The 561,819-nt window shown below is 46.9% G+C and overlaps 19 protein-coding genes and 2 long non-coding RNA genes across 35 annotated transcripts; 8 read left to right on the top strand and 13 right to left on the bottom strand.

Annotated features, from left to right (window-relative positions):
• The first annotated feature begins 1,154 nt into the window (after nt 1–1,154).
• On the top strand, nt 1,155–3,803 carry LOC138728021 (D-dopachrome decarboxylase-like). Its single transcript, XM_069870985.1, has 3 exons — nt 1,155–1,288; nt 1,749–1,924; nt 2,395–3,803. The coding sequence occupies exons 1-3, from the start codon at nt 1,181–1,183 to the stop codon at nt 2,465–2,467; spliced, it is 357 nt and encodes a 118-aa protein (XP_069727086.1). The 5' UTR covers nt 1,155–1,180; the 3' UTR covers nt 2,468–3,803.
• Nucleotides 3,804–7,112: 3,309 nt separating this feature from the next.
• CABIN1 (calcineurin binding protein 1) lies at nt 7,113–90,149 on the top strand. 6 transcript variants are annotated; one of them, XM_069871385.1, is made up of 37 exons: nt 7,113–7,229; nt 7,712–7,776; nt 8,194–8,286; nt 8,720–8,833; nt 9,008–9,142; nt 9,407–9,587; nt 10,489–10,618; nt 10,779–10,928; nt 11,983–12,266; nt 12,543–12,711; nt 13,151–13,287; nt 13,668–13,885; nt 14,430–14,508; nt 14,694–14,881; nt 16,040–16,189; nt 16,947–17,141; nt 18,232–18,468; nt 18,826–18,979; nt 19,200–19,315; nt 20,795–20,956; nt 23,096–23,302; nt 23,691–23,836; nt 24,502–24,763; nt 25,883–26,143; nt 26,441–26,592; nt 27,148–27,239; nt 33,517–33,699; nt 35,345–35,682; nt 41,272–41,385; nt 63,362–63,525; nt 65,299–65,395; nt 66,495–67,136; nt 67,588–67,662; nt 76,582–76,873; nt 86,183–86,347; nt 88,084–88,310; nt 88,803–90,147. In XM_069871385.1, exons 2-37 carry the CDS (start codon nt 7,774–7,776, stop codon nt 88,944–88,946), a joined length of 6,456 nt encoding a protein of 2,151 aa, XP_069727486.1. In that variant the 5' UTR covers nt 7,113–7,229; nt 7,712–7,773; the 3' UTR covers nt 88,947–90,147. The 6 variants fall into 6 exon arrangements, with proteins under 6 accessions (XP_069727486.1, XP_069727488.1, XP_069727489.1 ...); XM_069871387.1 differs by having other exon boundaries at nt 27,148–27,326; XM_069871388.1 differs by having other exon boundaries at nt 11,983–12,275.
• A 12,188-nt stretch (nt 90,150–102,337) lies between these two features.
• Nucleotides 102,338–113,457, top strand: LOC138727981 (T-box-containing protein TBX6L). Its single transcript, XM_069870885.1, has 9 exons — nt 102,338–102,789; nt 106,085–106,229; nt 107,275–107,377; nt 107,793–107,957; nt 108,280–108,426; nt 108,924–108,994; nt 109,369–109,460; nt 110,150–110,342; nt 110,815–113,457. The coding sequence occupies exons 1-9, from the start codon at nt 102,774–102,776 to the stop codon at nt 111,239–111,241; spliced, it is 1,359 nt and encodes a 452-aa protein (XP_069726986.1). The 5' UTR covers nt 102,338–102,773; the 3' UTR covers nt 111,242–113,457.
• An 8,189-nt stretch (nt 113,458–121,646) lies between these two features.
• Nucleotides 121,647–137,077, bottom strand: CRKL (CRK like proto-oncogene, adaptor protein). Its single transcript, XM_069870636.1, has 3 exons — nt 136,625–137,077; nt 131,836–132,298; nt 121,647–125,393 (listed from the first exon to the last, which is right to left on the bottom strand). The coding sequence occupies exons 1-3, from the start codon at nt 136,936–136,938 to the stop codon at nt 125,259–125,261; spliced, it is 912 nt and encodes a 303-aa protein (XP_069726737.1). The 5' UTR covers nt 136,939–137,077; the 3' UTR covers nt 121,647–125,258.
• A 1,300-nt stretch (nt 137,078–138,377) lies between these two features.
• Nucleotides 138,378–149,581, bottom strand: KLHL22 (kelch like family member 22). The gene is made up of 7 exons (XM_069870704.1): nt 149,469–149,581; nt 145,518–145,770; nt 144,468–144,633; nt 142,563–143,281; nt 141,288–141,480; nt 139,691–139,924; nt 138,378–139,509 (listed from the first exon to the last, which is right to left on the bottom strand). Exons 2-7 carry the CDS (start codon nt 145,742–145,744, stop codon nt 139,132–139,134), a joined length of 1,917 nt encoding a protein of 638 aa, XP_069726805.1. The 5' UTR covers nt 145,745–145,770; nt 149,469–149,581; the 3' UTR covers nt 138,378–139,131.
• A 241-nt stretch (nt 149,582–149,822) lies between these two features.
• Nucleotides 149,823–172,358, top strand: MED15 (mediator complex subunit 15). 3 transcript variants are annotated; one of them, XM_069871430.1, is made up of 18 exons: nt 149,823–149,964; nt 151,910–151,997; nt 153,157–153,208; nt 153,675–153,704; nt 154,836–155,051; nt 155,623–155,885; nt 156,675–157,058; nt 157,768–157,860; nt 162,750–162,869; nt 166,546–166,682; nt 166,988–167,115; nt 167,488–167,622; nt 168,007–168,070; nt 168,218–168,284; nt 168,676–168,836; nt 169,571–169,737; nt 170,601–170,699; nt 170,827–172,358. In XM_069871430.1, exons 1-18 carry the CDS (start codon nt 149,897–149,899, stop codon nt 170,958–170,960), a joined length of 2,406 nt encoding a protein of 801 aa, XP_069727531.1. In that variant the 5' UTR covers nt 149,823–149,896; the 3' UTR covers nt 170,961–172,358. The 3 variants fall into 3 exon arrangements, with proteins under 3 accessions (XP_069727531.1, XP_069727530.1, XP_069727532.1); XM_069871429.1 differs by having other exon boundaries at nt 170,824–172,358; XM_069871431.1 differs by lacking the exon at nt 162,750–162,869 and having other exon boundaries at nt 170,824–172,358.
• A 195-nt stretch (nt 172,359–172,553) lies between these two features.
• On the bottom strand, nt 172,554–189,219 carry SMPD4 (sphingomyelin phosphodiesterase 4). Of its 2 annotated transcripts, XM_069871424.1 has the most exons (19): nt 189,141–189,219; nt 188,720–188,806; nt 187,745–187,887; nt 187,520–187,595; nt 186,725–186,833; nt 186,063–186,115; nt 185,621–185,772; nt 184,174–184,306; nt 183,615–183,686; nt 180,123–180,212; nt 177,562–177,707; nt 177,047–177,137; nt 176,117–176,217; nt 175,671–175,834; nt 175,374–175,579; nt 174,600–174,830; nt 173,763–173,894; nt 173,471–173,599; nt 172,554–173,016 (listed from the first exon to the last, which is right to left on the bottom strand). In XM_069871424.1, the coding sequence occupies exons 1-19, from the start codon at nt 189,195–189,197 to the stop codon at nt 172,690–172,692; spliced, it is 2,499 nt and encodes an 832-aa protein (XP_069727525.1). In that variant the 5' UTR covers nt 189,198–189,219; the 3' UTR covers nt 172,554–172,689. The 2 variants fall into 2 exon arrangements, with proteins under 2 accessions (XP_069727525.1, XP_069727526.1); XM_069871425.1 differs by lacking the exon at nt 180,123–180,212.
• Nucleotides 189,220–204,927: 15,708 nt separating this feature from the next.
• Nucleotides 204,928–219,806, top strand: GGT5 (gamma-glutamyltransferase 5). Its single transcript, XM_069871443.1, has 12 exons — nt 204,928–205,338; nt 209,339–209,469; nt 210,810–210,899; nt 211,988–212,177; nt 212,731–212,888; nt 213,279–213,428; nt 213,841–213,974; nt 214,586–214,788; nt 215,202–215,293; nt 216,054–216,163; nt 217,244–217,351; nt 217,565–219,806. The coding sequence occupies exons 1-12, from the start codon at nt 205,178–205,180 to the stop codon at nt 217,709–217,711; spliced, it is 1,674 nt and encodes a 557-aa protein (XP_069727544.1). The 5' UTR covers nt 204,928–205,177; the 3' UTR covers nt 217,712–219,806.
• A 1,963-nt stretch (nt 219,807–221,769) lies between these two features.
• Nucleotides 221,770–246,555, bottom strand: GGT1 (gamma-glutamyltransferase 1). 3 transcript variants are annotated; one of them, XM_069871442.1, is made up of 14 exons: nt 239,557–239,701; nt 231,435–231,602; nt 230,712–230,839; nt 230,390–230,479; nt 229,205–229,397; nt 227,901–228,058; nt 226,885–227,034; nt 226,245–226,381; nt 225,264–225,451; nt 224,328–224,455; nt 224,081–224,193; nt 222,958–223,071; nt 222,442–222,626; nt 221,770–222,353 (listed from the first exon to the last, which is right to left on the bottom strand). In XM_069871442.1, the coding sequence occupies exons 2-13, from the start codon at nt 231,596–231,598 to the stop codon at nt 222,483–222,485; spliced, it is 1,707 nt and encodes a 568-aa protein (XP_069727543.1). In that variant the 5' UTR covers nt 231,599–231,602; nt 239,557–239,701; the 3' UTR covers nt 221,770–222,353; nt 222,442–222,482. The 3 variants fall into 3 exon arrangements, with proteins under 3 accessions (XP_069727543.1, XP_069727542.1, XP_069727541.1); XM_069871441.1 differs by lacking the exon at nt 239,557–239,701 and adding an exon at nt 246,410–246,555 and having other exon boundaries at nt 221,770–222,626; XM_069871440.1 differs by having other exon boundaries at nt 221,770–222,626.
• Nucleotides 246,556–252,676: 6,121 nt separating this feature from the next.
• On the top strand, nt 252,677–267,047 carry LRRC75B (leucine rich repeat containing 75B). Its single transcript, XM_069871241.1, has 4 exons — nt 252,677–252,877; nt 256,713–256,841; nt 259,463–259,575; nt 265,795–267,047. The coding sequence occupies exons 1-4, from the start codon at nt 252,677–252,679 to the stop codon at nt 266,315–266,317; spliced, it is 966 nt and encodes a 321-aa protein (XP_069727342.1). The 3' UTR covers nt 266,318–267,047.
• A 7,967-nt stretch (nt 267,048–275,014) lies between these two features.
• Nucleotides 275,015–277,549, bottom strand: SNRPD3 (small nuclear ribonucleoprotein D3 polypeptide). The gene is made up of 4 exons (XM_069871008.1): nt 277,506–277,549; nt 276,899–277,048; nt 276,047–276,239; nt 275,015–275,179 (listed from the first exon to the last, which is right to left on the bottom strand). The coding sequence occupies exons 2-4, from the start codon at nt 277,022–277,024 to the stop codon at nt 275,118–275,120; spliced, it is 381 nt and encodes a 126-aa protein (XP_069727109.1). The 5' UTR covers nt 277,025–277,048; nt 277,506–277,549; the 3' UTR covers nt 275,015–275,117.
• An 87-nt stretch (nt 277,550–277,636) lies between these two features.
• Nucleotides 277,637–420,442, top strand: GUCD1 (guanylyl cyclase domain containing 1). Of its 2 annotated transcripts, none has more exons than XM_069870643.1 (6): nt 277,637–277,708; nt 278,184–278,268; nt 279,662–279,827; nt 280,511–280,602; nt 281,893–282,171; nt 420,432–420,442. In XM_069870643.1, exons 1-5 carry the CDS (start codon nt 277,678–277,680, stop codon nt 282,140–282,142), a joined length of 624 nt encoding a protein of 207 aa, XP_069726744.1. In that variant the 5' UTR covers nt 277,637–277,677; the 3' UTR covers nt 282,143–282,171; nt 420,432–420,442. The 2 variants fall into 2 exon arrangements, with proteins under 2 accessions (XP_069726744.1, XP_069726742.1); XM_069870641.1 differs by lacking the exon at nt 420,432–420,442 and adding an exon at nt 282,580–285,284 and having other exon boundaries at nt 281,893–282,134.
• UPB1 (beta-ureidopropionase 1) lies at nt 286,108–300,495 on the bottom strand. The gene is made up of 10 exons (XM_069871459.1): nt 300,393–300,495; nt 299,912–300,083; nt 298,305–298,392; nt 297,563–297,657; nt 296,176–296,337; nt 292,113–292,282; nt 289,770–289,851; nt 288,902–288,944; nt 287,667–287,821; nt 286,108–286,327 (listed from the first exon to the last, which is right to left on the bottom strand). Exons 1-10 carry the CDS (start codon nt 300,491–300,493, stop codon nt 286,244–286,246), a joined length of 1,152 nt encoding a protein of 383 aa, XP_069727560.1. The 5' UTR covers nt 300,494–300,495; the 3' UTR covers nt 286,108–286,243.
• On the bottom strand, nt 300,507–317,361 carry LOC138727844 (uncharacterized). Of its 3 annotated transcripts, XR_011338625.1 has the most exons (4): nt 317,209–317,361; nt 312,986–313,346; nt 310,204–310,483; nt 306,245–306,388 (listed from the first exon to the last, which is right to left on the bottom strand). It is a non-coding gene; the product is annotated as an uncharacterized lncRNA (long non-coding RNA). The 3 variants fall into 3 exon arrangements; XR_011338626.1 differs by lacking the exons at nt 306,245–306,388; nt 317,209–317,361 and adding an exon at nt 300,507–300,658 and having other exon boundaries at nt 312,986–314,092; XR_011338624.1 differs by lacking the exon at nt 317,209–317,361 and having other exon boundaries at nt 312,986–314,092.
• On the bottom strand, nt 317,786–338,221 carry ADORA2A (adenosine A2a receptor). The gene is made up of 3 exons (XM_069870680.1): nt 338,095–338,221; nt 328,093–328,982; nt 317,786–323,417 (listed from the first exon to the last, which is right to left on the bottom strand). The coding sequence occupies exons 2-3, from the start codon at nt 328,440–328,442 to the stop codon at nt 322,457–322,459; spliced, it is 1,311 nt and encodes a 436-aa protein (XP_069726781.1). The 5' UTR covers nt 328,443–328,982; nt 338,095–338,221; the 3' UTR covers nt 317,786–322,456.
• Nucleotides 346,086–347,626, bottom strand: LOC138727845 (uncharacterized). Its single transcript, XR_011338627.1, has 3 exons — nt 347,597–347,626; nt 347,422–347,500; nt 346,086–346,391 (listed from the first exon to the last, which is right to left on the bottom strand). It is a non-coding gene; the product is annotated as an uncharacterized lncRNA (long non-coding RNA).
• Nucleotides 348,469–387,919, bottom strand: SPECC1L (sperm antigen with calponin homology and coiled-coil domains 1 like). Its single transcript, XM_069871204.1, has 15 exons — nt 387,730–387,919; nt 383,851–384,010; nt 381,244–382,877; nt 380,208–380,415; nt 375,902–375,975; nt 375,233–375,408; nt 373,702–373,865; nt 372,071–372,162; nt 370,154–370,244; nt 368,249–368,332; nt 367,425–367,581; nt 364,754–364,856; nt 357,586–357,702; nt 356,707–356,766; nt 348,469–354,781 (listed from the first exon to the last, which is right to left on the bottom strand). The coding sequence occupies exons 1-15, from the start codon at nt 387,880–387,882 to the stop codon at nt 354,692–354,694; spliced, it is 3,363 nt and encodes a 1,120-aa protein (XP_069727305.1). The 5' UTR covers nt 387,883–387,919; the 3' UTR covers nt 348,469–354,691.
• Nucleotides 405,907–485,186, bottom strand: BCR (BCR activator of RhoGEF and GTPase). The gene is made up of 23 exons (XM_069871405.1): nt 483,530–485,186; nt 448,219–448,403; nt 440,830–440,934; nt 440,146–440,331; nt 436,449–436,556; nt 435,986–436,046; nt 435,589–435,641; nt 435,130–435,270; nt 426,612–426,733; nt 425,702–425,870; nt 425,216–425,335; nt 424,486–424,561; nt 423,800–423,904; nt 422,944–423,018; nt 422,049–422,146; nt 421,243–421,374; nt 415,315–415,374; nt 415,076–415,185; nt 414,112–414,251; nt 412,891–413,025; nt 412,263–412,368; nt 411,140–411,302; nt 405,907–410,398 (listed from the first exon to the last, which is right to left on the bottom strand). The coding sequence occupies exons 1-23, from the start codon at nt 485,037–485,039 to the stop codon at nt 410,309–410,311; spliced, it is 4,050 nt and encodes a 1,349-aa protein (XP_069727506.1). The 5' UTR covers nt 485,040–485,186; the 3' UTR covers nt 405,907–410,308.
• A 3,402-nt stretch (nt 485,187–488,588) lies between these two features.
• On the bottom strand, nt 488,589–502,093 carry RAB36 (RAB36, member RAS oncogene family). Of its 2 annotated transcripts, XM_069870721.1 has the most exons (12): nt 502,072–502,093; nt 500,528–500,678; nt 499,721–499,809; nt 498,471–498,559; nt 496,099–496,164; nt 495,005–495,106; nt 493,768–493,832; nt 493,126–493,177; nt 491,653–491,734; nt 491,009–491,099; nt 490,361–490,480; nt 488,589–490,129 (listed from the first exon to the last, which is right to left on the bottom strand). In XM_069870721.1, the coding sequence occupies exons 3-12, from the start codon at nt 499,787–499,789 to the stop codon at nt 490,065–490,067; spliced, it is 801 nt and encodes a 266-aa protein (XP_069726822.1). In that variant the 5' UTR covers nt 499,790–499,809; nt 500,528–500,678; nt 502,072–502,093; the 3' UTR covers nt 488,589–490,064. The 2 variants fall into 2 exon arrangements, with proteins under 2 accessions (XP_069726822.1, XP_069726824.1); XM_069870723.1 differs by lacking the exons at nt 500,528–500,678; nt 502,072–502,093 and adding an exon at nt 500,348–500,457.
• A 2,973-nt stretch (nt 502,094–505,066) lies between these two features.
• On the top strand, nt 505,067–561,416 carry RSPH14 (radial spoke head 14 homolog). Its single transcript, XM_069870858.1, has 6 exons — nt 505,067–505,305; nt 505,717–505,819; nt 505,996–506,114; nt 558,514–558,739; nt 560,008–560,141; nt 561,013–561,416. The coding sequence occupies exons 1-6, from the start codon at nt 505,107–505,109 to the stop codon at nt 561,252–561,254; spliced, it is 1,023 nt and encodes a 340-aa protein (XP_069726959.1). The 5' UTR covers nt 505,067–505,106; the 3' UTR covers nt 561,255–561,416.
• On the bottom strand, nt 509,913–552,112 carry GNAZ (G protein subunit alpha z). Its single transcript, XM_069870856.1, has 3 exons — nt 551,801–552,112; nt 536,380–537,654; nt 509,913–512,005 (listed from the first exon to the last, which is right to left on the bottom strand). The coding sequence occupies exons 2-3, from the start codon at nt 537,100–537,102 to the stop codon at nt 511,661–511,663; spliced, it is 1,068 nt and encodes a 355-aa protein (XP_069726957.1). The 5' UTR covers nt 537,103–537,654; nt 551,801–552,112; the 3' UTR covers nt 509,913–511,660.
• Nucleotides 561,417–561,819: the final 403 nt, after the last annotated feature.

Here is a 561,819-nt window from a genome sequence, read left to right as displayed (position 1 = left end):
TACTGCAGCACCATTTATGAGGGAAAACAGAATCCACCCGTTACCAGTTTCTTCAGCTGAGAGAAGCAAATTGTAAAGGATGCAGAAACTGGTGGGATATGAATTTCTGCATATTTCCATTCCCGGGGAGCTGATGCCCTTGAACCTTACCCTGCCAGCCTTGCCCAAGAACTTTTCCTGTAAGGAAGTAGACAAAATGGATGAACAGTTCCAGCGTGGCTTCTTTCACTAATCCCAGAGCTGCTCTGTTTTCACGAACCGAAAATATTAGAAACAGGCACACGTTTATTCCCACCCTTCCTTTGATTCCCAAATATTATCTGAATAATATGCTTTATTGATGTTTTATTCACAAGATGTCTGCAGCCGAGTTAGGTTTTAGATGGGAAGTAGCTGATTGTTGGTAATTTTGCGAGTGGCTCAGGGGCCGAGCACACGTGCAGGTGGCTGCAGGATGTAAAAACCACCACGGTTTTCCCAAAGGCTCATCCCTCCTGCGTGCCTGCTAATTGCCTGCTCCAAGCCTTATGAGGAGCCGCTGAGAGAGCTGGGGGGGTTCAGCCTGGAGAAGAGGAGGCTGAGGGGAGACCTTGTTGATGTCTACAACTACCTGAAAGGAGGTTGCGGAGAGGAGGGAGCCGGGCTCTTCTCCCAAGGGACAGGGGACAGGACGAGAGGGAATGGCCTCAAGCTCCGCCAGGGGAGATTTAGGCTGGACATTAGGAAAAAATTCTTCACAGAAAGGGTCATTGGGCCCTGGCAGAGGCTGCCCAGGGAGGGGGTTGAGTCCCCTTCCCTGGAGGGGTTTAAGGGACGGGTGGACGAGGTGCTGAGGGACATGGGTTAGTGTTTGATGGGAATGGTTGGACTCGATGATCCGGTGGGTCTCTTCCAACCTGGTGATTCTGTGATTCTGTGAAAGAGAAAAATGGGTACCGACCGGCACAGGGGCAAGAGATGGCGGGGGGGCCGGGGGAGGGGCGGGGCCAGAGCGAGGGGCGGGGCTAAAGGCAGGGCGGGTCGGCACGGGGGCGGGGTCAGAAGGGAGGGGGCGGGGCCAACACGATGCGTATTTGCATAAGAGGCGGGGCCAGCGCGAGGGGGAAGGAGGGCAGGGAGCGAGGGGGCGGGGCCGTGGGAGGGGCGGGGCCTGTGGCCGGGCGGGAGGCGCGCGGCCGCCATGCCGTTCCTGGAGCTGGAGACCAGCCTGCCGGGCGCGCGGCTGCCGCCGGGGCTGGGGCTGGAGCTCTGCGCCGCCGCCGCCGACATCCTGGGAAAACCCGCCGAGGTGCGAGGGCCCGGGGGCCGCGGGGCCCGGGAGCCGCGGGGCCGGGGATGTCGAGGTCAAGGCGTGTCGCGGGGGGGGGTCAAGGGCCAAGAGGCGTCGGGCCAGGGGGTATCGGGGCTCTCAGGGCTGTCGGGGCCATGGGGTGTCAGGGCGCAGGGTGTCGGGGGTCTCGGGGTGTCGGAGCCAGGGGGTGTTGGGGTTAAGGCGTACCGGCGTTGGGGGTGTTGGGGGTCTCAGGGGTCTCAGGGGTGTTGGGGCCAGGGGGTGTTGGGTCAAGGCGTGTCAGGGTGGGGGGTGCTGAGGGTCTCAGGGCCTTGAGTCGAGCCATGTTGAGGTGCAGAGTGTCAGGGCAGCGGGTGCGGGGGCCTCAGGGGTGTCAGGGCAGGGGATGTTGGGGCAGGGGACGTTGGGGGTGTCGGGGACGGCAGGATGAGGGTCCCTGACGTGTCTGTGCCCACAGCGGGTGAACGTGACGGTGCGCAGCGGGGTGCCCATGGTGCTGTCGGGCTCTGCGGAGCCCTGCGCGCAGCTGATTGTCTCCTCCATCGGCGTGGTGGGCTCGGCCGAGCAGAACCAGCGGCACAGTGCCCGCTTCTTCGAGTTCCTGACAGCACGGCTGGGGCTCGGGCCTGAGAGGTGAGAGCGGGCAGAGGGGCTCCTTCAGGCTGGGGAGGATGCAGGGAGTTGCAAATGAGAGGGCAGGAGGGTGCTTGAGGCCAGGCTGGATGGGACTTGGAGCAACCTGATCCAGTGGGAGGTGTCGCTGCCCATGGCCCCTCTTCCCTGTCTCCCCAAGGAGAGTAATAGCATTTTCCTGCCTCCTGAGTGCTGTCAGGTAAGTAACAAGATGCTTGAGTTCTTCTGAAATGGACAAGTATCTCGCATGAACAGTGCTTTTTAGTTTGTGTGGATGGAATCTCGCATTTGCTTGTACCCTGCCCATACGCAGATTATCTTTGCTTCTGTGAGATTAATACCATTGTGTGTGAGCTGGCGAGAGCTTAGTGCAGATTTTCTACCATGTTGTAAACTGGGCAGGGATAATATTTAATTGAAAAATAATAACATTTTCTGTCCACTGCATTTTTGCTCTTGCACACAAAAAGGATTATCATCCGCTTTTACCCCCTGGAGCCCTGGCAGATTGGCAAGAATGGAACAGTCATGACGTTCATGTGATCCCTTGAGCGGCCAGTTGGAACAAAGTGATGATGAAGACAACCCAGAGATGACCAGCTTCATCTGCTTGATTCCTCTTATGATCAAATCTGTGTAGTTCTGCACCTTCACCTGAATAATTTACTTCTTCCTTTGCACCCACAAAGCTGAAGAGCGGGGCAGTCAGCTGCACTAACCTTACTAAAACAGTTCAAGGTCTTTGTCTCAAGCCTGTCTCGTAGCCCAAAGGCTCTCCCAGTGCCTGTGATTAAGCCTTTGCAGTCTAGTGGTGGCCACATATGGACCTAGACAGAGCTGTCTTGTAGCAGCAAATGGTTTAATTCCAGAACACCTTTGGCATTATTGAGGACCAGAGAGATTATAGGTTTATCCAGGTTTTATCATACCTTGCAAGGCAGAAAGGTCCTTCTTTCTCTGCTGCAGCAGCAGGGATCCAAGCTGGCTAAGAAGACCTGGGAGTCAAATTCTTCTCTTTTCAGGCTCCCCAAAAGCCCTTTCTGGAAAGGCACGTGGTAAATGGAAGGGAAGATTATGCGTTTCTATTGTCATTTGTTTAACGTTCATGTCAGACCTTGTGCTCTGTGCTTTACCCTTGCCATCCCGTGTGGCTGCTCCTACAAAGTCTTGCTTGTGCCCAAGATTTTCACAACCAAATGTTTGTGTGCTGATGGCCCCGTGTAGAGGAAGGAGTCACTTGTGAAGAATTGCACTGTGCCACAGGAATGTATTAGAAGGTTCTGCTACTGCCAGCTTGAATTCCTGTTATTCAGTCAGTTGTTCAAAATACTTTTCCTCATGCTGCTGTTACAGAGAGTCTGGAGACAGTACAGCTTCTCGCTCTGCACTGTGCCTGACGTTTCAGCTGTCCCTGCGGGGAAGTGATTTGGGCTTTTGGGACCCATACGCTCCCTCGCCTTGTGACTGGAACACACGTGGGCATTTTATTAAAACAAACACACGGTACTTTTTATGTATGATGTTACCTCTGCCTTCCACTGATAATGAGAACATTTATCACTTTCCACTTGGTGACTTGGTTGGGTCACAGGGAGGGAGCTCAGAACAAAACGCCAGGACTCAGAGGTCCATGGGAACAAGAGGCTGAAGGGTGGTTGTGTGCTCCTCTGTCATTCCGATTGCAGGTTTAGTTGGGTTTGGCTTGGGATCTCAAGATAGTTGAAAATATTCCTTGTAATTACCATTTGAAGTTGGTTGTTCCCTATGCAATATCTCCTATGTTTGACACATCTGTCAGGAATGTAACACCAAGCACACATTTGTGATCCAGGCGAGGGGAGGGCTGCACCTTATCTAGTTAATAAAATGCATCAAAGCCTCTTTCGATCAGTGTCAGTTTATTGGCTGATAGCGTTGGGGTTTTGTTGGTGTTGGTGTTGGTGCCTGAAGATCGGTGTCGTGCCTGCACAGAACAAGATTCTGAGAGTCCTAAGGCTGTGGCTGCCTGTTTGTTTTCATTAACAGCTGGTGCTGGGTATACTTTCTATGTTCATACTGATCTGAAGAGATGGCCAAATTTTCCTCCACTGAGCTAATGTTAGAGTGGGATCGTGCAATGTTGTAGGGCTTGAGGATACCCTGCAAAGGGTTCTACAACCCCTGAAACCCACCCTGGAGCACACAAAAACCAACAGAAGTGTGAAACGTTCCTGTTCTTTCCTAGTTTGAGAAAATCAGATACACTGCCCTTATCTAGGGCTCAGCAATAGTGTTATAAAATCCCTTTATCCTTGAATGCCACATGCAGATTCTCTCTTTTCCATGGGACAGAGCCTGCCTGATACCTAGATTTCATATTTCACAGCTTCAGTAGATCTTTTTACTATTGTACTGACTCTTAACAGGCTCAACCTCCTGAGGTTAATTAATGTTTCTGCTTCCAGAATTGGACTCTGGATTTGTTTGAGAACCCTGTGTAGTCATGTTTGCAAATTCAAAGGTAAGGACCTCATTTTAAATGCTCTGTAACTGTTTCCTAGCATCAGACCTTTGAGGTGAGGCCAGTCTCTGTGCATTTACGCAAGAGCGGAGCAGCGAGGCCCTGAGCAGGCTGGCAGCCAAGCGTTACGGGAGCACAGCAGCTTTGGAAGTTGCCCTGCAAGCACAGCGATGCTGCATAGTTTGTCAGGATGGAAAGATGGGTATTATTTTCTCCCACAAACCAGACCCCAGAATTGATACATTTGGGCCTGGCAGGACTGTCCCTTGCTGCGCTAAATGCTGATGCAGTGCAAGGCTTGAGCGCAGCTCCACTTCTTCAGCGCGATAGGACTCGTTGTAATGAGGAGTGGCAATCACGTTAAACACATGGCGATCTCCCACAGTCAGTGTCTGCTCTGAGCCTTCCTGACACAGCGTGGCTGGCACGGGGCTGCAGGCGGCACACGCGTCTCTGTGACTTGCTGCAATACGGTCACCTTACAGTCCACTGGGAGCTGCTGCAGTTACTGTTTGGCTGGGGTCACTGCCTCGCATTGTCCTGCTGCCATGACTCAGGACAACCCCGCAATCTCCCAGGGCCATAAAAGCCGATTCCCATCTCCAGGCAGCATGACAGCAAGTTTGAGGAAAAAACAGTAACTTTGGAATGATTTCTATGCCACTGGAAAGGGTATCTGGAATGGAGTTACTCTTTGGCACATGAAGAGAGCCGAGAGCCACAGACCCTGTGGGCCCCTTGGTCCCTCTTGCCTTTTTGTCTCTCCGCCCATCCCCTCTCCATCCCCTTCTTCTCACCATCGTTTCTCTCTTACTCCCCTTCCCGTTTCCCCACACGCCGCTTCCCCTCTCCTCCCTTTCCCCTCTCCCTTCTCTCCCCCATTCCCTTAGAATCACAGAATACTTTGGGTTGTAAGGGGCCTTAAAGCCCACCCAGTCCCACCCCTGCCATGGGCAGGGACACCTCCCATGGATCAGGGGCTCCCAGCCCCATCCAGCCTGGCCTTGAACCCCTCCAGGGACGGGGCAGCCACCCCTGCTCTGGGCAACCTGGGCCAGGGCCTCCCCACCCTCCTGGTGAAGAAATTCCTCCTTCTGTCCAGTCTAACTCTGCCCCTCTCCACTTTACCCCCATTGTCCCTCGTCCTGTCACCACAACCCTTTGTGAACAGCCCCTCGCAGCTTTCTTGTAGCCCCTCCCGGTGCTGGAAGCTGCTCTTCGACCCCCTGGGCTCCTTCCCTCCTCCAGGCTGACCAGCCCCACCCCTCAGCCCTCACTGCTCCTTCCCGCCTTCCCCAGTTCCCGCCCCTCAGGCCCCGCCCCCTCTCCCATTGGCTGCCGGCGGCGCGCGCTCCGGCCAATGGGCGCCGCGGTTCTTGGCTGGGGGCGTCGCCGTGGAGACGGCCGGGGCCGCCGCTGCCCCGGGCCCGCCGGTGAGCCCCGCACCCCCCTCCTCTGCACCCCCCGCCTCCCTCTGCACCGCGTACCCCCCCCCCAGCTCACCCCGGCCTCCTCCTGCGCCCCCCTCGCGTCCCCCCGACCCCTCTTCCATCTCCCACCTCTCCCTGCACCCCCCTTTGCGTCCCCCCCGCCTCCCCCTCCTTCTCCCACCTCTCCTTGTCTCCCCCTGCGCCTCTGTAACCATCTCCTGCCTCTCCCTGTCTCCCCCTGCATCTCTCCCGCCTCCCTCTGCCACCTGTGCGCCCCTCTTGCACCCCTCAGCCCTCTCTTACATCCCCCCGGCCCCTCTTCCATCTCCTGCCCCTCCCTGTACCCCCCCCGGCCTTCCCTCTGCCTCTCCCCTCTCCCCTGTGCAGCTCTCCCCCCACAACCTGCCTCCCCGTGCACCCCCCGTCTCCCCTGCCCTCCTCCTTCACCCCCCTTGCCTCCCCCCATCCACCTCCCTGCACCCCCAGCCTCCCCCTGCACCGCCCCCCCTCCCCCCTTGTACCCCCTCGGGCCCCTCTCCCCGTTGCCAGGAGGGGTTTTGGCTCTGGCAACGTGAAAGCAAAAAACCCCAAACAAACCAGGAATCAAGTGGGTTTGTAATCAAACGTGTGTTTGCAGTGTGTGCGTCCCAAATATAGCAGCAGCAAAAGCTGGGAAAGCCCCAGTCGCTCCCTGTGTTTCTTATTTTTAAGTGTAAACTGTGGGTAACTGGGAAGGAGAGCAGCATTTGGGATTTCTGCTTAAGCTTTTGAACTCCTAAAGGATCAGGAGATGAGGTTTAGAGGGAAAAAGAGTCTTTAAAGAGGTGCTGTTGCCTTTTGCAGAGTGCTTACATGTCCCAGCCACAGATCTATAGCTGGGATGGCTCCGACTGGAATGTTTTGGTCTGGTTTGTACCTTATATTAATGTTCTTTTTTTCTCCCCTCTAACTGGTGTGGCAGTGTTCCTCTGGAAGTGCTCGGAGTGGCACACCCAGTTGCTGGGTGTTAGGGTGCTGTTGTAACTCAGCCCCCAGCTGGGTTAGCAGCCCTGTACAGCGCCTGCGCCTGCCTGGCAGGGCAGCGTAAAAGCTGTGTGGAAGCAACAGCCTTGTCCTGTTTTACAAAAGCATGTCGCTGCTCTGTTCTGTTAGGCTCTCTCAGCTTCTGATCGCCAGAGAGCAGAGGTGCTAAACACTGGTTACAAGCTTTCTGCATAAATAAGTAGAATTAAAAATCATTTCCCTGCCTTTTCTGTATTTGCAGCTTCACCACAGAAGCAAACTCTTGGCTGCAGTCTCCTTCCTCTGCTGCCTTGAACAAGATTATGTGGATTCAGCAAAAGACTTGGGCTTGTTTCTGAATACTGGCATGTTTGTAAGTGAACTTAACCACTCACTTTAAGTGTGTAATTGATTGGGGTTCTCACAGCCATAGCATCTGCGCTTTCTGTCAGAACCTGGAGTGTTCAGTGTTTCTGAAACAGAATGTTATCTCCATGTGTGTATTTTCTCCATATGCAAAGTAGACAAATAATCCTTGTTTTGAAAAATATTTGAGGTTTTATTACTGTCTAGTTAGTGACTTAAAAGAGAGAAATGCTTTAGTGCTGTGTGGGTGTCAGCTGATTTAGCTGCAAGCAAGGACGATGAGTGGTATGTGGACAAGCAAAGCATCATTGCTGAGTGAATGAAATTCATGCCAAAACACTGATTTCTCTACGTGCCAAACTAATCCTGGTGATGTATGAGTTAGTTCTGCTTGTAGCTCAAAACTCCCACAGCTTCCTGCTGTGGTTAATTCTGGAGTTACTTGTGTTAGTTATAGAGTTATTCTAAATGATTCTATTTGCTTTCCAGACCTGTTTGTGTTAGGCCTTTCCTCCTCATCCTGAAGGAATAAGGTGTGAATAGCTGTGAACATGGTAAGGGCTTATTGAGATGGATTTTGAAATGCTTTGTTAGTAGTGAAATGGGAAATTTTCTCTTTCCTCAGGACTAAGAATAAATTAGCACAATGAGAACGTTGATTTTGGAGTAGTTGCAGTTAATGGTAAAAGAAGAATTGAGAAGAGTCACTGTGATGCACACATCCATTCTGCTTGCGAGACACTTGAAATTTTATTTTATCAGCTGATTTGGTGGGAGAAATGGTTTTGACATATTATTATTTGTAAATAAGGATGACTAGATTAATTGCAATTCTTACAACTTGTAGAGAGCACTCTATTGAGAGTCTGTTTGCCAAGTAAAGTAAAATAATGAGAGAAAGCCAGTTTGCAAGGGAAACTGGGGCACGTGTAGGTGTAATGTTTCTTGTCATGTCTCTACTATTATTTTAGATTCGAATCGCAGCACTGAACGCGAGCTCCACAATTGAGGATGACTACGAAGGTACCTTCAGAAGCCATAAGACACAGACAAAGGAAGCTCAAGTAAGTAAATGCACAATTATCCTAACACTGAGGGTACCGAGTGCCATCGTCCAGCAGCAAGTTTATGGCAAGTAAAAGGAAAGATTTTCATACAATGTTTCTAGAATTGCGGCACTCGCTGCCTCAGGAATCTATGGAGACCATAGGAAAGGTCTATGTCAGAGATGGGACAAGCTCCCACAGACAGCAGTGTCTGCTGGGCACACAGCAACGAGCACAGACAGCCTCTGGCTGTAGCAGCTTTGCCCAGAAGCCGGGTGTGGGAAAGGAAACCTCCCTCCATCCACCCTGCTGCGCGCTCTGGATGTGGACTGCTGCGCGGAAAGTATTAGCAGTGTGAAACCACTGATAGTTGTAATAAATCCAAGTATGTTGTATTAAGTATATTGATTAAGTTACTCTACAAAATCTGTTTTAACTTTTTAAACCACAGGAAGCAGAAGCTTTTGCTTTGTACCACAAAGCTTTGGACCTTCAGAAACATGACCGATTTGAAGAGTCTGCTAAAGCTTATCATGAGCTGCTTGAGATCCGTCTTCTGAGAGAGGTGAGTGACCTTTAGAGAACAGAACTCTAGAAGCTATTTTTATCCTGTTTTATATCACTTAATTTCTTATTGGCTAGTTAGAAATGCTGGTGTTATCAATTGACAAGTTGTTGGCTGCTCTGTTTACTTGTCTAATTCCTAATGCCTGTGTTGCATTTGTTTTGTCGTTTCTAGGCAGTTCTTTCTGGTGATGAGAAAGAAGGGCTGAAACATCCAGGCTTGATGTTAAAATATTCCACCTATAAAAACCTGGCACAGCTGGCAGCACAACGGGATGACTTAGAGACAGCTATGGAGTTTTATTTGGAGGTACAGTACAACTGAAATAAAATACAGGAGCCTCGATGTTTGCCGGAACTGGCTAAAACATGGATGTACACCTTTCAGCATACATCATCCGTGTCTGTGTCTGAATTCTGTGTGCTTTTTGGTGTTATATATGATATAACTGGTCCGCCATTCAGTCCCCAAGCCAAGTGTCCCTCTTGAAAATGGAAGCAGCACTGATCCTGTAGGCAAGTAGATCAGTGCGTTTGAAATCTGAATCATTGTGTTGTTTGTTGTGCTCTCCAGGCTGTAATGCTGGACTCCACTGATGTCAACCTGTGGTATAAAATTGGTCGTGTGGCAATAAAACTAATCCGCCTGCCTTTGGCTCGTCATGCCTTTGAAGAAGGTCTCAGGTGCAATCCTGATCACTGGCCATGTTTAGATAATCTCATCACAATCTTGTACACGCTCAGTGACTACACGAGTAAGTACAGTACAACAAAAAGTTCTAAAAATATATACCACCTATCAATAAAAATTTGTAAGAATGCGATTATATCAGAGAAAGTCTATCTTGTGTAAGTGGTACAGGAGGATGGGTGGAGATTTGTACTGCATGATAGACTTTTCTTTGGTTTGTTATAAAGTGTGATGATTCATATCAGTTCTGTTACTGGATCAGTTCTGGAATAAATGCCTGTGGTCTCCTAGGTCAGAGACCCTGTAGGAAGTTTCCCTGTGGACTGTTCTCTTGCAGTGCATGTTGACTTTGTCCTTCTGGTAATTTGCAGCTATGTAGTTCCAGGTTTGGGTATAAAACTACAATATTGCAGCCTGGTACGATTAATTGTAGTTACAGCAGCTGGTAGGACTGACCCTAAGATTTTACAGCTGAGCAGTAACCCAAGGATGAACTGGTTCAGATGAAGTTTAGGAGAGAAGTTGTAAGGTGGTAGAAATGTTCAATCTAATCCCTAGGTCACGTAATTGCCCGTGTGAGCAAAAACCTGGTGCAATTCATTGCTTGTTATACTAATGGAATCTGCTGTTCCGACATTTGGTAACATGGAAATGGCAAGTGTTTGTGTTTCTGCTTTATCTTTCTAATTACTTTTGTGCAGGAGTGGAGTCTTGAACATAAATAAAAGATGGACTGTAAATGTTGTTTAAACAAAATTAATGATATTGTTTTTCTGGATATAGTGCTTGGGAAGAAATAATAGGTTATTTTATCTGTACGTAATTATTTGTCATATTTCAAAGCTAATGTTCTATGTTAATGTCGTGTTTAGTTGGAATTCAATGGTGAATATGAAGCCCAGAAATGGGAGCTTTTGAATTACCCAAAGCAGCAACTGACCATTCAATTTCTATTTCTATGTCAGCGTGTTTGTACTTTATCTGCAAAGCTCTGGAAAAAGACTGTCTGTATAGCAAAGGACTGGTTCTGAAGGAGAAGATCTTTGAGGAGCAGCCTTGTCTCCGGAAAGATTCCTTAAGGATGTTCCTCAAATGGTGAGTGTCATCTTATAGCATCTATTGTGTATGTGGGGTGGATTGTTTGTTTTTAAACCATTATATCTCACCGGCTTTTCTGAGCTCCCCCAAACCCACAAACAAAAGCCCAACCAAGCACACTAACTTTAACTTGTCTTCATTTCTTATTGTTTCTTAGTGACATGTCTATCCATAATGTAAATGTGAGCACAGCTGAAACACAAAAAATCCTGGATGAAGCACTGGAGCTACGTAAGAAAAGACAAGCTTTGCTAGTGCGGGACAGAGAGCCAGACCTCAGGCTGGTCCAGCCGATTCCCTTTTTCACGTATGTCTTCATATTTTCTGTTTTTAAAAGGTTTCTCTAAAGCAACTTATGCTGACAACTGCGTGCTTCGTATTTCTTCAGAACCATAGAATCATAGAACGATCTTTTTCTTGTGAAAACAAACGGACAAGACCCCCGATGTTTTTCATATTTTATGAGTTTATAGGTTGCTTTGGTGTGCTTGTGATTTTAGCGTAAACCCCATATTGCTCAGTTTTCAGTGAGGTAAAACCTCCAAATCCTGAGCCTCTCCAGACCATCCTAAGAATGATTTGGCAGCCATTTCAGCTGTTATTGGGTTTTTCATATATGACTAGTTTGAACATGGACTTCAAAGTACGTTTAGCTTTGTGAAAACTGTTTTTACTATTGGGATAATGGAAACTCAAATTATGGTTCTTATTTGCAGCGAGATATAAGGATACTACTGAGATATAAGGATACTACTTTTTCAAAGATTGAGTTTAGTTTGAGTTTATTGCACATCTTTTTTTCAGGAATATTATTAATAGGATTTGCATGTAGGTCCTATCGCAGAGAAGTTTGTGGATAAGGGCGAGGTTGTTTTTTTGTGGTGATTGAATGCAGAATCTGAAAATCGTTCCTTGTTGCTACTTCTTTAGGATTCAGCGCAGAGCGAGTTCCTCGGCAACCACTGCGTATACCTTTTTTTGTCAGACATATTTTTTGGGATTAGACACGTTGACTTCTGTTTTCCCCCCTACTGCAACCAAGTCATCGGTTTCCTTCTGCCTGCTGCCATGCTTTATCTTTGTGTTTTTAAGTGGTGTATCCTAGAAGGAAAGCTTCTAAGGACCTCTGGTCCAGGCCTGAAATAGAACAGGGAATTCAGAAGGGTGTTCTCCAGCTTTTCTAGTTGTGGGGCAGATTTTGACACTCAGCTGGGTGTTCCTCTTCTGCTGAAAAGCTACTTGTGCTACCTCTGAACTATTGGAGAAAAGCAATGCTGAATGCTGTTAGGTTTGTGAGTATAGTTTGGAACATAATGCGACAAGAGTTAACGAAGCTGTGATGACATTGTTTTCATGTGCAGGTGGAAGTGCTTAGGAGAAGCTTTACTTGCCATGTATCACCACCTCACAACATGCGATCCTCCTCGCCCCAGCTTGGGAAGGAGAATTGATCTCTCAGAATACCGAGACCCAGTTCAGCACTTGATTCTTTCTCCTACCTCTGCTCCTGTCAGTGTTATTCAGCCAACTCCTGTCAACACTAATCCGGTGGTGACAATGCCAGATCCCGTGTTACCTTACGCTTCAGCTGCCCCCAGCTTCCCAAGTCACAGTCAGAGTTCATTGGAACCAGGAGCTGCTGTAGGTGAGCAAGGTACTTCCATCTAAGATTCACAATAACTTTTCTACTTATCTGGACATTAAAAGCGCTATGGAATTTGGTGGGAAATGCTGTCTTTAAACTGCATGTTGGTGGATTCATAACCTTTCCAGCGTATTTGTAGAAGAAGTAGAGTTGAGCTCTATAAAATGAAGTTCTGTTAACCATTCACATTAGAAAAGGAAGGTCCTAAACTGGTGAAACTTGTTTGGCAATTTAACTTGTCAGCATCTTTTTGTTTTGTTTTAATTCTGTTTCTAGGTGACATATCTGCAGGTGACAAATCTAAGAAAGGGGTGAAGCGAAGGAGAATTCCAGAAGATAGTGGTGAAACAGCAAAAAGGAGATCCGCTAGAGTGCGGAACACCAAGTGTAAAAAAGAAGAGAAGGTTGACTTCCAGGAGCTGCTGGTGAAATTTCTTCCATCCAGGTACCGAACAGCAGTAACTTTGGCTCTGAGCACATCAAGAGCTGAGTAGAGGAATCTGTGTGGATTTCTGTGGGATGGATGTGCCCCAACCCTAAAACCACTAGACCTGTGTTATTTTTTGAGTGAAGTGTGGTGCATTGTCTTCTCATGCATTTAATAAAAGTGGTTTTAGAGAAAATCGCTAAAAATTAATTGAAAAATAAGAAGGCTTTAATTAACGTGAAACTGAATGAGAGGACGATGCGGATGTCAAACTGGATAAGATCAACAAACCAGGTAATTTTGGTTTGGACAAACTTTGGGAGCTGGATATGAATCTCTGAATGTGCTTCAGTTAATGTTCTTCCACTCTTAAAATGTGCCCTGTGCGCCGTGGTTAGGCTCGACTGACTAGCGAGGGTTTTGTTGATATTGTGGGTCTTGCCCTGCTTTCACACAGGTTAAGGAAATTAGATCCGGAGGAGGAGGAGGACCCGTTCAGTAACTATGAGGTACAGTCAGAGGTCAAAGAGGAGAATTTCCAGCATGTTGGACCACATCGAATGTCATTTGATTCTACAACATTTATGGAATCTGGTAAGGATTCCGTTATAACCTGCATGCTCTGTGTTGTTTCTTCCATGGTGTATGCTTTATTTTCTGTATTTTCTCATCTCTTAACTAGAAGATATAAAAGTATATGTTATTTTTTAAAGTGTAATTTTATGGCATAGAAATATGTTGGTGACAGGTGTGATTTTTAAAGGCTCAAGGACTGCTTAATGTGTGCAAGAGTTCTGTTGTGTGGATTTTCCCGTCTAAACTGATTGGAATACAGTGATGTAATGCTGCACGTATGCAGCACAGCAGGGCTGCTGCGAGATCAGTGCATAAAACGCTCTTGAAACTTACTTGCTTCAAGTTATCATCTGCCTTGACCTTAAACACCTATGTCTTTGTTTTTATCTGCTTTCTAGAAAAACAGGACGTTCATGAATTCCTGCTGGATAACCTGAACAATGGTGGGATCTTGGAGCTGATGATGCGATATCTAAAAGTCATCAGCCAGAAGTTCTTGGTGAAGTGGCCTCCTGGCCTGTGCGAAGTGGTCCTCAGTATCTACAACAGCTGGAGGAAGCATAGCAGCAGTCTTCCCAATCCGTTGCTGAGGGACTCAAGTAATCAGCACATCAGGGTAATGAAACACTTGTCCTGGTGCTTCTTTTTCTTTGCTGCTGTTGCTCTCTGCATACCACAGTACCTGACTGGAATCCCACAATGAGATGCAGGCGTTGCTTGGCTCTGCCTGGGGAGCTGCTTGTCCTGGCTGTCACATCTTTCAGAAACTGCTGTGTCCTGCAGCTCCCAGAGACGTGCTTTTAGCATGATTTATCAGTTCTAATAGAGTTTCATTTCAGCCAGATACAAGAATAAGGATGTACTTCTTTCTAATGTCAGGCAGTGCTGTCCTGACTACCTTATTGTATGAGCCGAGATTTTCATGTTTTTAAATACTGCTTCTGAGTTCAGTTTTGTTTTGTACATGCTGATTTGTAAATGCTGTTGTACCCCTTCAGAGAGAGGGAGAAGCTATAGCTTGGGAATAGAAACCCCAAGAGGATGAGTTGATGGTTTTCTTTGAAGTAAACTACAAATCTAGTGGTGAGGGTTTTTTATTATCCTTTTAATGTATTTCTTTCTGTATACTTTTTTTTTGTATCTTCATGCTTTTTTGGAAGGATATGATGTTGATGAGCCTTTCTTGCATGGAACTGCAATTAGATCAGTGGCTGCTGACGAAAGGGAAGAGCTCAACAGGTGAGAACTGGGTGTTACTTTCTTCAGACTCTAAAAGTACTCTAGAAAGTGAGGAAACGTTTGCAGGAATTCTGTGGATTTTGGAGCTATTCTTACTTAATGACTGTCTTTCTGATCTGTATTTTATTGGTCTGTCAGTTGTTTGCTGGTAACTTCATTATCAAATGTAATTGATTGTTTTGCAGTTTCACCACGAAATTGCCCGTCTGCCTCTGTGAATGGAAAGTTTGGTCCTGACTTCCCAGGAACTCATTTCTTGGGAGACCTGTTGCAGCTGTCATTTGCATCCTCTCAGCGAGATTTATTTGAGGAAGGCTGGATGGAGTTTGTTGCTCGGGTGTACTGGCTGAAAGCTCGCTTTCTGGCACTGCAGGTTTGGTTTAATTCTGGACAAATACCTTCCTTTCGCAAAGAAAACTTTTCCCAAATTAAAATCAGTGTTATTCAAAGATGCCACAGTGGATTTGGGAAGCTCAGCTTCTTTAAGCCTGTGGATAAAATCGGTTCAAAACAGGGATTTCATTTTCATTTTTAATGTAATCACCTGTCCCTAAGAAGAGAGGTACAAATGAAGTAGGAGGTCTCACATGCGAAGCCAATAGCCTGATATGTTTAGTCTGTATGTCTTTGTTTCAATTAACTCGTGTTCAGTGTAAAAAAACATGTTTGGCTCAAAGTTATTTTGAATAATGTTGTGAGGCTGCAGAACGTGGATTTTCTGGGGCTTTGGCTAGTGGATACTATCAAAGCCTCAGCCCAAAAATGCAGCTTTTGGCTGAAACAGACTTTTTCATTGCTCTTCCCTCTGCTTTTTCGAGGAAGTACAGTTCCTCTTTTGGAGACATTCAGTTTGATATGCAGATTCTGAAGGAGAGGCTTTTAAACCTATCACTAAGGGAATAATTTGAAAGAAATGTTATTTGATCCCAGACTTTTTTCCCTATAAGCGTTTCTTCTTCAGGACATCAAAGAGTTTGTTTATGCATCAATTAAGCTTGAGTCTGTTGGCAGCCAGTAATGCGATTCAGTTTCAGAAGTGTGACCTAACCACTTCCTTCTATCTTTAGTTTGTGCTTCTGAGGATTCCTTCCTAATAAACTTGAGGAAAAACGAGAGTTGTGATACAACTGCTGCCATCTTTTCTTTAGTTAGAGTCCTGGTTTGCTTGTGTGGCTTGTGTTCTTGTGGCCACACTTTCTTGACTTTGTGTTTTTATTTGCATAAATGGAAGAGTTATTTCTGCTGTTTTGCTTTTCCATGCTTTTTGAAGGAAAGGTATTTTAGCAACCAAAATTAATCTTTCAAATTAATGCAAGCTGAACTCTATCTCTCAGATTTGTTGCAACTGTTACTAAAGTCACTGGTAAGATAGACTGCTTTGGTTTTTTAAATTAGAGATTGTCAGTTGGGTTTGTTTGTTATTTGGGAGGATGTGCTGTCGTCACACGGCAGTGCCTGCACTGACTTTAAACTTATTCCACATGCAGATGGGACTCCAGGGGTTTTGTTTGTTTTCCTCCTGTTTCTGTAGGGAGACATGGAACAAGCACTGGAAAACTATGATATCTGTACTGAAATGCTGCAGAGCTCCACTACAGCGCAAGCTAACGCTGGTAATGAGGGCAGCGTTGTAATACGGTTACCTAATCTACACATGGATTCTGTCGTTTCTTTAGAAGAGGTAAGAATTAATTTGGAGGTGTATTCTTGCCACTCTGTCCCTCCCAGTTTCAGAGGTCATCTATGAATCGGCTCTTGTGATGGAAGTTTGCCTTCCCTGTGCTAGAGCTTTTCTAAGAGTGAAAGGACAGATTCGTAGTTAAGTGACGATGTCAGGACCATCATCTCCTTTTCAGAAAGACCTTTTGGGTCTGTTGTGTTGGACCTGTACAAATTAAGATTGCTTTTATGCAGAGCCAGAGCAGCTACATGTAGAACTGATTATCTGATTATCTACTGATTATCAGACTGTTTTATTCCCTGTTCTTAAACATAAACCTCATTTGCTTAAATGAGCTCTTGGCTTTAGTGGTCTGTTTTCCACACAAAAACTTGTGTACACTTTTAAACAATGATTTGTCCATCTTTTATTCTTTCTGTTGTTGTTCTGGAGGAGGAACTCCAACACAGGAGATGTGATCTTTGCTTTGAAGTCCACCTGGATGTATTTTTGCAGTGTAGAAATGTGTGATTTTGGGGATGTTAGGCAAAAAAGTTTAAAATCGTACAGTATCTGACTTTAGTACCAAAATAATAATTAAAAATCTATGGAATGGGTGAAGTGTTACACTGGAGGGATTTTCTTCCTGGTTTATATTCCTGGCTGTAGCTGCAGAGTTCCTGTCGTGTTGCAGCTAAACTGCCAGGAGAAATGTCAGTACTCAAGTGTATGTGGAGACAAAATCAAAGTTGGTTTATGCCATCTGTGATGTCTGCAGATTGAAAAGAACCTCAAATCTCTGGAGAGATGCCAGTCTTTGGAAGAGATCCAGCGGCTGTACGAGGCAGGGGATTACAATGCAGTGGTGCATCTGCTCCGTCCAACGTTATGCTTTAATGGTTACGGCAGAGTGAAGCATCTGGAGTTTGTGACATCCATACCAGAGAGACCAGCACAGCTGCTTCTCCTGCAGGTTCTGTTGTTTCCAAATAAGCCTTGTTTAGTAGGGGATTAAGGTTTATTCCTGAAAACAGGATGAAAGGGTTTCTGGAGTGGGTGTTAGTGGTTCGTGAGTCTAACTTACAAAGGAAAAACGCGGAACCAAAGCTGTAAACAGTCTGAATGCGTAGCTTTATTCACGTTACTAGCAATATGCCAACTTTTGCTAACTGAGAATGTGGCTGAAGATATGAAGTGTCTGAGGCCTGTATGAAATAGCTAGAAAAATTATAAATGAAGATAAACGTGAATCACTTGCAGAGGCATCTTCTGGATGAGTTCGTGCTGTCTGCATCTGCTGTGAATACTTCCTGCTTTTGCTGGTGTTGGTGACGATTTATTACCATTCTGAAACTTAGAAGTTGCCCAGCATATGAATGATTCCTATAATGTAGAGTTTGTCCTGCATGAATGACAAACTGCTGGTAGATACAGCCACTATACTTGGTATGGGTTTAATTTGTTTGACGCTGTGGGATTGATGTCCAAGTGAACTCGGCTGTAGGAACAACTGGAGCCTATCTGGTTCTCTGGTGGGGAAAAAAAGGTTGCCTGAAAATAGACTGTTGCTTTGGACTTAACCAGTTCCTACAGCCTCCGTGACATATTGTGACCCAGACCTGGCAGAGGCAAAAGAAGCAGGAGGTTGTTGTTATAATTGCTCCCTTACAGATACTGTTTTGTTATTTATGAAGTAACAAAATGGTAGCACAGGATCATAGAGCTCCAAAGCCTGTTTCTGTAGAGCCTCTGTTCAACTGCATAGCATTTGAATGAATAGTGTAGGACTATGGCCATCCCTTTCCTGAATGTTACTGCGTCTCTTATTAAAGCAGAAAGACTCAGTGATGATTTTTTTTTTTTGCTTTAAATCCTGTCATCGAGGGTCCCTGCACTTCCTTTTGTCCTTTTTTAACGTCACGTTTAAAGGTGTTCTGTTATTGTTCCGTTAAAGTTGCCACATTAACTTTATACAGTCTATTGCTTTGCCCTGCTGTGCATTCGTGGTTTAAATTAAGCCGTTGATCCCTATAATAGATTATTTTAATGTTTACATTCCTCAGGACTCCCTGCTCAAACTGAAAGATTACAAGCAGTGCTTTGAAAGCTCAGAAGTTGCCTTGAACGAAGCGATTCAGCAGATGATTAATATGACAGCAGCCTCTGCTAAGGAAGAGTGGGTTGCTACGGTAACACAACTGCTCGCAGGAATAGATACTTCGCTATCATCAGTCAGCAGCATCCTGAAAGACTCCTCCGTAACACCAAGCCTCGTTCGATTAACAAGCAACCTGATTCAGGTAACCTGTTGTTCCCCTCGAGAAGTGCTATTGTGTGCCACAAACTTTCAGACATGACACAGCAGCTGAATTGCCAACCACCCACAGTTCGGGGTTACGTTTTGGTTGAGGGAAGATGAGTTTTACCATCTCAGTGTGTTAGACATGCACTGAGCACACCTGGGGCACCATCAGTGACAGCAGGTGCCTTCAAACACCAAGCTGCCCAAAATAATCACAGGATTATTGTTTGTGTACAGTGCAGCTGGAAAATGACATGTACACCAGTTGATCCTATTTGTAGGACTTCTACTGCCATTTGTTGTGAGAAGCTGAGACTCAACTTTTGGATTTCTTTGATGTCTGTTTCGTTATTAGATCATAGACTGCAGCATGGCAGTCCAGGAAGAACAGAAAGAACCATATGTCTCCTCAGTGCTTCCATGGATCATCTTGCACAGGATCATCCAGCACGAGGAAGATGCTTTTCGATCTCTTTGCTGCCAGCAGCAGCAGAACCAGGGAGAAGAAGGTGGGTTGATGATTCACTTTTACATATTGGAGCTGAGTTTCTTACCATCTAGTCCTGGAATATAAATACTACTTGTTTGTGATCTTATCTGCTGGCTGAAGGGAGCAGAGGGAGAGGCAGACATCACTGTCTTATCGCAGAGGAAACTTGTATTGCATTGGCCAGTTGGATTTAACTCAGTTCTGTGCTACTAAAATATTCACCAACTTTTTTCCTCCAGTGAGCCCCGATACCCCTATGTTGCCTTCGTCCCTCATGCTGCTGAACACTGCTCATGAGTATTTGGGAAGAAGATCCTGGTGCTGCAATTCCGATGGTGCTCTTCTCAAGTTCTATGTAAGTGTTACCATCGTAGAATAGTAGAGGGAGGGAGGGGCCTCTGAAAGTCCCCAGGCCAGCCCTTGCCTCCCTCAAGGATGCTTTCTTCTCAGAAAGTCAAGAAGTCAAGAATCATGCTCACTTATCTTTGGTACTCAAAATGATATTCAAATGTCTTAATAGTAAGAATTCTTCTGTTAAAGAAAAATCGGGAATAGTGAATATGAGAAGAATGACAGCATACCTGAGTATTGGAATAAAATGCTTTATTCTCTGTTTGGAAGTCAGTTTTCTAAAATCTGGCAAGTAATAGAGATGAACTTTTAAGTGTTGATATGAAATTGAAAACAAACCTGAGAACAGTTTATTTCCTGTCATAATTTTAATTTTCATTGTTCTGTGGCCTTACCTCATTGGGAAAAATAATTGCTTTTCTTCTCATTTTTTTCCTCCCCCTCAGTTTTGCATCTTTCAGTAGTATTTTACTTTGTTCCTCAGACTTGAAAAAGAAGCAGGAATAGTAAGTAGTCTGGTAGTACTGAACATGCTCACAAGTTGTTACTCCTTTAAAATTGCTGCTAAAACAACCCAGTGGGATTCCATGTTCATCTTTTCTTGCTGATTCTAAATCAGTTGCTCACTTCACAGTATGGAATTTGTCAAGTGTTAGATAAAGTTTGCACATTTTCAATATAGGCAAAGCCTGTTTAACACGTAAGAAAGGAATTTTCCTGGCTGACAGTGAAATAAATTCAGTTTTGAATTTTTCGGTTAAATTTGCTTCTTCCAAATCCCGATAGTAAAGATTTACAAGCCCATCACTGCCCTCAGTCACGCATCTGGGATGCAGTGATTTCTCCCGGGCCATATGCTGTTACCCTGGTTTGGTTCTGAAGCTGTGGTGTGTCTGGCTGTTCTGCCGTTTGATTCAATTTGACTCAGTTTGTTATACCTGCCTTGATTTTATAGCGCAGACCAAAAAAAGTAATTTGATTGTTTTCACATTATTAAGTATGTATAACCTCAAACATGCATAGAGAGTTCATCTCCTGAAGAGGGGTGATGAGAATGAGAAGTTACTGCAGCCCTTTGTTCCCTGTGGCTGGAGGCCGTTCTGTGCTTTGTTGTTCAGTGGTGGTTTTAGAAGATCTAACACTCTCCAGGAATGGGTGTCTGGGCAGTGCTGCTGTTGCGTTACTGGGTGAAAAGTTTCTGAAGTCTGAAACACTTAAGCTGATACCTGTTCTCATTGATTAAAGCCAAGAGTTCATGAATTAACCTAGGGAAAAATCCTATAAAAGCACTTCATTGCAGTTACAGGGGCATGGAAGTCTCCCCAGTTACTTGGGAGAGATGAGGTTACAGGAACAGGAGTAAGATTTGGTTGTAATTGAAGGGAAATATGTGTAGTTCTTTAGTGTTCATCGTCTGCCTTCAGACAGCGAGGTGACTTCATGCAATCTTCAGCTTTCTTTTTGATTGATGTTTCTGATGTAGGTTCAGGTACTACAAAAAGAACTTGCAGCATCCACTTCTGAAGATACTCATCCATACAAAGAAGAGCTGGAAACAGCTTTGGAACAGTGTTTTTATTGTTTATATGGTTTCCCTAGCAAAAAAAGCAAAGCGAGATACCTAGAAGAGCATTCAGTACAGCAGGTAAGAAATATATTATTTAATGTCCGTGGAATATCCTAAAATGATGAAAGATAAAAACCTCTTTGGTTTTAATACACCTTAATAGTCTTTGGAGAAGGGTTACTTTTATTTCAAAAAACATGGAAGCTTCTACGAATACAGAGGGGCAGGTGTTTCAAATGAAATACTAGCGTTCACAGAATCACTGTGTTGGAAGAGACCTCCAGGGTCATTGAGTCCATCGAGTGTTGTCCTCCTGCACTTGGCGCTGGTGAGGCTGCACCTCCAACCCTCAGTTCAGTTTTGGGCCCCTCCCTCACAGAAAGACATTGAGGGGCTGGAGAAGAGGCTGAGGGGAGACCTCATCGCTCTCTGCAGCTCCCAGAAAGGAGGTTGTGGTGAGGTGGGTGCTCATCTCTTCTCCCACGTAACAAGGGATGGGATGAGATGAAGTGACCTCAAGCTGCTTCAGGGGAGGTTTAGACTGAATATTAGGGAAAACTTCTTCACTGAAAGGGTTGTCAAGCCCTGGCAGAGGCTGCCCAGGGCAGTGGTGGAGTCCCCATCCCTGGAAGGGTTTAAAAGCCATGGTGATTGTGGTGCTTAGGGACATGGGTTACTGGTGGAGCTGGCAGTGCTGGGTTTACAGTTGGACTTGATGATCTTAAGGGTTGTTTCCAACCTAAATGATCCTGTGATTCTGCGTGATCTTACTGACAGTGATCTGCCATTTTGAAACTACTAACAAATTAATTTTATTGATCTTTTACTTTCCTGTTTTCAACAGAGGAGAAGTTTGAATTTAAAGGAAAACTAGGAAGGTGAACAGTCAGCTTGAGAGAAGAAAACTTAAGCAGTCAGCCTTGCAGTTTATGAACATGATAAATGTCACTGTTAAAAAGTTATGCAAGTAAATGATATTATAATCTATTCTGAAATCTCTGACAGTGGATATCTGGTAGCCGATTGAGAAACGTGTGAAGTGCAGTTCAGTTTGGGAAAACAACTACAGCAGAGTGCTTTGGGAAGAGAGCCATAGCATTAAGGAAGGGACAGAAAAAGCAGGTTAGAAATACTCTGCCCTGAACATCGAGTTTGTTCAAAAACCTCCAATGAATTTTGCATTTACCAAATGCAAGTGGTCATGGAATTATAAGTGAAAAAACATTTCATACAAGCAAAATGGTTATCTGGCTCCTTCGGACGGCCTTTTTAAAATACACAAAATACCTCTAAGTTATTACTCAGTGCCCAATGACCCTTTCCGTGAAAATTTTTTTTCTGATGTCAAGCCTGAATCTCCCCTGGCGGAGCTTGAGGCCATTACCCCTTGTCCTGTCCCCTGTCACTTGGGAGCAGAGCCCAGCTCCCTCCTCTCAACAACCTCCTTTCAGGTAGTTGCAGAGAGCAATGAGGTCTCCCCTCAGCCTCCTCTTCTCCAGGCTAAACACTCCCAGCTCTCTCAGCCGTTCCTCATAAGGCCTGTCCTCCAGCCCTTTCACCAGCTTTGTTGCTCTTCTCTGGACTCTCTCCAGAGCCTCAACATCCTTCTTGTGGGGAGGGGCCCAGAACTGAACACAGGATTCGAGGAGCGGTCTCACCAGTGCCCAGTACAGAGGGAGAAGAACCTCCCTGGACCTGCTGGCCACGCCGTTTCTGATACAAGCCAAGAGGCCATTGGCCTTCTTGGCCACTTGGGCCACTGCTGGCTCATGTTCGGTCTCTGTCAACCAACACTCCCAGGTCCCTCTCCTCCAGGCAGCTTTCCAGGCTGACTTCTCCTAGTCTGGAGCTGCTCAGGGTTGTTGTGCCCCAAGTGCAGGACCCGGCCCTTGGCCTTGTTAAACCTCATGCCATTGGTCTCAGCCCAGTGGTCCAGCCTGTTCAGATCCCTTTGCAGAGCCTCCCTACCCTCCAGCAGATCGACACTTCCACCCAGCTTAGTGTCATCTGCAAACTTGCTAAGGGTGCGCTCAATGCCTTCGTCCAGGTCATTCATAAAGACATTAATCAGGGCTGGACCCATTTTCATTTGTTTCCCACTAGAGCAGTGTGCATTTGCTGATGAACTAGAAAAGCCATAAAACCTCATCAGTTGTTGACTTTTGAATTTTGGAACTTGAGGTATTTTTTTCCCCTCTCTTCTCCCTCCCTCTTCAGGTTGATCTGACCTGGGAAGATGCTTTGTTCATGTTTGAATATTTCAAGCCTAAAACACTTCCGGAATTTGATAGTTACAAAACCAGTACTGTGTCTGCCGATTTGGCCAACCTTTTGAAGAAGACTGCTACGATCGTTCCTCGAACAGACAAGCCTGTGCTGAGCCTGGATGTTGTATCTGCCTATATCGAAGGAACATGCAGCAAGGTATTGTTAATTGCTTTAAAAAACCTGAAAGGCGTAAAAATGGCTGTTATTTTTATATTGACTTTGAGATTGTTAGGGGAATGATTTATTTCACGATGCTGAATTTCCTTGGGTAATTGCATTTAAATGAAATAAGAGGGATGCCACCAAAGCTCTTTGCCTTGCAACGGCAAGATATAATGTTGATGAATGTGGAGTCAATCTGAGATCTTCATCAGCATTTTTAAGTGCTCTGCGCGTGTGTGCAAAACTTCCAGTGTCTTCATATTCAATACCTTCATTTGCTATGAGGGAAAGGTTACTATCACTACAAGGAATAGGCAAGCTTGCAGCTCATTTCGTAGGAACATTTTATTTAATACAAGCCTTTACTTTTTCTTATTTTCAGGCACCGTCTCTCCCGGATGGTGCGGACTGTTCTCCACCAGTGGTGTCTGAGTTGTACTACCTGCTGGCAGACTATCATTTCAAGAATAAGGAACAGTCTAAGGCCATTAAGTTTTACATGCACGACATTTGTATTTGTCCAAACAGGTCAGTATTGTTGGATTCTGCTGTGCATCATTCGTTTTTCTTGATCCTTTCAGCACTGAAAAGCAGACAACCAAAGATTCTGTTTTGGTTTCAGGAGTTAAAAACCAAAAACAAACTAAAACCCCCACCTGCGACCCATTATCATAGGTAGGTTGTATAATGAAGGGCATCTCTAAAACAACCCAGCAAACAAAACAGCCCCCTAAGTCTGGTGTTAAATATTTTATTGTTTTGAAATTAAAACAAAAAACAGTGAAGGGTCCAGCAAGCTGAAATCCAGAGTAAATGGGAGGAGCAAGGACCAAATCATTATTTCTTTTTTGCACATTTGTTCTTTGTTTTGGAACATTCGTACATGACGAGGGATGAAAAATGTCACTGTTCAGTAGCATAAGCAGTAGCACCGGTAGCGTTCTTTAGTGGATTGACCATTCAGGCTGATATTTTATAAATTATCGATCTTGCTGCTAGTGAACTACTCGGAGAATACGAGCTTTAAGTAAATTATTTAAGTGATATTTATTCTAAACCACCTCCTTTCTTGATCATTTACAACATATGATGAAAGGAAGAGAAAGTTGCAGATATAACAAACAAATCCTGTCTGCTGCCCAGTGTAACATTTATGGGGGAATTGTTGAGCTGTGCTGTTCTTTCTTGCCCAGGTTTGATTCGTGGGCTGGCATGGCTCTGGCTCGAGCAAGTCGTATCCAGGACAAGTTGAACTCTAATGAATTGAAAAGCGATGGCCCAATCTGGAAGCACTCGACTCCCGTCCTGAATTGCTTCAAGCGAGCCCTGGAGATCGACAGCTCAAATCTCTCGCTGTGGATCGAATACGGCACCATCTCCTATGCCCTGCATTCTTTTGCATCCCGACAGCTGAAGCAGTGGAAATCTGAGCTCCCTCCTGAGGTTGTGCATCAGGTGGGAGCAGTATCAAATCTTAAGTATTTTAAGTGGTCACTTCTGATTTAACAAGCTTTAAATTAAACACTTGGATGCTACGTACCATATATTGGTCTATGGTTATTGAGTAATACTGGAGATTCTGCTATTCATTGATATAAACTGCTGGTGTCGAGCAGCATTTAAATAAAGGGATTTTTTCTTTCTTTTTCCTGTGTCAAATTAGCTCGACCTTGATCTTTGAATTATCTTCCGAAGGCGACACAACCTCCTGGAATCTTCCTTTTCTCCAAGTTGAATATGTTTAAAAGGCATGATTTGCTAAGAAAAGCTCTGTTATACTAGAAGATAAATTGGAACAACATGATCTCCCTTCCAGGGATAGGTCTTTTCAGGAATGTGTTTCTAGTATGCAAAAACCTTCTCCTTACAAAATATTAGGAAAGGAAAGGCTGTGTTACAGTTCTTGAAGTGCAATGAGTGCTTAGGAGGATGTTATAGCACAACAATTTAAATTGATAAATGTCTTTTTCAAAGAGAGAAAATTACATTAATGTATCTTTTGGCCTAGTTTTTTACATGATTGTACTTGCAGCTAACCTTAATTTATGCTGCTGGCTTTAATTTCTTTGCGGGGAGAGAGGGAGTGTTCTTGCCATACTCAGCTCAAAATTAGGTGCATTGCAAGCAAGGTGAAATACATTCCTTCAGAAGTGATCCTGGCCCACAGCAGCTCTCGCAGGCTGCGCTTGTAGAAGAAGCTACATACTTTATTTCTTTGAAGATTTAAGATAATTACAATGCCGGAAAGTGGTACAATTGCTTCTTGTAGACATGTATATTGTCTTGTCATTTTTCAGATTGCATTTATATGCATATTCTTACACTTCTGACTTATTGTTTTGTGGTGGTTATCTGGTCAGGCGTTGCTGCAATGGACACAAACCTATCCAGAAACACCTTCTGTGGGTCAGGATTTGTCTGATCGCTTGGATATGTTCTGTTTCTTTAGATTGAAAAACATTTTAAATGCTGTACCTTGTTTATGCACTTTTCTGTATAAAAAAGTGTATTTTTAGACTTTTCCATCCCAGCTGACGTGAATTCATGTGTTCTCAACACTTTGTTCTCTCCCAGATGGAAGAGCGTCGGGACAGTATGTTGGAGACAGCCAAACTCTGTTTTACGTCAGCATCTCGCTGTGAGGGTGACGGTGACGAAGAGGAGTGGCTCATTCACTACATGCTGGGCAAGATCGCCGAGAAGCAGAAACAGCCTCCTGTTGTCTACCTGCTTCATTACAAACAGGCCGGTCATTACTTGCATGAGGAGGCTGCCCGATATCCAAAGAAGATTCACTACCATAATCCTCCAGAACTTGCCATGGAAGCACTGGAGGTAAAGAAAGTTAAATACGTAGGCTTGAAAGCCATGTTCCCTACAGAGAAGGGAAGAGCAGTTACTCTTCGTTCCTATTATTAGGCGTGCGTCCATGGTCTCTGAACTTCTTTACAGTGTTCAGATCTTGTGATTTACCAGCAGCTTCCAAAGGCAGGAAAAGTCCTGTTTGGGTAAGTTTAGGTAACAGATGCCTGTACCAACTCCTGCAGCTTCCACAGAGATGAGACTGTTTTTAGTAATAGGTTGCAGAGTTATGGATTCTCCACTGACCAAGTGGACTTTGGTGTTTTCTAGGTGTACTTTCGACTTCATGCTTCTATTTTGAAACTTGTGGGGAAGCCAGACTCTGGGGTAGATGCAGAGATCCTGGTTAGCTTCATGAAAGAAGCTTCTGAGGGACCGTTTGCCAGGGGTGAGGAGAAGAACACTCCAAAAGTTGCAGAAAAGTGAGTGCTCATTTCCAAGAGTATCCTCTGAAAGGTTAATTATAAACTACTGGATAATGAACTGCTAAAATTAAGCTGTGATATAAACTAAACAAAATGATTAGAATGAATTCTAATGTTTGCAGTTTTCAGGTGTTGTCAGGTGATGCTGCCGCGAGATCTTCCCAGCAGCCAGCACAGTGTAAATGGGGAGGGAGCAAACCAGAACAATTTTGATATTGTGATCCATTTTGAAGCCACTCTTTTATTTATTTGTAAAAGTAATTTTTTTTTGTCTACTATTAACAAATGTAAAAGCAAATGACCTTTATGTTAAAGGATAAGAGTCTTCAGTCATTGTACTTGGTCTCATTAATGACTACAAAATAATGGATGTTTTACTATTGATTGGAGACAAGGGAAGAATACTCTGTACTATAATCTGCTGTTTAGAAATTTAGTGTGTTTTGATTACTGCATTAGAAAGGGTGTAAGAACACACAGTCTTCTTTTGGTCTTTGCTAGGACGTTAACACCTCTTTTTATTTGTTGTTTTTGTTTTCTTGCCCCTCCCAGGGAAAAAGCTTGCATGATTGATGAAGACTCGCACTCTTCAGCCGGAACAGTGCCAGGGCCTGGGACTTCCCTCCCCTCATCCTCCGGTCCAGGTCTGACATCCCCACCTTACACAGCCACTCCAGTTGACCACGATTACGTCAAATGTAAAAAACCCCGTCAGCAGGCAACGCCGGACGGTACAGTCCCTGTTCTCAATACTGACAGCACAGGGAGGTGCTCTAATCATGGGGGGTTTGACCAGGAATGATCAAACTGCTCATTGCAAGGAGGGTGATGGGTCTGTGGTAACACGGGCAATATTGAAGCTCATTCCCTTTATAAATTCAGTGCTTTAAATAGAATCAACATGCAGAGCTTTAAATACAAAATTCAGAGTTGTCACCTGCCACCACTGGTATCTGTCCCTTACTTGAAATGGGAACATCCATGGGGGGAGAATGGAGCTGACTGAATTGTCAGCGAGTTGTTTTCTGAATTCTTTTTCCTCCAAAGCTGAACATCTGTGGGGTGCATTAGAAAAGGCAGAGGTTCAGTCTGTGTAAGACTGAACGCTGCTTCAATGACCATGTGAAATGACCAGCTGAACGCTTGAGCTGTGGCTGAAACAAGACAAATTGTGAAAAAGGCAAAACAAAACAGTGTTATCCGTTTTTGAAGGAGGCAGGTGGCAACTATTTTGAATATATTGTGTATCAGCACGAAGTGATTTGCATGACAGTCCAGTAGACTTCATCCTTTAGTTTTTCTTTATCATTTACACTGACTGGTTAGCAGCTCATCTCTATAGAATAAAAAGTGATATAAATAATTGGCTTATAAATACGAAAGGAAGGGTGGTATCACCATGTTATTGAAGATTTTGCAATATACATATTCAGTAGAAATTAAGTTACTATTTAAGTAACCTGACATTATTATTTAGCTCGGAATTTTATTCTGATGCCACTCTGCTGGCGATTTGTTTATCCATGTGGAGCGATGAGCATCAGCACTCAGGAAGGAGTAAAATATCTGCACTGTGTAGGCTGGCATTGGTGGAACGTGGCAGGCCATGCGGACATGCTCTGCTTGATCTGAATTTATTTCTAGAGGGTGGGCTGCTTCCTGCTGTCATTCTCTGAAGGATGGTCATTTGTGAATAACTTGGTTGATAGTTTTGAAACAAGTGTTCCTGGAAATTGTGCAAGGTGAATTTATTCCTTTTCCCCAACAACTAATTCCTGATGAAGCAGACAAGAGACCCTTCATCTCTCACAACTGACTAGAGAAACATTCATTTGATTCATGCTTACATTTCAGTCAGAAGTAATTAGTTGGCCTGTTGGGATATCCCAGGTAGTGTTTGCGTGCGTGGGTTCTGTAGTGATCAGGCTCCTATCTGAGCCTTTTGACACAGCCAACACAGAAGGGAGGAGATGTTTCACTGTTTCCTAAATAACATCCCTGTGAGAAGCAGTTCTGCCAGAGACTGCTCCGCCAGGGTCCCGAGGACTGTGGAAACGTTCCAGTATTTGTTGTTAGTACAGTCACTCAAAGTAGGATATTATGGGCTGTGGCATGGTAATTGCCTGATGGGAGCAGAGCTGGCTGCTCCGCAAAGGCTGAAGGGCGAGGTGTTGCCGTAGCGGTTCTGGGGTCTGCTTGCTTAGCCTGGCTAGGGCTGAGCTCTGCTGCTCTCAAAGTCATCTGAAACGTCAGCTGCTGAAAGCGGAGTTGAGGTGATCTTTAGGATGGCTCTCTGTAACTGTGACAAGTAGAATTGCAAAGTATGGCATCATTCATAATGTTTTGTAAGCTGCTGGCACAACTAAGCCCCAGGAAATGGAAATATTTGCCTTGGGGCTGTCACAGATGGAGGGAGAGTGAACAGGCTGATCGGTGCTGAGAAGTCTCCCACTTCTGTATTATTACATATACTGTGCTCCTCTGCATGCATTTGCATTTTACTTGTGTTATAACATATACTTTTGAAGTAAAATGCTTTTGGCATCTTACATGTAATCATGTTGCTGAAGGAAACTGGTGCCTGCATTTCCACTGTACCACTCCTATCTCCGTATCTTGAAAGTACTGGGGCTGATCTTCAAGCCCTCATCTATAGGCAAGGAAAGTTGTGAGGGCAGCCTTAGTTCAGATCTGTTGTATTTAAATATATCACTATAGTGGAAAAAGATGATGAGGATATTCAGAAATCTCTGTTGAAGTTGAGACCGTTGAAAGGCTTTACTCCCAGTGAATGCTGGTGATGCTAGTTTTAAGTCCTATATTTAATGGAAATGGAAGAAAGGAACTAGTAAATACAGCTTGTAAAGTAAGTAAACTTCTTTTTCCTTGTGGCAGCTGCTAGAATCGATCTTCAAGGAGACAGAAGCGTTGCTGAGCGGCAGCTGTTCTTTGCTGGCTGGCTGCTGTCATCTGTGTAAAACAGGCAGCTTCCTTTCTCTATTCTTGTCCTTCCATTGAGCAACATCTTTTCTTTCCTTCTGTTAATCTTGTCTTTCCTGTCATCACCCCTGCTTGTTCCTGTGTTATAACCATCCAAGATGAAAACTTGGAGTTGAGAGCAAAAGCCTGGGGTTTAAGACTCTTTATTTTCCAAAAGCAAAGTAGGAAACAAGAAAAAAATGGAAATTCAGCAGGGACTATCCTCACCTGGGATGTCGCCGTATTTATAGCTGAGTGGCCGGGGTTATACACCAAAACACTTGCTCATTGTCCTCCTTTATAAAGGCTGGGTGTATGGAGTCATTCAAGACCAGGTGCAGTATGGGCTTCAAGCACTTTAAATGCACCTAAATTTCATGCTAAGCATTAGAGTGAGTTTAGAAATGAGTATTAAAATGAAAAAAAAAAAAAAAAGATATCTATTTCCCAAAGAGTGGACTGGGAAATTGTTGTGAGGTCCTTTCTGCTGTTCCATGCCTTTGTTGTGTTGATATTTGGTTGTGATACTGTGGTGCTAAGTGGACAATGTATTCGGTATCCATTGGTTTTGCAACGTTGAAATGTCCCATTGTTCAAGTCTTCATCCATGTCACGTCGCACGCTGTGTGTAGTTAGATGTAGTCGTCCTTTTTTGTGTTTGTCTGCCTGATTGCTTCTGCAACCAATATTGCCCGTGCTGCCTCTAACCTTTATCCCCCAGGCATTCTCTTCCTGCTTTTACCTGTCACGGCTTGCTTTTAGTAATTGGCAAAACCTGCATGATCAGCTCACTGGGAGAGGCTACGCGCTTCACGCTGAGGGAGAAGTCTCACGTCATGGTTTTCGGTCTGTGATTCTGCCAATGGTATGAAGATGTGCAGTTGTTTTGTGAATGGGGGTTCTCACCATCCCGATGAGACAAAGGTGATGTCGCAGAAACCTTTTGCCTCAGGCTGTCACTCCTGCCAAACTAAATAAGCTTCAAAGATGGAGTAGATATTTCTGTGCTTAAAAAGAGCATCCACGTTGTGTTTTGGTTCATTAAAATCTTACCCTTCAAAATTGTCTTTCTCCAGCAGTGCACAGTGAAAATCTCTCAGCCTGCAGTCCATGTCCTTTACTGGCCTGTGGCACTGGATGCTCATGGGGGCTGCGTGCTGGACTCCATGAGTGACCGTTCACTGTAGCGTGCTGCAGTTCTGCTTTTCCCCAATTTACCCTCTCTCCGATTAGTAAATTGCACTGACATTTAGTGTGAGATTATGTGAAAAGGATTTGAGTAAACGAATGGGCCATTGATGAGAACTCTGCAGCTCTGCACGCAAGGACTGAGCAGCCACAGGGGACTGTGAGGTACCAAAGCACATGCGGTGTTCTGTGCAGCCAGACAAAACAGACCCTCATCTTTGACTCATGTTACAAGAGAACTCCCCTGAAGTGTTCCGAGGACTTGCTGTCCTCAAGAAATGAATCTGCTCCCATGCCAGTCACTGCAATGCTTTTGCTTTTAATGATGCACAAATGCCTTCTGACACAGCTGAGTGTTGTCTTTTGTTACGGATGGGATCTGTTCAAGAATAAGAGTCGTGTGATACGTCATTTTTCTGGCTACAGACCAGTTAAGGTGATGCTCGTACACAGGTAAAGAGAAGAGAGGAGATAAGGTTCCAGGCAGGCAGACAGAGCGAGGGAGCCTGTAGGTTTATTTAAAACAGCAGAGTTCAGATGTGACGTGATGTGACTGCCGTCAGCTCTGCATTGCAGAGTCCAGCGTTCAGGTACGGACAGAGGGGTTTCAGTATATTAGGATGCATCTTGGGTACTCTACAAATCATCACTATTTGTCTGCCTGTGCTCGAGAGCCTCCAGCGATTCCAGAGGTTCTCTGTGCAAGTTTTAACTGGATGCAACAATTCAGCTGTAGAATAGGGGGCAAAAAGCAGTGTTCTTGCTGCAATTCAGAACTCTTGCCTCTTGCTCTGTACTTAGTGAATATGAAAAGCAATTACTTTATTTTTATTTTGATTAATTTTATTTATTTGGAAATCTTCCGATACCAGTTTTGCGTAGCAGCTCTGGCTTTATGTTGCAGTGCTGGATTTGTTGTAGCCCCCACATCAGAGCTGACCTCCAGGCTGATGGCAGCAGTTGGAAATTTGCTTTTTTCTCCTTCCCTAGATGAATAACGCAGCCTCTTTGCCCCAGATGCAGAAAGTTCCTTTAAGAAACTATCAAGGGAGCTCCTGTCAATGTTTTTCCTGGTGCCAGCTGGGAGTCCAATAGCATCCGCTTGTACCCCAGAAGGTTATTAAAGCTTTCTAAATTAGTCATTTAAAGCTTGGCTGACCTCTTGTCGGAGTCCTTCTCTTCCCATTCTTTGTAATTATGTTCTTTCTATATAAAACTTGCCATCATTATCCAACTATGTAACTTCCAGTTAGAAAGAAAATGCTGCTCTCCCATTCTTTCTCAAGATATGTTTTTATGACAGTCTGTCCAGTGAAAGGGAAGATTTTCTTTATGTGGTAATGAAGAGCCTACAGAGCGCATCAAATTTGGTTTGAATTTGTTGGAATCCTGCTCAGCAGAATTTGATCTGCGAGCTGAAGGTCTGCAGAGGGATTTCTCTTAATACCATAAATTCACAGGAGGCTCTGAGCTCTCTTCTGAACAAGTGCAATTTGGATGGAACAGAAGAAATCTAATGAAATTATCCACTTCTCTCAAAGCAAGGACTTCTGATTTTTAATTTTCTTTCTTGATCTTATCGTGAGAATTAATGGATAAGAGCACAGTGGAAGTACCTGACAACAGCTGTAACATCCCTCTTGGTTAAGCTGTTCCTGTATCTTCGGCAGAAACTGGAAATGAGTGTTTAGGGCTGCAGATTGAGAGGGAATTGCCTGTATCAGAATTTCGTGTTGGACACTGAATTATGCTGGCACAATATCACATAAAGATGCCAACTTCCCACCTCAGTGGGGACACACCCATGTCTGTCGGAGATCCTGAGCTGCAAGTTTGAGTCCTGCAGGGTCACTTCTGCTCCCCCCTGCCTGGGTTCCCTCAGGCAGATCTTGGACATGGGTGGAGGATTTTCACTCAAGGTTCTGAGGTGTGAATTCTATCCCCCGATAGTCACGATCCCATCCAGTTTTTTCTGTGCTGTAGCAGCTCTCGACAGATTCACAACCCAGTTGTGATATTGTCAGCAGCCAGCGCACCCGACTCCAGTCCATCAGGGCAAAGTCACTGCTGTTCTTCTGTCTCCTGCCTTGAAGTGCAAGAGCTTTCCTGTCTGTCTTAGACCCAGTTCTTGGAAGTGTCCCTTTGCTGTGTCACATCCCTTTTCAGAGCATTTTATGAACAGCATCTAATGCTTGCAAGACCAGTGATCACTCCTCTAAGTCTTCGTCCTGTAATAGTTTGAATTTTTCTGTCTTTCACAAGCGATTTTTACCAGTCTTATTCGTGGTTTTGTCTTGTCAATTGAGCTTTGCTTGTGTCAGACTCAGAACTGCACTGGGTACTTCTGGAGGTAAATGACACAGTAAACCTGGGAGGTTTTGTAGGACTGTACTAGCTGCAATATTTCAGCCCAACTCCTTTTCAAAGCTGAGCATTGTTGCTTTTAAATCAAATTCCAAGACTATGTATTGGGAAATGTGGTGGGACCAGGAACATTAGTGTGAAATAATAGCTGGTAAAAGGTGACTGAGGCTTTAATGTAATAGCATAACGGGTTCAGATGGAAATGATAAGCTGAAGTAGACAAAAGGAAATAAATGCCTTTTAGACAATGGAATTGGTGGTAGCTGAGGATCCTCTATCGCTTGTAAGCAGTTTGCAGAGCGCCTGCAGCCTTTGGTTGCTCTTGCCGAGATGCAAGTCACAGCTTGGTGAGTATGAAACGGTGCATTCCTTGTTTTATCTTTTTTGCAGAGAGGAGTCAAGATAGCACTGCAGCCGTGCTGTCTGACTCCAGCTCCACGCAGGATATGTTTAATGAGCCTGCCAGCTCTCAAGATGGCCTGCGGAAGACTTACACGGAGAAGAGGATTTCTGCTACCTGTGCTGAGCCACTCATGCCCAGCAAAGAGACCCTGGGACCTACCGAGGAAAAGAGTATGCCTGATTTAATAGATCATGTCGGCTGCTGTATGCTCATTAAAATGTTTCTTCTGGCATGCAGAAGCACTGAAACACGCTGTGCTGTGACTGGGGATTTTAACTAGGAGCTAGTGCTGCATGCGTGAGGCTCACACTGGGCTGTGGTTTGTTTGTGGCCAACATCCCAATCTGTGCTGCCCTTAAGCCTGGCAGAGGAAAGAGTAATGCTAACCTCTGCCTGTGGTGGCCCTCTGGCTGGCCTGCCTTCCTTGGGTTATTACTTACTCTTCCTTCAGTATTTCAAATCTCTAAATCATTTAAGGAATAGTTATTTAAAGGTCATCTGAAACAAAAAAAATTGTTTGTTTTCCCCAGATATAGATGCTCTCTTTGTTCTGGCCCAGTAGCAGCTTGATAGTCAGTACATGGAAGAGCACAAGCAGTGGAATTAGATGTTTTATTCCATTGGATACTTTCAGTGGAGAAGTGGAATTGCTCTCTACTAGACTTTTCCATATATAACAGTGCTGTGTTCTGTATTTCTCTGGAAAAATTGTTTCAAAATCCATGAGCTGGAATTTCCCTCTAGCTGATGTTTGTGCAGTTGCATGTGGCAGTAGAAGGAGAGGCTGGGCTGCGCCAGGGAAAGACAAACAAGGCCAATGTGTAAATTTTACCCACCTTTCCAGCCTGTGGAACAAGAATGTTGTGCATTACTGACATATATTGTTGTATCCATAAAGCTCTCTGTAGAGGAGAATTGGAATGGGTACGTGGATTGTCTGAACAAAGATGTTTGACTCCAAGTTCAAACTTACAGGAGAAGGTTCATAAAAGCAGGTTCATACTTGCAGATAAAGTCTGTTTCAGTATATCTGTAGCCTGCTCAGAGATAAGATCTAGTGTCAGAGCTCTTTATCCTAACAAAGGCGCAGTAAACTTCCATGGCTAAAAATCAAAGTTAAAATTATTAATCTGCACGCAGCATCCATGGTTTCAGCCATAATGACTGCCTGACAGGGAATGCGGAAGCTCTCACTGTCAGGGATATTTTCTGAAGGAAGATTTGGTATCCTTCAAGAACAGATAGGTCAGTTAAACTATCGTTACCGATTAATCACAACTGTTTGAGTGGAACTGTAGGTCCTACACTAGCCAGCGGCAGGGTAGCTGCTGCTAATGATTCTGTCTGAGCCTAAATTATGTTCTGGAGTTGTGTTCTTCTAGGTAGATTGTTCAGCATAATACATATCTCCCTTGGCAGCACAGCTCTAATGTTCTATTCCTTTTTCCTTTCTTTGCAGTAGCATTTTACTGAATTTACACCTTCATTTTGTCGTGTCCTCCCTCTCCCCCATCTTCCAGCAGGACATAAAACCCTGCACTGTGTAATGCATGTGGCATTCCCAGCATTGCTCAGGTGAAAACTCACTCAGATGGAGGGGGCTGCGTGTGGCTCTGCCTGTTAATGAGCTGAAGATTACTAATTCATTAAGCATCAGCAATAGTCATAACTTTTTCAGGAACTGGTCAATAATTCTGTCTGTGCTTAATGAAGCAAAGAATCTCTATTTGTGGTATTTAATTCTTGTTGTTCTGGATATTTCACTTACCGTTTTGTAATTTTCCGTGTCGCTTTTGTCTTCTCTTAACGTTCCAGTTGCAGGAAAGCCAGAAGAGCTGCAGGAGAGCTCAGAATCTAACCATCCCGCCGAGCCTACGGCCCAGAAAATCCTGCTGGATCCTCAGGCTGCTTCTGGCAACCCCATCAAAGCTGCGGTCCCCACAGCCTCCCAGTGGGAGTGCAGAAAGAAAGCTGAACCTTGTGGTGATGCATCTGAATTTCCTCACGGTCTTCCAGCAGACCTGGAGGAACAGCGGAAGTTCCTGACGGAGCAGTGTATCGCCTCCTTCTGTCTGTGCCTCAGCCGCTTCCCCCAGCACTACAAGAGCCTCTACAGGCTGGCGTATCTGTACACATACAGCAAAACACACAAGGTGAGCAGAGCACCGATACCTGAGTAGTGTGTTTATTGCCCGAGGAAACAAACTGCATTGTCAGTAGTACTGACCGGCAAGTCTCAGGGTTAAAGTACAGCAGACAAGTTTGTTTAATGCAGATTGGATTGGAACTACAGGAGCCTTTGGCTCCTGGATTGCCCGCTTCCTATGTGTGATGCCAATTGAGTTGAAAATTTCCTTTTCTATTACTGAACTAGGTAATTTTTTGTTACTCAACAGAGAATTACGTTTATGTGTGTCACGTAGAGGGGAGATTGAGAGGAGATCTTAAGAAGAAATGCTTTCCTGTGTGGGTGGGGAGGCCCTGGCTCAGGTTGCCCAGAGCAGTGGTGGCTGCCCCATCCCTGGAGGGGTTCAAGGCCAGGTTGATGGGGCTTGGAGCCCCTGATCCAGTGGGGGGTGCCCCTGCCCATGGCAGGAGGGTTGGAACTGGATGGGCTTTGAGGTCCCTTCCAACCCAAACCATTCTGATTTCATGATTCTCTAGAGTAAGATGTTCTTGAGAAATGACAGCAATTATTTATTTTATGGAAAATGGCCTTGAAAGCTGAAATACATCAGTGTTGGTGTTAACATGTTGTGACACAGACTTTCTGGGCATCTTGGGTCTGTGTAGTCTGAAAGTTTTCCTGCTGTTGGAGAATAGGGGTCATCTGGAGTAAGACAAAGTTATTTGCTCTTTAGACATCAATGAATGAAAGTCAGTCAGATCCTACTGCTCCCAAGATGGGAATTTTGCATTAAACAAGAATAGCGATGGCTTGCTGGCTGTAACAGTGTCGGTTCGTCTTTGAGGTGAGGGCAGAATAACTTGCTTCCTCCAACACATTCTTCATAATGGAATGAATTTCCAAAGCTTTCTGTTATGAATTATCGTTGTTTAGCTTTAAAGTCAAAACATTATGTATTTTCCTTCTGCACACTTCTGTTCTTATGATCCCTTGTCTGTCTTAAGTGCCCCTTTGTACAGTGTGGGGAGTAGTAGGCTGAAATTATCCGAGTTATTTTGTTAATTGTCATAATCGAGTTTGGAACTCGGATTTGGTGTTTGGAAGCTTTGTGTTGTGTCATCTGTCGCACTGCATGGCTTCCAGAATTCTCCTCCCTGCCAGCACCGAGGCTTGTGTGAATAATAGAGAAGGGAAGGGAATGGAAACAAATCAGACTCCTCTCAAACCCATTTGCGGTGCTGCTGCGAACGGAGCAGTGGCGTCTCAGCCGTCTCCTGCCGGATGATGAATCTTCCTTTTGGCTGCACAGCACTTATCCAGAAAAATAGTGCCGATTTTTTAAAGATGGCTTGTTTTGAAAACATTCTTGTGCTGTTTGTATGTGACAGTTGTTAATTTTTCCATGGAGCTGATCACTAATAGGAGCCATAGGTTCCTGCAATCTGCCAGTACTGCTGCTGACAAATGATCAACATCCAACAAAAAAGGCTGCCTGGTTTGGATTTGCGGGTGCAAATATCACGGCCCTGCCAGGACTTGTGTGCAAAATACATTCTTCTATTTTTTTTTTTCCTGATGAAGCCTTCTTGTTTGCTTTTTGTATCTCTCTCCCTATATAAACGTCAACTTAATGATTTGTAATGCTGCTCTGCATGAAATACACGTTGTTGTCTAGTTCTCTCTCCTCTTGGAACTCAGAAAAATCAGCTCCTGCCTGTTCAAGCCTAGTGGTTACCAGGCTGGCTTCAGTGTTGGGTTTTACTGTCCTTTTTTTATTACTTCTCTGCATAACAAACAGCCTCTCAACACTGCAAAATGGAATTCTTCCTGCTGATATATGTGTGCTACATACTTTTATGAGGCTGTGATTTTTTGTCTTTGACTCCTTCAGGCTTTTCTACAGAGCAGTGTCAGGTGTCTGTGGTTTGATGGTCACTAATGCCTTCGGTGCAAGCTGTACCACTGAACGTTCTTAAACCACACGGTGCATCTCAGCAATAACGGGAATAAGAAGCAGGCTTAGCTGTCCTGGTGCTAAGCCTGATCTGAAGAATGAGATCAATTACAGCGGGCTGAGCTGCTGTGGGAGCAGAGTGGTTCACTGGTGAATTTTAGAAAGCTGAAATTAATTTTTAAATGCATAGAACCATCTTGGAGAATTCAGCATTGAGGAACGAGTGCCAGGAATTTGTATGAAGAATTTAGACTGATGGCCAGAACTCATGGTTGGCTGGGAAAGGAGTGGGTTGGCAGGCCTCCCTAGCGCAGAGAAAAACAAGTTTTTCATATGCAATCTGTTTTCTCCCATTTTACAGTATTACCGGTCTTGCTGTTGCAAGATCAGTAAAAATAGTTGTGGAGTGCTTTTTTTACCATCCTTTTCAAAACCTTTCAACGTTTGGTTTGGCTGCATGTTCTGGTTTTTTTTCCCCTATGCAAAATCCTGCTTGGTCTTGGGAGGCTGTTTCTCTTTGTTTTATTCTGTTATCACAGCAAATTTGTACATAGCTTTGTGTTATTGGAATGAATGAGCAGGAAGGTAAGGGTGAGTTTTTCAGAAGCGATGGCATTGCCAGGTTAGGCAGTAGGTTTAGTTTCCTGTTCCCCTTGTCTCTGTCTTGAAGTCAGGTCTTCATCCTTTGTGATCTTTGCCTCCCAAATGAGTGTTGGCACAGCAGGAGGGGATGGGACTTGGCAAGGTGCTGTTGTCGGTGTAACTGAAGAATTTGGTGAGAAGTATTTGCCATACGGTCCCTATGGATCAGCACATTGAGCTGCTGTGATGCTCTGCAGCCAGCAGCCTGTCAGGAAATAACAATATTTACTTACGTGCTTTTTTAGCTCGAAAGAAAAAAATGCTCTCTAACTCCCAAAGATGCTGCTCACAGATAATGTTTGTGTGACGCGGGCTTTTTAAGTTCATACCTTCTGTTATGTCCATTATTAAGAGAACCCTCAATGGGGAAATGAACATCGGATATCCCATAATGTCAGTAGCATGACAGTTCAGTCAAAGTAGGCATAGCACATGCGTGTCAAACTGGCAAGAGTCTGTATGTGTGGGTTTGATACACGCTTGGAGACACACATCGTCTGTAAGCATAATAGGTGGAAGCAGCTCACGCAGCAGCAGTTGGGTGATACCAGTTCATCCAGAAGCCGACCCTTCACGGTCAGTAAGCTTTCCATTTTGCTTTTATTTGATGCGGTAGCACTAGGAGGGGCTGAGACAAAGCCTCCTAACAGGCTGCAAAAGAAAACAAAAGGATTAAGGTGCAGTAGGATGTTTTGTACACCTCGCAGCAATGCTTCATGGAGTTTCCAAGTTAGGAAAAGGTGGCTTCTGACACCATGGAGATGGTATCCATTTCGGGTGAGTCTGATTTCCGCTTTGCTGGCCGTAAGAGATTTTCCTTTTCCACTTTAACAATGCTGGTAAAGTTTTTTGCAAGCTGCTGTACCCTGTCAGTCATCTTGTCTCTGCATCTTGGGGTGATGAGGTTGTGGGAGGCAACAGCTGAACTGGAAGGAGTATTTTATAATTGCCCTGAGTCAGACAGCTAAATCCAGAGCTTCAGACTGGCAAGCTGTGTGCCAAGAAGAATAAATCCTTTTTGCTATGTCCTGGATCTCTTCACCTACTCCTAATAACTTCATCAGCTAAAAACCGGTCAGAGCAGCCTCCATGAAACCTAATGAGTTGGGACCCGCTCAGGCGTATTCGCTGGGGAGGGCTGGTCAGGCCGATGGAAGAAGGGCAGGGCGAGATCTGTAACTATGGCTTTTATTCCCATTAGTTTTGATTGTGTGGAGTTACCGTGTAATTGCCCCATTTGTCTGGATGATCTTCTTTCCTCCTAGCTGGATTCCAGTCACGCTTGTGTTCAGTGAGTGCCAGCTCCAGCCCGGGGTGGTCAGCGAGGGCTCCGCCGATCGCCAGCGCAGGACGCTGCATCCAAGCACTTAGTAGTGTTTTCACCCCAACAGCTCGATTCAGGAGTACATCCATAGCTAAAACTTGTTTAGACTTGAATTTTCTGTTTCAGCTTTGTGATGGTGGTTTTCCTAAGGGTTTTGTCCTCTTTTAATTTTTATGGGGTAGTTTTAACCGATTGCCACCCATCAGGCATATTTTTACTATGTTTCCATGCTTGGAATTTACTGATATTTGTGGTGAGTATGGCTGGCGTAAAATAAAGCGTTCCTATGCCTGGATCTCGGGCATTAGGATAGGCTTGTTTTTTCTGGATTCTGAGTTGATTCAAACCAGGATGACTGTCATGTAAGAGCAGATTTGTGTGGGGTTTTTATTTTCTTTGGTATGCGTTTCACAGTATTTTGCAGGCTTAGGTTAATAGGATTACAGGAATATGTATTACAAAAGCAGTACTGTAGGAGAGAGTATACATTTAAGGTTACACACTTTGTTTTCTTCAGCCTTAATTAAATTGGATGCTCAGTGATAATAATTAAATCTCCTGGTTGCCCCAACCAGCCAGAAAGCACCTTGTGATGTAAGCGAACACATATTATTTGTCCCATACAAAAGAACGCTCTCCGCATCCCCTCGCCTGTCCTCCGCTGGAATCGTGGAGGTCCTGTATAAGTACTGACATCTGCGCTCTGAATTAAGTATTTTTGACATCCATAAATATCTGGTTAGCATTCCCAGTGTTAGCATTCTCGCACATAAATCCGTAATCAGCATCTGGCTGGAGGGGATGCTCCAGTCCTGGTGAGACATCAGGGATTTCTGCACGAGTTTTGTCATTAGGACAAAGGCGCTTGGACTGAGCAGGGCTTTTGCTGTCTCAAGGTCTTGTGAAGGAAGTAATCTGGAAAACAGGCAAAGAGTTCTACTAATAATGACTTCTGTGCCTCACCCCCCCCAAAAAAGACAATATTATACCTGGACTGCATTTCTCAGATGGAGATGATTTAATGAAATGTATGATTCACAGAAGTGATTCTCTAGCCCAGAAAACAAACCAGAACTCAAGGTTGTAATTTGTCTCTATGACCCAAATCCCTTCCTCTTCTCTGCCTCTCAGCAAAGCTGTCTGTCCAGCAGCCATGCTGTCCGTACGGCAGCTGCCAGAGCAGGGACGGGAGGGACTGAGGGCCAGGCAGGGGCAGCGAGGGGCTGGTCACGAGGCTGCGTGACACCCAGGACAGCGAGCTCCGCTCTTTGCCGAGAAACTGTATCTTTTTATTTATCCATTAATTTATATTGAGCATTGAAATTCAACTTTAACAGTTTCTGTAGGTGGCAGGAGACGGGAGGTGGATCTCGGTGAAATAGAGGGTTTTTTTTTTAAATACTGTTTCTTCCAAAAGGCGATAAAGCACAACTTGGTGCTGTGAGTCTGGGTTCCGCAGCGGTGCGGGAGTGACTGACCTCTCTGCTGGGGCCTGCTCTGAGAGAGAAGCTGGCTTCTCCCTCTCTCCTGAGGGGTGTCTTCTCCAAATCACGTGCCTCTGCAAGCACCATCGGAAGGGTAGCTACCTGGACAACGAGAAATGACAATGCAGGCTAATAAACCGAAGCAAGCGCTTGTACATCCGCCCTGGGGGCGTTTCCCTGCCTGCGACTCACTTGCTGTTTTGTCCACAGAACCTGCAGTGGGCGCGCGACGTGCTGCTGGGCAGCGGCGTGCCCTGGCAGCAGCTGAAGCACATGCCTGCCCAGGGCCTCTTCTGCGAGAGGAACAAGACCAATTTCTTCAATGTAAGTCTATATGCACCTGTACTTTCTCAGTCAGCATTTTAACCTGTTTCTCATTTGAAAGGTTTGCAGAGAAATGGTACTGTGAAATTCAGCAGGGGTGCGTTAAACAAGCCACAGGAGCAGCTAAAGGAAAGACAGAATTGTATTATAGCAACATTTACGGGAATTTTCCTCTCTTGAAGGGAACCGTATTAGAGGGATTATTTCTGATGAGCTTGAAACATGATGAGAAGCACCAGCATTTCTCAGTTACACATCATTTACCAGCTACTCAATGCTTGAGCTTTCTGTAAAAATTCTAATTCTATTCATCTTCATTATCTTCTTGTTCACTGTTTCTCAAGCAGACTCGCACTCCACATGACAAAAAAATAATCCTAGTTTCTCAAAGAAATCTCCAAAGTTGGCAGAAGCTTTCTTGCGTTCAGCCTGAAAGCGTGGGCTCAGCACAGAGTGTTTCCAGGTGCCACCAGCAGCATCAGCACTGCTGTATGGACCATCCCTGTGCCTGTGACACCTTCTAGTGCACAGGGCACCTGTGCTTCTCAGTAACTCAGCACACAGAGTATGTCTGAGGCTGACATGGGTATTTGACTCTCAGATTCCCTGCTGTGACTGCAATTTAGCACATTGCTGTTGTCTTCAGCAGCTCGGGCTTTTCTGTAGAACGCTCTAGGTTTTTGTGCCTTCTGCTCTTTCGTGATAGGATTCCATAGCTGTTTTGTGGCTTGGAATGTGTGGCAAGAACTTGGAGACGTTCTGTTGGTGTTTCTGGACTACGTATCTGTTACGTGGTTGCCCATGATTGCAGTGGCAGAATTTTATGTCTCTGCTTTCCCACCCAGTGCTTTGGGTTTGATATTTTAATTGTTGTGAAATGGTTTTCCATTTTGTATCTGTTAACGTCTGTCTTGATCTTCACTGTTGTGTTGTGCTAATTAGCACCTCTATGCAAGCTCCTGTTAAGTATAAGGTAAGTGGTCTTCTCTGATTATACTCCCTTGGCTGGGTTGAACAACTCAGGAATGCTGCCTGCTTCAAAATTGGATCATGGATGAGTTTGCAAAAAGAGCTTCTATGTCATTGCATCCATGTAATTTCTGGATACCAGTTTTGATGAACCAGTGCTGTCAGCCCTGTAGGGTACCGGCTGAAGTGTTTTGACCTGATTCATAACTACATGGCTTTGTTCTGATTGTTTCCCTGCAATATCTGCCTGCTTTCCCTCCAAAAGTCCTCTTCAAGCTGGTGAATACTTTGGCTCAGATCCAGCTAACAGAAGTATTCTCAAAGTTAATGAAATTATTCAGTGTGGTTCAGGTTGTGTGAACTTTGTGTGATCAAGGCTGGCTTGTTCATCGTTGCAGGGTTCAGCATCAAGTGTCCTGTGTTTTCATGTATGGGGAAGATGAGCAGTAGGGAATTGAGCAGCGTGTGTAAGGGAGTGTTTCTATTTGAAAATGTGAATTATCACATTAAGAGAGATCAGTGCTGACCTAAATCACGTCTGATTTTTTAATGCTAATGCTAGATAATTCAATTTAAATATGTATTCTATTGTATCCCTAGGTGAATGTTTCTAACATATTGATCTTTCTGTACTCTGAAGGATGAAAAGAGCTAGGAAAGGTACTAGACAGCTATAATAATTCTGGTTTGTAAATAAAAAAAAAGGTTAGTTTTCCTGTTCCAGGTGCAGTGTACATTGTGAGTTTAACATAATAAAGTATTATGGTGGGCTCATTTTCCACCCAGCAATAGTTTCAAAATCCTTTTCAAGTAACTCTGTAGGACATGTGGCAGCAATCCAGTACAGACAGCACAGAGCACGGAGAGAAAGTCCAGATCCGAGAGAGAAGGGGCTACAAGTGCGGTGGAAAAAAAAAAGGCTGCTAGTGTCATTGGACGTTCCAGAATTAATAAACCTAAACCTGTGAACAACTTGGAAAAACAAATCTCTCTACGGTGCATTGACCTTGTCTGGGTTGAACCTCACCTGGTTAGTTCTCCTGCAAAGCTCCGAGCCGGAGCGGGGAAGCACGTGCTGGGTCAGCGCTTGGAGCACAGGCTTGGGTGTCACCCGTGGGGGGCAGATGGTGCTGCAGCCCCTGTCCCAGCTCCTGTCTGCGCGGTCGGGGGAGAAGACAAGCGTTAGAGCTCTACAGAAGTAGTCGCATGTCATCTCGGTAATTAAATGGCCAACCTTAAGATTTTCTGCACTTATGGATGTTCTCCAGGGTTTTTTTCAACAGAAGCACTTTTGCTTCAAGTGTTTATTTGCTTCCGCGTAATGCATCTGGTTTTATTGCTGAGAACTCTTTGGCCTTTGTGGGACAAAAGAGTTAAGTAAATATCGAAGAGGCTTTCTGTAGGTCCTTTGCTGTTGAAATACCTTTTTCTTCTGGAGCAAGTAGCGTTGGCGGTTTTAGTCTCTTGTATGGAAGATTCAGGGTTGTTGAAATTATAGCTGACTCAATGTTACAAACAACAACGTGTGAGAGAGAGAGGCAGCAGGTCAGCGACCAGTGGGGGCTGTGCCGGCCTGCTTCTTCTCAGTGTTTTATAAATCATGCATACTCTGAGCCGAATTATTTATGAAGTGTTTATGACAGCATTCCATGAAAATAAACAAACCTGGGTGAAGCTGTCTGCTGTTGAACTGGGCTGTGGAGCGCTGCTGTGGCTCCGCGTGTCGCGGGCCGCTGTCTCATTTGCTGCCTGTCACTCAGCTGCCCTGGGATCTCTGTGCATTCATTTTTTGTTGCCTTCAGAAGGAGCCCGAAAGGCTCATTCACTTGGCCCCGATTTCTTCTCATTTGACACATTAGAATAATGTCAGGATGCACAGAACTTCCTTTTTTTCAGTTCTTAGGGGAAAAAAGCATTCTGCATTATGGTACTGATTTGTTTTGCAGACAGAAAAAGAGTGGCCTGGATTTTGTGGGACAGAGGTGGCTGCACGCTCGTGGCCCTGCTGGTGGCGGCACTCGCAGTAGGATCAGGCGCTGCTCTTGGACTCGAGGAGCTCTGGCTGTGTTCAGCCAGTGACACATCTCCAGAACATTCATGTGCAGGTGCACTCCTGCTTTGTTCCTCTCCTTTATCTCTGTCAGGGGGGTAAATGTAGAGAGAGAGAGAGACTTTTTTTTTTCAAGAGAGCTTCAGGACAGTTTCTATAGTAACAAAATCAGAAATTAATTCACCAAGAGGAAAAATAAAAAATCCCCAAACATTGCTTTATATAACACAGCACTTAATAGATTCCGATTTCATGCCACTAATAATGAAGCCAAGTTAAACTTTGTGCACAGATGATGGGTGTTCATCAGCCTGTGGGTGGGTTGTGACTGAGGAAGAAGTGTTTTGATGGCTGAGCTCGGAGCTCCAGTATCTCCTCCATATGGTTTAATGTACAGTATTTATATTTCCTTGGCACATCCTCTATGCTGATATGATCTGCTGTAATAAAGACCCTGATGTCCATCTGTGGTAACCGTTCCCCACGTGGGAAAGCCGTGCGTGCACCCAGGACACCCTTATATAACACAGAAGTTCATGTGCGTGAAGTCTTGCAAACCATTAAAGATAATTGTTCTATTTTTAATGCCAGGAGAAAGGCGGTTTGTTTATTCTCTGCTGCCTGAAGCTCTTCATTCCGTGGTCTGAGTAAGCAGGGTCACGTTAAGGTAGCAGCATCCCCTGGGAGCCAGAGGCTGGGAGATAGCAGTGGTTTCACTTCACCTGCTGTCGTTCCTCGCGGGGTGGCTGGGCACTGGCAGGGGCCTCTGCTGTGCTGGCTGCAAGTTCTCGATGCGGGGCAGCTGAACAATGAAGTGCCAGGCTGGCTCTGTGTTGGGATTCTGTGCAACTGGAGCTGTTTGAGACGCTGGAAAGAAGGCTGCTCTGAGGTCTCTAGTACGGGGACTGTCGGGGGGAAAAGGCCACATGCCTCAGCTTTCCCAGCAGCTTGGCAGTTAGATCAAGGAAGTTTCATTATATGCTCTACTTATTGTGACACCTTCCTTTAAACATACAAACATGTTACTGGTCCCTGTTGGAATTGGGGCACTGAGGGAGCATAGGGGATTTTCTTTTGATTTGACACAGCTTTTTGTTTCTCTCCTAGCTCCTGAAGTGTAACCTCGGCATTAAAGATTCCAATGGTTTAAATGAAAATGAAACACTTTTTAAAGAATTTAATGTCTCTGCTAGAGATAACTGTCTAGGTATCCTCTAAGGGAAGAGGGAAATCCATTAGGATGGTCTGCACCTTTTCTCAATATTTGTTCTGCCCTGTCAGAGGTCGTGACTATTGTCAACCTGAGGAACCCCGTAAATACCGTGCAGGGCCAAGGGTAGCTCTTCAAGGCTGAGTGGCAACCTGACTGAAGCCCCAGGTTCACCATTTCCTGCCATGTACTGGAAAAGCCTGAAACTGGAGGCAACAGCTGCCAAAAATCCCTTTCCTAGCACTTTTGCTGCTCTGCTTTCCTTCCTGTCCTTGGCTAGTGATAGATCTGGGTTACTCTCCTCCTGCTCATCGCTGGTGTGTGTTTCTTCAGTTGGCAAGTGTGCTTCCAGCTCCCAGACATCTGCTGTGTGGAACATGAGTCCTCTGAGAAAAACAGTGCCTCTTGCATCAGGGTCGGGGAAAGAGTTTGGGAGAAGTTCCTGTGCCCCCCTGTGCACTGAGGTGGTGTCTCAGTGTGGGGAGAGTTTGAGTACCGTCACGTGGGGGGGTCTGAGAACATTAATGGTTGTATTTTAGCTTGATTGTGCGTGGTTGCAACTCCTTGAACAAATGTTGATCTTTTTAGTACTTCTAACACTTGAAGTGAAAAATGAGTGTGAGAGGCTGCCAGCTGGGGCTGAAGAAATAAAAACCCACAAGTGACATCCCAGAAATCACAAGGATTTGGTTACTCAGTTCTGCCCTTCTTCCTTCTGATGCCATAAAGGAATAATTTTTGGAAAACCTCTTCTTGATGCCAGCTACTAGATAATGGTTGAAAGAAATTATGAGACTTAGTCCCGTTTAACAGGCGGTATAAAGAAGCATCTGGACCAGCGACTCCATCGTTACCACTGACCTCCTGTGGTTGCATAAAACAGAACGGTATCGATACCATGATGACCGCACATGGTATTAGGTTAATATTGTTATGCTGCTTTTTGTTCTTTTTATGCTTCTGGTAGGCAGATAGGGGCATCCGGTGAAAGGGCAGTTAAATCCTTGCAGAATTGTCTTCACTCTTCTCAGTAGATGGTCGTGTTGTAGCCATCAAGTCTCTGTGTTCTCTCTGTGCGAGGCACAGGCCCTGGAAGAGCGAGCGTTCTGCTTTGTGAAAGGGGCGTCCGGCAAAGGCAGGATCTTGCTGCCAGCTTTCGACTGGCTGTGGAGTATTTGGCTGTTAGGTAAAAGATATCTCCCCGCTCCATATTTTCCTTGTGTGTTAGGAAGAGCAGGCTGCTTCCCACAAAGGTTTGGTGGTTCTGGAGCTCTTGTCAAACGACGGCTGGAAGTCAGTGTTAGCAAAGTGAATATGTGGAAGAGAAGGAGAGTTTTCTCTGGCTCCGTTAAATTTGCTGGTATTGATGTCTGAGTTTGAAGCAGGCACGCATTTTCTGTGTGGAAAACAGTAGCTTTTGGGGAATGTTCGTGTTTTAGTCAAGTAAGTGTGTTCATTTCCATTGTTTCCCTTGTCTGGCATGGCAAATGGCTTTTCCTCGGGAAAGGGGCTCTGGGAACTGTGATACCAGCGGCCTCTACAATCAGAGTTAAAATGTCACGATTTCTTTTATGACATTACCCTGATAGTAGCTCTTTTGCCAGTCACCAGCCATTTTCCTTCATTGTCTCTTTGCTTGTAAAGGTGATGTAATTCTACTCATACATCTCCTGTCCAGATTTTCAAATGCTTTTAGTAGGTACCAGGGCGTTTAGTGCCTCATTCTCTCTCGCTTGCTCTCATGCATGCTCACTTTCTTATGCAATCGTAATACCAACTCTGAAAACAAAGGCGAGCAAAGAGTTAACTCTGCAAGGAGTGATTGGATTAAGACCAGGAACTTAGTAAGCGGTGAGGTCTTAAAGTTGCCTATAAAAAGCTAGATAACTTTTTCAACCTCTGCCCAACATGTTATTTACAGTTCTTCACTCCGTCCTCTTGGAAAAACAGAACTCATCAGTGAAAAATGTCCGTTGTTCGCAGGGTTCTCCGTCTCAGTATATACACGCTGTTCTTTCTGGCTCACTTTGCAGGCTTCCAAGACCCAGCTAGTAAAGATGCCAATAAATCTAAATCCCAGGAGATAGGAGCACGGGGGTTTGAGCTGTCATTTGTGCCAGGGGATATTAAACAGCTATTTTATTTTTTCCATTGTTTCCCTAGGAAAAGTTTCTTCTTTTGTTGAGTAGATGAATTTCTAGACTAAGGTAAGGTAGGGAAGGAACAACCCTGAAATAAGTGAAGATGTAGCTTTGTAGAGGAGAGATTGCCATGGAGGGTGTAGAGTGTTACAGGACAAAGCAATTTAAAAGCTGGTTCTTAAAAGCTTGATGACAACCGCCTCACCACTGTAAGCAGTATTTGAATATGCAGGCTTGCTGGAATGCTGGGTGCTAAATTTCCTTCTACAAACGTGTAGTGAATAAACCCCTAAAATGATTTTTCTCACTGCCAGCTGTGTATCAGGTGTGGGTAGGAGAGCTGCCTTTAGACAATTAATGGGGTTTGCTTTGAACTCAGGATAGTTTCTTCCCTTTTAAGAAAAACTAAATAGGAAAAACTAAATAGATATTTAAATGCAGTAGTGGAGCAGAGTTTAAAGATGTTGGTCCATCAAGGGTCTTCAAAAATGCATGTGCTTAAATGTCTGCTATCCAGTCCAGTTTTTGCAGCTTCTTCCTGTGAGTTATTTATCCTAGTTTTATCATAAAAATAAATGGCAAGAATGGTTACGTCAGTGTAGGCTGCTGCATAAACAATGCAAAGCAAACAAACCCAGGAACGAGTACGTTTGGAATCGTAGGAGAAAATTTAAGACACAAAATTGAACCGTTTAAATTTGCTGGCATTCTCTGTCCCCCTACCAACTCCTACAGCCTCTGACGGGAAGCTTTGCCCTAACTCCTTTTAACATCAGTGTGCAGAGTTCACACAGGAGTTGAACAGGCAAGCAGCATGTGTGTGACTGAAGTAATACCACGTTGTCTTTAAACACCCTCTCCTTCTGCTCTACAACCGGTGGTTGCAGGAACATTGATCTAATGGCTGTTGAGCCACAAACAAGATGCATTCAGGACTGCTTTTGGGGGAGATACCAGCCTGATTCTGATCTTGCTCTGCACAGCACTTGTCTGTTCCCTCTTCCAGGTATGACAGATTGTTTCATTTATCTGTCTTTGTGTAAAAATACCACTCTCACTCTGAAGGTTAAAGGAGGTGAACAGCAGTAAGCGAACACACAGCCAGCTCCCAGCAGCTTATCAGCTCCTGCTGCCGTCCTGAAACCCAGAGACAATTGAATTCCACACCTGTGCTGGCTTTAGTTTACCTGGCATTATGGTGATGTGTTCTAACTTTCATCCTTCTAGAACGAAGAGGATTAATAGTGGAATTAACTTTATCTTATTAAAGCAGCATATGTCATGAGAAATATTCCTGGAATTACTGTTCTGGGCAGAAGGCGCTAAGTATTTCTCATGGATACACATTGCCTTAGTGTAAAAATGAAAACAGGAGAACGTGGGATGAGAGCAGCGTGCTACAATTCTGTGTGTATGTCTGTGCAAGCAGATAGCATTTAGAGAGAAATGTTTTTAATGTAATGGCTACAGCAGGATATAATTGGCGAAATTAAAAAGGTTTAGACGGGGAAGATAAGATGGCAGATGATGATAGGTTAAGAACATATTTTGTTGTTATGCAGTAGCTCGTGTGTGATGAACGGTTGCTGGCTGACTGTGGCATCGCCATGCGGGGCTGAGAGGAAGATATTGAAGCAGGAGTTCTCTGAGTAGTAGTACTCTATCTTTGGCATAGGTCCTGAAGTTAGAGGAGTAAAAATGTTGAATATTGTATAGTGTATTATTGTTCCAGACTGTTTGGCTCCTGTGGAGGAGGTAGGATTTCCTGGCATAACATGGAGTTTGCGTGATAACTGCTATGTGCACAAGCAGGCAGGGCTGACCACTTCAGCAAGGTGACTTTCCCAGTCTCCTGAAATGAATTAAACCAAAATATGATTGAGTGGGTGAGTGCGAGTAACGAAGTCAGTATTTTAGCTTGCATTCATGTACCTCACTGATGAGGAACTGCACAGTGAGTGTGTTCACACTGGAGAAGTCTAACGGCTCTTGCTCAGGAAAGAAGCTCAAGTTCTCAGCATTGACAGGTTGCGTTGCAGAATTGCAAGGGAAGAGACGTCAGAAAACCAGTCTTGACTGCTTCGGAGATCATCAGGATCTGGGTGAGAAATTTGGAAAGCCCATTTGCATGCTGGAATTCAGAAATATCAACTACCACATCATGGAAGTTATGATTTCTGCTTGTGCTGCCTGGCACTTGGGCACACAGGAAGCAAAAATATTTGGATTAGGGAAGAAGGGAGGAGAGAGACGGGCAGAGAGGACAACTGCCTTACACATTCCATGCCCAGAGAGATCTCAGCCCAGGGAGGCAGACAATCAGTCACTGTGATGCTGCTGACAAAGTGTGGGAGAAGAGGGGAGAAGAATTTTGAGCAGAAGAGTAGGTTCCTGCTCCATAAATCAGGAATCAGTGAGTATTGCTCTCCTTCTAAAGTCTTTGCTAGAAATCACAGTGTATTCTGGGCCCAGCATTGCGGTGACAATGTAGGCAGGTAAACCGCTCGCACGTAGGCCGATGTTCTGGGTTATTTTGTCATTGTCTTTTCAATGTGTCACTTCTCTCCCTTCAACATCTGACAAGTCTCTGCTTGCTTTTTGTGAATAATTGAGCCAGAATAAAATTTCCTGCCTCTGTAGGTTCTCAAATCGATAAAGGAAAGCAAAGCAAAGTGTCTTTCTTCCTGAAAACTTCCGTCTCGGAGCTGTCTGCAGAGGCAGGCTGAGGCTGACAGAATGAAAAGCCCACCAGGAGATGAGTCTGAATTTGAAGCCTTTTAAAGTGTATGGTCAGCCAGGTGAAGAGAGCAAGAGGATTTACCACAGATTGCTGTTCCAAATCTCCGTTCAGTTTCTCTTCTTCCTGTTGCTGCCTCATGGCATATTCCTTTCCTATTTGCCCGTTTGCGTTTATGCTTTCTTCTTCCATTTGCTGTTTCAAGGACAGTCGTTTTGATGTAGAGTGTGGACAAATAACTAGATATTATTTTATGTTTGCTTGTCTCCAGACAAAGCCAAGATACAGTCCATATGAATTTCCCCAGGTTATAGCCTTATTCTTAGAAATTCCTGGTTTTAAGAGGAGTAAGTTTGTCACATATAAAATTATATTGAATTGGTTAAAATATTCTTTTACAATCAAAGTTGTGGGTTTGAAGCAAAATAGTAATTGTCAGAAAGGGTTGAATTCCTCTCAGTCACTGAATATTGAAATGAGACAAGTTTTAAAAAGATACAAGTGCTTTGAAGGCCCGGGTTTGACACTTGCTGGTTTATGGTTCCCTTTGAAATTCAAAGGAAATAAAACTACCTCTTGATAAACAAGAAATATAAACCTAGATATAAGCAGGATATACAGGGTTTTGTTCTGGACAACAAAACTGGGCCATAAATGAAATGTGAAATGCATTTTTCTCCCCTTCCACCTCTATGCTCTCCTCGGCCTCTGCCACCTGCTGCCTGCCCGGTGGGGTTACCCGCAGTGCAGAGACACTGTTGGGCTCAGGGACAGCAGCCAGTGCTGCTGCGCAGCCTCAGGGGAATCCTTACAGTGGGGCCGACGGAAAAGAGGAACTCACCTGGAAAATATTTATATAGGACCACAAACTTTGCTATTCGAGCTCAGCTTAGGCTTTCTAGGCAACCGTTCTGCTCTGGTGGCTATTGTTGCCTGACTGTTCACAAGTGGTTTAAAAATATCTGAGCTAAAGGAAGCAAATAGGGCTGCCAAAGGAAGGATGCTTTCAAGTTCCTGCAGGACTTCCATTGCACTGGGAACTCGAGATTACTTTTATCTCTACAAGAAAAAAAAAAGCCATCTCTAAGTGAAAACAATATCCTGCTTCCTTAAAAACAGAAGATGCAATCTGCTCTTCCGAAGTGGAAATAAGAGTTTGTGCTAGGCTTTGCAGTGCACATCCTCTGAACTGAGGAGAACGATTTGAAAGTGGAACACAATTTCCCTAACGTTGACTGTAACAGCCTCGTATGCTGTGTGACAGGCAGCACGCTTAGCTCTGCAAGGAGCCTGGGAATCTTTCTGAACATTCGTTATTCGCCCCAGAATGTTTCACTAAGAAATCCCAGTGGGCAACAGTTGAAAATGCTTGACGGTGTAAAACCCCTTCTGCCCGGCTCCTTGGTACCGTGGCACTGGGGAGCCCCTGCTGGAGCTCACCTCCTCCAGGCGGTGCTGGGTGAGACGTTCCTCAGACTTTTGTTGGTTGTTATTGGTTTACAGATAGAGAAGATATACGGAACAAAAAAGTTAACAATGAACCAACTGAAAAAAAACCCGAAGCAAAACACCTGGTGAAATGAGACTCTTAAAGGAGGAAACAGCGAAATAGAAACTTGCCACTTCTTAATGGTCTGGAATAGTGCTTCACCCTCCTCCTCTTCCATCCTAAATAACTGAAAGACCCGCTCTAGAGAATTAGCGGTTGCACCTAGGGTAATGGTTCTTTTTTCTCAGAGCTGATTTGCTGGACTGAAAGTATTCCTTATAAGTATTTCTTTTTAAAAGGACAAATGTTAGGTCATCCTGTTGACTCTGGGCATGTTTCAAGTTCCCTGTAATTGCCCCGTCAGTCTTTCCCATCCATCCTTAGTTGCCAAAATGCATAAAGTCGCATTATTTTTTTCTGTATTGCCCAAATTCATCTTAAAAAGCAGTCAATGGCAGCTGTTTGCTGTCTCTGAGTAGTAAAACATTAAGAAAATATCATCTTTTACCTCTAATCAGCCAGAAGACTTGAATAGAGTCCCAAATATGGCACAGTGTAAAAATGATTAGTGCGAAGGCCTTTGATATTGTCTGAAGCAGGAACGCGGGTGTTGTTGTGCCAGCTGGCGGCATGGCCGAGGTGGAGCCGGGAGCTGTGCTGATGGGTGCAGGGGAGCAACGCCAGGTTAGTTCTGACGTGAGCGTTTACACCCTGTTTGTGAGCACCGAGGAAATAGTTCTATCCACCTTTTGCCACAACAGCGCTGGATTTGGGGCGTCTCTAACTTCTCTGCTGTATCCAGAACGTGGAAGTGCCGTGCTGTTGCTGGTTCCCACAGGCTCAGGGGATGCCACTCCCGCTCCACTGAGCCTCTGTTTTTTACTTTAGGCAACTCAGTTGGGATTTTGTTGCTTGGAGGCACCATAGGTTTATCAGCCTACATATGCCAGTCGTGCAAGATTCCCTCTGCTCGTGATGGATGAGGCAGCCGAGTTGCTGTGGTGGGGGAGTCTGCTGGGAGATTTGGTGGTGATTAAGGAATTGCTGATTGAGAGGGAACATAAGGAACTTTGGGAACTGGGCAGAATCAAAGGTAATCTGTGCTGAAAACCATATCCTTTTAAACTCTGAAGAGACAGATTTGTTTTCTTCTTTTCAGTTGGTAATGGGCCTTTACCGAATGTTTCTGTACTACAGCAATAACGAATCAGTCGCTGTTCCCGTTACTGATCGCTTAAAACAAGCTTGTTTGGAAAGCACTTTGAGATCTAGTAACGAATATTATAACTCTTATTTACCTGTTATTATAATTTAAAGGTATCTGTGATCTTGTTGCTTTTTATGGTACCGTGACTGCTCGTTATAACAGCAGAGAGGTATTAATAAGCAAACAAACCCCTTTCCCTGCTTGTGGCTTGGAGGCACCGATTGTGCAGAGCTTGTGTGTGACGTAAGCTCCAGTCTAGTGAGCATCCAGTCTCTGGGCTATTAACTTTAAACATTTTACTGTATATTTAAGTCCAGGTACAACAACTTCTTAATCTGCATCAATCAATGACATTATGAATGAAAGAGCAGCCCAGTGCAGTAGAGGGGGCAGGAGCTCGGCTGTTAGCAGTGACTAAGTGAGCAGGTCAGAAAGAAACCGATTTGCGTGGAAACAGAGAAAGTGAATATTCATTTCAGCTCCGTGTTTAAAGCATAAATCCGCGTTACGCAGTCAGAAGATTAAAGGTTAATGGATTTTTGAAGTGGTAGTGCCAAAACTGCATTGTTAATAAGTGAAGTGTGGGTTGTAAGAGGCGATGAAGGCATTGGTTATTTTAATGTGGTAATTATTAATCATAGAATCACTAGGTTGGAAAAGACCTTTGAGATAGGAGTCCAGCCATCCCCGCCCACGCCTCAGCCGTCCCTGAGCCCCGAATCCCCCCGTCCTCTAAGCCCTCCAGGGCCGGGGACTCCACCGCCTCCCTGGCAGCCTTGGAAAAGACCCTTCAGATCCTCAAATCCAGCGTTAAACCCAGCCCTGCCCAGCCCGCTAGCCCAGCTCCCTCAGCACCGCAGCCTCACGGCTTTAAACCCCTCCGGGATGGCGGCTCCAGCCGAGACCCCTCTCGGTTAGACGCTTTTTGTAACCCGCGCCCTCAAGGCCCCGCGGTGCCGGTTGGGGCCGCTTCCTCTCGTTCTACTGCGTGTCCCGGGGGAGAAGCGCCCGGTGCCCCCTCTCAGGGAGCCCCCTCTCCCTGCAGCCCCCTCTCAGGGAGCCCCCTCGGCCCCTCTCAGGGAGCCCCTCGGCCCCAGCCCCCCGCGCGTTAGGGGCGGGCGGGGCCGCTCCGTGATCCACGCGGGCTCGTCCCGCCCGGTGATCCCGGCGCTGGCGGCGGGGCCGGGGCCGCGGGGGTTAACGCGGGGCGGCGGGAGGAGGAAGGGAGGGAGGCGGGGGGACCCGGGGCGGCGCCGCTCGGAGCGCAGGGAGAGCCGAGCGCCCGGGGATGGTGAGCGGGGAGAGAGCGGGGATGGGGTGGGATGAGGGGGGGGGGGGGGGGGGAGAGGTGTGCGGGGTCGGGGAAGATGCTCGGGGCTGAGATGAGCAGGGCTGGGGGGGGAGGAGGTGCGTGGGGTCACAGAAGATGCTCAGGGATGCGATGAGCGGGGCAGGCGGGGGATGCAGGGATGAGATGAGCAGGGAAGGAGATGAGCAGGGTCACGGAAGGTGCTCGGGGGTGAGATGAGCAGCGCTAGGGGGCAGGGAGATGTGCGGGGATGAAATGAGATGAGCAGGGATGGAGGAAGAGATGTGTGGGGTCGGGGAAGATGCGCAGGGGGCGGGCAGGGGATGTGGGGGATGAGAGAGAATCATAGAATCACCAGGGTGGAAAAGACCCACCGGATCATCAAGTCCAACCATTCCTATCAACGCTGAGATGAACAGGACTAGGAGGAGGGAGATGTATGGGGTCAGGGAAGATGCTCGGGGATGAAATGAGCAGGGCTAGGGGGAAAGGAGATGCATGGGGTCATAGAAGATGCGCTGGGGATGAGATACACGGGGCTGGAGGGATGCGCAGGGGATGAGGTGCATGAAGGATGAGATGCCTGCTCTGGCGTTCCTGACCAGGGAGCCCCCTGGGCTCGCTCGCAGGGGAGCTGGGAGAAGTTTGGCAGGGGGAGCGAAAGGTTGAGGGGGTTTGCTGCCTTCTGTCTGCCCCACTCAGGGTTTCTCGGTCTCCTCCACTGTCGTAGTGGGGTGAATTGTGCAGCACCCTCATTACACTCTGTGTCGAGAAGAGGAGGGATGGTGGGTCTATCAGAGCTGCGTCTGGCCTGGAGCAGCGCGGCTGTGACCCTGGCGTGCGACAGCTGGGCTGCCGCTGGAGATTCCCCTCGTGCCGTGACCCCACAGAAGAGCCTCTCGTTCAGCAGCTCTTTTCCCTGAGCTGCTCTGCTGTAGCAGTTGCTGCTTCATTCAGTTAGAGAGGGAGGGTAAGCGGATTCCCACGTAATTAGCGATTTGTCGAAGCCCCGCAGCTCTGTCTGGACACACGCTGATCGTTTCGGAGCGGTGGCTCCGTTCAGCGGGTCGCGGTGCTGGGTGTGAGGCCGGCACCATGCGCTGTTGGCGGCGCTCCTGGGGCACCTCCGTGTTTCTGGCTTTTCAGTTCACTGCAGCTTGTGTTTATTTGTGCACAGGCAGGTTCCTGTATGTGCTGTGGGTACCTTGCAGGAGGCAGGTCTAGGAATTAAAGCATGTGCTATGGAAGTTAGCGTTACCCAGGGGGCTGCAGGATGTGTCTTTTTTACTGGAGCATATTCAGGTTGACATCTTGGATACCCAGATCCCATTTTGGTTGTTTTCAATAGGAGGTCTTTTGTGTGGTTTTGGTATCTTTATCAGAGTCTGGAGTACTCTAAATATTGAGGCCTTCCTCCCTCACTAATTACTCTGGCTGTTCTCAGACAAATAATCCCTCTCTCCCAGTATCCGTGGAATCGAGCACCAGCAGGCTGCACCGTGTCTTCAGCCGAGCCGCCTGAGTCACTGCTGGCCGTGTGCGATGCCGAGCTGCTGTAGTCTTGCTGCTGGCTGGATGCTGACGATCCCCTGTGTACGCTGTGATTTACGTTACTGTAAACAGGGTAATGCAATTACAGCTTTTCTGCAGCGTCTCCTTCCTCTGGTGCTACCAAAGCTCAGCCAACTTCAGCTGGCATGCAGGCAGGCTGCTGCCGAAATGTTTGCTTGAATTAGACGTGGCCACTAACTCTTAGAATTAGATTTAGTGCTACTTCTGGTTGGTTGCTTTTGAACCCTGTATTGCTGAGGAAGCCTGGGAGTCTCTGAAAGCAGGATGGTATTAGGTGTTAAAACAACCCCCATGCCTTCCCAAAGAGAAAAAGGGAAAATACTCAAATAACAGAGCTAACTAAATCTCTTTTGTTGCGCGAATTCAGAGGAGAAAAGATGAGGTTAGCTGTGGGGTGTATAACAGTGAGAGATGTTTTTGCCTTTTATAGCAGTCAGGGCTCAGTCAGGGCCCCCACGTGCCAGGCAGAGAAGGGGAATGTTCTACAGATGCTGCTGTAGGGGCAGGAGAAGGGTTAATGAAATGAATTGGCTGTCAGCTCCTAATAATTTGAAGATCTTAATTGGTGAGGATGAGATCTGCAAACTCACGTAGAGCTTTAGTTGTCTGAGAGGAGTCTCTCTCCTCCAGGGCTTGACTCCTTTCTCCCTCTGCAGATGTCTTTTGCTGCTCCGCAGCTGCTAATAAGGGGGTGTTTGTTTCTTATTACCTGTTTCAAATAAGCTGCTTCCTGCCCTCAGCTTCAGCTGCCAAACAGTGTGAAATCCAGGGTGCGTTCTCCTGTCATCCCTAAGCCAGTGTGGAACCTCCGACAGAACTGTGACCTTCAAATACCAATGAAATCCTGGGTTAGCAAACACAGATCTTTAGGAAACTGGTGTTAAAGAAAAGGAACCCTAGGCAGATCTTACAGGATTCAGATTTGAGATTAGAAGGCTTTTCCAGTAGCTCCTGCTGTCATCTCCCTCTCTCAGAACACTAGAGGAGTTTCAGTTCTGCTCTCTGCTGCTTTTATTCTTCTCAACGTTGACAGGAGATCCAGGTATTTCTCGGTGCTTCCAGGCTGTGTGAACACACTGCAGTGCCAGGTAGAGACGGAACGTGTAATTCTTGTTGTGTTCAAAAAGGCTTTTGGAGTTTGATGGCTAACAGTGAACAGCTGAGTATGATTTTCTCCAGTACCGTGTTCCTGGTGAAGGAGGGTGTTAACGTTTTCTCCTGGTTGGCAGCACTTGTTTATGTTCCTGCTATTAAAATTACTGGCAGTTGTTCATTATATTCTGATACGCGGCTCTCTTAATTTGTGTAAAGAACTTCACAGCCTGGTCAGTGGGGTTCATTAGCTTTTTCCTTAATCCGATCTGTTCCTAAATAAGCTGCAAGGCCTGTGTCTGTTTTGCAGGCTCTCTCCTGCTGTGTTCCCTGGGTTTTCCCTCGGTGATGCCTGCCTGAGGCGCTCAGCTGCGTTCCCTCTGGAGCCCAGCAGCTGTGTCACGGCCTGGATGGGGTTGCACCTTCCAAACAGGCTTTAGGAGAACGGCCTGTCACTCCTTCTCGCCTTCTTCCCTTCCTTTCCCTCGCAGCCACGGTGTAGGATGGACTCTGTATTTCTTTTTTTTTTTTTAAAATAATCTAGATGGCCATTTCCCTTTAAAGAGAAACGCTGTGACTCTTGTGTTGACATCCTTGTGAGATCACATGGTGCATGGGAACCATCGGAGTGAAAACTCCTCCGGCCTCCTGACCCAGTGAGAAAAACCCTCACGATGCTGCCTGGCGAGCGGCCAAACCCCATGTTTTGCGAAGGCGATCTGGAGCCCTTGGTTTCTGTTTCACTCATTCCACCTGAGCTGGTAACTCATCGTCTTAACGAGGCATTTCTGGTTTTATGATCGCTTACGCCGTGAGGAAATGACTCCCGTTCTCTGCCTGGTGCGTGTGCTCCCCCAGAACGGCCTCTCCAGGTGGGTCTGCCTGGCGGGTTCTGCTCGTGGTGTTAAAGCCAATTGTGTATCGAGTCAGCTGTAAAAGGGGGCTTTAGAAACTGAAAACCTGAAACTTAAGACTCTGCAAATACGTTGTATTTTGAAGACAGAAATAAGAAATGAAAGTTATCTGTTGTGGGTGTTTATCAGCGTAGGATAATTGCAGCATGTGGCGCTTTTTCCATGCTGCTCTCGCTGAAATCCTGCTGCAGGATTCCCCAGCTCCTCCACTAAACATTCCTGCTGTGTTTTCGCTTCCAAGTGTGTGGGTATTTGAAAAAGCGGACAGACACAGACAGTATTTACCTCGCAGACCAGGAATTGTAACCCTGCTTGGCTCTGACTTACCCAGAGGTAGTTGCTGCAGTTTTTCCTTATTTCTGTTCCCCTTTCCAGGCTGATAAAAAGTAATTTATTTATTATTATACTGTTTTTCTGTTGCTGCTGTAAGACATGAACAAGGCTAACAGCAGGCAAGGGCAGCGCTCTTAAATTCTCTGGAAGAGTTTGTAGGAGTTCTCTGGAGCTGCCAAGTTCCTCGCAGAAGGCAAGGGCTGCTCTTTTTCCCTTGAGACGCATGTCCCTGCAGCTAATAATTTTAATATTCTGAATACAGCTGCTTTCATTTCTTAATACTTTGGCACTGCTCGCATTCCTGTTGACAGAGGTGGAATTGTTTCACTCCATCCTGAACAGCAGCGTGGACAAGGTGAGGAGTTGAGGGAGAAAAGTAGTAGAATCGTCTGTAGAAAAGAAGAAAAGCTGCGGTCAGGTGACGGCAAAATAATGAGAGATAAGGAGCGTGTTCTGATTGGGTGAGAAAAGGTGGGTTAGTAATGTGCTATGGGGGGAGGAGGCAGCGGCTTTGATGGTTGCACCAGGACCTGGCAGGAAGTCACTAGTGGAACAAGCACACGCCAAGCTGAAACCAAACCAGAGCGATGCTCACAGGAAGGAGCACAGAGAGCCAGGGATCTGGGCTGGACTTTGTTAGCTGAAAAGAGTGAGGTTTGAATCCTGTGTGCTGAAACCCTTCAGCTTGAACCACGTTCCTTTTCTTTTCAGGCCCCTGGTGCAAGATCTTAGGTTGACCTAGATAACTGGGAAGAGAGGGCAGGAGCAAAGGCAGTCGTGCTGCAGCATGTGGTGCTTAACCCTCTGCTGAAACAGACTGAAAAATAAATATGTTTAGGAAAATGTGAGCTTTCCAGGAATTATGAGATTGTGTTTGGTTCAACTTCTGCTTTTAAAGTATTATATACTTTCTTGCATTGTTATCCAATGCCTTCCCCTTGGGTTGTTAGTGTTGTCTTGTTTTATAACAATCTTTAAATAATATTTAAATGCGATGTTATTTTTTAGTAAAGGCTCTTAATAGGATGTTACTGAGACTGGCAAATGTTGGTTGAAGAAGTGTTTGGCTTTACTTTGGTCACTTGAAGGCAGCAGTGGATTTTAGTTTGTTGTGTTTGTGTGCAGCTTGTGCTTCTGTGACCCTTGGGAAACAAGAAAAGGGAAAAAAAGAGGGAATCGAGTCATAAGTGACTGGAGGTCTTTGTTTGTAGCAGTAGCTGTTTTATGCGTTTGCTTGTAGATGCAAATCAGATCATCTGAACTGTGGCTGTCATTTCTCCATTTCGTTAGGAAGAGAAATCATGGAGCGCTGAGAGTGAAGTTTGATCTTTGCTTAGGAAATGGCTTTCTCTGCAGGGTCAGCAGCAGCCCCGGAGCAGCTCGGGTTTTGCTGAGAACCATCAGCCCTTCCTCCTCGGAGAGGCATTCCTAAACCCCAGGGAATCCCCTTCCGTAAAGGTCTGGAGTAAACAGCGTGGAGGAATAATAAGCACTTCCTTCCTTTCTATTTTCAGTGATGGAATTAGAGAGCATCCACTGCTGCTGTGGCTGCGCTGACGCAGCCTGCCTGCTCCTCTGCTCCTCACGGCCCTCCCTGAGTCGCGGTTCTGCCAGGGGAGCTTGTGCAGAAAGATTCAAGCTGGAAGGGATTTACAAAGTGTCACCAGGAATATGGAATACTGACTTCGTTATCCGGTTTCATGTTTAATGTAAATTCAATATTCAGTTATCTGCAGGATTTTCATGTGTCCCCAGCTGCATTTTCCTAGCAGCACGGCTCGGGTTTGCTTTCCCTGCCCCCATCTCTTCCAGGGTTTGTTTAGTCAGGAAGGCATGGAGAGCAGCTTGGTGGTTTGGACCTTGAGAGGCATTTTGGAGCTGTTAGAAGCATCTCACTCCTTCCTCTAGTTTTGTGTAAACAGCTTCTCTGCCTGTTGCCACGGGGAGGAGAACCTTCTGGCTGCAGGAGCAGTGGGCAGCAGGCAGAGCGGAGCATTGGATGTCAAATCCTTTGGTGGCCGGAGCCAGAGACGTTGTGTCAGGTGGCGCGAGTGACAGTGAGCAGTAACGAAACCTTGCACGGAACTGCAAATGTTTGTCGCGAGGATCCGTGCTCCTCTGTGTGTGTGTGTGCTGCAAAGGGAGGTGCTGTGCCAACCAAACTGAATTTTTAGATGATGATACGATAACTTCAATGTTGGTGGAACTGATTAACTCCTCCCCAGTTATTTCATTATGAGCTTTGCATTTGTATCTTTCTAAAGGTTTGTTTAAAAAGCTGAGTGCTAGGCTATTTCTTTAAAAACAGCTGCAGTATGTGTTCTGTATTCAGAAACCTCCCTGAAGGTTATTGGTGCTTAGGAGGGAAAAAATTCCTGCCTGACGGGCTTGGTTAAACTCTTTGGGAGAGGCTGGAATGAGACTGTCGAGCCTGTGACTCTTGTTGCAGTCAGAATTCAACATCACTCGTGGAATAAATTCTGATAAACTCACTTTAACATCACTGGCTTGCATATTGCCTTACAAAATGTGAGTGGGAGGAATGAGGATTGCTGTGACTCCCCATAGCAGGTTTTGTTTTGCTCTTGGCTGGAGGCTGCATGTGAGCCAGGCACGTTTGTAACACAGGACAGTGATCGTATTTATTACTATTCTGCATTTGTAAAACTGCAGGTTAACATGTGAACAGAGAGTGACTTTCCTCTTAAAACTAGACCTTCTTTTGTAATTACGATGATAAAGTAAACTTAAACACCTCTAATGAGAGTTTTAATGATGCTCTTCCTTTGTCCCCTGTTGCAGAACACCAGGAGAGCAGCATTCCCCAAACGTGCCGCTTTGGTTCTAGATGGACTCTGTCCCTCTCGCGCTTTCTGGCTGCAAGGAGCATGTTCTATCACTGCAAAAGGTTTTGTGCATTGCTGTAGTTTCCGGGGTAGCATTGCAATGTACCCATGGGACATGGGAGAAGGAGCTGCAAAGTCGTTTTCCACTGATTCCAGTTGCGGTGTCTGAAAGCTCCCTCCAAGTGATCTGCTGAATTCAAGTGAAGGGGGAGATAATGCTGCAAAGGACCAGAGGCGTCTGCACTGACTGTCTTCCCTATCTGCAGCACGCATCTCAGTTGACCATCAGCTGTTTAGTGTCGTTGCACTAGCCGAGTAGGTTGGTGCAGCATTGGCGCCGTGGTGAGGCCTTCGGTTGGTTTAGGATTTGGCAGCAGCCCAGTTTACACATGTGCAGAGAAGCGAAGAATACCAGCTCCAGCACGTGCGGGTTTCTTCTGCAGCCTGAAAGGGAAGTCGTTGTGTAGTTTGGGGGAAGAAAGCTGCAGTGTTGAAATGAGGTTCGTGCTGCATTACAGAACTGTTACCTGCATGATCTATAGGTGCTCGAGTGCTGTGGAGCTGCAGGAGCTGATAAGATCGGTGCCACCGAGGTGCTTCTGCTGTGGACGTGGGTGGCTGCGGACAGAGGAAGCAGCGGTTGTGCTGTGGGGGTCGGTCAGGGTGTGGGTTTAGGTGCTTTCTGGAAAAGGGAAGCTACAAAAAAAGTTTCAAAGAAAGCTTCAGGGAGCAAAGAGGACAAGTGGCTTTATCTGTGATCCCTAGGGAGTAAGAGAGAGCATGGGGAAAAGCAGGAGGAAGAAAGTTTGGCAGAACAGCCTGTGCATTAAATCCAGTTTGAAGTCACTGGTTCCTATTTAAAACCACTGATGTTTGTGTTGTTTTTTTCCCAAGTTCCGTCATACTGTACGGAGCAGAACTGCTGATTCTCCGCAGATGAGCATGGGGAGGCTCTGGTGGACGGGCTGGTTACGTATCTGCCTCTGCTGTGCCCAGATGCCATGTGTGATTCTGGTCATCGTTTTCTGTGCTTCCACCTTGCATTAACTTCTGAAGAATTTTGCTCATGCTGAATGTAAAGCTAAAACTATCAAAGCAAGACCTTTAAACAAGGATAAGAGAGTAAATATTTGCGTATCCTGCTCTCTGAACAGGTTTGGAAAGCAAAATTGATTTTCAGCCAGGGACTGCTGTCAGTGAGACCGTTCATCCCTGCACTGTCACAGAAGGGTGGGCATGGCCAGAGGATTCCTGTCGTGGAGAGCTGCTACTGGAAAAGTGTCAGGACTGGATAAAGCACAAGGGAAGGGTTTTGCTCTGATGGAACAGCAGGTTTTGTGAATGGTCCTGGCATGAGTTACGTACTAGCATCAAGCACAGTGATATTCACGTTGCATTTTTTCAGACTGGGTGGATTTGAGTGGTGACAGCATCCACGTTAAACTCTTGAAACCCATCTCCTTAGACATTGCAAAATCTGAGCTGAATAACAATAGTTGCATTATATATTCTGTCTCCAGCCTTGCTTCAAAGATTCCCTTGTCCCAGGAATTTAATTAGAAGGCTCAGGTTATGTGCATGACTACATGAATTTGCCGCTGGAACGTGGATACAGCTGAGGAACCGTCTTCTTCCTGTCAGGCTGGTTAGTGCCATGGTGAGCACTGATGGAACCCAGGCAGTAACCAAGTTCCTAAGACATCCTAAGCAGATTAATTGAAGATAGAAGCTTGCTGTGGCTGTACAAAGGTAGCAGCTTTCAGGGCAGGAAAACTTACTTGAAGTTACTCCTTGGTTTTGGTGGTAGCTGAGCTTTGGAGGAGGTTTAAGAGAAGTGCACAGTATGATTTTGGCTTTGCTTGCTTTTCTCGGGGGTGATTCAGAAGTGTGTTTAGAAGGTGGCTTCTGCAAGCTGCCTGCTTTTGCTGCTGATGGGAATTGGTTGACTTTCAATCCAGCTCTCCCTGTCTGCAGGACTGCAGCGTTTGTCTATCCCATATTCCACCTCCAGCCCTCAATGAAATTCACTTTGCAGTGGAATCCGAGGCAAGTTTTAACATTTCTGCCCCTTTCAGTTCAGAGGTTTCCTCTTTTCCTTTCTCTGCAGGGAATCTGGCGCATCCCCGTGGATGAGATCGACCGCCCAGGCAGTTTTGCATCTCATATGAACCGCTCTATCGTCCTGCTGCTCAATGTGCTGTCCCAGCTGAAGGATTACAACACCTTGCTCAAAGTCTCCTCTATGCTGCAGAGGACCCCTGATCAGGGAAAGTACGAGATCCTTGTTTTAACTCATTACTTTGTAAAGCTTTGCATGAGTTTTGTTCACTATGTAACTCTTGTTTTAAGACATGCTTAGGAAAAAAGTCTTTGGACAGATTTCCTTGGGAATGCAGTGGGACGATGGTTACGATTCCATAACAGAGTCTAGAATTTCTCTGTGTTTCTCTGGACACCCAGAGCAACCACACAGGTTTTCTGTCACGCGGGAGGATTCCTGGTGGAACGGAGCATTCGTTCTGTGCCCGTCCGCTGGCCTCTTGCGTAAGAGGGAGGTCACGGCCCAGGCATCCTGCCTTCCTGTAATCCCTGATGGACTGAACAATGGTTAATGTGCCTGCTGGCAGCTGATGCTATTTAAAAAGCTTATCCTATTCAGGGGTGATCTAATTTTAATTGTATTAACCTTATTTAAGAAAGAAGAAGCCATGTAATGAGAGCTATATAGAGAGTCCCTTCAATGGGAACACCAAAATAAACAGCTAAGGGGAACGTGGAAGCAGCTGAGGTAAAATGCTCACCGAGCAGGGAATGTTGGAATTGGGCTTTGCAAATGCTTAAGGAATCGAAGGGGATGACTGGTGGCGATAAATCAGAGGCGCTGCAGGTTTCTCCCTGTGTTTGTGAGTGGGAGCGTGTGTGAATTTGCATGGATCGTGGCATGTCTGGGAATATGTCACCACATGTTCAGCAAACTTAAAGCCAAAAATACTTGGACTTTTAGCGTATCAGAAGCACTGGACCATAGAAGGTTTAAATTCTGTCCTGAGCAAGTCCACAGTTGTACTAAAAATATTCTGTTATTTATAAGTCTAGACTGAATTTGATGTGGTGGGTCAGGCAGTGCCAACCGTGGGGAACTTAGAAATGCAGATATTCCGGGTGTGTCTGTTCTGTGCCTGGATCAACCCTGGTCTGGAAAACAGGGCAGATTTAGGTGAACGTTAGTTACTACTGAACTAATGAGGGATCAGGGTTTTGTATCTTTTGTCTGAAAAGCAGATAGTAACATTACCAGTTTAACCTGAAAATGCTGTAGAGAGAGAAAATCTGTGCATTAAAAACATCAGCTTTTTGACTGAAATGGTGCCCTCCAAAATTATTTACTTGATTTTTTTAGCCCTCTCGTTAAAACCAGCCAGTTCTGAAATAGAAATTCAGTTCTCCGTCAAACTCAGTTAGGTAGGATTGATGCCTGAAAATGTTTTCCTTGAAAGTGGGCTAAAGCGATGTGTCTGAATACAGTGAGGTTAGTGTTCTACTGAATTAAATGAATCTGTAGAGGGAATAAGTTTTACACGAACAATTATTTTTTTATAATACAAAATAGGAAAAAAGATATTATCACACCAGTGGTTCAGCTGTGAACCCCCAGAGTCAAAGGCAGCTGATGTGACCAACAAGAAAGGATTTGCCGTTGTCCTTAATCTCACGTGCACGTGAGCATCACCCGTCAGTTCAGGACAGCTTTGTGTGCCTGACACTGGTGTTTGAGGGCCACGGAAGGCTTACTGTAAGAGAGCTGTAGTTCTGGTGGTCTGCTTTGCTCTGGGTTTAGTGTGGGGTTGGTTTTCCCTTTCTTCCCTCTGTAGATAGTGCTGTCTTCTGTGAGGGTTTGCTTGCTTTCTTCTGACTTGTTTGAAAATTGTGTTGGGTTCTTTGGGGGGATGATGTTTTGGGGTTTTGTTGATGTCCTGGTTCTTGCTTTCGAGGCCCCATAACCTTTGGGCAGTTGGCTGATTTCTGGTCTCTCCTGGGGCGCAGGAAGTACTTGCGTGATGCAGATCGCCAGGTTCTGGCCCAACAAGCCTTCGTGCTGACAGTGAAGGTGTTGGAGGACACTCTGAACGATCTGACCCAGGTAAGGGGGCAGCACCTTCAGTTTGTGTTGATTTAGTAATTAGGTTTTTCTAGGTTCAGTTCGCTCGTTCCTTAGATCTCCAGAGGCTGAAGGGCCACATTATTATCACTTATTTCTCATACCTTTTGTTTCTGTGCAACTACACAGAAAACTATTGCAGCGTTTTGAAATCCAGTAACAAACTCTGTTGTGAAGGGTGGGTTGCAGTGAGGTTTGTTCCCCTGAGATTCAAACGATGGCTGTTACGTGTAGTGTAGGAACTCAGTGTGGGCTTGGGAAATTTCCTTTTAAAATGAACTAAGATTCTTGCAAAATAAACCCAGCCAACTAGATATGACCTGCCTGGCCACTTGTAACTGCCAGTCTGTGACAGCACCACACCTGCTATTGCATTTAATTGTGATTTAGATTGACTTTTTACAAGCCATTTAGAGCCTGTTCAGTTCCCTGTTAGGGTAACTGGAAATTGGGAGTTTGTTTGGTAAACACATTCCAGGAAGAGTTTGTCCCTGAGGATTTTCCAAGTTAACAAAGTACAGGGTTACCAAATGAAATGAAAACATCCTTAAGTACACTGGAACTCTGTGTATGAAATAGTTTGTCCGTAAATCCAGGTGAAAGAATTGTATCATTAGCTATTTTCAACAGAGGTGATGCACTGAGGTTTCCTACCTTTGGGCCTGCATCAAAGTAAAGGTACAAAACCTAAAACCTAGAGCAGAGTTTAGCGTCCTTCTTGATCTAATAGCAAGAAGAAAGTTACGTAAGAGGAACCAAAAGGTAGGTTCTTAAATTTGAGGTTGATCTGCAGTTGCAAAATGAAACGGGTTAGTGGGGGGAAGATCCCACTGCAGCTTCAGTTCAGTGTGTGCTGTTGATTTCTCTGTAGTGTTTTTACTGATTAAAATACTTTAGGCTTGTGGCTGGCTTAATTAATAATACTCAAGATCAAACAAGAATGGCCATGGAAGAAATGCATTTTCCTCAGCAGAGGCAGTAATGTGAAGGTACTCACTGTCAGCAGTTGTGGTAGTCAGAGCTGTGCTCAAACACTGTCAGAGTTCGGTGGTAACTGAAAAGAATGACTTCTTTCGTTAAGGTTTCGGAAGATCAGAGTTCCAAGTCTTCTAACCTTGCGTCAGGAAAGATGACAACAGATGTCTCCAACAAAACTAGCGCTGAAGAGGGGAAGGATGTCCTTCCCAAAAAGCCGGTTTTATCAGATGGAGTAGCACATAGTACTGAAAATGGAGTAAAGGAGGTGGCCCAGGGACAGAGTCCCAATGCCATGGATGTGCTGGAACAAGAGGACAAGAATGACAAGGAAATTAAAGAGCTCTCTAGGCCTGGCTCAGTTGAGCTTATGGATCTTGACGGATATTCCAATGATCCTGAAAAAGTTGATCCTTCATGTAAACGCAGTGAGCCAGACCGTCTTCAGGCTGGCAGGAACTCAAAGGAGAGAGCTGCCGAGAGCCGGACTCCTGAACTTTCTTTGGAAGAGCTAAGTATCAGCTCAAAACATCATCAGCCGGCAACTAAAGGAATAGTTGCAGCTGTACCTACAGAAGAACCTGTCCAGAGATCGAGCAGAAAGAGGAAATTACTTGAGGATGTGGAGTCTGGGAAAACACTTTTGCTGGATGCTTATCGAGTGTGGCAGCAAGGTCAGAAAGTTATGGCCTATGACCTGGGTAAAATTGAGAAGATCATGTCCGAAACGTACATGCTTATTAAACAGGTGAAGTATTTTATCATTAATTGTAATTTCTCTCTGTGACCTCAGACATGATCACAGAATAACAAAACTCAGCAAAACAAGCAGATAAATTGGCCCTGTATCTGTTCAGAAGTTGGGGAGATGAATGCCTCCCAAAGAACCACTCTTGACAAGAGCACTACTCGGGGGGAAGGAAAGTAAAACCCTTTGTGTTTTGGAACTAAATTTCTGAAATCAATTCAGAGCTCTGAGACTGATTATGTGGGGTTTGTGCATGTTAATTGTTAGTTTTAATTGAGAGACTTTTATGTCTTTGAATGTATACTGAATAACTTAAGATCGCTGTTCTGCAGTAGAAGTGCTGCTTCTCCCTCTTAGTCCCATGCTCTGCTTCCCCATTTCATCTAAATTCAATTAGACTTATAGATGAGCTAAGTAATTATGACTTCATTAGTTGTGATTCTGTATTCAGGTGGATGAAGAAGCAGCACTTGAACAGGCAGTCAAGTTTTGCCAGGTTCATATGGGAGCATCAGCACAGAAACAGGTAAGCTCTGTAAGTCCCTGGCCACTTGTTACTACTTTATTACCTGTTTTTACTTTTAGCTTTTATTACTTAGTCTGTACAGTCAAGTCTGTCGCAGTTTGCAACCATTAGCAGTGTGTCTGCTTTCCTTGTGCACTGTCACCCAAGAGAAAGGGAGCTGCATTTGTGTCAGGAACTCATTGTTTGGTCAGGGTCACTGCTGCTCTTAGTGCCAGGCTCAAAAGTTAGTTTGTGTGCCCAGAAACTTTTGGGAAACCCCAGACAATCTTCAAATTAAAATATTTACGACACACAACACCTTTACTTGTGATTGTTGCCATTACACAGTGTCTCTTCAAGCCAAGATCACCTTCACGCTACGTCCTTCCTGAAGCAGTGTTAGTTTTGGTTGTTGTGGTGCACGCCAGCCTCTGTTTCGCCCTGTGCTGTGTGGGAACTTGGAGTCTTGAGTATGCATAAAGGTTCCCAGTTGTTAATCCTGAGAAAAAAAATTGGTCTAACAGTGTGTCTGGTTAAATCGTGCACTTGTACCGTGCATCTCCTGCAGAGCAACAGGAGGGGATGGGAGAGGACGGGGAGTTTTGCTTTATTAGATTTTCCTGGAAGTAACTTTGTCCGATTTGTGCCCTTCCAAAGTCAGTAATGTTTTTGCTTTGAACTATAGAGATGGACAGAGATGTCAGGGGAGCTGTTCTAGCAGCAGAGTTCCTTTGCTCATAGTCAGGTATTTAAGGTTTTCATTTTTTTTAATAAAACACTCTTGGCTCAGCACATTATTCCTCTTTTTTTTGTTTATCTTGGGGAAAAGAACTAGGTGTCATCACAGTGTGATTTAGAGCTTCAAAATAAAAAGAATTTGCCAAAAAGCTTCTTGAAAAAGTAATGTTACTGGTTGCTTTTTGGATGTATTCACCTTCCTAAGAGCTACTCAGCAAACCCAGATATATCAGCCAAGTCCCTCGCTGGACTTTTGTGAAGGTTCTGTGTACGCGGTTGCTGTGACAGCTCCTCCAGCTAAGCCAGCAGTTACTCAGGTGTGTGGCAAAACAAGAGAATGGGGAGAAGCCTGTGCACACACTGCTCCTGGAAGCAGATACTATAGGTGAGCCTGTATTTAACTGCACTGGAAGTGATGAGATTTCCTGTTAAATCACTTGAAATTAAGCCTGCTTCCTAAGGCACTGCACTTTGAACCTGTGAGCATTCCCTTTGAGGAAGCAGTCCTGCCGAAGGGAGCCAGCACAGCCTGCAGTCTCCATTTTCCCTGTTTCTAGCAGGATCCTGTATGCCATGTGAAGCCACCCTGCTGCTGGTGTAACACTGGGTTAGTGTGGAGTCACGGGAACAGCCACTCTTGGAGGCATCTCTCTGTTTTCAACAGACTGAACCCTGTTTTATTTAAAATTGGCAAGTATTTGCCTTCTGTAAACAAATGATGTCACCTAAAGAGCTGCTGTGGCCTCGAGAAGTGCTTTGGCATTGGGTGGTTTCAGAAGGTTTACGGGGCCTGTGGTTCTTCAGTCCCTTATCCCGAGAAACTGGCCATCCAAAGAAAAGAGAATACAAACCCCACCTCGAGATATGTGGTTCTCCGCCGGCTGCTGTATTTTACAGTTCTAGGCTGTATATGGTTTGGTTTTGAAAGGTTTCACTTGCTACTAAAATTAGGAATTATTTGAATTATGGCTTTTCAACTTCCTTCCAGACCAGTCGGAGTTTTTAACCTAAATATTTAACAGCTCTGTTGAAATCTTTTTATATGCCTCTTCAGGCACAGGCAGGAAACAGTCCCACAATCAGTAACTGGACTTGGACAAAGTGGGTTATTACACCTCTGGGACGAGATCTGTGATAGTGTTAGAGATGAATTTTGTTGTAGTCTGTAATGTCCTCTGGAAGATGTGGTGAGTCAGAGCATGAGAGCAGAGCGTGGTCACATCAGCACTTTAAAGGGAGAACCGCGGCTAGGAGCGGGGAGCCTGCGTCCTTGGTGGCTGCGTGTCCTCTGCCATGGGATTGGGGTGGCCGTGAGCACACCGGGCTGGAGAGCACCTGTGGCTGAAAGTCGTTCCTCCTCCCTTTGCCCTTTTCCATTTAAGTTCGTAATTGTAAGCAAAATTGTTGGTATATGTGTATCAAATGGGCTGAAATTGCTCTCCTGTGGTGGTCACCGCGCCATCGGTAGATGAGTTACTACAGTCACACTAACCATTACTTCCCTTTGTGGTCAAGCAGCATTTTGAAGGATGCTCAGTCTTTGATTTGATTTTCTCAGTCTGAGAATGTTATCAAAAAGGTTTGCAGAGATCCCAAAAGCAGCTGACTCTTGCTCTGAGTTGTAAGATACATTTTTAGTCTTGCCAACTCTGATTTTCATGGGAAATTAATGTTCCCTGGAAATGGGATACCAAAGAGGCCTTGTTGAGAGAGGATGGAAGATGAAGAGGCAGGCTCGTTTGACCTTAACACAGCATCACAGTTAGATGTGTGGTCCTGAGGACCAAGGAGGGGACATGCTGGCAGCAAGCACTTGTGAGGCTTGCAGATGATTAGAGAACTTCTAATAAGCCTTGCCTCTGGCTGCCTAGAATTGGTCGTGTTAAGTTTTTCATTTTATATATGATGATGTCTGCAAGATTGTTAAGGACTTCTCTACATGGGAAAGCTACTGCAGCACAAGCTAGGGTGAAGCTTCATACTGCATAGAATATTCTGTTAATGCATGTGGAGATACTTCAGTCTGAGAACATGTGTCTTCTGCTGTTCTAAAAGGTATTTTTATTACTGTGGGCTTAATATTGAATGCCTTTGTACTGGAATTACAGCTCTCAGCAGTGTTGAAGCTGTGATGATAAGTAGCCTGAAGGCACAGGTGAAACTCTGTGGTGGTGTGCTGAGGTACACTGTGTGGTCAGTCCTGAGAATGGAATTTACATAAAACAAAGAACCTCAGAAATTGCAAACATCCACATTGCAGCAGGGCTGGATTTAACGTCTCTAAAAATACCAGAGGGTTCAAAGGCAAAGTCCCAAATTGCCAGGGTGTCTCAAGTCCTGGGCTGTGACCCTGGAGAACGCGGGGCTGCGTGCGGGAGCCGTAGGAGCGGGCAGTCTTGCAGCAGCTGAGGTGTCTGCTGGCTCCTCGCAGCGCAGTGCATCATCCAAATGCCACGAGAAACGACTAGTTCGATGTTGCAGAGTTATTTAAGACTCAGTGCTGCCTTCGCCAAAAAATCCTTGCTCTGGGACCAGCTCCATCCCTGAGGAGCAAGGAAGAGAAAAGAAAATTCCAGGCACCCTTTTCTGCTCTAGCTGCCGACCCTTGAGCTCTCCCTGTGCCGCTCTGACTGATCAAATCCTCCCTTGCCCTTCCCCAGGACCACCCCCCCGACCCGGTCTCCAGGGCTGATGCCAACCACCCCACGCTTTCCTCTTTTCCCTTTCTAAATCTGCAGTCAAAACTCAGCACCAGCTTTCGGTGTCAGGTCTAATTAAACATGATGCTTCATGAAGAAGCTGCCACCAGAATCAAAACAAGTAAATGTTATTATCAACACAAAGGCACAATCGGGTTATGCAAATCGGCCGTGCTTTCAGGCTCCTGGAGGGCTGCCAGCCTGGCTTGTGTCAAGTTTTGCTGCTTCTGGAATAGGAAAGCAGAATTTGCTGAGGAAGGAAGCTGTAGTGCTGCTGTTACTGCCCTTCTCTAGCTCCAAGCCAGGTAACTGAGGTCCTGTTGTCTCCTTTCTCCAGTGGTTAACTCTTCCCAGACCTGGTGATGAGCGATCTTAAACCGCAGCCTGGGACTGAAGAGCTTTAGGGCATCCTGAGTGATGGCTTGCAGAGCAGGGTCTGGAACCACGCACAGTGTCAGAAGGGCTCAGGCTGGCTCTGAAGCATCACTCTGGATCCAAGCCCCATCCAACCTGGCCTTGAACCCCTCCAGGGATGGGGCAGCCACCCCTGCTCTGGGCAACCTGGGCCAGGGCCTCCCCACCCTCATCATGAAGAATTTCTTCCTAATGTCTAGTCTAAATCTTCCCTTCTCCAATTTAAAGCCATTCCCCCTCATCCTATGGAGGAAAAATTGTCTTCCATGAGCGAAGCTAGAGTGTAGTTGAGTGGGGCTTTGCCCTTCTGCGGAATGCAGGCAGCGCTGCAGTGGCCCTGGCTCTGAGACTTTCCTCTTCACAGAGGAGACTCAAGAGGGACTTGTCTGAACTGCTCAGAATGTCTACAGCATTTTCTTCACCAATTCTCACTTAAAAAAAAAAACCAACCCACAAAACAACAAACCACCAAGCTGTTCTCTCCAAGAAGCACCTAAAAGCCCTCTGTAAAGGCACTTTGCTGGGGGTGGGAGGAGATAAGTAAAATATTAAATAATTAGAAAATAATCAGCTCTGGTTCTCCCTCCTGTGTTTCCCCTCCTTTTTGTTCCACCCACATGCTGCTAATTTTCATCCTTTCTTCCTGCACATCAAGACGTCAGAGGCTGCTCATGGAGAAAGTTGTTTTTCCCGAGTTGTCTGTGTGCTTTATTAATGCAGCAAAGATGACGAGAAGAGGGGGAAGGAGGAGGTGGGGACTGGGGTGACAAAGGGACGAGCTCTTTCATGGTCACACTCCTACCAAGGGGTGACCATTTTGTTCCCGGTTGCATTTGCCAGTTGCCATGGCATCCCCCTCTCACTCCATCCTGGAGGTGTATTCTTGATATAATTAACAGCTCTCCTCCTTCTGTCTCCTGCAGAAAGCAATCATTAAGTGAACATGAAGGAAAGAAAAGTCCCTTTTTATCTTTTACTTTGTCTGTCAATGTTTTTCATTCTAGTTCCTTATCTCTTGGCCCAGTAATGATGTTTTTGGATATGGAAGCAGTGCTGGGGTCCGGCTGCCTGTGCGGAGCAGGTCACGAAGCCCCTGCCTGCATCTGTGTGAGTGGAGGATTGCGTTAGGCTGGAGCACGGCTCAGTCCTGTATCTAAACCTTAATCATTTTCGATGCGTCAGACTAATCCCAGGGAATACAAGGTTCTCCAGAGTCTGGATCCTGGATATTGCTGCTAGTTCCATGTGCCTTGAAGGAGATATCCAAGGGCAGTTTCTTTCAAATATTGCTGCAGAGAGATGGAGAGAAAAAATAAGAATAGGCGTAGTTTAATTAAAGCACAGTATTGAGCAGAGGTTGAAGCGGTACCGTGGTGGGACGTGTCCACGTGCTGTCCGGTTGGTGGTGCCGTGCTGGGACCCTTTGGAGAGACGCATCCCACCCGACTCCTGGAGGGTTTCTGTGTTTTCCAGAATGTGTTTTGAAAACAACGAATAAGGTGAAACCAGAGCCTTGGCCAGTAGTTCTCTGGATTTGCAGGTAGTCTGTGAAGGAACGGTTTCTCCTATTTCATCTTAACGCTCAATTCCTTTGTGCTGCTGCTCCTCCTCAGCCCTGAGGCCTCACTGGGAAACTCCAGGGAGCTAATTTTTTTCCACTTACAGCTGTGAAAAGCTTCTGCCCTTTCCCCCTCCTTTCCTTGGGGAGGGCTGTCCCAGGCTGCCTTTCCTGCATTTGCTTTACTTTCTTTTTCCTGCCAGCTTTCAGCATGCACAGCCTCCGTGTGGCTAGATCGTCTTTTTGAGGAGGATGCTGAAACAGCCAAGGTTTCAGCAGCTCAGGAGGCCAATTTGGGCCCCTTTGCTGGTCAGAAAGAAATAGTCATGATTCACCAAACAGGCGTGCTAATTAATCATTTCAATTTTGGCTTTATATAGACTTCATAACAAAGAACACTTTTACTAAGTATTTTAAAGAAGAGCAAATAAGATTGTGGGTATTTATAGAAGTAATGGACTGTTTTTCTCACCATCTGTGACATTTTGTTGGGCTGTTAATAAGCCTTTGGATATTAATAATTTGGATATTATTAATATTTCTTCTGTCCACTTTGTTGGTGTGGTAGCCAAGACAAAAGCTGGACTGCACGCTTCTCTCTTCGGTGCCTCACTTTGGTTTTAAAAGTCCAGGAGGAAGCCTGATCCAGACTAGACAAACCGACAATGGCAGTGGAAGATAGGAAGAAGGCAGGCAGATGAGTTTCCATCTTATTTCAGGCACGTGCACTTCTCTGTGAGTAACATCCTCATCGGTGTAAGCAAAGATTCATTTCCTCCTGGTGACAGAAACCACTTTGTCATGAGGTCCCGTATTTCAGATGCGTTGGTGGTAGTGGAGCCGCTCAGCACTGTGAGGTGGATTGGGGGGAAGGAGAATTTCTGTAGCTTTGACTTTGTGCCACAACAAAGTAAAAACTAAAAAGTCTCCTAATGAGAAACCACATGAAACCCTGCTGAAGGATCGTCAGTGCTGCTCGGTTTCCTGCTATGTGATTGTGGAAAAGAGTCTGCTGGTACCACAGTAGAAATTGGTGAACACAAAGTGCTGCTGGCAAAGCCTGTCAGGAGATATTCTGGGTTTCTCTCTCCAGTGCAGTGACCCAGTCGTGGTTTCCTGGAGGCTGGCACCTGCAGCAGCATGAAATGTGCCCGCCGTGGGTCTGGAGCAGTGTAGTTGCGATGGCCTGAACTGGGTTTTGTGAGCAGCATCCCTTACTGGTCAGGGGGGATGGAACTCTTGCCCTTCCACTAAAACATTTTATGAAAAACAGCACATGTCTCACTGTGGATCTCCTCTTAACTTTCTGCTTATGGCTTTTGGGTTTTTTTTAGATCCTGGGTCCATTAGAAAACACATGGAGCAGGTTTAAATCCCTTTTCTTTGGGCTGTGGGAGTGGCAGTATTCCCAGTAGCCAACTGTGGAGTTTTGTAGTGCTTTGACTCTCACTTTTAAGTTAGATTTCTCCTCCTTTTTCTGCTGCTCCCACCCCCTTTGGTGAGAAAAGAAAATCGTTGAGAGGTTTTTATCTCCTTTAAGGTCTCTCTGTTCCATGGGACTGAAAAGAACCTGTCTGTCTGTCGAAGCTTAGACATCTCTTCCCCAGTTCACATCTGGAAGGATCCCTTTATAGACATAAGTACAAAAACCTTCTTTGGTCTAAGGCTGCACTTCTGGGGTTCCACCTGGCATCCATTTCCCAGTGAGATTCCTCGGAAACTTATCCCTCTCTAGTGCCTCGGATGGTGCGAGGAAGTCAACCCCTGGTGAGCCTGGATGGCAGCACAACGTGGAGGGCACAGTTGCTGCTCCGTGGAGCTTCAGGTGGCGGGAGCACCGCAGTGACAGGACTACCTGAAGGTTCAGCAAAAAGAAAACTTTTTTTCCAACTGTAGCTGGAAATAGCTGTGCGTTTGATAGGAACTCAGTGCCAGGGGCAGGGACATTTTTAATGCCTCTGTCCCTAACAAGCAGTGCCGCCTTTTGTTCCTGCTGAAAGAATTGTGGAGATAATACAGGCACAGGAGTTTCAGGTTCTGCATAATGTGAGCTACCGGAGTGCCTGGGTGGGAAGGGTTTTCCCTCCAGTCATCTCACTTCTGCCTTGGGGCTTGCTTCGGCAGTTTCATTTCCCTCGGGTTTGTGTGATCCAATTTGTGCATCTCGAGACCTTTAGTTTTGGAACAGACGCTTTAATCATCAGAAAGCGGCTGCGTGCAGAAGCAGAACAGACCTTGTTTCATCCACTCTGGTGACAGTTGTGAATATAGCTGCTGTGTTTTATTTTTTGTGTGTACACGCAATCTGACAGGTTTAATTGAGTGCTTTTTAGAGACTGATTAATCAGAATCAGGAACTTTAAAAATACATTACACTAATTATTTAAAAAAATGGTACTTGTGTGCTTTCCACCTTTGAATGTTAAAGCTGTCATTTCTCTTACTATGCTCTCCAAGTGCGATTCCGCTGTCTGTTCTGGCATTGCAATAGATCCTTGGGTGTCCTAGAACGTTAGGGCTTGACTTGATTTTACAGTTGACAGCAGAACTCTTGATTTCTTTTTCAAATGCTCCTACTCTATCACCGTGGTTAAAATGAGTTTCTCTTCATGGCAGAGGTCTGAGAGCTAGAGGTATGAGATGGACAACTAAACAGCGAAGGATTCCATTCAGCCGTATCTCTTACGGTCCAGTGAGTGTCCATTAAGTGAAGACTGTAAAGAGCATGAAATAAATGCATTCTGTGGCCTCCCACATACTTTGTGTGATTGCTGATAGCAGTCATAGAGAAGATACTCATTTTATGGATACTTTTGTTCCCTTCTTTGGTGAATTTATGTCCCCCCTTAGCTTCTGTCTGTATAATTAACGACCCTGCATTCAGTTCTTGGCTCTGGCTTTGGAGGAAGGCATCACTCTTGGTGCCACTGTTCTTTCAGCAAAGGCAACGGATCTTCTCAGCCATTGTTCCAAGTTGGACACCGGTGTTACTCAGTTCTGCATTACTGGAATTTATGGTTTGGGGTTAGGCTGATCCCTTAATTTGCAAGCAGATATATTTTTATGCTTTCTCCATTTCTTCTCACCCCATTCACTAAGAATTCTTTCTTTTAATAATTTACAACTTCTGTTGAAGCTGGTTCCGGTCAAGAGTTTGCCAGTGGATTTTAAATAGAAGGAAAATGTCTGTTCATAAGCGCTTGTAATTCATACTTAATAATGATTCTGTGATTCTGTGGAGTTCAGGAAAGTACGCTACGTTGTGAGAGCTTTGTTAAATAAAGCACAGGAAATCTGAGTATGAATAAACATTCAGGTGCTAGTTTGATAAATACACCATAAAGAACAGAGAAAGAGCCTGTAAAGGAGAAGGATTTCTTTGTAGTAGCAATTGATTCATAGGTTTGCTTAGGGAGTGCTTCTGTCTGCCAGCTGTTGTGCTGCCTGCTGTTGTTGCTGAAGCAGGCAGTGTTTGCAGGGTTTCTGGCTTATCTTTTCTCACTGTCTCTGCCTGCCCTTTGTTCTGTGTAGTCCACTGGAGAAGCACCCACAACCCCAAAGCACACGAAGGACAACAGAGAGAGCTTCTTCCCAGTAGCGCCATCCGCTCTGCATCCTGCCCCGGTGAATCCAGACACTGTGACTCCTGAAAATCTCCTGAGACTGAACGATCTGCATTCCAAATCCAAACCAGCCTCCTCCTCTTCATCCTCCTCCTCCTCAGCATCTTCAGTACCTCCATCCCAGGACTCACACAGGGATACTGAGCATCTCCGGAGTCAAAATGCAGAGACTGCTCCCAGCGTGAGTGATCTCGCACGTGGTAAGTCTCAGGGAGACAAAGTTTGGACCTTCTCTAATTGGTTTGCCAAGGCCACGTGGCAAGTCAGTGCCAGAATTCTGGCTTGTTTTCTCATCACTAGACCACATCGGAAAGGCTGTACAGAGAGAGATTTTGTCTTGATTCTGAATTGGGCACATCAACATAATTAATGCATGTTTTAATTACTAGGATAGATTAAAAGTGTGACCACTGTCTGTGTAACTTGCATGTGAAATCAGAATAGCAGCCTAGTTATAGGTTTTAAATACAGAATTGGAGTCTCTTGTAGCATAAGAATATTTAATTTCTTCAAAGAGGTAAGGATCGAGTTGTTTAAAATACCTTAAATCTTTAAACAAGGTTAGAAGTGATTGATATTGAAATAAACTAGGGGACAGCCTAAACTGGAGGATCTGACTTCTGAGTGCCTAATTAACTTAATTAGATGCGTGGCTGTCACTGCCTGTGTACGTGTGTGGGAACAGCCAACAATGACAATTCCGAGCTTCTGCACGGTCCATGAAGTTAGTGCATCATCTCACTATTACTTCTCACATCTGAAAAAAGAAGCTTCTGGCGGGGCTAGAACGTTGGGAATATATTATTTATAGCCATGCTATGGTTATGGGCCCAGTTAGAGTGCAGAAGAGGATTGAAGAAACACAACAAATGTTACTTATTCTGTAGCATGATCACGTGTTTTGTTGGGTACTCAGTCGTATACAGCCTGTCTAGATGAGGAAAGAACCCTGTGAGAACGCTGTCCTTGTCCTCCCTGCTGTCCTGCCAGACTGGCTTGTGAGCAGTCACCAAACTCACTGTGTGGGGCAGCCCTAATCAGCTTTGAGCAATGAAGTAAGATTAGACCCAGTTTCAGACTTGCCTTGGGTGCCCAAAAGAGGTGATTGTGCTGCTTTGTGGGACACGTGGTGGCAGAGCACCTGCCAGAGCCTGTCCTTTCTGCAGCCTTAGCAGGAACACTGACAAAGCATCTGCTGATGCCACCTTGAATCGCTCCATCTGTTCAGGAGCTTGAGCCCCAACGCTGCTCACAAAACACCACAGACAAGTTCATAGGAGCCCAGATAAAGTTACAAAGGAACCATATACGTACAGGTGTTGTGAAAGTGAGATTACAGGGGAAATCGTGCCCAGATCTATGACACTTAGTGGTGTATAACATTAATTAATAACTAATGGACTCTGATGTAGTCTGGATGTTGTGCTAATCTGGTGCTGTGCCTTTCTGAAGTTTTGGTCTGTATAGTTCTGGTATTTAGTTTCTCTCCCTGTGTAACTAGCTGTGGTATCTGAATGCGCTTAATCTCCAGAATTCATTAGCAATGAAGAGAAAGTTAGGGAGAAATCAGTTTTCCCAGTTTGCTAGTCTCTGAGTACAGGACAACATTGAAACTTAACATCCAATATTAGAAGCCTTGTTATGATCATCTAGTTTTCCTTTTATCCCAAATCCAGAGAGAGGTTTTCTTGGGAGGGGAGGAAAGGAAAGGGGAACGATAAGGAGGGAATGACTTAGTGTGCAAACCACGTTTGTTATTGTCCCTGTGAAGCCAGAGCAGGGAGTTGCATGGTGTTCTAGGATGTCTTGGCAGGCTTGTTCAGCAGGGAGTAATTCAGGTTTGTGCCCAGACAATGGGGGAAATGAGTCCTCTGAGGAGTCACTGCACACTGAGACTGGCAGGGGTGACAATGCTGGGAACTCCTCCTATGTTCTTTTGAGTTTCAAACCAAAGTCACGGGTCTTTCTGACAGGCTTTCCTCTCTGCAATTTCCCAGGCCACATGGCAGTGCCTGGAACATTTATTAGTCTTTTGACTCCCTAGGCTTTGTCAGGGCTGTGAAGTTAGATACTGTTCCTTCCTTCTTTTGTGCATTCTAACACCATCTTGGTTGAGGGAGATGGAAGTGTTCACTGCCAGAAATGCACCGCAGAAGCTGCGTCTATAGATCAAGAGACGCTGCAGAGCTTCCATTCTGGTGCTGAATGCAGATGCTGTATCTGGCTTTCTGGCTCACAGACCTACCTGACAGGTCATTTCTCCAACTGAGAGAGACATCAATTGTTGCTCCGTCCTTTCTTTTTCTTTTCTTTTTCATTCTCCTACTGCTACATCTGCTTTGTCTAAAAAGAATTATTTATAATTCTCTTACAACTCATTCCTACCTTCCATCAGCTCTGTTTCTGTTAAAACTCCTCCTGTTTTTAGAGTAATCTGTTTTCATCTTTCTTGTCTCTCGTCACCTCCTCCTGTATCCATTTGTTCGTGTGAAAGTGTTCCAGCAGAGTGTATGAGCTGTTATAGTTTTCTGTGACTTCACCAAGGAAAAGGAATGGCTTTCCAAGCAGTGTTGGTGTTCTGCTGCTCCTCTGTAAATATTTGAGTGGGGTTCCTCTGTATACGATAGCTGGTACAGATACAGCACCATGGAGTCCAGCAGCAGAGCAATGACAGCCTTCCAGTGCTGCAGGGGGCTCCAGGAAAGCTGGGGAGGGGCTCTTGATGAGTGAGTGCAGGGAGAGGACGAGGGGAACAGTTTTCAGCTGAAAGAGGGGAGATTGACATGAGATCTTAGGGAGAAATGTTTTGCTGTGCAGGTTGGGAGGCCCTGGCCCATTTTTCCCAGAGCAGTGGTTCCTGACCTTGTTTGTTCTGCTGGATTCAGGATGGTGCTTTAGAGCACTGACTTGTTCTCAACAGGTGTCTCAGACCCAGCTGGACCCCCAAAGAGGTTTGGCTGGCCCAGGACCTGTGGCCTCATGTGAGCCTGAAATCCTGACAGCAAAGAAGAGGTCTTAGAGGTTTCATCAGATAACGAGTACATAAAACTCGTACTGCAGTTCCCTGGAGTGAGGGTTCTCTCTGAAATGCACGTGTTCTGCTCCACTTTCTTGTGTCTCTTGTATGCTCCTTGCTTTCATTACTTTCTCCTTTGTTTCCCACATCAATTTATCCTGGTTTACAGCCGCTGTCTCCCTCAAATCCCAAGGCTGAATTCCTCCAAGGCTTTAAAAACCCTTCTTAATCCTTGTAACCCATTTTTGTACCGTGCTGGAGTGGCAGCTCCTGTACCCGTGTTGGTGCCCGCGCAGTCGCTGACAGAGGTCAGCCTGGTGGCCGCTGGGTTTGAGCTCTCCCGTCTCTTCAGCCCTATCACTGGGATTCTCACTACCACTTCTCTGATCTTGCTTTTCATGAAGCTTTTTATTTTGCACCACGGGTGTCCTCTGAAAACAACTTCCCTGCTGCGTGCCAGCAGGGGCTCCTGTTTGCGAATGGTTCTCGGCTCCAGAGTGCGCAGGCAGTGCCAGTCCCTCAGGTCTTTTCCTCTTCCCTTTGGAAGGACGCTGGTTTGCTATCCCAGCAAGTCATTCCAGAAGAGTTTTTAGTACAGGTAATGTCTATTGCTGATCTTCAGTGCTTCACAAGTCTCAAGATTTATTTATTCAGTCCAACGCTGTGCAGAAAATCCTTTGATGTTAGGACTGTCGCTGTTTTCATGTGAGGTCAGTAAGAACAGGACAGGAACGGCAGCTTCCCAGCCGTGGCCTATGAGGGGGTGGTTGGAGCCAGGGGTTCAGCGCAGGCTGTGCAGGTTTGTGGCCCAAGAGGTTCTCTAGCTCTGTGTGCCCTTAGATCCCCCTGAAGATCCCAGAGAGTTGTCGGCCTGTGGGTATCTTACCCTGATGGAACTCATCTTCTGGAGCCCTTTTATGAAGAGGTTTGTAAAAGGCCGTGGTGATGCTGCTGCACTGTTAGAGGGCGGCTCGGTTCCACCAGGTTTAGCTTACTGCCAGCAGCACAAAATGTCCATCCCTTCCTGCACAGATGAGGACTGAGCAAAGGTCAATGTGAGCCAGCTGCGCGGGTGCTGCCACACTTGCAAAGTCCCAAGGAAATTGTGGGTTGTCCTTATACTCTTTTAACAGACAAGCTGGAATTTCAGGGGGCGGTGGAACCTGGGTTCTGCAGCTTTTTGCCTCCAGAATCACTCTGACCTTTGATTTTCAACACCCGGCTTTGTGTGTCAGCTTTGACTGTAATTTCCTGAACCTGGTGTTTGGAGTCTCATGCTGATGTCCACAGCTCTGACTTGGGTAGTGGATTTTTAGAAATAAATTTCCTGGCAGGATATTTGGAATGAGAGAAAGAGAATGCGTAAGGGGATGGTACCAAGTGTAGCTCTGGCATCCCGTGATGCACTGTGGTCGCACTGCGTGCTGGCAGCACCTCGTGGCAGATACGGTTTGAAGGCCGATGCCCCGTTATTTCTGCCTGCTGCCATCCTTAACTGAACTGCCTTCAGCTGAACCAAACTGTGTTCCAGTGCAGTCTTTCCGTTGACTTAGAAGCGCAGTGTATGAGGAAACTCTGAGCTCCTCCAAATTCCAGCTTTCCGTGGCCTTTGCAGCTGCTGGAGAGGGAAAAAAGCTGTCTGAATTCCCAGCCCTCGGGAGGGCGAGGCAGATGGAATACAGAACACAAATTGTTTTCTCATTATCACTCTTGGTTGGAAATGTGGTGAGATGTTTACTCCAGTGTGTCAGGGGGTAAAGGATCAGACCCATTTCCATCACCATGGAAAAAAAAATGACATAACTATATCTGTGTTGTGTGGTGAATTAGTGACAGTGCGGGGAGCGGCTGCGTGCGCTGGGGGCGGCCCCAGCGCGGAGTAAACCAGTTGTTACTGGGATGAGTGGAAGAAGTTTTTCCTAGCGTCTGCAGGCATGCAGAATTCAGCCCCTGCTCTTTGGAAGTGGTTGGGAGGCGAGGCAGAACGGATTTGCTAAATCAGAGAAATGTATTTTCAGGCGTTTTGTCTCGATTCTCAGAACTGCTGGGGAAGGTGTTTGCAGAGGGGTGCAGGCAAGTGGTGCAGGTGCTTTATTTAAGTATTTGAAGCTGTTTTCTCTTCATTTCTCTGAGTGTTTGCTTTGGAAATCATGTTAGTATTCTGTCCTGGAGTTCACAGCTCAGCTCCTTCCTTTTCCTGTAAAGAAATGATTTGTTGTGCATGCACTGTGACTTGCTTGTATCCTTTCATGTGTCTGTGCTATAATGCTTCAAACTGCTTCCCTCAGAAACCAGAGAACGTTTTTCTGGGTGCCAGGCACATTTTCTGGCCTGTCTCTCACTTGCCGTGGATGAGGCTTAGTGCACGCCCAGCGGATCTTTTGGAATTCCACATGAAATGTTTTCAGACGCTGCAGTGTTGGTGTCTCTCGGTCGGTGCGGCGCACGCTGCGGGGCGAGACCAGCGCGGCTGTTTACTGCCGACAACACCTGCTTTAAACTTTCCCCACATCTGCAAATTGCCAAGGGGATGATTTTGGCAGTGTTATTTTTCATTTTATGCTCATCAAGATAGCAAAGTAAATTGTCACAGTGTAAAATCGGTTGCGGGAGTTGTGTAATGTCTATGTTCATCTTGTGTGGATGTATGTGTATCGTGTACTCTGTATAAAGAGAGCCTGAGAATATTAACTGTGATGAAGTCATGAACCCAGGCGCCCGCTATAGGCATCTGCAAACACTGGTTACCCTGGCAACGAGTGGAAAAAGGTTGGAGAGGAAAGCTGGAGTAGGTTGTTGCATTGAATTGTTTTCAGCTTGTTTCCTCCTCGCTAAAGCAGGGAGATGTGGAAAGGTATGATGTCCCTTCTCTGTGTCTGTGCTGGTTTACGTGTCTTTAGGCAGTTGTTGGGAAAAGGGAAGGCTAAAAAAATACTTGTGATTCAGCTCGATCGGAGATGAACTTTTCCATGTAAAAGATAAGGTGCGTTGCCAATCCGTGCTTTTTCTGTGTGCTTGATTCATGTGCTGTTGTGAGAGCGCAGAACGGAGCTCCAGAGCGCAGCCCCCGTCCCGTCTGCAGCCTGGGGGCAGGGGCTGCTGCACCTTCCCTCTGCAGAGAAAGCTTTGATTTGAACCTGGCTTCGTGGAGCTCGTGTTTGAAAGCTGCCAGGACAGAGCAAGTATCGGATGTTGCTAAAAGATGTGTTAACTGCTATTAAACCTGAGCTTCTGAACCCCTTCAGGATGGGCTGCACTCGTGTGCTCGTGCAGGGCAGCGTGGCTCCTGAGTTAGTGGAGTCTGTGCCTCCCTGGGGAAAGTTTTTATTAGAAAAACTAGGACGTTATGTTTGGGGCTGTAACAGGATCTTCCTCAAGACAAATATCAGGATATTCTCTTCAGAAATCTGTTTTAGACAAATAATAGGAGATGCACCTGCATGTTTCTTCTCGGTTATCGTTCTCTCTTTTTCCCTTTGTGCCTGAAATGAAAAAGGATATCATGAATATCTGAGCACTATATTAAGGGGCAAGTAGTATAAATTGTGACACGTACAACTAGAACAACCAATCACTGTAATTCTTAGGAATTTATAAAAATACAGTGTTTATTTTTGCCTTACAAATTGTGCCACTCGAGTGACTGTTACCAAAAAAATACGTTGCAGAGTCCTAGAAGAGTGAAGTGTGTGACCCAGCCAGGTGATGGAATCCAGTCACTGTGTGTTTCACCCTCTGACAGCCAGGGCCTGATTAACAGGCGGTGGCTCTTGATTTGTCATGGACTGAAAGACACAGCCTAAGAGAACACTAACAAGCAGTGTTTGCAGAAGTGTGGTGATAGGAATACGCACGTAGCTCCTGCCTTCCCATTTCCATCCGCTTCTTTAGAAAGAAGGGCTGACACATACTTTTATTGAAACTAAATCTAATTTTGCTACACTATAAACTGGATCTTCAAACCTAACAAAGCCAAATGGACGGTGGAGATGCTTATGCGTGTGCTGGCTGCTCATAAAGAACAGACTGGTGCCAGCCCTGTAGCATCTTCCCAGAAAGGGACAGCTCAAAAGAGCATTTGTCAGTGGGGCATCATTTAGCTAAAATAACGAGCCACAAATCAGCTTAGGCAGTGATGTGTATTCTAATGAAACAAAGATTGTAATCAGCGTAAGCGATGGAGTTTTATCATTAACCAATAATGTGAATCAGAGCTCTTTCTGTGAGTTGTGCGCTGATAATCCCTACAGCAATGTAGTGGTTGTGTGCATACGGGAGGGCTCGCAGTCAGCTCTGCGTTCAAGGCTGTAGGATGCGCAGTTTATTTGTATTTAGCATTGTGTCTGCTAAATTAATGACTGGGTTTGTGTTCTTGGTTAATAAGTGGATAAAAAGGATTCTTAGTACTTACCTGAGATATTTTGAGGCTGCAAGTTTGGAGAGCTGGAGTGAGTGAAAAAGGAGTGGGCTTCTTAGCTCTCTTTTTAGGATAATCTTCCAAATTCATCATTTCTATCTTGCTTTGCTTCCATTGTTGATGTAATGTTTCTTTCTGCCTTTTGATGAAATGTCCTGGAGCCATTCCAGCGTGGGAGCCTCTTGGGTTCAGACTCCAGCTCACCATCAGGCACAAGGAGCATACTGGAATGGGTGTATGTTGGCTTTGGGCCACGCTGGGGCCGATTCCTCTTCGTGCAGACTCTTGTGCTTTGCCAGCACGCGGTTAAAGCATACGGGTGGCTGATGGGAAGGGCAGGCACACACACAGACGATCCTTATCTCTTCTCTGCCTAAACAGGGAAGCAGGGGTTCTGATTCTCCTAGCCAAGATTCCTGGAGTTCATGTACTTCCTCCTGTGTTGTTTTTAGGCTGATTTGGGCTGTTAATAACCTATATGTGTAGATGCAACTGTTATTTTCCTGCTTCCGATGCTGTATTTTGAAGTGTCCATGGGGAAAGGTGCCAGAGAGCACTGAGAATGAGATCTGCATTAGCCCTTTCTGTTTGGTGCTTGGTCATGAGCAGAATGTCACATTGCAGAGGCTGCCTGTGGTCTGTGCTGTGGTGTGACCTTTCCTTTATGGGAGAATCCTCTACAAGCACACTCATTTATCCCAAGGCTGATATTGGCTTCCAGCTACAGGTTTAGATGATGGGTTCTTTTCTTTACCAATGAAAATTAGTGATGATGAAAGGACTGCTTTGGTAAGCCTCTCTGTACAAATTATTCAAGAACCCTAGAAAATGTATTTCATTTAAAAAGTCTCATCTTTCAAATGGCTTTGATCTGACTTTTCCCGAGCTGTTCGGCTGTAACGTTGTCTTAGGCATTTTCTGCAAGAGGAACTCCGGTACAGGAGACCATTACCGTGATAAACTCCAGGTTCCCATCTACGTTGATGGAGATGGAAAGTATATTTTTTCAACAGTTGAGGGGGTGGGAGTATTTTTCCAGCGAGGAAAAGCTGAAATACGTCCTCCTTTTTAAGACACCATACTGTCAAGATGCTGGATTAATTTAGAGCACGGACACACAAAGAACTTCAGAGCAAGTTAGACTGTGAATATACATTGCGTCTGCTGGTCTGCGGTCGCTGCCTGTGCACACCTTGGCTGTGTGAACATAAGGTGACTCGAATTAGACCACATGGCCCTTTGGTTTTGAAGGTTATCTGCATTTTTATCAGAGGCCAAGAACGTGTTTGTGTGTCTGTAGCCGTGCAAGTCGGCTGTTGCCGCCTGCCCTTCTCCGTAAGGGCAGCAGTCGCTCTCAGGAGCGCGCTGACAGCCGCTCCTGTTACGTGCGATGCGCAGCTCAGCGTGTGAGAAAACGAGTTAACACTGCATTAATTTAAAAGCAGATACAGCTGGTACGTAATGAAGAGATTGTACACACACACACAGATTCTGAGTTAGAGACAACCCCAGTTCTGCAGTAGCAGAAGGTGAGAATTTCAGGCTGATGTATTTATAGAGGTGCAGTGGGGCATGGCAGGGAGAAGTCAGCATTTAGTTTTAACTTGATTCTGTGATTCATGCAAACCAGATTTGGCCCCCTTACTGGACATTCCCAGTAAGCTGCGCTTCGGTGTAGCCCGGACCTGCGGCTGGGATCGGGGAGGGACCCTCGGCCTCTGCTGCCTCCCAGTAAGGGTGACGGGTTTGGCTGGTTCATCAGCCCTCCCAGCTCCAAAGGAGAATGGTCCCTTGCTGGGCTTTTCTTGCAGAGGTGTCATACACAAGAACTTTTTCTTTCACTTTTTAATAACATCTACTTTTTTTTCCAAGAGGTGGAATTGCTGGCCCCAAGTATGAAAGCGCTGGCATTGCTGTCTCGTCTTGCCAGCGTTTAGTTTCCCTCGGTCATGTTACAGGTTAGAAACAGAGCGAGGGTTAAACACTTTTACCAGCTGGTTAGACAGCAAAAGGATTGAGGCTTGGGAGAGAGATCCGGATGTCTCTTAATCTGTGAATTGTATTTTCTTAATATAGAGGAAGAAGAGCTCGAAGTGCCTTTGGAGGGGCTTGGATTTCAGCAGCAGGAGTCGCGGCTTTGTCAGCAGATGAAAATGGCCTCTGTTGCACCATCGCCAGAGCCAGCGTGCTGGCAAGTGGAGTCGGTGACCAGCACAAACTCGGGACACGTTTGTACCCAAGGTAGGAGCTTACTGTGCTTCATAGAATTCTGGAAATGGGTTGTTTGCTGTGGAGGAGTTGGTGGGAATTGATTGGATAGCTGTGGTGCATGTTCCTCAGTTTCCCTGCCTGCCTTTCAGCCAAGTATTCCAGAGCCTGGAGGCATTTGTGGCAACATCCCAGCCTCCTAGGGAAGTGCCTGTCGTCCCTTAAGGGTTATTCTTTTTGACGCATAACTCACATGGTGAATGCCACAGCAGCAAAGCCAAACAAAAAGCCTCCCAGCACCAGGCTGTTATCACGCTGGAGCGTTTGCGCATCCTTTGAAGTAGGATTTGTCTTTAAATTGAAATCTTTGATAGGGCAATGTGACAACACTTGGGATTGCACCAGTGGAATATTTAGCAGAAGGAAACTCATTTTCACAAAGCCTGACTCACTCTGAGTAAACATAAAAACCAGCATTAGAGTGGTTAATGCTTCCTATCCCTCCTCTGACCCCTTCCCAAGGGAAGCAGGAGTTTGTGTTTTAATTGAAAAAGATGTGAAGCTTCTTATTTCAGACGTCCGTGATCCAGATATTCACATTTGGGTGTCTCCGTAGTCCTTATTGGCAGGAAGCAGATTATCCTGTGTCTGATCACCGCGCTGCTCCTGGTGCTGCAGGCTGGGGTGCTGAGCTGCTGGTGGAGGGGGGTCCCTGCTCCGGGGGGAGCGGTGTCTCAGCTGCTGGGGCACTTCTTGCCTTCTCCCATACAGCTGAGAACATACCAGCCCATTTTCCATCCCTTAGCAGCGAGTTCCACCACTGGTGGTTTGCAGGACAGCATCGGGAAGCTGCCAGTTCATTTTGCTGTTTCAGTGGTGGCAGTTCCAGGACTCTGCAAGAGAAGGGTTTGACACCACCAAATCTGCAAATACTTGTATGAGCTCCTGTCATTATTGTCAGCCTGAGAAAGACCCTGATGTTCTCATTTGTATGGCTTTTAAAGCAATAGGTTTGATTCCATTATTAGTAAGAAATCAAGAAATTCTGTTTAACAGAATCTCAGTTTTTAATGTGAACTCTTCTGCTGGTTCTTGTGTGGATACTGGTTTGTGACATGCTAGTGCCTACAGAAGGGCCAGAGCCCTCTGTGCCTCATGAGATGGGCCCTGTCTGAGCACGATCACACTGTAAAGACCACAAGCTGAGGCACTTGGGAAATGCGTGGCAATTATGCTAACGAGCATGGGTGGCAGCAGCAGGGTTTGAAGAGGGTAATGAGGAAATTCTGACGAGGGGTTATGGTATATTTTTCTAAAATTGTTGAGGAATTGCTCTCTCAATAATTAAAGGCCGTGCTGTGGTGGAGGACACGGAGGCTCGCAAGTAAAGCTGAGGAGCTTTATTTGTTGTGTGACAGAAGGGAGAGTCAGTTAGGGAGGGCTGAGATGAGGTGGCGGCATCTGAAACAAGAGGGACAGTGGTGTTAGTAGTGGCTCTAGCTGGGTCGGTGCTGTGCTGCCACTTGCCGTGCTCGGCCAAACTGAGGTTCTGCTGCCCGCTGAAGTGGGGGTTTTAATTATTACTTGTTTCCAGTTGCCATTATAGAACGTTGAGGCACTTATTCTGTTTCTGAGCCTTAATTAAAGCAAGGCTTGAAGAAAGGCCTTTTGAGCCAGCCACGTGTCTAGCAATGCACTCTTCCCTCCTCTTTGACATCTGAAATCCTAGATCGCTTCCCAACATGTTTTTCTTATTATTTTCTGTTCAGCCTCCAGTTCCAAGCCTGAACTCGGCTCCGGTTCACAGACTTTGGGAAGTCAGCAGAACAAGACAGATGGCACCCGAATAAAAACTCGTGTTCTGCCCAACATGCCAAAGCTTTTCATACCTTCATCTGTCACCAAATTTCCACCTGAGATCACTGTCACTCCACCCACTCCCACCCTCCTTTCTCCAAAGGGCAGCATTTCAGAAGAGACCAAGCAAAAATTAAAGGTAACGAAAGGGAAACAGTAATTTTTTAGATTATTGTTTTTATCTTAATTCTCCCCTCAATGAAATACTTGTACAGAAGGAGCAACTGCTCCCATCACCAGTTCATAACTAGAGGTGGAATAAGTGATGGAAGAAGATGTTAGCTATTATCAGCAGGAGCCAGTTTTAACGGACTGGTGAATACTGGCCCTGGGTGAAATCGTGGCTGTTCTATTCCTTACCTCTTTTCTGAGGGAACTAGGGAAAAAAGGGGGTGAGGAAGTTGGTGCAGCCTTTGTGATTGTTAGGGTAGCGGGAGCTCCCGGAGTAGCAGTAGTGGGCAAGCCTACTGGTAAGTGTTTGGTAGTTTCACGTTAGGATGTCCTGTCTTTTATAGGAGTAAGAGAGCTATTGAATGTGAAGGTGTAGCACCCAGTTGGCTTTTATCCCTGTGATCATGGGTTTATCCTGACTATTCAGCAATATATTCTCTCTCTCTCTTTTTGGGATCAGTCTGCTATTTTGTCTGCTCAGTCTGCAGCGAATGTAAAGAAGGAGAGCCTTTGTCAGCCAGCTTTGGAAATATTAGAGACCTCGAGCCAGGAGTCCTCACTGGAAAGTGATACTGATGAAGATGATGACTACATGGACATATGAATGAATTCTGGCCATCATCAGCACCAACCATACAACCATCCTTCTTGTTGCCAGCATCCCTGGCAGTTGAAACATCTTCGCTGGCATTACTCTCCATTTTAATCTGCATCATTGTGTTCTTCACTCTCATTACCTTTGTTATCACCACTACCACTTGTATGGCCTTCAGAACCTTCGCCATTCTCCCCATCATGGTGCTTGACGGAAAGAATGATTGTTTACCGGGAAGTTCATTTAGACCTGCTGTCACCTTTAACTTCAGTAAACACAAGGATGCTTTGAGCTGCGATTCATATCTCTCTGCTTATCCTGCTTCTTCAAACCAGAGCCTTTAGAGTCACTCCAATAGCTCTCTTCTATAGCATTTTCCTCCTTTTAGTTGTCTTTTTGCATTTTCCCCGCTAGTTAAGTTTTTCTCCCTGTAGTTCAACAACCTGTCTCGCCATGCCGTGATCAGTCCAATGGCTTCTTTTAAGGCAAACAGAGTAGGAAAACTTTGCTCAGCTGGTGGAGTTTTTATTGCATCAAGGAAGTCCATGGCTTTTTTGTGGAGCAAGAAGGGTGAGCTGAGAGTCTGCACGGGGCTTTGTTGGAATTTGACTTAGCGGCAGTAGGCAAAGAACCAGCTTTTCCAGGCAGCCTGACGTTGGCCTCCTGTTTGTGCTCATTTCACACCGGTGTATGAGGTCCAGGAAAACGGATCTACCTGAGTGCTGGCTCACAGAACTGATCTTTCCAGCATTGTCTTACAGTCCTTTCTCTTCTAATGCCTTGGCCAAGTGTTTTGAATTGGGGGCTAGATATTTTTATGGTGGTATTGAAAAGACTTGGAACACTTCAATGCCATTTAAGTAATGTCTGTTTTTTACAGAACGACACGAAAAGGTGTTTTTTATCTCTCTGCAGTTGGACTGCTCGCAGTTATTTATATGAGAAAATAATGGTAACAAAGATCCTTTTTTTTTTCTACTAAATGTTAACTTTGTAAAATATTGAATGCAAACCATGCAAAAAAATCAGTCACACATTCTGCGTAGAGCTGTGCGCCCCCCATATATATATGTGTGTGTACATGTATATATGGCTGTCTGTGAGAAAGGGAAACGCAGACAGCTCGTGGTGGGGGATTGCTTGGGGTTTGGGGGAGGTGGATTTCTGTAAAAGGTGGAGCTTTGTATAAACTTTTGTTTTTTTCTAATAAAGTCAAAAGGCACTGTTGTCTGTGCTTGTCTGAGAGGGCAGGGCACCGTGGGGCTGGGAAGAGTGCCTCTCCTCCCCTCCTTTCGAGCCTTGGATCAGAGGGTGGTGGGGGAAACGCGGAGGGGGAAGCTACTTCCTTTCCTGACAACTGCCTGAACTCTTCGGATGGGTTTGGTCTCTGGGGACCCAACCCTGGGTTCACTTCCCTGTCAAGACATGACCTGAATTCTTTTTCACCTATCTGAGTATCTTTGAACGCCAATGAACAACACAAGGAGGGAGACGGCACGTGGGGCACCAGATCTCATGGAATCTCTGTACAATCGGTGCTTAGTCACTGCTACAGGGACTCATCCACCGTAAGAGCGGTGAGTGGGGGATAAAAAGCAGCATCAAACGGTGTATTGCAGGTCTGTTCTCATGTTCTTGGTTACTTGTTTTGAACAAAATGTACTTTATGAGCAAGTGAGCATGTCTGCGTTGGGCCTGTTAGCAACTGTTCGTGTCGCTGTGGCCAGTGATGGGCGAGCGGCCGGTGTGGAGGAGCTCAGGTACCCAGTGGCAAAAGCACTGAGGATTTCTGGCTCATGTAAATTCTTATGTGTATGGCTAACTTTAAGGTCACATTTAAATTTCTAAACCCCTGCTTCTTGCTTGGGTTTGTATGAAGAGGAAGAATTTAATTTTCCAAGTTGAATTTGCTCACTGGAAATGGTTGGTTTCCTGTATTATTTTAAATATTCCTTGGCATTGGACAGTTTGCCTTTTTTTTTTCCCCTCCAGAGTTTGCTAGAATACCTGATCTTGAGCTTGCTTCTGACTCTTAGTCCTGCGTTTTGAGGAGGATTTTGGGGTTTACTGGCTAAGGAAAGCTCGAACAGTAAGTACAGCTGTTCCTGTCAGACAGCCGAGCTTTGCTACTCTGCTGTAAGCTTATTTTAATCTGCAAATATGCAACTGCACAGCTTGTTTTATCCTGTATTCAAAACTCTTCCCTGTTTTTCTCCTTTTTCTTGTTAATCTCCGATCTTTTATTCCCATTGTGCTCTTGGGTCTCTCAAGGACTTGTTCTCGAGCTCAAGAAGTTACCGAGATTGAACTTCACAGGCCTTCAAGTCCCACCTTTTGCTACCATCGCTCAGACATAGCCCGTCTTCCACAACAGCTGCTGCTGCTGGAAGCTAAAGGAGCTGCTCTTCTGCATGCATGAAATCGTCGCTCTGTAAGTGCTGTTCATGTAGCGCTTCAGCTCGCAGAGCCTTGTTCTGGAGTGAAGATGCATTTCCACACAATGTCTGTGTGAAGCGTCGTTCCTAAAGGTGCTTAGAGCAAGAACTTCAAATCCTTACAAACAGTATTTACTTAATATGGCTAATTCCAAAGTCTGGCAATATGATTTTGTGGAAAAAAAGTGTTACAGTAAAACTACAATTAGCTGTGAGTTTACCTGAAGTAACTTTGATTGCATCTAACCCTGGTTATAGTTGCTCAGAATCCAAGTGCTGGCGAGGTTGCCTGTTGGTTGTAAGCACAACATTTGTCTCCAGGATGTGCTGGGTAACGTATCTTCAGAAATCTCCGTGCTCCCGGGGTCCTGATGTGCCAGGCACACCGAGGGCCGTTGCTGCTGCCTTTGGGGCGTTGGGTTGGGTTGGATTTTTCCCTGCGAAGCTGTAGGGACAGGAATGCCTGGTGCCCAAGGGAAACGTACAGGTACAGTCTGTGACCACAGGGAGGAGGAGGAGGCTTTGACTTCTTTTTTCTTTTCCTTTTCTTTTCCCTGCCAGTATTTGATTTAAAATCAAATCCGTTTTGGCTCCTGAAAAGCCAAACTGTTGAGACTTCCAGGCGAAACAGTTTCTGTTCCAAACTGAATGGAAAAATAAATGATTTTGAATGGGATGTTGCGAGTAATTTGTGGGCAGCTGATCTGCTGCCCCTGCTGTCCCTGGCACTGGTTTTCCTCCCAGTAAGACACGTTCCCCTGATCGCTGCCGGTGCGGGTCTGTAGTGCTGGGGTTTCATGGGGTTAATGCCATTTCTTTGCCTGGCACAAGGATCAGAGAAACCGTGTGTGGGTAAGACCATCAAGTATTTCCCTCCCTGGACTAGTGTTGTGCTAACAATTAATGTTGAGCACAGCTGTTATTAGTGGCTTCTGCCCACGGCTCAGAAATGCTGTTCTTCAGAAGCTAATGATGCTTCATTTCACACCAAATACGCCATCAAGGGACGTGCTGAGTATGTTCCTGAAGTTTGTCAGGTACGGGGATTGTCAAGTTTTAGCTCTCTCTCTCTTTTTTCTTTAATTAGAGTGAGATTTCCTCATGAATAATGAAATTAATGTATTTTGCAGCCAAAATAAACACCATATGGTCAGAGGAAAGGGACCAGGAGAAGATGAGGAAGGCGTGACAGCCAAAGCTGATTAGGAGACCAAATGGACTGAACGGAAACAGAGGAGCCAGGTGAGAACAGACAAAGCCTTCCCTTCCAGTGTGGGACTGCACCATTGTTTGGTTCAACAGGCTGGGTTTGTGCACCATCATGTACCTGCCTTGTGCACAGTGTTACACACAGAGCACAGCTCATGGCTGTTCCTGCAGGTGCTTGTCCTATTCTTTAAGGCAAAAGGTGGCAGGGTAGGTGAATTGGGATGTTCAGGAGAAAAAACATCCATAAATCTCCTGATCTCTTACTTGGCCATGTAGAGTTGGGATGAAAAAGCTTTGTTCTTGCAGTTGAAAGTGACGGTAAGAACTTCAGTGCAGGTGCTGAGTGCCAATTGCCATCTTTCCCTGTCTCCTGGCTGATGACAAGGAATCCACGGGGCTGAGCTTTGATGTGTGTCAGGATTTGGGGAGCAGCCTTGGGGTGCCGCGCCCCGGGCCGTACGAGCGCAGGTGCTGCCTCTGAGCTGCCCTGGGGGGACTCGGCTCTCGGTGTTGCAGGCACTGCACGTCTTGAAGGTGCCAGAGCAGCATCAGCGGTTTGTTGGCTTCAGGAGGACGGGCATTAACTCACCTGAATGGCTCTTTCACATGAACAGTTAGAGACTCCAGGTAAATCTCAGCAGAGCTTTAAAGACATCTCGCTGTTCCTTTATCTTCTGTATGTGTGAGGCTGACCCCCCATCAGCAAGGGCTTGTTAGCCAGCCCCAAAGCGCCCGCTCCAAAGCGGACGGAGAGCTCTCCAGCCCCCGTGCAGCGTTGTTTGAGTGCAGTGGGTGCCTGCCTGCCTGCAGGCGTCTTGGCCACAGCTGACCCTGAAGGAGTTGGGGCGACTCTAGATGGAACCTGCACGTTTGTTTGATCTCTTCCCACCTGTAAGCCTCTGTTCTGCACGCGTGAGCTGTTTGCCATGTCCTTAGGGGTTCGGTGCTCGCGGGGGCTGAGGGGCAGCTGGGATCGCAGCCTGGCAGCGCCGGAGCTGGGGGTGTCAAGGGCCTTTGTTGTGTATTATCTCAAAACTCTTTTCTATCCTGTGAATGGATTTGTCCCTGATAAAATGTCGTGTGTGAATAAGAAGAGGGCGGTGAGTGCATCTCCAGCTGTGTGCCCCGAGCTCCTCTGGCAGCACTAGAGGGGGCCCGAGGACAGGGGAGGGAGGGATGCAGGGGGGTGAGAGCAGCCAGCCCCAGCCCAGACCCTACAGTGGATGCCCAGGGTGGCTTTAAACTTCTGAAAGACTAAAATGCGGTGCCAGTTTTGACCTGCTGACTTCTAAGGGTTTCTGCTAGTGTAGCACACGTCCTTTCCGTGATGCAGCCAGCAGCAGAGCTTGATTTGCAAATACGCATTGCATGAGCTGCTGTCAAATACAGCGATGAACACCTCTGTTCAGTAAGTAAAGGATGTTGGATGAGCAGAAAAGCTTCATGCTTCAGAAGTGTTCTTTGATTCCTTGTACAGTAAATCACACCCAAGATTTAATTTCTGGAAGTTACATACTAAAAAGTCCAAAGAGTCACATTTTCTCTTCTAAATGCAAAGGTACATATAAAGAGTAACTTGTCAGTTCTCCAAGAACGGCCTCGCTTGTTAGTTGAGCCAACGTAAACCCACCAGGAATGTCAGAAAGCTGTAGTTTGTATATGGCAACCGGTCACTTAGCAATGTCTGGACTTTATATCATGTTTCCATTAAGTTTGAGTGAGTTAGGGAGAAAAAAAATAAGGATTATAAATTCCTAGTGGCAGTTACTGAGCTGACAACATGCATTTACAACGCTGCGCCCTCCAGTAATCGATGGAGCTCAAACAAATAACAGCGCTGCTTTGACTTCCCAACAGACAGCACTGCGGGAAGTGCTTCCTATGCTTGATGAGGAAATGGGCTTTCCTGGGAGCGGCACAAAGAGCCCGGCGGGTTGTCTCGCAGCCGGGAGCAGCGGCACAGGCTGCCTTTTCAGTGTGGCTTTCTTGACTCGTAGCAGCTCAGGATCACACGTCATAAAGTATCACTGCACAAAGAAGTGCAGGGGTTTCTGGTTGATGGTCTGGCTCCGTCGATCCCTTTGCTTTGCCGGCATAAAGGAGCCTTTCAGCTCTGCCGGTGCCGCTAGAACCAGCCACTGGCATCCCGGCAGCGCTTTCCGCTCCGTTCTTGTGAGCAGAGGGGTAGCAGAGGGGTAGCAGAGCCGTGGGTCTTGCTGGGGACACCAGCCAAGCCGAGGGCAGTTACTGATGCGCTCTGGGATGCGCCGTGATGCTTTTTGCTGTCTCTAAAATCAATCTTCCAGTGACCTGAACAAAGATTTCTCCTACAACAGCGAGTTTTGCCAGGCCCGTGCTTTTCTTTGGAAGTTAATGGAGCAGTTTTTCTCAAGAAAACCTGCTGGGCTGAGCTCCGATGGACGCGGGCATCGGCAGCTGCCGAGGGCGCACACGAGGGCACGGAACAGCGGCACGGGTTGAGGTGGCGGCTCTGGAGACGGTGCTGTCTAATTAATGAGCTCACTGCTAGACAAGGGATTATTCAATTAAAACGCAAGGAGAGTAAATAGCCTGTTCTTACATGCACTCCTGCTGCGTTTGCTTGTTTAATAAGGTGAACTTCTTGCGACTGCAGTGAAACTCAGTGATATTTACCCTGCTGATGTAACGCCCAGCGTGTGTGCACAGACACATCTCAGCGAGGGCAGCTCGGGGGCAAGGACGGCTCGGTGCCCAGCTGCCCTGTGACCTCAAACTGTGCAGGCAAATGAAAAAGCAGCGGTAAAGAGTATGAAAATATGGAAATGTGATTGTTAAGTGCAGAGTCTGCTAGGGAAGAGGGAGAGAGGAGGAGGAGAACTGACCTTCCTTCGTGCTTGCAAACTCAGAAGTTCAGAAGTGCTAAGGAAGTCGTCGTTTCCCAGTCAGTTCTCCCTCAAACTGTGAGGACTGTGGCACATTGCGGAGCTTTAGAGAGCAGCCCATGCTGTCTGCTTAAGCTCCAGGAAGGGAGATGATAACACGAAGTTCTGGTTAGTGGTATCTGTCTGGGTGTGATGCTGGGGGCAGGGGGTGCAGTAGCTGTTACTGATATTGCTGATGTTGTTCCAGCAGGGAAGTCCTGGTGGCTTTCAGAACAGCAGAATTAGTGGCATTTACTGCAGGTGATGAACTAGAGCTGACTCCTTCTCAGCGGTGGGTTCTGTACTTGGGTTTTGTCAGTGCTTGCTTTCTGTACCTATTCCGTAACACCACAATTAGTTTATTGGTTAAATGACAAGGGTCAAAGAACTGAGCTGTGCATCAGAGCTTTCCCACCAACTGCAGAGTTTTTCAATTCACCATTTCACTTCCATTTTCTGCCTCTGTAAAATGGAAACTTTGTGCAAAAAAAAACCCCAGCAACCAGCCTAAGGCTACCAAATGGCTCCTGAATTTGAAGCTGGGACATTTTTATGTATCTTGCATTATTTAAAATTTTATCTTCCAACCAATTTTAGTTAAAACTATGTGTTTTTCCATTTTGATTGAATGAACATTGATATCCACTGGGAACTGCTCCCCTAGTTGAGTTAAAGGAGAGCACACAATCACTGGGTTTTCTGTCGTGGTGAAGAACCCAGAGCTTCACAGGAGCAGAATTCTGGAGCAGACTAATACGTGTCTGCTCTCCTCAGTGTATGCTCAGTTTTTCGGAGTCCATAGCTCCAATTGCTGAGAAATTGGGATAATTCAGTGCAAGTCTTTTTTTACTTAGATTTTCAGTTTTTCCCATTCTCCAGCCGAAATTTCCTGTGTCTGGCAACTGTTTAACAATACGTTCCTAACTCTCCATTATGTCCTGCCTTACTCTCTTTTAGATGAAAGAGCCATGTGAAAAATGAATTCACCAACCTCTGTCACTGAATTTGAGTGATAATGTCAATGGAATTAGCACGTTGCCATTGGCGAGTGGGCTCCTGCGGCTGCGTAAACACCAAGGTAACACATGGCCAGGGTAGAAGACATGATGGCTCTGATACTGGTGGCTTGAGAATATTCTCCTTCTCCAGAATCCTGATGTCACCTTTGCCATCACTCTGGCCTAGGCAGGGGAAGAGGAGAGCTCCACCAAGCTCAGCGACATCTACCCTGCAGTGACGGCTCCCCCAGGAGCCAGAAGCTGGTCTGGTGTGAATTTTGTGTGGAAATATGGGATTTTATCTTTGTAAATCCTCAGCTGGGTCCAAAAGGCGATGGAGGAGCCTGAGCCCAGCAAGAGGATGCCAAAGGCAGAACCATGCAAGGGCTGCTACAGGGGTTTCTTTCTTCGCTGTGTCTCACCTTGCAGGTGGAACATGTCTGTGCAGCTCAGAGGGCTCCAAGCCGTCGGTCACTTGGTTTCTCAGGGAATTGCAACCAATGTCTTTAAGTCATTCAAGAACCTGATGTTCTTAACAACTTAAAAGCATTTGTCTGCTCTAGTAGGGCTAATTTTTAATGTATTTTTCTAAGGACATCTATCCAAAATGATGCTGGGCTTTTATATTCACAGCAGGGAGCATTGCAGGGTTTAAATATCCCTTTAATCACTAAGGATGTAATAAAAACAAGAAGAGTTCTTTGAGTCGCAGAGTGTTACCCAGGGAAAAAATCTACTCTGGAGCTTACAAATGTGAGCTGGAGAGACAAACTGGGCAATAAAATCCACCCGGACAGACCAAACCGCCTGAAAGTTGGTCTGTAGGTGCCCCTCAGGAGCTGGGAGCCGAGGGGGGAAAAGGCCATTCAGCACCTTGAGAGCCATAAGAGCCAGGCCATAAACATCTCAGTGTGCTGGGGAGGGGGAGGGAGCCGGCGCTGGGATCCTGGGGTTTGTACCCCTGGCTGAACAAAGAGGGAATTTGCTGGTAGGAGAGAACAGAGGAGAGAAAGGAGGCAGGGAAAGTGGCCACTGTGGTTGATTCTGTTGCTCCTGAGCATGTGACGGACTCGGCCCAGCCGTGCAGTCCAGCTTTGGTTCTCTTGGGGATCTGGAGGGATTCTGACCTGGGTGTTGTTACTGGGGCACCAGTATCGGTTTACTACCAGGTGATGAGTGAGGCAGGTGAGAAGAACAGCTCAGAGTTCATCCGAGGGCTTTCTGCCTGGCACGAACACGTGTTTCCAGCTCTGTGTCCCTGACCTCAGGCTTCCCTACAGCTGCCGTGTCTCCCATCATAGCACTCCGTACCAACTTCCCGAAACTCTCCTGCAGGATGCACTGCGTCCACTTGTCTCGGCATCTTTTTTTTTATAGCGATGCCATAAACAGCTCAGCTCCAGCTCTGCGGGTCGGTCAGACATCTGGGGTCTGGTGCCCTCCTCCCACGAGGGTCTGGTGCGCGCAGTCGTGTGTGCGGGATAGAAATTATAATTCCCTCTAGGAGGGAAAAAAGGACAGTAATAAAATCTTAATAAAATGAAATGTGATAAATTGTAAAATGCTCTGAATCAAACTCCACTGCATGGTGTTTAATTGTTCTCTTCTCCTGCTTTGGTGATGTTGATGGTCTTCCTCAAACCTTCAGTGGGTGATGCTGGTGGAGCTGAGCTCTGAGGTCTGTACAGGCTTTAGTTCTACATTCCAAAACCTTTAAAAATCTGAGCTCATTCCCGTGATGGGGGATTGCCCCAGTAACCCATGGCTGTTCTGAGAGCAGAGGCTGCTGGGTGCCCTTGGCCCTTGGCTGGGCTGCCAAGCTGCTACTGCTGCCCAGCCCTTTCTGCATGGATCCGTTTGTGGATTTGAGGGGATGGGGTGCTGAGCTGTGTCTGAGCCGCACAAAGGGCCGGCAGGAAAGCCCTGCACCTAACATCAGGAGTCTGAAAACTTGAAAGGGCTCTAGACAGAAATATTTTGCATTTGACTCTGGACTGCAGCCTTTGAGGCCAAACTCAGCCCCCAGTGTGAAGTGGCTGCTAAGTATTGCCCTCCTTGTCTCGATGCTAACGAAGGGTGAAGGGTGCATATTCCAGGGGCTGGGGAGGCGGATATGGTGCAGGGGAGACCAGCATCCTCTGAGCATCCTCCTCCCTTTGGCTCAGGAGCCTTTAGCCAGGTACCTCCATCCACAAACCTGCAAGAGGAAAAGCCTTGTGTTAAACTTACAGTAGACAACTTTTCATTTATGTGAGCCGCTTTCACAGGCTCCCTCCCAACAGATCCCGTCCTGCTGCGAGCCAGGCTCCTCCAGGGTGGGTGCCTGGGCCCCGGGATCCTGGTGGGAATTCACGGTGAGCTGTTACCAACAGGCCCTCCCCAGCACACCCATTTGTTTCACCAAATGTGATTTTTGCTTTCTGAGAGCACAGGGAAGGTTTGGGCTGTGATACGTTTTGGGGCTCGGCATGGGGTTTCCAGCCCCCAGTCTGCCCGTGTCCGCGTGGCGATGGGCATGGACCGTGCCAGAAAACACCAGACAAGCTTTCCCAGGAAAAAGCAATCAAGCCCAACTGTAAAATGTGGGGGAAAAAAGGTGCTGTTCCCCATCGTGAGAAGAAAACATTGTTCTGTGAGCTGCCCTAAGGAGCTCGGCAGGGACTGTTCCTGCCGCAGGACAGGAGATGGTGTGCACCTCTTCTCCAGACAATCTCAAAGCACTGGGCAAGCTTTTCCCATTCGTGCAGCCTGAGCACTTTAATGAAGTATGAAAGTAAGTGGCTGTTGGCACAGGGCTATCTATGTATTTTATTTTGGGTCCTGTTAGTAACACGCTGTCCTTCTGTGTTTTCAGTATCCATCCTGTGCAGATGGCAGAGTGTCCAGCGTAAGGAGCTGCCCGGATGCCCTGGGACCCTGGTCCACGTGTGTCAGCCACCATCTGCTCGGTGAGTGCCGGTTAAAGGCAGTGAGGCCGTCTTCGTGTGTCAGTGGGGAGACTCTCAAATCTAGTTCACACTTCATGTTACTGCTCCTCGCTCGTGCGAGACAGCACTGCTTCCCTAGAGCTCGGGTTTATCAGAGCTGATACGGTCATGCAGAAGCCTTCAGGGGTTGGGTTGCTGGCTACTGCGCTCCGAGACCAGCTCTTTGCAGAGGTCACTGTCACTAATCTGGGTTGCTGCTGCATTTCAGCAGGTTTCTGGACAGTAGCTCTGAGCCTCGCTCTTGAGCCTGATCTCGGGGCAGAAGGCTGGGTGGAGGTGGTGCAGCCTGCGCAGCCGCTCAGACCCTGACAGCGATAGCCTCCTGCTAGCTGACGCCGTTATCTCTTCTCCTGAAGTCTGTGGGCCTCGGTCACCAGAGATGGTGAGGTGGTCACATCCTCTCCAAGAGCTCCCAGTTTGGAAGCAGGAATGGGGATGGTGTGTGTGGAGTGGATCCCTGCAGGGCCCTGCTGAGGGTTAAGGGTTAAAGATTCACACGCCAAAAAACATTTGCCTCTGCAACCTAGAGGGGAATGTTTCTTTCTAATCACCTCCTCAAAGAGATGCAAAGCAAAAGCTCTTCAGCCTCTGCTTTTGTCATCACATCCCCTCCCTGGGCTGCGGTTAGAGCTGGGCACAGTGCATTTGTAGCTGTGAACGAGCAGAGCTGTGCGTGTCCCCTCCCCGTGGCGGATCCACTGTCTCCCCCAGCCCTTGCCACCCCTCGGCCTCCAACTTGCCAGTGAATTGTCAGACACCAGCACACTCACCCCTGGCTGCCCAGCGCGAGGGGGCGGCAGGGACAGGCGATGTGCTCAGCTCCCCTCGCCAGGGGTGAATTTCCTGGGGATTTCTCCTTTGCCACATTTTCCAGCAGTAGTAACAAATTCACTTTTTTTTTTTCACTTTTAAAACCTTTCCAGTGCAACTGCAATGGACGGGAGAAAGCTCGCTGTTAACTAGTCATGGGTAATTAATGACTCCACCTTCCCCATCAATCAGCTGGGAAAAGCCAAAAGGATCTGAGTCCTGGGAGCAGATGTGTGTCCTCCAGACTGGCTGATCTGCAGATGGGGTGGCAGCGGGAGGCCAGCTCCTGCCCTTTCAGCAGCAGCAGTAAAGTCATGATCCACGTCCCACGCTCTCAGGTGAAGGCTGAAATTCCCAGTGCTGCTGTTGTGCAGTTCTGTTCTGTGTGGGATGTTGATCCATCTCGCTGCTAGCTCGAATCTGACCCAATTTTTGTTTTTATTTTTCCTTTTAGGGTTCTGATTGCGGTTGTCTTTTCCACTTTCTACAATTAAAATCCTAGCATTAGAGAAGTGGGATGTGGAGGGGGCAGATCTGATGCTGGCTTTCCTTTTTTAGCAGAGCAGAAAAGCATTTCTGCATCCTGTTTTGTTCACGTCTGGTAGTATCTGTGCAAGCACAAGCAGAGGAGATTTGTCCCTGGTACCGCTTTCTGCTGATCCTTTTCCCTTCTGATTTATTTTTCCATTCATGTAATAAATAATCGCCAGTTGAGCCACGAGTTGGTGTTGCTCCTGCACCCGATAGTCTCCTCCGCAGCGGTGCTGCACCTCCACAGCTCTGATGACCCCAGGTTAGCTGAGGGAGAGCAGCCTGTGGTTTTCCAAACCATCCACCAGTTTTAAAAGGATGTTGGGAAGGCTGGATGTAGCCTTCAAAGGTGCCGGCAGCCAGCAAACCATCTCTTGCTATAAAATCCTCCTCAACACTTCTCAGGCTCTCCAACGTGTTTCATTTAAATGCTCTTCCTTGCCCTACTAAGCATTGGCTTTTCTCTCCCTGCCTAGTCCTGGGAGGCCTAAAATTCCATGTACTATTGAAAAGCAGCTGGTCCTCCCTCTGACCAAACTCCTGTGTCCTCTGCGTGTCCTTGCGTTGCCAACTCCAAAAGGCAGTAAAAGCAGAACTAAAGGGATGTTTGGTTAGAGAAACGCTAAATAAATGCAGAATGTTTTGCATGTCAGGCTGAAAATTAGATGTGCTAGTAACATCGCTGAGAAAACAAGCATTTGTGTTCTTGGGAGCAAATCTAGACTCTGGATCCCTGCAGCCCTTGGAGCGAGCAGCACAGGATCCCACCGCGGCCCATGGAGCCCCCGCCCTGGCTCTCCTGGGCTGGCTCATCTTTGAGCTCAGGTGTTTGAGGCCATTTCTGCACAGGGGTGTCCAGGGACAGTGGCTCTTTGTGCCCTGAAGCACCAGACTTGATTGCTGTCTCTTAGCACTTGTAAGCACTGGTAAGTACAAAAGCTAATGGTCACACTTGCAGAATAAACTAATTAAGGGAAAATGCTCGAGTCCTTCGGGTTCTGCTCAGCCTTCAGCAAGAGCAGAGCCTTGGACAAAGCCCAAACCCGGGGTCTGATCCCGGGGAGACTCCTGGACCACTTGCACGGCCCTGGGAGGTGCGGGGCAGGAGTGGGAGTGCGCCAACGGTGCACGGGGTCACTGGGCAGGGGCTGCTTTCCCTCGAGAAGCTACACTGAAAGGCCCTGAGTGAGGAGCAGCCTTGGTTCTGAGCTCCAGAGCTGGCGTGATGGAGCGAGGACCCAGCTGGAGAGGAACAGCGCGGGAGGAAAATTAACTGAGCGGTTAAATGAGTGCGGGGATCGGGTAGGTGAGTCGTGTTCCACCATCACCTCTGGCAGGGAATGAGTGCGGCAGCTTCCCAGTTGTGAGGGCAAACCTCACCACAGGCTGTGGGCAACCAGCTCGATGCCGTCCTGACATCAGGAGTGTGAGGGTTCTGTGCTCTGGTGAGAAAACTGGATCAAATCCTTGGAACGGCCAGAGGGAATCCTTTCCTGCTTGCTGTTGGAGGGATTTTTTATTTGGTAGGTAAGCCCTCAGCTGACGGTTTTGCTCTTGTCTCTATTTGTTTAGCAGTACGTTAGCAGTAAATCAAGGTGCATTTCCCCTGTAGGGTTTCCTGTATGTCAAAGCCATGTTAATTCTCTTTGATTTTCTTCCCTCAGCCCCAGCCATCGCTGCAGATCCTTCCTCTCTTTGTCCCTGTGGACATCAAAGGCTCAGGGGGGGACAGCCCTGGCAGAAGCTCCTCCCTGCTCATTAGGCTCCATAAAGCAGGGACTCACCTTGGCTGGCCTGGGCTGCATCCTCATCGCACTCTTGACACTGGAGCTGGGAGGGCAGGGCTGTTCCTGGCCTCGGGAGTCAGACCTGCTTTGGAACTGGACTATTTCAGCTCCCCTCGCAAGAACTCTGGTGGCTCTCTCGGCCGTGCGAGTTCCTGGACTCCACAGTACATGGAAAAATGCAAGCGCTACCAGGTCAGTAAGGGACTCCGTCCTTCTCCGTATTGCGCAGAGAGATCTAAGGCTCACGCCAAGAGCGTGTGGTCATTTTAGAAAGGGAACAAGTGCTCCTGAAGGGTTACCAGCATTTATAGCGTGTGCGTGGCTGGATTTCTAAAATGTGTGGATTTTTTTAAGGAATAGTCAAGGAATTGTGATTTTGAGTCTTCTTTGAGCCTTGGAGGACCTTTCATGAGGCAGCAAAGGTTTACTCACAGTTGTGCCCCTAACTCCCTTATCTGTAGCCCCTTGTGCACTGTGATGGGTCACCAAGGGACAGCGATGGTGTTTGTGTCTGCAAAGTTCCCTCAGGCTGAGGCCAGGGAAGGGCTACGAGTGCTTTTATGTTGCTGAGGACAGTTCTGGTCCAAACTCTCTGCTTTCATCCGTCCTTGTCTTTTTTCTGCCCTGTAAGAGGATAAAGCCCAGGCAGATATTGCCCACCAATACCAGTGTCCATGCCCACACACGATGCTTTTCTGATTTCTTTAGGGTTTATTTATATTTTTCTCTGATAGTCCTTCCCAGAGCACAGGGTTCGCCTCTCCTGTGCGGGGTGTGATCAACTGGGGCACGGTGACGGACACGCTTCAGGAAACCCAGGGCCAGACCAGCGGTTCTGTTTGTCAGAGCAGCCGACCCCGGAACGCAGCCCTGGGCTTCACTCCGCAGAGAAGGAAGAGGCTGTGGACCCGCTTTGGGTACAGCTCACGGAGCCGTTCGAGGCGCTGGCTGTTCTCAGCCCCTTTCTCTGCCTCTGCACTCTGTTGTTTCATTAAGAAGCAAAATCCATGTGCAATGACTCTGGTAACTCCCCCTTCTCTGCTGTTTGGGTTTCCATGAAGCCGTCCACGCTGTGTTGGACTGATTCACGCTGGTTGCTGCCACTGCAAGAGAATTTGGACTTGAAAAGCAGAAGAGCAACAGTAAAAAAGCGCAGTGTGTGTTATGGAATCGTATCGTGTTGGTGGTTCCAGCTATTGCTGAAGGCACCTCTATTCCTGGGCTGCTCCTGGTGGGTGACCTCGCGGCGGGAATGTTCCCGGTGGCGGCTGGGGGCACCTGGGAGGAGAAACTGTTGGACCTACAGACACGTGGTGCTTTTGTAATTAGCAAAAGGCTTTTGGGTTCTGCGAAATGAGGTTCCCCGAGAGGGTCGGGGGGTTCTACTGACATTTATATGGCCAGAGAACAAGGGGGCTTGGTTACTGGCAAGCTGAATCTCTTGGGTTGCTGCATGTGTTGATGTGGACACTGGGTAGCTCTTGGTGTTAGACTTCTTCACTCAGAAGATAACAGCAACAAACATAACAAGAACTGATTTTAGTGAAGGCACCAAGCATACCTTTCGCTTTCTTGGAGTTGTCCCGGTATTGCATCCGTCTATCCTTTCTATCTATCTATCCATTCTATCTATCTATAATATATCCATCTATCGTGTATATTTTGAGAAGGCTGCAACAAATTTTCTGACATCCTAGTGGTGTCTCAGTAACTGAGAATTAATTGAGGGGCTGCTTTCTGTGAGTGGGTGGTACTGCAGCATCTTCTGCCCAAAGATCTTACAGCCCTGCACGCGTTACTGGATTGACTCGCATTTCTTTTCCTCTCCTTTCCATCTCCAAGACAGTAAAAAGAACATCCAGCCTGTTCCAGGTGCAGAAACCTAGGGATGAGCTGCTTGCAATTGTATGAGGACTTTAAAACCAGGCATGGAATAGATAGAAGATCTTAGTTTTCAGTACCTTTATAGCAGATATCCTCTGTTCCAACCCCATCTTGGCATAAAGAACATGGTTTAAAATGTGCCATGTGCGGTGTTACCACCACAATGATCATAATAATACTTTTTTAAAAAAAATAGAACTAAAATCATTGGGAAATACTTCAAATTGTTTCAAATAATACTTAAAATATAAAGGGAGTTACGCAGAAGGGGAAGCAATAGAAGCACAGCTCTGGAAAGTCCATTCAGCGGTTGGACACCTCGCCACAAACCTCTCTGTGCTGTGGTTCCACCGCAGGGCCTTGGGGGGAGATGCGTGTGGGCCTTGGCGTTGGTGACACACGGACCCGCGAGAGCCGGCGGTGCCTGGCAAGGCGGCCTTTGCCCCGAGCCCCGCCTGGGACAAACGGCTCCCCTGGCGCAGACTCCGGCTGGAGCCGACGACCAGTGGCTGCAGGTGGCTGCGTGGTGGCAGCGAGCTCCCGCAGGCTGTGAACGTCCCGTTTCGCACAAACCCTGCAGGGCGACGGGCATCGGTGCCAGTTCAAGTCACTGCTGCAGCGTTCGCTGTCGCCTGCAGCGCGCAGTGCGTTGTGGATTCGTTTTGGTGAAAAACAGGCTATAGCATCAGCCTTTGCTTTTTAATTCCCTAGTGAACTCCTTTCACCTCAAGCCCCCCTCAGGGAGCCTCCCGGTCTCGTTTAATGCTGTTGGAATTCCCTTACCAAAATGTTAATTGTAAAATTCACACAGGGAAGGAGCTTGCATCTGTCTGGCTCCTCACAATCTGTTTGCATGTGTTTGTGACTGGATGGCTCCGGTGGGAAACCGGCCCGATTTTATTGTAACCCCTTTGGATCCGTGCGCTGCGCGGAGCTCCCGATCGCATCGTCTCGTGGCAGCTTTCATGTCTTTGCAAGAGGATATGGGGGAAGCTTTAGTAAGAAGATGTTAACAGGCTAATCTTGGCGAGCAAACCAGGTGTCACTTCTTAGCCAGTTCATTAATGTTGGATCAAAGCAGGAAAAAGGGTAGAGGGTATTTTTTTTTTTAAATGCCTAAAGACCTTTACAAATGGACTGAATTCCATTTAACTGTTTTTCGCTCCCTCACACTGTGGGAAGAGCCCTCAGACTCACGCTGGGCTGGTTTGTGCAGAGATGTCGCTTTCTGAAGAAAAGCTAACTTTTCTGGAAACAGGCATCTGCTCTTCATGCTGCTTTTTTCAAAAACATCGCTCAGGGAAGCTGCAGCAGGGTGAAAATTGCCCTGTTTCGATGCGCTCTGGGTAGGAAGCGCTCAGGCTGAGTGGCAGAGCAGGCTCCCTCTTTCCCGGGCAGCGTGCGTGGCCGATCACGCGTCACCCTGCGGAGTGGCCGGAGGGCACGGAGCGAGGGCGGCGTGGGGGCAGCTCCCTGCACCCGGGGGAGCCGGGAAGGCTGGTCTGGGTGCTGCAGCTCAGCGCTCCGGCCCTGCGCACCAGAGCCTGCTTCCCGACGGCTCCTGCCCTGCCTGGCTGACGTTGCCGTTTGTCTCTTCCCGCAGACGTGAAAGCGCCGTGTGAGGCAGTGCCTTCCCCCAGCCTGGAGCCCTACCCGCAGAGCTCCATTGTGGTCACCCTCGAGGACATGGCCCTCTGGATGAAGTTCCATCAGATAGGAACGGAGATGATCATCACCAAATCCGGCAGGTGAGGCGGCAGCGCAGCTGCCCATATCGCACCCTTCCAGGCTGCTAATGACATCGCCCGAGTGCTCCTTTTTGGAATGGTGGCCCTTAGACTACTTTTTTAGCCAATTATGTGCGTGTCCCTGCCTCTGGAAGAAGAGTCGCACTTTCAGGATGTCAGAAAAATCCAAACTGAAGTGCAAAAGGTCACCGTGGGGCTGATGTGCCGAGAAAACTTCTGTGCTCTTATCTCAGCACTCATCACTGATGTCCTTCCTGGCTGTGGGGCTGCTCTGGAAAGAGCCCTGGGCTTCCTTTGCCTCGGTCACCGGCAGCAGCTGATCAGTAAATAGCTGGGTTTGAGTTCACGTTTGCAGCCGGGAACGGGGTGTAGAGGCTGCAAACATGAACGGGGTGTAGAGCATTAACGGTCTGTGTGCGGCTGCTCGAGCGTTTAGATGAGTCACACGCTGTGGGGCTCACGGGGAAAGAACATGGAATTGTGAAATTGCAAGGTATTGTGTCAAAGCTGCTGGGAGCTAAGATGATGCCTTTGGGCAGGACAGGAAGTGTTAAAGATTTTTTGCAGAGTCGAAAGATGAAAGTGGTGGCAGGGAGTGCTGGAACAGAAAGCTAGATGTGCTCGTAGGTGACAGCACGTGTTCTACCCCTGCTCTGATCTCTCCAGGTCCACAGTAGCTGCATAAGGCTGGGAACTACGTGCAGATTCCAAACGATTTATTTTTAAGTTCCCCACAGTTGTGTTACCAGAATTGGAAGAACAAAGGCAGTACGGGTGCCAGGCCATCAGCAGCCGCTGCCCTGTTAGTGCCCGTCCCCCCCAGGCGCAGGGTTAGACGGTTTTTCACTGAGCCAGTAAACACGTCCGGTGCCTGGGCTCTAGGATCGCTGCTGCCTGGGCTCTAGGATCGCTGCTGCCTGGGCTCTAGGATCGCTGCTGCCTGAGCTCTGTGTGCCAGTGGGTAACCGTGACCCGCAGCCTGAGCGCTGGGCAATTTCCACGTCACAGAGAAATCCTTCTACCATGTATTTCACTTCTCCTTCAGGCGAATGTTTCCTCAGTGCAAAATCAAAGTCTCCGGCTTAATCCCATATGCCAAGTACCTCATGCTCGTAGATTTTGTTCCAATGGACAACTTCAGGTACAAGGTAAGTACTTTAAATAATAGAAGTTACGCTGTTCTTCCATCTTCATTTGAGACAGATTAATCGTTAGACCCAGCTGATCAATTCGCTTTTCCCGAGTTCAGAAGTAATTGGTAGATTTTATGCCTCTCTGGAGTTATTTGTCAGGTTTGCCTGGGGAGCAGCTGGAAAGGTAACGGATTTTCATTGCGAGCAGTGCAGTGTCAAGCATGATCAGAGTCAGACTTCTCTGAGAGCCATTGGGAGAAAGAGAAGAAAAATGAGGCCTAAATTTGGAGCTGTTTTGATAACATGAGCATAGCTTATAAGAGAGAATCTGCTTCAGAGGAGCCACTAAATCAACAGTGGAGCAAAGTTGCTGGGGTTTACCTGTAATGATTCTTCTTTAAACTCTAGATTTCCATCTTTCCCTTCACAGTGGAATAAAGATCAATGGGAAGTTGCTGGAAAAGCAGAGCCGCAGCTCCCTTGTCGCACCTACGTCCACCCCGATTCCCCAGCTCCTGGCAGCCACTGGATGAAAGAACCCGTCTCCTTCCAGAAACTGAAGCTCACCAACAACACTCTGGATCAACACGGGCACGTAGGTTGTGACCGGCCTTTGCGCTGGGCTCCCCTGGAGTTCAGTGCAGGTGGATAAGGAGGGAAATAAGTTAGAATTGTGAGAAATTAGATTGTGTGGAAAACAAAACCTGTCCAAGTGCCCCCTGTCCCTTGTCCAGCACAGCCGCTGTGCTCTCCAGCGTCCTGCGAGGCACATTTTTAGGCTGTGTGTGCAGAGGCTCGGTGGAGGCACCAGCATCCTGGTCTGACAAGGGTGTCCCAGGAGCCTCCACACGAGACTGCCCCGTGTGTTGGCTGCGGTTGCACGTGGAAACTTACTTCTTTATCTGCCTCTGTGCCAGATCATCCTCCACTCCATGCACCGTTACAAGCCTCGCTTCCACATCGTGCAGGCCGATGACCTCTTCAGCGTCCGCTGGAGCATCTTCCAGGTCTTCAGCTTCCCTGAAACTGTCTTCATTTCTGTGACTGCCTACCAGAACGAGCAGGTACCGTGTGCAAGTGCTGCCCTCGGGCATGATGCAAAATACTTTGTCTTTAGTGATGTTGTAGAGGAAGGAGTCTTCTTCCAAGCTGGTCACCCTGGATGCCTGTGATGGGGAGCGGAAAGAAATGGGCACGTTGTGGTTTCTTTGGAAAACATCTGCCCTGGGGTGAGATGGATCACGCACCCTAATTGCACTCAGTGCGCTGGCAGTGAATAACAGGACCTGAAATGCAGTAAAACGTATGGGCAAAAGTCCAGTGATGGACGCTGACCCTGTTTGTGTGTTGCTCCAGTCAGGTGAATCCCACACAAGGTCTCCTTTGTGTGCCAGTTCCTAATCAATAGCAGGAGCTGTGGAGAAAGCTCTGATGCTGGGGCAGGGAATGTGCCCAGAACCCTCGGGCAAGCTGTGGGGACAAGTACTGAGGAGAAGGTCTTGAAACAGTAAAGAACCCAACCGGTCATCAGGATATTGAGTCTTGTTCCTTTCATTTTAAGATTACAAAGCTCAAGATTGACAACAACCCGTTTGCTAAAGGTTTCCGCGAGCATGGGAAGAACACTCGAAGGTAAACTGTTTTTTCGCCTTTATTTGTTCATAACTGAAGTTCATTTGTGAATTCTACCCGAGGCCATTGAGCAGAACCATACCCGCAGGCCGTGCAGAGCCTGCAGCACCTCTGCCTTCTTGGGTGCCCGACACTGAGTGAGCCCCGGGCCCACGGGGCGAGGGCTCTGGCAGCAGCCGGGGGTGCCTGGCGGAAGCGCTGACCCTGCATGCCAAGCGTGTTCCCCCAGGGCCGCTTCGCTAGGAGAGCGTCAGTCAGTGAATGTCGGGTTCTCCCCGTCTCCTTGGCTTCCCAAGCTCGTGCAGCATCCCTTGCACGTTTATCTCGGCACAAAGGTTACACGCAAGCTACCCCCATGTTTTGTTCCGTTGCAGGGAAGGACGAGCCAAGTGCCAGAAGCCCAGTCCAGCCAAGGGCCAGAAGAGGAAGCTGCTGGAGGAGAAGGAGTCCGGAGCTGAGGAACGTGGTAATATTGATCACGGCAACCCCAGGGGATTGGTTCCAAACAGCGCCCCGGCCATGGGAAGGGAAGGAGGCAGCAACGTAGCCTTTTCTGTGGGGGGAACAGCCTGGGAGTGCCTACAGAGCGCTGGGCATGGCTTTGAGTCTCTGACTGAGGGCATGAGCCCCAGCAGCCCTCGTGCGAGGCGCTTATTGTTACAGACCAGTGCGGCTCTCTCGCCAGGCCCCAGCCCAGCTGCGCTTTGTGTCTGGGTGTGATCGCAGGCTGTGCTTTCAGAACATTTCTCTTAACAGCGATGAGCCTGCTGTATCCCCCGTTCCTGCTGCGTTGGTTCTTGGGGGCGCAGTTGTGTCAGCGGCGCTGTTTGTGCAGCGGGGCTTGGGGCAGATGAGGGAACTGGTACCATTAAAAGAGCTCTTTACTCTCTCTGTTAGGTTGTTTTTAAGCTCAGTCATTCCTTGCTGCAGTTCACGGTGCTGCTCGCGATAGCACAGCTGAGGAGAGAGGGCAGGGCAGGACCTCACACCAGAACAAAGCCGCAGCCCTTTGGGCAGCGTGATTGCAGAGGAGGTGTCGGTGTGTCCTTCCACCGTCCTTGGTTAACGCAGCTGCCAGCAGACCCCTGTGAGCTCTGTCTTGCTCTTGTCCCTTATCATTTTTTCGCATTCTTTGTTTTCCCTGCTGTGAGTCAGATTTTGAGAAAGAGGAGACTGTGGATGTGAAGGAGGAGAGTAACCCCGTGGTGGTCAGCAGTGGATTCCCCTTCTGGGTCGTGGAGCAGAACGGCAGCCAGGCCTTTGCCGCAGCGTCGCCGGTGCCGGCTGAGCAGCGGGAGGGGGCGGCCAGGGAGCAGCAAGTGCCCACACCGTCCTACCAGACGTATCGGTGAGTGTCCAAAGCCACCTTTCACTGATTCTCCTCCTCTCACTGATTTTCCTCCTCTCCTACTGGGTATGTCCTAAGGAAAAGAGCTGGTGGGAGCGAGGAAGGTTGCCTTTCTGTGGGACAGAAACCTGAGCGGGAGGTGCTGGGTTAGTGTGGAGAACACTCCTCAACAAAACCTTTTTGTGGCCGGTGATTTCCTCCCCCCACCCCTCCTTTTTGTTGCAAGTTCAGGCATGAGTTCTAGTGAGCCCAGACCAGAATTAGAAGTGTTAACCTTCCCTGGCGTTTTGTTTTCCTGTGTGAGAGGCTTGGGCCAAACCCTGCACTGGCAGTGAGATGAAGCGGCAGGCCAGGGGAAGAGGGCGTGATGCTAAGAGATCGTCTGCCTTTCCCTGGGGGGTCAGTGTGGGGGTTCGCTGGTTTTCCGCTGCAGTAGGTCTGACCAGCTCTCCTCTCTGCCCTCGGGGCTCAGGTTCCATGAAGCCGGGGACAGCCAGCAGCTTCCCACCCGCGACACCACAACCTTGAATGATTTCCGGGCAAGGTGCCACCCCTTGGATCTCGCCACGGTGCCCGAGCACGACTCCAAACAGCTCCCAGAGGGCTTCGCCAACCTGCCTCCACTGCCCCCACCTCTGCCTCCTCCCCAGGACTACACGGGAGTGGTGAACATGGCTCTAGACTCTGTCGGGAAACCCGCGGCCCGGGCGCCCGTGTACAGTCCCTACGGCACCGAGCAAGGGCTGGGCCAGTGGATGGTGCCTCCCCACAGCCAGTACAGAGCCGTGAGCTACTCGGCCTTCTCCACGGAGTACAACGCCCAGGGGGCTCCGGGACACGCGCACGGGACCATGGCAGAGTGGAGCCAGTACCCGCTGTTCCCCTACGCCTGCTGGTGAGCGGGGAGACCCTTCCCAGTGAAAAAACTGAAAGAACATTGTAGATTTGAACAGATTTGCTCTGGGCGGTGACCTCTTGAAGCCTTGCCTGCACAAGGCAAAGAGCTATTGCTGCAAGTGGTAGCGTGGGACACCTTCACTTCCTTGTCTCCTTGCACAACCCACCGTATTTCACAAGCAATTATGAAACCGGCAGCTGCCCCAGCTCTGCCAGTGCGGGTCTGGCTGAATCCATGTGTTCTGCAGTGCTTTTTTCCCAGCAGGAGTAGGAAAATGGAGGAACTGAGAGAGCAGGATTTAAAGAGCTGCTCAGCTTTCAGTCCCAGGCTTTTGCACCCCACCTTCGGCAGTTGCCAGAATCCCTTCCTCCCAGGACTTGTGTGCAAGGGGGCTGGGGAGTTTCCGTAAGCGGTGTGGGTGGCCAATAAGCTGTAGAGACTTGAGCAAAACGAGCAATCTCATTGCCCATGTGAGCAGTTCTCTCACTAGGTGTAGTCGGACTAAAGCTAGAGCCTTGCTTTTCCTCCCGCAGCATAAGAGAGTGAAACATGTAGCGATGCGTGTGTGTCTGGAGCACAGCGGTGAGTCGTGCAGGCAGGGAAGTGTTTGTCGCATGCAGAAGAAGGCTGTGCTGTGGCTGCGTGTCCCCTGTGCCCGTCCCTCTTTGGTCACCCACGATTCGCAGTCAGTGACATGCGCTGCTTTCTGTGGGTGGTGGAAGGAGGTTGTTCACAATGTGGGGGCTGTTCTGGGTGTTTCTAAAGCCCCGGGGCCGTCGGAAATGGTTCCACGAACAGCAGTGCTGGCTTTGTCACTCCGACCTCTTCCTTTTGAGGGAAAGGAAATCTCTCACTGTGAACTTCTTCCTTGTTCCACCCCCTGCCACCCTGGGGAGTACAACTCACCGTTGTGGTTGCTGTGCCGCACTCTAGCGAGCTCTGCCAAGTTCTCCCCAGCCCTGCCAGCGCGCCCCCGCTGTGGTTAACACCCCGCAGGCACTGAGCTGCCTCGTGGTGTGCTCAGCACCCAAAGTCATCTCACCACTGCCTGGGAGTCTGAAGGGTTCTGCTTCCATGTTTTGTTATCAGAGCAGTTTCACCTCCCTTACGGCTGCGATCCCATCGTGCAGGAGCTGCGCTGCCCACCACCTCGTGCAGAGGAGTGTTTGATCTTCATCTTGGGAGGGGGCGGCATCCCTGTCTGCCCAAGCGGCAGAATGGCCCTGGCAGTGGGGTCTTGAGGGGCTCTGTGCTTCTCAGGGAGGACAAACAAGTTCCTAGGTGTTATTTAGGGAATGTTTTCTCGTTAATGCTTTAAATAAATGGCTGCGTGGTCAGAGCAGACCTGGGTGAGTTTGTGACAACTGGTGCGTCAGGACCATGTGTGGGGACTGTTTTCCCCTCTTTGAAATCAGATGGGAAGGCGGGTTAAGGAGTTTGGTGCCTGGAGCCCAATGGGTGGGGACCCTGGGGGCACCAGGCAGTCCTGGGACCCCAGCGTGATCACCGCCCGTGCAGTGCTGACAAGACAACAGCACAGTGCCTCGCCCACAGGCTGCTTGGTAGAGCCATTTCTTTCTCTTTGAGATGGGGTTGTGTTTCCCTCCGTCACCGGGTGCTGAGGATGAAAGCCTTGCTGCGGTGTGAGTGCGGTGAGCTGGGCAGCACAGGGGAGCTCCTGTGCAAACACTGGTGTCCTGAGCTTCGTTCCAAGCGCGGCAGAGCTGGTTTGGCAGGCGGCTCTGCAACGGGGCAAAAGGCTCAGCCTTATGCCTAGGGAGTGCCAGTAATCGCTCACCAGCCTTCTGTTGGAACAAGACTCCTTGCCAGGTTCGGTGACTCATCTAGTTTGTTAGAGGGGTGCCTGTGCTCGTTAGAGGGGTGCCTGTGCTCGTTAGAGGGGTGCCTGTGCTCATTAGAGGGGTGCCTGCGCTTTCCTCACTGAGATCTCTGGGTTGAGGCTGCAGCTGCCTGGCTCGAGGAGCCGCTGGAAATGCTGCCGTAGGTGCGTGATCTGGGCTGCGCTGCCGCCTCTGCCCTTTGAGCTCCCACTGCCTTGTTTTCTCCAGCCATGGCGTTTGAAAGTCTGTTTGAGCTCGACTGAAAAGCTGTTTTTGCACGTATGTGAGATAATGTGATGCCTCTCTGACAGCTTCAATAAAGGGCAATGAGACATATGGAAGGCTGGCCATGAAGAGCAATAAAATAAAGGCTGAAGTGTGGGGTTTGTGCATCTCTTCCAAGCACACCAGTGGCTCCACTTTAGTCCTGGTACCTGGGGCCAGTCTGTACATGTGTGGCACACACTGTTGATCTTTGTTTGTTGTTCTCCAAAGCGTGTTCCAGGAGCCCCAGGTTATCTGCTTGCCTTGCTAGGTGTGACTCAGACTCTTGCACGAATTCTTTGCAGCAAACTGTTTATTTTCTCTGGGTTTTCTGTTCCTCTCCTGCAGAGGAGTTACATAAGGATGAGGGCAAATGGACTATAAATGGGATCCAAGGAAATTTCCTTTGGGAAATAAAGATCCTAGTTTATTTTGGTTTCTCCTACTGGTTTTTGCAGCCTTAAGCCTCCCCTGACACTGCTTCAGTGCAGATGGGAATGGCAGAAAAATGCTTTCCTGCCGGCACTGCAGTTCTTGCAGAAACAGCCGCATCCTGGCAAGCGGCCGCAGGCTCAGGAGAGGCGCTTGGCGCTGCTCCCCTGCAGCGTGGCAAAGCGCTCCCCTCTTCCCACGCCTCGCAGAAGGCACGGCAAGCGCAGTGCGGCCCCGTGCTTGTACCCGCCCAGTCACCCTCGGGCTCTGCAGAAGGAACTACCAGCTGGTTTCAGCAAGAGCGGGTCTGATTTCTGGGAGCTGGAGGAGAGAGATTTGCTCTTTTGCTCAAACCCAAGCTCGCTGTCTGATGCCATTGGATCAGCATCCTCGGCCCGGCAGTGCCCAGAGCATGTGGGTCTCACTGGCACCTCCTGCGGCGCCCGGCGCTGGCAGCGAGTCCTCGCGCACACGGTGCGGGGCAGGAGGGCCCAGGTGGCTCCGTGCCTGTGGCGAGGGGTGGGGACGGACAGGGAGCAGCGGTTCCGTGCCTGGGTGGGCCGGGGCCCTCGCATCACCCAGCAGCTGCGCTGAGCAGGACTTGCGTCTTCCTTCTGAGCTGACCTGACTGCCCAGCACGGTGTGTCCAGCGTGTCCAGCGTTTGGTCTCTGGCAGCACGTTCCCTTGGCCAGGCTCTGCACTGAGTCACCTTGAGCAAATCGAAGCCAGCAGGACAAACCCCCTTCCAGGAACAACAACATTCTTCAAGTCAAATGGTGGTTTATTGCAGGGCTTAAAAGCCACTTAATTCCGAGTCCCAGCTTGGGATCCCATAGGGAGCCTCCTAGGGGAATGCAGCATTTGGCTGACAACAACAAACAGCAGCTTGGACCGGCACAAAGCCAAACGCCTCCTGCCCGGAGCTGAGAGCTGCGGCCCCTCTCCCCGCGCCAAATGTGTGGGTGCAGGTGTCTGCGGTCCCTGCTCCCCCCTCAGCCTGTGCTGATTGTGTAAACCTCCGAGAGAGGGGTGTGAACTGCCCAGGGCCACCTGGAGAGGGGACAACAAATGTCCCCAAAGCACGGGAGGGTTGGGATGTCATGTTTTCCCCCAGGTGATGCTGGCCCCAAAGCCGCCCCGAGGCCGGCTGCTCCGGTAGGAGCTGTGGGGTGCCCACCTGCACCCGTTTCTCCAGGCTTGGGTCCGGTTGCTCCGGCTGCAGGAAGCAGGCGAGCTCCTGGCCTGGCTCCTCCATGTCAGCTGGTTTTACTGTCGTGCTTTGAGGAGACGGAGTGAGGTTTGAGTCTGGTTTTGCGACGTTACAGCACATCTCGGCAGGAGAAACTCAGGCCACATGCCGCCTGTGTACCCGCTAACGGCCCTGTCCCCATCCCCGGGGACGCTTGCCTCACGTGGAGCAAATGCGCTTGGTGTTTGAAAGGACTCCATCCATCTGTGCTGTTCGGAAAGCCTCACAGGGCCCTGCTTCCTTTGAGGTGTAAAAGCATCTGCGAGGTTCCTGCTCCGCGTGTGTTGGCTGGCAGGGACAGCCCGGGAAGCCCCCGCCACTCGCGTTTCGGGGTGCACAGGGCTCCCTGCCACGGGGAGACGGAGAGTGAGGACAAAGGACGAAGCTTCAGTCTAGGTGGGTTGAGCTCAGGGTGCTCAGGATGGAGCCTGAGGCCAGGTTCCAGTACTCCAGACTCTGGGAATGCTCTCGCTGCACGTTTATCTGTGGTGGGTGCATTGATTAGGAATGAGGGGAAAAATCTCCTGGATCCTTCCCACTGTGGTCCTTGGCTCCTTGTGCCAGGAAGCACTGGGCGGTCAGGAAAATAGGTGAGACCCGGGCTGCTTTGGATAATCCACCATCCCGGAGCTGAACTGCATGGGGGGGACCAGCACCTGTGAGGGTCTCTGATGTGCACTTGAATGTTGTTGGAATGCAACCGAGTCCCTGCTCAGTGCGTGGGCAGCTTGGCCTGTGATTCTCTCCATCCCACCTCCCTGGACAGCGGGACTGGCTCTGGGCAGGTTGCTTGTCCCCACTGGGATGTTTTCACGCAGGAGCTGGAGTGACTGTGTTTCTGGAGCCAGGACTAAAAGCTGGGTTGCTCCCTGGTTACCCCTGGAGCAGAGGTGGGAGGGCAGAAGAGACAAATCCAGGCCTGGATTGCAGGGGCTGCCCTCAGCACCTCCCCGATGGAGCACTGGGTTTCTGATTTCAATGGGGCCTCTGCGGAGCGGCGGTGGCACCTCGCTGTTGGAGGCAGTAAATGGGCTCCCATCTGGTTTTAATGATCAGTAGCACTTCGGTGCTTGTTTATTCCCAGGCTTTATGCCCCAGCAATAAAACACTGCGTCAGTTTGTTCAATCCATCCTGGTGCTGGATGGAGGTGGGTTCACAGCCTCTACAAAGAGGTCCCAGCGGTACGCAGGATGTTGGGTTTTTTAGACAGCTGGGCAGGATCAGATGATGTAGCAGCAATTAGTTTGAAATATGAACATCAGCAGGCAGTGTAGAAGGTAGGGAGAGCAGCTCATCATGTGGCTGGCAGAGAAACCTTGTCCTTGGCTGAAAGAACACACTTGGTTCTGGAGCTGGAGCTGTCCTCCCTGCTGTCCCCCGAGACTAATATTAAATTGATCTAAGGAGGAACCTGTTTGTGAGGGGCTATGGGCATCTCTGGTGTCGCTCCCTCTGCCTCCATGTCTGGTAGCAGAGAGCCTGTCTGCTGGCAGGCAGCGAGGAGCAGCTCGTCCTCCAAGAGGACACGCGGGAACCCCTTGCACGTCTCTGGCAGTTGGTATCTGGGGATCTTGCATCATTTTTGCAAATGCTAGTGAAACTTTTCAGCAGGTCTAAACGTGACTCTGTCCCGCAGGGGAGGTGGGGACGCTCGGGCAAAGACAGATTGGAGATAGTAAACCCAGAAGGGAGAAAGGGGCTCTTTGTCTCCCTTCTGACTTTTACAGAGACCTGGAAACCTTTTGCTTTCACTTCTCCCATTTGTCTTCTACCCTAGTGGTAAAGGAACAGTCTCCGCCACTTGATTTCCCAGCAGGTTACTCCTTGGAGGAGCTGTAGCTCTTGCCTCCAAAGTGTGTTGATTTTCAGCACAGATCCTTTTTCCCAACTCATCCTTTTCCCCATACTCATCCTCCCAGCCCAGAGAAGGGGACTGGGGGAGGAATACTGCAATTCCCGGGATCTGGGGTCCGGACAGCCTGTGAGCTGCGGCACAAACTCCTCAAGTCCAGACTATAAAGCACTTCACAGGGCTCTCCCAATTGCCTGGCCTATTAGTTTTATGGCAGGGGATACGGTAAAGATGCAGTTGATCTCCTTTTGCCACGGTAATGAAAACGTGACCTTAGCAGGGAAGGAAAGCCTGCAAGGAGGCAGCGGGAGCACAGGTTTGGGAGCCGGGGCTCCCCAGCATCCATCCCCTGCCACTGCGTCGGAGCCGGGAGGCTCCACAGGTGGGTGTGCTTGGCAGAGGGGAGCCTTGGGGTGCCTGGGGCCCCCCAAACCTGCCCGAGGCTGGAGCTGGGTGGCTGCGCAGGGGCACAGTGCCACCCAGTGACTGCAGGGGCCTGGTGAGGGTGCAGCCGGCCGGGCAGCTGCTGCCAATGTTCAGAGGTCTGGAAGCCCCAGCGACAGTGTCCCAAGGTGCTGGAGAAGATGGAGAAATCCAAGTAACCAGCGCCGTTGCTGCTTCGTGATTGAAGCGCACAAAGGATGAAGCTCCCATGCTGTCCCAGCGAGCCTGGAGCGGGGCTTGGCGTGACTGGGCTTGTTCAGGTGCCGACAGGCTGAGTGTGCAGCAAGCTGGGGCTGGAGCAGCTCACATTTCGGAGGGACCCTGGCAGCAAAGCAAGCGGAGGAGGAGGTTACCCAGGACGAGGTGCTTTCTGTGGGGAGGATGGGTCTTTGCACTGGAAGTGCAAGAGGGTTGCCCAGGCAGTGTGGCCGTCCCAGATCGACCAGGGCTGCCACCAGCACTGCCTCTGCCAGGTGGGGCTGGACTGGGAAGGGGCCCTTCATGTCGAGGCAGCTTGGGTGTTAGAGGACAGCCCTGCCTGGTGACTTCCCGACTGGCAACCCAAGGTTAATGTAGGACGTTTCCTTCTTTCTGCCCAGATCCTGCCTACAGTCCTCGCTGGGTCGAGCCGTGTGTCAGGTTCCCAGGTTGTAGCAAGCATCGACAGGCAGCTTGGATGGTGGGGGAAAGGGAAAGGAGCCAGGTACAGTGGGGTGCGGTGTCAGCAGCTCCTGAGGTGGCTCCCTGCACTGTGAATCGCTGCCCAGCAATGCCCTGACACGTTTCCAGCAGGGTCTGTCTCCTGGAGGAGGCACAGACTGTGGCTCTATTTTGCATGATGACTACAGAGCCCACATAGAGTTTGGCAGCAGGGAGGGTGTTAAATCAGCCTGTCCTTCCCCAGGTACATCATCTCCTCCCTCTGCTCCCCTCCGTTTTCCATAGCTGGTTCGATGCTGTGCTGCCACTGGGCTGTGGGGCTGCCATGTGCAGCTGAAACCAGGGCACTGCAGCAAGGGAGGTGTGAGCCCTGCATGCCCGATGGATGCAAGTTCTACATCCTCCTGCTCTCCAACTCATCTTTATTTTTGTCTACTTCAATTTAGGCCAGTGTTGGTACCACAAACGCTGCTGTGGAGTCTGCTGCAGTATAGCACAAACACTTACTAGATACCCAGCACCCTGTCCCACTGGCTGGAGAGCTGCTACCATCCCATCACGTCCCTCTGCCTCATCAGGCGGTCACTGGTGCTGGGGAAGGAGGGTCACACCCCACACAGGCAGGGGCCTGGAGGTAACCTGTGTGTTGCTGCTGGGGTTTGTCCTGCAGTTTGGGATGATCTCGGCCAGGGCTTCCAGCAGTGCCCATTCAGCAGAATCCCAGGCCAGAGCCAGCTTTAGCCTTTCCATTTCACGCTCCCCACAATGCATCCTGTGTCCAGGCCAAGGTGCTATTTCTTGTAGGGAAATTATGTCGGTTAATTTTAGCTCTAATTCTCCAAAACGCTGAGTAGCCGCAGCTATTCCAGGTAGTCAGGGCAGCAGGAGGCACTGTCGGTGAGGGATAGGGCTCTTTCTTGCAATAAGACTACTAAGGCTGATAAATTGCACTCCCTTTGCACCATGCAGTGTGCGAGGCTGGATACTCAGTGGGAAGCCGGCCTAGGGCTGTGTGGGCATCAGTCTTCGCAGCAGCCTCACAGCCTGATCACCACTGCGACAACTGCAAAGAGAAAAGCTGTTTTCTCCTCAAGGTCAGTGGATTACTGGTACCACTGGTCACAAGGTGACGGCACAAAGGAGGCAGTCCAAGATTACAGAAATGGGCTCAGCATGCAAAAGTCCCAGTGAGAAGAACCTGACTGACCTCATAGCCCATAGCAAATTAATAAAGTAACATAAAATACATTTAAAAACCCTGTGATTAGAGACTGGACACACAAATCACTGTGGGTACTTCACAGTAATGAAAAAGGGGCAAGTTGAGCATTTACGTTGCTAATGACAAGCTAACGATGCTGACTGCACTCTGAGGCCTGGCTGGGTTTGTCCTTTCTGTCAGGAGCATCCCAGGAGGGCTCACAAACTGACTTGGCTGCAGAGCAGTGGTGGGCTGAGCAGAGGTTGAGTGCCAAGGGTTTCAAACCGGCTTCTGTTGTTCGCTTATGTCAATCCCTTCTGTCTTTCTGAAATAGGTCTCCTCTGCCTTGCCACTTCCCCGAGTGCTGGAGCAGCCCCTGGGGCAGCTGGGGAAGGCAAAGCAGCACGACCAGCACTGCCTTTTGGCCCTGTCACCCTCTGCCATGCAAGCGAGAGCTCTTACCACCCCAGGGGCTGGAGAGGATGCAGTAGATAGAGTGGGAAATACCATGGAGGGAAACAGAGTGGAGGGGTGCTAACAGTCCATGGGATCCATGGTTTCTTTTGTGCTTTAGTGCTTAATTTCTCAACCAAATGCAAGAATACAAGTGAAGGCTTTTTCAGTGCTGACTTTCAGCTGCCCTTGTTGGACCAGCCAGGACATACAAAGCAGGAGCCGGTTCCCTGTGGATTCCCCAGATTTAGCTCTGATCCCTATTGTCTGGTGCGCCAGCAGCATTAGATGAGTGCAGGGGAGGGTTCTAGTTACAAAATGCCTGGAATGAAGCAAGCAGGTGCTGGGAAGGTTATCTGAGGTGAGTGCTGTGCTAACTCCACCAGCTCTTGCTCCTCTGCCTGCCTCTAGAGCAGCACAGGGGGCACCTCCTGCAGGGTGACATGCTGTGTACCCCATGAGAGGCTGCTGGGGTCGCCGGGGAACAGCCATCACCACATCAAGCAAGGGTTTTCTGGTGCAAAACAGGATCCCTTGCAAAGCAGAGATGGGTCCAAGTCAGAGGGGTCGGCTCTGGCTTCCCAGGCTGCTCCTGTGGCAGCTGGTCCAGCGCTGATAACCTGTGTCAAGGTGCGCACACACCAGCCCACACTAACGCGTTACAGTAATTGGTGCAACTTTGGCTGAGGGCAAGCTCTCAGGGCTCAGATTTCAGAGCATGAGGCTCGCTTTGGGACAGCTGTGATGGCTTTTCTCTGCTGCCTGCCTGTCCCCCTTGGACTCACCGTCCTGCACAACAGGGTTCAGCTGTTTGCACAGCGCCTGCCAGCGCTTGCAGCTTGGGACATTAAGGTAACCTGAAATCAGAGCTGCTTTACCTTACCCCACAGAGCTGTGACTGGGGCTTCAGCAGCTGCTGCCACAGCACCTAATCCATCCTCCAAAACAAGGTGGAGGACAGAGTGAGGGCCAGAAACCGCTACCACTGCTCCAAGGTAGGCCATCCCTGCTGGGGAACACAAACCTGGAAACGTTTTACATGTGCGCAAGCCACAAGGATTGCAGATCACACCAAAAATTACAAGGAAACATGTTCTTTGGCTGTGGCAACATTTTATCAGCGTCCACAGGCAGATTTCTGACTGGTGGAAGCTCCCCCAGGCAAACCACTAGTTGATCTAAAGAAGCATTTGTTATTGCACTGGTTTAGAAACAAAACCTTTTAATTAAACAAGGATGAGAAAAGGGGAAATATCCATATAGGGAGCAGATGCTGGTAAAGCAGGCAGTGCTTGCTTTGGCTACACAAACTGCTGAATAGCACAAGGCGAACAACATTGTTAGAAACAGGATTATCCAGCCTGCTGCCAGCAACTTACCTGTTCATGCCTGCAGATGTGCAATACTACTGCTTTTCTCTGAAAATAATCTGCCCAGGGTGACCACCTGATGATAAGATGCCATGCAGAGCTGGCAAGGAACGTTTATTAACACCACAGGGAATGCTGCGCACCAGAAGACAAGCATGAGGCTGTGAATAACCCAAAGCTCAGGGAACCAACACAAGCTCTTTAGACTTCTCCTTCGCAGCAGCCAAGTGACTGGTGCATCTCCTATCTCTCTCTCTCTCTCCTACCTAAGACCATCTCAAGTTTCAACACATTGTTAATGATTTAACTAAGCAATGCCAAACATTAAAGACCTCTAAGTTCTCACGAGCGCTGCTTTCCATCTGGACTGACTGCAGAGAGGTAGAAGATGACCTCCTGTTTTTGCTGTGCCCTAGCAGGTACATCAGAGTGACAGAGCAAGGACTGAAATACTCTAACAGTGTCAGGGTTTTAAGACTAAAGACAACAAATAATACTGTAAGTTGAGGCAAGTTTTATTTAGACTGTACAAACAGGGCACTGGGAAAAAAAAAGTGGCTTGATGTTGGGACCAGTTCTATGAAATAAGTGGAGTAAGAAATTAAAAAGGCACTAATCTTAAGAAAAGACACTCCATATATTCTAAGAATATAGTTCATTTAATACTGTTAATCTTGTAGCACAAAAAATAAAACAAGCTATGATCCCCAAAATAAACTTTAAAAGCTTACACTTTAATATTATTGCCTGAAGATCATGGTCTTTAATTTACATTTTGTGTTTGGAAGTTTACACAGTGAAGACTGTCTCAAATGCAAGGCCACCTTTCCCACTACAATAACTGTATCCTTGTCCCAAACCACTTTAATTTCCCATAACCACCAGGAGCTGACACCTCTTGTAGCTCGCTGGTCCCCAAGGCAGTCTGTTAGGCAGGTCTCACTTTCCAATGCAGGGATTGAGGAAAATGCTTGAAAACTTGACTAGAAAACAAAGGCAGGCCACTCGTTCCCAGGATGCGAATACAATATAAAAAGTACTTTACAGGCACATAAAATGGCACAAAGAATGCTGTTTTTCCCTTTACAAAAATAATGCTCAGGCTCTTCAGAGCCCCAACCCAAACAGGATATTCCCTTTTGTTTATTCCTTCCCCATTTGTAAACAATCATGAATTAAATTAGCGCTTATCCAGTGATGGCCACTGATTAAAACAGTTTTCATGTCAACTTTCAGACTGGTCAGAGGCTTCCATGTCTATATACACATGTACACAACAGAAGTCCAACAGAAGCCTCTCATGATAGTTAACTACTGCAGCACCGGGGCACTGAACCAGCTCCCAGTTCAGAAGCAAGAACAGCTGTAATGGTGCATAGATTGAAGCCATCGCTTGTGGCTCTCGTGCTTCACGCAAAGGATACCTGACACACCTGGGGAACAGCTACACTGACAGGTTATCACTCAAGTTTAGGAGGCTTCATAAAGCAACAGACAGCACACGTGTAAGCAAGCAAGGAGCAATTGAGAATCCAGAGTCCTTCAGACAGAAACACAAAACTGATCAAATGCAGCCTTTATAGGAAAGAACTTGTCTCCTAGTAAAACAGCAAAGACATTTTGAAGCAAGGTTACAGTCAGCACAGGCTGGTCAGTATGCTACATTTAAACCACATTTCACATACCTGAACCGCATCGCTGCTACTCAAGAGACAAACATCCACGGCCCACAACCAGGTTCACAGGCATCTAAGAATTCTTGTCTTCGCATCAGAAGCCACTACACACATTTTGCATAGTTTTGAAGGCAAAATACTTTTTTTTCTGCAGTATCAGAACATAATTAAACCTTAATCAATGCTTGTGTTCAAAGTGTATAGTTTCTGCGATGAGGGTATGAGTTCAGACATTTATTGCAGTAAAAGAAATCCGGGTCAAAAGCTGTGCTCAAGATCTCAAATCTCACAGTATTTATTTGCCATGCAAAGGAAGAATTCTACAATCAGTCTTCTGAAGAGCTGCCTGTAACTAGGTCAGGTCTGAAATAAGATTTCTCTGCAGCAGACTGAGTTTAGTGCAGTTTCTGTATTCCAAAGATGACTTTCAGTAGTATAAGCTATGTAGTAAACTCACGGGTACAGTTGGGGCATAGAAAAAGCACGACCTTTGAGAGAGCTGCATAGCTTTTCTTTGCAAGACAAAACGTCAATGCCTATTGTCAAGAATTACTCTTACAGCACCAAACACTTCAGTCAATGCTACCCTACTTCACAGTTAATTTGGTAGTAAAATGCTCTACAAGAACTTCTAGGCTGTCAGCCACTTGCCCACTACTACAGAGAACAACTACAGATGAAGAGAGATTTCGTCAAACAACCCCAGCATTGTGACTGTCTTGTTGCCAACACCAGTCTTGCATTTCTTCAGCGTCTTCCAACTAAGGATCCCGTGGCACTTGCACATGAGCTAAAACCAACCTGCTTTTGTAAGGATCAAGCGACACAAATCAACAAGAAAACATGCTGGAACTTAAAACAACTTTTATATAACGTGACATTTATAAGAACCAATAAGATTCTACAGGTGTCTGAAGTCTCTCATTTTGCTACAACTGACAGCCTTCAAAAGCTGAAAAAAAAGGGGCTGCTGTTTGACTGTCAGCTTCTGCAACAGTCATTTTTTCTTTAACCAGGCTGTATGAAATAGGAGGGTTTGTAGCTGTAGTCTTTGCAGACGTGTATCCTGTTAATTCAGTGTTCAATTCTTTTTAAAAGAGCATTCCAGTTCACCTACAAAACACATGTAAAGGCGACAGCACAGGATAATGCTGTAGCTAAGCTTTCCTATCCTGTCCACAGGCTGACGACATAACCTGCATGGCATGAACTCAACGCACTTAGCCGCAGCCATGTAGTTCCTTGCTGCAAGGGGAAGAAGTTACACCAGTAACAGACATCTCTGTAGTCTCCTCCAGCCTGAGCACTCATTTCCCTCACATGGGGGAACCCAAGCAGCTCACTGCAATTAACCATTTCCTAGAGGATGCTGGGAGGGGAGGGATCTGGGGCCAGAGCCAACTCAGTTGGGAGGGTGAAAAAAGAGGGAAGCAGAGGGCCTGGGATGCAAGCAAGTGAAAACAGGGAGGAAAAGACGACAAAAGCAGCTCTGGAAAAGAAGCTCAGCAGTGTGGAGACATCCTAGAAAAAAGGTAATGTGTTTGAAAGGGAACTTTCAACAAGCTTGGGCTGGCAGAGCTGGAAGCTTTGGAGAGAAGAGGGAACCAACAGACAAACGGGTGTCAAAGCTGTATGTTTAAATAAGAGGTTTTTATCGGTATTCACCAAGTTCTTCTGTCTCACTCCTGTCCTGCCTCTCCACACCATGGCAATCTGATCAAGCTGTCTACCAATAACAGCCTGATAACGAGCACTTCTGTACTAATACGAGGACACTTTTAACACTGCAGAAGAGTTGTACATGGCCAAAAGTGTTTCCCTTTAAAGCTCACATGCTACAGTTAGTGCTTGCAAAAAAAAAATCAACAGAAATGCGCTCAATATGTCAAAACCAGGTTACAAGTATCACCCTCCCCCCCCCCACCCCCCCCAAGTTTCCTTATAAATAAATGCCTCAGCTTCAACACAGCTCAATCAACGGTTATTTGCATTTAACACAGCTTCAGGAAGGCCAACAACAAGCTTCAGAGTTAACAGAAAAGAGCAGCTTCTAATACAACTGCTTAGAATACATAAGCTTCAATTATTGTCCTTGAAAGAGACCACCATTTAAAATGTACTACCTTAGGACAGGTTCTCTTAAAACTAAGTCTTCTTCAGTCCTAAAATTGCATTTTTGTTGTTGCTTTTTGTTGGACAGTAATGCATGGGTTGCATGTTTTTTCTAACACTAGGGCTCTTCCTACTAAATAAGCCAGAAACAGTCCATGGAAGGCTCGACAGGAAAGGATTTCTTCCCACACTTCTCTGCTATACACTGGTTCAGTCTCCTCCAGCTTAAGGCCCAACAGTGTCTTAAAAGTGAAACTAAATTCTGGATGATGCATCTACAGTATGAAGTTCAGGCAGTGACTTCAGTTGTGTATTCCACATGTATATAAAAAGAACCGTCAGACTGCAGCAAGCTGGAAAATGGGCAATGCTAGCAATGTGCCATTAAGTCATCATCCCACCTCAAACAACGCTCATGATAGCCAGGAAAATGAAGCAGCAGTGTGAATCGGGCAGAGGGAATCATTCATTCTCATCTGGGTTTTGAGGATCAAATATTTTGACATGTGTGAATGGGAAGAGCCCTTTTCGACCATTGACTTCTCCTTCCCACTGACCGTTTATATTCATCCTTGTAACCTTCACGATATCTCCAACCTGCGTAATTAAAAAGAAAAAAGTTATCCCACATGGGAATCATCTCTGAAACAAACAGAAACCAAGCGAAGAGGAACAACAAATACAAGCCCATTACAAGGGAAGAAACATCCTCATCTTGGTATAAGGGTTACTTGTAAAGAAAATTTACTTTTACATAACTAAAATACCAACATTTTGCTGCTAAACATGATGATCCTGTCTGCACTCCTTTTAACAAAATGTATGTTTCCATATTCAGACAAACTGCTGAAGCACACCTTTTCCTATTGGAAAGCTTGCTTGTTAAAGCAACAACATACATAGCCTAGATATAAATCAGCATCGCCAAAGCTACCATCAGAACATCAGCTGCCTTATTGCAAAGGAAATTCAGTTCTTTGAAGAGGGATTCCCATGGGAAAAAAAAACCATTGTTGAACTTCTAGTTCTGATCATCACAGCCTGAGAAGCCCCTGTAGTTTCTACAACAATGCTTCAGAACTGGGCAATAGCAATCTCTAACTCTTTCCCAAGTATTAGATGTACAAACTCTAGCTTTATCAGCTGTTTTCTCCTCTACTTCCTGCCCAAGAATTTGAAACGGCAATGACGACACATGAGGCCCTTCCTACCATAACTGTGTCTCTTCCTATTTGGCATTGAAAGACAAGAAGAGCTAAACTATGATCAAGCGAGAAGCATCAGCCCAATGATGCTAAGTTATACTCCTCTCATTGCTCAGTGCCTGTATTTAATTTGGATTAGCACAATTTACAAAGCAAAATATCCCATGTGATGAGTAGCCTTTCAGATCAGCTGAACAGTCATCTCTCCCTCAAATGCTTCGGAATAGCTGCACGTGTGGTCTGCTGCAGCAGCTCTAGTGTTACACCTCCCTTCCTGTTTACTCCATTCACTCTGTGGTAACTACAGTAAATATTAGAAAAGGGACAGTTGCAGCTAATAACCAATTTCACAAAATTACTGCGGAAATGAGTAATACTTCTGAAATGCAGCCATTTGGTTCTATCAAAATGATAAAAAAATCAAACTATTTTAGGTGGTATCCTTTCATTATCTCCCTGTTATAGCACAAACTCAAAGCCTTGGGGAAGCACGAGCCGTGGGACATGCCAGTCAGAAAGGTTACTTCATTCCCTCTCAACTCTCCCATACCTATCACCCATGAGAAGATGATTCTTACACTGCAAAGCTCACCTGCATGCCATTTTAGCCACACAGTCAACCAATTCAACATGTTTTACATCTATTCCAATAACTATATGCTCATAGTACTATGGCTGTAGCATAAGTTTAAGGACATAAAACTGGATCAAAACTTTAAATTATTGTAGCCTGCTGGGTCAATAGCTATAGAAAACTCTCTGGAATTCACAGAGTGTCCAACCTCAGTCATTATCCTAATGAGTACCTCAACTCACCTCCTTCTGTAACACATTAGTACCAACAACTAAACAACTGTTCAGACCAGCTGCTTGTTCTAGAAAAGAATAAATAAGGCTCAACCATAAGAAATTGCTTGATGTGCCACTGTCCCCAAAAGGTACAAAGCTGAGCTACAAAAGAGGTAGAGTTCGGTCATACTGCAAAAAGGACGACAGATGCTGAAGTAGCCAGTGCTTTATGTATTAGAAGATTCAAGAAACCAACAGGCTGAAAGCACAGCTTGATTATCCTTCACTTATGATACTGCATGCCACAAGAACAACAGTCGATGCCCACAACTGGGAATCAAGTGGTTCAGAGGACAGACCTTCAACCGTTCTTGAGACAGGACGGCGGGTCAAAAGGCAGCAGAGAAATGCTGAAGTCCTAGATGTAATCAATCTGGCCTCATCTAGGAACAGAGTAAACCAATGGAAGTTTGCATTTCAAGTACAGGGAGGACAGTTGGCAGAGTCAGGGCTGCAGCACCACATGCTGCTTTTCATTAAATGATGGCAGCCTGTCTCCACCTGATTAAGCCGGCTGTCACGGCTGTAGACAATGTGGAGAGCTCAAAGCTCCCACAGACTGGCATTCCTGAGCTGCACAGAACCTCACTGCAGCACAGGATCCTGTCTGCGTTATCCAGGTCACTTTCAGTTCTGTCTGAAAACCCAACACTGCAAACAGCCACGAGGGTGAGTATGTATGAAACTGTGAGGCATTCAGCACTATGACAAGGGGAACCATCAACAACTGACTGGAAAAGGAAGTTACAAAGATTCAGATTGCAGACAAAAATCTCTATTTCAGCTCTGTTTTCAAAGGTAGCAGACTGAAAAGCTGGTGCGCAGTGGAATAGCCACAAGAATCCTGCTGCCAACGTCACTTTCAGTCCAATAGTTACCAGCATTAAAGCTCCCAGATCAACACCTGACACCACACAAATACAGCCTCAATATTTTGCTTACAATCCTTGTGGGTTAGATGCGTTCTGATGTTTAACGCTGCAACACTAAGTTTCCTTGGCTTAAGACAAGCACAATGCTTGTTGTCTAGTGAAAGCAGAGGCCTAATTTCCTAATTAAGAAAGTTCTCCTACTAGCACATTTTGGCCTACTTGTTCCAACTTTCCTCTGAAGAGGAAAAAAGTTAACGACAACCTAATTGTAACAGGCTCAAGAGAAATGCAGTCAGTCAGTTATGTAATTACGGAAATGGGTATTCATTTCACCAAACCATTACAGTGCCAGGTTAATGCTGTACTAGCATAAACACACATGTCTGTGATATATCATGAACACAAACTATTTTGTATCGTAATGCTGGCAGAGGTCTAGAGAAAGCCATCATTATAATAAAAACTTTACTATAAAAATACAGTGAAGCTTTTGTTTAATTAAAAAACCCCAAACACTCATGCTAAATCTGGAATGAACTCTAGGACAACTACTGCCTTCAGAACAGTCCAGGACACTTATTACAGTGTTTGCAACACAGGTAAGAACACATCTGCCTGCTGCCAGTCCCCCACTGTCTGGTTCCTTTTGCCATTTCATTCTGCTTTATAAATTAATATGAAATTTGTTATTTGGATCCTGAATTAACCTTCCAACAGCTCATGAATTTTTTAAGGGGATTATCCAGCAGATAAATTATCCAGTTTACCTACTCTGACTATGCTGGACAAAAAAAACCCTGTGTCTTCTAGAAGTTAGTGATCACCCAGCCATTGAAGATGTGAAAAAGAAGTACCCAGCTACCAAGAGATAATAAGGTAAAACATCCCAGGTTCTGGTGTAGCAGGCACTGCTCACGCTTCCCGTGCTGGTTAGAGCCTGCTAGTTTAAAACGGCTTCAGTACTGTATTACTGTTAGCAGCCTCGCTGTCATACTATAGGTAATTAAAGGCTGAGGAACTTTAAGGTAGACCTTGCTGCTCTCAATCATACCAACACTGCTGAAGTACCTCTGCTCTTATAGAATTCATCCCCTTCTTAAAGCGCTACCCTATACAAGCTCTGAACACAGGACTGCCTTCCTAGTTTTCCCAAAGAAAAGCAGGATGGAAGAATAGCAGTAAATGACTAATGTATAGCTCCAGTCCCCATAAGTACGGGACACTGTATCCCTGTCCTTCATATTCCTCCCTCTGTAGTACTAGAAAGGAAGGAAATAGCTTCTTGGCTGAAAGCACACAAGTCAAGTGTGGTTGGTTGTGTTGGTTTTTTTTCTGTGGTTTGTTTGTTCGGTTTTGGGCTTTTTTTTTGTTTGTTTTGTTTTGGGTTTTTTTAATGCCAGTATCCATGAAAACGCTACATCAGAAGTAGTGCAAGTTGTAAGGAAAAACTGCAGGCTTCAATCACCTCAAAAACATTAACTCTGAACTGCCAAGGTAGCTCACCTGACTGAGACAGCATATGTAAAGGTTAGAAATACATACAATTTATATCACAAGCTTTACTAATTCTTCAGCAGTGCAGGGAGATGCCCGAAGTTATACATATCCCAGATGTATGCCTTGAGATAGTAGCAGTACTTAAAGCTTGCTTTAAACAGATTACTATTTTCTTTTATATTTTAGAAAACAAAAGTAGAGCACATAATGCAGTAGGACCAAGTCACCATTTTGATGTTAGGCACTTCAATATCACCAATGTGAATGTGAAATAAATGCTGTATTAACCAGTATCCTTACCGAAACAACACTGTAGATGCCCTTAAAACTGCCACACTTTAAGCACTATCCAACCAAACAGATCTCGTTTCAGATTTTCAGCTGAATATTCATGTGTTTTACTTTTTCCATGTGAGAAATTTAAAGCAATAACAACACCTTCCTTATAAAACACACTTCTAACAGGCTATGAATCTTTCATCTTTTCTGAAAGAACACTTCTGGCAGCTTTTGTAAGCAACAGCGTGTAAGAGAAAAACTAGACTGGCAAGCAGAGAGCTTGTCACACTCTCAAACTGAATGCAGGAGAATGACGCCCCTCCACTTAAAAGGAAGTCAAGCAGATTACTACGCAATGGTTTTAGTTACTCCAGATGGTATTCTCTTCCTTTTAAGTACTGTTTGTGTGCTGACCACACAACACTAGGGGTAGCAAAGCAGATATTTTCCTCTTGTACTGTCAGTTTAAATGCAATTACACAATTGGACACTGCATAATTACACTGACAAGGTATACTGCCTGTATGAGCTGAACTGCAATTGGAGTATACCTATAAGGTAGAGCACTGCCAACTAGCACTGTTCTGAAAGAACACCACCATCAACTTGCTTCCCCAAAACATTCCCATAATCTGTTCTTTCTCTACCACTAGCTACTTTCATGCTCTTATAAAACAGAAGCTTCAAATAATCCAGATCATTTAGTGATCATGCAGAACAGACTATGACAAGAAGTTGGTTTTTCTTCTTTAAGAACAGTACAGGTGACAAAAAAATACTACTATAATGAGGTTGCTAAAGTTCCCTGTGCACGGATAGATAAGGAGAAGCTGTAATCGCTGATTTTAATGAAAATGTAAATCAGTTCCCAGAATCCTCTTCCAAAGCCTGCTGAGAAGCCAGTATGGCTAAAGTGCACTGGCAAAGAAAACAGACTACACAGGAAGACAAAACACGCCAGTGGTGGGAGACAAAGACATGAGGCAGCGAGTGATCAGAATTCAGCGGAAGAGTCTCTCAAACAAAACTTCAGCAATTTGAAGGTTTGAACCAATTCAAACCTACACATTGGTCAGTTAATCCTACTGGTTAATCCTACAGCAGATAAAGTGATGGGATTAACTAGGCCACTAAAGAGCAAGTAAAAAAATCTATTTGTGAGGGCCATCCTTCCAAGTAGTCCCGCTACCCTACACCAAAGCAAGCTCCCTGAACTAATTCCACTGATAACACAAAATCAATCACTTGCCTTGCTTTGTTTGCAGAAGCATGAATAGTTTGGGTTGAATCTCCTGAACAGTGCAGCTGGCACCAATTTACATGTTGCTCTACAACAACTTTCACACATTGCTCACCAATAACAAGCTGCTAGATTTCATAAGACTCAAGGAAAATCCAGTGATACATAACTAACTTGTGACCCTGTAAGAGTAATCAGCTGTAGAGGTTCTACAAATACAGGAGGAAAAACACTTAGGGCATATTATGAATAACGGGAAGTTACAAATATAACCTTTCAAATGTCAGTTCAAAGTATCAGCTACAGGTAATAGCTTTAACTTGCAAAGTAATTGACCAAAAGCAACAGGAAAAGTTCAAAAGTATTTTAAATTACACTATTATTTTCCTTGCTAAAATGCTGCTGCTCCCTTTGCTTATTTCCTTGCATTTGCTTTTTGAAGTATTGCAGCACACTCAAATTTCAACTGAGACCAGCACTTTTTCCAGGTGACACACTCCAGACTCTCATCTAACACACTTGCCCCCATTTCAGGTCTTAAGGTTTCTCAAATTCCATTTCTGAAAAGCATAGTGGAAGGGACTAGAGCACTTCTGATGTATTTCTGCCCAGATTTCAGCTCTCAACACCAGATACTCAAGTGTTTCTCCTACTATCGTTGAGGATCAGAAGACTGTTTATCAGCAATCCTTACCTTTCTCTGCAGGATGCTACGGCCAGTTCTCAACTTGGAATTCTGCCACGATTAATGAAACATCCCTTTCTTTCCCCAAGATCAGGCGGAGAAGCAGTCACCCTCTCCCTAGCACTGACTTCCACAGCAAGCTGTATGCACTCCACAACCCTTGTAGCATACCGGACTGCTGAACAGGCAAGAATAGAGGGTAAACGCACGTCCTGAAGTGACTTGGTCACTTTTCTCAAAGGAAGTGGTGTATAGATTAAGCAATTTTTTGAAGATCTTTCTTCAGAACATAACCTCATTTCTCAGTCCCTTGACATACGGAGTCGGCCCCACCTACTTCGCCACTAACAATTTTTAGTTTCTTCTTATACAAAACAATTGAAAACCAGAACACTTGAGAAGAAACACTTACCTCTAATGCCAGCGCAGTCTTGTCATACGCACAGGGTACTCTCTTTTGTATAGCTTTGGCAAAGACTGGTCCATTCTGTGTTGACGGCAGAGGATTGATCACTGCTCCAGGTGTACTGGATACTGCAGGAAGGGGACTTGCGGTTTGAGGCTGCGCATAAGCATGGGCAGGTTCTGGAATACCATAACTGTTGGAATTCCTGTTTCCATGCTTTGCATGAGAAGACCGGACTAGCTTTTCTACATAAGGAACAGGAATCATCCCAATCCGACCATCCTTGTTTCTGGCGCTCCACCACTGTTCTTCTGGCTTCTCTACAATGACCAGAATCTCGCCTTTTTTAAATGGAAGATCCTCAGCATCGTTGCCAGGGAAGTCATAGAGAGTCCGGACATATTCCACATTTTCTTCTGCAGCAGACAGAGCAGGGGCAGATCCAGATCCCATTGGCGGACTTGGATACCTAAGTTTATAAAAGGTTTGGTGTAAGCAATAGCTATTTTTTTGTATTTCCAGTAACAAACTCAAGTACTCAGTTTACAGTAGGAATACCAATTAGACGAGAATTACTTATTCAGCTTTGTAACACAAGTATTGGCTTGGTAGCACTGTGAGGCATTTCATGAGCAGCTTGCGCTGTCAAGCAATTACTTAAATACCCAAATACGCTTCCCCAGAAAACAAAAATCTATTGTGGATACAGAAAACTGGGAGAAATAATGCCAAATCTTCCTCCACCTGTTTTGGATAGCTGTGAGTGTCTTAGGGAGAATAAAATTAATTCAATAGCCTAATTTATGAGAGTCATGATACATAAAACCAAATGAAAATTATTTGGGTGTAGGGGTGACACGTAGAAACAAAAAAATATCTGGGTGACCTGGGGTAGAGGGGCCCTTGGAGAGCTAAACAATCCTCTGAACTCCTAACTTCAGCATTCACTGCTAAAGAATTCCATAACTCAGAATGCTTGCCTGAAGAGAGCATTGGAAAAAGGGCACAAAGGTAAGAGAAGGGTGTGATAAAACTTAGTTTTCTAACTAAAATCTCAAAGTCCAATGATTGTCTTTCAGCATTTTTCTAAGCTTTGAGGACAACCAGTCACATCTATACTGAAAACTCCTTTCTCTGTAGAGATATAGGTCTTTTGTTTTTAGAAAATAACTTTTTTCCCAGTTTTCTGGAAAGCAATAGGGAAGCAAGCTCCATAATCTTATTTTCACAACTTAAATTCTCAAGGAATTGTTTAGATTATAACAGAAAAAGTATTAGTTTCAAAGTACTTTATTGCATATTTAAACACCTAATAACCTAGAAGCGACATCTTTGTAACAGACAATACACGAAGCACATCCACTGGTAAGAGCGGAGCAAGAACTGAAAAAGCTAACCATCCAGAAATACTCCTTTGCTTTATTAACCATAATATTACCTTTAATTTATTCACATCATTGTTTTTTACTTTGCCCATCAACTGTCCAACACACTTCATTGCCTGTGATATGCAAGATTGTTCATCAAATGAGACTATTTTCACTGCCATTTATTTTCACCCTAAGCTTTGCACATTTCATTCCAAGCAGCAGTCAGAACCCTTAACATATATAGGCCACAGCAGATGCTTATTACCTAAGCTACCACAGCAAGATCACATCATTAGCCTACTTCAATTCTCTTTAGCTACTTGCAAAGTAAATGGAAGTCAAATCCCTACGATTTTTTTGTGGGAGGTACCAGAAGCCCTGACAAAGATCTGTGCTGCTTTAAGTCACCATGCTGCAGCCAAAGCTGGGGGGTGAGGGAAGAACCCTTTGGAGAGCAGTTGTTCTGCACCAGCAAGAGCTCACCAACATCTGCAATGATGGTCAGAGCTCACTATTGACACAACAAATAGAAACCTTAAACTACTCAGTTTCCAACTGGCTTAGGAGTTTAAAATATCATTTACAAGAGCTAGAAGTGTTGTATGGCTATATACAAATAACTACTTAATCCTACCACCAAAACCACCTCTTCACGCTGTACTTCACAAAACTGAAAGAATCAGCAGCCTTCAACAGCTCAAGCACATGTATGTCACGTTCCCCCAATAATGCTGGGGAAATAAGAATGAACAGTAACAGTTCTGAAGCACACCCATCCACCCCTATCCTAAATCGAGTCCATTAAGGAAAAAGAAATAAAAAAATAAATCCAGAAGTGCTATCTCACACTATAGGAAGTCTCCTTCAAACACAATTTCAACCCACCAACCATGTCATCGAATTTTCTAGGAAAGTTTAGAATAACAATCATGCTAAAAAAACCCACCCAGTCGATACCAGTTGCTGCTTTATAACAAAGCCGGTCAACTCACAGCAGGTCAGACCCTCTGTCTCTGTGTGCTGACAGAACATGATGTGATCCAAACCTTGAAAACAAGGTGGTACTGTAAAACGTTCATAAAACATTTCATGCAATTCGCAGCAAACACCATGTGAGCACCTGGAATCAGCTAAGTTTGAACTGCTTTGAGAAAGCCTAGTCAGACATTGCCATCAGGGATTAGAACACCTTTCACTCCCAGGAAGGTACAACAGTATCCAGGCTAAGGAGGAATGACATAAGCACAAAGACTGCTTCAGTGCAGACATTGTTCTTCCCAACTGTCCACAAGTTGAAGCACGCATGTAATGCTGGGCAGCTCCATTTAAACATTCCTGCAACAATGAGTGATGCTTTTTTATTCACCTACCCACCTCTCCAGCCACAGCACAATCACCGCCCAGCAGGCTTCTCACCCACTTAAAGAGTTCCTGAAGGTAGAACTTTCTCACAACCCTCCATTATCTGACAGCTTTACAGAAAGATGATTTTTGACCATCTGTGCTTTTCAACTCATCAACCTTTGCCACATTTACGATTGGCATTAGGAACCAGTCTTTACCAAGGTTAAACTGTGACTACAAACTTCCAAGTTATTCTTCCCCACTAGGAACCTGCTAATCTGCAAAACACAGTAAGATTTTAAATGGCAGAATTTAGAAGCGAAGCAATTTTAATTTTGTTTTTTTTATGTGTCACTACTTTTCTCCATTTATTTCACTTAATTCTATTCAAGGATCCCAAAAGTTTGGAAATAACATAGTGGGGAAGGCTTTATTAATTAAAAAAATATATGTGCCAGAGTTCTTGATAAGCAGTTTACTGATGCAAGCTGCAGGTATGTCCCACATTGGGAACAAGACAAAGAACAAGCTCACAGCCAAGTCACTCCTCAAAGAGCACTTCTCATCACAGTGGCACACACCGTGCGGGCACAGATGAACTGCGCCATAACCAAACTGTGGGAGATCAGTTTTACTTTTTTTTTTGGGGGGTGGAAATGCCACTTTAGAAGGTTGGAAAATGCTGTCTAGGTTGTACTAAAGCTAATTTGACAGGGTGAAGCAGTCTAATCACATAAAGGTGTGTTCTACTGTAATCAGCATGGATGCAGGGGCAGACCACAACTTCACAGCGGAGACTGAGATGAAATCTTAGGCTGTGAGAGTGTGGAAGCCCTGGCGCACGTTGCCCAGAGCAGTGGTGGCTGCCCCATCCCTGGACATGTTCAAGGCCAGGCTGGATGGGGCTTTGAGCAACCTGATCCAGTGGGAGGTGTCCCTCCTCATGGAAGAGGATGGACGTGGATGGGCTTTGAGGTCTCTTCCAGCCCAAACCATTCCATTATTCTATAATTCTCAACCACCCTGGGAACAGAAGGATAATGCCAGAACAAAAGGTTGGCACAGGGCGAGACCACACCCTCTTGCAGCACAGTAACAGTCAGTGGCAGAGACACAGGGTGCACCTACCTGCACCATAAGGACAGGCCACATGCGTTACATGGATGACCCGACTCAGAGCAACCCATAATGATCACCAAGCTATAGCATACCGAAAATCACTGCTGTTAGAAACAGCTTCAAAGAAGGGCTGTAAATGTTTCTTTAGTGCATAGAGCACAGCCCTGCATTTGCGTTAGGATCCTGGTGCTGCTGGGCAGGACCAGGACACCCCAACTCAGTGCTACTACCAAAAATCAAAAAGAAGAAACGCCTGAAGCAAAGTCTTTTGTTTAGAGTGGAAACACTACTTCTATTCTGCAGGGTATGAGGTGGAAGAGCTTGCACAAAACCATCACACCTACTGAAGACCCCAAGGCCTACTGACAAAACCTATGCTCAAAATCCTACCCAACTAATACAGTTGTTACACTGACCTAATATAGATACACATTACATTACACAATTGTACTTTAACACAAAACTGCTTACTTCCTTTCCACAACCTTAGTTAGGATAAGGTTATCCTTCAGGTAACCCTTAAACAATCATGAATTCTCCCATTCTGACATCCCTTTCCTTACTCCATCACACATCTTCAACCTTGAGTTGATTAACCACTCACTTCACCGTTTTCTTAAGGTGTCCAGAGTTTACATCCCCGAGGAGAAGCTGGGATGTTTATAGTAGAAACTACGCACCTGCATCTTTGGGCAGATATTAGGATGTCTGTAGGTGATATTAAGCATCTGCATCTCTGAGTAGATACTAGGACATTTCCTGGAGATATTAAGATGTTTGTAGATGACATTAAGCATCTGCATCTCTCAGCAGATATGAAGATGTTTGTAGAAGATACCGAGCGTCTGTGTCCCCGAGATCAGGATGTTTGCAGTAAATAAACGAGGTGCAAGACACATTCTGCTTACCCCCGCGGGTACCAGCTCCAGCCCGAGCAGGGCAGCAGCGGGCGCGGCACTCACCTGGGCGCGGGCTCGATGAGCGTGGTGGTGTCCAGGTAGTGGATCTTGTAGAACTCCAGCAGGGCGGGCAGATGATCAAACTCCTGGTCGCCGATCTTGAAGCGGCGGTTGGGCAGGGAGTTGATGATGTAGTGAGAGACGCGGGAGTTCTCGGACACGGAGAGCACGTAGTCGCCAGGGCAGGTGGAGGAGTCCCGCACCAGGAACATCCCGTGCCGCTGCCCCTGCAGCCGCGTCTGCGCCTCCGCCCGCGACACGGGGCCCACGTACCAGCTCGAGCGGTCCGAGGAGTCGAAGCGGGCGGCGGAGGACATGGCTGCGGCGGGGAGGGGGAGGCCGAGGCCCCGGAAAGCCGCGGGGAGGGGACCCGAAGGGCGAGGCGGCCGGAGAGGAGCGGTGAGCGCCCAGCGCAGCCCCGGCAAAGGCGAGCAGGCAGCCCCGCGCCTCCCTCAGCACCGGGGTGGGGCTGGTCACGGCCCCGCGTCTCCCTCAGCGCCGGGGCGTGCGGGGCATCCTTCCCGCCGCGCTCCCTCAGGCCTGCGGCGGCCCGGCGGCGGCTGCGGGCGGCGCGGGAACGCGGCGAGGGTGTCCCGGGAGGGTGTGTGCCGGGGCCAGCCGGGAGGGAGGGAGGGCAGGGCGAGGAGAAGCACCGAGCTCCCGCTTTCTCCTACCGAGTCCTCCCCTCGCAGCGCCGAGCACCAAAATGGCGGCGGCGGCGCCGGGCGGGAGGGGGAGGGGGGGGAGGAGCGCGAGGCACCGCCCCGCGCACGCGCAGAAGGGCGGGAAGCGCGCGCGCGGGGCGGGGTCTCCCGCGCGCGCTCTCCCCGGCCCGCGCTGCGCATGCGCGAGGACTCGCGCATGCGCAGCGCGGGCCGGGGAGAGCGCGCGCGGGAGGCCCCGCCCTGCGCGTGCGCAATAGGGAGGGGGGAGGGCGCAGGAGGCGGGTCCCGCGCATGCGCAGTGGGAAGGAGCGCGAGGGCTGTAGGGGGGGTTTGCATTGAACCCCTTCAGGGGTGAGGCAGGCGCTGCTCTGGGCAGCCTGGGCCAGGGCCTCCCCGCCCTCATCGTGAGGAATTTCTTCCTAATCTCCAAGCTCAATCTTCCCTCTTACAATATAAAGCCATCCTCTCTTCTCCTGTCGCTCCAGGCCCTTGCAAAACGCCCCCTCCCCAGCTCTCCTGCAGCCCCTTTCAGCCCTGAGAGCTGCTCTAAGGTGTCCCCACAGCTTTCTCTTCTCCAGGCTGAGCGAGCCCAGCTCTCTCAGCCCGGCCTCGCAGCAGAGGGGCTCCAGCCCCCAGATCATCTGCGTGGCCTCCTCTGGACCTGTTCTGTGTCCTTACATTGGGGATTCCAGAGCTGGACACAGCACTCCAGAAGAACAGAGCAGAGTGGGACAATCCCCTCCCTCACCCTGCTGGCCACGCCACCTGGGCTGTGAGCACACGCTCCTGAAGGATTTACTCTGCCTCATGTTTCTGAACTCTAGGAATTCTTAACTACGTTCGGCTACCGGAGGATCTCGAGCCAGTCTACTCTTCAATACCTCCAGTTATCTCCTCATTCCTTTGTTTCTTAGCCTGTGGCAAACCAACCTCTGCTCTCTATCCTCATCCAAAGCCTCTAATGAGCGGATGACAAAACGCCACCCATCTCCCAAGTTGGTGTAACTTCCCCGACACTGATGTGGTACCAGAGGATCTAATTAAACTCACCGACACTCAGACTCCACATCAAGGTTAATAAAACTGAGATGGTAGTTAAAAAAGTTCTGACAGGATTTATTAACCTCTGCTTGTGAACAAATGTGCCTGACAGGTGAACGAGGAGATCACCAAGAATCTTTCCTAGAAATCTCCTTTCTGCTGTGCTGACAGAACTGGCAGTACAGAAGCTTGGGAGTGGGTGTCAGTTCACAGGCTGTAAGCCAGTTACAGACGGCTGCATGCCCAGATGAGATGAAGGTTCAGACTTTCTTGCTCCTGTTCCTGTATGTTCAATCTTGCTGAAAAGCCAGTCAGGCTGTCTGACGTGCGGCACAGGTGGCAGATGTGGGGTTTTACCTTCCTATAGGAGCTGGCTAGGAAGTTTTACTACCAAAAAGAAAAGAAAAAAGAAATCTCAAAAAGCTGTTTCAAGCTAAAAGCTGGAAGGAAAGAAGTTAGTCAAGCTGAGCCTTCTGTGCCTTTTTTTTTTCCTGTCCATGCTGAAGGTTGAGAAAAGTCTCCTTTGAAGGAAAAACACCTCTGTCCTTTAACAGGGGGAAGGTGGCAGTTCTGTGGTTGCTGCTTTCTGGCAGGTGGGCATACGCTGACTGTCAGTGGCATTTTGTGCAGAACACTTGCAGATGGGCAGATATTGACTGTGAATGGCATTTTGTGCAGAACACTTATTCTTCAAACCTTTAAATACTGATTTATATATATAAGAAAGATATATAAAATCTCTAAATATTTCCTCCAAGCCTTTATTTCCTCATCCACTGGCAAAAAAATAAATACTAAAGTTTTCTAATCTTCACTTGAATTGTCAAATTCCTCCCAGTCTGATACGCTCATAACTTCTGATGGAAAGTCAAGGTGATACTTCACGCGGTCTGCATGCCATTCTGAGACCCATTTCTCTGTTTCCATTAAAATAGCCCTGGGCAAAGTGAGCACGCAGGCAGCCATCCCCGAAATATCATCTTCCAGCTGGGGTCCTTCCTCCCAACAGTCTCTCTCTGCATCATAAATGTGGACATAATCCATGCGGATTCCTCTGTTGTGGGATCTGCCTCCCAAGACATAGATCCTGTTGTCTAAGACTGCGATACCTGGCTCTCCGTGCCCTGCAGGAAGCGGACATACGTTTGTCCACTGATCAGTGCTTGGCGTATAGCAGGCAACCTGTGAAAAAAAGAAAGAGATCAGCTCAAATCAAACTTGCATCTCAGTGACAGAGCCTGCAAGTTCTGCAGCTGCGTGGAGGTGAGCTGTTGCTGGGCACTTTCATTTGCATACTTAGTAGGAGAACGACATTACAACAGAGTGCAAGTGTCCATAAGATACGGGTATGACATGTTCTTACCTGGTGAACATCTCTTCTGTAGCCAGAATCATTGTTGCTTCCTCCGATTACGTAGAGCTTTCCCAGCAGCGCAGCCATCCCGTGCCACGCACGTCTCACCGGGCCGTCTGCCAATGCTTCCCAGCGGTCAGTCTTTGGGTCATAACATTGCAGCTCCTTCAAGTAGTCTTCTCCTCTCCTCCCACAGGTAATATACATCTTCCCATCCAGCGCTGCTCCAGCATGTGCGTACACCTGTGTCACCACAGGGCAAACAAGAACTTAAAATCTGTTTTTATGTATGGAATAGACATTAAGGGAGTGACATTCTTCATGAGTAATGCAGACATCAACATTTGGAAGGACTTTCTTACAGACAGTTCCTTTCCAGGTGATTATGCTCTAAGTGTGAATTTCTGAATGAAATATATTAGAATTTCTAAAGCTTCCAGAACTGCACTGGAATCTCTTTATTGTTTCTTGGTTACGAGAATCATTCAAACAATTCCTTTTTCCCCTAGTCTACTTGGAAGCCTCTCCATTGGAGACTTTTCCTGTATAAGCAGTGTTTTCAGGAGTGCAAGGTATCCTACTCAACAGCACTCAATTGAATCTTAAGGCTTTTTATCTTCCCAGCGCTGGTAGCCATTTATAATTTGTGACCTCACGCAAGCTGTTTGTCCTTTTCTGCATCTCTTTTGTAAAATGGCAGCAATATTTATACTGTTAAGGTGTCCGGAGATTCTGAACTGAGAAGCGCTGTGAAATCACAACTATTACTTTGTGCTCATCACTTGACCCAAGGCTTTTAAAAGGTGTGGCAGAAATGAGGATAGTTTCTAGACAGATTACTTATTTTCTTCCCTAACTGAGATTCAGTTGTTTGTATTTACCTTCCTCTTTTGCAACAGTTTTAACCTGACAATGGAAATTCTTGCCTGTTTTAGCAGTATTAGAATTCAGAGCAAACACTTCCAGCTCCCACGTCCCTACACCATTTCCTGGTTCCTAGGGTCACGACTGCTGGTTTGGCAGTTGCTGTTGCAGGATACATGGTACTGGTGACAAAAGATTGCTCTTGGCTCACATATTTCAAATGAGCACTGGTCTTATGTTAACTGACTGAGATGGGACGGCATCACATCAGCTGCTGTCACCAGAACTCATCACCCAGTCTCTGTTCTGTGTCCAGGAACTAATTAGTCTATAGAAACTGCTGCACCTCCTTACTGAGGCATCATTGCTTCTGACCAAGAGTAAAGCACGCTCGCAGAACTGCACGTGAGAAGCTGGTACTCCTGTGGCTCAGAGTTCACCCACTTAGGAGAAACAGGAACTTGCTGTTCCCAGAGGCTATGGGTTCAATTTTAAATGGTTTTAAGGATTAACACAGTAAAGGTGCAGGGGAAAACAACAAAGAAACAGGAAAAATAAACATTTAACCTCAAAATGGAACTTGCATGTATTATTCTCCTTTCTTGATATCCGTTTATCCCACTTACAAAGGCTCCTTATTCCCATCCGAATATCAGCAAATGTAATGCTACACATGAGAAAAGCATCTAAGAAGATGAAATCGGGGCACTGTAGCAGTATGTGTGGTGAACGCACTCCTTACCTCCTTCTTCAGAGGTGCAACATATTCCCAAGTGTTGCTTTTAGGGTCGTACCTCTCCACCTCCCTCAGGTCTTCGTGGTAATCGCGGCCAGCAACAGCGTAGATATAGTTGTCCACAACACAAACACTGAGGTCTGCGTGCTCTTGCTGTAGGGACTGGATCTGGAACCATTTGTTGTGTCGCGGGTCATACCTTGTAACAGAATGGGATCAGAGGAAGTTATTTCTACAGCCATGGGATCATTGCTGGAATACCAGACAGCACCAGAGGCGTGGGTTGCTGTGCTGTCTTTGGCTGAAACTGAGCTCAGCTGTGAGCCAAGTGAAAGTTGGCCTTGTCAGCATTTTATTATTATCAAAGTTGTTTTGATCTATTATTAGAAGTTGCATTTAGCTGATATAATCATGCTATAAAAGCCTAGGTTTTCCATTCTCTTAGGCACTGCTGTTAGATATCAAAATCTTGCCTTGTACAAAGCCACTCTGGGAGGTAAAACAATCTAAAAATAGCACAAAGACTGCATATGGATCTTCAAGAGGCCAAGAAAAGCATAAATATGTGGTGGGTTCTTTGATTCTCTTCCCCAGTTATTTGCTACTCAAAGTGACCCTCGCGATTAATTTTCAGATCAAAATATCTCTCTGGTCTAGAAATGCAGTTACAGAAAAAATGGTTATGAAGTGAGACTACGCGTGCCTCAGGATATGGGCAACTCAGCTAAAAGTGACCACATTATAAAGACAAGAAGGTTTATATCTGGCTTTGCAGTGTAATGGGCATCGAGATGTAATCCTGATCCTTCCTCTGGCTCCCTTCCTTGGCACAGAAGCCCTTCAGAGGACCCTAGGATGCTGCTATCTTATTTAAAAATCCTTTTTGGTAGCTAAAGCCCTCTGTACTGGGACCAAAGCTACACAAGAAGACTTCTAGAAAATCCTAGTTCAAGAGCATCTAGACAGTCTAGGGTCTAGGGAATGCTAGTTCATCGTTGCCTTCTGCACTTTTAATACTTCCCCTCTCCAACACGGCAGGAAGTAGCACAGGTAACACTCCTGAATGAGGAGCTGTTTCTACCCTGTCAGGCTTGGCTTTATCCCATAAGCACTGCTGGAAGCTTCCAGTTACTGAGGCTCCTTTCTTTATTCCTTGTGTTTCTTTCCGTGAGGCCCCTGCTCAGTTCCTGCTCTTTGGGCTAGCAAGTGTACAGACTGCTTACAGGCTCAGATGGGCAATAGGATGGGAGTAAAATAATAGCAGGAGTATCCTTCTCTTACCTCCAACACCTCGATTCTGCTCGAAAACCACTTACATTGTTGTCTCCGCCAATTAAATATACAAAGTTATTGAGAACAGCAATCCCCTGGTTGGACATTCTGGGGGCTAGTGCCGCTGTAAAGTGCCTCCACTCTCCCAACAAGGGGTTCAGATACTTGGCTTGATCACTGAGGACAATGGACGGAGTAGAATGCATCCCTCCAAATCCCACTACACACTGGAACTCTGATCTCAGCTGTGTCTGGGAGCTCTGAAGCATTGGCTGAAGACATTCATTCTTGTGGTACATTAACGCATCTGCAACCGTATCTTTTAAAGGACACGGACTTAATTTGTCATGAAGCCTTTGCAGGATCTGGGGTTCCATGAGAGGAAAACGAACTGTCTCAAGTAGCTTAAGGGGCTCCATCAGGGAGACCTGGTCTGACTCCAGCTGCTCTGGAGAATAATGATAAAACAGTGCCCCGTCATAAACTTCAAACTCATAGTTAACCTCCAAGCGGTTGCTGCTGAGAAGGGAGTAGACCTTCTGCAAGGGCAGCTGTCGGTACACTTGTGTCCTTGAGAAAGCAGCAAAGTTTTTCAAAATGTAGGAGTCCAGCTGCTCGCTCAAATGTCTCAAGTCGTAGTGGTCAGCCAGTTGGTACACGTCGAGGATGTTCTCTTCATCTACCCACGACATGAGGAAATCACAACAGAACTTAATGACTTCTGGAATCTGCAAGAGAGATATTTTCCATCTCAGACATCACTTGCCTCGCACTCAAAGAGACAGATGACAGAAGCCTGGGATGACTACAAGAACGTTGTCCAGAAGACAACCACTCTCTTCCTAGTCTCATCACCGTGCCCAATTCGCCTTTCTCCAGAGAAAAAGAACTCAACATGGGTATTTAGATAAATACAGATCTTCCAGCCACACTGTACTGACAGCCTATGAGGTTGGTGCAGTAGCACTGTGTTTCCCAAGTCACAGGGGACACTGGACGGCCAGGCTGTCAGGTTTGTTACTGTGGCACCGAGCTGCAGCAGCCTCGAGGAAGTCATGGACATGGAAGGCACAGAGGACACGGCAATGCCAGGCTTACAGCCACTCCACAAATGTTCTTTCGGATCACTGCAGACACACTATATCAAAGGCTGTATCTGTAACAAATAGATCTGCATCGCTCAAGAGCACAGGAAGCCGTCTGAAAGGAATATTAATATTTAGTGTTGTCTTCTGAATACAGTTTGAAGCTGTATCTGGCAGGGGCCACTACTGGATCGCGAAGAACCAACTGCTGTCCAAGAGCCCCTTGGCTAAAGCAGTGGTGCCAAGTGTGTGGAAACCACCAAAGCAAGCACTCGGGAAGTTTAAGAATGAATGCCAAAGCCTTGTGCTGTGGTTTCCTGCACGGGAAATTAGAGAAACAACCTTTCTGAAAGGCACACAAACTCTGCACTTAGTGCAGAAACCACAGTGATAGGATTTCCTGAAGTGATGGGGTCAGGGGAGGTTGTGCAGAGCTTATGTGCCCGTGGGCTCAATCTGGGGAAGATCTGGAGCAGCACAACAATTTCTGAGCAGCAAGCCCTGTCCTTAACCATCGCCCACAGGTATTCTGTTCCAGGGAAGCTTTCACAAGCTGGTCAGTGCAAGTGAGTGCTACATAAAACAGTCCTTGAAATGAAATGGTAAATGTTTATAAGTAATAAAACCACTGGCACAAATGAGATGTGCAAGTACTCATCCACTGTTCCTGCCCTTGCATAGGTAGTTCCAATGGACACAGCATCCCAAAGTAATTCTTCTCGTCAGTACTATGCTCTTATTCACCCCCAACCTGCCATCTAACCAGATAGCCCCATTTTCTGTTTCTCTCATTGTTGCTTCACTTTTGTCACCTCTCCCAGTACTTCACCTGAAGCTGACAGGCGGCAGCTAAGGTTTCCTGTACACTGTTCACACTGAGTTCCAGCTCAGAAGTGTAAATGAAGTTCAAGATTTTACACATTGCATTGTAGGAGATGCCATGAATATGAACTTCTTCTTGTTCCATCTCTCGCAGTCCTCCTGCAAACATCCCTCTGTAAAAAAGACAACAGCATGCGCTATGGCAGGTTTGCACTCAAGCTGTTTCCAGTTTGCTTAGCTGACCTTGTCCCGTGAACAGAGAAGACATTCAGAAAGATAAAAACCCAGTCAAATACTTTCTGGGATTCCCTCTTTTCCAAGCCACGATACAAAGAGGACAAGCCTTTAGGAGCTAAGAAACGGACTCTCTTCATTCTGCAGGAAAACAGTAGGGACCATTGGAAAGGTGAAGGGCTTAAACTCAGACCCAGTATGTATGGAGAGTCAGTGGGCAGAGGCAGATACTCTGGGTGTGGGGGAAGAGGGAAAACAGAGGAATTTGGGACCGTCTTTTTTCAAGCTAAAGCAGTTCTTTCTCCAGGTAGAAATTTGCCTGGGTTGTCTTGGAATTTGTTTGAAAACAGAGTCAGTTCAGAAACTGCCAGTCAAACTGACCAGGGCAGTGCTTGAAGTGACAGCGAGTCACTCATAGGCACCTCACAGCAGTGTGACCCGTGTCTACATAAGACACAAACACAATGTTTTGTGTCTTATGAAATGATCACCACAACAGGAACAGTCTCACAATGCTCAGGACATGTTAAAAGCCACCCAGAGAATGTTTACGCAGAAGACGTCTGTTAAAACAGCCTCTCCTCTTTATATCCCTCCAAGTACCGCAGGCAGGGAGTCAGTGGAGGTAAGCTCAGTGTGCTTATTTCTGTAGAGACACAGCAGAGATACGAATAAATTCATACTTGGTATTTTGAAACACATTGAGCTCTGTCTTACGGCTCTAATTTTACCCGAAGGAGCAGTGCGCTAAGACAGAAGTTCTGGATGTTTGCAGGCTGGAGTAACACAGACACACGCTTGTTTCTGCCATACTGGAGGGTACCTGAAATAGTCGCAGGACGCAGCCAGAAGTATGCGATGAGCCTCAATTGGTTTCTCTTCCACTACCAGAACTACATCGAAGAGGATGCTGCTGTCTCGGAGAGATACGAGGCCGCTGAGCAAGGCCTGGGAGTGCTCTGCGCTGCGATACGTGTTGCTGCTGCGCTGCTGAAGGGAGGGCTCCAGCAGGGCTTTGTGTGGCTGAGTCGGCTCCTGATCCTCCGCCATCCCAGGCAGAAATGCTCGGCCACCAGCTGCAGCAGAATGAAATCTGTGAGGCAACAGAATCAGCAACGGTTTGTGCCTTTTGCGTTACGAGCAGTCCTCTGACCCCTGTCACAGAAAAGAACTCAAACCAACCCTTCTTGGAGAGACAGTTCTGCCCTGGAGAAACGGCTCCGACTGACGGCGCTGGACACGGGCAGGGGCCCACCCGTGCACCGCAGCAGCAGAACGGGTTGTTTCAAACAAGTGTTCTGGCCTGAGGTTTCAGTCCAAGAATCAGAGGATGTAGCAGGTGGGGATATTTTTTTTCTTAGCAAGAGTTTCACTTCCCAACCCTTACCAGAACCTTGTTCCCTCTGCATTTCTGCATCATTTACAACAAAGAATGGACATAATTTTTGACAAATTACCCAATACTCTCAGGTAACTTTGCTGCGATACAAACTGCACCCTCTACCTCTCTCCTGATATTTCACCCTGGAATCCAAAAGCTCTCCTCTTTCCCCATCCTTGCTTTTTAATATTCCCTAGCTGAGCACACATCTATCTATCACTCTATAAAATACTACAGGAAACTATAGGCTTCAAAGTGAGTTTCTTTATTGTGCCAGCTTCAAGCCAGCACACACAACTGCTTTTCACTTCACTGTGATTCCCTGCACTGGGAGAGCAGCTCCTCCAGGCAGGCACAGCTGAGGACTATCCTGCCTCTTTCCTTCGCACTGCGGGAAGGTCCCTATGGCATGTGGGAAATGCCTGTAAAAAGCTTTTCTTGTGCTCACTGAAAATCCTCGTCCTTCTAAGAATGCAGGTTATAGGAGTGAAGTAGCTCAGCTAGAACCAGGAAAGGAAAAGTTAAAGGCATGGTAAAGTAGATGTGGCAACAGAGCATGTGGTGTCAGTCCTACCTGAACCTGTAAGTGCAGAGGGATTGTTACACCAAGGTGTTTGTTGCCTCAGTAAAGAACATTCTGGGGAGTGGGAATTGATACAACATACGCTTCCCGAGATTACGAACTGAATCCTGCTTCCCCAAGAACAGATCTGTGTTGCACCTGGGAGCGCTGCCCCGCAGCTGGGTCAGGGCACGTCTCCTGGATGCCATTGGGGTACACTCGGCCTTTAGTCCCCGTGGGGACAAGCTGTGCACTCATCCTGTGCTTTAAACCCAGCGCTTCCACCTGTTCGGGTACCGCATGGTACAAGATACCCCCAGACCAGTGTCCACCCTGTCTACAACCGGCATCTGTGTCGTACAGTGATGCTCGCTGGGATGTGCCAGGGGAGTTTGGGGTTTTTGTGTACAGTTGTGCTGACAGCCTGGATTCTCTGCTGTAGAGAAATGCCTGGATACAGGAAGGATTATCCGAGTCAGTTTCTATGGAAACTCAGACATGTCTGTATGGAAGAGCTCGTGGCTGTCAGCTCCATCTCCCCAAAGAGGTGTTCCATGCTGACAGTGATATTTGCTGGTGCATCAGCTGTGCCCAAAATAAACCAGAGCTTGCTGGTGCCGGGTATCCAAACCAGTTCAGCTCACTGCCCTGTGGACAGGTGCCTTGAGCTTGGGGGGTTCCATGCTTGTTTAGAGTTGTAAAATAATTTAGGCTGGAAAAAAGTCTGGGAGACCTCTAATCCAATCTCCTGCTCCAAGCAGGGAAAACTCCAGCATCGGGTCAGGACGCAGAGAGCCCCGTCTAGTCAAGCGCAGAAACTCCATCCTCGTCAACAGTCAGAAAACTGAGTCATTCACCACCAAATCTGTTTTCTTCTTTACCCTCTCTGAGGACAATTGCACCACAAGAGCCCAGCTCTACATTGTCCAGCACCCATCAGGCAGCTAAAACAGCGGCAACTGGCTTTCCCCTCAGCAGATTATTCTCAGTACTGAGCAACCCCAACTTCTTCCCTGCAGGCGCGTCCTCCTCCCCACGTGCTCCTGCCCCGTGTGGTGGCTCCTCACTGCACTCACAGGGCTTTTCCTTCAGCACGGAGCCCAAAGATGGGCTGATAAGTGCTGAGTAGAGCAGGAAATAATAATTTCTCATGACCTGCTGGCTATGCTGTTGCTAACACAGCCCAGCGCGACGCTGGATCCCATTGGAGGAGTTCTATTCACTCAGAGCCCCCAGGCTCTCTTCTCGTAAAGCCGACTCCTGGCCAGGCTTGACTCCGTCCTGCTCCAATACATGGAAATATTCTGACCCGGGTGTGTGGCTTCATGTTTGCTGTTGAAATTCCTGTGGTTTCTTTTGGTCTATTCTCAAAGCCTCTGTTCCCTTCCTCGCAGGCCACCTTCTTCATAGCTTTTCCCTAATACAAAGCAACCAGTATGGCATGCCGATGGCGATCCAAACAGATCAGACCTTTAAAAGCCGTGGTTCCTTGAAGGAAGCTTCAAATCTGTGCCCTAGGGCTTCCCACAACTTCACCTCTCCTTAGGGAGCAACGGGAATTAGGATCTAAGCCAGACTTCAGCTGGAAGCCTGAGAAGACAAGACACGAGACTAGAGTAAAACGCTGACTCTCGGGGGCTGCAAATACAAAGAGGCAGAACCTGGCTGAGCACCAGAACTGCTGGGGCAGAGGGCACGCAAACAAACGGATCAACTAGCCCGGAGCTGCAGAACGGGGAGGCGCTGGGGGCCAGCCAAACCCAACACAAATGGAACCCACGGCACCAACAACGTAAACGGAAAAGCAAAACTATTGTTCATTCCAGCCGGAGTGCAAATTCCGTAATAATTCACCAGTCAAATCATAATGTGTAATGAGCGCTTGTAAGATGCTGCTGGAGAGAACTGAGCACACGTCGTGTGTGGACGAGGCTGAGGCAGTTTCATGCTTTTTGAAGAACGAGGGGAAAGAGGAGGTGAAGGAAAACCAACAGCTTTGATCAGCAGCGCCGCTTTCAGAATTATCCCTCTGTACATTCATAACCGCCAAAGCAAATCTTCCTGAAATCCTACTTCAGTGTAGGAACCTTTCAGAAAACAACCCAAATGACCCCTTTGGACTGAGGTCCCGCGAGAAAGAAGGAACGGAGGCAGCTGGCGGTACAGAATTTCTCAACATCCGTCCGGAACGCTCCGCAGACGCCGAGAGGCTCCGGCCGGGTCCGAGCACACGGCCCTTCCCCAGGCCGCCGGCAGCCAAGCAGGTCGCTCAGGCCGAACCGCGGGGCCGTTCACAGCTCCCGGTATTCCCGGGAGCTCCCGGTGTGGGACGAACCCCCGAGGCGCAGCCGGGAAACGGTTTGTGTGAACCACGCTCTCAGAAATCCTGCTGTTCGACCCCCTCAGCAAACGCCCGTGGGGTTATTTTCTGTGCCTATTTCAAGTTATTGCTAAGATACACGAGAATAAACCGGCTCATTTAATACATACGGATAAAAATCCCGTGAAATGCATCTATATCTAAATACAGAGATATTTTAAAAATCTTTTCCCCCACGAGCAGTCGCACAACTTGAAGATGAACGCTCTGTCTCGGGAGTCTAACCCCGAGCGGGAGGAGGGGGACAGCGCCTGGTGCCGGGGGAGAGAGCCCAGAGCGGGGGACGGGGGACAGCGCCGGGTCCCGGGGGACAGCGGGAGAGAGGGGTTCGGGGGGCAGGCGGCAGGGCCCGGGGCCGGGGGCAGCGGGGACAGCGGGGACAGCGGGGACAGCGGGCGCGGCCCCCGTGGCGATCGAGGCCCCGCTCCCCCCGCTCCCCCCGGGCACCTACCGAGCGCGGGGCCTCCCCAGCGGCTTCCGCCTTCCTGCGCGCACCGGAAGCGGCGGCGCCCCGCGTGACGCGCCCGCCCGGCGCTGGGGTGGGGGGCGGGGGGGAGGGCGCCCCGCTGCCGCGGCCCCGGGGGCGGGGGGCGGGCAGCCCAGGGACCGGGCCGCGCGGCGGGCGGGACTACATTTCCCGGCAGGCCCCGCGGTGGGGTAGGACTACATTTCCCAGCAGGCCTCGCGGTGGGGCGGAGCTACATTCCCAGCAGGTCTCGCGGCGGAGCGAGACTACATTTCCCAGCACGCCACCAGGAGGCTCCGCAGTTCTCGCGAGACTTAAGGGCTCGCGAGAGCCGGGAGTTCGTTTCCCTCAGCGCGCCGGAAGCGGTCGCGCGGCACTTCCGGCGTGGCGGCGGCGCTCCCGGGGCGGCGGGGATGGACGTGACCGGGCCCGAGACCGACTGGCGCAGCACCACCTTCCGGCAGAAGCTCGTCAGCCAGATGTGAGTGCGCTGCTGCGGGGGCTGCCGGGCCGCGCCCCGCCCGCCCCGCCTCCCCTCGCGGCCTCCGCTCCTCCCCTGCCGTTTCCTCTCCACCGGGCCCGGCGCCGCCTCGGCAGGGTCTGCTCGGCGCCTGTGCTGGGCGGAGCCCGGCCGCGCCGTCCCTTCCCTCTTCCGCAGGGATCCCGCGTTCCCATCCCGCTCGACAGCGTCTGCTCCGGGGCTTCGGTTCTGGCGGTGTCCGAGGCTTTCCCGGGCTTGACGTGCCCTGTGAAAAGCAGCCTGGGCCTTACACCTGACGTTTTTAGGGCAATAAGTGAAATAAAGATGTTGGTGACGTAATGTTTGGCTTAATTTGGGCTGGGATTTGCTTTCTTGCTTCTAGAGCCTGTGGAACAGCACTGTGTGCACAAAGATAATTGATTAAAGTTTAATGTACTTGTTGGTGTTTGCTTGGAGGGTTTGAAGCCTTGTAACGTGGATAGATACAGCTAACAGCTTACCAGCACGACTTCCTCCCTGCCCCATCTCTTTGTGAGCAAGTAAGGTTTGGTGAACTCCTGTACGAGGACGGGCTGAGAGAGTTGGTTGTTCAGCCTGGAGAAGAGAAGGCTCTAAGGAGACCTTATAGTGACCTTCCAGTACCTGGAGGGGCTGCTCACAAAGGGTTGTGGGGATAGGACGAGGGGCAATGGGTATAAACTGGAGAGGGGCAGATTTAGACTAGACATAAGGATGAATTTCTTCACTGTGAGAGTGGTGAGGCCCTGGCCCAGGTTGCCCAGGGAAGCTGTGGCTGCCCCATCCCTGGAGGTGTTCAAGGCCAGGCTGGATGGGCCCTGGGCAGCCTGATCCAGTGGGAGGTGTCCCTCCGTGGCAGGGGGGTTGGAACTGGATGGGCTTTAAGGTTCCTTCCAACACAGACTGTTCTGTGAACTGTTAGAGCGATCAAACAGTTTGTTTCACAAAGCGGTGTTTGGAGATGCTGTGTGGCTGGTGCACATGTCCGAGGTGGAGTTGGCCCTGCAATGCCTTGCGCTTGTGTTTCATTGGAACAACTGATTTGTGCAGGCTTGGCGTGAACTGGACAGGGGAGCTGGGAGAGTTTGAAGAATGTGTTTTGCAAGATTTTTCAGGCAGACCAACTAGCTTGAGAGAGGGGCTGCAGGTTATTGGGGTGGAAAAGAGATTCCTGGGAATGGAGGGGGAATTCCTGAAGCTGGTGTTAATGTAGAATGTGTCATCTTGGGAAATGGCACCTTTGAGTGTTCTGCATGACTTGAAAAAGGGAGAGCTTTAGTGCACATTTTACAGGGTGTGTAAGTCGATGCTTCTGAGGCAGGTAAGGGATGAGGCTGGATTCCCTGGTACCATGGAGTTTTTGCAATTGTGTGGAGTTTGGTGTTCTGCAAGAGTGTGATACGCTGTTATCCTTTTCACTGTGCTGTGGAAAGCTGTAGCTTTTTTTTTTTTCAGTGACTTTCCTAGCCTTTTACTGTAAATATTTTTATGTTGATCGCAGCTGAATATGTCAACAAAGAACAGCTGCCTGTTTTTCTCTTGCTCTTAGTCTAAACTTTGATTGGAATACTAACAGATAGGACATGGAGCACTTGGAGTGGCATTGTTGGTAATGCCGATGTACTGGGAATGCCCCTTCTTCTCCACCTTTGTCCTTAGCCATGTGTACCTATGGGGGAGGTTTAGGTTTTTTCCTTTCTGTCGTGCATGTTCATAGCCCATCCAGAGAGCAGCTCTCGATCCCATTTACTGGAGGTGTGGGAGGGAAAGGACAGCGAGTCCCTGTGACTCTGGCTGGTAAAGGGGAAGAAACAGTAAAGGACTTGAAAGCTTTTTATTACCACACCCATTATTTTTCTTCCTAGCTGCAGAAAATATTTTTGGATGTCCTCGATTAATACCCAGCCTTGTCTTCTCTTTCTTTCAGTGACGATGCTATGAGGAAGGCTGGTGTTGCCCATAATAAATCCAGCAAAGATATGGAGAGTCATGTGTTTATGAAGGCCAAAACAAGGGTAAACATCTCTCTTTGTTTCCAGAAGTTACTGGGTTATCAAAGTTTGGAACAACCACAGAAATAGCAAACCCAGTGTGTTTAGTTAACTGTTGTTTAGAGTACCTAGTTGTTCACTATTTTTGATTTGGATGTGCTGCTTTCACCCTGAGGGGAAGTGAGATGTTTTGCATCCAATATGTGCATCAGCCTAGACTAGTCCCAGACAGCTTATGCTACAGCATTTAATGCATATGTGGGACCACACTTCATGCTTATCCAAAGACATACGGGTAGTGGACTTGCATGGCATTTCCTTTATCCACACTGTAGCACCATTCCGTACAACCAGTTTGGTTGTTGTGAGACACTGAGTTATCGATGAAAAGGCTGTGTCGGGGGTGAGACCAAGGGAAGTGCTGTGGTCTCTGTGGAAGTCTCAGTGTTGTGTACAATTCCAGACTCTAAATGTAAACTTCTTCCCTGGAGCTGTGTTATGAGAAGTCGGGTGCTGTTTCTCTCTCTGAACAAGCCACGTGTGAGAAAGAACTTGTCTTATTAAAGAGTTTATGATGCCACTGTCACAAATCCACGCCCGCTGGTGGCCACCTCACTGGTGAGCTGGTAGGTTCAGGGGCAGGAACTTGTGCGGTTTCTCTTACACGGAATGAACCACACCAATAAAATCCTGCGAAGAATGTTTGGGGTTTTTTCACTTCTGATACACGTATTAGTTTTAAAGTTGTTAACTTTTTTTTATTTGCAGTACTAACTTAACATAAGTTCTTGTGGTATGAATGTGGCATTGTTCAAGGACTGAAGTAAGTCCAAGCACCAAGTAAGCAAGTTCAACCCTTAAGAAAAAGGAATTAGGGTGGATAAGTAGTGGCAAATGGATGTATTGATTTATAATCGTGTTCATATATCAATGCTGTTCATTCCACTGTCACAGAGGTTCTTTACAGTGAGTTCCTCCTTGTATCATTCGCCGCAGCGACCTATTAGTAAAAACGCTCTCACTTGGTTAATGAACAGACTGTTCCTTGCAACTGAACTGTTCTGAAAAACCCACAGACACCGTAAAGTAAAATCCATTATGTTGAGGAGGATACTGGGGAACAAGAAAGCGTGGTTGGAATGTTTGTATTTCCTGTGCTAAAATACTCATTTTTCACCTTTAGGAGGAGTATCTTTCTCTTGTAGCCAGACTGATTATCCATTTTCGAGATATTCGTAAGTAATTGTTTCAATTTGTTTGGTTTAGTTCTTCTCTCAACGGTGGGTTTGCTCATCCCACCCTCTCCCAAAATGTAAATTTTAGGGTTTGTGTGATTCTGCACGTGACTCTTCACAAGTTGCTTTAAACAATTCTCCTGTACTGTATATGCTTCATTTCTAAATACTATTTATTTTACACATCTGTCTACGATTGAAAACTTATTGAGAAATCATTTAAGCTTACTACTTTTTCCCCCTCCCTAATTTTTTCCTGAATTTTTGCCTTGTCTGCTTTGTTTCCGTAGTGTTCTGGTTACAAATGTGCTCAGGTTAACGTGTGTTGTTAGTGCTGCTGCAGACAGTGAATTTTTTTTTTTTTTAAATTACTATGTGAGTCTATTTCTTGTGGAGAGCATATCTGAAGGGCCAAATTCATGTGTGACAAGATTAACAAAGGCAATTAATTGTTCTTCCTTTGCAGACAATAAGAAATCTCAAGCCTCGGTCAGTGGTAAGTGCTCCCACCCCTCTCTTTCTAGACAGAACAGCTTAGAAGTCAGGGCTGTGGGATGCTAAGAATAAGTTGGCTGTGGATTCTCTGGCTGGAATATTAAATACTGATGGAGGAAGGAAAAGGCAGCGTCATAGTCTTGGAGCTGGTCAGTGCTGAGGGTGATGGGCTTGGAAGCTGTTTCGGATGTAACCTGGGAATTTGTTTCCCTGTTGGTACTTTTGATGGCTCACAACTCTAAGATCCTTGAAGGAACAAGAGTGCTTGAAAGTAGTTCCTGCTGGGCAGTGCAGGTGGTTCCCCGTTCCCTGCTTTGGGCTCCCCAGTGTGTTGCACCAGAGGCAGGCGCTGAGTTTGTGGGGTTACAAACTCTGCTGTTTGACAGGTTAGACTTAAAGCTATGCATGTTAGGCACATAGGATGATCTCCTGGATTTCCCCCAGTATCTGTGATTGATTAACATCCAGCCTAAACAGCTGGAAGTTACAAGTATTCTTAAAAGTGTTGTGTTCTGTATCCGATTATTATTGCTTCTGCACCCCATGTTGTTGTTTGCTCTTTTCAACTGCCATTTCCTCTGACTTCTTTTCTGTGTGCCCGGGATTCAGATTATGACGATTGTCTTGAAAGGCACTGAGTTTATCCACTGTGTAATAACTGTGGTGTTATGGGGGAGCTGCATAGCAGAGCAATTCCTGTGCTCTGAGCACTGCTTCTCCGTGTCGACCTTGGGAGGAAGACGATAGATAACTGGGTGCACAGTAGGACTCTCCTCTTGTTGTCTGAGATTACAAGCTGGATAGCCTCATGGAGTTTTGTGAGCAGCTTGTTTTGACTTGTGTGTTAGTCCCAAGGTGGCTAATAGGCTCCATTTCTCAAATGTATTTAAAATCTATTTTGAACTTCACGAGTCTGAAGCTCTTTAAATAATCCCTGCTCTGTTTACGAAGAGACAAAGATGTGCCAGAGCCTCTTGTGGTCTCGCAGGCAGAGCGGTGAATGTTGGATCTCAGGGTACTGGATCTAGTCCTGGTGTGCAGCTGATGGGTTAGGGAGTGGCTGATGGAGAGCAGAGGATTTTGTTTTGGAATTGCATGGATGGCTGCGCATTGGTAACTGTTTTCTTTATAGATCCGATGAATGCCCTGCAGAATCTAACTGGGGGTCCCCCAGCAGGGGCGCCCGGAATGGCCATGGCTTCCCGAGCTCAAGGAGCACCGATGAGTGGGATGAGCGGTCTTGGCCCAGTGGGACAACAGATGAGTCTCCCGGGGCAGCAGCAGCCTCCTGGCACCTCGGGAATGGCCCCTCATGGTATGCCTGGTGTCTCTACAGCTACTCAGCCGAGTAAGTGTTTGCTTCTACCACTGAAATTGTTTGATCAGCCTTTCAGGACATAAACCTTTTCCATAAGGAAAGGGTGCTGCAGAGATTCCATCCTTGTGGCTGTATCAGCCAAGTGAACACTGGAAGAATTTATTTCAAATATTGCTGCCTAATGAGATACATGTCTTCGTTAATACATGGAGGAGCAGTCTAGCTGTTGTGTGAGCAATGCTGCTTTTGTCCTGCAAGATGCCAACTTCAGAACTGATTCTGCAGAGCTCACGCATGTTTTCTGTGGGTATGGTGCTTCCTGATGGGCACCTCTGTGCACGTTTCCTCCTGCACATTTTTACATCCTTTACCTAGGTTGCTGACTCAATGTGAGTGTCAGAATTAGAGGTTGGTGGTAGGAAGTGCCATTAGTTCTGCTGTTAATGTGCCTTATCCATTTGAGGAGGCAGAAGTATGTACTGCTAATGAGGAACATTGATGTACTTCAGGGATTATTTTAAATTATTATTAATTATAGTGCGTCACTGTATCTCGTGGTGTTTGGGTCTCGTGTTTTAAGTACAGTCTACCTTCTTTATAGCCCAACTGCAGCTTCAGCAGATAGCACAGCAGCAGCAGCAACAGCAGCAGCAGTTCCAGCAGCAGCAGGTGGCTTTGCAGCAGCAGCAGTTCCAGGCCCAGCAGTCAGCCATGCAGCAGCAGTTCCATGTCCAGCAGCAGCAGGCGGCAGCGGCTGCTGCCCAGCAGCAGCAGCAGCAACAGCAACAGCAGTTGCAAGTGGTCCAGCAGCAGCAACAGCACATGCTGAAACTACAGATGCAGCAGCAGCAAAGCCAGCAGCAGGTGATGACAAACACTTACAACAGCAATTGAGGGGATCTATGTTCGGTTGCTTGTCAAGTGAGGCTTGACGTGCATTGCAGCTCTGCCTGTTATTAATGCCTTTCCACTTTGGGGTAGGACTGTTACTTAGACTTACGAGTTAATTGGTAGCAATATATTACATCCCAGAGGAAAGGCTTAACAGTACTTGGTTGCTTCTGACATAGCAGTAGAGAGTTAAAACCTTTGTCTCTTTCTCTTTATAAACATCAAGGTAGTCTTTCATTTGAACAGGAACCAGGATGTGAGAAAGAACTAGAAGCGCTTGGATTACTGTAGGAATAGTGGCTGTTTTGTCATTGTATGAATTACACATTCCTGCTTCTAAAAATGTGTGCTGAGCATGTGATGTAGATCTGTCATCATTAGGCACAAAAGCTGAAGAGGAGACTTCAACTGTCGTGCTCTTATGCAGTTTCTGGTAACTGATGGTGCTGATGCAGGCTGGTTACATTTGAAGAAGTGGTTCTGGGCCCATTGGCACAGGAGAAGCTGATGGACTTCATCTTTGCTTTTGAAGCCTGTTTTAGTAGCAAGGCAAGCATTTAACATTGAAAGCGCAGGATGTGTGCTGTGCAGAGTTAAGATACATGAAGAGTGAGTGGGTGAAAAGGTCGAGCTTTCCCTTTGGGCTTACAGCCTCAGCCTCTGCTGTGTTAGGATTCTGTTTGCTCTTGGTTTATGCTGTAAAAATACAGCTGCTATTGCATTGCTGTAAGCATAAGCATTCTGGCTTTTCCTGCTTTTCAGATTCAACAGCAGCAGCAGCAACTCCAGCGAATTGCCCAAATGCAGCAGCTGCAGGCAGCGCAGGTGATTCAGGCGCAGCAACAGCAGCAGCAGCAACAGCAGCAACAGCAGCAGCAACAGATGCCACAACAACAGATACAGCAGCAGCCATCTCAACAAGTAATGCAACAGCAGATACAACAGATGCAGCAGCAACAACAGCAGCAGCAGCAGCAACAGCAACAACAGCAGCAGCAGGTTGCGCAGGCACAACAAGCTCAGCTTCCACCGCAATCCCAGCCTCAACCCCAGCCCATGGTATCTCAGCCACAGGCTATCTCAGGACAAATTCCTAATCAGGTTATGCCTGTTACTCTTACGCCGCAGCAATTAAAAGCAATGCAGGTAAGGGCGGGTGACCAGCTCTTTGCTGGTTTGTTACAAGCCTCTAGAGAAATAAAATAATTCTTTGACTTTTGCTAATAATGAAGTAGGAAAAAACATAGCTCACTAAGAGATCTGTGGTCAGCATGTTGGGAGGACAGGGCATTAATAGGTTTATGTCTGGGCCTGCCAGCAGAGAACACTTATGTGTCTAAGAATAGGACCTCTGGATCTGTGAAAACCATTCATATGTCTGACATTTAAAGATACTTTTTTGTCTTACTCTTGAATGAGCGGGGGGAGGGGGGGGCGAAGAAAAAGAAACACTCTGGATAAAGGGAAAGAAACACACTCTGGTTAAAGAAAAATGACCTCCATGACTTTTGTGAGTGCTTTGAAGTGCCTGGTGCATGTGACTTGAACCAGTCACTCTCTAGCGTGCTGGCTTTGCTTCTGCTGCCACACTTAGAATGGTCAAAGTTTAAGATACCAATAGTTCTTGCCTTGAAGAGAATGTGGACAAGACAGTAGTTTTAATCTGTTGAACCTCTGTTGGACACATGGGAAGTTGTTTTCATAAAGAAAGTTCAAACTGTAGGAAGAGCGTGTATGTGAGGCTGATCCTGCCTCCACACCCTTGTTTATGAGTGTGGTCAGTATAGCTGAAGCAGAAGTGTTATACCTGTATCATATATGTATGTTTACCTCCTTCTTTCCTTCCACACTCAAGGTGAGAGCTCAGCTGGTCCAGCAGCAGCAGCAGGCGGCAGCAGCAGTGCAAGCGGCTCAGGCCCAAGCTGCTCAGATGGGAGCTTCAGGGCAGGTAAGGGACCAGGAGCCAGGACCACTGGTTATAAGCCTGTGGCAAGTGCATGCTAGAGGTGAGCATGGAGGTGGGTTTCTGGTGGCTTTCTGATGAGGGGTCTGACATTGGTCATCCCTTTCTAAAGGGGATATGGGCTTTTATGCTGTTTCTCTATTGCCTGGAGTCAGAGGCAGGATTTCGTTGACAATTTCTCTGTGCATGCTCTGTGTCCCAAGTAGGTAAGGTTGTTGCCTGTACTGACACAGGAATGCACATCGATAAGACAGCCTACAGTGGTGATGCTGCAAGTCTGACTGTTGGTACCTGGAGTGTATCACCTTTTATTACATTTCCTTAGGTGACTGCTTGGATGTGTAAAAATGATTTCTGTACTGTGAATCTTTGCCTGCTGTCTTTACTCACATGTGATTTACCTTCCATCTCCATGTGTCAATTATACAAAATAGTATAGATGATGAAATCTCTCTGTGCTCCCCTTTCATTCCTTTCATCTTTCATTCTTTTCCTGAGTGAAATGGACAGTAGATACAGATTGCTCTTGTTCTGGGTGTGAATTGTGAAGGAAAAATGGCTTGTATCGCAACTGCAGAGTTACGTTAGAAAACAAAAGCATTGGGTGAAAGCTGATTGTCTAACACAGTTTTCTTATCCTCCAACACACCTGTAAGACCCAGTGACTGTTCCTTGATATGTGTCTGGTATGATGGAGACATGGGGAACAAAATTGGGAATGGCTCAAGATGAACCTCTCATCTCATTTTCCACAAGAATGCAAAATAGTCTTTGTGGCTTCCCTCTGTAGTATTGCATGTTGGGGCATTTTACAGACACAGGTAAGTGCGATTATCACCACTTTGTAGACAAAGGGCCTAAGGCAGCCAGATGAAATAAGGTTGACTAGGATTAACAGCAGAGTTATTTCCCTATACTCAGCCATTCCCTGTCTGCGTGCACCACTCTCCCTTCATCTCACAAGGAGTGTGCACTGGGACTGGGATTTACAGTTGGTTCTCAACATACATCTCCCAGACTTGTATCAGGAGTGGTGTCTTGTCCCATCGTAACTCGTGGCCCACGTCTGTGTGGGGGCTGAGTTCTGTGTCTGTATTGCTCCTTTTGCTTGTGTCAATGCAATGCAGAATGTAAAAGCTGAGCAGGGGTAAGTACAGCTGATGCAGTACCAGCAGAGTTCTCTTCCTACAGTTGAAATGTGAATTAAAACTTCTGTTTGTTTCCTAAGTTATTTCCAGGTGGGAGCTGCAGGGACTTAGGCTGGAAGGAGACTCTGGCTTTTCTTTTGTACTAACTCAGAGGTGCTCTCTTAGCTCCTAAGCAGGTGGATTGAGCTTGTGTAGAGCCAACTGAATTCTCGTCCCCCTTAGTGAATTTGTATGCCAGTGGCTTAACAGCACGGTGCATTTGAAACGTTATGGGTGGTGAGATGGTTGACAGTGGGTTTTGTATTGCAGCATTATTCAGATGTGTAGTAAACTCAGGGATGGCTTATTGTCTATCACCAACAGAGCTTAGAAAATTCCATGTCTAGGCTTTACTCCATTTATGTTCATGACGTTGCAAGATAAGTCTACTAAAATTCACTTAATGCTGCAAAGTCCAATAATAAAATGGGTTTCTTGTATTTGTGCAAATGCTTTCTTTATATAGTCCTTAGTTTTAAGATTGTGGCTGTGTACAATATTGCAATGCAGCTTTGGTGTTGAGAGCGTATATGGATTTGCCTTAACTTGTAAGAAGTTTCTTTTAAGAGCAGAGTTTGCATTGTATTTAGGACATTTTTCACTAGCACCAGCATTTTTAATAAATCTGCCTTGATTTCTTCATTGGGTTCAGGGAAGCTTTTGTTATAAACAGACCCCATCCTAAGCTTTGCTTATTACACTTCAACTTAATCTCTAGGGACTTTCAAACTGCAAATTCTGGTTTATATGGTTGTGTTTTTCCTTTTCCATAAATAAAGTTTCTGTTCGTCCTTCCTATATAAAAGTAAAAGCAGTCCCAGGTTGAAACATAGATCAATGAGAGTTTTTTTTGAGTTCTTCTCTGGAGCTGTAAATAGGTCATGCAAGTTGATGTTACCCTGCTTGGGTTCTAGTGATCGGGAGCACCTAACTCACAGGTGAGGCTGATAAACAAGCATCATTGTCTCTAGGTGACCACAGAGGCTACAGAGGCACATGCAGCACCAACAAAAAAACCAAATCTGTGATCAACTGGAGTTGAGTATTAACATTTAAATCACTGTTCTGGTGCAACCCATTCAGATGCTCAAAGTGCAATTTGGCCACTGCTCTTTGAAAAATCAGAGCTGCCTTTAGTGGAGGGACAGTGGCACAGGACTTGTGCTACTTCTGGTGGGCAAACGTGTCTATGGAATTCTGAATCTGTGGATTTTAGATGAAAGAAAATTACAGGTTCAGGATTCTAATTGTTATACTCCATTTTCATCAAACAATGGGTTTAGTACCTTACCATGGAGGGAGACTCTGCTCCTCTGCTTGTTCTGGTTTTGTGAGGTAAATTCCTGGTTCTGTAAATTGAAATAAATTGGTTTCACTTGTGGAGGAGGATTTGCCTGCAGTTTGAATCTTTTCTGAAAGTACTGGAACACTCTGGTTTTCTTCTGGTTCTAGACTGACAAGAATGACTCCTTTATGGATGTGTTGCTTTGCACAAGACAGATGTAATCCTTGGAACCTCCTTGCCTGACTCCTTTGTCAAGGGGTCATAGGTTTCATAGATGCAAATTAGCTGGAGAGTGGGAAAAACTTATTATGTTTAAGAGAGTGGAATTGGTGTCAGGTCAGATGTACACTTCCTTTATGAAGCACACATTTCAAAAATCAAGAAACACAAAAGATCAAAACAAAAGTTGTGCACATGTGCATGAATGTTTGCCCAATCACAACACAACGAAGAGCTGAAAGCCTTTGGATCGGAGTTTGTCACCATGGTGGTCAGTGTTACGCCAGACGCTTAACCTGTCACACGCTGCCAGTCTCCTTGACCTGGAGGAAGTAATCTAAATCTGCACACTTTGGTGGTGTGGCGTGAGAAACGGGACCAAGAAGGGACCGGACCCGTGGGTCACCATAACATCCCTGGGATATCCAGAGATCCATGTGCATTCACAAGGGTCTCAGATGGGGTGATTGTGCTGGAAGGATTTGGTTTTGGTTTGGTTTTTGTTTTTCCCCTACCAGTTTCCCTCCCCCTTTTTTTTTTAATTTGTCATTGTGAGGGTTGTGTTGCTTCCCCAGCGCTCGTGTTGATGCTGTAGCTCCTCACCGCACTTCGTAGCATCCGCCTGTGCTTTGTGCCAGTGCTGGGTTGTTGTGTTTGCCTGTGGTGGCCGCTGCATGCTGTGTGTGTACCTGTGCATGTGTGTGTGATGTCTGAGCGCGCTCATCCATTCCCCTTCTGAAATCCTGTCTCTGACTGTCACTCCCTGCCTGGATGAGAAGGGACCACATTGCTCTGATGTTGTGAACTAACAGCTGTGCTGAATTTGACACTTTTCTTTATCAGTTATTGCTTTCCTTTTTCAGTCTTGCTGTGTTGTATTTAATTTTATTTATTTTTTAACAATTGTAAGCACATGCATTCTCTGACTCTCTAGAGCTATGTTGCTGGCTGCTTCAGTCCATTCACATAGAGCACTAAGTAAGAACGTCCCAAACCATTTACTGAAAGGAGACTTCATTAACTCGTAGGTTTGTTAGGGCCTGTGTAGATTCCTTGGTAATACATATGCTGGAAAAAAAAATGTAGCCCAGAGACCTTTACTGGAGATCTTTGAAGTACCAAACAGGGAGCCCTTTTACTGATAGGGGAGTCTGCCAAAGTTGCCTGAATACTACCTCAAAAATATGCTGTTTACTCTAAATTCTCAGCATATATGGTATATTATCCCATTTTAAATAAGGGGGCTATACGAGTCTATCTGATTATATCTGTGAGGCTCGTGCAGGGTGATGGCTCTGAAAGGCACTCCCAGACACTGCAGAGTAGCGTAGTCCTAAGGCTATTTTAAACTATTAATTCTAATGCTAATCTTCATCATTTGTCCAAAATCATTGTACTCCTGGGTGTGCTCAGTCTGTACAGCAGGAGAATCAAGCAGTGTGTGAACAAGCTTGAGGTAGATTGTGGATTCAGAAGATTTTAGCACAGCTTAGTAATAGAGGAAGGGGTATTTGTCAAAATGATGGCAAATACAAGGGTGTATTTGACTTATTCTGTGGGTTACAAAAGGAAGAAATAGGTTTTTTCAAGCCCAGAAGTGCTTTTTCTTCTCTTTAATATCGTCCTACTGTCACAGGTCAGGCTGTTCTGAGGTTTTCTGTGGAGCATTCCTACTGACAGTTCCTGTTGAACTGTCTGCCCAACTCTTATATAATGAAGGGTGGCAAATGCTGCTAAACCCTTGGAGCCCGCAGTGGGGGAGAGCACATCAGGAACATGCAGCATTCTGTAGCTGCTTACATGGAGCACTCTTGACAGCAGTCTCAGAGTAGTTTTTCCCTAGAATTCTAGAAATGCAAGATGTCAGGCAAGATTTAGGCAGAGCCCTTCCTGCATGATGGCACAGTCAGCCCTTAACCTATGGATCAGAATCTCCATATCAGTGCTCCCAAGAGACCTAGAATTCATTCTTTGGTTTCTAGAAATGGGTAGGAAGGGTATTAAAAGGAGTTTGATCTATAAGCTAGCGTGTTAGGTTAACCTTTAGAGAAAAGCTAACTAACCTACCCATCATGCTCCCTTCTCCCCTAATTCCTGGAAGTCGCATGTGCTTCTCATCCTGCCAGTGCACTGCATTTCTTGTTTTGCGATTACTTTTGTCTGTTGTCCCTCTGTCCTCAAAGATGATCACCGCACCTATGGCCCGAGGTGGGATGCAAATAAGACCACGGTTCCCGCCTACCACCGCTGTGTCTGCTACACCGCCAAGCTCCATTCCTTTGGGCGGACAGCAAATGCCACAGGTATTTACTGACTCAAAGCACATTGTGTCAGAAATTGTGCAAAGCGTTCAATACGTGGTTGTATCGTGCTTGCTTTCAAGCAAGGGGAAGTTAACTTTTTCATCACACAACTGACTTGGTGGTGTTACTCGGGTACTGGGCTGTTTAGGATTTTTATGGATCCTTTTTCATTTTAAATAATGGGTTTACTGAGAGCTTGGGTTATCAAATAAAGTATTTTTAAAGCAGCATTGATCTTTATTTTAACATTTAAAACAGTTCCATGTTCATAATTGGTTCAAGTCTCAAATTAGAACTTTGTGGTTTCTGTTTAGGCTCCCAGTGTTGGGGTCAGTACTGGCTGGATGTGCCTGGGGCCTTACTTACCATGTGCTCACACTCTGTACAGGTGCTTCTTTCATTAATAATAAACTCTGCTCATTTCAGTTTGAGCAGCTTCTGGGCATGGTCTTGGGGACCAAGAGAAATTAAGCTGTTCTGTTCTTTCACGGTCATGTAGGAGGAGCCGCCAGAGGGATTGTACTTGTACCTGCATCAGAGTGCGGCAGGCTGGCAGCACTGGTCCAGCTGCTGCTGGAAGATGCCTGAGGTCAGAGTATTGCATCTGCCCAGGGCAGCTCTGGATCTGCTAGAGACCTCGAAGACATGCTTTGAATTTAAAAAGGGGCATTTTGGGGGAGCAGGAATGGGGAGAAACAAGGTGAAATACAACTGAGTTCTTACCAGTAAGTCACAAAAGGAGCCTCGGCTCTGCAGCAGTTTGAGCCCAATGGGACTGGTGTGAGTTTAAATGGGTATTTTGTTATGATGGTGGAATAGCCTTCAACTACGTTTTTCTCTGTTATTCACAAATCTCATGTCTTATTCTTCTAGCTACGAGTCTTCAAATTTAATAGAAGGTGCAGTTTTAGTTCTTAAGGCTGTTGCACTTTGTTCATAGCTTGAATGGAAGTTTCTTAAGTCTGCATTTTTGTTTCCTTGCAAGCTTGAGGAGCTGCAGGTTGTCTGAAACTGCTTCCCAGTGCTGCTACATCGAGTTTAGTAGGCATAGCCTTTTCTTCTCTGGGATTTGCTTAGGTAGATACAGTGACCAGCAGAATTCCACAAACCTAGGCAAACCCATCTGTTGTTGCTTCTGGTTTAAGATGGATGAGCCTTCCAATCCAGGTCATAGATTATATGTTAACTGAAAGCTAAGCTGCAGCTGTTGAGCCATAGGAGAATTCGCTTTGAGCTTTATTTGCTGTATAATCTATACAGACTGAGACAATCATACTGTGAATGCTCCATATGGGAGATTTGGTTTGGCGGTGAGACCTTCTGATACTTATTAGATTGGCTTGTCTTTAATACTTGAGTCGTAACAAAAGAGCTCTGGTTTAAGCATTTGGTGCCATAAGTTGATCTTCCCATGATGCTGTCATGTCTGTGGCTAGCGAGGAGTTTGATTTCTGGCACATAGTGAACTGGTCATCAAGGAGCGCTCGCAGCAGCCTGTTGAGGATTGTGGAAAGCTTGTAGAAGACTGAACAATTAGAGGAGGCACAAGAAGAAAGGAAATTTCTTTATGAAATGATTGCAGTGAAAATGGCTCCTGAGCAGGGGTAGGATGAGTGAGCAAGTCAGGGTTTAGGTGGTGGTGGGAAGTGTTTCAAAGCTAGTCTCCTGCTGGTCCAGAGCTCACGTCAGTCTCCAGTGCTTTCTGCCAAAGCACTATGTTTGGGTTCCAAGTGGATTAGAGATTAGAAATGTTGTCACTTATGCCTCTTAATTTTGTAAAATGCTTCAATAGGGTTGTCCATTGGCTATGTTAACTTCCTTATCATCAGCACCCTGGCAGGTGTTCACAATAGGAGTCAAGGGCTGTAGCACATATCTGGTTATCCATTACTCATCGAAGAGTCTGCCAGCTCCTGGACTACAGTATCCAGAGACTTTTAAACTCAGCGGTAGGTGGTTGAGTATCTTCTCTCTTTAGAAAAGAATCCTGGTATTGAACTGCAGAATCTCTTTCAACAAAAGGAGCAGATGTGTTATCAATACTGTGTGGCTATTTACTTGTATCTCACATAACCATGGCTTAACTGTAGTTAAATTAGAAGCTACAGAAGTTTGCCTTCCAATCTCAGAAGTGCTTTTCCAGCTGTTGAGGGGAAACATGCTGTTAGAGAGCCCCCCTCCTAGGAAAAGCAGTAAGCACAGTCTCAGTGCGTGGTGATTGTGAAGAAAAGGAAGATATAACAGCTGATATAAAACAATTTCATCCTCCCATGTTCTAGATATTGTCTTTGTACTAAAGATTGTGAAGGTAGTGGAGTTATTGAAGGTCAAAAAAGTAAATAAAACTCATGGTATGTCAGGCTGCATTTGATTTTAAACTGTGTTTTAATGGGTCATAAATTAGTATCTTCAAGTTCAGTAGTTTCATATTTGCACTGAGCTGGGGATTGCTTGGGCCCATTGAATTTGTTTTAGTGGTGTGTGACCTCTTGTGTAGTGGTTCTGTGATATTCCAAGGAGACGGTTACCTGTTGTAATCAGTGCATGCAGGCACATCCTTTGGAAACATTCAGATGTTTGATGTGGATATTAAGCAGGTGAAGGGTGACAACTTGCAGTGCCCATGAAGTGTATGGGACTTGTGAATTTTGTGGGATCTTCGCTTAAAAATGGTTTAGATTGGGGGAAGCACGGTTTTTAGTTCATAAAGGTGCTAACTGGTGACTTAGAGAGCGATGTGTGGGCTAGAGTCACAGTATATGGTCACTGCAGGCTAATTCCATTTACCTTTATGGGTACTAATGGCCTCACATCAGAAGAACTCTGTGTGTGCCTTGAACAAACATGATCACTTAATGCCTGCATCGCTGTACCGTGCTTCTGGCCACAATACAGGGATTTTGGTTTGTTTTCAAGTGATTAGGTGGAAGAATGTCCATAGAACAAAAGTGAGAAGCATCATCTGGCTCTGACACTTTATTGTGTACAGAATAAACTTGGTTGTTACCCAGAGGTCGGTGCTGTCCTAGAAATGCTTTTATTCATCTTTTTGTCCTTTGGGCACACCTCATCATTCTCCAAAGGTCAGAAAGTTGCTTCATTGTTTTCCACCCAGCCATTCAGTTTGGAGGGTTTCTATCTCCACCCAGATTTTCAAAGCTGAATGTTTAAATGAGATATTGGTGGTTTGGCTTACTTAATTTTTTTTTCCTTCCTTCCTCCTATAGAAAACCAGCTGGGAATCTACCGTCAAGTGTGACAGACCTTTGAGATCTGTAATTAAAATGTCAAAGCGAGGGGAGGGTTTTATAGCTGTTAATTCTCAAGTTAGAACTGTCTTTTCTTCTTTACTCCAGTTCTAATAAAGAACAAGTTTCTCAGATGGCATTTCTGACGCTTTATTTGCAGCATGATGGTTTGGGAAATGAAAATGATTTATTTTGTAGTTACTGAAATTTTGTGTAGTCTAATGGCTATTTCTAGTAAAGCTGCGGTGCAGTACGGCCTCAAGAGTGGTGCAGGTAGGGCTGTCGTTGTGGGGGAGAACAGGACACTAACCTTAATGTTTCTTGTAGGCCTGAGGATACGCTTCTCTCCGTAGGTAAAGCCTTTTAGTTAGGTCCCCATCCTGTACTCCCTTTTGTTGTTATTGATTTTATCTTTTTCCACATTTCAGGTCAGCCAGAACAACATTACCATGATGTCATCCCCCTCTCCTGTCCAGCAGGCTCAAACCCCCCAGTCCATGCCTCCGCCACCACAGCCGTCTCCTCAGCCAGGCCAGCCAACTTCTCAGCCAAATTCCAATGTCAGGTGAGCTGGGCTGCAGCTTCTGAGGTGCTTTGTTGGTGCTGTGAGGGTGAGTTTTTTTCAGAAGCATTCAATACATCTTACTCTGTTTCCATGAAGTGAATGAATTTTTCATGAACTTCAGTGAGAGCATGGGTGGGATTGTGCTGAATACACTCTAAGCCCCCACATTTTAAATAGAGAAGCTGTGTACAAAGTCCTCACCGAGTCTACTGGCAGAGCTGCAGAGTGCCCTCGTGATCTGCTCAGAGACTGATGATGCTTCGTTGTCCAATTCTGGCATTTTTGATTTTATGCTTGTTTTTCAGCTCTGGCCCAGCTCCATCACCCAGCAGCTTTCTCCCCAGTCCATCTCCACAGCCATCCCAGAGCCCAGCAGCTGCACGAACACCTCAGAACTTCAGTGTCCCATCCCCAGGTCCTTTGAACACTCCAGGTAAATGATCAGAGAACTGTACTGCAGACCAGGAGTTGGGGAGTGTTTTGATCACCGCAGCAAATTCAGTGTCTTGATGTAGCGTTTAGAGCACCAGAGTGAAGGCAAAACAGGGACCTAGGAAATGAAACCTTGGGCTTTCTTGAGGAAAAAAACCTGTATGAAAGGGGAATTGCTGTTCTGTCCACAGAACACGATTGCTATGTGAAGTTCAGAGGGTTGGGCAAGCACTCGAACTGCCGAGGGTGTCCAGGTGTGGATTTGGATAGTTGATGTGAGCTGCACTTCGAGATCTCGCTTCTGAAATGGGAGAGCACTCTTGTGCAGTGTCTTCAATCATCCCTGTGATGTGCGGTCTTTGCTTCTTGTCAGGAAATCCCAATTCCGTTATGAGCCCAGCCAGTTCTTCCCAGTCAGAGGAGCAGCAGTATCTGGAGAAACTAAAACAGCTATCAAAATACATTGAGCCACTCCGGAGGATGATCAATAAAATAGATAAAAATGAAGGTGAGGTTCCCTAGATTTAGTCACACATTTCTGTCAGCTGTCTCGTCTGTTGAATGAAGTGATGCCTTGCCTTTTGGGATGGTTTCCGTTCCTGGGATTAAAAATAACAGTGAAAGTTGGTTGCTCCTTCTTGCCTCTGCCAGTAAAGATTTTGCTGTGAAGAGTGGCTAAAATCCTCATCTTAAGTTGCCATCAGTTCTCCTTCTGATGGTTGAGACACACAGAGCTTGCGTGATGGATATATGTAGGATTGATGAAAGATCTTTGATGCTTAGTGCTTTCTTCAGCGTTGTCTCATGCTTTCCCTTTTAACAGTGTGCTGTATTTCTGTCTGCAAGTATGGAAGCTGTTCTTGTAGTCAGTGTTTGTCTGATGTTATTTCAGATAGGAAGAAGGACCTGAGTAAAATGAAGAGTCTCTTGGATATCCTGACTGACCCTTCAAAACGGTAACGATTTTTCCTTTTGGCTGGACATCAGGTTCCCCAAGCCCTCTAGAGATGCCCGGCACCCCGCCACGCTGGCGTGGGAGCTGTCTGGGAAACACTTCAGCTGAGTGATTGTTCTGGGGTGATGACATTTCTACTGTTCTGCAGGTGCCCACTGAAGACTCTGCAGAAATGCGAAATTGCCCTAGAGAAGCTGAAAAATGACATGGCTGTGGTACGTAGTGCTCTGCACTGGGGAGGGATAAGCAATTCATTCCAAAAGGTCTTAGGATTTGGCGAGGTAATGTTTTGCATTGCTTGTTGCTCTGTGGTTAAGACTTCAAGGCTGGACAAAATAAGAGAACAGGAGAAAATGAGCAAGCGTTTCCTTCATGTAAGTCACCCGTGTGTATTTTTGAACCGAACTTTCAAATCCTTGCGCTTGGTGCAAAGTTTTGAGTAGTTCTTTCTGTGAACTTTTGCAGGTGATTTCAGGACAGACTTTTTTTGCTTTTTTAGTGTTACTGTATACAGCTTTGGAAATTCACTGCTGTAAAATTTTACAGAATCAATAGTATAGATTTCTTTTTTGCTGATGATTAAAAAGGGCTTCTTTTGTGTTTCAGCCTACGCCACCGCCTCCCCCAGTGCCCCCCACCAAACAGCAGTACTTGTGTCAGCCACTCTTGGATGCTGTTCTGGCCAACATCCGCTCACCGGTCTTCAACCATTCCCTTTACCGCACGTTTATGCCAGCCATGACTGCAATTCACGGGCCACCCATCACGTATGTGTCACTGCCCTGCTGTCAGCATTAAGTGTTCTTTATTTAAGGAAAAAATACTTATTTGTAGAAATGTTGTGGTTTAACCCTGGCACCCAGCCACTTCCTCCCTCCCCCTGGTAGTATGGGGGAGAGAATCAGAAGGGTGAAAGTGAGCGAACTTGTGGCTGAGACAAAGACATTAATAAATAAAGCAAAAGCTGTGCACAGAAGCAAAGCAAACCAAGGAATTAATTTCCTGTTCAGCCAGCTGCAGGAAAGCAGGGCTCCATCACACGTAATGGTTGTTTGGGAAGACAAACACCATCACTCTGACTGTGCCCCTCTTCCTCCTTCTCCCCCCAGCTTTATACGCTGAGCGCGCTGCCATAGGGTGTGGAAGATCCCTTAGGGCAGTCGGGATCAGCTGCCCCAGCCGTGTCCCCTCCAGCTTCTCGTACACCCTCAGCACATGCTGGTGTGGTGCTGTGAGCAGCAGAAGAGGCCTTGGCTCTGTGAGTGCTGCTCAGCAAGAACAAAAACGTCCCTGTGTTATCAACACTGTTCCCAGCACAAATCCAAACCATAGCCCAGCTACCAGAAAATTAATGCTGCCAAAACCAGCACAAGAAACTGCTAAAAGAACAGAAGGGTTTAGATGGGTGTGAGGTATCTTTTCTTTTTATACCTGTAAAATACTTGACGCGTGCAATGTAAAGTTTTCGCCTGGTCCTTTTGTGGCCTGTTGTTTTACACAGGGCTCCAGTCGCTTCCCCTCGAAAACGGAAATACGAAGAGGATGACAGACAGACCATACCGAATGTCCTACAAGGGGAGGTTGCAAGATTAAATCCTAAATTCCTGGTGAACTTGGACCCTTCCCACTGCAGTAATAACGGAACGGTTCATCTCATATGCAAGCTGGGTAAGCAAGATGAAACCAAAGGCAGGATTGAGAGAGAAGTGCTGAGCTTGATTGTAGAAATTGAAGAGTTTCTTGCCAACAATCTTGACTCTTGTCAGCCTGCAAGTTCTGCACCAAGTCTGCCCTTAACAGATTCATGGCACTGTGATACTCCCCACGTCCTGCTTCAGGGTGCGCCTTGAGAGCTTGTTAACGCTGATTAGTCCTTTCTTTGCAGTTGCAATTGGTAATCTCGGTATCTAGAAAATAACTTGTTGCTAGCACCACTGATTTGATCTGTACTGACAGGTGAGAATTGTTTTGCCTCTAACAGCCAGGGCGGAGGCAGAGAAACATTGAGTTAGTTTTTGGGTCTGTTTCGATTTGTGTTCATGATCACTGACAACAGTGTATGCTCAGGAAAGAAATTCAGATTGCATCTTGTTTCTCATCTCAGCTGGATAATCATGATGTGTTATAGCCTATCAACTTGATTGGCATTTAGATTCCAATGAGGAAAATGGGTTCTTTCCTCCTCCCATTTGTTTGAGAAATCTGAGCTGGTTTTGTCCTGAATGTTAGTTACTTAAGGCTCTTAATTTTCAAAAGCGAGATGTCAGGCTTGGTGACACTCGGCTGCTGGGATGGTGAGATTGGCGAAGAACAGGAACATGTAAGAAATGGAGCTGTTAGCCAGGCTTTGCTTCCAACAGTTTGAGTGTTGTAAAAATGAGCGATGAGGTTGCCTTCCAGTGAAAAGTGGAGATGTACAGCTTGGTTCCCCCTTGGGGTGCAGAGGTCGGAAAACAAACTGAATTGCAGGCGAAGCCCCGCTCTGTCCAGCAAGGAAAGCTGTGTTCTGATGGGAAGTGTTTGCATTCTAGATGACAAGAACCTTCCTAATGTCCCACCGCTACAGCTCAGCGTTCCAGCAGATTATCCGGATCAGAGTCCTCTGTGGATAAAAAACCCCAGGCAGTACGGTAAGAGGATGCCAGCATGTACTGGTGGTCATATTGGGGAAGTGTTACTAGTAGTACTATTTTATTTGACTGTTTTCACTTTTACTTTTATTGTAACTCCGCTTTTTTGTTACCTTTTTTCCAGCAGCCAACCCCTTTTTGCAGTCGGTGTACCGGTACATGACCTCCAAACTATTGCAGCTTCCAGACAAGCACTCGGTCACGGCACTCTTAAACACCTGGGCACAGAGCATTCGTCAGGCCTGCCTCTCTGCTGCGTAACGTCTCACTTTCTAAATTCTGAAGCAAGAAAGAAGGTCGTGGCAGTTGCCTTTTCCACACACCCTTGAAAACTGCAGGTGTTTCACAGAGGCTACTCCAGAAGAAAGCAGCCTTATGTTGTTTGGTTCCTAGGTGTCGGGTTCAGTAGAGAACCTGATGTTAGACTTAGCTTTCGTGCTCTTTATCTTCTGCCTCTGTGGACTTCTGCCAGCATTTTCAGAAACAGAATGTGTATATATGGTTCCTGAGACTGTATTAGGATGAGTTTTTATTGTCTTCTTAGAGAAGAAATTATTTGTGGACTTCCATCAGGGAGTCTGGTATAAGAGGGAGGAGGGAGAGAGTGTCCCAATCTGCTTCCATTTGCTCAGTGCCAGCGTTCCTCTTGCGCTGTGTCCTGTGACCCGATACTACCCAGAAATAAAAGAGCTCAACTGGAATGTGCTTGCCACCTCCTCGGTATTTGCAAGAACCTTTTTGCCTGTCGGCTTTGCCTGGCGTGGGACAAACGACGGCTTCACGGCCTCCCTCAGATACGTGAGATAAACCTGGAGAAGTTATATTGGGGGGGACACCAAATAGAGCAAGAAAAAGGTATTTTATAGCTTATTTTAAACACTGCTTTGTATCAGTGATTTTTGGTTAGCACGGACCATGTTTCTTGCTCCAGAAGTGTGAGGCGAGGAGAAAGATTCACGTGCATGGTGACTTGTGTATAAACTCAGTACCTGGGTCCAGGAAGGTGGGGGGAGCCCAACAGCATCAAGCCCTAGTGACACAAATCAATCCAGCAACTGTGTAGCTATGGTTCTTCTTTACTGAGGGTCTGAGCCATTCAGCTTCCTCTGGGAGATGACGCAGCTCAGTGAAAACGCTTCTGTGCTCCAGTGGTTTGTTTAAAGAGAAGGGAAAACTGCAGAGCTCAGGAGCAGAACTTACAGCTGCTGGTGTGTGCGTTGAGCAGTGATGGGTGCTCGTCAGCCATCAGCTGCCTCAGTGTTGGGGACCTCTAATGAAAACATTTGCCATGACTAACTCCCGCATCACCTAGAGTGCGATTGTTTTGTTTCCCCATGCTTGTAAGTTGCTCACTCTTAGTTTCCTGGTACAGAAGAATTCCAGATTCCTGCTGTTCCTGTTAAATCTTGCTCCAACTCCCCATGTTGTGCAGCAAACCCTACAGGGTAGCTGGGCTCTGAGTGGTGACAAGAAAGGGCCGTGACCTTTGTAAATCTGTGTGGTGTCACCAGGAGAGGATGTTTTTACGTGCGGGTACTTGGTAAGCACTGACTGAGGCAGCAGAACGCGATCAGTGTTTTGTACAGGAACAACTGCATTTTCTGTTTGTTTCTATTGTAATAAATTTATTCTAATTCCTCTGTTGGATGCTAACCGTTACGCTGCCCATTCAGTGTTGATCCACAGAAATCAGATCTGTTGGGGCCAGCAGGCGATGGTTGCTTTGTTGTGGTAAGCAAACTCTCATACGCTTGGGAGAGGCAGGGGAGGGAATGGTAAAGGCTCTTCACCCGTAGAAACTTCATTCACTAGTTTCCATAGGAACGTTTTTATAAAAATAGAATTTACAGTGACGATTTTCACTCCACAAGACAGATTATAAAACTCAATTAACTTTAATATTAAAAAATATTTTAGGAAGATCTGATAATTCAGATAAATGTTACGGATGAATCTGGAACTGTTACAAGTGTAAGCCGAGAGAAGGAAATCAGTGTTCATGTGGTTTCCAGCCTTCAGAGAAGAAAGTCATGATTACGGCATACAGGAAATACCCGATCAGGATAATGAACGTGCAGCCCACAGGCCCGATGTGGAACCAGGACGCAGTGAAGTAGATCAGCAGCAAAGAGAGGAGAGTCCTGTAGCTGGCCAGAAACCTCAGGCTGAGCCTCGGCCCCCAGTTCTGGCCGGTCCTGTCCCTCCCGGCTGAGCCGCGCCTCGTTTTCTGTGCCAGCTGGGGGTTAGTAAGGTGATAGCGACAAATTCTGCCGACAAAATCTTCCCTGGAGCAAAGTGCATCCATCTGATCAGCAAACTGAGGAAGGAAAGTTAAACGTCAGTATTCTGCAACTGCTGCCACAAAGGGAGTGGAACTTGTCTTACAACTTTCTTGATTCTAGGACAAGGATTAGAGGAAATAAATACCAACATATGCACTTCTCAATAGCAGAGCTGCTTCAGTGCAGACCTGCCTTTTAGCTGTCATACCTGGCGGGGAAAATAAGGACTCCCTTTTTCTGTTTTAGAAATACTCATTCTGAGTGATTTTTCCCTTTTTTTTCAGCAAGTATAAAGCATACATTTAAAATGTTATTAACATTTTCTGTAGGAAAAGAATTGCTCCAGCAAGAGAGGCAGGCCTGATGCTGTTAGGAAATGCCCATCTCTACCACAATAAAGGCGATGGAGCAAGAACAAACCAGGTGCTGGGGCACGGAAGAGCAGGGATTTGCAGTGGAAAACAGAAAAAGCAGCAGCGCTGGACTCACCCTTTCGTTCAGTGCTGAGGATAAACGAAACAGGAGGCGGACAAGGGTGGCGTTTTCATAGCTTCGGATGGGTTGAAGCTCAGTATCTCCTTGATACTGCACCTCAAATCTACGTAAGCCATTTATGATCTAAAAACAGGAAAATAAACCCCTTTTTGCATATCTCTCTCCTGAAACATCTTTACCTCAGCATCTCTCAGCCCCGGTTACTGCATTTCTCTTGCAGAAGCACAATTTGGTTTTTTCATCTACAGCAATCTCTGGTAGCTGTGTGGAATCTTTCTTCTCTCACCTGGTACCTGCCAAGGGGTGTAAGAATAAGGCCATCCTCGCTTTCAATGCAGTCTGGAAGCTGTCTTTTTCCATTCTCATCTTGAGCTGTCCCACACTTCATCATCATCTGTGTCAGCTGGGCTTCGTTCAGCTACACAAGAATAAAACGGCTCTCAAGTAAAGCATGTGTTTGATCTCCCCCTTCTATTCCATTTCTCTCTCCCTTCACAAACTCCTTAGCAGTGGCAGCCTTTGGCAGCCAGCACAGATACAAAAATACCACTTCAGTGAGACATCGAAGAGAGAAAAGCCTCCAGACCTCTAGTCTGTGCTCATCAAATCCCAGAGGTTGTGTGTTTTCTGTCCTCCTTACTCCTCAAGAGCTGTCAAATAACTCTCCCCCTGTGTCAGTTCTGTATTAGAGTGTGGCTGACAGAAGTTAACCTGTTCTTTTAAGTTTAACCAAAGGAACAGCCTACTTCTAGTTCACCTGCTCACGTATTGCTGCAGTTAGATCTGTTTTTATAGCTCTTCACATTTAGAACATTCTAGACTGTTTTTAACATCTAAGCCATGTCTTGCCTGTTTGTAAACATAACAACAGGCACAGGAGTAGAGGGACAGGTTCGATATGAACTCTGCAGTCCAAGAGTGGTCATGAAACAAAGCGGGCTTGATGCTGGGAAATGAAAAGCATCTGGTTCTGTCTCTGTTGAAGGTGGTTGGGTAGAGTCAAGCTTATAAGATGTTTACAACAGAATTTGCTCGCAGGGTCTCTTGAGTGGCCCACAAAAAGGAACCCCAACTCCAGTTCACGCTACCCCACAGGGAAAGCTCGTAGAGAGACATTTCGTACCTTAAAGATCTGGCACAAGTATTCCAGAGCCTTCTCTAAATATTCATCTGTTTTTTTGATGCTGTCTTGCCCGATTTCATCCAGGTCGTTGCCTGTGTAGGAACCATTCATCTCGGACGATGTGAATCTAAACCACGAGAAGAAGGACGGGCCAGTTGTCTCTGCAGAATGGTCCGATATGGACTTTGCTGTCTGTTGCGCCTGACAAATGACTTGAGCCAGTTTTAACACCTACACCAAACCAAGCCAAAAATCGGTGAGGGAACGCTAACAGACCAATAAGCATCAATGCACGGACAAACTGCCTCGTGAAAACCCCACAAACTCAGCTTGCAGGACTCTGCTAAGACTGCTGGTTGTGTTTCCAACAGGACAAAGGTAGCTCTTTGCTGCTGAAGCATTTAAGAAACTTCAGTGCTGTTTAGGTTTTTCACCCTTTTTTCCCTCCTGCTGTTTTTATCTGCCTGGCTGACAGGTACGAATCAGTACAAGGAATCAGAAGTTGACGGTAAGCACATTTGAGAGGAAATGCTTGCAATAAACTGTTCTGAGGCAGCGAGCTGCAACATTACCTACTTAGCAAAGCACAAGCAGTTTTTTCCAGCTGTGCAGGATTGAGACCCCTCATGTTCCAGCAGTCACCATAGATAAGCAACTGCACAGCAGGGCAGGGTGTGAAGTCTTCTGCTCTGAACTACTCGTGATACGGATGCTCAGCATGGAGAAAACACCCATTACAGCAGAAATATGGGCAACAAGAACCTCATTGCTTACCGAATTTCTGACTTCTGGGCCAAACATCTGCTTGTACTGGAAGTCCTGTCCTTCCAGGCTGTAAACGTGACTCTTCACCTTAAATGAGGCATCTGTAATAGTTTGAGGCCATGAGGAGAAGAAGGTCCCACCAAGCGTTGGAGTCATAAAAAGCCGGTGTTGCCGATGGGGAATACCAAGTTCTGGCTCCAAGAATAACTGTTCCCCTAGAGTTTGAGAAAAGCAGTGAAGATGCTTACACTATGCTCCTGCTTAAACCAACATGACAAAGAGTAGTGAAGAGACAAACCCATTTACCTTTCAAGATCATTTCAGCGAGATTGGGCTGAGCAAAGACCTTGGCCACACGGAACACCATGAGAGCGTTTTTGGGACTGCCCAGGTCTGTTCGAAGAGCTCTGTTCAGGAAGCCTACAAACAGCTTCGTATACATGAGCAGGTTTTCCTGAACGAAGGCAGCCCTGTCAGAGGGAGCACAGGATTTCTGAGCACAGCTGTTTATGTAATCGTTACTGTCTTTGCCAGAGGAGTCACTAATGTTTTATATTGTCTCTGGAAGGATGGTCTGCTTGCACTGAGACAGAAGAACTCTCCTCTCAAAACAAAAGCTTGCGTTGTAACCAATTATCTTGTACGGAAGCTGATTCAGGTTGGTGGATGGTTCCTGAAATCCTACTACCCCACTCCGGCTCCACACAAACCCTCGCTTGGCTGAGGTTACTCACAGCCACGTCCCTGCTTACCATTTCTCCGACACGCTGCGAGGCAAGAGCTCTGTGCTTTGGGGCGGCTTCTCAGGAGCGTACCTCCACGGCTGCAAGTAACTTAACCACATCTCGAGAACCTACGCAAGATCACACACAAAAACACCTGGGTGTCAATGCTTTTGGGAGAGGAAGACAGAGAAGGTTTTTTTTGTTTCCTTCTTTTAAACCTAGTGACTATTATCCTACTAACACAGACAAGTTTTTAGGAGTAAAGCTCTCCCTAGTGATCTGAGCATCTCTGAAAACTAAAAAAACCAAGTGCATGTTCCTTAGGGCCAACCTGGGTTTGCTCGAACAGCTCCTGCAAGACAATAGAAGAGTGTGTGGCTCCACTTAATGGCCCTGACAGTGCATGGAGCCCCTGCTGAAGTAAGCAAGCAAGATGCTACCTCAGCCATCCCTTAGGCACCCGCACCCTGCGGAACCACAGCACAGTCCTGACTACACAGAGCTCAGCGTAAGTCTGGTCAGCAAGACCTAGCCCTACTATATTCTGCATTTTCAAACCCCCACATTAATTACCCAGTCTGACACATTTCTTTTCCTGCTTGCAGTACCGTGCTATCATAAATCAGTATCATATTACTTTTGTTTATGGCCTGTCATGTCATCTAAGATATTAAGAAATTAGGATCATTAGAACATATCTGTTTCAAGAGTAACATCTGCTTCTTTTCAAATCAACAGCCATGTTTGGGGTCAGGAAAATCAGCCAACAACCTTCAGTAACTCTCACCAAGATCCGTTCAACTTCCTTCTTATGTCCAGCTGGCATTTGCTCTCTAACACTAGATGTATGTGCTGTATAAAGGATTTCACTGCTCTAAACAGGATTTAAAGACCAAGAATGAGCTGCTGAACTGCAACAACTCACGACTAGTTCTGCTGAGAAAAGCGGGTACGTACTGCCCGGAAAGAGGCATCGAGGGGCCAGTGGCCAAAGCAGTGCTGAAGGAAGATATAGAGTTTCTCCTGGACAAACCGAGGAATCACAACCCTGCAAACAAAGACAGTCACATGTAAACCAGTGGCAAGTTTTAAAAACCAACCCACAACCCGACATGTTTCCACAAATGCAGTCAGGACTGTTCTTTCTTAACTACAGCTACTTCTGGCCGTTGAATTTCAACTCAAACACATAAATTCTCCACTAACCCTGGCCAGAATCCTCTGGCAGCATTTTCTTTGCTCTGACTTGTGCCAAGATACAGACTTGTGCAATAGTGAGATGCCCCCAGTTCTGGAGGTACCCTCAGCCCCCAACTTGTAGATGTGAAGAACATAACTCATTAGCTCTCATGTATTTGTAATAAGGTACTTGTGTATTCATCTATCGTATCAACAGAATTCAGCCTCTTGGTGGAAGCAGAGCCTTTCTGGGAGCAGCCTCATGTGTTTCAGACGGGCTGCTCCGTGCGTACCTCTTGAACTCCTCGAGTGGGCTGGCTGTGTGGGAGTGGGCTGAAGGGGACAGAGGCTCTGGCTTCAGGCTGTTGCTGAAAGCGTGCAGGTGTTTCACAAGCAGTCTTACCACCAGCACATGCTCTTCGGTGGGCTTAAACGATTCCTGGATTCAAAGCAAAAGACAGGAAGACAATGAGCATCGAATGCTAATAACCACAATCCAGGAAAATTATATTCTTAGATCAAATAAATCTCCCTTCCTTCTGGGCTCTTGGCCATACTTTGGTGCCACCTGATTTTAGACAGACGTGTTCCCCAGGACAAGCTGCATCAATTCTGCCATTGATTCACTAAGAAACACCAGCGTAGTTTTGACCATGTGATTATAAGAAAAGATACCCACGGTACTCTAGTGCTCTGAATTTTGGGCTAGCATTTAAGAACAGAACAGCCTCTAGATTTTGATTTGGCTCTTTCTGAGAAAAGAATGTTCCACCTTTCATTATGGTTATAAGCTCATCACTGCAGACAGCACAACAGATCCCTTGTTTATGCTCTTGGCTGGCTTCACCGAGTTCCCCCTCCTACGCTGGCGCTCATCTGCCTCACTAGAAAGAAGAGTCCTAGAAGGAGTTGCGGTAGGAATAGGAACAGCTTTAAGTCCAGCGTGGGCCTGTGGCTTCTGGCCTTGTTATGGGTAAGAGTAGTCTGGGTGGGAGCAGGAGTGGTGATGTTCCCGACATGGAACAGTATCAGGGTGCGATGCAGCAGGAGATGAAGTTCTCCTGGGTGCCCCAGCCCAGCGCTGCCCTATGCAGAACCTGAGGACCGGGCACTCACCGCTTTACTCCTGCTCCATGAGTACTGGACTCATCTCAGTCCACTACTGAGAGCAGATTGCAAGATATCATTTGTATTTAGGTTTCACAGCTCCCGTGTTTCTCAGGAGCTGAGAAGAATGTACCTGAAACCACAGCTACACCTGCAAGTACAACGGAAGGTGCTGGAAGAGCACGTTAGGCAGAAGCTGCAGGATGTGTCCGGATGCCCAACGCAGCCATGCTGGGTAAGATGTTCTAGGGGACTGGCAGGCTCTTCTATACAAAAAGCTGCCACTTAACTCCATTCAACAGCATTTCTGGTGCGGGCAAGGCAGGGCGTCTGTGTGTCCTCAATGCCCAAGGCAAAGCAGATGTGGTGTTACCATCTCCCAAGATTTTTAATACACTGTAAAGTTCACTCCAGGAAAATATTCAAGGCTTGATATCACACAGCACAACCCAATCTGAGACTCCTCTTGGAGAAAGGATAATCTGTTCTCAGCTCCAAGGGAGGCTGCTTTCATGTCCTTGACAGCTCGTCTACATCTGTGTTTCCAGAGTCCTGAGGAGAGTTTGTGTAAGAGGAGAGCAAGCTGAGAAATGACTTAGTCCTGGGGTTTGGGTCAAGGTCCCCAAATGCAACTGGAGAGAGGTTGAGCACCCTGTAGCTGAGGTTGGAGAGGCTGGGTACCCTGGCTCCAAGAAGGTCAAAAATATCTAGGCTCCCCTGAAGGAGTCTTTGGAACTTCCAGACCCACTGGTACCACTGTTTAAATGCATCGTTCCAGCTGATGCTTTCCTTTTTTCCACTTAGCAATTCTTGTAATTACCTCTTGGCCTGCCTCAGCCCCACCACAAACACCACGGTTCCTCACAGGTGTTTGTTGTTAAACCTCAGCCTAGAGGATGTCTGCATACCGTTCTCTTCTTAACACAGTAATTAGATAAACTTAATAGCAGATTTGAAGACAAGCAGTAGTTCCCATTTCCCTTTCTAAGCAGAACCTTGAGATTTCATAGCACTTTATTTTTAATTAAGGATTAAACAGCAGGAGAATTCCCTGTAGCGCTAATGAGCTTTGTAGTCTACCAGCAGCTTTAGAGCACATCTGCTCAGCCCTCCCCGTTCCCACAGCAAAGACCCAATGAATAAAGGGCTGAAGTAGGGAAAGAGGGATCAGCAATCTGTTCCAACAGGAATGTTTTTGCATGCACACTTCCTGCACAATCTGCAAACGTACCGCTCGTGCTTCTGCAAAACTGGGCAGCCGAGTTTCCACTGCCATGACAAATTTAGTATAGCCAATAGCATTTCACGGGCTAAAAAAAGGTAGAAGTTACCTACCTTAATTTTAGGTGAGAGCCATGCAAATTCTGATCTTCTCTTCCATGCAAGGTTTGATTAAATGACTCGTGTGTGAGAGGCAGGAATCTGCCATCAGTGAAGCCAGTTTTGGTGTCAAAACATGTCAGCACAGCTGAAAAGCCTCCATCTACAACGCATTACAGGAATGCATCTCTAAAAACAAGAGTTCCCAGGTAGTCCTCACAACACCCTAGATTTTAATGTTTGCTGACACCTCTCAGCACCTGTTTTTGCTGAGAATTCAGTGAATCCCCACGCAGTGCTCTCAATCGAGCAGTAAACCCACCCCTCGGCAGGAAAAGCCGCCGTGCAGCCAGCACCGAGACGCTTTGCAGATTATATGATGGAACAAGATTTTTCAAAAGGAAACAAAATGAAAAGATGGTAATACTTGGTATGCGTGGAGGGCCTGGTAGCTGGGTTGGGCAGGACTACCGTGGTGTTTACTGGAGATACTGAGTCGGTAGTGGAGAACCTCCAGCTGAGACAACAGAAACAAAAAGGAAGGGGGGGAGGGGGGAGAAAGGAGAGAAGAGAGCAAGAGAAAAAAAAAGTGAGAATGAGCCCAAGGAAGGAGGGTGTGGGGGGAAAATGAGCATCACAAATACACTCGGGGACAACATCTCACAACACAACTGCAGCCACAGTATCCTCCTCTTTCTGGTGCTCAGGAGATAGTTCCACAGTGTTTCATATCCTTTATCAGCTGGAACAAGTGTCAAAAAGCAGAGCTGTAAAGGGCTGTGGCTGTTCTCTTTGCTGGCTCAGAGCACACATTGTTAAGAGGTCTGGGGCTTTTGCCAAATTAACTCCCCTTTTCAGGAGTTACTTGACCTGCAGCAACAAGGACTTGCACACCATAACAGAGTTTTATTAAATAATGGAGTAAAAGTATTCGATATTCTGCAAGCTTTTTGAATACTCATGTGAAACCTTTGCCACCTCTCCCTGCACTGCTGGAGGAGCAGGGTCTGTATTAGGAAGAAACTCCCATTTCTTCTCCCCAAGGAATAGGAAGGAAAAAAAGTTTGGCTTTTTATAATCACTGCAAGCCTGGCCAGTAAGCTTCCAATTCAGCGAAATCCTGTCTTCTCTCTCTATTTCAAGGACATTTGGGGAGGCTGCAGGTCTTGTGAATTCCTCAAAAGAGGGAATTACTTTTACCATTAGGGAAATACCATGTGTCTTAAAAAACCAAAGGACCTATGCTGATGGAAAAGGCTTCTCGCCTTAACATGGAGATCTCTGCAAGCCTCAGCCAGAGCTCTTGGACAAGTAAGGTAAAGAGGATGTTTTGACAATGTGATGGTGAAGAGGATACTGCAGCAACAGTGACACGTGTGTATGAATTAATGAGAAAACATAAAAAATGTACACCCCAGAGATCCCAGTGATCGCAGGCCAGCCTCTAAACGAACTCTCCAGATCACACCTCTGCTGCCTCAAAAAGCCCTACCCCATTCTTGCTGCTGCCAGGTCAGTACTGTTTGGTTTTATGCTCCAAGAGGGGTAGGATTGTTCCTGCCAGCTCCCCAACAGCTCAGACACATCGTCTGCTTCACCAGTGACTCCCCTGCTGCATCAGCAAGAGCCTGTAGTCTCAGGGGTGCTCCACACACAGCACCGGGGTCTGTGGCACCCGGCGTCAGAAGGTCAGGAAGCATTAAAGTTTAATCAAACAATTGCTTTATAAACATTCGTTGCGATTACAGCAAAAGGGAATAAGAAAAGAGATGCTGCACGCTTGAGCTCGGGATCGCTGAGAAAGACAAAGCAAATAAGCAACATAAAAGAATGTGAAAATAGTTGAATTACTAGGGAAAACAGTAAAACTCAGCATTGCAAATAGTGTCAACCTCAGGTTCACACCAGACCTAGAAAGAATTAAAAGCAGCACAGCAGAAAGAAGTATGTGTACATCTTCCCAAGAGAAATTATTCACTATTGGTTCTCATTCCACCACCTGCTACTGGTACAGAGAAGTCTGTGATGGCATTAGTGAGGTTTAAGGAAAACCCAGCATCCCTCCAGGCACTTCACGGGACGGTTACCTCCCTGGGGTCCAGCTTGGCCCATCAGAGCAAACAAGATGAGAAGCTTCATCCCACCTTCCAGTACAGGGATGCAGCCATTTCGGGTCCCTGACGGTCAAACAGGTCTAGACCCAGGGATGGATGGATCGTCTCTTAATTCCCGCTCCTCCCAAACGCACAGCAGGCTAAAGAATCAAGGGACCTGCATAGTTATGGATGATTTTAACAATAACATTTAGGGTGAGCTTGGGTTTCCAGTCTAGCCCTTTAATCCCTCTTATGTTAAACCAAACCTTGCATTTCTGCCTATTCACCTGATGCAGATCGTTCTTCAGCCCACCCCAAGACCATCTACAAAGCTAAGCATCACAGGCTCCTCACCAGCCCTGTCCCAGCTGATCTGGAACCTCTCCTCAGTCCTGCAGGAGGGATCTTTTGTTCATTTATGGATATCGCGGGGAATTCCAGTCCCCTGCTTGGGTGTTCTAACACCAGAGTGAAGGCTTCCTTTTTACATGCCCGTGATACTTCCCATCAGAGATGAAAAATACCATCAGAGAGTTACAGCCTCACGTTGTGGCTCAACACAGCTTGTGGGGGATCCTGAAGTGATGATTTCAGAGAACTTCAAGCTCTCCACAGCCCCTATTCCACCACAACACTGACAGCCGCTCCCTGCTGCTAGAAGAGAGCATCTGAAACACAGAGTGTGAATGGAGGAGAGAAGTTTGAAGCAATCGTTGCTTCTGGCCTAAGCACAGCACTTGATGCACAGAGACTGGACAGACAGAGCACAGGTACTTCAAGCAAAGCCTTCCCACCACACGTGCACAGCCATGCTGCTTGGAGCCCCGAGCGGAGACTCTGCAACATCACGAGTTTGCATTTTGGCCTCAACTTTAACAGACAAAACCCGTTGCTCTTCCCCAGTAAAATATGAATACGTTTGCTATTTTATAGCCTGGGGAGTGAAAGATCAGAATTTCAGTCAATGAACTTGTATCGCTCTTTCTCACAGAAATAAATCCTGAGCAGCCTTCATAGAAGGGGAGAGAAATATAGAAGTCCCACTGTGAGCCAGAGGGAATTCAGAGGGTAAGTGTTTTCTCCTTCAAATTCCCTTTACATTGATAATGCCTTCGATCTTGGCCTCCCCAGCACCTACCTAGTTTTTACGTGCAGGAATTTGTTACTGAACAGGCACAAACTGCTTAGAGCTGTGCATTATCTGAGCAGCAGCTTGTGATACTCTGAACTCTGCAGCTGCAGAATGGCTTCTGACACCACGATGGTGGAAAGCACATGTTGGAATAGGAAATGGCAAAAATGCCTTCTTCCCTTAGCACTGAGGGGCAGTTTAGGAAGATTTCCCTTTTAAATTTGGATTTTTGCTAAAAAATGGTTACAGACCTTAGAAATTAGTAATTAGTATTTCAGTAACAGTTGCTCTCACTGCCAGAAATCAACTGTAGCTGTTTTCAGCAGCTGTGTTGCTCCGGTGGGATCCAACACTATGGTTCTAGAGTGGCATGCTCCCTGTCATTAGTAGCTTGATTATCGTTGTTCAGATTGTTGTGACCATTCCACAAACTTGTCTTTTAGAGAAGCAAAACCAAACCAACACAATTTCTGCAATGAGGGCAGATCTGGACGGCACACTTATTTCACAACAGAGAATAACAGCTCTTGATAGCTGGATCAGCAGTTCTGACACACAGAGCTACTCGGGTGAGTTATTTCTTTCCTTTGGACCAATACACCAAAAAAAATTCTCCATAGAACAAGAGATTTACCCCAAGAAAAGAGCTCAACCATCAGGTGATGCTCACAAAGGAAGCACAAACTATTACCTTGACATGAGGGGACTGCATTTTCTGGTACATTTCCAGTGAGTAATGATGGAGCCACATTTCAACAAAGATCTGCAAAACAAATATTTTCTCAGCTAGGGAAAGAGAAATAACCTATTTTGTGACAAGTCTTGGGTATCAGGGAAAACCATAGGGTAGAATGGGAAAACTAAGCTGTGCTGGTGAATAGACAGGCACCCATGGAGGGATGTTTTGGGTTAACATCAATGCAAATAACACAGCTTGGCAGACTGAGCACAGAAAAGATTGAAAAACAAAAGAAAATCAGGTTTAGAAACTCTTCTGGGTAGAAATCACTCACGTGCTTGAGATCAGCTGTTAGACATGTGGTCTAAAAGCAGACTTTAAGTGCCTTTCTGAATTACAACTTAATAGTTTCACCATGGTTCTTAGTTTTACTAACAGAAAACATCAGCTGCCCTGCTCAATTCCAACACCAAGCTAAAGCAAAGTGGTGTGAATGTCTCTGGCTTCAAGAGATGCCTCAGTTATCAGCAAGAAATGTTGTGGAGTGTTTTCCTCCTTAAACCCCACTGACCTGCAGCAGTGTTTCGGATCTCCAGATCTCCTGGGAAGCAGGGTCGGCGTTGACAGAGGGCTGGTGAGCGATGTGCCGCTTCAGCAGGCTGGTGTGGTGCATGCCGTAGGATGTGAATGGCACCGCCGGAGACCTGCGGACACGGACAAACGGAAACACTGGCATCAGTCAGCTTCAGTGCGGGGAAACAGATCATTGCTTTTAATCACCAGTTGATAAACTGCAAAACACTCATTATGAAGTAAAACTGCATGGTTGATCACTCATTTCAAAGCTCTGCAATGTGTTACAGTTACTCATCACAAACCAAACACTACATCACTGTTCCATGTTGCGTGGAACCAGCTTTATACAGACCCGACATGTTAAAAACTAAGCGTTTTTTACTTTTTCCTGTGCAGTTTGTTTTCTTTCACTCTGCCTTCCACGTTCATAATTCACCTAATCTGTACTTCCCTGGCTACGCACTCAACAGACCGTGGAAACGAATATTTGAAGTGTATTGAAGATACAGGTATATAAAATACAACAGCTATTGATTTTTACATTTGTATAAAATTGCTAACATTGATAATATTTTATAAATCTGAAGAGCAAGACCAGTTTTGAAAAGGCAGGCTTCACACAGCCCTTACAGAGAACGACAGCTGGGTGCTCGTGCTGAAGAATTTTCACCTCAACCTCATGAGTTTGTTTTTATGCCATTACCAGACAGACATATGAGACTTCAAGTGGTGTAAAATCCTCCTCCTTCATCCTCTTCCTTCCAGCTGTGACTAAATACCTTGATCTATTAGCATGCAAAAGGTCACCTGAAATGCAGTCACTCATTATATGATTTGATCGCTGATCTGTTTCTTGGTCTTTTCTCTCAGGAAGTTAAAGAAACCCATGAGCAGCACCAGCCTGCACCAACGCCACAGACATGGTCCTGGCACAGCATCTCCAGCTGCAGAACGGGTAAGGAGAGCATTAAACAACTAAGGACGGCAACCTCAGAACTGCAACAAAATGACCACCTGCCGGGTTGTTTGGCTTTACAGCAGCATTAATGAAAGCAGCAAGTTTCATTAACAGCTGTTATCACCAGTACCAGCTTTCCCACACACCAGATGCATCTGAAGACAGTAAAAACTGCTGCCAAGTAGAGTCAGACCTGTCCCACTCCAGCCACAGGGCACAAAAGACAACTGAAGCTGCTGGAGCGATGAATTTTTGTTACCTGTACACGCCTTTTCTGCTCCACTAATGGCTGCCTTTCAGACTTCAAACAAAACCTTTATGGTAGATTTAAATGAATGCAAATTCAAAATATTTTGTAATTATATAGTAAGTACATGCAGATCATAAAGAGCAGAGGCGTTTCCCGCTTTTTAGAGACTTTGTTCCAACAGGACATATTTGGTACACTCTGTTCCCACAGTGCCTCTGGCGCTGTGATCGTTACCTGGGAGTCGGGGAGGGGATGGCTCCTCCCGGGTTTGAAGAAGGCAGAGGAAGGACACTTCCCTCTGTGGGCAGGAAACACTTCAGGTACGTGTCCACCAAGACGAAATAAGCACTGTTGGAAGGGCTGAAGTGATGGGTGACGGGTGAGTTCTGCAACAGACACACAGGACACACCTGGAGCTACACACTGTTCCTTCAAGGCACTGCTGGGGAGCATCTGCCGCACAGCCAGACCGGCAGAAGCCCAGTGGCTAGAAAGGGGGAACTGACAACAAAGGGGCTTTGGAGTGAACGTGAAGAGCGAACTGCAAGAGAACTGTTGCTGTAGCAGTGATTGTAACCACTTTTGAGAAGAGCGCAGTGTTAGACAGCACAGGTAACAATAGGAAAAGGAACCAAACAACCAGACACTGCAGTACAGAGCTGTGAAAGCTGCTTACCTTCTGTGTAATCAAGCTAATCGCAAAGTAAAACATGTAATATTCAAATGGATCTGGAATAACGAAGTCAAGGATCAGGTAATAAACCCCAGGTACAGCTGTAGGGCATCTGGGGATTCTGACTAGACATTGAATATTTATTTTGCCCATGCTAAATTAACTCACTTGAGCTTAACAGCACACTTTGTTTTGCCTTCTTGCTTTCCAGCTGACTTAAACATGGCTAACTGAGGCTCTTCTCTGTGTAGCAAGGTGTGTTTGCATTACTCTTAGCACATTTGACTCTTTTAAACTGAAGCCAATGCAGCTGAAGCAAGACTGTTCTCAACAAGCAATGGCTGCAAAATGACCCGTGCCCTTTTTCTGTCACATCACATAAACCATGAGTAGTTGTGAAAACAGAAATTGTGAAATACAGGCTCTACTGAAATCACTGGGAATTTTGTTGCACACTTGAATAAGACCAGAAATTCCCCCTGCCAAGATTTACAAGAGGAGGGCAAATCTATTTTTCATTGTAATCTAAACATTTCTAATCAGACCAAATTCTTCAGCACGACCATGATTTACCAGAGACTCATAATAAACACACAACAGAAACACCTGTGATCTCTGTAGCAGATATTTAAAAGGAATTAAATACCCAACTGTTGAAAGGATACTAAGAGCCAAATTCAAACCCAAACCACCAGATGAAGGAAAATGGACTTTGTTGTAGTATAAAGAGCACTCTGGCAGGACTTGCTCTTGTATCGAAGCCTTCACAGGGCCCTGAAAGACAGAGACATTAAATATGAACCCAGCTGCCCAGTGTACTTGCAGAGGATGTTTTCAGACAGTGAAGCTCTGCTGCATTCCAGTGTTCTGGGACGATATCCACATCCAGCTCAGTGGGATTTTACTGCATTGCAGTAGTTTCTGTGCAAATGCATACGCTTTAGGTAACTGCCAACTTCCCTCCTGAAAATGAGTCTTCAGTATAAGAACAAAAAATGAGCCCTCATAGACTTTTCCAGCTGGAGTGGGAGTAGCAGAAGGCTGGTGTTTGCCTGATGGTTTTGTGAGGGTCACTGAGCTGCAGGCCAGCATTTACTGTACACCTAAATAACGCTTCCTTTTGTTAAAGGCTATAGAACTACCTGAATGCATTTCTAGACGGCAGGGAGCTGGCAGCAACGGAAGAAAGATAGTGAAACAACACTGCAGAAGAACAGTTTCTCCGGGGACAGGATAAGAATCACAGCACAAATATCTGGCTGCTGACCACCACCACCTGCAAAGTTTATGGCTGGAAACTCTCCTGCTCCAGCAGCCAGTGAAAGAAACAGGTATGCTCCAAACCGGCAGCACTGAGGCCACACCTTGGCCTATATTGAACCGTACATATAACGTGCAAGTAAAGTTTTCACAGCTTTAACAACTATGTTCTTGTCTTAACAGATTTTTCAGTTACTCACTGGAAGATATGAGACTGGGAAATCGTATCTGTACTCTTCTGCCTGGAGTTTGTAAACCAGCTTCATCATTGGGCCACTGCAAACAAGCACCAGAAAGAAGATCCAGGGTAAGTACCCTCTCTGTCTCAATTTTGTAAGCTTGTGTTTGCATAATGGAAAAAGCTCCAACACTGGTTATTTGTTCACCATACATTTTTCAATCTGTGCTGAAATGAATGAGTTTACCTGGGGTCCAAGAAATCCAAAGCCATAGAATATTTGGTAGGATCTGTTCTTCCTTGCAGACAGCGAAGATTCCAGCCTACGATGATGCCATCCAGGCTACCAAAAATGCTCTCCACCAGCCATGGGAAGATTCCATGTAATTCCTTTAAGGAAACCAGACACCAATAGTTAATGTGTGCAGTTTCTCACTTGAACTGTCTCTGTTGCACATACTAGAATGCACAAAGATGTCATCTGCCAGCTATTTCTGACTGTTCCCAGGCTATCACTGGACAGAGAGTTCAGTCAAAAAAAATTATGGTAACTACAGGAAATGTATCCTGATTCCTGATCCTGCTAAAATTCCAAGGATACACCATCAGCATCCCACGGAATTATTTCTCACCTTTCAGAAAAGGTTTCCTTGTAACTTGATGCTGAAAGGATTAACAAAGTGCTGCCAACCAAAATGATGTTTTAATGACTAGAAAAGATCTTTAACTCTTAGGAAACACTGCCAGGGTCCTTAAAGCTCTTGGTAAGGCCTGTTCAACCGGGGGAAGGCTCTGAGGAGACAGTAGATCAGCCTCCTGGTACTGAAAGGGGCTCCAGGAAAGCTGGGGAGGGGCTCTTGATCAGGGACTGCAGAGACAGGACAAGGGGAATAGTTTTGAGCTGAAAGAGGGGAGATGAAGATGAGGTCTTAGGGAGAAATGTTTTGCTGTGAGGGTGGGGAGGCCCTGGCCCAGGTTGCCCAGAGCAGGGGTGGCTGCCCCATCCCTGGAGGGGTTCAAGGCCAGGCTGGATGGGGCTTGGAGCCCCTGATCCAGTGGGAGGTGTCCCTGCCCACGGCAGGGATGGGACTGGATGGGCTTTGATATCCCTTCCAATCCAAATGGTTCTATGACTCTCAGAGCAATAGGAACACAGAAACAGCAACACAAACCCAGTAGATTTGCCTGGGCCACGGCGGGCTGAGCTGCTGAACCGACTCACCTTGGCAGGAAACTCCTCGATCACCGTCTCCAGATCGTGGCACCTCTGAACAAAGGGTTTGTTTACGCAGTCCGCCTTCAGCGTGGCCTGGGACAAACAGAGGGGAGATCGGGTCACTGCTCCGGAGAGGACAGCGCTTACCACGACAGGGCAATCCCCGTGCGCTGCTGCTCCTCCTGCTGCTGCGGCTGGAGCTGACGGACAACCGGACACCCGAGCAGGAGAGGGACAAGAGGGGCCGAGACGGGATGGGGGGACAGGGGACGGGACAGGAGGACAGGGGACGGGAGGGGAAGGAAGGAAGGGGGACGGGGGCCCACGGGACGGGAGGGTGAGAACAGAGGGGCCTAAAGGAGGGGTAACAGGTGGTCTAAAGGAAAGGGAGGGGGCAGTAACGGGGTCCGCCGGCCGCGGGGCCCACCAGCAGGAAGCTCGGCGGCTGCTGCTGCGGGAGCGGGACCGGGACCGGCGCCGCCATGCCGCCTCCGCCGGGCCGCCTCCCGCCCTCGGCGCGCGGCGATGACGTCACCGCCCGCGCGACGCCGCGGCCCCGCCCCCCGCCCAAGCCCCGCCCCCCGCGCGTGGCGGGAGGAGGCGGGAAAGCTGAGGGGTGTGGGTGAGGGACCCGCTGAACGAGGGCAGACGGCGATGAGAGCTGAGGGAAAACGCGTTTGCTGTGAGGGTGGGGAGGCCCTGGCCCAGGTTGCCCAGAGCAGGGGTGGCCGCCCCATCCCTGGAGGGGTTCAAGGCCAGGTTGGATGGGGCTTGGAGCCCCTGATCCGTGGGAGGTGTCCCCGCCCAGGGCAGGGGTGGGGCTGGGTGGGCTGTGAGGTCCCTTCCAACCCAAATCGTTCCGTGAACCTATGAAAAGTTTGTCAGAAATGAGGCAGCTGAAGGCTGTTAGAAATGAGGGCTGCACGTGGCTGAGTTACGGGAACTGTAATTATGCATTTTCAGGGAAAAACTTTTCACTGAAAGGGTCAACAGGCCCTGGCAGAGGCTGCACAGGGAGGGGATGGAGATGCCACCCTTGGAGGGGTTTAAAACCCTGGTGGACGAGGTGGTCAGGGACATAGTTTAGTGGCAGACAGGGGAGGTTGGACTCAATGATCTAAGAGGTCTTTTCCAACCTGGTGATTTTATGATTTGCAATTAAGAGACTTGATGAGAGAAGCTGGGGGCACCTGGTTGTAGAGGTGCAGAGAATCACCTCTGGGTGCATAAGGAGAGCTGAAGAAATCCTTTTGATGGCAACATCCTGCTGGCAGACAAAATAAAACCATAGCTGCTAGTCATGCAGATAAGTATTTGATATGTGCTTGTGCTTCAAGGAAGACAGATAAAGTCACAGAATCATGGAATGGTTTGGGTTGGAAGGGCTGTGCCCGGTTGGAGAAAGTGGTCTATTGCCTGAGTCACCTACTGTGCTCATGACTTTATCAACTCAGGCTGTTGGAAAGCAGTCGTATGTGTACTGTGAGACCTAAATAGAGATTCATAGGATCAGTGGTTTGTGTCAGAAGGGTCCTCAAAGCCCATCCAGTCCCATCCCCTGCCATGGCCAGGGACACCTCCCACTGGATCAGGGGCTCAAAACCCCATCCCACCTGGCCTTGAACCCCTCCAGGTGTGTGTAATCCACTAGTTCTCTGGACAACCTGGGTCACTGCCTCGCCACCCCCGCATCCTAAGATCTTTCAGCTGAAAACAATTATCTCTCACTCTCTCTCTGCCCTCCCTGATCCAGTGCCCCTCCCCAGTTTTCCTGGAGCCCCTGTCAGCACTGGAAGCTTCTCTAAGGTCTCATCAGAGCTTTCCCTTCTCTAGGCTGAACAACCTGAACTTTCTCAGTCTGTTCTCATATGGGTTGTGCTCCAGCCCTCGTGTCATCTCTGTGGCTTTCTCTGGACCTGCTCCAACAGCTCCGTGTTCTTCCTGTGCTGAGGACTCCACAACTGGATGCAGGACTCAGGTAAGGTCTCATAAGCGCGGAGCAGAGGGGCGGGATCCCCTCACTCATCCTGCTGGTCCTGCTTTTGGATACAGTTGGCTTTCTGGGCAGCAAGATGATGCGTTTAATTGCCAAGTGCCAATTTGTTTGCAAGAAAAATGGATGGGCAGAAAATCTGCTGCTTGTTTTTTTAAAAATTGGGATTTTGGGGAAAATTCCATAAAACCAGGGGAAGGTTGATGTTTTGCCAGTATTGAAAGAGAGAATTCCAGTCGGAGGTCTAGGAAAGAAAAATTGATTTATAAAGTGCCCAAGACATTTGCATAATTAACATGCGATTAATATCAGCAAATGTGATTACAGAAAGTAATCTGCCTAGACAAATTTGAGTTTGATTGTGACAAGGTTTACAGATTTTGTTAGAAAATATCACTGTGGATAAAATGCAGGTTTTCTTGTTGATTGTTTTCTTTGAGGAGGTGCAGGGATTGTTGAAGGAAACGGTCTGTGTTAGTTTGTGTGGGAGGTCAGACAAAATGATGCATCCTCACTGCTGTCATTAACAGTGAAACAAAGGGGGAAAAGTGTTGGAGTGAACATCAGAAAGATTCCTTTTGTAAAGTCAGCTCTGACCCTGCAAAGTGGCTTAATTCATCCAGTTTGATAGGATTATTTGCCAGTGTAAATAAGTTAATATTTGCATAAACGTTTACAGGATCAGAATTACAAACATTATTTCCTGGTTTTGACACATGTATCCACGCGATGTGCTTTTCCCAAGCTGGATCTCTAAACTGATTCCTGGTGTCGGCTGTGAGAGGAGGGCAGGCAGCGGCTCCAGCGGCAGCGGAGCAATCGAGTTCCTAGCTACTGAGAAGGCAAATTAACAGTTTTCCAAACAGCCTGTTTGGGATTCTGCCAGGCAATTAATCTGCTTACTCCTTTCTTTTAATGTATTTAGTATAAATTTTTAGCAAAAAAAAAAGTGTTTTGAATGCAGCAAGCGGGTACCCGATGACAGAAGAGCTCTTTGACACGTTCCAATGTGTGATTGAGTGGGTTTGAGCTGTGATGCGCATCTGTATTTGGAATGTGTGCCCTGGTGGGCTGCTGGCAGTGTTGTAAAAGTGCATTTGCAGATGGAGAGCGGACATTTCTCTTTCAAGGGTCGGCCCTTCCTCCAGGTGGGGATAAAGAGCTGCTTTAGCTCCAGACAAAGCTGTTGGGACTCGATGGCAAAGCTTCCTGGATGTGTTTATTTAGCTGTAAGAGCATTTGGCATGCCTAAGAAACTAAATGTGTGTGGTTCTGGTGCTCGCAATACTGGCTCTGGAGCTCATGCAGCCCCCTGTTCTGAAAGCACTACCAGAAAACCCCAAATTAAATCATATAGGGCCTCCAATGCATTTTACAGTCTACAGCGGGAGGTTTGTGTCCAGCAGGAGAGTTGTGTCAAGGCTTTAGTAAACGGCTCGCCCACTTTACAATGAAATTGTGTTTATAGCAAAAGACGCCACATTTTGTAAAGCCCATGGGTATTGGAGGCAGAAATGAACAATATCTGGGCATTGCAGCCTCTCTTGAAACCGACTCGGGTGCAGCCAAGGACAAGTCCAAGCTGGGAATGAGTTACTGTAATTTTAATCTGATTATGTTAATGAATCTGAGAGAAGATATATTAGAAATAACCTAATTTAAAGAAACAGCGTGGGTTTCTGATAAATTTGACAGACCTTATTGCTTGTGCAGGATTAATTTCATCCCTTCCTGTAAGGACAGGTTAGAGTCTCATAGCAGTGAAGAACCCTGTCAGTGTGTTCTTTTGGCTGGAGAATTGTTTGGGTGTGGGTATGTCAGGGATGGCTGAAATGATTAGGAAACACAGTGTTCAGCTGTGATGGAAGCAAAACCACACTGCCAGTTAATGAGAATTGAGCTGGAACAGGGCCTGGATCACACAGGTGAGAAGGGGGGAATTTTCAGTGCTGCGGTAATGTTTCTGGTTCAGCTGAAGCAAATTGTCTTTGCAAAGCTCTTTGGCTCCTGCAGACAACATTGCACTGTCCCTGACATGCATGGACCTGCGAAGGCTGTAACTTGGTTTCACACGGATAAAGATGAGACTTCCTTTGTCTGAAAACCATTAACCCACTCATCATAAGTAAGGACTTTCCTTCAGAAGGAACTTTCAGTGGGCTCTCAGGGTGTTTAACCATTGCAGGGCAATGGATCCGTGTGTCTGCTTGCTTTTAGTGTGTAACTTTTTTGGGCAGGCAATATGTTTCATTTATTTAGTCAGGACAAACATTTTTAATATTAAACTTCTCTTTCAAAGTAAATAAATACAGTGACTTTTGTTTTCCAGAGGCAGGGGACAGTGCTGCACTGGAATGGGTACCTGCTGTGGTGCAGCTGATGGAAAGCACAGGGACAGCTCTGCAGGGAAAAGTGGTCTTTGGAGTCTGGCGCTATGTACAAGAGGGAGACAAATGAACAGGTTTTTTACATATCAGTTTATTTCTAAAGGAGTTAATTAAATGCATTAATTTCTTCTAATGATTTCTGCACGTTTGTTACATCTTTGCCCAGCTTCTGCAAACAGAGATCACTTAATATGTTGCACACAGGGTGGTATCGGCAGTCCCAACCCCAGCTTGCCTCACACAGTCTTAAGAGCGCCTTAAGAACAGTCTGATTTAATATGGGATGTTTTGTGTCTTTTTATCTGTACTTTGAGCTTTGCAACTTTAGCAGTCACATTTTGAATCAGTATTCTGATTTTGAGTTTAGCAGGTTAGCCTGCAGGGAAAACCACTGTGTTCCATTTGTGAGAAGCTTTCTTGTTGCTTTAGAAGGAAATGGGACTTCAAGTGATGAATGATGGCTTCATTTGGTTTCTAGATATTCCCCTGTATTTCTAAAGTGAGATCTTGATGCAGTAAGATAAACATGGGTTGTTCAGCATTGACTAATACTCGGAGCATGCAGCTGGAGCTCTGCTTGCTATTCATACTTCCGCCATTTGACATTCCAGGTTTCTGCGAAACGCTGTTGACTGCAGTGTCACCCTCTCTGATGAGAGCTGCCGTTCTCTGCTTAGGGCTAGGAGTGGGCATGGTGGAGAAGGGGGGTTGTCTTTAGCTGCACTTCTGTCACACAACTGGATGTGCATCCCGCACTGATAGCGCTAAGGGGAGAAGTATGGAATGCTCTTCTGACCGTGGGCCTTGTTACAGAACCCCAAATCCGGCTCTAAATCCTGTGTGTTTCCAGGCAGAGTCTGGCCCTTCCAGAGAGAGTCTGATATATGTCAGGTAATTATTATTCTCACTTGGAACATGTCTTTCTCTGTTCCTACACATTTCCCTGTGGCTCCTGTAACTGCATGATGTTCAACACTGGGGTGAAGAAGTATCTCTCTCTCAAAAGAGATAGTGATATTCCTTGCTAGACTGGGCTAAGTACCAACAAATGTGATTGCTCTTTCTGTGTGCCTGAAAGGCAGCTCCTCTATCTACTGGATTTGTTGTTTTCCCAAGGATCCTGTGGAGCCATCACCATGGCAAGATGTCCTTTGTAACCCCTATGCTCCAAAAATCCCTAAACAAGTAAATGCAGCTCTAAGCTGCTTAAGAAAATGAAATTTATTGAAGAATAAATAATAGTGTCAGGAAGGGAGGCAGTTCAGGGCCATGACATGGAAGGAGTCAGCTGTAGCTGGCTGGTTTTGTGACAGATACAGTACTTCATGTTATTTTTATCCTTTCAGCTAAAACCAGATACTGCCATTCTTAACAAACAGTGAATCTATTTAATGGTACCTTTAATAATCGCCCTTTTCCTTCTGCAAGTGGTACATGGGAAGCAGAAATTCCCTCCCACTGATGGCTGTCTGCCAACTGGCTTTCATCTTTATCCTTTCTGATTCTGCAGTTGTTTATTTATGTGAAGCTTGTGCTCTCAGAATACATGTTCTTTTTAGCTCCTGGCAGTCAAGATGAGAGAATTCAATGTGAATTGCTGGGGTGAGTGACCAGGAGGTCACAGTCCAAAGCCTGGATGGAGCTCTGGGTCTGCAGGAACCAGTGGAAGAACCTGGATTGACCTTAGTACTGAGATCGTAGTCTTCAAAACTATCGGTTTATGGACCTGTTAAGATAAGGACTGAGGAAGCTGAGTATTCTCTGACAGAAGTTTCCTTAAGCTCGAGTTGTTTAGAAGAATATTAGGATGGAGATTGAGGAAATGTTTAGCTCCTGTTTGATGGATGCACTGTCCAGGATAGCTTGCTTTGTGCAATCCTTTTTATGCAAAAAGGCATGACCAGAGCAACCCACAGTTTTCTGATTGTTGGTCAGCCACAGGGGTTACAAAAATCTACCCTGTCAGTGCCAGAAGTGCTATGGTTGGAGCTAGAGCAGTAGAAGTCAGCGTCTCCAGGCCTCCCAGCTCTTCCCTGCAGCACTGGTACAGTGTGACGTCAGGTCAACAATGTCATGAAGCAATGTTTCAGTAACGGGCTGGGGATGATCCCTTAGCCCTCTTCCTGTAGGTGTCCCCATCTCCCAGTCTATTAACTGAATTGAATATCCATTTCTAAATGTACTGGGGCACTGACAGATCATGCACGGATGACACTCATAACACAGCCCGCTTGATACTGGCTCTGCTGTTGGGGGCTGTTTGCTCTATCCCACCCAAACTTTACCAAATTTTATGGTGTTGCCCATTGTGTAGGACTTGGTGCAGGCAAGGTTAGGTTTAGGAATCTAAGAGGAATCCCAGACGTACAGTGAGAGAGAGATGCCTGAAAGGGGTTGCCAAAATAGGCAGAAGGCTGTTGATAGGGTGCCCTCAACACTATGTGACCTGGAGATGTGGCCTAGATCCTGGCTTAGTGCCCAGGCTGGGTTCAGAGTGAAGATTAGGGCTCTGAGAAAGAGAAACGTGAGCCATATAGTGAGAGTGGAATTGAAAGGAGATGCCAAAGTAAAGGGAGGGCTTCTCCTAGGGCTCTCCCCCAAGTGGTCCTTTGCCTGGGGCACTAGAATGCCCCTTGGATAAGTGCCAGCCTAGGGGCGGGTAGGGGATAGGTCTGAATGCCTCTTAGGCTGGATCAATGGTTCCTTCACAACCAGAGCTTTGTACCCTTTTGGCTCTGCCTGAGTTTTATTTCCTGTGCTGTGTGGATGGATGGTGCATGTGCTGGCAGGAAGGCCAGCCCCGCCGTATGCTGGAGGTGTAACCAGAATGGGAGAGTGCACAGGAGACCTCAGTGCCCTGGGGATTCAAGATTAAGGCTGCCTCTGCTAGAGAGGAAGAGAACACATCGTGAGTATTTTTGCCTCACACAAACAGAATTAACACAATAACCTCAGCACCCACTCATTTTTCTTGTGACAGAACTGCTCTCCAGTGTATGCAGAGATGAAATTCTTTGAGTCCTTTTCAAGGACCCTGCTATCAAATTGTATTTAGAAGTGCACAGAGGTCTGGGGAGAGGGTAGGGTTTAGTTTCACTCATGAACTCTGTTTTCAACCCTCTGTCTTTTTTTAGAAAAACCTCTTCTCTCTTTCCCAGAAATGGGTTCTGCTTTTCACCCTTTAGCGTTCATGTCTCATATCTGATGTGCTGAGAGACTGCAGCGCGGGCTTCTTTGCTTCCTGTCCTTGATAGTTCACTCTCCAGGCATTCCTGTCAGTGGAGCCGTAGCTGTGTGATTCCTTGCCTCTTGCCAGCCATTTCGTGTGGTTCTCTGCATTTGGACTTGACATTCTGTTACTTCTAGTAAAAGGAAGTGACTAAATGCCAAGGAACACAGAAGAACGGACTCTGATGTCAGAGTGCGTGATTGCTGCTGTGTCCTGATAGTGCAGAGCTTCTGGAATGCAAGTTCTTCAGCCTATGTAAAACTGATTGTTTGCATCTCTTCTTGTGAGGGAGCTCCTGGCAGCATCTTGAAAAGCCAGTGCCTTGACAAGAATCTCTTTGCTGTGTCTACATTCTGACTTAGAGCACAGTTAAGTCAGCCCTGAGGAATACTTCAAGTTCACTAGCTATCTTTTAAATACTTCCATTTCTTTCAAATCATTTTACTGTTACTCACGCTTTATGACTGATCAGAGGCTGCAGATTACAGCCTGAGAGAAACACAACTTCTGTTCTTTTACAAGTACAATATTTGCAGGCTGAGGATTCACACTGCACTGTCATATGAACAGTCTGTTTTTCAGAAAAGCCCCTAAAAGTTGCTGCAGTCACACGGTGTTAGGACTGACCGAGTCCAGCCTGGACACGGCTGCTCTGGGCCTCTTTGTGCCCAGTGCGTGTTCTGGTGCAGATGTCACAGAGCCCAGAATGGACCAGGTCTCAGCTCATGTCCAGGCAGAGCTGGATGCTTATGGAGTGGTTGTCACTGGGTCTTCTAAGAGGGTCACTCCCACTCTTTCCTCATCTCCAGGCAGGGCCCTGTGGCTGCGGCCTCTGGAATTGGGTTTTGAGTTTTTGGTTTCCAGAGAGGAGGATGTGTGAGGCTGAATGGCCAAGTCCTTTTCCAAACAAAAAGTTTCAGTACTGTCCTGGCTGCTAGCATGAAGCTTTGGAGATGCGTACTGAGATCCTCTTCCTGTACTCCAGAAGCTTTCAAATTAATGTAATTTTCATTAAAAAGAGACACCCTGACCAGTCACTACCGCAAGTCCTTTAATCTGTAGCAGACAAAACCCAGATGTTTGTGGAGGCTTTATTTACTTTGTCCTTTCTGTGCTGACCCTGGTGCGCCATGTAGGAATTGCTCTGTCACTCATTGTTAAGCACTGTTCCTCCCAGCTGCCCTCCGACACTGAGGCCAGTCTCTCCACTTTTTATGCAAAAAAACAACCCAACAAACATCTTGAGGTTTCTTGACTCAACTTTTCTCCTCACCCCACTGCCTTTCTTTTGACAACTTCTGGGGAAGCCTGTGGACTGCACACACAGGGTTTAGATCCTGGGAAGGCCTGTGGTGGTAAGGGAGAAGTGAATGAAGCAACAAGATGACCTGTACTGTGCTGGTACAGCTGCTGCTGTGGATTTGGGAAGGGACTATGTCGCTGTTGGCAGCTTTACCCAGCAGAACCTTGCTGGGGACGGTGGATGTTTGCTGTTGCACTATCCCACTTTCCAAGAGCTCCCTCACAGGCTTTGCAGGAGGTGGCAGGCACTGAGCTGTATGATTTTACTGCACTAAATAGTTGTTTTCTGTATCTCTGCTTTTCCATTTGTACTGCTTGTAGTTAATAGCTGTGGAGGCTCTTGCTGTCTCTGAAAGAATACTCAACGCAGTTACAGGTCAGTTATCCTGGGGCCTGTTCCAACATCTTGGCAATGCTGCAGAACTGTGCCCCACAATCCCACACAGCGTCCACCAGCCTAAGTGCTGTAAGTCCAGATCCTGGGTATTAAAAAAGGGAGGGGAAAAAAGGAGATTGTTTATGAAAGTTGTAAGTGTCTAGAGTTTATTACTCATAATAACTTGTACTTTCCAATTTGGTAAGCTGAAAATGTCTTTGTCCAATGTGGCAGGAAACCTAACCAGCTGTCGTGCAAAGGAAGGTCTGAAAATTAAATGCCCAACGTAGAAAAGAAGGGCAGGATGTGCATGAAACTCTCAAAACAGCTTATTCTCTATTGAAATAAAAATGTGCACTGCTTATCCAGCTCATCTATCTTTATGCTACATATTTAACATCAACAAAGATTAATATTCCAATCCTGAGTGTGGGGAAGCACATTATTTTCATTCTCATTGCTTATTCTCATGAATGAGCAAGAGTTGAATTTTTGCAGTTTCCAGCCCTTGTTCCAGCTGAGTAAATTCTGGGGCTGCGATATCATTCCCTAGAGGAGAGGGTGTAAAATTTTGAAGGAAGGAAGGTACCATTTACAGTGATCACTGTGTGGGAAAGTGGTTAAGCATAAATAATACAACTCCAAAGGGAATTGTGCAAGAGCCTGGAAACACCATTTCTTGAGGGGGTTTGAACACTGGGGAATTTCCAAAGCAAAACACTGGTGAAGGATGAGCAGGGGAAAGGAAAAGGACAGAGAACAAACCCCAGAAGGATGAATTTCTCCAGTCCTGCATGCTGCTCCTACACTTTCTGGTGAAGAAAGCAAATAATCTCTTATGTAGTAAAAGGGTTGCTCACGTGAGCTCCAGGGCCCTTCAGAAGGAAGGAAAATAATTATGAAGCAATGCTATTATCCCTGGAAGCAAGACAGAGCTAGGGGCCTGCATCTGTAGTTGCACAATCGGCAATAGCCCTCCAGGACAAGGCAAGGGCTGTTTGTGGAGCTGCTTTTTCTCCTTTCTGTCGGCCTTTCCGTTGCTTTTCTCGGGAAGTGCATGAGGATCACAAGAGCAGTTAGGAACCTGCTGTTGCCCCTTCCCATGCAGAGAAACTTGGCTCATGCTATGGTTGCTTATGTGCTGGTTTTTGTGAGGTCCTTATTGACTTTCAGCGCTCACACATCTGGCTTGTATTTTCAGTAACAATTTTTTTTTTTTTTTAAGAGCTTGAAGTGCAGCAGGGAGAGGGGGCAGCAGGGCTGAGTGCTTAGGCTGTGTTTAAGCTGGGACTTGGGAGAGGGGAGTCCATGGCTAGTGTAAGCGAGTCTCTCCAGCAGCTCGTGGCTTCTCAGGGAAATGCTGTGCTCCCTTCCTGCCAGTTCTGCACTAGCTGCATGTGTTCTGCTGCCCTCCCATCTGTCAGCACCAGCTCTGATGCTGGTGGATGTCACTGGGTTCCCACAAGATGGTAGGAAACTGCCAGACTCTGGGGGGATGCTGTGTGGGTTCCTGGCTCTCAGAAAGAGCAGAGGGCCTGCTGTCTCCAGAGGAAAGTGGGAGCTGTTCATCTCTGTTCTCTGATTGAACATTCCTGCTCACTTGGAGAGGAGATGAAATCCAGATGCCAGTCCAGGTCTTGATTCCTGACTCAGATTTCAATGTGATTAAGCCCTTTGGAAAGGGGCGCTGTGTGCAGCAGTGCAGCTCTGTCATTTACCTGGGAATCCCAGAAAAGCCTGGTTGCATTTGCTTTCCAGTTCTCATTCAGGGGATTTTTAAAAAGTATTTCCCCTCCTCGCTTCTCTTTGAGAGGATGAGGTTGTTTTCGGATGATCTCTTAGGATAAAAGTCCCTATTGTTTCTCTAAGCCCTTCATTAACATCAATAACTTTATTTTTCTTTAAAACATCTGTACTGGTTGCACCTAATGCAAACAAGGCAACTCAGTTGCTTGGGCCTCAGTACGTGCAGGCTGTGGGATGTTTGCCCTTGATCTCTTGCTTGGGGTATGGGCTGACTGGGGGGCAGGAGCACAGCCCAGGGGCCTGCAGTGTGTAGGGGTGAGAGATGGGCAGTTTTGATGGGGGAGAGCCCCTGCTTTGTGGAGGTGGAGTTAGGAACCAGGGTGATGCGGGCTGGAGGAAGCAGGTAGAGGGCTCAGGAGAGGATGCAGAGGCCAGCTTGTGCGCTTTGCCAATTTGTGGGCTTTGTGTGAGTTTAGAGAGGACAGCCCAAGTTGACCTGTAGATTCACGGCTGCCCAGGCAGGGAGGTCTCTCTGTATTCCCCTCTGTTGCAGCTCCTCTCCCTGGGAATTTGTCTCTTGACAGACTCCTTTTGTTCAGCTCCCCTTGAGCTCCCAGGGTTCAGCTCCCATGGCAGATCTCAGCATTTCAGGTGCTGCCTCAGAAAGAGGAGAAAACAACTTAGCTCTGTCTGCTGACCCCACTCCTGAAGGAGTCCAGGACTGGCCAGCTGAGTTTGCAGCAGGAGCGTGTCGTGGCACAGCTCCCACTGCAAGGCCAGGCCCGTCAGGAGAGCCTGTGCTGAGTGTGGTGGTGTTCTGTCCGGATGCAGACCGTTGCTCTGCTCCTTACCAGCTTCACTGGAGTTCCGTTTCAGATCATCTTGGTCCCTGTGGGTGATGCTCTACTTCATCTCCTGTCAGCCACTCCCCTCAATTTAGTCTTAGCCAGGGATTTGCTGAGAGCACATTTTTACCCTTGTGGTTTTGTTTTTTAACTTGCATAGTGCATTCCAACCAGCACACCTTTTTCGGAATGCCCTTCAGAGCTTTTGGCATTAAAGAGTCCAGGCTTTGGGCGTGTTGCTTTCTTCAATCTGTAAAGATCCCTGGCAAAATCATGCGTCTGCTTCCGCAGCTGATCTGCCTCCCTTGTATGTGGAGAGGTGCTCGTGCTGCCTCGTGCTGTGCTCTGTGCAGACCGTGGGATCTCCAGGCTGCAGAGGACCCAGTGAGCAAACTCCATGCAGGGCAGCTCTTGGACTGAGCATGGCAGTGAACCGTTACCCCGCTGACTGTGGCTCACCGAGGCCTATAAGCCATGTGTGATGGCAGCCAAAGCGGTTGTTGCATATGTGTTTGTGCGCATTTCAGTATAAATATGCTCTATTTAGTACTTTCAGTGACTGTAGTACTTTCATGTGAGTTAAACCCCTCCACAGATGGCCTTTGGGCTTACGCCCGTCAGACTTAGCCCTCAGTTAGTCGATATGGAGTTCAGGCAGAGTTTGCTGTTGTTATGTTTGGATGCAGATAAGGCTCCCCTTTGTTTCCTAATGTCAGTATTTTCGGCTGCTGCAGTAATTGTACTAATGAGGAAACTGCTTGGCTGGCTCCAGAAGAGTTAAAGACTGAATCAGAAGGTTTCACTATTAATCTAACCTGGAGTACAGCTGCACTGTTACACAAAGAATAAAGTGTAAACTTTGCATGGATGTAATCATCCAATAAAGTTAACGGAGGCAAGTTTCTCTTGGGCAGTATCTGTGCCAGGTGTCTAAGCAGAGCTGTGCAAATACCTTTCTTTAAATATGTCCATGGGATAGTAGAATAGAGGACTCTTAGGTTTTAGGGTTGGCAGGGCATTTCCTTGGGGCATTGCTTTGTAAGCAGCAGGAAAAAAGGAAAGAGGAAGCAGCAGCTCTGCCTTTAACCTAGGAGAATTTAACAAAGATCTGGGAGTCCTTGAGGTTTTCCTGGAGCCTGTTTTGGTTTCAGTGATGAGAACTGCTTTGTGTCCTGTGACTGTGCTGTCTGAAGGGCTTTCCTTTTGTTCATGCCTCCAGCCCACAAAGAGAGGTCACTTGCAGTGGCACACTAAAAGGGCAGCTGAGGAAAGCAGTGCCAGAGCAGTGTTGGGCTGCTGATCCATGTCCACTTGCCGCTGTAGGCTTGCCCCTTCCCAGATATCCATCACTGCCCTGCCACACTTCCTGGAGTCCTTCACCCTGAAACCCTCTGGGGCCTCATAGGGGGAATCTGTGTAACAGTTACAGCTACAGCCAGAAGTCTGTTTTCAAGGCTTGAGATGAAGTACTGCCAAGTTCCTCAGAACCAGGTGAGGTGTTCCTGGGAATACTTGGAAATGAACAGGAAAAGGGAAAAGCCCTGACTCAGAAGGTACTTACATGTTCATCTCCATGGAGCATTAACTCCATGAGTAATTCTACAGCACGTTTCTCTTTGATTCTATAACAAAAGCAGCAGAGTTTAGTTTTTCTGAACCAGAGGAGCTTATGGGCTCAACTTCCCTTACAAATTCTGAGAATAGATGTGAGAGGTTGTTCAGGGCTGTAATTTCCAGCTTCTGAGTATCTGTTTTTCCAGATGTCTGAAAACTATACAAACTTGATTTTTGTGGGAGCAATCCCATGGCCCTCGGTAAAGAAGATGTGTTTGTGTGCAAAGGAGAACAATGTGCAAAAGTTAGTGCTTCTCGGTCACACAGAAATGGCCCTGAGACTAAGGGATCATGAGCCCCAGCATCTGCAGAACTCACAGCCACGTCTCTTATGAGACTTGAACATTAAATTCCCAGCATCTTGCCTATTTTTGTGTAATTTGATTATGATAGACAACTGATATTCCTGGATTATAAACAAACAGGACTGGAGGAGGGGAAGATGAACAGTGTATGAAATGCATCCAGTTTGGCTTTTGGTTGTGTGTTCTTGGAAACTTTCCTAGACTCTTGTCCAATGGTTTAAACTTAGAGTTGGGAAATGCCAAATGCACTTATTTATTACAATAAGAGCTTGGTTCTTGTAGACAGTGCTCTGCAAGCGAACACCAGCAGAGAGAGACAGCCTCTCGAGTATGTTGCAATGCAGTTTGGGCAGTGGAAAGGCAGAGGCAGAGGAGGATGTTTGGGCCACTAGCATGAGAATGCCTCATGAGTTTGGTGTGTGGTTAGGGTTCTTTTAGTTTATATTTTTAAAAGATTAGATGAGTGATAAATTGAGGGTCAGTATCTTAGTCAGCTTTTCTTTGTTGAGTAGAAATGTCTGGCGTTCCATCCAATTATGTTCTTTTCTTCCCCTCGATCAATGGAAAACTGCTCTGAAGAAAAGGAAGGATGGAGGAAACAATGCTTGAAATGCTGCTCATGCCACAAAACTGCTTTTTTTGCTGCAGACTTGGCAGCAACCTTGTTTTCTTTCATCTGGCACTGGACTGTCATGAATCCTGCTTCAACACAGAGATCTCCATCTTCTTAGAAGATGACTCCTTGATCTGCATCTCCAGCTTTGATTCGAATGCATTGCATACAGCATGTGTAGATGCTGGTACTCTTTGGGATTCTCTCTTCACCTTCAGGGTCCTGAGGCTGGTCTGGCTTGCAACCAGCTTCCTCTTCCTCTAACATGACTGATGCCAGTTATTGTCTGAAACCTGTTTCACTGTTGGAGAAGCAGGCTTTACAGCTCAGTGTCAAGAACATGTTGGAGCTTGAGGCAAAACTACATTGGCTTCATGCAAGTCACTGCTGCCAAAACAAGCAAAAGAGCATGCTGTCCCCAGCCAGGATGAGGAGAAGCTCCTGGTGTCTCCAGAGCCTTCCCTGGTCCCTTTGCACACTCGATGATGGATTAGACTCTTCCCCACTAACTCAGCCCAATGGCCAAGGCCTTTCAACACCTCTGCAATAATCTTACCAGGACAAAACCCACCTGAGCTTGTTAGTACTGAGTGGTCAGGATTTCCAGCCCTGCTGTGAGTTTATAGGGAAGAGCTTTCCCCAAAGCCACCACAGTGATGACTCTGTAAGGGTCATAGAATAACTTGGCAAAAAATGAAGCATGAGAGTCATGTAGGGATTGAAAAATTGTACAAGATCAGCAGTGTTTTGCAATGGGGTGAAATGCAGAGTCACATCAGAGCTTTGAAGGCTTGTTACATGTGCCAAATATGTTCACCAGGTCAGACAGATATGTGGAGGACAAGAGTTTGTTCCTCAGGGACCATGGTTTTATCTTGGACAAAGTTCTGTTTTTCTTGGACTAATCTCACTTCCCTGAAATAACCTTACGGGAAGATGCAACTACAAAAAAGATGATCTAGTCTATCAAACCCATTTTATGAAACGTGATATATGAAATAGTGTTGCATAGCTATGAGAGAAAGCTTAATGGGTACGGGTTCAAAGTCTGTACTGAAATACAGGTGTAAATGTGCGCAGGTGAATTCCCCGGCTCCCAAATCCAGCTGGAAAGGGATCACAGACAACACCTCTTAGAAAGACAGCAGGCGGATCTGGAGCCGTACCTTTAACCTCTTCAGTGCAGGGAGGGCTGTATAATGAACCTTCCAGAGCCCGCTGGCCCAGTTACACTGTGCGGCACTTCCCACTGCTGATTGTGGCTCTGGCAGGAATCGGGTCTGCTCTCGTTTCCCAGCCACTCACTCTCTGGTGCTGTGGTTGCTGGCTGAGACAGGCTGGACCCAGAGCTTTTAGGTCTAAAGGTTTGCAGAGCGTAGAGGCAGTTTCATTCAAGGTGTTCCATTTTGCTCCTTTACAGAGGATGTGTGGGGGGAGCACAGTCAAGATTTAACAATGAGAAAAGCAAATAAGCAAGATTATAATAAGCTAAAAGGTGAAGTAAGACTATATATGAAGGTTCCAGCTTTGTATTTTGCATTTAGCTTTTATGTCTTTGATGAGTCTTATGGAAAGAAAATATTCCAGGTTTGCAGTGTAGGATTGATGTAGTTTTCCCAGTGATTCACTGGTGATTGTAGGCTGCCTGTGTTTTATTTGCTGTATGTCAAGAGTGTGAAGCCAGGGAGGTGCATGGAGCCGATATGGAGTGTAGCGATTTCCCTTTGAAGTGCTCCAGCAGTGAATGTGTTAAATGTTTTCATCGGAGACTTTAAAAAAAAAACATATGGTGGATATGCCAGGAAAAGTTAACTTTATAAAAGAGTGTACAGCCTCTCGTGAGTAAAAGAGGAGGAAAGAAAGCATACACCCTTTCCTTTTAGCAGCTTTTACTTTTAGAAAGAATGTAATTCTCCACTGCTGAGGGCAGAGCCCGTTTCAGTGAGACCTCCCTCCCAAAACCGCCGGGATCCTCGACTTCCACCCTGAGCTAAGCGGGCGCCTTTGCCAACAGAGGACAAGCTTCTGAGGGCTGCGGCGGCGTGGGAACAGCCATGTCCAGGGGGAAGGTGTGCTGCCTGGTGCTGCTGGCCCTCGCGGTGCTGGCCGTGGTGGTTGCGCTTGTGGTCATCCTGACCCAACCCAAGTGTGGTCCTCGGCACTACCTGCACGGTGCTGTGGCTGCCGACACCGAGACCTGCTCGCTCATCGGCCGGTACGTGCACGGACCTCTTGGCTTTTCGGGTTGCGTGTCGGTGTGCCGTGGGCTGACGGGCACGTACGTGTCCTGCAGGACTGTGCTGGGTTTCTGCCCCGGCTCTGCTGCCGAGGCTGAGTGCTGCTCCCTGGGGTGGCTCGGAGCGGATGGAGCCCTGTCTCTGCAGGCAACGCTTACTTTGATTACCCAATGTCACAGAAACTTGCAGCTCTGCAAGCCCGTGGCCCCTGAGAAGGTACAAATATTTATAGTATACAAATGCATGGTTGTTTTTAAGTGGGAGAGCAGTAAATTAAGCGCTTGCTTTGTGGAGACAAGTCTGCAAGATAACTGGATTAGAAATAAACTAAGGCAGAAGGGAGAGGAGCCAGCAGGGAGCCTTGGCTGGCGAGGGACTGGGCCTCGGGGTGCACAGCTCTGGAGCCCACAGCAGGGTCCCTGCTGTCAAGAGAGATGCTCTGTCCTGTAATGTACAGAGCAGATTTCAATTATGTTCAGCCCGGACAGTAGACGTGCCAAAGACATACTTACAGCACTTGGATGGAAAGATGTAGGTTTGAAAAAAAAAAAAATCTCTATCTACCCAGGCTGTAACACTTCAGTTTGTGTCACAGGTTCTCTCTCCCGCACTTTGACTCTCATGTTATTATTTTACTGTTACTTCAGTTCTTAAACATGTGAAACTGAAGGATGGACCTTCGCAAGGTACATGGGAGATGCTGGATGCTCCGGCAATGGAGGCTGGAGCAGTGTGCTCTGCTAGTGCCCCGCTTGCCATGTTGCTCCTGTGGTCCTTGCGATGTTGTGCTGACACCATGTGTGGGAGTCAGTGGAGAAGAGGTACCGGGGCTACGTGTAGGTCAAGGAATGAGATGGGGTTTCTACACTAAGCCACAAGTCAGTCCTTCAGAGGGCAGAAATACCTTTTAAATCAGTATTAATGAAAATAGTGGAAAATAATTAATTTGGAGTACCTTACTGCAGTACAGAGCCCAAGGGTGATTAAAAGAAGCTTCAGGGAATAACTAGTGAGGGAATCTGGGGCCCAGGTGACTTTTTTTCCTCCCTGCTACTCTTGAGTCTTTGTTGTGCTGCTGCTCTCTCTTCTCTTCATCGCTGTCTCATCCCCAGCTCTGTGGCTGCTCCTCCCCACACCACGGACCCATCGCCTGTGCAGTCACTGCTGCTACTCTTCTCATCCTCCCAACACAGCAGCACAGCCCCTGCTCCCCAGTGCTCAGCCTCCTGGGCTTTCCTCTGCCTCGATCCTGTCCCCACGGCTTCGCCACCTCACTCCTCTCCCATCTCCTCTGTGTCTGAGTTTGAGGTCTGGAGTGTCAAGTACTAAGGATAAGGATTTCCTTGTTTCTCTGGTGCCCTAAAGCCATGACTGTTACCAGATGCAGTTTTTTTGAGGAAGCTCTGTTCAGCCTCTGCTGCTCAGGGTTGAAACAAGCTCATTTCTACTATCATGGCTTAGAAATCAGGGGAGAACTAATCTATCCAGACTGGTTACTTCATTAATGAATAATTCCTAATTCTTTTTTTGTATAAAAATAAAAAATCATATGATCAATATGATAAAAATTTGTAATGACCAGTTTTGGTTTGTTTGTTTTTCCCCCACAAAGCAAGCAGTTTGGCCAAATTAGTGTGAATTGTTTGAAAAAGGTTGGGCTTGGTGGCCTGAGTACAGCAAAGCTGCACTCAATGGAAACCACATGTTGTGTCTGAACCTCTCAACCCGCCCGCTGCGCTGGTGAGCGCGGAGGTTGCTGCAGCCACAGAAGGATTCAGCATTGCCTCCCCCTGGCCCCACGGGCCCTCTCTCTGCTGTGCCTCAGGGCTGCTGCCCACAGCCACCCCTTCATCCTGCAAATTCCCCTAGGACCCCATGGAGGGATGCTTGGAGAACCTCCAGCGCAGGACAGGCATGAAACCAGCGGCGCTGGTCTGGTGCCTCAAGTCCTGGAAGCTAAATCTCTGACCTACTTCTAAATTTCATTCTTTAATTAAAAAACAAAACAATTTGTTTCCTTTTTTTTTTAATTTAAAAGGAAAAAATGCAAACCACATGTTCTGTGAGTTGTCATTAACAGTAATGAAATCCCTGAGGCATTACGTGATACTGGGCTGGTTTGAGATGCTGCTGTTCCAGACAGAGTCTTTGTGTGCTCCTAATAGAACTTTTAGTTGAATGTATTGAGAAGAACTGAGCTGAACCTCTTGCCCAAAGAGCAACCTTGTCTTTGAGCAGGTGGGTCGGGGGTGCAGCGATGTGGATTTGGTACCAAAGTCCACCTCAATTTGTCCTCACGCCAGGACACTGTGAGGAGACTGGAGGTGATTGCCCTGGCAGCAAGCAGTCTCCAAACCCACCGTCACCTCCAGCTCCGAGCCACTTGTTCCCTCCTAGCAACGGAAGAGGCTTTTCCCATCGACCATGCTGAAAGCTTTATATTTCCTACCAGTGTGCAGCTTGAGCTCTGCCACCCACTGCTCTGCATCCATTTGTTTCCCAAAGGGCTAAAGCGAGAGCCGCACGAGGCCAGGGAAGAGATTTGGAAGTGCTTGTTCCCAGCGATGGGATTTGCAGTGAGGCAAGCTGACCTGACCTGGCCCAGCAGCTGTCTCTGATCCCACTTCTGCTGTGTAGGCTCACATCAACCCTGGGAACTAGCTGTTTCTGAAAGGAACACGCGCCTGGGGACATGGTGGTGGGGAGGGTGAGAATTTAATGGTCAGAAGATGCCTGCAGTCCTGGGAAGCTCAGTTCTAGGCAAAGAATCTGCTGCAAACATCCTTTTCAGTGAGGGCCCAGCAGTGTTTCTGGAGAATGTTGAGATCCCAGAGGATTTTCTTCCCCTTCTTTTGTATTTCGACAGTTTTCGATTTGGCAACTGACCCTTTTTTACAGAAGTAGCTGCTGCTTCTGCTCTTCATAAGAATTCAGCAGGCAGCTCCTCTGTAACAGAGGTTCTCCTCCTGGCCCCCAGCTTGCTTTAACAGAAAAAACCTCAATATAATGGAACACTTTAGCATTTCTAGTGATTTAAAGTGGCTTCAGGGCTCCCTGTAGCCCAGGGCAGGGGAGCAGGCTTGGTCTGCCCCCTGCACAGCCCATCTTTGCTGTGAGCGAAGTGCATTCACTCGCTCATCCTGGGAGGCTGAATCCCTGTGCTACTGGAGCTGGACTTGGTTGTTAACATCCTCTTCTGCTCCTGACTTTACGGAAGCTCCATTAATGGCCTAAAGCTCAAACTGAGCAGCAGGAAGGATGTAGGACAAAATATGTTGTTATCGCACCTTGTCAGCTGCAGCACTAAGATGTCTCCAGAGAGACCTGTGAAGGTCTGATTGAGGGGTCACGTGTCTCCCCAGGGGGCTGTACTGTAATTAATCGAGTTATAACAGAGATGCATACGACGGGAGCAGCCTGGTAGGACAGGGTGTGCTCTGCCTGTCTCACTAGGTCGGAAAGCCATAATGGCCCTAAATTCCTCAGGCATTGCTGCCAAGGAAGGGCCAGGGCACTGGCTGAAGTTGAGTGAGCCAGGCACGGAAGCTGGCTGTGATAGGCCAAGAGGCAGCTCTGAGAGGGTTTGTGTCGTGTTTCGGGCTCCAGAGAGGCTGTTGGGGACACTGTTGAGACTTGGGCCAGGTTGCAGCCAGTGTAGGATGGCTGTGGGCCCTGAACCCTGCACTGATGGCAGAGGATGTGTATTGGGCCTCCTGGGTAAAAGAGCGAAGTGGCTCAAAAGAAATCCCATTAATAGCCCTGACCAGGATTTGGAACCCTTGCTGGCTTCAGTTGTTTCTGAGCTGAGCCAAAAGCTTGCACCCCACGCTGCTGCCCAGGGCTTTCTCCAACCTCTAGCTGGCCTTGTCAAGCTGGAGCTGCCTTGCAGGTGCCCCAGGGAGACATTTTCACGTAGCTCTGCCATTTCATCATCCCTGGATTTTAGCATTGCCTTTATTTCCCCTATTTCTACCACAGGGACATCCTGAAAAGCGGAGGCACGGCTGTGGATGCTGCTATTGCTGGTTTGATCTGCACCTCAGTGATGAACCCTCAGAGCTCGGGCCTGGGTGGCGGGGTCGTATTCACCATCTACAACGCCAGCACAGGTATGGACCAGCTCTGGCCTCTCTGGGGAGCACGGTCTTCCTGCATCTGCCGTGGAAAAGGCAGAATCCTTCATGTCTCTCTGAACAATTTTTTGGATATAATGCTGCATCCTCTGATAACAGATCATGCTTTTGTTCTCAACCCAAAGCAACTGTGACAGGGGGTGGATCTTCACCCAGCAAGGACATGTTGGGGTGGAAGGAGCTTTGGATTTAAAATGAACTGTGTTTGCCTCTCCTTCCCCTCCAAAGCAATTCCAAACTGTATTTCAGTCGCACAGCTGACAGTGTCGCAAGGTGGGAGTGGTGCTGTCTGAGCTGCCATGGAGGCAGATGGGAGCGCAGAGAGGTGTGTGTGCTGGCCATGAGCGCAGCAACGTGGGGCTGTGGCTGCTCGGCTGGGACTTCAGGGCCTCAGGCCAGTGTCGCACACTGCCCTCGAGGGCAGAACTCCCCAGAGTGGCGGTGAGGCTTCCCTTCTCAGGAGATGCATCTACATCTAGTGATATCTAGCAATGTCAGGGTCTGCTGGGAAACTGTTTGGTGTTTGACTCAGCCCCAAGAGTCATGTTCCTGCTTTTATGCTTTTAGTATTTTTTTTCCTAACTGCTTTGACTTTCCGAAGCTCCCAGAGCTTAAAGATCTAAATAGTAAAATCAACAATGAACACAAAAACAGCATGGTAGTTTTTAACCCCCTGCCAAGTAGTCTCATGGAGTCATGAGCCTGGGAATGCTTGGATATAACTTATGCAAGAGCATAATTTGGCAAAACACCTATATTTTTTGGTTTTTTCCATTTTGGCAGAACCACATAACTTTGTCTCCTGTTAGCAGTCCTTTGCTGCTACCCGGTTATCCTGCTGCACAGAGCCACACGTGGCCCGGCACGGCTCCAGTGCCCGGTACAGCACGTATCGTGGACTGTGGGCTCCTGCAACACAGCTGCCTCTGTGACAGGAAAAGATAAATACAAAGCAAAGAAGGAGGTGAAATAATAGACTAGACCTGAAATATGAATGTATACAAGTGGGATTTGGGTGTCAGTGAGTTTTTCTCCCCTTTCAAGGTTCCCAATATGTAGAGAGCCTTTCAGTATCCCCGCCCTCCTACAAATGTGACAGACGTGCTTCACCATCACTCGGAAAATGGCCCGCCAAGGCTGACGTTATGTCTGTGTCCCACCTGCAGAGGTGGAGCAGGCAAAAGGCTTCAGGGCTGCCCAGCCTGACGCCACAAGCTCTGGGCTCGCGGCCTGTGTGGTGCTCAGGGACGGCTGGAGTGGGACGTTCAGCTGCTTCAGGAGAACAATGTTGTGCATTTCCCCCTGCTTCTTTCTAGGAACAGTCGAGGTGATCAATGCCCGTGAGACGGTCCCCCGAGTGTCTCCACAGGATTTGTTGTCTGGCTGCACTGCTGGTTTCCCCATTGGTAAGGATGCAGACTGGGCCGTGAGGGCTCGGTGCTGTGTGCAGCACACAGAGCTCAGGGTGGGGATGCTGAGGACCATGCTGCTGTTATCTGAAGTTCTGTTTAACTGCTTGTGCTCTTCCTGGATTGATTTTTGCAAAAGACAAAAATACTAGGTCCATAAAATTCCCGTTTTGTAGCAGTGCTGACAATCTGACCAGCGAGGGGGTGAGGAGCAGGGCACAAGGAAAAAACAATGTGTGACTTATCTCGGTAGGAAGCCTGCATTTCATGAGCAGATTTCCCCAAGCTCTCATTTCCCAGAAGTTCTTACAGAACCAAAAATAAGGCTGATAGCTGCTGAGTCATTCTGGAAATGAAAGAGATCAATCCAGGGCACTTGCCCATGCCCTCTACATTGGGGAAGCAACCTGGCAGTGTCAGGAGTTGAGCAGCTGGACTCCAGCATCCACCCGAGGAGGCTCCGTGTGCTGTTACTGGGTTTGACCAGGCACTCTTGCTTTAGCAGCACATCTCGGATCTCTCCACATTGCTGTGTTCATTCTCCTTTCCTAGCACGTTTTCTTTCAGGGCGTGTCCTAGTTCCTGGAGATGTTCTTATCCTTGGAAGATGAGCCAGAAAAGGAATTGGGAACAACTTTGGTTGCCAGGGAGAGCTGGAGGTCTCTTCTCCAGCTCCTGCTCAAAGCAGAGTGATGTCAGAGTTCACTCAGGCTGCTTACAGCCTTATCTGTTGCATTTTATAACCTCTCCAGGGAGTTTCACAGCTTCACCCGCCCTAGAGTTCGACCAGGCTCCGCATGGCTGCTTTTTCTGTGTCCAGCTGCCACCTCCCTCGCTGCAGCCTGGTGCCTCTTGTGCTTTCACTGCACACCTCCAACTCTGGCTTCAGCTTCTCCAGAGCCTGTCTGTTGGGTAGTGGAAGAAATACATGAACAGAAAAAGGAAAGGAAAAAAACCCAAACCTGCTTTTAGAAACCCTAGTCCTGCCTGTACTACAAACCCATACTTCCCTTGGAGAGCTTTCAGAGAGGTGAAATGCCCAGGCCAGGGCTTTCTGGGTGTGACACTGCCGCTGTGCTCCTCAGGCCCCCGCTGGATTGCTGTGCCGGGAGAGCTTCGCGGGTATGAGGAAGCCCATAAGCGATACGGCCGCTTACCATGGAAAGCCCTGTTCGAACCAACCATCAAGCTCCTTTCAGAGCCACTTGTCATTTCCCCAGTTATGGCGAAAATTATCCATCACTCAGCCTTCTCCGAGCCAGGAAAGAACCTGTGGTAAGATTCATGGATTAAATTGCCGTGTGAGGACCACTGTTCCCTCAGTGCCAGACCCCTCCTCTGACACACTGACGTGGAGCACAGGCTGCTGATCAGGGAACGTTCACTGTGCAGAAGGAGGGCATAACACAAGAGGTTTTATAAAGCTTTTTCCCATTGGCAACTTCTTTTTTTAATGTAATTTAAAGCAGCTTGGCACAGCAAAACTGTCCTGAGCATGTTTGCTCCTGAGGAGGAGCTGGCTGTACGTGGCCTACCTCCACCTCTGTGGCAACCGTCCCCTGAGAGCAGATACTCTTCCGGAGAAGCCCTGCTGACCTGAGCCAGGGTCAAAGCGCCAGGGCCTGTGGAAGAAGCTTTGTCTGGGAAAAGAGTGCCTGTGGGTAGCAATCAGCTGCAAAGAGCTTCTTGCTGCGTAGGCTGCAGCGTAGCAGTGGCTTGGAAAGTACATAACGTGCATAAACTAAACCAGCTTGGGAAGGGAAAAGAGCTTGGCCCTTGGGGCAGAATCAGCATATGCAGTAAACTGATGGATGTTCTTCTTCAACAGCCCGCTGATATGTGACGGTCAAAGGTTTTTGAACCACGGGGAGACCTTCAGGTGGCCAGCACTGCAGCAAACACTGAAAGCTGTAGCAGAACATGGAGCTACAGCATTTTATGAAGGACTGATAGGAAAGGCCCTGGTGGAGGACCTTAGGAAGGCTGGTAGGTAACAGCTGTAGTTGATACTAAGACAGGTCTTTCCCCAGCAGTTGGCTGGCAGTGTTTCCCAGGGGAAAGCCAACACGGGTCCTTTGCTTGCCACTTGGGGAGGGGCATGGGAAGGGGCCACCTTTCCCCAGTTCTTTTAACTTGGGCCAAGAAGCAGGGCTGAGCACCACCCTCTGCTCTGCAGTCACCCTCGGTGCTCATGTGCTGGCTCGGGGTTTGGCAGTAGATGAGGACAGAGGGAGACGTTTCTGTGCTTGGTGGAAGAAACTTCAGTGCGTAGGGCTGGCTCTGTACAAGCTTTAGCAAGGCTCGGGTGGAGCCAGCCCATAGCAGCTGGTGGAAGCAAATGTGCTAACGCCAGCCACCTCTGTTTTCCCGTTGAAGGATCCAGCATCTCACTGGAGGACCTGCAGGCATACAGAGCAGAGGTGTCCTCAGCTCTGAACGTTACCCTGGACAATCGCACCACAGTCTTTTCTCCCGGACCACCCATGGGAGGTGCTGTGCTCATGTTCATCCTCAAGATATTAGAAGGTAAATTCCTAAAGGAAGAGGGGCAGCAAGAGGTTTGCAAGGAGTGTTGTTCTGAAGCAGTAAAATACAACGGGCAGAGATGGAGTTGGTGAGCTCGACAGGGCCCCAAAGCAGCAGTGTGACCGTGCTCTGCACTGGGATGGTGAACCACCTCATTCTTACTGTGGGTCAGCATCGCCATAGTTGCTGCATGGTTAACGGACACACGATTTTCCCAAAGGTTCAAGAACAATTGAAGTCACAATGGAAATCAGTACTTCGTTGTTTCTGTGCCCACATCCTGCTAAAGCTCAGGGGAAACTTGATTAGAACCGGGATGAGAATAAGAGGTTCCTGTCAACTTTTTTTTAACAGTTCTTGGAAAAATCTTGCCTTGGTTCTGTTAACAAACTTGTTTTATCCTGCTCCATAGAGTATAAACTCCAAGAAGCGTCACTGGCAACACCCAAGGAGAAGGTGGAGACCTACCATCGCATTGCAGAGGCCCTGAAGTTTGGCAATATGCTAAAACCCCAGATGAGTGACCCGACCTTCTCCGAAGTTCAGGTAAGCTGGCGTGGTGCACTGGGGCAGCCACAGACACGCTCAGCACTGGCAGCTGCTTCCACACCGCTGCATGACAGAGTGGAAGCAGGGAAATCCATTTCCTGCGCTCTTCTTTAAACCTGCATTGTCCCCAACTCATTTGAGCCAAAGTGCTGAGCCCTCAAGCAGGCTGCCTATCGCCCAGACTGTCCTGCCTGCCAGCACAACGCTGCAGTACCCAGCGATGCTCTTGTGCCCTCCTGCTTTGCAGCCACGGAAGGAAAGTAAGTCCTTAGACCTGCTGATCACGAACAGTGCTGCACAACTGGCCCAGGCAGAGGCAGGATTAGGCCTTTTACTTTGTCTGACGTTTCTGTTCAGCTGTAGGCTGGTGCTCACATGCCTCATAAGGGATGTGCACGTGCTCACAGCAACACTGAGGTGCCTCAGCACTGAGCTTGTTTCATTTTCTGTGTGAGTGGCCTGGGCACTCGAGCTGCGGCAGGACCCTGCTGGTGCAAGTCCTGGGGCTCTGACTGCTGAGGCTGAATCCCCCCAGGCTCCATCTCACCCAGAGTCAGACATGCCTGCGCTTTGGTGGCACGTGCTCTGTGACCTTTCTGTGGCTGCAGGTGACTGTGGAGGCCATGCTGTCTGATGAGATTGTCAAGCTTGCCAGAGGCCGAATAGATGACCGTGGTGACCATCCACTCAACCATTACAACCTGCTGGGCTCCATCCACAACCGCAGATACAAAAGTAAAGGCACGAGCCACATCTCCGTGCTCGCTGCAGACGGCAGTGCTGTGTCTGCCACCAGCACCATCAACTTCCCGTGAGTAGCCAAGGGGCTGTTAGTTGTGTCACACAGGCCAGGTATTGGGTTCACAGGCTGCCTCCGAGGGCTGTTTACCAGAAATGTAAAACCCTTAGGTGTCACAGATTTAGGTGATCTCCCACTCGTGAATGCCGCCTTCTTTGTGTGGCAGCAAAGGTGTTTGAGCCTCAGCCCAAAGGACCTGCACGTGCAGGAAGAAGTAACACCTTGTTGAGTTCTGAGTGTCTGCAGGGTGGGCAGATCCCCGCAGTAACCGGGAGCTGCTCTCTGGCTCCGGCACAGCAGCACAAACACGTCTGGACGCCCTGGCTCAGGGCAGGCAGAGGGAACCCACGCGGTGCTGTGTTCAGTGAAAGCCATCCACAACAGGAGAGCGTGGCACTGAAAGGCTGTTTCTTCCCCTGCTGCAGGTTCGGCTCCTTTGTGTATTCTAACCAAACTGGGATCATTTTGAATAATGAACTTGCTGATTTCTGCGTAGCAAACAGAAGCATTAAACCAGGTGAGTGGTCTCACCCTCACAATAAAATGCAAGGCCAGGAGCTGGGTGTGTGGGCCACGTGCAGCTGGACAGAGACTGTGAACTGCGGGTATTCCTTGCTTTCCTAGGACTGGGTTTGTTTCAGACTAACAGAGGATAAACCTTGTAGCTTGCCCTGTCTGCTCACACTGGCTCTTGCATGGAAACACAGGAGTTTGGGTTTCTGGCCAGGGAAGTCTGAGTTTTTTGGGTTTTTTTAAAAAAAAAAAAGGCAAAAAAAGGCTGAAGTTGATTACTGATTGATGGGGAGGGGAAAGAAGGAAGAAGTGAAGGAGCTGCTGCTGAGAAGAGCTTGCTGACTTTTTGGGCTCATCTCTGAGGAGTACACAGTTGCAGGCCCTGGCAGTGGCGCTCCGGGCTCACGCTGATTCGGTACCACGGCAGTGGTGATGCAGATGTTGCGTCCACACTGCGACAGCAGGGTTGCTGCTGACAGTTCCTTGGCTGGGCTGAATGAGCTACAGCAAGGCCTGGGTGCTTGTAGGATGCCCTGCATCAAGAGATGCTTTCCATTTAGCCTGTGCCTGCCCCATTTTCCTGTGAGATGGGGTCTCGGCCCAAGGAGGCCAAGTTTCCTGGAAAGCTTGAGCTTCCTGAGGAATGAACAGCAGCTTAGTTTGCCATGGGGAATGCAGGAAGGGTGATGGAGATGTACTTGTGTGTCCCTCCAAGCCCCTTAAGAGCCACAGGGGAGGAATAACATTCCCTGCTTCTGCTCTAGGAGAGAAGCCTCCCTCAGCAATGGTGCCTTCCATCCTCATCTCCAAGACAGGAGACATGCTGGTGATTGGAGGAGCCGGCGGGGCCTGGATTATCAGTGCTACTGCTATGGTGAGTGAACAGGTGCCATGCTGCCCTGAACAAAAGGAATTGCTTTGATGTTGATAGCACAGCTGTATGGAAGGCAGCAGTGAAGAGGGGCTGCTGCAGGTGAGTTTGTCCTCACCTCCTCGCCTCTGGTGTTCCTGTGGCAAGGGCAGGGGGAGCTTCAGCTCCACTGTTAAATTGTGCTTCCAGCCCGAGGGACCAGGAATGGAAGAGGTGGGAGAACCTGCACCAATTGCTGGTTCTTTCAGCCCTCCCAGGTTTCCAACCATGGTCAGTCCCACATGCCCTTCCTGCTTGGCTCTCCTCAGGTCTTGTCTCCTTGGTGCTCTGGTTTATTTGGGATTTACAAGTCTCTAAAGGCTGCAGGTTGGAGGCCTGAGCAAGTGCCAACTGCCTCGCTCAGTTCCTTTTTGAAATGGGAGAAGTCCAAATAGTTAAATAGCAAGCTAAGGGAGTTGTTAGGAAGGAGAGGTGTTGCCTCAAACCTTGGGGCCCTGAAAACAAACTGATCAGCTACATGGTGGAAAGAACAAGGAAAAGAGAAACACAGCACCGTGCCCACACACACAGAAAAAAAAATCTTAATGAAAAAGAAGTCTTAACACCCCTACAGTTCATCAAACAAGAAACTAAAGCAGATGAAGCTACAAGAGGAAATAGAGGAGGTTTTTTTTTCCTTTGTCTTTCTGCAACTGAAGAGAAGGATGGGAAGGAGTCCCTGCCAGGACCCGATCTGAAACAGAAAGAACAGCCATTGACAGAAAGGCATAAGCTCTGTCAGTAGCTACTGAATTCAAGGACACTGCTCTGGCTCAGGGAAAGTATTCTGGGAAGTATCCTTGAGTGCTGCCCCTGTTCTTATGCTTGTCCTGAGCTGTTGGTCACCGTGAAGACAGGAGAGGAGGCTGGCAGGACTTCTGGTCTGACAGCACAGCCGCTCTCACAGCCCAGGTTTGCCCTAGCCTGCAGGCAGGGTTTTCAGTGGAGTTGGTGGCTTCCCACCAGCACAGAGGATGGCAGCACGCGACCCAGGTTCTTGTTCAGAATCTCCAGTCAGTCAGTGTGGGATTTGTTTTATTGCAGGCAATTGTAAACAAGCTGTGGTTTGGCTACGACTTGGAACATGCCATTTCAGCTCCCATCATGCACACTGAAGGGAACCGCATCCTGTTTGAGGAACGTTTCAGTGAGGTGAGTGGCCTCACTTGGATCTTCCTGTCTTCTTTTGGGGAGGAGAACAGTGCTCCTATAGCTCTCACGAATAACCTGTTTTGCTCCTTCTTGCTTATATCTCACTTTCTCAACCTGGCCACATATACACATGCTTCATTTTCACACCTGGGCAACGCTGAGACCTCAGGCGCTGCCCCATTCACTGCATTTCCTCTTCTCTCCCCACTGCAGGAGGTTAGGAGCGGCCTGCTGGGAAGGGGACATAAAGAAAGGAAAGTTGAATTTGCAATGAGTGTTGTGCAGGGAATTTTCAAGGAAGGAAAATGCATCTCTGCTTACTCTGATAAAAGGAAGATGGGTAAGTCAGCTGGATATTAGCCTGAAATGCCATCACAGCTCACAAAACCACAGGAGATAATGAGATTCAGAACATGCTTTGGCTTGGACACGCCAATAGTGCCTGTTCCCATCAGGATGCGTCCTGGGCAAAACATCCGATTCCAGGAGTCTGCCCATCACCCTCGGGCAATACTAGGACAGGTCTGCCAGCCTCGTTTAGCACTGCACCCTCCATTACTTATGAGGTATATGGAAAAACATATTCCTTAAGCACATCAGCTATTCAGAAAAAGAGACTACAACGTGGGTAAGGAAAATCGGTCCAAACCCCACCGGGAACACTGTGTCTTCCATTCCTGCTGGAGTCTCAGTTGAGAGCAGAATTGGTTTCTTTTAGGCTGTTGCCAGAATAAGTTGTTTATTACTGGGGCCCAGCAACATGAAATAAGTAACTGTTTTGGATATGAGGATTATAAGAAGCATCTGTAAGGTAAGGACTGAACAATCTTAAGCATCCTGGTCTAGAAAGCAGGTTTGGAAGGAGAAGAGAGCAAAGCTCCTCTATTCCTTTCTTGGTTTTCCCATCCAAAGCACCCCTGCTTTTCCCCAGGCTGGCAGAGCTCAGCCCCCACAGCACAGCAAATCTGCCGGGGCGGGGTGCAAAGGACCCTATGAAGCTTCAGGCCTGCACTCTGCTGGCTTTGAGCTGCCCAGGGGCGCTGAGAATTCCCTGCTCTGGGGAGGCACAGGCTCCAGCTTGGTTCCCCGGGGTTCACCTCTCCCTGGGGCAAGAGGAGCCTCAGTCTCTCCCCGTTCTCCCACTCCAATGCCAACAGAGGATAAGTCATTTGGAATGCAGGTGAGGACTGCAGTGGAAAAGCTCTTGGTTTTGGAAGCTTTATAACTTTCTTCAGGTTACCGAAGACTTACTCAGAAGTCATTGTGGCCTTGTGCTCAGCCAGGACGGCTGAGAAGTGATGCAGCTCTATTGGACACTAGAAAGTCCTTCTCTCCCATAGCCTAAGGGCACTCCGAGTCTCCGCTGTTCCCTTTGCGATCACAGGGATGAAACTGTAGGATTGCTGAAGAACTGTCAGAGAGGGAGAAGGCTTCTGGAGGAGAGACCTAAACTTGTGCACCTGGATGCAAAAGGTCTTACAGCTACTCTGTAACCTTGTCCTGCTCAAAATGGCCAAGAAAAAGACCAACCCAACCCCCCCAAAGCTTTTCTCAAATTCCCATGATCCCAAACTAAATTTCCTGAAAGCTTATGGGCTGTGCTTCCTTCTGCCACAGCCCTGGCAATCCTAGCACACAAACACACACACTCCCTCTGCAAACGCTGTAACAAGTATTTGAACACACATTGTTTAAAAACCCAAACAAGGTCAGGTGGGTATTAAGTGTCAGTTCTTGCTGATGAAGCCTGTCCCATAAAGCTATTGATTTGTTGAAATCTCAGTCTTGGCTTGTGTTTCAGTGTTGAGCTGAGTGCAGCCAGGTGTGGTTTCCCTTGTACACGGAGGACCATAGTTTAAGCTCTGCTCCAGCTGTGGTCAATGAAGGAGTATTCCTGTGTTACCAGATCACAGCTGCAAGCACTTAATCATCATCCAGAGGACAAGTTGATTGTGTCCAGAGCCAGCTCCATGTGCTTGCTCCCTCATCCTAGTGGAATTCATCTTCAATCCCCTGGGTCCGGAAAGGCTACTGTTTTTCATCAGAGCCACTTCCCTGAGCCCTGGACGTGGCCCAGCACCCTGTTAGACAGTGTCACAGTGCTGGAGGGAAACAGGGCTCAAGTCTGGGGGGAGGAGTGTTTATGTGCTGAAAGGGGTTACAGTGGGGTTTTACCTCCCTTGCCTCAGCTACAGTTCCAGGGTGCATGGCTCCTAGAGCCTGACGTGCCACACCAGCCACAGGGCAGCATTTACAGGCACATGATGCCCTCTGCAGCTCACAGTTTGGGAACAAGACTTGCAAGACAACTTGGGTTGGTCTCTCCCCGTTCATGCTTACCTTATTTTTGTACTTAGTCCATTTACTCAGACTTTCAAAGCATTGCTGTACAGAGGCTGCTCTGTTTTCTAATGAAGTCTTTATATTTTTTAATAAAAGGGTTTTTTAACCTGTCTGGGCATGTCTCCTCTAAAGCTGCTGCCTGGCCTAATGCACGCACAGGTATTTGAGAGGACTTTGGGCAGGGGTTTCCTGCAGTAGTGCTTTTCCACTCAGGAGATGCTGTCTAGTGCTGGAGAATATGAGGGAAGCTGCGTGTGGCACTCATCCCTCATGGTGTGGTTGTAACACCTCCCTGTAGCCCTTCCAGAAGCTGGGTGGGTGGCAGGTTGAGGAATGGGGGAAAGACGTGGCTCCCCAGCTTGCCTGGATTGCTTTCTGACAGCACAGCTCCCTCCCAGATCAGCCGGAATAGGTCACGGCAGCGTGTCCTGGTCTCTGTGCCCTGCAGCTCGCTCTGAGACATCTGTTCTGCTCAGCAGAGCGGGGGTGGCCGCCTGTGGAGAGGTGGGACACGAGCAGGAAGAAGCTTTTCTTGTAGCTGAAGCATTCGTGTGAGCAGAATGGCCTGAGTGCAGGAAGGGGAAAGGCTCTGACCCCTCCGGCGCCCGGCAGTGCCTGTGGTGATGCGGGCAGCCGCAGCGCAGCACCAACAGTGGAACACGGTACCAAGGAGAGTGGCAGATGTGCCTGCCCTCTGTCCAGGTGTGTCCAAAGGAGATGCAGGTGTCACCGCCCACACAGCCAGCCAGAGGGGTTTGTAACAAATGGAGCACAGAAGTGCGAGTCTTTCCTGGTTAGAGTTTTAGCAAATCAGCCCTTTGTGGTGAGAGTGGTAAAACAAACCAACCCGCCTATGGCTGCAGGGAGGCAAGAATTCAAACATATTTATAAGAATAGTTTTTAACCATGGCCTAATGTGAGCTGCCCCTAAGGGAAGCTTTGTAACATATTTTATAATTAATAGCAGAGTTTTCTGATGTAGAAGAGATTCAGGAACACAAGGGTGCTGAATCACAGACAGCTTAAAGCAGCCCAGCCCAGTTATTCAGACTTTTTAGAAAGCACGCTTGCCTAACAGCCACTTCCCAGAAATCCATCACCTTCCACGCCCCCGCTTCCTCTGCCCCAGCTCAGGCTGCCTGTGCAGCGACTGCGGGGGCACCGCTAAGTTCTCAAATCACCCTTGGCCCCAGGGACAGCTCTTTGCACCAACCCGCAGCTGACGCTAGTTCATGCACAAACTTGTCCCCAAGCTCTGCAGTGCCCCGCAGGCTGGGGCTCAACAGCAGCAAGTGGCATCTGCCGTGGAATGACAAGTAGAAAAGGCAAAGTCTCAGTTCAGTGATAAAAGGAAACAGCTTTGGCCTCAAACTGCTCTCATTCTCAGCAGAACTGCCTTCACTGGACCCAACGCAGCAGCAGTGACGGCGTGGGAAGTAGCACAGAGCCCATTCAGGGAACCTCTGGCAAAAGCCTCACGTTGAGTGGGTGCGATGTAAGCAAACACACGTGGCTCTATGATTTAAGCAAGACCTTGCTCTCACTTTACTCCTTGAACCTCGACTCTTCACCCCAGAAACCACAGGGAGAAAGAGGGTGTCCAGTGCCTAAAATCTCAGCCTTTCAGCTGCTCTTCAGTGTGGTTCTGTATTTTGAGATACTGCCACATGGACAGGACGGATCAGTCCCATTACCGCTACTGGTGCTTCATAAACAGCCCAAGAGCTTCACAACATCCTCGGTTTGATCTTAGCCTGATTTTATCTGATGTGATCTATGAGTCCACAACCCCCTCAAGCCCAAGCGCAGACACTCGTAGCTGCTCCCCATCAGATGTGGGTTTCTGAGAGGTCATTAACTGCCTGGTTAATGGTAACTTACCTTCAACTGAGAGTAGCTGAACAAACCTTTTTTTAGGGGTTTCACTTCCTCAGACTTTGGTGTTTCAGGCCTGCAGTGTGACACAGTAACAAGCAAACTGGAGAAAACTATTTTTTTACTCATATCTTCATGAAAAGAGCGAAGAAAAGAGAAGAATCTCAGGAGAGCTTCTTTCAAGCAGACTGTCACTGTCCCTTTTGGCAATAGCAACTCTGCAGGCAAGAACAATGTGTATTTATTTACTGTAGTTGTGCTCAGAGTTTTACAGGTAGCATCTTCCCTTTAGACCTTCTCAACAGAAATATAAAACAGGTTGAAGCCACTTCCCCATTTCCCCACGCGTCTCCAATAATCAACGGCAGTGGAAAGCAGAAACAGCTTGTGTTAAAGTGGTGATTTTGTGAAGGCTCATCCCAGTCGCGAGCTGGGCTCTGTGCTATGGCACGGACAGATTAATTTGCAGCTTAGAAAATCCAGTCCCCAGAGTCCTGTGGCTCCCGTCTACTCAACAAGAAACAAATCTCTGCTCTAGCAGTGACAGGGACATTCCCAGTAGCTGAGGTTGTGCAAGGGAAACACTTCTGTGGCTTGGGTGAGCTGGACCTTCTCCAGAAACCCTGGGTACCCGATCTGCCTTCACAGGATGGGGAGGAGGGAACAAATCTTCAAGGCAGAACAGACTCTTCAAGTAAGTGGTGCACGTCCTGGCAGAGGCGCCTGTCTTAGCAGGCTGCTGTGGCTTGAGGCACTTGGTCATGGCTGTAGAGAACTGTCCCAGCTGTCAACAGAACCACAGGTAAATTTGTTCTCTTTCCTGTGAGAAGTCCCTGAGTTGCAGACCTAAAGGATCTTCCCCCCAAACACACCTCAGTGTCACTAGACCACTGAAAAGAGGAGCTGAGCTGCATCAGTATCCTGCAGGGAAGCCACCTTTCCGGGAATCGGAGGCAGCGGCCCATCCGTCTTCTGTTCTGAGAATGGCCTGCACGACCGCGCCGCCACTCACCCGCGTGGTGTTGTGTTTTCTCTTCTGTAGTTGTTCTTCTATGCCCTGGAACGCAGAAGTGAATGAAGACAACAGGAGAGAAAACTGCACGCATGCCACACTTGGCAGCCCGCATCCTCCGTGACTCCCTGGGCATTCAGTGCCCATGTTGGACAGATATAAGACTATGTCCTGTTCCTCCTCTTCCCTTTGCTTTCCAGGATGCTGTTGAAGAGGTGGAATTGAGACGATGTGGCCTTTGTGCCACAGCGAGGGCTACCAATACATTCCTGGTCACAGTGTGATTTTCCATGGGTGCCTTCCCAGCATGAGCAACCCAGGAGCAGAGAAGCAGTTGATCCTTCCCACCCCCCTGCCAGGCTCCAGCAAGACAAACCTCCTCTACTTGCTGCTCAAGCTCCGTGATGTTGGGAAACAGCTGATCGTGGATTCTGGGCTCTTCCACCGCTTTCTTCACATCGTAACCAAACCAGATGGAATTGATGATTGTCTGTGAGAAGCAAAAAGCCCTAACATTAGTTACTTATCTTCAAAGGGCCTGACCCTTGTAGAAACACAGGCAGAGGTGTCTGAAGGATGTTCACCAGAGCACATTAAAGGTGCGGTTTCTAGTTCTTGCACCTCAGCGGTTCCTCTCTTGGCTGAGCAGAGCACAGGTATTTGCAGCAGGTCAGCTCGTGTGTTTAGTGGATTCCCATGCAAACAGACTATAAGTTACCAAAATGAACACAGTAAAAGGATCAGATCCTTATGCTATTATGGCTGGATTTATGTGGCTATGAGTAAGCCAGGGTTGGCTCAGACACACAGCAGTCACCTCGGCAAACACAGCTACAGCTTCCTGCTACTGTGCAATCGGTTCCCTTAAACCTGGCTCATCTGTAAATGCTCAAATTGCAGGCTGGAGCCACCGGCAAGTGAAAATAGCCCCAGGATCTAGAGCTGAGAAGGCTGCTTGTAGTGGTTGTTAGTGACTTCTCCTTGCCTAAGTCAGAAACAAGATCCAGCGTGGTGCTCTGAGCTCCTGTGTGTGCTGGCACCGCAGACAGCTTCCTCCTGTGGTCACTTTTGGGCTAGCGGGGCATTCGAGTGCCTGCCGGGCATTTGAGCAGCTGCCACAGCAGCTCACAGAGAGCCTGAAACCACACTGGCCTAGGCTTTTACTTAACTTTCATAGCTCTGAACAATATAAAGAGAGTAGTTCATGGAGATCCAGAAAGCAGAAGCCAAAGCTAAACTGAAGTCACAACTCTTCCATAAGTGGAAGGAGACTTGGAGTCACGGAAGTAAGTAATTTAATAGCAGGCCCTCCATGGCTCTGGCAGGAGCTGGCACTGCAGATGTGGCCCTCAGGCCAGGCACAGGCTCCCTTTCAGGCCACCAGCCCCAGCCCCAGTCACATCACAGCTGGAGGCTTGAGCCCCTTTCCCCGAACGCTGCCTCTCACCCACCTCGTTTTGCCTCAGCCTTGTCCCCGGTTTGCCCCTATCACCACATACCAGAGCTGTTGCTGTAGTTATTTTTGTTCCTCCAGAAGCACCAACCACCATCCTGACCTTTTTCGTCTTATCCACCAAGATGGAGGGGCACATCGAGGACATCGGCTGTTTACCTGTTGGGGACAGAGATGCAACCAAGGCTCAGCTTACGAACCGCCAGCTGCTGCTCCATGCAGCCCTGCAGACACCACAGCGTTCGTAAGCAAGAGACAGCCAAAAACTGAGTCAGGAGGGGATTTATGGGTACCTGGTGCTATGAAGTTTGCTGGAGAAGGAGGGATCCCGAATCCATTGATTATGTAGGGTGAGCTGAAGTCATCCATCTCATCATTAAATATGATTCCGCTCACATTGGACCGTACATCGGAGCCAAAGCTAGACAAAACAAGTTGGCACAGAGATGTCAAAACCAGAGCAAACCCAGGAAGAGCTTCAGGTGAGTTACTGCGGTGTGAAACCTGGGATCTGATTGGAGCAGATCTCTGCTCCCTCCTGTTGTAGAGGTCATTCTGTCCCACAGGGGGAAGGAAGCAGTTTCTACCATGAGCACAGAGCTACACAAAGAAGAAAGGCAGCCCAAAGCCCTGCTCCCCTGTGAGGACCCTAAGGTGAAACCCTGCACAGCAGCTAAACAAACCGATTTCCTTCCAGCCAGCAGCACCACACTCCACTCAGAGGCCGCATAGCCCAAAGGCTGGCACGTCTGGGAATTACTGGGGTTTTGCTTACATGGGTCAAGCTGGAGACACTTTCTACGGACAAAAAGAACCTTCACCCCCAGCTCCAGAGCACGTGCAGGGAACAGAGCTCTTCCTGACTTTGAGTAAGCCAAATGCGGCACTTCCAGGCCAGCTGCATTAGCTCAAATTCCTCCCAGATGCCTAAGAAATCAGAGCTTGCAGCGATACCACTGCTCACGAGAGGATCCACATGCAGTGAATACTTGCTTGGCAGGTGAATCTAACACGAGAGAGGACGCAACTTATCCCTGACCCAACCACACAGGCCTCGGTGCTGAGGCGCTCGGTGCTGCTGACCTGCGAGCTTGGGAGAAGGGCCCGTCTGCAGTGCTACCCACCGCTACCTGCTAGAGAGGTGACAGCCAGTGATGTTTTATACCAACCACAGAACCACCACTAGGAAGACGGCAAAGGCCTACAGGAAGTAATGTCTGAGCTCATACTATTGGTTGATGGTGCTGGTGGCGGACACAGCACTGCCATCGTCAGCCACAATGGAGAGGTGGGATGTACCGGCATTATCTCCAGTGTAATATACTGGCTCATAGTAGTCAACGGGGTGGGAGGTGTTGTCTGAGATTTTCCTCCGGAGGCTGTCCGCAAAGAACTCGGACGTCATGTTTCTGATCGCCTGTCAGAGAAATCCAATGCAGTTACTCAGCAGAGTAAGACACGGGCAGTTACGAGGCTGATATCCAATACCGCAGAGAGTGGCAAATCCCAGCAGGGGCTTTCCTCCTTCTTGAGAGATGGACTTTTAAGAGTCAGAAGCAGCTGTTACAGTGCCCCCTTGTGCGGGGGTTGATCAGCATCCGTTACAGACATCTATGGAAAGCTGTCCTCAGCGCTGCCGCGAGGTGCAGGCAAGCAGTGTACACTTGCTTCAGGTGGGAGGTGAGGACCAGACCAAGGGAAGCTCTGACCATTGCTCTGTGAGCTGCAAATTTGTGTCCATCGGGCTGGGCTGGGCTCAGATCCTGCTGCTTTTGGAGAGTCACAGAAGTAAAAGCACACAGTGTGAAACTGGGAAAAGCAGGGTTCCTGCCTCACCCCTTCCCATCTGGTGGTCCATTTACTACAGGCAGGACTGTGGTTAGAGAGCCACAGGGATGCTGGGAATGTCATCTAAGGAATAAGGCTTCAATCACTATAAGACCAGGGAGGGTTAGCCCTAAATATACTCAAACGCTCCCGGCGAATTGAGGATTTTGCTTTTCTTACAGCAGGAAGGTTTCCTCCATTCATATCCCTCACGGCTCAGCCATGAGACACCTGGGACTTCACGTTCTGATTCAGAGATGTTTCGGTGCCAGGCAATAGCAGGGGGCACAGAGCATCTCTGACAGATTTCAGTCACCCAACAACTTAAAGTCATGCTCCAGTCAACCTCAGTGTTGCAGAAAGAAAAGGCTTTTGCCAGGTACCTCTGTGATGTTGACAAATTTTGGATCTCCCAGTAAAGTCCTCTTGGCGTAGGCAAAGCGAAAGGCCTCCAGGATGCGGTGGTAAGTCAGACCTTTCTCCTCTGTGGTTTTGATGCTGTCGGCAGAGAAATTATATCCTGGCAATAGACGAAGACAAACAATTGTGAACACAAAGGAAAGCACCCAGTTAATGGACTGCTAATAAACCTGTCTTGAGTGGTACAGCTTGAAGCTCAGTCTCTACAGATGTGGAGTCACTGCGCTGTCCTAATCTCTGCATGGAGAACACAGCAGTGCTGGGAGTTCTGAGCACTGTGGGACTCGCCAGCAGGACTTGTACTTGCAGAGATGTTTTCCAAAGTCTTAAGTACAAGTTAGTTCCCACCCATGCAGGAACCAGGAACCACCCCAGTCAGGAGCATATTTTTCCTCTCGCACCTGTATTTTGAGTGGGAAGGCAGCGCACCTGGGTTTATAGAACAAGAGGAATGCTCCCACATCTCTGACCCCTCCTGGGTTCTCAGACTTCTCCCCCACTGGAGGGCTATGAAAAGAGACCCAGCTCCCAAACCAGGAAAGGTCTTGTCTTTGGAGCTGTCCCTGCTCCGGCCCACCAGGCACTGCTCGGTGGTGCTCTCACCTTTCAGTATGTTGAAAATGAGGGCCAGTACGGGGCCGCTTAGGGGGGCACTGGGCGTGTAGAGGGTGAATTCCCCAAGTGTGACCTGGATGGGGTCTTCGATCACCGTTGCATTGTAGTCCCGCAGGTCATCCAATGTGACAATGCCCCCTGGAAAAGAGACGGCAACTATAGATGTGAGTTTATGGGATCTCTGGTGGGAAGAGGAGACAAAACTCCATCATCACGCGTCACAGCAAGGACGGGGGGGAACACAGACAGATCCAAGAAGTTGCAAAGTACAGAAAGCAAAGACGGGTGCACAGAAGATAAATCTACTCCTTGATGGAACCAGCTGAGGCTGAGACGGCCTAAGCCTGAAGTTGGGCTGATCTATGGCAGCCAAAAATCTGGTGATCCATCTTTTTTACAAAGGACACCAGCAACGTCATTAAGAGTCCTGTCTACAGGAGGAGGATGCAGCTTTTGGGTGCAGATGCTTTGTGCTACCCCACAAGCACAATCACTTGTATGTTCCAGTGCCTTTCTTACCAGGAGGGGAAGACGATAATTAACCCTCGCAAATAAACCCGTACACGACTTATACCGAGGTTGACTGAAACGAACCAGCGCTAGCTAGTAAGGACAGGGTACTGCCACCATCTAGTGGTATCGAGAGACGAAACAAGCTCAGAGTTTACAGGAGTGCATACAAATGGTTTAGGTTGTAGCTTGTTTCAGGCTCTCTGAACAGCCTGCATCCACAGAGCTCTATCCAGGAGCGCACAGGCTCACTGGGCTCTGTGGAATGGAAACGCTATTACACACCATCCATTTCTGACTGAGTTTCCAATGCATCCACCAAAGTGCTAGTGGCCTTTCTTGGGTGTCCTGTTGCCACAGATCTCAGGGCTGTGTTCCAGGCAGCAGGCTTGCCCCGCTTCCAAGGCTTCTGCACGTAACTGGCTCCTCTCTGGATGCTGAGCCGCAGCAGCCAGGTCACTCATGCTGGTTTGGACAGATGTCCCGTTTCTCACCTACTTTGTGGATGTCATCGATGATCTGTTTTGCCAGGCTACCAGTGTAAAAGGCATCTGCTCCTTCACTGGCTATAGTCTCGTATGTCTTGGCTAGTTTTGGCATCTTGATGATATCGCCCTCGTGCAGGATTTTCCCTCCTCTGCAGAACACTTCACTAACAGAGAAAGATTGAGAAGATCAGATCTGAGAGACAAGTTCAGAACTCTGGCTACCTGCACCAACTGGCACAGTGCTAGTGCTTATGTTAGAGGCTTCCCAGAGAGAAGAGAAAGTGCCTGAGCCCCAGGGCCCCAGTAGCTTGCACTGTGACATAAAAGTGAACAGTGATTTCTGACCTGGGATCCCCCATTGCTCAGGATTCTCTCAGTGCAGCCCGCGGGAGCGATGGTCGACGTGTGTCACCAAGGCAGGTCACGCTCCCTGCCTGCCCAAGGGCCAACAACTGCCTCAAGATGCTCAGGAGCGGCCGCAGTCCTTGAACTCCGAGCACGGACTACGAAGCTATGAGGCTCAAAGCTTCCAATGAGCCCAGGAAAACCTGTTTCAGTCCCAGTTTGTCAGAGCACTTTGAGGTAGGCAGTTTCCTCTCTAGCTTCCTCATCATGGATCAGGAATGTGCTGGTGTGCACCTGCCAGATGGAAGTACTGGAGATAAGCCTGTACATCCCAATTGGATTGGAAACTGACCTGCAGCTGCAGAGATTTTAAAGAAAGAGAGGACTAAGCATGATCTCCAGTAGGCCCGGATACAGGCACCAAGAGTTTGACTGTAAGAGGAAGTGGAAAAGCACTTAAACCCCTTCATGTTCGTGGTCACTGCGAGAAACAGATGGCCAGGGGCACTGCTTGAGGAAGGCTCACGGCAGAGTAAGAGGAGGCCCAAACTCCCACTGCCCAACAGCAGATGAGATGTTCGTAGAGGCTCTGCAATTGCCCCAGATGTACGTGACCTCAGCTCAGCGCACTTGCAGCACAAGGGAGAACTGGGGACTCAGATAACACGTTGCCATCTGACAGATTTATCCCAGCATGCACTCCAGTTCCATCTTTGCTCAGACAAATGGACTTTACAAGCAGAATTTATCTCCCTGTAAAAGTCAGGACTGAACGTTCCAAAAATTTGCCCTGTGATTTAGCAACCTCAGGTAGCTGGAATAACACCAGCAGGTACAGTGGGGAGTCACTGAGGGGAGGCACAGCCCTCAGAGCTCTATGACACAGAGACTTTCCGGCTAGGCTGCAGTCACCCTTCTCTGCACAGAACAGCTGCTGGCTACAACAGTGACACTGCTGCACCTACCACAGTGAGGGGTTACTTTCAATGGACTCCTCTCTTGATTTGATAGCTGCTGCAAGGCCTTTCCCAACAGGGAATCCATCTCTTGCCAACTTGATGCTGGGCAGAAACAGGTCTTTCCATGCCAGTTTGCCATGACGTTTGTGAGCCAGTTCGTAGCCCCGGATTTCTCCTGGAACAGCGATGGACAGTCCTCCTGGAGCAGACAGGAACGTATTAGCCTTCCACAGCAAGAAAAGGAAGCCACGAGTGGAGTAGGAGTTAGAGCAGGCTTCTCTGCCAGCCCTGTTGTTAGGCAGGGGTTATGTGACCAGCTCAGCTTACACGTGCGATGCTAACAATTACTGTGTCTATGTGTTCTGGACTGCTGAAAAACCTCTGTCCTCTTGCTGATAGCTCAAGTTTTTGGACCAGTTCCCCTCTATAGGCTCGGTACCAGATGAAAGCTGCTCAGAATACAGAAGCTATCACAGCTACTGGCAGATTCCAGCCCTTCAGAGGAGAACACACTGCAGTAAGAGGACACAGACTGTCTACTTTTAAAGCCAAAATCTTCATTGCAGCATTGTAACTGCCACTGCAATAGATTGATCACACAGCGATGCTGCAATTCACTTCTGCCCTGTTTTTACTGGCATCTCCTAGAAGTTCAACACCGTTCTCAATCCCCCTCCAAGCTGCTGCTCCTCCTCGGTTACCAGAGTGACCAGGAAGAGAAGTAGGCAGTATTCCTGTCTATTTTTATTAGAAAATACAATCCTGAAAGGAAATAACCTCCCTGAAGCCCCTGAGCCATGAACTGAAGCCACCATGAAAGGTATTTAAGGAGGATGCTTGAACTGACAGGGACTATTAAGGAGTTGATCACAAAGATTTATTCAGAGGTGGAAAGGAAAGATGTCAGATATGGAGCAGGTCATACTTAGGACTTGGGATTCACCTGCATTTTCATGAAGTGAAAAGCAGAAAGTGCTGAGGTGACTGACTAGTTCGAAGGACATTATTTTCAGCTTCCTTGTCAGGACAGAGTTTACAGATTGAGTAAAGTGGAGGACATTTCTAGGTGAGAAATCCTGCAGATATGCAAGAACCTAACCATAAGAAATGCTCTTAATTCAGAGGTGTCAGTAGCAGTTAATGTTGGAGCCCTGTGGTCCCCCCAAAGTAGCGGAACAGCTTTTGCCATACCTTTCAGAGAGAGCTGTGTGTTGTTCTCAAACATGTCCTTTGCTGCTCTCTTTGGAGCCACCTCTCTTGCATTAATGATTTCCACTTTTCCTTTAATGACAGAGCAAGGAAGATGATGTTTAGCTCTGGACTCAACACTTGGCATGGTCTCTGCTGAAGAAGTCTGACCAGCATGAGCCAGTTTCTTGGCCATTATTTTGAGAACAGCAATTATTTCGGGGCTGTGAGAGTCAGTCTTTAACCTCTGCTGGGTAGGATAAATTATCTGTTTTAGGTGCACAGTTCCCAGCCTGTTCCAGATGCACACAGCCCTGAGCCTTACCTGTGCTGCTGTAGATGGTAAAGAAGAGGCCCCCTCCGATGCCCATGCTGTGAGCATTCATGAGTCCTACACAAAGCAGAGCTGCAATTGCAGCATCCACTGCTGATCCACCTTGCTGAAGGATGTCCCTGAAGCAGAACAGAAGACACGGTACGGTGACACGTTAGCGTCTGAGCTCCCTGTGAGCAGTGGAGGCATCTCATCAGAGCAACTGACAGATACTCCAGGGCCCATTTGTCCCCACCCAACCTGTACGTTCCTCTGCTGGAGGAAGTTCTGAGTTTCTGCCACCTTAGAGAACACATCCCAACGGTCCCAGTGTGGACCAGAGCAGCCGTTCTTAATAGAGATGTGTCCAAACTAGCTTGACAACACCAAGATGTGTCAAAGCAGGTGAGGGATGGGTGACTGTCCCAGACAGTCATTACACATGAGAAATCACAACTCTCTGAGCAGCCCAAAATCTGCAGCATCTGCAACTAGAGCTGGAGGTTTGTAAAAGGAGCTTGAAAGGCATCTCTTGTTCCCATTGTTGATGTGGGGAATCTTTGCCTGCTCCCTTTGGGTAGCCGCAGTTACCTTGGTCAGGCCTGGTAAAAGCCCAGGGAGATTAGAGATTATCTCTGCTGGGGGCTGCTGGGTTTGGGCCGTTGGGGAAACAGCAGCTCTGCCTTATGCAAGAACTGCCAGCGTAGCGAGAGCCACGGCACAATTAGCGGGTACCTTCCAATTATTGAGCACTGCCCCGCGTCCGTCGCCACAGCTGCCCTCTTGTAAGTGTGTGCTTCCCCCGCCTTGTAGCGCAGCCCGAAGAAGAGTCCCAGGAACAGGACGAGCCCCAGCAGGACCGCGGTCAGGAGTCCAGCCAACGCATAGCGCTTCTTCATCTTCCTGGGGGAAGAAACAGGATTGTCAGCCTTGCTGCTTCTGGGGCACGTGGAAACGAGGCAGCAGCTGAGCAGGCGCAAGAGCAGATTTTTCATCTACCTTCTTTCACATCGACCGCTTTCCCTCCCAGCCCTGGCAGACGAAAGGCAGTTTGGGAAGGAGTGGCCAGGGCAGGCAGGGGCCCAATTCTGGCCTCAACAGTTACATCGGGGTGACACTCTGTTCTAAAGTGAAGTAAACTCTAAGCATTTCAGATGGTCAGCAAGCATTTTAGTTATTGCTCTGCTCGAGATGGGCCCAGTGTCAGACTGCACGCGATCGAATTCCCAATCAAGCCGGCAGTACTGGTCAGAGGTTTTTTACCAGATTCCCCCTCCAACACACGCTGGCAGGCCCTTTGCCTCCTTTGGAGCGTGATGGAGTCCAGGACTACCTGGTGCCCACACCCTGGAGGCAGGCTGGCAGCAGCCAAGGTACCTTCAGCTTTCCTCAGCATCTGCCCCCAGGGACGAGCCAGTCCGTGGCATCGTGGGTGACGACCGGACCCACCAACCCGTGCCCTGTGGGAGTTCAACAGCCCAAAGCAGCGCAAGCTGCCGCAGCCAGAGCAGCCCTCGGTGCCTGCAGCAGCAGCGCTCGGGGCTGGGGAGCGGAGCGTGCCAGACCGGGCTCACTAGAGGAAACAGGCCAGGGGCCAAAGCAAAGCTTTTCTCAGAGGGAGGAGATTAGCAGCACAACCTCACCCCCACTCCCGTTATTTGAATTGGATACACATTTGCTGCGCGAGCCCCATATCTGTGCGTCTCAGCCCGAGCACTAAAGGTGTCCATCTGCAAGCAAAGCAGCTCAAACCACGGTGTGAATCTACTGTCTGTGCTGTTCTGTAAACAAACATCAACCAAGGGCAGCAAAAGGTAAATGGATGAAACCTCTTTCCAGGTTCTAGAACTCAATTTACACTCAACTACTTTTAAAAGAGACCAGTGGCGTTTGCAGAGCGATGCCTGAGCAGGGAAACAGAGAAGCCATTGTGTCCCCAACAATAGCTCACACACAGCCTCAGAGTTTAAAGACAGTTTTGTTTGTTGGCAGCGAGAGTTTGGTTTCAGCACTGGCAGTCTCCTCCGGGCTTCGCAAGGAATGCCATGGGATCTTTTATCTGCGCCCTGGCTGGGCAGAAGGTACTTTGTTTGTCTGAAGGCTGCTCTGTGCTGGGCTGTCCTGCAGCCTGGGCTGACTCCAGCCCCAGAGCTGGGGTGTTAACCCGTGGGCTCCTGGCTGGGGCTGCCGCTCTCCTCCACGACAGCTTTGCTGCCAGGCTCCTGGGAAGATTGCTGCCTTCTCAGGCAAGTTATTCTGAGAGCAGGAGAGAAAACAGGGAAACCTCAGATTGTGCCTGCGCTCCCATCTTTCACCTCCCCTCTGGACTCGGGTGACAGTCGTGAGCATCTCCTAGATCCGTAAGAGTTCCCCACCGATAGCCCTGCTGTCACCTGCCCTGCACCCTGGGTCACCTGCCCTGCACCTTTGAGCCCCAGCTCTGAAGTAGAGTCCCTGCTGTGATTTATCGTTGGGAGCGGAGCAGCGGCTGGAGCCTCCACCTGAGCTGGTTCCCCAACCACCATCTGCTGCCGCTGGCTTCAACCTCCAGACTCGGCCAAACCCAGCTGCTGGTTGCTCGGCCAGCACCACCGTCCCACCGTGCTGTCAGAGCAGCAACAGCTCTCCAGGGGCTACAAAGCAACATGATTATTTCTACTGTTATAAAGGTCCAAGCCATGTAATTTAAAATGTAGCTTGACAGCCTGTCTTAATTTATATCAGGAAAGGGGCAGGAGCAGCAAGTAGCAGGGTTACGCTCCTATGAGCAACCCTGTTGAACTGCATTCAGATGTGTCACAACATTTAATTCAAAACCAAATCTTTCACAGAAGAGCCTTGGTGCAACAGGCGAGCTCGTGTCAGGCAGAGGGTATGGGACCCGAGCTCTCTGCCAACAGGGCTGGGGTGTGGGGGGCATGAGAACTGCCATGCTCAGGGAACGCACCAGGAGAACTGAAAGAGGAGAATGAGGAGATGAGCCAGCTAGAAAGAAGGGGAGAGAGAAATGAGAGATTTCAGAGGATGACAAAGGAGTCCAGGTATGGTCTGGCACTACCTTGTTCTTCAGTGAAGCAGGGAAGAAAGCATCCACTGACCACACCTCATACGTTAACCACAGACTTTAACCAAACAGGCTTCTCTGCCTCAAACCCATCCTGCAAGCATGACATGCCCCAGCACACACTCCTCGGAGTCCTTGCACACTAGCCCAGCGGCCACTCGGCCCTCGGCTCTGAGCCCCCAGCCCTGCTCTCCCAGGCAGCACGTGGCATGCACCAACAGCCCAGACATCTCCAGTATTGTCACAGGGTGAGGCTGCGCTCTTCCGAAGAGCCTCAAAGTCTAATCCGTGTCAATAACACTGACATAATTAAATAATTAATATAATCTCTCTCGGCGATGAGTTATTGGCTTGTTGTACATGGGTAACAGATCCACATTTTGGACAATGTTCTTGCACACCAAATCGAAAACTCGGGTTGCCCGGTCCCCATCAGCCGCTCCTTCCTTACACAATTTACAGTTCTTGGGTTCTGGCAGGTGAATGTGTGCCATAATCACCCAAAGGCCAGGGGATAAACACCTTACACAACAAGGATTGTGTAGTATTACAGAGTTGTAACATCAAACCTGCTTCCTGCCTACCAGATTAGAGCTCTCCAGCTGCAATGGGGTCTTTGTGCCTCCCCACGAACAGTCCCAAAGCAGCGGTGGGTGAGCTGGCACGGGCTGTACACACCTTCGCTCTCAGACTGAACTGGAAGGGCTCGGATCCAGTGCTTCTACCCACTAAAGGGTTTGTGAGCCCAGACGGCAGAAAACCGTGTGCCCCTGTTAGTGCCACGTGCACACCTGCTCCTCTCTGGCCTTGTTAGGAGGGATGTAAACTCCCCGAGGAACCTTGAGCGCAGCCCCTAAAGAAAAGGTTCCATTTCCCTGTGCTCGCACGCAAAGGTCTGGCCCCCTGCAAGCCTCCCTGTGCAGCCTTGCCCTACAGTTACTGCAATACACCAGGAACATCAGCCACTGGACATTCCAATCTACACGTTTATGTGTTAAATATCTCACCCCCTCAGGCCTTTTACTATGATTTAAGAGTAGCTGTCAGTAGGGCGCCCCGATCAGGACTCTGCTCCGGCTACCAGACACAGGCAGACAGAACCCCCTGCCGGGAACTGATCTTCACAGTGACCAGAGGGTATCTTTTCTATAACTGTTTCTACCTTGTCCACTTGATACCCTCTAGACACTTTAACCAAGCTACTAACAACCATCTCTTGTACCTAAGGAAATAATTCCCCATCCGAGCCTCACTCAGGTTTCTGTAGGAAGCAGTGATTCGAATATTGAGGTACCTGGAATTCCAAACCACCAGATATTTGAAGTGTGGTCAATTCCAGGCCCCGCAATGAGACAGGAGATGTGTTCTGTATTAAACTGGAACTTCAAACTATGAAGCTCTTGTGCTTATTTCTCAAGAGTATTTGTGAGTCTGAGTGTTCCTCTGGTACTGTGATCATCGACCAGGTGAAGAGTCCAGACCCTGTGCCTTTTACAATGCGTATTTTAGCATCGACAGAGGTTGGGTATCACCAGCAGAATGAACCCTTTTCTCAATTTACTAATTCCACGGGTGTAACAGTACCAGGGTTTATGCTTAATAGCAACTTTAGATCTATAAAACTATGTCCCTGGAGTAGGTCTGGGTCAGAAGGGAGTGTCCCCATCACCACGTAATTATCCAACTGCTACTCTTCACCCCCACTGCTGAAAGATGAGTTCTATAACAGCAAGCCACCAAAACTAACCAAATTCCTACGTCCTTCTTCAAGGGCAAAGCACTCTTATCTGTGGCACACTCTTACCAGCACAAAGCTGGAACAGGCTGGATGCTCCTCAGCAAGTTACTCTTTCACTTACGCACATGTAGAGTTGAGGATGGGGTCAGAGAAAGTAATGAAAACCAAAGTAGTGTTCCTGGTTTGGATCAGCCAACAGCTGGCTCTGCACAACAGCCTCGCTTCAGCTGTACATAGTCTTTGGGAACGCTCAAGTATCTCAGTCTAAGCACTAATCTAAGAGATGGTCCTGGGATCGCTCAGCCTGGCACGTTTCAAGCAGCAAAGCCACCCCTCAAGCAGAAACACCATGGTTAATGCAGGCGCGTTGCTGCCTCCTTAATCTCAACATTTCAACTAATTACCCAAAAAGAGAAAAGTACCTCCCACAGAGCTGGCCACCTCTTTCCATTCGAGATGTTCCTGACACGGTCACCTTCAAATCCTCCAAAAGCTGGCATGCACTATCACATTGAAACGTGAGCAAAGAGCTAAACCTCTGTGTGTTCCTTCTTCTACAGGAGTGTGAAGCAATGCCCTCCCAGCTCTGTAATAGAACCTGAGACACTGAAAGGCATCGCGTGACCCAAAAGCACTTGTGAGTAGTTTTTCTCTTCCTTCTTCCCTCACCCCTATTGATTTTTTCCGTAAGAATTTCATGAAGCAACAGCTCATGCTACGCAGGTCACACAACCGCGTCTGTGGTCCAGACTCCTCCTTTGTATGGCAGAACTTGCAATCCAAGGTCTCCATTTCCTGATGTTTCCACTAAGGCCTTGTCAGAACAAAGGCTGTTACAAGATGTCCTTGTGTTGTGGGTTAGCTATTTTTGACATGAGGAAATCTTTCCCTTCTAACAGAGCAATGTTGCAACCCAATACACCTGCACGTAAGCACTGAACATCATCTTCAGTGCCCAGAAAATGCAAAGATACTAAGAAACACATGAGGCTTCTTCCCACGAGATAACAGTTTCCTTGCCGCCCCCTTGCTCCACTCTTAGGGCAGCCAGGGGAAGATCCGTACCTGCTGCACAGGCAGCGGGCAGTGCTCATTTAACCTAAACAACACATAAGAAACACTGATGGACAAGAGAGATCACAGCTGAAAAATCCCTGGGGAACTCTCAAGAGAAAGCTACTTCACATGCTCTCAGTTTATCAAGTCTGGTTTCCCGCAATCATCCACGGGTGCACGCTCCTCCTTGGGGCAAAGGCCAGAGAAATTAAAGATAGCTGGTAAACAAGGAGGTTCATTAATCCTTTCTTGCCAGCCACACAGCATCACATCTAGTGCTGCTCTCCCCACAGACAGCTATGCTATGAAGCAGCGGTGCTAGCCCAGAGCCGCGGGGGCAGCTGCCCATGCTCCGGCACGGCTGCAGGCGCTCCCCGTCGCTGTGCCAGACGGCGCGGGATTTGCCTTTGAGAAAGACCACGGGGACGCCTTTAGAGGGGAAGGTTTTGATAAAGCCTTGTGAGGCCGTACTTTTCAGACATCAAGGCCTCGTGCCGCTGGCATGCTAACAGAATTGTTATAATCCCAATGGAATTGGATTCTTGTAAAGTGATTATAACCCTAACGACATTCCAGGTGTAGGAGAGAGAAATCTCAAGGAGATGACGAAGAGACAGCGGTGTCAGGGACACAGATCAGGGAGCTGTACTGACACGTACACTGTACAGCTTAGGTTACGAGAAGGGTCAGCACAAAGTGATCTTTCCCGAGCTCTCCTTGAAAGGACATTTCTACATTGCGTGTCATCTTGTTCTGCCCAACAGAGAGGATCCACGCATGGAAGAAGAAACAGCTCACTTGTGGTATTCTGATTGGTAAAAGCACTTTCTTGATCTTGATAATAAGGGACGATAACATTTTTTTCCTATTTTTGGTTCCAGTAGCTTTCTATGATAACTCAGAATGAGCATAATGACAGTAACAAGGACCAATTCATTAAACCTTATCTCATTACAAGTCCTACCTGACAATAAATGCAAACCTTCCACTCCTCCCTTCCACAAAAGGGTGACTGCTGTTCAAGGTCTGTTTTCTTTTATTGCTGTTCCTCAATTTATCATCTTTCTGCTATCTACACTCAGGTTTTACTCATAATTTTTGTGGCAAGCTCCACAGTCTCCAAAACCTGCACCAATTTACCATCTATCTATTTATCAGCTTTGGGAAGCCCTTCTATGGCAGCAGAGCTTTGCTGCCAGGCCACCAAAGGGACTGTGCTCTTGCAGCTAAGAGACCTGCCTCCCCACAGCAGCACTGAGGCTTTCCTTGGTTTAGCCTGCCTGCCACCTCTTCAGCACAACTTGGAAAAGAGCTCAGTTTCCAACTGAAAAGAATTGTAGCTACTTGCTTAAATCCACCTGATTTTGCTAAGTCAAGACTCTACAAATAGACAAGTGTCTTTACTGCCACAGAGCTGGTCTGGATAACTTTGCCTCTCCTGGAGTAGCCATGGTCTAGCTCCCTGTGGACAGCTGGATCAGAAAATGCAGCCCAGGACCAGGACCGTGTGCTGGAACAGAGAGAAAGGCCCCGGTCTTGGGAAGTGCATGTGTTAGAAGGGCTTCAGCCCACACAGAGCAGCTCGACAGGCACAAAGTGGATTTTCAGTGGGGAACACTGCACCTCTTCCACCAGAGAGGCAACCAGAGCTATTGGATTCTCCTTTAGCAACCGGCATGAGATGGAGACACCACAGCACAAGAAATGACCAAGAGCAGAGCAGGTCTTTGTTTTCCAAGCACACGTAGGAGGGGGCCATTCTTTTTGTTCTGGTAAGGAGCACACAGTCTCCTGGGGGCTGTTCTGGTTCTTCATATGTCTGAATATTCATTTTTCTGGGCAGAATCTGTCCCTTCTCACACAAATGCAGTTGCTCTTGATAGTTCCTTGCAACTGAAATTTCTTTACAAAGAATTAAGTGCGGCTGCTTGGTTTATTCTGAGACTTTTCTCTCTGCTTCACAGGCAGCTTCCCCATACCCAACTAATCCCCTGACCTGTGCTCTGCCGAGTGCTCTTCCTGCTGCGTGAGGAGCTCTGTCCTCTCCCACAGCGCTGCCCGTCCACACCCAGCCTCATCCCATTGTCCCTGCAGCTTTTCTGGCTCTGCACTGGCCTCCTCACCTTCCACCTTGCTGCCAGGCAAGAAACCTGCCAGGGCCTGACCTCCCATCCCAACAGGGTCTGCATTTTCCAGCTTACCATTTAGAAGCACAGAATGGTGAGGAAAGAAGAGGTACGCAAGATCTACGGGTTTCAGCCCACTCCTTAGACCCAGCTTTCTCCAAAGACTACTTGCCAGAAAGACGTTGGCTTTAGTAAGAATTACCCTCAGGGCCCCGTGCAATCTGCCTTCCAGTGTTTGTACAGCTCTGACCTCTCTGGTAATTTAGAGAATATTTCTTCTTATCAGCATGCCATGTCACTCATACTACAGACAAAACCACGGGCAAATTGTGACTCAGTCTTATGACCCTGCACAGCAACCTTCCTCAGACCTTTTCAACATCAGTTGGGTGGTAGAGAGGGTACCTTCAAGGGCTGGATGGGCCGTGCAGAGGTGAAATATCTTGCCTGGCGACCTTGTTGAGATAACAGGTCACTAGACTCCCAGGCCCCTTCTCTTATCTCAGCCTCTCAGAACACACAATTCCTCTCAAAACCACCAGCTGATGTGCTACTGACCCTGCCAAGCCACCGTGTTCAGTTACTTGGGGTGAATCAGCAGCCCTTCAGATCGCCTGGACAGAGACCCTGCTGCATCTCGACCTGGCCTTCTTTAGCTGAGAGAATCCAAAGTCAACGCAGGAGATCAAGACCTGGCAATCCCTATAAACACTTGCTCTTCAAACCCGAGCCTGAAGGCTTGTGAAACAAAGGCACACTTTAATAAAGTACTATTAAAGAGCTGGAAAGGTACGTAATAAAGGAAAACAAACAACTCCTCTACTTCACACCCCAACCCAAACAAAATAAGATAAAATCATGCTGTTTACTCACTACTTTAAAAGCTCTCTTCTTCCTGGGTGCTTCTCACCTTCTGCTAATGGCACCAAAGGAAAGTGCCTCTGCCTCGATCTCTCGCCCCTTCAAGGGTTTCAGGCACAGGGATTTCAAAAGCACGATGATCCTCACACTGAGCCGAGTGGCAGTAAGACTTTATATCTGGGAGTGGTCAGAACGCCAGGGTGATGTAATGAAGACGTATCTTTGAGCGGTGAAGACATGCCACCCTCCCCCTCCCCGTCCCCAGAGAACTGCTGGCTCACGGGGCACACAGTGGTCAAGCACTTTCCGTGTTGTACTTTCTCGCGGTGAAGGGAACAGCACAGAGGGTGGAGAGCAAGGAGTGTGATCAGATGTGAATGGAGACAATACTTTGATGTTGGATGGTCCCAGGAGTGAATTTGTACTGGCAGAGTTGTTTCTTTCCTTTTCTTCACACATCAAATAATACTCTGCCAGCTTCTGGGTTTGCCCATGGCACAAGCCCTGACAGCAAGGACACCCTTTGCATTACAGAGTTGTTGTCCCCATCTCAACCCTGTGGGGGAAAACCCCATTCCTGCACTCTTCAAAGCAAGCTGCTGCTGGAGCACTGCCCAGCTCCATGGCCAGAGGGGCTGGGAGATCTGCGGAGAAGGAGCATGCATCCCATAAAAGGTGGTGTCCTGGACACCGACCTGGGAAGCTCTTGAGAGGCACATCCTGCCCTTCTCCATCAGAGGAATTTTTTTAGCCTGTGAATGGAGAGGAAATCTCTCAAGGATGTACTGCTGCTCTCCAAAGGGAAAATAATTCATTTTCAACTTCCTTCAGTACAGTTTTGTTGATCTTTCACTTAAGAGCTTGTTTGACCGTGAAAAGCCATTAGGACATGGTTTGACTAATTCAGAGCTTGTAAATTATTGGCCAGGTATCTCTGGAACAGCCATAGAGGAGATGCCAAGTCTAACAGAAAATATGAGTATCTTCTCAGCTGAGGCAACTGGGAAAGGCAGGTGCCACCTCAGGCTTTCACAAAGTGCCATTCACAGAGCTCTATCGCCTACCACCAATGGCACCAAGGCCTGCAGGATCACACAACAGCAGCCAAACAAATGCCACCAGCTCACAGAATCAAAATCCTGCACCACCAGGAAACTTCACGGCCACTTCTTAGGTTTGGGTGGGGAAGGGCGATGGGGGAATGACTCTTACTGACAGGGCTGCTTGTGCAACACACAGTGAACTGGACTGCAGAACCTTCTGACGTTTTTCCCTTCCCAGGTTATTTTCCAGCCAGAGTTCCTGCCCTCTTCACAGAGTGCTGTGCCAGCCTAAGAGCTATTTAACGCGCTGCAAGGAGTGATCCTGCTCCGAATTCATTTACCCTGAGGAAGGGGCGTGCTTCAATAGTGTCAAGGGACTCAAAAGCAGGTACACATGAGTTAGATCCCCTTCTGACTGCTAGGAAGGCTGCACAAGAGGTTCTTTTAGATCTAGGACAAACAAGCTTTCTCTTACATATGCAAGATTTGCTCACTGTATTTGCACTCCCCTTTATAAACCATCAGTAACCACTCCCTCTTGTTCAGCTGCTTCAGAGGGGCCTGGTTTTGGAGCTGCTGGACTCAAACCAGAGACAATTAATATGTAGTTGTTCCGATATCCTTATCGGAAATCTGCGCCCCTGGCAGACGCTCCTCAGCGCAGCCACAAAGGCAGCAGAGCCTCCATCCCAAGGGAAGCTCCCCTTTTACCCAAGGTGTAGCTGGGCTCCCACAGGATAGTTTGGAGTCAGCCTGGGCACTCCGGGTGGGTGGCAGAGCGAGCTCTAACCGAGGTGTGAGCACGAAGAGGAAGAGTAGAGTCACAATAGGTACCTTCCCTGATTCTCCACTGATACTCATGGCAAGAGAGGGAGAGATGGGAGACTGTGCAAAGCTGCCTACCCAACAGCCTCCAGCACTCCCCGCACCTACAGGAACATCCCCGAACTCCATCATCTGTCCAGATTGCAGCCAAATTCCTATAATTGTCACAACAAAAATCTTTACCACTAAACAGCTACTCTCAGAGCCAGGGAACCTTACAGGCACACATGACAAAATCCCCACAGGGCAACAGACAATCTTGCTAAGGGTTACAGAGCAGGTCAGCACTGGGGCTGGGGTAAGGAATCTTCCCCCAGACCCCTCTAAGCACGTTGCTAGACAGCCCCGCTCTGCTCTGTCATACACCTGATATATGCAGTAAACCCAGGCGCAGTCGGAAGTGACAAGTGCAGAGGCTGGCGATGATCACAGTGCCTGGAGCTCCGTGGGCCGGTGTTTTTGCTGCTGCTCTTGCTTCTCCCCCACTGTAAACAGGGCATGAATAAAACATGAAGGCAGCTCTGCCTCCTTGTGAAAACTGACAGCAGATCAGACTGCGGCAGAGGAGCTGGGGAGAAGTTCAAAGTGTTTGCCACTTAACAGCAAACTCACAGGGGACCGGAGAAAGTTGTTGGGTCACTGATTGCTGTTAAAGTCTAACCAGAGCAGAGGGCCCTACACCCAGTGAATCAGGAGCTTGCCCAGGAGAAGCCAAGGTTCACCACACAGACCCACAAATCTTTTGTCCGTTCTGTTTAAGAACCACCGGGACTCAGAGACGTGAGGCTCCGATGTATTCCTAGGCACAAACAAATGCTGACCTGAGGCTCAGCCCCAAAGTGATCTGCGTGTGCAGCCCGCTCAGCCCTCACCTCAGGGGAGCCGTGCTTCTCGGGAAGCCTCGAACTTCTGTTTCTTTTGCAGCAGTTTTTGCTGCGGGATCAGCTCTGCTGCTCTTGGAGCAACAAAAGAAACTCTCAGCATAAAATCCAGCACATCCTGGTGAACCAGAACGAGTCCTGGGTTACCTCAGCATGGCGAGTTTTCAACCAGACCCTTAGCAGCTCCTGCCCCAGGGCAGGGTCACGGCCACAGCATCCGAGAGGGACGGGGCAAAGGAGCAGAGCAGCCATCTCCACACATGCTGGCCTCACATCAGGCTGGTCCTGCTTTCACCACTGCACACCGCCTGGCTGATGTGGCAGTGGGAACCCATCCGTCTCTGAAGGCACTGAAGGAGCAAAGAGCACCCGGTGGCTGTTCAGGTGCTGCTTGGGAACAACTTTCACTGGGTTGCTGAGGCAGCTTTAAATAAAGTGCTCATTTCCACTGCTGTTAGGAATCACAGATCCCATTACCACATTTGAGCCCCATTTCTAGGGAAGGCTGTGCTCGTGGTGCCAGGGCTGCGATCAGGTGGCAGGGCGGGCAGCAGGCCAGCCACACCTGCACAGCTCAGCACAAAGGGGCCGGGGGAGCACGCTGCTTCTAACCCTCCCGCATCAACCCAGGACCCCGACCGCTGCTCCCAGGCAGGGAGAAACGGCGACAGATGGGAAATCCCAGGCATTTCACTGGCTCTGCACTCTCAAAGGTCACGGTGTCCCCACAGGTCCGTTACCTGAGCCTCCATTACGAGGCACAAATGGATGAAAGTCCCTCACCTTCTCCTACAGACAGAGGCCAAGGGGTTCCCTCAGGCGGGGGCGATATTCCCTCTCTCCTCCCTCACCCAGGTGTCGAGCACACCTCCCCGACTTCAGCCCTCTGATGCCCGGGGTGAGGGGATACCGTTCTCTGGTAGCCGCTGTGCCCGTTTCCCACCGTGCAGCTGGAAGGGGGCGATTTGCGGCTGAGGTCAGCGAGCTGCGTAACGGGGTCTGGGGACAACAGAGCTGATCCTGGGGACGCAGTGGGGCTGCTGCCCCACGACAACTCTTGTGGCCAGAAATCAGCTTTGAACCACAGCGGGGCAGGGCAGGCAGGGCAGACTGTGCAGAGACCAGAGACAAGATAAAAGAAATGACTTCTTTTTTAAGAGAGCAGGAAGGAGCCCGGGAGAGAGACAGCATCCAGGGCTTGGTCCAGCCGTTCAGATCTGAGGCTACCAGTGATGCTGGCTGCTCTTGAAAGGGCTTCCTGCCTCCCAGCTGCCTCGCCAGCCTCCGCCACAGCGATCCCACCAGCCTGAGCTAATTCGGGCTGGTGGGGAGAGCACAGAGACACAATGGTGACAGGAATGAGAAGCAATGGGGAAGACGACACCCAGGAGACTCATCCTTATCAAGAAATGTTATATCAAAGGGAATCAGGAAGAGTCTTTTGTAAAACCCACAACTGAGCCAAATCCTGCAGTTTTTACATGTTGGTCCCCCAGGAGCCCCATCGTGAAGACCAAAAGGGACCCCTGTGCCGGGTCAGGCCACGTACCAGCCACGCTGCACGTACAGCGATAACACCGCACAGCGCTGCCGCTGTTTGCCCTCTGTGCGTGCTTTTTAATTATGCTTTTTGTTTGCAAAGCATCTCTTATAGAAAAGACAAATTGCATTACTCTCAGCTTATTAACACCACACTCAGAGTTTCTCAACTGCTAATTAAAGCCAGGCAGCAGTGTCACTGTAATTAAAGCCAGGATGCACGTTTGAGGAGCTGGGAGCCCAGCTGCCGCACAACCCCTTCCCTGCACCGCTCCAACCAGCTGGGCTGGCCAGGGCCAGGCTCAGCCACCGCCACGAGCTCAGCCCTGTCTGAGCCGCAGCCCCCGGGATACCCCGGCACAGCCCCAGTGCCACGAGGCAGCATCCTGCGCGGAAAGCCACGCACCTCATCAGCACAGGGAACGAGTGCCCTGCACCAAACCTCCCCAGGCTACAGGCAGGTAGGTTACTGCAGTGACTCTGCTGCATGAAAGGAGACATGGAGCCTTGGGGTCACGGGGCTGGGGAGGGACAGGGGAGTCACTCCTGTTTCTGATGCTAAATGATTGCACTAAATCTCATCGCCTGTCTAAGCCTCCATTTCCTTGCACGGAAAACAGAGATTTTGGGCTTCCTTATTAGCTAAGGGGCTCTGGGGACAGCCTGCAGAAAGGAGTCCTGCCACCACCCCTCTCACACAGACACTTTAAAGCCTGTGCAGCCTACGGCACACCAACAGAGACAGGAGTGAATTACACAAGGAAGAACATAAAACCTAGAGATTATGAATTAAAAAAAAAGTGAGAAATAGCAATAAAGGAGCCTACAGACCTGTGAGAAGCCAAGAGCTCGCTGGAGAACCAACCCTGCCTCTGCCCTGCTCGGTCTCACTCAGGCCTCCTGAGAGCGGCTGCAGGTGTGCAAACGCAAAACACCTGCCCTGGGCTTGGGCCCCTTAGAAACAGCTCCCCGAGCACAGCTGGGACCAGTCAGGGAACGGGGCCTTGACACCAGCACTGGCCTCGCCCATGCCAGGGAGATGCCTTGGAGAACACCACCTCCAGGAAGATGGAGCGCTCGTTAGGGAAAGCAGATAAACACTGCATCTGTTTCAAGATGAGTTTCCTTCCCACTGAAATCCTCACAGTTTCAGCACTTGGCAGGATGCAAACACATCCTTAAATGACTTCCTAGAGCCCCAGTTTCAAAGATCGGTCCCTTCAAAAGCAACAACGTGCCAAGATCAATCGCAGCCCCAGGAGAGCCCTGAGCATGCCAGCTCCAAAGCCACCGAGCCATCACCACAGCAGTTACCTATCAGATGCTGAGGGGCAATTCTACCCTTTCAGATTTCAAAAGGCTGCTCAGACTTCTTAAGCAATCAGGCTGACTTAAGCACCAAGAGAAAAAATAAACGAGGAGGAAAATTTGCATTTCAGAAGCAGCACGAGGTGCCTGTGCAATCCATCCTGAGACGCAAACCTGCCAGGCTTCAAAGGGAGCAAACCAGCAATACCATTCACAAGCACAGAGAAGCAGAGCTCACTGGATGTGATCTGAGAACAAGAATATGTTCATCTGCTTCTTGAACCATTTTATTGCTAACTCCCTGAAGTGGTAACAACAAGTTCTGGGAAGCAGATATCAGCTAATCACTTCTAGTCCAACACAAGTTACAAAGAGCAAAGGATCAGAACTTCAGGTGGAAAAAGCCAAGTTGGGTGCGCTATGGGTGCTGTGGGCAGCGTGTTCGATATATTTACTCACGGCCCAGTAATGCGATGGCAGGAGATAACGTACAGAGCTGGCAAAGGACCCAGGAAAATTTCAAAGAGCTTGTGGAAAACTTGAAAACATCCGTGAATCAAGGCAAGTAAGAACAGATGAAATTCAGTACAGAGCAATATGTAATGTCTGGCTGTGACAGACCAGCACGAAGGATAGGTACATCCTGATGGGTCTGAGCTAGCAGCTCTTTACACCAGCGTTAAATTAGACAGGTTTGGGGGGAAAAATGCAGCAAGAAAGACACAAGATTTCTTTAGCTCCTGATTCATCCCTTTCACTTTAGAGCTTACAAATGAAATGGGTCTGTACAAAGGCAAAGTATTCCTTTGAAAAGAGTAAAGGGGAGAGAGGCAGAGCTAAGAATCAAAGCTGACGAATAAAGCTACAGATACAGAAAAACCCCAATAACTTAGCACAAGGCACTTACCTAAGAAAGAGTGGAACAAAGCTTATGCCCAACAACCTGTGCTTATATTAAACCCCTGTGTTTTGCAGTCTAGGGTGCTCACTCCGGTAACGCTAACTGTATTTGCCTTGGAGCAGCACTGAAGTCTGTCCAGCTGGGAGGATTCCGGTCGGAGGTCAGCATTTTCATCCCTTAACACATGCGTGCAGTGGAACGCAACGCCTGAAAAGCCAAGGCAGGATTCCCCAGCACTATAAGCCCTCCTCTCCCTACCTGGAGCCCCGGCAGTGTGGGATGCCCAGGCTCACCTCACCTCCAGCCTCCGGCCAGCGTCCCTCTCCCGCTCCATCACCCCCGGACACACCTGCGCGCTGCGAGCCTACCTGGAGCTAAGTGGGGTTTTCCATGCGGGCGGTGCGGCATCTCAGGGGTCCTCCCAGCACATCCCCGCCTGGCCCAGGGCCCAGGGAGAGGAGAGCCTCTTCTCCAGAGCTGCCTGCTGTTCCCCTGTGGGCGAGAGGCTGGGTCAGTCCCAGTTCTAGGACTGGGCACTAGATGGCACAGATGGCAGGGGATGCAGAGGCAGTGAGCCTCGGCGTTTGGGACAAGAGGGGACACGCTGCCAGCAGCAGCATCCCCTCAGCATCCCATCCCGTCGTGCCCTGGGCTGCACTGAAGCTGGAAAGGTCTGAAACTGTGGCTCTGCCTCCTGGATGTGACCTGCTCTCCCTCACTCCGAACGGGCTCCCCGACACCTTGGTCACAGAGCAGCCCTGGGTTTGGCTCAGGCTGCATCAAAAAGATGGGGGAACCCTCCCTGGTGCTGATGCACCGTGAGGCAGCACCTCGCAGGGTGCTGACACGCGGAAGCGTGGGGACAGATGTCAAGGGCCAGGGACCCCAGCAGCGGCTCAGGGCTGGGGAGCGGCACCTGGCACCTCGCCTTCGCCCGCAGATGATGGTGCGAAGGACGTGCCTGTCGCTGCTCTTAAAAGCGTTTGTCAGAGGCAGCTCCTCGGAAACTGCTCACTTTTCTCTCAGGTTTTCATCCTTTTCAGCACTGCAGCCTGCAATCCCAGAGGCAGGACCCGTGCCCCAGATCCTTCCCAACCTCATCCTCTTCAATTTCTTTAAGGTGTGGATGAAATTCCTAATGACTGAACCACGTGGCCTGACGCGATGAGGCAGACATGGGCTCAACCATGTAAAACTGCTGTGGTAAGCTCTGAAAAGGCCAAAGCATTATTACAGTGAGGAAAAAAGTCAGGGAAGGTGGAAGGCTGTCCAGCAGCCTCTGCTGCTCTGGCACTAGAAATCCTCTTTACTCCAAAGGTTAACCCGGTTAAGGCAGCTGGGGAGGCCCACGGGGTCGACAGCCTGGCTGGAAGGCTCCAGCCGCAGCGCAGCACGAGGGACGTGGGTGCGGGACAGCTCCGGGGTGAGCAGCGAGCTGTGTGCACCGGGCACAAGTGGCACACAGGGGCATTAGCCAAACCAAACCTGAACCTGGCGAAACCCAGAAGAGCCTTTGTGCTGAGCAGCTCGGCAGTGCCAGGTATTAATAACATAGGCACGGCTCAGGGGCAAAGCTTGTTTGCTGAAGGGAGCGGCACTGGATAGGCTGCGCCACAGCCTCCTGGAAAAGATCGAGGTGGGCAGCACTTTCCTGCTGTGCCTGCTGCTCATGGCACTGCCCTGTGGCTGAAGTGGGTCTGGGGATCACCAGAATGAAAATCCACAGTCGAAATTCCTCAGGGCATCTGAGGTGAGAGAGAAAACAGAAATCAGATGCCAGAGTGGAATACCCAAATCCATCAATGGTTTAAAGAGAGCAATGGGTCCATGCGGCTCAGCGGCTGGAGGGGTGACACTGGTGACCAGGGCACAAGCTGAAGGACATCGATGACAGCTCCAGGGTCAGCTCCAGCCCAGTGTCCAGTGGCTGCACAGGCAGCACAGAACAGCCGGAGAGGTCCTGCAATACTGAGCTTTCACCAACACACTTGGAGACCTGCTTGCCATCACCCATTGAAGGCTGACTGCTGGGTCACTGGCTCTGAAAGCTTCCCAGGCAGAGGAGGAAATGCTTCAGAGACGGCTTTTATGCTCCAATTGCCACTTCAAGCCATGCTTCTTGTACTTATCTACTACTCTTTAAGCACTTGGGGTATTTTTAGCTGAGAAATGTCTTTCTACCTTTGGATACAGATGGAGAAGAACTAGTCAAGCTGGAAAGAAATGTTTAAAAAGCGCTGAGGTCTTTGGAGACATGAAAGTCTTAGTCAGTGGTGTCATCCTCCTCAGCAGGAGGATATTTCATGTGTCATCCTGATGGCTGGACTCACTTCAAACTGCCAAAGCTTCCCATGAAGATGCCACTCAAACAGCTGCCAGCGTTTTCACACACTGTGCTTGCTCCGATTGGACACCTCGGTCCGGCTGTCTGGCTGCCCATGCCTGGTCCACGTCCTGCCCCGGAGACCTGTGGTTGCTCTCAGCGGTTTAGCACTGCTGCTAAGATGCTTAGAGCTAATATAATCTTTGCACTTAGCGGTTTCAAGCTCCAAAAGAAGCTTAGCAGCACCAGGTGCTGCCTTCAGCCTCCCTGATATGGGCTTGAGATGGTTTAACCCTTTTATGAAGCTGTAGCTCCAGCCCATAGCTTTAAACTGTGGAGGACACTTCTAAGTCAGGTTTTATAAAAGCTTTAGACATATTTTTTTTGAGGCACACACAAAGAAAGGGATCCCAGAAGGACATATTATAAGATCAGACGTTTCTGCCTCTTAAAGTTTGGAAATGTGAGAGCCCCATGGCTGCATTTGCTTTGTTTTTTTCCTTCACTGCCCCCTTCTACAGGCTGACCGAAAGCAGAAGGTGTTACAAAGGCTGCTGCAGCAGTTCAGCACGAGACTGGGTGTCCAAACCTCAAGGTACTCAGGCTCACAGTCTGGCTTAATTCAATCAAGATCAAATTTATCTAAATGAAATGAGTGCAGCACGCTCCCAGAATGGAGGTAACACGAATCCCCCATATTCCTCAGATACCTCATCAACGAATCACTAAGGCAGTGGAAGCTCAGAACTCTCCTGCGCTAAGAAGTCAAGTTAATCCATGCGTCACTGGAGCGGAGCGGGGACCTTCCCTGTGCTTGCAGCAACATTGTCCAATTTAACTGTGACCACAAGATCACGAGTTGTTAAGATTCTCTCTGCAGGCAATGTACAACCCCACAAATCTGCTTTTATGGGCCCTGCTGGAACCTCATTAATCTGCCTAATAATGAGCAGACCAGAGCCCATCATTGCTTAGCAGAACCCTGTCATTTTTAAAACAGATGCATGCCTCGGACTCAAACACCGAGCGGCCTCAGGGGCTGCAAGGAGAGCCTCAGCTGCAAGAGGTAAAAGGTTTAAGGCCTGATTAATATTACATGGGCTGCTGCTACCATTTCTGCACCGAGTGCAGTCTCAGCAATGCCTGTCTGCGTGCAGTAGCAGCTGCCAGCACCGATGCTGCAGGAACTCCCGGAGACCACAGCCCATCTGATGCCGCATTCGTTTTCTATCACCCCACCTCCACGTACTCTGCGCAACCCTTAAAGGGATTTCTTTTCTGAAGCTTCCCTGTCATGACTTCTCGTGGTCAGTGCTGCTTTGTTCAGGCCAGGGTTTACAGGTGCCTGGGCTGTGAAGCTCCCCACATACATTTCCCCTAGAACAGCCTATGGCAAAACAGCAAGTGCATTTTACCCCAAGGACAATGTTATTAACCCTGGAGCCTGGACCAGCAGTTTGCACGCACATCTCCAGGGTACAGCTCCCTTCCTTGCAGGAGGCTTGGCTTGGAGGGCTCTGCCAACAAGCTCAGAGCCATCAGAAATAACAACTCGGGAGCTGGTGTGCAGGCAAACAAAAGCTGAAGCTGTGAAAATGTGAGGCAGGCAGTGCAGCATCTGGCATCACAGCCTCACCACCGCCTTAATCCTCTCCCTCTTCTTAAATGCTAAATTAATCAATTACATTTCCAGCCCAGCAACAACAGTCAGAAATGTAACCTTCATCATATAGGAGGCAAACATAATTAGGATTGTCATTTGAATCCAGCTTGACCAGCATACAAATCAGAAGAGCCTTTGCGAGCGTGCAGGAGCACGTGTGTGCGCCTGGTTCCTCCCAGGCAGGGGCAATTGGAATTTCAGTCACACCACGGGGCATTCTGAGGAAAAGGGCAGCAGCACAAACTCCGGCTGCAGCAATCCAGCTCTGCAGGGAGTGGCACTGAGCACCACTCAGACATAGCAGAGGCTCCTTATACCCTGCAGACTCAAGGCCACCTTCCCGTTGTGTCAGGGAGGAAGCCAGAGCCTCCCCAGCCACAGCGTGTGAGCCTGATCTCCCGGCCCAGCGCTACGCACGCCGCAGCCTGGACAGGGAAGAGATGACACCAAAAAGAGGGACCACAGTGCCAGAGTGAACTTATAAGGATGAACAGTTCCTCTTCAGGAAAACCAAGCAGAGCACTGGTGTTTCTCATTAGCTCATATCATTCACACAGTTGTGGTGTTCCCAGTTCCAAACCACTCAGGCAGGAAACAGCTGAACTGCTCCCACAGCTGTGTGTTTGTTAGGAGGGTTTGATCTGTGGTGTGGTATTTTCCAGTCACACACAGAGGAGAAGGTAACCTGGCAATGGTGCCGTCCTCCAAGCCACTTGCTCGCTTTGGTTCTCCCACTGCCTTGGAACAATGCGCACAGTCTCATCCCCACCTAAGTGCGTCCTTCTCCTGCCTCTCAGAGCTAAACTGGGAGGCAACTGAGCCACACAAAACCATTCTGCTATTAAAGTGACCCTTTGGTTACAAACCCTGATGTTGGTGTTTCTCCTTTTGACAGCACTCACAGAGCAGAGCAGACAGAAGCACGGCTCTCAGCCTAGCCAGCTGCCAGACCACGGGGAGCGGCCACTGCGCAACCCTCCATCAACACCCTCAGCCACCACTCCAGCCAGGCAGCGTTTGTCCTTCCCTTTGCTCCCAGTGACACTCCTCAGCCATTACGCTCACCCCACACAAGCGATTTTATCTTGACCCAGCATCTCTCAAAGCTCTCTGACCAGATCCTGAAGTCCTTACTCAGCACCTGCTCCCTCCAAACGGGATTCACCTGAGTCAGGCTCAGCGCTATCTCAGGATCTGTCGGTGCTTCACTGGAGCAGGGTGGGGAAGAGCAGGGAGGTGGACAGACGGGGCTTTTGTCTATCAAACATAGAGTAAAACCATGAGAAGGGCTATTGGAATTTGACTTACCATGATTAGGGACCCACATACACACCGTAACAAAACTGATGCAGCAGCCAGGCTGCTTTAGAGTCCAGCCCTGTTTCATCCCTGTCTCTTCAAGCCAGACTCGGGTCACCCATAGAGTATTTGAAAGAGACTGCAATGGTGCAGAACATCTCATGCCCCATTCACAGCTCTGAGGGATGCTGAGAAGAAAAAGGAACCTTGCTGGCTCTGTAGAGCAAAGAGCTGTCGCCAGCCCCAACCTCCCAAAGCGAGGACCCAGCGGTGCAGATTCTTCTGTGGCTACGACGTTTGTGTGATGGATGCACACGGCAGCTGGAACCCCAGGCTGCTCTACAGCTGCATCCCCGCACATCACAGCTACCAAACCCCCCTGCTCCTTGTGCGGGACTTGTACCTGGGGTCTCGGGCAGCAGCAAGCCCGCAGCTCCAGCCCACAGGTCAGGCTAAACCACTGGTTAGACTGGGAGCACGATTCGGCCGCCTGCAGACACCCAGGGCCTGGAGATGGAATCCAGGCTTTGTTTTTTCCCACCCTGTTAGATAGCAGTGATTTTATCTGGGGACAAGCATGTGCAAAACTCGCTGCGCACTGCTGGGGAGGGAGGACTCACACGAGGAAAGAGCCTCCCCCCGCGGCAGGTGAGGAACGGAGCCAGCTCCCTGCCCGCTGCAGGTGTCGGGCGGCGAGCAAAATCCTTTGTGGCCTTTGAGGGTTTGCTCGGGGAATCAAACACCGGCCCGAGCTGCGGGGAGCGGTGCGGGCAGCACCGGCTGCTGCGTGTGCCCCGCATCCCGGGCTGAGCCGGCCGGGGAGAGGGGAGACAGGGGGGAGAGGGAATAGGGGGAAAGGGGGAGACGGGGGAAAGGGGGAGATGGGGAGAAAGGGAATAGGGGGAGAGGGAGACAGGGAGAAAGGGAACGGAGGGGGGTAGAGGGGGAGACGGGGAGACGGGGGAGAGGGAATAGCAGGGAGAGGGGGAAACGGGGAGAGGGGGAGACAGGGAATAGGAGGGAGAGGGTGAGTCAGGGAGAAGGGGAACGAGGGGGACGAGAGGGGCACAAGGGGGAGACGGGGAGAAGAGGGGGGAGAGGGGCACAAGGGGGGAAGGGTGGGAGACAGGGAGAAGAGGGACATGGGGGGACAGTGGGGAGAGAAAAAAAGAGGGGAAAAGGGGGAGAGGGAGGAAACGGGGATGACAGGAGAGAGGGAGGAGAGGAGAAAGAGGGGAAGGGGGGGACAGGGGGAGTGGAAGGAGAGCGGAGAAGGTGGGAAAGGGAAGGGAAAGGGAGGAGACGGGGAGGAGCAGAGAGGCAGCAGGCTCCGGGCTGGGCGCAGCGGCGATGGGGTCTCGTCTGAGCCGTCCGAGCAGCCTGGAGGAGGAGGAGGAAGGCTCGGGGGAGCCCGGCCGGCCGCCCGGGGCTCTGCGCAAAGCCTCCCCGGCCCCCTACGAGCGGAGGGTGCGCTGGCTGAGGGAGATCCAGGCCACCCTGCGGGACCGGCAGCGCGACCGAGCCGTCAGCATCCTCCGCCTGCTGCGCAAGGTACCCGGGGATGCGGGGATGCGCGGGGATGCAGGGATGCGCAGGGCTGAGGGGTGCGGGGCTGGGCTTGGGTGTCGCCTTCCACCGCTCCAAGACCACGGGTGCGGTGCAGGCTCTTTGTGCGAGCTGCCCCATCCCTGTCCAGCCTCCCTCCGGCTCGGGGCGGCCGCCCCGAGCCGGAGGGAGGCTGGACAGGGATGGGGTAGCGAGCCCGCTGCCCCCTGTCCCCCTTCCCTGCATCCCAAGGGATGGGGCAGCCATCCCTGGGATGCTCGTGCAGCCGTACTCACAACTTTCAGGGCATTAACAGCCCCATCTCCACTCGTCCCGGGGTTTTACACCCTGTCCAGCAGTGGTGGTCAATGCCCTGTGCGACCATCAAGTTGCATTGAATGCGCAGGACCAAAAATTACGTCTCTACTTGTTGTGTTGGCCGCCCCAGCATTCGCATGAGGATTGGTACCTGCACCACAAACACTCTTCTGGCCATGTGCAGGTAGATAAACCCCCAGTAGCAAGCCTGAATGCGTGCACTGGTATGGCAGACAAGGGTTGTGTAAGATTTTAAAGGCAGTTTTGGAAAGGCAGGATTGCAAGAAGCTTGTGAAGGACAAGAGGCAACCACTCACTTCATGAACACAGCAACGTAACAGGAACAGACTTTTGTAGGGGATGCCAGAGGCCAGAACTACAGAGTGTCATTTTCTATTGTGCTCAGCACCTCTCCTTGACGCTGAAGCCCTGCAATGATCCACAGAGCTCGGAGCTCTCCAGAAGGTCCATCTGTGAGTAGCGAGGGTTTGGATCTAAGTCACAGGGCCATCTGGAATGGAGGGTCGTTTCTAAGCCCTCCTTTCAATGCAGCCTGACAGCTCCTTTCAGGAGCAGTGAAACACTCTGCTTCCCCACATCTACGCTGAGAATTACTGTGTCCTGAGCACTCGCATTATGTCCACTGCCTTTTCACTTCCCCTTGTTATTCCTGGTCTCCATCTCTGCCTGTCCATGTCGGAACAGTGACCCTCTGTTCATCTCCTCGCAGCAGTGTCCTGCAGTCACAACACAGCCTTCCACCGCCAAGACAGATGGAAACTCATCCAACACCACCCCGAAGCCCCTGGTTCACCACGTGCGCAGAGATTCTAGAGACAGAGGGCTACACCACCAACATGTACCATGCTCTCCAACTAAACACAACCGTCAGCCAGGCTGGGTTCACATAATGAGAACCAGTCCTCCTCACATGCCCAGTGGCAGCTTCAAATGGTGCTGCGATCAGCCTTTGTTCTCATTTACAAATTTCCCTCCCTCCTCAACTAAATTCAGCCCTTGGCTTGGTCCCCACCACATCCCTCCTTACACAGACTGGCTTACCTTGGCAGTCACGCACTCTCAGGAGTCAGATTAACGTGTCCCAGGTGAGGGTCTGGTTGTTACCTGTAAAAAGAGAGATATCTTGTTCACTCTGGTGGACGGTGAGGATATTTAACACTGTAGCTCATCACTGCGCCTTGGGCCAGGATGCAAACACCCCAGCAAAGGCAGAGCAGCGGTGGGACCAGAATCGCAGCCGCCTCAAGCGAGCAGACGTGCTCATCCAGACCAGGGGATGCAAGCTAGCAATGCTGCGAGGGAGTCTATCTGCCAGTGGGCTCTGACCTCTGAACTGCTCCTAGGATGTTGCGGATGTGTAATAAAGTAAAGCAAATAAACCAGGCAGAGGCTGATCCACCATCAGCGATACAAGATCCCAGCATTTTGGAAGCCTGCACAGAGAACACCTGCAAACCACCGGATACCCTCGCGTGCGCTTGCTGTGTGCGGGAACACCCAGGCAGCTCCATCGTACCCACCTCGGAAATACCTGCCTGCAGCAGACAGACCAGCTTCCCTGCTGGCCCAAGAGAGCAACGTTCAGCTGAAGCCAGGGGAGACCTTAGACTGAGACCAGCAGAACGTCTGGCACAACTGGATTTCCCTGTGCTGAGACAACGGCCAAGTACAATTTTTAAGATAAGAGCACTGAGCCAACTGCGCTGGCGAGGCTTCCAACGTTCTGCTGTCGGCAGCCACCCTTTAGAGGGTACAGAGTTTTCCAAGAAATGAGAAAGAGAGGGAGGGCAATAAGTAAGGTGAACCAGAAAATGCCACTGGGCTAATAATTTATGGACTCTCAGTGTGGAGCACATATTTACAGCTATATTATTTATGAAACCCTCACAGGCAGGATTTTTAATAGGAATGCAGATTCATCTTAACGGTATAGCTGCAACTGGGGGAGTTTAATTCCTGCTTCGACATCCACTGCTGCGTGCCCAGCCACGCCGTCCTCCCGGCAGCTTCCTTCGTCTGTGCACATTACACTTGGCGTGGGAGGCTCTGTTTCCCTGAAGCCTTATGGTGAAGGGCGATGCTGGCAGGATGCTGTGATGCGCTCCTGGCCCACAGCCAGCTCTGGCTGTCTGTCCTTCAGGACTGATCACTGCTTGGGTTCCTTGGTTGCTTACGGGATCATCTGGGCCTATAAAGCATTTCATTTACTCTCCCTTTCTCCCTGTCACCTAAAGCCAGGGTCTCTTTGGCTTTGTGTTCTTTGCTCAGTCCAAGCATATCTGGAGGAGTCGAGGGTAGATGCAGCCCTGGCTTTGATTGCTACTTAGGGTTAGGATCCCACACTCTGCTGGCTATGGCTCCAGCCCTGCTGGCGACACACACCCAGCTCCTTTCCTCTCCGTTTCTCCTTTGCGCTCTCAGTGTGTCTCTCGGCGGATGCTGCCCAAGGCGCACATTCAGTAGAGCAGCATGAACATACAGGGCACCCATTGGCTCACTCATTTCTCCTGGAAGCAGCACACAGAACAGGTATAGGATGTGTTTCCTCCCTCAGCCGAGCCCTCCTTGTCAACTGAACCAAGCCCAGTACTATTCAGATTAGGAAGCTCTTATTTTCTACATTTCTGCCCTCAGGATAGCCTTGCGTATGTGATCTTTGCCAGATACTTGTCTTTTTTCACAGCTCTGCAGTACCTCCTGATTTTAATAACTGTATCACGTATTAGATCTTAGCTTTCCTTATAGCAAGAAACAGCTTAGTTCTTTGCAGTGTCACCCGCCTGGCCCCCAGGGAGGCTCCTTGTTCCCAAGGATGCTTCCAGCATGTCCAAAGGGGCCCCATACCCTGGTCCATGCAGGGAAGTTGCATGGACCGCAGGCGTTCCTCAGGCTCACACTGTCCCCATGTCTGTCATGGGGAGCTACCTTTAAATTCAGCATTACATCCAAAAAACAATATCGCCAGTGCTGAGCGCTTACTGAGGCATTCAAAGTGCAGCTAAACTCATACTGAAGGGCAGGACTTCTGCACAGCCAGACACCTCCAGGGCACGTGGCGGTGTCTAAATACCCGAGAAAGGCTTGATTCCTCCAGAAAAGCTGAGATGGGAGAAGCAGGTTTAGAGCCAGCCTTCTTGCTCGGCTGCCTCAGCAGATTCACACGTAGAAGCTGACAAAATTGAGTTTCCCTGGAGCTAATTCTTTCTGGGCTCCAGCCAGCCTGGAAATGATACCACTCTTGCCTTCCTGCGGTAGGTGAGAAACAAGATGGCCAGTCCCCAGGCGGAGGAGCTCAGCTCAGTGCTGCATCTCATTCAGTGCTCAGGCTGTCCACATCCCCATCACTGCAATGCTGGGTCAGACGCAGCTCCTTCAGCTTTGCTGGACAGTTTCCTTTATTGAGCCACCACCCGGCACCATCGCATTTACTCTCTGGTTTCAAAACCTATTGTGGTTATAGCTCCAAGGCAGCCTGTGCATCTGACTGACTGATTTCTTGCAGGACCTCGGACTGGAAGGAACATTCCTCAATGAAGTGCTCTACAAAAATGCAACGTTCCTCAACTTGGTGGATCCCATCTCCCATGACTTGCTGATGAGCCTCGCTAGAGATCTGCAGTGTCCCAAAAAGGTGAACTCTTCCCTCCGCTCCGGGAATTCTCTGCGACAGAGCACTGATGCAGAGAGCGCTCTACTGGGGTGGCTGGTGCTCGGCAGAGCTCTGCAGTCCTTCACAACCAGCCAGCATGTGCCCTTGCAGTGGCAGCATAGAGATTGTTGTGCATATTTCTATAGAAATCAGTTAAAACTACCTAGAATGGGAGTGCAGCTGAAGGAGGGGGTGGTTACGCGCACAGAAATCAGATTTACTTTTGTGCCAACAGTAAACTTGATGACAGAGTGCAGGGCAGATAAAGATACATGTGGCGGCTGGTGGTGCCCTAATCCCTGGAGTGCACAGAGGTGCAAAGCAGCTTGTGGGGCTGCAGACGGGAGCAGAGATCTCTGTGCCTCTGCCCAGCCTGATGCCTCTGCGGGTGGAGGAAAAGCTTTCTCTTCCCTAGCCTTTTGCCACATGCAACTACCTTAACCCAGCATTACACACACACCCCATAACCCCCCTGAGCTCAGAGTAAAGGACGGTGCCGAATCTGTATTGCAACTCAGGGTTCAAGAAGCAAGTGTGTTACGTGCACAGTGTCCCTGCCGTGCTCCAGCACTTCAGAGAATGAGCAGAGCAGAGACAAAGAACAGCAAGGCTGAGTGCAGCCAAACATCACGGATACCCTCACCCCGCTGCAGCGCCAGCATCTACCTCTGTTACCCTTTGCCACCACAAGCACTCGGATTTGCAATACATCCATTTGCTCATCAGCCTTGGCAAGCATCATGTTGGCTTTAGATGGAGAGCGAGAGAGCAAATTTCTGTATTCAAGGGGAGGTATTAAGTACCCACAGCTCCGAGCAAACAGCAGCACCCCAGGGAATACACTGAATGCCTGGCAGAGATCCGTGGTGTTTATAACCTTATTGTGCCATCTCTTGAGGCTCCCTGATAACAATTAACCAGTCAGGTCTCCACAGACAAACCACACTGAGCCAAAGTTTAATCATCACTGGGCTGCAATACAGCCTGAGAGGAAAAGAAATCAAGCCTGAGAGGAAAAGAAATAAAATATCTTTTCTAGTGTAATTTTCATGCAAATTTTAGAAGCACCTGCAGAGGAAGGGGGTGGGTGGTAGCAGTAACCGCTGAACCATCCTTCCCTTTACCTCGTCTCCATCCTGGTGCTGGGCAGTGCCCTTCAGGGGAGGCAGGAGGGGACATTCCCCTGCTCCAGTACCCAGCAGATAACTCGCTGTGATGTTTATATACCTGCATACACCACCCCCGTCTGCACATGCTTGTCTGCTATATAGATCAGGTTTTCGCTGTTCCTAAGGAAGACATTGAGTACCTGAGCTGCCCCGCAAAGCCAACAGGAGTTTAATGAAGGGGTTGGAGAGACGCAGTCCCCTGCAGCACCAGCACCCTTCCCAGCCCAAGAATGAGCAGACCACGTCCCCTCGCCGCCCTGGCCAAGCATCTGGTGGGTGATAACTGCATTACAGGCAGGCAGGCCGAGCACAATCCCCAGCCTGTCAGTGGAAATTAAATCAGTGAGGATATGGGAAGAAACAGGAGGGTAATTCTCAGCTGTGAGCCAACAAACACTTGCAGAGCATTGTGCCAGCTTCTGTGCTGAAGCCCAGTATGCATATGCACCCCCTTGGAAGGGTTTGTGGTTGTGGGTGACAGTGGGGTGCAGCAGCAGCCCTGCAGCACAGTAGTAGTGCCCTGACCCAAGGACACGGGCCAGTGCCCATGGGGCTCCTAGGGAGCTGGGACACAGATCAGAGTGTGCTCAGCTGAGCCCCGAGGCTGGGATCCCCCTGGAGTTGGCACAGCAGAGCAGGCACACGCTGGCAGCGCATCCCCAGGGAGCGCGGCCGATTCAGTGCCTGCTGAGCACCGTGCAGCTGTTGGCCCCCAGCACAGCACTTCACCTGCCGGCAATAATGAATAAATTAACATCTTCCGACAGCTTTACTGTGTGTTTACCTATTGAATCCGTAAATGCATACATTACAGCACGGCTGGAGCTCTGAGGAGTGGGAATGCAGGTGTTTGTCAGCATTTGGAAAATAAGCTAGAGGAGGCAGAAATCCCTGCCTTCAGCAGCTGCCGTTGCCATTCTGCCTCGCTAGGGGAGAGAGGTGCTGTTTGAAGCCGTGGCGATAGAGAACGTGGGCAAGAAATAGACCCAGGAAGGGGCAACCATCCTGGTGCCATCTTTTCCTAATGACTTACTGCAGAGACTGGCGCCCTTCTCGCATCGTCAGCCACCTCTGCCTTCCTGGCTGTTGCCTGGCCTAAAGCCAGATCCCCTGCCACAACTCTAGAAAAGAATCCCCCCCCGCTCTTCTGGGCTCCACTTGCTTCTGGGTAGGGTGGGAGGTCGCAGCTCTACTCTGGGCAGGAACATGCAGGCTGGGATCCTTCATGGAGTGTGAAGCTCCTCCTCCACCCCAGGAGGAGATGGTGTGTGGCAGAGGCACCCTGGGCCTTCTCGCTATTCCCCTTTCATCCTCTCTTCATCTCCTCCCTTACAAACATGTCCCTGCTCCACTACCACCTCCATTCCTTTCCCATCTTCCCTTGCCTGCTGTTCTGTGGTGCAGGCAGAGTCCAAGCTGTCCGTTTGCTTGCAGGAGTACGATCCCTGGAAATCCTCAGACAGGATCTGCAGGCAGCTGATCTACCACCTGACCCCTCACTCGAAATGGCACCGGCACGGCATGCCCCGGAGGAAGACCCAAGCGTGGTGAGCAGCCCGGCGGGGGCAGCGGGGATGGGCAGGGAGGGGGGCCTGCCAGGAGAAGCCCTGCTGCAGCCCAGCACCTCCCAGCCTGCCACTGCTTCTCGGAGAAAGGCAGGACTGAAAACCCGCACAGCAGCCACTGCTCAGTCTTAGAAAACCTCAGCCGAATGGCGCAGGGTCAGTACCAACAACCTCACCCAATGAACCTCGCAAGCAGGGTGTTCCTGGCATAGAATAAAACCCAGTTTCTCCCACCGTGACTGGCTGTGGAAGAGCAAAGGCAGTTGTATGCGTGGAGTTAATAACTCTCAACTGCACACATCTGGGCTTTCCTTTTCATAAGTCTCACCACGGTTTTATTTTGCTCATCCAAGTGAATTTCATCTTGGCTAATCCAAAGCTGGGTGGAGAATAGAGATCCCTTCTGTGCTCATTGCTCTGTTTCTCGCTTATTAATGTGTATTGCTCAGACATTGCAGCATTAGATTAGCTTTTAAAATGCAGTGAAGGCACTTGTGTCTAGAAGACCACAAGAAAACAGCTCTAAAGGGCTTTTTTTTTTTCCCTTGAAAACCTCACTCAGGGCTGCAGATGACAGCTCTGGCAGATTAGATCCCAACCTTCATATGCCATGAGGTGAATGTTAACTACAGCTTCACGTCGCCCTTATGCAACAGGGTAGACAGGCACCATCATTCCTGCTTTAGAGATAAGAGCCAAGTTAGAGAGTACGAGCCCGTTAACTAAAGCCACATGGTAACAGTCGTACGGAGTACAGGAACTGCCCCACACAACGTTCTCAAGAAGCTGCTGCTCATAGAGATGTCAGCTGGACAGACGTGAACTCCCCTCCCCTCGTCTCACAGCACAGAAACCCAAACACTGCCCATGAGCGGGGTTCCGAGCAGCATCGAGGCAGCTGCCCCTGCAAAGGGTCACCCAGCAGCTTGGCACTGCCCTGTCACGCAGCAGAAGAGAAAATCCAAGACTGCTAGGCAGGAGAATCGGGACACCGATAGAGACCGTGAGTGCACTAAGGGAGGCTGGGTGGCAGATGGTAGATAAAGAATCAGCAGAGACCTCGTGCTTTGATGATTCTTACACAGTTGAAGGTCTCGCGTAGGCCGGTAGGTGATGTTTACAGTGAGGAGATAGCATTAGTCCCTGCTTTGCTAGGAGAGACCTAAATAACGAGAGGAAACAACCAGAGGTCTTGGATAGATGTGGTGGTAGCAGGAGGAAGGCCAAGGGCTCACAGCTCTCTTGAGCACCTTCCAGGAGAGAGTGAAGATGACAGCAGAGCCAGAGGTGCTCAGCTGCACCCTTGGGCAGAGGGAGAGCAGTGGGAGCAAAGCTGCCTCTGCGCTCCCTTCTCTCCACAGCGAGGCACGGGTGATCAGAAGGGCTTGGGTGCAAGGCTGGAGACATGACTAAGGGACCGCTCTCAGAAGTGGCCTGTTTGCGCACTGCCTCCCATCCTTACAGAGGTGCTTGGCTGAGCCTCAGAGCGGCTCGCGCTGAGTTAGTCCAGGTCGGTGCTTTTGAGGCTTCCCTTTCCTTTATCATCACCATAGGCAGCTAAAGCATGCCCATGCCACGGGGTAGCAAAGCAAGCAGATTATGCTAAGCAGGCAATTAAAAAGCCTGGAGTCCATCCCCTAAATCACGGCTCAAAGCAGAAAAGCCATCCAAGTATGCCTGTCACAAGGAAGAGCAGCCAAGAGATACCCAACTCATGGCTGATTAACCACTACTGGCAGTGCCTGTTAATGAAGGAGGGAACGCACAGTGTTGGGAGGGTCTGGCATTTGTCTCCAAATGTGACTTTTTCCCAATGATAAAGAAAAATAAGAGGGAGAGGTGGGAGAAAGCTGGTAAATCCCTAGAGAAACCCCAACATTCTTAAGCTGAACAAGCTCCTCCAAACCCCACAAAGCTACCAAGAGGTCAGGCAGTGCTGTGGCTGCTGCAAATCCCACCAGAGCAACAACTGGGCCATTACACCCCTTCCCTGCAAGCACCAACAAATTTAGCTGATGAAGAAGGAATTGAAGGGATTCAGTGCTAAGCAAGCGTGCTGAGCTCTCAGCTTCATGGACATAAGGACTGGGGACTGCTGGCTAGTGCCCGCTGGAGGCTGGAGCTGGCACCTAGGGAAGAGGCAAGCAGGAGAAAGGGCAGACTCCAAGACGGGAGTCGGGAATGATGAAAGGAACAACTTGTTTCACAAGGGAGAAAAGGAGGCGTACCTAGAAGAGCTCTCATCCCCAGGGAGGGCTGGGCTAGGTTTGCAAGCACAGTGCTGATCTCTCATATGCAGGAGGGTAGGGAGGTAATATTCATCCCTGGATACCGCATCTAGTGCCGAGCAGGCAGTGGGGGACAGGCTGCTGGCAGCCCTTCTTGCTCAAAGTTTCTCATTTGGAGCCATTTCTCCAACATCTGAGGGAATAGGGGGTTATTTCCACTCTAAGCTTGCTGCACACAATACAAACAGTCTGCTTCCCTGCATCCAGGTCCAGATCCTTGTTAGATGCAAATCCCCACAATTATAAATCACACACAGCATCGGTTGTGGCAGCATTAGGTTAATCCAGCCCCTAGTGCTTTGCCATCCTCTGCCCACAAGTCCCATGGGCATCGAGCCACAGCGCTAAGCAGCTGTTTTGTCTCGCATGAAGGGAAAAAGCTTCTGTAGCTGAAGCAATCTTGAAGCCTTTTTTACTTGCAGAAATTAGGGGATAATAGATGACCCGTTTCCCTGGAAATAAGCCTGGCATTTTCTCAGCTGCTGCACAAGTGTCTGAGTGCCTGGTGTCCTCTATCTTGCTGTCCCTCTCCCCCGCCCGCAAGAGAAACAGAACTTAGCAGAGTTCCATAAAAAATACCACGTGTCAGATAATTCAGAGAAAAGCATCTACCCACGTCTCCCTGTCCCTTTCTGACAGCAGATACCGTTACCTCTAATGCAACAGAGGAGAAGGGGTGGGCAGCTATTCTGAGACGGCGTTGGGAGCTACACAGCAACACCAAGGAGAGCTGCCAGGGTTCTCAGCACGCGTGGGGCATCAGATCTCAAGCTTCAGTACTCACCAGAGAGCCAAGGGCCTGGCTGCAGCACTAGGGACTATGTCCACCAGGGAGAGGCTTCTACAGACACAGCCCTACAAGAAGCGTTTTTATAGGCAAGAGAACAACTTAAACGCAGGAGGAGCCCACAGTGCTGAGACAGGAGGCCCAGAGTTTCTCTGGCAGGTACAGCAATGAGGGCAAAAGGAAGCAGCAAAAATACAGGAAAGGAAAGAAAAACAAGCCAGCAAAGAAGGGAGGGAGGGCTGGCTCTGGTACAGGACAGGAGGGTTTAAGCACATTCAGCCAGGAGCAGTCCAGTCTGGACAATCAATTATGGGAAGATAATTTGTCTGCTTGATTAAAGCCTCCTTGGGGCATTGGCTTGTTGCTGGGGAGAGCAGCAGAAGGTGCCTGCTCCATGACTTATCGCTGCAGTCCCTGCACAGCAGGCACAGCAGGCGGGTGTTACTTGGCAGGCAGAGACAGCCAAGAGCGTTGGTTCCATCCTTCCGACAGCGCCCCTCACCTATCGCTGTTGGCACTCGGAGCCGGGTCACCCAAAAGGGAGCCCTGAGAGCTATTCAGACCGGACCCCCGTTAAGAAAGCTGCTGCTGCAGCAGGAAAACCAGCACCTGAATGCTGAGGCCCGGCAGAGGGAGCGGTGCCGGCTCAGACATGCCCTCCAGTGGTCCCCATCCCCGCACCGAACTGGGAGCACTAACGCTTGTTCCTTTAGCTTCACAAGAGGAAGGTCAGAGAAGGCTTTGCGGGGGCTCGGACAAGGCTTGGGGCAGGGTCGGGGACGCCGACAGTGCTGAGGAGGGGAATTTCGAGGAGCCACAGGCTGCGTTTGCACAAATGAGGCACTGAAGTAGTTACAGGCTTGCTTCTGTGCTCTTCTGTCCTGTATCCCCCCGTCCCCAACAAGGTCTTACTCTAACCCGCCACAGGCCAGAGGAGGCTCCCATCTCACCTCTTGCACCAGCCCCTGCTGGACATGGGGAACTCTCTCCCTTGCGCATCAGGTTCACTCTCGAGGTTCATTTCTCCCTGCTGAATCCAACCAATATAAACACACACCTCCACCAAGCGTTTGATGCTCAGTTTTTCTGGAACAAGTAGCCCGTATCAAACACCCAGATAAGCATCTAGTGGAGGCAAAGGGATAATGTCGTGCCAGGGGAGAGCTGATGCTCCTCCAGCCCCCAGGCCCAGTCCCTGAGAGGTTTCATACAAGTTGAACCCTCTTTTGTGGTAGATCGTGCTGTGCCACTGCCAGCAGCTGGTGACAAGCTGTACATTGTTTTTCCAGGAGAGCTGAAGAAATACAGCCTGTAGGCAGCCTGGGCAGATACCAAGTGCCCCGTGGGTTAGCAGGAAAAGGGAGCCCTGCCCAGTGCCACCCAGAGCGCAGCACGCACCGTTCACAACTCCTACTGCTATCACAGCAGAGAACTGCACCACTGCTACAAGCAAGGCAGTCAATTAATTCTTTACAATCCTGTCTCTGGGACCCTGATATTGGAGAGATACCAAGCGTAACCTTCAGGTGAAGGCCCTCTGGAAACTCACTTGTGTGCTTCCAGACCAGCTACACACCAGTCCATCAGTCTCTGCTACCTGACAGTACAGGGACACGCCGCTCCCCTCGCCCATGCCATGACCCACTGAGGAGCAGTCTGGGTCACTTAGAGTTTAAACATCATCAAGTAATACATAAGGTTCTCTGAAGCCTTTAGGTCTGAATATAATTATTCCAGACTGTTATTAGTTTCAGCTGTGAGAGCTCATTAGCTCAAACACAAGTGTGCGGATACAGCCTCAGCCTCACACAAAGGATTCCCCTTGGAAGCACAAGGACACACACACACACAAGTAACCTGAATAAAGTGCTGCTAAATCCAGAGCAGTGATTTAGGGGTTTGAGAGTTGACAGGGCAGGCCATGAGGTCTTTCCGCTCATAGTCCTACAAGGAAGCACAGCTACGGGTTGGCCAGTTCTGAATGTGTCTGTGAAGGGCTGTTGCCTGCACTGATGCACATTGATTCACTTGCGTTACTTGTGCTCATCAGGGGTTTTTAAGGACTGACATTTCCAGGATGCCATGAACTGCTTGCAGACCCACTGAATACAGGATAAACTACACTAATAGGGGTCCTTCTAGGGCTCCCCAGTCCTTAAAACTACACGTGTCTGAAAGGGCAGTAAGGCTAACATCATTTACACTAAAGGATTGGGTTCTCCCATGTTACACGAACACAGGTTTCTACTCAATCTTGCAAGGTGTCCCACCAGCTCCTATAGTCCCACAGCTCCTACTCCTCATGGTGCTCTCACAAACCCACAGTCCGTCATAAAAATCCACATCTCACTCTTGCATACTCAGCAGCCCCATAGCACAGCTTTGCCTGCTGCACAGCTTGCTTACCTCCTTCTCACTCCGTTTGCCAGGCAGGCAGCAAAAGAAATAGCTGAAACCCTCTCTCGACTCCCTTTAGCATCCCTGTGCCCTCCCTGCCTCCTCACAGCTGCAGCAGATCCCAGATGATCTGCTGACCACAGAGACCCTAACAGGCACCCGCTGGTGCTGCTTACTGCCTAAGTGCTGCTCGGGAAGGCTTTTAAAGGGACATGCAATAAATCTACTGCTGGGGAGCAGTTTGCATATAGAATGTTTTCCTGATAAAATACCCATTTCTCAGCCTTTTAAGGCTGGTTCTCTCTGCAGCACAGTCTGTGTGCAACAGACCTTGGCGTTCACCTGGAGAGATGGCACACAAACAGCCCTCACCCAGTGCAAACCGGTGCTCTTGGAAAGTTTGCTTGCTTTGGCTATTTTTGCTTTCTATGCACGAGCATCTGTGCGTGCCCATCCAGACAAACCCTTTGAAATGTGCTGGTGGAAGACACTTCAGCATGCTGCGTTTAGCCAGTTCTAGCAAAGTTTATGTGTAAGTGCTGAAAACATAAAGGAAAGCCCCTGAGGCACCAAGCAAACCTTGTGCTTATTTCCCCGTGAGCTCCATGAACCCTTTGCTTTATGTTCTTAATGAATTCTCCCTTGCCCCAAGGGCTCTACCATTTGGGTGAGAGATGGGCGAGAGTGGCCCCGTTAACCACGTGTCTCTCTCCCCCTTTCCCTCACCAGCCTGAAGGCCAGCCTGCAGAAGAAGGTGAGCCAGGACTCCATGGATTTGTCAGGGATCCCCCTGACCATGCGGGACGTCCACCGCATGGCCTACTACTTGCAGAACAATGGGGACCACCTCACTTCTATGGATCTGAGCTTCACCGAGCTGAACGACGACATGGTGCGCCTGCTGCTGCCCTTCCTCTGGGCGCTGCCCAAGCTCACTCACCTTTCCCTCAATGGCAACCGACTGACGCGGGCGACCATGAAGGAGCTGACTGACGCCATGAAGGACATGAACAAGTTCCCTTGTCTGGCCTGGGTTGATCTCGGCAACAACGTGGATGTCTCCTCCATGCCACAGCCACTGCTTGTGGGCCTGCGCAAACGCCTCAGCCAGCAGACCACACTGCCTACCATCTACGAGGCGCTTGACTGCGACTCGGAGATCTCCAGCGGGCACGAGGGCAGCCAGCCAGAGGATGAAGCAGCAGCAAGCACCCCGCCACGTGCTTTTTCTCAGCAGAGCTGCGAGAGGTGACTTGACAACAGGCCGGCGCTGGCACACTGAAACCACCCCAAGGAGAAGTCTTGAGTACAAACATCAAGCAAAGGGCCAGCTTTACCGGCTTCCTTTGGCTCTTTTCTCTTGCCTTCCGTGACATCTCCCCCACCTTGCTGTGAGACAAAAGCCTGCCAGCCCCCCACAACGTGCTCCGCTCCCTCCCCTCACTGCCAAACCCATCACCCATGTTCCAGAGAGGAACCAGTGACTTACAGTGAACCTGGTCCCCAGGCAGGGTCTCACTGGAAGACGGGAAAAGACCTGTCGGAGTCAAGAATATCCTCCAGCAGCCATTGGGTTGAGGGAAAGGGATGGGGGGGAACCTAAAACAGAAACAGGCTTGTAGTTTACTTCCTTTCTTCCTTTTCCTATGCACCTTGGAAACCTTGGGACCTGCAGCCTTGAGTGTGAAAGGAGGTACCCCAAGAGCCTAGCTGCTGTGGAGCTTAGTTGAAGGGCTCGGAGGCCAGAGCTGGAGCCCAGCAGTGTGTCTCCCTCTTGTGTCTGGCTCCTTTTGTTTTGTTTTTTTCCTATTGTGTGTTTTGTATTAACGTCTGAACAAAGGGACTTGGTCAGAGACCATTGGATCGCGTAGGCTGGGGCGGACACATGGCTTGGAACTGCAGCATCAGGATATTTGCTGTGTGACCGGGGTGAGAGGGAGGGGAAGGAGGTATGTGTTGGTGGGAGCATGGGGGATGGGATGAGTTGGGGTGGGATGGGAGAAAGGGGGAGCACAGGGAGGGGGAGCAGTATTGTGGATTAGCGGGACTGGTTTCAAAAACTGTGCTTTTGTACTAAAATGACAAGTTCCAAGCGAAATGGAGGAAGAGCAGATGACTCGGCGCATAACTGGGGCCCTAGAGGAGCAAGCAGTGAACGTGCCAGGTGTGGGCACTTTCCAAGCTCAAATGCAAAGCTTTGGCTCCTTGTGGCACATCGCATACCTCATAATATCGCCAGGACGCGAGCAGCTGCATCGCCATTTCCAATGTCCAAAACCCAAACCACTGATGCAATATTCCTGATGTTTTCCACATTGCTCATGCTCTATGTAAATGTAATAAATGGTTCTCTTGGACTTGAGCGTGAAGCACTGCGGAGTCTGAGTATCTGGGTTGTTCACAAATGGAGCCAGCAGCCCAGACGCTGCAAGAATATGGGCCAGGAGCACCTGAGCAGCGTGCGAGAGGAGCAGCAGGTGCCATTCCCATGGGCAGAGGCACATTCCTCTCTGTAAAATCAAACAGAGATGTTCACTTGTAGGCTGCCACCTTTCATGTTGCAAGGTACTGAGGCAAGTAAACTGATCAGACTTCAGCTGATAAGTCAAGTCCTATGAATTATCAGTCCCCACAGGAATTCAGAGAGCAGATATGTTTGTGAAAGAATTAAAATTTAAAGAAAACAGACATTTAAAAAACCCATCTAAATCGTGGCCCTCCTAAATTCACTATGGTAACTTTGCCTTCCTCTGCTGATTCTCTCTGGGAGTCTCAGCCCATGTAAGCAGCTCTCATAAATGAAGCCATACAAATCCTCATGAAATAAATCCCCCTTTTGTGCTTTTGCTGATTTTAAAGGACATTGCACGAAGAAAATCAGTGATGTGTTTCAAGTGATTTATCCCCTTTGGACCAAGAGTGTGAGAGCACTGAAAGGTATCGGTGTCTCTGATCAGCTGCCAAAAGCCCCACATAAATGCAGTCCCTTGGGGGTCACAACCTGACACTGCAAGTGCTGCACCCAGCCCTGTTTGTGCTCTGGTCACTGGAGCAGGACCTCATAACCTTCATGTTATTAACTCGCAAACAGAAGTGTGGTGAAGTTTCTTCCTGGTGACCAAAAAGAGCAGAAGAGACAAGGTAAAGCAAATACAGCCGGGGCCAGGCACTGGGGTGGAAGAGAAAAGGCCCCGAGATAGCCAGGATATGATGGCTGGACAACAGGGTGGGCAACGGGGCGTGCAAACACAGCCAGACCCCAGCTCGAGGTGGGAAGGGAGCATGTGTTCCTGCACAGTTGTCACCCAACCCCACTGTCAGCCCTTCTAGAGAATCTCAGGAAGTGGAGCGATTTCTGTGGCAAAGACTGGGTTTGGGGAGCAGGAGATGGGTTTGCAAAACCAGAGCTGCTCCAGTGGCCATTCCCATTACCGGCAGAAGGGCCATGCTGCTTCTGAAGGTCACCGCCTGATTCTTCTCACTGATCCTTTTTCCCTTCTGTCTGTGGGATCTGTTTCCTCCTGTGCTGTGGAAGAGATGGGATTCATTTTTTTTCTTCCTTGCCTTCTAAAATACCTTTCAGCAAAAACCGAAAAGCATTTCAAATGTCAGCAAGATCTGCTTCAACTCTTACAGTCTAAGCAGAGCAGCACTGTGCCAAGAAGAGAACTCAGGCACGAAGCATTGAAATGAAGGCTTGGAGCCACCTGGTGAGTCAGTGGAATATCTTGAGAGAGGGAGCAGGGGTGCTGAGCTTTCCATCTTTGGCTGCAAGCACTGTCTCTGCAAGGCTCTGCTTCGAGGCATCTTCACAGCTTTTCCATAACGGTGGCCTCCTCCCTGGCACCTCGAGAGGAGGCGGGACACCCCGTCTGCTGCCTGTCACTGAGGCAGCCCCACATCCATTCCACGGGGATCTGTGCAGCCTGTTTCCAGCCCTGCTGAAAGCCGGAGTTTGGTCTGAGCTGTGCTGGTCGGCAGGATGGAGGCAACCCCTTGCTCGCCACAAGTAATTCCTAGCTGCCAGTTGGCAGGTCCAGGAGCTGGAGATGAAGCATGGCTTGAAACAGACCGGTTCAGCCAAGCAGCTGTGTGATCTGCATTTGTTCCTCCATATGCACTTGGATGCTTTGCCACTGAAACCTCCCCATGGAAGACTGGTTGTGAATAAATAAATGCAAATGCAAATTATGAGGTCCTGGCTTAGGAAAGTCCCACTGCTCTTTGGATGAACTCTGATGGGCTTCAGCTTCACTGTGGAGAAAGTATCGCAGTACACCCAGCTGCTCTGTGCCAGCTCCTGACTGCGCTGACAGCAAGGGACTCTGTGGGAGCACCATGCTGTGCATCCTGCTCCAGAGACGATTCCCCCTACGGAGGAGAGGCACGCTCCAGGAGCAGGCCTGGCAGCCCCAAATCCAGACAAAGCTCTTTTCATAAATGCTGAATTAAAAAACTAGAGAGGATGGCACAACCCAGAAGAGTCTCTCCTTGCACTGAATGAGAAAGCTCAGGGCTCTCAAAGGGGATTAAAGGGATGAGCTGATAATTCAGGTCTCCCCACTGATACCCAGAGGGAGCGGCTTTGTTATGGTCCTAATTCAGGGGATGCCTGCCCTGCAGTGAGCCTCTGCCTCCTGCTAAATAACACAGCAGGAGAGATGGATTCCTGTCACACTGAACACTCTCCTCAGTACCTGGTGTGGGAATGTAACTTGCACCAGGCTGCCTCCCTCGCTTGCAGCTTCCCAGCCTCCCTCTCCATGCAGGATGCAGATGGCCCTGAACGTCTAGAGCTTCATCCACTTTCTCCATGTCAGATTTGGCTCATTAACTGGAAAAAGTTTTGTAATGAAAAGACAAAATGTTTTTCAGGAGACCAAGTCTCCTGAAAGAAGGTTTATAAATAAGCCTGACCCTTTAATCACCCTCTGTGGGTTGCACCTGGCCAGAGTGATTTGCAAGGCATTCTCACTATAGTATCTAAGAGCATTTGATCGCTGATTTATCTCCCCCATATGCTTGTAAGGAAGAAGAACAACTACCTTGTCAAGCACCTTACTTGAAAAACTCCAGGATGGAGGCAGAGACCGGCACCTTTTCTCACTTCTCGCATCTTTCCCTGAAGTGCTCCATAAAGACATTTTGCAGTTTTACCTGCAGTGAGTAAGCACGTTTACCAGAAAGCACAGGAATCCACAGCAGGGTCGCACCTGCAGTGTTATAAACTTACAGGTAACATTCTCTTGTTCTCCAGAAGGAAACATCAGTCTTTGTCCTTTAAGGATGAAATTAAGGGAGGAATTTAGAAAGGAGGATGAAAATAAGTCAAGGAAGCAAAGCAGCCTGTGTAGCCCAAGTATCCACTCCAATAAAAGCCACCACAATGGGGCTTACTGTTCAAGACTGGACTGACACAGGAGGCAGCACTCAGAGACCACCACTTCTGGGATGACCCAGCAGTCAGAGCAGCTGCAGGGCCCCTGGGCCTCTATCCCTGTGCTCCAGAGACGCTGTTAGGCCAGTCACTTCAGGACAGGTATTGATCAGTACTTAGGTATACGACGCATTGGTTTCAGCAGGAGTTGTGGGCACAAACTGGACTTCAGATCCTGGTCTGAACCTCTCCATGGCTTGGTCTCCACTTCCCTTGTGAAATGTGAGGTCTTTATACCCTGTGACAGTTTTGTAAATAAAAACACCGGAAGGCAAAGGCACTTTACAGCAGGGGGCCACGACCAAGCTTAAGGGACAGTTCCAGACAACACACCATCTCCCTGCTAGCCCAGGCATTCGCTTCCCTCGCCATCACTGGCCCAGTGCTGTTGGTATTCCTGCCGGGTGCTCCGTCCCGCTCCCTGTTGGCATTTTAGGCACTGTGGGACAAAGGGAGGAGTTTTGCCGCACAAGCAGTGGTTTGCTCTGGAGCAGATGTACCAGCAGCTCTCTGCTGAGCTGGAAATAGGGCCAATCCCCAACCACACAACAGATTTTAAGTCCCCAGGCAAGGGAAAATGAAGAGCAAATTAAATGTTCACTGCAAGCAGTTCACTAAACAAAAGAACAATAATAGTGTTTTTCTGCCATTCTTCCCATTTCTCTCAGCAGAACTACGCATCTTCTGGATGCAGTCTGTTCCCTTGCCAGGGCTTCAGCGCTCTCCCCTGAATTAATGATGCTGGAACATCTCCACTGTTCATAGACTCCGATAGTCTCCGCTGAGCAGCAGAAGGCTGCACAATACTTGCTTATGCAATGACTGGTCCTGTGCCAGGAACAATAGCCCGTCCGCTAGGAGCAACCAATTCACACACAAAACCAGAAGACTTTTCTCATTGTATGTCTGAATTAGAGGGAGTAAAAGCACCCCAAACTTACTGGCCATACTGCAAAGTAATGCCAGCCTCCACGCTGAGTTCAAGAATCCTGCTCCCTAGCCTTTGAGCAGCCGTTAGCATGAGCAGGGGAGGGTGGCACTTCCCTATTCATTACCTCCAATGCGCTCTTGACACTAACGAGAACTCTTATTACAGGACCAGGGAACAACAGGATACCCGAAGCAATTAAAATACAACTTGATCTGGGAAAGTACTTGCAAACAAGCAGTGGTTTGACTACTCCAGCCACCAGCACGCTGTAATCACACAGTAGCTCTTCTATTTACAGGGGATGAAGAGGGGGAGAACAGTATCTCTTACTTGCAGAGTACTCTGCAGCACCCTGCCACATCAGCATTTGTTTCAGGCTGTTTTGGACCACGCTTTACATGTGGTGTATCCTTGTTTCCTCTCAAAGAACCACTGAAGGCAGGAAGGTCCCATACAATAGTATTATCAAACATGAGAAGAAGATCATGTCTTATTGTCTGAAATCTCTTCAGCCGCAATAAGTGGCAAGCCCAGATCTAAAGTTTTGCCTCTGTCAGGATGGAAACACCAAAGAACCCTGGGAGAACCCTTCCTCCATTTTGACCCGTGGCTGAGAAATAAGCAACCAAATCACTGCCAGTTTCTTGCAGACCTCAGAATTCCACCCTTTGCTACCTTATCAAATCATAACTCCATTTGGACATCAGCCATGCATCCTTGCTCATGTTTTACTGGCAAGAGGAAACAGGACATCTCCACCGTAAATGAAAGCTCCCTGTGGAGCTTAGGTAGCAAATACAGACCAGCACCAGAAACAGAGGTCTCCCACTCTGCTCTGCCCTTCTAGAAGAGGTTTTCTGGAGAGCATGGGAGATCTAGGGGCCACATCTCTTTACCTCTGCCTTTTACTGGCAGAGATTAACAGGCTGCTGCTTCTCCTACAAGTCTGAGAGTTGGTATTAACCAAGCTCTGTTGCCCTGGAGAACGAAGCTTTCACAGCACGGAACGTAACAGCACTCAGAGAAGACATACCATGCTTGCCGCTTATCTCACATGCACAGAATCCCTTCCCTCTCAGCCATAACACAATACCTCGCAGACTGATACTTAGCAAAGAACCCTTGAAAATGAACTAAAGGAAAGCACAGCTTTAGGATCGGATATAAGCCAGATATCTGGAGAGCAGAACTGCATGTGTGGGATGAAGGTACCTGGTCAGCAAGGAGGAGTCCCACAGTTCTGTGAAAAGCAATTTTTTCAAGGGATACCTTCTCCAACCATGTAACTCTCCTCTGCTGTTACCAGGATGTCCCCTCTGGTTTTGTACTAGAGCACAGCCTCAGGCTGGACTGAGAGACTGGCTGGGTTTCTACCTGCACTTTTCCACACGTCAGTTTGCCCAGCTGTGGTGTAGCTTCCCTGTCCCACACGAGCACTTGAAAGGCTCTGATGCACAAGGGCAGATGAAACACATCACTTAAGCTGCTGAACGAGAGGAATCGGCTCAACCCACCCAAGTGCACGTGCACCATTAGCCGAGTATGAGGGAAACACCCAGCATCGAGCGACAACCCAGGTGCTACAGCGGCAGCACTCCGGGAATACTGAGGGAAGGAAATACACTGAGCATTTCCACGCTGGAGTTTGTGATAGCACTGAGTTTATGGATTCTATAGCAGAAGTGACTTTTCTTGCCTTTTTTCCTTCCAGACTGTTCTGGTTTCTCGCGTTTCATTCTCTTACGGGTGGAGCCATCTAGTGGGCGAGAACCTGATTCCCCCGCTGTAAGGACAACGCCTTCCATCCCGCACAGCATCGTGTAACTCGCTGCCACACCAGTTACTTTAGTCAGATCTTAATTGACTAAATCGCTAAGTGGTATGTTTGTCCTGAGTGGGGCTTAAATTCCTACCACTGTGAAACTCCAGGATTTTTACTTCCTTTTCACGTTAATAGTTCTATTTGGAGGATTTACAGAAAAAAAAGCAGCAGAGGTTTGAGGGCTGGGAAGCATCAATTAGTTCCAGATAATAAAAGGTTTCCATTAGGTATTTGCTTCGGGAAGAGAAGGTAGCTCCAGTTGCTGAAAAGGCTACAAAATCTTGCAGCAGATGCTCGCCTCAAGATACACAGGAAGAATCGCATATCGTGCCAGTCCCGTTCTGCTGGCTGATGGCAGTGTAACCCCACAGTACAAAAATTCCAAGTCGATTAGCAACAACTACAAAACTGATGTGTTGGCAACAGAAAAGGTAACAGACTGCAAATAAAAGACATCAATTTCAAACAGATGAAATGCTGCCTACTAGGGAAGCGGACGTTCATCTGCCAACCACACAGCAATCAGCCAGGCCAGCAGCTGCCACAGGACTACCTCCTCTTACCCACCAGCTTGTCAATAAGAGGTTCCAGGTGTCTTTGAGGAATGCATTACTGCTACGTGGACATGGTTTGAAGCAAGGCTTTGTGAAAACGGTCTTGGTTTTGGACAAGTTCTGCAGTCCAGGCATAAGACAACACTACAAAGTTCTAATTAAGGTCAAACACACCTTAAATACATTTTAAGGAAGTTTCTAATACAAATACTTAGGATTATTACTACCCATAAGAACATGCAGCAGGTTTTTCCTAGTGATGCAAGACCAAATACAGCTTTATTTACACACAATTCAACAAACGGATACACCAGTTCAACTTTGATGTCTGCACACAAGGGAGACTCCCCAGCATCAGAGCAGAAAAGACAAGATGTTCCTACAGGTACAGACTGATAACTGACTGTATGCAGGGGTGTGATGAAAGAACGGTTACATTTAAACCCTTTAAATCAGTCACACTTTTAGCAAAATCAAGTCACAGCTTCATTTGGCTTAGGTGGATCTGCGGACCTTTGACAGGACTGTGTGTAGGCGTCGTGACCAATAGCTAAAGCTGGTCTAAGCTTTGTTCAGAAGATCAGCATTTGTACTTAGATTCTATTGTATTAATACTTTGTGGATAACCATTTACAGGACTTTCACTAGGCACGTGCCCTACTTCTCAAATTCACAAAACATTTCAGATTCGTCCTTGAAAATGCCTGTTTTGCTCTGCCTGCTTCTCCCAGCCAGAGGGGGGCAAAAAGCCAAACTACTGAGAGAGTTAAGAGTTTTTTCACTGCAAATATAGACTCAGACTACCAAAGGCGTGTGCTCCTAATGAAAAATCCTTCCTTTGTCCAAGGAGAAACATAAGAAATGCAAGAATACGAGTGCGATGTACAGCTCTGAAGAGGGACCTCTATCTACTGTAGATCCACAGGAAACAGAACATAGTGCTTTGCCCCTGCGTTCCACAAATGCAGCTGCTGATATGACTTTAAAACACACCATTTAAAAATTCTTCATCAACAACACTTTCTAATTCTTTACAGAATGAATGAGAACAGAACTAAAGAAGGAAACATGAAGTTTTAAAAGTCAACCACACAAATACAAAGTAGTCGATTCCAGACACCAAGTCCACTACTTTCCAGACAAAACCATTTTAAGTTTGCAATCAACCTACTGAGTATTTGCCCTGCCATACAAGAGCAGACAAGTTTTTGTCAGAAACATTTATTAAACAAAACCAATACCAATACCAATGCACGTGTAGCCAAGTTAACACCCCCTAGTAAAAAAGCATGCCGCTCAAGACCAAGATTATCTCCGCTTCTGGAAGATGTTGCCCCGGCCCATACCACGGCCTCTTCCTCTCGCAGCCACTGAAGAAAAAAAACATCAGGGATGATGTGAATTGAACAAAACCGCATATTTATCTCAACAACTGACAACCAAAACACAGTAACACTTGGTCTCTTGCTTGGAAGCAAGGCCATCCTATGAAGTCCAGGAAGAGATGAAACAGTAGGAAGTTTTCTGTGAGAAGAACCAGAACTGATGGTTATGCAGTCCCATCACTCAGACAGATGCAGCGGCACATTCATACTTTGTGTTCCTTCCCATCCAACACTTTTGTAGCCCAAGAGTGAAACCCGCCCCTGCCTCCCACGGCTTTTCTGCAGAACTCTGTTTGTTTCAGCAAATGTTTAATGTTTAATTCAGCAAACTATGGCCCCAGGTAACCTGACTGCACTGCTACAGTTAACCAAGGACTCTGCGGCCCACAACTATTCCTCAGCCTTGTCATAATGAGGCTGTTTCCCCGAGAAAGGCGTGAGCTACAGAATGGCGCACAAGTTACAGCTTCCCAGGAGTTTCAGTATCATCTTAATATCTAAATTTGTTTCACTAGAAAAGCTTCACAAGAACACCTGGATCCTTCCCTAAATATTCCAGACGGCTGGCAACTGCAATCACTGGAACATGGAAGACGAAGTTTGGTACAAAGCCTATTTAACAAGACTACTCATTATATGTAAATTATTCTAACACCAACATTACATTCAGGTAAGTGGGCAGTTTTGAGTCTTGACTCCCACTGTTAAGATAAAATATATGGAAAACCAATGTAACTTTTCCAGTTCTTAAGCTTATGTTTCCTCAGTGATAGAGATCAAAGTTTTCCAGTTCTCCTACAGCAAAACAGGGCAGGAGGAGAGTAAACATGACCAAAACCAAACTGTACGCACCTTGAGCTTTAAGAATAGCTGCTTTTCCTCGCCCGGCTCCAGACCCCTGGTTTTTATTCTTCATGCTCTTCAGCATAGGAGCATTCTTCAACATGTCCGGTAAAATGAGAAACCGTATCTTGCTTCCTCGGATGTACACTTGTTCAAGCTGCGCCACTCGTCCATCTCTGTATGTCACTGTGATGTTGGACATCTGGAAAGCAGACATCAGTCAGTGCTTACAGAGCCCCCAAACGTGGTTCTGTATTCTCATTTCTTTCACCTGTAGAACACACAGCCTGGACTCAAGCCCCGAGACTGAAGACTTGCTACACATACTGCTTCCTCAACTGGAGCTGTGACACCAGGGACCCAGGACAGCCCACGCACACTCCTAAGCCTGCTGCTGTCCAACAGGCCCAGGGCTTTTGCTTTCTCCACAGTTTGCACGTTAGTTTTATTACCTCTGTCAGTTTTGTTTTCTCATATTGAATCGGCTTTAACACAGCTATTCTAGTCCTAACTATTAAAGGAGCGTTTTGATTTGAACAACTTGCCTAAAGTCAATCCGAGTTAAACCACCTCGGTGTGCCTAAAGCAGAGTGCACTAAAAAAAGGTAACGCTTCTTAAATCAAAGTTTGTTTACACCCAATCCTGCTCTAAAACCAGAAAGAATAAACTCTGGCCTTCCCAAAGTGCTCAGCAATCCTGAATCCACGTCAGTGTGATCAGGGCACACAGCAACACAGCTTGCTTTATTCCAAGACTAAGAGATGTTTCTTTTAATCACACTGCCAATAAGCGAGCTATCGGCCTCTCTAGGGCCAGATCTTGCAGCTTTCCCTTCCCTCCCCATTCTGCAGCGGGCGCACCTGACAATTCATGTTGTCCTCAGCTTCGATAAGCTTCCCCCGGTAAACCTCTCCCGTGTTGGTCTCACACGTCACGATGTGGCCCTCGGCCTCGTGCAGGACTTTGATGGGCACGCCGATCGACATGTCTGCAGGGCTGCGGCTCCGCTCCTGGGGCGAGAGAGGAACAAAGGGGGTCGTTACCCAGGGAGCTGCAGACGGGGTTTCACCCTCGCAGCCCACGACCCGCCCCGGCGCCCGGCGCCCAGCGCCCGTTTTCTCTCTGGCCCAACCACAGCGCGTGCCGTGACGATGCGTTAACGCAGCTCCCCTAGATCCCCCGGGGAAGGAAAGACTGGAAAGATCAAGAACAGAAAGGCATTTCTAGGTCTCTTCTGCCCTAGGAAATTCAGTTGTAACGTCACCTAACGGAGCGCTCACAGGGGAGCAGGCCCGGGGGGGAGAGGGGGGAGAGGGGAGAGAGGGGGGAGAGGTGGGGAGAAGGGAGAGAAGGGGGGAGAAGGAAAGGGCAGGGCACAATGCGGGGGCCGTGGCGCCCCGGGGTGGGGGGATCCCGGGTCGGGGCGATGGGGAGGACAGGGCGCAGCCGCCCCGGCCCCGCGCTCACCGCCGATGGCGCCCGCTTCCCGCCCTGCTCCGCGCAGCCGGAAGCGGAACTCGCGGGGGGCGGGGGGAGCGCGCGCTCCCCGCCCCTTCCGGCGGCGCCCGGGTCCTCCGCGCCGCGCGCCCCCGCCCCGCGGTTCCGCCCCGAGAGCAGCGCGGCGCCCGGCGGGGCCGCCATGAGGAGCCCCGGGGAGCGCAGCCCGGCGGGTGAGGGGAGCCCCGGACCCCCCCGGCTCTCGGGATCGCCCCCTCCCCGGCTCTAGGATCCCCTCCGATCCCTCCCTGCTCTTCCGCGCCTCTCGGGATTCCCCCGGATCTCCCCGGCTCTTGGGATTCCCCCGCCCCCCCCCGGCTCTCAGGATCCCTCCCTGCTCAGCTCTAGGATCCCCTCGCATCCCCCCGGCTCCCCCCGGCTCTCTAAAATGAGTGAAGTGACTCTTCTGCAGGCGAAGGGCATAGACCGTGCGGCAGAGGGATCCGGGAACGGGACAGTAAAGGGCCCTGAGGTTAAGCCGAGTGTTTAACTGGACAGAAATTCCCAACTTACGTTCCCTGAGAACGACGAGCATCCCTGGCAGTCAGCTGAAGTAAAAGCTGTTGCTGGGGCTCAGCGGCTGCAGCGCTGAGGCTGGGCAAACCGCTGCTCTGCGGGCTGAGCCGTTGGGTGTTTGTCGCCCCGCAGGCGAGTGCGTCCAGCTGAAGGTGCCGGTGATCCAGCAGCTTTACCACTGGGACTGCGGGCTGGCCTGCTCCAGGATGGTGCTGCAGTAAGTGCCGGGGGGAGCCCAGCCCTGGGAGAGGGGCAGCGGGAAGCGGCACCCAGGGAGAAGAGGCTGCTGAAGCCGCTGTTAACCGAGTCTCACGAGCTCGCGTATTCTCCGGGACCCTTGGAGAATTCCTGCCGCGTGGGCCTCGCGCAGCTCTCCAGGAGAAGTGAGGGAAAACGGAAACTCGGGGTGAACTTCAGGCCCTTTTGAGTAGTTGCCTATTTGGACAGATGCAAAGCCCCCAGCAGCTGTAGGAGCCTTGCAGGATGGCACACGTGAGCTGATAAAGTGATCTGTCTTTCCCGGTGCTGTAGTTCAGAACTGGGACCTGGCACAGCGCTTCACCAAGTTCATTTCTGTGTCAGGCAGGCGCATCACCGCTCATGAGTCTGTCCTGCCTCTGTCCTGCTGCTGGTGGGATAGTGGTTTTGCTCCAGGAGTTGTTTCGCTTCAGAACACTGTGCTCTGTGACCCTCTGGGGGTTTGCTTTTGGTTTGGTTTTTCTTTTTTTGATCTGGTAGCTGTCCTGCTGAACTCCTCTTTCCTTCCACAGAGGAACATGAGCTTAGGTGCAGGAGAAATACCTATTTAGATGTCCACTTAGTAGATATGAAGCAGAAGATTTTCATTTCTCTCCATCCCTTCTGCCAAGACGTTAGTCCGTGTGCTGGTAATTTCCCATCTTGACTACTGTAACCTCTGCCTCTTTGTTCCCTTTACCTTGTTGCACTCCAGTCTGCCCAAAACTCGGCTTCCAAGATTAATCTTTTCACCCTGCTGATCTGACTGTGTTTGCCCTGTACCCTCAATTCCAGTTCTTTTTTTTTGTTCCATTTACTTCCATTTGTTTTCTGACTCCTGGAATTCTGTAACTGCCCCTCCCACCCCTTTGCAACGTGTCCCAAGCTTCCTTCTGACTTCATCTCCCCTTTACTGCCTTTTGCATCATCACTACATAAGACAAGCTTCCTTTGAATATTTACAGTTCCTTTGCCATCCCTCCTTTTGCGATCCATCTGTTGCCTGAGGACAGTTCTAGTCTCTAACACTCTGACGTGCTTGTGCCTTCAGCCTGTATGCCCTTCAGGACAGAATTCTGCACGTGCTCAGCGTAGCTTGCCTGTTGTACAGCACCTGCACACTTCTAGCACTAGAGAACAGTCAAGATAGCCATACATTTCCTATTTTAAAAAGTCAGCAATAAAGCCAGTTAAATATTGCCCCCTTCCCTTCCTTTCAGTTTGTGGCTCCCTTCCTTTCAGTTTATTTTTTTTTCGTTCTTTCTTAGCTAAGCCCATTGTTTCAGTTTTTACATCCTGTGATGTGGATGCTTGAGCTACAGCACATGTTTGGCTTCTCCCAAGATCTGTCCCTGCCTCTCCCAATCCCATAGGTACCTCAACCACTTGGACAATGATGAATTTCAGAAAGCCATCCACGACCTCCAGTTAACAAAGAGTATCTGGACTATTGACCTGGCCTACCTAATGCGGCACTTTGGTGTTAAGCATAAGTTTTGCACCCAGACGCTTGGCGTGGACAAGGGCTACAAAAACCAGGTTAGTATTCAGGTTAGCACGGAGAGGGCAGGCAGTTCTAAAAGCCCCGTGTGTCATGGTACAGAAGCTCTGCTGTTATTGACAATTAACCACAGTGCCTGTAAACAAGGTTTGCCTGTTGCCAAAACTGGCACGGATTGGTTCTACAGGCGAGGCTAGGTACAATCCCACATATTTTCCATCTTTGATTCCATAATACAAATTTTTAAGTTTTCCTGTAGTGCTCACGACAGGTTCCAGCCTCTTTGCCAGCCTTGGAGACTGAAGCGCTCTGTTTATCCACAGAACAGGTACAGCCTGGGCAGCAGCAGTGCTAGCTTCCACGCCTGCCCCACCACCGCGCCTCAGCCCTGACCTGGAAGAAACACCTCTAGAGGTGAGAGGGGAACTCGCCTCCAGGATGGCCAGCGAGGGCCTGGAGCAGTGATGGCTTTCCTAACGCAAGCTCCTGCCCAGTACAGGCGCTGTTCACACAGGCGCTGGCCACTGGATGGAAGTTAAAACAATAGCTGACCAGGAGCGAAGTGATACTTGTCATTTAGAGTAGAAATTCTTACCCTGTTACCAGTGAGCTAAGGGAGAGATCTCATCCCGTAGCCAGCGCTCCAGCTTCTGCAGGCCCTTGCTAGCAGGGATTCGAAGTGGTGGGTTACCCTCGGTTGTAACTTCCATTGTCTCCACAGTCGTTCTACAGGAAGCACTTTGACACAGAAGAGAATCGAGTGAATCAGCTCTTTGCACAAGCCAAAGCCTGCAAGGTGCTGGTGGAGAAGTGGTGAGCTCTTGTTCTTTCCTTTCTCTTTGGAGATTCTGTGGGCCCCATGCTTTTCTTGGGCTCGCCAAGCTAAACAGATGAAAGAAACTGAAATAATTTATGAATTTTTAGAGTCTTTCTACTGCATCGATGTCAAACAAAAAGTGGACATCGAGAGAGAATCCTGAAGTTTAAAGGGAAAAGAGTTTCACAACCAGTAGTGATATTCTACATGGGAAATAACCAAGTGCCCATGTTCAGCGTGAGCTGCACCCCTCGTTATACTTAAGCAGGATTTACATGTCTGGTGTTCGAGTGGGGTAAATGATTAGGAGTAAGAACACAGGCTTCAGGGCAGCTGTGACCACACTGCACAGTGCTGCAATGCAACTTGGATTTAGCAGGAACATGAAGTGGCCTTTGAACATACACTGGGTCTGTGTGGCACCATCTGTTTAACCAGAGCTGTGACAGGACAAAGAGACAGTCTGTCCGTCCGTCTCACTTTAGCGACCTTAAGACCGTGGCCTTGCCCTAGGCAGGAACAGAGGGCTCATCCATCTGCACAGCCCCAAGGCTGCGGCACCAGAGGGGAGAAGCAACCCTGGAAAAGATTAAAGGGCACATGAGTGCAGTCAGGTAGCGCACACAGCCCTGGCATCTGGAACACACCCAGGGGACAAGTCTCTGATGCGTAAGGAATACGCCATCTGCCCCAGTGAGGGACAGCTCCTGACACAGGAGATGATGGGTTGTCAGTTAATGTTCTCTCTAGGAGGTACTACAGAAATAAAGCCTCGAGAGTATCAGGTAGTCCAGGATTTCAACAGGGAGAAACATTCCTGCGTGAGAGGCAAATTAGGGCACGTCTGAAGTTGCTCTCAGTGATTATCCAGTCTAACCACTCGGTCAGTAAAGACTTGGTGCTTCAGAGATAAGCTTTCCTAAGAGCAGGAGAGAGCACTTCACTTAGGATTTTCCCACAACAGTCTCTCAAGGTACTGAATGAGTTGCCAGCTCTTTCAAACTCCTCTCTGGGGCCTCTGATACATTCTGAGACGACGTTTGCGTTACTGTGGAATCCAGAGTTCTTGCTCTGTGCATCAGTAGCAGCAGTGAGATCACAAGGCCTTGCATGACAGGTCTGGTCTGCAGCAGAGCTGGCGCAGGGCAACAGCAAACAGCTGTACCTGAGATACAAAGACAGCCCTGCCAGCCGCACATCCCGAGTACTGCCCATCACCGCACCCTTCGCTCTGTACCTGTCTCTTTCCTGAACTTGTTAATAAGCACGTCTGGTTTTTTTTGCAGCACGGTAACTGTTCAAGACATCCAGAACCACCTGTCCCAAGGTCACGTAGCCATCGTCCTGGTGAACGCGGTCCTGCTCTTGTGTGATCTCTGCTCAAGTCCCGTCAAGTACTGCTGCTTCCTCCCCATTGGGCAGAAGTGCTTCTGCAGGAATCCTGACTACCAGGGCCATTTCATCGTGTTGTGCGGCTACAACAAAGCCTCAGGGAGTATTTACTACAACAACCCTGCCTATGCTGACCGTGAGTAGCCCGTTCCCTGGGGGGGCCTCAGCACCGTGTTGCTAACACGTCTGTAACGCAGAGCAGCGGCCGCACTCCCCGCACGGCCGCTTGTATTCCAGGCACCGCTAACCCAGTGGTCAGACGGGGCTGCCACGTTCATTAGCTTCGCACTTTGTGGTGCGATTTACTTGAGGCATTCCAGCAAACTTGTTGGGCTTTCAGACAGGTGAGCGAGAGCCACCGAACCATCCCTGTGTGCAGAAGGTCACGGGAGGGCAGATGTAGTACCCATCCCCTGCACTGCTTCAGTGAGCAGAGAGCTGAGTGAAGCCGTAACCTGAGCTCTCAGGTCTGGTCTGGGGAGTTGTTCCTTTTCGTTGTAGAGCCTGCCAGTCCCAGTGCAAGAGCCTTCCGCAGGCAAATCCTTCTGAGTTTGTCGCAACGTTGTGCTCCTCCTTCACAGGAACGTGCTGCACCAGCATCAGTAACTTTGAGGAAGCCAGGACGAGTTACGGCACCGATGAAGACATTCTGTTCATCTACACGGACAGCTGACGCCCCCGCCGGCGCTGCTGGCCTTTCCCGCACAGCCTGCACGGCCGCGGGACGCTTGTCTCAGGACTCCCCTGCAGGGACTTGCTCCGGAACCGCAGTGGGATCGCAAACACAGGAGGCTTTACAGACACTGACGGCGCTGTGCTGCGATGCCGTCTTCATCTTTGTTTTCTGGTGACGTATTTGATTTTGCGATAGCTGTCTCACTTGTTTTTGCTCCCCATTTTTGACACTGCACATTTGATGGCAGTTTTAAAACACAGGCCCACGGCCTGTTCACTTTGAGCTCATTTTCAAACTAACCGCATGAGGAGGAGGAAGCACCAAATTTATGAACTTTAACACTTGATAATTCCTGCACAGGGTTGGGTGAACAAAACCAGGGGAAGAAACAGAAAATCCCCATTTCTCTCTCTGTCAAAGCATCAGGGACTGATCCTCATCCTGAATCTAGGGATTTGAAGTTCAGCAGGATGTTATGGAAGGAAAAAATATTAACTGAAAGCACTTCTAAATAACAGAAATGCCTTGCTGGCTCATCAGTACTGTCTGCATTGTGGGAATGGAACGCATGTACTCAAGCAAACTTCCCATGTACCAAACTCACACAGATTTAGCATTTATGCCACTGCAGTAAATGCTGAGTTGTAGTTACTGGTATTGTTCTCTTGTACTACAAACTCAATCTCTTGGCTAAATCCCCTAGGATGACTGCTCAGAGCTCTGCATTGCCCCATGAGCTGAAGGGGAGACATTTTATTTGTACCTACATGGCTTTAGTGGTCACCTGCAACCCACGTGTGCCAGTTTCTGAGAATCCATTCTAAATATTAACTTTAAACTTATTAAGTGAACTCAGAAGATCTTACCCACAGGAAGGGCATACATTGTGTGTGTGAACTGTAAATACCTGTTGGCATATGCTAGATAGTAAAACACTGAATTGTAATCGGGGCCAAATTTTGCTATTTGTGACCTAAGCTCAGCGACCTAAGAAAGCTGAGATCAGTTAAGGAAAGACGGAACGCCAACATCTCAGCTCCAAGTTGAAAGGCAGGACCTCAGATCTTCCAGCTCTTGTACTATGGCTGTACTTGGATTAAGCTGGAGTTACTGTATTCAGACATTATCAAGTGAAATTGTCAGCACCCCATTCACGATCCTTTCTGTATTACCTGAGCATAATTACTTTGCTGAGGAGCACTGTAAAGCACAGGAAACAGCCACCTAATTCAGATTCATCCATCAACGTTTCCTACAAGTCTTGATGTCCAGGCCTGCCTGTGTTGAAGCGGGTAGAAAAGTCACCGTTAATACTCATGTAAAACTAGCAAAATTTTATCTTGCACTTTAGGCAGAGATACCCCACCTCTGGTGTGGTTTTAGGAAAAGCACTGTTCGAGTTGTGGAACTGTGCATGAACAGTAGGACAGTTAGTTAGTGGTGGAAGTAACAAATAGGAATCTACTTTCAGCATGGTAACATTCTTTACCAAGACAGAATGTTTTGTTCTGTCAGTTGCTGACTTAGAGAGAAGTTGCTCTGCAGAATCTGGAGTGCTCCAAAGGCTTTAGTACAAAGGCTCCAAGTTGCACCAGGCGTTTAAAAATGCAGCAGCCTTTAAAAAGTTCTGAACAAAACATACGTGACAAACTTTCGTGTATCAGATTCTGCTTCTCCCCAGTGAACTCAGAAGGCATCCTAGCGCTGACGCTTGCTGTGTAAAAATCATGCTGATCTGGGAGCAGCGCCGCCAGCAGCCCCTCCGAAAAGTCACAGCCCCTGCTACAGAGAATGCCCTCTGCCTCCTCCAGAGCCAGGCACCACAAGGCAACTGATCTGGGAGGGTTTTCGCCCAAGTCCAAATGCACGGTGTTTGATTTAGAGAGATTGTATTAGCTATGTTACTGGTTAACCGGTGTGTAAACTACAGGCTGATCGAATGCCCTCCCTTAACCCATAGCCCTGCAGGAAGCCGGTCATTCAGCGCCGTGCAGCTGCCCCAGGATTTATCTTAGAACAGGCCTGGTTAGCTGAATAAAACCACTTCTTACCAAGGCGAGTGATGGATGTTTAGCCTAACCAAATGGGAATCTTCACCTTAAACGCAAAACATGAAGTAAGGGCGTGCTGAGTGGTGTGAAGGGCACAGACGTGTAACAACGTTGACTGCTCAGTGTTTGGTACCCAGGGCTTAAATACTGCAACAAAACTGAACAATAAAGAAACAGAGCTGTTTGAGCTAAAGCAGACAAAGGAAAGTGCCACCAGCACAACAGGAGCTCTGGCAGCCACCAAATGGAACACGGTGGTGAGATGAAAACTAAAGGAAGAAACGGAAGCCAAGTGAAAAAGCTGAGTATTTAGAGGACACAAATTCAGGTTCAAACAAAGCTCACTGCACAAGCATTCATGTCATCTGCATTTTCTGAAACTTCATTTCCCATTACAGGATTGTCCATCAAAATACTCACTCCGAAACTGTTTTGTCACTGTTTCCTTCGTGATGTCAATAGTAAAGGAAGGGGTATTTTACATGCAGGGATTTTATACATAAATATATTTTTATTTGTAATTAAGCCATTCTCAATAAAGGTTTGAAGTCACAGATAACCCTGTACCATAACGTAGCAAGTGCATTTATTAACTAGAGTTAATGATTATGAGAAGTCTTGGAAACCCCTTAGAAGACATCTTCTGTACAGGACGTAGCAGAGCTGAAATTGTGATTTGGGGAAAAATGAAGAGTTCAAATATTTATTTCAGCTACAAATTCAGCTGCTAGGCTATAAGTTGTAATCATTCTGCACCTCCTAACCTCCCACTGCCTCACCTGGATCACACAACCCCAAACTGCAACCTACACCTGTAGCTGAGAACAGCAAATCGTTTGCTATGAGCAATATCCAACAGGCAGTTTGTGGACTCTGCTACTGAGCATCCTCCTGGAGTGCAGCTCCAGGGATGCAGCTTTCATTCCCCACCCTGATCCCTGACAGCCTCCCCGTGGGTCTCTGTTCACAATGAAACATGCAGCTGCACCAGCTGTGCCTCTGTTCACTGGTGTTTCCGTTTTACCTCCCCACATGGCACTGAACCTCTGGAGACGGCGAGAGCCTCTGCAGCTCTTTCTGCCGCTCCCTGAAGGACCCACCCAAGATAGGGGTCCGACTGCAGCTGATTTATGCCTCCTCTCTCTAAATTATGCATTTGGGTACAGGGTAAAAATGGGAAAGCAGAAGTAAAGAGACAAACAATGCAAAGCAGATGTAAAACATTTTATGCCCTCTGGGCTCATCTCCATCCAACTCCATCCCAGGTCGCAGCAATATGTTTCACCATCATTTTACAGCAATGTATCCCTATTGTATTTATTTCTAGTATGGAACAGAAGTTACGACTCAATAGTGTAAACCCACCCCAAGAAGCCATTTGTCATGTATTTTACTTCGAATTACAGGAAATTAAAATGACGACAATAAAGTAACGACCTGTGATCCCCAGCAAAGCCGTCACCCCACAGTACCTTTTCCTTTGTTACGTGACATTGGATTGTAATGAGGTGCTCTCTCTTACTCTTTGATTATGTTGGGTATAAAATAAGGCTGGACTGCTTCAGCGAGCTTCTCCGCATACATTTCATATCTACCAGTCATCTGGAAAAGAAAAACACAAAGCTTCAGCTCTGCTATTGAGCTATGAAAGTACTTAAGTAGAAAATATCCATATGCACCGATTTCGATGGCTACATATTAGCTAATTGCCCCAAACAGTAAAACCATAATTCACTCAAAGTGCAAGACCTCACGTAACTTAGCACAAGGTAAGGTAAGAACTCACGTTGTGTTGCCTAAAACTACACTTCTGCCCAAAAAAGGGCACAAGTGCATTTCCACTCTAAAAAGTAAAACTTCAAAACGCAGGCCCTGCTTCACTGCAGCTCTCCTGCCCTGCCTGTCATGCCTGCTGGCAGTGACTGGATAATCGACAAACCCTGCTGCCTGCAGCGAGGTGCACACGTGCCACTGGCGGCATCTGGGCTGCTCTTGCTTTATCCATTAGTAACACAAAATATCATAATTGCTGTGGGGGATACAGTAAGCTGGGAGGCTGAAATACAGCACTTGATGGCATGCGTTACCCTCTTCTGAAGTGCAGGGGACCTAGGAGGGGTGAACCCCCATCCTTCTCGACAAAGAATAACCAGGACAAGGTGTTTAACTTTTGCTGCTGTAAGTTTAGCAAAGATGTTATACCTAATGTTCTTCTCGGGTACCACTGAACGCGAACTGCAGATACTAGAGCAGGTTAAATAGGTTCCTGCTTGCTGTCATGGGATTTCTGCAGTAGATAAATGATGACTTCATACTTCCTCATTCCCCTCATATCAAGAATTACCTCTGTCTTGGCCACAAATGAGAGGAAAAGGAAATGGATATCCCCTGTCGTATAAACAAAAGCCACAGCTGTGTTTCATTTGCCAAAAGTCCAACAATAGTAACCACCTCATCAACATAAAACCAAGGTGCTGAAAGCACGAGACTTGAAGACAACAGAAAATAAGCAATTCTATACAAAGCAGCTAAAAGTCTGTGTTTTGCTTTTAATGATTGTTTGTTTTTCCTAATCAATACAATTGTGGGTGTTCAGACACCCCCAGAAGCTGTTGTAAGCAACCTCCATGTGCTTCCTGACACACCAATCCTCACCTCAGCAGGAAGGGCCTTGGATTGTGGTGGCAAAGCAAAACTAAATGCCTACCTGACTTTAAAAAACTGGGAGTCTCCCAGCACTCCCCTTACATCAGCAACCAGATCTCTACCCCATGCATCTGTAAAATAACAACCTGAAATAACATTTTGACTTTAGTCCCTTTATATGGATTGGCAGCATTAGCAAAGGAATTCAGCTCTAGCTAAGAAATGATATAACTGATACGCAAGTTTGCTTGTTCTAACATCTTACGTAAGTTCAGTTCTGTATCAGCAGGCTTACCTTAAAATTCCATTTGTCACTGACTTGTCTGCAAAGATTTAGATCCATCTCGACTACGAGAAGTCCATCCCGAGTGCGAGAGAGTCCTGGGGTCCGACTGCCATCAGGTGCCGCTACGTAACTGGAGCCGTAGAAATGGCCCAAGTCATGGTGTGCTTAAAAAGATTTTAAAAACATGTAATGGCATCTGCAAACGAGTACACAAGTTAACACGTGGCGTCCCCTAAAGCCCAGCTCAGTTTCTCATGAGTGCTCACTCCCTGTGCTGATAAAGAGTCACAGCACAATCCTAAGGCAACCGTAGCTTTCACCAGGATTAATCTTCATGTCCAGCACAGCTTCCAATTATCGAATTCACAGGGAAAAACCTCACTGCATTGCCTTTTAAATAATGCTTTGTTACGCTTTCCCATTATTAATTCTCTGAACTAAAGTCAAAGTTTTGGTTTCACTGTTTTTTGTTCAGAATTTAAATGAATTCTAATTGTCAAATCATACACTTCCGAAACAGCTGGCAGAGATGCACCTTTTCCATTTTCAGTACAAGGTCAGAGGTGAAAACACTGGGATGTGAAGCATGGAAAAATATCTTACTTCCTATTGCAAAACTCTGAGTTATGCCAAAAAGCAGTCGCATCTGCTGTGCTGCTCAGCAGTGGACACCACGGAGCTCCCCGATGCAGCCGCTACCAACGCTTTGCTCCAAAACAAGCTAAAAAAGGCTCAGGCTCACTCTAGATGAAGTGAGAAGCAGTCACGGTTGTCACAGGCAAACCACAGTGTTTTGACACAAACTCCACGCTCTTCTTTGAGAATGCTCTTCCTTGAGCTCCCTCCTGTCCCCCTTCCAGCAAGGCTGTGCGAGAGGGCAGAGCAGCCGGGGCTTCGTGCTGGGGCTGTCACTGTTAGACCTGGGCAGCTCCACAGGCCACGCGTGCGCTGCCAACACAGGCCAGTTTGTGGGACTCCTGCCTTCTCATCCTACCACACAACACTGACTCCAAAACTCTCTGGAAGCGTTCAGAAACCTTCGCTATGGGTTTCTGGTGACCCCGTGCCGTGGCACCACCACCTGTATGGGGAAGTGCCGCTTCTCTCCAGCTTACGCCCTGCGGGCTCGGGCAAGGCCCTCGCTGGCTGCCACGGCTGTCATGGGAGGGACACTCGCAGGAGAGCGATGGCTTCTTCCGAGTTAACCACTATTAGCAACCGCCGAGCAGGATTTCTCAACTTACCTTTCTCACCATTTCCAGAAGTAAAGGCATTTTTGAAGTATTCCTGCAAAACAAAAGGAATCCATAGGTGGCAGCAGGATTCCACTGAATTCAAGAAAGCTCTGCCAGCCCACCCACTGCAGCAGGGAAGTTTAGACAAACCCATGAAGTTTGTTCTGGCGCGCTATCAGCATGGTCCCAGGAAGCCGTGGGGAGGCTGGATCCTGTGATGGACAAGCCAGCAAACAGGATCTTTCTGTATCACTGCCTGTTGGTCACACACTTTGGGGAACACATCTCGGATCACAATTCCAAAGGAGAGGAAAAAGAGGAGACATTTAACCACCGTGTCTTTGGAGATCACTAACGGTGGCAAATGTGCTCATGGAATGGTAAAGCCAAGTCTGGACTCTTTCAGGAAACCTTACAGAACATGTAGGGTGTTTGGATAATCCGAAAGCAACAAAAACCGACTGCACGCACTGATCGTTTTCATTAGAGAATTCCAGTGTCCAGTAAGAGGCAGCATCTGCACAACAGCAAGTACTTGTCTATCACTGACTCGGGGATATATTTTATTTTCAGTCATTCTGGCTAAAAGAATACTGATTTCACCACAGAAACTATGAGAATGAGCAGAAGAGCGGGTGCTCATTGCAAAGAGCAATTCAAGAACAGGAAGCAGCTGCAACCAAAACTGTAGTCTGCCAGCAACAAGGCAGCTCTCCATCTCTTTATCCCTGTCCATCTTCAAATCGTGCTATGAACGCTACTAGAGTCATTATATAGTAGAGGAACCTATGCATTCCCGTGCTGTTCCATTCGTTTCCTTGAATTTACTCATGCTACAATACCCAACAAAATGAAACACCAAAGTGAAGACACATACCGTTCCTACCCTGTTGATGGGACACGTAAAGCAGTGATTAGCGATGGCAGCGTTTCTTGCTTCAATTGGCCACAGTGACTCACTGCAAAACACAAGAGGTGACAGGTATTCACTACCCCTCTACTTCAGAGCTAAATTTAGGTTATGACAGTCTCACAAAGTGCATTTTCTGTCAAAGAAGCCAAAATCTTAGCTACTAAGATTTATCTTGTTCCTACAATCAAAGTCTCCCACAGACAGAGCCGAGCACTAGAATTACTTCCTGTTCAAATACAGGTATAAACAATTCTGCCCGATAACCCACTAAATGTGGCTTTGTCACAGCAAAGAGAAAAAAGAAAAATAACACATCTCAAGATTTTCAAAGCAATTAAAAGTGTAAAATGGTTTACTCTCCAAATTACACAAAGGATTTACACTTGTGCTTTACGTTCCATTAACTTTCAACATACCAAACCTCATTCTGTAGCAGAGCTGCAAGTGAATCACAAGAATTACCTCCTTTCTTCCCCAAACGGTCCAGGAGAGGCTTTTGCAGCAGTGAATAAAACGAAAATTAATGTGAGACTAACGAAAAAACGGAAGGAAAAGAAAAATCCATTTCCACTACAATTTCCTACTTCTGTTACCTCACCCCGTTTTCACAGCATTTCCAGCAGTCACCTTCCCATGGTGCACTGGTCAAAAAAGCAAGCGTGTTTAATGGAAGCATCCTGATAACTTCCCAGTCATTATGTACTAAACCAGTCAGTAAATTACATCAAATTGAGACCTGAGTACAGAGAATAAAAACCTCCTCCTCTCTGACAAGCCTCTATCTCTTCTCCAAAGGAGATCTCATCTCTGACTGATGTTTAACACTAAAATAGTCTTCGTTTTATTAAATAGTTGGATAGACAAGGGTCAAACTGGTTAACAGGAGGTCTGGAAATGACCAGAGCTCTCAAAGGTGATGCCCGTTTGCACCCTCCTGCGACAGCAGGGACCTGCCAGACTGTGAGTAGAAGGCAAGGCTCTGAGCATCTGACACATTCATCTCCCAGACTCCAGAGTCTTAGGAGACAGTCACTGGACTGACTGACAGGACCTGGTTGATGGTCTCTTTGCTCAATCACTTCAAGTCTGGCAGCCGCCTCCTCTAAGAAAAGGGGATTTTATTGAAAAGCTCCAGCAAATTACAATTTCACAGAAGCGAGACAAGGAAAAAAGACTATAGCCAAGAAGCGACCCCAGAGACAGTTTTCACATGGGTCTCAAGAGTCCTCTTCCTGCAATAAAAATTATAACCTTAAAAACAATCAAGTAAAAGCCAGCAATTAGTAGAGCCCGAAGCACCCAGAGTACCAATGAAATGCTGTATGACAACAGGGTAATTTCTGTTTGCTTTCCTGTTAATGGGCTGTAAGTGGACAAACATCACAAACACCATTCTAGTAGTGGCATGAATGTCCCCAAAGCATTGTGCATTCATTCAACTCTTTCCAAAGGACATTTTCCAATATTACTCAACCTAAATTATCTTCTATACCAGAAACTATTAAAGGCAGTTTGAATGACAATACCGCATCTAACCCACAGCTCCAGCTGGTAAATACAGGGACTTCTGCATGTGAACTGCCTGTGCCTGCAAAAATTGTGTGCTTCTAATCTGCTTTTCACATTTCTACCCTGTTACGAATGCTCAATGTCCTCAGAATTTTCTACCTAGTCAGCAACAAAGATTGGATGAATGTTCTTGGATCTTGTTACAGAGACAGAGAAACACCAAATTCACATTAAACAGGAAAGGAGGCAGGATTGGGTGAATCCTGAAGAGATGGAAAATGCTAAAAAAAGATATTCCTCTTACATTTCTAACTCTTCTACCATCTTGTACACCCAGTTCACAAGTCTATATTGCCTGAACATTTCATACATTCAGGTTTACAAAACTGCAATTTGATACCATACTTACTGGCTCCCGGGTGGACGATGCAAGCTGGCAAGCTCAGCCTGAAGGTAAATGACTAGTGCCTATCATAAAGCAATAACACTGCACAGATAATCTAAATAAACGGTCATTAGTTTTCAGAACACCAGCTGGATGCTGGTTAACTCTGTCTTGGAGATAAGAGACCTGCAGATGTAGAACTAAAGTCCTGGAAGAGAATTAGTGACTACAAGCAGACTGGTAGCCCAAAACTCCAGATGGAGGAGAATGCAGATTCCTTTGTGAAGGCAAAGTGAGGAGGCGATACCTCACATCCCAAGGTCTCAGCAAGGTGCCCCGAGTCCCCAGCAAGGGGCTCAGAAGTTCAATTAACCCAGAACACATGCAATGGCCTAAAGCAGTTTGCACTTTACCTGAGTGTTCCAATAGTGGCTGAAGGGTTAAAGATGATCTCTGCTCCGTTCATGCTAAACATGAGCCAGTTCAGAGGGTGGTGGCGCCCATAGCAGATATTCACAGCAATTGTTCCAAACTGTGTCTGAAACACGGGGTGTCCTGTGTTCCCTTCCATGTAATAAGTAGACTGCAAGCAAACAGAACAAACATAGGCTTCTTAAAAAAGCAACAAGAAATACCTCCTACATTGCTTTGACACGTCCCCATTTCTGATTACCAGCTTCAAGTCACTAGACCATGGGCGAGGGCACCACCCTTCACCTGGTACAGAGCTGCACTGTAATGGGTACAGAGCAAACCGTGGCGCTCTCAGGCTGCCGAGATCAAATTCCAGCCCCATTCTGTTTCCCTTCACGCATACTACACCTTAAGCATTGCCTGACTTTGACATAAACACTTCTGTCAATGACAGAAGCTTCTGCAGAAGCTGAAGAGACACCCACAAATCACCAAACTTTACGCACCTCTCAGTATTTTCACCACATAAGATTTTTCCTTCGTTGTCACAATCCATTGATTCTAATTAAAGAAAGAGATGATGAACACCGTTCGAAGAACACAGAGTTCCTTTGCACTCACCCGTTATGCAGTGACATACAGTAGTTTTATGAATGCTATAAGGAAATATCAGTGTATAGCTAAGATTGCTTATTTAAATTTCCTATATTCTCTAAACAAACAGAAGGCTTGAAATAACCACCAGGAAAATCACAGGATAAATCCAGAGAACACTCCTTTAAGAACCTGAGGCCAACTGTTGGCTTAGAAGATCCCATTTACCATATGCTGCAAACTTCTCTCTTATCATATCCAACATTTCTGAACAGTTAGAAAGGCACCAGTTCCTGTAAAAGGTGCTGGTGAGGAGGACAGAGCATTGTTGACAGCTATCAAGAGAGACAATCGTTCCAAATGAAACGTACAGAAATGGCTCTTCCCACATACAAGGGTTCACGTGGAGTCACTGCCGCTTGCCTGCCTAGTGCTCAGTGGGAGCCAGAAACCCAAGCAAATCTCAGACATTAACAGGAAGGGTATTGAAATGTAACAGAAAACACTGTTTTGCTGGTTTATAGGAATTCTATGCGCCCATGGCTCGAGTTCTCCTGGCGGTTCCAGTGTCTGCAGTAAGGACACACGAAGGATGGAACAAGCAAAAGCAATTGAAGCAGGGAAGGGGAGGGGGCAGCTCCATGTGAGGAGCAACTTCAGGGCTCTTCAGTCTGGAGACAGAAGGCTGAGGGCGACATTATGAATGAGATGTACAAAATTGCAGAGGTGGTGGGTAAGGTGAACACAGAAACGCCGAGGTGGCAGCAAATAACACTGTCATACCTGTTTTCAACCAAAGTAACTTCTCCTGACGCAGCAGGCAGTGCACTTCTCCACCGTGCCTCCTGGGGAAAGCAGGCATCAGTGCCAGCTTCAGAAAGGGTCAAAGTCATTGATAAAAGCACCAGAGAGAAGAAATGGAACAGATGGGAAGATGCCACCCACCACCACGAAGGCCGTGACTGTGGATACCGAGGGAGTACAGTAATGCCACCTTTTGGTGATGACCTCAGGGACAGAGACACAAGGTACACAATCCACCAGCCTGACCTAACGGGGTGTGCCTCCTGCATGGTAAGACATGTCTGCTGGAAAACAATTCCCCTTTTATCCAAACTGTCCATCCTAACAACTATCGCTAGTGGTCTTGAAGGAAGCAGAACCACACCAGGCCTAAAGCAGGCACGGTTAGGCTGGGGAACAAGCTCGGGTCTCCTCCGAGCGTGGAACGGCATGACAGATACAGGGGGATCTTCTGAAACCAAGGAGAACTAGAGGTTTGTCACGCCCAGAAACCATGATATCTCATGTTTCTCATTTCCTATCAGGTCTCATGAAATTGCAAAGTCCCTTGGGCACTGTTTTTATCTCCTTTCGTGTCAGCAGAGAGGACACCACGTGGTGGGCACTCACACAATCCTTTCTCAAAACAATGTCGCTGATACATTTCCATTGTTTCTTCTATTCTCAGTTTTCCTTCACAACAGGAGAAAGAAAACAAGAATGCTGTTGCTTCAGGGAATTTGTCAGTTCTTATTTCTTTATTCCTTACCACAGATCACAATCATCTCCACAGAAACAAACTGTGATGTCTCAAGGATCGATTTTTGTCTATTTGTATGCCCTCCCACACATGGCTGAATAGGTTACAGACCAATCTTTCTTCCTTTCCCATTTAGTTTTCACCAATTGAACCTGGATGTTACCAAGGTTCCTTTCCCTATGTGCTCTAAAGAGACAATCCACCAAAAGTCATTTCCGACTCAATCTTTCCTTGGGGGTTAACTTTGTTGATAGAGAAAACAACATTAAAGTAACAGATGAGCATGACCCGTCCCTGTAGTCCTGGTGGTTGCTGAAGTTCTTCTATCAGAGTTTCTGAGCTTGGAAGAATGGGCTTACTGCTTTGCTAACAAAACTAGCTAAAAAGTAGGCACTGTTCTGGGGAAATACTACTTGCTTCTGTAATGAGGTAGATATAATAAGAAATGTCAGAGCATTGTAGCATAAACAGATTGTTTGGTGGTAATTCTGGCCTTTGGGATTTTAAGAACCAACTCCTTTTAGGAACTACGCAAAACTCTTAACGAAATTCTATTTATACTTCACGTGGAAAAGCAAAAATATTTTCTTTTTTTTAGGTGCCTTTTGTTACAGTTTCATAGCTCGAAACAAGAAGTTTCTTGGAATTTGTTGATGTTCCACAAAACGCTTTCCGGAAAACTGGAGAACAACATATTATAGCACAAGCAACACGGATTTATTTTTTGTTTTATTACACAAGGAGCAAATCAAGAATGTGGAAAGTAACCACAATTCATTTTTAGTAGTGCTTGTATTTAGCATGGATTTGTTAGTTACTGTTTGGCTAGCTAAAAGACCGAGCCAATAAAAGAATACTACATATCAGAGTAATTGTTAAGGCTAGCAGTCAGCCCTGGCAACTGACAGGCCCGCGCCAGAAAGCCAGTGCACAGAAACCTGCTAACAGCTCCTCTGAGGAAACACAAACCAGCCTGAGCAGGTCTGGCAGCCCAGGTCAAAAGTTCCCGAGGTGTCGGTGAACACCAAGTCTCAAGGCACCAAACCCCTTCTAAAATTAACAAAGAAGCAGTTTGGATTGTGAAGTGTCAGTTCAGTGCCTACAGCCTTCGGACAGGGGATACGGCCCCCGGGGCTTAGGAGAAGTGCCTCTGCTGGTCACACACTCCAGCCAGCAGGGAGAGATTCAGTTAGGCGAGACAAGGTATTTTTAGACTTTGGTTAATTTTTAATCCTGATCTTTCTGCTTGTGATAGTTCTATGGATGGATAAGCACGTGTCAGATCTACCAGTTTTCTTCTGACATTACCTTTAGCACCAGTTCAGTTTCTGAAGCCGATTCTGGAGGGCAGCCTGAAAACCGCTGGGGGCTGGGTGGAAGCAATGCGGTTCGCAAACACAGGATGCCGCAAACCAGCAATTCAGTCACAATTAAGGGAGTCTGGTCACAGGAACACCAGCAAAAGAACTGTCATTTCCAAGACAACCTCACAGAGAAATGGAGATCAAGGCCACAAATAACACTCACACCTGAACTGTGAAACGGCTGCCCTCCAAATCAAGTTCAACATGCACACGTGCACAAACTACCCGAGGCTGTCACGCACAACTAACGGAACAGAGCAGGGACTTACAGAGCTCTGTTTTAAAGGTCCTCAATACTCATGTAGTTCCTACCAGGCCACGGAAGAGTACATGACAAAGATTCAATGTTATTTTTCCTTTAAGAATCATCACTCCCTACTCTTGATAAATAAATTTACTATAATTTTACCTGAGAAAAACTGATTTGTCACTTAATGAACCACATTTTCCAGAAATACATTTTATTTCCTGCCAATGTGACTGATACAACACACGCTGACGTGAACAAGAGCTGCAAAGTAAGACTAGCTTGATAATCATGACATGGACACGGCATCTTACCTCATTGAAATCTCCAATCCTTGGAATGTGGTTTTTCCTGCTTTTGCCGAGGACAGCTCCTGAATTAGAGATGACCACTGCAGCGTTCCACAGAGTGCCCCCATGTACTTCATCTCGCTCCAGGATTGGAGATACCACAACCATGTTGTATTTCTTGGCCAGCTACACAAACGAACACAATTTTCTGTTATACACAAGCCTGCAGCAATTATTTTTTGTTCACAAAGAAGGATTAGAGAAGTTTTCATCTGGTATGTTACTGTTGCTAGCACGCCCACATTGCCACAGGGTCTTCATCAAAGATGGATACAGCTCAGAGTTCTCCACCTGAATCCTTCAACTAGGAAGGCAAGATACTACTGGGAAGTAAGTATCCTAAGAGCAATGGCCACACCGCACAGCCAACCTCCATCTGCTCCCAGGGACAGGAGGAGAGCGCTCAGCCCAGTCTTTCATACTGGTAGGCCAGGCGTGGCTAGCTCTGGGGGCCTGTGTTTTAAAAAAAGGGGGAAATGTAATGCTGTTTTACACGTTAAATGTAAATGTTAAATAACATAGGTGTGAGTGAGAAATGGAGCAACTTCTGCCTGCCATCTTATTAGCCCATTGCCTTTTCCTTCAAATCCCTTTTTCTTTTATTTCTCCCCATTTCCACAGTGTCATTCACGCCATAGCGAGAAGCAACACCTGTTTGCCCTAGATCACACTAAAGACACGCTGTCTACAAAAGCTTAATAGGTGCACATCTGGGCAAACTCGACATCAGAACAGTCTTTTGTTGTTTCAATTACTTGTAAAACAAAATAATTGAAATCCCTTATGAAAAGAAAAGTTGTCAGAAAACAAAACTAAACTCCGCCACCATTGCAATCTCTGGAATATAAGAGCCAGACAGTAACAAATCTCCTTGGGTCCATAAAAAGCCCCCTCCATTTTGTGTCATTTCACAGGGAGACGCCAAAGATTTGTGTGAAAGCGTTCCCTGTCTGGAAAAGGCCAGCTGTTCTCCTCCTACCTTCAAACAAGTATTGTTTAGTGCTAAGCTGTTCTAGGCAAGAAACACCTCTTAAATTGAAATTAAAAATATCTCCATGAATAATCACTCCTCCCTTGCAAAGTTCAGGAACAGTTAAACAGGTGGTTTCACATGATTTCCACCCTACAAGGCAGTCTATAAATGCAAAGTAGATTAAAAAATAAATACTGAACACAGTCGTTGCCCACTTCTACTTTGCTCACTATAACATTTGTCAGGCAAGGTGAAAATATCTTTTTGATTGTTTCAGATTTGTCAGTATACACAAAACAGAAATCCATGCTCATCAGGCGGTTACAGCCTGGCATTGGACGCTGGATGTCGGGGTTTTTTTGCTTGGTTCCTTTTTACCTCTTGACAGAATTTTGTTGTTGGCCCGTCCTCTGCTGACTCAGCAAATTCAGTCCACGGAAGCTTCTCCCTCGTACAGAAAGCAAAGGGCATGGCTGGAAAACACCAACACAAGGCAAAATTTACAAGAATGTTCCTGTCACTCAAGAAATACACACTGCACAGATACAGATAAAAAATTAACCACTTCTGAATGATTCCACTGTTTTCCTTGCTTAAAGGTAAAAGCTATTTAAAAATATTTTGAGCAAGAAGCTTTGGGCCCAAACTGAGCAAAACAGAAGTGAAAGAATGCACTTGGTAAAGTCTTATTGGAGGTAAAAATAAAGAATACAGCCCAGTCACTACTGTGCGCTCTCTGTGAATAACCTGTCTCACCACTCCGGCCTTCAGTTTGGTTTTCACCACTATCAAGCCTCAGAGAGACCATATTTATTAAAACTAGGTTTTTGAAGTTTTAATACCTGTCTAGAAAAAAGCTAAAGCTTTAGAAGAAAAAAAATGACTGGAAGAAGGAGCGCCCCCCAAATATCACTGCTGCAGCACACCCCAGCCTTCAACAGAACCAACTCGCACACGCCTGCCATGGAGCTCTGCTAACAGACTCCAAAGCAAAGCAGTAAAATCAGCTCTTGTGTCCTGGAAGAGCTCTGCTGACTGACCAGACACACTTCTGGTACAGGACACCTGCTGAAACAGAAGGACTTGAGCTCTGACAGCCTAGAACAAAGAACATACTCACTCCAAGCCTCCTGGAAACAAACTATGTTGACCCCACACATCGCAGCTACTTCCACCACCTCCTCGATGCGCCTGTGCAGCGCAGCCACCTGATTGCAAGAAGAGTCACACGATGAAAAGAGCTGCATGTTCTAAGTCGCTTGTACATCAACAGCCTGCCTTTACAAGCTCTGTTCACACGAAATTTATCTTGTTCTATATTTAGTCTTACTGCTCTCAGGAGGAAGAACTCAATAAGTTATCATTCCTGAACACTGATAATAGAAAGTCAGATATAGATTTTATTCAAAGCGGTTAGATGCTGAAAATAGAGAAAGTTATCCAATGGAATTCTATTTCCATGGTTACAACATTTAAATATGCAGCAACTCACTGCTTACTGACTTGCAAATAGCTAAAAATGTTAACAGAACCAGCAAAAATTATAGCTTTGTGGCTCATTGTAAACAACCTACAGAACGATGTTAAGTAAACGTGAATTCAAAGTTGAGTACTCGGCATCTTGAAGCATGAGGCAAGGACAGCGTTTCCTTTGTTCTCTCCAAACCCTGCTCACACGCCTATCTTGGACACTCCCTAGAAGTTATTAACTCCAAAATCCCTCTGTCCTATGGGCTAAGTAGATTATTACCAAAAAAAAGGCATCAAAGCATTTATCAATTAGTCAAAAACCATTGTTTCAAAGTATCTTTTTTGAGTATTCTGCGCAAAGATAAGCAGAGGAGCAGCACTGGCACCAACACTTCCAAGTGCCAATACAAAAAAAAGGACACAGGACAAGTGACCAGTGACCTACGGACTCAACAGCTCTGCCCTGCTTTACAGAAATAGTTAACTAGTTATATATAAGGTAAAATCATTAATAGAACTGGGAGTCTTCAACAGATGCCACAAAGGATCCAGAAACTCGATCCTTTTACTGAATTAATGACTTGCACCTCTGACTGGTAATCCTTCCAAAACCAATTCCTTCAGCAATGTTCTGTCCTGTCCCTGCACAAAACCATTGCTCAAGGAGAATTAATAAAGGTGGTATTTTCTTTTGCTTTTAAAGCTACTTTCTATATACGTCACCTCAGTGCTTCTGTGTCCAAGGTGTTTTTAAAGGTCTCTTCTGACCCAAACCTTCCTACGGTTCTACATTAAGCGATGACGACCACCTTGTAATAAGATTTTGTTTACTGCTGTACAAAGAATAATGAACACAGCTTTATTACTGTGTTTACTCTAATGAGTTTTCCTATAATAGAACATTTCTCAATTAAAACAAGAGCTGCACCTGTGCTTTCCATGGGTTTCCATCTTTTTTGATTTCAGGTAAATGATTTTCTGTTTCATTTAAAGGCAAAGGACTTTCATGTACAAAATCAGTGGCTAACTACTTAGCTTTGCAAGGAAGCTCCAGCAGGCTGGGCAGTTTGCGAGGCAAACACAACCCGAGAGGAGTTTGTGGGAAACAATCGGACCGAGCGTGTCACTCAAATTCCTTGCAGTGCCCTGCACTAAGGCAGCGGTGGCTCCTGTGTGGCTGGACAATCAGCAGACAGTCCAGGAGGGAGTTTCTAACAGCAGCTGAGGGAGGTTGTGGCTCAGCGCCGCGCTGCGTACCTGGGTCCCCACGGCCGCGTCTGTGGGGAGCGGGATTTTATTTTGTACCAGCCCTACTCGAACAATACGTGGCCTCCTCAACTGCTCTGGAGCAGCATCAAATCCATATCCCTGCAGCTCAAAATCTCTTTCCTGAGCTGCTGAGAGAGCATCAGCTGGCAAATCAAGTTTTCTGGATTGAACAGGAAACAAAAGCGTTTCAAGATGAGATGTTCTCCTTCTCCGATCACAACCACCGCCCACGCCTCTGCTTTTCCATCTCCAAAGCTGCCAGTTGGTCAGCCCTCCCTCACAACCAGCCCCTCCACGTCCCCCCTTCCAGCCGGACAACCTCTCCCCCCGCCCTCCCGCCCGCTCCCCACGCCTGGACCCCGTTACCCCGGCCTCGCGGCACCCAGGGCCCAGGGCCTGCCCTCCCCGCGCCTCCAGCACCCCCTCGCTCCCGGGGTGGGGACGGGAGAGGGGACAGGGGTCTGCACACCGAGTCTCGCCGCCGTAGAGGATCCGCTTCACCTCGGCCAGGTCCGGGGCCGGGAGGTGCCGCTCCAGGCAGGACTCCAGCGACTCCAGGGCCTCGGCCATGGCTCGACTCGGCTCGGGGCTCGGCTGGACTCGGCTGGACTCGGCTCGGCTGGACTCGGCTCGGCTCGGCTGGACTCGGCTGGACTCGGCTCGGCTGGACTCGGCTCGGCTCGGCCCGGCCCGGCTCGGCTGGACTCAGCCCCCGGGTCTCCGCCCCCTCAGCACCTGCGAGGAGAATTTCGTTCCACAAAAAGGCTTGGAAATAGGCAAGAGGTCATTAAAAGGCAATGTTTTTCTCAGACAGGCGTTTTAGCTGGGTAAGACTTAAAGCAGGAGCCGGTAATTAACACTAACTTTGCCTTCGACGCGCGTTCGAAGCCCGACACCGTTGGGAGTTCACCCCCAAACCACAGGTAGCCTCAGCCGGGATTGAACAAATCGAGACCTTGATCTGGGACAAGGAGAAGTGTGTCTCAATATGGAATGTTTCTTGCGGCAGGCACCAAGGGGACAGTTTCATAGAATCACGGAGTCAGGGGATGGTTTGGGCTGGAAGGGGCCTCCGAGCCCATCCATTCCCACCCCCATGGATCGGGGGCTCCAGCCCCATCCAGCCTGGCCTCGAACCCCTCCAGGGCCGGGGCAGCCACCCCTGCTCTGGGCAACTCTTTAAAGCAGTTGTTCCCACTGAACCATCAGCTGTGTCCATTGCTCCAAAAGGCATCTGAAATTCAGAACATTTTTTCATTTGAATGAGAAACCCAGTTACCAAGTCCAGGAGTAGTTATACGTATCGAAACACATCACACTGAGCTCAGGCGCTGCTCTGTGCGTGTCCCAGAGGATGTAACAGCGTTGCCCATCTGCAGTAGTCAGGCATTTTGAGTTAAACATTAAGCCTTTTAGCCTAAATAAAAAAAGAATGTCAGAGAGAAAGTGTCTAATATTTAACTTCAAACAGCAAGCGTCCAGCAATAGTCTGCTCTCATCAAGGCATTTGGAGATATGCGATTCTTTCGCTCTTTTTGGCCCCAGAAGCCACAGGGATGCTCGGAACACCAAGGGCACGAGGGCAGCTGCTTTGCCAGGGGCAGGAACCCTTTGGAGTCGCTCACTCCTAAAGAGCAGGCTAACTCCTTTAGCCAGCAAACGGGAAAAGCCTTTAAGCTTTGGGGGAACCTTCAAGATAAGCCAAAAGTAGGGACGATAGTACATTATAAAGCAACAAATGATGAATATGAAGAAGAAAAAAACCCATCATTTGAAAGGAGGGAACTTTAAAAAGTGGGGATAGCTTGGTGCAAGTATTTGCCCCATACTCACCAGTGGATCATCTCCCTGTTCATGACCAAAGGCCTAAAAACTTGTTCTTAGGAATTCTTTTTCTTTCCCAAGCACATTTCTGAAGGGCAACTATAAGCAGTGACTGATACCGACATGGTATTTTTCATCTGATGATCCCCATTTGCTTTAATGGCTAATTTCAAAGGCATGTATCAGTAACATTTTGTTCTGTTCATGGCCGGTGGATCTTTAAACATTGTAGAATGGGAGATCAATGCAAAAATCAGCTGATAACACTAGAGGGAAGTTAGGAGACCAAATAAGTTCATTTCCACAGATGTCCCGAAATAAAGCATTTCTGGAGGATTCGTAGAAACAAACAGAAGAGCCTGGGTTTCTCTGGGAACTGTTCGAGTTGTGTTCTGCCCGGACAGCAAATTAAAGGGGAAAACAGCAGGTCTATTTTGTATCCAGCTCCTGAGGAAGGTCACATAACTGAACTTTTCTCTTCAAGCTTCTATTCTTAGTGTGAACTTTCACTGACTTCTCTATTGGTGCCTTGTTGTTTGTAATTTAGTAAATTGTACTACATGTAGGAAATGGACTTTGTGGCAATAAAAGCAAGGCCCCTGAAAAGAATACTCGCCAACAGTCAAGACCTGAAAAAACAGTTTGTTTCCTGTGCCCCGTATCAACCATCCTGTGACAACGCGGTGAGGGCCAGTCTGCGTGAAGAGGAAATGACAAGCCTAGAATTACTAATGATGATGAAAGGAGATCAGGCTATTCCATAGGGACTGCGTGTATATAAAGGTATAACTCTAGCCAACTTAATAAACCTTCAAAGCACAAAATGTTCATGTTGAGCAGGAAAGTAACCTAATAAAGGAAGATGCCTTCCACATCCCAGACAAAGCATATTAGAGAGCGTGGATTTAAGTCTGAACGTTCCACCTCAGTCATTGCAATTATCTGTTAAGCGAGATGCTTGAATCCAGATCCCAGCTCTGGTTTTGACTTCTTCAAACATCCGTATTTAAACATCTTCCCGATTCTGCATTGCCTGGACCAAGTAATTATTTTGGGAAACAGCTGAACACTTCAGTATGAACCCAGGCTGGTTTAGAGAAAAATTAGTATTTTATGGTCCAGAAGTTCTCTAAAACAAAGGAAAATCCCTACAGAACAGCTGTGAAGTGTGCACCCTTTTAATCCCTGTTGCCCTCAGTCAAGTTGGTCCAAAAATTCAGATATGGAAGTCAGGCCCACACAGTGTAATCTGTACAGAAAGCAGTTCTTGTTTGCTTCTGTGCTGCACAGGTGCCATCTCAGCGCACACTGGGTTCTGATACTACTGGTCCACACATTCTGTGCTACAAGAGTTCCTGTAAAGCCCCACAACAGCCCCTGGGCATTAGTCAGAAGTATACTGGAGACTGAATTTAACAGCCAAATACCTGGAGTTCAGGCTCAAACAGGGAAAGACCCAAGAAAAGATTTAAACAAACAAACAAAGTCTCTCATCTGTAGCACAAGATAGGAGCGCAGGCCGCACAGCATCACGTATCAGAGCTAGGAGGCAGGACTGCAGGCAGCATGACTGCTGCTCCTTCCTAAGTTCATAGTTATGTACATACACACCCTCTGCAATGTCCAGCTTCCTACAAACCCTGCTACTATGATGGTAACCATGTTTCCAGACACTTCCTTCTCCTGTCCTCCCTTGAAATGGGAAGATAAATGAATAACTTGTATCATTAATGCAGTAACTATCTTGCATCACCCACAGGGTCGTGCTGCTTGGTATTAACATCTAGCAAGGGACCGAGGTGGATGTGGACCCTGAGGCATCCTGCGAGGCCGCATGATTGCCTGTTGAGCAGGAGAGCCAGAACCTCATACAGTTAGCTTTGTGTCATCTGCTTCTGGCTTCCTGCCATTCTGAAGGCCGGGTGAAGGGAAGTGGCTGGAAACTGAGGAAACTTAATCTTGACAATCCCTTTTGTCTGCTCTCGGGCATGCCGGGGACCCAGGCAGCCAACCAACCAGCCCCAAGCCTGGCAAAATGGACATTTTCAGTCACCCTTCCCTTCCTCCCTCAGAAAAAGCCCAGCTTACAGTTTTCGAAGAGTTAACCTGCCTTTGGAAGAGTAATTCTGTTGCTGGTGCTATGATCTTTCCAGCTAGAAATATTCTCCTTGCCCGCCTTGACTTAATCATGCCTGAAAATGTACATTTAAACCAGAAGGGATTCACTAACTGGCCACTTTTGCCAAGTAAAAGCCTCATTCTTCCCTGGAATATGGCTATCTCCCTGGTGCACAGGAAGCGCATTAAAGGAGTAATAAATACTCATAAAACACATTTAATGAGCTAACGTTTAAGAGCAGCATTCTTGTCCATTACTGTAACTTTCTGCTAAATTACCACCACCGAGATTGCTCATGGGCTCAAAAGGTCAGTGTTATTTTTGCTGTTGAAATCGTGGAGTCTGGGAAACAACTGTGTGTAAATTGCTGATAAACTGGAACAAAGACAGAAGAGAAAAAACACTGAACATATAAGAATACAAGTGAAGCAGCAGGAAAGGAGGGGAGGGGAAGAATCTCACGGACAGTTTATTAAAAGAACAAAAGAATAAGATCTGGCGCATTTGTTTTCCACGGGTTCAGGAAGCCCGGTCTTTAAGCACCTACTATAAATAGTTTTCTGGTCCTTCATCAAAGCGGGTACGAGTCTATACCAAAACTAATGAATTTTAGGTACAGTCTGGGAAGAGGAAGATGTCCCTCCCCTCGTAGTCGGACAAAGATCTTTTTTTTCAGTCTTTGCAGAAATTTGATATTTGAAAGTGCAAGAGCTGGAGAGATGAGGCAGGGTCTGGAACATGATCTTTCCGTGCTGCCAGGTTCCTGGCAAGAATATTGTTAGAGAACGGAATTGGCAAACATCTAATCTGGGATCGAATAATCTGATTTTAATAAGATGGTCTTGAATTTCTCATGTGCCTAGCTTGAAAATCCTCAAAGGTTTCCCCCCTGAGTGGAAGCTCTCTGTGAATTCTATCAACTTTGATAAAGCATCCAATAGGGCTGATAGGGACATTGTAGCTGTCTCAAATTGGTAGGAAACGATCCAGTAGAGCACTCTGACGCTTTGCTCTAAGGGCTGGGTTCGAGGAGGCTGAAGAGGTCTGTCCCCAGAGCCAGCCCACCGAACCCAGCGCCTCACGGGTAACTTGGGGCAGGCCCTCAGGATTCCTTGTGCAGGTCAAAGCCTGCTTGCAGCAGTCAGTACAGGGCAATGTTAATCTTCAGTTTCACACTTGGCAGCACAACATTCATAACAGCACCCACCAACAGTCAACAACTCGCCTTTCTGGGAAGACGTTCAAGCTGTGAACCGAGAAATGGTAAGGCCTGTCCCTCACAAAGGATGAGACCCTTCCTGCCATTAGGATTGTTATGGAAAACCTGTTGGATCTCCACGTACAGGCACTGTCACAAAAGGACCTCTAGCACAGATTACATGGATGGCCTCAAAGGCAGAACATGCTCCATATTAAAGCGTTTCCCTGCTAGTCTCTGCCCATCGCTACTCAACTCACGGCTCCTACAGCTGTAAGTAACTCGGGCTGTAGCGTGTTTCGGGTGGCAGGGAAGGGAAGCCAAAAGGGAACATCTGTGGGGTCACTCTGGTGCAATATGACGTGGGAGCAGAGTTCTGTGCTAAGGATGGGGAGAGGGGGCTCCAACCCTTCAGTTGAGTTTGCCCGATGGGTTGACGCACGCTCCCTCAACGGCACATTTGTGTAGCGACCGCCGCTGCCTCTGGCTCACAGCAACGTGGGAAACCGGGCAGACAGTTGCAGCTGCACTTGGCAAACAAACAGTAGTAGCCTAAGCTTGACACTATAAATGATGGTTACTGAACTAGTGCCTTCATGAAAGGGCTAGATGCTGGCAAAAGGGCATGAGGAAGACAAAACAGAAGCTTAATTAACTTTACAGGAAAGAAAAAATCTCCTAGATAAAAGGAAAAGGGCCATTTCTGAGCCAAGTATTTAAAGGGTTCTCAGACCTTCCCAAGCCAAAGCCCGTGTGTAACACTGACTTCCTTCCAGCTCTGTCTGGGTATCTCTCACTAGCCTACCTCTCACCAAAGCCATTCTCGCACAAGAAAGTGATACTTGCTGCTGACGTGCTGCTGGCAAATGAGACAGAAGGAAGCTGCATTTATGAAGAGTGCCGCAATTCCACCGTCCTTCTCCTTGCGCCCATACCAATGTTTGCTAACTCCTAACAGCACGAGCTAAAGCTTTTTAAAAGGGAAAGAGAGCATGCACGCACTAAGGCAACAGTGGGTCTGCAGCGACCCAGGGGAGAAGGGGAGGATTGATTGGCCTCTTCAAGATCCCAGCTGTCTTTGGCACTTTTCAAAGCCTCATGTGCCTAGCCACACAGACTGAACCTGGAGTCACCTGTTGTGGTCACACAGCACGCTGACACCTGGCCAGCTGGGCTGTGGGCACAGAACAGACCCGCACTCGCCTGAAGACACAATATGTAACTCTTGACTTGAGAGACGCACTGAGACAATCATGTTGCCTATATGGTTATTCATTCATCTGCCAACCAGCTGCGGTTTGCCTGATGTGCTTCAGTTCAGGATCTGAGTTTTAATGGAGAAAGAAAAGTACATTTCTATCTTTCAGGGTTTCAAAGAAAATAATTCACAGGTGAACAGAATGGAGCAGGTGAAATACTGTCTGCTGAAGTCTGCAGGCAGCCTGAAATCAAAGCTCTGAGAAGAGTAATTACCTTCCACCAGGTATCTCACTGGGCTCCAAAACTCAAAGAATGGTTTATGAAGAAAACAAATACAGAAATAACAAGTCTGGATTCACAATTTCATTGCTGGACAGCAGCCTGTGGAGCCTGGAATGTAAATAAGTTGGGTAGAGATGAAAGACAAGATGGGTTAAAAACACAAAGGCAGCAGAAGGAAGGAAGGGAAGAGATTGTGGAGGACCTACTGGTGGAGATCATTTTCCTGCTGAGCAACAGTTATGTACCAGTAATTTCTGAGGACGTTTCTAACAGTAACTGTAGGAGGGGGTTTTGTTTGGTTTGGGGTGGGAGGGTGGTTTCTGTTTACCAGCTAGACCCCATCCTGGACCTTTGGTCCAACCTCACAGTGCAGAGTCCTGTGGGCCCAGATGAGAAGACAGTACTAAATTTATAGCCCCAACTGTTGTTAAGGATGAAATGTAGTCCTTTCCAGGAAGGAGACACTCCTCCCACAGCCAAAGAGGGGAGCTTTATCTTTTCTCTCTTACCCACAGGCACCCCTGTCCCCCCACCACACTGCATGCATACAGCCATTTCCTGAAACAGCTCCAATTTGTTTTCCGTAGGTTATTTGTGTCTACAGACACCAGCTGGTCTGTGTCAAAGCTGATATGTTCAACATATTATTCCATTATCCTATTAGGTTGAACATGTCCTTCCTCCCATGAGAGCTGTTAAAATATCAGACTTGCAGAAAAGAGACAGCTTTAGTCCCACTGTCACCTCCTTTCTTCTCCCCAGTAATGCGCTGCCCTCATGATCGTACAGCATACAGCTAACTTTTTAGCCTCTCTGGATATTTTGTGTTCACACACACAAGAAATGACATCTGGCCTTTAACATCCAGCTCTCTCACTCAACAAGGCACAGACATGTATCAAGTGGGTGAGAAAGAAAGCCCCAAACCTTTCCTTTTTCAGATGGCAATTTCCTATATTGTACTATAGAACACTGTAATTTGAAATGAACATTCTTCTACGTCAGGGTATCAGTCATATTCCCAAAACTGCTCTCTTGATCTTAAAACATCTTGGAAAATATCTCCAGTTCAGGTCAACGACATTTAAACTGAGGAAACAGTCACCTTTGGTTTTCCTCTGCAGGCTGCTCATGCCCCTGGGGAATGGGAGAGCAGAAATTCCTGGCTGGTTTCCATGACCCCAAAGACTGAACATTCCTTGCTTGAGGAGCCTTCCCAACCCCTGCAGCAATGACATCTACTGTATCTTCAGTCAGCAAAGACAATTCAAATTATGCCATTTGAAGCTGGTAGGGGGAGATGGCGCTGGGAGAGGAGTGGAGAGGGAGACAGAAACCCTGATGGCGATGGAGGCAGCCAACTCACAATCAAATGAGCCTGCATCAAAGATACGCAAGACCTCCCAGGGGAATACTTAACAAAATCACTGGCAACAATATGAGCACCAGGCTCTTGCTTCTCTCCAGGAAGAAACTCTGGATGAGAAAGACTGAGCAAACGACCCTTCTTGGGTCCCCCTTGGACTGGCATTCAGTGTACAAAAATACGACACACTATCACGTCTGCTGGTCCTTGCTCCCCTGCTCATGTTATGTGCTTCATTTCATGTCAACTATTACAGGTCTTCAAAGCTTCCTTCTAACGTAGTGGAATTTTCCAGCGAAGAAAGCCCTCTTTAGAAACCACTACCAAATCACCTGGAAGCTTTGTGTACACAAAGCCATAGTTTTCAGTGTGGAAATTCTGTCCAAGGCCAGAAGCAAAATTGTAGTGGAAGGATTCCTCACGTCTTACAGGTACAAAGAACCATTCTCTAGTCATGTTAAATCACAAGATCTTGGACTACCAGTCCTAGAATAATGCTTACTTACAACACAGTGATTTAGCAGAATCACAGAATAAAAAGGTGAGAGAAGAAGCAGCAGCATAAAATCACCCTGGGATTGACCACAGTTCCAGACTGTCAGTGCCCAGCCCCTGGAGCTACAGGCTCCTGGGCAGAGCCTGGGAGCAGCAGCTGGAGTTGCCTGCACAGGGCAACATAATGGTTGTGCAATTACCCCAGCTGTCACGAAGACGGATGGAGCGTGCGCATGTATCGCTGCCTGCACCAAACAATGGCAGAGGGGAAGATGACAAAGTACAATTTGCAGATAATTAGTATGCCTGTGGCCTTCCTTCACCTTTCCCTTTCCTTGTGCATCAGACGGTATATTCATGTCTCAGGCAGTAACTCTCCCCAGCTCAGACCTCCTCATCCCAGCCTTTCCTCCAGCCTCTGAGCTGCCGGTGGCTCAGTTTCCCTCACCCATGTACACGTGACATATCGTACGTTCTCACTTTATTTCAAATACTCAGATAAAACTTCTACAATGACTACCATTTTGTCTCTCAGCTGCCTGCCTAAAATGCACAGTTTCCATGTGGTCTGTATGAACTCAGACACACAATCAAATTGGTGTTTATTGCTTCTGTAAGTTCTTTGTCTTATTTCTACAGCTAAATTTTCACACTTTAAACTTGGATGTGCTGGCAAAGCAAGGGCCAGACTTAACAGTAAAAGAAATACTTAAAAAGATCATTTCCCTTCTTAAATGCATAGAGCTCAATCTAACCCACAGAAGAGGTCTCTGGTGGTTCAGCATCCAGCAGATGTGGGAAGCATGCAGGCAGCTGTCCTTGGGCCTTTACAGCCAACTGGAACACAGCGTTTTCCATTCACGCTACAAGCTGTCCTGCCACATCACCTCCCTGCCTGCTCCTTAAACAACAGAAGGAAGCACTGAAGACCTCTTAGTATGACTTACCTTGTACACAATGAGCCCTTTTCGTTTATTGAGCCTCTGCACCTTGTGCATGCTGGGACATGCTAGCAGTTTAACTGAGGTGAAGAAAAATAGCACTTTTATGAGTTGCCAGGCCAGAGAACAGTCAGAGCGAGAAAGTCTTGTTGCTCCTGACCAGAGACGCTCACCCTGCAGGAGCACTGAACTGAAATGCCATAACAAAGGATCAATTTATGTTACAGGTGAGAAACACAGGGATGTCTTCCTGAGCATGATTTCAGAATGTGTCTGTACAGAGAGAGCACTGGGGAAACAACAGAAAGCAAGCGAAGGGGTAGACCCTCCGAAAGGAAAAAGAGGCCTCATAAACATGAAGGGAGGGGCTGTACTGACCGGTCCAAGGCAAAGAGAAGAGCTGCCACCCAGCTCGCTGGAGGCACTCCGGCAAGGCTCTGGCCAGGTCAGCTAACCAGAACATTTCAAGCTACACCACACTAAATAACAGCCTGTGCTAATAACATTACTAAGCCTGACACACAGAGTGATTTAGAAGCACTTTTGCTCTCAAGTTGATCAATCGCTTTTTTTTTTTGTGGCTGCTCTATTCCCATCTGACTTCTCAGCACCTGCCCAAGGGCCTAAGTCTTGATGCCGAGTCAAGCAGTGTCACCTTGGGGAGGAGCGTTCTGGGGAAGAGAGTTGTCTCCAACATTGTCTGGTTTGGGAGTGGGGAAACCTGCCCCAACCTGGGGCATAAGGGGAGGTTGTTCCACTTGCTGTACAGCCCTGGCCATTAACACCTGCACCAGGCCCATCAAGCACAAATCACAGCCACCAAAACACACACGTAATCCAGATTGTGGTTTGTACCTGGAATTTCACCGGGGATGTGAAGATGCTCGTGAGGTCTGGGCTGGATCAGTTTTGGTCCCACTTTTCCTGCTGTGCTGCTGGAGATCCCCACGAAGGCTCCCTCCTACCTCTGCACCGTGACAGCCTCCAACTGATGAACATGCGTGCAGCACTGAGCTCTCTGATGGAGCGTGGAGACCTTGTGTGACAGTCACTGGAGGCGAAATGGCCATTTTGTAAGCTGGATCCCATTGAGTCAGTGGCTGGGACATTTCTGCAAATACCAGTCCTGACGGAGCTAAAGAAAGAAACAATCAGGGGTGGAATGTCAAGGTTATGCTATCGAAATGCAAGGCAGATGCTTCCTAGTCTGCTTACTGGCACAATACCTGCCATTTGTTGTCTGCAAGTCTGACAACCCAGAGTTCTTAGATCTGTGAGGATAAAAACAAGCACCCAGGCTCCAGAAGTCACCTTTTCCCCACCGTGTGCTTCCCAAGTCAGAGGAACAGCAATTGCCTCCACTCTGCAAATCCAATTTGCTCAGAAAAACCAAGCCATGAGATGCCAGTGCAGAGAAGTGCCAGGCTCAGTGCCTCGCCCTCACACACCTCAGCAGGCGGCTTTCCAGGGTGCGGGAGGACACAGGGCAGATGGAAATAAATCAGCAAAGAAACAAAAGGTGCAAATGGAAAAGCAGCAGAACAGATGCACAAGATGGAATGGAAAAAGTGCCCCAAAAAAGTGCCCCAAAAAATTGAGGAGGAGAGGAAGAGTGCAGCCACCTTCAACACAGCACAGGTCAAAGCTGGAGCACCAGGGAGTGTAACACAACACACTGAAATGTATGAAAACAAAAGGGTTTTCTTCTCCTGATTTCTGCTGGCAGTCCTGCCCTGTGCCCCCTACTCATGCAGTGACCCCTCCTACCATTACCTCAGCAACAGTCGTTGCAGTAAGATGCCCGGAGCGGATCAAATTAGTGCCTTACGGAAACCCATTCAGGAAACTTCTACGTGATCCTCATTCAGCTAGCGCGGATGGAGTGGGGATGCCAGCTGAGAAGGGCTTTCATGCAAACACCTCTCAGGACTGATGGGCCGGCCGTGCTCTGCGGGCGCAATGCAGAGGGACCGCAGCCCACCTGCTCTGTTCTGGGTACTGGTGTGGCCTGGCAGTTGCTTTTGTGCAACAAAACCATCATATTCTAGAGTTGAAAAATTTGTAAGCCTAGATGGAAATTGTTGGGATGAACAACTGGGCCAGGAGGTACCCACAGGGGAGGGGACACCGTGTTATCATCTACACGAGAGACCAAGGACAGCGAGCCTTGATGCCTTTGGAGGGTATTTTAACCTCAGAGCTTTGGAATGAAACTGTGGCATTGAAATAAGCAGCCAAGTCACTTGGAGCAACAAAGTTCCAAAATGTTCCCCCTGTAGCCTAGGCTGGGAAAAGGTGAGATCTCCATGTGCAATACAAGGAGGTCTTGACTACTGTAAAATCTACCAGTCCACAAGTGGAAACTGTGCCCGTGACGCACTGGTGCGTGTCTGCAGCATGTGTCCTTCAGATGCTGTGCGGAGATTGCAGCCAGAGGACAGACACAAACACCTCTGTGTCTGGGGGCACGGCAGAGCAGAGCTCAGGAACACGGCGTCTCACAGAAATGTCCCATTCTCCGGCTTGTGTCGCCCCAGGGAAATGGGATGTAACACGCTGCCAACAGCTGTGAGCAAACAAGATTGGCCACAGGGCAGCTGTAATGGGACTGGTGAGATAAATCCCCGTCTCTGACAATGGCTAATGGGCTCCAGGCAGACTGGCAGCTGCAAAGCACCCAGCTCTCTGCTCTGGCTTGGCTGACCAGGCACCTCTGGGACTATACTTTGAGCTGGGGAAGAGGCAGAACAAGTCTGCCTCAATCTATTTTTGTCCTGCAGATCCATCTGCTCCTCTCCACAGCTGGCAAGGCCTGGAGCTCAGCTTAGATCCTCCCAACAAAAGCCTCTTTATGAAGCATGGGAATCCCCACCACTATCAACACCATTTGGGTTGCGTTGCCCAGGCAGAGGCTATTTTAGGCGCCGCAGGTGGCTTCCCCATTTTGCTGAGCAGAGATGGAGCCAGCAGCTGCCTCGCCACAAGACCACCCAGCTATGCCATCCGGGATAGACTCCGAGCAGTGCAGAGGCTCTGATGATCCCATTGGGATTGGGGGGTGGGACACAAAACAGAGGCCAAGGGGAGTTCAGGGAATGGGTTTCACAGGTGAGACAGAGCAGAGATCATCAACACAGAGATCCTCAGCACGGCTTTTGAGACAGGTGGAGCAGAGCAAGTCAGAGTCTCTGTCCTGAGCAAAGCACTAACACACCCACGTCCTGACACAAGATCTTCATTGCACAGACCCTGTAACTCTCTCTGGGCAAAGCAGAAACCTCCTGTTCTCTCCTTTCCCCTCTATCCCAGCAGTAACCCATTCCTTTGTGTTTGCTCCTGCTAGAGAGAGCTCCAAGCTCTGTGATTCCCCCGACACACACGCAGCAGAAAGCTCTCCCAGCCTCTCCTTTCTCTGTTATTTTATGGCAGGGATGCTATTTCCTGTATTTATTTTTCTTGCCTGGCCTGGAGGTTCTCACCTGCTGGAAAACTGCCATTACTTCTCCATCTGCAACACTGACCAAGGATCAGCAAAAAAATAGCCTTAGGTCACTCCCAGTTTCCTTCGGATGCCTGGCTCCCAGCAGAGGCCAAAGGCCACAGATGCTGAGAGCGAGCAGGTTCCTGCGCGCCTTACCTGGAAGCTGACATCAGCAGATGCATCTCTGTAGGGAGCAGAACAGGGACATGTGTTTTACAGCACTGGGATTCATCCAGTACAGAGAGAACACAGCCACCTGGAAAACACCAAATTCATGGCTACGTGCACAAGGAGCTCCCTTCAGAGAGAGTGAACGTGCCTGGGCAGCACATTCTGATTGGCAGAACGTGCCTGATTGACACGCAGGCTTCAGCGTTTGGCGTCATCCCCGTCTCTGACATCCTGACCCCAGGATGCAGCCTCATGCTTTTGACGGCAAGAAAACATCATCCTGTCCCGGGGAGGATTGCATGTCCCACAGCGCGCTTCCAAACTGAACGTTGATCGGAAGGTCCTCCTGTGGGGGAATCAGAGCCTGCTATCCACACATCGAGAGCACATCCCGCCCTCCAGCCACACAGCGAAAATCCATGGGAATGTTGTTCCTTTGACAGTCCATGGAAAGGGGCAGACAGCCCCCGCCTCTCAGAGAAACCTCTTGTGCTTCCCAGGTCTGCAGTGCGGCAGGAAAAGAGGGAACGGCTGCAAATGCAGAACTTGGGATGGGAGGGAACTTGCATGGGAACCGAGCGCTCAGAGAAATCAAGTTATAAAGGTTTCTGATTCAAAGCCTTGATTCCCAAGCGTTGGCTCGGTCTATAAGGAATGGGGGATCTTGGACTGAATCTGGCAGCCGATGGAGGTTGCATGGCTGGTCCTGCCGATGCGAAGGCCTCATGCGAGTTAGGGACATTACCGTACATTTCCTCTGGAAGGAAATCAAAATGCTGTTTCTCATGAACTCAGAAGGGATGCAGCTGTAGAGTCAGCAGCTGACTCTCTGCTTCAGTTGTGGCACTGAGTTACCAGTGGTGGGAGAAAAGACTATTTCTGTTTTTCTAATGCAACCTTTAGCATTTTGATCCTTCTGGAATTAGAGGATGATCTTGAGGAGGGTCTGAGAGTTTTTGTCTCCACCCTATTCTGTTAGTGCTTTTGGCATGAACATAAGGAACGGCAGGAAACACTCGGAATACTGGACTGCTCCCAAATGGCAGGCACCTCAGAAACAAGGCGACCAGTTGTCCTTCACTTTAAGGTGCTGAGTGCAGCCCAGCACCCCAGGGCCAGTGCCGAGTGCTCTCCTTTTTTGCTCTCCCCCTGGAGCCTCTCTGGGACTGGGAACGCAAACATCAGCCCTCTCCTCCCCAGGGCCTTGTCGCTCTGCAGAGTAACTTCATGTTCTGATGCGTTACCATCACAGCACAGCTTCCATTTAGCACACACCATTCCCAGCAGTCTGCGAAGGAGCCCTTTCTATCATAGCCCCTGCCACGTGGGTGAGCTCACAAAAACTGCTTGTGATCATAATCACGGTTAACGGAGGAGATGGTACGGCAGGGAATTCACCTGGCAGCAGGCGAGTCTCAGAGCTACCATTCCTGTCACCTGCACAACTGTCCACATCCTCTGGATGATGGAGTTGTTTAATATCTCAGGATCCAGCGTGTGCGGCAAAGCTGCTCGAAAGACATTAACACAGGAAGCAATACTGTTCAACGCTGACTGAGATGCCTGACGGGTTATACAGTAATGAGGAAGGGCGGGAGCCCTATTTGTCCCAAGGCTCACATCACTGCAAACAGCATTCTTCCTTTGCAAGACCCTTCTTTTCTTTTTATGGCTCGGCAGCAAGAGGTTGTGTCAGCATGGATTCAAAATGACCTTCCCCCAGGCTGGACCAGCATGGTCAGGGATGCGGGCCCCGCGCACCTGCCCTGCGGAAGGCTCCGGCATCTGCCACGGCTCAGCCCAGCAGCACACACCTCCAAAATAGGAACTCGGCAAACAGAGCTAGTGGAGCACATTGCTAAGCAGAACATTCTGCCGAGCTCCAGTACCAGGACTACATGTTATAGGGCACTTGCCAATTCCTGAGTCAACTTTATTTATTAGACACTAGAAAGGTCATGACAAATCTCAAAAGATAAAATCTGTGTCTGTCAAGCTGCCTTCCTTATTTTCATTGGCCCAGCCCCTCACGTTCCACACCAACAATAACAGGACATGGGTTCAAGAGGCACCATGAGTGCAGCTCACCCTGAGATGGCCCAGGCATGTTTTGCATTCTCCACAGAACTGATCCAGGCTGCTCAATTCCCTCTTTATTAGGACTTTTTTCCCCTGCATACGATCATCACACTGCACAAGAGCCTTGCCTCCCTGCGAGCCTCAAAGCACAGGCAGGAGCTTTCACAGCCCAGATGATGCCAAATGCCCAACTGATGCAGCTGCAAGTTCTCCAGCAACACAAAGGAGCCAACTGGGATACGCTTTGCTCTCATTTAGAGGTATAATAATATCCTGGACTAATACCAGCCCAAAAGACTTCCCCATGACCTCATCGACAGCTGAGGCAGCAACATAGCCTGTGCACATGGATTTTCTTCACTGTCATTACAAGCTATTATCTTATTTCCTTGCTTTAGGTAAGGCAGAAGATCCATGCTGCCCAGGGCTCTGGATAAATCCTTGGCAAACAAAACCTGAGCCTGGCAGCGTCCAAGCCAGTGGATTTAAAGAACTTCTAGTGCCCCTGTAGAAGTTGTAGTCACCTCCCTGGATTGCAGCTGGACCCTCCCAAAAACCACAGCCCCAGGTTTGGAGTTCAGTGCAGCAGGCTCAGACCACACAGTATGGATCTGCACTCCTCATAACCTCATTTCACACACTTTACTCTGAACTTCAACTTCAGGTTGAAAGCCTTTTCCCAGCCCTTGGCTGAGATCATTTTGTTTGACAGGTTGCAAGAACTCCAGTCCTCAAAATGAATTCCCGATTTTCTGAGCTCTGGGTAGGCTTCCCTGTCATGCTGCAGGCTTTCAGAAGTGACAATTGCCATCACCCAGAGAATTGACACTGCTTGTAAGAACGGCGCATCTGACAGCCAAACCCCCCAACAGTCCCATCCACTGGGTCACTGCTGAGGAAACATCTCCACTGCTCAGAAGGGGCTCCTTTCTCAGAACAGCACTGAAGAGGAGATTGGGCAGTCAGGGAAGGAATACAGCTCCTTACAATTCAGCAAGACTCCAGCCCGCAGTGAGTTTCAACCCCTAACTCAAGGCGCTTGTTTTGGGGACTGGAGATGTGGATTTCTCCCAGGATCCCTCCAAGCTGGCAGAAGTCTCTCTCCCTCCCAAGAATGAACACACAGGGAATCTCACTCCTCACTTGGTCACTTCAGTCAAATGCAAGACAGTGGGAATCTGCAAAAGCCAATTGTGAGATCCACAGGGCCTCAGAGAAGGTGCTCAGGGCTTTTAACTCCCCAAAAAATCTTGAAACACATAACAGTCAAGAACAAAGCACACTTGTAAGCGCTATTCTTGGCAGCAAAGGCTTCCTGTTTGGGGGCAGAAGTGAGAAGGAAGATCCTGCTGCTTTGAACACTGTGAAAAGCTTGTTAGCTAAAAATGTTATCTACTCATAGTAGGAAAACCACCATCCTCCACAGCCCCATCCTACTTCACCACTCGAAAGTGTCCTCAGTTCCCCAGTGCTGCAGTAAAAAGTGCAGCACTGCAGTGCTGCAGTGCTGCAAAAGCCTTGCAAAGCCTACTTTCTCTGGGTTGGGAAGTCAAGGTGTGGATCTCTCAGCGGAGATTCCCAGATCAGGCCAATTGTGTTGTTAAACCGGGAGCTCTCGCTGTTCTTTCAAGAGCTCGCCTTCTTCCCTGGTCAGGTACGGCCATTGTTCCCAGGGCTCCTGCAGACACCCATTGTTTCTCCAGGCTCCAGGCCTTTGATGCTGCAGAACAAAACGCGCTGTGTTTGTGAAAGCAGGGAAAAATCCAACAGCTTTTCACTGACACAGCTGGGTGAGCAGCTCGGGTGCAGCTGGCCACCAGCAACAGGATGCCAGCACCTCTCTGCAGACAGGGCCTCTGGCCAGGCCTGCAGCACAGCTGCAATGAGAATCAGAAGAGGCAGAGACCAGTGGCTGATGGTTCTCTGGTGAACTTTCATTTCATTACTTCCCAATTCCAAACGCTCCTGGACTGTACAGACCTTCACTAAACTCCTCACACACACATTTAGCGGCTGCCAGCTGGGAAAAGCTGGAAATAACTCCCGCTTCATTCTGTCAGCATTGCTCACAATTGAATCATAGAATACAATCACAGAATTATAGAATCACCAGGTTGGAAGAGACCCACTGGATCATCGAGTCTAACCATTCCCATTGGCCTGAGCGCCGCCTTGGTGGCATCGGGATTCACCGCCTCAATCTCCAGAATAATCTGGGTGACATCAGCCCGGGGCCGGCTCTGCCCCAGTGGCAGAACAGGACAGAGATCTGAGATTGCGATGCTCCAACACAGAGCTCTGAGGTGCACAGTAGGTCCATACAGGAGGGGGCCGGCAAGCTGGGATGCCCCAGCTGCTGCTGGCAAACCGTTCCCTGATCCAGGTAAGGACCCTTTGGGTGCTGCAGTGTTCCCGAGACAGCAAACGCACTGCTCTACCTTGTGCTCCATATGCAGCTATAAGTGTTTTCTCTTACTGCCAAGAAGACAGATCCTGAAACATCAGAGGTGTGAGAGGTCTTCCAGTCCATCTGGGTCCATCACCTCCGTCCGTGCTAGGATCTCCTGCAAAAGAACAGGCAGCACTAGGGAAGAGAACTCTACGGAAGGATCGATCTATGGGAAAAGCTAATAAAATAATAAGAAAACACTTGCACAGACAGGCCAGCCAGCCGGATCCGCCTGGGACAAAGGCACTCACGCTCTCTTGTATAAATATATTTTATTATTTTAACGCTTATTAAGAACTGTAACCAAGACAGACTCAGCAGCACCAGCGGCTCCTCACTGCCCAGCAGTCTGATGACTTCACAGATAGGAAAACTTCACAGATTCAAAAAAACTCTTTGGTCAACGCACTTCAAATACATTGGCATGCACAGTTTCTCCCTCCCCTACCCTCCCTTCCCACCGGCAACTGACAGAAGGAGAACAACAACTATATTCATAAAACATTTAAATTAAGAGTAATTTGTTTCTAGTGACAACATGTGCAGCAGGGTGCTCATAGTGCCTTGGCTTGCAGACCATGGACACCACTGCACAGGACAGGGAGCAGGAACACCAGCTCCTGAGACAGTGCGGGAAGCAGAGGACTTTCTAAGATAATAGGTTCCAGTTGAGTTTAACACATCCTGGTGTGGACAGGCCCAGCAGGCAAATGAAGCAGAGAGTTACACACAACACTGACCCAGTCTGGGGATTCTTGGTCTGTCAGCATTGGTCACCTCACGCATATGAGGAACTGGTGAGATTTCAGTTACCCTTGATGTGTTTTACTGCAAAGAAGGCCAAAAGCTCAAGGCTAGAAAGAAAAAACTCTCTGGTGTGACTCAGTGCACTTCGATGCCCAAAGCAAATCAGAAGAGGCCAGACTATTAGGCAGCTTAAGTGGGCAAACGCTGCTAGAGTGTGTTCCACGGTTGTGACACATCCCAGCACTCATCCCACTGGACATGGGTGGATTGATTTGGTTTTAGGTAGGGCTCACGTTCATGGAGCAGGAGGGCTTTTGTTACACCTGGACAGGCCCATGGAACAAGACAATGCACAGGAGAAGGAGATAACCTTTAAGAACTATCGCTGCCTTGGTCACACACAGACAGTATGAAGTCAACTGTCCACATGCACCAGGCCAGGCCAACCCTCTGGGGTGACCCCAGGAGAGCTGTGACACTGTACATCCTTTCCAGAGCCCTTCTCAGCTAGTCCCACCTCGGTCCCCATGCCAACACTGTCTGTACAATCCCCAGCACATTCCTGCCCCCCCCAAATTCTCCCAAACACTGACCCCACAAACCTTCCTTCGCGACTGTTTCCCTCATAGCTGCAACCCTGCAGCCTGCTCCCACACCCTAGAGATTTCACAATACCCACCAGCACCCCTCTTTTCAAAGAAAGGTTCAGACAGCTCCATGTAACTCCCAAGTCCACCTGCACACTAAGATTCCTTACACCAACTGGGAGCAGCAGCAAACCCTTTCTGTCTCCAGTAACTCCAGCTGTCCCACCATGCTAAATTTACTCTCTGTTTGAGAGCTGCAGTTCAGGCTTGCACAGAGCTTTGAAATACCACTGATGTGAAAGAACCTCTGCAGGACAGAGCTGGACGTGCCCGTATTTGCACACAAAAGCAGTGCCCTATTGAAGAGAGGGCTGCAAGAAGAACTCTTGATAAAATTACTCCTGGCAGACGATCAGACTACTTTCTCCAAAATTCCAAGAAGCAAATAAACCCTGGAGCCTGAGAGCCTCCAGGGAATGGTGAAATTAATGGAATGCCCTCACGGCAAACACAGCACTGCATCTCTCTATGGGTTTCCAGCCAGTTCAGTGAAATGAGGCTGCTCTTACCCCAGCTCTTACTCTCTCGACCTGTTGCACCTTGGATTCCCTAGGAAGTCTTCTCCAGCCTCTCCTGATGGTGATCTCATTCTTCCATTTGTTTTGGTACCATCTTTGTTTATCCAGAACAGCTATATTTCATCTGCTAAATGTTCTCCAGCTGGAAGGAAAATGGGGATATGAGTGGGGAGGTTAGGAAAAAGATGACTTAGCTTTCACTTTTCTAATGATCCCTGCTCTATGCAGTTTGGAAGACAGGTACTTTCCTCAGGAGTGGAGAACGCTGCCAGGAGAAGGAAAGAGCACACTTCACTGATGGGACTCTAGAACTTCTTTAAAAAAAGCAAGCCTTGAAATTTTGAACCCTACAAAACAAGAAATTAGAATTCCAAAGTTCTGTTCAAAAGGCTCACACTTCCCCCAACAACCATTTTAGAACATCTTCTGAAGGTCCATCTCGGCCATACGTTTGCCAGAAGGCACACAGCGCGCAGTGCAGTCGCCATCCCTTCCTTCCTGTGAGACCACACACTTCCAGTTCAATACAAACTGCTCAGGCTCCTCACTCCCACAGCGCTTCCTCCTGCACACAATCCCCACCTCTTCACATGCCCCGTGCTTTCCAGTTCAGGTTCACTCACATTGACTGGGACTGGGCATACTCGGGAGCATCTCAAACAGCACCAGAAAAGCTACTTTCAAGACATCTGGAAACTCAATAAGCTCGCAGGGTGATCTGGCTGGGCAGGAAAGTTAGGGACAATCCTAAGTTTGTCACGCCAACATAGATCAACTCGATTCTTGCGGCCACCAAGCAAGAAGCTGCCATAATTGAGTGGGAAGCAGCGCAGGAAACAATAGAAAGCACCCAACCCACATCAGCTGTTCAAAGTCTGATGCAACACGGCATAAAACCTCGCCTAACAATGGCAACTGCAGCTCAGTAGGAAACAGTTCTGCACTTGCATGTATTCCAGCACATGAGCGATGCTGGTATTTTCCCACACTTCCTTCCCTGCTCTGCTTCTTTGTGGATCTCATTGTTATTGCCACGAATACCGGATGTAATCTGGCGTTATTCTTAGAAACACTGCAGCTCCCAGATGAGGCCTGGGGAGATCGGCCCCCCGTTCGCCTGAGCGAGTTCCTCTCCCACCGTCACAGGAGGTCAGAGGAGCCAGCCCACAAATACCCCACAGAAATATTCCATCACCAAAGATGAAGAGTAACAAGATCCCAAGTCATCCTAAGAGGAACAGCCTACTACGTCAGCCGCAGGAAAATGGCTTAGTGTTTGTTAATGGTGCTGGAGTGATAATCCACTGCTCTGACGTCAGACTACATGGAAGAGCCATGCCAAGAAAGCAGCAATCGAATTAAACTGTGACCTCTATTGTTCTGCAAACTTGCCTGTCTTTTAGCTAACACATCTTCTTATCCATCGCACAGTGAGCTTTGTGCCAGCCTGGAACAGTCACCTATGTGAACACGGTCAGCAGTGTGAACAACTCCCCACCTTCATGTAAGGAGATGGCAAAAGGAAAATTCTCCTTAAATAAAAATGAGTTTTCATTGTAATAGTTCACAATATTTAAAATAAATATAGAATAAGAACATGCATACCAAACCTGTTCTACCTCAAATATCAAAATCCAGTCCCTTTCTGCAAATTAGAGTATTTGGTTTCTGGAATGTTAGCGGACAGACATGAGGAAGAGCCAGGCCTGGGGATGGCATTTCTGGTGTTTGCAGATAGGAAATAAGCTTCATAACCCTGGAATTACCAGACTTCTCTTTTGCCAGTAGGACCATTACTGCCTGTCCACTACTACTGATGCCTTTCAGCTTCTCAGAGCAGGAGCATCTTCTGCCCAGACAGACCCAGCTCTGTGGCCTCTGCGGCGCAGGAGCACAGCAGGCTTCACAGCAAAGCACAGCAGGAAAAAACTGAAATCACAGGAGAAAAAGGATTAAAAAAGAGGTCATTGGGAATTAAGTGGGAATTAAGTGTTAGGTATGTTCTTCCCTGCCCTGAGAAAGAAGGAAAAAAAACCCCACAGCCTTTTGAGTGAGCAAGGAAACAACCAAAACGGGGAAAATTAGCTCCCCTCACAGACATTTAGGGCCATGGAAAGAATTTGCATTCTAGGAGCTCCCAGCCTACAGGCAGCTCACAGCCCAGCCCTGCACGACCCCATGGGGCACGGCCACCTTGGTGACACAGACCTGCCTGCCATCCCCAGCACTGACCTGCGAACAGGGAATCACCTATCACGCCGTTCTCATTCATCAGAGTAAGTGGAGAGCTATGAGGTTAATATTTGCCTCGTGCATCTGGAACATTGAACGCTCAGGGAATGGATACGAGTTCTTGCCCATCTTTATAAATTACCATAAAGTAATCTTTCCAAGACATGAAAAAAACCCCATTCGAGCAACTTGTTGCAGCATAAGCTTTAAAAACATAAACTGAAAGGCAAAATGCCGTGGTTGAAGGTATCCAAAGCATCCATCAGGTAAACTCTTTCCCTCTCCAAGCAGCTGCTGGCATCTCTCCTGACCAACAGATGTTGCTCTCCCCCTGTTTGTTGCAGGGCCAAAGCACTAAAAGGCCCCTTCCCTGTTGCTCTTTGTAATTCAGTGAATACTTCCAGGCATGCTTTTATTTCTGTTGGTAAAGGCAGCAAACCCGACACAGCCCCGGATACGCAGCACAGCAGAATGCTGTGACACGCCCTGCATCAGCAGTCTCCCAGTGCCAAATCTGGAACGCCAGCTTTGACCTCAGCACTGCTCCAGGTGACAGGGCACTGACGGGGAACATATCCCTCCTTCCTTAGTCCAGCTCTGCGGCCTCTTGACTTTTCTCCAGTCTAGTGTTTAGGATTGTCCCAACAGTCCTCGGCAGGGCCCCCTTTCTCCACAGCGATCTGCGTGCACACCTCTCCCCCCGCCCCCCAGCCTCCCGTGCTGCCGTGGCAGAGGTCACCGATGGAAAAAAGATGATTCTCCCAGGAAGACTTTGGGAGACTCATCAGGAAACATCAGCTGCCGCAAAGGCTGCTCTTTCCAAATCTGAGTAAGACACCTGGGCATCACTGAGCTCTTCTCTGTGAAGCTCCCTCTTCATGCATGCATCTGAGAGAATCCCGTTTTTGCAGGAATGTGGGAGACGCCCATTTGTCTCCATGTCCAGAGCGTTTCCATTCTGGTGCCAATCCAAGGCAGCTTTGCATTTGTTTAAATCCTGCTTTTCAGGATCGCTGTGGATCTCTCCGTTGGTGTACACCTCCAAGGCATACTTGCTGATTCGTATGCTGGCGTTCTCTGCATCCCCACCGTGAGTGGAAGTCCTAGAGCTGGCTGTTCCTGCCTTGAACGGCTCCTTCCGGCCCAGGATGTGCTGGCTAATGATTTTACGGAAGGTGTATCGGAACTCCCTGATTCGGTAGGCATAAATGAGAGGATTTACAACCGAGTTGGCATGAGACAGGATAATAGCCAGATACATCAGCCAGAGGGGAGCATGGGCACAATTGGGGCAAAAAAGGGTAAAACAGTTAATAATATGTAGTGGAAGCCAGCAGACTGCAAACAACCCAACAATGATGGCCAAAGATTTCGCTGCATGGACTTCCTTCTGCAAAGTGGAGCGAGAACGTTCCCCGTGTACCATCTTGTTCTCCATCTGTTTGAGCTGTCGCCGGGCTGCCATGAAGATTTTCAAGTAGATACCAAACATGAGGAGGAGCGGTAAGAGCACACAGGCAAAGAAGTTGTAGTAGACCATGTACTCCATGGTGACCACAGCCTCAAAGAGACAGGCCACCATGCTGTTGCTGCAGTTGATGGGAGAGGACCTATTGGAACCCAGCTCTTCGATCTGGGAGCGCTTGTTCCACCCTAGCATTGGCGTCAGGCCGATGATGAAAGATAATACCCAGCAGATGGCAATGATCCCTTTAGCTCGAGAGCCTGTCACCAAGCCATTGTACCTACAAAGCAGAGGAAATGGGAATTAGAACAGTTATCACCCAACAAGCCCGACGCCAAGCAACTTCCCAATGGTTTGATGTCCCATAAGACAGAAAGAAAGACACCGGCTTCTTCAGATGGGCCTTTGAAACGCTGTGCAGAACACACGCAGCACAGCCCGGACTCCATGGTGACATTGTGCGACACCAATTTCCCACCTCTTTCTTTCCTTTAGGTATGTACTAAATGACAGAAAAGCAGGGAAATTAATACAATTTTCATCTGTGATCCTTTGCTCCACCATCCCACTTCGTCACACACATAGATTTTGCAGCCTGGATAACCAACAGCACTGCTCTGGCCCTTGGTGAGGAAGACCATCGTGGCTCTCTTGCCAAAGGTTGCCAGAGGTTCCTGCTCTCTGCTGAAGGGGCAGCCTTGTAGCATAGAATCTCTACGTCTGTCTTGCAGTAGATCTGTAAGCCAAACAGCACAAAAGAACTCATCGGCATCAGCCCCATTTCCGCGTTCCGGTGTGCTCCAGGGAAGTTCTGCTGACTCAGTTGCAGAAGCAAGGCTGGCATCGCCTTGCACAGCACCTCCCTGTCCCACAGCGGCACTTTGAGGGAGGCCACAGCACCAGCCTTCCTTACACGAGTGAAATCAGTCAGCACTTTTCCTCGGCTGCCCAGCTAAGCTGGGTCTGTCTCAGAAAGGACAAACTGAGGACAGTGCTCTGCCTGCAGGCGGAGGGCTGCCCTGCGCACCAAGGGGACTCCAGTGGTGGAGGTGCTGATGGGCCTGGCTAAAGCCAGGGCTCTGAGCAGTAAATTCTCCAGGATCTGTTCAAAGAGACACTAAGCAGCATGGTAAGGATCCAACAGTGCAGCTGAGGACCTGGGTGCATTTGAAATATCTGCCAGTTCCCAAGGCCTCACAGGTTCCTGCGAGTCCTGAGCTGTCTCTGCCAGTTCTTGTGTCTGAAAATGTAGATGAGGGCCATGGTTTAACATTTCAATGTGACATCCTTCCCCTGGTAATGCTCAACATGGAAAGTAGACGGCCAGATTCCCACATTGTCCGGCACGGGTCCCACACTGTGCTTGACCCCATGTCTCTGCGATCAGACAGCGTTGCCGCTGGGCTCCCAGGGTTTCCTAGTGCCCCTGCCCCTCTGTCCCCAGAATCCTCTCAGCAAAAAACGTTAAATAAAAAATCTAGCAAGCCACAGAAATCTTCCCATCTCCCAGTGAAACAGTTACCCCTATTGACTCATGCTGCTATCCCAATGCACATTCACGACAGGGGAGGAGAGAGGCTACTTCTGCCGGGCACAGTGCACAAAAGAGATCCCACACGCACTTTAACCCCTGCTGATGGGCTTTGGAAAAACGCGGCTCCACACCGGAGCCTGCAGGCTTGGGTCACCCTTTCTCAGCTGCATTTCAAAATCAGAAAAGAGGGAGCAGGTGAGGGAGCCAACCACACAATTCCAGTACCCAAAACACACCCCAATCCACCTTCCAGAAATGAGGGAGAGATTCAGCTGATTCTCAGAGATAAAAAGGTAACTACAGCAAGCAGGTGATCCTGCCCAGGGGACGCTAAGGGGACATGGCTGGTAGCAGGGCGCTGCTCACACTCAGACCTCACCAACACAGCAGAACAGCATCTGTGCTTTGAAAAGCACCGTCAGGCAGCAAGAGACTGGCTGAAGGCACTTAAAGCTTGGAAAAACAAATCAAAAAACAACCCTCAAAACGCTGCAGCCCTGGGACTGGCCACATCTCGCCAGAGGAATTCTGAAACCGTGCAGCTGTTATCCCACGGCTGGAGACGTCCCTTCCCCGACACTAAAAATACATCCATTACTGCTCCAGGCAATCTCCCCTCACTCTTCCCTCCCCCATACCCTCTGGGGACTCCCAGGCAAACTTCACAAGGCTTAGGAACAGCTCTCAACCCAAGCAGCCTCCTGCTTCCCAGCTGCCGTGCCTTCTGCTGGCAGGGGCAATCGCCAGCCTCGCGGATCCCAGCGCCCCAGCCAGCACCGCTGCCCGCACCACACCCCTGCCTGTTTGAAGAGAAAGGGAATTACTCTTCTTTCATACTGGGCTGAATCTGCCCATAAACTAATAATATTTAACACAAACAAGCACATGTAGGGAATGCTCGTTATAAAGTCAAAAGCTTTATGGAGAGCAGGGAAAGAAATAAGAGTGAATGTGGCTCAAAGTGACAAAAAAATTTTAAATCCCCGATTCAGATGCTCATGTATCAGCGTTTGAGAAAACAACCTACAGCATGAAATCCACTGTTGAAACAGATCGTATCCAGCAAAAAGGCCTTTCCATGTCCTATTCTTTATTCAGGGTTTGTGTTCATCTCCCCTCTTTTCCTACCTCAGGCTGGGAGAAGCCAGCTTTTTGGGTCCAGCTCCCCTGCCCTCTGGCAGAAAAGCGCCTCAAAGCCCCCTTGGAGCTGTAGCTTCGATCACCGCTACATGGCGTGGATCTGTCCCAAGGTTCCATAGGTCAGGAGCTGCTCCTTAGGAATTCCTTCCCAGAGAAGCATCCCAGCAGCTCAGGCAGCCATCTCCAAAGCAGCTTCCACCAGCGGAAGGTCTGCACTTCAGCAAGTGGCTGCAGCCAGCACTGCCCTGCCTAGGGGCTTGTGCCAGGAACAGGTGCCTGGACCCAGCGCACAGAGCAAGCAGCAACCTAAGAAAATTTTCCCATTTGGTTGCAGGAAGAACATCTCTCCATCCAGTGCATCGGAGCTCCCTGTCTTCCACCATGGGAGGATCTTTACCACAAACGCCAGCACGAGAGCCCACGGCCGGGCACCGTGCCCACAGCGCACTTGCTGGCACCAAGGAGGCTGGAAAGCAGCAATTGTTCTCGGCCCGTGACTTCATCCTGGAGCTCAAGTCCCAGCCAGTTTTGTTTCGAACACCCAGGGTTTTATCTCAGCCAGCCCGAGTTTGCAGGTAGCTGCCCTGTCAGAGACCCAGCTTGAATTTTACCCCAACCCGAACAATGGCCTGGGCTCGCTGCCTTGGGAGAGCTCGACTGCACTTACAGAGCGTCACATCCATGTGAGAACTTCAGGAAAGCTAATCCAATTCCACACAATGTTTTAGTCACTGGAAAGGTAGAACCCGTAAGTTCACAAATCACTTTTGATGTATTTTACATTTTACCTGTAGCTGTCTTTCCTCACCGCAGGTTTTGGGAGGGTCTTTAGTCCACAGGAAAAACATTCCAAAGGTAACTCTAATTACATACCAAGGTGTCCACAACCAGGCAGAATCAGAAATCTCACGCTTCTGCCTCCTTAACTCTGACAGTTTATTTGTGAGGGAACACACAGCCACATGTATTATCCACTGAGCCAAGCGGACACCTTCCTTAGGGTAAAGCAGACATGAAACAGTTAAAAAGAAGAAAAAATAGGTTTGGCCCTTTTTTGGTTTCACTGGAGTGAAGGAAGCCTGGCGGGTTATTTTTTGAAGAGCACTCCTCTAATGAATATTAGGAATGCCTGGTGTCCCTGTTCCTGTCCTCGGAGGAGGAGAGGCTTTCCCAGGCAGTTACAGACGGGGTGAAAACCTTGCACCTTCAGTGGCAGAACTTCCCTCCCAGGGGACTGACCTATTTTTGAGACAATCAGGTATTAAAGAAAAAAGAGACTGTGAGCAGTGTGAATCAGATCACATTCCCCTCCTCAGCTCATCAGCTTTTGCTTTCTCAGCACGGCTGAGGCTGTAAATCTCATGCTTATCCATCTGTAAATTCTTCAGGGGAAACACAACTGACAAGTTCCTTACTCCCACTGTACAAGGACAAGCAAGCAGAGGGCATGGAGGGGAGGGCCCCACGGATCTACCTGCGGGCTGCTGCACCACTCGGTGCTGTTCCTGGGCCCAAGAAGGGGGGGTTGTGCTCTGTTTTTGCAAAAACAAAATAGTGAAAACGGTGCCATGACCAGAACCCATGAGTCCCGTTTATCTAGAAGACTCTTTACCTTGGCTACTCCAGGAAATCAAATTTTCAAGATGATATAGTTACAGTGATACCCCCAAAACAGGCAGAAATCCAGATGTTTAAAACCCTTTTGCTGGCAAGTCATCCTCCAGCAAGGAGAGCACTTAACTGTCAGCAAAAGCCTTCAGAGCTACCTCATGAAGGGTTAATTATAGACATGAACCCTTCCCAAAATCATCTCAGAGGCAAGCTCCTAGGGCTGCTCTACATACGTTTCTTTGTATCATTTATCGTTATTTTGGTTTATAAACTGGAACCATCTCTATGTAGACCCCTAGAAAAGTGGCAACAACCCCATTTATTCACAACTAATATGAACAGTGCTTTCTCAGCAACGGAATGGAATAGTTATTCCTTAAAACCATCAAAAGTAGAGGCTGCAATGGTATGACCACAGGTTTGGGAACAAACAACAACTGGTAACGATACAGCAACACAAGCCTGTGGAGGAGAGGCCGTGCTGCGCTGCCCGCATGAAAGCAAAGGGAAAAAGAAGTGATCTGCAGCCCCCAAGACCTGGAAGAGAAAAAGTGCTGATCCTCATTTAACCTCCTCTTCCTCAATTCATCTCCAGCTCTGTTGTTTTCGCTGATGTTCATCCCTTACCACCCCAGCCCAACTCCATGGCCCCAGCCCAGCCCGCGCTCACCTAAGGGGTATGCGGATGGCAATGATTCTGTCAATGGCGATAGCGAGGAGGCTGAAGATGGAACTCTGTGTCAAGACCAGGACGAAGCAGGCAATGAAGAGGCAGCCATAGAAGAAGGCACAGAAGCCAGTGCTGATGGTGATGGCAAAGGGGATTGCCAGCACACCCACAGCAATGTCAGCAGCCGCCAGGGACACCACAAAATAGTTGGTGACGTTCTGCAAGTTGCTGTTCAAATAGACCGCCCAGCAGACCAGGATGTTCCCCAGGATGGCCAGCACTGCAATGACCAGTTCCAGAACGATGTAAGTTATGTCTGAGAGGAAGTCTTCTTTCCCATGTACTAGCATGGTGAGAATGACCAGGCCAACGTGAGAACGTGCCGGAAAAGCTCAGCGTTCATATCTGCGGAGCCCTGAACGGCCAAGACACCTCAAAGCTGCCTGGGGTCAGAAGAGCGCTCGCTGCCTGCCAGTGAAGGTTGCTCACACGTGTCTGTTTCTCCCCATCGTTGTTTCAGATCTTTACAGTAGCAGGCGTTGAGACCACCACCAGGGCTTGCCAACTCCAGCCAAGTAGATTAACCGGATGCAGAATAAGTCAGACTCCAGCAGGTGAATGGACAGGAGAACATCTCATGTAGACGTACATTGCTCCCCAGGTCACAAAGTCCGGCAGGCCACACGAGACAGAAAGAGGATTGTACGGCAGCATCACATCAGCTGTGACCTTTTGTTTCCTGTTGACAATCACACTGCTAGTCATGGCTTCCTCTCGTGTACATACCTACTTGCAACATCCTCCGGTTCTCTTTTTCACCTTCTCCTGCTAGGGCTTGGGAAATATTCTCTTCAGCTGAAGCAAACATTCAACTTCTTCACTTGTAGTTTCTATAAAACAAAACAAACACCAACCACATACGCTAAGTAATCAGCTCTACGGAGGAGATGGAAAAAGCAAAATCTCATTACAGTGGCACATTAAATTGATAATGGATATTAAACAGATCTAGAAGAATACATCATTGGTAAAACCCTCACATTTCGTCTACCCTGAAAGCTGCAGGGCCAAAGCCCAGGTTCAGGAAGGCAGTATTTCAGTGACGATGAGGAACAAGGGACATTTTGTTTTTTGATGCTACCAACTGAGCTGGCACTTCAGCAGCTGCTCAACAGTCTACCCTGAAACATGACAGCCCCACTAATTCCACCTTGGCAAGTGCTGTGGTTGCACAGAGAAGAGGTGGAGGACCTCTCCTCTGGTCACAAACACATCCTGAGCCATCTCGTGCTGCCCACCCTCGTGTACTCTGCTACAAAGGTGTAGCGTTTGTCGCATCCACAGAATCAAGTCAGCATCGTTCCTCAGCTCTGACCAGGCAGACCTCGCCCAGAAACACACACAGGCACAGTGCCATCTCGCAGGTACACGTTCATGTTCCTGCAGTATCATGCACACCCGTCTGGGACTGCAGTTGGTGCCACCTGCAAGGAAACCTCAGTTCACAGGACCAGACACACATCTTCCATCTTGCGGGTCAGCTCCCAACTCTGTGTTCAGATCTGGATGCATTTCACCACGGCTTCAGCTAAAAATCTCACAAAGGAGAATACAGCTCCCTAAGCCCTGTGTCACTATCATGAGATCATGGCTTGCTGTCCTTCCCCATCACATCCCAAGTGGGTCTCAAACCCCAATTAGTAAGCTTCAGCAGCAGTATTTTCTCATGCATTTAAGGAAACAGCTACCTGAAACATCAGAGGGCTGGTGGGGAGAGACACAGCACTAGCTGAGGAACCATTTGAGCTCAGTTTCGGATGCAACATGAACCCCCAACTGAAGTATTTTGGGGAGCATATCTGCAGGTGACCCGGTGTGCTCTAACCCAGCAAGGGCTCATGCCTTCACACAAAACTCCATTTTCAAGTCAGAAACCTAATTTCTCAGGATAAAATAAAAGGGTAAAGACAGCAATAATAAAAGTCAATATGATTCACTTGTGATTCTCATCTGATCTCAGGAATATAATCTAATTTCAGACCTCTCATTAGTTTAGAGCTCTCCAGCTAATGCTGCATTTGAAAGGAAAGTGAGTGATTCCTGGTGGTTTGGATATACTTCAAAACACAAGCTTTTTCTCCACCTTCAGCATTATTATGCGGTGCGTTTGGTTTGTGTGGCAGAAATCAACAGAAGAGATTAGTTTGTGATCAAGTTGTAAAGAGGAAGATAAAGATCAGCCGTTTAATCTTTTCTGAAGAACAAAAAGCCCCAAGAAGTCTCTATGTTGTCTGCCTTCCTTTAGCAAAAATTCTGGGTTTCCCCTGCCCTCCTAATGATCGCTTCTGCTTGCCTGAGTTGAGGGATGTCAGCAATACGCTCCTGCATCGCCCTGCTGGCATCTGTCTGTCCATTACAAATCCCAACAAGCTTGTTTCAAAGCCGGATACTGAAAATGAACACCCCCTGCCTGGCTTCCAGGGATGGGGATCAGAATTAATGTGAGACAGAAATAAAGATAGTCTGGAGGGAGACAGAACAGAGGTCAAGGTGAAAAATAAGCAATGGTCTGTGTGTAAGAGAAAAGGAAAAGACAGGAAAAAGTTGGTAGGAGAAAAAAAAAAACAACGAACAAAGGACAGTGGGCAAACCAGGCCTGAAAGGGATGGAAAGCATGGGTGCCTGTCGTGGGGACGACCAATACTCAGCTGTGCCGGATGACTCCAAAGCTCCCGTGTCCCTTAGTGTCACAGCAGCAGGGATGGTGATGGGGTAATGCTCCAGCAATGGAGCAGTGAGCGCACGCCTCTCTGCCTCCCAACACAGCCACATGTTTCCACGCAGGTCGAGCCTGGACCGAACTCCAGCATGGGGAAAAATTTAGGAAAATGTAACGAATTCCAGTGATGTACTTGGGCCAGAACTGCTGCCTTGAACAATAAACCCACCAGCACCACTCCACAGGCTACTCAGGGCTGAATCCCTATTAATCCCAGATGCGTTTTGTTTATCCTGACTCTCAATGGCTCAGCTCAAACTCATTTTCCAACAGGACACGGAGGGCAGTAACAACCCTACGCTGTGAAGGTCCCCCACATACAATCACTCAGCACAAAGGAATTGCCTCCAGCTCTGCATATATCCTGAAAAACATGCAATGCTGGAATCTGAAGTTTAATGACCACATCGCAAACTGTTTTCTAACATAACAGAGCTTTTAACCTTCAACTGTTAGTTTCACAGTCTGATGTTAACTTTCAATTTTATACTTCTGAATGGTTTTAGTCCCTTGTTTCCCACCCCCTCCACAAACAGTGGACAGCTTCCTCAACCCAAGCCCTCGCTGTCCATTCTGAAGTGAACAGTGAGATGTTATGTCCAGAAGAGGACAACACGTCCTTCCACCCTCTGCTTTCAGATGGGCTGGACAAACACTTCAGGAGTTCTGCAGAGCCAGCACAGCTCAGCAGAAAACGCCTGGAGCTGAGAAGGTGTCCCAGCTGCGACAGAACAATGTTTGGTGCCTGCCTCTGCGCCAGGGCTGCTGCAGCGGCCATGGGCGCTGGAAAAAGCAGTGACCAGCCACACAACCCCAGCACACCAGAGACCTGGCCTTCTGCTTACAGAAGGTGCCATAACCCAGGAGGGGCCAGTGTTCAACCCAAACTCACCCACTTCACCTCACTCATCTCCTGCCCTGTCAGCCTGCTACAACTCTCGCCCAACGGGATAACAAGTCTTTATTTGCAGAAGCATTTACAAATGGCTTTAGAACAAGAACAGGCTCAGTCTTTCTGCTCATACGGCTAGAGATGTACTGCGCAGGGACAAAATAAAATACAGACCACCTAGAGAAGAAGACATATAGCCAGCGGCAATACAAAATTCATTATAGAACCATCTACTTCATGCAAGACCCAAAGGCTCAGCTACCACATCCGACAAGACAAAATTAATTAACCAAGTATTTTACTCACCAGGGAAGGGTATATTTAACAACCCAAGCCCTTGAGGGGTCAACACTACGAGCTTCTTGAAACTTAAGACAGATCATCCATATCACACAACCTGCTGGACAGCTGCAATTAGTATTTCTTCTTAAGCCCAAGTTTTATTTTGTTAATTGGATTAATTCCTTCTTGATACCCTGGGCTATGTTCCGGCCTTCTCTCCATTATTAAATAAACCTTTTTTGCCACTCACAAACCTGTAAAGCTGTTGCTCTGTTCGGTTTTAGTGACTTGGAACACTCTGTTCTTGCTCATATTTCAGCCCCAATGAGAAACTGCTCCTTGAAAATTCAATAAAGCATCTGAACAACACGTTCCCATGAAGCAATTCACCACTGGAGCCTAAGCAAGCTTTTGTTTGGCATCTCCAGTTGGCTTTGGACTAAGGTGTTGCCCCTTCCCTCTCCCAAGTGCCAGAAGCCTCAAGGTGAACCTCTGGCCACTGCTTGGTTCAAATCATCCACCTAAACCGATCTCATTTCCTGCTCTTGGCGTTTCAGACTGGGTTCAGGCACCCCGGTTTTGGATGCCCTCACTGTCACACTGGAGCAGAGAAGATGCCCCCGCTGCTCTGACGCCAGGCTGACACATGACAATGTCTGGCACCAGTGTGACAGCTGCTCTCAGGCAGGAGCAGAATCCTCAGGGGCTCAGCAGCCCGCAGCGCACCCTGACAGTCCATGGGCTCCTCGGTGAGGCTGCAGCTTCCCAAGGCTCCAGAGGGGGTTGGTTTCTCCTCCTCTGCTTCAGGAAGGGGTGAGCAAGGCAGCAGGCAGCTCATGAGGCCGTAGGGGGGCTCATTCCACAGATCGCAATCTGGCAACTCCTGAAAACGTGGCCTTTCCCAGGTACCAGCCATGGTGACCCAGCTCCCTGAGGGAAAACCCTCACACTCACACATGGCTGTATGCAAAAAAAATTGGTGCTGCTCAATCATTTGTTTCCTGCTCTCCAAAGCCTGAAGGGGGAGATGCTTGTCAGTGTTTATCTCCTCTCTGAAACCCCTTCAGCTCAAAGAGAATCTCCCTGTCTTTTAAATCGAGGGCTCTAAGAAATCCTGCCTCTCCCCATTTCTTCTGGGGATCAAGTCGCAACAAATCAGCCAATGTGCTCAGAGGCAGCACACAAACCTGCAGAACGATTCAGGCTGTAAAATGCAATGGTCACAGCTGCCGTGTTGAGGAGAATGACAGGGAAGGTAGCAGCAGTGCTTTTCTGCGTTGCCCAGTGGTTTCCTTTCTGAAGTTTGATATTTCATAGACTCATAGAATAACCAGGTTGGAAGAGACCCACCGGATCATCGAGTCCAACCATTCCTACCAAACACTAACCCATGTCCCTCAGCACCTCATCCACCCGTGCCTTAAACACCTCCAGGGAAGATGAATCAACCACCTCCCTGGGCAGTCAGTTCCAGTGCCCAATGACCCTTTCTGTGAAGAATTTTTTCCTAATGTCCAGCCTAAATCTCCCCTGGCAGAGCTTGAGGCCATTCCCTCTTGTCCTGTCCCCTGTCACTTGGGAGAAGAGGCCAGCACCCTCCTCTCTACAACCTCCTTTCAGGTAGTTATAGAGAGCAATGAAGTCTCCCCTCAGCCTCCTCTTCTCCATTTTATAAGTATTTCCCGCAGAGCAGCTTCCCCCACCCCTGGCTGCTCCCATGAAGCTGTCACGGAGTATCCCCACTCCTGTCTCCCATGAAAGGATGGAGGGATGCAGGCTGGGTGGGGCAGGAAAGGGGAGGAAGGAGGCATCACCCCTATAAGACATACTTTTCCTGGCTCCTCTCTTTGCTTTATTACTGGCTGCTGGCTAAATGATCTTTAAGGTCATCTGCTTACAGTAATAGGAGGAAATTAAATATTAATAATAGACTATTTCCCTCTAGACTGCTCTTTATTAACAAAGGATACGACTGAAACAAAGCAGGCAAAATTATCAGCATGCCATGCTCTTGGTTTTCAGGTACCTGAAGCACCTGTAGTTTCCCTCAACAGACCCCGGAGTAAGGGATGTGCAGGGTCCTGCTCTCCTGCCCATGCGCGCACCCACACAAACACAGAGAACGGTGATATCTGGAAGCCCTTGTTCTATCTCGGGGCTCCACATGGCAATCTGACTCTTCCAGAGGATTGTTTCAGGCTTTTCTCCAAAACATCACCTAAGCCGCTGATGTTCTGACTGCAAAAAACTGCAGAGCCAGGGACCTGTTGAAGCACAGAGCTTGTCTCCATTTCAGGAGTGAAGTCTTCCTCCAGTGTAAACCCTACAGCGCAGCAACAAGACCTCGAGATTGGCTTTGCAAATGCTCCAGAAGTACCATGTAAAATGAGGGCTTCAGATCTGCTAAACTTGGTCTGATCTCCTCTCACGGGGAAGCAGCAGTCCTCCAAGACTGAAAACGTTCACTCTACATACCCTGAAGGGCAAAAGGAAAGGCCCTTCAGAGACCTGTACTGCCCTGATCTTTGTCTGTATCGGTAGTAAAGCCTTTATCAGGTGGCATTACTAGAGACACCCATGGGGCTGCAGCAGTGACAGCAGCAAAAAGCATAATCAATTCATACTCTTCCAGCCTGCTCCATGCCTCTCTTCTCATGTTTACACCCCATATAAAAACCACTAAACAAATGCCCCAAAAGCAAAACCCCACTGGACAAGGAAAGGCTGTAACACCAACAGGCTGGCTAAAAGGAACAGAGTTCAGCTTTGCCTCCTGCCCTCCGAGTGCAAGAAGTGGATTAGTTTTTATTGTAGCAGTGCAAGAGAAGATGAGGACAGAATCCATTTGACCATTTATTTTTTTAAGTGGATGTTATAAATGTTTAAAAGTAAGGAAAAAAACCTCACAGTAATTATTCCCATCCTAATGGTTGCAAAAAGCCAGGGAGGGCAAAACTAAGTAAGGCTGAATGACCAGCAGTTAAATAATCCAGCTCAAACAAACAAACAGAAAGGAAAAGGTTCCCCTGTGCTCACCAAAGTCTCCCTGGGCAGCAGGGACCATGTTGTATTGCCAGAGGGCACAGAAACAGCTCCGAGTTTTGAGCAAACCATTTGTGCCCAGCATTGGTGACACTGATTTACCTACAGTGGCATTTCCAAAGATTAAAAAAATAGAGCATTTGGATAAGCCAGACATATAAAAAAGCATAATTAAAACCATATACCATGGCCAGAAATGAGTTACTGCTGCCAATATCATCCACAATGTCTCTGAGGAGCCAGCTTTTCTTTCCTGTGTGAGGGAAGAACTCAAAAGCAAACTTTGCCTCCCCACAGCCTGAGTAAAGCCAGCTGTGCTCATACACAAGGAGCATTTCCTTCAAGAATAAAATTAGAGAAATGAGGAAACAGCATCTCACAGAGAGGTGACCCACAGAGGAACACAGGCAAGGGAGGGATCTCTGCGGAAAATATTTACCAGGTTGCTAATGCATCCACTCTGGGGTGTTTTAAAATAACAGAACAGACTCTCTCCAGATGTGACTGTCCCTCCAGCTGCTGTCTGAAGTTTGGCAGTTGAGAGCTGGGTATACCTGTTCACTTCCCTGCACTTCTATCCAGCTTTGATCTCCACCAGGCCTTGTGCTCGCTCTCTGCTCCCGCTCCTCCAAGCACAGTCCTGCAGGCTGCAAGCTCTGCCAGTGAGACCAAAACTCACTCTGCTGCAGTGCAGGGAGAGCTGTTGTACCAGGTCAACCAACACCCTGTTTTGTACAGCGGAAGGAATATAACTCTCTCCATCTCTCTCCACGTAATCTAAAGTGATTCCCCAACTGGCCTTCCCTATCCTCATGAAGGCACCGTACAACTGGAACAGAGAGGAGCAAATTCTACCTGCCTCTGAGCCAAAGCAAAGCTGTATCACTATGTTCACTCATCCACGGCCCGTACGCTGACCCCTCTGCACAGGAGTTATTGCTGCAGACTCACCATGGAGCTCCCGTTACCACCCGAGTGGTTTGGCTCATACCCACCCACAGTAGGAAAAGCAGCCGAGCCTCCCTGGCTTGCTAACACAGCTCATCACATCCTTCCTCCCCAGCACGCTCCCTTCTCTTATCGGGTGAAGCAGTGACACAGTGGCAGCGCTCAGCCTGAGCTCTGCAGAGCCTACCCTGCGGCCACGGCAGCAGAGCCCGTCTCAACACCCTCGTGCTCCCGTCCGCCAGCCCTGCAGAGCCCCCCTCCCTGGCTGCCGGCTGCTCCGCACAGGCCCTTCACTGCTGCCTCGGTCACAGCCACTGGCTACGCACGCCCACTGCCCTGTGGTACCAGCATCCCATCAGTGTTTGTCTCACTCTCAAAGCTGTTTAAGCCATTTCTAGGACTCTGCCACCCTCTGTGGATACAGAGGAGCTGATGCTGTGACAATACCTGGAGGCCACATGCCCTTAGTCCCTCTCTCTCTTTGCTATGACCTGCACTGTACCCGTATCACTCGTGCAGTGCCTGGCATTTTTGCTCTCAGTCACACCTGCTCAAGCTTTTCTAGAGGAACTCTAAGGGACTTATTTTGTTCCAAGTCCTTGATTACAATCTGATCTATTAACAACTCTCTAGTGTTACTGCTCACTGATCCCCAAGTCCCAGTGTGTGGCTAGTGCTCTGAGGACCCTGATGAAGTCCTTCCTTCCTTTCTTCCTTCTAAGTCCTTCTGCTGTGGTAAAAGCACACCCACCCGCAAGCAGCAGCCTGCTACCTCTGCCTGCTTCCTCCTCTGCCTGCTCAGGCCACGGGGCTGCTGCTCTGGGTGGGGAGAACAGGCAGCTGCTGGTGAAAACATTTCTGGTCACTGGTTTCTCCCTTTCTACATCAAACCATTGCACTGGAAAACCAGTAGTCATTCATAAATCACTTTAGAAGACATCTCACCAGACTTGCTAGCTGTTTCTGAGCTGGCATGCTTGTCTAGAGGCAGCAGCAAGTACCCCAATACAACAGAGACCCCTCTGCCCTGCTTGGGAAGCGGCCCTTTACTCCTTACTATGAACACTTAAGGTATTTTACAGTTTCTGCACAACAAGAGATCATAAAAAGTTCCAGTTGTAAAGAAATCTGCGGTCATTTCTCAAATGCATGGCAATCGTGATCCTCACATCTTGCTGAAGAAAGGCCTCTCCAGGCAAATTCCTTAGGGACTGTGCCACTCCACTCCCAACACAAAAGATGTTGCTCAAGCAGAGCTGGATCCAGGGAGGCACCTGGGACAGACATCCCCAGGACCCGAGGGTGGTTTCTCCTGAGTGGACCCTGCCCACCTCTCACCTGCTGTATCATAGTTAGACTGTACTGCGGCTACACAGAGGAAAAGGAAGATTTCCCTTCAGGAACCAGGTAGGAAAGACAACAAAAGCTGTCAATGAAGACTCTTCCCAATCTTCAGCTCACACATGCTGCTTACTCCCCCCCTACATCCTGCAAGAGCCAACCCCGTGCAGCTGCACCAGAGACAAAGAAGCACCCAACTACACAAAAGCCACCACAAGCCTCTAAGCCTACCCATGAGCCCCAGACGAATCACAGTGGTCAAGCAGAGTTTGGATCATCTTTTAGCAAGACACAGGATGACGCAAGACACAGGATGACACAAGACAGAAGATTAATGTTTTCTAGGTGTTTGACAAAGTTAGGTGCCTGGGTTTTACCAGGGCCAGGTAAAGAGGCCTGATCGCTAGGAAGCGCTGTTTGGATTCAGGGTCTCTTAAGGAGCCCCTGGCTAGGTAGCCATTAGCACAAGACATTTTTTGCCAAAAACTCAGGCTGTAGAACATCTGAGAAACTTTTCAAAGCCAACGTGCTTCCCCGTGCACGCCCCAGGAGCTGCAGCGGTTCTGGTGCCAGCCCAGCTCAGCCTGATGTTATTTTCCATCATCCCATTGAACCTGGGCACTGATCTGTGGATTGGACGTATGTGGAAACTGTAATTATTCAAATACATTTCAATCACGTGCTTCTCTTCTGAAGGCTGTATTAAAGAGCCCCATACCTCTCAGGTGTCTTTTATCCTGGAGAATCTTTCCTATGGAAAATCCCAGTCTGTGCCCAAGTATATGGGTCTCACACTGAAACAAACGTGGTTATCCCCACAGAATATGATATTTAGCAGCCACAGCCTACTTCCCTTAACTCCTTAACCTCAACAACTGACTCACACCAGGATCTGACAACACCCTGGGGAAATCTCAACAGCCAAAATAATGGGGCAGTTGGTAGAGGAGATTCCCAGTGCGAGAAGGGGGATGCGGCAACAGGTCGACATCACGGAACTGGCAGAGACACTTCTGCTGCCCTAGTGAGGAAAAAAGGTGAGGAGAAGAAGGGGAGACAAGAAGCGAGAGGAGAACACAATAGTCTAAACACAAACCAAAACAGCTCCAAAGAAGCAAAACCAGGAGAAAACTGGGAGAGACTCTGAGGTTTGTACACTAAGTGAGGAAAGAAACTTCTAAGAGGAAACAGTGCAAACGTCACCCCTCCCAAAAAGCCGCACTAGAGGAGCAGAACGCGCCCACCCGACCATTCCCTCTGTACCCCAGCGTTACTCACTGCCACGCGCGAGGGCTCTGCCCAGGAGACATGCAGACAAGACCCTGCTGGCATGGGTTCAGCTGAGCTTCAAATGTCTCCGCAGTGAACGCTCCCTCTCCTGCTCCCCTTGAAGAGCTGCAGAACAAGGGACTGCAGCTGCCCCTGTGCACATCGCCTGGGACAAACACGGGGCCAGGAGACGGAGAATGCCGTATCGCAGTAGCCGGCAGATAAAAAAGCCCTGTCCACAAGCGCTGAAGGCCTCCGGAGAATGCCTAAGTGCCTTCCACCCTGATCTGAGTGCAATCACACATGCTAATCAGCACATAGGAGCCCAGCATGCCATTCCTCACGTCTCCAAAGCTTCAGGAAAAATCTTCTTTCCTCTCCTTGTATCAGGGAGGGACAGGAAGATTCCTTCATCCTCTGTGTGCCTTTCCCTCCCCCTGCCCCTGGCTCAAGCCTTCCCTGCAAGAAGTTTCACTCCCCGCTAACTTCTCCATTGTCTCAGAGGCATTGTTTGCAAATGTTCCCTTAAACTGCTATGTGAAGCATTCTTTATTCCTGTTTCAGGTCTTTCCCCATCCCTGTGCAAAGCCTGGACTTTATCTTGTTACCTGTCAGATAGCGATAAACCATCTGCATGAGACCCTTCACTTATCACCCAAGATAAATACGATCCATCCTGGAGCTCTCATTTCTTCTCAACCCTGCCTTCCACTGCTGCATTTGGAATTGGAACACATCACTTATTTCATTTGGGCTTGAAAAAGCCATCAGCAAGAGCCCCAAAACAGAAGTAACATTTCAAATGTGGCTTTCCTGACATTAGATTTACTGCTGCTTTGTGGGCAGGGAGGCTCCAGCGCTCCTGCTCCTGGGTACCTTTTACGATGGCATTTGCCTACACTTTACATAAGATTCATCATGTTTTACGCTCTCTGGTAATTTTTGTTTTTAACAACCAACCAACAGCCCCGAGGATGAAAAGCATCCTTTCTCCAGAACAAGTCATAAACTGAACTGATAAGGTCTGAGCTGGCTGCTGAAGTGTAAGTGAACAGCGCAGTCTGACGTGCTCCAACCTGTCACCTCCGTGCCGCGCTTCCCCCACGTCCTGTGCTGTTCTCTGCCCACATTGGGACATCTCGAGCACTGGGTGTCTGTAGCATCCACACCGAGCTCCGCGGGTCTGGAGCACGAAGGGACAAAGCTTCCGCTCAAACTGCCGAGGCAATGTCAGTGCTTCTGTCCAACTATGGGGATCACTCCCACATCCAAGTTTTACTGGAGCCATCTCATTGCATTTGGCTTTTCTCTGAACTCTCCTTGGCACCCAGTGGCTCTTCAGCTCTTTTCATAACCTCATCTCTGTGCGTTTACCAAAGACCTGATCCTAGCCTTGCAGTCATACCCCTACAGGGAGCTGTGGCATGGCTATTCCATCCCTTCCACGCTCCTTCGGATCTCCAGCCACCCCGGGCACACGGCAGCCAGGTTTCATATGATTTGCTCCTTACAGGACACAGAGATCATGACTTTGCTCGCTCACCTTTACCAAACAGCTGCATTTGCTGAGGCACTTCTAAACACTCCTTGCTGATCCTCTGCAGGTTGCCCACTTGGTCGGGATGGGGAATGAGCTACAGCAAAGGTTTTAGCTGGACACCAGGGTTTTTCCTGTATGCCAGGAAACTGAAGAGTTTCCAGCACAGGTCTTTAGGAGCAGGATGGAGAAATAGCTGTCGGGAATGGCAGAGGCATGGATTAGACGACCTTGAAGCACCTCCTGGGGATGTTTTCCATAACTGAGAGCTGCTTGTGCCATCTGTCCCTTCTGAGCTAGAGATTTACTTTGGGGGAAAAAAAGTGCAACACAACCAATAATTATCCCTGACACAGACTCAATCTGTGCAAGGGAAGAGGCATCTTCCAATTCTGTAGAGAGAACTGAAGCCTTCAGAGGTTAAACCACCTCTGGTACCTGCACAGAACCTCTTGCCCTCCAAAGCAGAATGGTGCCGGTTCTGTACCCCTAACCCTCAAGATTTAGCTACACGAGCATCTCATTAAGTGGGCAACTTTCTCTGCCTTTTTAAGATGAGCAGAGAGGAAACAAGTTGGTGCTGTTGTGCTCAAGAAGCTTCACCAAGGTCATTCAGGTGCACTGATGCAGAACCTGAAGGTGATCCACGAGGCAACCAATACTTCTAGTCCTAAACACCAGACCTCAATGACAGAGGAGTAACTCTCCATGGACTTGTGAGAATCCTGCCCAATTCCTTGACACACAGCTCAAGATCGCTTGGTTTTCAGTTTAGAATCCAGCAGAAAAGAAAGATTTAATAGCCCATATCCATTTCCAGAAGGAACGCACACAATAAGGAAGGTCCTACACAGATATTCACCATCCAGATCAGATGGGGAGAATCAATAAGAGAAGCTGAAATCTGATCATGCTGAAGACAAGGACGAACTTTGCAGGACACCAAGAGAGATGCTGAGAGCAGCCTTTGAGTGGAAAACCCCTCACTCACAGCTGTGCAGGACTTTAAGAGAACCCAGCCACGCTCTGCCTTTTCCCATCTCATCTGGGAAAATGTGGGTGGAAATGTCAAACCAAAGCGAAAAGCTGAAGCAAAATGAAAATAAGTGTTTAGGTGGCAAAGCTGTGAAGCCTTAAACATCCTGTTACAGACGAGAAATCATTGAGCCATCCGTCCCCGGGGCAGAAAGGAAGCAGTAAAGGGGAATGTTTCCCCTCCTCACCAGATGGAAAAGCTGCCACGCTCAAGACCAAAGTGGACATGCTTGACCAGCCAGCCCCAACCCTTCAGAGAAACAACTGAATGGAGGATTGAAGACTCAAACCAGTCCCTCCAAATCTCCCGCTGGACTGAGGTTTTCCCTGTAGCTCTTAAGAGGGCTTAACCACATGGCTCTACGCAAAGTTCATTATTGAAGATTACATAAAAAAGATGAATAGCTTTCAAAAGTTGATTACAGCCAAGCACAATGGTGCCAGAAGCCCTTAGGGAAACATCCTGTTAAAATATCAGCAAAAACAGAAATGCAAGCAGCGGAGACCTGGCCCGAGGCTCTGCAACTCCCATCTTCAGTGACTTCTGCACCCACTGACAGAAGGCTGAGGCTAAAGACGTCATCTCTGGGCTGATAACCCCTGACCTGGCACAGGATGATGATGATTCTATTTTTTACGTATAAAAATACATACGGGAAGCGAGACAGATCACGTATGTGTGTGAATTACAAACTTTCACATGAACAGCGGTAAAAAGCAGACCTGCTTGCCTTCTTTTTTTCACACCCCAGAACAGGACATTTCTATTTTCTGTACACACATGCCTGTTTGCAGTTTGTACCCATGTGTTTGCTCTACAAATGCAGAGGCTGCCAGCTTTCCTGGTTAATTCAGAATCTAATCCATTTGCCACATTAGGCAGGATTTCATTTTCATAGTATTTTTGTGATACGTGATTACATTTATATTGACTTTTTTATTGAGATTGGAAGTAAGGTATCTCTTCCACAGACATAATTCAATTGAAATACTTCTCGCATGCCTACCGGTCACTTTATTGAACCGCTCTAGACCTCACCAGGCAGCGTGCTCGGGGGTGTCTGACAGCAGGCTCTGTCTCTCTGTTTCTCTCGTGCAGAAGAATGAACTTATCAATTCCTACAGTTCTTGAGTTACACAGGTCTGAGACTTCCGGGCCCGATAAGAGAGCTGAAACCAAACACATCCAGACATCGAGCTACTTAATAGCTGACCATCTGCTTAGGAAAATAATTTTCAGTAGTTACAGCAATTCTACTAACTGTTATTTGCCGAGTGAGTCACGCTGTTCTCTCGAAGTTAACCCTCCCCGTCTCTTACCAGGGCAGTTCTGAAGAGCCCCCGACCACCTTCGCTGCTTTGAAGCTACGAGCAAAGCCTGCGAGGCTTTGGCACTCGACACCGCCCCAGCTCACGCTGCTCCGGGGCGCCAAAGAGCATTAAAGAGCCGTGCTGCTCCCGGGCGGCTCGGGACCAAACGCCTGTCCGGAGCATCCCGGGAGGGCAGCGCCACCGGCCCCTTCCAGCCGCTCCCGCCCCCTCGCCCGGCGCAGCCCGGGTCCCTCCGTGTCCCGCGGCTCCCGCCGCCCTCGCCGGGGACCGGGGCTGCCAGCCCCGCAGGGACCGGCACGGCGCTCCGGTTCTGAGCGCGGGCAGGGAACGGCGACGGGGCTGCGCGAGCCGCACCGGGGCTCACGGCGGCTCCTGCGGCAGAGCAAGCGCCCGGGGCGCGGGCAGCGCCGGCACCGCGGCTGCAGCCCGCGGGAGAGGCACCGGGGCTCCCGCAGCGAGAGGCACCGGGGGTCCCGCAGCGAGAGGCACCGGCGGTCCCGCAGCGAGAGGCACCGGCGGTCCCGCAGCGAGAGGCACCGGCGGTCCCGCGGGAGAGGCAGCGGCGCGGCCGCGCTCGGGCTGCCCGGGGCCGCCTGTCACCCACCTGCGGTCCCGCTCCGCGCCGCCGGCTCCGGCCGCGCCCGGGAGAGAGTGCGGAGCGGCGGCCCCGGGGCTGCCCCCCCCGCCCCCGCCGGCCCCGCCGCGCCCCCTGCCGGCCCCGCGGCGAAGCGCAGCACACACCGACCCGGACCGGGGCGACTGGAGAGAGAAACGGGAGAAACGGGAGAAAAAAGGGAGGGCAAAGAGGGAGAAAAGAAAAGGGAGCATCACAGAAGGAGAAAAGGGGGCAAAGAGGGAGAAGAGAAAAAGGGGCAGAGGGCTTTCTCCATGCCTTGTTCTAAGCACCCACTCGTGTCCAGGCTGGGAGCCCAACCCCCAGCCGCAGCCGGCCGGGAGGCCGCGCAGGCTGAGCCGCCGGCGCTGCCAGCGCAGGGGAGCCCGGGCACCAGCGCCCTGGGAGCGTTTCCAAGCTCTCCGTAACGATATTCAGTATTTCACATCAGCTCCGTGTCTCCCACCCGCGCTCCCTGCCCGGAGGTGCCGTGTCCCTCGCCCCACGCGTGGACCCGTCAGCTCCACAGGGACCTTCGAGGGGAACTCACGCGCAGCCGTGTGGAAGCAAGAGAACCTCACAAGAATTTGAACCCACTGCTCTCAGAGATCTCATTTTTCTATCTTTCGACTTTACATCTGAGTGATTTATCTATACTTTCCTATGTTTCAGATACTCCAAACAGGAGAAACCACCAGCATGACTTCCCACTGATCCCGTGGCAAACCCCAGCCTGAGAAACCCCAATTCATCTCGACAACAGCCAGCCCAGGCCCCTCTGCGCAGGGGGCTGCACGACTTGGATGCTCCTGCTGTGCCACAGAAGACCCAGAGACACTTTGCTCAGGTCACATCTGCTAGAAGCACAGGCACGTTACTTTAACCCGAGGGCATGGGCTCTCCCAGCCTTCTCCAGGAGCAAGAGCACCACTGATGCTTTACATTTTTTTGGCATATCAAGACAGTAGGAAAAGCAACAGAACTGGCACCGGCCACTGCAGCACCAGCCTTGAGAGCTATGAGCATCTCAGCATCAAGAACTCAGCCCTGGCAGCAGCGTCTGGCCCCCGCTGTCCTCCCCACCGCTCTTACCCTGATGGGAAGCCAGGCTGGCACACGGGCTGCCACAGCCACGCAGCTACAGGTTGCAGAGCAGAGACCAGAGTGCTGCTCCAAACACAGTGGGAATCCTGTGGGGAGGAAAGAAAAAGTCATTTTCCCCAGGAAGTTACAGAAAAGGCTGGAGCGATCTACCCCACACCACCACGTAACAATGTGAAGGACCACATCTATCGACTAGCCAAGTCAAGAGGAAAAGCAAAGATGGGATCAGGAGAGACTGAGAAGCTTCATCAAAACCTGCTGCAATTCTGATAAATATAGAAATGCTGCCTGCCTACGTGAAGGTTTTTTGAAAAAAAAAGAGCTTTTTTTGAAGAGCTTTGTGAAAAATGCAGACACAGAACTGGTCCCTGTTCCTGCAACGGTCTCGCTTTTGCCCTACAACTGCAGTGGCCAGATTCATTTGGGAAGGGGCAGGCTACCTGAAGAAGGAGGCTGAAACTGCCGAGGAATACACCAGCTTCCAGCAGCCACAGCAGCCCCAGGGAAGGTGCTGCCCTGTGCTAGAACCTGCTGCTGGCTCAGGCTGTGACTGAAAGAAATCCAGGGCCTCAAGGAAAGAAATCAAGTTATTGGATTCTCTGTGTACGGCCAAGAAGGGCTTTTTCATTCCTGAAAAGCAGCGTTGCGGTAAAATACCCTACAGTATTTCCGCACCAAACTAGCTCAACTCCTGAATCTGGGCAGCCAAAATACAGTGACAAGAAACTGCACTACTCAGACTTAGCAATTGAGCTCAAGGACTAGGATCTAGACTGCGAGGAATAAACCTTGATGTTTTCCATCAACAATATGACAGCAGAGTAAATCAAAACTTCACATTTGAGTCCTGTCACAAAACTCACCCTTCTCTTCCCTGATGCTGTGTGAGCAACTGTCTGCTTGAGCAAGTCGGCGACACCACTGCAAACAACCAGGCTGCCAGATAAATGACTACAGCCAACCCCAGCCTGGTGTGCAGCGAGACAGTGGGAACTCATATCGATGTGCTGAGGCTTCCGTGTGAAGGACTGAAAATGATCCTCAGGTTGTCTAGAGCAGAATCTGGAAAGATAAACTATTTCTGTTTTAAGGAAGAGATTGCTTTTCACCAGTCTTGGAGCCCTCTCTGTCATGAAACTCTTCTTTCTAACCAGTCTGAATCATCCAATATACACAAAATCACATGTAAGGGATGCGTACTTTGCACAGAAGCATCAAACTGATGTTTTAGCATATCCTGTTGCTTTAGCATATAGTGTTAAACAGCACACTGACAATGATGTGTTGTATGGCATCCCACTCCCACAAGTACTGCTGGAACCTCCTCAAAGCAGTGCCAGGCACTCGAGTTGGTCTGAGAGGAGGGATGGAGGCAGGCTCACCTGGAGTCCTTCAGGAACACCAGCAAATCCCTCAACGTCACAGACAGATAGAAATAAAAATCCCTATGTGTATATAGATACACAGTCATCTCTTTCACATTGTTCAACATTAAATGTTTGTTTTCAATTTTAAAATGAACATTGGAACAAAAAAGAAGCTAGGTTTTCTGAAGAGAGCATCCTTTAACAGTCAGATGCGCAGTGGTTTGCTGGAAACACCCCCTGCTAACAACGTAACCGAGGACGCTCCTCTGTGTCAGACCACAGCCTCCCCAAGAAGCGCTCCATCCCAGCATGGAAGGTGTTCTGCTTGTACTCAAACTTAAGCAAAATCCGCTGAAGTGAAGGTGAGATCTGTGCTCTCAGGGAAATGCAAACCCACATCCACACTTTAAATCCTGCCATTCGCATGTAAGTCAGGAAGGAAAGGATTTCCAGTAATTTCATGCTGAGAGCTGGACTTGTCTGTAAAAGACGCTGCCCAACCAGACCTTTGCTTCTCTGAGTGCTGTTCAAGCACAACAGACCATGAGATGGAGTTAAATCTAAATTTAAGCAATCTTTGGAGGCTATTAATAGAAAAACTGGTAGCATGAATCATCATGTGGGAGCTGCAGAGCAACAGCTATTTATTTTTTATAATGGGAATATATAGAAGTCACCTTTATACAATACAGGGACTGTTGGAGTTGCGAGGCCCAGCAGCAGTCAGATGACTCTTCCTCACTTACACTATTCTCATTCTAAGGAGCAAGGAGAGGGCAACCGTTATTAACTTGACAAAATCCATATTGTCTGTATCCAAGCTCTGGTCACAGCACCAAATGGAGGCAAAATGTAGCTGCTGCCCCTGCTCCTCCCACTCCTTGCTAAGGAACAGTGGGTGCTGGGAACGGTGGTGCACAATGACGGAACTTCACAGGTTTTTGGAGTGCATCGGAGTTTCAGCACCCTGTTCCCATGCCTGTGGAACAGTGGTACCTCTGGCCAAGAGGGAAACTGCGGCACGCCCTCCCTTTACTTCCCTTTCCACGCTGCCTCTCTGCAGGACAGTGGGTCCAGCCCCAGTAGCGTTAGACTGGCTACCTTCAGTAGGGATTCCTCTGAGGGACTGAACACTTCACAGCTTCTGAACTGTGAAACCGTTGATGCTCAGCACTCCCCAGGATCACGCCCTCCAATGCCGCAGATGCCTTCTTCAAGAGCCAACACTGGGTTGTGTGCATCGCAGGCTCGGCCCTGGGCTTTGCTCCATTGCAGCCAAGAGACTCTGCATGTGGCCCCATGGAGACATGCAGCGTTAGCTCAACCCCATGGCATTTCAGGGCTCCCTGGGATATTTATTTTTGAAAAATATAGTATTGTCAACAGCTTGGTGAGGTTGTCTCCAGACTGTTATGTCTCCTTCTCAAGTTTCTTTCATTTTTAAGAGCTTAACTTTTGAGCTTCTGGAGTGAGGAAAGAGCCTAAAATGGTTTAAGAAAAGGAAGCATAAACAAGGGAGGGAGCCATGTACAGCACTGGAAACACAAATATTTCCTCATGCGATATAATCAATGCAAATGTTGAGCAGTAGAAATGCCGTGATAAGACACCACTGCGTTCAGCCCCATTTCCATAATGAGACGAAGGAGGTTCCAAAGAACTGAAAATCCTGAAGGACAAAGAGCATCTAAAGTGTCAACCTCCTATGTTCCAAACACAGCATTTCATATACAGAAATCCAGTTCAACAAGAGTCTAGTTGAACCCTGTGATACAGACCAGTACAAACCTTAACTCGGACTAGGACTGAGGGAATCTGTTTCCTGTCTACTTCGTTTTTCTTCTTCAATTCATAGACAAATTTCTTTCTAAACAAAGACACATGAGAGACGCTTCAAAATAACTTTTCTAGCAGAAGTGAAGCTAATAACAACCATTTAATTAGACATAAATTATCTTCTAACCTTGAGCTGCCAGAAACGGAGACCCTGGTGGGTTGTCTCCCCTCATAGTGCCAGGTGGCAGCACCAATCCACGTGGGAGGTTCTGGAGCTCTCCACACAACCATCTCAGCTCTTCAAGCAATGTAAAGAATTTTGTACCTCCCTCAGCCTTTAATGAGGATAAAAAAGAAAACACACTGATTTAAGAAAGCAGAACACAAATGCTGGGCCTAAGGGAGGACAGTGCCGCCCCCAGACAGAACACAGAGGGAGCTGAGAGGGGAACAGTGTGGAAGGCACAGAACTCCAGGCTTGTTTTTTCCCCTCAAAGCCTGCCTGTAGCTGCTGGCTCTTAGCGGCTTCCCATCGGGAGAAGGGTAAGTTAGGCTCTCAGTTCTAAAAGAATGTCGTGTGGGAAAAGCTGACCTCTTCACAAGTCCCTCCTGTTCGTGCCCTTCATGGAATCACATCCAGATCTTGGCAACATCCAACACCAGGTCTCTTCCGTTGATCAAAGCAATTGTGAACCTTTTGTGATAAAAACATCATCTAACAGTTCTGTAATGCTAACCTAGCACATTACTCACGTTTGAGACAGGGACAATGCAGGCTAAGCAGGTGCCTTACATCTGTCCCTCTTACCTGGGGTACTCACCATCTTACCATTTAGACCCCTTGGGGAGGTACCACGGAGTACGCTGGCATATTGAGAGACAGCACTTCCAAAATGTGAGGAGGTTATGTGCATGCAAATCACTTGCATGCGCTCCTCATCCATAGCTGACAAACCTCCACAAATGCCTGCCTGTATTATTCACTCCTGAAAAAACAGAGTGCCAGAAAGAGCATTGAAACATTTGCTTCTGCAGTGGCTTCACTGAAGAAACACACACTTTGCTATTTGCAATCTTTATTTCATGAATAATTAAGAAGAAAACATGGCAACATTGGCAAATTGAAGGCATACATACTAAATACTCATATAGAATACATTATGGAGAAAGTAAATGCCCAGATCTTTAGTGGTCCTTGCAAACTAAGCGCATATTGGTCCTCCCAGAGGTTTAGCTTAAAATACACCTGCTGACCATTTAGGTTCCAATGATTAACAGCTTGTGCCTTCCAAATCAGAAACAGGGTGAAATACCATTTGAACACACTTCCAAAATTTGCCTCAAAACAGTATTTCTCAGCTCCAACCAGAAGCAAACAAAATTATTTTCTCCTCCTTACCTTGTAAATGTATGCAATAACACATCATCCGCTAAGTATTCAAGCTGCAAGCACTTCTTGAAACATGTTCAGTTTTATCAAGAACCTGCATCCGTACATACACGTACACTTGCGGGGGCGGTGTATGTACATGCACAGTTATGCAAAACCTCTCTCAATAGGTAAAACTTCTACATATGTCAGTGTGTGTGTAAACCACTGGAAAGGGTTCTGGAAAAGAGAAAAGTGTTGTCTAAAACAAGAATTACTGAATCCACAGTCCAGCAGTTGTGTTCCGACTCAAATCAGAACAGCTGGATGGGTCAGAAGAGCTTTTAAGAACCACTGTTTTTTACATCATCTTTAAAGGCTATGGAAACTAAGCTTTAGATTAACTACTTAGGAGATATTCGTACTGGCTGCAGTGTCCTTGCAAACACGGTCAGTCCTTACCCAGCACAGTGCTGTGAAGTTAGACCGAGACATCAACACAGTCCTGTTCTCTCATGGTCCAAAATTCATTGCACCGTTCTGTCAGTTCTGCCTCACACCTAGACTGGACGTACCCTCACCCCAGAGCTGGGGGGTACCAAGTAATGCCCTTCTGACTTTGATCTTGAGAGTTGTCCGGTGTTAGACAGGATCACTGATGTATTTCACACACACTGAACAACTCCTGACCATTACTGACCTGAAGTGAAGCTACAGTCTGGAGGCGAACGAGTCTGTTTTCTTTAGCAGTGTTATCCAATGGAAAGCAAGGATAACACACACAAAATACATTTCTGTTCAAAAACCCCTTCAGATACGTGTAAAAGTGCTACTTAAAAATAGTAAAACTGACCCTACAATATATGCAAAACCAAAAATGCCTAACAAACTGAAATGTTGTAAGTCACCAGGATGAATTACTTGAGTAGGTTATGTAGACTTGTGCCCTCTTTACTGAGCTGATTCCCAAGCAATTATCCTCATTGAACATACATACATAACTGGAAACCAGTAAAAGCAATTCAGAGGAATTCCAACAACAGAACAAAAAGAGAAGAGCTTCTTTCTCCCCATTTGTTGAAAGAGAGTTCAGATAAGGATTATCCTGTTATTGCAAATGCAGCCTGCTGTCCAAGAGGGCAGCTGATGGACCAGGACTGCCAGTGGCTCCGCTGCAGCAGGGAATGTCTGCCAGGGTTCCGAACTACCACAGACACACACGAGTTGCATGCTGTTAAAATAACATGTGTAGTGCTAGAATGGAAACGCACCTAATATGCTGCAGTGCTGGGGCACAGTAAGTGTGAAGACTTTACTTGCCCAAACAACTTGTCCACATTCTAGAACTGCGGTGGTGGAGGCTCTGTGGGAGGCAGCTCAAACCAGTTTTGTCAGTTGGGACATACTGACTCAGGAAAGCATAGTGGCACCTCCAGAGCTCGTGGAGAACGACTGCGCTCTAATACCACTACTCACCAAATCACTTCTCAGACTGGTTAATCTTACTGAGTATCCATATACTAATGCTAGCTCAGAAAAAGGAACTGCAGAAACAGAGCCTGGCAGAACACAAAAATCAACCCAAAATAAATATTCACTGAGTCCAGGGAAGGATCACAAACCAGCTATACAGTTACATCAGGCTGTACATGAACACAACTAGTCTAAAATCCTCTTTCCTAGGCCACCTCAGCAAGAATATTACTCACAATCATGTAAAGGTGTACAATTCAATTCCTTCCCAGAAGAATTCTGCCTCTTAATAGCTCCTGCTTGATGCAACCTGCAGTTAAGTTGTGACTGTATTTGTTGCACAAGACAAATAAGTAAAGTTACCCCATGCATCACATGAACACAGCTTTAGAGGCTTAACTTCAGCCCATGCATAGCTTCATGCCAGCCATCCAGAGCGGGCAGCTGTGGAAGACACTGTCACATCTCACCTTAAAGCCAGACACTGTTCCCAAACCTGCCATCAGCAGAACAGAGAGTAAGAAATACACCTAAAACTCCTCCACATCTCCAACTTCCTGAATAAACTTGTGTAAAATGAGACTATAATAAAATTTTTACCCTGGGCTGAAGCTGTACAGGAAGAAAAGAGAGAATTGAGTGATCTCTTGGTCACACAAAAGAATCTAAATGTCTGAAGTGTTGAATCAGGGACCCGAAAAAATAGACAAGAACTCATCACGGAGATCATTAACAGAAATGAGAGGCCAAGGAGAATGTTTTGTCACAGCTACAGAATTCTTAAGACTGCTCCTCAGCAGTTCAAACAGCTGCACTGGATCGTTAAAGCCAGGGACAAGCTCTTTCTCCTTACACCTGGAACACCAGAGCACGCCTGCTGCCAGCGGTGGGAATGGGGCATCACTCCAACACAGCAAAGCTGAGCTTGCTCCACTCTGGCTCACTAAGGGGTCCCTACAGAGAATCACAAACAGTGGAAAGATTTTACACGACTGGAGACAAAATTTATCAGAAATGCCTCAGGTAACTCAAGGAACATATTTTACACAAAAGAGACCAAGATTCACCTTTACATCAGCAGATGCTGTAATCCAATACTACGTTCTGGACAGCCTACCCACAACCCCAAATCGGAAAGAGGACATTATTCTGAGGCATGATAACAAGAGACCTTTGTGAGGGCCACCGAGATCCACAACCATTTCTTCAGTTCAACACCAATGACCTGGCATCAGGATGCCGACCAGTCGAACCGACCATAGGTCTGGCTCTAACCTGACCTCTCTGGTCTCTGGAGGCGTTTCAGTGAGCAGATCTGATCCAGCTCCGACCCCATCGATAGGCTCGGCAGCTCCAGGTTGATGCTCACCCAGCCCTGCTGGCGATGCTAACCCCAATAAACTGTAGCATAGGCGTTTGCAAGGCACATATTAAAATGCAATAATATAAACGGATGATAAAATATTTGTCCTTTTTTAAGTACATTCAGAAATATTTTCTGGATTAAAAGGAAAGTAAAATAAATCAGCACGAACTCATACTTGATACAGACTAAACCCAGGCTGTTTCAGGATTAACTATGGGTAGAAACCAAACAGAACAGCATCATCCACGCCCAGAAGGGCCACAGCTATTCTTCCTCTTGAGAAACTTAATGCTGTTTCAATGTCCAGAAAAAGCACGTTGTGGGGTACAGCAGAGCAGCACATTTCGTTTAGATCTTCCACCGCTTCATGACTTCCCCTCACGCAGCTGTGCAGCATCTTGAATGAGAAGGTTCAGAGAGATCATTATAACAAAACCTCTTCACGAAGCCAGATATTCCGTTATGGATGTGAATCCAGCAGAGGTTATCAGACAGATCACACCAACAAGCAGTTTACAGAGCAAGTTCAGAACAGGATCATTTCTGTAATTACTAATAATTTTTTTTTGCCTCTCTGAAGACCAGCAGCTCATCTTTTGAACGGAAAGTGTCTGGAAAATATGATCTCCCCTTTTACAAATGGTTATGCCCGCAGTGTTATTGCAGTTAAGGACTAGTACAATATTGCAGATAAACAGAGTTGACCATTGGACAGGAAAAAAAAATCAGCTTAAAGCTTGGATTACCTTAACAAAACAGGTCACAAGTGAATTCAGACCAAGAAATATCATTCTTTCAGCTAGAAAAATATTTGCTTAAAACATAAGGCGGTGAATAAGAGCATTGACAAGGATGGCTGTTTAGAGGGTGAACAGGAGGCTTCTCAAACAAACTGGCAAACCTTGAACTTAGTAGCATAAGATGGACTGCGAGACAGCAATGACGTGCATTTTCAGTGAGACTATTCTGACAAACTTGTTTGAAGAAATTAAGTAAACAATTTTTTTTAAGAAATTTACGGGAGAAGAAAATGCATTTCAGACTTTTATTAAAAATCTGTTGATGAATATTTTTCACTGGATGCCTCTCTTGCGAATGTTGGCTCTAGATGAGGTTGGCTCTTCAAATGTACCCATTAATAATCAGACAGTGTGTAGCTCATTTGGGGTTCTAGGGAACTGCACGGCTGTACGAGCCCCTGCTGCTGCGAAACCTCTCCCCAGCCCTCAGCACGGATCAAGAAGTTAGTCTGCACAGCTCAGTGGTTTTTTTTTTATACAATGCTAGCTGCTAGAGACATGCAGAGTTATTATTCTTCACATGGGCTGTGTTCTTCAGATGATGGGCTTGGGGATTTGGCAATAGTTTTGAGTTAAATCTGTGCTTTTATACCATAATGAAGTTTCACAGATGCCAAGTACAGTTGCGCTCACTGGGTTAACATCTATGACATTCAAATTGTCCTTAACAGTCGTAAGAGCACCAGAGGAATGGCAGATCCATTTTCTTTATATCAGGGTCACTGTGTTGAAAAAGCATGTGCTTATAAATCGCAGTTGTTACAGAACTCGCATCTAAAGTGGGCTTCTGCTTCATATTAATGTGAGATGTTCAGCTGTAGCATAACTGCTGATAAGCAGTCACAAAATAAGAAGCAGAAACAATGACAGCATGAAGTCCTCCCTTGATCTGACAAACAAGATTACAACAAACAGCATATGACAAATGGATGCATGGAATTGTTCTGAGCCATGAACATTCTGCATGAAGCCCTGAAGTGCCGGGATGTATCACTTCAGTGATCGCTAAGGCACTGACTTGAACTCTTGCCCGAGAGCCCTTACATGAATCCAGGAACACGTTAGGAAAATAGAAGCCGAGCAGACTCAAGTTTCTCAATTCCTTCCTTGTGACAGTCACTCCCACACTGTATTTGAGACTACTGGGTGTACAGAGGTTCCACGGGTCCCCCCGTAGCTCTTGTCAGAGCGCCTCTCACCTTCTGTCAGTCAGATGAGTATGTGCAAGAGCAATGAAAAACACACAGAAAACATGGCAAAGCTGGATCTTGACACAAACTACTTCATTATTACACCTTATTGAATGTGTCTTGTCTGTAGAGTAAACGCTATCCCAGTTCCACAATTCTACCACAGAAATCCATGCCGTACGCTCATATTGCTGTAGAGTGAAGCCTGGCTAGTGATGTGTGCTATACCAGCAAAGGAGGAAGAGGGGGAAGAACAAGCTGCACGAGGGTTGATTATTGATTCATTTCTGTTACAATGGAAGCACAGGGAGTTTGGACAGATTCCTTGAAGCACAGCGTATCCTGAAAACCAGGAGCTGCAGGTGCTAGTCTTTACAGTCCATAAGAGCAAGTTGGAAGCCACATCATTGTGACAGAGGTAGGCTTATAATGAAGCTTTAGAATGAAGAGTTCTTCTGTGCCAAAGTTTTCGAGGTATCGAGAGCACTTTTCCACTCAATTTGTCGTTATGGAATAAAAGCTTGTTTTCCTAGAATATTGTGCATATTTTAAAGGAGGGGAAGATAGCTGTAAAAGGCAGTAACTGAGTTACCATTATGAACTCTACAGTACTGAGGTGCCATACGCTGTGGGTAGAATACTTTGTGGTATCAGGATGCTACAGAACACTCACTAACACGATGCCATGTTATCCTTTTCCTTCTCGACACTTCAGCTGTACATTCAATCTCCTATATGCTAAAGGATCCATTCTTCTCACTCTCCTGGGAATGAAAGCTTCAGGAAGCCTGGCTGGACAGGCAGCACATAAGTAGTCCAGGCTCATTAGGCTACATAATTAATCTGAATAGCTTAATAACTTGGGTTATTCCAAGCACTGGGGCAACAAGTTCTTGCTTTTAAACAGTTGTTTCCAGGTTTAGTAGCTGAAGCAATCTGAGGCAATCCAGGATAGTGTTGCTGAAGACTGGGGGGACTCAAATGTTGCCAGTTTCCAGTGAAATGGGAATTAGTGTTTCAGTAAGGTTTCCATCCGGTATCTCATGTTGGTTCTATCCCATGGATCGCTTGCATTATTAGGGTTTCAGGTTTCAAAGTATTTGTAAATTGCTGTAACATACAGCATGACATTCTGCCAGTCTGGACGCTCAGTCCGCACCATTTCATTGATGTCCTGTCACAGAAAACACAGTGGTCAACATCAGGAATGAGAACCTTGGGATCTGGTAGGGGCTCTACAAGCTCCGTGGAAGGGTAAGCCTGTAGCGTTTCCACAATTTAAAGTATTGAGGGAGAAAGCCCTGTTCTCTTCCACACACCTTTGTATTGCTTACAAAATGCAAACAGCTGGGAATGGCTGTCAAGAGTTATTTTGCTGACTAAATATCGCAGTTTGTCGTGCTGTGCACACCTGAGCTCTGCCCCACTCAACACCGTTAAGAGTCCCAGAACCAAGGCCCAGAACTGACTGAAGCTAAGATTCAAAACTCCTGTCAGGGTTAGAGTCAGCATCAGTAAAAGACTGAACCACATCTGCCAGGAGAAGGCTGACCTTTAGATCGCTTTGTAAGTATTTCTGAGTAAAGGGTCAGGGAAAAGGGAAGTTTACTTTCCTATCAGTTTGGGTTGCTACAAGAGACAAAGCAATCGGTTCTGTCTGACAGAACAGTTCAGCTATATTTCACAGTAACAGGATCCCAGATTGGCTGTGATAAGAAGGGTGAACAAATTCTGATCTGCCCTTTTCAGCAGTGTATGAAGGAAAAGAGAGCAATGCAGTTTCTATTCATTTTTGTTTACTGTAAGGACCTATTTGGTAAGCTGTGGGTCCAGATTCAGCTCCAGAACTCACAAAAGAAAGTCACTTTTTTAACTCTCCACATCAAAGCAACCAAACACCATTTTATCCGGGGAACAAATAACTTCCCCTCACATTAGCATTACTATTTACACAGGGTAGTTTTCCCACTCTTTTCACCCTCTGGAAAGGAAAAACCCACAAGCATAGAGAGGGGATACAGTGCCTATATAGGTAGGTAAAGAGGTACCAAATCCTTAAGATAGAGACAGTTTGCACTGAGAAGAGTTAATTCCATTCAGTTTGACTTTTTAGAGCAACTGTAAATCAGGACATTACAAAAAGAAAGGACAGGCAGTGACCATATAAACTAAAGCTGAATTATGCGAGAATTACTGCAGTTCATTTCCACAATCCAGTTTTGACCCCAGTGCTTGGTAAGAAACATCCATGTCTCAAGTCACTCCCCAAGCCCAGTAGTTCACTGCTAGCCAGCACAACGCTGGGGCAAGGAACTCCCATCACTTCTGACACTGCACGTTGTAGCTGAATTCTCCTGACAATTCACATGGGCTTGGGGTTCTCCCAGTTCCATACGCTCAGAAATCTTCCTGTTCTAGTAAATGCTGCACTACAGAAAACTAGTTCTTTGAGCTAAAATGTGCATTAAAAAGCTTATTATAAACAAGGACTTAAAAAACCTACCAATTATTTACAATGATGACCAATTAACGGTCTAAATTTGAGTTAAAATCTCAACTCTCATATCTCACTGAGCAAAGAACAAATCACATAGCTTGACTCGTACCTCCAGAATTCCAAACCACCCAAATCATTGGGAAGTAGGTCAGAGACAGAAGAGTACTAATGAATTCTGGAAGATTTTATGACATAACTATTTCTCAAATGATCCTCAAGAAATCCATCGCCTTTACGTTATTCCTTATGATACTGAGAGAAGAGTTTCCTTTCAGAGTGTAAGAGTTTACTTGCAGCAGGCTCTCACGCTGGTGCCTTTGCTGCTGCAGCACAGTGCAGGCCTGCTTTCCAGTCACTATTTAATGTAAAACCTACGTAAGCTTAAGCTGTTGCCAACAGTGGGTTTATTAAACAAAGGCTCTGGGTAGGGAGCCTCATTTGTGTTTTTCGGTTGAGTATGATACAGGGGCAATAACCTCAAGCTGAGCTCATCTGCTACTACTTTTACGTATAAAGCATGAAGGTATTTCAAAAGTACAAATCAGAATGATTTGATTTTTACAAATGGGACATAATTCCTTTAGGACGCATTTAAAACTCACCAGAGTAGATTTGATGCCAACGCTTTCAGCTGCCTGAAAAGCCAAAGTGAAATTTCTTCTCTGCATGAGACATAAAAATGCGTTAGAATCCAAGGAAATACTACTTCAGACATCATCAAGTGGTGTTAAAAATGTTTACAGTAATGGTGCTACTTCACATGGAGTTGATAATTTGGACCACAGTAATTTCAAAAGGGCCGTAGGAATGCACATGTCCTAATGCCATGCAAAAATGCACGGGAATTTTTAATTAATTCCTCATTCATAAGATAATGATGAGAAACCATTGGCAGTGAAGAATGACAAAGTTATAAAATCCTAAAGAATAAATTACTAATTCTTGAAGAAACAAACAAACCAATTTCCTCTATGGGTCAATATAATATTCTTATATTTTTAGGAATTGTCATTAATAACATACCTCCAGACAACACCAGGCAGTATTAACCACAGTGTACTGGAGTATACGCAGTGAGAGAGCGGGATGGAACAACATCCTCGTGATATTGAAAGTGATGAAGTAAATGCATCGATATACACATTCAACAGATTTCAAATCTTTAAGCTTAAACGCTCCTTGCTTCCAAAATGCAAACTGAAAATACTTCCTAGCTGGTTGGGTTAAAAGCCTCAGACTCAGATTTATGACCTGTTTTTTCCTTTTCTTACAACTGTTCCAAAACGCTCTTTAACCCAACAATCTCATAACAGTAAAATGTTACAAAAAGAATATCAGCAAGGTAGTTGCAAGCATTTCATTTATGATTCTTAGTAATGTTGTTTCTTTTAGAACTCAAATTTGTTCATTCCTCTTTATTAACCTGTATTAATTACATACTCTCGCAGTCTCAGGAATGGGATAGTTAGTTAATGCCATACCTTGTCCTGGCTGTTTAGCTCTTGATAGGGAATATGGGCTGGGAGGTAGGTGTGGAGGACTGCGCAGAAAGCCAAGCCATCATTCCAGCTACTGCTGAAGTTCGTTATGTCGATATTCTTGACGAGGAAAAAATACAAACAACATTAAAATCAGAATCTAACAAGTCTTAGTTCTAACAACTGGGCTTAAGCAGCTAACCAGCTTTAAAGTTTCTCCCTAGTTTCTAAAGCTGTTAGCAGCAGGAGCTGTGCCCTCCAGTCTCAGAGCCACAGGAGCACAGCACACTAGTCACACTTACTAGTCATGGCCTGTCTTTGATAAGACACTACAACGCCCCATTCCCAATACAGGAAAATCGACCCAGAACCAGTGTTCCTGTGCCACGCAGGCTGGGAACAAAGGTGGTTGTACTTCTCATCAAACCAAAGATTTGGATTATGACTAGAAAACAACTGCAACCCCCTCCAACAGAGGAAAAAAACTAAAACTGAGGACAATTTCTAGAAGAATGTGAGGGAAATCTCCATTTCCTGCTTAGCTCCAGCACTTTCTATACAAAGCCCCACTCAGGTTCAGGCTCTGGGGCCGTCGGCGTACGTGCCTGGGCTCACAATGCCCACGGCCGTGGCCCGAGCCTCGCCGGCCAGCCTGCTGCCTGCTGGCAAACGGAAATGTCATTGTTGGAGCCCCCCCCGGCTGTGGGAACACGCTCTTCACAGCTTCCTCAAGCCACAGGGGTGGGAAAATGTAAAAGCAAAAGAAAAAAAATAAAGAAACTCTCCCTCCCTTCTCCTTAAGAGAGACAGGAAATCGGATTTAAATTAATGCCTGGTTAAAACTTCTTCAGTGTTACTTAAATTAGGCAAACAAACAACACACAGTATAAGGCTTTAAGGGAAAAAAGGGGTAAACGTATCAGATTGCTAAAGCAAACACATTCCCTCTGGTGTCTTCTTACAAAGTCACTTTTTGAGAAGTCCTCCCCTGTAACCAGGGATGCCTCGGATCACATCTGTATCCATAACATGGATAAAGTTAAGGAGAGGGGCTGCTGCTGGTCACAGCCACCTGTGGCAAGCTAGTTGAAGAAACTGAAGGCAAATAATCCAGTTTCCTTTGCTACACAACCTACTGAGGGAGAAAAGCTTGGCCCTGGTTTTCACCCCTTAGCTGAAGTGTTCTCCCTCCTTTCCCAGGATGTCCAAGTGGTGTGGGAAGGGGAGGCCAAAGACACGTGCTGGCATTGTCACAGTGAAGTTAAACACGGATCTGCTCAGACGCACATGCGTGCATTGACCTGAACCATTAAAACCAAATCAATTGTGCTAGTTACAGCCAGTGAAGTGCATCAGCCAATGCTTAAGTCTCAGGACTACAAGTACGGATATAACATTCCTCATTACAGGAAGGAGGAACATTTCTGGATTTGATTAACAGCTTCTAACACACCAGTTTCCCACCCAGTGACTTAATGTAGATACAGCTTCACCAAGTACCTGTCAAATCAGCACTGCTGCAGCACACACTGTTTACCTCAGAGCAGTCACTAAAGCAGCCACCAGTCACTGCACAGATGAAAGGGTTTGATGGTCCCGTGTCTCTCAGAGCTTACAAAGTCTGTCTTCCCTGCCAGGTTGCTTCACACATTTCAGAAGTACCAGAGCAATATTTATTTGAAAACATCAAAGTTTGAGCCCAAACATCAGCATCACTGAAGCAAAGAAGAGTTCTCAGTACTGAGAGAAGAATGAAGGGTACACAGCCTTCCGAGTGAGAACAATAGCTTATATTGGCAATGAGAGAGCACAGAGAAGGTAAAAGCAAACAATACAACCCTGGTAAAGCAATGAGCTAGAATAGTGCTCCCTGCAATGGTCAGGATGGACATCAGCAGGGACGCGTCCAGCAGAAAGAGAGCACAGGATGCTGCAGCGATGAGTACGAGACCATCAGAACCTGCTTCCGAGGTCTGGCCCTGTGGGTGGAGGAGGAAAGTTTGTGCTCAGAATGTGTAAAGAAAGCAATTGCAAGGTATCAAACCACTCTGGGTGAGCCAGCAAACAGACCCACAAAGTAACTGGGACTGATGGCAGGACTCCTCAACGACCTAAAAAACTAGGAGCACTCACCTACAAAACTGAGACACATTTTTCATGGTTTTGTGTTTTCCCTTACTACATGTGAGCAAGAAAACCAGGATGAAGTTGTGCTGAGAATGGTACATGAAACTAAACCAAGGGAGACTCATCTTCCCTTAAACACTGTACTAAAAATTTCACTTTAAATATAGGTAACATTCATAGAATGTTGACTTTTGACTACAATCGTTGGGAAAAAAGGGCCGCTTAAAGTTCACCTACAAGTCTGGTTCATTTTCAAAGAACTTGGAATACCCTATTTTTCTAAATCTTCCTGTAGGGTCCAGCTTTTATTATTAAGCCAACAAGCAGAAAACAAACCCATCACCCAAGAATCTTAATGTATCCAGAGAAGCTGAATTAAATACAATGGAAGGAAACAATTAAAAGGGATGGGTTTCTGTTTCTAATTGCTCTAAGCATTATGAATTATTATTACCTCTCAGCTGAAAAAAAGTGGAATATTGGTCAGACACTAAAAAACAAATCTAGAAACTGGACAGACTGTCATTGAAAATGAAAATTTAATCTTTTATATAGGGCTTTGAGCACATAACTGGCACACTGAAACACAGCACAATTTTATTTCCCAAATGCTTTTAACTACTTGTGGTTTTCTGAAAAAGCTTGGTCAGGGTAATGAAATCAGTCTTGCATTAAGCTCTTATTTCTCAGAGAACTGACGGTAAACAGAGCATCAGCCTAAAATCTCGGACATAATTTCTTCTTTGTCACTGCTTTTATTAAGCAATTGGTTCTACTAAGAGAATTCTGCTGGAATCTAATCTGGAATTATTCTTCAAGCCATTTCAGACCACAAAGCATTAAAGCACTTGAAGGACATGCTTTGAGATAAATTATCCAATGAGGGATAAGCCTTTCTAGACACTGATGAACTGGAAGGAGATTGATCAGTTCTTGCCTGTTAACGTTCAATACTTGGGATGGGAGCAAAAGCACTCTGAGTATTTGGGTGGTATTTTCTAACAAAAGGTGTTAATCAAGAGGCTGTTGTGATAACAAGATCTGTGGAAGATACTTTCCAGCCATGAATAAAAGCAGAGTAAAAATTGGTAAGAATTTCCTAGAGCCAGAGCATTAGAACATAACATTTCACACAACCAAACAGACCAAATTCTACAGTGCGTTCTACAGCCACAGCAAAGAGGAGCAAAAAGGTGGTAGTGGAACACTGCGATGGATCCACGACCAAAGCCCCTTTCAAGCATGACTCAGGCACCTATTAAACTGCAAAGTGCAGAGTAAGAGCAGTCAGCACAAAATGAGCATTCCCCTGTGCTCCTATAGGAAAAAAAAGAATAAGAGTCTGTCTGAAACAAAGCTAAAATGTAACAGGAACACAACAACCTGTCACCAATAATCCTGAGTTAATTGAGAGTCATCTAAAATCAGGGAAAATACCTTTTTAAAAAAAACCACGAAACAGATATAAGTACTGTAACCTGGTGATTCAACTTCCTCCTGCCCCGAAAACTCCACAGCTAAAAAGCCCCCAGGTACAGAAACTATGGTTTTTACCTTAGTTACAAACTAAGAACAGAGTTATTTTAACTCTCTGCCCAGCAGACACATCCACAGCTGCCCTTAGTTCCCCTGAGTAACAGACACTGCCAGTGGAGCAGAGGAGCACACTGCGAGGCAGCTGTTCCTCCATCCCCTGCTCTGCACGGTGAGAAGAGCCTCCCACATCCTAACTCAGTTTGGCTCACAAATGAGTTCAGACATGGAGAAAATAAAAACATGTGTCTCTGTCTCTGTCATATTAGTTAATGAAATAAGTGGGCTGAGAAAGCAAAAGCATTAATATGATTCTATACTATAATATATTAAACTATTAAAATAAGATTTGAGGTTTAAGTGTAGAGACCTTGGCAGGCTGCTTCCCATGGCTGAAAATTACTATTAAAAAGCCTTTAAAAGCTTTTAAAGACACACACACACAAAAGTAAAGAATTAGAAAGGTAATCTACAAAATAACTGCTATCCACTCTCCATTGACAGGATTCACTGATTCTCAATCTCTGGATCAAAGCTGAGGCTATCAGTACTTTTGGCAGTAGGTGAGAACATAAAAGTACCTCTGGAATAGGCTTGACAGAAGTCCCAACTACTGCCTCTTCACTCCCAGCTTCTAACAGGCAGTGAATAGCAAATATAAGACATCAAAACTCTTCGATGTTGACTGTTAATGTTTCTTTCCATACCAAAGACATGGTAGTCTTCAGTTTTGGCACAAAAAAAAAGAACCATAAAAGGAGCAGTCACTCTCAAAAAAGCCCAATAACAGCTTCAGACATCAACATCTGAAGTACCGACAGCTTCATAATTTATTCTAAATTTTGCTGTAATTAAGTCTAACGAGTTGACATTTCTCTTGTATCAGAATCCAATCCAAACAGAAAAAGGAAGCAACTCCTTCCTTAACTGAACATTTTTTGGCTAAAGCATCACAGCTGAAACCAAGGAGCAAAGTGTTTTGGCAGCCTGACTACTGTGATGAATCAACCTGACAGCACTGGGGTGAGCACACACTCCCTGGGATGGTTGTTCGAGCACTGCCTTACACGAGCACCCAGACCTGCCTTCTTTTTAAAAAGCAAAGTAATACTTTGAGCAGAACATGCGCCACCATAGTGCAGATGAAGATAGGTGTCTAGAAGAACAGCTCCAAAAAAAACCAAAAACCCACACCATCTTTTCCCTCTAGCCTTGTTATTCTACACCTATTGCTTGACTACAAATGTAAGACATGAAGCTTTGATCTGTGCAAAAGGTAAAAATCAGGAGGTCTTTCCAGGAAAAAGCCACGCTGCCTGAATTAGAGGACAGGTACCACAGGGCTGCATTAAGGAGCCCTTCCAGTGTGCCTGTAATCAGGAAGTGTAGAAAGCTAAAAGAAAGGTTAAAAAGAGTTTAGTCTATTCTCACTGCTCTTTTATGACAGCTACTTCTTTGGTGTCAGACTCTTGGAGTGACTTATCTGTCTGAATGCTTACAAAAGTGGAAAATAAATGGAACTATTGTTGTAGATAAGAGCGGGTAAGGATGTGTGTATCCTGTTTATTAGTCCCTACTTCTTAGCATGAAACATGCATGCTCACATCCTTTTTCTGGACATCTATCAGCTGTCTACTTAAAATGAAAGTAGCTGCGTTCCAGCTGGGGTAAGTGCTCCACAATAGCTGGATGGGATTACTTTGTGCTTTGAAGATATCTGGAATTTATGGCAGTTTTATGACACTGTACATATTTCAGAGGAGCCAGGAGGATTCTCTTCTCCCTGGAAAGCGCAGCACTTGGCGCTGTACTCTGAATCGCTACGGTAGATCCTGTTCAGAGCCAAATTGCAAGTGAGCAAATTGCAAGTGTTATGTGCCTGTTCATCTGAAAGCAAAAGGCGATTCGCTCCTCTGTTATCTAATCGCTTAAACCCCACCCTTCTCTTGAGAGCAATTCTCCTCTTTCAGGGATCTGCTCAGCCCTGAGCGTAATTAAACACAGTAACTCTGTGAGCGCAATGCTGACCAGATGGAACAGGCTCCGGATGGAAGTTAATGCAGCACCTGCCTGCTGGTAGCTATCCGTGACCTCTGCAGATCACCACTTTCAGAACACCGTTAACATGGTATTCAACCAGAACTGAATGCCAGGGGATGCTGAGAATAATCAATTTCTGTAACACAAAGAAATGAAAAATGAGTGTGCATAAAGCAAAAGTTTGGAGAAGAACGTCTTAACATAACCTCCTGACACTGCCCTGCTCTCCCAAAAGAAGGCATGCATTGATTCTACAGATGCTCTGTCCTATGGTTTCCCAGCAGCAGCACACATAGAGAACCATATTACAGCTATTGAAGCAACTACAAGTCTCAAACCCAATTCTTCCACCAGTGTAAAGCTCAGGTAATTCTAAGGCGCCATCTAGATAAACAAAAGCACACTCTCACATGTGCACACAACTGTCAAATTAAAAGCTTGGCTGACCATATACCAATTTTCCTAAACAGATATGGAAGCTGTCAAATTAGTCTTTCATTTCAAGAAGATATGGAAAAATATTTTTGCATTCTTTAGAGGATTTATAAAGAAATGTAGCATCCTGTCTTTTTTAAAACATGGGGAAGGAGAAAGGCTCCTTTCACACAGCAGCGTATCCTCAAACAGCACAGTTCAGTGCCCAGTGTGCACAGGAAGTGGGGGGGGGCTTCATCCCAAGTCTGTCCATTGTACAGAAAGACGACTTTTCCTCTGGATGGGCGACCATCCTGTTATGTGGCTTTCAACTTCCTCCTGCATTGTGAGTCTTAAGTCATAGCAAGAGTGAAGTTCTTAAACTGAGGATTGTGTTGGGAACTCCAAATGCTTTCAATACAAGTTGACCAAACAAATACCTCATAGCCAGACTATTAACATCCTAGGGTCATTTGCTGAAGCCACTATTCTTCTGAAAAAGGAATGTAATCAGGAGAACTCTGGCTAGTTCTCTTGCTAGTTCTTTGGCTTTTGATAACATTGGGACTAACTGAAAAAACTGCCAAGTTCAAAACGTAAGACAATGCAACCTTCAAAAACAAACTGTCCCTCAAGAGAGGCTAAACAGAAGCACACCGAAAGGTCCAAAAACCTTACAAAAACTACCTATCAAAAAATCTCTTCAGTCAGAGAAACGGTACTCTTACTGCATTGGGGAAATATCCCTTCCAACATTAAGTTGCTGAAGCTTCAGTTCCAGTTTCAGAAGTGCGATCTGTAAATGGCTGTTTCAGTGCGCCTCAATGAGAGGTCAGCTGCGCCCTTAAGAGAGAAGCCGTTATGGACAGGGAGCAAAGCGACGGCGGAGCTGTTCGTGTTCGTCTGGCTGGCACTCACAGCACGTGTTCCGAGGAGAGTACAGTACATACCAGCGCCGCTGCCACCTACGCAGTGAGCTGTGGAGCAGCCCGCTTTGTGCCACCGGCACAGTCTGCTCCAGCCAGAAGCGTACCGCGTTCAACAGCTCTATAGTTACCTGATATCCTTCAGTTTTTTTCTGGCACCACTTCAGCAAGGCATTTCTCTTGGATCCTCCATATTCTCTTGCCAGGGCAGACAAGGGATCTTTCCTCTCTTCCCTAGGAACAAGGCAGAAGTACAACTTAGAGCTTGTAATGTCAGAAATACATCCTGTAAAAGTTTCAGAAGAGGAAAAGTTATTGTCACAGTGAAAGTAGCAGGGTACAGCACTACCAAATGGAACACAGCACATGGAAAAACCTGACAAAGCTTAGGAGTCATTTTGGAGTAATTCTTTCACTAGCAAATCATCCTTCTTTTGCCTTTAAATTAATTTATTTTCCCTAGGTCTTTCAATCTCAATGATACTTTTTCTAAGAGATCAGAAAATTACTTCGCAACATGGTAAGCTGCAGCGCGACCCATTAAGCTAACTCAAGTGACTTTATTTTGTATTTAGAAAGAGAATAAACTGATGCTATCTCTTTTGCATTTCATGGCTGATTACGAATGTCACCTTGAAACAGCACATTTGCATATTAGCAGCATGCTGCTACAACAGAATATTGGTCTGAGATCCAGAGTTCTCACAAAGCAAGGGGGAGAGATTTGCCATTTGATACATTGGCACAATAACAAATCCCTATTTTTGAAATAAGACTGTCCCATTACCAATTAATGCTGTCAATTAATTACACTGTCAGTCTGTCAAGCCATCCCAAGTCATTTTTTTCTTTAAGGAAAGACTGGCAGGAAAAGAACGCTTGCATCCAGGTTGGCTGGTCTTTCACAGGAGGCTTATGTTACAGACCTCTCTTCATCAGGCTTCAGAAATGAGTGCTTCAGCTAAAAAACGTGTATTCAAGAGGTTAGTACTTTTGTAGAAATACCAAAAGTAGGCCACTATAAATACTTGAGTGACCAGTCTCTGATAAAAAGACCAAGTATTACACCTTTAGGGAGCTCAGTTACCGGACAAAAAGTGGTGAGTGAAACAACTCACAACGGGATTGCATAGCCAGACTACAACAAAGATCACGCAACAGAAGAACTTCAGGACAGAGATTTGGGACACCACAGCAGAATGCAAATCAAAACCTCCTTCTCTTTACGCTAAACACACTGTTTAGCCATGAGTGAGCTGTACAGCCTGTTCTCAAATTCCAGTAAGAGCACATGGTTTATGTCAGGTTCTTACAGTTATGAAAACACTGCTGAAGAAAATAAAGTAGCCTAAGTTGCATGGAGACAATGAGAAACGGTTTGACACATAAATCTTAAGAGTTAGTATATTAAGTCAACTGTATTCCAAATCAAAGAGTCAATGAAGTTTCAGCTAGTGCAGGGAACAGTAAACTGCAAGTATTTGTTTTAATGAACTACTGCAATAACTGTTTATTTTACAACAACGTCCAGGAAAAGGTAGGGGGGGAAAAAAGAGAAACCAGATCACATAACAAACTCAAGTCCAGCAGCGACATTCTGAGGACGGTTCCAACAAGCGTACTCATCGCCATGTGCCCACTGCTGAGTCTGGCTGTAGTGCTCAGCACCACAGTTGATGGTCGGGCAGCACAGCAATGATACCTAAATACTAAAATACTACCTAAAATACTGTGCATCTGTGGCTGTCTGCAGGCTGCCACCAATGCGATTTTATACCTGACCAGTTCAAAATCCATATACAGGTGTTCCAGTCTTTTTACTTTTCATTTCTAGATGTACTTGGTCTAAACTTTGGTGCTAACACACCCAGTACTGCTGCTGGTAAAGCACCAACAGACCCAAACTCCATTTGATTCCTGTACAGTGGAAGGCGAGCAGCACCAAGGCATGCCTCGGCTGGTTTCAATAGCACCCACAGCTGTGAATAACATCACAACCTGACAATGTAATTATTACATACTGCAAACACCTCAGAACATTAAAGGTTTAATATTTCTGCTGTACAAAAGCTTTGTCAAGAAGCTCTGTGTGAAATGGTCTTGAGAAAGTCATTTAACCTTTGTCTATCTGTTCCCCAATCTACACAGCAGGGTAGCGCAGACTTCACCGGCACAACAGGAGGCTGAAACACTTTGAAGTCCTCTGACTGATAACATGATAGATAGGAAAGGTTCTAAATTTATCACAGGCTTATCTTTTTATCTCACTAGCAAAAGGGGGTTGCCTGGACATTTCTTACTGAGACTTGCATTATGATTTCAGCTGTGGAACAAACAGCCCAGCCTTGCTTGCTCATGGCTGTTTGGAAGACTTGGCAGTGTCTGGAATTGAGACCTAGTTATGGAATTAAGACTTAGCCATCCTGCTTTTTTTCTTCAGCTGTGATTACAAAAGTTAAGGTTTCTGATGTGGTCTGCATGGGTCCAAGCCACTCTTGAGTTTGGTTTCACAGTATTTTGAACTGATACGATGCTATGATTTGCTATTATTATGACTTAGCTTGGTTTTCTAGTGGACCATAAAGTTTTGGCATCAACCTCCTAAGTTCTAAAAAGTATAATTTCTGGTCTAACTTTTAAAACAGACACTGAGCTGCATAAAACACTTCCTGAAACTTATTGTTGTAGTTACTGCAGTGGCAGTAGGGTCTGCAGCCTTGGTGCCAATATTACATCCTAGGTATATGCTGAGATTGCTATGGAATGGACACATTTCAGTGCACTGCAAACAAGGGTTTTTACCTTATTCGGCTTCTGGTTGTGGGGGTGACGGAAGCGGTAGGAGAAGAAGAGAGCGACAGCTGTGGTGAGGTGGTACCCATTGCCATGAGAGATGCTGGAGACGCTCCATCAGGGGCATTGATATCCCGTTTGATTTCTTCGCTACTTCTTCGAGAGACTAAGTGGGAAAACATCCATATATTTATCATGTGAAAAACAAAACCTTTCTACCAAAACCGGCAGAAGTTTTGCTAGGAAATATGTGAAAACATTTATACACATTCAATGGCATATAACGACGTATTTGTTACCTAAGGAGTACAATCCTCTTATTTTAAACCATTTAAAAGCATTATTTCCACAAACAAAAAGGGAATTCCTTAATTAGAGAACAATAATATGCTTCTCTGCCTCATGCTTGCCTATAGGCAAGCAGTACAAGAGAGCAGCTGGGAAGAGTTTCACGCACACCAAAATTATGTGTAATCCAGGGAAAGATGTCATAGAAGTCAACTGTCACATGCAGTTCATGTTCATCTGGTGTGCTGGTGCAAGTCAAATATGCAATAATAAGGAGACAACCAGCTAACAAAATCTCCCCAGTTCTACTTCATGCAATAAAATGGAATAGTATTTTAACATTGGGCTTTAGTTCCTTCCCTCCAATATTTCAACAGAAAACTTGAGTACAGAAAAATAAGCTCTTCCAAATATCCAGACAGAGGTTTTTTGACAAGAGCTTGATGGTCTGAAGTCCAAAGGTTTCTCTTGACAAAGTAAAGTGTATCTGTAAGTACAGAGTTGCAATGAAAGCTCCTGATGTTACTGAAGAAGCAGAATATTACCAGAAATAGACTTGGCACTTTCCATAGCGGGTACTCTTGGCAAAGATGCTGGCCTGCTGGTAGAAGATGTTCTCAGCAAATGTTCTGGTCATAAAGAAAGAAGAGAGAACATCATTAATGAAGATTCCAGTTAAATGCAAGACATCTAAGTATGAGTCACGAATGTTGCTTACCAGTGCCTGGGTTTGGCTGCCATAGTAACCAGCAACCGATTTATCCATGTGAAAGAGAAGGCCTAAATTTGCTCTTTAGCAATAGAGATCACTAAGAATACATCATGACCTTCTTAATCCTTTTGTCCTAAGGCCTCTTACTAATCCATATGGCCTGGTCTATATGGTTATGTTAAACCATAAGGCAGAGCAAGGAATTCCCATCCAGCACATGGCTAAAAACATTCTATATGGCTTTCACAATGTGGATCGGTAAAGCAGATTGTGTGGTCCCTCATGCATTTTTTTTCCTTTTAGTTCAATGGGTTGGTTTTTTTATTTTTTAAATAAAAACATGAGTTCCCCCCCATGCAGCAGAGTCTAAAAGGTGCCTTCATATAGTGTAGGGAACTAATAAGTTCTGCCTACTCCCAGTGAGCAAAATTTAACTAACCAAAATTCATTTTCTGCAGCATGAAATCAAAATTATTTCCTATTATTGAAATCTTCCTTCAAACAAAACCTTCAGGCTGTAAGCAAAAGGTTTACATACTCCTATGCAGAGACACTTAGAGGGCTTAAAGTGAAGAATGAGGATTAAAGTGAATTCCCACTCATTAGCTGAAAACAGACATTTGAAACATACGTTGCTACAAAGACACTTCAAAAATACACCAGTTGTGAAAGGGATTCTGTCTTGCACATCCTCTACTGGAACACAGACCTGCTCCTGCAGAGCCAGCTACGATGAAACCAGAGAAACTAGAGAAAGTCCACTGCTCAGTGCTCCCTTGGTGTTCAAGCTTATCTCTGCCCATAAACTCCATAACAATTAAAGAATCCTTAACTATCTTCTTGGAAAAGAATTTCAATATTCCTAAAAATATCAGAGCTTCTAAAATTAAGACTCCCAGCTGCACTGTACAAATAACCTCGATGTGCACTCAACAAAAGCAAGAAGGAAATATGGCACACATGGACTACAAAGAAAAGCTCCAGCCCTTTAGAAAGCATCAGACCTCAGGAATAGCAAACGGGGAGGAAATATTCAGCCTGGAGTCATAAGGGCATTATCTTGAGAAACATGTATAGCCGCCCCCCACCCCCTCAAAACCAGCATAAATCACAGTGCTGCGCCCAGCACACTATGGCCATTCATTCCAACAGGAAAAGCACATTGTAAGATGCATTTGAGAGACAAAACAAAGTGCACACCACAGGGAAATAGTGGGAAACAGATAAATCAACACTCGATTCCATTCAATTTTTTCATCTGGCTCCCGGAGATTCACTCCTTAAGTCTGTATTCTGTCATTCACACGCAATACAGGGCCAGCCATCACCCTTGTTCATTCTCAGGGGGACCCAACCACACAACAGAACTTGGCCCCAGACACCTGTGTTTTCAGTATCTGGCAGGCAGCTGCAAGCCATGTCCCTGACATCATCTCATCCTGATTTCACAAGTGATGTCAGTTTATGCACACACTAAAACCTCCCAGAATAATGCCAAGTTATCAGGGTTACCATGGTTTTGTTGCAGATTCAAAAAAGGCACCTTTATGGTATGCCATCACGCGTTTTATTACAGAAGGAATGAAAACTTGAACTTGAAATATTCTATGATTCTATGTAAGCATTATGGTAATAGATGGTGTATAATGTGATAATACTTTGGATATTAAATTATATAAAATACAAAAAACTTAATAGCATTGCTACAAACTAAGCTGAAACGAACTTGAACCAATACCTTGAACCGGGATTTCCGCATAGCTTGGTCTTTTGTCTGTCAGCGTAGCAAGGGGTTTTGAAGCAGAGATTGGTCCACTTATAGAATGCCTCTGAAATGGAAAGAGGCTCATGTCAAACAGTCTGAAGGTAAAATACACATCTGGAATCGCATAATCAGTTTTAGAAACTCAGATATGACATTATTACTAATTTAGAATACAATCAGCTCAGTAATGCATTTATCCTGAAAACTCTTCCGGCTCTCCAGCGGGTCTAAGATGAGGTGAGAAGATTCAATAACCCTTTTCTTCATAAGGCAATAAAGGCCAGGCAGTTCTCATGCCAAATCATTCAGGCAACAAACACAAACAAATCCAAACCTGTCAGTAGAAAGGGTATCAGCATGCACCTTGCAGCATCCTGCAGCACAGGCAGGACTACCAGGCTACCTACCCATCACTTAAAGAGTCAAATTGCAGTTATGCTTTGGGGCTAGACACCAAACGGAGAAAACAACTGCCAGCCACTTCAGTCCAAAATAGATCATGGAGAACATCATCACTTCCTATATCAAAGTCCAGCGTGTATGCTAAAACGATTATTCCTTTAAACATGCAGATGAAAGCAACTGCAATTGTGAACAATACACAGAAGTGCCTACAACAGCATCCTGTAAGAGCTGAAATTTCAAACTGGCATTAACTTTAAAAAGCTCTGGTCTAACACGTTAGAACATGAGATTAAGTGCACCTCTTCCCACAAGAGCACCGAAACAAACAGAAGTACATAGAGAGATCAATAGCAACAAAGCAACTGTCAAAGAACTTGTCTTATTTAACTCCTTTAGAAAACTGCTATCAAGAGTGACTGAGCCCCAGGAAACAGCAGAAGCTCTCACAAAAGCTAATTATTTTTCTTTGCTTTAAAGCCAGCCATTTGTTTCATGAAATTCAGTCTTACACCAATAAAAGCTGCACTAGCCTGAGCACAGGAGAACAACCAGTCTGTTCCAGGCAGTATTCCTGCAGCACCAAAAGCCAAAAGGCATTCAGATTCTGCGGTTCACATGGGGAGGATTTATTACCACAACATTATGCTGACCTACAGTAAACATCAAGTTTTGGTGCTTCTGGTGAGTAACATCTTGAAGGCAACAGAAGAATTACTGACAGGAAAGGATTAAAAGTATAGCACACTCTTTGATTTTTCTTTGCAAATCTGGTCCCATCTGCTTGGCCCTTAAGACTTGCAGGCTTCTGCCAAAATCTCACCTCATGTAGCGAGTGAGATAACAAACCCAGCAGGGATCTAGAAAGCTGAGCATTCGAGTGCTGATGATGCAATCTCAGCAGACCCAGGCTCCTGCAGCAGCTGAACAAACGGACAAAGCTTCAGAGGGGACAGGACAGAATACTCAGTACCATCGCCAAGTGGCCAAGCTCTCAGTCGGTATAAAGTGAATAAAGATAGCAACTCACAATGATTTCATTCCTCTCTGCTCAGGTCTGATATTAAAAGCCCATGCAACATGGGTTACATTGATACTGAGGATTGCAAACCGATCCCGACCAGACCTCCGGCCACGGCTTGCAAGGTATTGCTGCTGCTCCCATGCCAGGCACACACTGAGAACTGACAAACAGCAACTCTAGCACTAACAGATGTGATAAAGTTTTCCTCCCATGCTTCTCAGTAGTACAGGAACAGTATGGGTTGGGAATATTTAACATGAACATCCAAATGATGCCAAATCTTGTATTTACAACACAGTTCTGCGTGAAAGGCACTTTTGTTAGACTAAACGTTTTAGTAATTACTTGAGGCAACATTTTATCAGTACGTCCCCTCAAAGTCAGCCCACTCTGTGTATTACCTCCTGCAGTTTTATATGCTCCTCTTCACAAAGAAGGACTGAGTGAAGTCCCAAACCACCTACCTGCATAGGGGACACAGCAGCAGCTGGGGGAGTTTTCATGGGGCTCGGACTCAGGGGAGTGCGAGGAATCGTGGCAGCAGCAGGACTTGGAACTAGTGGAAACACAGAAAGGAAGCCACCATGAACAGTGCGCTTTCTGGCAGTGAAACACGAGACCGGCTGCTATAGTGAGTTTTCACCTCGCACTTGACATCACACATTCTACCAGATCACATCTTTCAGAATATCAATTAGTAAGTACTGCAAAATCATCTCCAAGTATGCCTACACATTTACTCCTCCATAATTATAGTCATTGTCTGACTTGAATATATCAGCCATGGTAAAAAAATTAAGTTTACTGGGGGTGGACAAGGCCAAGAAGCAGGATGCCATCACCCTGGCAGATGTCAATGACAGCACCGCCAGCGCTCTGATGTCCAGAGAATTAGAGATGGTAGCAGGCTCCTGGGCCTGCCAGAGAAATGAGGGAGAACACAGATCACCTCCTTCTCCTCTTGCATTCCCAGTATTTCCACAGGTATTACATATAATATGACAGTCCCTGAAATTTTGGGATTAAACAAATAACGTGTTTAGAAATGTATGAAAACAGACAAATGCTGTGTCAGTGAATCAGTCACCTGAGTATTTAACAGCATGATTAGACATGAATGCAGAGGAAGAAGGCAGACAGAAGCCTGAAATAAAAGATGAAAAAAACCCGAGAGATGAATTATCATTTTACCAAACTAACTCTAGCAAGAAAGCACCTTTATCCAATAACGGATCAAAAACTCCTTCAAAATTAACATTAGGAAAGTAAAGATCTGTAAATATTATGAATAAAGAGAACAAGTGTGGAAATGGAACAGTGCGGTGCTTGAAATCTCTCAGGTAATATAGCCTCCTTCCAGCCAAGCCTTTCACATCAGAGACTTACAGGGATGTTACTGTAAATGATGTTTGAAGTGAAATGACCCAGCAAAGGAAACATTTTAAACCATACAGTCTCACATGCAGTCATAGCTACAACTCCAGCGTTTCTCATTTCAGGATAATTACTAGGATGCCTTATTCTGCTCATATACAGAGCACGACAGAAGCATCTGTTTCCACAGAGAACTTCAGTAAAATCTTGTCTCAACAGCAAGAGTCTTTTCATTTTAGAAAATATCCCCTGTATTTTTAACAGGTGATAATGGCTGGGCTTTATTTCTATCAGTACTCTGACCATAAGAATGTAAGTTATTGGAAGGAAACAAACCCTTTGCTCTAGCTACTCCCTGGATTTAATAATGCTTAATTTGGCACTTTAAGTTCACGGTTTAATCATCAGACTGAAATCAGCTGTGCTTCCAGCTACAATTCTGTGTGTGATATGTGTTTTTGTATTTCAAATACACAGGAACACTGAATCAAAGCACATGAGTCACTGGCAATGTAACAGTGAAGAAAAAAACAAGACAAGACAAATAAGGATGCTTGCAGTGAATGATCTGTGTAATCCAGTTCAGGTCACTTTGTTTCAGCTGTCACTTGCAGGCAGGACAGTACCATAAAACTGCTTTCCTTCGGCTTAGCTGAGTCATTAGAAGTGTCCATGTGGACACATGCAAATCCATAACTGGGTACATCTGTTACACAATTACCTTGGGAGGCACTGTCAAAGGACTTGATGAGGGTTTTTACAGTCGGAGTTGGCTCTGAGGAGGTGGAAGATCTGCGACTCAGCCCCATTCCTTGTCTCAGTGCAGCCAAATCCCTCTCTACTGCATTCATGTAATTGTACACTCGACCGCGTTCCTCTTCCTGCCTGAAATCAATATGTGGCCCATTTAAGGCATTTAAAAACCATTTTAACATGCAAAGTCCTAAAAAAATCAACACAAATTTGAAGCCAAATTGAAATCTATGGACCAAATTGGCCGTTACAGTAACCTTGTTTTCTTTCCGCTGTAATTTAGAAATAGATTATCAAACTAAATTACCACTGTAAGTTCTTAATAAGAGAGCTTAAGCACTGGGGGAAAACTTATCAAGTCAATACTTGATTTAAGGCTTTATTTCTGCTCCCATCTCCCAAAAACACACATGTTCACACGGCTCCATTCTTTCCATCTCTAAGTATTTCACCATTTCACACAAAAATAATCATCTCAGAGGGGAGAATTTTTCTCCAGTTGCTTAAAGAGAAACAATGTATATGACTACTAAGGAGGTAAGAATACATTTCTGACATCCACCTTCCGGCAGTATATATTTATGGTAGTTATTGTATTCAGTGTCACTCAAGACAAGCATTGTTCAAAGCAACCTATTTCCTACAGTCTGCAACTAAACACTGACTGATTTTTACATCAGACACTGTCACAGATGTTCCTACCCCCTTCCATCCAATGCAGTAGCTATACCACTTTCAAGGAATCCGATTCAGTTGCCTCTTTGCCCTTTGTGTGCAGTGAATTAAATGTCAAAAGGCGGTTGCATATGGACAGTAACAAATATACTGACCAGAATCAGGAAACCAGTTACTATACCCTCAAAGGCTCACCTGCACACAGTAACCGAACAATCACAGTTCTGGCTGAAATGTGTCAGTAAGAATCATTCACGTTGCTTCCTTTGGTGATTTTACAGATAAGATGCCTTAGAGCAACCACTCAGTCTTCCAGATAATTTCCCATTTTTGGTATAACCAGTCTGCTCTTTCTACCATCAGCTTTTCCCCCTGAGTTCCACAGCCTGCATTATTTCATATCCTTCCGGGCTAAGTACCATGTATCCTATAAAATGCCCATCTGCACTGAAAAAAACCTGTTTCATATATACCCATCATAATTAATTAATGATGGTACAGAGAAGCCAGCATTGCTTGTTTCTCACAGGGAGGGAAGTTAAATCATCTCCAGCTGTTAAACAGAAAAAGTTCTCCACTCCCAGCTCATTTCACAAAAGCATCAAACTGAATATTCTTGGATGGATTAAGTATACAGCAGAAAGAAACAAATATTGTTCTTATAGGTTCACCTATTTTGACCCTGAAAGCAGCTTGTTGAAACACAGATCCTCACAGCAAGAGGATTTAAGAACTTTCAGAGTCACAATAATAGTTATGGTACCGGAGTTACAAAATTGTACCCCCACTACAAAAGAGACAAGGTCCGTGTTGTCTCTGCATACTTGCGTGACTTTATTTCCTCCAGCTCTTTGGTGAGCTTCTCATTTTTCTCTTGAGCTTCATGTAATCTGCGTTTCAGGTCTCCGATCTCCTCCTGGGCCTCAGACTTGATGTCGTTGGCTATGACCACCGCAGTCTGTAGGTCAGCCTGGAACTGGCGCCATTCCGCTGACTCCTCCTGGAAGGACATAACGTTTTACACCCAAAGAAAGATTTTTGAAGTTAAAAGTAAAATTATCCTTATTATTCACAGTTTCCCTATGCCTTCACAGGAAACAACACCAAAGGCTGTCCTCTCTGGCGTTAGGCACTACCTAACTTACAGGTTAAACTGATGCAGTTTTGCTGTAAAGAAACAGACTTCCAAGATAAGGAATTTCTGCTCAAGAAACTAAGACAATGTTCAAAGTTGAAGGAGTTAAAAAAAACCGCTATGCATCAGAGAGGGACATTTTCTCCCAAGGCCAATGCCAGATCCCAGTGACAGAATTTCTGAGAAGCCAATTCCTTGGTGGCTGTAGGTTAGTAAATATATTCCTATGTGCCCCATCTCTCAGAAACAATTATTTTAATGATATTACATCTCATCCTGTTATCTTTTCACAATTTCACATGCAGCTCTTCTGACATGTCAAGTTCACAGTTCATTGGGTTTGTACAGTTCAGCATACCCGAAGTCTCCGGTGGAGATTCTTTATCTCTCTTTCCATGTCATGCTTCTGGTCCTGAAGTTTTTTAACTGTATCTGGAAAGAAAGAAAGTCCAATTATCTGTAAGATCCTAGTCAAGAATCTAATTACCTAAAAAAGTGACTGAAACAACTTGCAAGACACTTTTATAATCAAAGCCATCCAGAGAAAAATCTTATGAGCAGAGATAATCAGACAGGAAGCAACAAATGGTACCTGCTTCTCAATGACCAGCAAGGGGAACAGCACAGCAAACACAATCCTTATACAAATCCCAGTCTCTTCTCTAAAGCAACAGCAAAGAAAAAATAAACCAGGTAGGTAATTTAACATGGAAGAATCCTAAAAACATAGATGTCAGGGGTTTCTCTCTTCACACATAAGCTGCAGCTACATGAAGCCTTCTGATTCACAAGTTGCTCCCTGCCACGAAGCAGATGACAACAGAGCCGCGCCCTCAACAGGGACAAAATCCTACTCATTTCCATTTAGTGTGTCATTTCACTGCTCTCTGGGTTCTCGGATGTTTGTTCACATTCATTATTCCAAGACCTGCTGTAAAAAATATTTTCCCTATATATTAGCAATGCTCTTTTCATAAAAAAGATTGAAGGAGCCTAAGAAATTTAGGCTGTTCAAAATAGAAAACCTTGGCAAAAATCTACCATACTGCACAACAAATGTGTTAATAGTCAGAGAGAGGTACTTCCATTCACACGAATGGATTGACACTGTAAAGTTTCGCAGCTCTCATTTTTTAACATGAATTTTTTTTCAGAGCTTTTATTTGGGAATCAGGTCTCAGGAAAACCAGCAAACCAGAGTTTACTCAAAGTTCTGCCAACACCTATCAGTGTCTTCCCAAGCAAGCCTCTACCTTACTCCCAGTCTTTTGTCAAAGGGTTTTTCTTAATCATAAAAATAAGGCTACAGCAGACTACATGGGAAACAGTGAGCATTGCAAAATGTTTAAATTAGAGGCAATAAACACTAAGAACAGATTTTAGCTGATTTATGCTGATGTGTACATTCAGGAGCTCCAACTATGCTCATACGAACATTTTAATTTTTCAGCTATGCAATTCCTTTTGGTTTCTTCATCAGAAGAAAATTCCTGAGGTTTGCCTCAGCCATCCCAAACACAGAGGCTTTTAACACCACCGCTGATTTCTTTACAAGAATGATATAAACCTCAGCTGGCCTGAAAACATGAGAATCATTCAGGCTTGGAAAAGCTGAAGCACTAAAATCAGTACAATATTTCTGTAGGTATCTCCTCCTTACAAGACTGCACATTTTAGGACGCATCCAACGGATCTCTGGACTTTGAAGACAAGCCCGACAGAGTCTGTCACTCCAATCTCATGCTACCATGAAATTTAAGCAAAGTCCTCTGACTTTTAGCTTGTGTCCGTGCACAGAACTTGGCTGAGCTGCAGCCTGCACTGAGATGCCAGCTTCAGGTGAAAGTTAGAAAAGCCGCTCCCCCTCCCCACCCTGTTTGCTTTTAAACACATGCTAAAAATCCCCACTGCATATGAGGTAGCGTTCAACAGTGCCAGCAAGTCAATATGCCCTACAGAGCCTCCAGTCGCAATCTGAAACAAATGTAGTGGGTGACCAGTTTATATTGTACAGATAGTTCAAAGAAAGCCTGTTCTTAAAAACAAAATGTGTTCTACTACTAAAAACCAGCTACAGCTCATCTAAATATAACTGTGAACCAGAAACTATAAAGGCACTCAGAGTTAAAGCCTGGGTACTGCCACTGTGCTGAGCTCTTGTGAGATATGAAACGCACCATTAAGTTTTAGTATATATATGCTTTGAAGTAAAACACAATGGTCTAAATATTTTGCAGTTACTATAAACAATACGGAGCAATTTACTGCAGTTGTTGGAAACAGCCTTCCCCCTTAGCAATCAGAGAGAGAAACAAAGAACTAAGAAGAACTACCAAACTGCAACTGAATTCGAAATGCAGTGAGGAATTAAGACTCAGATAAGTGATTTCACCTCTCAGCCTGAACTACATCCTCTGCATCGCGCCACACGTTACAGTCTAAAAAATCAAACAGTCAAAACAGGCCCCCAGGTGGCACCTCCCTGTACCCCTGCCCAGAGACGTCTGTCCTCTCTGCGTCCTCACTGCTTCCAAGGTTCCTCTCTTAATACACAAACCCCTTCTGCCTGTATGGGCTGCAGTGTTCAGTATGGCAGGACAGGTACTTCTTTACCATTGTCCATCCACAGACGAGAGAGGATTGAGATAACAGGAAAAGTAACTATTGCTATGATATATACAGCTTGCACCTTATAATCCCTTCTCCTACACTAAGCCCTCCGCAGACGTTACACACTTGGCTGACAGAGTACCAGAACAGACCAGAAGTCTGACCAGCATAAGAGAACTTACTACTACCAAGATGTGCTTTTCTGTCACCTTCTTATAAATAATTAGATTTTTTCTTTTACATGATGTATGTGCTGCCTCCAAGTCCCAGCTATCCCAAGATGCTTTTCTTCGCTGTCCCTGCTTAGTGGCTGCCACTAAGAAACTGCTGTGCGAGGTCTAATGACCAACCCATAATGAACAGCGTTTTAAAGTGGTCAAAGGAAAAATGTTCAATCAGTTTATCCTGCTCTTCGGGTGCCGTCCTTCCTTGCCACCACCAGATGCCACTCTTTCCTGCCTAGAACTGAAATACGGATTGCTTCCCAGAAGGAGCATACCAAGGCATCCTCTCGCACAGCTGAATTTTCCAAGCTATTTCAAGAGCGAGGAGTAAAAAGGACTGTCACAATCATTATTGAAAATGTCTGACCTGGCAGAGGTTTTTCCGCCTGCCTCATTACCAGTTTCAGTGAAATACCTGACTTGCACCACCAGAGCAGAAGCATCTCAAAAGTCTCATTCCTGGGTGTTAGCGGACAGACACCTCAATGATTACCTGGCTGCAGCACAGCCTCCTGTATGAATGTATCTCATTTAATGGACAAAACAATGCAAGTAGAAGAGTACCCAACCGTCTAAAGTCTTTGCTACAAAATGACTTCAGGAACAAAAACAGCCACTGACCACGTGCCTGAGCTCCTGCTCCAACGAAAATGTCTGTCTGTGTTTTTAGCACAGAAGGAGCAAAACATAAGAAAGCAGAGTAAAAACTTAAAGCAGTTTTGTAAAGAGAAACAGTGGCTGCCTCTCAGTATAAGGAAGAGTCACTTAGGGAAACTGAGCTGACAGTCACTCGTCTGAAGACACTGAGCATCAGTTGAATAAATTATTTAGCTTACATAAGACACCACCTTTCCCTAAGAGAAGACCAATTTAAAAATCTTCCTGTAAATATTTCCCTTAATGTGAAAGAGGATTGTGCTCTGGGGTTTTGTTGTATTGTTTCATCTTTGTAGACTGCAGAAGAATAACAGATACTTGCATTCCCTAAGTAGCACTGTGCAAACACAGCCTGCCAGGGTACAGCTGCCCAACTTCTGATTTAGATGAAGACTAATTGCACAACTCCAGCCCATGGTAGGAATGTCTGAGCAGGTCTCGGAGATCAGAGAGGGAACTAAGGCACGGAGAGCTACACAAGGATCCAGTAAATATGAATTTCATTATGAGCCCCAGATATTTCTAGCATGGTGCAAGAGTTCACAGACTAAGTTTTAGTCTAACTTATTTGAAGTTTGTCAGATTCAATGTTAGGTTCAAAGATCGGTTTTGTGACTTGAACAAAGCTACAGAGAAAGAGATCTGTAATACATCTACACTGTCAAGTCAGCTCTGACATATGTGACTTTCAGAGCCCCCATTCACGGAATTCTCCACTAACGACACCTTTCTTCGGGAGGGAGAAATCATTAATTACACACATTCTCAAGCTACCTGGTAACTCCTAATACTTGATCACTCAGAAGAAATAGCATTCTTAAAAATAAACAACAACAAAAGACTAAGTCAATTATCCAGTCTCCAAAACGTACAAGGAGCACACTATTATTAAGTCTGTAATTACATGTTCTTCTGCTTTGAAAAACAACTTGAAAACAGCATTATCACATTTCATACTTACTCTCAATTCACAAGTTTTCACTCCCACACCAACTCCTACCGGGACTGGAAAAGCAAAACCAACTAGATTCTTCCCCCTAGTGTGGAAGGGTTTGCAAAGCCCAGTCTGACTTGAATTCAAAAGACAAGTGAAAAAACTTTCACCATTCCAGCATTCTCCTTCAGCCACTGTTAAATAATCAGTTCTGTCACAAGGCAAACTTGAACACTTACTCTCCAAATCAGATATGATCAGATTGTCATGAAGTTTCACAGCACGGTGCTGCTCTACTTCATCCTCCAACTCAAAGATCGTTTCTTTCATGTCACTTCTCTCGGTCTCTTTCTCATCTAGTTCTGTCCGAAGTTTTTCCAGAGTCACATTTAGATCCTCAATTTGTTTCTTGGCTTCTTCTTGGAACACTCTGTATTCATCTTCCACCTGAAAAAGAACAAATTTTGTAGTAACTAAATTGGTTACACTTTGCACCACACTTTTAGTTTGGTAACCGCCACGCTTACAATGTACTGCTGTAAAAGCTATGGGACCAGAAGTCAGGGGTGAACCCTTACAAACCTGTTGTTCTCAGGCAACTACACTCCTCAGCCAGAGTTAAAACTGTCTCATTCCCAAACTGAACAGGAGTAGCTCAGCCACTCTTGACAGCAGCACCACCACAGTACTGAGGCTGTGGCTTCAGGAGCAGCAGATCCCATTTAACATCTGCTGTCATGGAAAAGGGAGGGGGTGGCAGGGAAACTCTTTCCCTTTTCTTTCTCTTGCCAAAACAAGCGCCAACTCTCTTCTGTGCAGCAGGTTTAGTGCTTGCTGGACCTGCGAGATGATTCATTTCCTTAACCAAGGAGCAAGACTCACCCTTGTGGGGGAGATGTGCCAGTGAGTTGCAGTTCCCCAAGGAGGCTCATGAACTACCAAACTGAACTTACAATAGCAGGGAAAGAAGAGGAAGCAGACCTCTCCCTTCAGGAGCAGTGAGACTTTTATCCTGCCTCCAGAAACTGCCCTGCACTTCACCAGCTGGATCAGAGCAGAACAGCTAGGCTCCAATGTTAATCCCTGCTTTAAATCATCTCTTTCAATATGGTTTATTTTAATAGCACTACCCAACTTTAATTATTCAAATTATAAATGTATTTTCTCTTTCCCTCCCAAATGCCCCTAATTAACCCTCACTTCTAGAACTACAGTGACCAGCAGTAAGTTAGGGTGCATAGGATGGTAAAAGACAACAGCTGGTTTAAACATTACCTTGGCGATGGCATCTTGGAGCCGATTGGCATCATTGCGAGTGTGGGCCAGCTCTTCTTGCAGACTGCTGGCCATCGTCTCTGCTTTTTCCTTATCCAGCCTTACACTTTCCAGTAAATCCTGTATATCCGATTTATCTCCGGAGTTGTGGATGGAGTACAACTCAGCCACCTTCTGCTTTTCATGCTCCAATTGAGCTTTCAGCCTGTTCATCTCAATCTGGTCGCTGGCCACTGTGGCTTTGTACTCCTCTAAGGTAGACGCTATCGCTGCTTTGCTTTTCTGCTCTGACTCAATAATCCGTTCCATGTGGTGGTTTCGTTCTTTTAATGCTCCTATCATTTCTTGGGCCTCTTTGTTGTCTTGTTCTGCCATTTTCAATGTGTTGCTCAAGTGCTGCTGAACTCCTAACAGCTGCTCTCGCTCAAACCGCGCATTCTCTGCAAGGTCCATGTAACGCTGCTCTAACTCCATGTAGCGACCGCTTTTCATATCTTCATCAATTACATAGGAGATATGGTGTTCATCCAAAAGAGACCGAAAATACTCGATCTGACGGCTGAAGTGTTCTAATTTGTCACTTTGCTGGCACAAAGACTCCATAAGGATTACTTTCTCCTCTCCAAGTCTTTCATTCTCACTGTTTAACTCTTGTGTTATTTGTTGCAAATCTGCAAGCTCCTGAAGCGTGGCTTGGAGCTCTTCAGCCGTACTGTGTTGATTCTCTTCCATTTGATGTATCCGTTCTGTCAGACAAGCGACAGACACTTCACTTGCATTGCCACTGCTTCCCTTCCTAGATCTTTCTATGCTTGGTACCCCCTCAGACTCTGAAGATGATGGAGCATCTAAAGCATCATCACTCGATGTCAGTGGTTGATACACTTCACTGCACTCGCTGTCTAAATTATCCATGGAATTACTGTGTTGGTTGTCCATCAAAGTGTTTTCATCCTGACTTAACAAGTCTTCCATTGACCCAGGAGCAGAACCTTCCACTGAAGATGTCAGAGTGCCACCACCATCACTATGGTTGCCAGCTGTAATCTCTGGACTCAAAGACTGATAGCCAAAGAGTTTTTCGGAGTTGTCCAGCCTTTGCTCCAAAGAAAAGCCTAATGCATTTAGCCTGTCTTTTAACATTCGATTCTCATTCTTCAGCTGGTTGAGCTCTTCTCGGATGGCAGTGTTTTGTTCCTGTAACTGTAGCAACGTCGACTCTACATCAGTTGGCTGATGGACAACAATGGCCTCTTTTTCTTCAGATTTTTCACCACCTTCAAGCTGTTCTTCATTCAGTCCCAGCTGAGCACGCATATCCCTCAGTTCATTCCGCAAATGCAAGATTTCCACATCTTTAGTTTTTGCTAACGTCAAAAGATCATTCACTTTTGCTTCCAATGCAGCTTTGTCACTGATTTGATTGTCTGATTTGGATTTGCTCATTCGAATATCTGATTCTGGATTGGTGCGACTACGGGAGCGTTTTGTCAGTACCGTATCATTGGTCCCCTGTCCAGTCAAAGGGAGCTTTTTGCTCTGGCTTAAACGAGAACGATCTCGAATTCTTTCTCTGGAAGAGCTTGACTCCTTATTTCCAGATGAAGTGCTACGCTTCGTTGAGGAGCTTGTACCTAGACGTTTGTAAAAGCGAAGAACATTCATTTAAAACACAGTAGCTGTAACAGCAGACTGTGCTTTGTACCAGCAATACAGTGGTTGATTTTTGGAGTCACATTGGTGAATATATTTCATAAAATACATTTACAGTAAATACTTCAACAACTTTAATCATGTACCAGCTGAGTTATTTTTCAATTGATACCTGCTTTACAATTGCTATGCTTTATTGGTATTTTGAAAATTAGTTAGAGCTTAAAGCTTAATTATAGTATTTTCAAGTATCTTTTTCTGTCTTTAAAAGCTTCCAGTAAGTTGTACAAAAACTGCAGCAGTGGTATTCGTACAATTTCACATTTGCCTCTCTCGCAGATTTGAATGCAAGCTTTTAAGTGAGGAACTGCTTATTAAGATTCCCCCAAATGAAAGTTATGGGGTTTTTGTACTGTCATCTCATTTCATAATGATGAGGATGGATTATTACTGCTTTATTTCTAGATGCTTCACAACTTTGCAAGCATTACTAAATCAAAAACATACCAATAGAGGGCAAGGCATCTTTCCATTCACATTGACAACAAATTATATCATTTCACTTTTCTGAACCGTTGCTGAAAGTTCTTACTGTATTTCTATAAAGCAGCACAGAACATCCAAAATATTGATTGCAACATGTGAACATCCTAAACATGTAGTGCTTAGGGCATGGGTTTTGTTTTCATTTTAGAAAAACTAAATTAGTTTGGATGAATCTGTGATTCTCTAGATCAATTGTATTACCTGGTTTTATACAGCAGTTAAATAACCAGTACTGACAAATTTAAAAGGTCCAGAACAGCAACTACAAACACGAAAAGAGCACAGGAGGTGTTTGATTTGACCATGACCATACTGACCACTTCATCAGGCAGCCTGGCTCCTCAACACATCAGAGGAAAATAAAGAGCCCCCCAACCACCATCTTTAAGCAGCAATAGCTCAACTTACCTGCAATTGTTTTGGGTTTATTTTCTAGACTGTTCATGGTCGCCCCTGAAGCTGAAGACACTGTTGCTACACAAGTGCTCTTCTTTGCCTTGACGCCGTTGGACATTGTCACTCCAGCACCACCAGCCATCCCCGCCAAGAGGTCATCGTTGCTCTTGGTCTGAAAGAAAGCAAGGAAGCAGCCTTAAGATAGTTGGCTGAGAAGTCTGCACAGCCAACGCTGCTTCTGTTACAGATTCCATCAGTGTAAGAAGTATGTGCTTGATGAGTCGTGCATCCATGGAAGAGTGCTGAGAAGTACAACCACACCAGACCGGGCAGAGTTGGGAAGCTGGAACTGAACCTTACTCTATTCTATATCATTTCTTTTTGCAAGTATGAATTTCAGGACAGGTAGAAACACTTATCACAATGTTGTGAGAAGGGCGCGGGTGGGATTTGTGCCATGGACAAAGAGCAGCAGGAAAACAAAAGGGAGCTCAGGAAGAGAATGTATTTGTATTTGTTCTGCATGCAGTCATTAAGAGATAATTTACAGACAGAAACAGGTATTTGTAAAAGCCTCTGGGACAAGAATGTTTTTATTGAATCTTGCAGGAAATGGCACAGCCTTCTAAAAAGGTTTACAAAAGGCTGGAAGAAAGCACATTGAGGTTCTAGCTTGAGCTGTGTCTAAACTGGCTTTTCTACTGTGGCAAAGCCGCTGTGGTTCTATCTTGCTCTTTTCCCTGTGCTCATACGCAGCGCTGGGCACACGGAAACCTTTTCAGAACACTCCTTCCTCCTGGGAGCCAGAGCAGTCCCTTGATCTGCAATGTCATACAGCCTCACAAAACAGAAGAAGCGGTGTCAGTGCCAACAGGAAAACACAAATGGTGGAGAGCTACCCAAACCAACAAAGCCCGCACTGCTTGTGGGAGGAGAGCTGGGCACAAAGTGCTCCATGTGAGAGTGGAACCAGATTCCTTATCCAAGTTGAGCTGATGGTGCGGGCATGGGGACAGAGGGAGGAAATGATGTTGTGATATGGTTATCGCCTAACCTAAGGTGTCACAAAAAGTCAGAGGGCAGCGATTCCCAGTTTTGCTACCAAATCTGCCGATCAGTCAGCAAATGCGACAGCTCAAACGGACATTAGATGTCAGCATTTCTACCCTGTTGAAAGAGGGAGGGGGAAATCAGATTGAGTTTTTATATACTTGCAGTATAAGCACACATTATCAAAAGAAATAGGCCTAGATGTGACTCATCTCCAAATCACTAAGAGACCTGCCTTCTGACCTGAGTAACCCCCAGCCCTTGCTGAATGAAGGAACTGGAGACAGTCATCCTTCTGCCTTACCCAGATACAATTTCCAGGGCAGGCTGAAAGGTGCTGCCCCGTTTGCAGTGTTAGTGAATGGCTTCTCACATCTCTAACGTTAAATTCTCAGCAAAGAAAGTGGTTCAGCAAAGCTTTGGAAAATATACAAACAGCAGCTCGCTTTTCTTAACACTCTGTAATGGCAACCATTCCTGACTATAAAAATTGAAGTATTTTTGTAGCATATATTTTGAATGGAAGCAGATTCAGTGTCATGTGCTTATTAAACAGCTTTTCCCTCAAGGAAGAACAGTTTCTCCTGTTTACTGAAAGCAGCGCAAACCTGCTTAGCATTAAACCCCCTACATTAACATACAAAAACCAGAAAACATTGTAATTAGAAATGCTCATCCAGACCTATTGTGATTTTCTATATAAAACCCCTTATAATTACACACTTTATATTCTGTTTTCCTCCACATCTTTCTTTCAGTTATATGAAACTTGAATGATCACCCTTACAATTAATTTTGTCTTCGTTTCCCAACATACGTATCCTATTTACTGCACTTCATTCAAATCCCATATATAACAAGAAAAATATTCTTGCCTGGGATTTCCTTTGATGCTTGCTGTTGCTGCATTTGAGTGCTTCAAACATCAAACATCAGAGCAATCTGTAATTAACTTGTTGTATTTTGCAAACAGAACACTGAAGTCTAGACACATGAATACTGAAAACACATACTAATTTTTAATATTCAAAAGTTGGTGTCCAAGTCCTGGCTTTTCAGAGACCTTGGATTTTGCAATTCATTTGTATAAAGTATACTGCCGTCTAATTACAGTTGTGAGCGTTAGCATGATCCCAAGTTCATTAGCTAAAGAAGTAAAAAAATAATATCTTAAAAATTACAATATGGTGTTAATCTGCAGAGTATTTTTTGACCTATTAAAACCCAGAAGTGCCTGGCAGTTACCCTTCAGCTGTAATAATGTGTGTGCAGCGGGGGTGTGCTGAATATTTACAAACGTCCTGGGCAAAGTGGGAGCCAAAACCCTACAAAGCAGTAGCCGACAAAAAGGCAGTGAGAGGCACGCAGACCGACTGACCTCTGGGGAGTGCTCAGCTGGGCAGCAGAGTGGGCCTCACAGTTCCTTCCTGTGCTCATTGTCCACACACTTCAAAAACTCAACAAAAAAGGATGAACCTATGGAACAATGTGCAGTGAAAGTGGCCCGCCCAAAGCTGAACGCTGGCCTGTGGTTACATCAAGAAGGGGAGAAGAAAAAACCATGCTATTATTAGAAAATAATTTTTGCTTTGTCAGTCACTAATCACGCTGAGTTCAGATTGCTGTAGTGCTGTCGCTGTATGTCTCTTGTCCTTCATAGTGGCTTTTAATTCTATATCCTACTCCACATTTCTGTGTCTATATGCACACTTACATCAAAAGATTGAAGTTAAGAAAGCTACAAGATACATTGGGTGGCAGAAGAAATGGGGAGCACCAGGAGAAAATCCAACTGAAACCTGGCCTGCAAGTTAATCAGCAAAAGAACTAACTATTCTCCTGCAAAAGAAAAGCAAGAAGAAAAAGGAGAAAGGGAACACACCTTTTGAGTTCAGTAATCCTGCTCAGCTACTACAGAGAGACCCCAGCCCCTACCATGTTTCTAATCCCAGGTCTTTATTTGCTGGTGATTTAAGTGGCCCATCCAGCTCCTGGTGAGTGCCAGTGGCTCAGGTCTGGTCACAGCCACCAGCCCTTTCCCTTGCTCTGTTCCGCGTGCTGCAGGGTGGCAGCAGCAGCAGTGCTGCAGCTCTGCACATGGGGCTGTGGAAAGGCCAAAGGAGCTGGGTCTGGCAGTGTTTCTGTGTCAGGAGAGGGAGGCAGACCAGACAGGCTCACACCACATGTCCCACCCACACGCATTTACTCTCAGGTGAGAGCTCCACACCTCAGTCAGTCTTCTTTTACTTGGTTGTAGAAAACCATGTGCCTCTAAATCTGCTACCTATTTTGTGAATATAAGAGAAAATCTTTACCTTTGAACTTGTTCTAGGAGCAAGAATCAACTTGTGAGAATTCAGCTGATGCAGTACTTGCACACAGCAGAGGCCAAAACAGCTAGGAGAATGCAGCTGCCCTGACTTGACACAAATCACCAATACCAGAAGTTTTTCATGTTAGATACCTCTTTGGTTCTTTTTTCAGACCCATAAATACCTCTTATCAAAGCCCATTAGTCCCAACATCCAAGCATAATGCATGATGCTACCAGTAACAATCATCAGGATGCAACTTCCAATCTGCTCCTGTTGCAGAACAGGCAAGCTCTGCAGAGCGAACTGCTTTCCATTGTGCCACTCACTGCAACAGGAAAAACAGCATGAATGCCACACAAGGTTCTACTCCCCTGGCCAGCACCGTGTACCTATCCAAATCCCCTCCAGTCACCCACAGAACAAGCCTCTAGTCTGAGCTGCATTAAAGAAAAGCCTCAAAATTCTACTCTTTTTAAAGTTTTATAGTAAAAAATATAAATAATCCAAACATTTTATTGGTTATTACCTTCAAAAGAGATGCTGATGCCCCAGTTTTGGAGAGTTTTGTTACTGCAGACACTGAGGAGCCGTTTTCTGGTTTGGCTTTTTCAGTTGTTTGAGTTTTATTTACTCCAGGCACTTTGGGCACTGAGCCAACACTCCTGCTTGCTTTCTTCATTCTGGGCTGTCTGTTTATGATGCATTTACAAACAAATCTATAAACAGAAAGAAAGACATTTTAAACATGAAATACAAATGATCAGCAATGGTTTTTTTTATAATGCTCTATTTAGGACCAGAAGTCCAGAGCAGCGGCAGAGACCACAAATCAGAGCCAAACAGAATGCGTGGGACTGATCAGTGGGTTCTGCTTTTTTTTTAAAAAGGCATTTTTACCAAGAACTCAGCGCTTCCTGCAGCTCCACTCCAAACTATAACTTTTTTTCAGTTCTCTTTCCACAAACGGCACTGAACCAAGGATGTCTTATACATGACCCATGTTGCCAAGTCCACTCGTTAGGTAGCAAGAGAAAGGCTTCTTAGGGCAGAAATGTTCTTTATTTCTGACTGTGGGAAGGAAAATACCACGGGAGCATTCAGGCAACAGCCTGCCTACCAACAACACTGGAGCTGAGAGGAGATTACCACAGCTTGGTAACTAAAGTGCTGAGAGAGAAGCAGCAGCTGCAGGAGAAGAGTGGTTTACAGAAATGAAAAGAAGTTGGAAAATTCAGATTCCCTGAAACCATTTATTCTTAAAAGTCATGTTAATAATGGGATTTTACCAAATTCGGTATCAGTCATATGATTAAGAGGATTAGCTCCAAAAAGCAGCCAGAAGTAATCCGCCACATTCCACAGCCAGGACACTTCAGGGCCTTTGGCTTGCCCCCAGGTTCTTGCAAACAACAAAAAACTGTCAATCCTGTCATTCTAACCATGAACAATCAAACAAAACCCCAGAAAACAAACCTGGGTTCCCTCGAAGCAGGAGCACAGGCAGCTGACCAGAACACGGCCGGTACCACAAGAACTGCCAGTTCTGGAAGACAGGCAGACAGGGCAGTCTAGCTAACTGCCGTAGCCTGAACCATGGACTGCCAGCAGGGCCCCTCACATCGGGACCTTCCACCCTTGGCAGGAGGGGCATAGCTGGCAGCGGTTGTCTTCATGCCTCTGAGTCAGAAGCCATGGGATGGAAGATCAAGAGGAGGAACTTTTCACTCCCTTTTCAGTCTGACCAATTCTGGGTGGAAGTAAAGGATCAGGTTTATTGGAGCCCAATACCCTGTGGCTGCTTAGAAACACAGAACACATCCAGTTGTTTCCAACTCTTAAAAAGTGAAGTACTGCAAAGGCACAAAACACAGACTGACAATCAAGTGCACAAGACTCGCTACACAAACCCACAGCGATCTGGAGTCCAAAGTCATTGCAGCTAATGCAATGAACGCTCCACACTATGACACACTCCTTCCTCCCCACCAGCACCTCAGCCGCACGCAAGTACATTTCATGTCTTTTACGAAAGTCAGTAAAATCCCAGGAGTTTTGCATCCTTGGACCCCTAAGTGCTGTTAACAGCAGCAACAGGAAGTTCCATTTTAAGACACTGAAAATATTTGTTTATAGCTTGCAGATTCCCTTTAGCTCTGAGCACTGGTATGAACAGACACAGAAAACTTTGTTTGCTGTTGCAGTTTCATCATCAGAATGTCAAAAATGCACTGGTCCTGCCATATGGCTACTCACATTCAGAACGCCTTCGTACAAGATTAAATAACTGGGAGATAACTTGATATGAGACACTCCGAAGAAAACTGAAACCCAGACCAGAAAAGCCCCATGAAGGCAATGTTTGCTACACACACATCATTTTAAGTGGTACAACTGCCTACGAGATTCCTGAAGCAGGTGCTAATACTTACAGGTAAGACCAAGTTGCCACACTGACATTTCTTGCCTTTTTCATGTCTGTGGGTTGAATACTTACTTGTGCATTTAATTTTATTCAATTCAAAACTAAAACTGGGAAGAACAAAGAGGACAGAGTTGTTTAGTAGAATTGGCATTGCTACTATTGAACGATGCTGTGATGTTCTACAGACTACATAAGCAAAGTCGCCCACAGCATGCTGGAGAAACAACCACATGAATTTCCACAGCACGGCTTGTTGTGAAGCCGACTGCATTTAAAAAAATCACCTCAAAGAAAAAATTATCCTCTTGCAACAACTCCAGTAAATCATACTCGTAACTTTTTGCCAGCTCACAGAGCTAGATAACCAGTGCTGTAATGGAGGTTCAGCACTGGTAACGATACAACTGTCACACGCTGGGCAGAGCTCAGCACTCTGCCTGGCAATCCCCATGAGGCTGCAGCTCGAGCTGCACTGCAGCCAGCTGGCAGCGGCCATCAGCAATGCTTCTGGGCAGTCCACGAAGGATCCCTCCATCGGACTCATCTCACAATGTGCCAGATATACTCTGCAGAGTGATCTCCGCATGCAGGGTAAAGGATCGATACATTGAGGATCTGTTTATTCCAGCCAGTACTGTTGTAACATATCCCACTGGGGGACAACCACAAACAGAAACGCAGGCTAACATCAGCTTTCACAGTGCAAACCATTCATAATCCTATGGATACATCACAGAAGTCACTGGTGACAAAAGACAGGGTGAAGTCACGCATTTCTTATCCAAAATGGACTTTCAAAACACTGCATGTTTTAGAAGCCTTCCTGACAACACGCAACAGTGCTTGCTTCAAGAATAGCCAGCTCCAAGGGAACTACATCCAAGGGATATGAGTGAAACTAAAGTAAACAAGTAAAATCCTCATGCTTCAGCAGAGAATTACTTTAAAATATTCACAAATTTGACACTGAAAAACACTAATCATGATTTACTGACCTCAACGGTAGAAGCTTCAAAGATATTTTGAGGACAGAGAGGGTGAGGAACCACTGTTCTGGTTTTCTGTCAGATAAACCAAGTTCTAGTAGTTACTTTCTCACTGAAAGAAGATTGCAGAAATAGCGTTTAAAAATCGAGAAAAAGATGCAGTGAGTCCAACTTAACTTCAAAGAAGGACAAGACATTAATCCGCACTACAGGTTCTAAAAGCAGGCTCCTGAAGTGAATTTATGACATCCTGGTGCCAATTTCTCCCCTCCCGCCTTCTCCAGGAAGGAAAAAGAGGATGGGGTTTCAGGACTGAAACCAGAAGACATTGATATTGCTGAATAGTAAGTGGAACAAGCCTTAGGTCACCCAGTTTCTCAAAAAGCAGACATCACAGATAAAGACTACTTTTATGCTTCTAAAGAACACCACAGTCCTTAGGAAGACACAGCATTAGGAACCAAAAACGAATTTGTCTCTGCCCAAGGCTAAATTTTAAAGTAAGAAATAAAATGCTTGCTAGCCAAATGAAACTTTCTGAGGATCAATACACAGCACTAAATTCAAATCAGAGCTACAATATTATTTCACTCTTGTTTCAGAAAGCAAATACTGCATCTAAAAAAGCGGTTTATACTTTGCCCAAGGAAAAAAGAAGGAATGACTGAAGCCTTCCTTTCCCCTTACACACAATTCCTCCCTCCTCAAATAAAAATAAGAAAACAACAACAACAAAAAAAAGAGTGCAGTAGATGCTTAATGCTAAAATGATGCAGAGGAATTGTGAGCTGGAACTCCATGAGACAGCCAAGAGAGACTTTTGGAGGTCCCTCATATCACACAACTAAACAGAATACTCGTATGTCAACAGACACAAGACTGGAGAACATTTGATTAATGCAGCACTAACAGTATCAATTATAGAATTAATCACGATGGAAAAAAGCCCAAACAAGCCCAAAATATCAGATAGCAAGGCTGCATTCCTGAACCCCAGTGTAACTATTTGCTCTAACCTGTATCCTTTCCAAGCTGTCTCCCTCTCCACAGCACACATAGTACAGGGAACAAAAGGGAATCTCGCTCAGGCGCACGCTCGTCTTGCTCCAGTGGAGGCATGTGGAACCCGTCCTGCGCTTTATACCCACTGCAAACACAACTCCATAAATAATAATTTAAAAGGGTTTTGCCCAATCGCACAGCTCTGCTCCAGACTGTAAACTGATATGAGACATCCCCTCAGCTAACACAAACGCTTCCAGCGTCACTCTGCTGTGCGCTCTGGAACCCAGAAAACTGAAGGGGGTGGCGGTGTATATGATTTCTTACTGTGGTTATTTTAATCTCACCCATTATTTAACATGCTTATTTATGCTAATAATGCTGTCACAAAAGCAAGGCTCAATTACAAGAGTAGTAAAAACAGTTTCTCGTGTCTGTAAGGTGAAAGAGGTTTAAGCAGCAAAGAAGGTACTGGCCTTTTGCCTCTGGTTGAAAATACAAACCATCAAGAGGCATTAAGCAGTTTTATCCATTAAAAAATTGTGAATCATTAAGAAAATTATAAATAATCTTGGAATTTTTAAGATTTTTTAAAAAACAGAAACAACTGATCCCTCAAGTCTGAGGATACTGACCATTTCTGAAAGGTCAAATACCCCAAATACAGAGGAAAAATGGAAACATTCTCATCTAACAGTAATAGTCAGTACACTTTCACTCTGTTTGTACAATGTCTTTGGCTTTGATATATTTAGGCTAACAATTTTTGCCCAAATAATTAGGGAATGACATTTTTAGGTCATTTACATAGTCCCAAAAGGCAGAACTGTGAAGAAAAGACTATGAAGTACAGCCTCTTTCACCCTCTGCAAAACACAGGTTCTAAACTTCCCCGGGTCTGCGTGGGCAACAGAGCACAGCCACCAAGGACAAAATATCTGGTCTGGGAAACAGGCTGTGTACGGAGACAGAGCTCCCTAATGCCACAGCTCCAACTGTCAGCCTGTGAGCCACACAAGCACTCCAACATGATGGCTCTTGCTCAACAATTCCAAAAACATAATCCATTAACCACTGGATTCCAGAAGCCCAGAAGAAGCAGCGTTTTTGTTTTATTATTTAAGATCAAGACATCAGTTTCTGTGACTTGACAGTTTGCTGATGCTGGAGGGTTATTTATGATACAAAAGGTGACAGAAAACTGCACGGAATCACAGAAGGTCCTGATGAAACTAATTGGACAATAAAGCATCGAATAAAACTAAATGTAATACACACAAAGCAACCTCTCTCAGGGAAAAACAACCTCAGCTTCATACAGAAATGTGCTCTCAACTCATCAATATTGCCCAGCCAGATTTCAGTGCTTTGATTCACCGCTTCATTAAACGCTCAGTACAGTGCCTGGAACAAGGCAACAAAAGCAAAGCGATCCCAAGAATTATTAAAGAAAGGAATAGAAAACAAACCATAAAGCACAAATTTCGCACTCAACAAATCAATTTTTTGCCCATCTACCCACACTTTCACTGGTACATGCAGTTCTGGACTCTCAGCCTCAACAAAAGCATTGCTTATAGACCTGGAAAAAGTTCAGCAAGGGGCAAAAATTAGATCAAAGGTAAAGAATAGCTCCCATAAGACATCAGACAAGGAATATGACAAAAGCCTATCAACTCTTGAATAGCATCGAGGAGGCAAGCTGGGACAGACTGTTAATCATCTCTTCCAGCACTAAGACCAAGAACTAGCACAGGAAGTTAGAGCCAGGCTCAAAATAAAAATTAACAGCCGTGCTTTTAATGCAGAGTGAAAGAATGCTGTGGTTGCACTAAGCGCGAGTGAAAGAGGAGATTGGGCATGCACAAGGTAGAGAAATTCCCTAATGGATGCTGAACACCTGAACACAAAGGGCTCAGAAACCCCTCTGAGGCAAAAATAATAACAGGGTAGGAAAGCAGTCCAGGTAGGAGGGCAGACTTTGGTTTGGGTTTTTTCCTGAGGCACCTGCTCACAGCCACAGCTGGACCCAGAGCCCCAGGTGGGATGGATTCCTGCTCCAGCCAGGGGTGCCTCTGCTGCCATCTTATGCCATGAGGTAAATATCCAGATATCCACAATTTATGGGTGCTGCCTGTAACAACTGCTGCAGGTAGGCATTTAGAGAGGAAAGGCTTCTCAATTCCTTTCTACTTTAAAAATTCAAATGGGCCTTTACAGTTTCCCATTACAAGTTGTGGAATCACAAAAACAGGAATTCTACATCTAAGTTATGTTATCCATCCACAGTTTTCAAGCCACATTTGCTACTGCTACTTCTTTTTTTAAACAAAAGGTTGGAAAGACTACAGCTTTGGCAAGAACTGGCTGTTATACACCTAAATTCATCGCCTCCTTCTTTGGAGAAAACTCCAGAGCTGTAACTGCTGTAAGCAATGTGTAACCGTTGCAACGCTTAACATTCCAGACAAGTGACAGGAACACTTGCAGAACTCCTAAACTTACCAACTGTGCTCTAAAAGCTTTTTCATAACAAAATTAAATTATGTAGTCTTGTTTTCAAGCTCCTACTTTAAACAACCGCTATTTCAAACCACTGCCAAGAAAAGAAAGAACAACTGTTCATCAACAAAATCCAACTGATAACTTCCTAGCACAGGAATCTGTTCCACAAGGAAGGGGAGCACTGCCCATAAACCAGTCTCAGCACTATTTTCTACACTGACTGCACCTTCAGAAGCCTTTCCTTTTGAATCACTGCTTTGCAAACCAGAACAAAAGACCAGGTAAATCAACACCTTCCAGGTTTCCATCTTAGAGCTGATTCAAAGATATTCTAAGTGGGCTTGAGTACCCTTCCCTTCACTGTGATTGCTCTCTCTAGCATGGCTGTTCCCAGAAGTGCTGGCCAGACACAGTGCCCAGGCCTGGCCTTTTCCCTTCTGTCCATTCAAAATGTTGTCAGCTGAACTCTCGTATCTACACCTGCAGCAAAGGCTTCTGCAGCCTGGAGTTCACAGAGAGAAGAAAGGCAGGCAGCAGCCTAGCTCTCGTCAGAAAAAGAGGACAGTGAAAATACGTGCAGTATTTTCCAGGAGCAAGCCCAGAGGCTCCAGCACAACTGTGTCACAGGTAGAACCTGTAAGATAAGTGCATGACTTCAACCAGCTCCAATGTTCATCCAAATACTCTATCAGATCTTCAGTTCACACAAAACCCCAAAAAACCCAAATGCCTACGACGACAAACTGTTCGTACCAGCTGTTGACTAATTCTCAACTTGAGGATGCTCTGCTACCTGGATTTCTGAACTGGGAGGTGACTGAGTGCTCACTATGTCCACCTCACCACTGACCTGGTCTGGTAACATTCCTTAAGGCATTACACCCAAAAAACAGAGAACAGGTGAATCATACGGAGATACAACCCCCTAGGACCTTCCCAGCCCCAGGGTGCTTACAGCTCTGGGATTCCCAGCTGCAGAAGGACCCTGCTGGTCTCAGCTGGACCAAGGGAACAGCCTAGACGCAAATGGTCCATCCACAAGCCAGCCTTGCTAAAGCTGGGGGAGGGAAGTGTCTGCTGGCAATTGCTTAAGCTACATGAAAATAATTTAATTGTACCCTGCCACCAAAAGATGCAGTCCCACCTCTTCCTCAGTCCTCTCTCTTCTTTCAATTCTGGAGATCACAGCTCATTTTCTGATGGGCTGGTCTTCCAGTCAGATCAGTCCTGATTTGACTGATCTGACTCACCTTCTAATTGCTAGATACCATGCAAAGGAAGCAGTGGGGCTGTGAATGGGGAACAAGGAAGGCTCACCTTTTCTTTCAGAGATGGTGTAGCCCCGAATGTGCTTTGATTCAGTCTCAGGCTCTTGGAAACTCAATAACAGCCCTGATTTAAAGAGAACTCTTAATGACACCCACCCACCACTGCTTTCCAAGCCACACTGTCCTGAGGAGTTGCACAGTGAAGCTGATGAGGCCACAGATGAAGCAACAGATGAACTACGTTATTCTTAAGCAATCAGCCCAAGACAAAACAGGGCCCAGACCACTGCACTGGGGCTGAAGATTGGCTGTCTGTTGGTTTGAGTTCTGTGCTCCAACCCACATCTTCCCTCGCCTCCAAGTCCTGCTGGCAGCACTCATTACTCAGTTTTAAAACCTTCAGGCTTGGCAGACAGAGAAGAGACAGAACGGCATGCAAATCTCTCCTAAACACCTTGGTATCCCTAAGGGAGAAGCAGTTACCTGCCCCAGTGTGGAAGCCCAGGGACAGGCATCTGAATCATATCGGAAGAAAGTCCTTGGGACAGGATGGAGAGGCTCCCATCTGTAGCCATTATATTTTTTTTCCCTCTCCAAGCAAAAGAGAACAAGATACTGTTTCTCTTCCACACATCCATTCCAACTCTTCCAGGAAAAGGTGAATCACTAACCTGTTTATGGAGCTCCTGTTGCCTTGGACAGCTTGGTTGTTGGAGCAACCAGGACTCCACATGGGACAGAGGCTGGGAAAGCACTAAAAAGCCCAGGACCAGTACGGCATCCCTACCTGATGTGACTGCTGATGTGCTGATATTGCCATGGAACGTCAAGTGCCTAACGCTTCAGCACCTTCCATCGTGAAACACTCTTACGCTATTCCTTTGAGAAGCTCCTACGCCTCCGGGTTTCGTGGCAAGCCTTTGATGTTTGGCCAAAGGCCTCAGAATAGTTTTCTCATTCCCTCCAGAAAAACGTAGTCCTTCTACTAAAAAAGGCTACACTAAAGTCCTCACAATTATTTTTCCTCCAAATACCCTTTACTTACAACACTAATGCCTGAAAGTTACATACCTCACGGAACTTACTTCTGTAGCTAGATACTATTTAGTTTTTACAGATTCATATCAGAAACATTTTCAGAAAACTTGTCGGGAAGTAAAGGATGTTACCTACTATGAAACAAGGATACTTCCTACATCTGCTCATCTTCCTCTATGGCTTTGAGACAGTAGCTTTGCACAATTCTGTCACCACGAGGAAAGATCATCTTTGTCACAGAAAAAATAAAAGCAAAACTAGAACTTCAAGTGAGCAGAGTTACTCAGTGAGATTTGTGGCAGGAATCATGCCTATAAAGAATATTTTTTTTCCTTTCCCTCCAAAAAAGCTCATTTTCCTGCAGGGACATGAAGGAAATATTTGTCATCACCTACTTACAATGCTGGTTACTTCTTGGGGAACAGCAAATTGAACAGACAAGACTGTTGTTTGCAAAGAAAGATTTTTTTCACTGCACAGATGCTATTTTAAATGCACTCCCATTATCAAATCTGAGGATTGGTTAGCTCGCTGAATAAAAGAAACTTTAAGCTTAGTAAAACTTGGCAATTCAGTAAAATGTAAAAAAGTTAAAGGAATCCTATGTCCAAAAAGGAAAGTCAAGCTCTAATAGACAGCTTTTATGAACTCGCCCGTGTCAGCTAAGACCTGTTAACACGAAGACTGCCAACAATTTAGCGATTAGCAGTGAAGGAGCCTCTCCTCACCAGCCCTCACACAGCAAGGAAATTCCATAGCCAAAGTTTCAAGAAGGCTCCATCTGCCAAAACCACTGTATGCTTTTAATTAAGAACACATATAGAAATGTATTAAGAACATTGAGTTTCACAGTGCTAAGAATGCCAGCCTCCTGGTCAAGCTTTCCACCTCCCCTCCCAAATGTATACCCCGCAGGAAATCATGATTCACTGTGTGTACCTGGGCAGAACACGTAGCCCACACTGGCTAAACGACCAAAGTCCAGGAAATATTTTTAGCATCGAAAAAACACCGAGACTTTCAGGCTGATGTCATCAAATACATCACTCAAGAACTTCAATACTACTTTTATTCTTTTTTAATGTAATTTCAATACTAGATGCGAGATGCTCGGTTTATTTTCCTTAATAAAGCTGAATACATCCCAGTTGGTTGCAAGCAATCACTAGCTTGGCTTCATTCTGGCACACAGCCCTGGAAAATAAAATTAACTGAGGATCATGCAAGCCTTATCATTCATAAATGCCAAACCAAGTCTTGAAGTAAAAATGAGTTCTCTCTTGAAATTTTGCTTAAGTGGCTTTACAACCCTTCAATATGTAACAAATTACTAGTTCTAAACCATGCTTTTCCTGCATTGATTGATCCCCTTTAAAAAGTCTTCTTTTACCTAACTTCCCATTTCATTCTTGTATTACTGTTTTCAGCAATTTGGGAAGCTACTGGTTCTGCCTCTTATTTGCAACAGTGTCCGTTCTTTGAAATATTAGGTTATTCTGAGACATTCACTTACAAAGACAAGGATCAAAAGTTGTAGTGCCTTTACTTTAAGTCCTCTTTCCCAAAGAAAATCATGCATGCGTGCATGAAAATTCTAATGATTAACTATTTACATGTTAAAAGACAGCATCCTACGATTACTTGTGGGCTGCATTAAGTGCTCCAAATGGTGGCTTCTCTGATCATTTCAGTTGGAATAAGCTCAAAAGAAACATGCAACATGTTCCTTGTGACAAGTCACTTAAGGCTACAACTAAGTACATAACTCGGCTTCTAACACCCGTTTTTTTCTCCCTTTTCCAGTATAAAGACAAAAAATAAGATCAAATGGGGTGATTTTTGAAGCCAGGAAGTACAAGCATAACATTTCTTATGCTGTTTTTCCCACTACGCAACGGAGAACCAGCCACATTAATAGCATTACAGACTACTAGAACTGGATGCTGGTTGGCAAGGCAGGCTCCCATGTCACAAGGTCAAGGCAAGAAAAAAAGAACTTCTGAAGTACATTAGTGAAAGATCTCTTCAGTTCCTAGTGCGTGCTTATACCTTCTGAGAATATATTCACCTCTTTCATACCAACAGTAATGTAAAACCAGCACAAACTTATTCCACTTCATCATGTTACTTGTAGGCATGTATTTATTCACAGCTGTAGTTAACTGTACCTCACCTCATCTACTCTGAACAATGACATCTTTGCAGCATGGAAAACACTATTCCAGTAGGCACTCAGAGACTTCTAAACGCATTGGTTGCACCTCACATAGTCACTAACACAGGCCAGAGATGGTTCTCCAGCCTGGAGGCAAACCTATAGTGCCCGATTTGTGACTGTACAGCCAAAATTGCCTTCCCCTTTTCCCATCCAGAAAGGGTGGCCGTGTCCCATGTCTGTCTGGAGAAGTCTTGGAATTTGCCATCTTTGAACGATGCCTGGGCATGGTTCAGGGAAACGCTCAGTGGCCTAGCTAAGCCAGACTAACGACTGTGCTGACAACTTACTAGCATAAGCAATCACAAGCCAGACCTCAGCCAAACATCCAGATTTTCTTTGATTTGCTACTACGGACACACTCTCCATTAAGGGAATCTTTCGCTCAAGCCTCCCCTCAAGTCTGATGCAGCAGATGCATTTGGTAGTGGGCCTGGAAGGCCACAGAGATGATGCTGCCTTAGAACAGGGAGGAAAAGGGCAAACACCAGAGAGCCGGTAAGGTGCAAACACAATAAAGCGGGCAGTCGATGAGAACTGGAAATCCCTGCACAGGTGTTGTCCCACAGTGATGTTCCACCATCCCCCAGTTTTAATAAAGCAGTCCTTTATGCTACTAAAGGAAGAACACAGATCTTTATCAATGATCACACCAAAACTCATGCCAACAAACAGCTCTTCGATTCAAGCAGATATAAGAACTGGGAACTGTGGACTCCAGCGGTTACCTGGACAGCACTGTATCTGACAGAAACGGGAGAATAAGTCAGTAAGATTTGAGGTGGTTTGTTCCCTACAATTACATATTCAATAAAGAAAGAAAAATAGATGCATCTTCATAGAATCATAGAATAACCAGGTTGGAAGAGACCCACCGGATCATCGAGTCCAACCATTCCTATCAAATATATATATCCTATCTTCATACATACAAAACCACCTGAAAAATCAAGCTTTCTTTTCTCTTATTTCACACCCTCTACTCGCCTAGAATCTGACTTTGCTATTAACTGAAAATTAAGTGGCACTATTACAAGAGACTGCTGCCATCTCAGTGTCTCAATTTTCATGTTGGACTGCTCACAACATCCTGCTCTTTTCAGTTGTGTTAGCTACTACCTAACAACAACCCACTAGGCTGAAGGGGGTAGGGGGTAGAAACTTTACTTTGATCGACTGCAGAACTCTATTATAATTCGCAGTGTTAAAAGCAGCCACTGGCTCCAGTTTGCCAACACTTCAGCAGCCAAAGTCCATACCATTAACTAAACAGGAAGCAGCGACAGAAGGTTTGTGTTTGCTTTTGGGGCGAGCAGAGCTTACACAGACTATGTCCTTCAACACAACCTATGGCTCTTGGAACACTTTTCACCGAGCAGAACCATTTACAAGACAGATCTTCTGCTACAAAAGAGCTCTGTTTTCCCGCTCCTAGCACAGCGAGATGCTTCACGCTATCACAGCGAGATGCTGTTGTGGAGTGAAGCGTGCAGTTTGCTGAGCATCAGCAGTGTGTTGTTTCTTTCTGAGGACACAGAGTATAGAGGACTCTTAGATCAGGCTGGCAGCTATCAGGCTGTGGCCCAGCTGTAGGAAACTGCCTTCCTCCACCCCTGGCACTACCAGGTCATTTAAGGCTGGCAAGAAGGAATGCTGTGAGGCACAGGAAGGCAGACAGCAGGCACAAAACTGGAACTTGCAGGATCTTTCAGCTACAAAAGAGCAGAAAAGCAGCACTCCAGACAAGCGTGAGACCAGACTCCAGACAAAGGTCATAGAATCATAGAATGTTTTGGGTTGGAAAGGACCATGAAAATCATCCAGTCCAAACTCCTTGCAGTAAGCAGAGACGTCTTCAACCAGATCACGTTGCTCAACGCCTCATCCATTCTGGCCTTGAACATACCCAGGGATGGAGCATCCACCACCTCTCTGGGAAACCTGTGCCAAGGCCTCACCACTCCCAGTGTAAAAGATATCTTCCTAACATCCAGTCTAAACCTCTCCTCTTTTAGTTTAAAACCATCACCTCTTGTCCAGCCACTACAGGCCCTGCTAAAAAGTTTATCCCCGTCTTTCTTTTCAGCCCCCTTTCAGTACCGAAAGGCTGCGATAAGGTCTCCTCAGAGCCTTCTCTTCTCCGAGCTGAACAATTCCAACTCTCTCAGCCTCTCTCCAAGGGGAGATGCTCCAGGCCCTCGATCGTTTTTGCGGCCTCCTCTGGACCCGCTCCAAGAGATCCGCGTCCCTCCAGTGCCGGGGGCTCCAGAGCACCCACCGCCTCCCTGGGCAGCACACGAAGGTCCTCCCACCACACCAAAATCTAGAGGGGAGCCCAAGCACCTCCCCTCAGAGCCAGCCGAGGCCACCGGCACCCGCGAGGCCTCCGATCCCTCACAGAACCGGTGACGGGGAGAGGGCGGGGGGCGGCGCGGCGGGAGGAGCGCGAGACCGGGGCAGCGGGGAGCCCTGAGGGGGAACGCGGGGGAACGGGGGGATCCCTGAGGGGGAATGCGGGGAACCCTGAGGGGGAACGCGGGGAGCCCTGACGGGGAACGGGGGGAACCCTGAGGGGGAATGCGGGGGAATGGGGGGATCCCTGAGGGGAACATGGGGATCCCTGAGGGGGACACGGGGATCTGGGGGGAATGCGGGGATCCCTGAGGGGGAATGCAGGGGAACGGAGGGGAGATCCCTGAGGGGGAACGTGAGGAACCCTGAGGGGGAATGCGAGGATCCCTGAGGGAGACACGGGGATCCTGAGGGGGAATGCAGGGATCCCTGAGGGGAATGCGGGGGAACAGGGGGATCCCTGAGGGGAACATGGGGTTCCGGGGGGGAATGCAGGGATTCCTGAGGGGAACACGGGGATCCTGAGGGATCCCTGAAGGAAATGCGGAGACCCTGGGGGGAATGCGGGGAGCCTGGGGGGACGGGAGGATCCTGAGAGGATGCGGGGATCCTGAGGGGGGGATGTGGGGATCCTGAGGGGACAGGGGGATCCTGAGGGGGGATGCTGGGATCCTGGGGGGACGCGGGGATCCTGGGGGAGATCCCTGAAGGCATGCGGAGATCCTGGGGGTGGGGGGGGTGGGGCACAGGGATGCTGAGGCGAACGCGAGGCTCCCGGGGGGGGGGGGGGGGCCGCAGGGGAGATGCGGGGCTCCCGGGGCGGGGGGGGGTGTCTCCGGGGCCGTCTTTGCTTACCGGGCGGGCTGGTCGTCGGCTGCCGGCGGGGCGGGGGGCGCGGGGGGGCGCGGGCAGCACCGACCCCGCCGCGCGCGCCGCCTCCGCCCCGCCCCGCGCGGGAGGCGCCTCCGCACTGCGCACGCGCGCCAGGAGGGGGCGGGGGCACCTCGCGCGCCGCCTCCGCCGCCTCAGCCCCTTCCCGCCCTCGGGACGGCGCGCGACGCGCCGTCCCGAGGGCGGGAAGGGGCTGAGGCGGCGGAGGCGGCGCCTGAGGGGCTTGTGCCGCCTCACCGCGTCGATTCTCTTCTTTCTCCCCACAAGAAGGATGTTGAGGCTCTGGAGCGAGTCCGGAGAAGAGCGACGAAGCCGGTGAGGGGGCTGGAGAACGAGAGGAGCGGCTGAGAGAGCTGGCGGGGGGGGGTTAGCCTGGAGAAGAGGAGGCTGAGGGGAGACCTCATTGCTCTCTGCAACTGCCTGAGAGGAGGTTGTGGAGAGGAGGGAGCTGGGCTCTTCTCCCAAGGGACAGGGGACAGGATGAGAGGGAATGGCCTCAAGCTCCGACAGGGGAGGTTTAGGCTGGACATTAGGAAAAAATTCTTCACAGAAAGGGTCATTGGGCACTGGAACTGGCTGCCCAGGGAGGGGGTTGAGTCACCTTCCCTCGAGGGGTTTAAGGCACAGGTGGATGAGGTGCTAAGGGACATGGTTTAGTGTTTGATAGGAATGGTTGGACTCGATGGTCCGGTGGGTCTCTTAGAACCTGGTATGATTCTATGATATGAAACCGTGCGCTGAGATACCTCATCCGCCGAGGTCTTAAACCCCACCAAGGGTGGTGTCTCCACCCCTTCCCTGCGCAGCCTCCATCACGGCCTGGTGAACCTTTTGGGGAAAAAGTTTTTCCTAGTGTCCAATCTGAACCTGCCCTGGCGCAGCTTGAGGCCGTCCTGTTGGAACGGGTCCAGGGGAGGCTACAAGGATAGTCCGAGGGTTGGAGCACCTCCCCTACGAGGACAGGCTGAGAGAGTTGGGGTTGTTCAGCCTGGAGAAGAGATGGCTCTGAGGAGACCTTATAGCAACTTCCCAGTACCTGAAGGGGCTACAAGAAAGCTGGGGAGGGGCTGTTCACGAAGGGTTGTGGTGATAGGACGAGGGGCAATGGGGATAAACTGGAGAGGGGCAGAGTTAGGGTAGGCATAACGAAGAATTTCTTCACCGTGAGAGTAGTGAGGCCCTGGAACATGTCGCCCAGGGAAGCTGTGGCTGCCCCATCCCTGGAGGTGTTCAAGGCCAGGCTGGATGGAGCTTGAGCAGCCTGATCCAGTGGGAGGTGTCCCTGCGGTTGGAACTGGATGGGCTTTACGGTCCCCTCCAACCCAAACTATTCTGTGATTCCCCCTTGTCCTATCAGAACTTAAAAGGGCATTGAAAAAAATGACATAATATTGCAGTGTTATGTCCTGTAATGCGTGTGAGAGTGTGAAAGGTGCCGCACACCAGTCTGAAGGCTCTGAGGTTTCAGGCCGACCACGTTTTGAAGCGGTGCTGCCATGAAAGGATGAATACAGATCGGACAATGGACTGGTTTGCTCCACCACTTCCCTGCCTTGCAGGTTGTGTCAGAGTTGTTCCATTCAGCACTTACACTGTACTAACCTCCAGATGCTGGGATCTAGCCTTTACCTCGTAAAACGTGAAAACAGCGCTTGTTTTGAAGCACCAGTGCTGAATTCCATTCCTCCAGCAAACTCAGTGCAACCCCTACGTTCAGTTTAACGTAGGCCCAGTTTTCAGTTAAATAAGACCAAAACAACCTGACAAACATAGATACAGGAGATTTTATTTAACAGTGTGTACAAAGAAAGGCTACAAACGCCTTAGGCTTTTTTTCCCCCAAATACAGTTTTGGATCCCTTTTCATCCCGCCTTTCTCAGAAAATTGAAAAAAAACCAAAATGACAATCCCCTCCCCTCTTTTTGTCCCTTTCCTTCTTCCCTTCTCTTTGGGCCTGAACTGAGGGATCTTTAGCTGTGCGGTTTCAACACTTTTCAGTACTGAACTATTAGGATTCGGTTTTCTTTTCCAAAAAGAGAGCACTAGGAGATACTGAAGCGTGAGCAGCAGCGGTATGAAATGTTAGAACCTCACTCCCTAACATTGTAGTGTTAAAACAACACCAACAGTATTAACTGCTGAAACCCAGAATTATCCAAACAATAGCAAGTTGTCTTCTACGCCTGATAATTTAGCACTAATTATATAATTTAATTGTATTTATATTTAAATAAATAGTCTTGACTCCTTTCCCTGGAATTCTTCACAGATTATAAACACTTGTAATGCTAGAGATAAGAACAAACCACAACTTGCGTAGGCAAGAGAAGGCTCCATTGTGTTCATTTTGCTGGACGGACACAGAAAGGACAGCCTTTCGCAGTGTCCTGCTGTGAGATCACACTTAAATGTTTCATTGTGGTGCTTCTCAGTCCTCTGACAATTCCTTACCCTGGTTTGCTTGGTTAGTCCTGCTATCCCCGCTCTTGAAACATCAGTCCCTGTGTAGGTAAGATTTATCCAGGGCTCCAAATACATCACCATTACTAAGGGGCTTCCACAAGTTTTTGTACATAACTGAAACCCAAGTCAAGATTTCCCGAGGGCCGGGAGAAGCAGCGGAGAAGGGATCAGAAGGGGCTGTTGTGAAGAAATGTCCTTCTGCCGTGGCAGCTTCCACTGTACCACTGCTGGATTTGAAATAGATTTTAGCTGTGGCTCAGTCTTCAGCTGTTTATATAATTCCTAGAGTTAGTGTAGTCTCAAATGGGACTCAAGGGGCAGAAATGTGAGCTGCTCGGTGTAGATTGGCATCCATGACCCAGTTAGGCACAGTGAGAAGCGGCTGGCCGAGTCTCTTCTGGTAACAGCCTCAGAGCCGGGGAGCTGCGAACTTCTGAGCACCAAGGGCTGTGAGCCCGGCCTGCAGCACCTGCGGAAAGCAGCCCTGTTCTCCTTGCGGGAGAGAAGCTTTCTCCATCAATGAACCATTTTTGACAAGATCTGAATGTGACTGCAGTTGAGACCAAGCAATAGAGCAGACGCTTCTGCCACGCTTCGGGACTCTAATCGTATCAATTCCCAAATGTATAAATAGCAGCACCTTACGTAACTTCAGACCAGGCCTATGTGAGCCTGGAGCTTTAGCCGTACCTGGTCCGTTCTGCACCAGGAGATCAGAATTATTTTAGCTGGCTCCAGGGACAGTGCTGCTCCAAATGGAACCTCCCAGCGTGGGAGTTCCTACAGCACAAAATGATGTGGTGTGGTTTCTGTTGGCAAAGGAGGGATCTGTGAAACATGGCAGTATGAAACAAATGGTACGGAAAAGAGTCAGATGGTTCCCCTGCCCGTTTTCACAGTGCTCTCCTGCAGCTCCACTAGGGGATGGTAACGCATCAGAGAATCCACAGGGGAGGCAAACTAGGTCATTTCATAGTGTTCTAATTCTTGGCAACAGCACTTATGGATTTGCTTGACCTGGAAGGCCTAAATCGAGTGATATGATCACGGAAGGAGAAGAATCGAGACAGCGCGTGCACTGGAGTTTGGTCCTGCTGTTCAACCGTTTCGTCTTAAACAATACCCAGCTTTGTGGGTGCGTTGGCTATTTCCTTACTTGCGGTGGTGTTTCACCTACAGTAACCCCCGACTCTAATGCTCTTCCCTGTCTATTGACTCGTGGGGGGAAGACACAGCGAGCAAGCAATTGCTCAGCTTTGCTTTCTTAGCTGTGAGTTTTGAATAGGAAGAAGGGGGGTGGCAGCACATCAGCACTGAGGCGATAGTAACCAAATTCCCAGTGTTGGTGGATGAACGTTCACTCACTGGCCAGCCAGGCTCTGCTCATGTCAGCTAGGGTGGAATTCACCTTCTGTAACATGAATTGAGGACTTGTTTATCCTTCTGGACCCAAGTGATCCTTATTTATGCACCTCTCTTCCATTTGTGTTACTTTTCTTCCCTAAAACCTTGTTAAGGAATCATCATGAACTTTAAGTGCTACCTTTATTGCTTGTCCTGGTTTGAAGTGCAATGCATGTATTTAATTCTGTTCAGTGAGAAATAACCTAGAATGCATCTAAACACACTTTTCATCCGGTTCAGAATGGAGAATTGCTAATGCCCGTCTACAGCTCCAGCGTCTCCGCTGTACCCACTTTAGGCTAAAGGAGGTGAATGGCATCAGGCTTATTTTCTGATAACGGAACTACAACAATGTTAAGAGACTTTAGAAATAAAAACATACCTGGACAACAAATGTAAGAGGAAATAAACAGGTGACTTGCTAACTGCACCAAAAATGTGATGGATTTGATTGTATCCACTTCGGAATTGCCCTTTCAGGCTTCTCTTCATCATGGAACAGAAGCACACCCCTTAAATCTAGCATGAATGTATTGGTCCTTGTTATTTCAGGTTCCCATCTTCTTGAATTCAAGTGAAAAGAGAAAGGGGAGGGTTTTTTCTTAAGACAGTTCCCATTTCTTATTAAGTTGTCCGTAACAAATGCCACATGTGATAACGTTACCCCAGCAGATGGCCAAGCACTGAAACAAAAGGTTCAACTGGGGAAGAATCAGAGAGGGTTGGGTGTTTTTTCCCATCAGATTTTAAACGTTTTTAAAAGCCACATTGGTCACTGTACATTTTATACATACTTGAAAGAATGGCACATTGAGATAAGTGAATACATTGTGATGCCTTCCAGTGTGACAGCGGTGACAGACGGATTCAGAGATCCACGTATGCTTTAAGGAACAGTACATTTGTTTAAATAAACTCATAGAAAACTAAAAAACAACCATAAAACAGATTATAAAACAGGTAAAATGAATAAATTGTAACAATACTGCATCTCCCATGAACAAACTGTGGTTCCACCACCTTGTGGCCAACAAGAAAGCTGCAGTTTTGCTTCCCAGGGTGCACGGCGATGGCCTCGCGTGAGCAGAGGGTCGGTGAGGCAGCAGCCGCTGCGGGGTTTGTCCTCAGCGATACGCGGGGGAGCAGCTCAGCTGCTGCCCCGGCTGCTTAACTGGGCCGGAATAAGGAGCACCAGCAGCAGGTAAGGAATGTGTCTCCATTTGGTTTCAGAGGCTCCCCTCCCAGACAAAGCACGCAAACACAAAGCCAAAACTAATCCCGTAACAGTTACTTCTTGTCCACCTTTAGAAACTTCTTTCATAGTTTGCTTTACTTAACTTCTTAAAATTCTACTTAAAAACCTATTCAGTGTTAAAAAATCCATGAGAATTTTGAAGTAGTTTCTAAATGCCAAGGAGCTGATGCACGTTCCTCTCCCTAACTGGAGACACGCAGACCACCCAAGTCCCCTGCATTTCGTTAGGTGACAGGTTTAGCACTTCGGATTCCCCTTCCTGGAAGCTGTGGTCTCAGAGAAGTCTCTCCGATCCACTGGACACCAAATGAGCACGAGCTCCCAGGGTAAAGCTTTGCCAGTTTGCTCTTAGGTTGTTTCTATTGTACCTTTTCATGTAGGAAATGGGAGAGCCGTGTGTTCTGACCCGACTCGCGAGCAGAAATCAGAGGCCTTCTCCACAGCCAGGCTTTGCAAGGCCCTTCTTTCAGTATGATAAGGCTTATTAAAAAAATAACAAAGTAAAAAACCCAAAACTAAACAAACCCAACCAACCCCCTCGGGAAAGCCTTTTGTTAACACGTAATTTCTGAAAACCTAAGACTATTTGACAAAACTTAATTGCAAAATCAAAAGAAATGCAAGAAATCAATTCTTGTGTTTCAAACCAGTCCACGATTTCAGCAGCAGCGATAAGATGCACTATCTTTTACAGCCCAAAATTACCAGCTTTGGGGAAAACAGAAAAAAACATACTTAACAGAAATAATTAACGGGTTAAGTTAAATTAACTTTTCTTTCCCTGATCCACATGCCTGCATGTTAGATAACGTGACACTAGGGCTGAGCATTGTCACCAGAGACTAAAAGCAACAACCTGGCACAGTAACCAAAGCAAAGGCCTTTCTCGTGGTTACAAACGATAGACGAGTCATTTCATATTAACATTAACTTCCTATATAAATAAAAATACACAAGCTGGGCAGAAGTGCATTGTCACAGTCACTATGGTATCGCTTCCAGTTTCAACGCTGCAAAGAGCAGCCACGGTTCCGAACCCCGCAGGGCAGAGCCTGTCGCCCCCCGGGGTGTTTTCCCTTTCCGAGCCTAGTCGGTGCGGTGAGGAACCGCTAAGAACTGCCATGGAAACAAGAGCCAGCACCGCACAACAGGACCAGAGCGCCCTTCACTCGGCCGCTCTGCAGGGCTTCTCCTCAGACTCTGTTTCTCAGGAGTGTGACTAATTTCTACCTTCAAAAAAGAAAATCTGAAAATAAAATAAATGAAAAGAAAATCTGAAGCCTCCAAAGTTGCCTCACACCTCCATCCCCTCCCTCCCCCAAAAGCACCTCCTACTAGGAACATTTGTTTCCCGGGTCCGGGAGTTGGAATGTAGTGGAAATACATACAAGAGAGCAGGGATTTCTAATCGTACGTTACATTACAAAGAGTTTGCTCCCAGACCTACGGAAGGAGGGACACTAAGCAATAGTAAATTCCTATAAGAATCCTTACAACACATGCAGAATATCGATATACTCACAAAATTGAAATTCATATTGGTTCCTGTTTGAATTTGCCCCTTCACAGTACAGTAAATTCTGATGTTCTCTGCAGTCAATTACAGTGACTACAAAATCATTTCTCTTTAATTTTTTTTCTTTCATTTGTTTGAAAGACTTTTGTTTGTTTGTTTGTTTCAATTGAGAGGCTGCAGATCACCCTTCGGAAAAAGTGAAAATTCAGCACAATAGGCTATCTTCTTTGTCATATTTCCCCAAACAACGTTGACAACCTAACTACAATCTTTCAAAGGCTCTCCCTCCCTCCCCATGCCAATTCCTTCCCTTGTCTTTGGGCTGCGCTTTCCTCCTGGCCAGGATGAGGATGGACGGATGCTCTGTTAGCGAGTAGGAGGCCGAGGGGCTGCAGCGGGAGCTCTCGCTGCCCTGAGCTGTTTGGCACGGCTGCTCCACGGCCGCAGGGCTCTGCTCCAGGCACCAGCCACAGGACGACGCTGCCCGTGCGGCCCCCGCGGCGTTAACTCATCTGGGCAGGGGAGCACAAAGCCAGGGTTTGGCCAGAGCTTCTGCACTGCCTGTGGTTCCACAGAAACTTCCTCCCTGCTCCAATCTGGAATAGGGCTGGAATTTCCGCAGAGCACACATCACGAGCTGCTCGCCAGGCTGTCCGTGAAGGACATCCCAACGCGCTTTATCAAACTGTGTGTATCAGAACAAGACACTCCTAGGAGCAGTGGACAAAGCCTCCAAACAAGTACCAAACCAAAGCTGTTCTGGTGAGACGTTGGAGGAAGCAGCCAGCCAAACCCACAGCCACTGGATATTTTTTTATGCCCACAAATGCTTCAGTTCTTTTTGCAGTGATAATATCTTTTCTTTGGAGTGGTGGGAATTTACAGCTTTCCCAAATAATTTTTGTTAAGTCTGGTGGGGTCGAAGGAATTCAGCAATCCTGCCTCAATCATCTTGTCTCTGCTTTCATATGCAAACAAACCACAGGATCACAAACGGAATCACCGACTCTCATCCTCCCGGCCTCTCTGGAATTTGCTCCATATTTCATGGTGTAACGTCACTGGCCTTGGCTCCCGGAACCCAAATCCCACCCCAAGTGCAACACAGGTGGGAGCAGGGACCTCCTTCCCTAGAGGTGGAAAAGCACCTGCAAGGGAAGGGGTGGGGGAGACAAAAAAAACCAAACCCCACACAAACCAGCAGTTCCAGCCATATGCAAAACATTTTTTTTTCTTTAGAACCCAATTTAAATCAAGACTTGAACTTCCGAGGAGGGAATCTCAGATCCCAGACCCTTCCTTCTCCTCTCCTCTTGCAAAGCAACGCTATTGTTGTGGCCTAGAACAGTACGTTAAAAACAGCAGTTATTAAAGACACAGTTGTGATTGCTCCTTTAATCCCCTCACCCAATCGGGGATCCTATCCAGTGGTCCAGTAGAAAGCTTGAAGTTCCTTTATGATAAATTAAATCCATAAAATGGAGGAATACCTTCTGTCACACTCCCGACAAGAAAAACAGCCACGCTCGGGGGTGCATAGTCCAAGTGTCCATTGCTCCTCCGAGCGGAGGCCCTGCGCAGCTCCTCTCCAGTCCTGGCCTCCCAGTCCGAGGTGGCTCTCCCTTCTCTCCAGCTGGTCCCTGGGTCACCCAGCAGGGGCATCGAGGGCTGCGCTTCCCTAGGGTGGGAACAGGCCAGCAATGTCCCAAAAACACTGGTCTCCTTCCTCAGGCGTGGCGGGTTTATGCCAGGAGCAGTTCTGTGTGTCCTGCTGGTCTCGCAGGCACCTACACCTCTGTGGAAAAGAGGATGCTTTGCCTCTTGCTGTCCGGGGTGGGGATTGTCTCCAGCTGCAGGAAGTACAGGAGAACTTGAACCTGGAGAGAGACAGAAGAGGTACCAGTAAAGCCCTGTTAACTCCTCCTCATCCTGGCTGTTTGAGAGCTGGCAGACAGGCCCGCAGCTCTCTCCACAGGAGCCTCTTGCAGTCGGGGATTTGGTTTAACACAGCGTGTAATAGCAGGAGTGTTAAACCCTGCAGTGCTTCAGAGACGCTTCTTGGCTTCCAGGGGATAAACGCGGTGCTGGTGTTCCACCGGGCTGAAAAATCCCATCTACAGTTTGCCATTACTGGATCAAGGAGGCAGAAAACAGCCCGAGCAGCCAGCACAGCCTCTGCGCTCGAACACTCTGCAGCAACTTCCAAAGGCAACGAGGGCAATGGCAGCCAAAGGAATATGAATTTAGCAAAGAATTCCATTGTGCATCAGTGAGGCTGGTTCAGGTGCTGAGGAGCTTTGTGGAAAAACACTTAGGCTCCTTTTGTCCCAGGCTTGCAGAGCGGCGCTGAGACAGCGTCCAGACCCGCACTGGGCACAATCGAGACACGGGATCGCGTGCAGAGACGCTTCTTCACACAAAGCTGCACCAGCACAGACAGAAACTGGCCTGCCTGAAGCGACAGCTCTGCAGTCTAAAATGTCTGAGTACAGGCGAGCGCTGTTTGCTCCTCAGAGCCCCCGCTGTGTGAGCGCAGAGGCTGACCTCGGCCGTGCTGCAGCACTGCCGTTTCCCACACGCTGCCTTCCCGAGACTGAAGAGCACGTTTAGGGTTTTACCTGGGACATGACTTCCAGTGACCAGCTGTCAGTCATGGTGATGGGCTGCGTTGGGTTGGCAGGGATTTTACTGTCCTTCTCCGAAGGCCGGAGCAGCGTTGGCCCAAAGACAGTTGCAAGATTATGCAGGGACATCTTGTTAATGCTTTCCCTCTCAGCAACCCTTCAAGAAGAAATAAGGAACAAGGCAGATTTCTATAAACCTCTGAATTTGGATGTGTCCATTAAGTAAGAAGTGGTATTTATTTCTTTTTAAAACCTTCTAGATGCAGTCAATCAAGCTCTCTCTCTATACATGCCTACAGAAACAATCTCCGGATCTGGTACAAGCCCAGTCTCCAGGCACTCAACAGACACAGCTTTACCTTGGGAAAGGGACTGCTGTGCACCAGCTGGATGGGAACACACACACGTTGTTCATCCCAGTTTCATAAATCCGAAACTGAGAGACACAGGTTAAAAAAAACTACCCGCAGGCAGAAAAGTGCAGCAGCAACAGAGGTAAAACGCAGAGTTCCTGGATTTTAACCCAGAACCTCAGCCATAAGATTATCTGCCATCTCTGCAGTGACAGCCGCAGGAAGCAAGCTCGGTGCAGTACCACAGGGGAACACTTCTGCGCAACTCCAGCCACGTTCACAGCCACACAAACCAGCAGGACAAGGCTACACACAGAACTGACAGCTCCAGCCAGCAGAGGGGCAGAGCTGCGATCTTTAAACATATTTAAACTGTTAGATTGCAGACACTTTTTGAGCCAGGGCTCTCAGGTCCTTCAACACGGCCAACACGTCACAATTTCCACTAAACACTTTCCCGATCTTTGTACCCAGATGCAGGTGCTGTTTTGCAGCAACACGGCAGCGGGAATCTGCACCTGCACTAAACAAGTCCTGAGACTTTCGTTACGCCTTTCCTCCAGTCTTAATCCTTTCAGTACAAGTGGGAATGGAATTCAGGATTTAGTGGGTACAAGACAATTGATACCAGATGCACATTCACAGCAAACCAGCAAATGTTTCTTCATTTGTGTGATTCAGCACGAGCTCAAGGAAAAGGCTCCTCTTGCTGAAATAACAATGCTTTTCACAGGAGATGCATGTCTGAAGGATCCACATATTACCTTTTTAAATGGTCCAAAAGGAAAAGGAATGTCACAAGGTTGGGTTCTGGAAGCGATAACAAGAGATTCAACATGCAGCTTTCCTTTGCAACGGGATCTGAAAGTGCTACGAGACAGAAAACAACAAAACATCACCACAGGCAGTGAACGGGAATTTGACTGCAGAATTCCTCAAACTGACAGACGTGGATGGTCTTGAATGGCCTGTGATCCCATCCCTACCCCACAGATCTCTTTCCTTTATTTCATGAACATGTAGAGAATCCTTTTCTCTCAAGCAGTTCAAGTGCTTTCGGATAGAGGTCTATCTGCCCAGCCACGAAGTGGGGGGAAATGGGGCAAACTGCAAGCAGAGCCACAACAAGCAGGTTCTTGTGCTCTTTGTAACCTCTCTCACAAACCTGGACATCTCTGATTTACAAAAAGGCATGGCAGCTGCCCATAGTCAAGCTCATGGGAAGACATTATCGCAGAGTTCATTTCTGAGCTTCATTTCACCTCCCTAGCAGCTTGTTCCAGGCTTGGGTCCAACCTGATAGATGTAGGGTCATATTGCTTTAGGAGCAGCCTCCGGCGGAGCAGGGTCTTTAACACAGACCTGGTTACGACAGTCACTTCTGCCACGTACCAATGCCCTCGGCAAAGTTGGGGTACAGCTCATCCGTGAAGAGGGGCTCAGGCAGCTCGCGGAAGTACAGCTTCAAGGTGCCGGCGATGGCGTTGACATCCATTTCGCTCATCATCACCGACACATCTTTGTTGTCTGAAAGAGGGAGGCGGGGAGGTGGTAAAGAAGCTGCCGGCCTGGCATTCACACACTCTCGCTTTGTCTCTCTCCGTTTATGCTTCGCCTTTGCCCAAACAGCCAAAAAGTCTCCTGTTTGCATTTCTTTGGATTGGAGGAGCTCTGCCTTCTGACAGCGGAAAGCGCTGGCAGACTTAGGGCTTTCAATGAAGCAGAGGGAGCCTCGCACCAGCCAGGACCAGCGAGGCTGTGCCAGTGAACTGAGCCTGATCAGAGCAAGCCCTGCCTGACTGTACTTACACACATTTCCACTTCTGTTGGTGACAACAATCGCTACTCCAGTTCCCTGCCTCTAACAGCTTAGAGGAAGCTGTTGAACTGCCCCCAGAATGCAGCTGAAGTGCACAGGCAGTTCAGGGCTCACCTTCCTTGAGCAGCCCCTGGCCTGTGGTGGGGGCTGGCAGCAGGGCAAAATCTCACGTTCTGTACCTCAGCGATTTGGAGGCATTTGGTTCGCTTGACCTTGCGTGCCTTTTAGGACACAAAGGCCATGCTTTCAAACACAGCACTAGCAAGGAGATTCTTCCTGCTCAGGATCAAAGAAAGCTTTACCAAGGTTGGTCAAAATGATCTAATTTTACAGTTTGCACACGGTGAGTTAAGAAGGGAACTCGAGAGCCCTGACCACCCAACTTCTGTTCCGTAAACACTTTCTTAGTCAACCTTAGACGACTAATTCTTGCTGCCTGCTTTTCACAAAATATCCTCAATTTCAAGGGCTTCTGTTAATCTGAAGACCTCACAACAGTGAGGAAATTGCAGCTCCTGATTGCTGCCGCCTCCCCTAAGGGAGGTGTCTGCTGGGGAAACAATAAATGTGGTCTGTGGTACAAGGACCCATCCCGCTGTGCGTCCTGGGTTACATCTGTAGCTCAAGAATGCCAATAAAGCACATGGCCAGGGTTAAAATTACTCTCCTTGTGCAAGAGTCTCTACCTCTTAATGCTTCTTGCGGAATGTGAGATTAAAAATAGCACAGCCACTTGACAAGGAGCTCCCACAGATTCTCATAGGGAAAGGAAACCATCAGGCGCAATTACTTACTGACATCAAAGGCAGCTTTCAGAGCCTGGATATCGGTTGCAACCCCAGAGACACGGTAGATGCCCACCTCCTCCATCCCACGCCGCTCTATCTCCTCCACGCACTGGCGCACTATGTAAGGCACCTTCGATCTCTCCCTCCTGCAGAAAGACCAGCAGCAGAGTTCAGTGCAGCCCAGGCTCTCGATGCTCATTACCCCAGCCAGCCAGGATGGCTAAAACCACCCCGTCATTTGCTGTGCAAACCCCTTCTGCAAAACAGGGTGGGAGAAATGCTGAGCGGGCAGTCAAACCAAGCTAAGGAACCCCTTTTAACACTGGAGAGGGTTTTCTGAGCGCCCCAGCCTGGCTGCAGCTGTTCTACAGCCGTGCCGAGCACTTGTGATCCGGCCGGGTCCTGCTGCCCCGGGAGACTGCAGCTCAGTGCCGGGAATCGGAGGATTCCCAAACAGTCCTTGGACACACGGCACCATGGTTGCTTTCACATTAATGCCATTCCTTAGGGAGGAAATGCCACAATTCCCAAACTTTATAACGGAACAAACAGGATTCTTCTGGCAAAGGATTCATGACAAAAGATCAGGGGTTAGAATAATACAACAGGATCTGAGGAACTTGAACATTTCCGAGTATGGAAAGCAAACATCACTGCTCCACGGCTCTGGAAATTTGTGACCAGGTCGGCTAACGCCAGTGCAAATGGGCAAGGGCTGTTTCCGTGACTCAGAGAAGCAACTCGCTGTAAGCAAACACCCTGATTTTCAAAGCCTGTGTGCACACTGGCTCCCTCGGCAAAAATGAAGCTCACAGACTGTGCAGCATCTCCTGTCTGCAGGCACAGTCACCAACACCGCGACCCAGCGGAGTGGAGGGGCCTGACAAATCCCTTCCCAGGGTGAAGGCACAACCCTCCGGGCACTTGGCTTTCTAAAAACCACAGGGAGAAACATGCCCCATCAGCTTACTTGGTGACAATGGCGATCTTGACCCCAAAAACCCCTGTCTGCTTCCGGGACGGCATCCTCTTCAGGCTGAACTCCCGACTGGTGAACTTCACCGACAGCTTCACTTCAACCTGAGTGAAAAAAACAGCCGTTACTTCTCAAACAGCTTCTTTTCTGGTTCCTGTGCTGCAGTGAAGAGCAAAGCAATAAAGCCCATGAGAGGCACAGAAGCAGTGCTAACCTCTGTTTAATGTACTTACTCCGTTCATTGAGATGACCGTGCGCTGCCAGTCCTTGTCCTGCAGTGCCTGTGGGTCCAGCTGGAAAACATGGAAGTTACCCATCAGCTAGAAACTGAGAAATCAGCGCACCCGAAAGGCTTCTGTGAGGGAGCAGAGCCCTAGCGCTTTCAGCATATCACCTCTTTCCCACAGGAAACACATATTCCAAGGTATCCCAGACTTCAGGCAACAAGATTATGCAGTTCTCTAAGCAGGGCTGATGAGGGAATCACACATGGCAAATCCAGCAACACGTGTGCAGTGTCTGCTCTACCAAGCACACAAAACCAGCGTTTGAACCAGTTGTCCCTCAGCTGTCCCAGGGAGCGTTGGGCTGCGCTCGCTGCTGAAGAACAGCGGCCACAGTAAGAGCCCGGCTCATCCCATCCCACAGGGCAGGAGCCAGAAAAGGGGAGGAGAGTTTTCTGAAGTATCTCTGATTTGGAAAAGAGGGAACTGTCTCCCTCTGCAGTTTTCTAGAGCCAGGCAAGGCTGGATGGATGCGAAATGACTGCACTGAAATGAAAAGCCAGGCTGGAAAATTTCACAGCTCTTGGCTATGCCACTGATAGCTCCCAAGAAGGCCTGTGTTCCACTGAATTCAAAAGACATGATGACCCTAACAGGGAGATCAAGGAAGAGAAATCTGAAGTGATCCACACAGAAATGAGTAACTGCAAACAAACCCAACCTCTGCCAGGATATGACAGAGAAGAAACGGAGAAAATCAGCCCAGAAATCACGGGAAGTTGTCCTACTACAACCTGCCTATTCCTTTTCATGCCAACACAAGGACAGGCAGGAAGAATGCCTGGTCCTGCTATCACAAGAATCCATTCAGCAGAAACAAGTTCTGCCACCGAGCCCTGCACACTCACCCTCAGCTTTGCTTGCTCGCTTTTGGGTGGACTCTGGTGAGGCAGGGGAGCAGCCAACCGAGGCGCCCACACATCCCCCAGCAATTCCTGTACCTCCTGCGTGAGACCAAAGGCATCCGAGTGCCTAAGGAGGAACACGGCTCATGCTAGACTGGCAAAAGCCAGGAAAGACCTGTCTGCATGGGGACCTGGGCAATCAGACCCCACCACAGCTCATGAACATAGACTCAGACTGCGTTCAGAGTTTGCTGTCCTCAGCAAACAAAAAGACCCTCAGTAAGAAAAGCTGCTTCTGCAGCACCGCTGCCCGCTCCTGCAGCCCCCCAAGCAGCCGCAGGGCACTCTCACGGGCAACGGAGAACGCAGAGACCCTGGCAGCCGCAGGACATTCTGGGAGATCCCTTTTTAAATCATCAATGATCAAGCCCAAGGCTGCTGACAGTCACAGAGACAAGTTCCCCCCCATCCTTCCCCACTCCCCAGAGGAGACAACCAGTGGAGAGAAAAACGTCTCCCTGTTTGCTCATGCTGCAGAGACCCCAAGAAGCAACAGACAGGCGAGTCGGGCCAACCTTGTCTCTGCGCACTCTGTTACGGACGTGAGCCCACAGCGGGACGCTGCCGGCGCACACGTGCCTCCCCGTCGAATTGGACCGGTTCCTGTAGGTGCAACTCTGGCAGAAATTCCTGAAGACCCCTTGTAGGGAGTAGTCAGCAACCAGTAGCTCCCACATCTTCAGATGGCGCAAAGGGCCAGGAGGCCACTGGGCAGCACAGCTTCTCTTCAGTGCTCCAGCAAAGCCCTCTAACTGAATGCTCACCAGGAGGGCTTGCTTTTAACTCCAGCGGAACAGATCCACCCCGTCTGTGCGGCTGGCCAAGGTCCCTACTAGCCAGCCAAAATCTGGGCTGTTCTTCCTTCAGTTTCCGTGCTGGAAGTTTGGTTTCCTTCAACAACTGCATTCTTTCCCAGAATCAAGAGGAAACCACTTCTGAAGTGTCTGGTTTCCTATGAAGAGCAACCACGCTCAGCATTCCTGAAAGCTTCATGTCCAGCTGCCTCAACAGTCATCGCAGTGAGCTGTCAATACCGGCCTGTTGATAGACCCAGCCCCAGCCCACCCGCCAGCGCGGAGGCCAGACAGACAGACAGACAGAGCACAGCAGCTCAGCAGAGGCTGGAGAAACTGGGAGAAAAGCTGAGCTGAGGATACTGATCCATGGCAAACGCAAGCCAGGCACTGAGAAGGAGGGAGCCCGTACATTCCCATAGGAAACTATCACTGAGGTTGATGATGTTTTTTATCTCCCAGAAGAGAAAACACAGAAAAAGGCAAAACCAAAGCAACATCGGCAGAAATAGAATGCCTGGGAGCAAGGGCTGAGGTGCCCTTCAGGTTAGCAAGCTCTATACTATTTATTCCCGTTACTTCCTCCTTCTATTAAATCTCTGTGGCAACTTTACACTCCATCAATTTTTAATTGTAGCCAATGTGACACACACATTGTCAGAATCTCCCTGCTGCTGCAAACTCCCAGTCCAGACATAACCCCATTCCTCTCAGAGCTCCTCACCGACACATTAATCTTTCCCACCATCACCCTCAGACATGACCCATCACCTTCTCCGCTTCCACCCTGTTTGCAATGCCGGGATGCTGTTCCGCATGAGCAAACGGTTTAAATCAGCTCGAGCATGTAAAAGGTTTCCCGAGTTGACATTTGGGAGGTACAGCATGTGACAGCCTGTTTTACATGGAAAACAACCCAGATGTCTGAAATAGCCCTGTGCGCTGCCATGAGACGGCCCAGATAATTAAGCAGATAAGAGTGACCGTTTTGCACGGCAACAGAGGCACGGTGCTGCGCTGCTACCCCAGAACAACTGATCTAAGGTCATATCCTCTCCGGTTTTCCAGCACTGCTGTGAGGCAGAAGGAAATGGTTTGCCTGAGCTGATCATGCAGAAAAGAAAAGAAAAGAAAAGAAAACAACAAAAGAACCAGCATTTCTAGGAAGCACCAACTGGAGGAGGGGGATCTCAGGGTGAAGCGTCGGTTCACTCCTGCAGGCTGTTCCCGAGGCAGAGGCCGGTTTTGCTGACATATGTGCCTGCTTAGATGCGGTCTCGGGGCAAAACAAAAGGCTGCCACACTCAAACCCTGTGGATGTGCCGCCACATGAACTGCAACGTACAAAGAGCAAAGGGGCTCCCAAGTGCCGGAGATGGACTGCGAAGTAACAACAGAGAGAAAAAAAATATAGTTCAAAATGAGAGGAACTGATCCCTACAACTGAACAGAGCCTCGTGGTTCCCCCTGTGAGAAATGTCCATTTGTTCCTCCCCCAAATCCCCCGGTGATTTCGGTGTCACTGTGCACCCAGGAGCATCCCCTCTCCCTCTATTTCTCATGCCTGAGATGTAACAGAAGCCCCCGACCACGCTGGTTAAACGCTGCTGTTCCCACACAGTCTGGCAAGGACTTGACTGTACGCTTATAGGAGGTTCTCCATCTTCAAACCTCGTGGCTTTATTTTTCAGGGATAAAACTTGCAGGTTGGCAAGAAACAAAGCTCTTGCATGTGGCTATTAAAACAGGTACATCAAAGATTCCATAGGAAAAGAAAATATGAGCAATGGGAGAAATTAAGATTGCTGCCCGTTCCTGGAAGCCTCTGACCACACAGACCAACTTCCAGTCTTCCTTCCTCCAGCACCATTATGCAATGGAGAGATCTAACAAACATTGCACAGCCAAACAGTCCTGTCTCCTTGCTGCATTGTCCTCACGCTGCAGCTTGGAGGGCCTGGTGAGTCAGAAATCCCAGCAGGGGGAAGCTGCAGAGTTACAATAACACACAGCTGAACAATACACGGCACTTTAGCCAGCACGGGTATCTCCCTGGTTTCAGCAGCAGGAGGATGCAGACTCGACTCCTGATGTTTCCAAAGTTGTTAACTAAAGGGAATTTAGGAAAAACAAAACCTCGTCCAACTTCACAGCCCTTGCCTTTACACAAGATGAGACCTTGGCTGAATAATGACAACACAACAACAACAACCAGAAAGCTCTGGATACACCAGCAACTCTAAAGTAAACACCATTGACGGTCAAAGCACCAGGAAAAATCCTGAAGGCAAAGGACTCTAAAAGCAGCAATTGGGAAAGATGCTGACAGCATCAACACAGCCACAGGCTGGAACTGGTTTTGTTGTTGCATTATTATGATTTCTGGCTAGAGAAATGGTGTTTGCTTTAAAAATGAAACCAAAATAAAACTCTTTAATAATTCTTACTGCCCCAGAACCTCACCAGACTCTCTCATGACTTTTCTCTCCAGTTATTCGATACTGTTAAAAAGTCGTGTGGTTGGACAGCAATCACTGAGGACCAGGAGGATGCTCTGAGCAATCCCCAAGGCTCTTTCTAAACTGCAGGGGGAGTCACTGAAAGCAAGAGAACTGTGTTTGCCTTTTCTGATACAGAGAATGCAGCTTCTGCACATACGTTAAAAACATTCTCGTTGATTTTTCTTTCACTTCCCACTGCTCAGATTTCACTAAAAGGATGAAGATGCAATTAACAGCCAAATGGCAAAGAGTATTTTTACTCATTAGCTGGAGCACACAACATTTTATATGAATGTCCAAGCATGGGGCACAGCAATGGCCCCGCTTGTGACAAACAACTGCTAAACATTTAAAAGAATTTGTCATGATTCTATGTAAAATACTTGCAGAATTTAGAGGGCTGGTGATTTCTGGGCTCTCCACTACGAGCACACAAATCTCCAGGGCATTTCAGGGCTGAAAACTTGCTCTTTTGTGATTGCTCAGCTCCATGGCAAACAAGCTTTTGTTAGCAGGAGGGACAGAGGTTTCTGGTTCACCTGACAGACCCTGCACCAGCACTGACCGAGCTGTTTTCTGTCAAACACCACCCTGCGTCTGGAGACAAAAGCTTTCCCTGCAAAGGGGCCGGCAGCCTCAGGGCCCAGAGGAGGGAGGGAAGGAAAGGCCTAATGAAACTCAATTAAACAGTGAGCCCTTCAGAGCAAGATCCAATTGACAGGCTGCCCTCAGTCAGAGCCAGTCCTGAAACCCCACAGCAGCCTCAGCCTGCGTGCCACCGCTCAAATGCTGTAGAGAGCAGCCATCCATGGAGAGCCAAGCATCAATGGAGCAGAACTGGTGAGATTCCTCTGTGTGTCAGAAAGAAATCGGTAACTCCGTGCAACAGGCAGGCCAATACCACAATGAGTCCTCAGAGCGAGCACTTAGATAGCTGCCTACAGCTGTGGACAGAGTGCTGTAAACTGGAAGAAGAATGGAAACATGTTCTCCCTGTCATCCGCCCCTGATGGCCTGATTTCTCCTGCACAGAGCTGTAGTGCTGTGTCAACACAGCAGCTCGCAGAGCAGCACCGTTTGCAGCCATCTCATCATCTCCCCTGCCCTATTATAAATCTGCCACTTAGACAAACGCCCTGTGCTGGCTGTTTGCTGGCCTCAGCCGCAGCCTGCTCTCCCCAGCACTGTACTCTGGGCACAGTAGTTATTGGAACAAGCCTGTCTGACAAGGCCCTGCTATCACATCAATCGGCCTCCAGCTCATACAGAAGGTGGCGTTTCTTCCACAGGATCTACAGAGAGAATGGTACTTTCATTGCTTCCTCTCTTGTCACCAGTGGAGCATCCTCCGCAGCGCCCAGGGCTCAGTGACAGTGCAGTCCCTATCAACTCTCTGGAAGGCTTCAAGTCAACAGGCAAATCAGAGATCAAAAGGTTCATGAAAAAGCATCAGTTCCACAGGGCACTGAAGGAGGCACAGGTGCACTGAAGGCAGGAGGAAAGACGCTGCTGAATTCCTGCCTGTGAACCACGCTGAGTACCTCACTGTCTGCAGAAACACCTCCAACGCTGAAACAACCAGAAAGGAGAAGAATCCTCCCTGGTGCACTCCAAAATTCAAAAATCCTGTTATGTTTTGCAGTAAGAGCAGAAGGAATGAGTCAAGCGCAGCCTTACCTGGATCTGCCCTTTCCCCATTATGCGATCTGTGCTCTCTCCGTCCTCTTTGGTGAGCTTGGTTTTGTTGTAGCACTTTTCATAGCACAGAATCCGCAGAGTCTGCGAGCCTTCCAGCTCAATCTCAAACTCCTGCAAGGCACCGGCAAAGGAGAGAGTGATGAATACATCACAGCAGGACACGAGTCTCTTAATAGTCTCCAGGAAACTCATCAGAAGGGAGCACTTCAGGACTGACCAAAACCTCCCGACTAATGAAGCTGCTCTAGAAATAAACTGAAATTGCATTTTATATACATAAGGTGGCCAAACTAGAGACTGAGAGGGCTGACTCCTTAGCCAGGTTTCACTGAGTTTCAGCAAAGCTTCACTGAAAGAAACAAACTCGCCCACTTCCCTCGTATTTAATTTTGCTCCCCAGCAGGTTTGGCTGTAAACAGGCAAAATGTCTGCAGCTAATTCTTCCCCCTCACAACAAGCAAACAAAACCACCTCCTTCAACACATTTTCACTAGCATCTTTTAAAAAAAAAACCATTGAACATGCATCTGTTTAAACAATGAAATGCTGGACCAGACTCATTTGTACTGAGGTGTTTGTTTAACTATAGCTCATCCAAGACAAAATCTTCCATAAGCCCTAAGAGCCAAATGAGCCTGGCATAAATTGTTTTCTGAGAGGTAGCGCATGCAGCATGAGTGCTGAGCGTACAGCAGGTTCTTCCATTTGTGGGTTTCCTGCCCATCATGCAGACACACCAGTGTTTGGTACAAGGAACGAGTCACACCAAGCACAATCCAACCCACCTCATTCCAGTTGGGCTCTGTGGTATCTCGGTAAACTCGAGTTTTGGCCTTATTCACAAAGTACCCAAAAGAATCCACTTCCAACGTGCAGTACAAGTCTGAGGGGGAGATAGGGACAGAAATGTTTCAAAGACATCTAGAATCTCCTGACTCGCATCAATCGCTTTCACGGTGTGTCTTCATTTGCATCATCTTTGTATCTGGCGGTTTTGCAGAGCTAGCAATGAGCTTTAGACATTGCCCGTGTTTGTATGCCGTGCTGTAAGGGACGTTAGCTCACAACCAGGCAGTCAGCGGCTCAGCAGGAAGAAGGCTGACAGAAAGCCGCTGCCCTGAGACAAGAGCAGAGGCCCCAGCCACACAGCAAGGTGGGCTTGGCAGCTTTCCCTCAGTTATCCTCATCGATAACCAAGATGCATGTTTATTTACACAGGTGTCCTCTTTTCTCTGTTGTTTCACCTTTTCTGATCCTTCTGTCAAATCACTGCCCTTTATTTTGACACTTTCTTCATACCAAAAATACTGGACGTCAAGAGGATGCTTCCCATTCTTTCATTGCAAACCCAAATACAGTTGGAAGGATTCAGGATAAGGGCTGGCTTGTATTTAAAACTGTTGAATAATTAGCAAACACTGCTTAAAAAACCACCAAGAGACTAGGACTAAAAAATAATGCTGTGTGCTCAATCCTTGATCTTGATCTGAAAGTTAACAGCAGCATTAAAAAATTGCCTTCCCCTTAATGCACAACAACGCCCCAGTTTCAGTTCTGGTTCCCCAGGTCACCTCTCCTCCTCACCACCATGCCCGATGCTGGGATCCTGAACCAGCCCGCACCCCACCGCCCCAGCCCCCACAGCACTGAACCCTCCACGCAGCACAGAACCCCACTCACTGGAACTTTGCTTGAATCCCGTGGCAGAGTGGACGATGACATTCAGGAATCCATACAGACCGGAGGATTCGTCGTCTGTGAAAAAGACCCAAGGAATATTGTTACAGGAGCCAAGAGTGAAAGAGAGAGCAATGACATTGGTATTGCACAGGTTGATGTGCAGCAGGAAAACTGTCCCTACAAAGGATGCAGGAGCAGAAGCACATAACGTAGCCAGCTCAGCAGAAGAGAAGCCTGCTCCCAGTTCAGTGGCACTTTCACCTGTAGAGCCCCCTGACAATTGGTGGCTTTTACAATGACATTTTTAGGGTTGGCAAGAGAGCATGGAAGAAACTCAAAGGAGAAAAAGTAAAACATTGAGGCTGTGTCTATACCAGCAGATTAAATAGTAATTTACTATGTCTTTGCCACAGTTCTGGCCAACCAGTATTCCCAGGCACAGTTCAAAGCTGTCCCAGGCTAGGACTCCAACAGCACTCTGCTCCCTTGAGTGGTGGCTGCATTGAAAGCCCACTTTACAGTCAATGAATCTATACTGGAGAGTGTCCAGGAATATTTTACTAATTTAGATGTAGCCATGTAATTCAGACCTTGTATTTTTATTGTTGCAGCAAGTAACAACGGGATGACAGTTTATTATTGCTCCTGTTGCTCTCCCTTTGTACGCTATCATTTGCTTCAACTAAACTACACAAGCTGGGTACATATGGTCTCAGCTTTTGTTTCACAGTTAGTAACTCATCACCAGGTTGAAGCCTGTAGCAAAATGAAGCAGTAAGGTCAGCTCCAGGGGAAGGCACAGAGGTAGGCTTTCACTGCAGCGGTACCATGTGAAAGCATAAACCAAAGGTCTCACCTTCCTTATTGATAGTGAGGGGAATGTTGTGGACTGTCTGAAGCTTCACACAGGAGTTTGTCAGCATCTGGAGCTCCACCGATGTGAGTGAGAAGCTTTTAAAGCCTGTCAAGGAGGTTCCAAGAGGGAGGAATTAAAACTTAAAGCAGAGGCTGGATGCACAGTCCCTCATTCCAGAACCCATGGGATGGTTGCTCCCTGGGCAAAGCTCAGCCACAGCACCGTGGAGCTCAGGTCTGTGCTGCAGATGCAGCCCACCTCCCCCGAGCAGTAACCAGTCGCAGGATGTTTCACAGGTAACAAGTGGGGACTCTCATTTTCTTGCCAAGCCAACAATCACCCATGCCAAAAAAAGTCAGAAAGTTTCTTTGGACTGGAGCCAGGTAAAAGGGCGCAGCTCTTCCCTCTACCTGGAGCTGCACGGAGCTCTGACCTCTACGGTGACTGGGAGAATGTCTCCCCACACTAAGTGCTCTCTTTTCGCATTCCCTACGTGTTGCTGCAAGCACAAGTCTCCCAGACAGGCTCAGATGCGCACAGACAGAAGACATCCATGTTGTGAGGTGGATTTCAATGCCCAGCTCTTTTTTCTCACGGGGAGCCCTGCCCCACACCTCATCCTCTGGACTCCTGCTCTCTAATAATATCACGGTATTTGTACCAATACCCAGCTGAGGAACACTCACATTTCTTCTGCTGCTCCCGGATGTTCTCCCTCCACTCTGCCCTTTCATAGTCCGATGAAATGAGGAAAGTGTAACTCTACTCAAGAAAACAGAAGGAAGTGGGGGATGCATTAGTCTGACCACTGAGAGCAGGCCTGCCTGCACCCCATCCTGCTCCAGCGGCAACGGTTGGACGTACTGCCCTTCCAGTGCTGGTGCCAGCTGCCCTGCACCACAGCTTTGCCAGCTACTGGCAGGACTGTGGCCACATCCATTCCCAGCAGCACCAACATGGGCCCCTGCAGTCAGAGTATTTGCAGAGCTCCACTGTGCGAACAGCAGCTGAATCCCTGGCAGCTCTGTGCTGTTCCTCAGAGCAGTGGCACTAGGAAACCCAGAAGCCTCCAGGCACAGATGCTGATGCAAGCTGAGGAAGCAGTGACCAGAAGGCAGCTGCTGAGAGCTTTATCTTAGGAGAAAGCCGTCCCTGCTGCTCGGCCAGGATAGGTGCCGAGGCAGGGTGTTCATTTCCAATGTTATTTTTCAAATGCCATTTTTGCATAGAGATGAGTCACAGCCTACAAGATGTCACCATAACCTCTGGTTAGCAAGGGTCAGGTGTCTGCTGGGGAAAAGCGCTTGCAGGCCAGACAGCAGAGGGCCCACAGACCTCCCTGTGCAGTGTACAATACACACATCCCCTCCCCTTGACCTGTCTTGTACACCAAAGGAGAGCAGAAGAGCCACTCACCTTGCCATTGCGATTGTGTACCCGGAAGGCCATGTTGGGAGACATCAGCAGTAGGAGGGATTCCTGCTCCGAGAGCTTCTTTTTCAACCTCTCAATGACCTTGCTGGCTTTGTTGGCCCTCTGAAGAGCAGGGGAGAAAAGGTGACAGAGGAAACACATCATTCTCCAATGCCTGCCCCCATGTGCACTGACAGACACTAAGAGCCACAGTCCCTTTCCTCTGTCAGCAGCCAAATCGCCCCAAGCAGGAGAAACACTGTTGACAGGATCCACAGGGCTCCCAGCAGCTCAGGAAGGTGTCACTGGCAGTATCTCTACGCTCAGACTTGGCTCTGTGCTCCAGATGAAGGTGCAGAGGTGCATGGCCAGTGTCCCAGCTACAGCCTATGCTGTGTGTTCCAGAGGCTGCAGCAGCATCGTGCCACTGGGCAGCCACAGCACTGCCAGCCCCTCTATCGCCATCTCTAACTACAGCGACCCTTTTACCTTTTCACGCTGAATGTCGTTCTTGATCTGGGATATCTTGATCTTCATGGCATCCAGTTCCTCATCAGGTACCAGTGGGATATTGGGCACTGCCTCAGATTCATCCACCATTTGGAAACTCAGATCAGTGAGCGGGATATACCATTTGCAGTCATATTGCTGGCTTTTTCTGAAAGACAAAAGGTCCAAACCTTCCACTATTACCAGTGTTTGTCAGCCTCCACTCCCCCTTTCCACAAGTCCTTCCCCACTAGAGTATGTAAGATGCAGAAACGGGCACAACTTCACTGTGATTTACAAGCACGTGCTTCAAAACGGGCAGGGACAACTCTATGCTTGAGAAGGGCAAGAGGATGAGAGGGGTCTTCCCAAGCAGAGCATCCACCAAATGAGACGCCCATTTGAGCTTGGTATGTTGGTGAAGGTTCCTCCCCCCTCATTTGTGACAAACGTCAACAGAATGGTGTAGCTGCACTGCAGGGCTGACGCACAGTCTGTTTATTGTTCCTCTTCCATTCTTCTGCAAAGCTGCTACCTGGCTGTAGCTGCAAGGCTAGAATTAATAACCTCAGTAATAAAAGAAAGTGAAGAATGTCATCTCTTAAAAGATAAAGGAAGTAGGAAAATTAATGGCATTTGTCTGGAATACCAGCAGCTCCAGAACATCCTATTTTCCTAGGATGGCTCAGGGCAGGGGCAGGTAAAATTAACCTTTCCCGAGAGATCAGGACTTGGCCAAGATCTCATCTAATATGCTGTACTACCTCGCTGATCATTCCTTGTCTAATTAAATCTGGTGGATTATGGTTTCCCAGGCCTGGGGTGTTCATATTCAACCAAAACTGCTGGCTAAACCCAGGATTCTGCTGGAGCTGAGGTGCAAAGCGCTTAGTCCAAAGGAAAACCTTACCCTCCAATCTGCTTCTTGAGCTTGGCACACAGGAACAGATCAGTAAAAAGAAAGACATGACGCAGTTTGCGAGCCCCCTCAACCAGCTCCACCATGAAACTGTCCTTCAGCAGCTGCCGGTGCTGGTGGAGAACCAGAACAAAGGGTTTAGTTAGTGCTGTATGTGCCCCAAATCTGGCACTGGGGCAACACACGCCTTGGGCACGACTCCTGCCAGAGCCAACCCAGTAAACTGGCCTAATCCAGAAAAAAGAAATCAGGCTCTTAAATGTTCCCTGCGGTCAGCCCTGCTCCCTGCTGCCACCCTCTCTCCAAGGGCAGAACTCCTTTCTTATCGGGTTCTGGTTTTTCAGCCTTCTCTCCATCACCTGTTCCCGAGCCCCAGTGTGACTCATCGTGAGTCACTGCCCAGAGCCCTGCCAACCCAGCATCCCCTCCAGCCCAGCAGAGAGCAGCAAACACCGCTCCTCTCTGAGTCACCGGTCACTGCACCCCACAGGGAGAAAGAGCCCCCGCCACCTCTACAGCTGAGTTTGCTGCTGCTTTATCACAAGTGCTGGTAAGGGACAATTCCTGAACAAAACGTGTATCCAGCAAACTCGTCAGCAGTCCCGAACCAGCCTGTGTTTGAACAGGACCACCTGGATATGTCCCCATGCCACATCTATTTAGATCTCTCATATATAAACATTCCCCAAACACAGAGAATGCAAAGAAGCTGCACAACCCTGATGTCTTCATTCCTGTTTCCAGCTCCAGAGAGCTTTGCTACCTCCTCAAGAGGCACAGAGGCAAAAGCATCGTTCCCCTAGCTCCCTTATGACCAGCCGGCTGGAGTGCTGGTACTGACACCGGTGGCTGCGCGCTGTCACCGGTCACCCAGCCCAGAGGTCCAAGCCCTGCTCCATGCTCAGGCCTCCTGCTCTGACATTAGGAGCAAGAGGACACTGAACGCACTTCTGGAATAGGTAACCCCACGGAGTTTCAAGCAGAAGTCAGGGGTATTCAACCAGACAAATCTTCATCTCACCAGTATTGTAGTGGTCAGCATTGCCTTGCTTCCCAGCCAGCGCAGGCAGAAGCCATCACCACAGGGATGCTAAAGTACCTCTTCCGGACCCGTACTACATGCTTGAAATTCCTGCTGAGCACCTGACACTGAGCAGTGACCCGTTACGTGTACCACGTGCACCTGGGCAGCACTGCAGGGACAGGAAAGATCTGCTAACCCTGCCCAGCGCCAACCAACACCTCACCTGCTGTGGCACTGCCAGCTCTCTCCAGGCCACACTCGGGATCCATCAGTCTCCTCCTGGCCAGCAGCATCTCTGCGATGCCCTCGCTGGGAACGCAGATGTGAAAGCCTTTCCCTGGCAGAGGCAGCCGTGCTGGCTGTGCAGCAGCACGCACCGGGAACACTGCTAACCCGAGCAGGTCAGCACACCCACACCAGAACCAGTGCCTCAGTTTCTCAGGTTATGCCAAGGGGTTTTGTTCACTGTGAGACTTAACCAGCCCCGAACATTTTTAGTGGAGAGGGTGTGGGAGTGCAAATCCCCACACTGCCTCTCCTCCCGCACCAGTCTTCCATCTTGGCTCTCCATAATGAAAACAAGCCACAGCAGTCCCAAGCCCAGCAGGTACCATGGCAAGGAACGCCAGGCAGAGAAAAGCCCTTGTGGGCATAATTTCCACACTCTGTCCCACAGCGCCCTACACTCCATGACACGGACCAAGAGTCCGCGCTTTCTTGCCCACAGCGGCACAGGCGTCACAGCTGGCTGTGAGGGCACACATGGCACCACCTTGCTTTGGTGCTGCCTTCCATTACACAAAGATCCTGGAAATCCATGAGCAGCAGCAGGAGTTGCACCTTCCCACGCCAGGAAGCAAGGCTGCTCCCTTGCAGACTGTTGCACCAGCTCTGGGCAGGAGCCCATGGAGATCTGGTATCCAGCAGTGATTCAGGCTCAGAAAGGCCTGTACATATGTTAATGTTTATTTTTAGGTGGGCGTGATCCTCCTGGCTTCTCCTCGGTGGTTTTGGAGAGAACGACCGCCTGCATGAACGTCTCTGCTGTTGATGTGCACTTGTGCCTGCCTTCCCCTCCTGCCTGGAAACATCCCCGGGCAGGGACCCAGAGACACTGGGCTTACAAGAGAAGAAAGAGAGGAGGAGGTGTGCTGTCAGTAGCACAAACAATCACAACTGCAGAGAATTTCGTTTGGGAGCAATAATGAGGCACGGGAAGATATTTACTGAGCAAGCCAACCCCCTGATCTCAGGTTTCTAGATCCAATGCATATTAATTACACTGCAAATCAGCTCAGCTCCTCAGGGGCAACAAGAATAGCTGCTTGTTGCCAGCTCAGCTTCTGCTCATTGTTTGTAGGTGTGAAGATGTTCTCACAGGTCACTCATCTCTGCTCCACAGCAGGATGTGCTGCTGTCCCCTCCCAGCCTGGCAGGGACGTGGCCTTTGTCCTCCTCTGCCAGGCACTGGCAGTGCGGGAGAGCAGCCAAGACCCCAGCCCAGCCCCTGCTGCAGTTCCCAGCAGAAACACAACCCAGACTGGTCCTGAGCACGGGCTCAGCACCCCATCCTGGGAACACATCTGTGGTGCCAGAAACAGGCCAGCAACATGGCCAGCAGCATTTCTTCACAGGCGATGAGGGGACAGGCCCACGAGCATTGCTGGAGGACTGTGAAGAATTCTGCTCAGCCCTAGATCAGTCCCTGGTTTGGGCAATATTTCAGCACCACCATCTAGACCAGAGCATTTGGAGGACGACTGTGTCTTCAAGGGAAGTGGGAGCCCAGTGACTGGAAATGTTTGTGTCAGGCCTCCACAAAGAAAGGAAAGAAAAGAACAGCAGCATGCCCAGCAGCTGGGCTACAGACCTCCCCGTTCGGCTGACTGGTCCAATCAGGCCACCCCTTCTCCTGACATCTGAAGCTGGACCTCACCTGCCACCACACAGTCCTTGACCATCACCGTCCAAGCAGGCTTCCTCTGAGCAGCCACGCTCTGCCTCACATCTTCCCAAACGTGCCTCAACAGCCTTCACACCTCCCATCTGGGACTGAGGTGCCACTCGTCTGCATCGCGTTTATTTTGGCTGGTACTCCTGGGTACAAAATACCCGACTGACAGGAGACAGAGCTACCATGAGGCAGCAAAACAGCTTTGGCAGCACCATCTCCCAGAGAGAGAGCTGGGTGAAAAGAGGACAAGGCTGGATTTCCTAAACTTGACTGGAACAGAAGTAAAGCGGTGAAAGAGATGTAGCTCAGTCAGCTGCTCAGAGGAGAACACTGAGCTTCTTCCCAGGCCTTTCACTCTCCACATCTTCTCACTCGTGAACTGCTTGGGAAGCTCTCCCTGCAGCAAGCGGCAGGTGTGAATGGCCACAAGAGCAACTGAGTGTCTGAGGAGGGGTGAACAGGAGAAAACATTTGTGGATCCAGTCAGGAAATCTCTCCTCACAGGAGGTGGAGCTCAATACTAGATTTACTACCAGCTCCTCTGGGACGTCAGGGCTGTTGTTTGGGCTGGGCACAACCAGCAAGCACCAGCCCCAGGCTGCTCAGCACCAGTGGAGCAGAGGAGTAGCGCTTCCAGCAAAGGGTCACATCCTTTGCTGCAAATGATTCATCTTGCCGGGAGGGCGCAGTAGGTCACTGGGAAACAATAAAAGGATTTCCCAACTGGCTTACCATATCCCTGCCAAACCCCACAGCGAGGGAGCGCAGGGCACCTTCCCAGACCTCCTGACATGAGTCAGTCCATCCTACCCCACCCCAGGGGAGCCGGTAGCCCCCTCAAACAGGACTCGTGCCAGCCAGATGCCTGGGCCACCTCAGCTCCACAGGCCTTCTCTGGCAGCTTGGGAGCCAAAGCCCACTTTGCACAACTCCTCCCACTCAGGGCCACCAACTGCTATTCCTCCGGGGGCCTGCTGTTACACCGGCTCTCCTGAAACATGACGGCTTTTGGCTGGGTGATCCGGCTGTACGGACAGACAGCAGCCTATGTGTGGGAAAGGATCTTTCTACCTCCTTTCCAGAGTTACTCTGTATGCTAAGGTTACCAAAAGTTTCCTAAAATACCCTGAAACAACATCCTGACTACAGAAACACCAAATAAACATCCAAGAAAAGACAAGCTTAGGATCAGAATGGCAGCTCAGTGGCAGAGTGCTCCCATCCATTCTCCTGACACTCAAGGACTGTCAGGTGTCCAGCACAGGAGCTCGACTCAGCTACAGAAAGGTGTCCAGGAGGCCTGGGGGAAAACTTCCTAGTGTGTGTCATGATGGAGCAAATGAGGACCATCTTGAATCTCTCAAACAGGGCCTGGGCTGACTGTTACCTTCAGTGGCTCTTGCAAAGCTCCTGAACTGGTGTAGCATAAGTCCCAAGTCCCCTTCTAGGCTCTGTTTTCCTTCACCTGTTGTTTCTCCCACCCACCTCAGAGCTCTAGACAAAAGACGAACCCTTCAGTGCTTGGATATCCTCTTTGGATTGCCTCTTGCTCTCCTCCTCCTCTCACCTCTGTCAGTGAGCATCTTCCCCCTCTCTGCTGCCAAACTCATGACTACCTGCATGCTCACTGCACATCCTACTGTGATTTTGTGTCGTTTGCCTATAATGAATCCTGTTGCTGTCACGTATCGTTTCACTCCAGGAAGTTTGGCAGAAGACCAGCTGGTCTGAGACACATGACAAAAAGAAATTTAAAAATCTGCTCATCCACAGCTGTACGAAAGGCCACCTCCTCACTTATGTGCTGAGGAAAGAGCTCCTGCAACACAGTGACACAGAGGCCTATAGAGTGCGTGGGTGACAGCCCCGGGAAGGAGTGGAACATGTGTGATACAGGAGGAGGAGGGTAAAAGCAGAAGATGGGTATTGGCATATGTCAGTAAGGAAGAGGTGGTTTGGCTTTCTGCAGAGCGTAGGAAGAAAATGATTCCTCATGTGTGTACGTGTGTTGCAAGACCAGCATTGCAGAATAAAGGGATGCTCTGCCTAGGGAGCTAAACTGGCTGTTCTTTGAGCATTTTAATGGCATTTCTTTTGCTTTCCAAGGCTTCTGCCACCAGGAGCTCTCTGACTCCAGCTGCAAGACAGAGTGTGAAGCATCCAAGACCATTTGTGACTGCTCTGTTGCCAACATCTGCCCAAAGCCTGCAGAAGCAGTAGGCACAATGCCTCCAGCTGCCTGTGGCTAAGCCTAGCTGCCAGCTTTTCAGAGGGTTTACTTCGCAATTCTGCTCCCTCACTAAAGACCTTCGTCCTTTCCCCTCCATAGCACACTCACTTGGTCTCTACTGATGATACCCAGTCCTTGGACTTCAGTTTCTGGCAGGGAAAGACAACCCAAGCTCTACAGTCATTTGCATGCAGGCTTAGATAAGAAAAGCCATGCATTCCTCGTAACTTCTCCGTTAATAAGACTAGAAAGGTTATTACTACCTTCCTTTTGGCACATAATAGTGGCACATCCTTCACCTTAAAGCATTAGTTTTCTTGCTTCCCCAAGGGACCATCCCCAGCATAACATTAACCAGGTTCCCTATTTAAGCCAAGAGAAGAGTGGTGAAGAAGGATCAGCAGTGAGTAAATACGATGCCTGCTCCATGGTCCTAAGGGGTGGAAGATTCTCCAGCACTCACACGGCTTGCTTCTTTAGAGGACTGGCAACATGGATACCTGAAGATAATCCAGCAAAAACTCTAAAAAAGTAACACCACAAAAGTAGAAAGATGGGAAGAAACTGAGGGAGCAAGAGAGTGCAGCAGATCAGACTGAACAGAAACAGATCGCAAAGCCCAGATAAGCCCTCCTGGCTTTCCTGTGTTGCCAGGTTGGGGCTGGTGCTCTCCTGGTTCCACAGCAAACCCCAAAGATGAGGAGACCAGCTACAGTCAGCTCAGCAGGAAGCAGGGACCATGTGTTTGGAGGCTTCACCTACCAACACTGCCTTCCCTGCTGCAGCCTTTCCATCCCTCTGGCAAATGGTGTTACTCCCTTTGTTCCCATCTCTTGCACTACCTGGAATACTCATTCAGCCCAGGCAATTAAACCAGGGTCGCGTGTCACCACAAACTGCCGGTTTATATGGATGACACAAGAATTAGAAAAAAGCCTGCTGAGCAGAACCAGAGGGCTGGCGTGCAGGAAGGACGCCCAACATCATGCAGGTCAGACGGAGGCGAGGCTCCCAAAGCAGGGAATCGCCGTTTGCAAAAGGAGGAAGACTGCGCTGTTGAGCCCGTACTCTCTCCTGACCTGCGCTCTCCTCCTCAGCAGCCTGTCACAAGGGAGATTAACAACTGCTGCTTCCCCCAGTTCAAAGCAATCATGAAAAAAGAGCTGGAGAAAGAGGCTGGCAAAGGAGATTTGACTCTTCCCCACAACACACTCAAAGGGGAAAAAATATTCCACATAAAAGGCAAAGACTGGGAAAAAAAGATAACTGAGATCAGCACCTAAGCAATGCATGAGGGGAAAGGGCTGTTTTCCCTCCTTCTTTTCCATCAAGGAAATTTCAATGGGAGGGAAGACAAATCATGAAAAAAGCCATCAAAGCGAGCTGATTATTCATTAAAATAAAAAATGCATTATGCATTGAGGGCAGTCAATTAGGGGATGCAAACTGCACACTGTCCTGTCACCCTGGGGGAAGCACAGGCAAGGCGAGGGGGAGGAAAGGATAACCAGAAAAGGAAAGATTTACAGGCATAAACACTGCTATGACCCCAAGCTGAGGAGCTCACTGGAAGGAGCAGCCATCTCTAATCCACACGCAGTAGCTGGGAGCAGACAGGTGCACAGAGGGAGCACATCTACTCTCTGGGCACAGAGTGGCATCAACCATGGCATTACCGCTTTGCAAAAAAATGAGCTGATGTTGCCAAATGACTGAAGAAACTATCCACCATCAGATTCCCCAAGTGGAAGGCAAACGCTGGGAATCATCAGGAGTAAGTCCTTTTCTTGCCTGGGCTCAGGGCAAGCTGTGTGCACGGAGAGAGAGCACAAAGGGTTTGCAGTCCCCTCCAGCACACCACAGCCTCTCCTTGGGTAATGCTGCCTTCTGTCCCTCCCCACATCATACACGGAGTCACTGCAGGACCAGCGACAGCATGGATAGGCCTGCTGACCCCAATCCTGCCAAGCCTCCCCTGCTTGCTTTCTAGGATCTGACAAATACACCACTCCAAAAAGCGATGATCAGATAAACCTCCTGAGCCTGCCCCTCTGCCGGGGCTCTGGCACCTCATTGGGATTCTGCGTGACCCTTTTCAAAGCCTGCATCCCTCAGACAACCAGAGAACACAAAATGCTCCCTCCCCTGTGAGGCATCCTAGCCTGTGATTTCTGCTACAACTCTGTCAGCATTCACTTTAATGAGGCCATTTACTATCACTGAGGCCCCGGTGACTGATGCCTGAGCTTCTCCCTCAGCCTCCAATTGCTCGGCCCCTCCTCTCTTTTCTCCACTGCAGCCTTCCTCAGTTGACAAAACGAGACAATGAGCGAGACTTGCAGGACAAAGTGCACCAAATTCCCTGCGCTGCAGCTTCCAGCAAATCCTTGTCAGCTGAAAATGAGTTTAACAACCAAAAGCAAGCATATTTAGCAGACAGGGTTTGCAAATGTATCGTGAACGTATCTGGATCAGCCAGTGTCTCTACCATACTGCCACAACTCCCCCTACATATACATTACCTGAGTCACATCCCTCTTTTGTTCAGCTTCCTTCTCTCTCTTAATACTTCTGTCGGTACTGGCCTGTCCCCATCAGGAAGGATCGAATTGCTTTCTAATGAAATTACGAGGCAGATGAACCAAGCCCACTGAGGCCGGCAGGGCTTCATCACTGTGCAGCTCCGTGTCCTCCTTGCACATCGCGTGCAGGTAATGGAACCGCACACCTCAGAGCCTCCAGGGTGTAATTCAACTTCTGTCAGAGCTAAGAGGACTTATATCACACCCTTAGGAGTTGATCACCTCCCTTAGATTTCTTAACCCACTCCATTTGTTTTGCTTCCCAGTGCCATTTACAACATCCTTTAGAAATGATGATGCAAAAAGTTTGGTTTATGCTGAAAATGAAGATTCTGGAAAACAGATCTTCCTAACCTTTTATCATTTCCAATGTTTCCTCATCATTTTATCCTCCCAGGCTTCCTGTTGGGTTTCAGTTTGTAGGCAAAATGCAAATCCATTCAGTGCACAGCAATATGCATCACAGAAATTATGTATGACAAATGATTATAATAATGCTAAGGACAAAACTCCAATCATACTTTTCCTCTGGGTTTCCAAACTGTTTTCTGAACAGAGAACAGCGAGGAGCTGTATGACATCCCTTAGAGAACAAGGACACTGCACAAACCACATCTTAGCAACAAATCAATTAATACTGTAACTTCTTAGTCAGCTCTACAGAAAAGGCACAACCAAGATTCAGAAACTGAGAACACAACGAAAGCAGGAAGACTCACCTCCCCCTTCTTCACAGTCATGGACTGCCGGCGAGGAGTGATCTCCTCATTGATGCTGGAGAGGAAATTCTGTGAGATCCGCAGAGCGTCCTGCAGGAGGGGGTGATCAGGGTGGCTCACTGGAGTGTGCTTCAGCAGATCCTGACACACAGAACAGAATCATGAGAAGTGCTGCAGAGCAGAAGGCTCTGAGAAGCCCTAACTGGAGCTGCAGGACAAGATGCTCCAGACTCTTCTTGCAGATTAGAGTAAGTCTTTATCTCCAGAGGAAGAGGACAATGCTCTGCACTTCTGGGTGACACCACTGAAGGGGCAGCAGGTCTTACCTAAGGACCCCTTCCCCTCAGGACAAAAGGGAAGAGGCTCTTATGCAGTGCAACAGGTTTATTTTTGCAGTTTGAAAGGTGAATAAAACAGGAAAGGGGCCTAAAGTCTGAAAACTGTGCTTCAGATACTTACATGCAGGACAAGTGTGCTGCGAGTCACTCGATCCACTGGCTTGTATAGTAAAGCTGTGAAAATAAAGCAGGGACATAAGGAAGAAGTACTGCCAGGATTGTGTTTGTGCTGTCATTGCGTAGCAGATGTTCTCTCAAAATCACAGCAGCCCTTTGGTTAGTCTGGCTTCGCCCAAAGGGGCTGACGAAGTTTTGAACTGGGTAGGGACTTCCCCAGGCACGCAGGCAGCTTACTGTGCAGAAGCTCTACTACTCAGCAAAAGGGAATGGATTTCCCAGCAAAGCCTGCCAGCCCTCCATGCTCTTCCAACATTTAAAAAGAAACAGGTAGAGTGGAGGCCTGGCAACAGCCACCCCTGCCCCGACAAACCACCATCTCCTTTGTACGGAACACTCACTTTCTAGGGAATTTTTCGTCGTCTGATCTTTAGATTCCTTTGTGCTTCTAGCCTTTAGATTCTGAAAGAAAAAGAAAACTATGTAGCAGAAGTCAATCACCTTGAAATATCACAGAATGCAAGAAACTACCTACTCTTGTGTGCATGGAGGATAGCCCTCACAGTTTTAGTCAGTGGAGGAGAAATGTGCTCTCCTTCTTAGTAACTCCACCACTGCCCTGTCACAGGCACCCACACATCTCAAATACTGAGCAATTTTCTTAAGAGTGCACATTGGCAGAGATGCAGCAAAGCTGGAAACCTCAAGTTTAAGTCGCAGTGAGGACCTGAGCTGAAGCAGAGAGTCTGCGGGAGGCTCCCAACTCCCCCAGCAGCCAGAGATACCTGGGGGACTGATGGGGGTGACATGGCAGGGCATAGGCCAGAGCCAGGCAGCTTGTGTGCCTGAACACCACGACATTACCTCCGAGATCTCAGCAAACTGAGCATTGGCTTGGCAGCACTTTTCTGCTGTCTCCATAGCAACTTCATAGTTATCCACGAAGGCCCGGTACACTCCCAGCTGGCTGGCCTGCAGGAAGCAAAACAGAACATAAATGCTGGGGAAGAAGACCATTCGGGACAGCCAGCTTCAACATTTAACAATCAGGCCATGCTCCTTCATGGCAAACCATCACAGGGGATGCCAAGCAGTCCCAGAAAGAAATCTCTGACCTGTCAGCTTCACTTAGCCAAGCGCAGGTGCTCCTGTGCACCCAGTGCCATCTGTGCTGAACAAGTTCACTTGTGAAGGATGTGGAAGCCTGCGAGAATGACACATCCTTGTTACTACCATCTATTTTTCCTTTCTGAACTGCCAGACTAGGATCTATTAATATTTGTGCTCATTGATGTAACTGGATTTGCTGGCTATTTGCCACAAAACATGAATCAGACTGGAATGATTCAGCCCAACAGCGCATATGTGACCCCAGTAAGCTACTTGTTGGCTTTTGCACAATGGAAACACTAAATCAAACCAAGATATTAACTCATATGGGCATCAGTGAACATCGTTATAAGGGCAGCAGTGCGCTGAAAATACAGAAGAGAGATCCGGAGCACCATCTGCTTGGAAGGCAGCGACGGCAGCGTAGGGTGACAGAAAATGGCAGTTTTTCCAGCAGAAGGAATATGCAATTGGTGCAGATGATGATGGAGTTGGACTCGAGTGCAGGAATAAGCCGTTATTATCACCGAGTCTTAGCACTTATCCTGTTGGCTGACTTAGGAATTGCAGCTACACTCACGCCGGAGAACATAAGATCCCGCTCAGAAAATCCCTGGGTAGCTTCCAGGCTTGTCTGGATCCTAGAGCTGGTTCTGTGTCACAGGGCTGCACAGGCTGTGCTCTAAACTCCTCAGCAGCTGAACACGCTTGCAAGTGCAGGGTCGCTGGTGAGCCAAGAGGCGCAGCACCACAAAAGCCTCTGTTGAGAAGTTTGTTGCCCCAAGAGCTTGCACCTTACTTTTTCTGCAACTTTCCTGGCATTCCTGCCCAAGAGGTGAATAGGCAGAGCAGTTAACTTCCGCTCTTTGCCTCTCCTGCTCTCTCATCATTGTCGTGTTCCCAATTCTTTATGGAGCTTTGTGAAAGAGACTATGAAAGAGAAAATGCCACCCTCAGGAGAAAGTGCCCTGCATGATTTGGCCAACAGGGGCTGGGACACAGCAAGCTCTTCCCTCGGGCCCTGGAAGATTAGGAACCAGTCTCAGCCCTCACACAAAATAACATGGTTATGACTGAAGCTGAAGGAAACAGTGCTCACTTATGCCAGGGCTGGCCTGGCCTCGGAAGTGTGGAAAGAACAAAATTTGTACTTATCACATGGGTCCAGTTCAGTGAAGAAGCTGCTGTCAGGATTGCTGATCGCATGCTGGGCTGATGACACCAGGGTTTGGGCGATGCAGCTAACTGGGCAGAACTCTGAAGTTCCTCCATCCCTGTGTCGTGCTCTCGTGTCCTGCTCCTCCTGAACACTCTCTCCAAGCTTTCCTTTTCTCCTCTAAACATGCTGTCTTGGAAGCACGATTTTCATTAAAAACTGAGCTTCCAATCAAAGCCATAATGCGCACACATGGTTCTCATGCTGGTTTTCTCTTCTTTATTAAAGAGAGCACACAGAAAATTCAACAAGCTTTGGTACAAATAACTGGCTTTTGGTTAACATTTTCCATTCCTGAAAACCATCAGCAATAATATTTGCTAAACGTTTCTTCATTTCTAAAAACAGTTCTAAAGTGTTTCCTTTCTATGCATAAAAGCCATGTGCAAAAAACTGTCCCCAAATGAGAGCGATATTTCACTCCAGATTTTTCACCCCACTAACTGCCAAGCATCTTTCTTTTCTTTTCCTTACTTTCAGCAGAAAAAGGTGGGATAACAGTCGCTGGTGTCACAAATCGTTCATCCTTTGTGCCAGAGCACATGAAATTCTAAAACCACTGTCGTGCACTATCTACAACTTCAATCTACGGTGCTTTGCTTTGCATCATATTAGAGAAAATTAATGTCCCCGGGGACCTCCAGATAACAACACGGATTCCAGTGTTTATCATCAGATTGCATGACATGAGAACAAGAAAATAGCCTACTCCGAAAGACTTGATGTGAACCCTGTATAGATGTCTCATGATGCCTGATGTTCTTGCTGTCTCTCTCATCTAGCTGCTTCCCCTACCTGCCAAGAACTATTAGCTTCATCTCCCCTAGCAAAGAGCTCACAGCTCCCACTGACATTGTACCAAACCACCAGAAACCAGCATTGCTAAGCCAGCTCAAAGCTCCCTGCACCAGGGCAACCTGCTCCTTTGCTTCCAATACTAATTCCTCAAACCCAACAGTTCTGTCACAAACACACAAACATCAGGGAAACACAAAACCAGAGAGCCAGGAGGGTGGAAGTGCTGGGCCTGTGACTGCCATTTGCAAGAGACAGTCCTAAACCTGGGCCTAAGCAGCTGGATGGAGAGGGAAAGCTTGCTTGATGATCAGCAGCATAAAGATTATGTTCGGGTCTTCTTGAATTCATGCTGTCTTCATTGCTGCCCTACATTTTCCATGCAGTTTCTATTTTTCAGTGCAGCCTTCTATATCTCTGCTTCAGCAACCAGCAGCAGGTGGGTTTGTCTTCCAGAACCAGTTGCTCTGATTGCATTCCACAAACTACTTGCCAAGCTTGACCCCTCCTGGCTGTGAAAAGCAGATTCCATATTTTGATCTCGAGCTGCTGATGTGCATGGAAAACATCATCTCGCCAGCCCATCTGCCCCTGCTCCACAGGGGACAGGGCTGGGGCTGGGCTGCACAGCTGCTAACAATTGTGCGACCCTGGTAAGGCACAACCCCCTGTCCAACAAACCCTCACTGGAATGTCACTCCTACCCTGAGCATCAGAGGCACCTCAGGAATGCAGAGATTCTTTTCTTTTCTAAAAAGGAAAAAAAACAGCTCCTTTAATCCCTCACTCTCTGCACATGCTGGAGGAGAGGCTAAAGGGGCCAAAGGAATCTGCTAGAATGCAAACAATTTGTCATCTGGCTCAGAAACTCAGCAATTTTAATTCAGCCTCAGGATACACTGTGTATGTCTTTGTCCCATTCCACATGCAGAATCTTGTGGTGGTTGCTTGGAGGATTCTCAGCAGCAGGTTGACTGCATCAGCACAGCAGTAAGGAGCATCAAGGCGAGCACGTCAGTAGAAAAGCAAAGGCAAAGGTGATGACCACAAACCAGAGAAAATGAGCAAAGTGCCACAGAGAGAATTAAGTATGTGTGGAGGAGTTCAGCAATAATGAGAAATACTTAGCTGCCAGTGTTAAAAAGTGTGCTTTTTAACACTGCCATTCTCCCTTATTCCTCTAAAGCAAATGTTGTGATGACACTGCAGACACCCTGGAGATCTGACTCTCTGTGAGGCTGTATTTGTACTGGCAGCAGAGCCTGCTAGAGGCTTTAATTAAAGGCAATGGAACAGCCCCTTTTGCTGTAGGCAAAGCCAGAAGCTCTCGTCTAACTCTGCTACGGGCTTTCATCCCTCCGGGTTAGCCACCAGACAATGTACCAGCACAGTGAGCTGAAAGACAGGTGACAGAAGTTCTGGTGAAGGTAGCAGACTCACCAGCTTTTGGAAGAGGTCGCCCACGCGCTGCTGGTGACTCCACTGCTGCACTCGGGGAAAGAGCCCATCATAGAATTCTTTGTGGATCTCGTAGAGCTCAGGCACTTTGAAGAAAATCGTCTCGATCTGCTGACTCGTCAGCACGGGCTGCGAGGTGGTGGCAGCTGCTTTCAAAGGCTTCATGGGCTGAAATGAGGAATGGGGGAAATTGTTATCATGCAAACTAAGTACATTCACCCGTGCCACATTATAACACATCCCTCCAGAGAGCTGTTTTTCATCCTGTTAACAAGTGATATTGCACCTAACTCCTAAAAGCTAGACATGAACAAATTCTCTCATGGGAATCAGCCACCTTGGTAGGTGGATTTTCTCAGGATACTAATGGTGTGATTAAAGTCCCTTTGCGCTCCATTTCCTTAACCTCTGTACAACGTTGTGTCTAATAACTAGCACAGGATACTGAAAGATGGTACTCCTGGACACTCCCACACTAGCACCTCCCAGGTTGTGCCACATCCAGTCTTTTCTTTAAGTTTCTCTACTGCAGAAGAGGAGTAACAGGTACCCTTTACAGCAGGGAACACACAGCCCATGGTATGTGAAATTCTAGGAAACACTGGGTGGAAGCAGCAGTGAGAATTCCATGCCAGCATCTGGAATGGTATCGGCACCAGCACTTACCAGCAGCAGAGCCTCCAAGTGGCTCAGGTAGGTTTCTTCACTGGCGAGGATTCCCGACAGGACCCATTTTCTCATCTCCAGGCCTTTCTCCAGGTCTGGCTCACTCTACAGAGAAGAAAAAAAAAAAAACTTTTAAAAAAATAAAGTAAAAGGAAAAAAGAGAGGTGAGGGAAGAAAAAGAAAAAAACATGAACAAGGACGGAGAGTAAAAGATACAATTCAGCTGACCACAGCGTACTTGTGGCTTTGGTTTACTTTCAGACTAAAAAACCAACCAAACAGAAACCCAACCTGTGCTCAGCGTGCTGTTCCTAGGAACACACTAACATAAAATGTTAAAGACAACTTAATTCACCAGCAACTGCTGTCACTTAAGACTATTTGCAGCTGCTGGCTCTAGTCAGCCAGCTCTGGTGCCTCAATTTGGTGCCCAGATTCTCCACTAAATTCAAAATGCAGGACTTCAAAAATTCAGAATTTATCCTCCTAAACAAATGCTGGGGAGGCACAGCCGTTCCCTGCCTCGTCCCACCAGAGCTCTCTAGGCTCCTGCTCCCCATGCCCTACGCTGATGCGATGAACACCAGCAGCCACAGCCAGACGCTGCTGTGGAGGTGGCTGCTCTCTCTCCCGCTCTCTACTGTTCACTGAATTATTTTTCAATGCCAGCTTGCACAACACCTATTTTCAGTTGGAGGATGAAATAATCAGCACTGTTTGGAATGCACATGCTGATTTTTCTTATTGGGATCCCATGAAGGAGTTCCTAACCAAAGCAACTGAAGAGAGAGAAAAACATAAATACATCGATGGGCAAATGCACACACCAGGAGCAGACAAACACGGAGTGTTTCGGGAAGCTGTAATCCCTCTGTTGAATTTCAATCATCCTCTCAGAACTGTAACCTGAAATGCGTTTAACCCAATGAAGTGAAATTCAGTGTTTCCATATACTCTGGAAAGAACGAAGCTGAACAATGAAGGTTATAAATCCTGAGAACATCCCCTTTCACAGAATCCTATTTCCAGTTCTTTTTATTTCTGTCAGTCACAGAAATGAATTTGACAGTTCTTGCAACCTTTTTATATGTTAAGTGCCTCTAAGAACAGAGTTAGCAGTTGGACCTGAAAGGGCAGATCCTTTTCAAGGGCTTTGGGTAGGTTAGTTGGGGCTCCATCTTCTTTTAATAACCAGAGGAATCTTCAGATACTGATTTCAGCAGCAGAAGGATGAGGGAACATCACAGTGTGCTCCACTCTGCTGACTGAACACGAAGCCTCAGAGCTGCCAGAAAAAGCTCATTCAGTTTGGGGTCCTGAGCTCTGAACCCTGCAGGTGTGTGCACGAGGTTCACGATGGAGAGAGGGATCTTGGCTACAGGTAAGCTTACAGCAGCTGCCACACAGCATGACTTTGAGTCTATGCACACCATGAAGAACAAAACAGGTCCTTATGCTCCCAGATATGTGTGGATTCAGTCTCACCAATGACCATTCTGATGTTGGAACGCTTTCATTACATTGCACAAGCTATTCTCTATGCTACAAGACCTTGCAGCAAATAGCGTGCAAACATTCTGCAGCATGTAACCTCTGAAGTAGGTGGCAGACAGAAGCTGTTCTAATAAAATGAGCCAAATCTACATGCACATCGGGTTCTACCCGGTAAGAACTTGTGTTCACATCCCATCCTTTAGAGAAGCTCAATCAGAACCACAGTGCCTTCTGAAATCTAGGAAGGGCACCTCAAACTAACAAGGGGTTTTAATTCAGCAGCTATGTTCAGAGGACCTCAGAAAAACACCAGTGACAAACTACATCATAAAATGAATGCAGTGACAGGTCCTGTGCATCTATAGAGCATCTGTCTGGTACAGCTCAGGCAGTAACCTGCACTGACATTGTGATCATTCCTTATGGTTTCTGTGCCAGCAGTGCCTGGATGTCCACTGCACAGACCACAGGTAAGGCACCGTACATCCATGTAGTCACGACAGACAGCCCCAAGACAGTGAGCAAAGACTGCCTTCATCTGAAAAGGCCAGGATGGAGCTGCCTGCATGAAGCTCCCATAAGCTGTAGTGCAAGAAAAACACAATACCTCTGCTTTCCAACAATTACTGACAACACTTCCCAAAGAAAAATGCAGCTTCACAAAGAAGCATTGAGAAAAACTAATAGTTTTTCCCAAATCTCCACTGCAGCGGATGAAGTAACTGGTCAATATTGACACAGCACTGTAATTCTCTTCAGCAGGTTCTCTTGAAGGAGGCAATGGTTTAAAAACCAGCTGGGTCTGTCTGTAACATCTGCAGAGAACAGCACACAATGACAAGGCATTTAAGTGATTCAAACTTCGCCCTCATGACACTGGCACAACAGTTTTCCTCTTCACAAATAAGAGCTTTACTTCACCAGCCAGTTCTTGCTGGGCACTACCAGCTGCCAGAGACAGCATTTTCTGACTGAATGTTAATGTCCTCTCCTTCAGAGAGATTTGCTTTCAGAGACAAACATCTCCCAGGACACGCTCGAGGCCTTCCTGCCTGCCTATTACCACAAGGTCACTTTGCAGAGTCCACAGTATCGTCCTAACCCTTTCTAACAGGAGAATTTTCCAAGCAAGATGCTTGCAAAACTCCAGCCTCAGATGCAGGTAGCCAGCACTGACCTGGGCTGCTCCCAGCTCCAGCATGGAATTGCAGAGCAAACCCTTGGAGAGTTCATCCAGCCACCGCACAGCACACGATTTCCCATGCAGCACCTCAACTTTACATACAGATTCCTCGTGTGTAAAGCTGATCTCCCGCTGCTCCGCCAGCGTCAGGGATCAATAGGACACCACGGCAGTGCTATCTGCAATACTGTTGCCACTCTGCATTTCCTCCAGCGCTGGTGCTCTGACAAGAGCTTCCCGCTGAGGGAGGCCTCTCCTGACAGCGTCTTCTGGGGATGCAGCCAGCAGCAGCTCTCGCCGCAAGATGCACATCTGGATAACAGCCCCTGTGCTTCTTCAGCCCCAGGGTGCTTTTTGAGTCACACGTGTTGTGAAACGTCCTGAGAAATTTCCTGGGAGCCAATGCCAACATCAGGAAGAAGAGGAGTGAGTTTATTCTTTGGTATTAAAACATCGCTTACTCGCAGCACCTGCTCACTCGGAACACAATAGAGCACTCAGCGGGCAGAGATCCTGCAAGGCTGTCCCTCCGCTCACCCCTCACTGTGATGCACCCTGTGCCAAGGGCATTTTCTGCTTTGCCCGTATGCGACACAAAAAGGGACAGAGAGCAACCCTGTGAGCACAGCAGCCTCAGCGATGGCTCCCTCCTGCACTGCAGGCAGGAAGGCAGCTGAGAGAGGGAACAGCCCAGGCGCAGGTATCATGCTCCCCAGCGGTTCAGGGAGACCGGCCAAGGCTGAGGGCTCCTCTTCCTCACCCTGGCAAACAGGACTCAGTCAGAAATCTTTTGAGCTGCTTGTGGGGCGAGGGGAGGAGCTGGTACCACATCTACCAGACCACATTAACCAAGGGAAAACACCCCTGCTAATCAAAGGGCAGCTGGGATGTGCACAGCAGGATGTGGGAGCAGCCTGCACTGCCCCACTCAGCCACTCTGCAGCGCATGCCAGGTGGTCCACAGGCCATCCTGGGCTTCCTCCCCAGCTCTGTCAGCCCTTTTGGACTCGTACAGGTCTGACTAGTATTGCACGTGCTGACACTGTCCTTCCCTCTTTGATGCCAGCATCCATCACTAGCCTTTCTCCATTGCTACCTCTCTACCCACACGTCTCAGAATAAACCGATCTTAGGAGGTTATCACGGGATAGATGTCTGTCTGTCGCCATGGGAGCTGTGAGCACCCAACAGCCAGCCAGTTCTCAACAAGGAGGCAAGAATCCTCATGAAGATTCAAAAAATAAAAAAAAAAAGAGAATAAAAGGAAGGTGGGAAGCCTTATGAAAGAAGCTTCACAGGAATCTCAATCCTATACAGTTCTGATATTTTCTTTTCAGCTGGGTGTGCTTCTTGCTATTCCAAACACTTAAACCCCAAAAGGTTGAGTCACAGCTGTAAGCGCAATCTTGCGACCTGACCCAAGGCCAGTCAGGGTGGTTGGAAGCACTGAAGATATTGGAGAGCACACACTGGCCCCAGGCCAGGGCTGCTTTGAATGTGTTTACAGCTTATCAGCCTAAGCACTTTAGTTTCCTAAGCAGGCAGGCATTGCATGCTGTATTCAATTACTGTGAGCCTGACATTCACCAGCTCCAAGGATTAGACAGATTCAGCTCTTCCTGACTCTGTTTAAAGAACTCTGGCCTTTCTGATTGCTGTTTAAATTATCAGCAATAATTGTTTTCTTGCCATGGTTAGAAGAACACAGATTAAGAATCTAGAAACCACAACACGTAAGATTTCACGGAGTGGTTGCTGCCAGCACAGCTCTGTAAAGAGAATCAGCGAATCAAAGTGGGCGTATAAAAGGCACTTTAACTCCCAGACCTTCCTTTGGTACAGTGTGTTCATACGCTGCACAACCAATGTGTTCAAAGGGGAGGCTTCCCATAAGGACAGCTCACAAACCCAGAGAAGCTGACAGCCTACAAAAGAGTAAACTGATTCATTTCAATTTTTAAAGTGCAATTACCTTTGAAAGCTTCTGCTAAACAGGCTGGAGGGGGTCCCATTGTCTTGGTGATATTAAACAGGGCAAATTCTATAATCAAGCCACCCATGCTCCATGCAGGGAGGGGAAGGAGCAGGGAGAGCAGCCAGCGTTATAAATAAGCTCAGCACGGGTGTGCCAGCTCTGCTTAGGCAGGGCTGCACAGCCAGGCAGGAACTTTTGGAGCACAGGGCTGGGGAGAAAAGGGGAAAGTTCCCTCTGCTGCTGGTGGTGAAGGGAAACGGCAATAAAGCAAAACAAATGAACAAGGCCAAATTCTGAAAGGAAGAAAGGAAAAGGATCTGGAAGTGCTGGAGAGGGAAGGACAAGTTAGCATTGGTAGTGCCAAGAAAAGCAGTAATCCTGCTTATTGACGTAGCTTCAGAGGCGAACTTTTCTGGCCTCTCTTATGGACCAAGCTAGGAGAGAGGTCCACAACCTGCCCTGCAAGCCCTGCCTTCCTGCTCTAAGGAGACGGAAGGACTTAGTCAAGTACTCGGCAGAAAAACACAAAGCCCAGAACAAGCCCACAAAGTAAGTCAAAGTAAAACATCCTTAATGTCCAAACAGCAACAACCCCGTCTCCAAGAGGAAGGCTGGTTTCATGGATCAGGCAGGTGAAGATCAGACCAGAACGCTGTCAGGTCTGTGTGACACTGAGTGAATTATTTAGAAATCATTGTTTGCAATGTTCTCCATTTTCTGAGTGCCGGACAGAAGTGTTGCTAACTCTTGGTTGCAAATGAAGCCAGGGAGATTCCACTTTAAACGTGAAGAAATCTGCATTTCCAGTCAGAACCTGGTTTTGGAGAACACTAGGCATCTCACATTAAGCACCCAAAATTAGCACATGCTTTTCCTATGACCTGTCTGCCTTGATTGCCTGTGGTTACCAAACATGCCATCCTCTTATCTCACAGAAGCACTGCAAGGATAATTGACACCTGTCTGCCATTCCACCTGTACTTGGAGCCAGTGGTCATGCCAAAAGGAAATGAGCACTTTTGTACTTAGGGCAGATCACGCAGTGTCCTGTAAATCAGGCACACACACAGCTCCAGAGTTAAAACACTGGATCCAATAAGCATCATTCCCTATCTATATCGGACAATGCAGGAGCCCCACAAAAAACCAGGATGTGACAGCATAACTGAAAGTCATCGTAAAGACTCAAGACATGCCTGTAGGCACACGGCAAGGCTGGATAACCATGGGCATCTCTGAACTTCCGAACAACCAGTCATAAGGAGTATCTAGATTTTTCAGAAGTAATCACATGTACTGAAGAACAAAGTTGAAGGACGATGAGACAACTGTGAAGCAAACACATGTAAACAAGAAATGTTTTCTGCTAATAAAGTGCAGTGAAAAAGAAAATAGAGAAGACATACGCGCTGGTATTTCTGGTTGAACACATTTGATGTGTTTGGCTCTGCACAGCACGTTTGACACTTAATTCTGTTACTGCTGTCTTTTCCACTACAGCTGAAAACATAACTATAGTAACAGCCATCCAATGACTCACGATGGCAGAACATTTAACATCTTTGGGAAACACTGCAGCTATGTAGACACCAGCCTGTTCCTCCTTGCCACGGACCAACCCTCGCAAGTGGCACTGCCACAGGCAGATCAACTGAAGCTGCTATGGTTCATGATTCAAAACTCTAATCTGTGTTAGGACATTCTTTCTCTTGGAAGCCATAAAACGTCTTTTTATAGTCCGAGAGAAGAAAGCAGCCATTTACGTTAAAAAATATTTTTTAAAGGCAGCCTTCCAGCATTATTAAGGTAACTTTGAAATGAACTGCTATGAAATCCTTATGAGGCCATGTTCAAACAGATTAAGAACAAGATGCAGTGTCTCTTCCAGGCCCCCAGTTGCAGGCAGTATGACAAGTGGTTCTTTGAGAAGAACTCTCAGCGATACGTACTGCCATGGTATTTTTCCTTTATCCAGACTAATACAGTCTGGAAACCTCACGCCAATATTAAAATGTCCTTGGAGCTTTTGAATTTACTAATGATCATTTCTGCATTCAAAAGCCTCTTACCTATCATTCTCATCTTGAGAGGTAAAAAAACATCTCAGAATTAACAGACTAACACACAGCAGCTAACAAGATTCCATATTTTATAGTCACATAAAATTAAGCAAACATCAACAATATACGTACTTGAGAAGGCTTTAAGAGATTTTGACAATGGGTTTTCATAAGTGAGAAAGAAGAATAAGAACAGTATCTCACGAAGGCTTCTTAATCTAACATTCATCCCAGAAGAAGTAAGGAACTGTATGATATAGCCCTGACCACTAAAGAGTGGCAGAATAATGTACATAAGGAATGCTAAGGAGCAATGGTCCATGGAACTTGCCAGAATCCTGAGGAGTTTGATCAAAGTTTTGATGGAAGGTCAAGAAAACTGTCTAGTAAAGATGACGTTCATTTCCACGTACATTGATACCTGTAAAATACCCATCTCCGCCCACCATGAGCCCTAAAAATCACACATGCCCCACATCCCTGAAGTTTAGGTTTGGCACCAGCTAGAAGCTTCAATTTAGCTTTAAATATGCAATATCAATCAGGCACTGCTCTATTATGTCAGGTAATCTGCCCTACAGTGCTGCTGGACCCTGTCTTTGCTCCCTGTTAACGCAGGCTACCCCTTACAAACCTACAAGGCTTCGCTGACTCCAAGAAGGCAGGAAAGGACTCACAGATTTTGTAGATTCCAGAGACCCTGAGGACAGGGTGTCCCGACTGCCCCGGCTCTTGGAACTGAGGTGGGGTGAGGATGATGGCGAGTCATCAATATAGGGCATCATCTCATGATGTCGCCTCTGTTCTTCAGCACGGTCTGCATCGTACGCATAGCTGGGCGGCGTGCCACCAAATGAAGCATCTGGAAAACAGGAGAAATATCTGTCTAGTCAGAGGTGAGTTAGACCGGAGCCAGGCTGGTCACCTACGGCACTGCTCACCTCCCAGCTATCATGGACGCTTATCAGTGAACCCAGAGTGAGCGATGAAGTGGAAACATATTCCACAGATGAAGTGGAAACGTATACTTAATTAAATTCAGGTTGTCACAAAACGTTCACTTCACTCATTCTAGATCCTAAAAGGTGAAGTCCTTTCTAGTGTTCATTTAATCACAGCTCCTTCCCTCAACACTTCTTCCAAAAGCATTAGTGTCACAATAGACACTTCTGCAGGCTCCATTTAAGTAGCTGGGGTTTAGGAATGTCCTTCTTAGTTAGGTAGGATGACAGACCCTGGTTTTCTGTAGAACACCACCAGACAATGCCCCTCCCAGTGCAGCAATCACAGGCACTACACAGGTCAGAGGAAAAACACAGCTCTTTCCAGATCTCTCAGGAACAAGAGGACCAGAAGAGAATTGTCTTACACCATCAAGCGAACAAGCCTGCTGCCAACAATAAAACCCTCAGAGGCCCTCTTCTACTGGTTGCCCCCTTCTCAATGCTGAGACCAGCTTCTCAAACAACTGAACGAACCACTGCCCTGCTTCTTCCTCCTGCCCCAAAAAAAACCCAAACACAAAAAACCCCCAAACAAACAAAAAAGGATGCTGGTATGAAGAGTCAAATTAACAATTACTGCATGAGATAGCAGTGAAGTCTGCAGGAAGGGCGAGCAGTAAAACTGGTTCAGGTACTTTTGGAAGCTGTGTACATAGATCATGTCTGCAAAAATCAGTACTAAGGACACATACTGAGCAGCTCGCTCAGCCACAGGCTAAAAGGTCTCCTACCCCTCTGCACAGAGAGACGTGCAGAGAAAACTTAAATGTGCTTTCTGCCCAGTGGCACCGCATCACACACGTGGCAAGAGGAGCTGGAGACAACCCTACATCTGAGTTCCGTGGGCCTGTGAAGCGCTCTCCCCTCTCAGGGCCCAGCAGTGCCCTGTAAGGAACAGCGACAGCCATGCACGGGCCACTGAACACGACGTGGCAGAGCTCCTCCTCCTTCAGCTACGAGTCACAAACCATCACTCTCCTCCCCAGACTGAGAAACAACCCCCGGGAGATAAGCAAGATCCATGGTTGCAGTAGCAGGCGAGCCCTAGGGAAGACAAAACCACAAGAAAAGAACAGCTTTTTTGTCTTATAAGATTAAAATTATGCACAAAATTCACACTTGAGCACAAGCAGAACCAATTTGTACTTGTCTTCACAAATATCCAGGTTTGGTGAAAATAATAAGCAGCAGCTGCCAGTGGTACTAATAATGCAGTTCATATCACGGAGCTGGGGGAGGAGGAACATTTGAAAGCCCACTTTCCTCCCTCAGAGCAAACTCCGTTAAAGCATGACTCATTCTGTAAAGGATGTGAACTCTGTGTGGAACAGAATAGAACTTGAGCCGTGTGGCTGACTGAGGAGGGAGAGCTGGCGTAGGGAACGTACGCAAACAATGTACTGAAAGCCCAACAATAACCTCACTGTAGAATTCAGGCTCTGTCTCAGCACGTACCAAACCACCCAGCTAAAGGTGGCTGCACACGAGGCCTTCAGGCTGCTGGAGGCTCAGGGCAGTGTTACCGTAACGAGCTCAGTGAGTTTTATGTCACCCACCTGTTCATGGCATGGCCTTGCGCCATCTCTTCAAGCTCCTCAAAAGACTCATTGGGCTCTGCAAGACCACAGGAATATGAGCTGAGGGGAAAGGCAGCACATGTCTCTGAAAGGGACTTTTCTCTTGATGTCAGAGGCTTCCAGAGCTACTCAGCCATTTAGAAGACACCCTGTTAAGTTGATTTGGTTAACAGAGGCTTGAACTGGAGTCACTCAGTCACAAACTAAAGACAGTTTTAGATACCCTAAAGTTGGATAATGTCTACAACACCTGCAAGCCAAACCAGCCTCATGCAGGAACTATCAAAAGTTCTACGGCCAAAAGAATATGGGAGAGAAGACAGCGTGGTGCCATTGTACACCAGTCAGACAGGCAAGGGAACACTGAAAAGATAAAGTACCCTCCTCACACACAAGACAGACGATCTGCTGCTTGGCTGAAGGTTAAGAGACTGTTTTGACTCCAGAAACCAGAATTGATTAAAAATCAGAAGGCAGATGGGTGTCTCTCCTTGCATCTCTGCACTATTTATACCATAGAACACCAAACCAACCCAAACCCTGTCTCACACTTTATAACTTTGCCGAAGGAGTGCGAGTGCCTGTGTCCATTCAGGTGCCCCTTGTGCAGCTTCCCAACCCAAGGAGCTGGCCAGATGTGACTGACAGTCTAACCCTGACATTATCCAAGGAGCAACACCAGCACTAGGTGGCCTTCTCGGCTTTGTGCCTTTGTTCAACAAGAGTTTTTTCTTTCAGAAGCTTCTCCGAACAACTCTGAACCAGTTTTCCCTGTGCAGATGAAGTAACAAGACCATGTTGCTGTGCAGAAAAGAAGGCAGGAATATTTTTTCACTTTCAATTCTCACCTTCATAATTTATGGTTTGCTTTGCTCCTGTTAATGGGGGAGGGAATGCAGACTAAACTCTATTAGCAGAAAGGTTTGCGTGAATCACAGCATCTTCACTTGCCTCACTCTCTCTGCTAAAAAGCAGGCTTCACACTTCCACCTTCCAGAGCGCATTCTGGCTCCTGCTGCAAAACGATACCTTTATCTGCAGCCGAAGGGAAGGGCAGGGGGAGGACTTGGGCTCAGAAGAGGAGATTTGTTCCTAGCTCTGCAACAAGATTACATCTACCTTTGAATCACTGTCTCCCAACCAATAAAAATAACACATCTCCACACAGCATGAATTTATCAGGCCCACACTGCCACCAGATCTGTTCACAGGAAGCTCCACCTAGAATTTAAAACTTCATTTCTGTGTCCTCCAGGGACCCTCCACACATTTAAAAACTTAAGGAGTAGTTATAATCCCTCCTCTTTCTATAATTGCTGCCAGCAGCACTGACTCCACCTATGGAGATCTTCATTATCTCTAAGGCTGAAGGACCTTCTTGCCTTTATTCTAGTATTTCTCCCAACTAAAGTAAAGCATTACTGCAGGCAGATACACCACGCAGCCTCAGCGCTAATAGCAGAGGTAGACTTGTATCTCTGTGATTAAATAGAGCACTGTTGCTAGGGAAACTGGGTTATTCAGATCTTCCAAACCCAGCAGAGCGCTGCACAGGCTCTTTGGGCTCTACCTGGGAGCAGAGGAGCTAGGAGCTCTCCTGCTCCGTCCCAGGAGCTCTGGGCACTGTGACTGCAGGTGGCCAGCAGAGACCATGCAAGAGCATGTGATGTCCTAGCCAGTGCCTCAGGTAGGGCCAGCATTGACAGGGTTCTTCTCCTTTTAGGGGCAGCCAGTAAGTCATCAGTAACTGAGCCATCAAAGCCAGGGAAAGATGAATCGTGGGAATGACAAATAGTTGCTGACAAGGGACAGCTAAGGATAAAGGGTGGGCAGAGAAGGATGGCGAGCTCAAACGTGTTGTGTTGAGCGCCAGAGTAACACTGAGGACACTGCTCCCCACGGGCCATGCTTCTCTCACCTCACCAGCAGGCCTGGCCCCATTTCTCCCCCAACTCTGGGTAACCCGTAAGAGATCCCATCACATCCCTGCCCTCGCTGTGCTCCAGCTTTCATAAGCCTGTTCCATCATCCCCTCCTCAGTTACTGCTTCCATCCTCTCACCTTTCTCATCTCTGTCCCCTTTTCATTTTCTTTTGGTTTTCTCAAACTTAAGATGCTTTTTCTTCGTTCTCCTGTTCCTCCTCTCTTCTAAACTACCCCTCTCCCTCGCTGCCTCCAATTCTACCTGGGTAACAACAAACCCACCTCATTTACCACTAGTCACAAATGCACTGGCACTCACAGAGACAGCAACACTGTTCCCTTGTCCTAGTGCCTAGACCCTTCCTGTTGGGTGCAACATTCATCCTTCAGGAATACGGAATCAAGTCATAGCTTTAACTTGAAAGCAGGAAGGGAAAAAGAAATCACCTTCTAAGTAAACAGAAAGATCAGCTATGTCTAATCCAGCGCCACACAACAGTTCAAATGCACGTGTCGTACTTTCACAGCATCACAACATCCATGGCTGCGTGAGAGACTTAACAGTAGCATGCGGAGAAGCTTCCGAGCTAGCTTGGCTCCAGCTAATCTTGCTAAAAGAGCAGTGAAGCCGTAGGAGCTTAGACCTGCTGCCTAAGTAAATACCAAGGATCCAGGAGCGGGAGGGGGAGCTGCACCTCACTAGAGCCCCACGTCCCTGTGGCATCACTGTAAAGGGCACCAAGGCTGGCACAAGTTGTAATGTCTACACTGGCTCCAAAATCATTCCCACAGCTGCAGAGAGAACCAAGGCAGTCTGCATCCTCCAACTGGCTGTTTCCATGCCAGGGAACATGTGAGGCCCTAGTGTGATAGTGCATCGTCTTGGCAACAACAGGGGTTTAAGGTTTCCCCCTCCAAGCCATAAAATGCTGCATGGCCCTTTCCCCTCCTATTCCCTCAGTGCTGCAACCCCACAGATGTCAGTGATCCAGATAAAGAAAGCCAGCTCAAAGAAAAATATCCTTGATGCTTCCCTCCTAAGCTGGATCAGCTTCCTGATCGAGTTCATGGCACAGAAATCCAGACTGAAAGGATACATGTGTGGCAGTTGCAGGGTGGGTGTCATTAAATGCTTGGGCTGCCACTGAAGACACCATATTAGCAAAACACGGCTTGAGTTCCCTTCAGGCTGAGTCAATTCCTGGGATTTGCACACGGCTGGTTTGGGGACGTTACTGGAATGCAACACTTCGTTTTTTAATCTGTTTTGTTGTTGTTCCAGCCTTTACAACTACTGTGTGCTTGGTGATGAACACCACAGAATCACATCATTTTGTCAGTGCTGGCCAGGCTGCTTGGATCAGGGACGGCCTGTGCTGAGCACTTGCACAAGTAACTCAGTGTGCACAGGCTGTGAATGCAGTTGCCTAGGAAATACAGCAGCACTTCCTAAAAAGTAGAATTAAAACTCTGGAAAACCAAGCATACTGCTTATTTCCTTGACACATTCTGAAGCCTCATCTCTAAAAGCAGGAAACAGTGCACTCAATGCTTTGCCTACTTCTGCACAAACCTGAGATCCACAAAGAACAACTGTGCTGTCTGCCAGCAGCAGGAGCCTGGCCCAGAATGAAGATCGCGAATCAAAAGAAAAGTAGATCTGTTTGCCACGTCAAATCCCTATGGCTTTATTTTTCTCAGGCTGATGAGGAAAAGGCCCCACTAGGATGCTAAACAGACCAAACCCAACCCTTTCCTTCGTACTCTATAGCTCTTTCCACATAAAGACAGTACATCTACATGTAAAGGTGTTGGGTGAAACCTAGCGATCCCACTCAAGTGCAAAACTAATTCAGGTAGCATCAAGGACCCCCATTAGTTTGCAAACTCATTCTTCAGCAGTAGATGAGCACGAAAATAGGAAGGCAAAAAGTAACATGAGCTGGCTCTATGCCTACCTGTGGCCTCAACCTGCACTTCTCCCTGAAGCACACGCAGATAATCCAGCTGTCGGTGCTAATAAGGAGACTCCCACAAGGCACCCCTTCATTTGGCACAGAAAAACCTGTCCACCGAGGACAATTGTGCTCACCACTGCTGAACAGGCTGTTTGGGAGCACAGGCTGCAGAAACAGAATTGCAGTGCAATAGGTGACACAGCCCACTCACAGGGAACAACCCTCGGCACACAAAACCAGGACAGAGTTAAACAAGCTAGTTCATATAACACAGCCATGCTGCAGTTTCCCTTCTGTGGGCAGACACAAAACGGGCTCTGAGAGTGGTTTGTCTGTTGGCAACTTGCGAAGAAACACTCTTTAGGGAATAGGATGAACAGGAACAGTGCCCCAGGAACGGAGGCTTCTAAACACGTAGCCGGACACTGGAATGACGACTACAGCTTCTACAGCAACAGAAAAAAGGAGTTCTGTGAACCCAAAACTTCAGCAGATTTTCCTGAATTCACCACAGCCATTCCAGGACCTGTCGCATGTACATTTGAACAAATGTTTCATTTTCTTTTAAGGGTTACAGTGTGTTTGTGTGTGCACATGTGAGCACATCCATGTGCAGTGGAGGCAGAAATTAAGCAGTGTATCCTATTTTTGAGATGAAGGAGAAAGTTGTGTATCTCACATACAGAAGCAGTGAGAAAGCTGGTGGGTCTCTCCTCCTGCCCCTGGGAGATCTCAGGCTACAGACATTAACCAAGAAACTTCTGTCTCTGCCAAAGAGTGAGCTTTATCCTCACAGCAGGCAGCACCCTTAAGTCTCAGGAGATGAATTAACTGCAGTCCACTTTTAATCTTTAAGGTGTGTCAATCCCAGATCATTAAACATCTGAAAAAGACCAGACTTCTTTCATCTGCCCTTATATTCCATGAAGAATTCAGGCAGCAACCAGAGGACAGGTCTGAGCTGCCTGTAGCTCTCTCTTACCGGGACGGGCTGCTAAATTTGGCATTGATGGGTGTTTTCCTGGGGACAGATTTAACATTTGCACAGATCTAGTACCCATGAGGGGTGAGCTTCCATGATCCAGCCAAGGTGTGAAAGCCGGAGACCACCGAGACCATTCTCCACCTGCAGGAAGCCCAAAGCATCCTCACTCAGGACGAAGAACTGCTCACTGAGGCTACCAAGAGCCATTATAGAAAAAATCAGGCAACTAATTGACCATCTAGGAGAACTCCATCTTTTACCAGGTGAGACTGCACTGTCACATGCAATTTCCAAACATTTCCTTTCTACCAAGCCAGCACAACTTGCCTGCCACTCATTTCTGCTTCAGACAACTCCAGCTTAGCAACCATGGGGTGCTGCCCGCTGAGGAGCGCAGGCCAAGCCGTTCCTCCACACGTGACACTCAGCCAGGCTTTGACACAGTGCGTGCCACAGAGGTCAGCAATGGGAGAGCAGCAGAGGTGTAAATTCCCAACTCTGTAAGACATCTGACACTGGATCAGTTTCAAACAAACTGGAATACCTCGAGGGAGGCACAACCACTGCGTACCACAGACCAGACAGGACTCCGACTGGCGATAACAGTTGTGATTAGGAGGGAAACAGGTTGCACGGTTAGAGGATGTGGCTTTTTGAACCCACGGTGTCTCCACAGCAATTTGTAAAACTCAGGATACACTAAAGCACACTGCGTGTAACTCACATTAAGAAAGCTGCTCACAGTTGCTGCAGAAGGCAAGGTGAACATTTCTCCATAGAATCATAGAATAGTTAGTGTCAGAAGGGACTTTAAAAATCATCCAGTTCCAACCCCCCTGCCATGGGCAGGGACACCCCACCAGATCAGGTTACCCAAGGCCCCACCCAACCTGGCCTTAAACACCTCCAGGGATGGGGCGGCCACAACTTCCCTTGGCAACCTGTTCCAGCGTCTCACCACTCTCATGGCAAAGAAATTCTTCCTAATGTCTAGTCTAAATGTGCCCTTCTCCACTTTATACCTCCACGATGTCTGATGATGCTACATCCTACTGGCTGCTGCCTGCTGGCCAAAGCATTTAAAAGGTTTAATTGCCATCACTTAGAGCCCCAAGCATCAGTCAGTAAACACCCATACATGAATGAGGTGTGTTCCCAGCATGACTGGCTGCAGATACACTGCCAACAGGCAGAGACAGAGAAATTCCAGTCAGGCCTGATTTACGCATGTATCATCCATCCAAGGAAGAGGGTGAGAACACATAACTCGCAGGGCAGGCCAGGGCCAGAACAGAGAAACTCCTGTTCCCCTTTTTTCCTCTTTGTACTGTCTCCTACATGTTTACCACTAAGTCACAGGGCACAGTGTAGAAGCCCATAACAGGGGTGAGCACCTCTCGGACGCTTGCCTGGGAGATGGCAGGAAGTGAATCTCTTTCTACCCCAGCTCTCTGTCTTCAGATCCCTCTCTCCCGTCCCATGTTTTCCCAGGTGGGCTGGAAAGACTTCCATGCTCAGTTCATGCTGGCAGTCAGGCCACTGGATGCTCTTGGCAAAGTAAACCCCGAGCACACTGGAACGCCTTTCCAGTGTTCTTTTCCATTTCTTACTCAGGATTGTGCACCCACTTTAGCTGGGCTCATACACTGCAAGTCTAACAGGCAGAAAGTAAATGTTTGGCCTGGTCGGTCAGAATTAAAGACTTTCTTCAGTACGAAAGCACCTGGAGAGGCAGATTTATCCCCACGTACATGTGGCTTTGCACCAAAGGCACAAGGAGCAACAGCACTGACTGATCAGAGGCACACGCTGACTCAGACAGAGCAAAGGTTTCCATAGAAAATAAGGTTAAAAAACCCAAACAAAACCAAACAAGTAAACAACAATGAGCCACACACAGCTATAAGAAGAGTAATATAAGTCAGACTGCCACCCCTCAAAAGAGCGGCTGCACTAGAAGAGCTAAAAGTATAGGATTTGAGCAGGTTGAGCTCTCTTTGCAGGTTTCTACTCGTGCCTCCCCCACTGCCCCGTTAAAGCTGTGGCTGCAGCAGCACAAACCACAGCAGGAGTGGGCTAAGCTAAAAATAACCGTCAGGAGTGTTCTTTCATAAGCGGGAGCAGTTCCTATTCCGTTCCCCTGATCATCTCCACACAATGCAGCAGCATAACTGAGCACAGAGGTGGGTCAGAGCAAACGTGGCTGTTCAGGTCAGCACTGCTGCTGTGTTCAAACCACAGTCCTGCTTTCATCTCTAAAAAGAAACCTAGGGACAAAGGCTAAGAGGAAACTGCGTGTACCAACTGCAGGGGGGCTGCTGCCCCATACCTCGCAGGGCTCTGTCACTTGTCAGGTGAATGGATGAAAATCCCAGCCATGACCAGCATACTATTTATATTTTGTTCTTCACAGTTGTCTCAGAGTTTTGCATCCATTTCAAACATTGTTTGGCAACAGGGATCTCCAGAGAAGAGTAGAAAATTCATAGAAACAAACAGAGCAGTTGCCCCAGTGTGCTCCATTAACAAAGCCCCACCATGTACACTGTCCCTTTCCCATGCTTAACTGGAGCCGACCAAGAGTCCTGCCATGCAGAGAGAGAAGTGTCTCCTAAAACAAGAGTTTAACTAAGCTGATAGCTTTGTGAGAAGGCAAGAGAGGACTGGCTCTGGGTAGCAGCAGGTATTAAAGTTGATCCAAACAACTGGTAAACGTGCCTGATAAGAACCCTGTGCTGTTTCTAGATCTGTAACCTTTTTCAGGACAAGTCGCTTTGGCTTTTTTGTTGCTGCTGCTTTGTTGTCTCCCCGTGCAGGCAGCACGCTCAGCAGCCGATGAAGCCAGCCAACCTTTTCCTGTTTACTCTGCACACCCGGCCACTGACATCGGACTTGTCACCCTGTGAAAAATCAGCAACTGATTTACCATCTTGGCCCAGCACAAGCAACCCGAGCTAAATGCCTCAACTAGGCAGATGGCTCTGCCTACACCGCTAACAACCTTTTCTGAACACAGCTGCTGCCCAAGCTCAGCGCCTTCCTGTCATCAGGCTGGAGAGAACACAATCGCTTTGTGCAATTCCCAACCACAGCAAGGTGGGTACAGGCACTTTTTAAAAGAAACTGAAGATGCTGAGGGTCCAGCACAGCTCCCTGCCAGCCCCAATAAACAGCACCCACTCACCGTCTGTTCTTCCTTGAAGCTACTAATCAAGACAAAGGTAGCTGGGATACACGTCAAGGTTTATTCTGGATTAGTAAATCCTCACTGGACACACCACATCAGCTTTCCCCCTAAACTCTGTCTTTCTTTTGCAGAGTCTGCTTTTCAAAGTGGAAACTCTCCTCTAATTATTATGATTGTGAAGCATAAATTTAGGAAAACACACCCACCCCCACAGCAGAAGACTGATCAGTTTTCCCAGGTACCCAGGAACTGGATTTGGCAGTGCCAAAATCCAGGCTAGACCCAAGGAATCCACATCAGGCTCCTACTGAGCAGCCCACACAGCACGGGGAGATTCTAAAAGATCAGCATTGACCCTTACACACAGAGCAGATACAGGCAATGATGAAGGCAGAGCAGACGCAGGCAAGGATGATTTCTGCTGCTGTTAACACCACTTTCATTTCCAAATTCCATTGTTTAATAAAAACAGGTAAAGAGGGTGTCTGAGCAGCAAGTCCAGAGCACAACACAAGCCAGAAGCAGACCTAGAGAACTGGTTTACTTCAGAGGAGCTAGTTCAAAGCAAGAAAACTTTAAAATCAATGTAGCAGCAGAAGAAACACTTTGTCCACATGCTTTTAGAGTTACTTTCTCCTTTCATTTCCAGTGGCATCTGCCTCCCAAAAGAGCCAGCCAGCCATTCCCCACGCTGAAGTACTGACATTCCAGATACGATGACAGCTAACACCCCTTGAGGCCTGTTTCTGATTTCAGGCCTGAAAAAAAAAATCCATTATTTACCAGTATTACGGCCTACTTAGCAGATAATAATCTGGGACCTCCTCCTTCCCCCTTACCAGCAAGGCTGTGCCAGAGAACAAAGCATTAGCAAGGAAAGTCATACACTGGCACCTGAACAGTGGCTATGGAAACCCCAGCTATCAGATACTCTGCACGAACTGAAACCTGCATTTTGACAGAAAAAAATACTGTAAGAGAAGCTCCACAGAGGCCCACCTCCAGCTAAGAGGGAAACACCTCAGTTTTGAGACAAAGTCCCAAAATCTCCAACCCACAGACACAGCGCTCCCAAAGCCCTTGGAGTGGGACAAGAGAGAACTCTAGGTGCACATATGGTCTCAGCATCAACCAGACAACTCGGAAAGAGGGGAGACCTAAATGATTCTTTGGCCTCACTGAATTAAAGTTAACAGAGGAGAGGAAATACCAATTCTCATCAATTTCTATTGCGTTGGAAGCTGGTTTCACCTCGTCTACCCCCAACCAACCTATTTAGGAGCAGTATCAGCCTAAATGCCTTACATAGTCCCAAGGCATGTCCGGAAGCAGACAAAAACCTTAGAGGGATAAACTGCTTACTGCAAGGGGATCAGTCACCTGACAACAGAAGAAATCCTTGCAGTTATGCTCGCCCCTCAGAGGGAGAGGATCCAGGCCATGGTTTCCAACTTGACTGAAGCATTGTGGAAAGGAAAAGATTCGCCAGGCACAGATCCTTATTCTGAACTGAGTGAACTGTAGGTTTGTGCCAGCAGGAGCGCACACACCCAAAGGATGGCCGCGCACGCCACACAGCAGCTGTGGCCCACTGGCTGCCCTACAGCTCAGCTGCCTCAGATCTTCACGCCTTTTATAGGAAATGTATTTATTTATTTTAATCTCCTGTCTTTCACATCATGTTTGTAGGCAGTCAAATATTTTGAGTGAAACTTCAGAGAAAAACCCTCTTTAAATGGAATAAACGCGCAACCAGAAGCAAGTAAAACACAACAGGGGAAAATAAAGCCATGCTTGTACATCAGCACTATATTTAGATCCTGCTTTATAGGACTTTTACAGAAACTTGGAAGACGTGTTGTGTTGATGCTTGGTCCAGCCCTAAAAAGCTTCAAGCAATTTGACACAGCCCTGAAATAGAAATTCTGATGTTTTTGGCTGCAAGCTGCACAGAGCAGATACTGTTCGAGAGCACAGTAGCAGTCTTCTACAAAACCTCTGCACGCCGCTGTGGTTCCTGGGTTAATGCTTCCCTGCAGTTCTCAGCAGCACTTTAAACAACGACTGCACTGTTGGAAAGACCCACGCACTTTGATAGGTCTGAGATAGCTGAAGAATCAGGGGACCAGACAAGACTCCTGCCAATAGTACTGCAGCACAAAGACAGAGATACTACTATGAAGACACTGTGGCATCAGCTACCCAATGTGCCGCACACGGAATCCTCTCACACAAGGTGGAAAGCTGGTTCTGCCCCAGGAGCTCGGTTTGCCCAGAATGGCAGACAGACCAAAAAAAAAATCTTAACTTCTAATTCATGTTACCTCCTCAGAGTGACATGGGCCACAGTACAGATCTTATGGTTCATAAAACGCACCCACTCAGTGCCCATGAGACTGATCTTACAGAGTCTGGCACTCAATCAGTGCTGAAGAGAGCTCACACATGGAAAAAGAAGTGCTATTCCTTGGGGTGTCATTGCTTGCAAGAAATGGAGCACAGACGCCCTGCAGTACTGTCCAGAGCAATGGAAGAAAAGATCAAGGACTTGAAACACTATCCATAAAGAAACACTTGCTTTCAACGGAAACCCAAATTACTCTCTTCTGCACAGGCAAGGAAGCAAACAACCCCAGTATCCCTGAACACTCCCTCAGTATTCCATCCAAAAAGTCAGGAATTCCCAGCCACAGAGATTGTAACTGCATTAGAGGAACTGAAGCCTTTCACCTCCTTATGTGGGGAGCACATCCAATGTCAGCTGAGTAATAGATTCTACAGACAGGTGAGTTAATGCCTCTCCTGGCAGCAGGTAATGGATGATCCTGGGAACATAAGAGTTATATCAACATGCTGCCACAGGGAAACAGCTTTGCACTGAGTGAGATAGAGCTATGAATTAGGACTAAAGCTTAATTTAGGTAAGCTTCTCTCTGCAAAGGTAGGAACAAAAATAGAAACTGGGGAGAAAAAGAAGAGTCGAAGACCTGGTGACAAGCAGAGAATTCAATCCAAAGAGACAGGCTGGCAAAGAGAAGGTAGCTTCTCCAAGAATGACAGCTGGAGAAAGGAAGTCCTGGCATGCAGGAAATCCAAGGCAGAAAGCACTCTTCCCGCCTCCAGGACTGCTGGAAATCAGGAGCATTCCAGTAACAAACTGGATTGCTTATAACATGAGAGCTTTCTGAACGCAACCAGACTGCTCTGGAAACTGGGAAACCTCTCACTGCCTCCAGGAGTGCTTGGGCAGTTCATCGTTCAGGGGAAGCAGCACAGCTTCCCTGTATCCTGCATATGCACGAAGTCTGGCTGAAAAACCTTAACAGTCAGTCAATGATTCACAGCAACCCCTGGAAAAGCATCCAGGAAACTCTCTTTCAAGGTCTGACACTGTGGCACCATGGTTACCAAGACAATACAAGGCACAAAATCCTGCCATATATCAAACCCTTTACATTTCACCATCTGGGACAGCAATTCTTTCAACATAACAGGGATGAAACCCAGTGTTTTAGAAATGTGGCTGGCTGTCCAGCACCCTAGTTTTCTCACTACTTTTAATCTTTCTCAGCTGTACAGATACACTGTATTTCTGTTATCCGTTACTAGCAGGACATGTGGCAGAAAGACAACGGCTAAGAAGATCAGGGTATTTTGTTCAGCAAAATACAGTTAGTCTCTAGGAAGAGTCTCATTAGTATCCAGCAATGCCCTGACTTCCTGCGTGTTTACACCCAAGTGGTATCTACTTACACTTGGAACTTTGCAGTAAAAGTTAGAAATAAATATTTAGAGATGTTTAAGCAGTTTAAGATGTTTAAGAGTAGTTATTACAGGTACCGTTAAATCAACTTCTCTTAGGCCAGCCACTTGCCAAAAGGTACACACCCAACCAATCCCTTTTCAGGGCAGGAAGGTTTGGTAGGTGAATTGAGACAGTTTACATCACTGAGACAGAGTTGTTCAATTGCAAAGAGGGGAATTCCAAAGCATCATTCAAGAACAGCTTCCTGAGACAAGGAAAATGAGACACCTTGAAGTTACTATAGAAACACGCAAACCACACAGCCACACACAGCAGCAGAATTTCAGAGTGACAGAGATCCAAGACCGCCAAGTTCTTGCCCATATCCCCATCATCACCAACCCACAATGTCCTATTTTGCAACCAAGTTTTTCCAGACACCATGCTTTACTCCTCCTCCTCTCAATCTTTTAGTCTAAGCTTCTGCAAGGGCATGGAAAAAAGCCTGCAGTAGTCACTAATTCATCATGTTTCTAGTTTCTCCCCTTACATGCTCCCTCCAGCTGCGCTTTTGTGGATGCCAGTTCCAGCAGCCAGCCCTCGGACAAGCTTGACTTGGCATCTTCTTCAACTCTTATGCATGATCTTTTTGAGTTTATGGGTAGGAAGGTCAGTGTATGAGGGCATCCCTCTCTACACATCCTCCACTTCTCTTAAAACCATGGAACACAGTTTCCCATCTGCTGTCCAGGTACTGCAACATGAGGAAGCACAAAGACAAAGCTGAAGCCAGCTCCTTTGTACATCCCACCGTCATTCCTCCATTCACACACAGGCTGTACAAAGACAATCTGGAGTTTCACACTCTACATCAAGCTGAACCTGCTCTGCAGACTTCAACAGAATGGCATTTCAATAAAGAAATACAAACAAATCTATAGGGTGCTGCTCTCTGACCTCCAGCACAAGGGACTAGACTGCTGGTTCAGCCTGAGCTGTTTCTGCTGCTCCCAGAGCTCTGAGTTTGCAGTGAGGAGGCTGCCCAGTCCCCACTGTACCACAGCAGACCACAAATACAGCTCCAGTTTCTTGATACCAACCCCAATAATTGGGGGTCTTTTTGTTGTCTCCAACCAATCATCCCCTTTCAGTCAAATTCTGGGTTTTCCTGTTGTTAAGGGCTGGGATTCACTGCCCCAGCCTGGCTTCCCCTAGGATGCATGGGGAGGAGAGATAAGCCCTCCCTTCAGCCAGTGCTGACCCAAGATAAGCACAGGGGCTTTATTGTTTCCCACCTGGTCCCTACCAGAACAACACACACAAGGATCATCCGACAGGTTCAGCCTCAATAAGGCTCAGTTTACTAATGAGGTTTAAGCAACAAAGCACCTTATTTAAGGCTAGGGAAGTAACCAAATCTTGTAATTCCAAGGAAAGAATAACGTTCGCCTCCCTAGCAATACCAAGAGCAGATTGCTGATGTGCAAAACCATTATTTGGAGAGCAACACGTCCTGGCACAGCTTTTTAAGTCAGCCTTCAGCCACACCAATTCCGTTCAACACAAAGGAATCCAAAGAGCACAGTCTAACAGAAGAGGAAGTTTGCCATCCCATCCTCTGCGGGGAGGCACTGGTTGCAACACCCACGAGTGCCAGAGGGGGTCTTCAGACTGAAATAAGGTTGCAGAAACGAGATGCAAGAAAACAAGCCTGCACTATCCAACAGCTGGAAATTCTTAGCCAAACAGCTGAGACAACGCTTCCACACTGGAAGAACAGGCTCTGTTCATCAAATGCTGCCTCATACTTCATGTAGCTTCTCTCTGTACTACCATTTCCAGGCTGTTTTCTCCTGCTGAATCAAATCCTATATAGATGCTCACCAGCACTGATACTCAGTAGACAACGTACATTTCAGAGATGTTTCTAATGTGAATTCCTGAGGCGATCCCTACACACAACGCACCATAATGCTTACCATGGACTTCAAAATGGTCTGGCCTCCCCTCAGAAACTGGGAGTTTTCCCAATGAAGAGTTGGAGATTCTTAGGGGCCAGGACAAAGAAATACAAAGGACACTGTTACTAAAAATAAGATACTTGTAACACATTTCAGAAGGTTCTTTTACTGAAACCAGTAAAACTATGTCAGAAGACACCCTTAGAAGAAACACTAGAAGAAACAATAAAAAGTCAACTACTCCAGTGCTTTCAAGCACATGCTCCTCAATAGACAAGAAAGTAATTTGCAAAATAATCCAATTTAAAACACAGCCAAACCAATCCTCCAGAAACACAAGCACGCCAAGGTGTTCCCAGTATGTACAAGCAGGCACAGCTCAGATCTGCAGATCACTTGACCTATTCCCATTCTTTTTAAGACTCCACGAAACAAGGCACTTGGACAAGTAAACCCAAATATTTTGTTTAATCAATGCCTCCCAATAGTGCGCTACCAGGCAGCCTGTCAAATGCGAAAGAAATCAAAGGGAGGGCATTCTATTTAAAACAGAATGCAGAAACACTCATAATTAAAATAAGCAGGAAAATTCCCTTCCGTGAGGAGAAGGAGCAACCCTAGGGCAAGCACTGAGAGCCAGTTTGGATGTGACGCGTTCCAGAGCACGAGCTGAACGAGAGCACTCTGCAGCACACCCAGATAAGGAAGAGCACATGCACCCATGGGTAACTACACCATGCAATTAAGTGTTTAGGGAAATGGGGGCCTGCCTGGAGCTCTGCAGCAGCCCTTGTTTCCTTACCCTGACACTGGAAGAGAAGGCATAACTCAGCCTCCGCACAGCCCCTGTCCCGAGCAAGGAGAGCTCTCGCCTTTGGGGCACCAGAGGAGGATTCGATGCTCCAGCTGACCACACCGCTCTGCACAAATCCAGCACACATAGCAAGGAGGAAAAGTTACACGGGACCAAAGCCTTACAGGGTCAGAGCTCTCACCCTGACTAAACAAACAATTTTACATCACACGTATATGAACAATACTGGGTGCCGGAACATCTGTGAGTAAATGAGTGACTGCATGTCTTGCCAAGAGTTTCACAGGAACTCATGCTGCATGCACTGAACAGAGGGAGGAGAAAAGGCCTCACTGCCAGAGAACAAAACTTTCTGCATGTTGTGATGCAAAAACCCCAAATAAAATTAACACTCTGTAAGATTTTTAAAATGCTGGATAATATGTGCACAGCAAACTGCAACATCAGAACCACATCTTCTACAGTACAAAGGAGCGTACCTGCCTTACTTACAGAACAGCGGAAAACCAGGTTTCCCAGAGAATCAGCCTCTCGGCGTTGCTACAGGACAGCAAGACAGGCCAGGCTGCCACACTGACCCAGAACGCCACAGACAGGGACATTATACACACACAGGGATGGTGTCAGCCACCGACTCGCACATGCGTTTGTCTGCAATTAAAGCTTATTACAGCTGCAGTCAGAACACAGTTATTCAACAGATTCTGTAGACATCAGCCTCCTGCAGAGTATGAAACAGTTTTTCACCATCAGAAGAACCTGCCTGAGGATTACTGCAGTGATAAAAACCTCCTTCCCACTACCCCACCTCACAGCAACAGCAAGGGCATTGGGCTGACGGGACAAGCCATGAGGCTGTTTAAGCAGACATCTACAGAGCAGGAGGGCAGCAAAGAGCTGGTTCTGAAACAATCACCCCAGGGGCAACACAGATCAAAAAGGACGGATGCCAGCTCAGATGAGGAACCCTGCCTGATGACAGGTCCACACACATTCATGTACTGCAAATCACTACAGGAAAAACCTCACAACATCGCACGCTTTATCTGCTTCTTCTCTGACACGTGGAATTAAATCAGGTAGATGTTTCTGCAGCCTGAGTTCTGACCACGGCAGAACTGCCTTTCCAGAGGAGTGGACACCAAAAGGCAGAAGGAGCCGCTCCCAGCAGGAGAGGTCACAGCTCGCCAGTCCGGTTGGATAGCACAGTGGGAACACCACTCTGCTGCACCAGTATGAGCAGTCTGGCCACTTGCAGAGACAAATCAGGTGACTGAGGCCTTCCCAAAGTCAGTTTGGTTATTAACTCACCCTTGTCTCGCACCAGCTTTCAGCTCCGACACGGAGCCTGACCTTGATGAAGCTGTGATATCAGACTGACAAAGAAATGCTACAGAAAAGTAAACCAAAAGTGCAGCTTTTCCATCAAGCTATTCCATTAATTTTCAGTTATAAATCTGCAGCTAAAAGACAAGTGAAAAGTATCTCCCTAATTAACCATAATTGCAAGGGCACATACAGATTCAGCTGTAATAATTTAGCTTTAAAACATTTTGGGATAAGACTTAATAAATGGTGTTATACTCTGCAGACTGACCTTTTTTAAGCAAAAAGAAGTTTATTTCTGTTATGTTCACCTGCACAAATCACCATGAGACGCAAACAAGCTTTCAGGGCTGGCACTACAAGGCCTTCCTATGGCACCAAGTGTCACAAAGACATTGCTTCAAATATGCCAGGCAGAGCTTTGGAGAACCTTATTTTTCAGGGTCTCACTGATGCCCATGACACACTTGGATTTTCAAGGTTACAGTACATTCCAAGATGCTTCAACTCACGCAGAAAAACCATCTCTCCCAAACAAACATATTGGCGCTTTCTCAACAGTATTCCAGCAGCGAAAGAATCAGGAATGCAAAGTGTGCTGGGGCTTGAACTGCTGGGCGTGGTTCACTAAACCCAAGGACAGAAGCAAGCCGATGCAAGAACACCTCATGTTTTACCTGGGACATAGAAACAAAACTGACTTGAACCCAGAGAACAGTGCTAACAGCTGCTGTCTTCTAGAGCGGCACCAGCTTCAGAGGTGCAGAAGCTCTGGAACTCACTGAGCACCTGAGGACAGCAAGCAACCGCTCGGTTCCTGCCGACTGCTTGGCAGACCACGCAGGAAGGTTATCAACATAATAAAAGAAGATGTCAGTTTTGTTTCATCTTCAGAGCTTTCAATTAATTCTATTCCAAGCAGTAATTTCTCAAGCTTTATAAATCCAAGCTATATTCATGTAGTAAGTGGACAGGTTTCTTCTGAAAACAAAAGCAGAATATTCACTGATAACTGCCGCTACCCTTAGCTCCCTGCTTTGTGACTGGAGAGAGTGCACTCCAAGTACCTATAGGTAAACACACGGCCTGCAGACAGAAAGTCTTTGCTCCTTTACCACAGCCTTTACACAAAGAACTTCTTGGCATCCCTATCACAATCAAAACCAGTATCCATCTGCCATCCTCCTCTCTACTTCTCGCCATCCCACAGACTTCCCTACCCAAACAACTAATGAATGAAATAACTTTGCCTGAGTACTTTAATTTACAACAGATTCCAAACTGATCCAAGTGGCCATTAATCACAGCTGAACTTGCAGCCTCCAAGACATTTTCTGTCTATGAAGAAGCAGACTTTCTCACGTAGCTGAATTTGCAGTGCTGTCGTTCAGAATGTGTAATTAATGATACACATATTTCCACAGCAGGTTTCTTATGAAAGGCTCAGGCCTACCTTCTCTACTCCCTTTGAAGGGATGAATATTTACCAGTGACAGAGTAACCACTGAGACAACACACACAACTTCCGCAAGGCAAACCAGACCCCAACAATACTCCCTTTAAAAAGATATAACCCTTGTGCAGACACGCACAAACACCATTGCAAAGGCACTTGTACTCTCAAATCCATCTAGTTCTCTCACAGATACTTGTAGCTGGCAATATAAGTCCATCTTGTCACACTGGGCAGAAAAGGGCTGATGATCCAAAGTCCCCATGGCGTGTTTGCAGCAGGATTCCTGCTGCTCCTCACTGCAGCAGATAAAAATGCAGGAATTCCCACCAGTCCCCAGAAACCAGCACTGGAGCACCCACCTCTCCCTTCCCCAGCTCCTCTCTGGCACCCATAGCAAAGCACAAGTTCCTGAAGCGGTGCGGAGCTTTCAGCTGTGCTTGCAAAGCAAGCAGACATGACAGACAGTTTCTGTGCTTCTCACGGGGCAGCTGCAAGGGAGCAGGTTGTTCACCCCCAGCACCCAGGGAGGGCATCGGTAGGCTTGGAAGAAAGGACTGCAGAAAATGGGGGAGGCAACAGAACAAGCACACAGATGCCCACGGATTGACATCCTCCTTCCTTCCAGCTTACAGCTATTTATTCTGAGGGCTAATTTTTATTGCTGGGGAAATGCCAAGTCCACCTAAGGCTGGAGAATTTAGAAAAGAAACAGTGAAGCACAGTGCAGCGCTGCCTGCAGCCTTCCCAGGAATAGGAGAGGGGAAAAGCCTATCTGACAAAGCACCCCAGACAGCCCCAGTAACCCCCAGCCAGCCTCTGGCCAGACCCAAGGGACCCACACCTGGAACAACCCAGAGCACCAGCTGCCGCAGGAGCTCGCTCCTCCCCACAGCCAGGCAGCCGGCACAGATACCACAACGGGGGCAGCAGGCTCCCATACCACAGGCAACAGGAGGAGCCGAGCGAGTGGCAAGTGAAAAAGCCACAGCTCAGCAGGTGAAAGTGCTCAGCAAAGCCCAGCTGGAACCCAGTGCAGTGCATTAGGGAGGGTGGTGGCAGCAGCAAGTGAGTCTATTCGGCAGGAAAAGCTACAGTTTCCCTGGAACCAAGTCCTCCAGGTTCAGTCCTTAAAACACAAGGGTAAAGAGTAAGCAAAGCTAGCACAGTAAACGTGGGAGGGACAATAGGAGAAGTAACAGAACATGCCTAGATAACATTTACAATGTGTTCCCTGTTTGAAATTGTTGTTCCCCTGTCTCCCAGTGTTCCTCTAGCTAAACAATCACCATTCCTCTGAAGCTCAGCAAGCAGTGGAACTCTCATGTGGACACACCACACTCTTCTCCAGCACTGGTCCCTCCAGAAGTTCTCAAGCCATGTTCGGAATTACCTGCTAAGCACAGCCCAGGTACTGAACGCCAGCGTGGCTCTCGCTGCACCATGTGGTTCTCAGTGCCATCAGCTGCTCTGCCTGCTGGTTTCTGCGTGCACCCTGGCAAACAGACAAGGCAGGCCAGACAGCAGCAGTTTCAGAACTCGACCCGTGGATTAACAAGGGTCAGGTGGGGCAAATACATAAGCAGCAGCACCCTGAGGAAGTCAGGGACGGAAACAGACCTGCAGAGAGGCCAGAGTGCAAGAGCCATCCAAAAAGTATTCCCCATACGCTTACAGTGTTCACAGACACACAAGTAGTGACTAAAACAGACTGTAACTCCCTAAAACTACACAGGTAAACTTCTCTAACCCTGACGTAATTGCAGTTAAATAAACACTGCTACAGAGCCATACTCCATCAACAGAAGTCATAAGAGAACAGGAAATAAACAGGCAAATTATACAGTTTTTCACCTCCCCTTCTTGTACCCCTTTATCCAGCCTAGATCCTGCAGCACTCAGGTCATTTCCCCATCCCACAAAAACACTGAGCACCACACCCTGCCCAGCAGCTCACGGGCACAGGCACGAGACCACTGCTTCCACTAACAGGGGCTCCAGTTTGAAACAATAGTCCATATCACTTATTTCCTCCCACTGGCCGTTCCACAGGAGACATTTACAGCTGCAGGAGCTCCCTCAGCCATACCGACTGAAAAAAAAAAATAAAATAAAAGGAAAGGACAAAGCACTGTGCCCAGCATGGTCCAGGAAAGGCATCCAAACCAAAGCTCTCTGGAACACGCAAACCCAAGCAGAGCTCTGTAGGCTCTTGGCTGATCCAGTGGAGAGAGCTGCCATGGGTGGAGTTCAGACACGCCCACAGGCAGTTCTGGCATGGATTTCCCTCCCCTTGTGTTAAGAAGTGTTAAAACCCGTTTACAAAGGAAATCATCATCTCCATCTTCCACAAAGAGATGACAGAAGTGCAAAGAGGCAAAGCGCATTCCCTGTGGACTGTCCCACCTCCTTCCAGCATGCCATACCAAAGGGTTCCCATGCAATCCAGGCTGTTGTGGCCGGCAGCGCAACTGGACTCCGCAGTCAGAAGACCAGTTGCCATTTACTAGTCCTCGGAACACGATCCGCAGAGGGAAGCTGAGGTGGCTGGCCTGGAGCATGCTTTAGAAGCATCTTGTTTACCAGTTCTGGGGAAGCAGGCTTCACTGCTCCAACAGCTACTCATCAAGTTCTGTGGTAACCTGGAGCCAACCAGCCCTTGCCAACCAGCAAGAAATGCTTCCAAAAAAGCTCAGCAGGCAGAGAGGCTGCTGTTGTGCTCATCATAACTCTCTGTTCACTCCCCCGCAAACAGCAGCTCTCCTGGTGTGCAACTGAGCTATGAATCTCCCATTGCCTGTTACATAGCAGCAATCGATGAGCAGGGCCAGCGGCAGCCAAGTGAGAGAAGCAGGCTGAGAGCAGCCCTGACTGCTCCAGGCTCTCTCCCTATGCAGCCACAGCCAGCACTCCTCACCCCTCGGCTCTGAGGGACTGAATGACAGCACAAAAAGCAATGCAAAACCGAGGGCCTCTGCAGCCTACAAACCATAGGTGGATATAAATGAAATCCCATCCAGAACTTTCACTGGAGCAGAGGCAAGGCAAGTGGTTCTAAGCCTTCTTGCAAAATAGAAACAAACCCAGAACAAACAGCAAAACCAAGGCAGGACAGCCCACAGCTCCCCAGCTTTTAGTCCTTCCTCTCCCCAACAGTTCAGAACCACCCCTTGGCAACCCCAGAGAGCAGCAGCTCCTTCTCCTTGAGGAGAACCTAGCCACTCTGTGGGGCCACCCCAAGAAAGCAGGGGTTCCGTTATTTATGGTGCCTTCCCTCGCTTTCCCAACAGTTATTTCGGAGGGATTATGTTTCCTGTTTTCACAGCTCTGCCTTCATTTGTCATTCACCACAGCCATTAAAGCAGGAGGGAAGCAGACCAACACAAAGCAAACCTTCATGGTTCAGTGAGCAGGGGATTAAGTGTCACCTCTTCCCTTGCCTCAATCTCACCTCCCTCTCCATACCCTCCAAAATGGTATACGAATATGGCTCATCCCCCAGCATACACCCAGATCTGACAGCTCTGACAGGTCAGACATTTCAGGATGGATCAGACAGGCAACCTATGCCTCCTGGTTTGAGACAGCCACCTGCCCTCCCCCTCCGGCTGGTCCATTCTGGATCACCAAAAACTTGATTTGGAAAACCCTGCCTATACCTTGTAGAAATGGTGCCACGGCAGTTTAAAGATGAAAGCATAAAGATATAACCCAGATACTCTTCCTCGTTATGCTGTGGGTTTGCAGACGTCATCTCCCCCCACACACACACAGTGCTGGGTGCCCAATTTTCAGAAAAATGCAGTCAGAAAAAGAAAAAGAGAAGGGGTAGGGAGTCCTGGCAACAGTTTAGAAGGATGCAATCCATGGAACTGCTGCCCCTTCCTTAAGCCTTTGCTTACACATTCTCTGGCAGCAGTCTCACAAACCTGCTTGATGGAAGCTGCACTTACTAACTCAGATGCAGTGTAGTTGCTACAACCACACTGCTACTCAGTACAGCTGCGGACCTTCTGCAGCCTATAGGAAAAGTACGGTGATCCTGCAGACATAAACACAGGGGGCATCACAGATTCAGGGGAACAGAATAACTGGCTTTGAGCAGTTAAAGGGCAGCTATGCTGTTCTAACACCCTTTAAGGTATCTCAGGCTATGTGCTCTCTCTACTATAGCCTGATTCCCATCCATAATCCGAGACTGCCACACACTATCTGTGAAGGACAAACAATAACGCCCTCAGCAGCAGTGGGGTGAGAAGTGTCCCTGCCCAGCCCATCACCCCTCCAGCGGCCGGCAGGGCCCTGATCCCGCGAGGCGCAGCTCCCCAGGGCTGCTGCCTCAGTTGTGGCCTCCCCAGCCTGCTCCCTCCCAGGGATGCCACAGGGCTGCCCCAAAGGCAACAACACGCCACACAAGGAGCCAGGGGTGGCTGGGGATAGAGGGAGAGGAAAGGCTAAAAAGCAAAATGTTGCAGCAAGTACAGAGAGACTCAGAAATAAAATGCACTCAAGTTTTGAAGGCAGCTGAGGGTATGGCTCAGTTACATAGCTGAGCCAGTCTAATGAGCGAATGAATGTGGGTTCATGCAGCAGCAAGTCACACACAGAAAGGATTCTTACCCACATATCAGAAAGCAATTAGGGTTTAATTAGGCTTGGGATAGAGAGATCAGCACCAACGAGGAAATTAATCGCACTTGAAACTGAACCGTAGATGGCATGTACAGACAGGGGACCAGGAGAGACTGGAATGGGAAAGGACACTGAGAAGGGAGAAAAACACCACAGCCAAAAACTCTACCAACAAAGAGGGAAGTCAGCTCCAAGATGACCGCAGCTACTCCTGAGGAAGACTCATTTCTGCTCCCAGGCACTGGGCAGAAGTAATCTTACTTGATGGAACTGAAAAAATGAACATATCTCAGTGGTCAAGAAAAAAGCAACTAAAATCATAGCAAAGGGTCAGGAGACAGACTTGGGCTTGGTATCTGACAGCTCAGATTTGCAGCTGGGCAAAAGGGAGAAAAACTGTGAAGACAAAGGCAATTTCCCCACACAGAAATCAAGCTCTCCCTTCCACTGCAGGAATTCTACCAACACCAGCTCAAAACAGGAGTCTTCGCTGGTGACCACAGTCCCAATGCAGCTGTGTTCCTCTGCTGAGCCAGTACACCAGCTTCTCTCACTGGTCCTACAAGACAACATTAATGAGACCTACCTGGAAGGCTTTAAACTTAGTGGGAGTAGTGTTCTGGCAGGAGCTGACTGGTTAGTAAGTCAATTGAAACAGTTTAGGGCCAAAATCCCAGACCTACCATCTGCAGCTGATCTTGGACACTTCACTTGGAGTTATCAGAGCCTCAGTTTCCCTGGATGAACAGGCTATTGACAGTCTAACTCATCCATGTTTCTGACTCACCTGCAGATCCCAAAAGCAGACAAGCCCATACCATTACAACAGTGCAAGAGGAGATTTGGAAGGACAAATCCAGTTTCAACGGTGTCCATTCTTTCTCTTTTGTGCAGAGCATCTTAGATTGAGTCTCCTCCTCCTCCTCACTCTCCAGACAAACGTAGAATCCTTACATGCATTTTTTTAAGCCAATCTCCAAAAGAGTACTCTGTAATGTTAAAATGACGTTATCCTTTTAAAAGTAAATAACGGACCCTACTCACAAGTTTCGCGCAGCTTTTCATATAATTAAAGCTATGCTTCATTATACTTATACCCCAAGATTTTCTACAGACAGGACTCCCAACTTCTCAAACACCATCTCTTTCTACAGGCTTGCTTCTCTGAAAAATATTCACGCACCCAATTTTTGCTTTATCGAGGACCTGCTACATTCCAAAGGGCTGTGCACTCAAGGCTGTTCTTTTCCAGGCGTTCTCCTGACTCCTTCACTGCCAAATCAAGTCCTTTGCAGGATGTGCTTGTTTGCAAGAGCTCCAAACCTGGGACGTTACAGCAGGGCTGCACAGTGCACTGACGGGAAGACAGAGACTGCTGTTTACTTCAGTCAAAGGGGAAAAGTGTGTCACTTTGTGTATTTTTAAACCCAAGAATTAATAATTGACATTTGCCTTCATACAGTCCTTTGATCTCAAGGCAAAACAAGCTTAAGGGACACATACAGAGCACAGCTGCCCCTGGGCCAAGCATCGGACAAGTGCCTGCTCTGTAAGGTGGGGAAGGGAACAAGTTTGTCCTTGCAGCAGAGAAATAAAATCTTACAGGCCCTCGCAGAGAAACGAGACTGTCCAAGCACTATCCGAGACCAAGCTGTAGACAGCACTGGTTTTCCCCTCCCCATGCCCCCAGCACTGCTACCTCCCTGACCCACATGGTGTGCGCACAGACAGGACAGAACCTGACAGCAGCAAGTTTCACCTGAACCATCTTCAAGGACATATTAAAAGACACAGTTAAATCCACTGGAATACCAAACACAGTATCAGAATAAACCCATTAGAAGGGGTTTATTCACTACACTACATACTAGCTGATTTCCCCAACAATTGTGTTTGTTGCAAAAGCCCTTCAGCCAAACACAAGATAAGGAAACCTCCTCGGCACTGAGGCCGGGCAGAGCATGCAGAGAAGATTCGGGCCTGAAAGAAGAAACATATATTTTAAAAAAAGGTCTGGCAGGAAAGAACCAGACCCTTCTCCGCTGAGCTGTTCAAGCTGCCTCAGATATTAATCCTATTTGAGGAATACAGGGAGTGCTCTGGGCATAGTGAGTCAGCAGGGTGGGGCAGTTTTTCCATGTTTGTGGACTGAAGGAGAACAGAAAAAGCAAAAGAGGCTGGAAGCCAGCACTGTGGCACCTGGCTGCTATGCAGGCAGGAATTCAGCGGGGTTAAGCCAGAGGAGCTCACAGATCTGTGCAGAACCAGCACTCACGTGTAAAAATAGAAGCCTTATCTGGGAGTCAAGTAAAGCAAAATTTGCTTTTTCAGCAAATCATGCTATTTGACCCAAGTCTCAGGCACCATTGGGCCAGGACAATACTTTCTATTTCAGAACACACAAGGGTAGCAGGCCCAACAGTAGTTGTGAGATGTAACAGTGCAGATGTCTCGTTACACCAATTACATCACTGAAACTAATATGATTTCTTAGCCCATGAACACTCGCACATGCACTCCTAGAAGCAAAACACAAGTTACTCAAGGTGATCCACTCTCCTCTGAAAGCTGTGCTGACCTGACATCCAGAGCCCTTCTCTCAGATGACTGATGACCTACACAATCTTTTAGCAGAAATTAGAGACTTTTCAGTCCTAGTAAAAAGGAACAATTGTATCTTGTTTTCCATTTTCTCCTGGCCATAAACAGTCAACGTATTCACTGATTTAACATTTAAAACCATGAAATACTTGCCCAGGCACCTGAAACAGGAGTCAGTCACAAGGACTAGGACATCGCCTGATCTGTCTCACAGGCAATACTGACTGTCAGCGTATCTTTGCCCTCACTTCCAATCCTAGCACTCTACTTAGATTCATTCTGTTTCAAACACCAGCGAGACCTTAGGCTGCCTTTCCCCTGCCCTCAACAGCAGAAAGAAGGCATCTGCCTGGGGCAGAGGTGCTCTGCTCCAAGGACACCCCAGACCTCTTCCTGAAATCCCAAAGCAGCTGCCTAATCAAACATGACATAGCTCAAGTTAAACAGGACTTCTCAGCATTCCCATTCCTACTGTTATTTGAATTCACAACCTCACCATCCCACCAGACTGGGCATTTGAGCATACGCTGTCTTTCGGGGCATTAAACTCTCTTCCCTCCAACACAACCATTCAGCTGCTGCTCCAGCACAAATGTGTGGGGAGGATGGATGTGATCCATGGTTGGAGGAGGCCTGTCCTTTGGGTATTTTTGTGGCTTTTGTTTGGTTTTGGCTTGGGAAAAAAAAAACTCAACAACAAACCAAAAAAAAACCTCCCAGCTAAATTCCCAGCCCCAGTTCTCAACATGAGCCTGCAAGTGAACAGTTGCTGGCACAAGTGCAGGACAGCGTGTCGTAGCAGAAAGCGTTATCACCAAAGACGCCTCAAATCAAGACTTGGCCTCAAGGGGCATAAAATGAAAATACCAGGAGACACACAATACATGGTGTAAGACAGGGCAGCCCTTGCTGAAGATTTTAAACTACTACAGAAAAAAAAGAATAGTTGAAAGTGGACAAACCAGAGACTAACACTTCAGCAGAACCAATCACAGCCACAGGCAGGCAAATGCAACCCAGGGTTTGAAAATTATTTAGAGGGAAACCTGAATGAGTTAACAGAAACAGAGAATTAAGGAAGCAAAAGTAGCAGTGGAAGAAAGTAATGAAATGTGGAAGCTGGTGGAAGGGCAGGCCTCCATCAACAGAATTGAGGGGTTTGTCGTGCTTTGGTTTAATTTGTTTGTAGTATTTTCCCTTAAGAGGTACATATGGGTATAAACTCCTTTCTAAACAGGTACAGATAAAGGGAGTTAACTCATTTCCCAGCTAAAAAAATGTGTGGTCCAGGAGGAATGCCCTAAACAATTCCAGAACACTAGGGCTCACCAAAGTGCAGATAGAAGCCTGAGCTTCAGCATCTTAAGAGATTGAGCTGTGTACTTCCTCGTTAAAACACTTCGAAATGAGTTTATGCAAGTCACTACATGAGATAAAAGCTTGTTATAAACCCAAGGCTGTTTTTCTCTTAAAGTTCTCATTTCACTCTTTACATGTGTTTGAAAAGAACTTGCAAATTACTGGTTCGTTACAAAGGAAAAAACACAACCACAACACAACTGCCAGCAAAAGCCACGAAGCAAGCTGGTTTGCGACGTGCATCAGCCCGACGCAGCAGCGTCAATTAATGGGAAACGCAGCTCTAGCAGCAGGGTGTTTCCATGACCAGCTGTTGATACAGTCACAAGAACCGGCCGGTTACAAAGTTCAGGTGCAACTTTCTGAGGGTGCTTGTGTCTTCATCAGAGCAGATTTGCATCTTAATTGAAACCAGTGAAACACCTGCATAAGGAATAGAAAACTGGAGTTCAAAAATTCTTCCTCTTTCAATTTCCCTTCTGCACACACATGTTCAGCATGCACTGACATAACAGATGATCCAGTCTCCTTCCTTGATTTAAGTGGGGATGCTGACATGTCAGACCAGTTCTGAAATGGAGAACAGGCACTGGCTGGAGAGACGCGGAGCCCTTCAGCTGCAGTAGAATTCTATTACATTTACACACTGAGCACAGAACACAGCAGAGCTCAGATCCCATTAGTATGTATTTTAGCATGACCAGCCAACGAGACCACAGCACATTACGGATAGGTCAGTGCTCAAGCCTGAATAAATCTGGGGTAGCCAAGGTCAGGGCCTGTTTGCTGAACACAAACCTGACGGGTCAGTCACAGTCAGCTGAGATCACACTACATGCAACAGACCTTCAGTTTGTTGCAGACAATCATTCAGCCAAAAGGAAGGAGTCTTCCCTTCTGTTGTCACATAGAGTTTCAAATCACAATATTTTTCTCTCCATGCATACTAGAAAATCCTACCTAACCAAAATTCATTTTGACAGAGTCCTACCTCAGAGGGCTGGACAAACTGAAAAAAGCATCTCTGATGTAAACACACTGTTATCACTTTTTCTTGCCTTTTTGCCCCCTAAAACAGCAGAGGGGCACTAAACAAAGTACAATTGCTTTCCAAGCTGCGTTAGCATTTCTACAGCACCCATCCAGGAGGCACAGCAGATGCATATGGATGGCTAACACACTTCTCCAAAAGGGAAGAGAAACTCTAAAATAGATTGAGGCACTGCTGTGCTCTCTTAGAGCAGTAACAGTGATTCCATCCCTATCAGACTGTGAGGTCCAATGACCACCTCAGGAGAATGCAAAGCAAGAAGGACAGAAGACACCAGGGAAGGGAACACTGACACACCAACGTTCAACCCAGGATTCGAAGAAAGGGAACAGCCTGCAGAAGAGGTGAAGGGCAAGTATGGAGGAACACACAGAGGCCTTCCAACAGTGATCAACTCCCTTTCACAGCAGATTGTTTTCTGAAGCTCTGTATGACAACATCAGTGCTGATCATTGCAAAAAAGCTTCAGGAGCAGAGCTAAGTTTGCAGGAAAATGAAGACTACGATGAACCTAGGCAGCTGGATGCGAACAGACACAGAAACATGCTTTTCTGTGCTTGGCTCACACCGAGGAAGCCCGGAGCACAGCCAGGCCGACAGACCATTACCGTCTTCCTGGGCAACACCATACTGTGCTGTGTGATTGTCGTCTGCAGCAGACAGAGCGCTCTGTGCTCGTATGTCACACCTCCCCAGCGACAACAGAGCTATCACATCACTATTTAGCAGCTTGAACATGCCGGAAGCCTGATGCTCCAGGGAATGAGGCATTTGTCTTCAGAACAGATTATTGTAGGAAGCTGCTGGCCCATTTTAAAAGAACACATTGATGTAACTGTAGGTGACTGAGGGGTTTGCTAGGGTTTTGTGCCTTTTGAGGGGGCTGACTGTTTTTTTAACCTAGCCTAATAACTAGAGCCTGCTCCAGCCTCACCCATATGCGAGTTCAGAATGGGCACTCCTTACCTGGCTTTACAGCCAAGGCAGTGTGTAACTGCTGATAACATAATCGCTGGCGCAGATCCCATCAGAGAAGTAGCTGCATTTCAGTGTGGAGTGTAGAACACTCTAAAGTCCTTAAGAAGAATAAATAGACACAGTGAGCCGAGGCTGCACAGGGCACTTCTCCACACATCAAGGACAGGTCACAAGCACAGTGGAGTTGCCGAGTTGCTGACTATTGAGTAGCTACTGCAAGAGCTGCTCCTTGTCTTGCAGGTAATGCTGTGCGACCCAGGGCAGCCTGCTACAGCTGTTACTGTCCTGTGGTCACTGACCAGTCTGCAAGCGACTGGGGGCTTTTGGATGCTTCAGAGTGAGACACAACCTGCACAGGAGCTCCTAAAGAGCATGTTTTCCTATATATATTATTTTTAAAAGAAGGAAAGTTGTGGTGGATTTATTCTCCCTAGAAAAGAAATTCCTTTCTCCACAAAATACAAAAAAGCACCCAGAAGCAACAAGGACTGGTGAAATGACTACAAGTAATAAAATAACTAGGCAATGGGCCTGTATTTACAACAGGCACAATTCAGTAGTAAAACCAGCAGACTGAACTTTACTAATTCACTCTTCCTTCAGGGCAATCACTGTAGCTTCTCACACACACATACACACACTCTTCGTGTACTCATGTAGCCATGAGCAACCAACTCAGCTCCAGCTGCCACGCTTGGGCAGAGATTTCTCTGAAACAGATTCCAATTACATTTGCAATAATCTGATTACTACACCAGCCGTAACCTGGTTAAGAAAGGGTCTGAGAAATACCCTTTTGGCAGCTGGGAAGAAGACAAAAGGGAGACACACTTTTGTTATTTTAGTAACAGGAAGATTTGAAAACTGCAGCCAGATCTTGTGGCAGAAATATACCACAGTGCTCCTATGTGGAACCATTTTGCTGTTTAAAACACACACATTTCAACTCAAAAGAAATTTAGGGAAGTTTGGGATCTGTAGAACTGCAACAGCAGTACGACAGTCCGACATTCAAGGATTTACTTAGTTTATGGTTACTTTCACATCACATGTAATTTAAAGATATGATCAGGAAAACAATCCACCTTGTTATCTGTTAACTGGCCAAAACCTGCTTTGTAACTTCAGACACTCACATTGCTGTTCTGGAAGCGCTGCATTCACACGCACTTCACCCAAACTAATCCAAGCCACCAGCTCTGTTGTCACTCACAGTCTACTGCTCTACCTCCACAGCAAAGCTCCCATCCAACCTTTACCAGAACACCACTTCTTTTCCTATGTGTGCCAGCAAGTGATTACTAAAGTCAGTGATATTTCAGCAAGGAAAGAACAGGATCAGGTCCTTATTGTTCTTTCCATGCTTATCTGACCGGGCAGAAAAAAATCAAAGAGGAGACAGTCAAAAGACCTGTTAGTCTTGGTTTCTCTTGGGAAAAGCAAGCTCTAGATAAGCTGTGCCTCCAACAAACAGTCTGAATGCTCATGAACGGCAACATGCTTCCGTATGGTACTTGAAACTATGCAATTGTCCTTAAACAGCTTGCCAAGCCTCACCTCATTAACCTTTAAGGACTGACCTCCAAAATTCCTTGAAGCTGAAATACAGGTCCCCTTTGCCTCTGCAAGACAACCGTTTATCCCCAAGAGGCTGGGGAGAGAGGGCAGGCACTCGAGAGAACTGCTAAACGGGCTAGAACTGGAGGATAGAGACCTGCTTCCAGACTGTAAATAGGGCCCAAACCTTCTCACAGCCTTCTGTCTCCTTTCTGGCCCATCCTTCAGACAGCCTGCAAAGTCAAACTTGGATTACAAATTGTCCTCCCCTCATCCTTCATTTAGGAGCCAGCATCAGTAGCTATTGTGTGCTGCCCAGTGCTCAAATAAGCATTGTTCAACACACACTTGGAAAGTTCAGCAAATTTTCTAGTTATACCTTACTTTCTCCATCCCAAGGCTGTTACTCAGGATGCCTACTGCCCATTCCACCCAAGTCACTTCTCTATCTGTGCCCCTGTGAACCTTTCTGATGGCAGTGAAAATCAAATGAAGGAGAGACTGAACACAGCATTGGGTATTTTATCTAAATAGCCAAACCAGAGAGATTAGACCTTTGAAAGGTGGTAGAGCAATTAATCCCACAAATCAGTAGACTCTCAGCTTTCTCTGTACATTAGCTTTGTTGTGGACCACAAAAATGAGCTTCACACAGACAGATCAAGCGGAATCAGAGCTCTCCAGGGCTTCCTGGTATCAGGTAACTGCTATCTGGGTTGGTGTACACTCCTATTTCAAAGGCAGGTGCTTTGAACATTGGGGTGGAAGAAATTCCATGATCTAGGGTGATCCTAAGAAAAGCAAAAATAAAAACTATCTGTATGCCATTACTTACATTAGGCCCAAGGTAAAGGATAGCAATGAACAAATCAAACAGGACTGCGGAGTCCACTACAGACATCAGGAACACAAAGCAGAAGCTCCATAGATTGCACTAAATTCAGCTGGAAGGAAAGAAAGATCTGGTAGGGAATGAGAGCGAGCTCTCCACTCCCCAGACTAAGAAGAGGGGAGTTGTAGCCCAAGCAGCTTGATAATCTGAAAAGCCACTAAATCGCCAGGAAGCAGGGGAGGGGCGGCATTTAAACAGCATCTTGTCATCGGTGCTCCTAGGAAATACACTCATCGCAGCAAAGGATTAAAACACGTTTTAAAAGGAACAACAAAATGAACTAAACAAGAGTCGGAGAAAATGTAAACCTCATTCTTGACCCAGCGTAAGGCACAGCCTGACAGCAGGACTTGTTCTGCTCCTTGGAAAACGCTGAAAGCTCCTTGGGCTGATTTAAGACTTTTGACAAAACATCTCCAAGAACCCAGATTCAAATTTTGGCTTGGATCCCATTCTCTTGAGTTAGGTGGCCTGCTCCTTGTCCTTTTTTGTAATGCAAGAGCAGGAAATTATCACTCAGTTCTGAACCTGAGAAGGAATTTGAACAAAACAGCATGTGCCTGCTTGCCAAGCTCGAGATGCACTGAGATGGCAGATGATCCCATCGCACCTGGCCACACTGCATCCAGCATTATGATGGCCAGAGCCACCAAAAGCAAAGCCAGCAAGCACACAAAAATCTCAATGCACAAAGAAGCCAAATTCTATTGAACAAATCCAACTTAATGCTAATTAACATTAAGGCTGGCCAGACCCTGCTGTGATACACACTTGCACTCTCTGTTCAGGCAAAACTTCAGGGAAGCCTGGCAGAACCAGTGACTGAACCACAGGTGCACAAAAAAACTGGTTGGATCTGTGAAGTGCTTCCATACCACATGGTGACAGAGAACAGCCTGCATCTGAGCAGGATAGCTGGGAACTGTAGCCAGCCCACTAATCACACTGGGATCTCTTGGGCCTTTTGGTTGTTTTACAAAAAAGAGGTTCGGCCAGTTGTTTTCAGATCAAAATTCTTCCTAATCAGGAAAGAAAGTAAATTCATATAAATGATGCTCAGTAGGAATTGATCAGAAACACAGTTCTCCTGAAGGCATAAGCCTTTTTGGTTAAGTTGCCACCAGCTAATGTGCAAGACAGTCATGATGAGCCATCTGGTGAAGGTTCCCACTAAGCATGCCATGTTACCCCCTATGCCGAGGAAAGCAGAAGGTGGATCAGTTACATTCTGTCCTTGCCCGCAATTGTGTGGTCATCCTCAGGAACAAGACTCAAAGCTTTCCAGTGCAGCCAATAACTGTAACTGTTCTGACTTATCAGCAGCACAATCTTTTAATCACTGCACCCAGCTATATTATGGTAAATAAAAACTACTTATTGCCTTTCTGAAAGCTGAATTTATCCTCAAGCTTTATCAACCTTTGCTACTTTGGCCCTTTGTTTCTTATTGCAAAAACTGCAACTGCCAGGAGGCTTCCCAGTCATCTAAAGAGCATCAGTAAACAAGAGCAGAGACAGACGGCTGCAGCTCAGTTTAAAGCTACACAGGATCCGGCCTCTCCCCTGCTCTTTGCAAGTACTACCCGAAAGACACAAACATATGTGTTAGCTTGAACAAGAATGCAGCAGTCCAGGCAGAAAACACGTACGTCCATGGGATCTGATAGAGAAGCTATTGTGAGGACAAGGTGATGAGGTTTCACGTACAGGGAGCATCCACTGCCACCGCACAGCCTTCCAACAACACCACAGTGGGGTGTGAGGGTAGCAATGGGACAGGGAAGAGCTCTTCCTCTGAAGTTCCCTCCCAGAAGTATTGCTGGCAAAAAACAAGGAGCAAGGAAAGTAAAGTCAGGCATCTCCTTCCAGCACAGTTACTCTTCCGAGAGCACACCGAACTGACACAACCTGAGAAAGTGACACCTCCCAGAGGCCTCCCCTTCACCTGCTGCCTCAGGAGTCCAGTCACACTAACAAATAACATGTTAGCCCCTCACTAAGGCGTAACAAACTCCATAAGACAACTCACAGATTTAGAATGATAGACGTCTATCAAAATAATCACACTGTTCTTTATTTTCATTCCCGGATTTGATTTTCACTAACTGCATAGCACACGTCTGGCGCTGGCACAAGACACTGTTTATATTATGTGCCTTGCTAAAGAAATTTATCAAATGTATGCAGGCACCTGAATCTGTCTGAATCTCAGTTCACCGTCTGCCTCTTCCACCAACTGGAAACCCACTGCGACCCCAGAGACACACCTGTGTGCCTGCACACCTGACATAACAACGAGCTCAAACATTGCCCATTCTTCCCCAAACAAATATTTTGATTCTGCTGGAATTAAATGAACAGCTCTCCCTCAGGGCTTCCTGCTATTCCAAGTTCTTCCTTCACCTGGTGATAGCTAAAGCTTCAAGAACAGGGTTGCACAATCATCACCTCCAATCAGCAATAACTGAAGGATGACATGAGGCAGAACGAGAAACTAGCACTCTAATTAATACAGACAGGAAAAAACAAGACTGCGGGAGCAGCATCGTTACTGGTAAAGCTCCAGCAAAGCCCTCAGGTTGTAGCACGCTGGTACGTTACCACCTCTGAGAGAGAGTTCAGCTCCTCAGTGCAAGGAGGAGATGATCTGGTGGTGAATACTGAACAGTTGCGGCTGCTTTTTACCTCAGTGTGCCCACTGACACTTTAAGAAGAGATTAACAGGGGACTCAATTGAGCTTCTCCAGGGAAGCCTGAATCAGCCCTTCTGGGAATCCAGTCTGTATTCCTAAATGCAGTCTGGTGTATACTTCTGCAGGACCTTCCTAAACCAGGACAATGACTAAACAGAGACTTCCCCACACTAAAAGTGTTTCCCTAGGAGTGATTCAAGGCGGGTCACCCAGAAAACCTTTCCCATTAATTTCTATGACGCTGTTTCCTGCTCCATATGTTTAAAAGACTAAAGAAAAAGCTAGCACGCACCTGTATCCCCATGGAAGCAGCTGTCCTGGTGACATCTCCCAGAAGGCAGATCTCCATCACTTGGCCAGATCTGTCCCGTTTTCCGCACACCCACGATAGTGGCCTCAGACACAATAACCTGCTGCTGCCTGTGCCGTTTCTGAGACTGGGGGGTCGGTGGACTGCTGCTGTCAAAGGACTGTTGAGAGTTCTGGGAGGGAGATCGGCTCTTATCCCGATACATGCGGTATGTGGTGGGGCTGGGGGAGACATGGCTGGACTGCCCTGAAGAGAAGTCTTCCTCGCTGGAGGTGAGGTTCTCATTAGAGCTACAATCAGGAGTATATCCTCCTCCAATGTCTTCAAAACTCCTGGGGGAATAAGATCTCCTGGGCCAAGTGAGATGTTTTTCCTGGTCAGTTGTGCCCTGATTTCGCAGAACAGGCCCTTTCCCTTCTCCTTCCCCCATCATTCCACCAACATAGATACTCTGATAGGGTTGAAAGTCCATGGGCTGCCAAGGCGAGCGGTTGCTGCCATTGGCATTAATCAGGTTATCTTTGAGAAACCTGGGGTTCAGTTCAGCATCCTCATATTCTCCATCATAGCCAAAGCTGCTCTCCGAGGACCTTCCCCTGTAAGCAGGTCTCTGGAATTCGCTGAAGCTGGGTGCCATGTTAGAAGGGAGGGAGTGCAAAGACTTTTTGCGCTCCATTTGCATGGCTTGGCTACCGAGGGAGCTTATTTTATCGGAAACATCTTTATCGTTGACCTTTACTAAACCCTTCTCATGATGATACTCCATGTTCACATAAAAGGGCTTTTCAACAACATTCTTGTTATCTCCAGAAGAATGCGAATTAACCTTTTTAATCCTCTCAAAATTGGACCTTAGGGCTGCCACACTGGTGCTGTTCCCTCTCTCCTTAGGTTCAAATGATCCCTCCTTCTCAGCAGATCCCACCAGCCTGCGAGTGGAAGCCACTCTCTGTTTTGAAGGAGAGCCATCTGCATCACAGCGATTCTCCATATCTTCTACAACTCTCTTCAGTTTCTCGTCACCGTAGTACTTACACCTCTCCTGCTCCCCGTCTCCGTGGTGGGGGCTGTCTGAAGGCGACAGGTCCGACCCATCACTCTGAGTAGACAGCTTCCGCAGAGAGGGTATCCTGGGTTTGAACTTTTCCTCCCCGTGGTGTGACTTGCTTTTTTCATATTCGTCTTGGTCAGCAGATTGGTGATGATGCAGGTCTTGGATCTGCTGCTCTGCACCCCCTTCAGGCAACTGAGAAACACGTTTAAAGCCCCATCGCTGTCTATCATAGCTTTTTTTCTCCTTTGCCAGAAGGGTCTGCAGGTAAATCATGCGGAACCTCTCCTTGTTGACCTCCATCTCCAGTCTCCGGATAGACGCCTTGCACATCTCCAGCTCCTGTTCAATGTCTCCCACAGATTTCAGCTCCATTTTAGGAGGCTCAGAGTCTGCAAACTGTGCTTTCCAAGCCTCCACAAACCCCACAGGGTCCACCATTTTGCATACAGGAGCGAGTGGAGAACACGGGAAGGAGGCTGGAGAGAGAGAGGTGGAGAGAACAAACCAACCGGATCTCACATGCGGCAGCAGCTCCGGCGGGGTCAGCTCGCGGCGCCTCCCCCCGGGTCCATGCAGGGAGGCGGGAGGCGAGCGGCGATGCGGGAGCGCTCTCTGCTCCGGCTCCTCGGGCTCCCCCCGGCACGGCCGATCCCCGGCGATCGCGGAGCTCCCGCAGGCCGCCGGACAAAGGAGCGGGCTCGGGCGGGGCAGGGAAGGTGAATATCGACCCCGCCGCCGCTCCGGGTCCTCGCTCCCCTCGGCAGCCCCCGAGTCGCGCTTTCCCTTTCTCTCTCCTCCTTCCCCCCTGCCCCTTTCCCTGTCTCCTCCTCCCGGCTATTGTGCTGCGCTCGGGGCGCACACGCTCCCGGAGCCCTGCCCTGCCCGAGCCCCGCCGCTACCGGAGCCCCCGCAGCCCCCGCGGGAGCTGCCGCCCGGCGCTGCCCATCGCCCCGGCCCCGCGCCGCTGCGGAAGGGGAGGAGAGCGAGCCGCGGGGCCTCTTAAAGGGGCAGCGAGCCGGGGCACCGAGGGACAAAGGCGGCAGCTGCGACCTCGCCTCGTTCCGCCGCTGGCAGCGCTGGTTGTGGCATCCCCGCACACACAGAGCTGAGCCCGACCCGGGCATCCCCGCACACACAGAGCTGTGCCTGACCCGGGCATCCCCGCACACACAGAGCTGTGCCCGACCCTGAGCATCCCCGCACACACAGAGCTGTGCCTGACCCGGGCATCCCCGCACACACAGAGCTGTGCCTGACCCGGGCATCCCCGCACACACAGAGCTGAGCCCGACCCGGGCATCCCCGCACACACAGAGCTGTGCCTGACCCGGGCATCCCCGCACACACAGAGCTGTGCCTGACCCGGGCATCCCCACACCCGCAGAGCTGAGCCCGACCCTGAGAGTCCCCGCACACACAGAGCTGAGCCCGACCCGGGTGTCCCTGTGTGCACGAGGAGGTGTCTGCTGCTGTCCATACATCCCCACCCTCATCTATCTACAGGCAGTAGCACCGCTCTACTCCAGGCACTGGCCCAGCTCCGTGCCAGTGTTCCCTCACTGATGGAGGTGCTGTTCACTAGCAGGCTCGTCATCCCCTCAACCCCTTCTTTTTCACCAGCAAACAACAAGCTGGATGTCCAAGGTGGGAATCAGTCCTCCAGCATTGCTCTGATATTACCAATAAAGTGTGCTTTTGGTTCATGCATTGGGCTCGCTTGTGTACTGTATGTTATCCCAGCCACAACAGCTCAGATTTCCAACCCTCAGCTCCAGGTGAAGCGGGGCATGATTGAAACCAAAGTCTGGCTGCTGAGCATCACTCCTGAAACCACAGCACAAGAGCTCGCTTGAGCCCTATGTCCTTTCCATGGAGTAATTCATCCTCTCAAAAAATAGCAACAAACACCTGAAGTTCCATCATGTTTGTTTGGATGACAGAAAAAAATGAGATATGCATGCCTTGTATCTTCCCAAACCTGCTTCTTTCCTGTTTGTGTCGGAGTGCATCTTTTCTGGTACGAGTTACTAGAAAACAGTGGGACATAGCCCCAGTGGGAGCAATAAAATCCCCTGAGCATGAAAAGCACAGCTCTACAGCAGCACCTCTCTTACCTTTGAAACATGGAATGGTTCATCATCCATTAAAGTTTTTCTCTTCATGCTTTTTTAGGTGTCAAACAAAATATTTTCTGATATGTGCAGACATATTTCAAGTGGCTAATCGTGTATTCAGGTTTGCACTGCTCATCCCTTTTGGGTTTTGTTTCCTGGCTTTAACCTCTTTTCCTGCACTTGTTTCCTCAGCTTTTAACACATAACAGGCATTGGCTGACCTATGTGGAAAATAGATTATAATCTGAATCATAAATAAAACCTATATGTTTACTAAATTCCTTTATAAATATTTCAAGACATCTCAATCTTTCACAGAAATAAAATAAACTGGCTTTTCGTCACTGAAACTGTTTACTGTTTGCTTGCCTTAGTGCCAGTTTGAACAATGACACCCAACATGCCACAGATTTCCAGTAATAGGAAGTTTCAGACTGTACTGGCATGGTTATAACAATGACAGGTACGTGGCATCACAGGGATACATTCAGAATTCACACATTACTTTACTGACGTCTCACAGTTGTGAATTTCTGTGTCTTGAGTTTATTCTCTCTGGGCTCCCTCTTCTGACATTTGTGCCCTTGCAGAGGCAGTAATAACTGTGATGAGTCAGAGGAGGGATTTCTGCATGCACACTGAACTGCCAGCGGACAATACTATCTAATAACTGCACCCTCTTCATCTATCGCGGTACTTCTGCACAAAGGCACTCGCGTGGGAACTGCCGAGAGCTCTCGAGGTCTGCTGGTACTTCATGCGTTCAGAGTGTTGTATCAACAGGATACACGGTGTCATTGGGGCTGTGGGGGCGGCCCCGGTCTGTGACTCGAGCCTGAACTGCAGCCTGGGCAGCGCGTCCCCCTGCGGCCGCAGAGCTCCCTCCGGCGGGGAGCGGCCGCCAGCACCCGCTGCTAAAGCTCCGCAGCCAGCATAAATCATTCTACGAACCCAGAAAAAAATGTCCTTGGTATTTAGAGAACGGCAATTTCTGGCTGTGAGAACGACCTTCCAGCCAAAGACACAGAAATGGACCAACCTCCTCCTACCAAATGCAGATTCCGCTACAACTTACCCAACACTTCGCTTGAACTCGTGTGCTCAGAGGATGCAACATGGAGGATTTTATAGCATTCACTCACCAGGGCATTATGTATACCTCCCTAGCACAACCTCTAACTATTGATGAAACCCTGAAAAGACACAGAAGTCAATGGTGCTGCTGACAGAATGGATTAACACACACAGATAAAACATCGGCCAGATGCAAACATTTAAAGAACTTGCAAATTTACATTTAGTTTTCCACCACAGCTGGTTCCCTTTGTGCTTTCCTAAGCAATTCTTCAACTGCAACATGAATCAAGATTCATTTTAGATCATTGATTATTAATACTGAGTTCCCTGCAGGAAATGTCTCAGTAGGGATAAAAACCACCCCCCTGAAAAATCAACCAGCCAATGAAAAAGCCTCCCAAAAAAACCCTCAACCAAAAAATCTCATCCCAAAGCAGCCATTGTAGAACAGACAGAGTCAGACCATGGTGAAGTGACAGTTAGTGACTAACAGAGTATTGCAATTGTACGTCAAGTTTTCTGAGCTCCAGTAAACAGAAACAAGGAATAATACCAAGCACTGCACTGGATCACTAGGAAAAGATCAAAGATCGCCTCAATTGATTTCCCACCCAACGTGATTGCATTGTTGAAGAGAATGCATCTCTGTCCTTTTGTACAATAACCAGGCTCAGCAATGAAAGAAATACTGAGATTTTTCTTTGGTATGGGGAGCCCTGGAATCCTGATCTTTTTTAATTTGTCATGAATCATTTTGCAGCTGTAAACAGCACTGCCTGCACTGAAACCTACTGTAAAGCCCCTTTACGTCAATGAAAGTCAATGGTACCCAGAGCTAATCTCTCCCCACCAAACAATGACTGTAATTTCTGAAGAACTAATTGCACAAGGTTATGTCAAAGGGTATCTGAAAAAGCAAAACTGAGGCAATGTTTTTTTGATCCAGCCAACGTATCAGGACATAGCAACATGTCCAGAGAACAGGTTCTACAATCAGCACTCAGTGCTGACCTCTTCACACGGCAAGTGCCTTCAGGATTACCCAGCATGTGTCTGCTCTGGCGAACTCCACCTTTTCCCATCCCTCTAAACCCACACACAGCTGCAAGTCTTTTCACAAAGTGGTAAAACTATTTCTGCACTATTACTGCTTCTATTACGCAGTGGAACAAATTGCTCCTAGCATTCAGTGATCAAATTATCTTGTCCAGTAAAAGCAGACAGAGTGACTAAGAGTTTAACTGCAGTATCAAATCTAACCTTACCAGCTCAGGGTTCCTGCCAAAGACAGGGATGGGTGAGTTAATGACCAAGGCTGCATATGGTTCCAGAATCATCTTATATTACTACAAACAAAAAACAAAAACCCCATTTAGATTAAAGTGAAAGTATCATTACTCTTAGCAACAAACTAGAATTGCAGTGCAGACAATATTCGTGCAGATCAATCCAGACAAGGATTCTGCATTCCCTCTGGGATTTGGAATACACGAAGCCTAATTTTTCTATGCCATGCACCTATGTGATCTTTCTGTCTCATACAAGAGAGTGGAAAAGAATAGCATTCTTATCTGGTAATATTTCCAAAATATTAGACAGCTGGGATAAAACAAAGTTCCTACCTGGGCTTTTCTTAGGCTTGGAAATATTTAAATACTGGGCTCTGATGCTCAAGTGGAAAATGAAAAAGAATAGATTTTTCCTGGATGGAGAAATGACAACAAAAACTAGGCAGTCTGCACCTGCATACTTCCATACTTGTTATTTAAACAGATTTCTTTTGGAGTGGTTCTAAAATATCTGGAATGCATAAAAGCAAGTTGGAGTTATTTTACACTATGATTTTAAAAGGCAAAAGCATGGATAGCGCCCTTTAATTCTGAACTGCCATTTATTTTTCCTCCCTTGAGAGCATGACTTCACTAGGTAAGATTTCTATAGAATTATCAAAGAACAACATGCTGAAATTGCCTGACTTTTGACTACAAGTGTTTCTGGCAGACAGGTGAGCACATGGCACTGGCACTGTCTTTTTGCATTAAGACAAGGGTGTTACTTTTCTGCTAGCCAGAGGAAGGTTTATGTAACAATTGTACCACCCTGCACAAGTCAGCCAGCAGGAGCAAGGGAAGTCTCAAAAGAAAGTTCAGCTAAGGTTTTCCACCTCCTTTCCAAAAATAAACCTATCTATTTCCACTTTGAGAGCTTTCATTGTTGCAGCGCTCTGTGCTGGACTACGGAGAAGCATGGTGCTTGCAGAAACAGTTGAGAGTCAGCAGCAACTCAGGCTAGCTTGAGTGTTGCCTTCTGGGATTTCCATCCTGCTCTTCTCCAGCTCTGTAGAAACAGAAAAGTTATAAATTCAATTTACAAGGAATTATGCCATCCAATACCAAGAATAACAAAAGCTGAATGCAGCCCCAGTCACTCCTGTATGCTAGAACTCAGTACATGCTGACACAAATACGTTTGCAGACATTTGAAGCAGACTTTAATGCTTGAAAAAACTCCCCAATCCTTCAGCCTGTAAACAAGGAAGATACAGACAAAAAGCAAAACTTAACATACTGATGAGGTTTCCTGCCCCAATTTGGGCCATGGGCCCAGCAGTTTTCTCCAGCTCCTTTATCATGGACTGTTCAAAGGCCAAGGCAGCAACTCGGCAAAAGAACTCTTTGACATTTTCCCCTATGAAACAGGATAGAAATTATGTTTTTACAACTGCGCTCAACACACAATCAAGCAGGCACATCTGTCAACAAATCACTGATCAATGCTAGGATAGAAGAGTCTGTCCTTCATTCCCACTGCAGAATGACTTTGAGTTTTTTTACTCTGGAATACTGCACCCTGTGCTGTACCTTTATTTTTAGTCAGCAACAGAGACAATGCAGTTTGTGGTATAATCTTTTCTCATTGCTAATGTTGAGCAGTGGTGCACATGTGTATTTATGAAACAACCTGTAAATTAAACATGCTTAGACATTGCAGAGCTGCTCAAGTACTCCTTCTTATAAACAAGAAACTGCAAGCACACGTAAAAATGCTCAAATGAAATCAATCATTAATAAACCTTAAGTTTCCCATAGCAACAAATTGCAACAACAACAGAAAACCCGTATGGGAATGAGGGGGGATAAGGCATTTGAACTTCCTCCCACCTTAACATAAGCCTTTGTGGTTATGCTGTTTTTGACATCCTTTGCAGTAACTCACCTGTTCTGGCTGAAACCGACCAGTATTCTGCCTGCATCTCATTGGCAAAGCGGATGGCATCTACCTCTGTCCTCTTACACACAGCATCCGACTGAGTAAATAACAGAGAAAAAACTTTAACACAGGAAGAGCATGTGTCATATATGTATGGAAATGTATGCATATATGCCATATGCACGTGCTTTTTAACCCCTCATGGGATGGTGACTCCATCACTTCCCTGGGCAGCCTCTTCCAATGCTTCACCACTCTTTCAGCCAAGAAAGTTTTTCTAATATCCAATCCACACCTCCTCTGGCACAATTTGAGGCTGTTTCCTCTTTTTCTTCCTTTTTTTTTTTTTTCTTTTTCTTCTGTTTAGGTTTCTCCATCAAGGTCTTTAGCTCAAGTACATTGTGTACAACTTGTAAGGGAAATCACAGAAAGTGCCATTGGGCACTGGAACAGGCTGCCCAGGGAGGTGATTGAGTCAGCTTCCCTGGAGATGTTTAAAAGACGGGTGGATGAGGTGCTGAGGGGCATGGTTTAGTGATTGATAGGAATGGTTGGACTCGATGATCCTGTGGGTCTTTTCCAACCGAATGATTCTGTGATTCTGTAACTAGGGGAAATCTGATCTCCTTATCTGCATTCTATCTACTTACCACCAAATCTTTTTTAGTTCCAACCAGAAAGATGAAACAGGAATCTGGCTCATTCTCCCTCAATGCATCTTCTAGCCACTGTCTGAAATATAAAAGAGAAACAAGAGAAGTCAGAGGGACTGAGGAATATGGGAGAAAGCGAGTGATAATAGGGTCACAAGAAAACTGAGAAGATGAACTTATGTAAGAGTATCAGAACCCTTTCCTTCTAGACAGAGACAAGGAGCTGTTCCAACTTGCTTGAATACATGCCTTTCACTAATAAAAAGTTCAAACATGCCCACTGTAGAGTGCAAATTCAACAATCACTTTAGCAACTACAGAGGAGATCTATCAGTATTAGGGTGGGGGCAAAGTTTTGGTTGAGATAAGGAATAAGAAAACAAGAAGCCGAGGAATAAATATGAGTAATATACCAGATTAGATACAAATGGGAATAAAGAAGAGTGAAAGAATCTATTTAGCATTATAAAAGAGCTCCCTATGAAGGCTGCATGATTCTTTTCTCACAAACTTTCATATTTTGTTACTGTGACAATCAAGTTCCTCTCCAAGTCATCCAACAGAACTCAAGGAGGGGAGGGAGTACACGTGAGTGTGGGAAACCAGGTTCACAGGCCTCAATTATTTTCAGCCTAGCAGAGACACTAATATGTATATTATTTCATGAAGTCTTATGTGAATGAGCAAAATACCACGGCAGTACTGGGAGGAAACAGTCTAATATTCATACAATTAAGGCAGAGTACAGGCTGTAAAGAAACATGTACCTGCTTTACAGTCACAACAGAGTGTTAGAAATATGCATGGTCTGAGCTGGTGCCAATGTGGCTCATAGATCCATCTAGGGTTTTGCAGCCTGCACTAATGAAGAATAAGTTTACTTATACCAAATTAAAATGCTGTTGTAACCAAACCATTAAAAGTATCCAAAGCAGCAAGTTTAGTTATATCTACATCAAGTTTTCAATTTTCTCTCCTCTTTTGACGGAATCCCAATGGAATCACTACAGAAACAAGAGTAAGAAACCAATTTTGTCTAGCAGTACACCTAGAAAATAATGTCTTCAGACATTATGCACGAGATGCATCTCATCAAATTCACCACTCTCATCAGGTGCTGGCCTGAAATTCTGTTTGTAGCAAATGGGGGAAAACCAAAAAGGATGCTTTCGGGGTGCACTTCATCTCTTCCTGTATGTCTTTTGCAAAGATCAATCTCTTAACTGAAACGCATTTTCTTTCCCCTGACTATAAAGGAAGTCAAGGGTAAGTTGTTCAAATTTATGCTCTGCATTTTCTTCAGAAAAATCCCTCCCTATGTAATCCAAACAAGGGACTGTCATTCTTCATTTCTTAGGTCACTAGAAAATGCACTCGTGATCCAGCCAGGTCTCAGCAACTACAGGCTATCTGAAGCAATTAAACATTCTGTAAAAGCTTTAAAGGCTAAGCAAAAATACAGAAACTTACTTGGTGTGATCTAAAGTCTGGATATCAGCCAGATCAAACACTGTTATTATAACTGCAATAAAAGACAAGAAGAGAAAAAAACTAATTAAACTAGAAAGTGTATCAGAAGTCTGAGTCATATTGTTAAAGGAAGAGAAAATTTATAGATGAAGTGTAAGAGCAGATTTAACACAGAGGCAATGGAAGACTATCCATTTGCTCATTCTTCTTCCTTCTCTAGCACCCAGGAAGACTGAAGTCCTCAGTCTTCAACCTTATTTAGTCTTTACCTGTAGCCTGCAGTCTGTAGTCTTGTTACCCCGTTTATTTTGGGACCACCTTAATTCCTGCAGAAATCACCTTTAGTAAAAAGGGAATGCCAGAAGCTCCCACATCTAACTTCAGGGATAATTTTACCCAGCCCCAAATTGTTTTCCCCCTTGACACGAGTACCAATTTTTATCACTGCATCATCAGAACATTCACAGCTTGCAGATGTGTCAAGATGTCAGTTCATGAGCTTTTCAGTCCTTCTCTCCAATAACAATCCATTCCACCACACTGTGTCTACAGACACCTTTCCAAGGAGAACATATGCATATAGATTTCCACATAAAGGACAGCCTCCTGTCTCAGCCAGGATCAAATTAATATTGTTCTCACCCTCTGCTCCCCGGTAGTAAGGAGATGTAATGCACTTGAACTTTTCCTGACCTGCTGTGTCCCATCTGTGCAATGCGGGAAAAAGAAGAAATTTCAGGTTAATGAAAGGCAGCGTAACCTGAGTAAACATGCTAATGAAGCAGCAGACCAGTACAAGTTGAGGAAGAATGTGATATCAGAGAGGTGTTACCATATGGAACATGTTATTCATTAACTACTGATAGAAACACAATAAAGCTCCACTATTTCTTATACACAGACGAACTCTGGTTTTATCTTTTTTTTAAAAATACTGGTCATTTTGGAGACACAATTCAAACATTCATATTGTGCATAGTAAAGCTCTTTTCTTAAAATATTTTTCCTCATGCATGACACTTGCATGTATCTCTAAGCAATCTAGTTCTGAGCATTTTCTGTGCTAACACTTGTCAAATCATATATCAGCCCATATTAGAATCTTGCATCTGCTAGATTTGGTATTTGTCCATGCACCGCAAGTCAGAGACCTACAGCTCAGTCCATCAGGTACTATTGGCACCTTTAAAGAAAAATCAGGGAAGTGCTTCTTATCGGCGAATTGATATGCAGTCCTCTCAGCTACTGCCAGCACTGCAGGGTCGGGTCTTGTTCTAGCCTAGTACTGCCAGTCACAGACACTCACAAACGGATCCTGTTTGAAATCTGTCAGCAAGAGGGAGCACTAGTGCTCATTAAGAAACGTTCTACCCGGTGGCTGAAGATTCAGCAGATAATGCATCCTGACGCTCAGTAGCTCATGAACCTTATTGCTTCAGCTGACAAAACACTGATGCATCAGTCTACATTTTTAGAGGGACTAAGTTCCAAAAGGACAGAGCCTGGCAGAACATTCAAAAACACAATCAAATCAGTGGGAAATGGATTTCTGAGTATTTCTCAATCAACTCACACTAGCCATCTAGTTGCATCAATGATCTCAGAAAAAATGTGTTCCTAAGTGTTTAAGACTCATGCACTAAAATACTTCATGCAAAGCATATTATTTCTGCTCTAGGCCATACTACAGCACAGATGATTCAATAATGCCCTCTACAGAACAATTTCCAGCCACTAGAAATACCAAAGGACATTCATCTGCAGAAGGAGAGCTATGTTTTTATTATTTAAAACACATCTTCATTCCTCTAGAACCTGCAATTTGAGCTCGGCTGAGGTTCTCCTCTATGCAATACTTAACCATGCCATTTCAGCTTACATCTGGAGACTGTATGGAATGCCAATTACTTCAAAACGTTCCATTTCAAAGTCCACTCCAATGGTTGCTTTGTAGTCTCGGTCAAAATTATCTTTACAAAATCTGAAAGTAAAAAAAGGAATTAAATATTAATAACATCCAGCTCCAAATAACTGCAAAGCTAACACTATCTAGGGTGAATTATGAAGAAAAGAATTAACTGACTGTTATATATTTCAGAAGTAGATATAAAATCATCAAGAAACTTACTTAAAAAGAGGATATGCTGGATAACAAACTAGAAAGCACATAGATCTGGTAAGCTCTCTGGAGGAGATGGGAACCAGAATAAAATATCTTTTGACTGTTCAGCAAGATACATTATTTTATAGTTTTAGTTACCAGGGAACATGTCTTGGGTGATAAATAATGACCCAAATGATTAACCAATGAGATTAAAATCTTACCACATCTATTTAAGAATGCGGAAGAAATAATAATAACAAAATGCAAACATAGACAGAAAGCTGTCATGGTGATCATAAGATATAGAAATTCAGTGATCTGTTTCCTAGACTAGATATCAAAAGCATAAGAGCTGTTTTTAACATACAGTAAAGAATCAACTAACTATTCTTTAAGATATTCTGCGTTTTATTTTACTTTATAAGCCAAGGAAAAACTTGAGCTTCCTCTACAATCTTGTAGCTGTAGAAATGAGCACAAGTGCCTATGCAAGGATGATTTAAGAATGTTTCAGTGAACAACCCTAGAAGTAAGGTGAATATACAAAACCAAAACTCAGACACTGGCAAGATAGATATATTTCTTTTTTTGTACTTTCTGATTGTTTAGCCTGTAGACTGGATTTCTTAAGGAAATGCTGTATCACATTTGTCTGGATAAAAATAGCTCAGAATATAAGACATACTGGCTGAAGTGCTGGAGCCTGACTTTCTGGTTTGGAATATCAAGCCTGTCTCATACTGTAGCCTTTGTTTGACTTCTATTTAATAACAAAACCATGAAGTACTACCCTGAATGGACAGGAATGAAAACATTAGAACATACTTCACAAAGAGCAGAATCAAACCACCTGCTGACATACACCATACCTGTTGATAAGGCTGGTTTTCCCGACATACAGGTCTCCTACCACAACCACTTTGGATATTTTCAGCCTGTTATAAATATTTGAAAACATTACATGTTTTTAGTAGCAGTTTTAATATTCTCTCTCTAAAAATTCTGATTTAGACCCTTAAACTGAAAGTGATGAGCACATGTACCTGTGACTCCAGTTTACTTAAATGCCACTGGATGCAGGATTAGAGCCTTAAGTTTTAAGAAAGAAAAAGAAGGTCACCTTCCCCTTCTGGAGCAGAAATAGCTGATTTCTTACTCAAAAACCCCATAGTTAGAGTCAATACATTTTCTGACTATCTGGAATAATATTAATCGGAAGCTGGCTTCATGCAAAAAATCCTCTTTGCATGGGGTCCTCCCACAGAACACAGCAGATGGGCTGGAGATGACTCAGCCAGCATCCTTAAAATTGAAATGCAGCATATCTCTCAGGAGATATAGGTGGTGAGGGAATGTAAGAGCATTTGCTGACCTAAACTTGGATTGACATCTCTCATGCACATGCTACAAAAATGGCTTAAGAGGTTTAACATTCTTTTACATCAAGTAATGGCTTTTTAAAGAAAGGAATTAATCTTCTATTCAATACTATTTCTGGTTATATCAGGCTTCCATGTGATGCTGATTCCAAGTTATCTATTCTAAACAGTCCAAATCTTGCCCGGTAAGCTGCATGACTAATATTTCAGAGAAAAAAAGGCATTCTGTGTGCCATTCAATGCTAACTGTGTGGCCATAGGCCCTGAAGTCACTGACATGTCTCTGTCTGATTAATTGTTACTGATAAAATACTGAATAAAATCAATGACCTTAAGGGAAACACAAAAAGGTAAGTGATGGTTTAGAGGTGTGTGTTCCATTAATTCGTACAGTGGGGGAACTCCCTAGATTAGACAATTTAACACATTTATGGAATATGAGAAGAGTCTTAAATACAGCCGCTAGCTACTGAATTTCTCAGACTACCTTTCAGGAATGAGGAAGAAATATTTCATTACATGGGATAATCGAAAAGGAAGATGATGGTTATTCCTACCAAGTTTCACAATCACTGTACAAAACACTCGGTAGTCTGCCCTCCTACCCTCACCCCACCAAATGACTCAATAATAATAGCATCTAGGGAGCAGTGACAGGAAAGTAGTTTAATTGTATTCACAAAGCCAAAAAGTAAAACTTCTTAGCTGTACTCTGTTACCAGAATAAATTAACCAGTCGGTTTACTCTAGAAATAAAATTAAAAAAAAAATAGATCTTGGGGACAGAGAGGAAAGAAAAATGCCTCAGTTCACTAAAGCATGTCTTGCTCACAAAATTGTCTGACACTTATAATAAATTTAAATGAAACTAAACAGTGACTGTGCAATAAACTCACTGATGTCTGTCAGGAAGACATATTTTTGCTTCAGTTTTTTTCTGCAAGACTCTAGTGACATGGATAAAAAGTTCCATTTAAAGATGGGTATCATGACAAGTGTCATGGTAATCAACAACTCTAGATTTGAAAGAATAGTGAGCTAATTGTCAGTATTCATAGAAGCTCCACTTTATGAAAGATCTTTCACATTGCAACACAGAAGCACTTATCACTAAAGCCCATGGCCATTTATTTTAACTGAATAGTGATGATTTCTAATACAGTTTAGCCTTCTTGTCTTGCTTCAGGAATTAAATTAGTATAAGTAACAGTTCTGGGAGAGAGATGATGTAAAAAGAAACCAAAACAATTTCAAGACTATCACAAAGGCATAAAACTGTTTCTTTCCATTTTTCAAAGCTATATATTCACCAGAATTTTGCTCAATTTTAAGGAAATATTCCAAGACAACTTAGCAGCATGTATACTTCTAAAAGACTAAAGCTAGATTCTTCAGTGTTTCAAGTAACTTACTGCTTCTGTTTGTTTATAGCCCTTAAAAAACTTCATTAATTGCTCATTTGGAACACCAACAGAGAGTACAGGTAGGCTAGACCTGCCCAAATCCTTATAACTGCTCTAGAATTTGGTTGCCATACTGACCTCCATGTGCAAAATTCAACACTAATTCTAATAAGTCTATTTTTCACTTGAACTAAGAGTTTAGTTCAAAGTCGCTAAACCAACTCTGCTACTTTTTCAACACTACTTAAGCTGGAAGAAGTATATTTAACAGTTATGAGAAGGGCATTTTATGAATTTACTGTCAAACAGGTCAGAGAACTACCATGTGCGTGGGCTTAGCTGGCTTGAAATGTACTGAAATATACTGAAGGGAGGAAGATGAGCAATGAGGGAGGAAAACCTATGAAAGAAACAAACTATAAAGAACTTCATTGTCTACTTGGTTCATTGCAGACTTACCCAACTGGTCCAGTGCTCTGCCGACAAGCTGTTCTGACCTGCGTGTGGAAATGCTCTTTGAACTGCAGACAGGCCTCAGGTGTGTACCACTACAAACAGGAGAGAACAGCACCTGGGATACATGCTCTTGATTTGCAAGAAATCAAACCAGCAAAGAAAAGAAATAGATAAAAAGATGAATTGAAAGAGTTTGTGAAGCACAGGTGTATCCTGGCATTAGAAAAAGGACAACTTAGGTTAGAAGGCAGTGAGGTTCCCACACAGTTATGTTTGTAGAACCTCCTTTAGGCAGTGCCATCATTCGCTAACTTTTCCGCATGCCAGCACCCGAGCAGCAGCAAATCTTCACAGTCAAACACATTTGCTCACCATTCTGTACAAAACAAATACCTTAAATGGCCCCAGTAACCTAAGGCACACAAGAAAAACACAGGTAGGAGCACACTGCTAGCAAGTCATTATTACCACAAAATCTTTTAGATCTCCTACATATGTGAAGCACTGTTTTTATCACTAGCTTTTAATTAGGCATTAGTTAAAAATGAGGAAAACTTGTTTTCTCTTATATTTGCTTAAAATAACTGTGGTAGTTTTCATAAAATTAAATACAAAATATTTGGCTGAGATCAAGCATAGAAAAAATGCCAACTCCCTTAAAAGGATCTTTTGAACAACTGAAAAAACAGAATGGTAAATCATTGTTCTTCTCTGTCCTTAACTCTTCTGTTATGCTTGAAGTACAACAGTCTTTGGGGACGTGAATGATCTTTTCCGTCTGTGTTTCTGCTGTGCCTGCTGCGTTTGATCTACTGTATGACTAATGTTCCTACACAAACAGAAAATGAAAATTGCCTCAAATTCTTCAACCAAAGCCTCCATACAGACCTAATTAGACCTTTTGCATATTTAATATCAGCTATGGTTCTTATTTCCCCTCGGTGTAAGAACACTTTAAGCACGCAATTAGTAATGTTTAGTTTAAACAACAAGACAGATATTGTTAGATAACACTTTTGTGGCAAGTGTCACTTTCTGTAGAAGTTAAAAGAAAAAATAGGGATTATTATTAAAGACGTCAGCATTGAATGGGAACATGAGGTCACATTTACCTTTGAGAGAAATCCTTAAACAATTTGTGATTTTAGCAGAATAGAACTGTACATTAAATCAGACCGCTATTAGCACAAGGGAAAGACATCTCACTGTGGCAGGCGCTGCATACTGGGACCACAGGGATAAAGAACGCTTACCTTGGGGAACTGGGAGATTCTTCTGTCCCTGCTTACTGGGGGAACCAAGTGCATTAGGTTGGACCTCATCCTCCAAATTCAATTAAATTCTGCCAGACAGGAAATATGTAAAGAGAAATATAGTGTCCAGGCATTGCCACAATACAAGGAAAACACCATTAAAAAAACCCAAAAAACAGTTCTTACCATTCACCACCTTTTTTCCCTTTCAGTGCAAGTAACAGTTCTTGGACTTTATTTGCATTGAACAAAACTTTTTTCTTATGCAAAAGGAACCACTTCCAGCGCACACAGATGAAGTGGCAAACAGCAGCTTTCTAGAGCTACAAGGCACCAACTCCGTAGGAAGACAGAGAACTGTTCACTTAATTCAACATAAGTGCTTGTAGTTTAGTCCTCAAATGGTTTTGCAGTATTTAATTTAAAAATCTTGCTCATCATTGTCTGAAATGCCTCAGCACTAAGGACACCAGTAACTGTTAAGGGATACCAAATTTAATTTGGACAAAATAAACGACAGAAGATGAAGCTCCCACGTTTCTTGGCACAACGTCAAACTCTCATCCAAGATCAGCTCAGAAAGAATGATATCAGTATAGTCTGACATGGAAAAAGACTACTGTTCACCCGGAAATGACAAATGCATTTTGATATTCACTTGAGAGGTATCAGTTCGGTTATGCAGCAAAACCTCGCGGGCTGCCACAGGAGGGGACCCTTCATAGGGAACCACTTCCTTACTGGCACTCAAAAGAACGTTTCCAATCCCAACATTCATCGTGTAGCAAAGTGTAAAGGAGGACTTACCCTGCAGCGCCGATGCAGTAGGATCCAGCCACGCAAACGGCTCAGACGCTGCTGCGTGGTCATAGCAACAGGCTGGCAACAGTTCCCATCCTCCTCTTCTCGTACTGCCTCAGAAAGGAGGAGTTGGAGCAATTTAACTGCACAGAGGGCCCTGGTTTAAAAGAACAGACTGGGTTTAGTGGTTATACAGATTCCTTTGATCAGAAACAGCTCTTAATGAACCAACTCATCCCCTAACCCAGTGTAAGAAAATAGCTGTTTTCTTCAGAGATAGTTGCATATGTGGATAGAAAGACCAAGCATGCTTTTTGCTGGGTAAAAAGCTGGCTGGAGGCCAGGCCCAGAGAGTTGTGGTGAACAGAGCTAAATCCAGTCATGTTCAGGTGGTCTCAAGTGGTGTCACTAGGGCTCTGTGCTGGGGCTGGTTTTGTTTAATATCTTTATCCATCATCCAAACAAGGGGATCGAGTGCTCCCTCACTGAGTTTGCAGATGACATCAAGGTGTGCAGGAGTGTCGATCTGCTCAAGGGGAGGAAGGCTGTGCAGAGGGATCTGGATCCATGGGCCAAGGCCAGCGGGACAGGGTTCAACAAGGCTGAGTGCCAGGGTCCTGCACTTGGGTGACAGCAACTCATGCAATTCCTCCAGCTGGGGAGGAACAGCTGAAAAGTTGCCCATCGGAAAAGGACCTAGGGGCATTGGTCAACAGCAGCTGATCATGAGCCAGCAGTGGTCCAGGTGGTCAAGAAGGCCAACTGCATACGGCCTTGGGTCAGCCACGGCACGGCAGGCAGCAGTAGGAAAGGGATTTTCACCCTGGACTTGGCACTGGTGAGGCCGCACCTGGAATCTTGGGTTCAGTTTTGGGCCCCTCACTCCAAGAAAGACATTGAGGGGTTGGAGCATGTATGGAGAAGGGGAACAGAGCTGGGAAACGGTCTGGAGCCCAGAGGTCTGGGAGCGGCTAAGGGACCTGGGGCTGTTTAGCCTGGAGAAGAGGTGGCTGAGGGGAGATGTCTCCGTAGTTCTCAGAAAGGAGGTTGCAGTGAGGTGGGTGTTGGGCTCTTCTCCCAGGTAACAAGTTATAGGATGAGAGGAAATGGTCTCAAGTTGCACTTAACTTGCTGTCTCCATACTCTCCTAGTTCTAGTTAAACACATCCTAAGCACATAGAAATGCTGTGGGTACACAGGCTGCTCCTTTCCTACAGGACCTTCACAAACTCAGCGACAAAAAAATCAATGCAACAATCTCAGTGAAACCTAAGTACAGGAGGGACTGAGACAACCAAACAGAAACATTTTAAAACGGAAAGGCTATCTTCACTTACACTGAATATACTTAATCTAATATACTTGATCTAAATCTCCTATGTACACCAATTTACCAAAGCAACAAATCAGCCCCACCATTACAGGTAAAAGATCAATTATTATGGCTGGACTCGATGATCTGGTGGTTCTCTTCCAAGCTGGTTATTCTATGATTCTATTCTATGATATTTCATAAATACAAAGCTACTAAAATTGAGAGTGATCGATACAGAAATCCAGATTTTCTCTTCTTACAGAGCTGAAGGGCATTCAGTTACCAGGGAGGACTGGGAATTCAGCGTCTCCATGGCATCACAACTCTCCTTACATTAGTGTTACAGGAACAGTACCACCAGCAGATTTTGGGGATAGACAAAGGGTTTGAGGAAGGCATTCAGAAGCAGTACATAAATTAATGTCACAACCACTAACCAGAACCAGTACTCCAAGGGCAAGACAGAAGAACTCACACCAAAAGGATAAGAGCAGAGTTAACACTGAAGGACAAGAGAAATCTCTCATGTCCTGCCCCTTCTGCACTAACAGAAGTTCATGTTCTTCCTGTTGAAACAGGGAGAAACTTTACAGGTAAGTTGCATTTACCTGCAACACTTTAGAGCAGATTATTTAAGTAGAGCAGATTATTGAATTCTTTCTGGAAAATACTTTTGAAGTAGTAATTTTTCATTTATGGATTTCAAAGATCAACAAACCAGAATCTATTCCTGTATCTTATTTATTTTCGGCTCATCTGAATGATTTTGGCTTTGCAAAATCCAGTTCAAGAACTTTGATTATTATAATTGTTATTCTTACATAATGAAAAACACCTCAATGACTTCTCTATTTGCAGAGAAACCTAATATTTCACAGCACAACTGTACAGTTGTTTTTTTCCAGATGCCTGATCATACCTGACAATCCAGAGCTCCCTTAGGTTGTGCTAGATGCACAGCAAGGGCATGTTCTCCCCGTGTTCCATTCTCTGAGCACTACTGTACCTGTTTGCAGAATCAGGCTGAAAGCTGGCCAAGCCTTGAATATCGTTGTGCAAAACTACCTAGTGAGAGTGGAAACCCCTGCTCTGCAGCCGTTACAACAACCCAGAAAGCCAACCGTGTCCTGGGCTGCATCCAGAGCAGCAAGACCAGCAGGGAGGGAGGGGATTCTGCCCCTCTACACTAGTGAGGCCTCACCTGGAGCCCTGTGTCCAGTTCTGCAGTCCTCAGCACAGGAAGGATGTGGAGCTGTTGGAGTGAGTCTAGAGGAGGCCACAGCGATGATCCAAGGGCTGGAGAATGTCCCATACGAGGACAGGGTGGGAGAGCTGGGGTTGTTCAGCCTGGAGAAGAAAAGGCTGTGGGGAGACGTTAGAGCAGCTTCCAGTACTGAAAGGGGCTTCAGGAAAACTGGGGAGGGGCTCTTGGTCAGGGAGGGCAGGGAGAGGATGAGAGGGAATGGTTTTGAGCTGAAAGAGGGGAGATTGAGACAACATCTTATGAAGAAATGTTTTCCTGTGCAGGTGGGGAGGATGACTTCCAGCGAAGTGGTGGCTGCCCCATCCCTGCAGGGGTTCGAGGTCAGGCTGGATGGGGCTGGAGCCCCTGATGTGGTGGGAGGTGTCCCTGCCCGTGGCAGGGTTGGAACTGATGGTCTCTGAGGTCCCTTCTAACCCAGTCCATGACCCTACAGCCACGTTCTGGAGAAGACTAGGAAAGGCAAACCTTTTGGAAGCCGCGAAGCTCCCTTTTCCCCTCAGGGCCCTTCGCCGCGGGCTCCGCCCTTGCCTCGGTGCCGCTTGGTTCGGTTTGAGGTTCTTTCAGCCCTGTTTGCATGCAATAACTTCAAACGCCGCGCGTCACGAGAGGCCGCGCCCCCCGCCCCGCCCCTCAGCCTTCCCTCTTCCCGCCCCGCCCCCGCGCCTCAGCCTTCCCGCCCACAGGGGCCGCCCTCGCGCCTCAGCCTTCCCGCCTAAACCTTCCCGCCCACAGGGGCCGCCCTCGCGCCTCAGCCTTCCCGCCCAAACGTTCCCGCCCACAGGGGCCGCCCTCGCGCCGCCGCCTCAGGGCCGCCCCGGCCGCTCCCCCCGCCCCGCCGGTCGCTGCGGTAACGGGGCCGCTCGGCTCGCCGCCGGAACGGAGGAGTCTCTGCTGGTACGGCAAGGGGTTGCTGTTACGAAATTTGGAATATTTTCGATTTAAGCTAAAGTAGAGTTCGGTTTCGTCTGAGTAATTGTATTTTTTTTTTGGAAGTTAGGCAGAAAGTCCCTCTGAGAGCGTGTTGTCCTTCACGTGGTGTTTTCCCAGACGCTGCTCACTGGGGGTGATAGCGCCGTGTGTTCGGTGTGATCTGTGCTGAATGGGCCCGTCTCCTCGAACCCCCTCTGTTCGTAGAATCACCAGGTTGGAAAAGACAGGATCACCGACTCCAACCATGCCTGTCTGACACTAAACCATGTCCCCGAGCACCTCGTCCGCCCGTGTTTTAAACCCCTCCCGGGGTGGGGTCTCCCTGCACAGCATCTGCCAGGGCCCGATGAACCTTGTGGTGAAAAATCTGCTTTCTAAAACTCGAAGCTGAGTCTTCGAGAGTTTATTTGCCAGCGTTTTTGGTATCAAGGGGAGGCTGGGTCGGTGCTCACCCTGCCCGGCAGGATCCGAGCTGCACCTCAGCATCCAGCTGTGAGAGCCCCAGCGGACTGGGATGCTGTGGGAGGTGCCTGGTGTCAAGGGGGAAAGGGGCTGCTTGGAATTGGAGTGGCACCTTAAACTGGAATGGAGAAGCTACACATTACAAAAGTGTCGCAAATATGTTCAGCAGGTCCTGAGGGTGGGTCTGGCTGGGGGTCTTTGAAAAGAACAGGGTTTTGGAAAATGATTTTGCATTTGTCTTCCCTCTAATATTATTTTGAGCCCCTTACTGGTTCAGGACGTGGGACTGCTTCGCTTTAACCCTGTGAAAAGCATTCCCTCCCTCACACTGCCATCTGAAGCTTCCTCTCTCTTTTTTTTTTTATCTTTCAGTGTTTGGAGGATTAAACCAGATCAGACCATTCAGCTGATGAACAGACATTAATGCTGTTGACCGTGAACCATTCCAGCCTTCTTTCCCAGAGCTCCCTAACCATGAATGTGTGCTAACAGAGCTCACCAGAGACACAGAACACTGTTTAAAGTCAGTTGTTGCCTTTTTCATACATTATCTGACAGGCACAGTCATTTTGGACACTTTTAGGGATAAAGAATCCTTCCCAGGAAAACTTAGGATGGCACATGCTCGTATCTCAGCCAACCTCCCCCCTGATATAGATCCCACAAAAGCTCCTCTTGCATGTGGATGGAGGGCCCTTCCTAAACTGAACGAGGAGCTACAGTCTGCAGAGCTGCTGACTCAGCAGCGGGCACTGATGACGCTCTGTGACCTGGTCCACGATCCGGAAAAAGTCTACCAGGCCATAGAAGTAGGTGAGTGCTTTATGGTCACAAGCTCCAATACAGCGCGCTGCCTTTCTTCCTTGCGGTATCTTTGATGGAGAATATAGGCATCCATCCTGCAAACACGTGCGTTTCTAAAAACATCAATAGCCTCACTGAAGAGTTATTTTTAGAGTTATATCACTTCATAAATATTTGCAAGATCAGGATTTAAGTTGACACAGAAGCCAGCAGCTTGTTTGCAGTGTGGCATTTTGGCAGTGGGCCTTGAAATTTGGAAGTTTCTTCCCTACTTGAGATACAACAATGAGAGTTTCCCCATCAGGACAAGATGAAAATTCTGATTGCTTTCACTTCAAATTGTGAGATAAAAGTTAGTATTGCTATTTTAATTTAAAGTTGAAGGTAAGAAATGTAAAAATGAACCATTGTGTCTCGCAGGATTCTTGGGTAATCTGAAGACTTTACTGCGGCACCGTGACACTACTGTCCGACAAAAAACAACAGAAGTCTTCTATATAATGGCTACACATAGCATCGGCAGGTAGGTGTAATTCCAGGGTTTACTGAATGGTATGAGAAGCAGTAGAGAGGTTTCCCTGAGAAATAAAAACAGAATTTCTAAGTTTTGGTAAGAGTATTTAGTTAGTATTGGGCATCCACAAATATAGATGAGTTCTGTTATGCTTAGTTAAATCTGTGCTCCAATGTTTTTTGTAGGCAAGGGCTGTTACAGAATGGAATCATTTCTGCTCTCACTGAGCTCTTGAATGATCCAGAAGGTATCTGTCGGAAGAATATGCATCAAGTTCTTGAAATGATGGCAAAATTACCTGAAGGTAGGGATTTTTTCAGCAGTTAAAGATTCAAATAGGCAAAGCAGGTAGGTGAATTTACCAGATTCCCTATGTAATGTCTTCCAGATTTATTTTATTCCCTTTTCCTTGAAAATCATATTTAAAATCAATATCTTACTTGCTTTCTTTAGTTTGTTTTCCAATGAGAATGTATTCTTTGGGTTCTGTTAGAAAACTTTGCAAAGTATGACTATCAGCTTTTTTATTGGTGGTGACAACTGTGTTTTCTAGAGCTGGTTTTGCACTTCTAAAAATTTGCAAATTGTATAATAACAGTAAGAATACATAGCTAAAACATAGAAAATGCTTTACATAGGTAACAAGTGAAATGCCCCCTGTTAACGTAATAGGTCTGAGGAATAGTCTGTGTACTGGGCAGGCTGGTCCTGCTAGATCTGTTAATTGTCTTAGCTCTTCTGCAAGGTAAGGCTACCTGCCCAAGATCTAGGTTGTGTGAACCATGTGCTTACATTTATATTTAGAATCTTGCATCAAAAATTCACTTTTGCCAGCTGTTTGTTACAGTGCCCTAATTCCACGGCACACAGGGTTTGTAGAAAGTTTTGCTGGTGTTAAGAGGTACAAATCTTGTGAAAGGTGTTTTATATTTTCCCCATTCCTTGCAAGCAGCGCCGTAGGAGGAGACAAGTGAGTAATGGCACCATCTGCTGCGCTGTGTGTTCCACAGGTTATCTATCAATGTGCCTTACGCCTCATACTTGTAGGTACCGTTCCTTACACATGTGCTTTGACATCGCTTTCAGGCAGTGAATTTAAAGAACAACAAATCTGAGGGTGATACAAGAAACAAGGAAGAATTTTGTGTTTTCTGATATTCTGTTCAAAAATTGTTTGCCCTTAGGTAAAAATGTTAAATGACCTTGGTAATGTAAGATGTTAATGTTGGCAATTACACCTAACTTCAGATGTGAAAACAAGCTGGTCATCCTGCACTCCCTGTAGGGCAGAAGAAAAATCAGTATTGCCAGGGGCAAAAGGTCTGACCTGTCATAGATGCTCAGCTCGGGATGAGATGAGTTCTGCTCTGGTGATATCCATTTATCTCAGCAAGATAAACAAAAGCTGCGCTGATTGTATCAGTCAGGCATCTATGCTTTTAAATGCTTCAGTCCAGACAGAGGAATCCAAGCTGAGGATGTCTCTTTGGCTTGCCAGAATAGGTCATTGTACCTTTTACAGGTTTTCTTTATATTTATTTATAGTTTTCTAAATCTTTTATACATAAGGGAATTTAAGCTGATTTGTTACTTTTATTTCCAAATGCTATGACTATATTTTGAGTAGTTTTCTAATCTGAACATTAGTCTTAAACTTTACTCCTCCAGTTGATGAAAGTTATAACTCTAACATTAAAATTTCAGAAGATAGAAATTATTAATTAAAAAGCCATACTATTTAAATTCACAGGGAAGTATCTTGTCCGAAGAATTCTGTTACATTACTGATACTTAAGGAAGATTTAAATGAATGCTTAAAGCCTTGCTGTGTGTGCATGAATTCTAGAAATATAAAGATGTATTTTTACATGCATGCAGCCCTTTATAAAGTTCTAAATGACTGAATCCATTTTAAGAATATTAATACAGAGGGCTAAACAATTTTGTAAACATCGCTATAGAACACCAGATTTTCTGTCAATTTAATTTCACTGCCATTCTCCAGATTTTCAAATTAAATAAGACAGGGACTTGGCTTAAGTAAATTTTAACCTGTCTGACTGTCTTTAGAGTATTCTGTCTCTTACCTATGACTGTCCTGTGAATATGTGGACGATAATGGAATTTACAGGAGAAGGAAACTTAACAGAAGAAAATCAGTGTTGCCAGGTTTTTGCAGATCACTATTAATCATTAATTGTTCATCCATACTGGCCAAGGCTACCTCCTTAGGCCTTTTGGAACTGCATCGTTCAGTAACAGCTGTTCAGTCCCTGCTGGACAGAACATTGTTACTACCTCTAAGCTCACTGAGGGAGTTTTCCGACGTGCGCATGATACACAACTTGACTGGAACAGATTCAGTTTTACCCAGGAAACTGCCTCAGCTCTGGTGGTTCCTATACACACCATTTTACATACGAATGAGGCATACAGATGTAAACTACAACAAATGTTACATGTAAACACCTGCCTGCTTTTAAATTCTATTAAAAACCAGAAGGTGGGCAAATCCACAATGGTTGGGATAACATTAAGGAGTAACATTTCCAAAAGAAGCAACAATTTAGTGCCAAGAACTAATGGGCAGAAGAAAGACAAAAATAAGATAGATACACGTATTAGTAGAGGATGGAAGAGGGAGAAGAACCAGCAGCAACAGAAAAGTAAGAACACTGGAAAAATTAACAGCAAGCCTTCACTCTTTGTGAAAACAGATGATCAACAAAACTTAAGTGTTCGTGAAAGGGTGCCAACAATGAAAAGTGACCTGGGCAATAACAACTGCAAAAGTAGTTCTAGGAAAAGAATCATTCAGTAGGTATTGTTAATACTGGGAAAGTTTGATAATTTTTACCTATTATCTATCCTGTCTTATAAGCACTTAATCTTGTTAGACAAAGTTTGAGATGGGTTGGATGGGGCAATGGATTTTTAAGCTCGCCAGAAACTCTGTTTGGGAAGAGCCCAAGAGGTAATAGTCTATTGACTCTCAGTGTCACCACTATCCCACCCCTGGAAAAGCATAACCAATCAGATCTGTGGATAAGGACTGCTGATGGATACCTTTATCCCGTTGAAACTTGTTTTGCTGTATAGTGCACATGATGAAAGGACAGATGGCATTCTTATTGCAGCAGATGGAACATCTCTTCTGTGAATCTCATTGTTGCCCAGGTGAAGTCAAATCCCAGCTGTATTAATTCAGTTCTTTCAGGCAGCAATGTGCTGCATCACTGATAAACTGAGAAAATAGATGTAAATTTAATTGCATGATTTATCCAGGTGAACGACTAAGAGTTAGGTTTTCATTTCAGCACCCGTCTTTGGCCCAGACCTTTTTAGTTTTAACTTTCCTGTGTCTCAGTTTTCTTATGCAATCAGAAAATAGAATTATTTTACTTCTGAGTAAAACAGAATTTATTTTAAAATCTTGAGTTCTTCCGATGAAAACAGAGTAACTATGAGGTACTCGGAATACTAAGATCAAAACCATAAGAATTAAATTATTACAGAATTAATAGCAAGGAGTTGCTATTCAGAGAACATGATAATATGAATTGATTATTTAAACTTTATTAATTACTCGATTACTCCCTGTGCCTATGATTTTCTTATACTAAGCAGGAGCACATGGCAGTGCTTCAGTTTCTTCTCTCCTTCCTAAGATAGTCCTCATACAATGACAAATGTAAACACCTCGTCTTCAGAAACACCCTTAGGCCTTTGTTAAAATATTTTCTTGTGTGGGTTGCCTATAGTACTTATGTTGGAAGAACCTTTCTTAGTTGAAGAAAGATTTACTTTTTAATATAAAATACCCCTTACCCCCCTCATAATTGACAATTAATTTTTAGTTTTTCTACCCAGTTTTCTTACCTTGAAGCTGTGCTCTAATGAATGCAGCTTTTTCTCATCACTTCCATCACTGCTCTGAAATAGCCACGGCATCCTGAAAGCCAGGGGTGAAGGGGGCACACCATCTGATAGTCCAGCCCTTGGAAAAGGAAGTCCCGACTCAGTCTATACCCTTTTCACCATGAACTGGCTAATAGGATATTATACACACCACTAATTAATGAACACACTGCAGACATGTTCAATATGATTTGCATTATTTATTCCTTTAAGTGGACAATTTAGATGTGGATGTTATCAACCATTTTGTTTTAAATTTCTTAGAGCCCTTGGCTGAGATTTCTTGCACTAATCATTGTACAGAGGGGGAACAAAAGTAGAAGATTATTTTCCTGTGTGTATGTGTCTGTGTCTCTGTGTACATATGTGCTTTACAATTATCAAACATATATTTACACACCAACTTTACACTGAAGTCTTTAAGAAGTCTTTTCTATGGCAGGGGAAAGAATCAACTGACCAGAGACTTTGGTCTCTGTGATCCATTTGACATTTTCCAGTATAGTCCCACAGAGCTTCTTATGCATTCAAACTTTTGCCGGAACATTACTCCATCCAGTAGTGTTTCTTTATGAGATGAAACCTGGAGCTGAGGAATGCATCTCTTCAGTTTCCTTAACTTCACTAAACTGTAAATGATTTATTATTAAATTGAAATATCAAGACATTTAGATATTGTTCATATCGCTCATCTTTAACCTTCTAATAATACGTCACATTTTTAAATAAATTAAAAAACAACAAAAATACTTTGGAGGCTATATACTACACAGTCCATGGCTCCTGCTCCTTGGGAGATCTGGTACAGTATTACAGTTCCCAGAATGTATTTAGAGCAGTGGAACTGAATTGTCCCTTGGCAACTTTCACATTCAGTAACCCAGACACTAACAACAATAATTTAAAAAATTGCCTCATGGGTTTTTTTTTCACCTGCATTAAAAAAAAGAACACTAACCTACTTCTTAAATATAGTTTGTTTTCTGTGAAACACCACAATATTTGGCAAAAAAAAAGATGTAAAAGACGACTGTTTTGGTATATAAAACTCCTTACCAGTAGAAGAAACACTGACCTTAATTTGGCCTATTCATAGATTTCATTTCATGTAGTTCTGCTGCATATTTAAAGCCTTACAGCACAGCGAGAGCTCCTAGTCAGTTTGGAAATCACAGAACAGTTGCGCACCAACAATTCCTTTAACAGGCAAGGTGTCCATGATAACAGTAAAGCAGAAGTGTGCACATAGTCTATGCTGTGAGTCCTCTGCATACGTGACGTATGTGTATATACCGTTTGGCTGTGCCTACCAGTATTGTGGATGCATGCCCATTCTCTACAACTTTAAGTACTATTTTGCTTAAACTCTCCTGTTCTGCAGCTTCTGGTTTGAACTCAATTTTCTCCCCAACACAACTATTCTGCTTCACACCCTGCAAGCAAGTTCATCTCTCACTCATCAGCTTTATATCTTCATATCAGTAAAATTTTAGGACAATTGGATGAAGAATTATTTCTTACATAGAACACAGTAACACTTCCACTGTAGGAAATGGAATGAGACAAATGGAATAGAAGTGCAGTGACTGTGGTGAAAACATCTCCACAGAGTCAGGCCTCAATCTCTTCCTTTGTTTGTTTTTTTTTTTTGTTTGGGGTTTTTGAGTTGTTGGACTTCTTTTTATGGGGGAAAAGGGAAGGGGGAAAGGGAAGGGGTGCATTTTGAAGAGCAGGTTTTTCACTCTCCAGAACATATACTAGGGAAAAAGACATAGTGGGTTAAGGGGGCTTAAGAGGAACTGTGTGCATACATCAGATTTCCCCTTTTCTCTCCTTGGGCTACTAAGCATTGTCCTGTTTTTCTCCACTAGAAGTGGAAGTGGTTGGCCCCTTTTTTATCGCTTGAGGAAAACAGATTAAGCCCAAGGATTCTTAGCAGAGGCCAATATATTTGAGATTGTTCTGAATGATGACATCTGTCACAGCATCAAAGACAAATTGGATGTTACTGGTGTCAGTGGCGCAGGTGAAGTGTGAGTAGATCTCCTTGGTCTCCTTGTTGCGATTCAAGTCCTCAAACTGGCGTTGGATGTAGACTGCTGCCTCCTCATAAGTGTTTTGGCCTTTGTATTCAGGAAAGCAGACTGTAAGGGGGATGCGTCGGATTTTTTCTGCCAGCAGATCTTTCTTATTCAAAAAAAGGATGAGGGAAGTGTTGATAAACCAGTTGTTGTTGCAGATGGAATCAAAGAGACGCAAACTTTCTGCCATTCTACTCTGTAGAAGAGGAAACAACAGTGTCAACAATAGTGTTACAGCATAGCCATGACAAGCACACAAAATATGTTATCATATCTATCAGTGAGCAAAATCTGCTGTTAGAAACAACTTTTGTTGTATTCAGTGACTGTCCATTTTCTCTGATCATGAAATTCCAGGAATCTTACTTCACTCATATTGATATAATACATCTCACCAGACTACTTCTTCCTTTATTTTTTAAAATATTTGGTAACTAGGGGGGAAAGTCTGAAACTGAAGATTTAGTAGCAATAGATATAACTTGGTAAAACGTGATTGTGTGTAAAGCTAGGTTAGCACTATAAATAAATTCTCTAAATGAAAGGGATGAGTAATTCCTAAGGATTTCCCATTATGGAAACTTTCTGCTGTTCAAGTTTTTAAAAAAGCCAGAGCTACTACGGCACAATCGTAATACTGCCTCATTGGATGTGTAGGCTAGCACACCAGACATACTTTTTTTCTTGCATTACTCCTCCCTCTTGTATAATGGTAAGCCTGAAAGGTGCACAAGAGCCACGTTCTGCTGTGGTGGGACAACTTATATATTAATAGGTGAAAGCTGAGTTTAGCCAGATGCTTGACACGTTTCTGTCTGCTTCCCTGAGCAGGCAAAATCCATTTATGAATAATTCAGGATGACCACCACAACTACATATCTGGAAATACCAATCCAGTGCTGCCAAGGACGGAAAGCAGCAAGGTGCATTGGAAGCGGACGCTGCCTTGGCCATTCCCCTGCGTGCTGCTGCCGGACACGCTCCAGTGCGGCTGGAGCTGTCCATGGTGCCAGGCGCTCCAGCATTTGCACCAGTAACGGGTGTAAACAAATTGAATGTTTGGAATAGAAAATATCCTACATTATTACAATAAACATCAATCACGTATTGTCAAAAGTAGATACAGAAAATATCTTAACCAGGCACTTTTGCTAAGGACAGTGTTTTCCAGCATGTTACAGCTTAGATCTTTATTTCTGTTAGATTGCATTGGCACATCAGCATTAACATTCTCTGACTAATTTTGTATCACAGTTACACAGTGCGCATTTTTATAAGATGTACAGATGATTAATTTAGTGACTTCAGAAAAGTTGTCAGAGGAAAAGCAACTTTCTGTTTGTAAACTTTTCATATAGTGGCATGCCTTGCCATTTGAATGTAAAAGCAGCTGATTTGATATTTTTTATTTAAATAAGAGGAAAATAATACTGAAAATGTCAGTAAGGCTCCTGGAGATTGCTGATGTCTGATTTCCCAGGGCTTCCAAATGGTGTAAAGAATCAATTCATACAGAACTTGTATTTTTTCAAAGCAGCATAGTTTCTTAAAAAAAGTCTGGAATCAACTCAAGCATACGGCACATATTCTAGGGGAAGTGAACTTGAGAGGGTTGTGGCTTATTATAATAAAATGAATTATTGCATAGAATAAATTATTGTACAATTCCCAAAGGAGTTGTAAAAATGTGCTATTAACGTGGAGGAAAAATTAAGCCAGGAAAAGGCATTCTTCTTCCCTGCACTGTCTTTTCCAGTTCAGGAGTCCTGAGGGGAGTAGCTGACCAGGTGTTCAGAAAAAACATGCTGCCATAATTTTGTAATTATACAAAAGTTGGGATATAAGCAAGATAATGCCAGTGCCTTGTCCAGATGGCCTCACTGAGGGCTAATTGCAAATTCTTCTCTGAGCACAAGAACAAGGAATTGGTTGCTTAAGGGAAGGAACGTGCTAAGGAACAGATGGCTGCTTCTGTTCTTCCAGTAATTGCAAACATGCAAACATCCCTGGTCATCCTCTGGAACAGCAGAGGTGCGCTTAGCAGCAAAGAGTTCCAGAACAACTAGGAGTTTTCAAAAGGGAAAACTCCTATTTTTATCAAGATAGCAAGTAATTAGAAAAGTGCCTTGGTAAATGGAACCAAGTTGGAATGTAGTATCTCCTCACAGCTTTCACATTAAAGCTTTCTGGCCACAGCTAAGAGAGCTTTGAACTTAAAAATGAAAAATTCTGAAGAGGGAAACTGTCACAAATAAGGGATTAACTGACATTTGTACTAAATACCTAAGGACTTTCAATCATTACATTCCTCTTTTGTCATTATTTTAAAACTGGTGGGCATTTGGGGACAGTGAAAACCCTAACTAAACTAAATATGATTTATCTTGTGTAAGCAATAAACAACGATTAGTAAACTTGGTGCAGGAAGGGTAATGTTTGCTTTCCAGGAAAGCTGGAAAATCTTTAAATGTCAGTAAATCTGTGAAGAACCTGCGGAAGCTGCTGCTGTTTTCCTGGTGAGGCTTTTCCCTGCAGCAGTGGCTGGCATTTACCACATGCTGGTAGCTAGGGCCTATTTCACCAAATGACATGAATTTGTTCTTCCTATATCAAATGTGGTGTTTGGAGAGACACAGCTCAGGACAGGTGAAGCTGAAGTAGTGGAGGAGGGGGCAGCAGGGTAAAAAGGCAATTGACTCCGTTGGATGCAAACATTGTTTTTTCCTTAAGGTTACTTACAAAAAAAAAAATTAATCTGTTCTGAAATAACAACAGTCTACAAAATAAATTGAAGGAAATACCATTGGCCAAGACGGTCATAGTCAAAGCAATTCAGGAATTCAGGCTATGTTTGAATAAATGCATAAAGGGAAAGCAGAAGAATTTTGCAGAAAAAAATACAGATGGTGCAGAAAGCAGGAGAGAGCCTGGATAAATATAACGAGAGACTTTGCTCCTGTAAAAAGCTGAGATTGAATGCTAGCTGAAAGGTCCTTCCTGTCTAGCAGACCAGCAGTCCTGTTCGAGTGCTGGATCAGAGAGACTGGATTTAAAAAGAAAAATACTATTGTATGATTCCTCTTTTGTCCAAAGGAAAAAAGACTCCCAAAAGAATGCATAGGGTCAGGTGGCTGTGGGCCTAGGTGGGGAAAAATGCCAGTAGTTTCACAAGTTACAAAACACAATCGCTTTCCTCTAAAAATCACAAACAACTAACTATGTGTTGGAGAGAAGTAAACTGATTTAATCCCATTTTTCTATCTCTGTCTCTTAAAGAAATTGAGAACCTTGCTGAGGTAGGATTAAACTGGGATAAGGCACTCTACCTGTTTCTAGCCTTGGCATCTCCCAGACAGGACAGGGTAACCAACAGAGAGCTGAATAGGCAGAATTGTTTTACCTTTCCAAGCCCTTTCTTTTCATTCCTAGGATCCCAGAGTTTTCCTGGAAAACGTTGGGAATTCTAAAATGTCAAAACTATTATAGAAAGGGTGACATAGAAGGGTGAGTCCAATTGTTCTTAGGTCTCCTGGCAGCATAGATGTGCAGATGTGGCACGTTGGGACACAGATTAGCAGACACAGTGGTATTGGGTGGATGGTTGGACGATCTTAGAGGTCTTTTCCAACCTTAATGATTCTAGGAAGGTTTTATATTAGAGGAACCTTGAATCTCTACTTTGAAATGAGCATATAGCAGACTAAGAAACATTAATGTTATGAAGCGGAGCCCTCAAGAAATCTTGTGTGGTTTTGAATAGGAAATATGCTTACATGCTGTGGGCAAAAAAATGTATTAAGTGTGAAACAAGCTTGCTTCCAGTTTTTTTAAACAGATTTGTTGTCAAACAAATTATATTAGCAAACAAAATTTGTAAACTACCAAATTAATTCCCCATGACTTTAAAGATAATGTCCTGTAATCGTTTATACTTACAGCTTGTACATGAAAATGTAAAACAGGTAGAGGAGGCAGCAGTTGATATGTGATACCTTTTTCCGAGAAGAAAGGGAAGATAGGCCCGACAAAGCAGTACTGCAGCATAGCCTCCCTTGACGATTCCCTGTGGAGCATTACTACTGCCTTTACAGAAAATTCCACAGATGATAACTGCAACTGGCAGTGTGAATGAGAATTACATGGGGACCTTTAGTCTTGGCGGTTGTACAGGATGACAATGAAAACATTATGAATATTTTATCACATATGATCACTGTGACTGGAAAAGAACCGTAGTGTTACCAAGGCTTTCTGTGGACTAGACTAGACAAAGCTATTGAACTGGGAGTATTGCTTTAACACAGTCCTGAACATTTGTCTTTGAAAATTGATCCCCGCAACTGTTTAGGTGTGCACTGAAACAGCAAGTCCTGTCTGTAGGAGTATGTGGTGAGTTAAGCATTGTTATGTGGTGGCTACCTATGGGTACCAGAGGCTAAACCAGTGTTTTAATACGGCCAAAACTGGTTTATATTCCTAGATCAGGAACCAGAGAGATTTGTCAATCCTAGTCAGTACAGCCTGACACCAAACTGTGATTATATTAAGGAGAGTCCCAGAGCTGAGAAGGGAGGTTTATTAAATTTCCTGACTGGAAGATTAGATTTTGAGCCAGGGCGTTTCCAGGCAAAGGAACAGGACTGCAGGTGCTCCTCTAGGACTTACAAACTAGAGGGAACCTAAAGACAGGATATATAGAAAGGATTTATAGAAACCTCTTGGAAGAACAGAGGAAAGGTTACTGAATTCAAGGGTCACAAAGAGTGGGGCACTTCTTCATGTAACAGAAATGCTGGAAAACCAGATAAAGGCTACTCCAGAATGTCTGGCCAAGGTATTAAAGGCTGTTGCACACATGGAAGGAGGCAAAATAAAAGTGATAAAGTACATGTAGACTGAGTTATTGTTTGTGACTAGCTATGTGTAGCTTCTGTGCAAGATGAAGTATAGGAAAATTATATTCAGAAGACATAAAATGTGCATGTGAAAGGCACCATATTTATCACTTCTCATAAGAGCATTACAAGTCCACAGGAAAGCTCAAGAAAAAGGTACATTCAGGAGAATAGGAGTATGGGGCACTCAATATCGGGCCTGTGCCTGAATGGGCAGCAACTGAAGTCAGCATTTCTGGGAAGGAGTAATAAGAATAGGTTGGAAAAGAAACACTGCTGCAGCTGGCGCAGGCCAGAAGAAACTGACAGTCACAATGGCCAACATAATAAACGCAGCACATTAGGTGTCCAGCCAGGGCAGCACAACCAGGGCTGCAGTAAATGTACACAAGATAAAGAGGATCACAGAACAGACCTCTTTACCCAAGCCTCAATAAATCATTAAAGTGGGCGGATAGCTTGTTTTTTCTCTGTAAAGAAAAGCTTGCTATATTTCAGTTGCTCAGCAAAGAACTGTGAACACTCCCCTTTTTCTGCCTCAAAGGTCAACAAAGCTTTATGCTATGTAGTCCTTTTGACTTAGGAGAGCTTGCTCTGTGCTTCCCTGTGTATTATTTTGGGGTAAGCATGCCACAGAATGAACATAAGAATAAATATGCAGCTCTGACAGTGCCAGGAAACTGAGATTTCCTGAGTACAAATTAAGATAGTGCTTAACTTAGTTCTAGAACTAAGAGGCAAATCAGCAGCATATAATACCTATGCTAGCATAGGCGGGTGTGGTTTCTTATGCATTGTACAGTATTCCAAGCAAACTGCCTATATCTTGATTTTAGGAAAAAATCTAATTTAAAAACATTTTCTTGATAAAATCATATTAATTTAAAATCTCACCATTCTTGAAAACATATCTAAAGTAGCATGAACATCCATGCTTTAATTGTAAATAGGAGAGGAGCTGTTTGAGCATCTGATCTTCTCTGTCAGTACAGAATCACAAGTCATACTCATATTTTTCCTCTTTTTAAGGCTTACCCAATGCTAAGAGCAAGGCAGGAGTCCTAGCAGCCTGCCTGGCGTCTTGTCCAACAAATCAACTTCTAGTGTTGTCTCTAAAAAAACTGCTGTTTGGCTGGTGAGCTCTTAATTAGTGGGGCTTGGATTGAATCAAGAAAGAGCCGCTCTGAGAATGAGTCATACCAGAGGAAAGGAGAGGAAAACTAACAAAGTCACTGGCTTTTGCTGTCTTGACGGGCTTCATTTATTTGCATGGCTGCTTATCATTTGCCAGCTTCTTTGATTTCTTAAAGAAATGGAGAATGATTTTCTATTCAAATCATTAAAAAGAGGAGGGTATATGTTGATTTTGGTTTGTGTACCGCTTCTCTGGTTTCAGCTTGGTGATTATATTATACATTAGATAAGAAATACTATAATTAATTTTGTACCCATCTATAACAGAGAATACTACTGGTATAGAGAGTCCTGGACTTTAGCACAGAGTGAGAACCCAAATGCCTTCTGCTCCAACCACTGCTTTCCATTGCATTCATTTTAAGATCCTCTCTAGGTTTCCATGGAAATAGCAGAGAAGTGTGCTCATATTCTTGGCATTAAAATATTCATAAAAGGAGATAAGGAGATGGTTTATGTGGCAGATGCTGGTTTGCTGAAGCAGGCAGTCAAAAACTAAGCTTCTTGTATGTAAATGATCAAATGCGTAAGTGAATGTATTCTGGCAAGAACAGGCCTGGAATGTATTCTTTGCAGGAGAGGAGGAAGAGCAGGCAGCATAAATCCAACCTGCAGAGAATGCAGGGGTTTGTATCTGGGATGCAAGACTTAAGAGAATAATGCAAAATCAAATGCTGCTAAGATTTTACCATTAGAAGTTCACATCTTTCTCAAGGGAACAGAAGACGGTTTAAACTTATACAGATGTACTTGTTGTACTAATGATCACATATTTTAACCAAAATGTCTTCTCAAATAAAAAATGGTATATTTCTTTAAACAGAAATCCTTAGGTTGCTGTCAACAGCCAATATATTAAAATCTTTAAACCAAAAGTAAGATCTATCTTCTTCACAGAGAAAATCACATTTGAGTAGACCCATAAAAATCACATTAACAGCATTGCAGATTTTCCAGTTTCAAATGGGCAAGTAACAATTAACTGATTAGAAATGTACATCTAGTTATCCTAGCAGTTGTACTATACGTGTTAGAAGGGCAGTGAACGGTACACTAAGTATAAGACCGATTCCTCTCTGACATCTAAACACATTAACTTCTTGTCATAGATACAAGCCCACATTTACACATCAGGCCCAAAGGTAAAGGTGAGCCATGCCAGAAGGATGTCTTTACTGTCTCTGAACGCAGACTCTCCCTCACCTTTTTCATCATGGATGCATCAAGCTGGATGAGTCTGCCATTCACCCCACATATGGCCTTGCAGTGGCTGACAGGGACAGTCTGCCGTGAGCCTTTCCTGGGCAATTGCCAGCATTGCCTGCCACGAGGCCTGGCAAGATTTATGGCAGGAGTCTGAGCACATACAGCTGAACTAAAGAGAGTTCAGTCTGCTTCCTGGCAAGGGCTCTTTAATACAAGGAGGACTGTCATTATTATCGCCTCTTGGCACTCCTGCCTCCCTGGTACCTAACGGAATCTTGAGAAATATTCTAGGGCATTGTTTGTTCTTCTAGAAGTGGAAAAAAGATATCCTGCAATTTTCAGCCTCAAGTGTTTCAGCCTAACATTTTATTTATGCTGTAGCATCGATATAATACTGTTCAACATGAAACAGAGAAACCATGTAGAATTCAGCCTCTCAAAACTGCAGTGCTGATATAATAATGATCTGTTCTGTGCAACAGTCAAAAACTATTGACAAGGAAATTATCCTGAATCCCGAGGATGACATCCTCATTGATGACAATCTGAAACACGGCTTGCTTCCCTATTTCTATTTGATATCAGTATTATGAACCCTCCAAGCTGGCAAATACACCTCTGATCTCTTGCTGCTTACACTTTGCAGTTGTGACTATATGTAGATAAACGCACACGTGTGCATCTGCAGCAGCACAGCTTATCTTTACTCGTATCAGGAGTGTTATAATGAATTGGTATGGGGCATTTATCATATGTCTTAAAAGTATAAAGCCTGAAATTCTTCACAGACTTTTCCAAGAATACATATCTTTTTTCCAGTTTCAAGACCTCAAATAGGCAGTTTGGAAAATCCAGTTTAAACTAGCAATAACCAGAAACTACAAATCACGTCACTGCCTTTTACCACGTCCATTATTTAAGCATTATTCTTTTTTAGAAAGTAAAGGAAATGCCTTGGGCACCTGTGATAATTTATAGTAGTATCATGCTAGGCTCCACAGCAAAGGTTTGTATGTGTCTATTTTATGCTACTCAGCTTTAAAAGCTTCTACAAAAGCACTGACATTCCTTGTTATCCTTGGTTCCAGAGAAATAGTTACAGGAAAGCTTATAATCAGTCTGTCTCCGGAGATGGCAGTGGTACAAGAACATCCCTGCAGATTTCATTACCAAAAAAAAACCACAACCAGATCACCATCTCCTGGTTTTCCCATCTAAGGGAGGAGCAGTTGTTGCACCAGACAGTGGCCCTCTAGATTTGAAATACACTTTAGGACAGCAATTCTGTTATCTCTGTTTAGTTAGAACTACACTCCAGTGCCACCAGTCCGGCGCTGAAGACCCAGATTCTTGTAGCAGTTTTTTTCAGTCCGTTGGATTTCGAAGTTAAGTTGGGGCACTTCTCAAAAGATCCATTTCCCCGAGTTCCCTTTCCACTTACTCATACGAATGTTTCTGTCAATGCATTTTTCTCTTTTAAATATTCATGTTTTGAAAAAGGAATTGAATTATTTGAGTACAGAATAGCTTTTGTATTCTCAGAACAGGGTGACATTTCTTTGACTCACTGCGGCCTTTTGTTTTCAATTTCTCGTTGAGCAGAACAGCACTGGTAACGTCTCAGAAAAGCTGCATCACCCCTTTGTACTCAGGAAATCTCTACCTAACTCCTAGTGAACTGTCACCTCAAAGAATGTTCACTAAAGGACGTTTTTGCAGCTATTGTGGATCACTGTGCAGTCGAAATCTAATGTCAGGATGGATCACTGGATATTTTGTGAAATTTACTGACTGAATGGGAACCTACCATGTCCAAAAGTGCCATGGCCCCACACTTTTTGAACCCCTCCAGGGATGGAGAGTCCACCACTGCCCTGGGCAGCCACTGCCAGTGCCTTCAGTAAAGAAATTTTTCCTCGTATCCAATCTAAACCTCCCCTGGTGGAGCGTGAGGTCACTTCCTCTCACTTGCTGCCTGGGAGAAGAGACCAAAACTCACCCTGCTCCATTCACCTTTCAGGCAGTTGTGGAGAGCGATGAGGTCTCCCCTCACCTCCTTTTCTCCAGACTAAACAGCCACAGGTCCCTCAGCCACTCCCAGAACCCCTGGGCTCCAGCTCCGTTCCTTTCTCCACATGCGCTCCAGTCCCTCAATGTCCTTCCTGGAGTGAGGGGCCCAGAACTGAACCCAGGATTCGAGGAGTGGCCTCCCCAGCACCCAGTGCAGGGGACGAATCCCACCCGACACCTGCTGGACACAACACAGCTGATCCAAGCCAGGATGTCATTGGCCTTGGCCACCAGGGCAAACTGCTGGTTTATGTTCATTCAGTCCTTAGTCATAGGCAAAAGAAACTAAATTAGGACGAGAATAAAAAATAAAAATCTAGAAGTACTTACAGAATTAACTTCTGTAACTGAAAAAATATTTCACAACTCCAAACTATGTAATTAAGTGTTAAAGTCTCACCTGGGAAAAGCTCCCAGTTCCCTCCACTTATTGTAATAGAACGTCTGATATAAAATACAATTAAAATTTCACTTCTTCAAAAAGGCTTTCATAAATGCATGCATCCTACAAAGGCAGTTTTTCTGACTAAAAATATAAGCTCCAGTCCACTATAGAATTTTGGCCCTTGAGGAGAATGGAACACAGTATGTGACATAAAGACAATTTTTAAAAATCCATGAAAAACAAACAGTAAATATATAGAACATTTTCAGTCTTGCTATTAGAATATTTCCTGTGCAGAGACTTAGTGTGCTTTGCATTTGCCAAGAATAAAAGTATTTAGTAAATATATGTATTGAAAACCAAACACCTTAATCTATCAAAATAACAGCAGTCACTGCTAGTGGTCAAAGCAAGAACGGTGCATTGCCTTGTTATTCTCAAAAAGCCTTGAAAATCATACAGCAGATGATGCCAACGGGTACCCATCCAAATGTTCGTTAGTCCTCATCTGTACAATCAGCAGGGGGTTGGCATCTTTAGAAGTAAATCCTGTTTTGAAAGACATTCCAAAGAAGTGTAATAGGCCACTCTGTTAAACTTATTATCTCAGCTCTGCATGCAACAAACACCTAGAGATGTTTTTACTACACAAGAAGTGTTTAAGTAAATAACTCTTTAAAGATTTTTTTTCTTATAAGTCATGCACATCTGGAACTGTGAAAAGCGAGGCAGAACAAGGGAGATTAAGCCATTGACGCAAAATGATAAAACCATCCAGAAAGAGCAGCTGAGATGAGGGGTTTGTAACACCAAGAGGGGATGTGATAATACAGAGCAGTTTAAGAACTGTTGTCAGTGCAGATAGGCTGTTTGACAACATCTTTCTGTTAAGTTCAATAATTAAAATTTCAAGAATAACACCTATCCTGTTGCATACGATGCTATATTGTAACATTGCAAGGCTGGCCTCAACTTGAGGAAGTGGGCTCTGTAGGGGAAATTGTAAAATCACAGAACCATGGGATGGTTTGGAAGGGACCTCAAAGCCCATCCAGTCCCCGCCACGGGATCAGGTTGCTCCATGCCCCATCCAACCTGGCCTGGAACTCCTTCAGGGCTGGGGCAGACACTGCTCTGGGCAACCTGGGCCAGGGCCTCCCCACCGTCATCGTGAAGAATTTCTTACTAATGTCAGATCTAAATCTTTCCCCTTCCAATTTAAGGGCATTAGGCTTGAATTCCTAGGATCACATAAATAGGAATGCCAGGGATTGAGAGGAAGCGTTGTTTATGTGTATAGGTCTGATGAACAAAGAGTCAGAGCAGCAGGATCTGCAACAGCAATTGGAGGGAAGATACTGGAATGAACAGGCTAGAGGATACAGACAGCAAACGCCAGGCCATTCTTTCTGGAAGGCGCATTTGTCACATTACACAGTGGTCTGCAAAGGCTGACTCTTTTTTTAAACTCTCTCTGCTTTGTGTCACCAGAGACGCCACATGCCCTAGTCATACCTGTGGAGGGGAAGATAACATTCATACCACTTTACCTCTTTATTTTAAGAACAGTGGAGGTATTTATGCCCAGGATTTATTACCTTAGAAAACCCTTCGGTTTCCAGCTTGCACTTTTGGATACTCATTCTCTGCTGTTCAGAGCAGGCTCATCTTCATAACAGGGAAACAGGAAAATTAAAAAAAGCATTTATCAAGCTGTTCCAAGATCACCACTCATTCCTTAAAGACAGTGTGTTTCTGTTCACTTCATCACTTGTCAAACAAGTGACAATGAACCAATAAGCGTCAAGATGCATGTGAAATGTATCTTGAACCACTATGCTGGATAAATGCAGGGTTACTAGGAAATGGAAGTTAGAGAAATTGGCATGTCATTCCAGTGTTTCACCACTAGCTAGATTAAAAAATTCTCATAGGATTTTCTTAAGGACAGAGTGAATTTTCCAGCAAAAAATATTGTGTAAAACTCTCTACTGAGGCTTTTACTGGGACTTACTATTGCCCTTTCCTAATCTGTTTTAGAAAACTGAATTAAATCCTTTCTAGCTATGAGCATTATGTTATCTAGAAATCAACCAAAACTCCTACAGAACAGGAAAATTTCCCAACACATTATTTTCCAACACTATTTTACATTGTTCCTTATGACTAGGTGGGCAGCAGAACAGATTGCAATCCACACCAATCTAACTGAAGGCATCATCCTATCTCACTGTATCAGTGAAGAGGCAAACTGATGTGCTATATTAAGCCTGTTCTAAATTTCTTCACAGGCTATTGCTTTTTTAAGTGCATTTGAGAAGCATTAAATCACTTGAAAGGAGCTCAATTACTATGTAACGGTGTCTGTGGTCCAAAAGAAAAGCAAAAACCCCAGGAAAAAAAGCAATTGCAATTGGCCATAGACTTAGAAATTCCAGTTTGATTTAAAACCAGGCTTTTTCAGGGTTTTGTGTTTGCGGCTTTTTTGCAAATTTAAGTTCCCATACAATGAAATCACCACCACCGCCCCTCAATTTCTTTAAATAAACAATTAAGTAGTTCATGGCAGTCATGCCTTACCAGAAGATGATGTTTTAGGTGTCTGCAGTATCTGCTATGTTTTCTGTAACTGGAAGAGTGGAAGATCACGTACAGATTTGGACAAGCTTTGCCTAATGGGCTGTACAGAAACCAGTTACAGAAGTTTGTTGCATACATGGAAACTGTTCAGAAAGCCAATAATCCATAAAGAACATGTGCGGTGGAGAAGGATTTTGAGAAGATAGGAAGCGAAAGAGAGGGGACGGAGGAAATAATACACAGATCACCCAAAGTGAAGCCTTCTCTGCCCTGAAGCGATGGGTTGTAGGGCCGTGCACTGACAGGCTGCTTCCATGCACTTCTCTGGGCAGCTGTTTTCTCTGCTTCAGAGCAGAGCAATCTTGCATTCAGGTTATCTGTTCTCTTTGTAAATATGTTTATAGCTGATGGCTCCAGTGTTTCCTCTGGAATTATATGACAGTTCAATTTCTCCTTTAATATATTTACCCCATCTCAACTTAAACCACCATCCTCCAAGCCTGCCCACTCTCACACCGTCCAGGAGCTCCCTATCGACACTGCGCCTCTGCGCTGAGCAATACAGCAGAACACACGTTGAACTGGGTCCTAAATAGGAAACTCAGCTTCATGAATCAGAAAGCAAAAGACTCCAACAAGTTATTATCCCAGATCTATTTACCAACGAAGGAAACAATTGAGAATGTGCAGGATTAATAAGGAAAATGAGTACTAATAAAAATTAGCAATTTCCTCACAGCAAATAATGAATGCAGAGAGCACAGAAGTAGTCATCAGGAAAGAAAAGTACAAAGAATGAGTCTGGCTTTGCTCATTAAAATCAATGCCAATCATGTCCTCAATCACTTTTTTATTTGAAAAATATTGCTATTTAATTGAAACCAGCACCTTCCACACAATCTGCTGGGACTCCTTAGAGTTCCCAGTGCTTATTTCCCAGTAAAACAAAGACCTCAAATATTAAGCCACATGTATGATAATATAAATATAATGATTTTCAATCAACTAATCATGTGTTTTGCAGGACTGTTTACTACATCTTTCTTTGTTAGTATTTTTTCTAATCTACTTGTAAGAAAAATTATACCTGATTGTTGTAGCATCCCCTTTGGGAGTTCATGAAGTCCAGTATTTCTGACAATTTCTCCCACACTTCTATCAAGCCCAGGCTTTTCATTCCTTATCTTTGAACCAGTGTTCTCTGATAAACATTCTTACATACAAAAGAGGATCAAAAAGTAGCCATTAATAAATACTGGAATGAGAAAGAAGGCAGAAACAGGAGAAAGAATTAAATTGAACTGCATCCTACCATGTATCCCCGATCTGTTTCATCCCTGAAAAAATACAGCAGCAATTGGCTAGGAATCTACCTTCTGTCACCTTCCCCCTTCCTCCCCCCGCCCCGTAATTCTGGTATTTAAAGTGACTGCATTTAGAGCAGAAATGATTCACATCCTATTGCCCTGTGCTCTGGGTTTTACAGACGAGAATGAGAAGCAGCGGGTACCATTAATCCTTACCATCTGGTAAGAATGCTCCGAGCAGCTCCTAAGCTTCAGCAGTCAGGCAATGCAGGTACAGAGGTTTGGGACACCTCCTCTCTAACCGCACTAGAGTATCTTTCCCAAATACACAGATAACAGAACTTACAGTAAGGTTTAGTTCTCTCAGATAAGTTCAGCTGCTCCAGCAGTTGAACTATCCAAGTCTGACTCATCTGCCTTTTGATTTGCCTCTGCTTCTGGACATGGGGTTCCATGTCTGTGGGGTTTACCTTACACAGATCCTGAACTCACTGGATTCCTCTGTGAGTGATACACACAAGATTCCAGCACAAAATCAATCACATTGAAATACTGGGTAATTTTCCAGGAGGTCTGTGAGTTACCTCTGTTTAGCAAAGGGCCCAAATAACAGCAGGGCTGGCACAAGGGATGAGGTAGAAGCATGCGGCAGAGGGAGCAGTAGCTGACTCATGAGTTGAACAAGCAGGAGGGAGAGAATGAGACCTCCCTTTCTTCTTCCCAGAGTGATAAGCTTATAGATAACCTCAGCAGGCTTCTATAATTGAATACGTACATTCAATATATATTTCACCAACTGCACACAACTCTGTTTCAATATTCTATGCTGTTTCTAAGGCAAAGAAAAAGAAAGAAAAAAAACACACCAAACCACTTTATTAAGATGAGAGATGTTAAAATGGAAGGATTTAGCAGGAACATATTATTCACTTCATAATATAACAAAGCTATAATTTGGACTTTTATCTGTATAAATAAATACTGAACTGAGAGTATTGTTTGTGATCATCAGATCTTTTGGCCTAACTTCCATTTACCACAACAATGGCTATTTCCATCTATTGGGTTTTCCCTGTCTTAAGAGTAGTCAGCTGTAGCTGAGAATGGCTGTTTGACTGAACTCTGTCCAGAACAGCTGGGGCAACTGGTTCATCCTCCTCCCAAAAAGTGTAAGTTTTTTTTTTTAAAAAAGCTATTTTAAGTGGGTATTTATCTGCCCTAGGTCTGGCTCTTGGTTCTTGTTTTGCCTTTGTCTCTTAGATTAGGTATGCCTTTACATCTGGTGCATTGTTTATTCCTTCACGTACTTCTTTACTAAGCAGGTACTTAGCAAAACAAATTAACCTTTGGAAACCTTTTTAAATGCTGTCTCAGTCTTGATTTCTGGATAGCGCTGACAGCAGATGTTCTGCAGAACAGTGCCTCCGGAACATTTCAGGCACAGCCACGCTGCAGTTGGTCTTGTCAGCCTTTGATTTTTCTTTTTAACATATCTTTAATGTCCTTTATTAACCTCTCACATTTCCAATTTATTGTGATTGTTTTCCTTTTTCCCTGTAAGGGTTGTTGGGGTTTTATGTATTTATTTGTAATTACTGCTTTCATGTGATCTATGAGGAACAGCAAAAGCACAATGCAAGCTGCTATTAGAACCAGCCCTGTCTGTGTCACTGCCAGAATTCATGCTATTCGACTACCCCTAATGCTAAAAGGCAGTGTAAAATTAGCCCACTCTGACGAATCCAATGACACCCTTAGCCAGTGTTATCAGGGCAGTACTGCATAAACGTTCACACCAATGGAATTCCAACTGATCTAGGCAAATATGATGGTAAGAAATTCTCCTTGCTATGTCACAGTTGCAGTGAGAAAGCTCAGCGTGCTAGAAACACTGCTAGCATTGGCAGGACACCACTGAAACAAAGCTCATTGTCGGCTGGCATGACACTACCCTGCAATGTTGCCTGGGAAACAGCAGAAGAGGAGAACATAAGGTTGTTAAACTGGAAGGGTTCTAAAAAACCCTAACGCTCAGGTCCAGGCTGTCCTGAAGTGAACACAGCACACGCATGACAAACCAGCATCTTACTCGATAAAATCAGTTTAGTCATAAGCATTCTGCCCTTAGCTGATGGACTGGAGGATTCTTGCTTCTGAAGCTGCTACTTCTGCCACATGAATTTTATGCTAAATCGCATTAAACTATTATCAGTAATTTATTTCTACTGACGATAAATGGTTGGGGGCTGGTTTCCATTTGTAAAGTGAAATTACACCAATCAGTAAGTAATGAGGAAAAGGACACAGAGGAACCAGCCTGGTTGTTTCAGCCGGTTTAACAATGGAAAGGTCAGTATCCAGATTAAATATCTAAGAAATGAGTGACAGGAGTTAGACAGCTGCCTTAATTGAAGTAGAGTTATTCATCATCTGCTAATTTTTAAATATAATTCAGGGAACACTGTCATTGGTTGATGGGTTCAAAATTTAACTTAGCCTATAATAGCTTTAGAAACTGCGTGTTGATACTCCAAGATGTATCCCAAGAAGAAGGCTTAAGAAGTCAGTCTTGGCAGCACAAACAAATCCATGGCACATGCGCAAGCTGCCTCATCCACTACTTTTCATAGGAAAAGAAAGAACGACCATCCAAGACAGATCCCTCTTACCCCAAGTCGTTACACCAGCTAATAACAGAGCAGCTGGGGAGGAGGGGAAACACAAATAGTTCCCTAGTATTTTATCCCTGCTTCTCAAGATCTGAACTCAGAACCTGCAAGTCAAAAGCATTATCCTGACATGCAGTATGTCTCAATATCTTTTTCTTTTATAAATTTTTCTGTGCCTTCTCAGTATGTGCAGTTTTGGTACACAACATAATCCAGAATTTCACTTTGTACCGTGTGAACTCGTGCTACCTTTACCTTGTTCTTAACTTCTTAGCTGAAAATATTATCCAATATCTTTGGTTCTTAAAAGCAACAATACATAATGATTAGGAATCAATACTCTGTAACCCAGTTGTTATAAGCCCATTATATGGTTGGACTCGATGATCCGGCGAGTCTCTTCCAACCTGGTGATTCTATGATATTTCTCTGCCTTGCGCAGCTTTTTTTTTTTTTCCTAGGGTAAGAAGTCCCCATCTATTTTTTACTAAAAATATCCTGCACTTCAGGTCATGCTTGCTCTAATGCTAACATATTGTCTTCAAAATAGGAGAACAAGAATTTAGATAGCATTCTGAAAGCAGACAAGGTTTGCATTTTATACAGTTTTCTGATTATCCCTTAGTCCTTCCCTAATGCTGCTTGCTTTTTGACCACTATTGAACATCGAGCTGATAATTTCTTAGACTAAGCCAATACAACTGCAGAATCTTTCTTGTATATGCAATGTATGATAATGAGTCAACAAGCTACTGCAATGTCTAACAGTATCTTTAAAGAAGTTAAACTTCCCATAAAAGCCTTGTCACTCTGCCAGAAAAACAGCAGTTACCTAAGCACTCTCAGTATTAGATGCTATTATTTTTAGTTAAAAACACTGCTGGAGTGGCAACACTGTAATGCAAGCATAAAATTACTTTTACTTGCATGCGATTTCTCTTCCTAGCACCTGACTTCTGTTCAAAAGAACCTACTCTTCAAAGTCTCTGTAGAAATACCACATCCATCAAACAAAAAAAAGGGATAATATAGGAAATGGAAGGAATTTTGACACTAACACCACAAACACTGCTACTGTGGCTTAACTGCAGTACTGCCTGCAATGGGGCTGAGCATGCAATGGCTTATATGTGTGTCAACAATTGCAACGTGACGCAGGTCTGTGTAAACACACCTTCTGAAAATTTACACTGCAATATTCTGGGTTACTTGGCTTGCTCTTACTTTCATTTAACTGGGAAAATGTTGCCTTTCTTGCTGTGCATTATAATATCAAAGCCTAACACATGCCCTCAAATTCATGATATTAAAGAAAACTCTAATTTCACATAGCCCAGAGCTTAAGCAGTTTCTCAAATCTGAGATATGAGCTCATATCTCATTGTGTTTTGATGCTTTATTTGCTTGAACAAGTTCTCATTTTGTGGCATCATCTGAGTATACAACAATGTGATGGCATTGTAGTCTTTGATAAAACACCCATTATCTCTCTTGAAGAGTCTAAACTTTATATTGTGTATCGTAAAGATGAGGCGATAGGAGGACTTGAAATCAGGAAAGAAACCAATGTAACATTAGCCTTAGTCTCAAACAGGAATCTGTAATATTCCATTAATTCTAAAACCGTAAAACAATTTGATTTTTACCTTAACTCTGGCTTGTATAAGTGCAGCCTTGCTGCTCCTAACAATACTGTAGCACATAATTTCTGTAGATGCGATTATACTGACGATACGCTCAGCCAGTGCCCAGGGTCTCCCAACACTCCCCTGTGTGACCAAGGAACAGGATTCTTCAGTAAGCGCCAGGAGCTCAGTGAACAGGGTCAATCTAATGGCAGAATTGTTTTCTGATGATCTGGCACACTGAAGCTCACACACGGGCAGCCAAATAACAGTGCCTGAACTCTGAAGGAGTTTGTAACACACTGATTGGTTACCAGGAATGACTTTCCAGAGTCTCCCTGTCCTGGCTCTACCCATACACCTCTGAGTCAGGTGACTCCCGCATTCTTTTTGTGTCCAGAGGGTACCATGATTTGGGGCATTTCAGGTGTTACAAGTGTTATATTTATCCAGAGGCCTGTCTGCCAAATTCTTCAGTTGCTGGTTTGGACACTCCAAAATGCACGTATTGGGAATTCATACTGAGGCAGTGTCGCAGCATCCCTAAGGACTGCATTGTCACCCCAACCATACAGAGCTCAGGTGCATGCTGGATTACTCTCATATCACCAAGGGGTGAAAAATTACAGAAGAACATATTTACCTAAAATACAAACTTCTAACAACAGAACAAAGTTCTGAAAACACCACCAGCAAACCCCTGCTGGAGCTGTACCGATAGTAAGGATCCGCCTCCTCTGTTCCAGCAGCTCTGCTGGGCTTGCAGGCTAATTGGGCTCCACTGCTCTCTCCAGGGCTGCTGTTCCACAGAGGCCCCTTACAGCTTTTATCTACTTTGTTGCTCAGCACAGTTACAGAAATAACCCAAAAGAGCTGCTTTTCCAGACCAAAATGAAATTTTACTACCTCTTGGTTTTTTTTATGGAGATGTTCCTATTCCCTGTGATTAGGCAGGCTTCTCTGCCCCCCCTAAGGAATTCTGGAAGGGTTCTGAACATAGCCCTTGTTCGGCAATTCCTGGCTTTGGGCCACAGAGGGATTTGTCTCTGTATGGTACAATGAGGGATTTCCAAACTACAGCTTTTTTTCAGATTCTCCAGAGACTCAGTTTGCCAGAAAGATGTTTGCTGATGTGATGTTTTACCACTGACAGCAAGATGATAAAACCACTGTGTACGACACGTATCACAATTTCCCCTCTATCCTGGCTCTTATTAGTATTGCAGGGAAACAGCTGCATGCTAGGAGAGAGAGTTTAAATACACTGTGCCCTCAAAAAGCTGACGTAGCAGGAAAGGCAAATAAGCTCTTTAAGTATTTGGTTTCAGAACAAACAAACAAAAAATAAGAACAAAGTTAAAAATCTTGTTTACTTAATAACAAATTTTCTGGCAGAAACAGGATGCCTGTCCAAAATTCATATAACTAGCATATGACAGAGGCCCTTCCAGTTCAGTTATTATTAGGTACTTGAGGGGTGCCAGTGTGACCCCAGCAATTTGTTTTGCATGAGGCCTCCTGCAGCCTGAACTGTTAGCTGCAGTTTTGCACCTTTTTCATATGCATCTTCCTTTTAATAAGATGTTGTATTAAAAAATAACCTCAGAAAAGCCTAACACTTCATTTTTCCAGCCATTTGCAATAGTTGCAAGAGAGTAAAACTTATCTAAATCCATTACCTGCAAGTGGTTTTCCTTTACCATTCATGTGTATAAAAGGATTGAACTAGGGTCATTTTTAGAAGCAGATGTGTCCAACCTTTGCTTTGTATCTCAATCTGTTGCCACTCCTGACCTCGTTCAGGTTTAACTCCTTTCATTTACTTTAGTTTGTATCTTTGAAGCACCTTTCTATTGGCCTAGAACCCTGTCACAGGTGCGTGCTGCAGAACAAAACTGAAAGCTGCCCACCAGGACACACAGCGGGTCTGAAACAGAACAGAGCACACACAGAGGGACAGGTGGGAGCACTGCACGGAAACTGAGAGACTGCTTTTCAGGGCGAAAGGCAGAGAATAGAGAGTACAGTTTATTTACATTCCCCAGCACACGTTAATTTAAGGAGAAAATAAGGAGAGATGAGACACTTCAATATTAACAGGGTACTCCTCCCAAGCAAAGGATACAACATGTAAGAAGGCAAAAAAACCCCGATCACTTGATAATCTAACATTATCAAAGGCCAGAGATGACATCTTAATATGTAATAGAAGACAGAATGAGTCAATTGGTTTTCATGGTCCTTAGCAGCCAAGACAAGTAATTTATTTGATACAATGGAGAAGAAATCAGCATGGGATATAAAAACCTAATCCAGCCTTCTCAGAGTGCTGGTCAGGAATAATAATCTTATGATAAATCACTAGCATTCCAAAGGTATGTACAAACCAATCTTGCAACTGTGTCAAAACAAGAGGCAGCTGTTACCAAGTTGAGTCATACCGACTGTGTGCATGGAGAGATAAAGCTGTATTTATTACATGGTAGGCAGGGAAAAATGCGTAAGAGATTGTAGAAATGAAAACAGAGACAGATCACATTTGTGGATAACCCTAGATAAGCAGGAAAAATATTGCTATAGAGAGTGACAGAGGAAAGCACACAAGGCAGAGTGGGCAAAAAGCAAAGAATTGTATTTTTCACAACCTTGTTCTTTTGCAAGCAGCTAAATACCAGATATGCTGAACAGACAAGTCAAAATATTGGTTTGGCCAGAACTGCAAACTGCTACCTCAGGTGATTTTGTCTCTGCAAATGATGTTACCCAGAATAAAGAGTTGCAGGAAAAGGACAAAAGGCCTCGAAAAATCCTGCCTTCCCTACTTCCAATTATTTCCAGGCAATATAAAGTTTAACTTATTTTGCCCCTTAAAATTACACACAAGGAAAAAATTGTCCACACAACTGACAGCTTGGGTGTTGATGCTCTCCCTTCTGCACCTTGCTGCCACTGCAGTCCTCCCACCCTGAGGAGACTTGCCGAATTTGCGCTATCCAGGACCCACCAGCATGCCGAACTCACTCATTTTCCTCTCAATCTTTACCATAGTTGTCTATCTTTATTTTTATGCATCTTCAATAAAGACAGAACTCACACATAACACACATCCACTTCTGTGAGCAGGAAGCACAGAAGTTATCCTATTCACATAGATCATTCACTCAACTTTCCCATTTTGTAAACCAGCCAGGTTCTTCCACGCTCTGTCAAGTGGTCAGGGATGTTTGGCAGTGGACTAGTTTCATTTAATAGTTCTCTTCACCACAGATGCTACAGCAGGATGTGTTTTAGCCTCAGCGACACTACTATCTACAGGGCTTTCTCCCCCCTCCCACGTCCAATCTCAGTGCTGCAGTTCAAGTGCTCTGCCCATGCAGGTACTTCTCACAGTTTAGTTAACAGAGCTGTTTCACGCTGCATTGTGTGTTCAGCGCACTGAGAACTTGCCATCTTCACACAGGAAAATTATGGGTGGGTATTTGGATAAAAGCATACCAGCCAAAAGGAATCTGTTTTTTCCTGATTATACAATCAGGTTCCCTCTGAAAAGCTATCAGTGTGCCTCTCCTTTTTGCCACACAAGTAGAGTTTCAGGAAGGTGCCCATTCTCGCATATATTTCACCTGTGGGCAAATACTTGGACAGTGGCTGCATACACATGGAAGGTGATGGACGATAAAAATCTGAATTCCCAGGCCACGTACCCTCTATAAGCAGTAGTGCCACAGCCCATCTGATTGCAGAAAAGGGATAAAAAGAGATCATAGGAGATTAGCCCTGCAGGCTGTTAAAATACTACATAAAAGTGGGCTTCAATGTCACTTTGAAATAACCTAGCTGCTTGCTTCATTTCATTCTAGATACTAGAATAAAAATCAACATCTGTAAGGACTTTGGAGAGGATATTCTTTTCTTTTTCCCTCGGGGTTAGTTCTTTTGGGTTTTTAAATATGAAGAGCAAGGCAGGAAGAGTCTAAAGAGATATACAGAAGATACGCTTTTCCTAAAAGAGAAGGAACTGGAGACAATGCTTCTCTTATGTCGCGAGGAGGTTACTGAACCAGAACCAGAGAGAGAAATCTGTTACAACAGGAAGGGACTAATGCCAAGACAAGAATCTCCAGGCAATGAAGCCAAGTCTGTGTGTAGGACAGCAAAGAGTGGGATCAGACTGTACAGCACAGCGAAGCAAACGGAAGGGCAGTGGAGAAGCTGTAAAATCAGAGGATAAGAATAGGGAAATATTATATATGTGATAAGCTGCATCAACAGCAAAGAGCCAAGTCAAAGTGTGCTGATATGGATTAGTGGAAACATAGTATCTTTGCAAAAATCATTTCAGAGAGAATTCCATACTCATAGAATCACCTCAGACACTTGGAGACAATGAAGGCGGCACAACGAAGAGCAAGACAAACCCGACAAAGTTATGAAAAATTAGGAAACAATCATTTGGAGTTTGTTTTTTTCTTTCTTAGAATAAACATCTCCAGTCTGGTATTTCTCATGCCCTGGTATAACTGCATCTCAAACTTGTCACTTAGATGCCCTCTAGTAAGAAAAGTCTTTGTAAAAGGTTCTGTATTCATAATGCATATTGCATTTGCAGTAGAACTCAAGCACTTCCAAAAGGTTTTACCAAAATTCAGCTTAGGTGAATGTTCTTGACCACGAGTTATTTTCCCTTGAAGAACCATAGAAAGTGCACACCAAAGGGATTCAACCGTATAAGGCAAGCTCGTAAAACAAAGGGAGTATTTTTGGAAACTATTTTGTAGTCTTGGTTCAAACCTAGTATAATTGCTTCTCAAACTTACCACTTAGCTCCCTTCTAATAAGAAATCTTTTATAAAGAAACTGCATTATCAACCAAAAATACCGACAAAGGCATTAAAAGTACAAAGGAGTTGAAATAATTTCCCATCACTGCACCAATAATGATAAGAGAGGGTATAAAGTGATACATAAAGAGTGCCTTTCCTACATGCCTGGGGTGCGAAGGCAATAGTTTCACCTGTTTTCTTCGGCGATGACCTAGTCCTACACCGTTTGAGAGGGAAGGATTTTGTTGCAGAACCCAGAACTGGAATAAACGAGACTTTGCTGAGAGATAGAATAGAAACAAACAAGGAAACATAAAGCCCATTTCTGTAGTATGACTCTACACATTTGGTCCAATATTGGTTTCTTTTTGGTTTGTGCATTTTCGTCTGGCTTGAAAGGAAGCAATTAGTGTCCTCCTCCAGCTCTGCCTCAGTGACTGTTGGCAACCCCAGACAGGCAGCTGCACATAAAGTGGTGTGACACCCGTACCAGCAGGAGCCAATGTCACCCAGACGGTGCAGCTTGCACACACCCGTGCAGTGCACTACATGTGGCTGCAGATACAGGAACTTTAACACAGACACGTGTGCTACACAAAAGCGGGGAAGGCATGTCTGATAAGGAGCAACAGGGCTGATTAGTAATCCTTTTCCATAGAGGACTGCCAAAACCAGACCCTTAGACCTGGCTGAAAGATCCCCTTCTGTAAACTTAAGTTAGGGTTGAAATGCCATAGAAACATTTCTTGGAATCATTTCCTCCCAACACCACCTGAGTAATGCATCCACTGTGAAAGAACAGGGATCTGGTGTTCGGGAGTGCTGATACTGGTGAACACGCTGCCCAAAATGCCAAACACCTGGACACGGGTAAGGGAACACAAGGGAAGTAGAAATGTTTTAAGGTTAACTTTCTGACTTTACAGCATAGATGTTCATTCTTCCTGAACGGCAGCTGTTTTCAAATATAAATACCACATGTTTAGGAACCATGAGATGATAGAATCGTAATGAGTTCCTGCCCACAAGCTCTTATCTCTAAAGCCTCACTTTTTACAAGGCTGTCAAAAAGTAAGTCCAAATAAAACCCTATAAAGGTTAACTCAGGCAGATGAGTGTGCTAGCAAACACACAGTTACATGTGCATACACGTTCATATATTTTTCCATAGTTACTGTATTCCCGTGCTGTGAAGCCAGAGGCTAATGGCATTGGACGGAATTAAACAGAAATAGGGACTCTTCAAACAAGGCAAATCAGCCATATAAACAAAAACAGTCAAAAAAAAAGTTAAACCTAAAAGTTTCATACTTTTAATTAAAAGCTACCTGATTTATTGTTTTTTATTTTAATCCCAAAAAATTCAATTGAAAACCCTGGAAAAAGTGGGGAGAAAACAGTTGCTTATTACTATTTTAGCTTCAAAATTTCCTACGGCTTGCAAATCACTGTGTCCAAATTGCCCATCCCTGTACATCAGGATGTCCCTGCTGTCTGCTTTTAAGCGATGGCTGGAGTAACACTTAACCAGGTAAACATTTAGCAAAAATATCTGCTGTCACAGTAAGAGAACCTCCATTTCTCAAAAGTAACATTAAATAAATCAATAGACCTGTCCAGCAGGGAAAATTATCCAAACAAAGCAATCAGAGCTTCTGGCTTTTCACTACAGGCTGGAGCTGAGGGGAGGGCAATCACACGTGGGGCTGGGATCTGCAGGATTACCGACTACCTTGAGAGGGTAGGAAGGCAGGGGAGGGAAAGTGCCAGATATGGGGGAGAGGGAAAGGGAAAAAGGAGCAGGAGGAGCACTTACTGTTTGGTTATCTTCATACAGCTTCAAGTCATATCCACTCAGCTCCACACAGAAAATTATTGCTGTAACCCCCTCGAAACAGTGGATCCATTTTTTGCGTTCCGATCTCTGCCCCCCCACATCCACCATTTTGAAAGTCAGCTCTTTGAAGGTGAACTTATTTTCTACAATCCCTGTGGTCATGTCCCGGGAACGCAGAATGTCTTCCACTGTTGGGATGTAGTCCAGGGCTGCAATCCTTTCTAGGTCATTTAAGTAGTACGCAGCATTATCCTCGAGGTGGTACTCGTTGGAGCGGCAAAAGCACTCCTGCACACCCGGGTCTGCCCAGAGCCGTTTCATGACTCCCAGGAGCTCTGGGGTAATCTCGCCTTTGCTCTCTGCTGGGCCTGTCAGGGCAAAAAGCTGCACAGCATCATATGCTCTGTCAGGGTTGTGAAACTCTATCTTAAGGGTGGCTAAAGCCCGAATGATCCGTGTGAGGGAGTCAATAGCATTATAGATAATCAGAGGTTTGTATTCCTTGCAAGCCTCCAAGTTGAAGCCACCACTATGAATGATTTTCATCTGCTTTACAATAGTGCTCTTCCCAGAATTGCTGGTGCCCAGGAGAAGGAGCTTAATCTCTCTCCGTTGTCGCTGACTTTCAGAGCGCAGGTGGCGGTCAATCCTACGGGACCGCCGCGCTGCCTCTTTCTCCTCAGAGCTTTGCCGACATCCCATGGTACAGCAGGCAGTTATAGAAGGGGAAGGCTGGAGTTTGTCTCACTGTCTGTGTTCCTGAAAATGATCTGTGATGTCTTTCACTTCTTAGGCCAGGTACACCTTGAACGAAAAAAGGTGCCCTCCAATATTTGACAGTCCAAGCTGCCTGTCCCACCTAATTCAGTCCCAGCAGGGGGGCAAACACATGTAGATGTGCAAATAGAGAAATGGTCTCTTCAGTAGATCTCATGGCACTCCCCTCTCCAGTGCATAAACAGTGGCACATGCCTGTTAATGGCAGGATGCTTCCCTTTGCCACAGTTTGGCTGCATCCATCAAATGCTCTTTGCTATTCCACATAATTATTTTGCTGCCTTCTGTCCCAAGGTAAGGAGCTGCACTTTCACTTCCTCTGTTCTAGCTCTTGTCTTTTAGTGGTATTTTCTCGTTACTGTAGTGATGCTGCTAGATAAAGCTGGAGCTCTTTCCAATGGTGCTGTACTTGTTTTGTTTCTCTTCCCCCACTTCTTCAGCTGATCTGGTGCAGCTCTGTAAGTCTGTGCTTTCCACCTGCCAAACAATGAGAGAAGAAATGAATGAAATGAGAGACTCCGCTTCCTTGCTGCAAACCACTCACTTTCTCCTCCTCTTCTAGATTTCTAAACCTTCTATTATTCCAAATAGAAAATACAGATAGAAAATACATACAGAAAGCAAAAATCTAAAACCCCAGCAAAAACATAGGGACAGTTGAAGCTGCAGACCTAAGGAAACGGGGCTTCTGAACAATAGTAAATCATATCTCCCTTCCAGCCTTCTGTGTTTTATTATTTAAACCTACATGAAAACAAACAGTGCTGAGCTGTGCCCCAGTTTCTCCCTCAGCAAGAGCTTATGCAGTGCTTTTCCTGCACAGTCCTGTTCTGGCTGGTTTTCCTCAAGTAGAAAACGAAACAAGCTCACAACTCCTTTTCCTAGTTTCCATTTATATCAATATCTTGTGCTTGGACAGATGTCCTCCTGAGGTTTCATTCATAGTTTCTGGTTTGTTTGCACTGAACATTTAAATAACTAAACTAGGAATCACAAAGAGGTGATTAACTTTGCTCCACAATTTCATAGGAGGGAGCGTTACTGATCTTTGCAGCTACAGGTGTGGCTCTCTCTTCCCTTGGAGAACAGTCCTGGTAACCATACTGCCTGCATCCTGCTCAGCCAATGGAGTGACCCACCACTACCTCAGACTTTGTAAGCTCCTTCCCACAGCCAGGCCAAGCATTGTTAGCCTCCTTTCTTCCGTTGGTATAGGAGGTACAAGGTGAATGTTGTGTACAAAAAGCATGGGAAATGCCATTCCAAGCAAGGGCTGACAGCTTCTCAGTGGCTGTTAGACTGATTATTTCCCAACTCAGAGTTTAAGCCTACTAGCTGGAACTCTGTGGAAGGCAACAGCAGGAAGCAGTTCCCCCTCCAGAGGGCAAACGTGTGATTAACCGCTGACTGGCAATATGGCCTCTGCTCCAGGATGGAGTGCCTGCTCCCAGGGAGCTCCGAGCACAGCGGGCAGCACAACCACTACCTGTCACCAGGTCAGGGCTCCCGGTTCCTCTTTGTATGCTGGCCTCGACCCCCCTTTGGCACCTTCCTTGCTGTCTGTTCACTTGTGTTTAGGGGATCTTCAGTGACTGTTTTTACAAACTGCACTACTTGCCGATGAAATCCCTTCAGAGGTGAAGCCCAGGAAACATTTCAGAGCCTACCAAAGAGACACGCTTGTATCTTCCACTACATTTTAATAAATCTCCCAAATTCCATTTTCAAAGCTGCCCTAAAAGTCTCCCAAACATTCTCCTGCATGAACTTACTGGCATTTCAAAGCAGATATGGCAAAGCATTAGAATACACGTGGGAGGGGACAATTCCTCACTCCCAGGAGAGGGACAGAATGATAAAAGCCAATTCTTGAACCTATGGCTCTTGTAAGGAAAGAAACTGAACTACAGCTACTTGTAACCTCATGTACTTTTTTCTCTTTCCTATGCATTGCAGAAGAAATGCCTTCTAATTTATGCTGGGCTGACAAGTGGAAAGGTAGACTGAGTCTGCTTCCCGCTCCAAGGCCCCTCTGGGATGTGTCTCTGGGTCTGCAGCTCTGTAACAGCGTACTGGCATAAGGCAGGTTCTTGCAACCGGATCCCTCTCCAGCAGCTTCCCACACTTATATGTGAGGGTATCTGGAGGTGCGAAATGCAACTATATGGAAGGGTACAAAGGTGCAGTAATTACCGTTAATCCCTTAACATAAGGGAAGGGGGTATAGGGGCTGAGCAGTCAGTAGATACAGTTTTGTGTATTCGTTCCTGAAGTTTCCTGGAATGTTAGCCTGGCATAGGTGAGGTTGCAATGACTCCCCCTTACATACTTTTACTGATTCTATATTTATCTTTAAATCCCTTCCTAACTCTAACCCTGCTTAAGGGAGATACATAGTTGAGCCAATGTAGACCTGGATAAGGTTCACAGCTATCAGGATGGGTCAGTATGGCTCAGGACTAGTGCTGGGGTGTGGAGGAGAGCATTATATTTTTATTGGAGAAGATGAATAGACAATTGTTGGAAACAATTGCAAAATTCCAGTTGGAACTTTGAGTACAATCAAGTGAACACTCAAAAAAACAACCTATGAAGTAAACTGATCAAAAGGTGCTTCAATACCTCACTCATTCCTGCCTTTTCTTAGATTCCCAGGACACCTAGCGTATGTGTTTTCCAAACAGCAGCTTTACTCGGTTCTGAAGATTTCCTGCACAGTACTTCAGCTTCCTAGTCTTTCTTTCTCCTATTTATGCCTGCTTTCTTTTAATTTCTGTGCTTTAACACCTGCCTGTAAATCCATTCCAAATCCACATGCATAAAACCAACTTGCTACAACAAGTTTTCCAGAGTAACCAGTTTCCAAAACTAACCGGACTATCTTAGTCTGGGTTATGGCCATCCAGCCAGGACACCAGGTCACCTCTACATGGCAGCTGGGAGTGCTTATCCATTGTCTTTGCCCACATGGACTACACTGTATGAGCAGTCTTGTCATTTAAGTGTTTTGGGTGCCTTAAATCTAGAGATGCCCAAATCATTTGCCCCCAGCGCAGCGTGTATTGCCATTACCTGGTCTAAAATTCTCCAAGAGTCTTAATATCAGCTATATTTATCTTGCTTCCCTTCACATGTTGGAAGGACATTAGCAAATGGAGAACAGATTAATCAGCAGAAAATTAAAATAATAACATGCACATTAAGAGAATATAGAATAGAAGTAATTAGCACAACTTTACTTACTCTAATGCATCAAAGATATGGAAAGGAAAACCCCCCAAAATGAGGGCTTATACTTTTGTCTAATAATGGACTTTACCAACAGTCATAAGAGGTGAAAAATAAGAGCTGAGGAAGCAGTTTCCTAACAAGTAATATTCCAGCCACGCAGAGAGAATAAAGTTACTGTATTGGGCACCAGGCCAAATTCTTATTTTAATGATAAATAATTAGAGTTGGCTGTATTGCTCACACCCATTCTGACACATTCAGAACATTTAAAACTGGTTTTCCTTTAAACTATCATCATCATCAGAGGCTTCATGTTCATGTCACTGAGAAGACCACTGGTGGAATTCTTTGTGATATTACCTCACATTTCAGTGATCAAAGATGAAACATTTTGCACAAAGCAGATACGGGGCTCCCTCTGCTCTCTTTATTCATGTTTCATCCTGAAAAAGGTACCTTGCTAGAGACAAGCAAGAAGGGAATACACTCCCCTGCCAAAGTACTCCAGTGATTCTGATGAGTCTGGAGGTCTGGTGCCCAAGCAAGAGAAGCAGACCTTTTGTAAATTTTATGTTATTTGACTCAACAACCACTCATGACAAACAGTCTGGGAGGAAGACACTTTCAAAATAGAATCGTTCTTTTCAAACAGCTTGTACATTCAGTAGAGCATTTCCTATCACGTATTTCCACAACACACGGGGAGGCATCATTCACATCCCAGTGCTTTACATATTAATTATTCTGCTTGCAATTCATTAATATGTTTAACATAGAAAAGAAGAAAGCAGCACCTTCTTATTGCAGGGAAGGCCACAAGTACATAAACACCATGGGAATGAGTAGATGCTTCAGCGGCATTGGAATACACGTCTCGTTTATTAGTGGTGACCACTATCTAAGCACATTGCCCAGCCAAAACTCAGCATATAGACTCAATCCCAGGTTTAGGGAAACCTAAGAACTTGTAGTGCAAACAAAGTATTCCTTATAAGCAAAGCATCCAACCCTGCTTTTATAAAGACAGATTTTGATGTTTAGTTAGCGGCATTCAAGTTTGCACCAGCTCAGCTGAGATGCAGACCACAGCAGAATATAAGACCCCATTAGTTATTTTTCTGTTAACTACGTACACACTCCACTTAGTTCAGGGAGTTGGAAACATAAATCCTATAAAGCAATAATACCAAAAGACTTGGCATATTTAAATAGTAATTATTTAAATTGTGACCTGTTTCAGTAGCATCCACAAACTAGTGTGAAACAGTGAGAAGAAGCATCAACACAACCAGCACATAACACCAACTGATTCCTGAATGAGCCAAAAATACAACAATTCTATTCCAAGTTGCATTGCTGAGAATTCGGAGCAGCGTCAGTGACTGCATATGGAGCTGCCTGTGCTTCACAGCAATTTAACCAAGACCAGAATCTCCCACAGCAGTCATTTTAGAGGTGACCTTTAGGCTTCCATAAAGAATGAAATACTACAAGAACATTACAGTGGGTGTGCAGAAAATCCTGGCTGCTAGACAAGGGTGAGGAGAAACAACACGCAGCAGCTGCTGTAGGGACATACAAACATCAGACTCATTTAAAAATGTGTAATGAAGCAATAAACAAAATGCAGTACCCACTCAGTGTTTTGTAAGCACCTCAGGTGATGACAGCAGTGTAGGTTACATCTTCATTAGAGCTGCTGCTCAGCTTTTATCATGGGGTTACTGTAGTCCTTCTGTGGGTGATTTGTGAGCCACAACTTGCACACCACAGGGCTGCGTTTCCATGGGTCTTACAGACATAAAAAAGCTGATTAACATCAGATTTGGTCATGACCATAGAGGTGAATTTCCTACCACTTATTCAACTTTGTTGCACACAACACCTTATGAAACAGTGGGGGAACAACGGTAGTTATCATAGCAAAAAAAAGTTAAAGAGGGATCTGAAACATGGTAACAGTAGCCTTGTAAAAGGAGGTTTCTCTACCTGTGCATACAAGGTCACAGAAGAGAGCGAAACCACGCTGTCCCAGTGACAGGTACAAGATAATCCGAGGTAAAAAAATTAGCCTCTGTAGGAAAGGCCTAGGAGCCTGGGCATAGATAATGGTCTCCTGAAGACAAGAAGTTTATTTAATGTGATAGGAAAAAGCAACCAGTGAAGATTCAAAGACTGAAGCTTGAGGCTAAGCAAGAGACAAGGAGATGCTCCGGTAAATGGGAACCATGTAAACAGTTCAAGAATTTTATCAGTGATGATGGATAAGAAAGAATATTTGAGATGCTATACAGAAATAAATCAGATGAGAGGCAAAAATCAAGGCAAAGAATGAGAGAGTAAAGTCACAGAAGCTGACTAAGATTTCTCAGGTAAACTGAAAGGGCATATAAACATAGGAACCAAGAAACTTCTGTATCCATGGAAAGAAAGAAGGAAGGAAGGAAGGCATAGTGATAGGGGACGGAAAAACAAGCTGAGGAGAGCAGATGGGCACATCTCACTGTATCACGTTGGCAGAAATCAGCAGAAATCTACAGAGAAGAAAAAAGGCCAGCAGGAAAGGATTGACTCAGGAGTTGTAAAGATGGGTCTGCACGTATGGAATTTAATGACCTTAGGGGGAGGGGGAAAAGAGGGGAGAATAAATCCATAGTAGAACAAGTCAGCCGGGCGATCAGATTTCCACCAGAATGGCTTTACTAGAGAAAAGACATTGTTGAACGTGAATCCAGGCCAGCAGTTGGCAGGACAGACGTTGCAATGGGAAGCACAGCAAAAAGGTTTGGAAGAGGAAGGCAAAATGCAGGAAGAGATTTCAGTAGGTGATCAACGCTGAATTCACAGAAAGGCTGAGAGAGGAGTTAACTGGCAGTGTGACAGTTAAAACTGGGAGCTAAGCAACAGAGAATGAATAACGCTTCACAGAAATCAAAAGAGCCTTGGTGAATGGAAAAACAGAAAAACAGACCTAGGTTGAATGAGTGTGAGGGAACAGCCGGGCATCAACACGAGATAAAGTCAAAAAAGGAAAACAGGAGATTCACGTGGAGAGAGAACAGCATAAGGAACCTCAGAGACAAAGCTCAAAGAGGAAAGGGCAATGCGATACTGGAAAAGCATCAAAAAACTGGTCAGAATGGGAAAGACTAGGTGAGGAGAGCAGGACTGGAAGAAGAAGGTCGGTAACTCTCACAATCGTCTAATTCAGGGAAGGACAAGGAAAACCTAACAAACATCAGCCTCACAGCAAGGCATAAAAGTGGATTAAAATGCCATTGCTAATACAACAAGAGAAAGAAAGGAAGAAAGCGTGAATATCAGCTTAAGATGCAGGGCTATGATCAGGGATAGGTTTGGCTAGCAGGGTAGAGAGCGATTCCCAGCCTTGGGCCACATGTAAAATTCATCATATGAACCATGTCAGAAGGTATCTACATCAGAACAGTGGATTTCCTAGGTTCCATCTTAACAACTCCAATTACACATGATTTTGTCCACAGATGAGGAGTGGAAGAAGTATTAGACTGCAGCCCTGGGGGAGGGAAGAAAAGAAACCTCCCAGGAGGCTAACCAGAATCCACAGTGTTCTCTGAAGTGTGACTCACGGGAGAGGACGCGTGTGCTACCAAGCAGAGATTACAGCTGCAGCCTACGCCCAGTCTCATTCTGCTTCTCTTTTGGAACTCAGAAGCTGTGACAGTTACCATCCTGCTGCACGCAAGAGCTTCAGCAGGGACAGCTCAGACAGCACAACCACGACCACAGCCGCTCGCCAGCCCAGAAGACCTTTCTTTATAGATGAATAGGAAGAAAGTGGCCCATGTTCTGGTAGGAAACTGCTTTAGACCCCATCAAAAAACAGACATACTTCTACTTCACAAGACATAACTCTGCAGCCAAGACACATACAATTCCTTACCTCTCATCTCCAGGAAAGTGCCTGGTAACATGTCTTCCCACCCCTACCAACAGCACAAATGAAGGCAGTAGCTGAAGAGCTCACAGCTGACTTAGCTTTCAGCCCAACCCGCCCTAAAGCGATTCCAATTTTGTTTCAATTTCTTCCAGCTGGCAGCAATCCCATAAAGACTCAACACCACTGACACACACGCTTACTAGCAGGCTCTCCTCCCAAGGTATATTTTGTACTAAATAGTTCAGGAAGGATAAAGCAAACTGCATCATCTCTTTGCCCGTGGAAGGCTCCATGCATTAGGGAAACCCAGTATAAGTTCTGAGTAGTTTTGATCTTTGAGAGACACAGTAAGGGCACAGAAATACCAAAACCAGACAGTAGATTGTTCCCGTTATACTGATTTTGTCTCCTTGACTGTTCTGAGCCCTGGATTTTCCTAGTTCTTATGAATGAGGTACAGTTTTGGTTTGTGTTTAAGATTCTCGTGTCTGCCGTTAAGGAGGGTAAATAGGTGCCCTGTACAAAACTAATTTTAACTCTCCCTCCCCTTCTTTTCTGTTGGCTGAGGAGAGAGCTCATCCATGAGGGGGACATTTCCAAAGGCTTTTATAACAGTTAGAAGGAAGAGTCAAATCCCGGACATTTTACAAACCTGCATTACTTTCTGAAATCTTTTAACTCTGACCTTCTGCTGTTTCTGCCCAGTAGCTCTCTGCATGACTGACAAATTCTAATGCAACCTAGAGAAATTATTTCTAGTCAAAAATATTTTATACGGATTTTATAACTAGGTAACTCTGAAAAAATATATACTTTTAAATTACATCTTATAAAATATGGCCTTAATAATTGATGACTCTGACAAAACAAACACCAAGTAAGCAATGAGATTGATACATCTTAATGGAACTCCATCAAATATAAATCTTCATACCATAGGTAAAGACAGATAATAAACCACATGTCTAAGAAAAATTCCATTTGCATATCATGTCTCATAGCTGAATGTCTCGCGTGTCTCGCAAGGCTGCAGAAACGGACAGCTTTCCATGTGGCCTCCTGCAAAAAATATTTAGTAGTACTTTTTCTTGCATTGCCTTATTTATGTAAGCTCTCAATGAGTCCTATGAAAAACTTGTGCAAATAAATCATGAGCACATAAGGTATCCAAAATGCAAAGTTACAGTCATAGAGGTGAGCTTTGGTTAATCACAGACTGCCTGGATCTGGAAAAATGCAACACCAAGAATTCAGCAGTGCATGAAGGTGCCTAAATACAGTACCTTGGCAGAACAAGAATACATTCAAGATTCTCTCTGCTAATGTTTGCATGTTGTATCATAAAGTAGTAGAGATACAGAGAAATTGTTAATCGCTTGCATATCTTATAGCTCCTTTTTTGGGGGGTCAATACATGTCTCTGTCTGGGCAGCCTTTTCCATTTGATTCTCATGAACAACTGGTGTAAAAGTATAGAGGCAGTGTAGCCACGGGATCATGGGGAGAGCTGTACTGTGTGTGTACTCGTCTGAACTTCACCTGGCTGGAATCCTCTCAAAAGTCAGACAACGTCACTGGTAGAACTGCCTAGGGAGGTGAGAAGGAAGGCGACTGTCCTGCTCACCGAGAAGATCTTGTTCATGCTTTCGCTACAATAGGTATTGCCTATTTCTTTCACATCAATTCTTAGAAATTTATCATGCCTAAATGATTTCTAAATTAGGACATTGCAGTATTTTCTACTCTGAGTTCACTGCTCTCTGCTATCAGAAGACACAAGTAGCAAAGCAATGTGAGTTAGTCAGAAATACATGAAAACTCAGGTGCTCTTAGTCTTGATCTGAACAGGATGAAATGGTCTTCTGTGATCCAACCTTCACCATAGAGTCAAGGTGGAGCTGCCCAAATCCCAGCATGAATCACAACAGTTTCCAGGTATGATCACCGAAAGGCTGCAGTATCAGCAGCTGTTGTGGGTTTCCTTGGCTGCAGGAGTGCGAGAAGGGCAGAGTTGTCAGGCCAACAGCACAGGGAAAGAGGCTCCTCTGGTCACAGACCATGGTAATATCCTCTGCAAACATTTAATTTGAGTTTATGACCCGCTTGCGCTGGCAGAGCAGTGCTACAGCACAACCGATAACTCAGTTCTTTGTCTGTATGATGGGCTATGGCTTTATCACTGTTCAGAACTGCAGTGTATGATCAGTCCTCCAGGGCAGGATGGAGAATTATAGTTAGCAGGGCTGAAGTCATAGAATCATTAGGTTGGAAAAGACCTTTGAGATCATCAACAGCAACCGTCCACTACTAAATCGCGTCACAGATTCCCACCTCTTCTTGACTCTGATAGCTGATGCCTTCATTTGTTTAGACCACTAGCTATTTGCTTGACCTGTGAAATCAGAGATTATACTGGGATAACAAGATGCACTGATGTGCATGGCAGCCTGACGTCCTGCCACATTCAAAACAACTGCCGATCCCTTGAATTAATATATCGTTAAAATTAGCAGCCCAGAATTTGTTCCTGTAACTTAAAAAAATTACATCAAGTCTTCAGTATTTTTGTGAACACGCTTGCAAGAAGCAAAGCTGCCACACCTATGTAGTCACAGCCACGAGGCAAAGGTCAGATTTGCTTTTGGGAACACTCACAGCAGGAAACACAATCAGCAGCCTCATGCACATCTCTTCAGGGCACAGAAATGATATGATAACAGAACAATTGTTCATATTTGAAGTAGGCAAGGCTTAGAATTGTAAATACCAACATAAATGTCACTGCAGTACAAAATAAGGTAAGTTTATCTGTTCACGGACACGAATAGTTTGAAAAAGAGGTTAAAACCATGTCTGAAATGGCTGATTTTAGTGAGATTCTATCATCACTGAGCAATCCAAAATGAAAGCTCAGTCGGTTCTTAGCAATTGTAGGATTATAAATATCTGCCTGTTACAAAATGGCTTCTCTGGCAGCGCCCTGACACTGCCAGATGCAAGTGGCCCAGCACAGGAAGGCATCTCGAAAGGAACACAGGTATTTTGTGGGCCACCATCAGCTCAGTGGCAGCAGAGAGATGCTCCAGCGCAGCAGTGTTTGTTCTGGTCTACTGCAGTTTGGAATGGATTTGGTTAGCGTCGTCTGCGCTAATTTACTGATGGATTTTAGTGCCTTTAGTGATACAGAAGAACTTTTGTGTACTATTGGTTTGACTCCTCTGCCATAGCATAAGCACTAGGGACAGTCAAACCTAATACCCCGGGCTCTCTTTCTTCTTTAGACATCCAAACTGAAACACCCGCTCTAATTCACATACATGTATAAGTGGAGATTATATTTCCCAATCCAATCACATTATGTTAATGCATTCCAAATACTTGGAGTGCCCAGTGACAGGACAAGGGACAACTGGCACATGCAGGAATACCAAAGCTCCACCTGAACACGAAGGAAAACTTCTTTCCTATGTGGGTGATGGAGCACTGGAACCAGCTGCCCAGAGAGGGTGTGGAGTCTCCTCTGGAGATACCCGAACCCTGCCTGGAGCTGCTCCTGGGTGGCTGCCGGGGGTGAGCAGGCGTTAGCAGGGGTTGGACTGGCTCAGCTGCACAGGGCCCTTCTGGGATTCCGTGTGATTCTGTGATCTCGACTTGCACTGGGAAATATCCAGAGAAGACACTTTGTATTTAAAGAAACAATCTAATAACGCAAATCACATTATTTTTCAGAAAGATGTTCCTTTAGATGATACCTTAGTATCCTTTAGAATCACACAAATATTCTTTTTTAAAGGAAGAAGTGTAATAACCAGGCACGTACCCCACCTAAACAGCAAGCCCACCCAGAGCCAAACAGCAGGCTGTTCCTGTTGCGGTGCCACAACACTTTCATCTGGCTTGATGGCAGTTCAGTCGAGTTGTGTTTTTTCCTTCCATAACACAACTGTGTCAACGGTACTTGTGCATCAACCCTTGATAAGCTGTCGGACCATATTTACGTGATGTGTTTTGTGAAGATAAAGGTAGTTATTCCACACTGTCTCAATAAGCTTTGAAAATACAGAAAGCAGGCAGATGAAATAAGGATAGAAACATTGGGACTGTATGCTAGAACACTGCCCGGGGAGCGAGGGAGAACGGGATAAAAGATTTGGATCCCTTGTACTGTTTCAGTGAAGCCTTTCCTCCACAACCCAGTGGCGCTGTTGAGGTACAGTTAGAGGAAGAACCAGCGTGCCCGTCTGGCCACTGGCAAAGAACACAGGCTTGGTAGGTAGCGAGTAGCAATGGTACTAATGCTTACAGATATTTATGGTGAACCATGAAAAGATCTTCATAATTAGCTAGTTAAAAATTACAATATAGACAGTATGAGCAGGATTCATCTGTCCAGACTTAGCGTACGCATGTCGGTGGCTGCCTCTGAGCTGGTCCCCCTGTGCTCTGGAGAGAAACAGGCACTCCCAAGGTCCATTTGTCTCGGACAAGGACAGTGATCAGACACTAGTCTGACTAATTGCATTGTAGGAAACTCTTTTCCTCCCCATCAACTGTAAGGGAAGCCTCAACAGTGACTCCGTACATGCATGTCCATGTCACAGGTATCTAAACGTGGCAAGATTAACTCCTCCTGGCTGCCAGGGGATGACTATGTAACAAATCTCTTGTGAACAGCGCAGATTATTCACTTTCTGGTCACTATCATCCAAGTCTATGGGCAAAATGAATACTTAGTATGTGAATAGGATTTCAAATGTGCCTCGTGCCTCTATGTTTTGTTTTGGCCAACACAGTCGCCGGTGATTTCACGGGCAATTGTTGTAACAGCATTGTCTGGAGATGGTGTGACTCCTGTGGTATTGATGTGATGACTTAGCAACCCAGAGGAGAAGCAGCCCTCTGCTATAAAGGGCTTGCAGAGGAAAACAGGGTTTGCTGGGTAAAACCGTGTTCCCCAACGATACCTGGGATGTCCAATACTAAACAGGAAAATGGGATTCTGGGGAGAGATGAGCTTCTGCTGAACCACAGATCGTGCTCTGAGCTACAGGCGTAAAAACACTTGGAAAGCTGTTGCCTTCTGAAATTTTCCATGCATTTGTTAGCTGTGATTTTCAATGCCTTTAGTAGTAACAAATGTGTGAAGTCTAGATAACATAAACGATGGCCCACGTCAATAATCTATTCCCTCCATCCCACCTCACCAGTTGTAGTTGGTCTGGACCAGTCTAGTTTTCCCCTTTGGGGATTATTCTTTCATCCACATGGTAGCTGAAATTTGGAATTTTTAATCACCACTCCTGGCTTCTGGAAGGTTTAATAAAATCGTGTACTCTGACCGTACCATACAAAGTACAAGTCAGTTATCCTCTCAAGAAGACTGAAGGGAATCTGTTGTAACTTAATGGAAGTGGATTTATCCCAGATACTTTGGGGATCACAAGGGACAAAACTTAGCCTTGTTTTTTAATAAACATAGGACAATTTTTCTCAGTGCGTATAAATAATACAATTGTATCTAAGTATGCCAGTATTTTAAAGGCTTTAATTTAGTTCTCCTAGTTACTATACAAGTTAACTGCTGGAGGTGTAACGTCAGGTAGGAAGGACACTCCCATTTCTCAGCAAAAAGACTACAATTAAAATCACCGATAATTTCCAAGTTAGAGTTTGTGATGCAAACAGAGAATATGGAATTTGTCACTGATTGTGACCTCACTGCAATCAGCTATAAAACCGTTCAACATTGCTGTTCCTCGAGGCCATGGCAGAACCTGATCAATGACGCTGAGCGCGTTCATGTCACTCTCCCACCAAGACTGGTGACAAACCTTGCAATGACTCCTGTGGCAGCAGGACCAAAACGTCAACCAGAAACAGTCAGGTTCAAATCTCATCGTCAGTGATGTCCATCTGGAGAACATCCTCTGAATTAAGCAGAATTGCTGTGATAGAACATAAAGGAACCAAGAGTATCTTTCTTTAATTAACGGGGGGAGAAAAAGACATAACCCCTTGCGTTGCCTCACCACTGCGTGCCAACTGAGATTCTATCTGCTGCCAAAATCCTTATCTGTTTAAGCTGGAGAGGAAAAGCTGACTTCACCATTTAAGGATTTAAGTCATTGTTGTCTACTGAATTTTCTGTTGTCCTTATCCCTCTACTTATCCCTTTCCTCACTGCTCAGCAGGTGGATTCCCTAAGAATAAGGGACGCATTTCTGCTTTCTGGTTCTGCCTAGATTTAATATTCAATGTACTTTATTCCATCAATCTGGAACCTCAACTGAGGCAACCAGAACGCTTTCACTTTGGTGCTTCAGACGTACCTGGCTGGTTATTTTTATGTTATCACAGTTAAATCCAAAGCCAAGGCCTGTGGCTGAAACCCTGAGCTGTACTGACAGCTTACGAAATTCAAGGTGATACCTCTGGAAGAGTCATTCAACTCTGTTCACCACTGGCCAGTGAAGCGGCAGGCACATAATCCTCAGATGGAGCAGCAGTCTTTACGTAGCACGGAGTTTATTCATCTCTGCAAGGTCCATTGTCAGAACAAAATCTCCACGGCCTTACACAGAACTCATCTGCTTTTTTCTCCTTAGAACCGTGCCCCTGCACGCAGACCTGGGATGCTCCTTTGAGAACGCCGGGCAGTGCGCGGGTAAAGGGCGATATAACGAGTGTTCCCCCTCGATATGCCATAGAACTGTTTTCTTCCGACTGCACCCGTCACTGGCTTCTCGAAGCCCGGACCCTCACTCTTGCATACACAGAGGCCTATCCAGTGATAACGTCCTCTACCCAAGGGCAGGGATCTGTGCTTTTTGCGCGACAGCTTCCACCCGGCGATGCGCGGAGCCGGCCGAGCTGGCACCGCGCGCTCTGTTCCGCAGCGCCGCGTCCCCTCGGCCCCGGGTCCGCGCCCCGCGACAGCGCCCGAGCCCCGGCTGACGCCGCCCGGTCACACCCCATCGCCCCCCGGTACGAAACCCGCGCTCGCTCCGCGCCCCCCGCGCCGCCCCCGCAGCAGCCGGCGGGCACCGCGCCCCGGCACTCACCGACCCGCACCCGCGGCGTCTCCCGGCGCCGCTCGGCGCCCCCCCCGGCCGCCCCGCTCACCTCCGCGGCCGCGCTCGCAGCGCCGCCCGGCCCCGCCGCTCCCATCGCGCCGACCAGGCTCCGCCCGCACCGGGACCCGCAGCGCCGGCCCCGCCCCGCGGCCCCCGGGGTCCCCGCTGCGGCTCGGCCCCTCCGCCCCGCGATCCTAACGGGGACAGATTCTCCCGTAGAACGCGCGGCAGCAACGCGCCTTTTCCGGCACAGAAATAGGAGCCGTCAGTCAGGGAACCGTGTCAGGGAATTTTCCTACCGGTAATGAATCCCGGGTCTCGTTCCCCGTTCGCCGGCACATCCGGGCTGGCGAAGGTGTCCTGCGAAACTCTTGGCATTTAAACAGCAATCATCACATACCGAACTCGTGCTGTTCTTCCGGGAAAAGGAGAATGTTCCGGTCAGAGCTGTGCCCTGCTTTCAGGAAAAAAAGATAATCTCTACAATTCCATTTTGAAATTTTAGCTTTCTCCGTCTACACAGCCAGGACTCGCGGTGCATTTCGATGGGCAGGGAGGGAGTGGTCAGGGCTGAAGCTCAGTGCTAATAGTGGTTTCCTTGTCAAATGCACAGATTGCAGATACAGGTGTGTTGGCGAGGGAGCAGAATAGAAATGTGTCTGTGGTGATGGAGTAGTCTGGGTAATTGGGTAAAAGAACACTAACGAGGTATACAGGTTTCAACTGCTGTTCCATAAAGAGCAAGTAGTTACTATAGAAACTGTCACATCACACCTATCTGCAGCGTGGTCCTTCACGTGTGACAGACATTAACGAACTTTGGCAGGAGTAACAGAACTGAGGAACCTCAGCCTGTGTAGATCAGCGTTCACCACCCTCCTCAGGTTCCATCGCTTTCAGGTGTTCACAGTGGCTCTAACAGGGTGGTGAGGAATTAGGAGCCTGCGGTACGTGAGCAATGGAACAGGGCTTTCTCAAGACGTTTGGGTGTTACTGTTTCAGCATGGCAGCTGGGGCCTTGCTGTTGATTAATGGCAGAGTTAAACCCGACTCATCTCAAAAACTCAGCAGATCTAATTTTTCTTCAGTCTGACCTTGCCCTCCATCCAGAAACTCTCACTTAGGGCCTGTCCGCATGCATTGATCACGCTGCTTGTAGCTGAGCTCCTGTAAGAACACAAAGACAAATACACGTCACAAAATAGCATGGGCAGGTGATTAAAGCCAAATGGCGCAAACCCCAGAGCTGTATAGCTCAGTGGGCTGAATGGACAAGAGTGAAACCCCAGCAATACCACTGGGAAGTGAATAGTCTGCCCTGCTGGTTGAGCCTGGAGACAGTGGATGGTGGTTTGAGGTGGGGATGATCCATGTGGATTCCTGCCCCTCGCCCACGGCAGGCAGGTCACCTGTTTCCCGTAGCAGAGCAGGTTTGGGCTTGAAGGGAGCAGCATTCGGCTGTTGAGATGCAGCACCCGCTGCACGGCCCACCGGAACCCTGACTGCACGAGTCGCTCTCGTCTTCCAGTGCTTCTCATGTGCCAAAGCCAAGCCCTTGCCTGTTTGCTGCCGCTCTCTGTTTGGGATCAATGGGGATGGAGGCCTGCATACACGTTAGTTTGAAGACAATGGTCCTAGAACAGAACAGTGCTTTTAAGTGGAAAATCCCATAGGGACTTTGTAATCAATTACCCTTTATTTTACCGTGAAAACATCAAAATATTTATGTGCACACACACCATGTTCTGTGAATGTGCATCTCCAAATGATAGGGGGTAACTTGAGAGGCCACATCTGGTCTGTAATAAGAATATAAAAAAAGACATTTTGTATTTCATTCAATTTTCTACCAAACAGCCTCTTTGTAACAAGCAGTTGTAGATCTGGGTTAGATATTTATAGACAGGTCTGTGAGTCTCTGTGAGCCTGAAGAACCGAACAGAGCAGTTAGAGAAGAATAAAAATGGCGTATTTTTTTTTAACCATTTTTCTCACATGGAAGGGTTTAAAACAGCATCAAGCAGAGATGACTGGGATCTGATATTTATAACTATTGGCCATTGTTGCTCGGGACCAGAGAAAGCAAGATGGTGGAGAAACAATCGTGACCACACCCTCCAGCAGGTGCAGTCAGCCCAGCCTCCTTGAGCTTTATCACTTAGGTATAAAATTTACCTTTTGCCAGGAATTTACCCTTTTATCTCCCTCTCCCATCCTTCAAGTCGTGGAGGGGTTCATGAAACATCAACTGTTCGCTCCTGCGGGGTCAGTCACGGGAGGCACTGGAGAACGTGAGCGCAGGCGATGGGCTCCAGCCCATCCCACGGCCGGGGGCACATCAGAACCACATCACCCTCCCAGCAGCCCCGACCTCGGCAGGCTCGAACTCAATTACGGTGTAGGAATTTTTCTTTACTGGAAATAAAAGACTGAGAAATACTGGAAAGCAGTACTGCAGAACCTCACATTCAGAAGAGAGTGCGATTTTCATTGATTACTGTAAGTTTCCTTAAGAGCAGGGCTTCCTGTGGCGGACTTCACGGAGCAGCAGGGCTGAGTGGAAGCAGAGAATCCCTCTCCTCCTCAAACAGCTCTGCTCACGTCGTGTGGCCATCTGGGCCAGCCATTCTAATCAAGATGTGTTTCTTCTACTCGCGGTTCAAACAAAATTGACAGACCATCGTGGCGCCAGGGTGAGCAGCGTGACCAACAGGGTAACAGCCTTACGGCAGCTCTGCCAGCATGCGGGACAGCAAACAGAAGCACGGGATTCACCAGCACCACAATTCTCCGGGTTTCTTCTTAAAAACCAACCTGCTAGAAATCATAAAAGTAGCAACACCACCCCATCTCTCCCCAACTTCTAACACTAAAGGAAATGTAAACCACAATACAAATATTATACAAATGAGACTGAACTAATGTTCCCTGTAAGCTCCTCCTGTTGGCTTCAGCCAATATTTGCTTTGGGTTTTTACTGAGGTGAAGAACCCCTGGTTTGTCAGACCAATCCTTCCTGGTCCCTCTGAATGCTGGCGACAGTTTGGATCATTAGGGATCCCAGCAGCACCCTGTTACAGGCTCCTCCAGAGCTCTGCTGCCCTTCACATGTGGTTATAAACTTAGTTTCTATTATGTCTTTCACTCAGATAAGAGCCTTAGTACCGGAGACATTCCCAAGGGCTTCCAAAGCAGATCCCATCGTTCTCTGGTAAGGTTAAGCTATCGTGTTGTTAGTGAGGATGTGACAGGTGCTGCTGTCCAGGTTGTGATCTCATTCCTGGTAAATCCCTGGGGCTGTCACAAGATAGATGCGTCCAGCTAATGCAGAGACTTGAAGGGGTGTGAAAGAGAACAGTTCACTCTTTCTAGTCCTATACCGGTGTCCTCCTTGGTTCTCCAATATCCTCATAGGTCTTCTGTTCATTGGAACAGGGACTTTCCATCTCTCAGTCCTTTAAAGTAGAGACACTCTTTGTCTCTAGGTGTCAGCATCCTTTGGGATGCCCCTGGTTGTTCCTGTTAAACTGCTGTTCCAAAGAAAAGGAAAATATTCTGACTTTCAGAGATATCAACAGAAGTTTCCTCTTCAGTTAGAGGACTTGATAAAGCTGACTGGGTATGGGCAGGTGAGTTCTAGTTCATTTGCTGTGGTCTATGTTCTGCTCCACACTTGCCAGAGGGCACTTGCAGCCCAGTTCTATGGCAGCAGTACATTTAATCTACTCCCTGACACAGCGTTAGTGCTGGAAGCACCAAGACACCAAACGCTGAATTTGAGCATTACATTAGCTCCTCCAGGGTTCTCAAAATGTGCTCTTGTGACTGGTGACGCAGAAATCTGCTCAGGGAGCATAAACAATACCCTTTTTTTAAGTTTAGGCAGTAGTGAGCAAGGAGTTTCCAAGGCCAGCGGGAAAGGGTCTGCTGCCTCATCATGTCACTCACGAGCACCGCATGTTTAAATGTCTATGGTACATACTGGCAGTCCCTAGCTTAATGAACACTGAGTTACCTCTAAACTAGTGCCAAACTAGTGCTGCTGGGTCTATAAATGCTGTCAGCATCATGTGGCTCCTCATGGTGAGCTCCTGCCCTGGCACAGCACACTGCATTGTCCTTCTGACTGTGTCCGGCTTTGCTTTCCTTCTCCCTGTGGGCCCCTTCATTGGTAGAAATGCCGTTCCAAAGCATTTCAAATAGTTGTGTGAACATCACAGAGACATCTGAGGTGGTAACAAAACACTTGCATTCTACAGTAAAACACCACGTGAACACAGACCTGTGTCACCCTGTGCTGTACATCCCTTTGTGACTACGTGTGAGCCACATGCTTCGTACCAAAACAAACATTGAAATGGCTTTGAGTGGAAAACTGACATCTGTAAGATTTTCTTTACAGGTGTCAGTTTTCCACTCAAAGGATTTGTAATGTGATTTGTTTAATTGGGAACCAAAACAACCCCCCATGTTATGTTCTAGAAATGACTCCTTTGTCTTCCACAAAATGTAATTTGTTTGCATGCCCCACAGTGATACTGGGAGAGCAGAAGAGACTCAGCTACTCCCCGGGCCTCTTTGAGTCAGGAAAGGGACAGAACGGCCTGAGGGTTCCAAGAAGGAAGAGATGAGTGCTCAGATAAAAAGCAGACCAATGGAAGATTACAAGTTCTCAGAAAAACAGATCAATAACGTTAACCATGCAGCTGCAAATGCGACTATTTGCATTTTGAAAATGTTTTTCCCTACTCCTTTTCTATTCCCAGGATATCTGTAGCATGCTCCACAGCAGATGAATCACCTTTGATCGAGCAGTAGTTTAATGAGGTCAGAACCCCGAGGACGCTGCATTTTTCAGTATAGGCCTGGAAACACCAGCTCACCTTCCCCTCCTATTGCTGGCTCAGTGAGATGCACAGATCAGAGATCGCTCTAAATTACAAGCAACTCGCTAACAACTTCCCACCGATTTTGTGTTTTCCCTTTTCCCTCCCTAGACCTCTCAGCCTTTGGTTCCCTTGGGAAAACCATGCTGAATTTCCACCTGGAGATTTCAGCCTCAGTGTTAGGTGATCACTTGTTGTTGTTGACGGCCTTTCCTCTCCATGCTCTCTCTTCACCACATCAAGACTTTGGACAAGGTCAAACAATTCATCCTTGTTCCTCTGTCTTATGCCTGGGAAGCTCCCTTCAGGGGTGCGAGAGCATTCCAGATGGGGCAGCATAACAAAACCTGTGATAAGGAAGCTCTTGGCACTGAGACCTGGCCTGCTGAAATAAAACACGCTTGAAAAAGCCCCAAACCAGCCTGAGTGCTCATGCCTTAGGAAAGGCATCCTAACCAACACTCTACATTATCTTGCCAGCTTATTGAAATAGAAAGACAGAAAGGGGCATTGTCGGACACTTTGCATTCAGGGCTGCAGCCCAAGAGTAAAGGCTGGCACCAAAAGAAGACATGAAGTGCAAATGCAATGAATGAGGGATGACCGAGTCACAGAGAGTCAATAAACATTAACTGGAAGAAATAACTCAAGGGCCAAAGGGAGCAGTCCTTCCTGGGGGAGGTATCGGTGGAATTGATATGCAGGTAAATGTGAGAGACAGACCCCAAGTGAAATGTGGATCTGACAGTACTGGCGATATGATGATAAAGTTAGCGAGAAAGTCCTGAAAAGGAGGGAATTGCAGGAAACTAAACATGGGCACAACCCAAATAGGATGGAGCTGATCCTTGAGAACTGACTTTTCCTTACTCCAGGGACATAAATATAAGGGTTGAGGGTTTTTTTGTTATGAAACTGCTGACCCTCCCCAATCTAGCAATACTCAGAGCTTTAAAGGTAACATTTTCCCATTTCTTTTCCTGCTTTGCCTTTCTGGCACAAGGAGAGATCCAGGGGTTTCCAATGTTGTCAGCCTTCAAGAGTGAATTGTCTGAACTAATTTGTCCTTGTTCTGTATTTCAATGCTCACGAACTGCCCTCCCAGCCCAGCACAGTGGTAAAAGATGTAAGAACATCACCGCCAGGCATTTTTTTTGTGTTTGCATCAGAAAAGCAGGTCCCAATAAGTCAGTTATTCAGCACCAGCAAAACCTCGGAGGCAGGTACAACAGCATCACCTCTAGATTAGAGCCAGGTTTCAGACCCAATTGTCAGATGGGGGGTTTCTCCCTGGGCCATTAAAATCTCTTTCCCACCTGCCCTTTTATCCCAGACTGTGGCGATTCCTTTGAAAACGCCTTCATGCCTCCTAACCACAGAATTTCCTTATCACCACACATGAATCACCATGAAAGGAGCACATTTCTCTTAGCAACCACAGGATCAGTCTTAGCAACGAGACAGCTGGAGAATTCTGTTTTCACATAGTTACTCATGGACGATGCGTTCTGCTTCCCCGTGGCGTTGCTTTCTTGGTGTCGACTCCGTGGCGTTGCTTTCTTGGTGTCGACTTCATATTGTGTAAGCAACGGTACAAATCGGACCCTTGCTCACAGCAATGCCATCACCTGCAGGACATATGGCGATCTTTCTGCCTTTGATGCTCTTTCCTTTAGGAGATGGTGCCAGAGCACTGGCTGCTGGAAAGCTCAGTTTGCATTTTCCCCCGACAGAATTACTACAGAGATGTGTGAGGAACTGACAGTTTCCAGACCTTGATTTCTCCCCCAGAAACCACAGCAGCGAATGAAGGTGTTGGCTCTAACGGCTCACACCTCGGCCTCTCAGCATCTGCTCATGTTGAGAACAGGTAGAAAGGCTGGAGATAGGTGACATGTATTTTTTTTCCTATATTTTCTTAGCAAGAAAAGTTTTGGGAGAAATATTATAGTGGGGGAAACTGGGAACACCAGAGCAATGCCATTTTGGCTGTTACCTGGGCTGATGTCGCGCCAGGGCTGTTGGGGTAGTCTACTGAGGAAGCAATGCTAAGATGACATTGAGGAACAGACCAGAGCTGTAGCGGTTTCCTTTTTTTCAGTCCCACATCTGCGTAGGGAAATGAGTTACTGTATGCATTTTGATCCTGCTAAGAAATTCAAAGTGCAGGCAGGAACACTAAATGCACTCCCACCTCACCTTGTTCCTTCCCCGTCTCCTCCTGCAGGGGCTGTTGCCATACTGCATGCCGGTTTGATTCCCTTACTCGTACCCAAACTGAAGACTGAGCCGGATGGAATCCAGGAGCTGATCCTAGATACGCTCTCCAACTGTCTACGTGTGGAGGCTTCCGAAGCTCTAGCAGCTGGTGCCATTCCTATCCTGAAGGAGAAGCTCACACACTCCTTGGTGACCATCAGAATCAAAGCAGCTTTGGTCCTTTTAGAAATTGGGTAAAGGCAAAGAAATCTGTCGCTAATACACAAACCCACAGTAACACTTATTTCCCAAGTGAATCAGTCTTTAGTTTACAGTTGTGTTCACCACACATTCAACCTGCCACACTGCAGGTGTAAAGCAACATCAGCCTGAATGCACACATAAGGAGAAGACTTCCAAAAGTCCCAACTGCCATAAATCACTTGAGAGCAGATGCTGGTGAGGAAATGTTACTCCTTCTCTTCAATTTGTCCCAGTATTGGTTGTACAGTCAGGATTTTGTCCTGGTACAACGCTGCTGAGAAAATACCCTTAGGTGAGAAATGATGTGAAAGAAACAGGAGAAGCTCCCTTGGTTTATGAGCAACCGCTCTCTCAAAACATTAAAAGTCCTGGGAGACTTTCAGTGTGATTGAGGGCAGAAGTGCTTTGCTAACCCAGGCTGCTACATGCCTCAGTGATGGATCAGAAAAAGCAATCTTTATATTAAATTTGTGTATCAATCATTGGATGAAAGGAGCCACCTAAGTCCCCTGTGCTGCAATCACAGGTTAGAACAGAAGTGCTCAGCAGATGTCCGATACGAAAAGGTCTGCAGATCATGCAGCTCACGTATCAACTGGCAAAAAAAAAACTTCCCCGAGTTCCCCGAGTCCTGTAACAAAGCGAGGTCTTCTAGGAAAAGAAAGTGAGCTTAGCTAGACCGAGTCAAGGAGAGGAGCAGGGACATCAGCCACTGTCCAGGTCCCTGCAGGAGCCGGGCCACATGAAATATTCCCCATGGGAAGGAGGGAAAATTGACCTGAGAGAATAAATAATTGCAAGCTCCCAATTTAGCAGGTTTTCAAATTCTTACAGGGTCCAACAGCCAGGTTTCTACCTAAGCTGCCACCAGGACCACCAGCACCCTTGATCCTATGTCCTGTTAGGTGCTGCTGCCCATCCATCGCCAGAGCAGCATGGGAAGCAAAACAAATCCAAATATCACCTAAAAAAAGCCAAAACATTGTGAAGCCCACCCCCATGGGTTAATGCAACACCATCAGCTGTGTCTCATCAAGCAGCTTTAATAGACACCAGGCACAGAGAACCCCTTCCTCGCCTCCATGGCTGGGCCATGGCGCTCACCCTCTGCCCCACAGCCAGGACACTGCGGCTCCCAAGGGATCAGGGACGGGACATGGCACAGAGCAGGGTGCCAGTGTGCATGGGAGGCACTGGGGGTGGCTGCGTGGTTGCAGACACAGCTCAAGAAAGTAACTTCAACACCTTTTCTCCACAGAACTCATGCAGAGGGAAAAGGCATGGTGTGTGAAGAAGTTGTTCCGGTGCTGGTGGGCCTGCTGGAAGATGCAGATCCTGACGTCCAGGCCAGTGCAACGGGAGCGCTGATGTTTGCTATCATTAAACCTCAGGGTGAGAGACAGAGGCAGCTGTTGGGACACTTTCTGGGTGTCCAGTTCTTAGTAAGAAAACATTTGCCCCCAAGTCCTCTGATTCCAATAGTGTTAGAGCTCTTCCAGAAAGTATAACATGAGGCTGTTCCTATAGTTCTGTCTCGAGGAACTCTGCTCCCCACAGGGACACTAGATTTTACATCTCCTTCACCTGCAGGAGGCCAAGAAGTTTTTTATCTACCCCACCTGCACCGTTCCAGAGGGGGAGCAATTTCCATTCACGTCCAGACCACAGAGACTCCCGCACCCAAAGGTTCTCTGGGTCACCAGCCCTCAGAGGAGCGCTGCCTTCTGGAAACTCTTTTTGCGGTTGGAGGCAGTTTCTCTCTCACAGCTGAGAGAAGAATGAATATTAATGAGGTGTGCAATTCTCCCAAGTAACTTCGATGACACTGAAAACAGTAACTGCTAAATTCTCAGTGTGATGAATGAGTAATTAGACATGAAAGACTTAAAACCAGCAGTTGCGTTCCAGTCCTCCTCTGCCACAGCTTCTGAGACAGCCCAGGAGTAGATCCAGTGTCTGAAGAATCTTGAAAAAATAAAGGAATGGGGCATGTTCTTAAAGGGGGTCTGATCCCCCCCAGCAGTTTATCCCGTTATCCACTGCCACAGTGTTCTTAGGTAAGTTGTTGGGAATGAGATAATCACGCACAAGGCAGTTAAGGTTGATGAAGATCTTTTTTTTTTTTTTTTTTTAACAACTGAACAGCTGGCAGCTGATAGACTGGGCTGCTGGGAGCGGTGCCTGGGCAGGGAGCAGAAAGCAGGGATTCAAAATCATATTGGTTATGTGCTAACGCATTTTAAAGCCGTTTATTTCTCTCCAGGGAGATTCTCAGCCCTGGGTGCTGGGGCCATTCCATCTTTGCTGAAGTTGGTTGCTGAGGAAACGAGCAAAGCCCGTCTGAGCGCCATCAAAGCCCTGACCATGCTGGCTGAGCTGCCGCAGGGCCGCAGGACGCTGCTGGAGCACACGGCTACATTTCAGCAGTGTCTGGGGGATCCCCGGGAGGCAGTGAAAAGAGCTGCCAGAACCGCCATCAGCGTCATCGGATGGAAACCGTGCTGAGGACGCGACGGTCTGTGGAGATCTAATGCCCTCTGTTGTTGCCTGCCTGTAAAAGTTGCCTGATTACACAAGACCTTCAAGTCCCAAACTCTGTGTCTCAGTTACCCTGGGGCAGTTCTCCTGAAAAAGCTATTTGCCAACAGTTTCACATCTAGATCGAAGGTCACTAGCAGAAAAATGGGCAAAGGGAAAGGTTAGGAAGCCTGGAATCCTCCAGGAGTTGTTCTGAGTTACCAAGATTTTCCAGTGATTGCAGAAACTGATCTGGTTTGTTTTCCCCATTATGTTCTCCCTTTTCTTTTCTTTTTTTTTTTAAATCTCCACCTCTGAAACATTAATCAAAATGTAATTATATTAGAAAGACAGGTTCCTAATTAACCTCTCTAGCAGTCTCATCTGTGCTAAGAAATTGCCCTAACAATAGGAACCGACGTGAGATCTGCTGCACAGTTGTGGAACACGGGACTAGAAGCATTTAGAACATCATCACAGAAAAAGCAACAGGGCTTCCTCTGGAGAATCGGGAGACTTTCGCAGCCTAACATACAGCCAAACACCCATCAGC

Source organism: Phaenicophaeus curvirostris, chromosome 17 (genome assembly GCF_032191515.1).
Source record: "Phaenicophaeus curvirostris isolate KB17595 chromosome 17, BPBGC_Pcur_1.0, whole genome shotgun sequence".
NCBI classification, from domain to species: domain Eukaryota; kingdom Metazoa; phylum Chordata; class Aves; order Cuculiformes; family Cuculidae; genus Phaenicophaeus; species Phaenicophaeus curvirostris.
Note: the sequence above shows the minus strand (reverse complement) of the source record. Positions and strands in the feature narration are given on the sequence as shown.

Excerpts from the sequence above, each read along its gene's own strand:
- LOC138728021 (XM_069870985.1), top strand. The coding sequence starts at position 1,181 with ATGCCGTTCCTGGAGCTGGAGACCAGCCTGCCGGGCGCGCGGCTGCCG. Across the intron at positions 1,289-1,748 it reads TCCTGGGAAAACCCGCCGAG|CGGGTGAACGTGACGGTGCG; the intron begins GTGCGAGGGCCC and ends CTGTGCCCACAG. Across the intron at positions 1,925-2,394 it reads CTGGGGCTCGGGCCTGAGAG|GATTATCATCCGCTTTTACC; the intron begins GTGAGAGCGGGC and ends GCACACAAAAAG.
- CABIN1 (XM_069871386.1), top strand. Across the intron at positions 19,316-20,794 it reads GTGCTCTTCTCAAGTTCTAT|GTTCAGGTACTACAAAAAGA; the intron begins GTAAGTGTTACC and ends TTTCTGATGTAG. Across the intron at positions 67,137-67,587 it reads CGTACATGCTTATTAAACAG|GTGGATGAAGAAGCAGCACT; the intron begins GTGAAGTATTTT and ends TTCTGTATTCAG.
- LOC138727981 (XM_069870885.1), top strand. Across the intron at positions 106,230-107,274 it reads ATCATCACCAAATCCGGCAG|GCGAATGTTTCCTCAGTGCA; the intron begins GTGAGGCGGCAG and ends CTTCTCCTTCAG. Across the intron at positions 107,958-108,279 it reads CTCTGGATCAACACGGGCAC|ATCATCCTCCACTCCATGCA; the intron begins GTAGGTTGTGAC and ends CCTCTGTGCCAG.
- CRKL (XM_069870636.1), bottom strand. The coding sequence starts at position 136,938 with ATGTCCTCCGCCGCCCGCTTCGACTCCTCGGACCGCTCGAGCTGGTAC. Across the intron at positions 132,299-136,624 it reads CTCATCGAGCCCGCGCCCAG|GTATCCAAGTCCGCCAATGG; the intron begins GTGAGTGCCGCG and ends TTATAAACTTAG. Across the intron at positions 125,394-131,835 it reads AGACTGCGCTGGCATTAGAG|GTTGGAGATATCGTGAAGGT; the intron begins GTAAGTGTTTCT and ends TTAATTACGCAG.
- KLHL22 (XM_069870704.1), bottom strand. The coding sequence starts at position 145,744 with ATGGCGGAGGATCAGGAGCCGACTCAGCCACACAAAGCCCTGCTGGAG. Across the intron at positions 144,634-145,517 it reads GCGTCCTGCGACTATTTCAG|AGGGATGTTTGCAGGAGGAC; the intron begins GTACCCTCCAGT and ends TCTTTTTTACAG. Across the intron at positions 141,481-142,562 it reads GCAGAATCGAGGTGTTGGAG|GTATGACCCGCGACACAACA; the intron begins GTAAGAGAAGGA and ends TTCTGTTACAAG.
- MED15 (XM_069871429.1), top strand. The coding sequence starts at position 149,897 with ATGGACGTGACCGGGCCCGAGACCGACTGGCGCAGCACCACCTTCCGG. Across the intron at positions 155,052-155,622 it reads CTCTACAGCTACTCAGCCGA|CCCAACTGCAGCTTCAGCAG; the intron begins GTAAGTGTTTGC and ends CCTTCTTTATAG. Across the intron at positions 168,071-168,217 it reads CTGACTGACCCTTCAAAACG|GTGCCCACTGAAGACTCTGC; the intron begins GTAACGATTTTT and ends ACTGTTCTGCAG.
- SMPD4 (XM_069871424.1), bottom strand. The coding sequence starts at position 189,197 with ATGGCGGCGCCGGTCCCGGTCCCGCTCCCGCAGCAGCAGCCGCCGAGC. Across the intron at positions 177,138-177,561 it reads CCACTCGAGGAGTTCAAGAG|GGTTGTGATTCCTCGGTTTG; the intron begins GTACGCACGGAG and ends CTTTGTTTGCAG. Across the intron at positions 173,017-173,470 it reads CCTCAGCACTGAACGAAAGG|TTTGCTGATCAGATGGATGC; the intron begins GTGAGTCCAGCG and ends TTCCTTCCTCAG.
- GGT5 (XM_069871443.1), top strand. The coding sequence starts at position 205,178 with ATGTCCAGGGGGAAGGTGTGCTGCCTGGTGCTGCTGGCCCTCGCGGTG. Across the intron at positions 213,975-214,585 it reads CGACCTTCTCCGAAGTTCAG|GTGACTGTGGAGGCCATGCT; the intron begins GTAAGCTGGCGT and ends CTGTGGCTGCAG. Across the intron at positions 216,164-217,243 it reads TTATCAGTGCTACTGCTATG|GCAATTGTAAACAAGCTGTG; the intron begins GTGAGTGAACAG and ends GTTTTATTGCAG.
- GGT1 (XM_069871441.1), bottom strand. The coding sequence starts at position 231,598 with ATGAAGAAGCGCTATGCGTTGGCTGGACTCCTGACCGCGGTCCTGCTG. Across the intron at positions 226,382-226,884 it reads CATTTTCAACATACTGAAAG|GATATAATTTCTCTGCCGAC; the intron begins GTGAGAGCACCA and ends GTCTATTGCCAG. Across the intron at positions 223,072-224,080 it reads TAACTACAGCAACAGCTCTG|ACAATCATCAATTCCATCTG; the intron begins GTATGTGGTGAT and ends TGCTTCTCACAG.
- LRRC75B (XM_069871241.1), top strand. The coding sequence starts at position 252,677 with ATGGGGTCTCGTCTGAGCCGTCCGAGCAGCCTGGAGGAGGAGGAGGAA. Across the intron at positions 256,842-259,462 it reads ATCTGCAGTGTCCCAAAAAG|GAGTACGATCCCTGGAAATC; the intron begins GTGAACTCTTCC and ends GTTTGCTTGCAG. Across the intron at positions 259,576-265,794 it reads CGGAGGAAGACCCAAGCGTG|CCTGAAGGCCAGCCTGCAGA; the intron begins GTGAGCAGCCCG and ends TTCCCTCACCAG.
- SNRPD3 (XM_069871008.1), bottom strand. The coding sequence starts at position 277,024 with ATGTCGATCGGCGTGCCCATCAAAGTCCTGCACGAGGCCGAGGGCCAC. Across the intron at positions 276,240-276,898 it reads AGGACAACATGAATTGTCAG|ATGTCCAACATCACAGTGAC; the intron begins GTGCGCCCGCTG and ends TCTGCTTTCCAG. Across the intron at positions 275,180-276,046 it reads AGCTATTCTTAAAGCTCAAG|TGGCTGCGAGAGGAAGAGGC; the intron begins GTGCGTACAGTT and ends TTTTTTCTTCAG.
- GUCD1 (XM_069870641.1), top strand. The coding sequence starts at position 277,678 with ATGAGGAGCCCCGGGGAGCGCAGCCCGGCGG. Across the intron at positions 280,603-281,892 it reads AAGGTGCTGGTGGAGAAGTG|CACGGTAACTGTTCAAGACA; the intron begins GTGAGCTCTTGT and ends TTTTTTTTGCAG. Across the intron at positions 282,135-282,579 it reads CAACCCTGCCTATGCTGACC|GAACGTGCTGCACCAGCATC; the intron begins GTGAGTAGCCCG and ends CCTCCTTCACAG.
- UPB1 (XM_069871459.1), bottom strand. The coding sequence starts at position 300,493 with ATGGCCGAGGCCCTGGAGTCGCTGGAGTCCTGCCTGGAGCGGCACCTC. Across the intron at positions 287,822-288,901 it reads TTCTGGAAATGGTGAGAAAG|CACACCATGACTTGGGCCAT; the intron begins GTAAGTTGAGAA and ends AATCTTTTTAAG. Across the intron at positions 286,328-287,666 it reads GTGACAAATGGAATTTTAAG|ATGACTGGTAGATATGAAAT; the intron begins GTAAGCCTGCTG and ends TTTCTTTTCCAG.
- ADORA2A (XM_069870680.1), bottom strand. The coding sequence starts at position 328,442 with ATGCTAGTACATGGGAAAGAAGACTTCCTCTCAGACATAACTTACATC. Across the intron at positions 323,418-328,092 it reads GCCATCCGCATACCCCTTAG|GTACAATGGCTTGGTGACAG; the intron begins GTGAGCGCGGGC and ends TCTGCTTTGTAG.
- SPECC1L (XM_069871204.1), bottom strand. The coding sequence starts at position 387,882 with ATGAAGAAAGCAAGCAGGAGTGTTGGCTCAGTGCCCAAAGTGCCTGGA. Across the intron at positions 372,163-373,701 it reads CTTTGACAGTGCCTCCCAAG|TTCCAAGTCCTGCTGCTGCC; the intron begins GTAATTGTGTAA and ends TGTTTCCACTAG. Across the intron at positions 370,245-372,070 it reads CTGCTGTGTCCCCTATGCAG|AGGCATTCTATAAGTGGACC; the intron begins GTAGGTGGTTTG and ends TTTCCATTTCAG.
- BCR (XM_069871405.1), bottom strand. The coding sequence starts at position 485,039 with ATGGTGGACCCTGTGGGGTTTGTGGAGGCTTGGAAAGCACAGTTTGCA. Across the intron at positions 448,404-483,529 it reads CTGCTTCCATGGGGATACAG|ATGCTTCATTTGGTGGCACG; the intron begins GTGCGTGCTAGC and ends CCTGTTTTCCAG. Across the intron at positions 440,935-448,218 it reads CTCTGGAATCTACAAAATCT|AGTGAGCCAGACCTGGAGAA; the intron begins GTGAGTCCTTTC and ends TCTTCTCTGTAG.
- RAB36 (XM_069870721.1), bottom strand. The coding sequence starts at position 499,789 with ATGAGGTCCAACCTAATGCACTTGGTTCCCCCAGTAAGCAGGGACAGA. Across the intron at positions 496,165-498,470 it reads CAGAGCACTGGACCAGTTGG|GCTGAAAATATCCAAAGTGG; the intron begins GTAAGTCTGCAA and ends TATTTATAACAG. Across the intron at positions 490,481-491,008 it reads GTCGGTTTCAGCCAGAACAG|GGGAAAATGTCAAAGAGTTC; the intron begins GTGAGTTACTGC and ends CCTGTTTCATAG.
- RSPH14 (XM_069870858.1), top strand. The coding sequence starts at position 505,107 with ATGGCACATGCTCGTATCTCAGCCAACCTCCCCCCTGATATAGATCCC. Across the intron at positions 505,820-505,995 it reads GCTACACATAGCATCGGCAG|GCAAGGGCTGTTACAGAATG; the intron begins GTAGGTGTAATT and ends TGTTTTTTGTAG. Across the intron at positions 558,740-560,007 it reads TTGGTCCTTTTAGAAATTGG|AACTCATGCAGAGGGAAAAG; the intron begins GTAAAGGCAAAG and ends TTTTCTCCACAG.
- GNAZ (XM_069870856.1), bottom strand. The coding sequence starts at position 537,102 with ATGGGATGTCGGCAAAGCTCTGAGGAGAAAGAGGCAGCGCGGCGGTCC. Across the intron at positions 512,006-536,379 it reads TGTATGAAGATAACCAAACA|AGTAGAATGGCAGAAAGTTT; the intron begins GTAAGTGCTCCT and ends CCTCTTCTACAG.